The 552,981-nt window shown below is 51.9% G+C and overlaps 25 protein-coding genes, 8 long non-coding RNA genes, 3 other non-coding genes and 3 pseudogenes across 98 annotated transcripts; 22 read left to right on the forward strand and 17 right to left on the reverse strand.

Moving 5' to 3' along the window:
- Window positions 1–3,426: 3,426 nt before the first annotated feature.
- Window positions 3,427–29,123, reverse strand: LOC144281160 (arginine esterase). 2 transcript variants are annotated; one of them, XM_077843987.1, is made up of 5 exons: window positions 28,923–29,123; window positions 6,230–6,389; window positions 4,876–5,159; window positions 4,554–4,690; window positions 3,427–3,630 (listed from the first exon to the last, which is right to left on the reverse strand). In XM_077843987.1, the coding sequence occupies exons 1-5, from the start codon at window positions 28,990–28,992 to the stop codon at window positions 3,475–3,477; spliced, it is 807 nt and encodes a 268-aa protein (XP_077700113.1). In that variant the 5' UTR covers window positions 28,993–29,123; the 3' UTR covers window positions 3,427–3,474. The 2 variants fall into 2 exon arrangements, with proteins under 2 accessions (XP_077700113.1, XP_077700123.1); XM_077843997.1 differs by lacking the exon at window positions 28,923–29,123 and adding an exon at window positions 6,588–6,745.
- Window positions 11,724–13,300, forward strand: LOC144281187 (tubulin beta chain-like; annotated as a pseudogene).
- LOC144281144 (kallikrein-15-like) lies at window positions 25,390–31,714 on the forward strand. Of its 4 annotated transcripts, none has more exons than XM_077843979.1 (5): window positions 26,938–26,995; window positions 29,306–29,462; window positions 29,751–30,034; window positions 30,154–30,290; window positions 31,342–31,714. In XM_077843979.1, the coding sequence occupies exons 1-5, from the start codon at window positions 26,953–26,955 to the stop codon at window positions 31,492–31,494; spliced, it is 774 nt and encodes a 257-aa protein (XP_077700105.1). In that variant the 5' UTR covers window positions 26,938–26,952; the 3' UTR covers window positions 31,495–31,714. The 4 variants fall into 4 exon arrangements, 3 of the variants coding, with proteins under 3 accessions (XP_077700106.1, XP_077700105.1, XP_077700103.1); XR_013349614.1 differs by lacking the exon at window positions 26,938–26,995 and adding an exon at window positions 30,559–30,739 and having other exon boundaries at window positions 29,212–29,462; window positions 31,342–31,482; XM_077843980.1 differs by lacking the exons at window positions 30,154–30,290; window positions 31,342–31,714 and adding an exon at window positions 25,390–25,440 and having other exon boundaries at window positions 26,922–26,995; window positions 29,751–30,042.
- A 1,478-nt stretch (window positions 31,715–33,192) lies between these two features.
- LOC144281176 (kallikrein-1-like) lies at window positions 33,193–39,672 on the forward strand (annotated as a pseudogene). The gene is made up of 3 exons (XR_013349659.1): window positions 33,193–33,306; window positions 35,017–35,176; window positions 36,189–39,672. The product of XR_013349659.1 is annotated as a kallikrein-1-like (transcript).
- On the reverse strand, window positions 38,917–45,145 carry LOC144281199 (uncharacterized). Its single transcript, XR_013349700.1, has 2 exons — window positions 43,873–45,145; window positions 38,917–41,805 (listed from the first exon to the last, which is right to left on the reverse strand). It is a non-coding gene; the product is annotated as an uncharacterized LOC144281199 (long non-coding RNA).
- Window positions 44,162–46,915, forward strand: LOC144281192 (kallikrein-15-like). Its single transcript, XM_077844041.1, has 4 exons — window positions 44,162–44,412; window positions 44,701–44,984; window positions 45,104–45,240; window positions 46,290–46,915. Exons 1-4 carry the CDS (start codon window positions 44,177–44,179, stop codon window positions 46,440–46,442), a joined length of 810 nt encoding a protein of 269 aa, XP_077700167.1. The 5' UTR covers window positions 44,162–44,176; the 3' UTR covers window positions 46,443–46,915.
- A 1,217-nt stretch (window positions 46,916–48,132) lies between these two features.
- Window positions 48,133–52,517, forward strand: KLK1 (kallikrein 1). Its single transcript, XM_077843966.1, has 5 exons — window positions 48,133–48,259; window positions 49,970–50,129; window positions 51,142–51,428; window positions 51,577–51,713; window positions 52,309–52,517. The coding sequence occupies exons 1-5, from the start codon at window positions 48,142–48,144 to the stop codon at window positions 52,462–52,464; spliced, it is 858 nt and encodes a 285-aa protein (XP_077700092.1). The 5' UTR covers window positions 48,133–48,141; the 3' UTR covers window positions 52,465–52,517.
- Window positions 52,518–52,800: 283 nt separating this feature from the next.
- Window positions 52,801–60,360, reverse strand: LOC144281165 (uncharacterized). 3 transcript variants are annotated; one of them, XM_077844012.1, is made up of 5 exons: window positions 60,265–60,360; window positions 57,591–57,791; window positions 54,267–54,413; window positions 53,732–53,824; window positions 52,801–53,548 (listed from the first exon to the last, which is right to left on the reverse strand). In XM_077844012.1, the coding sequence occupies exons 1-5, from the start codon at window positions 60,284–60,286 to the stop codon at window positions 53,361–53,363; spliced, it is 651 nt and encodes a 216-aa protein (XP_077700138.1). In that variant the 5' UTR covers window positions 60,287–60,360; the 3' UTR covers window positions 52,801–53,360. The 3 variants fall into 3 exon arrangements, with proteins under 3 accessions (XP_077700138.1, XP_077700132.1, XP_077700148.1); XM_077844006.1 differs by having other exon boundaries at window positions 53,732–53,860; XM_077844022.1 differs by lacking the exon at window positions 53,732–53,824.
- On the forward strand, window positions 60,321–65,284 carry LOC144281132 (uncharacterized). The gene is made up of 5 exons (XM_077843952.1): window positions 60,321–61,404; window positions 61,851–62,128; window positions 62,685–62,831; window positions 64,623–64,754; window positions 65,071–65,284. The coding sequence occupies exons 1-5, from the start codon at window positions 60,572–60,574 to the stop codon at window positions 65,136–65,138; spliced, it is 1,458 nt and encodes a 485-aa protein (XP_077700078.1). The 5' UTR covers window positions 60,321–60,571; the 3' UTR covers window positions 65,139–65,284.
- Window positions 65,285–68,272: 2,988 nt separating this feature from the next.
- LOC144281201 (Friend virus susceptibility protein 1-like) lies at window positions 68,273–74,145 on the forward strand. 6 transcript variants are annotated; one of them, XM_077844061.1, is made up of 6 exons: window positions 68,273–68,643; window positions 69,695–69,814; window positions 69,941–70,016; window positions 70,570–70,614; window positions 72,264–72,307; window positions 72,712–74,145. In XM_077844061.1, exons 2-6 carry the CDS (start codon window positions 69,712–69,714, stop codon window positions 73,644–73,646), a joined length of 1,203 nt encoding a protein of 400 aa, XP_077700187.1. In that variant the 5' UTR covers window positions 68,273–68,643; window positions 69,695–69,711; the 3' UTR covers window positions 73,647–74,145. The 6 variants fall into 6 exon arrangements, with proteins under 6 accessions (XP_077700187.1, XP_077700203.1, XP_077700208.1 ...); XM_077844082.1 differs by lacking the exon at window positions 69,941–70,016 and having other exon boundaries at window positions 68,627–68,643; XM_077844077.1 differs by lacking the exons at window positions 69,695–69,814; window positions 69,941–70,016 and having other exon boundaries at window positions 68,276–68,643.
- LOC144289543 (small nucleolar RNA SNORD88) lies at window positions 70,399–70,490 on the forward strand. The gene has a single exon (XR_013357395.1). It is a non-coding gene; the product is annotated as a small nucleolar RNA SNORD88 (small nucleolar RNA).
- LOC144289539 (small nucleolar RNA SNORD88) lies at window positions 72,084–72,176 on the forward strand. Its single transcript, XR_013357394.1, has one exon. It is a non-coding gene; the product is annotated as a small nucleolar RNA SNORD88 (small nucleolar RNA).
- On the forward strand, window positions 72,550–72,640 carry LOC144289536 (small nucleolar RNA SNORD88). The gene has a single exon (XR_013357393.1). It is a non-coding gene; the product is annotated as a small nucleolar RNA SNORD88 (small nucleolar RNA).
- A 2,028-nt stretch (window positions 74,146–76,173) lies between the features above and the next one.
- Window positions 76,174–80,410, reverse strand: ACP4 (acid phosphatase 4). Its single transcript, XM_077862169.1, has 11 exons — window positions 80,297–80,410; window positions 80,121–80,225; window positions 79,961–80,047; window positions 78,987–79,133; window positions 78,608–78,706; window positions 78,388–78,483; window positions 77,518–77,650; window positions 77,354–77,436; window positions 76,764–76,888; window positions 76,368–76,546; window positions 76,174–76,289 (listed from the first exon to the last, which is right to left on the reverse strand). Exons 1-11 carry the CDS (start codon window positions 80,408–80,410, stop codon window positions 76,174–76,176), a joined length of 1,284 nt encoding a protein of 427 aa, XP_077718295.1.
- Window positions 80,411–83,269: 2,859 nt separating this feature from the next.
- LOC144292244 (uncharacterized) lies at window positions 83,270–83,792 on the forward strand. Its single transcript, XR_013359704.1, has 3 exons — window positions 83,270–83,426; window positions 83,515–83,574; window positions 83,691–83,792. It is a non-coding gene; the product is annotated as an uncharacterized LOC144292244 (long non-coding RNA).
- A 14,738-nt stretch (window positions 83,793–98,530) lies between these two features.
- LOC144281266 (uncharacterized) lies at window positions 98,531–100,848 on the reverse strand. Its single transcript, XR_013349804.1, has 2 exons — window positions 99,558–100,848; window positions 98,531–98,892 (listed from the first exon to the last, which is right to left on the reverse strand). It is a non-coding gene; the product is annotated as an uncharacterized LOC144281266 (long non-coding RNA).
- Window positions 100,849–102,080: 1,232 nt separating this feature from the next.
- Window positions 102,081–105,260, reverse strand: CLEC11A (C-type lectin domain containing 11A). Its single transcript, XM_077844145.1, has 4 exons — window positions 104,070–105,260; window positions 103,658–103,844; window positions 103,167–103,358; window positions 102,081–102,765 (listed from the first exon to the last, which is right to left on the reverse strand). The coding sequence occupies exons 1-4, from the start codon at window positions 104,496–104,498 to the stop codon at window positions 102,320–102,322; spliced, it is 1,254 nt and encodes a 417-aa protein (XP_077700271.1). The 5' UTR covers window positions 104,499–105,260; the 3' UTR covers window positions 102,081–102,319.
- Window positions 105,261–108,184: 2,924 nt separating this feature from the next.
- SHANK1 (SH3 and multiple ankyrin repeat domains 1) lies at window positions 108,185–153,914 on the forward strand. 8 transcript variants are annotated; one of them, XM_077844131.1, is made up of 26 exons: window positions 108,185–108,272; window positions 110,804–111,101; window positions 111,540–111,743; window positions 112,237–112,308; window positions 113,390–113,498; window positions 113,588–113,739; window positions 115,512–115,679; window positions 116,114–116,230; window positions 120,304–120,381; window positions 120,550–120,616; window positions 120,864–121,194; window positions 122,099–122,292; window positions 126,123–126,236; window positions 126,394–126,469; window positions 126,905–126,934; window positions 134,010–134,092; window positions 134,302–134,426; window positions 134,981–135,113; window positions 135,401–135,481; window positions 136,027–136,050; window positions 136,258–136,326; window positions 136,784–136,902; window positions 144,693–144,789; window positions 146,494–149,638; window positions 151,011–151,091; window positions 151,487–151,625. In XM_077844131.1, the coding sequence occupies exons 2-25, from the start codon at window positions 110,847–110,849 to the stop codon at window positions 151,054–151,056; spliced, it is 5,889 nt and encodes a 1,962-aa protein (XP_077700257.1). In that variant the 5' UTR covers window positions 108,185–108,272; window positions 110,804–110,846; the 3' UTR covers window positions 151,057–151,091; window positions 151,487–151,625. The 8 variants fall into 8 exon arrangements, with proteins under 8 accessions (XP_077700257.1, XP_077700217.1, XP_077700240.1 ...); XM_077844091.1 differs by lacking the exon at window positions 151,011–151,091 and having other exon boundaries at window positions 108,186–108,272; window positions 151,487–153,914; XM_077844101.1 differs by lacking the exon at window positions 151,011–151,091 and having other exon boundaries at window positions 108,195–108,272; window positions 110,801–111,101; window positions 151,487–153,914.
- Window positions 153,915–154,832: 918 nt separating this feature from the next.
- On the reverse strand, window positions 154,833–162,959 carry C1H19orf81 (chromosome 1 C19orf81 homolog). Of its 5 annotated transcripts, none has more exons than XM_077844167.1 (6): window positions 162,874–162,959; window positions 162,144–162,211; window positions 157,796–157,868; window positions 157,573–157,693; window positions 156,009–156,148; window positions 154,833–155,195 (listed from the first exon to the last, which is right to left on the reverse strand). In XM_077844167.1, exons 1-6 carry the CDS (start codon window positions 162,882–162,884, stop codon window positions 155,000–155,002), a joined length of 609 nt encoding a protein of 202 aa, XP_077700293.1. In that variant the 5' UTR covers window positions 162,885–162,959; the 3' UTR covers window positions 154,833–154,999. The 5 variants fall into 5 exon arrangements, with proteins under 5 accessions (XP_077700293.1, XP_077700289.1, XP_077700322.1 ...); XM_077844163.1 differs by having other exon boundaries at window positions 162,814–162,942; XM_077844196.1 differs by having other exon boundaries at window positions 162,780–162,927.
- A 6,217-nt stretch (window positions 162,960–169,176) lies between these two features.
- Window positions 169,177–185,005, forward strand: SYT3 (synaptotagmin 3). Of its 4 annotated transcripts, none has more exons than XM_077844228.1 (11): window positions 169,177–169,250; window positions 169,881–170,011; window positions 171,543–171,708; window positions 174,840–175,365; window positions 178,094–178,481; window positions 178,669–178,887; window positions 181,145–181,265; window positions 181,472–181,643; window positions 181,740–181,872; window positions 184,244–184,312; window positions 184,499–185,005. In XM_077844228.1, the coding sequence occupies exons 3-10, from the start codon at window positions 171,558–171,560 to the stop codon at window positions 184,307–184,309; spliced, it is 1,776 nt and encodes a 591-aa protein (XP_077700354.1). In that variant the 5' UTR covers window positions 169,177–169,250; window positions 169,881–170,011; window positions 171,543–171,557; the 3' UTR covers window positions 184,310–184,312; window positions 184,499–185,005. The 4 variants fall into 4 exon arrangements, with proteins under 4 accessions (XP_077700354.1, XP_077700364.1, XP_077700370.1 ...); XM_077844238.1 differs by having other exon boundaries at window positions 169,183–169,250; window positions 171,356–171,708; XM_077844244.1 differs by having other exon boundaries at window positions 169,183–169,250; window positions 171,538–171,708.
- Window positions 185,006–185,167: 162 nt separating this feature from the next.
- LOC144281323 (uncharacterized) lies at window positions 185,168–241,331 on the reverse strand. Of its 3 annotated transcripts, none has more exons than XR_013349901.1 (6): window positions 240,840–241,331; window positions 217,822–217,889; window positions 210,613–210,679; window positions 202,269–202,424; window positions 198,950–199,008; window positions 185,168–185,398 (listed from the first exon to the last, which is right to left on the reverse strand). It is a non-coding gene; the product is annotated as an uncharacterized LOC144281323 (long non-coding RNA). The 3 variants fall into 3 exon arrangements; XR_013349902.1 differs by lacking the exon at window positions 185,168–185,398 and adding an exon at window positions 196,207–196,493; XR_013349899.1 differs by lacking the exons at window positions 185,168–185,398; window positions 198,950–199,008 and adding an exon at window positions 200,307–200,627 and having other exon boundaries at window positions 240,840–241,116.
- LRRC4B (leucine rich repeat containing 4B) lies at window positions 190,641–252,365 on the forward strand. Of its 4 annotated transcripts, none has more exons than XM_077844213.1 (4): window positions 213,766–214,189; window positions 228,130–228,254; window positions 230,476–230,807; window positions 250,368–252,365. In XM_077844213.1, exons 3-4 carry the CDS (start codon window positions 230,511–230,513, stop codon window positions 252,222–252,224), a joined length of 2,154 nt encoding a protein of 717 aa, XP_077700339.1. In that variant the 5' UTR covers window positions 213,766–214,189; window positions 228,130–228,254; window positions 230,476–230,510; the 3' UTR covers window positions 252,225–252,365. The 4 variants fall into 4 exon arrangements, with proteins under 4 accessions (XP_077700353.1, XP_077700339.1, XP_077700349.1 ...); XM_077844203.1 differs by lacking the exon at window positions 213,766–214,189 and adding an exon at window positions 227,589–227,774; XM_077844227.1 differs by lacking the exons at window positions 213,766–214,189; window positions 228,130–228,254 and adding an exon at window positions 190,641–191,729.
- A 2,766-nt stretch (window positions 252,366–255,131) lies between these two features.
- ASPDH (aspartate dehydrogenase domain containing) lies at window positions 255,132–257,653 on the forward strand. The gene is made up of 7 exons (XM_077844272.1): window positions 255,132–255,313; window positions 255,937–256,081; window positions 256,323–256,407; window positions 256,501–256,650; window positions 256,733–256,953; window positions 257,025–257,179; window positions 257,510–257,653. The coding sequence occupies exons 1-7, from the start codon at window positions 255,259–255,261 to the stop codon at window positions 257,551–257,553; spliced, it is 855 nt and encodes a 284-aa protein (XP_077700398.1). The 5' UTR covers window positions 255,132–255,258; the 3' UTR covers window positions 257,554–257,653.
- On the reverse strand, window positions 257,461–272,624 carry LOC144281349 (uncharacterized). 10 transcript variants are annotated; one of them, XR_013349955.1, is made up of 5 exons: window positions 271,751–272,288; window positions 265,744–265,814; window positions 263,634–263,793; window positions 262,644–262,795; window positions 257,461–262,163 (listed from the first exon to the last, which is right to left on the reverse strand). It is a non-coding gene; the product is annotated as an uncharacterized LOC144281349 (long non-coding RNA). The 10 variants fall into 10 exon arrangements; XR_013349942.1 differs by having other exon boundaries at window positions 263,634–263,811; window positions 271,751–272,287; XR_013349954.1 differs by lacking the exon at window positions 271,751–272,288 and adding an exon at window positions 267,283–271,004.
- JOSD2 (Josephin domain containing 2) lies at window positions 257,857–261,641 on the forward strand. Of its 4 annotated transcripts, none has more exons than XM_077844297.1 (5): window positions 257,857–258,181; window positions 258,724–258,883; window positions 260,206–260,331; window positions 261,063–261,257; window positions 261,363–261,641. In XM_077844297.1, exons 2-5 carry the CDS (start codon window positions 258,738–258,740, stop codon window positions 261,460–261,462), a joined length of 567 nt encoding a protein of 188 aa, XP_077700423.1. In that variant the 5' UTR covers window positions 257,857–258,181; window positions 258,724–258,737; the 3' UTR covers window positions 261,463–261,641. The 4 variants fall into 4 exon arrangements, with proteins under 4 accessions (XP_077700423.1, XP_077700412.1, XP_077700401.1 ...); XM_077844286.1 differs by having other exon boundaries at window positions 257,861–258,139; window positions 258,721–258,883; XM_077844275.1 differs by having other exon boundaries at window positions 257,867–258,139.
- On the forward strand, window positions 272,423–274,623 carry LOC144281375 (uncharacterized). Its single transcript, XR_013349956.1, has 2 exons — window positions 272,423–273,727; window positions 273,878–274,623. It is a non-coding gene; the product is annotated as an uncharacterized LOC144281375 (long non-coding RNA).
- A 2,959-nt stretch (window positions 274,624–277,582) lies between these two features.
- On the reverse strand, window positions 277,583–284,301 carry EMC10 (ER membrane protein complex subunit 10). Of its 2 annotated transcripts, XM_077844345.1 has the most exons (8): window positions 284,047–284,301; window positions 283,014–283,086; window positions 281,989–282,098; window positions 281,001–281,105; window positions 280,477–280,658; window positions 280,172–280,265; window positions 279,191–279,277; window positions 278,872–278,957 (listed from the first exon to the last, which is right to left on the reverse strand). In XM_077844345.1, exons 1-7 carry the CDS (start codon window positions 284,158–284,160, stop codon window positions 279,191–279,193), a joined length of 765 nt encoding a protein of 254 aa, XP_077700471.1. In that variant the 5' UTR covers window positions 284,161–284,301; the 3' UTR covers window positions 278,872–278,957. The 2 variants fall into 2 exon arrangements, with proteins under 2 accessions (XP_077700466.1, XP_077700471.1); XM_077844340.1 differs by lacking the exon at window positions 279,191–279,277 and having other exon boundaries at window positions 277,583–278,957; window positions 284,047–284,299.
- Window positions 284,293–289,421, forward strand: GARIN5A (golgi associated RAB2 interactor 5A). 2 transcript variants are annotated; one of them, XM_077844350.1, is made up of 5 exons: window positions 284,293–284,566; window positions 284,741–284,859; window positions 285,217–285,347; window positions 288,360–288,642; window positions 289,248–289,421. In XM_077844350.1, the coding sequence occupies exons 1-5, from the start codon at window positions 284,479–284,481 to the stop codon at window positions 289,305–289,307; spliced, it is 681 nt and encodes a 226-aa protein (XP_077700476.1). In that variant the 5' UTR covers window positions 284,293–284,478; the 3' UTR covers window positions 289,308–289,421. The 2 variants fall into 2 exon arrangements, with proteins under 2 accessions (XP_077700476.1, XP_077700477.1); XM_077844351.1 differs by having other exon boundaries at window positions 284,295–284,539.
- A 497-nt stretch (window positions 289,422–289,918) lies between these two features.
- MYBPC2 (myosin binding protein C2) lies at window positions 289,919–315,626 on the reverse strand. The gene is made up of 28 exons (XM_077844334.1): window positions 315,450–315,626; window positions 314,338–314,430; window positions 313,711–313,797; window positions 313,356–313,504; window positions 312,808–312,925; window positions 312,070–312,118; window positions 311,835–311,894; window positions 309,542–309,735; window positions 309,121–309,253; window positions 306,795–306,919; window positions 306,596–306,701; window positions 305,259–305,431; window positions 302,819–302,984; window positions 301,325–301,431; window positions 300,956–300,985; window positions 300,545–300,684; window positions 299,322–299,481; window positions 299,133–299,237; window positions 298,492–298,680; window positions 297,543–297,677; window positions 295,895–296,062; window positions 295,646–295,734; window positions 295,365–295,560; window positions 294,991–295,130; window positions 294,113–294,272; window positions 293,799–293,935; window positions 291,866–292,052; window positions 289,919–290,041 (listed from the first exon to the last, which is right to left on the reverse strand). Exons 1-28 carry the CDS (start codon window positions 315,466–315,468, stop codon window positions 290,031–290,033), a joined length of 3,426 nt encoding a protein of 1,141 aa, XP_077700460.1. The 5' UTR covers window positions 315,469–315,626; the 3' UTR covers window positions 289,919–290,030.
- A 1,839-nt stretch (window positions 315,627–317,465) lies between these two features.
- SPIB (Spi-B transcription factor) lies at window positions 317,466–324,834 on the reverse strand. Of its 2 annotated transcripts, XM_077844352.1 has the most exons (6): window positions 324,758–324,834; window positions 323,529–323,556; window positions 321,699–321,771; window positions 321,180–321,403; window positions 320,651–320,801; window positions 317,466–319,462 (listed from the first exon to the last, which is right to left on the reverse strand). In XM_077844352.1, exons 1-6 carry the CDS (start codon window positions 324,778–324,780, stop codon window positions 319,164–319,166), a joined length of 798 nt encoding a protein of 265 aa, XP_077700478.1. In that variant the 5' UTR covers window positions 324,781–324,834; the 3' UTR covers window positions 317,466–319,163. The 2 variants fall into 2 exon arrangements, with proteins under 2 accessions (XP_077700478.1, XP_077700479.1); XM_077844353.1 differs by lacking the exon at window positions 321,180–321,403 and having other exon boundaries at window positions 324,758–324,811.
- An 842-nt stretch (window positions 324,835–325,676) lies between these two features.
- Window positions 325,677–354,462, reverse strand: POLD1 (DNA polymerase delta 1, catalytic subunit). 2 transcript variants are annotated; one of them, XM_077844354.1, is made up of 28 exons: window positions 354,379–354,461; window positions 353,267–353,404; window positions 341,940–342,142; window positions 341,470–341,583; window positions 339,632–339,778; window positions 339,427–339,552; window positions 339,187–339,355; window positions 339,019–339,100; window positions 338,818–338,947; window positions 338,141–338,307; window positions 337,710–337,814; window positions 335,776–335,916; window positions 335,582–335,692; window positions 334,956–335,147; window positions 334,693–334,781; window positions 334,503–334,619; window positions 334,192–334,305; window positions 333,734–333,881; window positions 330,574–330,669; window positions 330,324–330,461; window positions 328,983–329,158; window positions 328,497–328,649; window positions 328,254–328,356; window positions 327,269–327,401; window positions 327,064–327,177; window positions 326,633–326,685; window positions 326,450–326,547; window positions 325,677–325,855 (listed from the first exon to the last, which is right to left on the reverse strand). In XM_077844354.1, exons 2-28 carry the CDS (start codon window positions 353,302–353,304, stop codon window positions 325,750–325,752), a joined length of 3,363 nt encoding a protein of 1,120 aa, XP_077700480.1. In that variant the 5' UTR covers window positions 353,305–353,404; window positions 354,379–354,461; the 3' UTR covers window positions 325,677–325,749. The 2 variants fall into 2 exon arrangements, 1 of the variants encoding a protein (XP_077700480.1); XR_013349991.1 differs by lacking the exons at window positions 325,677–325,855; window positions 326,450–326,547; window positions 328,254–328,356 and having other exon boundaries at window positions 326,659–326,685; window positions 354,379–354,462.
- Window positions 354,463–355,807: 1,345 nt separating this feature from the next.
- On the reverse strand, window positions 355,808–362,290 carry NR1H2 (nuclear receptor subfamily 1 group H member 2). Of its 3 annotated transcripts, none has more exons than XM_077844385.1 (10): window positions 362,130–362,290; window positions 361,880–362,013; window positions 361,228–361,289; window positions 361,015–361,146; window positions 360,370–360,660; window positions 360,024–360,292; window positions 359,631–359,810; window positions 358,893–358,992; window positions 356,783–356,991; window positions 355,808–356,392 (listed from the first exon to the last, which is right to left on the reverse strand). In XM_077844385.1, the coding sequence occupies exons 3-10, from the start codon at window positions 361,268–361,270 to the stop codon at window positions 356,246–356,248; spliced, it is 1,371 nt and encodes a 456-aa protein (XP_077700511.1). In that variant the 5' UTR covers window positions 361,271–361,289; window positions 361,880–362,013; window positions 362,130–362,290; the 3' UTR covers window positions 355,808–356,245. The 3 variants fall into 3 exon arrangements, with proteins under 3 accessions (XP_077700511.1, XP_077700522.1, XP_077700519.1); XM_077844396.1 differs by having other exon boundaries at window positions 361,853–362,013; XM_077844393.1 differs by having other exon boundaries at window positions 362,126–362,285.
- A 12,693-nt stretch (window positions 362,291–374,983) lies between these two features.
- On the forward strand, window positions 374,984–384,499 carry NAPSA (napsin A aspartic peptidase). The gene is made up of 9 exons (XM_077844397.1): window positions 374,984–375,311; window positions 378,708–378,849; window positions 378,938–379,061; window positions 379,257–379,375; window positions 379,714–379,913; window positions 381,682–381,804; window positions 382,110–382,254; window positions 383,890–383,988; window positions 384,196–384,499. The coding sequence occupies exons 1-9, from the start codon at window positions 375,235–375,237 to the stop codon at window positions 384,433–384,435; spliced, it is 1,269 nt and encodes a 422-aa protein (XP_077700523.1). The 5' UTR covers window positions 374,984–375,234; the 3' UTR covers window positions 384,436–384,499.
- LOC144281626 (uncharacterized) lies at window positions 383,462–387,289 on the reverse strand. Of its 2 annotated transcripts, none has more exons than XR_013350068.1 (2): window positions 386,194–387,289; window positions 383,462–385,992 (listed from the first exon to the last, which is right to left on the reverse strand). It is a non-coding gene; the product is annotated as an uncharacterized LOC144281626 (long non-coding RNA). The 2 variants fall into 2 exon arrangements; XR_013350062.1 differs by having other exon boundaries at window positions 383,462–385,995.
- Window positions 387,290–388,731: 1,442 nt separating this feature from the next.
- Window positions 388,732–404,396, forward strand: KCNC3 (potassium voltage-gated channel subfamily C member 3). 4 transcript variants are annotated; one of them, XR_013350021.1, is made up of 6 exons: window positions 388,732–389,631; window positions 393,841–394,948; window positions 396,431–396,622; window positions 396,902–397,028; window positions 400,230–400,289; window positions 401,366–401,487. XR_013350021.1 is itself a non-coding variant. In XM_077844374.1 (5 exons), the coding sequence occupies exons 1-4, from the start codon at window positions 388,747–388,749 to the stop codon at window positions 400,244–400,246; spliced, it is 2,202 nt and encodes a 733-aa protein (XP_077700500.1). In that variant the 5' UTR covers window positions 388,732–388,746; the 3' UTR covers window positions 400,247–400,289; window positions 401,366–401,595. The 4 variants fall into 4 exon arrangements, 2 of the variants coding, with proteins under 2 accessions (XP_077700500.1, XP_077700498.1); XR_013350024.1 differs by having other exon boundaries at window positions 396,932–397,028; XM_077844374.1 differs by lacking the exon at window positions 396,902–397,028 and having other exon boundaries at window positions 401,366–401,595.
- A 901-nt stretch (window positions 404,397–405,297) lies between these two features.
- Window positions 405,298–507,059, reverse strand: MYH14 (myosin heavy chain 14). Of its 7 annotated transcripts, none has more exons than XM_077844355.1 (43): window positions 506,921–507,059; window positions 487,839–488,249; window positions 483,490–483,646; window positions 479,613–479,640; window positions 479,374–479,476; window positions 478,740–478,760; window positions 477,261–477,353; window positions 476,843–476,906; window positions 474,638–474,736; window positions 473,509–473,649; window positions 462,747–462,842; window positions 460,410–460,528; window positions 459,017–459,169; window positions 458,726–458,899; window positions 458,229–458,402; window positions 456,148–456,262; window positions 454,228–454,326; window positions 452,491–452,678; window positions 449,195–449,316; window positions 447,506–447,575; window positions 447,232–447,392; window positions 445,406–445,514; window positions 442,508–442,639; window positions 441,293–441,499; window positions 439,052–439,189; window positions 437,134–437,257; window positions 436,348–436,519; window positions 434,162–434,374; window positions 433,508–433,652; window positions 432,548–432,754; window positions 428,393–428,497; window positions 428,146–428,298; window positions 427,037–427,285; window positions 424,115–424,327; window positions 421,760–421,972; window positions 420,791–420,952; window positions 418,624–418,752; window positions 417,960–418,048; window positions 417,750–417,873; window positions 411,092–411,300; window positions 408,104–408,212; window positions 406,177–406,349; window positions 405,298–406,060 (listed from the first exon to the last, which is right to left on the reverse strand). In XM_077844355.1, the coding sequence occupies exons 1-43, from the start codon at window positions 507,002–507,004 to the stop codon at window positions 405,910–405,912; spliced, it is 6,198 nt and encodes a 2,065-aa protein (XP_077700481.1). In that variant the 5' UTR covers window positions 507,005–507,059; the 3' UTR covers window positions 405,298–405,909. The 7 variants fall into 7 exon arrangements, with proteins under 7 accessions (XP_077700481.1, XP_077700483.1, XP_077700484.1 ...); XM_077844357.1 differs by lacking the exon at window positions 506,921–507,059 and adding an exon at window positions 492,930–493,048; XM_077844358.1 differs by lacking the exon at window positions 506,921–507,059 and adding an exon at window positions 491,317–491,462.
- Window positions 435,818–440,283, forward strand: LOC144281640 (uncharacterized). The gene is made up of 3 exons (XR_013350073.1): window positions 435,818–435,996; window positions 439,509–439,604; window positions 440,042–440,283. It is a non-coding gene; the product is annotated as an uncharacterized LOC144281640 (long non-coding RNA).
- LOC144281613 (ATP synthase peripheral stalk subunit d, mitochondrial pseudogene) lies at window positions 445,962–446,521 on the reverse strand (annotated as a pseudogene).
- A 28,671-nt stretch (window positions 507,060–535,730) lies between the features above and the next one.
- IZUMO2 (IZUMO family member 2) lies at window positions 535,731–547,630 on the forward strand. 4 transcript variants are annotated; one of them, XM_077844550.1, is made up of 7 exons: window positions 535,731–535,994; window positions 536,199–536,273; window positions 540,838–540,924; window positions 541,159–541,179; window positions 542,571–542,651; window positions 546,001–546,124; window positions 547,524–547,630. In XM_077844550.1, exons 1-7 carry the CDS (start codon window positions 535,763–535,765, stop codon window positions 547,564–547,566), a joined length of 663 nt encoding a protein of 220 aa, XP_077700676.1. In that variant the 5' UTR covers window positions 535,731–535,762; the 3' UTR covers window positions 547,567–547,630. The 4 variants fall into 4 exon arrangements, with proteins under 4 accessions (XP_077700676.1, XP_077700690.1, XP_077700683.1 ...); XM_077844564.1 differs by lacking the exon at window positions 542,571–542,651; XM_077844557.1 differs by lacking the exon at window positions 541,159–541,179.
- Window positions 547,631–552,981: the final 5,351 nt, after the last annotated feature.

The raw sequence follows: 552,981 nt of genomic DNA on the forward strand, positions 1-552,981 counted from the left end.
CACATATTTCCTCTTTTCTATTTTTCTCTCTTTCTGAGACCTTAATGTCAATTTCTGTACTTCCAGCATCGATCTCTCTTAGCATTACTTTAAACTTTTTCCTTCTCCTTCATTCTGGTCTAATAAGCCATTTTTGTCTCTTCAGTCTAATCATTTCATTATTGTGTATTCCATGCTGCTGCTTTTCTGTAATTGTTTTCACTTTTTACAATGATTACGTTTCTTCTATCTAATATTTCTCTTTGGTTTTATTTTATGTTTTCTTGTTCTTTTGCAATATTCCTAATATCTTATTTCCTTTTTTTAATAATAAATTTATTTTTTATTGGTGTTCAATTTACCAACATACAGAATAACACCCAGTGCTCATCCCGTCAAGTGCCCCTCTCAGTGCCTGTCACCGATTCACCCCCACCCCCCCGCCATCCTCCCCTTCCACCACCCCTAGTTTGTTTCCCAGAGTTAGGAGTCTTTATGTTCTGTCTCCCTTTCTGATATTTCCCACACATTTCTTCTCCTTTCCCTTATATTCCCTTTCACTATTATTTATATTCCCCAAATGAATGAGAACATACACAGTTTGTCCTTCTCCGATTGACTTATTTCACTCAACATAATACCCTCCAGTTCCATCCACGTTGAAGCAAATGGTGGGTATTTGTCATTTCTAATGGCTGAGTAATATTCCATTGTATACATAAACCACATCTTCTTTATCCATTCATCTTTCGATGGACACTGAGGCTCCTTCCACAGTTTGGCTATTGTGGACATTGCTGCTATAAACATCGGGGTGCAGGTGTCCCGGCGTTTCATTGCATCTGTATCTTAGGGGTAAATCCCCAACAGTGCAATTGTTGGGTCGTAGGGCAGGTCTATTTTTAACTCTTTGAGGAACCTCCACACAGTTTTCCAGAGAGGCTGCACCATTTCACATTCCCACCAACAGTGTAAGAGGGTTCCCTTTTCTCCACATCTTCTCCAACATTTGTGGTTTCCTGCCTTGTTAATTTTCCCCATTCTCACTGGTGTGAGGTGGTATCTCATTGTGGTTTTGATTTGTATTTCCCTGATGGCAAGTGATGCGGAACATTTTCTCATGTGCGTGTTGGCCATGTCTATGTCTTCCTCTGTGAGATTTCTCTTCATGTCTTTTGCCCATTTCATGATTGAATAGTTTGTTTCTTTGGTGTTGAGTTTAATAAGTTCTTTATAGATCTTGGAAACTAGCCCTTTATCTGATATGTCATTTGCAAATACCTAATACCTTATTTCCTGCAAGGTTTATTAGGCCAATTTCTTTTTTTAAGATTTTATTTATTTATTCATGAGAGGCACAGAGAGAGAAGCAGAGACAGAGGCAGAGGGAGAAGCAGTCTCCATGCAGGAAGCCAGATGTGGGACCCGATCCCGGGACTCCAGGATCATGCCCTGGGTTGAAGGCAGACGCTCAATGCTCAATCGCTGAGTCATCCAGGCATCCCTATTAGGCTAATTTCTAATTCAATCTAAAATCTATGAACTTTTACATTTTTTTAATGATCCCTTCACGTGCATGTGATGAAAGCCCTGAAAACAAGATTCAATATTATGTGTTGCCTTGATATCTATCACTGGGAGGTCCTCAGAAGGTCTAAACTCAGGATCTCCTGCTCTTACCAGATATGACCGCTACCCAATAGGAAAGACCATCCCCTGGCCAGCTCCTCCATAGGTTTCACAAGCTTCATTCTAGAAAGTCTTCAGCCTAATGGCTTTTACTTCCTTGTCAGCCTGTGACACTTTGAAGTATGTTTCACTTATTGTCTATAACATCTACCCATGATAAGCAGAGTTCACATCACCCTCTTATTACTACAGTGCCTGCCTCCCACAGTCCCTGTTTGCTCCTGCTGATCCTGAGGGCATCCCCATGTCACCCCATGGGGCTGCATGGGGCACTGTATCCAGTGCCCTCTTTCTCCAGGCTGTGAATATATGTGGCTAATAAATACCAACCATTTCATCTGTCCAGTGCTGTGTGTGGTGTGCTCAGGTTTCCTCATAACCTTATCGTGGGAATCTCTTCCTTATCAACAGTGTGAAGAAGACCTGAATAAAACAATCACTCTGTTCCCTTTGAGCCCAGTGTCTTTCCTCACACATGCTCCTACTTCTGGATTCCCCAACCTAGGGATGCTTCCACTAAACACTCAATCACCAATCCAAACAACGTCTCCAAGTGCTTTCCTCATCCCTCCCTTCCCTACCCACTGTGCAGTCAAAGGTTAATTCAGCAGGCCTGTGGTGCTCAAAGCATGCGTAGTCCAAAGAAAAGACTGCCCCTTGAGTGGCTTCTGGGAGGTGACATCCGACATCTTGGAAATTTCTGCCTGACAAGCAGTGCCTTACATACCTGGTGTCTTGAACCATGCCAGGTAGCTTATTCTACCAATATGATTTATGGTGAATGCCTGTTCTTGTACACCTGGGCCTGGGCCATGCTCTATCACTTGGACCTCTGGAGAGACTGGAGACTGAGTAGCTAAGGTCAGTCATACAGGTACTCTATGCCAATTATAATGACACCCACTACGAACTCTGGACATCAAGGCTTGGATGAGTTTCATTGGGTAGAAATACTTTGTACTTGTCACACATTATTGCTGGCAGAATCAAGTGCTGTCCATATGACTCCATTGCCGGAGACAACTGCAGGTTTGTCTCTGAGCTCTGTACACTTCAATCACTATGCCTACTTCCTTTGTTGATTTTCATGTGTACCCTGTCACTGTATAAACCATAGAAATCACAGTATAACAGCCTTTCTGAGTTCCTCGAATCCTCTAGGAAATCATTGAATCTGAGGGTGTTTGTGGACACCTCCAACATACCCTCCCCCATAGTAAGTCAGCTTCCAGGGACTCCAGTCTCTTCCTTAGTCTGTCCCCCAACAGCATAATGCTGACTCTACTGCTCCTCTACTCACAATTTCTCTAGGACTTCCCACAGCCCCCAGGACAAAGTGATTATTCTAAGTTTCATCCTTGTGTATGTCTGATGTGCTCTGCTTCCCAGTTCTGTTCCTTGTATGGCATTGACCACATGTCACTCTCCCCTCTCTCCGGGTGGACACACATCTCTCTTCCATGTCACCATCACCACACAGTACATGGATATCCACCTTGTTATGTGTCCCTACAGAACCCTACGTGAGATGGCTGCAGACATTGCCAATATTCTAGGTGGTGGTGAGGGCGTGCAAAACTGCCCTATTTGAGAACCACTGGACCATACCTGTCCCTGCCTCTTCCTCCCTGCCCCCCACTAATGTTTGGCTCCACTCCTCAGACACAGGTTGGAAAGACAGGGGTAGTTTAGCTTCCTCCAGGTGGGTCCTGAACTTCCAGGTACCCTGTATCCAGAAAGACCAGATGATTCCACAACTTGATGTATACTCAATTTTACTAGGAGTAGAGAGTAGGAAAGGGACATTCAGGTGTTGGCTTTCATGGTGTCCTTGATCCACATCAGATGAGGCATCACCCTGGTATACAAGGATGGCATTTGAGGTTTGCCACATGGAGTAGCCCCCCATGATGTGATACCTACCAATTCACCATCACATATCAGAGGGCCTCCTGAGTCACCCTGCAAGTGAAAGAGATAGAGACAGAGGGTGAGGAAGGCCAGCCCTAATTCTGCCTGGGGAACCCAAGCTGTCAAACCTGGACTTGCGTATCTCACACGGCAATAGCGGTGATGGGGAAAGAAGCAATTGCCTGAGTCCTCTCCCCACAAGGTAGGTGGAAATTCCAACACAGAGGAGAGTGTCTCAAGTCCTGGCTACTAGACATGGCACTTCAGAGTCCAGAAGGACAGTCCCTACAGATGGGTCAGCAGGGAGGAGCAGGACCATTTAAGGGACCTCCCACCATCACAGCTCATCTCAGATATTAACTCTCCCAGAGTTTTTTTTTCTGAGTAGGCACTCCCCCTAGGGCCCTAGGGAGCCCTGGAAGAGGGGTAAGCAAGAAAAGAATAAGGTCAACACCGTATATTGAAGAAGTCACAAGGAGGGGGATAAAACAGCATTCAGGTTCCAGCATTAACCATAGTCATCTCCTTTCTTTCCCCTCAAGGCCTTGAAGTGAAAGATTGGCTCATTGGGGCACCTGGTTGGCTCAGTGGTTGAGCATCTACCTTTGGATCAGGTCATGATCCTGATATCCTGGAATCGAGTCCCACATCAGGCTCCCTGTGGGAAGCCTGCTTCTTCCTCTGCCTGTGTCTCTGCCTCTGTGTGTGTGTGTCTCTTATGAATAAATAAATAAAAGTCCTTAAAAAATTATTTACTTATTTATTCATGAGAGAGAGAGAGAGAGAGAGAGAGAGAGAGGCAGACATAGGCAGAGGGAGAAGCAGGCTCCCTGCAGGATGCCTGATGCGGGACTCGATCCCTGACCCCAGGACCACGCCCTGAGCTGAAGGCAGATGCTCAACCACTAAGCCACCCCAATGTCCCTAAATAAAATCTTTAAAAGCAAGCAAGCAAGCAAGCAAACCTGGCTCACCTTGCAGGTATCTTTTTTACCCTCCAAGACACCAGCACACAGCATGAACTTTGTCACCTTTTGAGTGTATACTTTTGCACATTGATTATTGGACAGGAGTTTGAGGTCCACACACTGGAGACTCCCTGGGTGAAAAACTACAAGCCAGAGAGAAAAAGGTCTGTGGCCAGAGCCCCAGGTGGCTCCTCAGCCCTCCTCCCTCAGACCCAGGAGCCCAGGCCCCAGCCCCCTCCTCTCTCAGGCCCAGAAGTCCAGGTCCTCAGCACCCTCCTCCCTACACCCAAGTCTGGGCTCCAGGATATATGGTCTAGCCCCAGCATACTCGTTTCTGGATCAGTGCTGCCCCATCCAGAGACATAGCAGGTACTCCCCAATGGAGGTTCCTTTTTGGGCAGGTCCATCACCCTCACAGCTTTTGTTATCTTGGCGGGCTCTTCCAGGTGCAGCAGCATGAGGTCATGGCTTCTATCTTCCCCTGGACGGATGACGGCTCTAGGGACCTTCGTTTTGTAGAGTGGATGTATGAAGCTTTTTCTGACTTGGACTAACTGGCCTTCATCTTCCGACTCCGACAGGTTGTGGCGACCCAGCCAGACCTCACAATTACTGGGGAGAGAGGGAACACCCAGGAATGAGGAGAGAGGAGAAAGGTAGGGATAAATGGCCATGGAGCATGAGGGAGGGTCCTGAAGACAGAGAGAAACGGCCATAGAGAGACAGACAGGAAGATAAAGAGCTATGAAGAAAAGATGAGTGAGAGATGAAGGACATGACAAGGTCAAAGCATGAGTCAATGAAGGGGAGAGTGAAAAAGAGCACAAAGGAAGAGAGTGAAGACTACAGGCAGTGTTTGTGTAGGGGCAACCTGAGAGAGAGAAGGGAGGGATGACAGAGCAGAGGAGGGAGCCTGGGACCCATTCAGCTGCAGCAGGGGCTGTGGGGTTAGCTCCCCAGCAGTGGGTGGCCTGGCCCCCAGCCAAAGGTCTGTGTCCCCCTCCCTCCCTGGACATTCAGCCTCCCGCCTACCTTCCTCTTCCCCTTCCTCCTCCTCCTTCCTCTGGAACCACCACCAGGCACCAGCTGAAACCAGCCCTTTCATGTGTCCCCCTGCAAGGCATCCTTTCTGGGAGGGAGGGGCGGGGCACCTGAGAGCCCCCCTACACACACACACACACAAACACGGCAGGAGAGTCCCTTCCTCTTCTCTGGGGGTCCCCCTCACTCCCATCCTGGGGGGTGCTAGGCAGCAATGGGGCAGAGGGTGTGGGGCAGAGACCCAAGGAGATAGATGGGGCAGAGAGATGGAGGGTGAGACATACAGTGACAGGGATGCAGCAGAGGGACCCAGAGGAGGACACACACAGGGACACACACAGACACCAAGACAGGGAAGAGAGGGAGATAGAGATAAATCACAGTCAGACACATGACAGAGCCAGGTACTGAGAGACACAGACACAGGGCGGGGAGACACAGGAAGACAGTTATAAGGGGAGACAGAGACACATGCTGTCCTGGCAGGTCTTCCCTGGGTTGTCCCTGCCACTCTCCATGATCTCCAGACCAAGACCATCTTTCTTTCCCTCAGTACCGCCCTTGAAGCAAACCCAGGCAGTGCCCAATTGCTGATTCCTGTGGAGCACAGAAACCCCACCACACCCTCTGTCCATACTCACCTGTTTGCACAGTGGGCAGCTGTGAGCACCCACTCTGGGTGTACCAGGACACCCCCACAGGCAAATTCACCATTATGGTACACAGCCACCTGCCAGGGCTGAGAATTCTTCAAACATTCCCTGCCTCCTATGATCCGGGGCTGGAAGTGGGGTTCGGCACCTGCAGAGGGTTGCTGGGTCAGGCCAGGTAGGAGGTGGCAGTGGGAATGGAGCCTGGTACCCTGCCTGGCCTGACCGTGGGCTGGAGGAATAGGCTGCCTGATGGCGGGAGGAGATGGTCTTGTGGAGGCAGGGGAGGGTGGTCAGAGCACCGTGAGAGTCAGGGCCCCTCTCCCTCTCTCAGATCCACTCTACTCACCAGTCCACCCCAGGGACATTGCCAGGCACAGGGCCAGGAACCACATGGTGACAGGAGTGCTGGGAGCTGGCAGACAGTGAGCTAGGAGCTGGAGAGCAACCCTGGGGAGCCTTTAAAAGCCTACATACACCCCCAGGGCCCCGCCCCTGCTCTGCTGCCACCCAGAAGCTGGCCAAGGCCTGGCCCTGCTTCTGGGTGTGGACAGCCCCCACCCCCAGGGCTATTGGAGGGATGAAAAAGCAAACACCTGTTGTCCTAGGTCCTTGATCATGCTGGATATATTTCAAGGTCTGAGGCCAAATGGGACAGGACCTATAGCCCTGTTGCCTTGCTCTTGATGACAGGGGCAGGGAGGGGAGGCCCCAGAATGACAGAATCAGCAGCTCTGGAGAATCATGATGCCTATCACAAAGCTTCTAATGCCTACACCCCAAGAGAGATCTTGTACTCCAAAGCCCATTAGACCCCCAAATACTTGCACTATGTCCCTGAAGCTCTCTGATCTCCGCACCTCTCTGAGCCAAGATGCTTGTGTTCCCCAACTTCCCACATCTCTGAAATAAGAGCTGACTTCCAGAACTCCCTGGTTCCCGCACTTTCAGGTGCAAGAACTAGTTCCCCTACTAGGGGAACATACTTGTGAATATTCATGTTGTGAACACAAATATGGCCACAGTCAGACATCTATGCAGATCCAGGTCCACATGGTCAAGGTCAAAGCTGGATTAACCCACATGGTGGCAGGCACAAACCCAGAGACCAAGCATTCCCGTGTGGACCCAGTGGATCAGACTCCAGGGCAGTACCTGAACACAGGGCTGGGCATTGAAGATGACAGAGACATAGCTGAAGATACAGGCAGGACATATTTATCCATCTCTACACCAGCCCCCAAGTCAGATGATTGATGTTCAAGGTCTCTTGTTCTGTTTTACATATGATGCCAAAGTTCCCACGTACAGGCATTAGGACACAAGTAGGGCCTTGCACACTTGACAGACACACACACATGCACACACACGCACACACACACAAACACACACACACAGAGCTGCACTATGCACAAGTACCAAACAAGGAGTTTTCAAGGTAAAGGACTGTGAACCTCTATACTGGAAAACATAGTTATATCCCCTCAAGGTAAAAACCACATAAACACACATGCACGCACACACAAACACACAGAGGTGACAACACTAGGGCAGGATTTGACATGGATCACACAGACCAAACGGCCATATTATTCCCCCTGTTGTTGGGAAGTGGGCCTGGAAGTCTGGCAAGTGTCTGGGGATGGTGAGCATCTGAGCATACAGATGTAGTGGATGAAGAACGTGAGGAAAAGAGAGTAATGTTCCCTTTCCCTTTCTGGCAGGGAAAGATAGAGGGTGAGAACCAACTCATGTGGGGAGAAGTTCTCCATGGGTGTCACCTGTCTACAGAGCAAAGGAATTAAAATTTTCACTCTGGACTGTCTGTCAAGATTGTTTGGCCTTCATGCAGACTTTCAAGATGGTATCTCCCTTAGAGAAGCCTTTGTTTGCTGTCCATGATTTAATAAAAGATAATATCTGTTTACTGCCAAGGACAGTAAGTATAATATGTCCCTCCAGAGCAATTTTGTTTGCAACTCAGAGTTGTAAAGATAATATCTCCATCAGGGACAAACTTCAGGCAGATTTGCCAGCAGCCCTCATATAGGATTAAGGATTCCTAAGCTCAGGTCCTAAAGTGTGGCACAAACCACTGTGTGCACAGAGTCCACCTATCGTCCTCTGATCACCCTCATGGGACTTGGGGAACCAGGTGAACTGATATGAATATCAAGCCCATTCCCCCTGCTGCACCATGAATAGTAAAATTCTGCCCCGACCCAGGATCTGGTGTCTTCTGCCAGTACCCATGAAGCTGGTCTCCTAACATTTGTTTGCAAGTCTGTGAAATCTTAAGACTCATCAGAGTTCTTGACAAACAGCTAGGCACTGAGGCAACACCTGGCCAGATGGAGCTGGGGGTGGGCAGAGGGACCTGCTGGGTGCAACCACATGGTGGAGGACAGACCAGGACTGAGATGAACTTTGGGGGGGAGCTGTAAACAGTGGAGACGCGAGACCCTTCTCCCCATGGCTCCCTCCAGACACAAATTTGTCACATCTTCTGCTTTAAAAACTTTTTTCACTACTTGGGTCCCTCCCCCTGCCCAACATGGTCTTCCTCTTGTGCTGTCCCTCTTGGGAGAGTACACCATTCCCTGAGGTACCCTGACAGACCCCAGGTGCCTCATAGACTTTCAGACACCAGCCACATCACACTTGCTCCCTGGATCTTCTCCATCCCCTAGTCCCTAGCTCAGACCACATCTCTATTTGGACCCTCTCCACATTATCCTCCCTTTCATCAGGGTCTTCCCATATGTCTCCTTTCTGACTTCCGGATGCTCTTCATTCCCAATCATGCCTTCATCTTAGCAGCAGACACCCAGATGACTGGGAATTCATGTTGCTTTGTAATTCAGCCACTCATAGGGTAAGACTCTAGGTTTAGATTTCAGAAATCTCAGCCCTATTGCTATAAAAGTTTATTTCAGGAGAAACATAAAATGGTAAAGACCACCAGGAACTATTTATTTCAGCTCCCAAATTAGAAATATACCATATGTCAAAAAATATGTCCTACCTCTTGGATACATCAACTCTCCGCTCTTTCTTTTTAACATTTTATTTTTAAAATGTTTTTTTAGAGAGTGGATCTGGGAGGGTCTGGACTAAGAGATGGAGCTGTTCTATAGGGTTGGAGGGACTTGGAGGCAAGGAAGCAGAGCTAAGGGTCTAGAGAGATAGGCAAGAGGTATGGAAGGTTCTGGAATTCTGGAGCCATCCTTAGGATTGTGGACTGTTGGGTGGTCTTGGATGAGAAAACGTCATGCTGAGACAGAGCTCACTCCAGACATCAGGCCAGGAGATAACAAGATGGCATCTGGAGTAGGCTCCAGTTATGGGGGTTGATTGTGTTGGGATATTTGGCATCTTTGACTGAGGGAGAGAAGATGGTGGAAGTGTGGATTCCATGAGAATAAGCATTTCCCAAAGCACTGATAAGAGCCCCATGTAAGAAAGCCTGAGGCTGGGAGATGAAGCCTCATAGAAGAGGGCTCCCAAGCTGAGGAAATGGTTAGGTACTGGGTTAAGCTTTAAAAATTGTGTAAAGAATGCAGATTTAGAATATCAGTTCTGTGGAAGAATTGGCCATTATGTTGGGGGGTTCTGCATGTTTGTGATAGGATTTAGCAGCTTAAGAGGCAAATCAATGATCAAGGTCCAGGGAACCAATGACATTGGAGAAGATCCTCAGAAGACTTCTAGCTCCACAGAAACAGAGATGACTCAGGATCTGTCCTCTTGGTAAAGGGACTAGGAGCAGAGCATTAGCTAGGAAGAGTAGAAAGTTCTGAGGGTTCCTGGAAGAGAGCAGGGACCTAGAGTGGGAGTGAGGACTGTGGGGAATGTGACAATGAGGAAGGGCTAGGAGAGATAGAAGAGAGCTTGGTACCCTGTTCTGGGGTGGACTATGAATTGAAGTGGCATAGGCTAGGGTGTTGGATGGGAGGGAAAGAACTTATGAAGAAGTGAGTGCAGCATGAAAGTCACAGCCCACTCCCCGTTCTGCGTCCCCCATCCTTATGTCTGACCAGTTCTAGCCAGGAATAGGGCAAGGCACAGAACCAGGAACCACATGGTGACAGAAGTGTCCAGAAGGAGGCAGGGAGTGAGCTTAGAGCTGGGGAGCCTCTCTGAGAAGGATTTTAAAGCCTCAGCCCCCCAAAGCCCCACCCTTGCCCCACTGGCACCCAGATGGTGGCCAAAGCCCTGCATTTGCTGCTGGAAGTTGAACAACCTCCTCTCACCCGCAGAGCTGTGGAAGGGGCAGGAGAGTAAATACATGTTGTTCTATAGGTACTAGATCACCCTGGATGCGTTCCCAGGAAATGAGGGCAGATGGGGGAGGGCCTGTAACTCATGGAATCTTGATATAGGGGACAGAGTCAGAGAGGAGAGGCCCAGGGTAAACAGGAAAAGAAGACTGGACAACAACTGACCCTCAATACAAAGATTCAAATCCCTAAACTCCAAGTGAGTTCTTTGCACCCCAGGACTTAGGGTATTCTGAAATATCAGCACCATTGGCCTAGGAGACTACGAGCCAAGCTGCCAGCACCTCAGCATCTCAAGTCCTTGAAATCAAAGCTGTAGCATTCAGAACTCCCTGAATCTGGCACTCTCACACCCATAATCTATTTCCCCAAATCTACTTTCCCTTCCATAATAAAATCCTATAGTCCCAGAGGTCCACATGCTTAGGGATTTGGATCCCTTAACCACGAAAATCCAGGAGTCTCCCAAAACTACTTATTTTAGCTATTCAGCATTTCAAAATCCAATGTCCTTCAAATAATGTGAGGTTCCAATGACCCCCACTTCTTGTTCTCCAGATCTATGCATTTGATGCTCCAGGAATGATCCCTGTTGATGTGCTCTTCCAAGTCAAGAACATCCTCGCACAAAATCCAATGCCCTCTCCCCAATGAGCTATTTAGATCTCATGAACCAAGTTCAGGCAATTCAAGATTAAGTGGTATTGGAAATCACCACACTTTTGAGGTTTAAGAAGTGAATCAGGAATGAGAACCTTGCAGCATCCATTATTAACCCTGTAAGATTCCATATATTTCCAAGAAGTTGGTTATTTCAGCTATTCAGTAACCAGAGCAGTTAACATAGGTCCACCTCCAGCTACATCTTAAGAATTTGATAAAAAAAAAAAAAAAATCTTCCCTTTTTTTTCTATGTGAGAAATCAGAGAAATTCCAGTATAGTGAGAGAAATATAAGTGAACTCAAATAACCACAATTTAAGACCATAAGGACTGGATAGAGGTATATATTAAGCCATAGTGGGTCAGACTGACCTCCCCCTCACAGAGATCAAGGGTTTCCTGAAATCCTACCATGAAGGGAGGTTTGCCTCCGTTTGTGTGAGAACCCACTGGATCCAGAGTCCTCTAAACCATCCTAATCCCTGTTCTCAATCTTAATCAAAACCAGACCCAAATAAATAAATAAATAAATAAATAAATAAATAAATAAATAAATAAATACCAGACCCAACCGAGTACGTTCCTGTCTCTGTGCTCGGACCTTGTTGCCCCAGCCTCTGGACACATCCCATCCTTCCAGCCTGTGAATAGCAGTATAGGAAAAAATCTCATCTCACTTTCTGCCCCATACACACCTTTGAGGGAAGCAAAATGAATTAAAATAAATTTTAACAATGAGGGAAATCGTGCACATCCAGGCCGGTCAGTGTGGTAACCAGATCGGTGCCAAGTTCTGGGAGGTCATCAGCAATGAAAATGAACACGGCATCGATCCCACTGGAACCTACCACGGTTACAGCAACCTGCAGCTGGATCACATCTCCATGTACTACAATGAAGCTACAGGTGGCAAATACATACCTCGTGCTATCTTGGTGGATCTAGAACCCGGGACCCTGGACTCTGTTCGCTCAGGTCCTTTTGGGCAGATATTCAGACCAGACAACCTTGTTTGGGGCAGCCTGGGGCTGGCAACAACTCGGCCAAGGGCCACTACACAGAGGGGGCTGAGCTAGTGAACTCAGTCCTGGATGTGGTGTGGAAGGAAGCTGAGAGCTGTGACTGCCCGCAGGGCTTCCAGCTGACCCACTCACTGGGCGGGGGCATGGGCTCCAGCATGGACACGCTGCTCATCAGCAAGATCCGAAAAGAGTACCCTGACCGCATCATGAACACCTTCAGTGGGGTGCCCTCTCCCAAAGTGTCTGACATGGTGGTCGAGCCCTACAATGCCACCCATTCTGTCCATCAGTTGGTAGAGAACACAGATGAGACCTATTGCATCTGTACGACAGATGTTTCCGCACCCTCAAGCTGACCACGCCAACCTACAGGGACCTCAACCACCTTGTTTCAGCCACCATAATCGGTGTCACCACCTGCCTCCGCTTCCCTGATCAGCTCAATGCTGACCTCCGCGAGCTGGCAGTCAACATGGTGCCCTTCCCGTGTCTCCACTTCTTCATGCCTGGCTTTGCACCTCTGACCAGCAGTGGAAGCCAGCAGTATCGGGCCCTCACTGTGCCTGAACTCACCCAGCAGGTCTTTGATGCCAAGAACATGATGGCTGCCTGTGACCCCCGCCATGGCCATTACCTCACTGTGGCTTCTGTCTTCCGTGGGCGGATGTCCATAAAGGAGGTAGACTAGCAGATGCTCAACGTGCAAAACAAGAATAGTAGCTACTAGAAAAAAAAAAAAAAAGAAGAATAGCTACTTCATGGAATGGATCCCCAATAATGTCAATATCTCTGCCCTGTGGCCTCAAGATGGCAGTCACCTTCATTGGAAATAGCACGTCCATCCAGGAGCTCTTCAAGCGCATCTCAGAGCAGTTCACAGTCATGTTCCGGCGCAAGGCCTTCCTCCACTGGTACACAGGTGAAGGCACGGACGAGATGGAGTTCACCGAAGCTGAAAGCAACATGAACGACCTTGTCTCTGAGTATCAGCAGTACCAGGATGTCACCACAGAAGAAGAGGATTTCAGTGAGGAGGCCGAAGAGGAGGCTTAAGGCAGAGCACCATCACCTCAGGCTTCTCCATTTCCTCTTCCTCAGCTGCCCCTGTCCTCTCCCTCAGAATTCGCATTCTCTGCCTGTCTTGGGTTTTTTTTTTCCCCTTTTTTTGGAGGAGGGGCTCCTAGAACAACAGTGCCTGGCACATAATAGATGCTCAATAAATATTTATCATTTGTTGAAAAAAAAAAGACCCAACCAAACGAAAACAAATGCAACTTAACCCAGTCCAACCTAATCCAACACAGTCCCCAACCTAACTCAACTCAACCCAACCGAACTTAAATTGACTCAACTAAACCCAATCGAATATAACACAATCCAATCACATCACACCACACACAACCCAACCCAATCTAACAGCATCCAATCCAACTGTACCTGACCTATCTCAAACACAACCCAACTTAACCTAACTCAACCCAATCCCCACATCTTCCTCTATTTAAAACCAAATCAAACCCATACCTATTGTCACAGTCAACACACTTCAAATTTATCTCCATGCTTTTCTTTTTTTTTTTAATTTTTTATTGGTGTTCAATTTACTAACATACAGAATAACACCCAGTGCCCGTCACCCATTCACTCCCACCCCCCACCCTCCTCCTCTTCTACCACCCCTAGTTCGTTTCCCAGAGTTAGCAGTCTTTACGTTCTGTCTCCCTTTCTGATATTTCCCACACATTTCTTCTCCCTTCCCTTATATTCCCTTTCACTATTATTTTTTTTTAATTTTTATTTATTTATGATAGTCACACAGAGAGAGAGAGAGAGGCAGAGACACAGGCAGAGGGAGAAGCAGGCTCCATTCACCGGGAGCCCGACGTGGGATTCGATCCCGGGTCTCCAGGATCGCGCCCTGGGCCAAAGGCAGGCGCTAAACCGCTGTGCCACCCAGGGATCCCCCTTTCACTATTATTTATATTCCCCAAATGAATGAGAACATATAATGTTTGTCCTTCTCCGACTGACTTACTTCACTCAGCATAATACCCTCCATTTGCTCCATGCTTTTCACATTCTAAATCAAACCTATCCCCATTCCCAATTCAATGCTCACATGTTTTCCAAACCAAACCCATTTCCAAACCCAGTCTAACCCATGCCATTCTTAAACCACCCAAAACTGTCATTTCCAAACCCAATCCAAGCACAAATTTATCTCCATATCTAACTCAACTTCAGCCTCACCGCCCATTCTAAGAGGTTGTCATATTTCATCTCCAAACTTATACATAGCATTTTCTCTGGCCAACGAAAGCCAAACCCAGTTGCATCCCAACTCTTAAAACCTTCCATATCCCTCTTCCCCTCCCCACCATGGCCCACTCTCTGCTCTGACTTCATGGGAGTCTGTGTCTCCAAGAGTCTGTGGTTCCACACATGCACGTCACCCTGGTGTGATCATCAGTTGCCCTGGATGTCTTTGTTATGAGATGTGGCTGAGATAATGCTGAAGTTGGTACAAGGCAGCATATCTGGTAGACTCACTGGGAAGGACGTGGACTTGGAGCAGACTCATAAGATCAGGCCCTTATCCACTCTATCCAGAAGTGCTTGAGACTTCCTAGATGGCCCAAATCTGGCCATTCTCAAGCACATGACAACCTTTGGCCCCCTAAATTCCCATGCACACAAAGGGGCAGATATGAGCCATGCCATGGCAGGCATGTGACTGGAGAGGTGCACAGGTGAGGCTAGTAGCAGGAACATGACATCATGGTGGTGGCTACATGCTTGTTAGTAACACCTTTGCTGGAGGATGTGGGATGCTGACCACAGTTGTGCTGGGCCACCGAGTACTCACAGAATGTGCTCACCCAAGCGCATCATCATGGGCCTGAGCATGCAGGTGGGTATCTACTTGCAAGTGAAGTGAGAGTAGATGGGAAGTTCAAAGAGTAGGCAACTTTTGGTCTCTTGACCCTTTGGGAATCTCATTACCTTTCTTCCAACCCCGGAGCCAATGGTTCCAGCTCCCATGGGACCAAGGAGTCTTAAGCCACACACACCCGAAACTCAACTGCCAGGTTCCAGATCTTCCTTCCTCAGGAGAGAGGATTCTTAAATACCCTAGGCCATTCCCACATGAGTACATCAGAAATGAGCCCTTTCCAGTCTCCTCCTTCATCCCTCAGGGGTCTAAGCCTAGGGAAACCATACTCCTCTTCATCCAGGACTTTGACCTCCAACCTCATCCTCCTTTAGAACCCAGAAGTCTGGGATCCTTGCCCACTCAAACCCAGAACTTCTCATCCCCAGCCACACCACTTCAGGATCCTGAGCCTTTCCCCCCTCCCCAGTTTGGCAGTGTGCTCAACGTGTGGGGGAAAGCATCTCAGTTCCAGTGTCTGTGTTCAAATATGGTCAGACCAAATCTCTGACATAGTCAGAAATGAGACTGAGAATCCTGGTTAGGCAGGCGGATCCAGGGTGGGTTAGATAGTATTTAATAATGGAATGCGGGTCACCTGGGTGGCTCAGTGTTTGAACGTCTGCCTTCAGCTCAGGTCGTAATTCTGGGATCGAGTCCCACATCAGGCTCGCTGCAGGGATCCTGCTTCTCCCTCTGCCTATGTCTCTGCCTCTCACTGTGTCTCTCATGAATAAATAAATAAAATCTAAAAATAATAATAATAAAATGATGTGGGTGTCTGGTGGTTGTCCTGAGGCTGAACAGTGCTGAGAGACAATTCTCCATGGGCCTTTTATGTTTCTGCATGTCTTCTCAGCAAAGGCATTAACACTATTTTTTTAGACTGTCTTTTAGAGGATGTTTGTATAGCAGGCAGCCTTGCAAGATAGTTATTGCCTTCAGAATAGGTTTTCTTACTGTCCTAGATAATGAAGATAATGCCTTCTTTACAACAGATTTGTTTGCGGTCAAAATAGAAAGTATAATATGTTCCTCCAGAGCAAGTATGTTTGTGGTCCAGATAATAAAGATAATAAAGACCAGGATGAAGGTCAGGGAAGTTTGCTAGCAGTCCCTTATAAGGTTGAGGATTTGTAAACTCAGGTTTCCCGGCTGTGGCACAAACCACTGTGTGCACAGAATCCACTGGGTTGCTCTGCTCACCCCTGTGGGTCTTGTGGGACAAAATGAACTAATGTGAATCCAAGGTCAAAATCCATAGGATGTACAAAATCAAGAATGAACCCTGACATAAACTGTGGACTTTGGGTGATAATGATGTGTCAACATAAGCTTGTTGATTGTAATAAATGTTCCTTTCTGGTGCAGGAAGTTAATAAAGGGAGAGGTAGTACATGTGTGGAGGTAGGGGGTGTATGGGAAATCTCTGTGCCTTCCACTCAATTTTGCTGAGAATCTATAACTGTTCTAAAAAATAAAGGCTACTAAAAATATTTTTTAATTATGCTATAAAGAGAGAGATTGATGAATTAACATTAAAATGACATATGAGAGAGAGAGAGCAAAATCTTAAGAAAAAGAGGAGGGTAGTTTCCAGAACATAAGCAGAAAGAGTAAATTTTTGTAGGAAAAGGGGCACAGTGTCATTTGTCAAAGGAGAAAAGGAAAATATTCAGGGCAGACATCAGATTAGCTGGCGATTTTTTGATGGGAAAAAGTGGGAATGTCTCTCTATTCTCCCATGCTCTTGAAGGTGAGCGAGTAGAGATTATCAGAAAGGGGCGGGGGGTTGGGTAGAAAGTGTAACACAAGGAGCAATGGATTACAGAGTTGGGAGGCAGAAGTTAGTTCCAGATAAAGGAATCAGAGTAGTCTTCTTCGAAGTGGTATCTTTTGAGTTGGGGCTTGAAAAAAATGAGAAGAAGTTGAGTAAGTTGACATTTAGTCTTTGGCAACTATCTGTGGAGAAAGTATAACTGATGTAGTTTTGGAATATAGGTGAGATTTGATGGGGTGAGGTCCGGAGCCAATGACCAAGAAAGAATTCTTGAGATGACTTTGGTGCAAAATGGTGGTTTCATTAAAGCACAAGGACAGGACCTGAGGTGGGGGGGTTGCAGGGTGTCAGCTTGTGCTTTGTCCTCAGCTTGCCTCTGCTCCTTCATCATAACCACCAATAAACTGAGCCATGAACAAGGCAGTCACTGTCCCCAGGAGCTGCTAGTCAAAACTGGGTAAGGGTTTTTCAAATAAAAGGAAGACTGGGAGTAGGGAAAGATAATTAATGAAAAATAATGGTTTGTGGGCAGGCAGTAGACAGAGTTTGGAGGGCCTTAGATAGAAGCCTGAGGAATAAGAAGTTGCAGAAGACTTTCAAGCACAGGCATAAAAAAGATTGAGCTAGGGCGCCTGAGTGGCTCAGTCAGTCAAGTGTCTGCCTTTGGCTCAGGTCATGAAATCAGGATTCTGGGATCCAGCCCCTCGACTCCCTGCTCATTGGGCAGTCTGCTTCTCCCTCTGCTCCTTCCCCTACTCAAGCTCGCTTTCTCTCTCTCTCTCTCTCTCTCCCTCTCTCTCCCTCTTTCTCAAATAAGTGAATAAAATCTTTTAAAATGTTTTTAAAAGATGAATAATAAAGACAATAGAGACAAAAGAACATTAAATTTTAAATGTGGAAATAAAAGGGTAAATAAATTATAACAGTTCTTTCTTATAAAAGAACAGTAAAACAAATATATCCAAGCAATTGCAAATTTCTACATTTCTGGAGAAATGTAAAATGCTGCATATACTATGTTAAACATGAAATTTGAAAGGATAATAATCATTTAAGATATATAAATAATAACCTGAGAAATCTTGTTATCAAACTCTCAAGGAACAGACCATTCTTGTCTTAGACAAGTTCCTTTTGAAAGAAGGAAAAAAGCAAGAAGGTGCAATTTATTTTTGAAGCTCAGTTTATTTTTTGAAGTCTGAATAATGACAGTATAAGAAAACTATAGGCTAATTTCAATTTGTATATACATGAGAAAAATATTAAACAAATATAAGCTAATCAAATCCAACTGTGTGTTTTAAATCGATACATCATGGTCAAAGTAGAGCTGAAACCCAGATTTCTGAATTTCATAGATTCTGAAATACATATTCCCATACCAGTCCCCATAATCCATACTCCCCAATCCAGAATTCAGTCTTCTAGGTCCCAAACCCAGAATTCAAGACTTCATGATTCTAGACTCAGATCTGTGACCCCATACCTCGGGATTGTGCCTTGGAACTGTAGATACCACGCTTCTGATTACAGGCTCTCGAAAGCAAAACACAGACTAGAGATAGTCTGCTGGAGATATGAGAATTCAGACCACAGACTCCATATTCCACATCCTTTAAGGCCAGAGATTCCAGAATTGCAGGCAGGTAACAAGCCCCATAGCGCAGGCCCAGCATGTCAGATCTGTGTTCCAGAATCCAGCCCCACATCACTGAAGGCAAACCTCAGACTCTACCTCCAAAGGTAGGTAGGTAGAGCCCTCTACAGGGCTCTTTGTCAGCCTCTCCTATTGGTGCCAGGGCATGGTAAAGTGTGTAGGTAAGGCAGGTATGTTAACATGCAAAGGGATGGAGTCATGGGTGGAAAATCAGAGACAGAATCCATGCTCTGGGTCTTATACTCTTCACACTCTAGACTTCAGGTAAACCGCTAGAATGAGGTTTCCAAAGATTTTCATCTTAGGATACCTTTACACACTTAAAAAATTATTAAAATTTTATTGAGGACCTTCAATAATTTTTTGGTTATATGGATTCTATCTATCAATATTGATCATATTAGGAATTAAAACTGAGACATCTTCAAAATATTTATCCATTGGTTCATTTTAAGACAACAATTATAGATACATGTTAATATAAATAACATATTTTAATGAAAAATAACTATTTTCTGAGACAAAAAAACTATTGGAAAGATGACAATGTTTTACTTTTTATTAAATTTTACTTATTTATTTTAGAGAGAGTGAGTGAGCTACAGAGAGGGAGAGAGAGCACAAGCAGGGGGAGGGGCAGAGGCTGAGGGAGAAGCAGACTTCCCATTGATCAGGGACCGTACACACACACACACACACAGGGCTCAATCCCAGGACTTTGGGATCATGACCAACTGAGCCACCCAGGTTCTCCAGTGGCTTACATTTTTGCAAGTCTCTTTAATGTGTGGCTCAACAGAAAGCAGCCAGACTGATTTCCCCATCTACCTGCATTTAATTTGCTGTGATATCGCATGTCATGTAGGCTCCAGAAAATTCACTGTGCACTTGTAAGAGTCAGAGTGAGAAAGGTAAATAATGTGTTGGGATTAATATAAAATTTGTTTTTTGGGGTGCCCAGATGGCTTAGTTGGTTAAAGTCTGACTCTTGATCTCAGCTCAGGTCTTCATCTCAGAGATAGTCTAGAGATAGTCTGCTACAGATATGACTATATCTCTCATTCAAGCCCCTCATTGGGCTCGATGCTGGGTGTGTAGCCTACTTTAAAAAAAAAAAGAAGAAAAGAAAAAAGAGAGAAAGAAAGAAACCCGTTTTTGACCTCATAAGACCCCATGTAACAGTCTCATGAGCCCCTTCAGAGTTCCACAAACTGTACTTTGAGAATTGCTGCTCTGGAATCCGGATTTCAGGTCCAAGGCTCAGATCCCAGCCTCTGGAGAGTAGAGTTCATTTTCATAGTCCTATTTTCTTTTCCTTTTTTAAAAAGTTTTATTTATTTAAGTAATCTGTACACCTAATGTGAAACTCAAACCTAGGATCCCGAGATCAAGGGTCACATGCTTTTCTGACTGAGCCAGCCAGACACCCCTTCACTCCTATTTCCTAATTTTTTTAGAGATTTTTATTTATTTATTTGACAGAGAATGAGAGAGAGAAAGAGCACAAGCAAGTGGAGTGGCAGGCAGAGGGAGAGGGAGAAGCAGGCTCCCTACTGAGCACACATGGGCTCAATCCCATGACCCTGAGATCATGACCTGAGCCAAAGGCACACATTTAACTGACTAAGCCACCCAGGCACCCCTATTTTCTGATTTTAGATTCCAATAACAAATTCCAGAATCAAGTTCCCACACTTGGACTCTGGGCCCAGATCCTGAACTCCAGACCTGAGGTTCCAAACTCCAGAATCCAGGTTTCAAACCCAAGATCCTTGGTGCCAAGTTTCTGGCTCCAGACTCTTGTAGTTTCTAGCACCCAGCTCCTGCCTCTAGATGTTGATACTCTGACCCATCAACTGATTCTCAACTTCCTCCTTCTGCACTCTGCCTCTCTGCCTTGCTCCCCAGGGTTACTGCCTCCCTCAATATTGACTTTTGCCTTCCAGGTGTGAAAACTAGCAGGATCTCAGGGCCTGGCCCCTCCTTACCACCAAATCCCGGGGCTCTTTGTCAGCCTCTCCTATTGGTGCCAGGGCATGGTAAAGTGTGTAGGTAAGGCAGGTATGTTAACATGCAAAGGGATGGAGTCATGGGTGGAAAATCAGAGACAGAGGCAAACAGAAGAAGAGTTACAGACAAAGAGGCAGAAAGAGAGAGAGGGAGACTCAGAGGAGCTCTGACTGCAACAGACAGAGCTAGGCAGAGGGAGGGAGACAGAGGAAAGAAGGGAACAGACAGAAAGGCAGAGAGACAGAGAGGAACCCAGAGAAAGAAAGAGAGAGAAAGAGGAAAGAGGAGGGAAGAGGATGGGGAGAAGGAGGGAAGAAGAGAGGGAAGGAGAGAGTCTGAATGGTCAGAGAGTATCCCCTAAATATAAATATAAATATAAATATAAATATAAATATAAATATTAATATAATAATAACAATAAAAGAATACAAGATTACCAGTGTAAACTTAGATATGAACCTGATTATTCTCATGACAAAAGAAATACAAAATATAAATTGCAGATCTACATGGAAAAAAGAGTAACAACAAATGACAGGTTTAAATTCATCACAAAATGCAGAAAATGCACAATATTTTCGTTAATTGGTAGGAAGGCCTCTATATTGTGTCTTCCCTACACTTTCTGTTTCTATACTCTTTGATTACCTCTGCCTGAGATCAAACAGTTCCGTAGTATTTTCTGGAGGAGAGAGAAATTATTCCATCCTTCCTCTACCATAGTTGATCAAAATTTGGTTTTCATTATTGATTCTTTAGAAATATTTGAAGGTGAAGGCACCTGGGTGGCTCAGTGGTTTGAGCATCTGCCTTCAGCTCAGGTCATGATCTCAAGGTCCTGGAATCAAGCTCCACATCAGGCTCCTTGCTCAGCGGGGAACCTGCTTTTCCCTCTGCCTCTGCCTGCAGCTCCCCATGCTTCTGTTCTCTCCACCCCCACCCTCAATCTCTCTCAAATAAATAAATAAATAAAATATTTAAAAATATTTATTTGAAGGTCAATATCAACCTGATGGTCAAATAATGTCATGGAATATTATTTCTGGTTGTATCTCCAGCACCTAAAACAATTCCTAGTAAAAGAAGATATTATATCAGGAAGGCATGATGCACCTGGACACTTTACTCACAGTGCTCCTTATTTTCCAGGGTGCTGTCTGCAGCCCACTGCCATTAAGGTATGAAAAAATCCTGTGTCCCAAAGGAGTGCGGCTAGGATGCCAACACTCTAGGATTGGGGACCTGAGGGAAAGAGGACAGGAGGGCTTGCACTCACTCTTGGATCTTGTGAGCAGTAAAAGAAAGGGTTCTGGATTTCTGGGTTAGAGAGGGGAAGAAGACAGTGGGTCTGACCCTGCAGCTAGAGCCACCGTGTGTGGCTTAGAACTCTACGGAGGCTGAGAGGCAGAGGCTGGGACAGTGGCTCCAGGGTCTAGTGATCTCCACACTGCCAAAGGGCCAGAGGCTCCAGGCTACCCTCTGGGTTGATCTTTTCTGTCTTCTCACTCCGCTTGCAGGTAAACACTCGCCTGCAAGCCTCCCAGCAGGTGCCCCTGAACAAGCAGAATCTGCACAAGTGCAATGCCCCAAAGCCGAGTGGGCTGAGTCAGGCATCAGCCTCCACCATGACCTCCACGTGGTCTGGCAGCGAGGAGCCAGTACCCAGCGCTGCAGCAGTCAGGTGCCTCCTCTCATAATGTGGCCCACGCTTGCCCCCTGTGGCTGCTTCCTGCATGGCATCTGGCTGAGCCCTGGTGTCCCACAAGGAGCCTGGGACCTCAGGGAACCAAGAGGTGGAAGACGCTATAGAGGAGCCAGAGGCCCACAGTCCAGGAAACCTAGACTCCTCAGCTTCTGGGCAGACAGACATGAACTTATGGGTCCACCCCAAGTCCACCGGCCTCCCCAGCAACTCTCCTCCACCATATGGCATTGTGCCAAAGCCACCTCACGAGCTGGGGCATCAAATAATATATGCCGGAGCCACTTTGCCCAGTGCATTCAGGACACCTGGGTCTGGTGGCGGGAGGGGGGGGGGGGAGGGGGGGGTGCCGCTGAGGAGCACACCTGCTCAGGTGTGGATGAGCCAATTAGAAGGTTGGGGAAATGCAGAAGAGCAGGCGTGGTGGCCCCAAGGGAGGTGGATTGGGTGCCTGTGAGGATGTCAGAGAGGCCAGTGTGAATGGAGCCCAGCAAGCAAGGGGAGAGAGAGGGAGGTGACACCAGAGGGAAGAAAGGCACCCATCTTGTGGGGCCTTACCTGGGGCCACAGGGAGGTAACTGTGGTTCCCTGAGGGACCCAGGGGCTGTGGGCAAAGCTCAGCAGAAGCAGGACAAGGCCTGATGTGGGTGTTCACAAGTCCCTTGAGCGTCCGTGTGGTCAGACCGCAGGGGTGAGGAGAGGTGGGGGGCCTGGTGCAGTGAGGATGGGGGTGGCCAGGGTGGAGGCAGGGAAGGAGAAGGAGTCCACTTCTGATACCCCTAAAGGGAGCCCCCAGGGTATGCTGAGCGACTGCATGTGAACAGAGGAGCAGACAAGACCTAGAATGGTCTGAACTTTGGCCCTAGTCTCTCGGCTAAGCAGCTTCAAGGAAATGTCTACACTCACCACGTCCCCACACACACATGGTGGGCGCCCCAGCCTTTCACCTCCCCAAGCCCCACTCAAGCCCACAATTTTTCACCAAGCCCCTAACGTCCCCTCCCCCAACACATCCATCCCCAAGCCTGGACCCACCTGCCTCCTGGCTCTCACTGACTGTCCCCTCCTCTGTCCCCTTGCCCCAGGTGTCAGGTCTGTGAACATCTGGACTCTCTTCATAGGCCTCCAGCCACCTTCATAGGCCTCCAGCTCCCATTCTACCCGTCTACACCATTCCCCTCCTGCCCAGTAGGTCATTCCAAACTCAGAACTGCCTTTGCTCCTGGGTGCTCACTTCAGGGCAGTGTGCTACAAGCAGCTCTATGAACTTGAGCTCACTCTAAGAGCAGCACTCCAAAGACTGGTCTGTGATCTCTCTGCTGCTCCTCTGAAGGGACTGGACAGGTATGTGGTCTCAGCTCTGGGGACAGGGTGAGCAGGGCCTAGACTGGATGTTATCTGGGCAGGTCTAGGCTGGGCTGCAGAATTTTTTTAAAAGATTTTATTTATTTATTCATGAGAGATACAGAGAGAGGCAGAGACACAGACAGAGGGAGAAGCAGGCTCCCTGCTGGGAGCCTGATGTGGGACTCAATCCCAGGACCCTGGGGCCATGACCTGAGCTGAAAGCAGATGCCCCATGTTTATACTAGGTCCCAGCCTTCACTGGGTGACCTGAAGTCACTCCCTCCTGCATTCTGTGCCTCTTCATTAGTTAAACAAGCCAGGATAGACTCTAGAAAATTGCTCAGAGCCCTCCTATGGTCCTGAGACATGGGAAGACAACTTCAAATTCCCAAAGCTTTGAGTCATTTTAATAATGATCTCCAGCTCTGAGAAAGCAGAATCCAGATCACAAGCCTCAAAATGCATGATCAAGACTGCAAGATCCAGATTAAGGACTTCTATCCAGTCACCCAGTGTCTAAATTCATATAACAGGGAAGATTCTAGGAATTCATTCATGGAACTCAGGCTCATATCTCCCAGTCCAGCCCTTTTTTATTTTTTAATTTTTATTTATTTATGATAGTCACAGAGAAAGAGAGAGAGGCAGAGACATAGGTAGAGAGAGAAGCAGGCTCCATGCACCGGGAGCCCGATGTGGGATTCGATCCCGGGTCTCCAGGATCGCGCCCTGGGCCAAAGGCAGGCGCCAAACCGCTGCGCCACCCAGGGATCCCAGTCCAGCCCTTTAAATGCACAATGCAGATTTGAAACTCCAGACTTCACACTCCAAAGTTAATCCATGAAATTTTAAGAGTCTAGACCCAGACTCTAGAATCCAGGCCCCAAAACTCAAAATTCAAAATCTACCATTCATCCTCCAAGCCACAGGTTTCACACAGCAGATGTGAAAGTTTCTTACCTCAAGTCCTAGATTCCAAACACCAAATTCCAGGCTTCTAGTCTAGACTCTAAATTCAAAGGCCCTGGATATAGAATCCAAGACTAAGACCTGTCACTCAAAGATCAGACTCTAGGATCCAGATTCCAGACCCAAACTCTAGAATTCAGACTCCAAAATCCATGCTCTATACTTCAGGTCATAAGTGCCTGACTCCAGATCTCCAAACTCAGAGTCCAGAGTTGGAGATCCACAACAGAAAGTGCAAAACCTAAGATCCAGAATCCAATACCCAGGCTCCAGAGTTAGGAGGCCCTGGAACCCAGATCCAGAATCAGAGATCTGAATCCAGAACCCAAAATCAGGAAGTGGAGATCCAGATCCAGAACCTGCTGTCCAAAATCGGAGATCCAAGGTTCAGAATCCAGAATTTGGAGGTCCAGATGCACATCCAGAATCCAAGATTCAGAACCCTACTCCAAGTATGAGAAGCATGACTCTAGAATCCAATTTCCACACTCCAGACCCCAAATTGCAGGTTCCAGACTCCTGGTCCTATCTGTTGATCTCTGATTTAGGGCTCTTGCCCTCCTACCTCCTCTACCTCAAGGAACTGTCCCTGGCAAGGAATGCTTTTTTACAGACTCAGACAAAAGCTTCAACCTAATAAATGCTCATTAGGCCTTGTCCCCCACCCCAGTAGCCACCTAGGCGTCCCCGCCTGTAAACCTGACTCTCAGCCACCTCCCACCCCACCCTATCCCCTAGATCTGGGTGGGGCTGGAAGCTTATAAATTCAGGTATTCAGGTGCCTGATCCCCTTCTTCTGGCATTCAAGCTGTACCACATGAAGCTGGAGGATCTAGAGGGGGTGAGATCTTTGAGACAAGAGTTGGGGTGGTGGAGGCTGGGATGGGGGAGTACGGGAAGACACTCAGGGAGACACAGGTCTGGCCTGGTCTAGGGGAGACACTGGATGCCCTGGTCCCAGGGAGCAGACGTGAACTGCTCTGAGGGAGTAGAGTTTCAAGGGCACCTGTGTAAGTCCATGTGTCCTTTACTGAGGCCCCAAGTTGAACCTGAACCAAGAAAATGTCCTGGAAATGCCAGAAGGAGCTGCGGGGGTGGGGGGGAGGGGATGGAGTGAATCGGGAGAAGGATGTCCCCAAAATTGCTTGTACCAGAGCCAAAGACAAGGTCAGGAGTTATCAGAGGTTCAGGTCAACTCAGCTCAACACCCCCCCCCTCCATCGCCACCTCCGGTGTCCCATGTGCCAGGTCCATGCTGGGCAGTGCTGGGGACCCAGAGAGAACCCTACCTGAGCATCCCTGGGGATCTGCAATGTGATGGAGGTGGACCAGGGGCAGTGAGGTCCAGAGAAGATAGCTCTTAGGTCTCAGGACCTCCCAGAAGAGGTGGGGGGAGCTGAGCCCTGGAGGGCCAATATGAATTTGGAAAATGAGGGGAAGTCTTTAATTCATTCTCAAAGCTTGGGACTGGACCCTTCACGGGGAATGCGGTATCCAGTTGGTCCAGGCCTGCCCACAGGAAGTTCTTAGCCTGGTGGGGGAGGCAGACACCCTGGGAATGGAGAAGGTCAGAAAATGCTTCAAGGAAGAAGGGGACCTTAAAGGGAATGGCTTACCTTGGAGGAGGAACAGCCTGAGCAAAGGCATGGAAGCATGAATCACAGGAAGGAAAGTGGGAGAAGCAGCTGCGTCTCAAAGGGCAAGGTCATGACAGACCCTGTCAGAGGGGCTGGTGGAGGGGGAGAAAACACTCATGTCCTCGAACGTGAGGCAGGGGAGCTAGGACTTTATCCTGGGGGTGCTGGGGACCCATGAGAGCTGTAAGCAGAGTGGGACACAATCGACTCTGGGTGGGGACCCATGAGAGCTGTAAGCAGAGTGGGACACATTCGACTCTGGGTGGGACACAAAAGACCCTTCAGGGAACAGGCTGGGAGAGTGGGAATTTGATTGGATGGACAGATGGCAGAAGGCAGCACGCGGTGGTGGGGAGGTGGGCACCCTGGAGGCCTGAGAGGAGGCTGGGATAGGGTATTCTGAGTCAGAGCCTCTATCGAGCATGGAGAGAGATCCAGGAGCAAGTGGGATGGTGCTGGGGTCTGACAGTCTGTGGGGGCACCTGAAGGTTTGTTCTGGTAACTGGAGGAACAAGAGAACCCTTGGAGATGGAGAACCTAGGAGGAAGAGCACTCTGGGGTGGGGGTGGGGCAAAGATGGTGGAAGAAGTTTCTCAAGTAGCTGGTGGGATGAGTTTGTGTCTGGAGGGATCCAGCGGGGCACAAGTGTCCAGTCTCACCCCAGTTCACTCTCTCCCCTCCCCAGACTTCAGCAGAACCTTCATCCCTGCTCCACAATGTGGCTTCTCCTCACCTTCTCCTTCTTGCTGACTGCAGCAGGTGAGGTGGGCCCAGGTCAGGTCTGGGTCTGTGGGAATGTAATGCCCCCACCCTCCATGCATCAGGAGCAAATCCAGACCTGCAATCTTCTACCATCCCCAACCCCTCCTCCCTGACCCCTTCCCTGCTGGGTCATCACTCCACCCAGGAGCTGTCAGAGAACTGGGGCTGCTCTAGAGCCCCCATGCCAACTGGGGCCTCCTGCTGCTCCTGACAACAAGAACAACCCCGGGGTGACCGAGACCTGAGTTTGAGTTCTGGGGATGCCCCTTCCTTGCTATGTGACATTGAGGAAATTACTTCACCCCTCCCTACCCAGAGTGCCTTCTCTAGAAGACAGCACCCACCTATGACAATAATGGCAAGGTTTCAATAGCATGATGCAGATAATGCCCATACTAAGTCTTTAACAAGTGTTAAGAGGCCAAGAACACAAACCATGGGCTTGATTCCAACTCACCGTGTTCTGGTTACTTAACATCTTTGTCACTCTGGATCCCCAACTGGACCATGGAGGTAAAAGCAGGAGCCCCCAGGGTTGTGAGGATTAATCTGTTCCTGTATGCAAGGTATGAGAAGGTACCGGGTCTACAGTACTGCCCTGCAAGAGCCCGTTAGCGAGCGAGTGTTGGGTATATGCAGGGCACTCGTGTGGATTAATGCCAGAGCTCACCTAATCGCAAAACATCTCTGTGGAGTGAGCTCTGCTGGCTTCAATTCCAATACTTTTTTTAAAAAGATTGTATTTATTTATACATGAGAGGCACGGAGAGAGGGGCAGAGACGTAAGGAGAGGGAGAAGCAGGCTCCTTGCAAGTACCCCATGTGGGACTCCATTCCAGGACCCCAGGACCATGAACTGAGCCAAAGGCAGACACTGAGCCACCCAGGTGCACCTGGCTTCATTTGACAAGGGAGCGGGCTGAGGCTGGAGAGAGGTGGCCACTATGTCAAGGTGACCTGGGTGCCAGAAAACTCCGGACCTTGTTTAGCTACCACCCATGGAGAATAAAAGTATAACCTGATGCCTCTATTCTGGACAAGTTGAAGGTGGATTTTCATTATGCCCCCACATGACCCTCACCACTGGGGACCCACTGAAGCTACCCCCTGCTGTCAGCCTCCCCTCAGTCTTCCTCTGTACTGTCTCCTCTCTGCCTCCCTCCTGCCTGCTGCACTCAGCCAGGGCCTCCACCCTCCGCCAGCTGGTACTGGCTGGGTGCAGCCTCGATGCCCAGCTGTTCAGCTCACATCCTCTATCCGTCTTTGGAGGACAACAACCCCACCCTTGCTTTCTTAAGCCCCCTGTCCACCACATCCACATTCCCCCGACCTTGCCAGGGCCTTTGGCCCAGTTCCTGACCCTGGTAGGCAGAGTATGTGCATTTGGTCTGGCTGTGCAAATTCCTGCCCCAGGGTGGGTGTCTGTGTGTCTTGCCGTGACCTTCAGGGGTCATAACCCCCATTGCCCAGTAGTGGATCATGGTCTTATGACCTTGAAATATCCCTGCTTAGGTAGCCTTATGCATGGTGCTCTGGGTGTGTGTGTGTGTGTTTGCGTGTGGTGGGCTTTCAAAGCCCTGTGTGTCCAACTCCAGTCCACATGTGGGAACCAGGTCCCCTGTGTGAAATTTAGGTGTGAGCTTTGAGGTCCAAATCAGTGTCTGTGTGTCTGCGTGTGCACGCGCATACCCATGCTTGAACTCTCCAGATTCATACATACCTATGAAGGTCTGTGCTGTGATGATTTCTGAAGCTGCTAACCCATGGAGATGCAGGTGAATTTCAGCTTAAATTGCTCTCCACATCAGTTCCTAAGTTTGGAACACTGGCTGTGCCTCTAGGTTTGCCCATGACCTTGTGTGGCCACATGCGCATTTGGCTGAGATGTTCTGACTCTAGAGCCAAGACTGTGTGTCATACATACCGAGTGCCCACATCCACTTGATGGTCTGTGACAGCTTGGTGACCTTGAATGGCTGGTTCCAAGTGGCCATCTTCCTGGTCCCGGTCTCCACTTCTCACCTCAGGGGACTTCCTGGCTTCTGAACCTTTCCCACCTATGTGCTCTCCCAGAATCCCGTAGTACACAGGAAAGGGCCAAGGGCAGGGGGACAGTCCTGGAGCAAAGCAGCAGCACTTGTAAAGGCCAACAGAAGGCAGGGCTAAAAAATTCAAGGACAGGGATGTCTTCAGAGGTTGGAGGAAAGCACAAATGAAAAATACATCGTATGGGCAGAGTGCACGCAAAGGTGTGGGACCCAGGGAAAAGCCTCTGTCCGCAGGGATCCTCCTCTGCCCTTCTACCAGCGGTCCAGGACGACACTGACAAGATCCTGGGAGGCGAAGAGTGTGAGCCCCACTCCCAGCCATGGCAAGTGGCCCTATTTGAGCGTGGACGGTTCAACTGCGGTGCTTCCCTCATCTCTGAGCACTGGGTGCTGTCTGCAGCCCACTGCCAAACCCGGTATGAAGGCAGGGCTCAAAGTCCTCAGGGGCACCAAGGGTCTAGAGATCAGAGAATCTCGGATTGTGAGGAGGAAAGAGCCCGAGCCTAGGGGCTGAGTTCCAGGTGGCCGCACCTCCTTGGTCCCGAGAGGCCAGAGGAGACCACTACTACTGGCTTCAGCGCCCCGGGCAGGGGCGGAATGGCATCTCCAGATTCCCAAAGGGTGGGGGACCCCAGCATGCCCACTCTTTGATCTCTGTGCCTCCTCCTCGCTCCACCTGCGATAATCATCACCTGCCCGCACAGCTTCATGAGAGCGCGCCTGGGCGAGCACAATCTGCGCAAGCGCGATGGTCCCGAGCAGTTGAGGACCTTGGCTCGCATCATCCCACACCCGCTCTATGAAGCACACAGCCATCGCCACGACGTCATGTTGCTACGTCTAACCCGGCCCGCGCGCCTCTCCCGGCAAGTGCGCCCCGTGGCGCTGCCCACGCGTTGCCCCCAACCGGCCGAGGCCTGCGTGGTGTCCGGCTGGGGGCTGGTGTCTGATCACAAGCCTGGGACCAAAGGGAGCACAGACTCACAAGGTGCGTGACAGGAGGGGCTGGGTGTCAGGCCTCCAGGGACCCTAGCCGTCCAGGGCTCTTGGGCGAGGCAGGCAAGGGCCTGAAAATACAGATTCACTCAAGTCCACTGTCCTCCCCAGTGAGTCTCCCAGATACCCTGCATTGTGCCAACATCAGTGTTATCCCGGCCGCCTCTTGTAACAAGGACTACCCAGGGCGCCTGGTGGCCTCTATGCTGTGTGCAGGAGCAGAGGGTGGAGGCACCGAGTCCTGTGAGGTCAGAGCCACGGGGTAGGGGAAATGGTTTGGGAGTTGGGATGGGGTAAGGTTGTGCTTGCTTTGGGCCACAGAAGATGTAGACATAGGTTTGGGGATGGAGAAGAAAGAGCGGTTAGAATGGGGCCAGGGGGAGGCTGAAGATGAGGTTGAGTTGGGTTTGGGGTGGATGATGTGCTGTTCCGTTTGCAACATCCTGAGCTTGAGTTAGGGATAGGAATGGGCTTGGTTTGATTTTTTTTTTTTTTTTAAGATTTATTTGTTTTCAGGAGAGAGAGAGCAGAAGGTGAGGAGGGGGCAGAGAGAGAGAGGGAGAGAGAGAGAATGTCAAGCAGACTCTCTGCTGAGAGCATGGAGCCTGGAGCCTGGAGCATGATGTGGGGCTCCATCCCAGGACCCCAAGCCAAAGTCAAGATCTGACGCTAATCAACTGTGCCACCCCGCGCCCTGGTTTGATTTTTTTTTTAATTTCATTTATTCATGAGAGACAGAGAGAGAGGCAGAGACACACGCAGAGGGAGAAGCAGACTCCGTGCAGGGAGCCTGATGTGGGACTGGATCCTGGGTCTCCGGGATCACGGCCTGGGCTGAAGGCGGCACTAAACCGCCGAGCCACCTAGGCTGCCCAAACCCTCAACCCCCCTGGTTTGATTTTAAATGGAAAATATGTTGGGTGAAATTGGGGACAGGGTACATTTTGTCTAGGATGTGACAGACATGATGACTGGAATTGGTTGTGTTGCCAGTGAGGATAGGCGTAGGTCTGGTTTGACTCTGAATGGGGAAGATGTAGGGGCTGGCCTGGGTCGGGGTTACACGGGGAGGACTGAACATGGGTGGGCCGAGTTGTATTGATTGTGTTGGCACGGGGTTGGGTTGGATTGGTGTGCCTTACATTGGGTTATATTGAGTTGGGGTGGGGTGGGATGGCATGCAGTGGGGTGGGGTGGGGTGGGATTGGAGTTTGACCGAGATGGTCAATGGTGATTAGGATAAGGATGGGGACACTGGATCCAGAAGTTTCCCATTCAAACTCTCCCTTCTCCACACAGGGTGACTCCGGGGGGCCCCTGGTCTGTAGGGGAGTCCTGCAGGGCATTGTGTCCTGGGGTGACGTCCCCTGTGACACTACCACCAAGCCTGGTGTCTATACCAAAGTCTGCAGCTACTTGGAGTGGATCAAGGAAACCATGAAGAGGAACTAACTATTTGGGCCTGACACTGTGTCTCTGGCTGAGCACAAGCTCCCACAGCTGGCCAACAACCCCATCCTGACCTGGGACAGAAGGGATAGAATCAAGCCATCCCTCAAGACCTCATTTGTCCAAGGCCCACATGTTAGGGCTTGTCCCGTCTTAGGCCAGAGCCGGTGCTCAAGGTCACCTGTTGAAACACTGAGATAACAAGAGTGCTGATGCAAGTTTCTCTGTAGGAGTTTCTGTGACTTTCTCCTGGCGATGAAGGGAAGTGGGAACCAGACACTGGGAGCGGACCCAGAGCCTCTGTACCTTGTTCCTTTTCACCCACTGCCCCGATGCCTCGGTGAAGAGAAGTGGCTTGAAGGAGGGCTCCCTCCATTCACATATGCATAGGATCAGCTGTGTAATCTTTAGGAAAAGACCCAATGCCACTCAGCTCTGATTTCCCCATCATAAAACACAGCTCATCAAATTGCTTACCTCACGGGGTTGTAAGGGATCAAATGAGGAAGTTCACATGAACTGATTCAAATAGTGCCTGGCCCTGGGCAAATATATCTCTGGACCCCAGTGAAAGGACCCAGCACACTCTAGATGATCAAGAATGACTTCATTTTCTTCGATATTTAGCTGTGGGCTTCCTGGTGGCCAGGCAAAAGGGCCAGTGCTCTCCTCCCCTTAGACACACAGCGGAGGCTGGGTTACCCTGTGGCCTACTTTAATTTTACAGAAGAGCCAAGGGAATGTGCCTTTGAATTTAACATTGAGGCTGCAGATTTCTGGTTCCCGATTCTCCACAGAGATCACCCCAAAAGGTGATTTTCAAGGTCACTGAGTGTTGAACTACATCAACCTGGCTCCTGTGACCTAAATATTTTGAATCAGACTCTGTGGAGGGGACGCTCTTGACCATAGAAGGCAGACAGTCTGGTATTCGTGGAACTTTGGAGGATATAACCTTGAGCATCCAGATCTGGGGAGCATGGAGTGGGGGGCAGGGCGTAATGGGATTCCAACATTGCCTGGGGGCAAAAAGAATTTGAAATGTGAGGGAACTTATTCAGGGAGACCACTGAAACTTCATCGTTCTGGATCTGGGGGCACTAGGATTGTGGTGGTAGGTACCCTAAGAAATTATCTGGAGAGAAACAACAGGAAGGGACCTAGATCCTGAGTCAGGCAGTGCAAGAACCAGGGTGTTCTGAGAGCTGAGCCTTACATTTCAGAGGCGGCAGAAGCTGGGAATCTACACTCTGGCTCCAAGCGGTGCGGGGAGAAGGGATTCAGAGCCCCACTGCTGGTGTTTGAAGATATACCGGGTTTTCGGGTGTGTGACTTTACTTGGGGTTCCGGTATGCAGGGCTTTGTATTGGAGGTCAGAGATTCCTCCACGCTCTGTTTCTTGTCCCCCTCACTCACACCCTCCACATCCTCTCACTGGCTCTGTCTCCAAGAGCAGGGGCCCAGGAGCTCCAGGCCCTGCCCTGTCTGGCCTCAGGCCCCAGGAATGCTTCCAGGATAATCAGACCCTGCAGAACAACAGGTGCGCACTCTCCCGCCCCTTGCATAGCACTGGGGTAGGAGTAGGTGTCCAGTCCCCAGGCAGCAGGGGCAGGGCCTTGGCCAGCATCTGGGTGCCAGCAGGGCAGGGGCGGAGCCCCAGGGTGGGGCGGGGAGGGGCGGGGGGCGGGGGGCGGGAGATGAGGGATTTAAAACACTCCTTGGGGAGGCTTCCAAGCTCCCAGCTCACCACCAGCCTGCCCGTGGTCACCATGTGGTTCCTGGTTCTGTGCCTTGCCCTGTCCCTGGCGGGGACTGGTGAGACAGTGGGGATGATGTGGGAGGGGGAATGGGCCTGACTCTCATGCTCCCTCACCTCCCCACGACCTCTTCTCCTCCCACAGTCCACCCCAGACCCAGGTCCCAGGCTCTTTCCCAGGCCCTTAAAGTCCTACCCCAGCCTGTCCTCGTTGTCACAGTCCTCACTCTTGCCCTAAGTCCCTGCTCCCTCCCAGGAACCCCCAGAACTATCTCCTCTTCTTCACTCAGACCCTGCTCTGAGCCACTTGACCAAAGGGGCAGAGCCTGGGCCACCTCTGTCTCCCTCTTTGGGGGGCTCCAACTCTTCCAAGGAGTGCACCCAGTCCCGATCACCCCCTCTCACCTTCTAGTTCTCTATGGCTCTGGCACCTGAGTCTGCAAATCCTTCGGCACCCTGGTGACTTTTCCCACCCAGCTGTCAGCTCTCAACTAGGTCTTCCACTGCCTGGCATCTGCTTCCCTTGAAATCTTCCCAGGACCCCCAAATCCCACCAGACACCTATGCTTCTCCCCACACAGACTTGCTGGCCCGTGACTCCAGGTGGGGCCCCCGTCCTGGTATGAGGATTCTACAAATGTCTCTTCCTTTCCCAAGTCTTACCCCTGAACCCTGATCCAGCATCGCCCCCTCTTCTCCCTGAGGAACAACACCGGAACCCCAAACTACGGATTCCTTTCCTTGTAGAATTTCTCCCTCCCCAGGATCCAGGCTTCCCTAAGTGAATCCCTCCAGTTTGGCGCTGGTTTTCTGGACTTCCCTCCAGGAACCCAAATACCTTCAGAGCCCAGCTGGCCTGCCCCACTCCCCCACCCGGACTCCAGCACATGACTCTCAAACCCCACATCAAGTGTGTCCTCCCTGCATTCCCACAGCTGCTTGGCCCCAATATGCCTCCATCTTCATTCCTGTCCAGACTACCCGCCCCCCAGAGAACCCCAGATCCTTCCACTACCCTCAGACCCTGAACCTCATCTGCATGACAATCACGCAATCCAGAAGAACTACCATCTGGCTCTGTCTCCCCCTGAGCCCCCTCCCAGTCCTGGCCCCAACCCCAGTTCCAGGGACCCACCCCTCTCACAAAGCCATTCCTGTTCAAGGCCCAAGCCCCCAAGGGATCTTCTCCCTGCCCCAATCAAAGGACCAAAGCCAGACAGACTCCTTAGCCCAGATGCTATTCTTGACCTCTCAGACCTCCTTCCCTGCATCTTCCAGAACCCCCAAAGCCCAACATGACCCTAACTAATCCCTCAGCCTGGGATTCTTGGAACCCCCAAAATCTTTCTACCCAGCTCTTGAGCCACTGTCTCGGAGCACACATTCTCTGTTTCTAGCTTCCTTTTTCCCCTCTCAGAACTCACAATTTTCTGCTCCCCAGCCCAAGACCCCAAATCTCCCCCACATTGCCCAATCCCTACACCACATGCTGCTCCAGATGCTGCCTTCTTATCTCCTGCTTGATCCTTGTGGTTGGCTCTGTTCTCAGCATCCTCTCCCCACCCAGGACCCACCACCCACCCACAACCCCAGGGATGGCTCTAGAATTCCAGAACCTTCCCCAAATCCCTGCCCTCTCCCCAGAACCCTGTCCTGCTCCCCTGCCCCAACATCCCTCCAACCGCATGCACAGCACAGCTGCCTCTCCTAGCCCTGGCCCCCCGGGCCCCATTGCCACCCCACCTGCCCTGACCCAGCACCCCCTGCAGGTGCCGCACCCCCTGTTCAGTCCCGGATCATAGGCGGCTGGGATTGTACGAAGAATTCTCAACCGTGGCAGGCAGCTCTGTACCATTACAGCAAGTTCCAGTGTGGGGGTGTCCTGGTGCACCCAGAGTGGGTGCTCACCGCTGCCCACTGCATAAACGAGTAAGTGGGGGCAGGGCATTGCGGACGACGGGGTATCCACTCTGGCACTGTCCCTGGGTTAGCCTCAGGGGAGGCTGGGGAACTGAGGGAAACAAAGGTGGTCCTCCTCTAGGTCCCATGGAGAGTGGCAGGGACGACCCCAGGGAAGCCCTCCCAGACAGCCTGTGTCTCTCTGTCTCTCCTTACAACTATCTTCCTGTGTCTCCCCGCCCTGTCTCTCTGTGTCTCTCAGCACCTGGTGCTGTCGGTGTCTGACTGTGACTCTTCTCTATCTCCCACTCTCTCCTGTTCTGGTATCTGTGTGTTTCCCTGTGTCTGTCCTCCTCTGGGTGTCTCTGCTGCATCCCTGTCACTGTATGTCGCACTCTTCATCTCTCTGCCCCATCTCTCTCCTTGGGTCTCTGCCCCATTGCTGCTGAACACCCTCCAGGACGGGAGTGAGAGGGACCCCCATAGAACAGGAAGGGACTATCCGGACTTGTGTGTGTATGACAAGGATGCCCTCCAGGGGTACACACAGAGGGCTGTTTCTGCTGGTGCCCTGTTGGGGCTCCGAAGGAAGGAGGAGGAGAAGGGAAGGAGGAAGGTAGGCAGGGGGTGGAGGAAGGGGGAGAAGGTCCAGGGAGGGACGGGACCGACCTTGGGCTGGTGGCCAGGCCACCCGCTGCTGGGAACCAGCCCCACAGCCCCTGCTGCAGCTGAGCCAGTCCCAGGCCCCCCCTCCTCCCGCGTCTCCCCCTCTGCTCTTTCTCTTCCTCACACTGCCTGTAGTCTTCACTCTCTCCCTTTGTGCTCTCTCTTTTCACCCTCCTCGTCTTCCTCTCTGGCTGACCTGTCACGTCCTTCTGTCTCACTTATGGTTTTTCCTCGTAGCTCTTTTCCTTCTCAACTGTCTCTCTCTCCCCATTTCTCCACATGTCTGTCTGTCTTCGGGACCCTCCTCCAGCTCCCTGGTCTCTTCTCCCTATCCTGCCTCTCTATCCTCATTCCTTGGGGCCCCCTCTCTCCTCAGCAATTACCAGCTCTGGCTGGGTCGCTACAACCTGTTCGAGCATGAAGACACGGCCCAGTTTGTCCAGATCAGGGAAGCTTCCCTCACCCTGAATTCAACCTGAGTTTCCTGAAGAACCATACCCGCCTCCCAGAAGAGGACTACAGCCATGACCTCATGCTGCTGCGCCTCGCAGAGCCCGCTCAGATTACGGATGCTGTGAGGGTCCTGGACCTGCCCACCCAGGAACCCCAAGTGGGGAGCACCTGCTGTGCCTCTGGCTGGGGCAGCATCGAACCCGATAAGTGTATGCCAGGGCCAGACCCTGCAGCCTTTAGTCCAGACATTTGGCTGTCGGGAGGAGGGGGCTGGGGTCTGGACTCTGGACCTGAAGGAGGACGGGCTGAGGAGTCACCTGGGGTCTGGCCACCGCCCTTTTTCTCTCTGGTCTGTAGTCATATATACAGATGATCTCCAGTGTGTGGACCTCCAACTCCTGTCCAATGATGTATGTGGCAATACCTACACCGGGTCACATGCGTTGAGCCCGACCCTGCGCTGGGGCAGTGATGCAAGAAGGTTCAGACTTAGAGGTTGTGAGGTGCCCACGTTTTACTGTGGTGGAGAAGTCAGGGAGGGCGAGGGGGAGGAAATCTTATCGCACGCCATGCCTTTCTGGGGGAGAGGCCGGTTCTCAAGCGGGGCGTAGCTACATTAAATGCTGGAACGCACGCATAGTGTCCCACCGGGGGTGTGACTGGATCTCCTGGGGCAGGACTCGCCCTCAGAAAGCGAGGAAGGCACCTTCGGGGCGTGGCCTGAGAGGGCTAGGTTAGGCACCCAAGGAATGGCCCTAGCTAGGTCCGGACACCGGGCAGGCTGAGTGCCGAAACCCCACGGGAGGGGGCGGTGTCACACTGCAGGGGTGGGGGCAGCTCAGGCTTCAGTGGGCGGGAACAGAGCTGCAAAGGGTAGGCCCCAGCTCGAGGGGTGGGCTTTCCTCGGAAGGCAAGGCAGGTTCTTTGGGAGTGGGGCGTCGAAGGGAGGTCTCATCTCGGCACGTGGCCACGATGAGGGGGCGGGCCCGCTATCCTGACTGAGGTCACCGGCAGCATCCTGAGAAGCTCGGGTGCGCCTGCTTAGAGAGTCGCGGAGGTGACTGCGTGGGGCTGCTGCACCGTGTGCTTGCGGTCCGCGGTGGACGGCTGTTCGGACTCGCGTCTCTGGCTCTTCTGCTGCGAGGCCCACCGACGATAGCTCACCCGCCGCTCCTTGAAGGCCGTCCCTTGGCTCCACATGCCCAAGTGGTTGAAGTAGTTCAGAGCTCCTGGGGGCCGGGGGCTAGTGGGCGTGGAACTCCGAGCACCACCCTAGGCCCCGCCTCTTCCCACGAGGCCGCCTCCCCTCGCTCGGGCCAGCCCTCTCCTGGTCCCTTGCCCTGCCTCGAGTTCTCCCTGGCCCCGCCTCTTCCTCCCGAGTCCCCCCCCCCCCCCACAGACCCACAGCATCAAGGCACCAGCGCCCCAGCACAGATAGGTGGTCACCAGGTAGGACACCTGTGGCCTCGGCCTCGGTTATTGGCCCCTTCTGATAATTACGTCTCTTTTTCGCCCTTCCCTACATTGCCTACTTTCTGAACAGTGCGAGCCTGCTTCAGCCAAATAAGCTAAGACTCCATCTGCTTTGTTTCTGGCAAACTGTGTATCTTTCACACATAACCAGAAACCTACCCAGATTGTAAAAGCTTAGTCATATATACAGAATAGCAAGATTCCTGTGGGGTTCAATCACAGAATCCCGGTAGAGAGCTGCTCATGACATATCCTTGCCTTCTGGGGCCACAAAAAGAGTCATATGACTGGGGCTGTGCCAATTTCAGTGCCCCACAACCCAGGCCACGGTGACTGGCCCAAAGATGGGTACATGAGCAAAGCCAACCAGTCAGGCTCTGCCCTGGGACTTTTTCTAACTGAAGCGGCTAAGGGCTTTTTTCCCCTAGTCTATAGGATTGTGAGCCTGTGCCTGAGCCCTGGACCCAGTTTGAAGCGGGCAGCAGATCTGATAGATTAAAACTAAGAAAGGAACACAGACAAGAGTAGAGGAGAAAGAGTTGAGATAACATTCAAGTCATCCCAGAGACTAACCCATCTTGTGGTTTGGTCAGAAGTAGACATTTGTGGCATAAGCCTTAATGCCCATCCCCACTCGCACCTCATCAGTGCATTGCATTGCTCTGGCCACTATATTGGGTTTGGGGTACTCGTGGGACCCGATCATACAAGACTTCTGCCAGAACCTTTTGTGTTCTTTTTCCTGCCTGACCTGAGGCCCACATGTTAGCAGTTCTGCCAGTTGTTTGTCCGTCTGCTCTCAGATCCATTCCCCACCCTCGCCTGTTCTGTATTGCAAGGACTACATTTCTGAGCCTCCTTTGCTCACTAGCTTAGCAGTATGCTTGGCTAATGGGCAGCACCAGCAGAAGACTGGCTCTGGAAGAAGAGGACAAGCCAGGGCCTTTATTTCCCTCTCACTAATGCCACCAGCACCACCACCACCACCTCAGCTGGTGTCTTTAGCAGTAGCCACATTTTTTTTTTCTGTGACTCTAGCCACCTCTAAGCAAATCCTACATGAGTCTATGCCTTCCAGATGGCTCCAGCTTCCGGGCTCTGCTAATACCACCACCTCCCTTTGTTCTGTCTCTATCTTTACTACCCTCTGAAGCATCTAGAATGATTTCTTTTTTAAAAAAATTTTTAAGATTTTATTTATTTATTCATTAGAGACACACAGAGAGAGGGGTGGGGCAGAGACACAGGCAGAGGGAGAAGTAGGCTCCACGCAGGGAGCCCGATGCGGGACTCGATCCCGGGACCCCAGGATCATGTCCTGAGCTGAAGGCAGACGCCCAAACACTGAGTCACCCTGGCATCCCTAGAATGATGTATTTTCTTAACTAGATCCTGACTTACTACTATGTGGAATGAAGCCAAATCAATTAGTCAAGAAACAGACAATAATGTCTGATGCTATTACTTGGCTCTTGAATTCAGCCCTGCCTGAAAGCATTCCTACTTTCACCCTTTTCCATTTAGGTGAGACCATAAATTTCTTCACTCAAGCCATTTCAGGTTAGATTTCCTATTATTTATGATCTAAAGACTCCTGACTAATTCAAACCCTTTCCATAAGTTGGCAAGGAGCACAGGATTCAATGCTGCCTGCATACCATACTCTAGAATCACAATCAAACCCTAACACACACACACACACACACGCAACCAGAATTGAATTTTCACCAAAAATCTAGAGGGACAAGAACTCCCCAATCCTGAAAAGTAATTGGTAAAGTCTCAGAGGCAAAGGTGGACAAATTAGAACATAAAAATTCCAAATTTCTACACCTTAAGAAAACCCCTCATAACCTATATGCTATGTTTCTATGCCAGCCATAAACATTGTATGTTCTTAGCCTTGAATAAATGATTTACTTTTAAAAAGAGAATTGTAATACTGTCTTGTGTGTTTTTTAAGTGTCAAGCATATACAGTATCTATAGAGACATAGCTATATGTATGGGTGTATATGTATGTGTTTGTAGATGTTTATAAAGCCATATTGTGTATAGACATAGCTATTTTCTCAGATGTGCAGAAAATAAGACTAGAAGAATACACAGGAGCTAAAAGATGTCTTAGTAGCATCAGTTGTCCCCAGGAAGGGGAATGAGTGGGATGGTGGACAGAAATGCTAGAGGGAAACTTGCACTTGTTCACATGTTGAACCATATACATATAGTGTCTGTTCAAACAAAAGTAACTTAAATTTTAAAATCACACAAAGTTACCATTTTAGAGCAAAGGGGAAATGAAATGAACATTCACTACTCTCTCTGTCTTCCCAGCACCTCTAAACACTAGTCCACATTTGGAATATTTTCCCCAACACAGGCATCCACAGTTTCCAGGAAGGAAACCAACCTCCCATACAGTTAAGACCTCAGCACATGACCAGACTCTACCAATAAAGAGCCATACTACACTTGGAATCCGCCTCCAATAGTAGGCATGGACCCTATTCTGCTAGGTGTGGCCACAGCTACCTCCAGGGTCCCAGGGCACCAGAGAAAGGGGTTCCCCAGTAGAGTCCAGGCCCCAGAGATGGGGGTGCACAGGGCAAGCGGCAGTGTCACACCCAACCAGCCAGTCCTCCAGGGGCTTTTTGGGCATGATCCTGATCACTTGTCCCTGGGAGCCCAATTCTCTGGCCTTCCACAGATTCTGCAAACTCCCCCAACATCCTGTATAAATCTATTTTCTACTTAAACTAGCTTTAATTGGCTTTGTTGCTTGTCATGAGAATCCTGACTCCTCTAGGGAGTGTATATCAACGCCGTACAAAGTCTCCCCAAGCTCTTCTGAAGCACTGCTATTCTGCTCTTGGGAATACCCCCAGGGTAATTGTGCTCCAAAACAGTATCATAAATATGGGAGGAAGTTCTGAACTGTTGTTTTTTGCCCACCTTCCATATCCATTCCCACTCTTCTGGCAATAGCAACTTAACTTTGTTCAGAGGAACTCTCTGCCCACCTTTTGTCCTTCTGCTTCTGACAGAAATGACCCCCCCACCTACTCGTAAGAAAAGCATGTGATCTAGACCCAGCCAGTCATAGCATGACATCTTCCTGACCACAGCAACTTTTGTGGAGCAGAGTGAGAAATCCCAGGGAAGTAAATCTGATCCCATCAGAGCTCATCCTGAGATCCTTGCTTGAAGGCTACAGAAGACAACTTACTGTCTTTTCCCCGGGTGTTCACAAAAAGAGAACAGAATCTGGGTGCTGCTGATGGGCCCCATTGCCACTGCATGGACATAGCTGGCCTGAGGGCCCAATACAGAGGAAGTTCACAGAGACATGGCAAGAGATAAGTCCCCTAATGACACCCTCTAAGCACCATGATCCAGTAGTACCTGAACCGGGGCTAGATCTTTGCCTCTATTCTTTTCCATAATGTACATCCACCAACCTGAGTTCGGGAGGTATACAAGAAAGAGATATCCAAAATAAGTAAATAAGATTAATACCACACAGTGTTGCAGAAGTATCATGAACTTACTTGAGGTCTGAAATGAAGGTAGGTGCAATTGGCTGGGGAAAAAAATCCTTATAATAGCTAACTCTGCTGTAGTGCTTGATACGTGCCAGGCATGATTCTAATCTGTCTATGTGTTGTTTTGTTTTTTAACATTTTCTTTATTTATTTGAGAGAGAAAGTGACAGAGTGAGCAAGAACACAAGTAAGGGGATGATGAGCAGGGAGCCCAATGTGGGGCTGAATCCCAGGACTCTGGGATCACAACACAAGCTCAAGGCAGATGCTTCACCAACTGAGCCACCCAGGCACCCTGTCTTCTACATATTTTAACTTGCTAATTCATCAAACAATGCATGATTAGGGATTACTACCACTACCATTTTAGAAACAAGGAAGCTGAAGCACAAAGAGATTAAAGATTATGCCCAAGATCACCCAGCTGACAAGTGGTTAGGCCAGGACTCACACCCAGGCACCCTAGATCCAGATTCTGGTCAGCCTCCTGTTGCAGTGCTCAAAAGCACCAGAAACACACAGAGACCTACAAGGAAGCAAAAAGTTTCTGAAGGAGTTGGAAATCATTTTTGGGTTGGTTTTTTTTTTTTAGGATTTGATTTATTTATTCATGAGAGGCACACAGAGAGACAGAGGGAGGCAGAGATACAGGCAGAGGGAGAAGCAGACAACATGCAGGGAGCCTGATATGGGACTCAATCCTGGGACTCCGGGATCACACTCTGAGCCAAAGGCAGATGCTTAACCACTGAGTCACCCAGACATCCTGACTTTTGAATTTTTTTCTAATCATCTTGTTAAAAAAACACTGTTTGAAAAAATGAGGGAGAGGGACACCTGGTGGCATAGTCAGAGGAATGACTGGCTCCTGGTTTCAGCTCAGGTCAGAATCTCCAGGTCCTGAAATCAAGCCCATCTCAGGCAACAGGCTCAGCACAAAGTCAGCTTGGGACTCTCTCTCCCTCTTCCTCTACCCTGCCCCCCTTCACTTGTGTGCTCTCTCTCTCTCTCTCTCTCTCTCTCTCTCAAATAAATAAATAAATAAATATTTTTTAAAAGTTAGGAAAAGTGGGTGCCCAGGTGGCTTAGTCAGTGAAGATCTGCCTTCAGCTCAGGTCATGATTCCAGGGTTCTGGGATCCGGTCCTGCATTGGGTTTCTTGCTCAGTGGGGAGTCTGCTTTGCCCTCTACCCCTCCACCCTGCTCCTTCTCTCTCTATCTCTTTCTCTTATGAATCAGTTGAAAAAAAAACTTTAAAAAAATAAATATAAAGTATAAAAATATAACAATTCAAGGCAAGAACATATAAACTGATGGGTGCATCCATGGTATCTATTTTGGCATCCCAAAAATTTTTGGGACCAAATATTTTTTTTGTTTTTTTAAAAAATATATTTATTTATTTATTCATGAGAGATACATAAAGACAGGCAGAGACATAGGCAGAGGGAGAAACAGGCTCCCAGAGGGGAGTCCAATGCAGGACTCCATCTCAGGACCCCGGGATCACGAACTGACCAAAGGCAGATGCTCAACCACTGAGCCACCCAGGTTCACTTGTTTTCATTTGACAGGGGAGCAGGTTGAGGCTGGAGAGAGGTGGCCACTATGTCAAGGTGACCCTGGGTACTAGGAAAACTCCAGACCATGTTCAGCTACCACCCATGGAGAATTTAAGTGTAACCTGATGCCTCTACTCTGGACAAGTTGAAGGTGGATTTTCAATATGCCCCACATGACCCTCACTTCTGCAGGCTCCTTGAAGCTACCCCCTGCTGTCAGCCTCCCCTGAGGCTCCTTCTGTGCTCTCTTCTCCCTGCCTCCCTCCTGCCTGCTGCACTCAGCCAGGGCCTCCACCCTCCTCCAGCTGGTACTGGCTGGGTGCAGCCTCGATGCCCAGCTGTTCAGCTCACACCCTCCGTCCGTCTTTGGCGAACAACAACCCCACCCACCCTTGCTTTCTTAAGCCCCCTGTCCACCACATCCGCATTCCCCTGACCTTGCCAGGGCCCTTGGCCCAGTTCCTGACCCTGGTAGGCAGAATATGTGCATTTGGTCTGGCTGTGCAAATTCCTGCCCCAGGGTGGGTGTCTGTGTGTCTTGCTGTGACCTTCAGGGGTCATAACCCCCATTGCCCAGTAGTGGATCATGGTCTTATGACCTTGAAATATCCCTGCTTAGGTAGCCTTATGCATGGTGCTCTGGGTGTGTGTGTGTGTGTTTGCGTGTGGTGGGCTTTCAAAGCCCTGTGTGTCCAACTCCAGTCCACATGTGGGAACCAGGTCCCCTGTGTGAAATTTAGGTGTGAGCTTTGAGGTCCAAATCAGTGTCTGTGTGTCTGCGTGTGCACGCGCATACTCATGCTTGAACTCTCCAGATTCATACATACCTATGTAGGTCTGTGCTGTGATGATTTCTGAAGCTGCTAACCCATGGAGATGCAGGTGAATTTCAGCTTAAATTGCTCTCCACATCAGTTCCTAAGTTTGGAACACTGGCTGTGCCTCTAGGTTTGCCCATGACCTTGTGTGGCCACATGCGCATTTGGCTGAGATGTTCTGACTCTAGAGCCAAGACTGTGTGTCATACATACCGAGTGCCCACATCCACTTGATGGTCTGTGACAGCTTGGTGACCTTGAATGGCTGGTTCCAAGTGGCCATCTTCCTGGTCCCGGTCTCCACTTCTCACCTCAGGGGACTTCTTGGCTTCTGAACCTTTCCCACCTATGTGCTCTCCCAGAATCCCGTAGTACACAGGAAAGGGCCAAGGGCAGGGGGACAGTCCTGGAGCAAAGCAGCAGCACTTGTAAAGGCCAACAGAAGGCAGGGCTAAAAAATTCAAGGACAGGGATGTCTTCAGAGGTTGGAGGAAAGCACAAATGAAAAATACATCGTATGGGCAGAGTGCACGCAAAGGTGTGGGACCCAGGGAAAAGCCTCTGTCCGCAGGGATCCTCCTCTGCCCTTCTACCAGCGGTCCAGGACGACACTGACAAGATCCTGGGAGGCGAAGAGTGTGAGCCCCACTCCCAGCCATGGCAAGTGGCCCTATTTGAGCGTGGACGGTTCAACTGCGGTGCTTCCCTCATCTCTGAGCACTGGGTGCTGTCTGCAGCCCACTGCCAAACCCGGTATGAAGGCAGGGCTCAAAGTCCTCAGGGGCACCAAGGGTCTAGAGATCAGAGAATCTCGGATTGTGAGGAGGAAAGAGCCGGAGCCTAGGGGCTGAGCTCCAGGTGGCCGCACCTCCTTGGTCCCGAGAGGCCAGAGGAGACCACTACTACTGGCTTCAGCGCCCCGGGCAGGGGCGGAATGGCATCTCCAGATTCCCAAAGGGTGGGGGACCCCAGCATGCCCACTCTTTGATCTCTGTGCCTCCTCCTCGCTCCACCTGCGATAATCATCACCTGCCCGCACAGCTTCATGAGAGCGCGCCTGGGCGAGCACAATCTGCGCAAGCGCGATGGTCCCGAGCAGTTGAGGACCTTGGCTCGCATCATCCCACACCCGCTCTATGAAGCACACAGCCATCGCCACGACGTCATGTTGCTACGTCTAACCCGGCCCGCGCGCCTCTCCCGGCAAGTGCGCCCCGTGGCGCTGCCCACGCGTTGCCCCCAACCGGCCGAGGCCTGCGTGGTGTCCGGCTGGGGGCTGGTGTCTGATCACAAGCCTGGGACCAAAGGGAGCACAGACTCACAAGGTGCGTGACAGGAGGGGCTGGGTGTCAGGCCTCCAGGGACCCTAGCCGTCCAGGGCTCTTGGGCGAGGCAGGCAAGGGCCTGAAAATACAGATTCACTCAAGTCCACTGTCCTCCCCAGTGAGTCTCCCAGATACCCTGCATTGTGCCAACATCAGTGTTATCCCGGCCGCCTCTTGTAACAAGGACTACCCAGGGTGCCTGGTGGCCTCTATGCTGTGTGCAGGAGCAGAGGGTGGAGGCACCGAGTCCTGTGAGGTCAGAGCCACGGGGTAGGGGAAATGGTTTGGGAGTTGGGATGGGGTAAGGTTGTGCTTGCTTTGGGCCACAGAAGATGTAGACATAGGTTTGGGGATGGAGAAGAAAGAGCGGTTAGAATGGGGCCAGGGGGAGGCTGAAGATGAGGTTGAGTTGGGTTTGGGGTGGATGATGTGCTGTTCCGTTTGCAACATCCTGAGCTTGAGTTAGGGATAGGAATGGGCTTGGTTTGATTTTTTTTTTTTTTAAGATTTATTTGTTTTCAGGAGAGAGAGAGCAGAAGGTGAGGAGGGGGCAGAGAGAGAGAGGGAGAGAGAGAGAATGACAAGCAGACTCTCTGCTGAAAGCATGGAGCCTGGAGCCTGGAGCATGATGTGGGGCTCCATCCCAGGACCCCAAGCCAAAGTCAAGATCTGACGCTAATCAACTGTGCCACCCCACGCCCTGGTTTGATTTTTTTTTTAATTTCATTTATTCATGAGAGACAGAGAGAGAGGCAGAGACACACGCAGAGGGAGAAGCAGACTCCGTGCAGGGAGCCTGATGTGGGACTGGATCCTGGGTCTCCGGGATCACGGCCTGGGCTGAAGGCGGCACTAAACCGCCGAGCCACCTAGGCTGCCCAAACCCTCAACCCCCCTGGTTTGATTTTAAATGGAAAATATGTTGGGTGAAATTGGGGACAGGGTACATTTTGTCTAGGATGTGACAGACATGATGACTGGGATTGGTTGTGTTGCCAGTGAGGATAGGCGTAGGTCTGGTTTGACTCTGAATGGGGAAGATGTAGGGGCTGGCCTGGGTCGGGGTTACACGGGGAGGACTGAACATGGGTGGGCTGAGTTGTATTGATTGTGTTGGCACGGGGTTGGGTTGGATTGGTGTGCCTTACATTGGGTTATATTGAGTTGGGGTGGGGTGGGATGGCATGCAGTGGGGTGGGGTGGGGTGGGATTGGAGTTTGACCGAGATGGTCAATGGTGATTAGGATAAGGATGGGGACACTGGATCCAGAAGTTTCCCATTCAAACTCTCCCTTCTCCACACAGGGTGACTCCGGGGGGCCCCTGGTCTGTAGGGGAGTCCTGCAGGGCATTGTGTCCTGGGGTGACGTCCCCTGTGACACTACCACCAAGCCTGGTGTCTATACCAAAGTCTGCAGCTACTTGGAGTGGATCAAGGAAACCATGAAGAGGAACTAACTATTTGGGCCTGACACTGTGTCTCTGGCTGAGCACAAGCTCCCACAGCTGGCCAACAACCCCATCCTGACCTGGGACAGAAGGGATAGAATCAAGCCATCCCTCAAGACCTCATTTGTCCAAGGCCCACATGTTAGGGCTTGTCTCGTCTTAGGCCAGAGCCGGTGCTCAAGGTCACCTGTTGAAACACTGAGATAACAAGAGTGCTGATGCAAGTTTCTCTGTAGGAGTTTCTGTGACTTTCTCCTGGCGATGAAGGGAAGTGGGAACCAGACACTGGGAGCGGACCCAGAGCCTCTGTACCTTGTTCCTTTTCACCCACTGCCCCGATGCCTCGGTGAAGAGAAGTGGCTTGAAGGAGGGCTCCCTCCATTCACATATGCATAGGATCAGCTGTGTAATCTTTAGGAAAAGACCCAATGCCACTCAGCTCTGATTTCCCCATCATAAAACACAGCTCATCAAATTGCTTACCTCACGGGGTTGTAAGGGATCAAATGAGGAAGTTCACATGAACTGATTCAAATAGTGCCTGGCCCTGGGCAAATATATCTCTGGACCCCAGTGAAAGGACCCAGCACACTCTAGATGATCAAGAATGACTTCATTTTCTTCGATATTTAGCTGTGGGCTTCCTGGTGGCCAGGCAAAAGGGCCAGTGCTCTCCTCCCCTTAGACACACAGCGGAGGCTGGGTTACCCTGTGGCCTACTTTAATTTTACAGAAGAGCCAAGGGAATGTGCCTTTGAATTTAACATTGAGGCTGCAGATTTCTGGTTCCCGATTCTCCACAGAGATCACCCCAAAAGGTGATTTTCAAGGTCGCTGAGTGTTGAACTACATCAACCTGGCTCCTGTGACCTAAATATTTTGAATCAGACTCTGTGGAGGGGACGCTCTTGACCATAGAAGGCAGACAGTCTGGTATTCGTGGAACTTTGGAGGATATAACCTTGAGCATCCAGATCTGGGGAGCATGGAGTGGGGGGCAGGGCGTAATGGGATTCCAACATTGCCTGGGGGCAAAAAGAACTCTGGATTTTGAAATGTGAGGGGACTTATACAGGGAGACCACTGAAACTTCATCGTTCTGGATCTGGGGGCACTAGGATTGTGGTGGTAGGTACCCTAAGAAATTATCTGGAGAGAAACAACAGGAAGGGACCTAGATCCTGAGTCAGGCAGTGCAAGAACCAGGGTGTTCTGAGAGCTGAGCCTTACATTTCAGAGGCGGCAGAAGCTGGGAATCTACACTCTGGCTCCAAGCGGTGCGGGGAGTTGGATTCAGAGCCCCACTGCTGGTGTTTGAAGATATACCGGGTTTTCGGGTGTGTGACTTTACTTGGGGTTCCGGTATGCAGGGCTTTGTATTGGAGGTCAGAGATTCCTCCACGCTCTGTTTCTTGTCCCCCTCACTCACACCCTCCACATCCTCTCACTGGCTCTGTCTCCAAGAGCAGGGGCCCAGGAGCTCCAGGCCCTGCCCTGTCTGGCCTCAGGCCCCAGGAATGCTTCCAGGATAATCAGACCCTGCAGAACAACAGGTGCGCACTCTCCCGCCCCTTGCATAGCACTGGGGTAGGAGTAGGTGTCCAGTCCCCAGGCAGCAGGGGCAGGGCCTTGGCCAGCATCTGGGTGCCAGCAGGGCAGGGGCGGAGCCCCAGGGTGGGGCGGGGCGGGGGCGGGGGGGGGGGGGGAGATGAGGGATTTAAAACACTCCTTGGGGAGGCTTCCAAGCTCCCAGCTCACCACCAGCCTGCCCGTGGTCACCATGTGGTTCCTGGTTCTGTGCCTTGCCCTGTCCCTGGCGGGGACTGGTGAGACAGTGGGGATGATGTGGGAGGGGGAATGGGCCTGACTCTCATGCTCCCTCACCTCCCCACGACCTCTTCTCCTCCCACAGTCCACCCCAGACCCAGGTCCCAGGCTCTTTCCCAGGCCCTTAAAGTCCTACCCCAGCCTGTCCTCGTTGTCACAGTCCTCACTCTTGCCCTAAGTCCCTGCTCCCTCCCAGGAACCCCCAGAACTATCTCCTCTTCCTCACTCAGACCCTGCTCTGAGCCACTTGACCAAAGGGGCAGAGCCTGGGCCACCTCTGTCTCCCTCTTTGGGGGGCTCCAACTCTTCCAAGGAGTACACCCAGTCCCGATCACCCCCTCTCACCTTCTAGTTCTCTATGGCTCTGGCACCTGAGTCTGCAAATCCTTCGGCACCCTGGTGACTTTTCCCACCCAGCTGTCAGCTCTCAACTAGGTCTTCCACTGCCTGGCATCTGCTTCCCTTGAAATCTTCCCAGGACCCCCAAATCCCACCAGACACCTATGCTTCTCCCCACACAGACTTGCTGGCCCGTGACTCCAGGTGGGGCCCCCGTCCTGGTATGAGGATTCTACAAATGTCTCTTCCTTTCCCAAGTCTTACCCCTGAACCCTGATCCAGCATCGCCCCCTCTTCTCCCTGAGGAACAACACCGGAACCCCAAACTACGGATTCCTTTCCTTGTAGAATTTCTCCCTCCCCAGGATCCAGGCTTCCCTAAGTGAATCCCTCCAGTTTGGCGCTGGTTTTCTGGACTTCCCTCCAGGAACCCAAATACCTTCAGAGCCCAGCTGGCCTGCCCCACTCCCCCACCCGGACTCCAGCACATGACTCTCAAACCCCACATCAAGTGTGTCCTCCCTGCATTCCCACAGCTGCTTGGCCCCAATATGCCTCCATCTTCATTCCTGTCCAGACTACCCCCCCCCCAGAGAACCCCAGATCCTTCCACTACCCTCAGACCCTGAACCTCATCTGCATGACAATCACGCAATCCAGAAGAACTACCATCTGGCTCTGTCTCCCCCTGAGCCCCCTCCCAGTCCTGGCCCCAACCCCAGTTCCAGGGACCCACCCCTCTCACAAAGCCATTCCTGTTCAAGGCCCAAGCCCCCAAGGGATCTTCTCCCTGCCCCAATCAAAGGACCAAAGCCAGACAGACTCCTTAGCCCAGATGCTATTCTTGACCTCTCAGACCTCCTTCCCTGCATCTTCCAGAACCCCCAAAGCCCAACATGACCCTAACTAATCCCTCAGCCTGGGATTCTTGGAACCCCCAAAATCTTTCTACCCAGCTCTTGAGCCACTGTCTCGGAGCACACATTCTCTGTTTCTAGCTTCCTTTTTCCCCTCTCAGAACTCACAATTTTCTGCTCCCCAGTCCAAGACCCCAAATCTCCCCCACATTGCCCAATCCCTACACCACATGCTGCTCCAGATGCTGCCTTCTTGTCTCCTGCTTGATCCTTGTGGTTGGCTCTGTTCTCAGCATCCTCTCCCCACCCAGGACCCACCACCAACCCACAACCCCAGGGATGGCTCTAGAATTCCAGAACCTTCCCCAAATCCCTGCCCTCTCCCCAGAACCCTGTCCTGCTCCCCTGCCCCAACATCCCTCCAACCGAATGCACAGCACAGCTGCCTCTCCTAGCCCTGGCCCCCCGGGCCCCACTGACACCCCACCTGCCCTGACCCAGCACCCCCTGCAGGTGCCGCACCCCCTGTTCAGTCCCGGATCATAGGCGGCTGGGATTGTACGAAGAATTCTCAACCGTGGCAGGCAGCTCTGTACCATTACAGCAAGTTCCAGTGTGGGGGTGTCCTGGTGCACCCAGAGTGGGTGCTCACCGCTGCCCACTGCATAAACGAGTAAGTGGGGGCAGGGCATTGCGGACGACGGGGTATCCACTCTGGCACTGTCCCTGGGTTAGCCTCAGGGGAGGCTGGGGAACTGAGGGAAACAAAGGTGGTCCTCCTCTAGGTCCCATGGAGAGTGGCAGGGACGACCCCAGGGAAGCCCTCCCAGACAGCCTGTGTCTCTCTGTCTCTCCTTACAACTATCTTCCTGTGTCTCCCCGCCCTGTCTCTCTGTGTCTCTCAGCACCTGGTGCTGTCAGTGTCTGACTGTGACTTATCTCTATCTCCCACTCTCTCCTGTTCTGGTATCTGTGTGTGTCCCTGTGTCTGTCCTCCTCTGGGTCCCTCTGCTGCATCCCTGTCACTGTATGTCGCACTCTTCATCTCTCTGCCCCATCTCTCTCCTTGGGTCTCTGCCCCATTGCTGCTGAACACCCTCCAGGACAGGAGTGAGAGGGACCCCCATAGAACAGGAAGGGACTATCTGGACTTGTGTGTGTATGACAAGGATGCCCTCCAGGGGTACACACGGAGGGCTGTTTCTGCTGGTGCCCTGTTGGGGCTCCGAAGGAAGGAGGAGGAGAAGGGAAGGAGGAAGGTAGGCAGGGGGTGGAGGAAGGGGGAGAAGGTCCAGGGAGGGACGGGACCGACCTTGGGCTGGTGGCCAGGCCACCCGCTGCTGGGAACCAGCCCCACAGCCCCTGCTGCAGCTGAGCCAGTCCCAGGCCCCCCCTCCTCCCGCGTCTCCCCCTCTGCTCTTTCTCTTCCTCACACTGCCTGTAGTCTTCACTCTCTCCCTTTGTGCTCTCTCTTTTCACCCTCCTCGTCTTCCTCTCTGGCTGACCTGTCACGTCCTTCTGTCTCACTTATGGTTTTTCCTCGTAGCTCTTTTCCTTCTCAACTGTCTCTCTCTCCCCATTTCTCCACATGTCTGTCTGTCTTCGGGACCCTCCTCCAGCTCCCTGGTCTCTTCTCCCTATCCTGCCTCTCTATCCTCATTCCTTGGGGCCCCCTCTCTCCTCAGCAATTACCAGCTCTGGCTGGGTCGCTACAACCTGTTCGAGCATGAAGACACGGCCCAGTTTGTCCAGGTCAGAGAGAGCTTCCCTCACCCTGAATTTAACCTGAGTCTCCTGAAGAACCATACCCGCCTCCCAGAAGAGGACTACAGCCATGACATCATGCTGCTGCGCCTCGCAGAGCCCGCTCAGATTACGGATGCTGTGAGGGTCCTGGACCTGCCCACCCAGGAACCCCAAGTGGGGAGCACCTGCTATGCCTCTGGCTGGGGCAGCATCGAACCCGATAAGTGTATGCCAGGGCCAGACCCTGCAGCCTTTAGTCCAGACACTTGGCTGTCGGGAGGAGGGGGCTGGGGTCTGGACTCTGGACCTGAGGGAGGACGGGCTGAGGAGTCACCTGGGGTCTGGCCACCACCCTTTTTCTCTCTGGTCTGTAGTCATATACCCAGATGATCTCCAGTGTGTGGACCTCGAACTCCTGTCCAATGATATATGTGCCAATGCCCACTCCCAGAAGGTTACAGAGTTCATGCTGTGTGCTGGACACCTGGAGGGCGGCAAGGATACCTGTGTGGTGAGCCAGCCTGTCCTCCTCCCCCACCCCCAGGCATCATGGAATTGGGGGAGGGACTTAGGTTCCAGACTGCCTACTGCAGTCTCCATTGCTTCCCAACACCAGCTCCCCCAAGGGAGCCTCTGGGCCCTCCCCCTGCCACTTTTCCTCCCATACCCTCATCCTGATATCACACCAGTCTCCCTCCACATCAGAGTCCATCCCTTCCTCCTTCACTTATTTACTGTCTAGTCAGAGAAAGCTGTTTGGGAGAGGTGACATCAGAGATGAGCCCTGAAGGTCAGAGGGTCAGGTGGATGGATCCCCCTCCTCTTCCTAACTGACTTGTCTGATGGGACTATTCTCCTGGACCCCGTGCTGTGTGCAAAAACTGGACCCTGAAGTCCCATCCCCATTGGCCAAGCCTCGAACCCGGAGGCTGTCCTCTCTGGTGGAATCCCACCTGCCCTCTGGAGAGAACTGTGTCCTTTCTGGGAGCTGGGGAGTCACAGTCTGCCTCTGTGAGCCAGCTGTTAGAGCTGGTGCTGTTAGAGCTGGTGCTGTTAGAGCTGGTGCTTAGGCTGACCTTTCCTTTCCTCCCCCCCTTGTTTTGCAGGGTGACTCAGGGGGCCCACTGATCTGCGATGGTGTGCTTCAAGGAATTACATCCTGGGGCCACGTCCCATGTGGCAGTCCCAATATGCCTGCGGTCTACACCAAAGTGATTTCACACCTGGAGTGGATCAAGGAGACCATGACAGCCAACCCCTGAATGCAACCATCATGTACCTACCCCCAGTAAAATCAAATACGCATCAAATCGAATACGCATCAACTTCACATCACGTTTGGTATCATCTGGCCTTCCAGACTCTGGGTGCCTGGAAGCCAGGAACCCATCCCACCTGTGTACAGCCGCTCCAGCCCTATCAGTCCCTAGGCAGGAGGCGAGCAGGAAGGAGCAGACGCGGGCATAGACAAACCTGCAGAGAGGCTCCGACCCCAAAGGGCAAGGCAGGGACTCGAGACCAATTGGCACACCAGTTCACACACACTGGGCCCAACCCTGCGCTGGGGCAGTGACGCAAGGAAGGGTCAGACTTAGAGGTTGTGAGGTGCCCACGTTTTACTGTGGTGGAGAAGTCAGGGAGGGCGAGGGGGGAGGAAATCTTATCGCACGCCACGCCTTTCTGGGGGAGAGACCGGTTCTCAAGCGGGGCGTAGCTACATTAAATGCTGGAACGCACGCATAGTGTCCCACCGGGGGTGTGACTGGATCTCCTGGGGCAGGACTCGCCCTCAGAAAGCGAGGGGTTCCCAACCTGGAAGGCACCTTCGGGGCGTGGCCTGAGAGGGCTAGGTTAGGCACCCAAGGAATGGCCCTAGCTAGGTCCGGACACCGGGCAGGCTGAGTGCCGAAACCCCACGGGAGGGGGCGGTGTCACACTGCAGGGGTGGGGGCAGCTCAGGCTTCAGTGGGCGGGAACAGAGCTGCAAAGGGTAGGCCCCAGCTCGAGGGGTGGGCTTTCCTCGGAAGGCAAGGCAGGTTCTTTGGGAGTGGGGCGTCGAAGGGAGGTCTCATCTCGGCACGTGGCCACGATGAGGGGGCGGGCCCGCTATCCTGACTGAGGTCACCGGCAGCATCCTGAGAAGCTCGGGTGCGCCTGCTTAGAGAGTCGCGGAGGTGACTGCGTGGGGCTGCTGCACCGTGTGCTTGCGGTCCGCGGTGGACGGCTGTTCGGACTCGCGTCTCTGGCTCTTCTGCTGCGAGGCCCACCGACGATAGCTCACCCGCCGCTCCTTGAAGGCCGTCCCTTGGCTCCACATGCCCAAGTGGTTGAAGTAGTTCAGAGCTCCTGGGGGCCGGGGGCTAGTGGGCGTGGAACTCCGAGCACCGCCCTAGGCCCCGCCTCTTCCCACAAGGCCGCCTCCCTTCGGGTCCGCCCCTCTCCTGGTCCCTTGCCCTGCCTCGAGTTCTCCCCGGCTCCGCCCCCTGCCCCCCGAAGCACCCCCTCTTCCTCCCGAGTCCCCGCCCTCACCGACCCACAGCATCAAGGCACCAGCGCCCCAGCACAGATAGGTGGTCACCAGGTAGGACACCTGTGGCCTCGGCTTCAGTGTCTCGCAGTTGACTACAAAGAGCGTCATACTGAGAATAATCAGGAACCCTGCACTGGAGTGGAGCCAGAGATGGACACAAGAATGGACAGGGATCCCAGGACCCCCCAAAAGAGAACAGAGACAGAGACAGTTTCTCCCCTCCCACCCTGCGTGACATGCAATGCGCACACACACTCAAATGACAGACATAAAGACGCCCGGACAGAAGTGGAAAGCACGGGATGGGAAACAGGAAGGAGAGAGACCTACCCCTACACTCACCTCGACTGAGAAAGTAGAATTGAGATCCATGCAGAAAGAGTGGGGCAGAGACCCCAAGAGACATTCAAACACAGAGACCCAGCACATAGCAGGACAGAACCTTAAGATAGCTCTCCCCAAAGCCAAAAAGAGAGTCCTGAGTAGAGACAATGGGGGGGGGGCAGGCACCCCTTCCCCCAGGCCCACACTTACCAATGCTGAAACTGAGAGAACTGAAGACAAGATCAATCTTACTAAGGCGTTTGAAGCCTGGCCGGAAGGAGAGCCCCATGGCCAGGAGGAGGAAGAGACACAGGGTCAGGGCCAGCATCATGAATCCCATGCTCATATGGATAAGAACTAGGAGAGAAGGAAATGCTCCACAGTCATCCACACACAGTCTCCAAAGTCACCCTCCAATCTCATCCCACTGACATCCCCATGAGCGGTCAAACAGATACCCCAAAAGTTTGGCTACAGATATCCTCAACTTCACCCCCACTCCTGTTACCTAAGTCCCTTCCTAGAAACCCCAAAATCACTCTCGCTCTCACAAAGTCACCCCAGGTACCTGTAAAGTCAAAATGATCCCCAATTGTACCCTCAAAGTTGTCCCAGATCACCCCCACCAACCCCAAAGTCAATCCCAGAACCCCCATAATCAACTCCACCCATACTTCTAAGGCAACCCCACAGATGACCCGAGTCACCCCCACTCATATCCTCAAAGTCACCCCACAGAATCATCTCAATCATCTCTAGAGTCACCCTGACAGAAATTTTCAAAGCCATCCCACTCAAACTCCCAAAGATATCCCACAGAAACTCACAATAACATCCTCTATATCATACCAGACACCCCCAACGGCACCCTCAAAATTACTCGACACTTTAGTTACCCCCAGTCTCTAAAGTCACCCTACTTCTGCTAAAAAAAAGTCTCTCCATTTCACATCTCAAGGTCCCCTAGGCATCCCATTTACACTCCCAGAATGTCCCCCAATATCAGTCCCATTCACATCCCACAGCTCCCTACAGACATTCTCCAAATTACCCACCTTGATCCCCAGAGCACACACATATGTACACCCAAGAAAAACTTCCAGATAACCTAAAACCACATAATCACTCTGTTTAAGTTACTATGTATCCAATACACGATTAAGAACAAGAATTTTGTCCCCTTCTGAGAATTACGTCTCTTTTTCGCCCTTCCCTACATTGCCTACTTTCTGAACAGTGCGAGCCTGCTTCAGCCAAATAAGCTAAGACTCCATCTGCTTTGTTTCTGGCAAACTGTGTATCTTTCACACATAACCAGAAACCTACCCAGATTGTAAAAGCTTAGTCATATATACAGAATAGCAAGATTCCTGTGGGGTTCAATCACAGAATCCCGGTAGAGGGCTCCTCATGACATATCCTGGCCTTCTGGGTCCACAAAAAGAGTCATATGACTGGGGCTGTGCCAATTTCAGTGCCCCACAACCCAGGCCACGGTGACTGGCCCAAAGATGGGTACATGAGCAAAGCCAACCAGTCAGGCTCTGCCCTGGGACTTTTTCTAACTGAAGCGGCTAAGGGCTTTTTTCCCCTAGTCTATAGGATTGTGAGCCTGTGCCTGAGCCCTGGACCCAGTTTGAAGCGGGCAGCAGATCTGATAGATTAAAACTAAGAAAGGAACACAGACAAGAGTAGAGGAGAAAGAGTTGAGATAACATTCAAGTCATCCCAGAGACTAACCCATCTTGTGGTTTGGTCAGAAGTAGACATTTGTGGCATAAGCCTTAATGCCCATTCCCACTCGCACCTCATCAGTGCATTGCATTGCTCTGGCCACTATATTGGGTTTGGGGTACTCGTGGGACCCGATCATACAAGACTTCTGCCAGAACCTTTTGTGTTCTTTTTCCTGCCTGACCTGAGGCCCACATTGTTAGCAGTTCTGCCAGTTGTTTGTCCGTCTGCTCTCAGATCCATTCCCCACCCTCGCCTGTTCTGTATTGCAAGGACTACATTTCTGAGCCTCCTTTGCTCACTAGCTTAGCAGTATGCTTGGCTAATGGGCAGCACCAGCAGAAGACTGGCTCTGGAAGAAGAGGACAAGCCAGGGCCTTTATTTCCCTCTCACTAATGCCACCAGCACCACCACCACCACCTCAGCTGGTGTCTTTAGCAGTAGCCACATTTTTTTTTTCTGTGACTCTAGCCACCTCTAAGCAAATCCTACATGAGTCTATGTCTTCCAGATGTCTCCAGCTTCCGGGCTCTGCTAATACCACCACCTCCCTTTCTTCTGTCTCTATCTTTATTACCCTCTGAAGCGTCTAGAATGATTTATTTTCTTAACTAGATCCTGACTTACCACTATATGGAATGAAGCCAATTCCAGTAGCCAAGAAATATACAGATAATAATGACCCTGAGATCATGACCCAAGCTCAAGGCAGATGCTTAACCAACTGAGCACCCAGGCGCCCCATCCTCTACGTGTTTTAACTTGCTTACTCTTCAAACAATGCATGATCTGGGATCACTACCACTGCCATTTTAGAAACAAGGAAACTGAGGTACAAAGAGGTCAAAGATTATGCCCAAGATCACCCAGCCAACAAATGGTTGAGCCAGGACCCACACCCAGGCATTCTGGTTCCATGTTCTGTTGCAGTACTCAGAAGCACCAGTAACACACAGAGATCTACAGGGAAGCAAAATGTTTCTGAAGGAGCTGGAAATCCTCTTTTGGGTTTTTTTTTAATCATCTTGTTAAAAAAACACTGTTTGAAAAAATGAGGGAGAGGGACACCTGGTGGCATAGTCAGAAGAATGACTGGCTCCTGGTTTCAGCTCAGGTCAGAATCTCCAGGTCCTGAGATCAAGCCCCATCTCAGGCAACAAGCTCAGCACAAAGTCAGCTTGGGACTCTCTCTCCCTCTTCCTCTGCCCTACCCCCCTTCACTTGTGTGCTCCCTCTCTCTCTCTCAAATAAATAAATAAATAAATAAATAAATAAATAAATAAATATTTTTTAAAAGTTAGGAAAAGTGGGTGCCCAGGTGGCTTAGTCAGTGAAGATCTGCCTTCGGCTCAGGTCATGATTCCAAGATTCTGGGATCCAGTCTTGCATTGGGCTCCTTGCTCGGTCAGGAGTCTGCTTTGCCCTCTACCCCTCCACCCTGCTCCTGCACTCTTTCTCTTTCAAATAAATAAAATCTTAAAAAAAAAAAAAAAAGGAGAGGAAAGAATGATGGCATCTTTAGCCATCTAACCATGAGGCAGATTGGTTTTTGGCCAATTGTAATGTTCTTCCCATGCCCCAGGACAGTCCTACTTCCCTGTTTCCTCAAAAGCCACATATAAGGCCAGGAAACTCCTTCACAAGGAACTTCAGAGAATCTCCAGAGACCCTCCTCAGAATTCCAAACATTTCCACCAAGAGCATCCAAAGAGCATCCCCTAAAGATTTTCCCCCTCTAATCTCCTGAGACACCCCCTCCTTTGAGTACTACCCCGTAGCCTGTCCAGGCTCCTACTGACCGGTCACTTGGCCCAGGTTGGCGCACTTATGCCTCCCGCAGTCTATCCAGATGCCCAGGTAGCCAGTGTAAGATCCCTGCAAGTAGGCCAGACGTCCATCCACCACGCTGAGCCCCAACAAGGTTGCAAGGATGCTGAAGACCAGAGACCAGCCCCGCAGGATGAACTTGGGGTCCTCCTCCCAGGAATAGGCCACACTGGCTGGGAAAGAAGAGAGTTCTGGGGACCAGGTTCCACCTATGACCCGCTGCTGTATGCTAGTCTCCATTTCTAACCACAGCCACATCTCTGGCCCACCCACACCTCACCTTTTACTCCATTCTCAATCCTTCCTCCCACAGCCATCTCCTCACCCCCACTCACACCCCAGTTCCAACCTCAGCCCCATCTCTGATTCCAAACCCACCCTCACTCTCATCTCTAACACCCAACTCAGCCTCCTGCACAATCCCATTTGAAGTCCAAACCTAGTTGTTTTGTCTTCAGCTCCCCATCTTCCACTACCTGTCCCCAAAACCCCAGCTCCATCTCTACTCTCCACCTCACCCCCTTATCTAGAGCCCTGTCACAAACCCCAGTCCAGGACACACACTGCTACAACATCCAAAGTGTGTTTGTGAGTCTGAGACTCATGGTGTCGACAGAATGAATGCAGGTAGTGCACTCTGCATTCACCAAGCCCCAATCTTCCCAACTGACAGGGACCCCTGCTCCCCATCCCTTGCTCATTTACCCCCAGTCACATTAGACTTCACAGGGTCTCTCTCACACCCAGAGCTTTCCCACCTCAGCACCTCCACATGTGGTTCAGGCTGCTCCTTCTGCCTGGAGCACTCTTCTCCCACCCATACCCAGTCCACCCTAACCACTCTACATCTCAGCTCCCACAGCACTGCTTCCATGTCTCCTTCCCAGAGCTCCCCCAGCCCAGTCCAACCTCAATTCATGGGCAAGCTCACCCACCAAATGCTCCCACTGTGCCAGATGCAACTCTCTCCTACATTGGCATCCCACAGACTTGTGCTTCCCTCCTTATTTCACTAGTTTCTTCACTACCAGTCTTCCCCCATGGACTTCTGTGATGGCTGGGAACAAATATCTTCTGTCTCCCACTGCACGCTCATCAGCTGGTATGGAGCTATGCTATTTGTCAGTTAAAAAGGTCAGGATCAGGAGCGCCCTGGTGGCTCAGTCAATTGGGCATCTGCTCAGCTCGGGTCATGATCTCTGGGTCCTGGGATTGAGCCCCATGTCAGGGCTCCCTGATCAATGGGGCATCTGCCTCTCCCTCTCCCTCTGCTCCTCCCCCTGCTCATGTTCTGTTTCTCTCCCTTATGAATCAATAAAAAATCTTTAAAAAAAAATAAAAGATAGCAAAATAAATAAATAAATAAATAAATAAATAAATAAATAAATAAAATAAAAAGATAAAAAGGTAATGAGTGAACACAAGAATAATGTACTGGTGGGTGCATTCATAGTATCTAATTTTCTTTTTTGGTTTTTCTTAAAGATTTTTTTATTTATTCATGAGAGATACATAGAGAGAGGCAGAGACATAAGGCAGAGGGAGAAGAAGAAGTCTAATGCAGGACTTGATCCCAGGATCCCAGGTTCAAATCCTGAGTCGATGCAGATGCTCAACTACTGAGCCACCCAGGTGCCTCTCCATGGTGTTTAGTTATAGTAATTCCTTCCGATATTTCTGTGGCATCTCTCACTGTGGATTTCAGAGATGTTGGGAATGTGGGTGTAGGACTTGAGAAGGAATTTGGGGAATGGAGAAAGTGGAGAGTCAAAATCAGTGTCTATGAAGTGTAAAAAATTCAGTAGGTTTTTAATACAATGGGTTCTATGTGCTTTTACTGTTATTGATGGACTCCATCCTTATGACACCCCTCTGAAGTATCATTACCTCCTTGGACAAATGAGGAAACTAAGGCACAGAACTGTTGGTTACTCATGTAATAATCAAAGACATCAAAGTTGGTGAATTTTTCTTTTTTCTTTCCTTTTCCTTTCTTTTCTTCCCCCATCTCCTCCCACCCCGTCCCCACCCCCTACCCCCAAAAGGCTACCACAAATGCCCAAAGGAAAGATGGGGGGAAACAGAAATTTGAATAATCTCCACCCCTGGCTGGGAAGTCTGAGTGCCTGCATTCCCACCAACCTCTTCAGACCCCTTCTCAGGCTGTGGCTGGTCCGCCTACCCCTCCCAAGCCCAGACTGCAGGTCACTGAGGGTAGGGAACAGGTCCAACGTCCCTGGGCCCCCAAGGCTTCAGGAAAAAGGTGAAGAAAGACAGAAATAGAGGAGAAAGAGAGACATTGAACTCAAAAAGGGAATAAAAGGCAGAAATTGATTCAGGGAAGGCCCTGGGGTGTGGGAGGAGGGGCAAGTCGGAGGAGGGCCTTACAAATTCAGATCTCAAGCCTTCCAGAAACTCTAAGAACTGACGTCAGAGATGCCATCAGAGATGCCGGTGTCCCAGCGCATGCTCAGCCCTGCCCAGCCCTGCCCCTACTCTGGCCTCTGCCTGGTCACTCCCTCCCACCCCCAGCCCAATCCTGACATCTCTCAGACCCAGCCATGACCACTTCTTGGCCCAATCCTGACCCTGCCCATACCCCACATGGAAGCCACCCTAACCCAGTCCAGCCCCCATGTCACTCACACAGGGTAGAGTATGAATCCATGGCCAATGTCCTAACTTCCTGGAATCTCTCCAACTGTCATGGAACCTCCCCCTGCCCCCAGCTATAGGTCAGACTGAAGCCCTGAAGTCTAACCCTGGACCGCAGGAGAGACCAGAAAGCACAGAAGAAGGGTCAGAGAGATCCAAACCACAAAGAGCAGAGCTTGAAGCTGGGAAAGAGACCAAGAGACTTCCACATGGCCATGAAGGTGCCTGGAAGGAGGAGCTAAAGCAGTTGGCAGTTTGTTTAGTGTGTCTGGGGACTGGCCTTTCCCTGTATCTCCACATGTCCCAGAGACCCCAACCTGACCACAAGAGCACCCAGCCAAATGTCCTTCCAGCAGCTCCCACAAATACCCAAGAGGAGACCCAAGGCTTTCAGTCCATTCGCCACAGTCGCCGGGTCAGCATCCAGGAACCCCTGCCCATTATCCATAATCGCCGGGTCAGCATCCAAGAACCTCTGCCCACTATCCACAATCGCCGGGTCAGCATCCAGGAACCCCTGCCCATTATCCATAATCGCCGGGTCAGCATCCAAGAACCTCTGCCCACTATCCACAATCGCCGGGTCAGCATCCAAGAGCCTCTGATAGTCACCAGTCACTGGGCCAGTACCCATGACACACCATCTGTTATCAACAGCCGCCAAGTCAGTATTGAGAATGCACCAGCCACTATTAGTGGTCACCAGGCCAGTATCCAAGGCGCACCGTCAGTTACCTACAGTCGCCGTTTCAATACCCGAGATGTTCCACCCATTTTCCAAACTCCCTACATCAACACCCAAAACTCTCCGTCAATCACTCACACCCCATTGTCCAATATGGAGTCGGTTATCTACAATAGCAGTCGAGCCAGTAGCAACGACAGCTGGCCAACAAGCTGGAGTCCCCACCTAAGCATTCAAGGCCTCACATTGCCAAACCAGGCCAGAGTCAATGTCCCCCCTTCAATTACTCACAGCCCCACGGTCAGTGTCAAAAGCGTTGATTCAGTCATCTGGACCTCCCAGGAGATTTTCAAAGACTCTGTGAACAGCTCCCAATTCTATCAAAATCCTCTAGACAATATCCAGAGCACACAGACAAGCATATCCACTGAGATGGATTCTGGCGGGTGAGAGGCAGAGGTCTAGGCAGTAGGCCAGGTCCTGGGCTAGAATTTGGGGAGGGCAGCACTCAAAGGTCAAGGATCAGAACCAAGGCCAGTATGCTGGAGGCTGAAGGTTGGACCCAGTTGTGGCCGGAAGCTGAATCTGAAAGTTGGCCCTGGGGAGGGCTTGGCAAAAAGGCTGGATCTGTGATTGACTCAACCTGGAAACAGAATGTGGGGGTGGCAGGGTCTGGAAACTAGATCTGGAGGCAAGGGAGCTTCAAGGCTGAATGTGGGTGAGCAGGTTCTAGAGGCAGGACTTGGGGGATACAGGGCATGGAGGACGGACTTAGAGAAAAGAAAGTCTGAAGGCTAGACTGGATGGGACAGGGTCTGGCAGCTGGACCTGGGGTGGCTAGGGTGGGTGGCTGGGCTTGGTGCTGACACTGGTGGTGGGTGATCTGCTACAGGTTTCAGAACAAGGGTAGACGCAGGCATTCACAGCTGCCCCTGGCCTGGAAGCTGCTGCATGGAGCCAAGAAGATCAGCCGCCAGATGAGCCTGGCACTGACCCTGGCTGGCATGGTGATCATCAGTCTCATCTCTCTGGGCCAGCCCTGGATGCATTTCCAGGTGCCACTCACACCTCCTGGGCACCCTGATGGCTCCCTGACCATCCACATCAACACCATCTTCTTTATGCAGTGCCCTGACATCTACTGCATACAGGAGTACGACCAGAATGCTTGTAAGGCCTGTTCTATACTCACCATCCCCGGGATTCATCTTTCCTTTTCATCCCAGGGACCCTTCTCTGCCTTCCCTGGGATGGTCCTCACTGCCCCCGGTTAGTCTTCCCTTCACTTGATAGTTCTCACTACCCCTGGATAGTTATCCCTTCTCCCAGATGGTCCTTACTGCCCCAAGACCATCTTCATTGCCCTGTGCTCATCTTCAACTCCATAACACCCAACCTCATAGTCCTCAGAACCCTAAGATCTTACACATTATCCTGAGGCTCTTTCACCTCTGGAAATCTGCCCTCATCACACAGAGCTGGTTCCTCAATGCTCACCCCACCTCTCACTGCCCAAGAACCCATTCTCATTGACCCAGAGGTGAGCCCTCAATGCTAAAGGCATCTGCCTCAATATCCCTTCTCTAGAGCCCAATTCCAATTTTCTTAAAATGGGGATGAAGAGTTTGTAAGGGAGAGGGTTCATGAATATTCCCAACCTCTTTGGGGACACATGCTCAGAGCCCAAGGGCCTCTCTTAGTGTTCCTGGTCTTCTTCCTTCCCCAGACTTGTTGGACTTCGCCTGGGCCTTTCTCATCCTTGCCAGCATCGCTAGCTTCTTCCTCTGCATCATACTTATAAACATCATCTTCTTCACCAGCTCCAACTTGCGCATGCTGGACTTCTCCAACGTCATCATCAGCATCCTGGCAGGCATGGCTCTGAGATTTTTCCCTAGTGCCCATCATAATACCCAATCCCCTCCACACCACATTCTATATTCCAATCCCTTCCCCATCCTCACTTTAATTCCCTATCCCAATCCATGTCCCTCCAAATCTCCAATCCATCCCAATAAAAAATGTGAACTTCCAATACAACCCCATCTCCAGCCCCAATACCAGCTTCCACTTCGCCTCCCATCTCTATCACCAACAAATCTCAAACTCATCCATTTCCCCTTTTGGAATGTCCATCTCCATCCCAAACTGCTCTCCAACTCTATGTACTTTTCAATCCTCAAACCATCCCTATTGCCATCCCTAACCCCTCCAAATCTCAATCTCCAACTCAACCCCATACCTAACCACCCTCGACACTTGTTCCAAACTCAACCCAACCCAATCACCTGTGAACCTCACCTTCAAACTCAACCACAACCCATCCCCAACTCCATCCTCCATCCTTCTACTTCTACCCACCTTTGTCCAAAACCCATTTCCAGTTCCAACTGCATCCCAAATCCTGTCTCCCCACCATCACCAGCTCTGTGATTTGGTTCAAGCTACTTAATCTTTCTGAGCCACAGTTTTCTCATCTGTAGGATGGGGATAAAATTTCCTACTACATGGAGGTGTAGAGAGGATTGAATTAGAAAATGTTGGCACTTGATAGTAGCTATCTAATTTTGCCCGAGTCCTTACCATGACCATCCTCCCACCTGACCCAAATTACTCAAATTTGAGACTCTTGATTAGAACAGGCTAGTTGAAGAAGAGAAGGAGGAGGAGGAGGAGGAGGAGGAGGAGGAGGAGGAGGAGAATGACAAGAACAGAAGAACAAGAGGAAGAAGAGGAGGAGGAGTCTAGTTTCGCATTTGCCTGACAAATCTCACTTTTTAGAAAAGGAGGTGGAGCAGCACTTTAATTTAGAAATGAAGGATATTATGTTCCTGCCATTTATAGTATTGACCACAACTTTTATTTGTATCAAGAAAACATTCTTGGAGAGTGATAGCAAAGCCAAGAATAGGAAACACTCAACTTCCTGCTTCCTTGTGTGCAAATAGTATTTATCCAATTTGTCTGGTAGCTCTTTCCAATTGTTGAAATATAAGGTACAAAGGGTAGAAAACACCTGGGTTTTATGTCATCTAATATGACATTTTTTTACAAAAAGAAACAACCATCTCTGATCATTCTTTTTAATTAAATGAAGAACATCTCCTATGTTATTTTTCAATAACATAACGAAAAAAATCACCCAGAGTTTCACTACCCAAAATTTTAAAAGTTGAAATACCCAAAATGAGTGGGTTTCTTGTCCACTTCTTCAGAAGCCCAAAATTAAGGACCTGATACAATGGCAATAATCAGTCTCAATTCTTGTGGGCTTACAGTGTGTGCCAGGAAATGTGCCAATCTCAACAACTTCTCATGATAGCCCAAGGAGATGAGCCCTATGGTCATGCCCACTTTACCAGTGAGGGAAATGAGGCTCAGATAGATGGAGTGGTTGCCCTAAGGCAAGAAGCAAAGGCAGGACAAGAGCTTTGGTCTGTTGGCCCCAAAGCCTATGGTTTTAGACACCAACAAGGCCGGGTGAAAGGCAGACTTGTGCTTCCAATGTGCTCTACCATGACATTGTCAGGAGCCTGTTTTCCTGCATGTGCACAGAGGTACAGGGAGGCAAAAGACAGTGGGAGAATACCAGGCAGCCACACAACTATGGGCATCGATCTGCACACACCTGATGCCCCACTTCCTAACACCTGTACTCATGCAGGGACCAGCATGGTATTGGGGATCCTGTTCTACCTGATGCAGGCCCATGAATTTCTACAGGAAGGCATGACCTACAGGCTGGGGCGCAGCTTCTACCTGGCATGGATCAGCGTCTTTCTCTTCCTGATGACTGGTCTGGGTTGGGATGGGGTTGGGTTTGGGCATGGGTTTTCAGGGATACAGACAGGGATTGAGTGGGATAGAATTTGGTATGGGTGGGTGGGTTGTGGACATGGCTAGATCAGATAGGATGGAGGTAGGAGACAGGATTAGGGAGATGAGGGTGGGGATGGGTGGGCATGGGACCAGAAGTGGGAATGCGGTTGGGTTTGGGTTTGGAAATGGATTGGGGACAGGGGTAAGGGTATGATTGGGCTTGGGAGGGAATGGCGATCAGAGGCAGGCTGTGAGTTATACTTCTCACCCCCTCTGCTCTCTTCCTTTTCCAGGTTTCTTTTCCTATCTGAACTACATGAATTTCTGGTCCATCCTGGCGCTCCAGGCCATCTGGACTTAGGACACCTCTTCAGGCCTGCTCCCATAGCTTCCTGCCAAGCACATGACAACCCTACTCTCTAGTCCTCCGCCCCAACTGAGAATCTCGCCTTTTTCAGTGTCCTCCAGATCCTCCCACTCAGATTAATAATCAGTATGTTTAAATAATCTATATTTTTTGCCCAGAATGTTCTCTTAGCTCAGTACCTTGTAAGTGTTCTGGGGCAATACCATCGCTCCCTGGGCCCATTCCTTGGGCCCTCTGGCGTTGAGGGACAGGTGAGAGAGGGAGCTCAGGAGAAAGACATTGCAGGATACATGGCCAACAAACAGACCGATCTGATGGTGCCTGGCATAAAACACAGGTGGTGCCAAACAACATTTGTTGAATAGCTGATTCTCTCCAGGCCTTTAGGGCTTCATCTTTTAATTTCATGACCCGCAATAATGTGCCCCCTCTTTTTTTTCTAAAGATTTTATTTATTTATTCATGAAAGACACACAGAGAGAGGCAGAGACATAGGCAGAGGAAGACGCAGGACCCAATCCCAGGACCCCAGGATCGTGACCTGAGCTGAAGGCAGACGCTCAACCACTAAGCCACCCAGGTGTCCCTAATATGCCCCTTCTGAGGCAAATTCTCCCGGCGCCCACACTTTACCTCCTGTCTTGACCGGCAGCCCCTGTCACCACCTCCTTTTGTCCCCTAACACACCCACACCAGCACAGAGCTATTCTTTTTAAAAATTATCTATTTATCCATCTACCTATTTTTTTAAGATTTTATTTATTCATGAGAGACACACAGAGAGAGGCAGAGACATAGGCAGAGGGAGAAGCAGGCTCCCTGTGGGGAGCCCATTGCAGGACTCGATCCCAGGACCCCGGAATCATGACCTGAGCTGAAGGCAGACACTTAACCACTGAGCCACCCAAGTGTCCCCCCATCTACCTATGTAGCATATTTTTGCTATCAGAGTCATTTGTTGGGCAGCCCCGGTGGCGCAGCGGTTTAGTGCCGCCTGCAGCCTGGGGTGTGATCCTGGAGACCCGGGATTGAGTCCCACATCGGGCTTCCTGCATGGGGCCTGCTTCTCTCTCTGCCTGTGTCTCTGCCTCTCTCTCGCTCTCTCCGAATGAATAAATAAAATCTTTAAAAAAAAAAAAGTCATTTGTTGAGCAGAACAAGGTCGAAACTCAAGTACAAGTTTATCTCACTCCCTGGGTCCCTCTCAGGGTCTCGATTTGGGGGGTCTCCTCTACCTCCATCTCAGTGGTTAGGCTGTAAGGCTCTGTAATAAGGCTCTGCCACTTATTAGCCCTGTGACCTGTGTCCAGGTGTTGAACCATCCGGTCTGTTTCCTCAACTGTAAAAATGGGGATGATGACAGTACCTCAACCTAGGTGGAGTTTAACATAACACCTAGTCCATCATATGTGCTCTTTGCTAAAGAACAAAGCGTTGCTAAAATAATCCTTCTGCTTCTCTCCCACAAAAGGCTCTCAAATTTGTTCATCTTTAAATGAAAATTGAGCTGCAAGTATGTGGCAGACACTGGATCTACAGCAAGGATCAACCTAGACACAAATCCTTGTTTTTACAGCTTGACATTTTGCCAGAGAGGCAAAAATATATGCCCACAAACAAATAGATATGTTAAGGATAAGTGCTATGAGGAAAAATAAAGGAGGGGAAGAGAGGCGGGTCTGGGACGGGGTGGGAGCTGCCTGCCAAGGTGACATCTGAGCAGACACATAACTGAAGAGAGGAGAGCCATGGGGATAGACTGGAGGAAAGGATTCTTGGCAGAGGGAACAGTAAGTGCAAAGGTCCTGAGGTACAAATGTCCTTCCTTGGCACGTTCCAAGAAGACTAGGGAAGCCAATGTGCTAGTGCAGCCAAAGCAAGGGAGAGGGGGACAGGGGTATAGGAGGAACAGGGGCCAGGTCACTCTGGGCCTTGTGGGGCACAGTGAGGGCTTCGCTTCACTCTGAGTGAGGGAAAAGCCAGTGAGGGGAAAGGTATCCTTTTCTTACCAGAAGAGTATAGGTTACTTCCTTTAACTTCATACCATGAGCTTCATGGGAGGCATCTCCTCACTGGAAGTAAGAAAACAATCCAAATGACAAGGGAGACCAGGTAAACAACGTGTGTCCCACTCACAGAAGGGAATGCTTTGTCACTGTTTAAGCAATGAGTGCACTGCATGCACTGATGGGGGGGGGATTATTTATGGGACAAAATGGAGTGGGAGGAGTGCATCTACCCATAACACGTGTATGTGGGTGTATAGCCATAAAGTAAAAAGTCTACACATCGACAGTGGCGATCTGATGGATGGGTTTGAAGTATTTTATTTATTCATGAGACACACACAGAGAGAGGCCGAGACACAGGCAGAGGGAGAAGCAGGCTCCATGCAGGGAGCCTGATGTGGGACTCAAACCAGATCCCAGGATCAGGCTTTCAGCCAGAGGCTGAAGCTCAACCGCTGAGCCACTCAGGCGTCCCAAACCAAAGTATCTTTAAACTGACATGATCGTAAGCATTTTTTTTTTCAAAGATAAAAAATGAAACATCCCAGATGCTTGGGTGGCTCAGTGGTTGGGGGTCCGCCTGTGACTCAGGGCTTGAGTCCTGGGATCAAGTCCCGCATCAGGCTCCTCGAAGGCAGCCGGCCTCCCCCTTTGCCTATGAGCTGGGATTTGAATAAATAAATAATATCTAAATAAAATCTAAAAAGAAAGAATAAATAAATAAAATCTTAAAAATATTCTCATGAATAAATAAAATCTTAAAAAAGAATAAAGAGAGCTCCAAGTCTACCAAGCATCCAAGCCCCAGGTTCTAGATCATTTAAACTACTGGGAGGGGAGGCGGGTTGCGGGAGCAGGGGGGCCGGCCCTCACTCAGCCCGGGAATCCTGGCCCCCAGCCCCCTCCTCCCTCCCCTAGATCCAGGAGCGCAGCCGTCCCGCTCCCGCGTCCAGGCACCGATCCCTGCTCGCCCAGCGCAGGACCAGCCTCTCATTCTCCACCACGCGTGCGCGGCCCCGGAACGCCCCCTGTCAATCTCCGCGCTGGCCGCGCCCCCACCCCGCGCCGGGTCTCCGTGGGGGTCAGCCCCGCCCCTCGCACCCGCCTCCGCGCGGCTGCCGCGCTGGCAATTCCAGTTGCCTCTGGGTCTGGCCCCGTCCTCGTGCGGGGTCCTGCCCCTTTCCAGCCCGCCATGGCTGCTGTCCTCGCATTGCCTGATGCCCGTGCCAGGACAACGGGGCCCGATATCCCACTCCTCCTTTTGTCCGCCTCCAGGGACAACATCGGACGGTCCGCTCGGGAAGATTTTAGCGAAAACAACCGTGATTCGCTTCCCCAAGTGCCAAAGGGGGGGTCCCGGCCCCGGCGCGCGTGCTGGACGCCTCGGGGCGGAGCCCGGGCGAGCGCGTGTGGCGGGCCTTGCGAGCGGCGCGCACTATAAAGCGGGACTCGAGGCCACCCGCGCACGCTTTGGAGCGAGTGAGGGGCTGGTGAGCTGCGTTTGGCCTCTTGGCCCCTTTCCGTCTGTGCGGGTGGGCGTTGGGGTCTGGGCCGCCCTCATCCGGAGGCGCCCCGGGGCTGCGGCGGGGCGGCCACGCCAGGGCGGGGACGGAGCCAGGGCCCCTGGGAGACCCCGGCGCGCCCTCAGAGGCAAGCCGGGGTCCTGTGCAGAGCGGGCGGTGGCGGCCCGAGGGGAGGCCTCCTGCCGCCGGAGCGCGCCAGGGCCTCCGGGGCCACAGCGCCTTTGCACCGCAGCCGGGCTGCGCCATCTCTGCTTCCCACGTCGCAGGGCTCCGCCATCTTGGCCTTTTTTCTTGGGGGGCGGAATGGGGGAGGGGCGGAGGGCGCGTGTGACCCTTGAGTTCTGCTCTCTGAGGTTTTCCACGCCTATGCTGGCTACATGTGTTTTCCTCGGGCAGTCGCTGTTTTTACCGATTCCACGTGGCTGACGTTCTGTACAACCTAGAACAAAGGTGTTGGAGGGGGGAGAGGCGGGATCTCGGGGTTTCGAAGGAGTAAGGGGGAGCGGAGCCTCGAAATGAATTACCGGGTTGTTTCTGAGAACCACGTGGGTGTGGCCTTAGGAGAAAGCAAGTGGGGCATTTGCCCTCTGGAGTCAGGATGACACGGCCCCTCCGAATACCAGAGTTGGTGTTCGCTCCCCGCATCAGTTCTGTGAAACGTTACTTCTGGGCTAGTTGGCCCTGGGGTCTCGGACGCCCGTCCCCTGAGTGCCGAGAAGGCCCAGCCCCCGGGCAGCTGGCTCGTGTTCTGTCTCCCAACCACCACCCACCAAAAATTCTGTCTAGCGGAGCCTGCTGTCCCTTCAGGCAGCCACCTGGAATACCGCGGGCTTCACCCTAACTATTGGCATGTCGCGAGGGAAGGATTTTTCTCCATCCCTGGCGCGCCTTCTCGCAGTTGTCCGATGTATTCCTCTTTCGTGTTTTATCATTAAAATCCTCAAGCGTAGCCAGGAACTAGCCAGCAGTTTCGCACTTGTAACATTTTGCCATGTTTGCGCTTTTTTTTTTCCTTAAGATTATATTTATGTATTCATGAGACACGGGCAGAGGGGGAACCAGGCTCCCACTGGGGATCCCAGGACGCCGGGGTCACGCCCTGAGCCTAAGGCAGACGCACAACCGCTCAGCTACCCAGGTGTCCCATGTTTGCTTTCTTTGCGCTTTGTGTGTGTGTTTTGAAAGCACGTTTTGAATCTCACCCAATATCGTTAATACTTTATCTCCAAAATGATGCTGTCTCCTGTGTGCTTTGTGTTTATAGAGCGGGAGTCCTCTCCAAAATGTCTTCCTCTGCTGATTTGTTCCACAGTGGTTGCAGTAAAGGGTCCCTGGTTGTTGTATGTGCTGCTTATATCCTAGGGGTTTTTTTTTCCCCTAGAATAGCTCCTTCCTTTTTATCTCCCAATAGGTTCTTCCAAGGGATGTGCATTTTAGCCACTTTCACTGTTTCGAGTGACTAGCAAGGGTAGCTGAATGGTGAAAATCTGTAAAGCTGGGCAGGGGGTGATAGACACTGGGTTTTCTCCATGTAGTGGGTTTGGACAGTCCCCTATGGACCTGTGACCCTGGGGAGGTGGTGTATCCTGTGTGTCTCCATGGGGAGAGTTGGGGGTTTTCATACCTTCCTAATAGATTTTGTGTTTCCCAGTCTTTGAGTGCAGTTAGTTTGGCCTCCATTCCTGAAGATGATTGGCCTTGAGACTGGTTGTAGTGGGGACCGGGCCTCCCATGATGTTCAGCACTGGCCTCCTATCACCCCTGAGGATGCAGTGCCTCCCAGGACCTTTGACACCTGGGGATCTGAGAGGCCCTGGTTTTGAGGTCTCTGGACCCCTCCCTGCCACAGACTGTTTCTTCCTCCATCCTCACCAAGTACTTCCTGTGTTACAGGTGTATCTTCAAGCTGAGGGACCACCCACTACCACTCCCATCTTGGTGAGAACCCTTGCTTCCACTCCCTAGCCCCACCCCACCCCCACCCCCAGTCTAAAAAACTTTGATTTGGGATGATTTCACATCAGATTTCTCTGGGACCTAATTTATGTGCCAACATTTGTGCTGGGGATTTACATGCAAATCCCAGTTCATTTATAGCAGTGGAAATCTAGCCAGAATGGGCCTGGGTCCAAATCCCAGCTCTGCTGTTCATGGGCTTAGAGAACTAGTCAAGCAATGGCTCTCCTGAGCCTCAGTTTCTATATCTGTAGAGCAGTTTCTATATCTATATATGTTAGGGGCGTATATGGGCCTGAATCCTCCGCACGGTTGGGAGAGGGGCAGTGATGTTTCCTGCTTTCAAAGGTAGGGTCGAATTGAAGAATACAAGGATTGTGGAAAGAAAATAAACGTGTGTTTATGTTTCAAGAAAAAGGACTAATCCGAAATCTAGTTTTCAGAGTCAGCAGAAGAAAAGAAACAAGCTGGCAGCATTTATCACTGTTGATAACAGGGTTTTGTAGATTGTATCTTGAAGCAGAGCTTGTCTCAAGAATCCTGTGTGCAAAAAAAAAAGAATCCTGTGTGCATAAACTGATACAGTTGTTAAAGTAATCCTTCATTTACACAAAACCATTGTGTAAACCATTCTCCATTTATCTGGAGAATGTTTCTCAAGTGTTTCAAAGAACTAAATCATAAAATGGGTGTAAAGACCTATTATCTAAAAAGAAACAGGCTGTTCCTAGGGTGTCAGGAACAGAAAGAACATTGGCTGTGGTGATAATAGGACTGGGAGTGTATTCTCTGGGGTCCTTGGAGGTTTCAACTCTTGCTGACAGGCACTTTAAGGAGGAAAAGCTCCTTTCTGTGATGGGTGAGCTCAGACTGCAGATCAGGAGTACCATTCTGAGGGCCTGAGGTGTCCCCTGTAGAGCTCTGAACGGTCGCTGCTGCTGAGAAGGAAGATCCGGGACAGTGGGGTAGGAAGCTGCCATTTGTATGGCGGGGATGATGAGGGGAGGAAACAAGAACAGAACTGGAGGCTTTGGAAGATGCACAAGGAGAACAGGCTTGAGGTGAGAGCAGAACAGATGTGGGAGTGTGTTCAGTAGGGTGCTTCTTGGAGCTGAGCAGAGGAGGGAGGACCCCCTTCACCTCACTGGTGTGCCAGGCAAATTTCTTCCCTTTTTCCAGGAGGAGAAACAGCCCCGGAGTTGGGGGCTGTGGGGTCAGGTGCTGAAGGCAGTAGCTGCAGATCATACAAGTGGCACCCAGGAATGAGCCACAGTGAGGGGTGGTCAAGAAGAGAGGAGGTGGTGGAGGGGTATGGCATCAAAAGTCATGTGACACCCCAATGGCCAGGTATTGGTCATTTGTCCTACCTGGATGAGCTCTTGCTGTCGTTCCCCTTAGGACTGGAGACAGGTGGCTTTGGGACCTGAGTGAGGAGGAGAACAAGAGCATCGGGGCCCCTGTGATGTCCAGCACTGGGCTCTGACCTCCCCTGAGGACACAGTGCCCCCCAGGGACCTTTGACACCCAGGGGTTCTGAGGGGCCCCACTCTGGGGAGGGAGGAGTGGAGGTCCATGGTTGCCACTCCCCAATGACCTGCTCTTCCCCCTCTCTGACCCGTTCCTGTCTGCAGGTGGTTCCCCCAGGAGTCCCAGGCCCCCACCGTTCCTGTCCTTGGTAAGAACAAGAGAGGCTTTGCTCTCAATACCATAATAATAATAAATTTATCATAAAATCTGTAGGTCATGGTACTATAAAAGCAAATGCTGAGCATTTACTCAGAGCTGGGCCTAGTGCCAAGCACTAAATTGACCTAACTTCTCACAGTATCCCTAGGAAGCGGGGGTGGCAAGAAGAGTTGGTTACTGCAGAGGTCGCAGTAACGCTCACTGTCACAGCTTCTGAAGGGGCTGTGCTTGGGACCCCCATGATGTCCAGCACTGGGCTCTGACCTCCCCTGAGGACACAGTGCCCCCCAGGACCTTTGACACCTGGGGATCTGAGGGGCCCCACTCTGGAGGGGGGGAGCTCTAGGGGGGGTGGCTGTTTTCCCACCTGATGACTTCTGTCTTTCCCTGAAGCTCCTGTGGCCACACCCCTCCGGGCTTCCTACAGTTCCCTGCAGGGGACAGCTGTGATCATGGCCGAGAGAGCCCTGGCGCCTACCCAGATAGGGCGGGGGGACCGTTACTACACATACACCGAGCTCCTGGCCATCTCGCGGCGCTTCAAGCAGAACCCCAATGAGCTCATGATCACCTGGATCCTGCGGGTGTATGACCAGGGAGGCCCAGCCCTGTCCCTGAATTCTGGAGAGCTAGCCCTGCTGGGTGACCTGACCAGCGATGCCATCTTCAACTACCGCTGTAAGACCCTGCGGGGTGGCTGCAAGACGCTGCTCACCTGGCTGCTGCTGGCCTGGCGCCAGCGCTGGGAATCCTTCCTACACTTCGAGGCCACCGAGCTGCCCTTCCGCCCCTGGACCACCATGGAGGAGGGCATCCAGCTGGTGAGGGAGCTGGGCATGCTTGACTGGATCTACCGTGAGTCACCATCACCTCCTGCAGCAGATCAGGGGCCCAGGCCTGCGCCCGAGGATGTGCCCTTCACACAGGGCCTCCAGCGGCGCCTGCTGACAGCCGCACCCTCTGAGCTGCGGCTCTCACTGGTCAGCCTGCTGGTCAAGGGCATGACGGTGCTGGAGGCAGTGATGGAGATCCAGACCATCGCCGATGTGGGCCTGCTCTGGCGCCAGAGCCAGCCAGGCCGAGCCAAGCTCATGTTGGGGCCCAACCCGACACGCAAAGATCTCATGGGCTGGCTGCTGAGCCATGGCGTGCCCAAGGAGAGGGTGGACAAGCAGCCCACCAAGGTCCTCCTGGAGCTGTACATTAAAGAGGCCAAGCGCAGCCGCAGCCACCCTGCCTACATGCTGGGGGAGGAGCAGCCCCCACCACCCCCCTACTCAGACCAGGCCTGTGGGGAGGAACCACCTGTGCCCGTGCGTCATGACTAGGCCTCCCAGGCCTGGTCTTCCAGATGGTTCAATTCCAGGGGAGACACAGTCTGAGCCAGTGCCTCCCAAGCACCGGCAGCATGGACTGAGGACTGGCCCATCTGCCTGTTCTCCAGCTTCCCTGGGGCAAACTGCCCCATTACTGTATTTGAGGTTCCCAGAAGAAAGGAATGTTCCTTGCCTCCTGGCTACCCTACAGGTGTCTCCAGCCAGAGCATTGGAGGCCAGCAAGCTAGCTGGTGGCCCTGGGTGCCTTATTTCCCCAGGGCACAACCTGCTCACCTGCTCTGTTGAGGTCTGGTACATTTCAATTTCAGCCTGATTAATTGGCACACAGGGTGGGCACCCAGCCCTCTGCCACACGGGCCCCCAAAGCACTACAGGCCAAGTGGGGAGACCCCACAGCCCATGACATGAAAGCACCTTGAAATTTGCACCCTTTTTCTTAAGGTATTTTTAAATGCAGTGTTTTTATCTAATAATTTAAGCATATGCAACACTTTGGTTTTAACGGATGCTTTGTTCTCTTGGAATGGTGTTTCTCTTAAGACTTTTCCGATTCCTTTCCCTTTTAAAGTGGACTTTTGCTGTTTGCCCACCTGGAGAGGGGGCAGCCAGCCCCATCTGATTTCTCTAAGTGGATGTGTCACCTCTGACCAGCCAGTGTCTGTCACAACTGGGTTAAAAGTGTCAGCACCAAAAAAAAAAAAAAAAAAGTGTCAGCACCAAGAATCAGGTTCATGACAGATGGCCACCATGGCAGGCCATGCTAGGCACATTGCACTAATTAAAAAGCGTGAGCATTGCTGTGTGTGGACTGTGGTGTCTGACTGGGTTTGTCGTCCTGGTGTGAAGCTGAATCCAGAGCCCTCCAGGGTGAAGGTAAGGATCATGCACAGCGGCCTCAGGGAAACTACCATCTCTGCCTGGGCCATTCCAGCATGCTGAGAAGGCTGGGCTCCTACTTGGGCCGCTCACAACTAGAACTTTTGGGTCTGAATGATGCCCCTCCACCCAGAAGTGCGTGGAGGCGTTCTGAGGCCCTGTGATCACTCCATACCTGCAGGGGCAATGATGGGCAGGGCCCTATGAATTACTGAGTCCCTGCCCCCTACCCAGAGATGCTATCAAGGAGGGAAGTTGCAAGCCTTTCTAAGCTATTAAGACGGCTGCTGGCCCCAGTCCAACCCCACCCCAGCCATTTCCACCACCCATTCCAAGGAGCCTTGCACCTTACTCTGTCCAGAAGGATATTTGGGGTCCTGGTGGTTAGGAGTAGCTATTGGCTATAAGCCCCCACCTCACCTCTGACCACCTCTCAACTGTTCCATCTAATAGGTACCTGCTGCACTCCAGGCTCCTCACTGATAGAACAGTGTGTCCACACAGACCCAATGACAGGTATGACCCTTGGTGCCATGCTTTGGGATGTGGCCAGGGACAGGGCTGGTACCCCAGATTTGGCCTCAGTGCCTGCTGGCTTTATTAGTAGGTGTGCAATAGCTTTTCTTAATCTTGAGCACTGTCCTACTCTGTGCTTGGGATGATAGGAACCCTGTCTGTACTGTCTGACCAGTAGGGCAGCCACCAGCCACGTGTAGCCAGTCTGAATTGTGGCCAGTGCAGCTGAGACCTGAATTTTCCATGTTATTCAAATAGCCACATGGCAGCCAGTGGGTATTGCAGCAGATAGCACCCAAGTGAGTCCAAACCCATAATGGCCTGTGCTGCATTGAGCAGCACTGAGCCCCACCTGCTCTGCTGGCTTCCAGGAGATTAACAGCCAGGGTTGCTGGGTCTGATGAATTAGTCCTGGCTCTGCCAAATGAGGGAAGCATAGAGGTGGGTCACTTGAGTCATGGCCTCCACCTTGCCTGTGGCTCTGGGCCCTGCTCTTGTGAGCTCTCACTCTACAAGGCTTGCCTGACCTGTCCCCTGCTCCCAGAGGATGGACAGTAAGGTGCCACCAGTCCCTACAGCATTGAGGGCTAGCAAGGGTCACCGCAGTCCTGTCCTGACTCTCAGGCCGGGTCACCATAGAGTGTGCCCCACAGGGGCTAACTGAGGAGGTGTACGCATCGCATGTGCTGACATACTGTGCACTCCTCTGCATGGATAAAAGTGTGTGAGTACAGACACCCAAACACATCAGACACACCTTCACTTACCAATAGGGACTGCACTCCTACCCCATGCACGTGTGTGCATGGAAATGGGTCACATGGATGTGTGCGTATGTGTGCTAATGTATAGGTGCAGCCACCCTGCATGTACCCATATATCAATGCAGAAACATTCACACGTGTCTGTACAAATGTAAACACATGGGCCACATGTGCAAAGTGCCCTTAATGCAGGCCTACACACGTGTGTGCACACAACTTGCCACTTCCAGGCCAGGGAGCCCTCCCCTCATTTCCCACAGAAATGGGCGCACACAGTAAGTCTCGGAAGCCAAAGCAGCAGGTGAGCAGACGTGTTGGAATGCAATGCCAGCTGTGGGAGAGGGGGTGCCTGGTTTCCCAGCTCACACGGGGCCCCCCAAGGCCCGCAGGCAGCTGGGTCTCCAGGCCAGCAGGCCCAGCACCATGCTGAGTGCTGCCAGCACTGCCACTGCCCCAGCCAGCAGGGGCACCACAGTGGCTGTGGGGAGAACATGGGAGTGTGAGTCTTGGGACTGGGGTCCCCCCACGCTCCCATCCCAACGCCAATGGCCGTCACCTGCAGGGGTGGCAGGCTCAAGGGAGCCATGGCAGGGGACCCCATGAGCCGGAGGCCGGGCCGGGGCGGTGAGCTGGCGGAAGCGGCCTAGTGGGCAGGCGCCTGGGCACCCGGGAAGGCTGAGGGGCAGGGGCAGGCCGGTGGAGTCGTTTCGGTAGAAAAGAGAGATGGTGATATTCCTGGAGGGAGACAGGAGGTGGTAACACCCAGGCCCCTCCTTACCTTCCCCACCACTGATATAAACCTGAAAGAGTAGCCAAACGGAGACACTGGGCTCCTGCCTCCTCACCTGTCAACTTCCTGCCATCCTGCACAACTCCCCCTCCACCTGGGACCGGATCTCTCTTCTTGAGACAGTTCTGTCCTGCCCATTCCCAGGCGCCACACCCTCCTTACCCTGCATCTTCGTCCGGGTCCCCAAGGCGCCTCCGGAATTCAAAGCCGAGGCAGGCAGCATACGGTGGGGTGTGCCCGTCATAGAGACCCAGGGCTCCCTGGAGGGCCAGCAGAGTGCTGTCGTGCTGCAAGTGGATCCCAGGGCTGAGACAGGGCTCCTCTCTGATGTCTCCTCTCTCCTGATCTCTAGACTTGTGCATCTAGCTGCCTCCCAGATGTCCCCCAGATCTCTTAGGACCAACCCACCTCCCAAATCGACTCACCCTGGAGGCAGTCCGTCCCACCAGTTACAGGGAATCATTTAATGAACATTGGTCAGAGAGATGCAAAAATGTGATGGGGCAGCTTGATTAAACAGCTTGTCCTTCCAGAAGAGCTAAATTATCTTACAACCCCATCACTTCCCTCCTTTCAGACTGTGTACCTCTAGTGTATGGTCTGAGAGTATGGTTTGGAGATATCAGTTACCCAAGGCAGTGGGCTGAAGTTCCATTGAGACCACCCCACCAGCTCTTCCTCACCCACATTGCTATCTGCCATCCCCCTCATCCCTGTGCCCAGAGGCACTGCCTCCCTTCCCAAAGACTCACAGCTGAGTACATAACCATCTTGAGGGGCAGTGCCAGGCGCTGGACCCGAGAGAAGTTGGCAAGAATGGCATCCAGCAGGATCCCTGAGAGGGCAAGAACAGAGTGCTGAAAATCCCGTAGCGGAAGGCGCTTTGGCCTCCCAACCTCCCAGCCCCACATCTCACCCCCTGTCAGCTGGGCCTTCTCAGCTGCTCGGGGTGGACCCACATGGGCCCCAATATCCAAAGCTGAGATCTGGGCTAGGGTCCGGAGGACATTCGGGGAGGCCCAGGATGGGAGGGGAAGACCATGGGCTTGCTGGAGAGAGACAGAGAAGACAAAGTGACCAGGACATCCCGAGCTCCCCTCACACACCCCGGGCCTGCGCTGTCCGCCTTAGCTGCAGTCCTCTCTCCTACCCTTCCTCCGAATCCCTCATGTGCTCGGTCTGGAAGCACCGAGCTTAGGAAGTTATGGCCAATAGCAATCATTAATTAACAATAATGATCATCACCCCACAGCCCAGGAGCCTTCACGCACGGAGCCAGAGGTGTTTCAAGCTTCAGATGCTTTGGAATCTAGAAGGGCCCCATGGTGGCAACACCATCTCCCTCAGAACACATCCAAGCGGGGGCTGGGCAGCCCCCTTAATTGCACACCTTGCTATTCCCACTGTGCAAGTAGGGTAATTTTTACAGAATGGGGTAAGCAAAGACTATCTGAAGAGCATCATGCCCATTCACGTCAGCTCCTGCTGCTCAAATTTTGGTTCTGGGAGCTTCCCCCCAAGAGCCCAGGAGCCTCAAGCCTCCCTGCAGGCCTCACTGTGTGCCGGGCACTATCCTAAGCATAGCCTGTGGGTTGACCTGTTGTGATCCTCACAGAAGCCCCAAGGGGTGCTGATAAGGGTGTTGTCATCTCCACTGTGCAGATGGGCAAACAGGCACCAAGGTTTAAGTACTCGCTTGAGGGAACGCAGGTAGTGAGCAGCAAAGCTGGGATTTGAATCTCAGTGCCCTTAATCATTGGGCTGGGGGGTGGGGCGGTGGGCTCACCTGGCACATCAGCGTGTCCAGAACCTTCCACGCCCTGCGGAGTGGCTCTCCGACCAATGACAGCCCCGTGTAGTTCTCAAGGTGAGTCAGGAAGTCCTGCGTGCACCGGGCTAGATGAGTCCGCCGGGACTCCTCGCCCATCCCTGTCGCACCCCCCATGCCCATGCACCCACTCACCCCACACCCTTCCCTACCCCAGCCTGCCCCATGGCCCGCTCACTGTCCAGCCCTCCAGGGCAGTCTGGTACTCCGTAGCTTCCGTGGCCTCTCTCAGCAGCTCATGGTATCGAGGACAGCTGCGTGTGGGGAACCTCAGCAGCTGGGGAAAACTGAGGCTCAGAGGGGACAGCATGACTGGGACCCCACAGTCACAGCACATGGGGAGATGGGGCTCTGAAGCCCTCCTTGTCCAGATCTCTCTCTTAAAAGTACATGGTACCCCCCCAACCTGGCTGTACAGCATGGGGATGGTGGCTCACCCTGCCCAGATAGCTCTGCGCGGGGAGGGTCTCATTTGCTCTCAGTCATTGGCTTCCCCCACCTCGGGGGCTCTGTCCCCCTCAAGCCTCCCACCCCCTGCACCTATCCAGCCCCCTGACCTTGTCCTCAGTCACCGGCACCGTGTGCACAGGGATGGGCCTCCAAGCAGCCTCTGGGCGCCCTGGGGCAGCCTCGGGAAATAGCCCCGCCAGGTTGGCCTGAGCGCTCTCCAGCGTGCGGTCAAAGTCAGTGCTGCGAACATACACCTGAGGTGGCGGGGAGAAGGCAGGCAAGGGGACTCGTGTTGGGTCGGAGGTTGGTCAGCTGCAGCAGCAAACCAAAAGCTTCGGGTTCAGTTCAGGGTCAAAGGTTGGGTGCTGGGAGTCAAAGCTCAGGGTGAGCTGGAGTGTCTGGTCTTCTGTAGTGGAAGGTGGGATCAGGCGTCAGAGGTCAATTTCAGGAGCCGTCGGGTTGGAGGTCAGAAGTTGGGCAGACATGGGGTTCAAAGGGATCAGTTGCATCGATGAAAGAAAGGAAGATCAGAGTTGCTAGTGACCAGAATTTGGGGTTCAAGTTTAGAAGGACAAAGTGGGCCCAGGGGTCAGTGCCTGTCTCTCAGGGGTCAGGCATCAGGAGGAACAATCCTAATCAAGGGATATCCAAAGACAGAGGAGGACACAGGAAAGAGAACTCAGATTTGATGGAAAATAGAGATAAAAGATTAGAGCTAAGGAGGGCAAATTAAACCGACAAGGGTCAAAGTCCCAGCCAGGCAAGTTTTGGAGTTAGAAACCAGAGGTGAGAGAGGCTGGTTGGAGTTGGTGGGAGTCAGAAGACAGAGGTGGAGGCCAGAAAGTAAAGTCAGAGTTGATAGAGGCCTGAGGTCAGAGGTGAAGCTTGATGACTCCTATTTAGATGGGGTCAGAGGTCAGCGTAAATTAGTTGATGGTTTGGAGGTCAGAAATCAGATATGGGGTGCAAGTCAGGTTGTTGGAGTTCGAAGGCCAGAGGTAGAAGCCCACGGTGAGTGTTGGGGGCAGTGGAAGTCAGAGGTGAGAGGTCAGGAGGCCAGGAGGGTCCTCGTTGGCAGTACCTCCTCCCGCCGATACTCCGGGCTCAGAAAGGCCTCGTAGCGGCTCCTCAGGAAGCGTCCCAGCTCCAGCTGCTGGCGGACCCCCTCCTGAGGATGGAGCGAGCCTCAGCGGACCCCCTCCCCACCCTCCTACTCCTCACCCACACCCCTAGCTTCTCACCGTAGTCAGCTGGCCCAGGCCTCTCGGCCACAGAGCAGTGATGGCCTCCTTGTGTGGGTCGGTGGGGTAGGAAGCCAGCGGGGCCCGGTCGCCGTGGCGGAACACCTGAGGACAGGGCCAGGTCAGGGCCGGCCTGGGGGAGCTGAGGGGCCAGGCCGGGGCAGGGGACACCTCACCACAGCCACAAACACCAGGGGTCCTTCTGTCAGGGCTTGGGGCGGCGGTGGCAGCAGCAGGAGCAGGAGCAGGAGAGGTCCAACGGGGAGGCCCCAAAACCCTGGCCTGGCCATCTCCAAACAGCCCAGACGCTGAGCTCAGCCCACTGTCTATGCCGCAGCCCCACCTGCTCATTACCCCTGCCTCAGCACCCCCCGAAAAGCAGGTCCCGGCATGCCTCCCCCCAGGAGCCAGGGTGGCCTCCTGGGATCCAGCTCCCCCCAGGGCCTTTGACGGCCTTGGATTAGCCAGTGGATTAACGTGTTTCATCCTCACTCTACCTCTGCCAGAGGTTGATATGGTTATCACCATCCCCATCATGCAGATGGGGAAACCGAGGCACAGGGGGGTTAAGTAATTTGCCGGAGGGAGCATAATAAGCAGAGGGTGGCAAAGCTGGATTTGAACCAGGGGCCCTTAACCTGGGTGCAAAAGGAGACCAAGACCAACACACATACCCAGACCCACATTCCAGACACATTCTCTGCTTTCTCCTCCCTCCCCTCAGCCCAAGTTCTGTTTTTTCCTATTCTCACCCCTTCAATGTCGGAGCTCTTTGAAGCTCCCTTGGGCCTCTGAGAGATGTCACCTTTCCCCAGTGTCACCCACAACTGGCCCAAGCCAGCATGTCCCATGCAGTGGAACGCCCAGATCCTGGATTTGGATTTGGATAGGCTGGATTCCAATCCTTTTTTTTTTTTTTTTTTAATTTATGATAGTCATCACAGAGAGAGAGAGAGAGAGGCAGAGACACAGGCAGAGGGAGAAGCAGGCTCCATGCACCAGGAGCCCGACGTGGGACTCGATCCCGGGTCTCCAGGATCGCACCCTGGGCCAAAGGCAGGCGCCAAACCGCTGCGCCACCCAGGGATCCCTGGATTCCAATCCTAGCTTCACTGTTTATAAGCTGTGCAACTTTGGGCAAGTCACTGCACCTCTCTGTGCTTCCTCATTCATAAAATTCATAAAACAGGAACAAGTGCAATCTGTACGTCAGAGTTGCTTTGAGGATTAGTGAGTTCCAAGCGCAGTGTCACCCCGTCCGATCTCAGCTGGGAACACGTGTTCATACAGCAACTCAGCATTTTAGCCATTCTGCGCATGTCCATGAGTGACAGAGAGGGCAATCAGTATGCATTTGGGGATACCAAAGTATTTAGCAAGTAGGCAAATTTGCAAAAATGGAATGAGGGCATTGGTGATGACATGGGGTTTGAGACAAGAGCCACTCATTATTTCCCTCCCAGTTTTGGTGGGTGGCAACTTTGGGAGTGGCTAGCTAGCTAGCTAAGTGGCCTTGGCTTAGGGTCCTCACCAGATCATAGTCTGTGGGCTGGGGCTACAGTCATTTGAAAATTTCTTTAACTTTTTTTTTAAAGATTTTATTTATTTATTCATGAGAGACACACAGAGAGAGGCAGAGACAAAGGCAGAGAGAGAAGCAGGCTCCCTTCAAGGAGCCCGATGCGGGAGTCGAACTCCGGACCCCGGGTTCACGACCTGAGCCAAAGGCAGACACTCAACCACTGAGCCACCCAGATGACCCTCATTTGAGTACTTGAGTGAGGCTGGAAGAGCTGCTTCTAAGCTCATCAGCGTGGCTGCTGGCCAGGGGCCTCAGCTCCCCACCTCCTGGCCCGCGCTGGCTTCTTCCACAGGGACAGCAGTGTCTTTTGTAGCCACGCCCCCAGAAGTCCCCAACACTATTTCCAGCCTAAACTGCTTCGTTTTCACAGAGCAGTTCTGTCCAATGAGGGAGTGAGTGGCCTACAGGGGCATCGATCACCAAAAAGTGAGAATCACAGCATGGCTGTCTCAGACAGTGTCCCATCCATGGCAGTGGCAGTGTGCTTTAAACAAATAAAGATGCCTCTTCAGGGGCACCACAGCATGGCTCACTGGCATGCTCACTCTCCTCAGCCTGCTTCCTGAGTCTCCCCAAACTCATAACCCCCAAGGTGATGGTATTGGGAGGTGGGGCCTTGGGAGGTGATTAGGTAGTGAGGGAGGAGCCCCCAGGAATGGGATCAGGCCTGTCTTCAGCTGGGTCTTTGCTCCCTGCCCTCTGGATAAGGACTGGGCCCAGCAGGAACTCTGAGGATGATTTGCCTAAGGTTACTCCAGTCACAGGTGCCCTAGTTGGGATGCAAAACTGTCCAGCAGGACGTCCCTGCGCTGCACCAGGCTGCGCCCGGGCTCCCATCTCTGGGCATCTCTCTGAGAGCAGAAACCTGAAGGCAGAGCGTCACCTCATCCGACCTCATCAGGGAATCCGTGTGCAACCAGCAGCTCAACATTTTAGCCGTTCTGTGCATATCCAGGAGTGACCGCGAGAGGGCACCGAGTATGCACTTTGGGGATGACATAATTTAGCGAGTAAGCGAATTCACAAACATGGAATCTGTGGGTCATGACATTTGATGGTACTTGGTTTTTCTCCCCTTATATTTCCGAGAAGTTGGTTCTAAAGGCCTAATGGACAGAGAGTTAGATGTCTGTGATACTAGTGGGAGGACTGTTGAAGTCTCCGGCGCTGTCCCTAGGTCTGTGCCCCACAGGTGGGGAAGTTGGCACCACCACCGCTGCCACTGCCCCCACCCCCAGAACTGGTGACGAGACTCTGGAATGCCCAGTCCAACTGCTGCTTCTCTCAACTTTGTGTCTGGCAGACGGTGAGGAAGGAAATTTGGCCTGGGCCACCTGCAGGCTTCCAGCCTCCCCCCTGCTCCAGTACACTGACACTCAGAGCTGACTCAATGCCTCCCCTGTTCACACCCTCCCATGCCTCCCCAGCCCCCTGGGGTGGGTAGGTGGGGGACAAACTCCTCAGTGTAGCAATGGAGGTGTGGATTCTCCAATCTCAAATGTTCCAATCTCAAGTTCAGATACTGCATGTAACATTCTGCACCCCCAGTGTCCCCTCTACCCAGAATGCCCTTCTCTGGTCACCACGGCCACCATTCTGGTCTCCCAAGCAACCCCTCTTAGGTTCTGGTGGCTGATCTGGCCTCACTGGCTCAGAATCCAGGAAGGGAAGAGGAAGGTCAAGCAAACACAGAGCTCAAGACCATGACCATGAACTTTCAGGAAGTGAGGAGGGGGCAGTCTGGCAGGGGGAGGGAGGCTGGGAAGGAGGGGAGGGAGGGAGTGGGCTCTGACCTCTGACTGCTCCCCACAGAATGTAACCCTGGCCATAGCTGTATTCACCATCCTTGCCTCCATCTACTTCTTCAACAAGGTGAGTAGGAAGAGGGTGGGGGATGGCCTGAATCTGTCTCTTTGGCCCTCACTGTATCTAGTTAGCCTCTCCTCCTTCCCCAAGCCTCTGTGTATCTCTGTGTCTTCCTCCCTTAGGCTCAGCAATGAGAAGACAAACACAGGACACCTAACCCAAGAGCATTCTGCCCTGGATCATGACTCTGGCCTCTGAGACCAAATAAATGGACTGAATCAGCACATCTCGTTCCATCCCTGGCTGGTGCACAGGATCCCCAGCTCTGTTTGAGGGACAGATCTCTGAGTCTGAGGAAGGAAAGGCCAGGAGTCCAGTCTCCTGGGTGTGAGGAAGGAGGGGGCTAGAGCCCTGGACTCTCTGGTTTGAGACCAGGAGCCCAGAATCTGAGCTGGGTTTTGAGGGATGAGTAAGAGTCTTTCAGGAGCAGTTGGAGAAGAGGAAGGACATTTGAATTTTGGGTGCAAAAGCACAGAGAGGGGAGAGGGGGAGAGCTGGGCTGATTCATTTGGTATCAACGCAGACTGCTGTGTACTTCAGATATATTCCATCTCTCTGAACCCTGGCTTTCTTCTCAGTCAGGCAAAGGTGAAACTCTTTGTCCAGTGGGCGCAGGGGGTCACAACCAGAAAAACTCAAGATCAAAGACATGAATGGGATTTGTCACCTGCAAAAAGTTTGTAGTTATCATCTTCATTGTTATATTGTACTAACACATCTTCCTCTTTTGTTAGAAAACTCCTATTCAATACCCACTTGTCAATGGCCCTTCCTATGGAAGGGTCTAGACCTCCAAACAGTCTGTTACCAGCTCCCTCACTAACCTCCTCCTCCCCACTCCCTGCCTTCATCCCCTGTAGACGGAGCGCCCTGGGTGACAGCCTGGCCTTTGGTTGAGCTTCCTCCACCTTCTCATCTGATAAACCATTTCATTTCCAGTCAACAGCTGAAAAGGCAGCTCCTGAATAGGGTGACTGAACATCTTGGGTTTCTCAGGAACGGCCTGCCACATTTCAGTTAGGAACGGGTTTATAGCCTCACTACAATTCTGCAAACACTTTGGGCCGGTTGTCGCAGCGTATTTGGTAGTAGCACCCTCTTTCATTCTCAGAAGCGGCCTGATTTAGAGGCTGGTCGAACGTGCGGGAGGCCCTGGTTGCAGAACCACGAGCAACCACACAGGGGCGGTGTGCGACCATTTTCCCAGCCAGAAGTTATTCGGCCGAGCTGTTGGGGGGAACTTGGCTTCCGTAAACCAGAATTCCGCACCTTCCTTCCCCGACCCAGGGTTTCTCTCTCCCCGGACCTTCGCCTTGCTGCCTGTCCCTCTCCTTCAGCTCTCACAGAGGTCCTTGTACATCCAGAGCTGACTCTGTCCCTCCCTGCTCGCAGCCTTCCCGTGGCACCCCCGGGTCCCACCACCGCCCCAAGAGTCCCAGCCCTTCAGCCTGACCTTGGAGACTGAGTGTGCCCTGACTCCCTCTCATCGTTTTTCTTTTCTTTTCCTTTTTTTTTTCTTTTTTACATCTCACCTACATCCTACCACCTCCACCCAACCACCAGTATTTGCTTAACCACATATATCTCAGAGATAGGAAACAAATGCCATTCCCCAGTGCCTTTGCACATACGTGCTGTGCTATACTCCCTGCCTGGAGTGCCCTTTCCAGCGTCTACTCTGTGTCAACTCCCTAAAACCCCTCCGGCTCCAAGTGTGGCTGCCCACTCTCCTGGTTTTTCGCGGCTCTGACTGAGAGCTTGAAGATGGGGTGCACAGAATAGGATCTGACTCCCAAGGGACCCCAGCTTGAGTCTTGGCTGTTAATGCTTGTAAAACAGCCAAATACAGACAAAGAAGTCTGTTTTTGTGTGTGCCTTCTCCTGCCCCAGAGTTTCCAGCCATTTAGTGCTGTGGTTCTTGGTCTCCCAGGAGCTATTAAGGTTGCATTTCCACAACCACAGCCACTTCAGATGGATGGGGCTCAGCCCTCTGCCTGTGGGGGATCCCTGGGGAGCTTTTGAAAGTTCCTGAGCCCAGCTCCTCCCTGGACCACTTAAACCACAACGCCTGGGGATGGGGCCTGGACATCGATTGGATTTTAAAAGCTCCCCCGGAGATTCTAATGTGCAGCAGGGTCAGAGGCATCTATGTAATGGGTTTTCTGAAGATGGAAAGGATAGATTCCCCGCCCCGAATCTTGGAGCTGAGTGCATTTCTGAGGCAGCTCCGTGGATCCATCCAAAGATTCAGAACGTGGAGTAAAAATTAATCTTTGGCTTAGAAACATTTGGGAGCTTGAAGACCAAAGAAAAGCAAACAAAATAGTTTCTTCCCCAAGATGGGGGCATTGGAAAGGTGGTTGGGAGGCACATTTCCCAGGGTGGCAAGAGAAGATGGGCGTGAATGATAGTTGGTACCCCATGAGCCAGAAAAGCGGGGGGCCCAGGGTGTCCTAGTCTGTGCCCCCAGAGCCCCGCATCCAGGAATCACTCCGACCTGGGATAATCAGGTCACTCTCATTCCAAATTCCTCGGCTGTGTCCACAGTCCTACCGTTACATTGCAGGTGCACGGCCCTGTCTGCATGTCTGTCTCCGGGTCCATCCGTCCATCTGTCTCCTCGAGCGCTGTCCTTCAGGCCTCGAGGCCAGTGCTATTTCCGTCTTTCACTAGAACTCTTCGTGTTCCTGTCTCTCACTGGGTCTTTGTCTCCATATCTTTTTCTGTCTCCTCTTCCACTTGATCCCTCCCGGCAGCCTGACCTGCCTCTCACCTCCCCTCCCTGCCTTGGCTGCCATCTGCCAGCCCGCGTCTTTGCAGTCAAGTTTACACCTGCACATATCCCCTCCCCTCCCCCATCCACCTCTTCTATCTCACCCTGTCTCTCAGGATCTTGTGTCTCCCCACCCCCACCCCTGTCCCTCTCTCTACACCTCCCTCTCTCTGCCTCCCCATTCTGCTATCCATCTCTGGCTGAATCCTCACGCCTCATATTCTCCCAAGTTTGAGGATTTGGGACCTCCCCCCCCTTCCGCCCTCCCCCATGCTGTCTCCAAACCCCCCCCTCTGGGATTTCTCTTCTGGTCCTCCCAGGAAGGCTGGACCTCTCACCTGTGTCCTTCTCAGACTCTCACCCTCGGCAGAAGCAGAGGGCCTGGCCACAGCCACACCTTTACCATGTCCAGCCTGGGCTTCTGCATCCCCACCAGCTCCAGCCGAAGCAGCAGGTGGAAGGGGTACCAGCATGGAAATGACAGTCCCCATGGCCCACAGCACCCCTGGCAGCTGGGGCCTTCCCGTCAGTCTTGCTGGCTGTAGCCTGGCCCTCATCGGGCTGCAAAAGGTGCTCGGCACCCCCAGTGGCACCCCAAAGCCGGACACCCTATTTGTTACAGCAGCCATCAGAAGAGAATACACCCATTTTATAGACCAGCAAATGGAGGTGCTCTGAAGGTCATGCAATTTGAAGGTCAATACGTTTGCCTCTGGAAGGACAAGGGTAGGGAGTTGAGGGCAGGTAGCAGGAAGAGGGGAGTCTGGAGCCAGGATGGCCACAGGAGAGGCCCGGAGGGTGTAGCCAGGCTGGGAGAAACAGGGTGTGTGGGGTTCGCGTTGGTGTAAAGGGGAGAGAGTGGGAACCATGCTCTGCCAGAGCAGGAGGAGGGGAGGGGAGGGACGGTGTCCTGGATTAGAGCCCACTACCAGCCTCTCCCTCCTTTCACTCTCCTCCATCTCTACGGCCTGGCCCCTACTCAGGGCTTCTCTCCCCCACGACCCCCACCCCTACCTTCTCCTGGCCTATCTCCATCCCCCGGGGGACCCCAGAGGGACTTCTGTACATACAGTGTTGACTCCACCTCTCCTCTGCTCAGACACCTCCCACGGCTCCCCAGTGCCCAGAGCCTGGCCTTCCATGAGGCCCATCAAAGCCCTCAACTCCATGGTTCAAGCCCCCTCCCCCTTACACCTGGCTCCTGCTCTGACACAGCCGCAGCCTACTCCATAGCTCACTGACTATATCCGTCTCTGTGGCCAGCCTGCAGCCTCTTTGAGATCAGGGTACTGGTCTGACTCCTCCGGGGTCCCCAGTGTCACCCACCACAGGAGGAGGCACGTGGGAGGCCCCCATTTTCGAAGAAATGAATCATTAACACTGAGTAAGCCCAGGTCTGGGTCAGTGTGAGACCCAGAGGGTGGGGATGGCACATCGTTCATTTCAGGCCACATCTCAGGAGCGGGTCACAGAAGCAAATGAAACAGAGGAGTAAGGCTGTCACACCATCCCCTCTTCATCTGATTCCACATGGACAAGAATGGGAACCAGGAGACCCATAGCACAGCCGGCCGTGCGCATCGGGAAGGGAGTGGGCTCTGGACTGCCACCGTCCTGGACCCTGACATCCTGACCCAGAGTGGGACCCCCGGCAATTCAGTCTCTACCCGGCGCGGGGATGCGTGAGGATTAGGAAGCATTCGGTGCTCAGACAACAGGAACAGAACCTACGCCTTTGCAGCCACGGAAGGAGGGCTCCTGGTGGGAAGGGAGAGGTGTCAGGTGTCAGGGGGTGAGGAGTCTCATGACAGCTATTTCCCCACATTTGATGACAGTCTGTCTGTCTCCCACGGCTGGGAACATCTCAAACCAGGCCAGATTGGGGGCGCCGCCTCCCCTCGCTCTTTGCTGAGAGAAACAGAGGTAGTGATTACGAGCGAGTAATTGCCTCCTTCCTGCCTGGGAGGTAAATATGTTTGCGTTCAGGACTGTCTCCCCCAGGCTACGGGCTCCGCGAGGGCAGAGGCTCTGCGCTGGTCAGGCACGGGGATTCCAGGGGATGGCAGAGGTTGGTGCCGCGGCTCAGCCAATACTTGAAGGGACAGAGTATTGTGAGGAGACTGGAGGCTCTGAAGGGTGGGGGATGTTTGGCCCCGTCCCCCCCACCGCCACCCGCCCGGGGTGTCGGCCCCACCCCTTGAAACGTAAGCTCCTCTCCCAGAATATCAGCCCCTCCCCCTGGGGTGTCAGCCCCTCCCACTGGGACATCCACTCCTTCCCCAGAATGTCAGCCCCTCCCCTTGGGGTGTCAGTTCCTCCTCCCCCCTCCAGGTGTCAGCCAGCCCCTCTCCCTGAAACATTGGCTCCTCCCCCAGAATGTTAGGCCCTCCCCCTGGGATGTTACTTCTTCCCCCAGAAAGTCACCTCTTACCCTGGGCTGTTGACACCTCCTAGAATATCAGCCCCTCTTCCTGGGATGTCAATCCCTCCCCCTGGGACGTCAATCCCTCCCCCTGGGGCGTCAATCCCTCCCCCTGAGATGTCAGCACCAGCACCTCCCCCTGGGACATCTACTCCTTCTCCAGCACGTCAGCCCTTCCCCTTGGGACATAACCCCTCCCCCAGAATGTCAGCCCCTCCCCCCTGGGATGTTAGCTCCTCCCCCAGAATGTGAGCCTCTACCACAGGGATGTCAGCTCCCTCTTTTGGAATGTTAGCCCCTCCCCGTCAAATATCGGCCACTCTCTTTGAATGTCCCTTTCCGAGTTGGGATCATTGTCTCCTTCACTATCTCTAGAGCCTAGAACCATGCCGTTCAGTTCCCTGACATTCAATAATCATGACTGAATGGATTCATGGGGTCAGCCTTTTCAAGCTTACTGTGTGATCATTGGTAAATGGCTTAACCTCTCTGACTCTTCAGTTTCCTCATCTGTAGAATGAGCATAATCTTTCTGGTAGGGTCGAGATGCCGATTTGGGGTATCCATGTGTTTACAAAGCTCTGGACAGGACCTGGTGCACAGGACCCAATCAATGCCTGTAAAGTGCCCTCATTTCATGAATGAAGGTACGAATCGCCTCCTTGGGTTCACACAGAAATTTTATTAGAGGCACCTGGGTGGCTCAGTTGGTTGAATGTCTGCCTTTGGCTCAGATTGTGATGCCAGGGTCCTGGGATTGAGCCCTGTGTGGGGTCTGCTTCTCCCTCTCTTCCCTGCTTGTGCTTTCCTATCTCTGTCGCTCAAATAAATACATAAAATATTTTTTAAAAGAGAGAAATTTTATTAAAAAGAGACTTTCAGTCCCTAAAATCCAAGGCTCAGGGCATTCTCCACAAGCCTCTCTCACAGAGGCTGCCCAAGGAAGTGCTGATTCCTTCCTTTGGCCGCGCCAAGAAGCTGTACTCCCTCTGGGTTTAAAATCCACTTCACCAACCACGTGGGCAGGGATCTTCTCAACCAAAGACCACGATCTCCCTGAGGAGAATCTTCTGGCTGGCTCTAAAACCAGTCTCCTGAAAGACTACTTAACCTAACTTCATTCATTAGAAAATCAATACAAATTTAAAAGTTCATGGGATGGCTGGGTGGCTCAGCTGGTTAAGCGGCTGCCTTAAGCTCAGGTCATGATACGGAGGTCCTGGGATGAACATCAAGCTCCCCACAGGGAGCCTGCTTCTCCCTCTGTCTGTATCTCTGCCTGTCTCTCTGTGTCTCTCATGAATAAACAAATAAAATCTAAAAAACAAAACAAAAAAAAAAGAAGTTCATAGGGATCCCATCTTCTCCTTGTGGTGGGTGGGAGGGTAGTGGAAGACAGTGACGTTGGCTTGGGTGAAGCATGGGAAATGCCCCGCTGGGCGCCATGTGACACCATCTAGCAAAGAAAGGGGCCACATGCCTTCTGGCCCTGCAGGTCACCTAAGGAGAATAAAAGCAAGAGAAACATCTTGCCTTTTGCTGTTTTTTAAGATTTTTTTTTAAGGGGCTCCTGGGTGGCTCAGTGGTTGAGTGTCTGCCTTCAGCTCAGGTCATGATGCCAGGGTCCTGGAATCGAGTCCACATAGGACTCCCCACAGGGAGCCCAGCTTAACTGAGCCACCCAGAAGCCCCACGATTGTATTTTTTTTAAGATTTTATTTACTTATTCATGAGAGACACAGAGAGAGGGTAAGAGACATAGGCAGAGGGAGAAGTAGGCTCCCTGCCAGGAGCCCAATGCCAAACCCAATCCCAGAACCCCAGGATCACAATCTGAGCTAAAGGCAGATGCTCAACTGCTATGCCACCCGGGCATCCCAGATTTTTTTCTTTTTTAAGTAATCTCTACATTCAAAGTGAGGCTCGAACTCACAACCCTGAGATCCAGAGTCACAGGCTCCACCAACTGAGCCAGTCAGGTGGCCTGGTAATTATGTAATTTTAAAAGACAGTATTAATGCATAGTTTTTCTCCATTATCCTCAAAACTGATTTTAAAATCAATTGTATAAAACATTATGCATATAATGTATCATTGACCTATAACATATAGAGATTTAATATATTTGCCAATATCCACACAAAAGGAGGTGGTGGGAGGAAAGATAAGGAAATGACTATGTATGGTAAAGTAATAATAACTATTGTTGGGTTTGTAATATTAATATGTATGACAATAATACCACAGAAAGAGAGAAAAGAGAATACAGCACTATAGGAGTAGCGGTTCTCTATCTCACTGGAATTAAGCTACTATAAATCAGAAACTGATTCTTTTTTTTAAGATTTTATTTATTTATTCATGAGAGATAGAGGCAGAGACATAGGCAGAGGGAGAAGTAGGCTCCATGCAGGGAGCCTGATGCAGGACTCAATCCCAGGATCCTGGGATCACACCCTCAGCCAAAGGCAGACGCTCAACTGCTGAGCCACCCAAGTGCCTCTGGAACCTGATTCTGATCAATTAAAATGTATATGGTAAGCCCCAAAGCAACAACCAAAAAAACCAGTTGAATATGTAAAGAACTCTTACAACTCAATATCAAAAATACAAATAAACCAATTTTTAAATGGGCAAGAAATCTGAAAAGATGTTTCCCAAAGGAGATACACAAATAGCCAAAAAGCTCATGAAAATATTGGCATCTTAGTCATCAGAAAGATGTAAATCAAAATCACAAGGGGGTACCACTTTGCATCTATGAGGATGGTTAAAATTAAAAAGTCAGATAATAGCAAGTGTTGGCGAGAATGTGGAGAAATTGAAACCCTCACACACTGCTGGTTGGAAAGCAAAATGGTGCAGTCATTGTGGGAAACAGGCTGGCAGTCCTCAAAAAGTCAAACATAGAGTTATCATGGGATCCAGCAATTCCCCCTCCAAGAGAGATATCCAAGAGAAAGGAAAACATACAACCACACAAAAATGTGTACATGAGGTGTTAATCCAGGCCACAACCCAGATGCCACTTGAGAACATCACACTTAGTGAAAGAAGCCAGTCATAAAACCCACACATTTATATGATTCCATCCTTCTGAAATTTCCGTTAATAGGAAAATCTATAAAGTCAGAAATTAGATTCTTGGTTTCTTACGGGTGGGAGTGGATGGAGAGATACGGAGGTAATTGCTAAAATGTACAGGTTTGGTGTTTGTTTGTTTGTTTGTTTGTGATGGTGAAAATGCTCTAAAATTGACCATAGTGATTATTGCACATATCTGAATGTGCCAAAAATCATTGAATTGTCCACTTTAGTTGTATGAATTGTATGGCATGTGAATCTCAATAAGACTTTAAAATAATCCAAGTAGAGGGATCCCTGGATGGCTCAACGGTTTAGCACCTGCCTTCAGCCCAGGGCATCGTCCTGGAGACCCGGGATTGAGTTCCATGTCGGGCTCCCTGCGTGGAGCCTGCTTCTCCCTCTGCCTGTCTCTGCCTCTCTCTTTCTCTCTCTCTCTCTCATGAATAAATAAATAAAATCTTTAAAAAAATATTTAATCACTCAGCAAAGAGCATAGAGTGTCTTTATTTTTATTCCAATCATCTTTGGGTCCTTTATCAGAGTTTAAAGTTTTCACTTCCAGAATATTATTATTTTTTTGTGTGTTAGTTCCTAGACGATGTCTACATACTTAGGAGGGATAGTGAATGGTATTTTTAATTATATTTTATGTTAATTTATTGTTGGCATAGAGAAATAGGATTGATTTTTGTAGGTTAATCTGGGTATTTTGTCTTTTAAAAGATTTTTTATTTTTTAAAGTAATCTCTACAACCAACATAGGGCTCAAATTCACAACTCAGAGATAAAGAGTCTTATACTCCACCGCCTGAACCAACCAGGCACCCCTATAGGTTAATCTTGTAACTCAAGACCTTGCTAATATCTCTTACTTGTTCCTGTAGCTTTTTTAAGTAAACCATTAATCAGGATTTATACACAGTACTATGTTAAGCACCAGCCATGATGAGGATATTCTAATGTCATTTTTGGTCTTGGAAGGAAGGCATCCAAAATTTTTATGGCATTTGCTGGAAGCTTTATAAAGTTAAGAAAATACCCCCCCCAGCTTACTGTTTTAGTTTTCAATCATAAATATATATAAAAGGGCAGCCCGGGTGGCTCAGCGGCTTAACGCCGCCTTCAGCCCAGGGTGTGATCCTGGAGACCCCTGATCAAGTACCACGTCGGACTCCCTGCATGGAGCCTGCTTCTCCCTCTGCCTGTGTCTCTGCCTCTCTCTCTCTCTCTCTCTCTCTCTCATGAATAAATAAAATATTTAATAAATAAATGAATAAATAAATAAATAAATATAGGTATAAAACCTTATCAAATTATTTTTCCACGTTGATTGAAATCAGTACATTTTCTTCCTTGGTCTGTTAGTGAATTATGCTGAAAGAAATTTTTTTTAAAATTTTGAACGACCCTTGATAATTAGTGATAAATCCTACCTGATCATGATGAATTATGATATAGTGTTGGATTTAGTAGGCTATTATGTGATGCAGGATTTTTGCACCCACGTTCACAAGTGAAATGGACTTATAATTTTCTTTTCTTGTACATGTTCCTTATCTGGTTTTAGAATCAGCGTTGCATTAGCTTCCAAAAAGGAACTAGACAGATTCTACATGATTTCTATTTTCCGGAATAATGTGTATAAGATAAAAATTAAGCATTTCTTGAATGTTTGATATCAGTCGCCTAGAAGACCATCTGTGCCTCTGGGGTTTTTTTGAGAGAGAGAGACAGAGAGAGAGAGAGAGAGAATGGAAATCTTTGACTATAACTTTGTATATTTCAGTACTTAATGGTTTATTCAAGTGCTTGATTTTTGCATAATTTTTGGCATTTTATATTTTTCTAGTAGTTTAACCATTTCATTTAAGTTTTTAAATGTTAGCCCATAGTTGGTCATAGTACTAATTATTTTTTTAAGTTTATTCCTTTATTTTTAAGGAAACTCTATACCCACCGTGGCGCTCGAACTCACAACCTCAAGATCAAGAGTTATGTGCTCTATTGACTGAGCTAGCCAGGTGCCCCTAATTACATTTTGTATCTCAGTCCTAGCTATAATTCTTCACTCTTATTGTTTGTATCTTATTTTTAGCCCCTTTATTTTTTTCTTATTCAGTTTTGCCAAAAAGTCAATCAATCTTAATAACTTTTTCAAAAATCAAAATAACTTCTTGTTTTGCTAGACTTTTCTTCCCCCTTTCATTCCACTGATTCCTGCCCCTCCCCTTTGTATCATTTGTTTTGCTCTTGTTTCAGTGGATCTTCTTTATTACTTATTTGCCCACTGTTTGCATTAGATTGCTTGCTCATTGTAGAAAAGAATTACTTGTTGGATCAAGTTTTATCAAGTTTTTTTTTCCATTTGTGGAGATTATCATCAGATTTTCCTCTGTTAACCAGTTACTGTGGAGAATTAATGAATTGATGAAATCAGATGGTAATATTTTATTTAGGATTTTTTTATTCACTAGAGAAATAGTCCGGTTTTCCTTGTTTTGTTTTTTTGTTTTGTTTTTGTTTTTATTTTTTTAGATTTATTTATTTATGAGAGACACACAGAGAGAGGCAGAGACACAGGCAGAGGGAGAAGCAGGCTCCCTGCGGGGAGCCCAATGTGGGACTTGATCTGGAGACTCCAGGATCACACCTTGAGCCAAAGGCAGATGCTCAACCACTGAGCCTCCCAGGCATCCCTGGTTTTCCTTGTTTATGCTGTTCTTGATTATTCTTTTTAAGATTTTATTTATTTATTTGACAAATAAAGAAGACAAGCAGTGGGGAGGAGCAGAGGGAGAGAGAGCAGCAAACTCCCTGCCAAGCAGGGTGCCAAGCACCCTATGAGAGGCTTGACCCCAGAACCCTGGGATCATGACCTGAGCTGAAGGCAGATGCCTAACTGACTGAGCCACCCCGGCGCCCCTGTTTTGACTATTTTTTTTTTTAAGAGATGGCTTTTTTTTTTTTTTAAGATTTTATTTATTTATTCATGAGAGACACACAGAGAGAGAGGCAGAGACACAGGCAGAGAGAGAAGCAGGTTCCATGCAGGGAGCCCGATGTGGGACTTGATCCCAGGGCCTCAGGATCACACCCTGGGCCAAAGGCAGGCACTAAACCGCTGGGCCACTGGGGCTGCTCTGTGGCTGTTCTGACTATTTTTAAAGATTTTTTAAAGTAATCTCTACACCCAATGTGGGATGCCAACCCACAACCCCGGAATCAAAAGTTGCATGCTCCACCAATTGACTCAGCCAGGCACCCCTGTCCCTGACTATTTTTTTGTGTGTTAACATTGTAGTAACCTCATTAAAATGAACTGAAGAATGTTACTTCTTTTTCTAATTTTTGGGCGGGTTTATACAAAGTTGCAAAGTTCATTCATGAAATGTTATACGAAGCAATGGTTATTGAGACAGGATGGTCTTGATGAAGGCTTAAACAAATTAATCAATGTGTGGATCAGAGAGCCCCATAAAAGAGCCACAAATTCTAAAATATGACAGGGCAGGGACCGCAGAGAATCAGGAAAGGATAATTATTTAACAAATGCTGTTAAGATCATTGGTTATCCTTAGAGGAAGAAATAAACTGGATTTATACATCACACCTCATAAACAACAACTTCAGGTGGATTGAAGACTTTCACATGGAAAGGAAAACTTTAAGAATGCGAGAAAATGTCCTTCACTTCTGGGGGCAGGGAAGGAATTCTTTTCTTTCTTTCTTTCTTTCTTTCTTTCTTTCTTTCTTTCTTTCTTTCTTTCGATTTTATTTATTTATTTATTTATTTGAAACAGAGAGGGAAGGAGAGAGAGAGAGAGAGCACAAGCAGGGGAAGCAGGAGAGGGAGAAGCAGGCTCCCCACTGAGCAGGGAGCCCGATACAGGACTTGATCCCAGGACCCTGGGATCATGCCCTGAGCCCAAGGCAGACACTCAACCACTGAGCCACCCTGGCGCCCCCTATGGCTAGTCTTCTTATACTCCCCCAGGGAAGGATTTCTTAAATGACTCCCCAAAAGTACTGTATGATACTATAATGATGGATATATGTCATTATACATTTGTCCAAACCCCCCAAACATACATCCCTAAGAGTGAGCCCTCAGGTAAACTTTGAGGGGTAATGTGTCCATGTAGGTTCAATTGTGGCAAATATATCCACTCCAGTGGGGGATGCTGATGATGGGGGAGGCTATGCATGTGTGAGGGTGGGGGTATAGGGGAAATCTCTGTACCTTCCTCTCAACCTTGTTGTCAACCTAAAACTACTCTCAAAAAAAAAAAAAAAAGAAAAGAAAAACTCATTTAAAAAACAAACCAAAAACCTAGGGGCGCCTGGCTGCTTCAGTCAGTGGAGTGTTCAACTCTTGATCTTGGGGTTGTACGTTCAAGCCCCACACTGGACATAGAGATTACTTAAAAAATAAAACCCTTTTTTTTTCTCTTAAAGCTAGCTACAGGGACACCTGGGTGGCTCAGTGGTTGAGCATCTGCCTTCGGCTCAGGTCATGATCCTGGAGTCCTAGGATCGAGTCCCACATAGGGCTCCCTGCATGAAGCCTGCTTCTCTCTCTGCCTATCTCTGCCTCTCTCTGTGTGTGTGTCTCTCATGAATAAATAAATAAATAAATAAATAAATAAATAATCTTAAAAAAAAAAAGCTAGCTACATCTGTAGCTACATACAGTAAGATATGTTTACAAGCTAAATTTTACCCCTCTCCATCGATTCATGTGTCAAAGCAGGTAGTACCTTAGAATGTGACTGTATCTTGAAATAAGGTCTTTAAAATGAAGCCCTTAGAGTGGACCATAATCCAAGCTGACTGGTGTCCTTGTAACAGGAAATTTGGACACACCGAGAGACACCAGGAATGCCTAAACACAGATGAAAGACTGTGTGAAGACACAAAAAAAGGCAGTTGTCTGCAAGCCACAGAGAGAGGCCTGTGAAGGAATCAACCTGCTGACACCTGCATCTTCAACTCCTACCTTCCAGAACTGTGAGAAAGAAAATTTCTGTTGTTTAAGCTTCCCTGTCTCTGGTGCTTTGTTATGGCAGCCCTAGAATACTAATGCAGGTATCATTGCTATAAAGCTCATAAACAAGCAAAACTAAATCATATGTTGTTTAGGGATACATACATATGTGCTACAGTAATCATGGAAATTGAGTGAAGGATGGACATGATTCAGGATAGTGGTTCAGGTGGGCATGAGGGCCAGCACAAGGAAAGAGTAGTAAGCAATAATATCCTAGTATTAAAATGAGTGGTGAATTAATGAGTGGTCTTTTTTTTCCTTAAAGATTATATTTATTTGAGAGAGAGAGAAGGAGCAGGGGGGAGGGGCAGAGGGAGAAGGAGAAGCAGACTCCCTGCTGAGCAGAGAGCCCGATGTGGGGCTCCATCCCAGAACCCTGAGATCATGACCTGAGCCAAAGGCAGACACTCAGCCACCCAGGTGCCCCTATGGCTGGTCTTCTCATTTCTTTCACATATACTACTTTCCATGTACCCACAATTACAAAATTGCCCAAAACAAGATTGTTTTTAAGGCAGAGCTGGTGTTCCACTTTCTGCCACCTCTGTCCTCCAAATCCCCCCCAGCTCTGGCTTCCTGCCCAGAAGGCTGCCAGGAGCTATCATGGCTCAGGGTCAGAACCTGAAGTCCAGTTGTGTTTAGAATAGGTAGAAATAGATTGAGAAGGGAAGGCGACTTGCCTCCTGCAGGAATTTCCAGAACCTGAGCTTACACTGCCATCTGGCCCAGCTCACACAACCACCTGTGCTTTGGAAAGAAGCAATTTGCTGCTGGAATGGGAGAGGCTGCCATTTTAGGATGAGGTGATAGCTTGAGGCTGGAGCAGAGGAGAGGTTGTTCAAAAGAATGAATAAAGAACATGGGGCTGAAAAAAAAAAAAAAAAAAAGAACATGGGCTGGCACAGAAAAACCTGTGGAAGCCAGGAGGGGGTCACGTTCAAAGTGAATCCCTGAGGACAGAAATATGACCTAAAACAAAAGAAGTTATTCTATTCTGTGCACACTTCCCTCAACTGGGCCTAGAAGGGAAAGATACACCTCACCTCATATATTCTGGTGGAGAATGTATAGCCTGAATCTAATCACCACAAGGAAATGTCAGAAACTCAAGTGAGGAACTTCTATTAAAAAAATAAAAGGTGGTCATTCTTCCAAAATGTCAATATCAGAAATATGGGAATGTTCCAGATTCGAGGAGACAGGACAACAATATGCAATACCTGACCCCAGACTGGATCCTGAACTGGAAAGGGAAAGTGCTCTGAGATACAGCATTTGGGCCAACTGATGAAATTGAGACACCACAAGGAGATTAGATAAAAAGTATTGAGTAAATGTTACATTTATTGAGGTCGATTGCTAAGAATAAGTCAGAGAGTATCTCTCTTCTTAGGAAATACCCACTGCAGTATTCAGGGGCAAAGGGTAATGGTGTGTGTAACTAATGCATGTATTGAGAAGCAAAAACTAAAAAATCTGCCCACCATCTATCTATAAACACAGATAAGTCCAGGGGCAAAGTTAACAGGAAGCATTTCTCCCAGTATGTGGCAGCTGTAAAGTGTCCCAACCACCCCCTTTGTGAGCAACTACTGCTATCTTACTCACTGAGAAAGTTTGCTCTCTAAAATCATAGGCTTTTAGAAACTTTATTGTTTGAAAATATATCCATAAGAATGAAACTTATCCTACTTTTCCCAGAATATCTAAGTCACTTTGATATAGACAAGAAGCCTCAATTTCCAGCCCTGATGCAGAGCTTTATATAGAGTTTCTGGGCATGGCATGCCACGTTTATCTTAACTTTACAGTTTCCAAGGAAACAGGATTCTGAGTCCACTTTGCAGTTCGTAACTGTTGACTCATTTATACACATCCCTGCTTTGCTCTGAAGCTACTAAAGCACCATTTCACTTAAATTTCACCAAAATTCTTCTCTTCCCCCAAATCGTATAAGTTGATCACAGCTTCTCCTTTGGGATGTGGTCTCCTTCCCTGCAATTGGTTAGTAAACTTGACTTTAATTCTTTCCTGATAATTGAGTTAGGATGGAGGGGTGGATGATGGATGGATGGATGGATGGATGGACAGATAGATAAATAATGATAAAGCCAAAGCAATGGGGTAAACTGTTAACAGTAGATAAATCTGCGTAGATACTATTTGTATTTGTGCAGGTTATTTGTAACCTTGAGATTATTTCCAAACAAAAAAGGTGTGTGTGTGTGTGTATGTGTGTGTGTGTTTTAAGGAAACTAAATTAGTTTGGACTAGTATTTAGCAAATTTTTTCGAGGCCAAGGAAGACTTTTTATATTGTATTTTATGTTGTAATTCAGTACATACTCAAGATACTCAAATTTTGAGAACTATTTCTTAACCATTTTCTATTCATTCTCATGTTTCTATGCACTTATGTTTTAAATAAATGCTTATTTATCAGTTTCCAATTATCTGTAAAATTCACCCGTATTTTTAAAAACTCTTGGAAAGGTCTCAGTACTGGTTACAGTCTAAGCCTAAATGAATGTTAGACGTCGCCTTGGGTTTGTCTTCCCGTTGACGCCTGACAGGACTACATTTCCCAAAGTACCTTGGGGTGAGGCCGGGCGGATGGGGAGCAGGGGTGTGTACTCTGATTGGAGACGGCCAAGTTCTGACCTGTCATGCTTTCTGGGCAATGTAAGCGAGCCTCACGTGGGAGGAGGAGGCGTGACTTGCGTGAGGTTCCCGATGGCTGCTGGGAAACGTGGTTCTGAGAAGGTAGAGGGCCCGCCGCTCGGACCCTTGGGATTTGTAGTCTTGGCAAACCGGGGCCGGCCGGGTTCTTCTTCCTCCGCTGGGTCATCGCAAGGATTGAGCCCATCTTCTACCACCGCCCTGCAATCTCTTCATGCATCGATCCCAGGCAGCTGCTGAGGCCTTCTCTGGTCCGCGACTCCGAGCTCTCAGACCGCAGGTGCTCCACAGAGAGCCAGGGCGGGGGCATTGGCAAACGCTGGCTTTTGGCAGGCATGGGAGGGCTCCTCGGAGGTGAGGGGGCAGGGTCCCTATGAACAGAACTGAGGAATCAGTCCAGAATGCAGCGTACAGGGCAGCTGAGCAGATGCTTAAACAGCTGAATTGATGCTCGCAAAATGCCCTCCACTGCGGGCCCCCCCACCCTATCTCTCTATGCGCGCCCAAGTCTATGTCCCTGGGCTTGTGACCAAACAGTGGTGACCTAGAGTAATGGATGGGGTGATGAGGAGAGCCCCTGACTCTGGGAGCCCAGGGAAGGCTCCTGAGTCAGCTTGGGGGGAGGCCAGGGAGGAAGAGAAGCAGAGATGGAACTCATCTCAAGATCCCAAAAATGGCCCGGGACAGGCATCTTTCTTCCTACAAAGAGCTGCGCTGTGCCAGGAGATGCTGGGGACGCAGAGTTGGTCATACCCAGCCCTGCCCAGCGAGGCTCTCCAGTCTGGCTGATCAGGGCTTAGGTCAGAAGAGAACCCAGCCGTTCTGGAACATTACAGGGGGCACCTAACCCTGCTGGAGGGAGGTGGGAGGGTTGTTCAGGGTAACACATTAGTTCTTGAGAGAACCTGTACATATATGCAAAGACAATGTCTGGACAGAGCATGCAGAGGTGAGGGTGAGGTTAAAATTGCCACGTGAGAGCCATATCTAATGTTGCAAGGACCTCTCAGTATCCAGCACTCTTCTAGATATTCTTACCCGCAATGTACAAATGGGGACACTGAGGCATCGAGGTTATATCTCACTTTATATTTCCTAAAGGTAAGTGGCCGAGATAGGATTAGAACCTGGGATGTCTAGCTCCGGAGTCCAGGCAGGTAACCACTGAACTGCTCCACATTGACCCACCCATCTTTCAGAATGTCAGGTCTCTAATGGTGGGCCCCTTCCAGGCAGTAGCAGATAAATGCCCATCCATGCCTGACTAATGTGCCCTCTGGTCGCCTAGAAGACATCCTGCTGTATCTTCCCAACTCCAGGAAACAAGTTCAGAGGGGGAAGAATTTTGAGCAATGTTTTCAGTTCCCTGATTGAAGCCTTCCTGACCAGAGCACCCCTCCACCCTGCCACCTCCCCCACCCTGTCACCTCCCCCACCCTGCCACCTTCCCCACCATTCCCCATTCTGTTACTCCTATCTATGGGGACTGTGGGGCTGAGAAATGACAGAGCTGAGATGACAGGGATGGCTCATTCCTCCCACCGGTGGATCCAATGGTGACATTTTAGGCTGGTGGTACCACAGCTGAAGGAGAGGGAGGGATGGAGATATAAGGACAGACACGGCACACTCCAGTTCCTGGGCCCCATGATGACGTCAGGGTCAGGATCATGTTGCCAGTATTGGGGGGAAGACAGTGGGTGATTCCAGAATAAGAGCTCCTCCCTCAAAGAGACTGTCCTCAATGCAGAGGCCAGGCTGGCCCACTCCCGAGTGTTCTCAGGGAACAAAGATGTGAAAAAGGCAGTGAAAGAAAGGTAGCATGTGACTCACATTCAACCATTTTTGAAACACTCACTTTCCTAGGTTCACCTGAATTTCCCAAGAGTTAATGCAAGGTGGGATAATTGTGCCCATGTTCAGGTGGGGAAACTGAGGCACAGAGAAGGAAAGGGACTGGCTTATGGCACACTAGGAGGGAGCCTAAGTTTCCAGGCTGTATACATTAAGTTTGCTTCTCAACACATGCCCCTGAGGTTGAGGAAGGGAGTAGGGCAGGGCCTGACATTACATGATGCTAAGGAACCATCTGGTGGAACGAGTTTGAGATACACTAATTAAAATTAAATGGTTTTTTTCCTGCAGGACTTGTCAGAACCTTTAGCTCCTTTGTATTTCTCAGACCTCTTTGACCTGCACCAAGGCCAAGGCCTGGACAATGCCTGACAGGCCCTGTGTCGCAAAGGTCGTGAGTGGGACACGATGGAGCTGGAGGCGTCAGCAACGTGTGCATGCGTGTACTTTGGGCATTTGTGTGCAGGAGCAGATGATGTGTGTGTATATATATAGATGTGTGTGTGTGTGTGTGTGTTCTCCATCCTTCTGATTCTGGGGCTCAAATAATATCTGTAAAAACGGAACGGGATAGGCATCCAAAGGCCAGGGTCTTGCCCTTCCAGGGCTTGCCCCTCAACGCGACAGACCAAAAGTGCCTCCACTGCTAGCTCAAGTCAGATTCCAGAAGGCTTTATTAGCGCGGAACTTAGCCTGATGCCAAGAAAGACACAGGAGTGTAAGGGCTCTCGGCTCCGCAGAAAGCCCCCCCGGGATCGTCCAGCCAAGGGGGGGGGTACACACTTCCATCCGTGGGCAGGGAGAGAGGGAGGGAAGGGCATTCTCCAGGATGAACAGCCCAGCCAGAGGGCGAGTGGTGGGCTGGACTGGAGACGCGAGGACCGGCCCCGCTAGAAGGGGTACTCGCAGACGTAGTAGAGGCGGCGTTCGCAGTCGTGGTCCCACCAGGAGCCGTCGTCCGAGGCCTGCGCCACGCAGTTCTCCAGCGTGCCGCCGTTGGGCTGGTTGGGGCTGAGCGGGTGCGGCGCGGGGCTGGGCCCGGCGCCGGGCTCCGGACGGGGCGCGCGGTGCCAGGCGAAGAAGGACACGCGCTGGCCGTTCTCGAAGAGGTAGAGTCCCTCGGCGCGCCTGTCGTGCACGCCCAGCCACACTGGCCAGTTATAAGGGGCGAGCGCTGCGCGCAGGTAGCGCGTGAGCGCCTCCATCTGCTGGCGGTCCGCGGGCTGCGCCAGGCTCCCGCCCCGCGCCACACACCGCGCCTGCGCCGCTGCCTGCGCCTCGAAGTCGCGCGATAGCAGGAAGCACTTGTGACCAAGGCGCAGCCCCTTCAGGCAGCCTGCGGGCGGGGCGGGGCGGGGCGGGGCGGGGTCAGGCATCTCCGGGGCGGGGAGAGGGCGGGGTCGGGGCCTCCGGGGCGGGCTGCGAGGGGGCGGGGTCGGAACCGCTGGGAGGCGGGGAGTTAGGCCCGCCGGGGGTGGGGCCAGACTGCGGGAACTGGACCGTAGGGGGCGTGGCGCGGCCCGAGTCGGCAACGCTCCACAGCGCCGCTGGACGCCCCTACGGCACGCCCGCTCTCCGCGCTCACCCTGCCGGCTACTCTAAGCTCCCCGTAAGCCCGTACCTCCAAATCTCTAGGAACCCTGTGTCTCTCCAGAGGTTTCTGGGCCCCTTCCTCCCACCGGCCCTCCTCTTGACCCGGATCGTCCCACTTCCCGGCCCCGCGCGATGCGGACTCACCCTCTAAGCGGCCGTGCTCGCGCTCCGCGCGGCTCTGCGCCTCCTGCAGGGCTTCCACGGCGTCGCGGGTGTCGCCTGCCGCCTCCCGCAGCTGCCGCAGCCCCCGAGTCAGCTCGACCATGCGGGTGTCTAACGCGTGCAGACGGACGTGCAGCTGGTGCAGGCCTGCGTCCAGGCCGGCCAGGCGGCCCACTGCGGACAGACGGGGCGCACGCTGAACGGGACCCGCGGGGTGGGGACCAAAGGGTCTGGAGGGACTTAGGGCTTCCGGGGACGGAGTTGGGGTGGGGAGCACTCGGGATTCCTGGAAGATGGGGCCAGTGGCCTCGGGCTCTTGGGGAGGCAAGGCCAGGCACCCGGAGCTCCAGGGACGTGGGATTATCAGCTGGGCGGTGGGCAATTGAAAGTTCCTGGGCAGTGAAACGAAGGTACATTTTTGAGAAAAATGACCGCGGAGGCCTGGGGGCAGGGCGGAGCTAACGATTACTCACGGATATAAGTGACGGTGTCCTCAGGGGTGGGAGAGGGACTGGGGCCAGTGTACGGGGTTGCCGTTGCTTCCTCCTCTTCCTCCCCCTGACCGTCCTCCTCGGTTCCCCAGGTCTCCTTGTCTTCAGGGATTCCCTCAGGATTTTCATCCCCCCTCCCAGCTGGCAGCCCCAGGGCCTCCTGCAAATGCTGAGGCAGGGAACGGATGATTAGGGGCAGCCCAGCTGCGTTCTGACGCCCCACACGCTCCAGCAACCCCTTTACAGCTGTAAGCTCTGCCCCAGAGTCCCTTGTCTGAACCCATCATCCCATCCTTTGAGCCTGTCCCATCACTCTCCCTAGCCCATTTCCCCAACCCTGGAAGACCCTCCTCCCCACACCCCCAGCTCCCCGCGAGAGTCCTAAGCAACTCACCTTCAGCATCAGGGCTTCCCTCTCACGCTCCTCCTCTTGGGCGCCTCCCCAGACCCCCTCCCATTCTCGGTCTGCTCCTCTAGCCCCATGGCTGAAGCCCAGGAGCTGAGGGACCACCAGGGCCCCAAGCAGCCAGGCTGCCTGCATCAGACTGGGCTCCGCAGCACTCAAGGCTGCAGAGGGATCTCTGGGAAGGGGATGTCTCTGGGAACTGGAGTGCACACAAATCACTAGCCCCTGGTCCCTTCCCTCCCAGCTCTTGTCTGTGTCCACCGTCTGCTTGTCTGTTGGTCCCTGCTCTTCTGTGTGTGTGTGTGTGTGTGTGTGTGTGTCTCTCCCCGCCTCTCTTGGCTCCCCTGAGGCCCTGCCTCTGTGGCCGGAAACCTCCAACGTTCCAAAGCCTGGATCCCGCCTTGGGTCTTCCCACATACCCCCCCTCTTCCCACTTTCCAGAGCTCACTTCCGCCCTCCTCTTTTCTTCCACCATGGCCAAAAGCTCAGATGGCCCGGAGAGGATGGAGCTGGCTCTCCAAGGGATCCTGGGGACACAACCTCTGCCCAGGACACAACCTCAGAGGGATTCTTGGAGCTTGGCTCTGCTCCCTACTCCTCCTCCTGGCCACTCCTCAGGAGCAGGGAGACTAGAGGGTCTCCAAAGGTTTTTATTACCCTGCGGCCACCATCGCCCACGCCCCCTCCTGGAGGAGGCTTTCCCACGGTTTGCAGGCTCTAGGGCACCTCCTGCCCCCAGAGCTCCCTTCCTGGCCTCAAGTCATTGCCCCAGGATGAAAATGAGTATGTGTCCCTGTCTGTGGGGACACGTATAAAGAGCATGCATGTCGCTGTATATGCAACTCTAGAAGGCAGGGCTCTGGGATTCATTTGCTGTACTTTCCTGGAAGCCTCCTGCAGGCCAGGCCCTGGGTGGGGCAGTGCTGGGGACTCCAGCTCCTCACAGACTTGCAGACTGTAGGGCAGAAGGGGAGGAGGGAGGGTTGGCTGGTGGTGGTCAAGGAAGCTTTCTCCAGAGGTGGAGTAGACAGACCGCAGCGCTGGGTGCACGGAGCTCTGAGCGTTCAGCCAAGTGCTTCATCTCTCGACTGGACCACTGCAGTCACCTCCTCCTGGCTCTCCCCCTCCCTTCTCCCGAGCCCCTCCAATCCACGCTGCTTGCCGCAGCCAGAGCAATGCTTCCAAACCGTAAATCAGATCACGTCACTCCCCACTCCCCTGCTCCCCCAGCTTCCCATCACATGCAGGAGGGAAGCCAAACACTGTCCTCAGCACTGGCCTGGCCTGCACAGTGGGGGGCTGGGAAGGATGGGCCCTTTGTACCTCTGCAAGCTCATGCCCCCCCTTGCCCCCCAGGCTCCAGCCACACTGCCCTCTTCACTATTTCCTGGATGTCAAGCTCCCTCCGACCTCAGAGCTTTTGCACTAGACTTTTACTCCAAATGCTCTTCCCCCTGCTCCTTCTCATTACTGAGGTCTCAGCTCACTGAGCCCTTCCCTATCATATCCAAAAGAAGCTGCACCTCTACCAATTAACACCCCATTTTATCTTGTTGGTACAATCAAGAACTGACATTGTTTTTTTTATTGCCGGACTCTTGCCAATGAAGGCAGGCATTCTTGTTCATTGCTTTATCCCCAGAGCTAGACCAGGGCCAATCCAGCACACAGTAGGTGCTCAATCAGTCTGCTAAGTAAGGAAGGAAATAGCTATTCCTGGTGGGGTAACAGTTTAGCCAAAAGACTGAAGGCTTGACCACCATGTTTAGGTGGCACCCCGACTTCCCTGGGGCAAGGGCACAGGGGCATCCAGGGTGGGGGTAGCCAGGGTGGAGGTGGTGAAGGCAGTGGGAGAGAAGCTGCAGAGGCAAAGGAAGCAGGAGGCCATGCCATGCCCACTCTATGCCAGACCCGTGAGTCATGCAGGGCTTTCCCAGCCTGGGCCTGGCTAGGTTGTGCCAGTGCACATGATGTTTAGCAGCCAGGGATTGCAGAGCCCACTCTTCAAGAGAAGAAACTGAGGCTCAGAGAAGGGATGGCGCAATCTGCTGGAGGGCACCAGTGTGGCAGCAGCTGGCAGAGGCTTCCAGGTCAAAGCAAGGGCAGGGCACGCTAGAAGCCCCAGGGGGGCCTTGGAAGTCCACTCATCCAGTCTTCCCTTTTCCAAGAAAGCAGAAGACAGTGTGACATTAAGGCAGGCTGCTCACCGTCTCAGAGCCTAGGCCATTCAGGTGCCTATTAGGGGCCTGGGGGACCCCTCCCTAGCAGAGAGAGGCCTGGAGAGAGAATGCACAGGCCAGGAAAGTCCTTGTAAACCATAGAGGGGTGCACAGCCTCCCTCGCTGCTGGTGCCAATGTGGGCAGCTGTGCTCTCCCCGGGGCCCAGATGCTCACCACCTGGACTGGTAAGTATGCATCTAGAGAGAGGCCTCCTGAAGCTGGGCTGGCTCATACCCCGGTACCCTGGAGCCCACAGCCGGAGATGCACATCCAGAGGCGTCCCTAGAACTGCCCTCTGCGTTGCCTGTGCTCCAGCTGGTGGGCGGTCCTGGAGAAGCTGGTGGAGCTAGAAGAAGGATAGGAACCTCTCACCATTGCCTTGTGGGAACTGCCCTGCCTGTGTGGTATGTCCCAGGCACCAGGGACCTGAGCTGTGAGGAGATCTTGGGTGTGTCTGTGTATAATGAAGGAGGACATGCAGCTATGGCATGCCTCATAGTGAACAACAGTGGCATAGAGACTGAGCCAGCCTACCTGTCCCTGATCCTTGGTACCACCTCTTTATAGCTAGGTGACCTTGGGCTTCTCTGTGCCCCAGTTTCCTGCTCAGGAAAATGGGGATGGTGAAAATCCACAGCCCAAAGGATTGATGTGAAAAGTCGATGAGTGAATCCAGAGCAGAGCCTGGCACACAGGAAGTGCTCAAGAAATGTCAGCTAGGAGGGGAGCTGTGGCACTATGTTGTGCCTTTAACTGGATGTGTGCACACACCTGTGAAATGGTGAGGTGGGTGAGTGTGATGGGGCTGCATGCACATGTCTCCTTATAGTCGCGTGCCTCTGTTTCTGGCATGCGTGTGAGCTGGAGATCTGAGCATGCCCACCTGGGTGCTTGCCCCTCTGGGTGAGGGGGTTACTGCTGTGCTGCGTGTCTGCCCTGGACAGCGGGTGTGATATGTACATGTAGCTAGGTGTGTTTGTGGTGATGTACACTCAGGTATGTTAGGTCATGCATGCCTTGGAGAGTATGTATATGGGGTAATGTGCACACGTTCCTAGCAGGGCCAGCTAGTGACTCTAAGCACCTGTGCCTTGGGGGAAGATGTGTGTGTGTGTGTGTATTTGTGTGTGTGTGTTTGGGGGGACAGAAATCTATAGCTCTCACAATCCAGTTTGGAAATGTAGAGTCTAGCAACAAATATTCACTGTGTCCTACTGTGTGTAGAGGGGTTGGGAAGCGCTGTGGGAAGGGGCGGTCCTGGTGTGTGTGTGTGTGTGTGTGTGTGTGTGTGTGTGTGTGTGTGTGGAGCGGTACCCTTAGGGGGGCGGGGCCCCATGGTCCGGGTAGGGAGCAAGCAGGGGTAGAGCCCCCTTGGGTTATCTGGTGGCGATGAGGATGGGGGGGAGGCAGGGGAGGGGGTGGAGCCGGCTGGGGGGATGGGCGAGGTTTGGGGGCGCGGGGAGGGGCGATATCTCCTCTGCTGGCTCCGGAGGGAGGGGAGAGGGCGGAGGGAGGGGAGGGAGAGAGGGAGGGAGAGAGAGAGACAGGGTGAGGGAGAGACAGTGAGAGCGAGAGAGCGAGAAGGGAGGCAGAGGAGGCGCGGAGCGGGCGGCGGCGGCGGCGGCGGCGGCGGCGGCGGCTTGAGGAAGAGGAGGAGGAAGAGCAGGCGGAGACGCCGCGCCCGGAGCCGGCCGGACCGAGCCGGGGGCGGGCTAGCCCGGAGGGGCGCGGCGGCCGCGGCAGAAGGGGGGGCGCTCTGCGGATGGCCAGGCCCGGCCCGCGGGGGGGGTGAGGTCCTCGGCCCCCCCGCCCTCCCCCCCGGCCCCCGCCCGCCCCCTCCCCGGCCCGCTCGCCCTCCGGGGCGGTGGGGCATGGCCTGAGGGTCCCCCGTCTCCGGGGGGGTGGGGGGTGGGGGGAGGGGGGAGGGGCCGCGGGCGCCGCCGACCGGGACTCAGCAGCCCCGCCAGGCAGGTAAGGGGGCCGAAAACCCGGGGGTTTCGGGGAGTTGCGGGGCCGGGGCCGGGGCCGGGGCCGCGGGAGGGGGCAGGGGCGCCCCGGACGTCCTTGGCCGCGCGCCGGGCTCCCGGCCCGGGTGTGCGGTGGGGGGTGGGGTGAGGAGGGGAGCGTTGCCCCGGGCGACGCCAAATTGGGTTACGCCCCGGTCCCCCGTGCCCCGTCCCAGATAGCAGACTTGAGGGGAGGATGCGCCCCCCCATCCCCCCGCCCATAAGGCCCCCAGCCCGCTGCCCCGTGCTCCCAGGCCAAGGGCTCGGTCGCTGTACCCACCTCCTGGCCCTGCCCGGCCACTCCCCCGCCTCGCCCACCCCGGCGGACCGGGGCCCTTGACCCCTTCTGCAGCCCCGCCGCGGGAGGCTCCTCCCCTAGGTCAGCGTGGTTCCCTGCCCCTCCGTCGGGGGTCTGGGCCTTGGCCTCCTCCGCCCCCTTGGGCCCACTCTGGTTCCTGCCTCTCCTTCTAGTCTCCTCCAATCCCCTCCCACCCTCTTTCGAGCCTCCCTTCTTCCCCACCCGTCTCCTCTCCTTCTCCACCGGCCGGCGCGCCCCCTCGGCTCCCGCCTCCGAGTCCCGCTCCCGGGTGCCCCCGCCCCCTCTCCCCGGCCCGGGGCTCTCCCCCACCAGTTTCTCAGCCCCAGCCCCGGCTCCTCTCCCCGCCTTTCCCCGCCTCTCTCCGCCTCCATTCATTCTCCCGGGCCCGGCTCTCGGCCACACCAGCCGCCCCCTGTCCCCCCGCAGCCTCGCAGGGCACCCCCTCTCTCCCCTTCTCCACCCCCCCCCCCCCCCGCCGATTCCTCAGCCCGTCTCAGTACCAGCTGCGTGCCAGCTATTCTTAGCCGCGGAGCGTTTGATTCATGCCGCCCCGGCGGAGTGTGCCCGCTCCCTCCCTCGGGCCTGAGGGGGAGGGGCCGGAGCTGGTCTGGGGGGTGGGGGGCAGCCGCACGCGCTGGGGAGCCGGGGCCAGCTTTGCTTTCATCCCCCTGGCCACCCCATTAAGTGCCCGGCTGAGGCTGGGGTCAGCCAGGGTCAGCCGAGGGGGAGTGGCAGCGGACTCCGGGTCCGGAGGTGGGATGTGGAGTGTGGGGGGAGCCGTAGGCTGCCGAGGGAGGGGGGTACCTCCGCACGGACCAGGTGGGGCAGCTCTGCTGGGTACCTGGAGGGGGAGGGGGCTTCGCAACCTGGCCATGCATGGGGGAGGGGTGGGCCAGCTCGTGGTTAAGCTGCTCACTCACCCACAGCTCTTGGAACTGTCCTGCCCCCACACTCATTTTGTCTTCCCCCAACCCCCAACCCCCCCAGCCCATCCCCACTCCCCCAAAGTCAGCAGTACCCTCCACTGCTTCCCATCTCCATGGCAACGGTGCAGGAGCTGGGCCTGGTGTGGGGGGGAGGGACCAGACCAGACATTCTGGTTTCCGGTGCTGGGGTGGGAGACTGGGAGAAGCAGAGGGAGGTGGACCCCATTTGGGACCCAGGCTTATAAGGCCACCTCAGGAGAGAATAGTGGGGGACCTGAAGATTACTTCCCACCCCAGTCCTCCAGACCATCATCCCACTTCTTAGCCACCCTCCCAGCCCCCAGTCTCCCTCTGAGTGGATCTGCCAGTACCAGGCAATGCTGATCCACCTGTCCTGTGGTGCCAGTCCTCAGATGTGCCCACAGGTTATCCACAACCACCCCACACTGACCCAGGCCACTGCACCCACTCACGGGATGGGCCCTCCCAGGTCAGTCTCCCCACCTACCCACACCCCTCTCTCAGGATGCCTCCAACAGCCTGCAGCGGCCATCTCTTGTGGTTCCCTTGGGGACACCCCATGCATGATGCTCTGCCCTGTGACACCCCTATCTTAGTGTCCTCGCTCCCCTGGGACACCGATTCCCAGCAGTCCTCTGCACACGTTGTCAGCCACACTTCAGTGAAGTCACTGGTTCCACCCGCTCCCAGGCACCACTCCCGGGCACCACGCGGCCTCCCACTTCTGCCATCCCAGGCTCACGACACCTCTGTCTCCCCATTACTACATTTCAGCCTCCCCCCACCAGGTATCCAAGAGGAGGACTGGAGGACCTTGGGTGAGGGGCTAGGTTGGGGCCAGGAGGGCAGGATGCCGGTGGGTCGTCCACCTGTCTGTCCTCAGCTAATTTTAGCTGCATTTTCCGTGGCCTGCCAAAGTGGGCCAGTAGCTCCCGCGGTGATTCTGCGGTTTCTGGGACACTGCCATGCTGGGTCAGCGGCAAAGTGGGGCGCAGGACGGGTGGGGGTCTGCGAGCAGGGCCAAGGGCAAGGAAGGAGACCTGCTGGAAGCGTGGTGGCGATGGGCGTGTGTGAGCGGAGGCCGCAGGAGTAGCTGGGGGTGTGTCCGGCCTCCTTCCTGTCTACCTGGGGCACGCGGGGCAGCTGCCCTAGACTGCTTGTCCAGGAGGGTGGCTGTGGCCTCTAAGAGCCCTGGGCTCCTCACCTGACAGTTGCCCTTGGCCCCAGCAGCCGCCTGTGATGCTGCTGTCCCCTGTCGCCCCGTGGCCCCACGATGACCCACAGCCCCGCGTCAAGCGAGGAAGAGGAACGCCACAGTGCCAGCGAGTGTCCCGAGGGGGGCTCAGAGTCCGACAGCTCCCCAGACGGGCCCAGCAGAGGCCCCCGGGGGACCCGGGGCCAGGGCAGCGGGGCACCTGGTAGTCTGGCCTCCACCCGAGGCCTCCAGGGCCGCTCCATGTCTGTCCCGGACGACGCCCACTTCAGCATGATGGTCTTCAGGATTGGCATCCCGGACCTGCACCAGACAGTGAGTGATGGACTGCCTGCTGGCCAGCGGGGGACGGGGACCCAGGCCCTCGTGAGGAGGCTTCTGGTGCTGGGTGTCTTTTTTTTTTTTTTAAGATTTTATTTATTTATTCATGAGAGACACAGGGAGAGAGAGAGAGAGAGAGAGAGAGAGAGAGAGAGAGAGGCAGAGACAAGACACAGGCAGAGGGAGAAGCAGGCTCCATGCAGGGAGCCTGGTGTGGGACTCCATCCCGGGTCTCCAGGATCATGCCCTGGGCTAAAGGCAGCACTAAACTGCTGAGCCACTTGGGCTGCCCAGGTGCCGGGTGTCTTCCCACTCAGGCCCCCATTTCCAGACCCCCAGTTGCTTCCCCCCGGGGTTCCCCTCCTGTCCCCAGAATCACCCCACCCCCTTTCCAAACCACCTCAGGCTCCTCCCTGTCACCTCCCCAACCAGAAATGTCTGCGCTTCAACCCCGATGCCACCATCTGGACAGCCAAGCAGCAGGTGCTCTGCGCCCTGAGCGAGAGCCTGCAGGATGTGCTCAACTATGGTCTGTTCCAGCCGGCCACCTCAGGCCGTGATGCCAACTTCCTGGAGGAGGAGCGGCTGCTTCGGGAGTACCCCCAGTCTTTTGAGAAGGGGGTGCCCTACCTGGAGGTGAGGCCCACAGCTTCCCAGCTTGGTCACAGAGGAGAGAAGGCATGCCCTGTTGTCCTCTCAGTGAAGCCCTTGCCTTCCAAGGAAAACTCAGTGGGCTTTTCCAGATCTCCTAAGCGTTAGGAGAGGTCAGAGAGGCCTGAGTTCAAAGGACGGTGTGTTCTGCCTCTGACCAATGGGTGGCCTTGGGCAAGTCATTTCCCTGGCCCAGGCTTCTCTTCGCCTTTCAAAGTGGGAAAGGATGCACAATTACAGCAGGTGTTCTAGAACATTCTGTGCTGCGGGGTCCAGACTCCTACTTGTTCGCATCAGGGGTTGCATTGCCCATACTCCAAAGCAGCCCCACATTCATCTGCCTCCCCAGCCAAGGCTCCAGGGCTGTTTCCCCCCTGACCCTGAGATGACCCCTCTGGCTCAAAAGGAGTCTAGCCTCCTGTCCAGGCTCCTGATTCCAGGTCTCTGTGTCTCTCCCCTCATACACCCTTGGCCACAGTTTCGATACAAGACCCGGGTTTACAAACAGACCAACCTGGATGAGAAGCAGCTGGCAAAATTGCATACAAAGGTGAGAGAAACCTGCTGGCGCTTACCCCCACAGCATCCCGCCCCCAAGGAGAATCGGAGCTCCTCCCCATGTCTTCTCCACATTCCCCAGCCCCTTCCATTCCTCTGCCCGGTGTCCCCCACTAACTTGAGATGCTGTGTTGCATTTGGGACAGCCCTAGATGCCCCTGGGTTCCCTCCCTCATAGCCTTTCTTAATTCCCCTCTCTGGCTCTCATTCCTCAGCCCAGGCCCACACCATCCCCCAGCCCCACCCCCAGCACCTACTTTCTTCTTCCTTGGACTCTTTCAGCTCATCTCTGGGCGCCCCATATCCACGCAGGGCCCCTGCCTCCCCCCACGTGGCCCGGACTCTGATACACACTGTCCCTCTGCCTCAGGGATGTTTCCTAGACACTGCACTGTTCCCACAATTCCATAGCCTAAACCTCTCCCAGATCCAAGGGTGCGTCCCACCCCAGCCACATCTAGCCACATTGCCCTCCAGGCCTCTGTCCATATGTCTCCACTGGTTCCCTAAGAACTGGGAGGAACCCAGGGGGCTGCTTTAGTCAGAGGTGAAGTAAAAGACTCCGGACACTTGAGAGGAAAAAGCCCCTGACCCCTCCTCATCCCCCACCCTGACCCCATCATGCATTCGTCTCTGTCCTCCCCCAAATATTCCATCCCTCCAGACCTGCATCATCCACTCCGGGAGCCACCAGCCATATACGGCTCCTAGGCACTTGCGGTGTGGCAGGTCCAAACTGAGCCTTACTGTGAGTGTGAAATGCACACGGGACTTCGGAATTCGAAGACTTAGTACCCCAAACAGAGTAAACTATCTCCTTGATAAATTTCCTGTGGATCACTTGTTGATGCGGTAATATTGTGACTACATTAGGTTAAAAAGATAGGTCACTGAAGTGGATTACGATACAATCAACAGTGCCCCTTCCTTTTTCTTTAAAGGTGGCTACTAGAGACTTCTCAGTGCCACATGCGGCTCACTGTGTATTTCCAGGGGACAGCGTTTCTCAAGACCCCAGCTTTTCTCCCTTGCTCCCTGACTGGCCTGTCTTCTCTCTCTTGTCCATGGCTCAGACGGGGTTGAAGAAATTCCTGGAGTATGTGCAGCTCGGGACGTCTGACAAAGTGGCACGGCTGCTGGACAAGGGGCTGGACCCCAATTATCATGACTCAGATTCAGGAGGTAGGGGGCACCCAGGGGCTTTGGAAGAGGTGGGAAGCCAAGAATGAAGCATAAAGGGCTGCATGTGACTGGCCTTTCCTGCCCCTTAGAGACCCCCCTGACTCTGGCTGCCCAGACTGAAGGCTCCGTAGAGGTGATTCGAACCCTGTGCCTAGGAGGGGCCCACATCGACTTCCGGGCCCGGGATGGCATGACAGCGCTGCACAAAGCTGCATGTGCCCGTCACTGCCTCGCTCTCACGGTGAGGTGCCAGACCCCTCCCTCCCCAGAGCCCTCCCCCAGTTTGCAGTGTTCCCCTAGCAGGCTGAACCCAGTGAATTGCCCCAGACCTACCCTCCCCCGCCCTTCATCTCTCATGACCCCACAAGGCCATCTGATCTACCCTTTGCCTCTCATCTCACCTCCCGGATGTCCCCTCCCACGTCCCCATGGGGATGCCACTTCTGCTCTTTCCTGGGACTCCTCTCTCTTTCCCATTTGTTCTTTCTCAAGCCTCAGTTCTTTAGATTTGTTAAAAATAGTCTTCTCTTCGTGTCCCAAATACAAAGCCCCTTTCCATAGATTGACAAACACACAGCCCCCATTGTCACTCCTCCCATGGACTCTGAGACCCTCTGCTGACCCCTGGGGTGTACCCACCCTACAGCTGATCATCACACAGAGCTTTCCCCCCGGAAGGGCCCAAGGAGATCACCCTACCTGTACTCTCCTGACACCCTCTGATCCAGCTCACCACCAGCCCTGCCTTTGTCTCCCTGAAGGGTAGATCCTCCTCTGTTCCTGAAAGTACAAAGCAAGCAACCTGCTGTGCCCCCAGATGCAGACCCTCCTCCATGCACACATACCTCCCACAGACACAGCCCCTCCCTGCTGCTTAGTAACTAAAAAGCACTTTCCCAGATAGATGAACCCCATATAGCAGCAAAATACACATATGGGGTCGACTTACATGGTCTTTAAAATCCTCTTCCTCTCCCTCCATCCCAGCCTCCTCTCCATACACAGGTCAGGATAGAGTGCTCCCAAAGATACATAGCTGTTGACAAACACCCCAGCTCATAGATGGTCCAGCCTCATGGACCCTCCTCTCCCTTTCCAGTTTCCTTTAAAGACCCTAAATGCAGTCAGACACCAGCCACAAAGATCTACTTATACCCCTGGAATTGAGAAACCCTCTATATGTTCCCCCAATCCACTCCCTTCCCCCCCAGACAGATCCTGCTCTCACTCCCACCCCTAACCTCCAGACCTGCTGCTGTCCAATCCAGAAGCAACTAGCCACAGGGGGCTGTTTGGATTTAAATTAATTAAAATGAACTAAGATGAAAATTTCTGTTCCTTGGGTTCACTAGCACCTTCGAGTGCTCAGGAGCCCACATGTGGCTGCCGCGTTGGATGGTGTGGTGGCAGGCTGTTTTTGTCACTGCAAACATTCCGGTGGACAGGGCTGCAGGCTGTCCTCATAGGGCTGCTGCCAACACTCCCGTAGTGATGCCCAGCTCCGCCAGCCTCTATGCTTGGAGCTGTTTCTGGAATGGGACACCCCCAGGCCCCCAGTGTCTCCAGCCCCCGGCCTCAGTGAGCCCCTGGACTCACCTGGGTCCGAGCTTGCCCTTTTCTGCCCCCCATCCTTGGGATCCTGGTCCTAACAACACCTCCTGCTTGGCCAGGGGTCCTCCTGCATCCAGACTCTGTTCTCTCATGGGTTCCCCACAACCATCCTGCTGCTGGGTTGAGGCACTGGGGTACCAGGTTGCTTCAATGGTTCGTCCTAAGTCAGCCATAAGAGAAGGTCTTCCGGAGGCATTTTCCCAACCCCTTCATTGTCACAGGGGATGAGAGAGGCCTCAAGAGGGACAAGGCCAGGCTCAAGGTCACACAAGGGCATCATAGCAGAAACCCAAATAGCCTTGGCCAGTGTGGGCCACCCAAACCTCCCTGCCACCCCCCCCCCAGCCCTTCAAAATGGGCCAGTACTAGTGTGACTGTCTTCTGTTTTGTTTTTCTCCTCAGGCACTCCTCGACCTTGGGGGCTCCCCCAACTACAAGGACCGCCGAGGCCTGACCCCTCTGTTCCATACGGCTATGGTGGGGGGCGACCCCCGCTGCTGTGAGCTGCTCCTATACAACAGGGCTCAGCTGGGCATAGCTGATGAGAACGGCTGGCAGGAGATTCACCAGGTGCTCCAGACTTGCCAGGAAGGGGGTGAGGGGAGGGGAGGGGAGGGCGCCTGGGCCCTGATCAAAGCAAGGACCAGAGACACTGGTACAAAGAGTTGAGGATACAGATGCTAGAGTCCTCCTAGAGCCTGGGGGTGGGAGTAGCATGATTCCCAGAGAGAAAAAGATGGGAGGAGTCAACACCAGGACTCTGAGATAGTATAGGCTGGGCACTGGACATCTTGGTCCCTGAGATGGGCAAGGTTGGTCTCTTGAGCCTCTGAGGGAGCTAGGCCAGGCCCCCGGATCTTGGAATGGCCATGAAGCTGCCAGTCTGGGCCCCTGGGCAGGAATGGAGGCTGAAAGGAGAGGCAGAGGTAGATGCAGGGTTTCCTGGATACATGGCATGGTTGGGAGAGTCTGACATGGCCTTCTGGCTTCCCTGTCCTCCCCAGGCCTGCCAGCGGGGTCATTCTCAGCATCTAGAACACCTGCTCTTCTACGGGGCTGAGCCCGGAGCCCAGAATGCCTCGGGGAACACAGCCTTGCACATCTGTGCCCTTTACAACAAGGTCTGCTCTGGGAGCGCCAGCCCAGGCCTGCCTCCTGACACTGGCCTCCTAGCCCCCTCTGTTCCCTCACTGTCTCATTCATTCATTTGCTCATTCATTCTTTCATTCATTCAAAAAATAGTTACCAAGGGCCTTCTTTGTGCTGAGGACCAAGTAGCGAGAGACAGACAGCCCCGCCATTGGGCAGCCTTCCTGTTACAATCCAGGTCAATCAGAGGGAGGTCACAGGGAATCCAGATCCCCGTGGGAGCCCAGCTCTGGGTTTGGCCTTGGGGCTGCGGTGGAGGTGGCTCTCTGGAAAATGTGCCACCTCTGCTAAGACAAGCAAGAGCCAGCTAAGTAAGAAGGGAGGAAGGGTATTGGAGGCAGTGGGCACAGCCAGAGGGGAAGATTGCTCCTGGAGTCCTCCTTCCTGTGTGTCTCCATTCAGCTGCCCATGGAGCACACCTGTGTGTGGGAGACATGGCAGGGGACATGGGAAAGGCCAAACCACAGCCCCAAAGAGAGCAAGAGTAGGTTGTAGCAGTTTGAGGCTGGGTGCACAGCCCCCACCTCGGGAGCCAGGGGGAGAGGTGAGCAGTAAAGAGCAAGCAAGGGGGCCTCGTGTCCAGGCCCCCCATTGGAGTTGTGGCTTTCAGCTTGCTGACCCAGCCCCGGGCAATCCTGGGCAATTCAGCCCCTCAGTCTCCTTACCTGTTTTCCAGGGCTCCCTGCTCTTGGAGGGGTGCCTTGGGGGCCTAGCGGGACAGGGCTTGGCATGCTGGTGCTGGTCTGCCAACCGCTTCTTCCTCTCCTCCAGGAAGTCTTCCAAGACAGCTCCAGCCCCTTCTGCCTCATCAGAACTTGCAGTGCCGGGGACGTGGCAGGTAGCCACGTGCTGCCTTGTGGCAGCAAGCAGTCTGCTCTGCCGAGGGAGAACTTGGTGTTTGTGAAACCCAACCAACGCGGTGCTGTCACTTCCCCTCCCTGGTGGTGCTGTCTCTCCTGCTCCCTGACACAGGCCTCGTGCCCAGAATCCTTGGCTCCGCAGCCTTGCGCATGGCCTGTGGGCCAACCGCTGCCCCCACCCCACAAGCCCTGTGCCCTCTCCTAGGCTCTGTCCTCCCCCTGAAATGGGAATAATGTCAGCTGATTGAAGGGGAAGAAAGAGCATGTGTATTAAGCGCACATCCCCAGAAGGCAGCACTGTTAAGTCAGGAGATGAAAACCGGATGGTTAATTCGAACAGGGAAAACTTAGTATAAAGAATTATAGTGTGGGAGCGATTACTCTTAGTGGGTCAGATGAACCAGTCACTTCCCGTCCTCAAGCTTCTCCTTTCTCATCTGTGCAATGGGTCAGTAACACCTACGGGGCGAAGGATCAAGTGGGTGGATGTTTAGCTTGCTCTTGGCATGGCGCCTAGCAAGTAGACGCTTGACAGATATGGTTTGTTTCGTGCTTCTCCCTACCTTGCCTTTCCTCTCGGATGTTAAGCTTTCCAAGGGCCAGAGCTGGGTCTGACAGATTTCCTCGCTGTCCTCCCCTGGCTTCCTCACATGCCTGTCTCCCCCCTGCTGGTGAAGGTCAGGTCCACGTGTGTAGGCTGTGAGCTCTTCAAGGGTGGGGGCCCAGTTTGATCAATCACTCTGTCCCAAGGCCCCAGGACATAGCCGGTCTTTATTGAATGAATGAAAAGATGAATTATGAATCTGCTACCTTGAGTTTGCCCCAAGACTACACAGAGACCCCATCAGAATATTCAACAGAATGACCATGTGAATGAATGAATGGCTTGAACGAGTGAATTTTGAATGACTCGGCTCCACTTCTTCATCCTCATTCTTCCCATGCATGTTTTGTGAGCACCTACCATGTGCCCAGATGTGAGATGAATCAGACTCAACGTGGTGCCTTGTCCTGGGGTGGGTGGGGGGAGTTCACGGGTGGTGAAGAGGCAAATGTGTAAACGAGGAATTGCGATGCTGTGAGAATAGTGCTAGGACACCAGTAAGTTGAGGTTCTCGAGGTATAGTGAAATGCTGGCTGGGCTGGTGGGGCTCTGGCCCTATGCTAGGCCAGGTGGCAATGGAGGCAGGCAGACATGCAAAAACACATGGCAGTAGTTAACAGTCTAATTAGGGGGCAGCGTGTACACACTTGGACACACATACACACTCATAAATGCATCCAGAAAACTATCTGAGCTAACTTTGCTGTCCAGTGACTGATTTGGGCAATCAGAGTTGTGTGCCCTCAAGACATAGATGAGCCCTAGGCTTCAAAGGCCAAGTTTGAGTCCTCACTGCTCCCCTAACCAGCTGTGTGACTTCGGGCACAGACTTACCCTCTCTGAGCTTGTCCTGTAATATGAGATCATATAAGCATCCTCAGCATGTTTGTCACATAGAGAGGGTGAGGCCAAGGAGGTGTTTTGTGAATGCTGGTTGAATTACATCTGAGGGAGCTGGGGGGAGGAGTCGGGCTGGGGGCCAGGCTGGGTTTGGCCAGGCCAAGACAAAGGGTGGAAGACTTCAGCAACTGTTTATTGAGCAGCTCCTATGGGCCAGGCACGATTCCAGGTGGTGGGTGCCACAGACAAAATCGTGCCCATGTAAAACGTACAATGTAATGGGGGTGGGATGCTAAAGAGACAAGTAAAAGAGAAATGTCATTTTAGGGAGACAGCATTATGATGAAAAATGAGCTAATACGGGCTTAGAAGAATGCCTGGCATATAGTGGGCATCCTATAAATAAAAATAAAACAGGGAACAGAATAGGGAGCTGTTTTTGACGAGGTAGCCAGAGAAGCCCTCTCCGAAGTGGTGGCATTTGAGCGAAAACCTGAATGAAGTGAGAAAGTGAACCACGTGGGCATCTGGGGCAGATAATTCCAAGCAGTGGGAGCAGCAGGTGCAAAGGCCCTGGGGCAGGAGCACGCCTGTCAGAGGAAGAAGGAGGCCGGTGTGGCTGGAGTATGGAGAGTGAAGGAAGGTGGCAGAAGATGAAGTTGGTGAGGCTGGGGGTGGCAGGGCAGGCAGGTGAGGGGGAGGGAGAGCCCCTAGGCCACGGCAAGGGCACTGGGTTTGATCCAAACAGTGAGAGGGAGTGACGTGATTGACATTAGTAAGGAATTGATCTGGATGTGGACAGCATTCCTACCTCCCACTGCCCAACCCCGGCCCCCTCTGCCCCCTTCCTTCTGGGTCTACCGGAGTGCATGATAAAAGCAAAGACTCTGGATTCAGACAGACCATGGTTCAAATCCAACCACTGAAAGTCACCAGCTGGGTGACTTGGAGCTCCTTCTGATGCCTTAGTTTCTTCGTCTATAAAATGGGAATAGCAACTTCCATCTCGTGGAATTGCTGGACAATACAGTGAGCTTCTGCACGCTGAGCACCTGGCATGCAACATAGTAAGCCCTCCATGAAGTTTAAATTGGTGGCTCTCAACCAGAACACCCCTGCCCCCCAGGGGACTTTTAGCAATGTGTGCAGACATTCTTGGTTTTCACAATCCTGGAGGGGAGTGCTACTGGCATCTAGTGGTAGAGCCCGGGGATTCTGCTAAAATCCTACAATGCACAGGACAGCCGCCACTACAAAGATTTATCTGGCTCCAAATGTCAGTAGTGCTGAGGTCAAAGAAACCTCGCTTTAGATCAGCGCCAGCCAATAGAAGGTAACACGGGTCATGTGTGTAATTTTAAGTGTCCCAGGAGCCGCACCAAAAAATAAATAAATAAATAAACAGGGGACAGTAATTTTTGTAGCATATTTGATTCGCCCATGGTTTCCAAAAGTATTACCATGTCAACATGCAATCAGTATAAAAGTGGTTAGAGAGGTTTAATTTTTTCATGTTAAGTTATCGGAATCTGGTGTGTATTTCACACATACAGCTCATCTCTGTTTGGACCGGACACATTTGAAGGGCTCTTGAGCCACACGTGGTAAGCGGCTGCTGTCCTGGGCAAGGCAGGTCTAGATCAGGTTTCTCCTGAAGCACAATGCCAGTGTCTGCTCACGACCTTTAATGATTTTCTTCTGTTTCACCCTGTGCCACCGGCGGCCGTCCCATCATCCTCAGGAGACCTGTGCTAGGATCCTCCTCTATCGAGGAGCCAACAAGGATGTGAAGAATCACAATGGACAGACCCCCTTCCAGGTCTGGGGCTGTGGGGCCTGGCAGTCTGGGAGAGGAGGGAGGGAGCAGGAGCTGGAGTGAAGATTTGGGTGGGGGGGGGCGCAGCTGGCCAGGGACCTCACCGTGCTTCCCGCCCTTTCCCTCTGCTTCCCCCGGCCACCCTGCCTTCCCGTGCCCCCTTTCCTCCAGGTGGCAGTGATCGCTGGGAATTTTGAACTGGGAGAGCTGATCCGAAACCATCGAGAACAGGATGTGGGTGAGCGAGTGGGAGATGGGACTGAAGGGAGAACCGGGGGTCATTGGGGATGCCTGGTAGGACTGGGGAGTCTGTCACAGCAGACCGTGAGCATCCGAATAGTAGTGGGGAGTGCAATTCCAGGCCCCCACTCTCATGACTGTCTTTCTCCCCTCGTGCCTTCCCCCACCCTGTCATCCCTTGCCTGCATGCCCCCTCCACCTGCCGCTACCGCCCCATGCTGCCCTCTGCCACTGTGCCCTTTCAGTGCCCTTCCAGGAGTCCCCCAAGTACGCCGCCCGGCGACGGGGACCCCCAGGCGCGGGGCTGACGGTGCCCCCGGCGCTGCTTCGGGCCAACAGTGATACCAGCATGGCCCTGCCTGACTGGATGGTGTTTGCTGCCCCTGGGACCTCGTCCTCTGGGGCCCCTGGCCCTACCTCAGGGACCCAGGGCCAGTCGCAGCCCTCGGCCCCCAGCACCAAGCTCAGCAGTGGGACCCTCCGAAGTGCCAGCAGCCCCCGGGGCGCCCGGGCCCGTTCCCCATCCCGCGGGAGGCATCCCGAAGAGGCCAAGAGACAGCCCCGTGGACGGCCCAGGTAGGGGAGAGCTCAGTCCTTGTTTCACAGACCCTGACCCAACCAGATCCTGTCTCAGAGCCACAACAGCCCCAGGCTGGCTCCCTGTCCACCCTGGTACCTGGTACCCCCCTCAGGGCTCTAGACCTCTCTCCTACTCCCTGAGGAATGGGGGAATTGTAAGCCACAGTCTTCCACTCATCCTCAAAAGTACCAGGTTAGCCAAGCACCTGTTCTATGCCAGGGGCCTGGGGTGGGGTGTCCAAAAGAAATGTTAGTTCCAGCCCCTGAAGACAGACAGGTAGATAGATAGACAGACAGGGCAAGGTGAGAAAAAGCCAAATGGTATGAGGATGGGTGAGGCACTTGGGGAAGGGTGTCTGAGCTTGGAGATGAGGCCAGAAGAGGGATGGGGGAGCGGAGGAACCACTCAGGGTAGAGGGAGGAATAAGCAGGGGGCACCGCAGGGTGAAAAGGCCAGGCTGGCTAGAGGAGGATGAGAAGGGGGGACTGTGGCTGACCAGTGTGTCCTGAGGACACGGGAGAGCGAAACATCATGGCGGGCTGGGCACGGCAGGCAGAGGAGTTGGACCTGCACCAGGAGAAAGCTGGGAGTCGCTGAAGGCTCGTGAGAGAGCTGAGAGATGACACAGAGCTCCGCTCAGGAAGCTGAATCAGGCACAGCATGCAGGGCCGTGGGAGGGGCAGAGCCGGAAGCCAGGAGGCAGAGGAGGGGGCCCCCGGGGGCAGGTGGAGGGAGCCCCCAAATACCCTCCTCCCCCCAGGACACCAGAGCTGGGGAACCCATTCAAGCCCCCTCCCCCACCCTGCTGCTCTATCTCCCCCCACCCCACGGATCCCTGTTCTCCCAGAGGTGCCTCCTGGCTCCACTCTCCCCTGCCTTTCACACCCTCTGTGTATGCAGCTCCAGCGGGACGCCCAGGGAAGGGCCGGCAGGGGGCACAGGGGGCTCAGGGGGCCCCGGGGGCTCCCTGGGCAGCCGCGGGAGGCGCAGGAAGCTCTACTCAGCGGTACCTGGACGCTCCTTCATGGCCGTGAAGTCCTACCAGGCCCAAGCAGAGGGAGAGATCTCCCTGAGCAAGGGGGAAAAGATCAAAGGTAACAGGTCAGGGCCGGGCCAGGCTGGGGGCAAGGGGTGGGCATGGGGGCAGACAGGGGGGTTAACCACTTAAGGAGGACACAGTCAAGGACAAGCAGTTCTCCAGGGCCTAGACCGTCCAGTGCACTCTGGAGACCCCACAAGAGCCCGCTGGACGCCTCTTCTGCCCTGGAGGAGTATGAAGTGTAGCAGTGGTGATGCCCCCCGTCCAGAGGAGGTGTTGAGGCAAAGGAGGGGACATGAGCATTTGGGGGACGCTGACACCATGCCTGGCCCTGTGGGAGTGGCTCCTCTCCCTCCCCCGCCCCTGCCACTGGATCAGCCTTTCAGGAGGACATCAGGCGCCTGTCTGACAGTTGAAGGAACAGTCTCGCACAGGTTCAGTCAGTGACTTGTTCCAGTGCCCCGACTGAGCCCACGATCTTTCCTGCCACCTGGTGTGGAGTGGGAGGCCGAGCCCCCTTGACCTCACCTCCTGCCCCTGCCAGGTGTTCTCATCTGAGAGACAAGGTGGGACTTGTTTCTCAGGGCTCCAAGGAGACAGGTGTTTGAAGCCAGGCCCGGACCTGGGGCTCCCTGAGCTGGCCAGCGGCTGTTCCCAGAGTTTGCTTCTCTTTGGCTTTTCTGTTTTCTTCTGGAAAATGATGCCAGTAGCCCTCACGTGCAGACTTCGCAGGGCTGTTGACGTGTGTTCTTGGATAGACTAAAGCTTGGAAACAGCAAGCAAGCAGACGAGGCAGTTAATGCGAGGCGGGGGAGCAATTCTTTGCCAACTCCAGGCTGCAGAAGAGCTCAGTAGTGTAGCAGTGGAGGGCCGAGCTGCCCAGGTTCAAATCCTGGCTCAACTGCTTCCTGGCTGGGCACCCTCAGACAGGCCACTTCTCTGGGCCTCAGTTTCTTCATCTATACAATGGGATGCTGGTAAGGATTTTAAAAAGTCAGTTCCTTCAAAGCAATCAGGACAGTGTTGGGTACAAAGCAATTGCCAACTTGCACTATCCTCAGTGGGCCCCCACTACGGGAGCTTAGAGGGAAGAGAGAGACCCTGGCTGCCTGGGAAAGCTGGGGGTGCCTCCCACAGGAGACAGAGGTTGTGTGGGGCCTTGAAAGATGTTCAAGGATCAGAGTTACCAGGTGGGTCTTGGATCAGCTTCTGTTTTGCACTATCTCTTCCTGTAGCCTGACTTCCTGAAGGCAAGGTCACATGTCATTGATCTCTGGATTGCCAGGGCCCAGTTTGATGGCCCAGCACACAGGAGGCTTCAGTGCACATCTGCTGAATGAGCGAGTGAGTGACTGAATGAATGAATGGCCAGACATAGGAGCTAACTGTGGGGGTCAGGGACAGTGCCTCCAGAGGCAGGGTGCCTGGGAAGTGTGTTCGTGCATGTGTGTGTGTGTGTGTGTGCGCGTGCACATGCACGCATGCATGCACAGAGGGTCAGGTCTGTGCTTTGAGATAGAGTTTGAAAGAAGAAAGAGAAGATAAGTTCACAGGGAGGGACCTTCCGGATGCAATATCTTCCACGTTTCCTTCTGAAGTTCAAGCCCAGTACTTCTGTTCACTGCCCTGTTCTTGTCCCCTTCCCTTTCTTGTTTTTTTTTTTTTTTTAAGATTTTATTTGTTCATGAGAGACACAGAGAGAGAGGCAGAGACACAGGCAGAGGGAGAAGCAGGCTCCACGCAGGGACCCTGATGTGGGACTTGATCCTGGGATTCTGGGATCACGCCCTGAGCCAAACTCAGACACTCAACTGCTGAGCCACCCAGGCATTCCACGAAGGGGTTCCCTTTCATTAAGATCTTTAATTGCTTTAACATGTGCCCACATCCACAATGCCACTGAGGCTCACCGCATCCCGATGAGGCAGCAGGCTCCCTCTGCTCTTGGGCCAGCAGCCCCTCCCCTGCCTACCCACTAAATTCATCTCCTGGCACTCTTTCCTTCCCCCACAGGGCGCCAGGGACCTCTTTCTTTCCATTCCTCAAATGGCCAAAACCTCTTTTCCACACTAGGCTCTTTGCATGGACTATTCCTTCAGCCAGGGTAACTCTTCCTCCCTCTCTTTGCCTTTTCTACTCCTAGGGTCCTTCCAGTCTCCATCTATATGTCGTGTCCATGGGGACACCATCCTGGCATCTCTTTGCCATCCATTTATATACCCCATCTGGCCTTTCTTCGGACACTCTGTCCTTTCCCCCTTGAGTGCTGATCTGAATTTTCAACCTCCAGAGTTACACCTCCAATGGCTGTCAGCGTGGAAGCTCCATGAGGGCAAGAACCATGTTTGTTGTCCCAGAGCACTCTGCCCCATGTATTGCCTGGTGCTTGACTCATAACTGGCACTAATAAACATTCACTCAGCGAACGAATGATTGATTCCATGACCACCCAGCCAGTCAGTAGAGTGCTAGCCAAGAACCCAGACCCCTGTTACCCCATCTCCTGTTCCTTTCCATGACCTTGAGCATCTCCTCGATTTCGTCTCCCCAGATCCTCCGAACGGTGGTGGCTGAAGCAGAGAAAAGCACCAGGTGGCCCCAAGTCAAGTCCTGGTGTGACTTGATCCATCTCTGGGCAAGAGGCTTTTCTGCTTTAGCTTCAGCTTCATCATGTATAACATGGGAAATCAATTGTTGCCTCCCCCAGATAGACATGCTGGAAGTATGTGAAAGGTCTGAGTGCAGACAGAGCCATGAGAAATCCTGAAGAGATGGAAGACCATGCGTTTGTTACCATTGCCATGGTCATTAGCATCAGAAGCAGCAGCCACACAGTGCTTGAACAGAGAGGTAGCAAAACAGTATGACTCAAAGCATTCACTTGGGGGACACAGAGTGGTGTTCAAATCCAGGCTCTATTGATCACAAGCCGTATATGCTGGAGCAAATGACCTCAGCTCCTCCTGAGCCTCAGTTTCCCCATTGGTGAAATGGGGTTAATAAAAGTGTCCCTTCTTAGGGTTCTGGTCACAAGTGAGAACTGGAAAACATTAGCTGTGCCTGACGTCCGTCTTTGGACCTGAGCGGCCAGCACAGCCATGCCAGACACAGAGCAGGCAGTTAGTAAATGTCCGCTGCAGGGCTGAGAGATGGGGCCAGCAGGAAAGGGCCTATAGGTGGTGGAGAGGAAGAAAGAGGTGATTGTATCTCTTCTCCCTTCTAGAGCCGGGGAAGCAAAGAGAGGCCGAGGGAAGGATCTGGGAGAAATTTAAGTGTCAAGGAGACTGTGGGAGGGGGCGGAGGCAGTGATGGGACTGTCTAGGGGTTTAGGGAGTCTAGGAAGGTTTAGGGAAATTATAGAACACAGGAACTGGGACTGGTTGGTTACCAGGGGAGGTGAGGGCCAGTTGTGGATGTGTCCCTAACCTGTGAGGATCATGCCATGAGACACAGCCTTTTTTCCCAGTAACTTTTTTTTAAGACTTTATTTACTTTTTCATGAGAGACTCAGAGAGAAGCAGAGACATAGGCAGAGGGAGAAGCAGGCTCCCTGTGGGGAGCCTGATGTGGGACTCAGTCCCAGGACCCCAGGATCATGACCTGAGCCGGAGGCAGACGCTCAAGCACTGAGCCACCCAGGTGCCCCTTCCCAGTGCTTCTTGATGTTCCCATTGGATTCAGAAAGCAAGAAGGCAGGAGTGATATGATCTTGTTCTCTCTCCCACCCCCTCATCCCTTTCTTGGACATTTATTAAGGAGGCTCTAAGCCCAGGCCCTGTGCTAGGTGCTGGGAATATCGAAAAGGCCGTGGGTCGAGTGTGTTGGGGGTGGGGTGGGGCGACATGGAAGCATAGAAATGTTTCTATGTCCTGCTCCCCCACCCAGTGCTTAGCATCGGGGAAGGAGGCTTCTGGGAAGGCCAGGTCAAAGGTCGCATTGGCTGGTTCCCCTCTGACTGCCTGGAAGAGGTGGCCAACCGGTCCCAGGAGGGAAAGCAAGGTAATGAGGACTCCTCAGTTGTCCCCGATCATCCTAGGGTTCTCCCTATGAGGGTGGGGTGCTGGGAGGTAGGTGGGACGACTTGGGCCAGGACCTCCAGGGGTGGGCTTGTTGTTTCCAGACCGAGGGTCCAAGGTCATCCCTTATTCCCCTGCAGAAAGCCGCAGTGACAAGGCAAAGAGACTCTTCCGGCATTATACCGTGGGCTCCTACGACAGCTTTGATGCCCCAAGGTAAATGTCCTTACACCCTTGGGTGCCCCTCACCCCAACCTCCCTTCATACTCCACCTTTAAATATTTCCACCACCTTGCAGCCTCCTTTCTCCTCCCTCTAAAGTTTGATCCAGACCACAAGCCCAGCCCCAAACCATCCTTGGCAGCCATTGTGATTGCCCAGTTTGGGGATAGCCTGAGACCAATGGGGTGGACAGATAAGGATGGAGATGTCTGGGGACCTGGGGAGCTTGTTTGTGTGGCTGGCTGGAGGCCTTTGTCTCCTTCATGTCCCCCATCTCTGTGCGGTCATGTGCAGCAGAAGTGTATGCATCCCATGCCTCACATAGGCGTGGGGAGAGGGGCAGACATAGCGGGGCCAAGAGGGGTGGGGGTGGAGAGTTGGGCTCACTGACACCTTTCCCCTCCCTGGCTGCTGGCTGACTTGCTTCAGAAGCTTGATGGATGGGATTGGCCCAGGGAGGTGAGAGGGGAGGGGAAGGGAGGGCACGGGGTCAGAAATGGGAAGAAAGGGGTGCCTGGGGATGTATGGACTTGTGTGTGCACAACCAGAGCTGGTTTCCCTGTGCGTGAACATCTTACATGGGTGAGCGTCCTCGTGCAGATTCTCTTGAGTGTGTCCTTGCCTCTGTCGTGTCTCTGTAGTGGCGCATGACATGTGTCTGTGTGCATGGGTAGTTAGGGTCCCCTAGACGTATAACCTGTGCATATATATGCCCATGACAGTGAGAGGGCCTGTCCTACTTTGTGTAGATGAGTGCATTTGTGGCTGTCACATATGGACACACAACTAAGGCTAATAGTGAGGCTGGCACGGCACATTTGTGTTTCCCTAAATCTGTGTGTCTGAGAATGAGGGCAAATGTTTCCAGGGATGTTAGTATGTCTGCTTACCTTGTATGGACAGGTGGGTTTCTGCACATATGTCTCTTTCTATGCATGTCACTGTGTGTGCGTGTTGGCCCATAAAACCGTGTGCATGCATTTGCATCTGTCCGATTGATCTGGAATTCAGGACCTGGGGCACTGGAGGAGGGGAGGGCAGAGGAGGGGAGGGCTCCAGGGTTTGGGCTTCCAGAAGGGCAAGACTGTGGGGGAGGGATGATCATATAATTGGGTGTCTGAAGGATGACATCCGCTCCCACCACTCCCCCTATCCAGGGAAGGGTCTCCTTGTTTGTAGCATCCTTCCATTAAATGTGTCCAAACCTATGTGTCTGTGTTCTGGCCAGTGGGGATGGGTGGGGAGGGTTGAGGGAGGAGAACTAACAAGATGGGGAGAGAGGGTGGGGCTGGGGTGCCACCCTGCGCCCGGAGTGTCTGAGGCGCTTGACCATTGTGCGCGTTCACCTGGCACGTCTCTGGCTCTGGGCACCGGGTGAGTATCAAGGTTCCCCCCACCCCAAATCTCCCTATCAGCCTCTGCTTCTTGTCTCTGACAGTGTCTCTCTGGGTCTCTCCTTGGCCTTGGTCTGGGAACTGCTTGCTCTACCAGCTGGATAGGAGTGGTCCCTCTTGCCCTTAGTTTCTTCTTTCTCCTTCCTAGCTCCACCAACTTCATCCCCTCCCCTTACCCTTTCCTCCTTGTCCCGGCTGGCATGTGCTGCTCTGTGTGGTATGTCTGAGCCTCATCCCCTCCTGCCTCTCCACTGCTCTCCCTGACCCTGTATGGGGTGGCCTGACCTGTGTTGTGTGCCCTGCATCCCTGCTGGAGCTGTAAGGTCATGACCTGTGCCACCCTCTCTCCTCTCCCTGGGCGTCTATGCTCTCTCTTCTCTCCAGTGAGCCATGCTGTGTGTATGTCCCTCACCCGGGCTTCTTGGAGGGGTGTCTCTCACTGCTCTGGTGCCCAGTCTCAATGTTTCTAGCCTTCTTCCCTTCCTGTCCCTTCCAGATTGTGTTGGGGTGCATTATGTGTCGGTCTGCGAGGGGGGACTGTGCGTCCCCTCCTGGGGCCTCTCTCACCGTGGTATCCCTGCCTGGGAAGTGCGGGACTCGGTTCGCGCGTCCCCGCACGCGGTCGCGAGGCATCTTGTATGGTGTTGTGCGTGTCTCTCTCTCCGCTCTCCCTCGCTCTGCACCTGCGCGGGAGGGCTCTGGAGGGGGGAGGGGGTTAAGGGGGGGCAGACCGGAAGTGCCTCCCCCTTCTCCTCCCCCCCCCCGCGCCTCGCCCCTCCCCCTTCTCCCGCCAAGGGGGCCCCGTGTTCCCCTCCCGGCCCCCTCCCCCCCCGGCCCGGCCCCCTCCGCCACCCGGCGCAGGACGCCAAGGGGTTAAAGCCTCGCGCCCGCCGCCCGCCTCCGGAGCTGTCCGCGGTGCTGAAGCCGGCGCCGTCCGCGGTCCTCGCGCTCCCGCCGCGGCCCGACCCCGCGCCCCGCGCCCCCGCGTCCCCCGGCATGTGAGCCCCCGGCCCTGCTCTCCCTCCCGCGGGAGGGTGCGCGCCCCCTCCCCCTCCCCCTCCCGGCGCGGGTCAGCATGAGGCGGGGCCTGGGGGCCCGGACACGGGGGTTCGGCCGAGCGGGGACGGGGACGCGGCGGCGGCGGCGGCGGCGGGGGCGGCCGGCACCGGGACCGGGGCCGGGGCCGCGGCGGCAATGGCTTTGTCTGCGGTCGGTGGCGGCGGGGGTCTCGGAGGCGGCCCCGGTGGGGGCTCCCTGCCGCAGCCGCCCCCCGCGCTCTCCTCCAGCTGGCCGGCCCTGGGGCCCCGGCGGCGCAGCGTCTGGTACATCTACAGGTAACGGAGCGCGCCGCCCCTTTTCTCCGCGGCAGGCTGGGAGGCCCCGGCCCGCTGTGACGACCCTCCCCCCGCCGCTAATCCCCCAGCCTTGGGACTCCAGCTGCCCCCCACCCCAAGCCGCCCCCCCCACCCCCTCTCCTCTCACCTTCCCTCGGTGATAAACCCTTTTGGACTTCTCAACCCTCCTCTCACCCTCCGTCCCTGGGCCTCTCTCCCCAAGACCCCCCCAACACACAGGCACTCCTCAGCCCCCTTCCGGGCCCTTTCATGCCCCCCTCAGCTCTTCCTCCAAAACCTTTCCCCCAGTCAGACCCTCCAAACGGATCCCACTCTGGTATTTGGAATCCACTACCCCTCACCACCCCCACTCTGGAGCCCTCCCTGTGGGGAGCCACAGTGGCTCCCCCTCAGGCACCTCCATTCCAGGTTCCTCTGATCCTCATCTCCCCACACCCCTTTACAGAGTTAGCAAGTCCCCTCATTCATACCCCTCTCTCCCATTCACAGTCATCCCCCCCCCCATCACACACACATCCCACCCCCGGCCTCCCCTCCCCTCCTCTTTTTCCGCTGCGTGTCACTGTGCGACTGTGCATGTGTCAGTATGGCTGTGTGGATGTGCGTGCGTGTGTGACTGCCTGCAGCCGTGCGCGCACGCGTGTGTGCGCGCGCACGCGTGTGTGTGAGAGAGAGAAATGGGGAGATGGTGGGCTCCCAGCCCCCTTCCCATAGCTGTGTCCATCTGTGTGTCCCTGTTTGATGGTGTCTGTCTCTGTGTGTGACTTGGAGTGATAGAGACACTGTCCGAGGAGTGTGTGTGTGTGTGTGTGTGTGTGTGTGATGGAGTGGGTCTGTCCCAGGGACTGCGGCTGTGTTTCCCATTACCTATCCTCTCATGCCAGGCCTGTCCCCTCCCCCACAGCCATCCCCATTTCTAGTCCCTCCATGTGTCTCTGTCCCCATGTGCCCCTCTCCCTGCCTCCAGGGGGTCTGTGCCGGTGTGGGGCTGTGTGCTGAGCCACTGGGCTGAGCTTCTGCATGGGGAGCTGCATCTGCTTGTGTGTGTCACTTCTTAGCATGAGAGGGGGCTGGCTGCCCTGCGAAGGGGCCTCTGTGCAGACCACGGAGAGACCCTGGGAGATGGGTACACGAGGAAGGGCTGAGTACCAGGGGGGTGCCTTGTACAGCAGCAAGCTCTGGCCTGTGGGATACTGGATGTGTGAGAGGCACCTTTGAGGCGGGGGGGTGGACACTGCTGCAGTCTCCATGTGTGGGATCTGGTGAACAAGAGCTGCCGCTGAGCTCCAGAGGCCATTCTGGGGTCACCAAGAGATGGCCTGGGGGAGAGCATTGTGTGTGCTCCTGCAGGGCAGGTAGTCAGCAGTACAAGCATGAATGGGGGTAGGGGTGGGGTTAGAGGGTCTCAGTAGGAGGGTGGCCGAGGAGAATGGAACAGGGGAGAGTAGGGGACACTGAAGTGAGTGCGTGCTGGAGCATAGAGGGTGCGTGGGGTGTTTGGAGAAATGGGGTGAGGAGGGAATGCAGAACTGTGAGGAGGATTTGGGGGTGGGGATTCAGGCAGCACAGGGAGAGCACAGAGAGGATGCAGGGAATATAAATGAAATGCAGCTGCAAGTACCAGGAGGCGGAAGGGTGTGTGAGGAAGTGAGTTGAGGATGCAGAAGTAAAGAGAGGCTTCCACAGATGAAAATACGAAAGAAACCTCAGGTACTGTAGGGGACACAGTGGGGTTGCATACAGAGACGTGAGAGGATGTGAGAGGGGTGAGAAGCCACAGAGGTCTGTGGAGGACACTTTGGGGAAGGGGATGGCAGGTGTGCAGGGTCAAAGCAGGAGGTGGACGGATGGCCCCATGGGATGCAATGAGGTCTAGCAGAAGTGAGAGCTAATGAGGGTGGTTTGGGACAACATGGAGCTTTCAGAACTGCGGCGGTGTGGAGTAGAGAGCAGAGCAGAGAGGTGAAGGATCACACACAGGAGCAGACGATGGAAAGCACAGAGTTCAGGGAAACTGTGGGCAGTTGGGAAGTTAGAGGACAATGTAGTGGGATGAGGAAAGCATCCCATGACCAGGGATTGGGCGATAAAGTCACAGGAGTGATGAGAGAAAAGAGCATGCATGGGATGGGATGCTTGAGAGGGAGGGACACAGGCGTTGTTGTGATGATCTGAGGGTGTTTGGACATTATTGGGGTGTCTGGGTTGCCTGTGAGGAATTCAGATCCCGGCTTTGACAGTCTTCTAAGCTAGTGGAATCTTGAGCATGTTACTTCTCCATGACTCAGTTACCCCTTCCACGGGTATTGTGAGAATATGTGAATAAATAAATGTTAAATGCGTGGATTGCCATCCAGCCGTCAGCAATGGGTCAGTAAACGTCACTTATGTGCTGTTGGCATAGCCTGGGATAAATTTCAGGCACTGAAAGGGTGTATGCTCATGGCCAATTTGGGGCAAATGTAGATGTTCTTGAAGTATTTGGGTGCAGGGGAGTGGACAGCATCATAACTGCAGCCACCCAAGTATTTCTTCTGTGTTTCTGAAGAAGATTGCTCACTGTGTAACCTTAGGCAAGTTGCTTCTGTTTCCTCAGTTCTAAAGCGGAAATAGTACTTATGCCTACCTCAGAGGCTGGCTAGGAGAGAGAGAGTTACTTTCCTGTGAAGAGTTTCACACACTGCCTTGCACATAGCAAGTGCTTCTCCCAGGCCTGCAATGGATATGGGAGTAGCAAGGGTGTAAGGGCTCGGTGGAAGTTGTCAGGTGGGGACAAAGGTGGGTGTCACAGAGTGCATGGTCAGGAGCAGGCAGCTCTGACCTCTGAACCAATTTCTGTTGACCTTGGCCTTGGCCCCTTCCTCCTCTGTTCCCCTCCTTTCCCTTACCCCTCCAAAATCTGTCCTCTCTCCTATACCCCTTCCACCCAGCTACAAGGGGGGCCTAGCCTTGGCTTGAATATAAGATCAAGAAGACAGGGTGTGCTGTGGCGTGTTTTCAGAACCATGGTGAACTCTGAGCGAGAGCGGTTGCTAGGTGTGTCTGTGCGTATGCACGTGGGGTTGAGCGCACTAAGTTACAATAAGGGGGGACGAGGGCAGGGCTGGCATACTCACGCATGTGCAGAACACTGTCGCTGTGGTACAAACGTATGGATGTGACAGTGACAGTGGAAGTCGTGGGGGTCATGGGAGTACACAGGGGTGCTTGCGTGTGGGGGGAATGGTATCGAAATACAGTAGGAGCACAGTGGGTATTATTGGCGTGTTCTGAGATGTGTTCAGGGGGTGTGTTATGGGAATATACTGAGATCCAAGTGAGGGGGAGTTATTATTGGAGCATACTGGGATGTGTGGGGGTGTTGCTGAAATCTACTGGAGTATTCGTGGAGGGCTGTTTTGCCAAATCTGTGGGGGTAGGTAATTGAAGCGCGCTGGGAGCACGCGTGGCTATTATTGGAGTGTGTTGGGGCTGCTGGATATTATTGGAATATGCTAAGGGGTCTGCATGTGCACCGGACAGGTCTCAGAGGTGACCACAGGATGCTCAGGGTGCAGCAGGGCATGCATTCTGGTGGACCAAGGGGATTCTTGGGGCTCCCCAGAGGAGCGGGGTTGGAGTCAGGGTATATATGTATTCCTGTTGTGTACTGGGAGTCCTGGAATGGAATGGATATATAATCTTGAGGTACACGGTGGTGATGTCAAGGGTTTGAGGCTGTTATCCAAGCAAGCCCAGGCAGGTGCTGAGATACATGGACTATATTTGAGTTTAATTGGACTTTCCTGGATATGTGAATACTGCCTAAATGTGCTGACAGGCTTTGACGGCCTAATGGTGGCTACTATCTGCATATTCGTGGGTAGTTTGCACTTTACTAGAACCTATCCACTGCATGAGGGAGATACATTCAAGGCCTACCAAGGAATATGTAAGTCACTGCTGTTCACTAGAACTTTCTGCAGTGATGGAAATGTACTATATCTGCACTGTCCAGCATGGTAACCACTAGCCATGTGTGACTACTGGGCACTTTGAAATGTGGCTGTTGAGACTGAAGAACTGAATTTTTCTGTTTAATTTTTAATTAATTTGCATATAAATAATCACACACATCTACTGACCACCATCTTGCACAGTGCTGAGTAAGCGATGCTACAGTATGCTTGGGTACCTGGGGAGGTGTTACCATAGTATATATATAGTCAAGGAGTTGGGAGAGCTATCCTCGAAGCACGTGTGTCCTGTTAACTTACTAACTTGGCCAAAGCCATCGAAAGAGTCCCATCAAGCACGCACTACTATGTGCCCAGCACTGTGCTGAATACTAGAAGTACTGAACTCCCACAGTGACCTCGTCTGGTAGGGCCTGTTATTATCTCACATTATAGATGAGGAAATTGAGGCCCAAAAGGTTAAAGCCTTGGGCTCAAGGTCACAGATAAGGACGTGGCTAAAAGAGGCTCAAACCAGACTGTCTGGTGACCTGGCAGCTTATCTCCCCATCCCTTGTGCTGTGCCGGCACACAGTGGGTTTGGGAACTGCTTGCTGAATGGATGGATGAATGAGGAAAGATTGAGTGGGAGAGCAAGCACTCCAGGCTCTGAGGGGGAGGCCTGTAAGGGCTGCTGCGAGCAAACACACACAGAATGGGCGAGAAAGATCCTAGGAGGTGGGAATGGTTCTGAGGCAGGGGCTCAGGGCACTGGGTTGCTGGTAGAGCTCCGACTCCATGTCTCATCATCTCTTCTTCACCCCCTCAATCCCCCCCACCCCCTTGCCAGCGATTACATCATTAAGGAGAAGACAGTCTTGCTGCAGAAGAAGGACAGTGAGGGGTTTGGGTTCGTGCTCCGGGGGGCCAAGGGTGAGTGCCGGCCGGGGAGGAGATGGGAAAGGGCTCTCTGATCCAGGGGGATGGACAGGGGAAGGGACCCCAACCCACCCCCCACTCCATCCCGGGGTGCTGGTCCCTCAGCTACGGTGAGGCCTCTGTGACTTGGGTCTGAGCCCCATCCCCTGCTCGGCCTCTCCACCCCCTCCCCTCCGACCCCGCCGGCTCCTCCCCATCTGCAGCGCAGACCCCCATCGAGGAGTTCACCCCCACTCCAGCCTTCCCAGCGCTGCAGTATCTGGAGTCTGTGGACGAGGGTGGCGTAGCATGGCGAGCTGGACTGCGGATGGGAGACTTCCTCATCGAGGTGAGTCCTGGCCCCCAGCCCCAGGGGCCTTTCCAACTGCCAGCGTCCAGCACACCTTCCATAGGTATTGCTCTCAACCTGGTTCCCTGGTGACAAAAATCCCCAGGCCCCTCCTGATCCACACCAGATCTGGCTGCCCAAATCCAGATTCTCTTTCAGCACCAGGCCTCCCAGCCCCACAGCCCACCCCCTAGCCAGCCCCTGCTTTCTTCAATGATTCCTTCCAGAAGGCTTCTCTGAAGCATGGAAAGAAAACGGAGCTGTTCCGCAGCATACATACACACACACACACACATAATGGAGGGAAGGACAAGGAGGGAGAGAGAAGGGAATAGGGTGATCCCAGCCCTTTCTAACCCTCGGGCCAGGAAAGTTACCAGAAAAAGTGGGGCCTTGCAGGGAGAGGGGGTGGTGGGGAGGGCTGGCTGGAGGGAGGAGTGGCCAACAGTGCTACAAACAGGGCAAGGCAGGAGGCCACTCTGTTGGGGACTCTGAAGCCGAAAGCATCCCTCCCCTCACCTACTCTTTGTGGGGTGGGGTTATCTGTGCCACAGGTGAATGGGCAGAATGTGGTGAAGGTTGGCCACCGACAGGTGGTGAACATGATCCGCCAAGGGGGCAACACGCTGATGGTCAAGGTGGTGATGGTCACCAGGCACCCGGACATGGATGAGGTCCATAAGAAAGGTGCTTCTCCACTCCTTTGTTAGCCAGAGCTGGGCACCCCATTGCCACCAGACTAAGACCCTCCAAAGCCCTAATGGCTTAATGGTCTCCACCACTGTCCTTCCCTTCCCCAAGGCTGCTTGTCCATGGCCCTTCTGGGGAGAAACTGAGGCAGGGAGGGCTCAGCATGCTGGTGGCAGCTATTCTCTGATGTCTGGGAGCGCTGCTGTAGTGGTGGGGAGGGCAGTGGCGTTCATGGGCCTCCTCTTGGTGGTACTGTTGCCTGACCTCTGCCATCACCTTTGCAGCACCCCAGCAAGCTAAGCGGCTTCCACCCCCAGCCATCTCTCTGCGTTCCAAGTCCATGACCTCAGAGCTGGAAGAAATGGGTGAGTCTGCCCGGCTGTTGGGCCCAGGATCTGGAGAGGGAGATGGGCAGATGGGGCCTGAACCAGACCTCCAGTTCATTAGTGTTGTTAGTGACCAGGGGTCCTGTCCTCATCCTGTCCCCTAGTCCATGGGTCAGACTCTCTCTGGCCTGAGTGTGTGTCGCTGGGAAGGGGCGTCTGAGAGTCGACTTTCCTCTGTCCTCTTACATCTGTTTCTCTGTCGAGTCTCTCTCTGGGTCTTTCACGTCCCTCCTTAGGGGTCCTTGTTTCCTTTCTGGCTTCTCTCCACCTGCCCACCTCACCCCATCCCCATTCTCTATTTCTTCCTCCAGCAGCCCCCCCCCCCACTAGCTGGAAAGGAAGGCCAGCCCCTCCCCAGACAGGGCCGAGAGGACCCGGGGGGGTCCCGTATCCCCTGACAGGGGGCAGATCCGGGCAGCTGACCACCCCTACCCCAAGGGAGGAGGGTGTTCCAGATAGGGGGCCCCTCTCCTCCCCCTGAAGTCCTAACTCTTGGCTCCTCTACTGCCTCTCCCCCGGGCTAGTCTCCCCCTGGAAGAAGAAGAGTGGTGAGTGGGCACAGGACTGGCGGGGGGGCCCCCCCCCCGGTCCCCATCCCGCCGGCGGACTCGTCCCTCCCCGCCCCGGGCCCTTCACTGCCCCACTTGCGCTTGCGCACGCCCGCCGGCCGCTCCCGCTGGCCACGCCCACTGGCCGAGCCCGCTCGGCTCCGCCCCCTGAGGGCCCCCCACTTCATCCGCATCCTTTGCCCACAGAGTACGAGCAGCAGCCTGCGCCGGTGCCCAGCATGGAGAAAAAGCGGACCGTGTATCAGATGGCTCTCAGTAAGATGGCTCAGCCCTGCTCCCCGGGCTGCCCAGGAACCCTGACCCCACGTCCCCTGCGGTGCCACAGCCTCTCCGACCCTCTTACTGCCTGCGCACCCTTGTGCCACCTCCGAGCTGATCACTTCATACCCCAATCTTGCTCTCGCCATCCATTATGAGCTCCCACCTCTGCCCTCAGCCTCTCCCCCCCTTCCTTCTGGCTGCCCTCTACCTTCCCTCCTCTGACGATTTGCTGCCTTCATCCCTTCCCACTGCTGGGTCCTCACCCCTTCCTGCCGCTGGGTCCTGTCTTCTGGGCTGGAGTTTGTGTCTCCATCAGGGCCTTCGGTCCATGGGGATGGAGGCAGGGGTGCCCTTTTCTGGTTCATACAACGTATTGTATGGGCTCCTGGCAACTGTTTCTGCCTGAGGTCAACGCAAGCTTCATTTCACTGCTTCTTCCACCTGCCCTTAGACAAACTGGATGAAATTTTGGCGGCAGCTCAACAGACCATCAGTGCAAGCGAGAGTCCTGGACCTGGTGGCCTCGCATCGCTGGGCAAACACCGGCCCAAAGGCTTCTTTGCCACCGAGGTAGGCAGTCTGCACCAGGGGAATGGGAGCGTAGTGGAGAGGAGGAGGCTTGCGGGGTGCACACACCAACCTGGAACCTCTATCTTCCTCCTTGCAAATCCTTCCTGACCTCCCTGTGTTGAATGTCAACCCTGGAGGGGCACCACACTTCCTGGGGCCCCTCATTCCTCCCCACTCTGGGGGCCTCCTTTCCTCTCTGCCCATCCTCTTCCTTATTCTCCTCCTAAGTTTTGTCTCTTGTTTTCTCACTCCCTGCTTCACCCTCTTGCCCATCTTTGTCCCACCTCAAAAGTCTCAGGGAAGGCAGAATGATGTCACAACTGGCCATCCCCAGCATGGGCCTGGCACATGAAAATAGGTGCTCAAAAAGTGGGAGTTATTAAAATAATCTTTATTATCACTGTCTCCACTCTGCCCACTTTTCCCTGGGACAGAGGCTGACCTGTAGTGGGTGTTGATCATATTTTGGGCACTATATTTTACATAGATTGTCTCATTCACTCCTGGGATCATCGTGTGAGGTCCACATGGTTGTTTTTTTTTTTTTTTAAGATTTTATTTATTTATTTATTCATGAAAGACAGACAGAGAGAGAGAGAGAGAGAGAGAGGCAGAGACACAGGCAGAGGGAGAAGAGGCTCCATGCAGGGAGCCCGATGTGGGACTCGATCCCAGGACTCCCTGAGCTGGAAGGCAGATGCTCAACTGCTGAGCCACCCAGGGATCCCACACACAGTTATTAACCCACTTACAGAGGGAAAACTGAGGCTCAGAGAGGTAGCCAGTGTTTCAATCCAGGCAAGTTAGGCAACTGGATCCATGGCCCTGGCTCTTGTGGTGGGCCTGTTGGTCTTCCCTAGCTGGCCTGTCACTGGGCTGTGCCCCTTCATGGGAACACAGCCACCACCAGCCATACTAGTGCCTCCTCCCACCCTCCAGCCTCTCCTCCGGAAGGTGGGAAGGTCACACACCGCCCTGCTTCTGTCTTAGCACTTGCTGCTTCTCTGCTCAGGCCCTGCCCTCTGACCCTCCCCTCTGAACACTTCTTCCCACAGGTCACACCCACCACCCAGTGGCCAATGGTCTATTTACTCTAAAACTGGATTCTTGGGCAGTCCCGGTGGCGCAGAGGTTTAGCGCCACCTGCAGCCCAGGGTGTGATCCTGGAGACCTGGATCTAGTCCCAGGTCAGGCTCCCTGCATGGAGCCTGCTTCTCCCTCTGCCTGTGTCTCTGCCTCTCTCTCTCTCTCTCTCTCTCTCTCTCTCTCTGTCTCTATGAATAAATAAATAAATCTTTAAAAAAATAAAATAAAATAAAACTGGATTCTTTGGCCTTTGAGGGACCATGGATCCCCTTGGCAGTCTGGTATAGTCCTCCAAATAATGGTTACAAGCCTAAATAAATTACATAAGAAAACAAAAGAAGCCAATGACACTGATAATACAGTTGTCAAAAAAATTTCTTTAAGATTTTATTTATTTATTCATGAGAGACACACAGAGAGAGGCAAAGACATGGGTAGAAGGAGAAGCTGGTTTACCTCAGGGAGCCAGATGTGAGACTGGATCTGAAGACTGCTAGATCATGACCTGAGCCAAAGGCAGACGCTCAACCACTCAGGCACCCAAGTGCCCCTGTCCTGAGTTTCTCAAGGAATTTGAAATCTCTGAGGCTGTCAGGATCTTCTTCTGTGCTCACCTCCCCCAAAGGCCAGTGTAGACTCAGAAGTGCACGGGCAGTCGAGCCAGGCAAACCTGCCTTCAAATTCTGACTTCCTCTAGCTTTCTATGTTACTTGAGCCATACTACTTAATTTCTCTGCATCTCAGTTTCCTGCTCTGTACAATGGGGCTGAAGCCAATCTTGCTGGTCCTTAGGAGGATTGAATGAGATCAACTCCTAGCACAGCAGGCTTTCAACAGATGGCGAGGCCTCTTAGGCCATAAAACAAACTAGAGACCCCACAGCACTTACCAGTGAGGCTTACATGTGCCCCAGAGACCCTGCAACAGCACATCATGCACAGAGTCTCCAAAAATAGATGGGGCAAATCCTTGTTTTCATTTATTCAACAAATGCATGGAGTACCCACCCAGTGTCAGGCAGCCAGCATGCCAGCCCCTCCCTGTGTGAACCGTGGTTACAGGCCAGGATCCCTGCCGTCACACAATTCACCATCTGAGCTCCAAGAACACCCCTAGTTGGGCCCAGACGCAGGCCAGTTATAACATCAGCTGCCCATGTGCCCCTCCCTCCTAGAAATGAAACTCGTAAGCATTCACCTGAGTTCTTGAATGGCATCTCCCTTCCCTCCGGGTCATAAAGGCCACTGGTTCTTTTCCCTATCGGATCTTGCTTTTTCTTCTCCCTTCTAGGGTCTGTCCCGGCCTTCCCAAAGCTTTGTCCCTTGAGTTGGGGGCTTTCTTCACTCTCATCTTCCCACCAGCCATCCTGACTTCTCACACTCTAAGTCAACACAGGGACCCCTTCCTGCTGCTTATGTGTCTCCATGGCTCTCTCTGTGTGTGCTCTTGTTCTCTTCTGTTTCTCATCTCCCGTCTGCTCCATTTTCTCTGCCCTCCTCACTGCCTCACTTGGAGCCCTCTGTACGAGACCAGAGTGGGTAACCAGGAAGCGTGGGGGACCTCCGTATTGCCCTGAGGCCTCTTTTATCAGACCTGAGCAACAGTGAATCAGAATAACATATTGTACAAGATGCTACTGTTTGGAAACTTAAGAATTGGGAAATTTCAACCTCCTGTAAAGATACACCTCTGCACAAAACCTAAGGTGGGGACATGTGACGGACCTGCCTATGCCAACAGTGGGGGTGCAGAACCCAGGCAGATCCGCTATAGGTCAAGGTGCCTCTTGGGCTCTCTCTTCCCAGGGTTCTGCTGTCCATCCATCTGTCCTCCCCTCTGTGTGGCTTTGGCTCCCTGAACTCCTATCTCTGTTACCTGGCCACTGACCCCAAACAGTACCCTACCCACCCCCCATCCCCTCCACTCCCCCTCATCCTGCCTTATCCTCCCTTCTGCTCAGTCCGTCTGGGTGCCAGTCTCAGCCTTTCTCTGGGCTCAGTTTTTCCCTCTGATTATTTTGACCATACTCTGTAGATGGCATTGTCTGTCTCTTTCCCTTCTATTTGCATGCCTGGCCTTCCTGGGACAGCTCTGGCCGGCTCCACTCCAGGGCCTCTCAGGACTGCTTCTCTTCCTGCTTTGTTGGGGCCCTCTTTCTTCCCATCGCTGTCTCATTTCCCCTCCTGTCTCTCCTGCTCTAAACCCCCATCTCTGTGTCTTTCTCCCCATCTCTCTGCTTTCTCTATGTCTCTCCGGCCGGCCATCTCCCCCTACGGTCTCCCCCTCCGCTCGTTCCTCCCCTCCCTGCCTCACCCCTTTCGGGGGCTGTCTCCCCTGGCACACACTATTCAGCCCATCTTCAGCCTCCAGCCCGTGCACCCCACCAGGGCACACCCTTTGCCCTTGAGGCCCCAGACCCAACCGCCCGGGACAGCGGGAGGAGGGAGGAGGCACGGGAGGAGGGAGGGCCCTCTGGCTGACTCGCGGGGGAGGAGTCCGCCCGCAGCCGGTGACGTCACGCGCACTCTGATTGGTTGCCCCCTCTGCGCGGGAGAGGACGCTCCCGGCTCGTAGATGGAGGTCAGCGTGTCCCACCTTGAGTCTTTGTGCCCCTCGGGGGGCAGCCCGACACCTCCTCAGACGCGATTATGGCTTCTCCATCAGTCTGACACTTCCTCTGCCACTCTGACCTCTTTTATGTCAAGCTAACCCATTTGATCCCTCCTCTTCCACTTAGAAGTGTCTTCTTCTGTCCCTGTGCCAATCTGACGCCTCTCCCTTCACTCTGCACCCTCTTCAGCCAGAGGCACCCCTCCCCTGCCCTTCGGCCCCTCCCTTGTCATTCTGAGCCCCCTCCTGTCTCTCGGCTCCTTTCCCCATCACTCTGCCCCCCTCCCACCTCTCCCCACTCCCATGCCTCTACCGGATGCTTCCCTCACCTTCCTTCCCACCTCCCTGTTACTCCTGGCTTGCCCTCCCCAGCCTGGACTCCGTAGCCTGCAGTGTCCTCTGCAGCCTGCTTCTCCCCTCAGGGGTCCCTGCATCCTTTCTGACAGGGTACTCCCCACAGCTTGTCAGGGTGTCCTTCCTTCTGCACGTATTTACTGAGCACCTGTTATGCACTGGACCTGCTGCTTGGCTCTAGGGGTGTAAGAGTGAACCAATCAAAGCCACTTGTATTAGAGGCTTTACATGTGGAGGTGGGGGTTGGACTTTACAGAATTGGGTTCTGCCCTATGTAAGAGAAATCTCCAAATAACAATGGCTTCGACAAGATAAGTCTCCTATCTCTATTGTGTTAACAAAGTCTGGAGCAGGGTGTCCCAGGCAGGTATGGCAGCCACCATGGTCATGAAGACCCAGGATCCTTCTCACTTTCTACTCCACCATCCTAGTCTTCTTTCCAACCATAATTGTCCAAGATGGCGGGAGCTCTAGCTGTTCCACCAGTATTTCAGGCAGCAGAAACAAGGACGACTGGAAAGGCAGAAAGGCAAAGGAGGGCACATTGTTGCTTCGTGGGTTACCTCTGAGATTTCCCCAAAGTAACACACACCACTTACACTTATGCATCCCAGCAGGCCTTAGTTCCATGGCCATACTCAGCTGCAAGGGAGCCTGGGAAATGTAGTCCCAATAGGTGCCACACAAAGTTGGGGTTTTCTTACCAAGGAAGAAGAGTGGAATGGGAACTGGGTGAGCTCTGTGCCCAGGGAGACAGACAATGAACAAGCAAATAATTTTAATAACTCTACACTGGGTTAGGTGGAAGGTGTTACGATGCAGAGTAACAGAAGGAAGCCTTTTCAAGGAGGAGATATCTGAAAATGACAGATTCCACCCATTATCACTCTTCTTCCACCTATATGACCTCATTTCCTGCCACCCGGCGCCCTGCTCACCCACTCCAGACACTCCACTCCTGACATTGGCACACCAGACTCATTCCTACCTCAGGATATTTACACTTGCTGTTCCCTCTTCCTAGAATACTCTTCCCCTGGATATATGCATGACTCCCTTCTTCCCGAGTTTGCTCTAATTATATCTTCACAAAAAGGCCCTCCTTCTGGACTAAATTATAGTCCCACTCTCCTCCATCTCTTACCTCCACCTGACCCCGTTAGGTTACTAATTTATTTTGTCTGCCCTCTGTGTAAGCAGAGACTTTCGTCTATTTTTTTTTTTTTTTATGGCTGCATCTGCAGCACCTAGAACAGTCTCTGGCATGGATCAGGTGCTCAGTAAATATCTGTGGAATGAATGAATGAATGAGTGAATGAATGAAACAAACACAGAGATAGACAGTCTCAATCCAAGGAGGTGAGTACATGGAGGGGTTAGTACAGGCACACCCTGTGAAGGTCTGGAATAGTGCTGCCCTGTCCAATAGGGCTTCCTACAGCTGCGCTATCCCAAATGATAACCCCTAGCCAGCCACCAGCCATGTGTGACGATTAAACACTTGAACTGTGTGACCGGCAAAAACAGAGGGAGGGAATTTTTAATTTTAATTAATTAAAATTTACATCCAAAAGGGTGTGGGCTACTGTATTGGTCAGTATAGGTTTAGAGAAAGGGAGAGGCCAGACCAGGGTGGGGGCTAGGATGACAAGTCTTCCCAAACAGAGAAGGGGGAACAGATGTTCCAGGCAGAGGGAACAGCATAGGAGGCCCTGAGGTGAGATACAGCACAAGAAGTTGAGAGAGCAGGGGAGGACTTACAGGAAGGGGGCTGGCTGGAGGGAGCATGATGGGAGGTGAGGGCAGTAAGGTGGGGGCTTCATCCGTAAAGGATTTCCTTTCTTTGCCTTTCTGATCTCAAAGACAGAGAAAGGGGCATATGGGGTCACCTGGCAGAAGCAGGAAGAATCAGTGCCTGATGTTGGCTCATTCTCCTTTACTTACTGTTCATTTGACATAAGCTTGTAGAACATCCGGTCCTGTTTAGGGACTGGGGACCCAGCAGTAAAAGAGACCAACAATGTTGCTACCCTTAGGCAGGCTATGTTAGGACTTCCATGGGCCGTTAGCACTTTTGCTTTCAAAAGCCTCTCCCTCAAAAAAAAAAAAAAAAAAAAAAGAGTTTAAAAATCTGTATCTTATGAGTGTGTTGGTCCAAAGATGAATATTACTATCCAGGCTGGATTCTATTCATGTTTGCCCCTCTGATTTTATTTTATTTATTTATTTAATTGAGTGAGAGAGAGAGAGAGAGCGCGCGCATGAACGAACATGAGCTGGGGCTGGGGGCGAAGGCAGAGGGAGAGGGAGAGGCAGACACCCCATGGAATGGGGAGCCCGATGTAGGGCTCGATCCCAGGATCAGGGGATCACAACCTGAGCCAAAGGCAGATGCTTAACCCACTGAGCCACCCAGACACCCACTCCCCTCTGATAGAGAGCCCTAGATACTGTGCTTCTGGTGCCTTCAGGGAGCTGACATTCTAGGCAGGGAGTCAGGAAGTAAGCAGCTAAATAAGTGTCCCTAAGGAACACAGGACAGGGAATTGTAGTAGACAGTGACTAGAAGGGACATTTGAGTGGAGGCCATAAGGATAGCAAGGCATGTGTAATGATGGGGAGAAAACACTACAGAGAGCAAATCCAGGACTTGCAGGTGTTCTAGGGTAGGGGTGGACCTTGGGGCATTGGAGGAGCAGGACTGATGGACATGGTGGGACCAGAGTAAGCAGGTAGGCGATGTAGGAGGGACTAGATTGTACTGGGTGCCTTGGTTTCCCATGGCCCGAGCCTGAGATGGGGATTCTTGCATCAATAGTATCCTAAGAGAGTTATAAGGGAGGGAGGGAAGGAGGGTGGGCTACAGAAGTAAGCAAACCTGGTACCCGCTGGAGTCCCTTTCAGAAAGCCTAACCCCTTGGAGAGTTTGGAATACGAATTGCACAATGGAGTTAATCCTGCCTTGGACCTCCATGTCGGTCAGTCCTTGGCTGCAGGCTGCTCCCAGAAGTAGGGGGACATAACTACTTGGGTCCATCAGCTCCTTTGGAGAAGGGTGATTCTTTAGAGCAAGGGGCAGCCGAGAGCCCAGGCAGATGACACTCGTAGCAGCTGGGGATGGTCACAGCACCCCAGCCAAGGGGACCTGGATATGCACCAGCAGTGTCTACCATAGACCACAACTCAAGATCAGAGTTAGGAATTCCGATCCCCTCCGAACTGATGTGGGATTGCTCCTGTAGGATTTTAAGCAGGGCCATCACATCACAGGGCCATGTGGGGTTGCTCCTGTAGGATTTTAAGTATGACTTGGATTTGTTTCTGAAAGATCCCTCCGACACTGATGTGGAAAGCAGACCAGAATGGGGTGAGGGCCCAGGGTGCCAGCAGGGAGACAGGGGAAGAGGCTACGGGCAGCCAAAGAGGCAAGCAATGCTGGTGACCTGGATGTGGGGGGTTGGCAGCAAGAATGGAGAAAAGACCCAGATTAGCGATCTGTATGGGAAGCAGAGCAAACAGGGCTGCCTGAGAATCGGCTTTCTTTTCCTTTCTTTCTCCACACCACCCAAATTCGGACACCTTTCCCTCCCTTCAGAATCCCCTTTTGCCTCCTCTATGCCTCTCATCCTTCCTTCAGAGGCTTGGAGAAGGCTTGGGCTGTGTGGTAAAGCCATGAATCTTCACACCCAGACTGATCTTTCTCTATTGTCTTTTTTTTTTCTCTGACTGCCACCCCAAAGTCAAGCTTCGATCCTCACCACCGCTCCCAGCCAAGTTATGAACGTCCTTCTTACCTGCCTCCCGGACCTGGGCTTATGCTCCGGCAAAAATCTATTGGTATGTCACCTGGAAAGGTGGGCATAATGGATGCCAGCCGGGGAGGGGGATGCTGGAGGGTGACAGTTTACCGAAATGAAGGGGCTTTGAAATGTTCTTTCTACTTCCATATATGACCATAGTTCTATCAAATTGGGCAAAGAGCTCAGGCTTTGTTGTTGGGGGGTTGGCTTTTATCCCTCCTAGCTGTGTGACCTGCGACAGGTAGCTTCACCTCTCTGGGCCTTGGGTTCTGCATCTAGAGAATGGGCATGTTATTGTCCCTGCCTGGATGCAGTGAGGTGAAGCCCTCCCTCCCCCACAGACCCTGTTTTCTTCTCTCTTTTACCTGACTTCATTCATGCATGCATGCACGCATTCTGTAAATGTTTATTGAGCACCCGCCATAAGTCCTAGACTGCTGGGGATATGTCAGTGAGCAAAACAGACAAAAGGGTCTTGCCCTTGTGGAGGTGGTCTTCTAGCAGGGAAGACAGAGAATAGATTATAAGGGTATTATAAGAAACAAGACCATTATATAGCATGCTGACAGTGGTAAGTGCTGTGGCGGGGGTGGGGGGGCAGTAGAGTAGAATAAGAGATCAGGAGTGCTGACAGGCAGATTCGAGCTAAAACATGGAAATGAAGGGGAGAGCCATGTGGATATATGGTGATAAGGTATTCCAGGTAGCAAGAATGGCCAAGACAAAGGACCTGAGGTAGGATTGAGCCACCATTTGCTCAGATGGGGGAGACTATGCGGTGGGAGATCAGGAGCACCGCTGGGGGCCTGCTAAGTTTCAGATGCCAGAGAGCTATCCAAGTAACTGAGTAATGGCATTTGGATATAGGAGCCCGGAGCTCAAGGGAGCTCAGGGGAAAGGCCTGAGCCCCAGGACTTAGGTGGGAGTCTTCAGCAGAGAGATAGTGAATGAAGAAGGATGTAGGCTGAGATCCCCGAGGGGGAGAGTAGTCAGAGGAGAGAAGGTTAAAGACTGGGAGCCCTGACAGTGATAAAGTAGGCAAAAGTAGGCAAAAGACTTCACTCTTTCTATCCACTCAGTCCTTTTGCTGATTGGGTCTAGCTCTTCTCCCACTTCCAGCGTCCACAGTCCACCAGTGTGAATTTTGCATCTGTGAGGTCTACCTGTATCTCCTCATTTACCTAATCTCTACTACCTGTAAAGCCACCCAGCATTGCTTACCTATAAATTGGCTCTGGTAAACGTTAGCCTCAACCTAAGTAGTTCCGTCTGTGAAAGCACAGGTTCGACGTGCTAATATTTTATTTCTGCGTACACATGACAAGAAATCTGTAACTATGCACCTGTAAACATGGCATCTCTCCCTGGCCCCAGGCACTTTCCACTCACCCCAAGCCACCACTAACGTAGGAGGTGTCTTTGCGGGAATTAGGGAAAGGCGCCCCCTCCTGGCCTAGGGAGGAAGTTCAGCTGAATTTCGCCCCTCCTCCTCTTGCTCCCTCTGCCGGTCGCTGGTGTGCAACGCACGCCCCGTATGATACGGGAGATTTACCGCAGTTGGGGAACTCTGGATTAATTCATGTGAGGTTCTTAGCATATACTCAGTTGTGTATTATTATTATTATTATTATTATTATTATTATTATTATTATTATTATTTCATTAATATTGTAGTACTATGGGATAGGGGAGGAGGGAGACCCTCCTCCTCCCCACTCCTGGAGCCACTGTATCTTCCCAGGGGCTGCTGAAGATGATAGACCCTACCTAGCACCCCCAGCCATGAAGTTCAGCCGCAGCCTGTCTGTGCCTGGCTCGGAGGACATCCCCCCGCCGCCCACCACGTCCCCACCGGAGCCCCCCTACAGCACACCTCCCGCCCCCTCCTCCTCTGGCCGCCTCACCCCATCCCCCAGAGGAGGGCCCTTCAACCCCAGTTCGGGTGGCCCCCTCCCCTCCTCTTCCCCTGCGTCCTTTGATGGACCCTCCCCTCCCGACACGCGCATAGGGGGCCGAGAGAAGAGCCTGTACCACAGCGGGCCCCTGCCCCCCGCCCACCACCACCCGCCCCACCACCACCACCACCATGCCCCGCCCCCCCAGCCTCACCACCACCACGCCCACCCCCCTCATCCCCCCGAGATGGAGACGGGAGGCTCTCCCGACGACCCCCCACCCCGACTGGCTCTAGGGCCCCAGCCCAGCCTGCGCGGCTGGCGGGGCGGCGGGCCCAGCCCCACTCCGGGGGCCCCGTCCCCGTCGCACCACGGCAGCGGGGCCGGCGGCATCGGCTCCTCCCAGGCCCCAGCCCTGCGCTACTTCCAGCTGCCCCCCCGGGCGGCCAGCGCGGCCATGTACGTGCCAGCCCGCTCGGGCCGCGGGCGCAAGGGGCCCCTGGTCAAGCAGACCAAAGTCGAAGGCGAGCCTCAGAAGGGCGGCGGCCTCCCCCCCGCCCCCTCGCCCACGTCCCCGGCGTCCCCGCAGCCGCCGCCGGCCGCGGCCGCGCCCTCGGAGAAGAATTCCATCCCCATCCCCACCATCATCATCAAGGCTCCGTCCACCAGTAGCAGCGGCCGCAGCAGCCAGGGCAGCAGCACCGAGGCGGAGCCCCCCACCCAGCCCGAGGCTGCGGGCGGCGGCGGCGGCGGCGGGGGCGGCGGCGGCGGCGGCGGCGGCGGCGGCGGCTCCTCGGCGCCCAGCCCCGCCCCGGCCATGTCGCCGGTGCCGCCGTCCCCCTCGCCGGTGCCCACCCCCACCTCGCCCAGCGGCCCGGCCACCCTCGACTTCACCAGCCAGTTCGGAGCGGCCCTGGTGGGGGCGGCCCGCAGGGAAGGGGGCTGGCAGAACGAAGCCCGCCGGCGCTCCACGCTCTTCCTCTCCACCGACGCGGGCGACGAGGACGGCGGCGACAGCGGGCTGGGCCCAGGGGCGCCCCCGGGCCCCCGGCTGCGCCACTCGAAGTCCATCGACGAAGGCATGTTCTCCGCCGAGCCCTACCTCCGGCTAGAGTCTGCAGGCGCGGGGAGCGGCGCCGGCTACGGGGCTTACGGGGCCGGCAGCCGCGCCTACGGGGGCAGCGGGGGCAGCAGCGCCTTCACCAGCTTCCTGCCGCCCCGACCCCTGGTCCACCCGCTGACAGGCAAGGCCCTGGACCCCGCCTCCCCGCTCGGGCTGGCGCTGGCCGCCCGAGAGCGGGCGCTGAAGGAGTCCTCGGAGGGTGGGGGGCCCCCCCAGCCCCCTCCAAGGCCCCCATCGCCCCGCTACGAGGCCCCGCCGCCCACCCCCCACCACCACTCGCCCCACGCCCACCATGAGCCAGTGCTGCGTCTCTGGGGGGCCTCACCACCCGACCCCGCCCGCCGGGAACTGGGGTACCGGGCGGGGCTGGGCAGCCAGGAGAAGTCCCTTCCGGCCAGCCCGCCAGCTGCCCGACGCTCCTTGCTGCACCGCTTGCCCCCCACGGCTCCCGGGGTCGGGCCCCTCCTCCTGCAGCTGGGGCCCGAGCCCCCGCCCCCGCACCCCGGGGTGAGCAAGGCGTGGCGGTCGGGCGCCCCCGAGGAGCCAGAGCGGCTGCCCCTACACGTGCGGTTCCTGGAGAACTGCCAGCCCAGAGCCAGCGGGCCGGGGGGGAGGGGACCCCCCTCGGAAGACGGGCCGGGGGTTCCGCCGCCCAGCCCCCGCCGCTCCGTGCCGCCCTCGCCCACCTCCCCGCGAGGCGGTGAAGAGAATGGGCTCCCCCTGCTGGTCCTGCCGCCCCCTGCTCCCTCTGTGGATGTGGAAGATGGCGAGTTCCTCTTTGTGGAGCCCTTGCCCCCGCCTCTGGAGTTCTCCAACAGCTTCGAGAAGCCCGAGTCGCCCCTCACGCCCGGGCCTCCCCACCCGCTGCCCGATCCACCCACCCCAACCACCCCATTGACCCCCGTGCCACCACCGGCTGTTGCTGCCGCACCTCCCACCCTGGACTCCACGGCATCCAGCCTGACTTCCTACGACAGCGAGGTGGCCACACTAACCCAGGGGGCCCCCGTGGCTCCTGGGGACCCCCCTCCACCAGGCCCGCCAGCGCCGGCTGCCCCTGCTCCCCCAGCCCCCCAGCCTGGCCCAGACCCGCCGCCTGGCACAGATTCGGGTATTGAGGAGGTGGACAGTAGGAGCAGCAGCGACCACCCTCTGGAGACCATCAGCAGCGCGTCCACACTGAGCAGCCTTTCTGCCGAAGGTGGTGGCAGCGCCGGAGGCGGTGGCGGTGGTGGTGGCAGTGTGGCAAGTGTGGCCAGCGGGCCAGAGCTTCTGGACACATATGTGGCCTACCTGGATGGCCAGGCGTTCGGGGGGAGTGGCACTCCTGGCCCACCGTATCCCCCACAGCTCATGACTCCTTCTAAGCTCCGTGGCCGGGCTCTGGGGACCAGTGGAGGCCTGCGACCCGGCCCCAGTGGAGGACTCCGGGACCCTGTCACTCCCACCAGCCCCACCGTCTCCGTGACAGGGGCTGGAACGGATGGGCTGCTGGCCCTAAGCGGTTGCACGGGACCCTCCGTGGCCAGCATGGCTGGGGGTTCGGTGGCTATAGAGCCAGAAGGCCCCGCGGTGCCCTTGCCATCGGCCTCCTCTCTGCCTCGGAAGCTGCTGCCCTGGGAGGAGGGCCCAGGCCCACCGCCACCACCCCTGCCCGGGCCCCTGGCCCAGCCTCAGGCCTCAGCCTTGGCCACAGTAAAAGCCAGCATCATCAGTGAACTCAGCTCCAAGCTTCAGCAATTTGGGGGTTCCTCAGCAGCTGGTGGCGCTCTGCCCTGGGCCCGGGGAGGCAGCGGGGGAAGCGGGGACAGCCACCACGGGGGAGCCAGCTATGTCCCTGAGAGGACCTCTTCGCTGCAGCGGCAGAGGTGAGCCGGGGCTGGTGGGTATGGTGATGGAGGCCACGGGGGCCAGTGCTGTAGGCACCAGAGCCTACCTTCCCCATAGTTGCGTCCTTTGAGGGTCCCAGGTGGCAGAAAGAAAACAGAAATGAGGCTGGCTCGCAGAAGTCTGCCCTCAGAGAAGCATGCTTTCACAGACACCTTATCTCAGTGTAGCTTTTGTGGTCTCTTCCCCATCACCATGACAACCCACATCCCATGATGAACAAAAAAGTTATTAACAAGAGATCGGAGCACAACTTGGGGATGTGTTTCCTTGGTGGGTTGTCAGTTCTGACAGTGCTTGAAATCTGTGAGTCCCTTGAACCTGGTGTGGTTCAAGACTAAGATGCTTTAGGGTGCAGCAGTTTGGATTATGGGTGAGCCAGGCTCCTTGGGCTTTGGTCTCAGCCCCAGGCTTCTAACTAGGTGACCTTAGGCAAAGGAATGGGCCTCTCTGTACAAGGGAAACAACGTGGTGCCCACCTAAAAGGATTTTTGAGAGGATTAACTGTGGGTCATTGTTATAATTCCGATTGGGGGAAGGGAGGAGCCTCTTACCAAAGCCCAGAGAGTATAGTTGGAAAAATACGGGAGAGTGAAGAAGTTTCCCAAAGCAGCTAGCTTAGCTAGGACCACCACAAAGTTTGAGCTCATTCAGGACCTTCTAGCCTGAGGGGAAGTAGAGTCGCATTCTTGATGCAAGCAGACAGAGTGGAGAGGTTTCTTAATCCCCTTGCCCTCGCCCATCTGCAGAGCTCGTTCTAACTCTGAGGGTCTGACGTCCTTACAGTGGTACTCGAATGTCGTTTTATCAGGCCTTTGAGATCTTAAGGCAACTCGTTATTTTTTTAATATTCTGGGTAGAGGAGAGGATGCTTCATCTAGTTGACAGATAAACGAGCTATTGACCACCTACTGTGTGCTGGGTGCCCTTCTGGGTGGAGGACCCTACAGTAGACAAGATGGGCAAAGCCCTTCCCTCTTGGAGCTCATAGACTAAGAGGCAAGGATGGGGGATGGTTAGAGAAGGCCTCTCACTAGCAAGAGGAGCAGAAACTGGAGGAAGGGAGGGAGCAAATCCCATGGCTACCTGGGGGACGTGAGCTAGGCAGAGGGAGCAGCCAGTTCAAAGGTCCTGAGGGAGGACTGTTCTGAAGGGAGCAAAAGGGATGAGGGGAACCTTTTTCTCCCCTTGTTTCTTCTCTCTTTCATCTCCCTCTCCTCATCTCTCTCCCTCTCTCTCTCTCTCTGTCCCCTGTCCCCTTCCATCTCTCTCCCTGAATGCTCACCCTCTTTTTGTTCCTCTCTCACCGTCTCCCTGTCTTCCACTCTGCTGTGACTGGCCATAACCCTATAGGCAGTTTAGAGTAGTGGTTAAGAGCTCAGACTTTGGTGCCATATAACTGGGCTCTGCCACTTCCTGGCTGTGTGTCCTTAGGCAAGTTACTTAACCTCTCTGTGCTGCTGATAATAATAGTAACCTGCATCAGGGCTGTCATGGGGAATACACTGAGATGCGATATGTAAAGCACTTAGAACCATGCCTGGCACACGTGAGCATCAGTAAGTGGTGGCGATTATTATTATTATCACTTAATGTCTCTTTTTCTTTCATCTCTCTTGACTGTCACCCTCTCCCTGTCCTCTCGTTCTTCTGTCCTGACATGTCTTGCCCCCTCACTCCTTCTATCTCTTCCCATCTCTCTTCTCCATCTCTCTCCCCCGCTCCTGTCTCTCTTCGCTCCCCTACGTCTCGACCTCTGCCTCCTTCTCACCCCGTCATTCTCCTCCAAACCCCCCTTCCTCTACCCCTGCCCCTTTGTCACCTTCCAGACTCTCCGAAGACTCCCAGTCCTCTCTCCTCTCCAAACCCGTCAGCAGCCTGTTTCAGAACTGGCCCAAACCACCTTTGCCGCCACTCCCCACAGGAAGCGGGGTCCCCCCTTCGGCCGCTGCAGCTCCAGGAGCCACCTCACCCTCAGCCTCCTCCTCCACGTCCACCCGCCACCTCCAAGGCGTGGAGTTCGAGATGCGGCCACCTCTGCTCCGCCGGGCCCCAAGCCCCTCACTGCTGCCCGCCTCGGAGCACAAGGTCAGCCCTGCACCCAGGCCCTCGTCCCTGCCCATCCTGCCTTCCGGACCCCTGTATCCGGGCCTCTTTGACATCCGTGGCTCCCCAACCGGAGGGGCAGGAGGCTCAGCTGACCCTTTCGCCCCTGTCTTTGTGCCACCCCACCCCGGGATATCCGGGGGGCTTGGTGGAGCCTTGTCAGGGGCCTCCCGCTCCCTTTCACCGACCCGCCTGCTTTCGCTGCCCCCGGACAAGCCCTTCGGCGCTAAACCTCTGGGGTTCTGGACCAAGTTCGATGTGGCTGATTGGCTTGAGTGGCTGGGCTTGGCTGAGCACCGAGCACAGTTCCTGGACCACGAGATTGATGGCTCCCACCTGCCCGCCTTGACCAAGGAGGATTATGTCGATCTGGGTGTGACGAGGGTGGGCCACCGCATGAACATCGACCGGGCTCTCAAATTTTTCCTGGAGAGGTGATGGCTGGCCTGGACGGACCAGCCGTCCACAGAACCCTTGAGCCTACTGGCCTCTTGACCTCTGACCCCTGACCCTTATTCTCTCCCCCTGGGCCAGGGACTCTGCTAGAACTGCTGTGCCCTGCCCTCCTCTCCCAAGGCCGGAGGTCACCAGGTGGCCTGATCCCGGCCAGACATTTGCGCCTCACTGAAGGGGGTAGCTGACACAGACTGTGTGTGTATGTGAAGCAGGGAGGGTGGGGGGTGATGGAGGAAATCACAGAGGGGGATGGAGCAGGAGGGAAGGGTCGGTTCTGGGGAGTGGGAAACAGACAGAGCCATAGAGGGTCAGCCCTGAGCCTGATTGGAGGGGGGTTGTCCCCGGCCGCAGGGGAAGGGGGTGCCCTCAGATTCCACCACCTGCCGCCCCTCTAACCACCCTTCCCCCCCCCCTCCAGGCCCCTGGGCTCTCCCCACCTTCCCCTCTCCTCAGCACACACAGCAGCCCCTCCCTACCCCGGCCTCTTGCACGCTCCTTTGCACGCCTGCTTGTCTCTCCTCTCCCTGGGCTACAATTTTGCACAAATTTACCCTCTCGCTGTCTTGCACACTCCGCCTTCGCTTCTGGCTCGCGAGGCCCTCTCAGCGCTCACACACACCCTGTTTCGATAGCACACATTGCGTTTCTTCTCCCACATTCCATACCCTTCCTGTCTCCAACTCTTGCCTGCCTACTCTTCCCCTTGTACTACCCTCCCTTACACACCTGACTTCTGAAACTCTCTAAACCCTTGCTGCAGACACACTTGGGACACCCTTTCCCCTACCCACTCACCAGCTCTGTGTGCACATACTTTTTCTGTGGAACACACCTGCCTTTGTTCACCTCTTGCTCATTTGCTGTCCCATGCACCTCTCCTGACACACTCGCGGCCATCATCTCCAAGCATTTCCCATTCTTGGTCTTGAACCTCCATGTTCTCACTCTCCCCACCTCTCCCTCTTACACTGACACTCCCATGCTTTTCCTTGCCCCTCCCTTCCTCACACCATTACTTCTTGTCCCACATTGTGTACAGGAACTGATTCTCTCTCAAATGCCCATCACCTTCCTCTTTGCCAGGCTCCCACTCCTATGCACCCTTCTTTTCCACATCTGTGTCCTGCTTCATCCTCAGCTCTTCCGTGAACTTACTCTTGCACACTCACTCTTGCACACACAGCCTTCCTGGCACTTCTGATGCTTTCCTGATGTTACCGCACACCGTGGCTTTGCTGCACACTAATTCTTGAATTTCTACTTGTTCTTGTCAGCTCCTGGGTGCCTTTTCGCACCTCCCCAGGGGAGCTCCACCACCTCTCTCCTTTTGCACACCTGTCTCCTTCCACAAGCTCTTGGGCTGTATTAGCGTTTCTTTTCCTAGCATCCTTATTTTTCATTCCCATGGATGAACAACTCTTGCTGACATTCTTACCCTGCATGTTTTCTCACCTTTTGGACATTCCTTTCTCCTTCTGGCGAGAGAAGACCCTTTCTTGCTCACCATGCCACCTTTTCTCCCTGCTTCAGTCTGTGACCTCTCGCACATCCCTCCTCTCGCTTTTCCTAGTTCTTCCCGGATCATCTCTCTATCCATTTTGCACGAAGATTCCACCTACCCTCCTAACCTTTCCCTCTCTCCAAGAAATTCCTTCTCCCTCCAGCATGGCTGTTCCTGCACGCTTCCCCCCTCCCTTTATTCCTGGGGCTTGGGAATTTTAAGCCACCCTTTCCCCTGGGAAGCCCCCTCTCCTACTGTGGGTAAAGGGGGGAGGGCATTGCCCTCAGGTCCCCCCCATGTTCAGCTGCCAAAGAAGGGAGCTCCCCCTCCTTTCCCCAAGCCCATTCCCCCCTCTGCTGCCCCCTACCCCCCGAGGGGGGGGCGCTCCGTCCATGGGGGGGAGGGTGCTTGCAGCCCTCTCCCCCTCACCACGTCAGGGATCTGCGGGGAACCTTGCGGGAGGGTTGTGGGAGGGGGGAGGGGTGGCAAGGAGGGGGGCAGAGGTCGCGCTGGGCCCCTACCCGCCCCCTCCCCCTTGTCGGATGCCCCCCGTCCGCAGGGGGCCTGCGCGGCGCCCGTCTATCAAGGGCTTGTTCATTTTGGATGGGTGCCGCGGGGTTGGGGAGGGTGTAGGGGGTGGGGAGGGGGGGAGGAGAGGTCGGGGTGGGAGGGGGAAGGGACTGGATGGGGGCAGCGCGGGGCGGAGAGGATAAAGCAAAAACAGGAACAATAACAAAAGAAAATACAAAAAAAAAAAAAAAAACAACCCTAGAACAAACACAAAAAAAAAAATCCAGAAAAAAAAAAAAAAACCTGAAATAAAAGCCCGAGAATTGTCTTCCAAGGGGGGTGGGAGGAGAAAAGAGGAGGGGGGCGGATGAGGACGTCTGGTTCTCGCTGAGACAGGAATCCGCATGGGTTGAAAGCCCCGGAGCCCGGGTCTTCCCTCTCGAGAGCCTCAGTTCATCCCTCAAGGGATTGGGACCCAGGCGTCCATTTGCAGGGACTGGGGGAAGATGAGGGAGGCGGGATTATATTATGGGGGTTCATCCTTACCCCCTATCACCTCCTTCCCCCTGAGTCCCCACCAAGATTTTGCAGAGAGAAATGGCTTTTGTACCAGGTCATTCTTTATAATTAAACTCACAGTATCCACCCCCTCGAGCCGGCCCCGCCTCCTTCCTGGGGAGGCAACGCCCCCTTCTCTCGGGGGTTCGGGGAGGGTCGCCCGAGCCCGCTGGGCGGTGTGGAAGCGCAGCCGGGGCCCGCCCCCTCCGTGTCAGTCCTCCTCGGTCGGCTCCGCCCCCAACGCCTCGAGCATGCGCTGCCGGACGAGGGAGCGGCGCAGGTGCAGGCGGTAATCCGCCAGCAGCAGCTCGTCGTGGCGCACCAGCGGGCGTGCGACCCCGCGGAGGCAGATGCCAGAGCGCAGCAGACGCGAGCGAGTCTGGAAGTCCGTGACCGTGATGAGCCACCTGCGAGGGGGCGGGGCCAGGAGGACAGGGACGGGGCGGAGAGCGAAGGGAATCGCTGGTGGTCCCGGCCCCGCCTTTGATTGTCGGAGGGTCCCTGCCTGGTCCCTGTTCGTGTACCCACTCCGGTTCCTGAACTCGCCGCTCTGTCCCTAAAGCCTCTGCAGCCCTGCCCTCTCGCCGAGGTCAACCCATCCTTCGACCCTGACGCGGGTCATCATGGGTCCCCTCTTCGCTGTCTCGGGCTGTCCCCTAACTGGGGACTCCATCTCTTCAAACCGCCGCTCCAGGGCCGGGTCCTTCAGTGTATCTCTCAGGCCTGTCCCCTGATTTAGGTTTTTCCGGGCCTCGCCCCCGACTAGACTCTCCAGGCCATCTGCCCTCCCGATCACTCCTGATCCCACGCCCTCAAGGTGCTGGGTCCAGGCTCCGCCCCCTCGGAGCTGCCTTCCCAGGCTCGGACCCCAGACCTCGGTAGTGTCCGTCCAGGTCACCACCAGGTCTCCCAAAGCCCATTTCCTCACTCAGAATCCCGCCTGCTCTCCGATCTCGCCTGGCCCTGCCCCCTCACCCCATTCACTCTCCACTTGAGCCCCTTCCCGGTTCTCACTCAGCGCCGTCGTCCGCCGTTTCACCAACACGGCCCCTCCCGGGGGCCTCCGGACCCAGCCGCCTTTCTTTTCTGGCCCCGCCCACTCAGCGCCGGGCTCCGGCTTCGCCCTCCCACCGCGCACGCTAGGCCCCGCCCCTCGCCTCCCCCACTCCCGGCCCCGCCCCTCTCATTCCCTCCTGGCTCCGACACCGCCGCAGGCTCACCTGTCCCGGCGCCCCGCAGTCCCACAGATGACATTCATATTTTCAAAGCGGATGTTGCTCACGCGCCCGCCCTCCATGGCTCCGGGTAACTCGGCCTCCAGAGCCTCCAGCACCTCCAGGTGGGTAAGGTCCTCCTCTGGCTGCAGGAGTCAGGGGAAAGAGCCTCAGCATGGGACATTCAGGTTCAGTCCGGGTTCCGAAGTCCCCACCCTGGACCCACCTGCAGAACCTGCCAGAACCCCAGGTGGCATTTGAGAAGCAAGGTTCACACTATCGCTCTAGTCAAAGCGAGAGCACAGGTATCTCTGAGATAGAAAAGCATCTACCTGTCATTCTAGGTTATTCTCCAAAAATCAATTCGTAGCGGGCCGACTTGCCAACAGTAGGCTTAAATGACTCACCAATTTAGCCAACTTTACCAATCTACCAAAAACTTTTCCAGCAACCTGCGCTGGACGGCAACCTTTTAGCAGCTCTTGAAGATACCGCAAGGATTTCAGTTGTACGTTTTTCCTTTTATGTTCCTATTAGCATTTTAAGGAACGTTCAGTTGTAAAAATAATAATATAATAATAATAATAAGGATCATAGGGGTATTGATTTCTTGTCATTCAAAAACATGGATCACTAACCACATCTTCAGCATGAGATTACTGTGGTGATATACCATCCTCAGAACATATAAAATTGCTGATGAACTAGGATGAAATCATGAAATTGGTCACCTCCAGTAAGGCAAGCTGTGGATTTATGTGTGGGGGAAGTGGGGTCCCCTGTTCAGAGACACAAAGGAGAGGAGGGATGTGCTGGGAATGGGTTCCCTTAACAAGGACAACAATCTCTGTGTTGGGTTCAAGTCACACGGATCAGCTGAGGGAGTGCCTCTGATGCCTGTGCCTGGCACATGGGAAGCATCCTATTATTTTTTTAAGATTTTATTTATTTATTCATGAAAGACAGAGAGAGAGGGAGGCAGAGACACAGACAGAGGGAGAAGCAGGCTCCATACATGGAGCCTGATGTGGGACTCGATCCTGGGTCTCCAGGATCACGCCCTGGGCTGAAGGCAGGCACCAACCCGCTGAGCCACCCCGGCTGCCCGGGAAACATCCTATTAAGGTGCTTTGAATTTACCAGTGAGAACCTCCTCTGAGTGTAGGGATTGCTAGCAGATTTGTACACCGAATGGCCAGTTCACGAAATCTGCCAAAAACAGGGGCATTATCTTTTGTCTTTGCTATGTTTGCAAACTTTACAGAATTTCATGGTAGATGGATTAACAGGACTCTGTATTCCTCAGTCTCCCTTCTCTGCCCTCTCTTTCTCCCCTTCTCTCTGCCTCTCTGAGATCAGCAGTGATAAATGTGATGATTGCCCCTTGACAGAGTCATAATCAATTTTCAGCAATCTAAAACATGGTGCTAAGCCCCCAGCTGGTAAGCCTCAGAGCCTAGATTTAAACCCTGTCCACTTCGTTTCTGAGCCTGTTCCCTTTCTGGCCTCCCAGCCAAACTGTGCAGAAACTCAGGGCCCAGAGTCGAAAGGGGAAGCGGGGCCCACTCACTGAGGTCTCCATGCACAGACAGAGAGGCTGGGCAGCGGGTGGTATGGGGAACTTCCGGATGCACGGGAGCTCTCGGTCCAGTGCTTCATATTCTGCAATGACCTGGCGCAGGTACTGCTTCCTGGGGAGAGAAGGAGCGGGCAGGGACCTCCGAAGTCACGGGTTGCTGTCATCGCACTTGGGGGAGCTGAGATCAGAAGTCATAGGGCCAGGGACCACTCACGAGGATTTGACAGGCCTGCCCAGGCCCCGGACCTGCGTCTCTTCTGGGGTCTCTCGGTCCACAAGGAGGGCTCCTGGGGGTGAAGAACCCAGTGTCAGCTGCCCTGAGCACTCCTCAGGCCTTGTTCTGCCTAAATGGGCATCACCAGGTGGTGTCCATGCCACTCCCAAATAGCTCTTATGCTAGTTACTAAGCTATTGCCTCTCAGCCCCCAGCAACTCCCTTCTGCACCCACTCTGTCTGTGATCCCAGTGCTGGGACTCTACCAACCCAGTGCTCTTCCAATGGCTGGGTTCCTTTTAGGCTCTGCCTGAAGGGGGCACCAGAGAAAGAGAGAGAGAGAGAGAGAGAGAGAGAGAGACTTTGAGGTGGGAGGAAGAGGAAGGGACTTGCCCAGTTTTTTTTCCTGTTCCAGTCACCCCAGCCCAGCAGCAGCCTTTGAATCCATTTGGTGGTTTTCCCAACACTCTCAGAACTGGCCTCCTGATTGCAACTAGACTGTTGCCAAATCGGAGCCCTTTTAGGCAATTCCTCCATTGACAAACAGGCCTCTCTTATGGCCAACTGCTAGTTGTCCCACATAATCCATCTTTCCCCTCCTCTGCAGTCTTAGAGTTTGACCCAGCACACAGCCAGCCGCCTGGCTAGAGAGAACAGCTCCCAGCATCCCTTGCAGTTGTGCGTGGCCATGTGACCCAGTTCTCACCAACAGGGTTAGGGGAGTGAGGAGTGCAACTTTGAAGTCTTTTGTTTAAGAGATTTCTTGTCTTAGGCTTGTTGCCCCTTCTCTTGCACTGGAATGTGGAGGTAGCAACGAGCCAGCTTCGGCCACACCAGAGCAACAATAGGGAGGGAATCTGGGTCCCTGAGTCATCTCACAGGGCTGAGATGTCCCACCAATCCAGACTGCCTGCCTCCTGTCATGAGAGAAATACACTCTCTTCTTAAGGCCATTGTGTTTGGGGAGTGTTTCTTTATTACAGTAGGTGAGCAAAGAGGAGAGGAGCTCCTGACAGCCAGGGCGCATTCCTATCGGACACAAACAATTTCACACCACACTAACGTCGGCCAAGGCCACTCTGTGACCATGACATGCCCAGACCAAGATAAAAATAAGAGCAGAGTCATGTCTCAACACGACACAACATGAACACCATCCAAACCATGAAATGACCAAACATCCTCCTCCTGGTTCAGAGCTGCTGTTGCTGCTTCGCCACCCACAATGTTAGCTCCATTCATCCCTCCTGCGTCATAGGCTTGCCTCCACTTCCTGCCAGCATCAGATCCAGAGCAAAGCCTGCTTCCCTCAGTCCCCCAAAGTCAACTAACCCAGCAACTCCAATATAATAAGTCCTCCCTTACACCCTTCTACTAAGACATCCCGGGTGTTACGGACTCCCTCGGTACAAGTCAATAGATTCAGTGGTGTGCTAGTAAATGTTTAATTAATATCACTCTCTCTGTCTCTGTCTCTTTTACGTGTGTGCCCGCGCGCGCGCGCGCGCGCGCACACACACACACACACACAGATTGTAGCATTTGTCAGTTTTCGCACTGTCAGTACTCCCACCATGACCACTTTCATGCTCCCCACAGTTTTAACAACCAGCTTGCAAAATTTAAATCGGCTCTTGTGAGCAGATATGGGCTGTCTCCAGCACACATCGCTATGTCACAGCTATGCTTCTGGCGGTCTTTGACTCAGCTTGTACCATAGTGAGTCCCCTTCTCTGGTCCCCATCTTCCCACCTCCCATCTGTTTCCACAGGGCAGCTGGGGTGATCATTCCATCACAGCACCCCATGCTTACAAACCACCAGTGGCTTCCTCTTGCCCTCAGGTTACAGTCCTCCCTGAGGTGGGGACTCGCTCCTCAGTGTGTGATCTGGGGAGCCCTACCTTGTTTGAAACACAGCATGTATGAGGTGAGGGAACTGGGGTCAGGGGAATATTCTGTGCTTCACAGTGGTTTGGGTGAGATCAATCCAGGCATTTGTCAGAACAGATTGAAATATATTTAAGATCTCTTCGTTTTAAGTATGTAACTTGGAAAATAAATTGGAACCCAAAAAAGAAGGAAACACAGCATTTCAGGGTCTGCCCCAGACCTATGGGATCAGAATCTGCATTTTAACAAGACCTCCTTTGAGAAGCGCCAGCCCTGCATGTGGTCGCCCCTGTTGACTTCTCTGATTATTTTCCTCGAGCTATATATACTGGCTTCCCCTCCATCACACAATACATCCCTCCAACATCCCTCCAACACAATAATCTCCTCAAATCTGTCCACATAACAGTAATAATAACTATATGTTTACAATCATTTTTAAAAAGCCAAGCTCTTGGGACTCCTGGCTGGCTCTGTTGGTATTGTATACAATTCTTGATCTCGGGGTTGTTGAGTTCAAGCCCTTAGAGCTTACTTAAAAAAAAAAATCATAAAATAAAAAGCCAGTCACTTTCAAAGTGTTTCCCATTGCATCCTCATGACAACTTTCTGAAACAGCAGAGTTTCACAAATGATGAAACGGAAGCATAGAGAGATTATGTGACTTGCCCAAGGTCACACAGCCTTAAGTGACGGAATCAGGATAAAAATCTAGGTGTCTGGGTCCAGACTCTCTGTGTTCTCAATCTCCCCAGTCTACTGCCTCTCACTCCGTTCTTGTCTAGGCAAACTGTCCTGCCCTCCAAGAACTCCTAGCCTGGTGGGGGAGGAAACAGTCACTGTAACAGAAACAGTCACTGTAAAGGGCAATACAAGCTACAGTGGAGGTGTCACGAGGTGAAGGCAAAGTCTCATCTAGGATTAATCAGGGGAGTCTCCTTGGAGGAGGTTGTATCTATAGTGAGGCCTAAGGAATAAGGAGGAGCTGGTCAGATAAAGAAATGGCGGGAGGTGGGGGTACCTGGGTGACTCAATCAGTTAAGTGTCTGACTCTTGATCTAAGCTCATGTCTTGATCTCAGTGTTGTGAGAAGAGATCATTTGGGGGGTTCTTAAGATGAAGACCTCTGCAAATGATGCCTGGAACTGTGGCAGCCATTTTGTGGTACACAAGGTTTTGTGCAAAGGATACATATCCTAGGGCCAAAAGGCAGGGGAATAAAAGCTGGGTTCTCAATATCATCATCAAGCTGCTGACTCAATCAAACCTACAACATACCCCACTTCTGGTTTCTTTTGAGGTGATAATAGTTCTCCTATTCTTTTTTTTAAGATTTTATTTATTTATTTGACAAACAGGAGAGAGAGCATAAGCAGGGGGAACAGCTCAGAGGGAGAGGGAGAAGCAGGGTTCCCCCATGAGCAAGAAGCCCGATGTGGGACTCAATGCCAGGACTCTGGGATCATGACCTGAGCCAAAGGCAAACACTTAACCAACCAAGCCACCCAGGTACCCCTGGTTCTCCTATTCTTTATACTACATTAAGTCCAATTTCTATTACCTGCTGCCAAATGCATCCTCACCAAGGTGCTACTCAATAAATGTTGATTGAGTGAATAAATGAATGAATGAATGACCCTACTAAAGTAGGGTGCCTGTAGTGAGCCCTGGAACATGAGCCTCAAATTGTCAGCTGGTGACAGACCACTCAGGGTCTGAGGCTGAAGGGGCTGGGACTCTATCCTGGAAGTGATGGAGAAGGAAGAAGAGGTATGAGTGGAGGAGGGACAGGGTCAGTGCTGGCGGTCAGAAGACCCCTCAGGAGCCAAATGGGGAATGAACTGGAGGGGGGAAAAGGGGGCCAGGAGTTTGGTAGAGAAAGCATTCACATGGAAGAGGATAAGACCTGAGCTGGGGCTGCGGGGATGGAGAGGTGGACACGGGGCAAAAGCAGTGGGCAGGAAGATGGGTCTGGGGACTGATGGATATGGGTGGAAATGGGAGCAGAGGGCCAATACTGGGGTCTAGCCCAGTGACCAGCTTGGTAGTGGGACCACTGAAGTTGGGAAGCAGGGAGGAGTGGTTTGGGGGGAAGCTGTTGAGCTCAGCATGGGAGAAAAAGAGAGTGTGAGGGACCAGGGCAGGGCACCTTGGAGACAGTGGCCTCTGAAGAGTTGAGAAGGCCCCAGAGGCTCATAAGAAATGTAGTTCTGGGTCCAGGCCACTGGCCAGGGAACTGCAAAGGCTCATGGATCTTTGAGGTCCAAAGGGTGCTGCCCAGGAATCTGGTCAATGTCAGAGTCTGGGGTGGCTCTCTGCTAGGTCAGTGCCTCGCTTAAGGCCACACTGTAAGCCAGGATTATCACACAGCACATGGATAACGGACCCCTCCTCCTCCCCCCAACATACACACACACACACACACACACACGCACGCACACGCACTCTGCTCAATACCTGCCTCCCTGTACATGCTGGGGTTGCCCACGGTGGAGGAGCACAGGGTCTCCACCTCTTGCTGCATCCTGGGAAGGTGGTTGAGGGATGTCTCAGGAGGATGGGGAGGAGAGCCCTGACGGGGCCACCCACCCCAGCTCCTTCTCCCCGCTGCTGTCTTCTCTTTGAAGCCCCCAGGGTAAAATATGAAAGAACTGGAGGGCTGAGACCAAATGGGAATCCGGGTTCCCCTAACCTCTGGGAACCCAATGAGTCCCAACTCCTGTGTGCTCTGATTCCTTCTTTGCCACTTTCCTGCTTCCTCTGTCTTTTCCTTTGTCCTCAACTCCCTGCCTCTCCTTGCCTCTCTCCCTCGCTCATCCTCCTTCTCTCCCCATCTCTCTGCCCCCTTCCCACCCTCTCTCTCTCCCCATCTCTTCCCCCTGATCTCTCCCCATCTCTCCTCCACTCTTTCCCTTGATTTCTCTGCTCTCTTCCCCGCCACTGCTCTACCCCTCCCTCCTTCCATCCCCCCAGTCTCTTTCTCCCCTAGTTTCCCCAACATTTCCCCAGCCCTCTGTCCTTCCCTCTCTTCATAGCCATCTGCCTCTCTCCAAGCTTACCACCCTCTCTCTGTCTCCCTACCTCTCTCCCCACCTCTCTCCAGTCTCCTCTTCCCATTTCTCTCCACCTCTCTGCTCTCATAACTGGCTCCCCAGCCCTGTGTCATCCTCTTTCTGGTCCCACTTGCCCTCTGCTCATCCCTGTCTCACGCAGGAACTGGTTAGACACAGGCCAGATTCAAACAGAAACTGGATTCTATATGGGGGAGGGAAAAGTGGGGGGAGGGGCCTGGTTGCCATGGTACCTCCAGAGGGAGGGGGAGTGGCTGGGGGCTCCAACTCCTGCCTCTGAGGAAGGAAGGAGCTGGGGTCCTGAACCTCTAGTTCTAAGGGAGGAGGGGGTGGGAGTCCAGATTCCTGGTTCCAGAGGTGGACAGCCTGGGGGCTCCTGGGCCCAAATGCAGGAGTGAAAGGAGTTGTGCCACACAGGTTTTCCTTAGGCAGATCTTTCTTTGTGTCTGCAGAGCTCTCAGCAGAAACTGCGGGAGTAGAGGCTGGACTTCCTTCGTTACTCTGTCCCCCCATCTCTGTCCCTGTTACCTGCACCTCTGGTCCTCTACTCTCCACTTCCAAATGGTCTCTGCCTTGACTTGATAAGCACAGGCTCTCTGCTTTGGTTATCTGAGTGATTTCTTCAGGGGTGAGCTTAAAAAACAATCTAGGATACAGAGTTCACCCTTGGACTTTTACTGGATCTGTTATAAAGGAGGATCTTCCCTCTTCTGCTAAGCTTGCCTGACTGGTCAGAGTCTAGGTTGGAGCTGCTGGGAGCTCTCACATCACCATACGGGGAGGAAAGGGGAGGAAACGTGCAGAAAGCAAAGTCAACATGAGGAAAGTAGAGATCAAAGATGCAGACAGATTTCATTTTTAAAAGAAGATTTTATTTATTTATTCATGAGAGACACACACAGAGAGAGAGGCAGAGACATAAACAGAGGGAGAAGCAGGCTCCATGCAGTAAGTCCGATGTGGGACTCGATCTCTGAACTCTGGGATCACGCCCTAAGCCAAAGACAGACGCTCAACTGCTGAGCCACCCAGGCTTCCCGACACAGACAGATTCCTGAGGTTGATTGGGATACCTGGATCCAGTCATGCCTGAACCTTTCATCTACCCAATTAATTTCCTCTTATGCTTAGGTCTCTGTCATTGGCCATTAAAACAGTCCTCCCTTAAATAGTCCTCGGTGGCCCTGACTCCCTTTCAGCACCTTCTTGTCTTTCCCATTGAGCTGTCCTTCTCCATTTCCGGTGGCCAACTCCATCTCTATAGGACAGGGGACATCTTCCATTCCCGCGACCACAGGTGACCACCTAGTCCCCACAGCCTCTTAGTCCCCGGGCTCCATCCCTCCTGCCTCCTACCTCCCTCTGCTGCTTCCTCTCTTCTTCATTCCCACAGACCTGACACTCAGACTTCATTCTCTCCTGCCTGGGCCCTTGCCCCAGCCTTCCTCCTGCCCTCCCCTCCTCATTCCTTTTCCTGCAAGGTGTTTTTCTGCACCCAGAGCTGACTCTGCTTGTCACCAGCGTGCAGCTCTCCCATGGCTCCCCAGTGCCTCCGGACAACACTGCAGCCTCTCAGCCAGGCATTTGAGATCTGCAGTCTGGTCCCACCTGACCCCTTCAAACATTCTCCAGTCCCTTCCCCACCACTCCTGTTTTCACTTTCCACAGCCTGTGCCCTCCATCTGGAATGCTCTTCTCCACCTCCCCATGCCCAAATATCCTTATCCTTTATTTTTTTTTAATTTGTATTTATTTATGATAGTCGCAGAGAGAGAGGCAGAGAGAGAAGCAGGCTCCATGCACCGAGAGCCCGACGTGGGATTCGATCCCGGGTCTCCAGGATCACGCCCTGGGCCAAAGGCAGGCGCTAAACCGCTGCGCCACCAGAGATCCCTCCTTATCCTTTAATAAGAGCTCAAATGTCCCCTCCTCCAGAACCCTTCTTTGACTCCTCCTCCTGCCAGCTGTGTTTTTTGTCTCCTTCCTTTGCACATTCTTTGTCTCCTCCTTTCCCCGATCACTGAACATGGTCCACTCTGTCTTGCTCAGGGATTTGGGCCTGCGTCTACCTGCCCTGATAGACCAGCGGGTCCTAACTTATCTATGACTCTCCAGTATCACCCCATTCAGGACGTGTTGAGTGAGTCAGTGAATGACTATTTCTCTCCCTCACTGTGGCCCACTCTCAGCAGCCCCAACCCCATTTTCCCTGTCCCTCTTGGGCCTCATGAAGCAACAGAGGGTTCAAGAAGAGAACATAGAATGGACTCTGGACTCAGACCAGCATCAAGTGCTATGTCCAGACTGTGCAACCTTGGGCAAATGTCTTCCCCTCCCTGAGACTAGTTTTAGCTGCCTCTTCTGGAGCTCTCTTTCTTCCTTCTTTGGGTATCTTCTCTCTTTCCATCTCTGTCTCTTTCTTCTTTCCTCTAGAGTCTGGCTCTCTGTTTCCATCTCCCTATGTCTCCATTTCTCCCTATATCTTTATTTTTCTTGGTCTCTCATCTCTAGAACCCTGTCTCCTCTCACTTTGTGTCTATATTTGAATTTCTATGTCATAGATCTCTGACTTTCTCTGTTCATCTCTTACTATGTGTCTCTATAGCTTTCTGCCTGTCTCTGTCTCCATTGCTCTATTTCTCCATCTCTGTTTCTCTGTGTCTCTCTATCTGTCACTTTCTCTGTCTTAGCCCTGCATGCCTCCCTCTACCATTCACCTCATCTCTCTTGGGCCATTCCTATCCCACTCCCTGGCCTGGCTCACAGCCTGGGACACAAATCCCTTAATCAGCATTTTCCTCCTATTCCAGAAATTATGTCAGTGCCGCAGTGGGGGTGGGGCCTGTTGTAGCCCTGGTCAGAGGGTTTGCCTCCCTGCATCTTCATCCACACGGGCCCTAGCCAGCTTGACCAACTTCTCAGTATTTGTCCTCTCCAGGGGCAGCACCAGGAGAAGAGGTGAATCTTTGTTTACACACATGTGTGCATGTCTCTGGGTATGTACCTGCATCTATTTTCAGGAATATTTGTGTGTAGTTATTTATGCAAATTAATCCATCCATCAATCCACCCAACCATCTACCACCTACCCACCCATCCACCAATCAATCCATCCATCCATCTATCCATCCATCCATCCATCCATCCATCCATCCATCTATCCATCCACCCACCCATACATACACACATCTATAGGTTCCTCTATTTATTCATGCACTTGTTCACTCCTTCATTCAACCAATCAATATTTATTGGGTGCCTACCTTGTGCCAGGCAATGTGTCAGGCAGCAGGGATGCAGCAGTAAACAAAACAAAGTACTACCCCCATGGAGCTTATATGTCTGGCAGTCCTCAATGAGCCAAACTCCCTCTTGCCCTGGCCTCACATAGGCTATTCTTTCTCACTGGTGTACTTCCTGAGGCTCCCACAACATCTTCACCTGGTTTATGCCTACTTCCCCTTCTGAGTTCAGTTCAAACATCACTTGGTCACTTCCTCAGGGAAGCCTTCCATGACCTCCTCAGACACATAGCATTAATTCTAATACATATAGTTTTTTGAAAGTTTTAAGCAATCTCTACTTAACCCAATGTGGAGCTCCAATTCATAACCCTGAGATCAAGAGTCACATGTTCTTCCAATTGAGCCAGCCAGATGCCCCCATATAGATAGTTACTTGATGGTTGTACGTCTCCTCTACCTAACCATGAACCCTCACGAGGTTGGGATTTTTGTTTGCTTTGTCCTTGACTGAACCTGGTGCCTAGAGCAGTGCCTCGCACACAGTAGATGCTCAGTAAATTAAAAAAAAATTATTTAGGATGCCTGGGTGGCTCAGTTGGTTGGGCGTCTGCCTTTGGCTGGGGTCATGATCCCAGGGTCCTGGGATCGAGTCCCATGTCAGGCTCTCTTCTCCATAGAAGCCTGCTTCTCCCTCTAACTCTCTGTCTTTCATGAATGAATAAGTACAATCTTAAAAAAAAATTGTGGTTTGTTGGGCAGCCCAGGTGGCTCAGCGATTTGGTGCCGCCTTCGGCCCAGGGTATGATCCTGGAGACCCAGGATCGAGTGCCGTGTCGGGCTCCCTCCATGGAGCCTGCTTCTCCCTTTGCCTGTGTTCCTGCCTCTCTCTCTGTGTCTTTCATGAATAAATAAATAAAATATTTTTTAAAAATTTAAAAAATTAAAAAGTGGTTTGTGTGTGTTTGTTTAAGAGAGAGAGAGAGCACATGAGCAGGAGGGGCAGAGGGAGAGGAAGAGAGAACCTCAAGCAGACTCTATACTGGGTGCAAAGCTCAATTCGGGGCTCCACCACAAAACCCTGAGATCACAGCCTGAGTTGAAATCAAGAGTCCGATGCTTAACCGACTGCACCACCCAGGCACCCCTATGCTTACTAAGTATCTGAGTGCATGAATGGAATTAAATGAATATGGAGGACTGTGTCTCCTGGTTCCCTCCCTGTCCGGTATTCTATGCTGTTCTACACATCTAGTGGTCATGACAGGCAAGGTTCTCAAACTTCCTGGATGCAAACAATGTAGTGGCTGAATGCAAGGGTCTAGATTCAGACCCACATGATTTTGAACTTCAACTTTGACATTTCCCAGCCTTGTGACCCAACAGGGCATTTCCTTTCTCTGAGGCTCAATTTCCTTAATGTCAAATGTCAGAGACCTGGGATTGGAATCTGGCTTTGCGGGATCCCTGGGTGGTGCAGCGGTTTGGTGCCTGCCTTTGGCCCAGGGCGCGATCCTGGAGACCCGGGATCGAATCCCACGTCGGGCTCTCGGTGCATGGAGCCTGCTTCTCCCTCTGCCTGTGTCTCTGCGCCTCTCTCTCTCTCTCTCTCTGTGACTATCATAAATAAATAAAAAAATTAAAAAAAAAAAAAAAAGGAATCTGGCTTCGCCATTTCCCAAATCACAGGTACGACCAGTACACTACAGCTGCCAGCCAATGAGTAGATGTCTCTTTGGAGATGCATCATGGTAGTCTGGCAAGCTCATTTGTGTACACATCTCTGAATGTGAGCATTGCTGCACTTCCTTCCATGTACCTCTCCTGGGGAACGGGGCTGCCTGTGGACTCTTGGCAGGCCAGTTGGGTGTGAGGGTCTGGCTGTGAACAGGCTCTGAGCTGCATGGACCTAGGTGCATACATCTGGGCATATGCCCCCCCATGCAGGCTGCTCTGGGTGCAAATGCAGGTCCATTCCATCGGGGAGAATGAAGAAGTACTCTGGGTAGGATTCAAGGTGAACCTGGGAGGCATTTCTGGGGGATTCTACAGTGTGACAATGACTACAAATGTATATATACATAGGTAGCATTATGTAGGGAGAGGAGTAGAATCTAGAGAGGGAACTTGTCTTAAGCTGCCTTGTCAGAAGAAGAAAGTATTTTTTTTTACTTAGAGAGTATATTTATATGAGTGTCACTGGGGATGGGGGGAGGGGGCAGCACCAAAGAAGATTGCAGGGTCTCCCAGACACCTCTGAAAGTTGCTGCTGTGACTATGTGGCTCTGGATTGTCTCCATGGGATTTGACCTATGGACCTCAGTTTCCTCTTCTGTGAAATGGGAACAGCAAAATTGCACCCACCTAATAGGGCCAAAGTGGAGATTAAATGAGAAAATGCTTTCAAAGCACATAGAGTCAGTGCCCAGATCACAGTCAGTGGCAATTATCATTAACTTCTATTAATATGGCAGTGATTCTTACTTGCTGCTTTTGAGAAAGATTCATTAAGCACCTGCTTGGTGCCAGTGCTTTACTTATAGTGCCTGGTTTTTCAAACGTCTGGATCTCTTCGAAACAGGTTCATTGTCTATATACTTTTTTCTGATGAGGAGACTGGATCTCAAGAGCAAAGCACGAGGTCACAAAGGCAGGAGCCAGCCCAGGCAGGATCCAAACCCAGGTCCCTGCTAGTACCTCACACCCGGCTGAGATTTCTCATACCCGCTAAATCTGAGGCTCCGCCTCCCCTCCCACTGCCAGACCTCAGAGCTCCCCAGGTGGGAGGACTCCAAGTCTAGGGGCTGATGAAGAAAGGGCCCCGGTAGGGGTATGTGTGTGTGTGTGTGTGGGGGGGTGTTTCCTGGATGTGAGAATGGAGGGGGGTGGGAGCTGAGTATCCTGGGTTCTGGGAGAAGTGACTGAGGTCCCAGACTTTTCCATGTGAGAGAAGAGGGGCTGGGGGCCAGGACCTCTGGATCCTGGGGGAACAGAGGGTCACGATCCTAGACAGCTGGATCTTCCACTGTGTAAGAGAGCTGGGTGTCAGACGCCTCGGTCCCGGGAAATCTCCCTCCTTCCTCACTGTGGCCGCGCGACTTCGGCTTTCAAGCCGCAGGTTCAGAGGGGAGGAAGGAGGGGGTGCAAGGGGAGGAGCCGCGGACCTGCGCCAGGGGAGGGGGGAGGAGCCGAGCGAGCACCGCGGCGGGCGCGCGGGGCTGCGGCGGCGGCGGCGGCGGCAGCGGCTCGGGGTGAGTCCGCTCCTCCCCCCTCCCCCTGCCCTAGCCCCCGCCCCAGGCCGAACCTGGGGGGCGGCCCCAGCGCGTGGAGGCGGGGGTAGGTGCAGAGGCGCGCGGATCTCCCGCCCGAGAGTGCGGGTGCTGCAGCACTCGCTGGCCGCCCCGGGGGAGGGGCACGTGGCCCTAGAAGGGGGGTCCCGAAGACACCTAGGTGTACCCCTACCTCGCCCACCGATCCGCCGGGCGTGGGGATCGTTTACCCACTCCATGGCCCCTGAGGACTTAAGACTCCGCGACCTCTCGAGGTCCAGGACATCATTCTTCCACCTTGCAGCGCCTTGGGACCCCGGTATCTCATAACCCCCCCACCTCCAAAAAAATTCCCATCCTCTCTGCAGCCGGGAGAGGCACTAAGGACTTCAACTCCCAGCAGCCCATGCAGCGCCAGGTCTGTGAAGTCTTAGCCGTGCTGGCGCAAGGCCTGCTGGGAATTGTAGTGTCTAAGCTCAGCGGGAGCTGGGGCCCCGGAGGTGGGAGGGGGTGGCTGAACCTCCTGGGGGTCGCCTGGGGTCGAACAACCAGTCCCAGAAGGACAATACGTGAAGCTCGGACTGAGCTTTTTCTCCTGGCCACGGCCTCCAGATCCGGCTCCTCCTCCCACCACCTGGCGCGTGGGGACGGGTCCGCAGCCCCTTGTCCGCCCTACAACCCCCATGGGCTGCCGCCAGCCGCCGCCTCGGCTGCCACCCAGGACACAGCAGGGATAAGCGCAGGTGAGTCTGACCATGCCTGTCTCGGAGTCCCTGGCCTTCTGCAATACCCCCCACGACACCTGTCCATCTGTGAGCTCTGGTCTGTCCATCCCTAATTTCTCCCTGCACTCTCCTTCCAGTCCATCTCTGATGTCTGGCTCCAAACCATGTGTGGCTAATTCCCCTTCTCCCCACATCCACCTCTTCCTCCCGGTCCTCTCTCTTTTGTGCCCCCGCCCCCATCCAACCTTCCTTCTGCACCCTTGTCTGTCTGCCCAGCCCTCCTTTGTATCCGTTTGCCCATCTGTGGTTCCTGGCCATTGTCTGTCCATCTGTCCTTTCTTTCTGCACCTCATCCATTCTTCCAACCACTGTTTCCTTTTCAAAGATATTTCTGTCCTGGCGCTTACACTGTTCTTCTGTCCGCCCATCTCTCACACTCCCATAAATTACACACCAGTCCATTCTTCATGGCTTGTCCATCCCAAATCTCAATCCTTGACTTTCCCTTTACCTGTCTGTTCATCTGTCCCTCTATCCTGGGCCCCATTTTGCCCTTCTCAGTATCTCTGCCTCCCCTCCCCATATCTCTCCCTCTTTCAACTTGGTCCCCATCTCTGCCCTCTGCATCTTCCGTCCTGCCCCAGCCACCACCACCCGCAACTGGTTCTTATCTCTCTAACCCAGTCTCTCCCTCTCTCTTGGTCCTCTGTTTGTCTACCTGGATCTGGCCTCCTTCCTGTTCCTCGAATCCGCCAAGCCCTTGCTCATGCTGTTCCTGCTGCTCTGGATGCTTTTCCTCACTCCAGCCCCACCACCCACTGCCCATGGCCAGCTTCACCTTGTCCTTCAGATCTCAAAGAGCCCCCCACCAGCCCACCTCCTGCTCCCTTTGTGACATATCCTCCAGCTATTTCTTTTAGAGCACTTCTCACAGTGTGAGCATGTCTTGTTTGTTTATGGGTGTTTGTTGACTTGTTTACTACGTGTCTCCTCTCACTGGATTGCAACACCAGGAAGTCAGGAAATGTGTGGGGTTCCTTCTCTGCTGGATCTGCAGCAGCTGGCACAGAGCCTGGCATGTAGTTGGTGCTCAATGAATATTTGTCGAATGCACGAGCGACAAACGGCTGTCCCCTCATCTGTGCATGGCTGAATTCCGTCTGTGCACCCCTAATCTCTGTCTCCTTGTCTGTCCATCCCTTTATTGTGCATCCTGAATCTCTGCTCCTTGAATTGGGCTTCCTAGTCTCTTTCTCTTTGTCTGTTTTTCCCTATTCTCTGCCTCTTGTCCCTTCACACTGATCTCTGTCCCCTTGTTTGTCCAACCCATTGCTGTCTTCTTGCCTGCACACCGAATTTCAGCCCTCCTGTCCATCTGCCCCTAATTTCTTCTTGCCCATCCCTCCCTAATCTACATCCCCTTGTCCATCTACTCCCAATCTCTGTCCCCTTGCCTATCCTTCCTTTTCTTTCTCTTTTTATCTCTTATCCACCCCTCTCTCAATCCCATTCCCCATCTGCACCCTTGCCTGGCCCGTTCCAAGCACAGAACCCACCGGCTACCATGTCAGGAGACTACGAGGATGACCTCTGCCGGCGGGCACTCATCCTGGTCTCAGACCTCTGTGCGCGGGTCCGAGATGCCGACACCAGTGACAGGTGCCAGGAGTTCAACGACCTGCGAATTCGAGGCTATCCCCGGGGCCCAGATGCAGGTCAGCATCCCCCAGCTGTCTCGGCCAGCCCCCTGTGTATCCTACATTCAGTATTTTCAGAAATTTCGAGCAGACCTGCTCAGTCTTCTGTTCCCTAGGTGGCCATGGCCAATCCCTCTTACAGTCTCGCCTCCATCCTGCCTGCTGCTGGTCCCCCCAACCTTTCATCTAAGGAGAAGGAGCTGGGTGGGCCATTTGACCCCTGATCTTTTGGGTTTGGCCCTCTGAGCCTCTTGCCCACTGCCCACCCCCAACCCCCAGCCACATACCTATCCCCTTCACATATATTTTGTAAATTTTGCATAGTGTTTAAAGGCTTAGGCTCTTTAGTCAGGCTGTCTGACTTGTCTGGCTTTAAATCCCACCACCCCTACTTATTAATGGGTGACTTTAGGCAAGTAACACTTCTTCTGTGCCTCAGTTTCCTCCTGAAAATGGAGATAATAAAAGTGACTACCTCCTAGGGCAGCTGAGAGACTAAATGACAGAACACATGTGAAGTACCTAGAACAAGCTGGGCACACGGTGGTCATTCAATAAATTCTGGGATGTGCTTATTGAGCACTGATTGTGTACCAGACAGCATGCAAGGGCCTTGGCATATTTCATCAACTACTCACAATGATCCTATGTGGTACCTATAATCCCCATTTTCAGTGGGGGGAAAAGACCCAGAAAAGTGAAGTGACTTGCCCAAGGTCACCCAACTAGGAAGCTGCGGGGTTCTGAGAGCAAGCAAATATTATGAGTGCCCTTGTCCAGTTGAGGAACCCCAAGGAAGCATGTGCTGAGAGGTTATAATGACAGTCACACTGGCTGAGTGCAGGGCAGGGCTCAGCACCTCATGTGCAGGATGTCCAGGGACAGGGATGAGGAATGAGGTTCAGAGAGAGCCATGGTTGCTTGCTTAGAGTCTCGCAACCTGTAAGCAAAAGAGCCAGATTTGACCCCAGGAAGTCTAGTATACTATCATCATTTGGGGGGTCCCAAGTCCACCCTCAGTTTCAAGGATTCCCTGGAAGGACTCACAGAAAAGCTGTTATACTGATTATTATGTTGCATTACAGCAAAAGGATGAAGGTTAAAATCAGTGAAGGGAAAGATACATAGAGTAGGGTCCAGGCAAGACCAGGTATGAGCTTCCAGTCTTGACTTCCTAGACATGGCTGATGACTGACTGCCTGTGTGGCTAACTCTGACTTCCAGCCCCTCCAGAGGCCGAGTTGATATGGCATGTCACGGCCCTGTACCCCTGCATCAATCACATTGTTACCCAGACCATCTGGCATGGTTCAAGGTTCCTCAGGTAAACAAAACCACTTTCAGGCAGGACATTCCAAGGGCTTAGAAGTTCCTTCCCAGGAGCCGATCAAGGGCCAAACATTTCTTGGGCAAGGTTCATCTTTTCCTGCACAACTACACCACCTTGCCAAGCCCAAAAGTCTCCCCAGACCAGGCAGACAGGAATGAGAAATCCATCAGAGTTTGAAGGATTGATGTTTTGACTTGGAGAGGGTCTGGGTCAGGCTGATGTTAGGGGAAAGCAGCTGATTTTTCCTCTCCTCTTCTCTGCCTTGCCCTCCCAAATGGCCCCAGGCCCCCTTCTCTTAATTCTTCCCATGTTCAGGAAGCTGGAAAGCCCTGGCTTTGCTTTTTAGCAGGTCTCGAGAACTCTAAGCAGATGTGGGTCACTTGGAAAGGAGCACCCTAAGGGGTGGGAGGAGGTAGGAAGTTCAGAGTTCTGTGCCTGCCTGTTGTATGGTCCAGTAGGATCACTTCCTCTCTCTGAGAGCCTCGCCATCCTCATCCGTAAAATGGGATAAGTCATAGTGCCTTGGGGATTAACACCAGGGACTGCTGACTTAGGTTCACTGGTCAGTTCAGGCCCGGAGGCATCCCCTCGCCACCCAGAATTGCCTGCAGTGACAGGATACAGCCATCCCACTCAGCTGTCCTTGCTGTGAATAGCTCAGATACCTGCTCCTTCTCCCCAGCTGCCATAACCTATAGTCTATACAGGGCATGTGTTTCCCCTGTGTTCTATCTCGCTGAGACCCAGGAGTCAATCCCAAAGCAAATTCACACTTCTTGGGGAAAACCAATTCCTGGTACCACGTATTGAAATGAACCGGAAATCTTTGGTTCAAGAACTGGGCTGTCCCTGGGTCTCTCTGGAAGGCACATCAGCACACAGTAAGCATTCAGAATGTGTCAGCTGTGGTGGTGGTGGTGATGGATATGCTTGGTGGCAGCAACAAGACTTGTTAGCCTAATAAAAATCTATGTCAGAACTACCATTTATTAGGGAATATTGAAGTGTAGCAGCACAAGAAGACCTTGGGTTGGGGAGCTAGGCACTCCAACACAAATTCTAACTCCATGGCTGATGGCTGTGGGACTCTGTACAGGAGACTTTGTGTCTCTTCACCTCAGTTTCCTTTTGTGGAAAACAGGCATAATAATGTTGCCAATCTCCTCTGGTGCCTGTCAGGCATAAGTAAGCTAATACCAATAAAGCACTTATGTGCCTGAAACATAGTAACCACTCAATGAATATCTGCCTTTACCTTCTCCTGCTATGCATTTATGTGGGCATTTACCTCTTGCACTCCTTAATACCACTGTAAGAGGCAGGGCTGATTTTTCCTATTTGGCATATGGGGAATGTAAGGCTCAGAGTGCTTAAGATGTGTTCCCGAGGCCACACAGCCAACAGGTTTGAACCCTGACCTGCCTAACTGGGTCACACAGTCTCCTCTTTCCTTGATCATCTCTGAGCATTTGGGGGGGACATTTGTGGTGTGTCCTCTTATGGGGGGCTGGCAGGAGCAGCTAGTGATTAAGAATCAGATCTAAAGACAGATTTGCTACTCTTTCAAACCCCAGATCTGTCATTTACTACCTGTGCAGCATAATACAAGTCACTCAACCTGTCTGTGCCTCAGTTTCCTTATTTTTAAAATGGTTATATAGAGACACCAACCTTGTGGGGTTGTGGAGCTTAAGTAACGTATGTAAAGCACTTAGGACAATGCATGGGAAATGCTAAAGGCTAGCTCTTTGGGGACAGCAGTGGGAGGATGAACTCTGACCCCACCCTGACCCCTGACCTTTATCCTCACTCTCTCCAGACATCTCCGTGAGCCTGCTGTCGGTCATCGTGACATTCTGTGGCATTGTCCTTCTGGGCGTCTCCCTCTTCGTGTCCTGGAAATTGTGCTGGGTGCCCTGGCGGGACAAGGGAGGCTCAGCAGTGGGCGGGGGCCCCCTGCGCAAAGACCTAGGCCCTGGGGTCGGGCTGGCAGGCCTGGTAGGTGGCAGTGGGCACCACCTGGGGGCTGGCCTGGGTGGCCATCCTCTGCTGGGGGGTCCGCACCACCATGCCCACACCGCCCACCATCCGCCCTTCGCTGAGCTTCTGGAGCCAGGCAGCCTGGGGGGCTCTGACCCCCCTGAGCCCTCCTACTTGGACATGGACTCGTATCCAGAGGCTGCGGCAGCTGCAGTGGCCGCTGGGGTCAAACCAAGCCAGACATCTCCTGAACTGCCCTCTGAGGGAGGCGCAGGCTCTGGGCTGCTCCTGCTGCCCCCAAGTGGTGGGGGCTTGCCCAGTGCCCAGTCGCATCAGCAGGTCACAAGCCTGGCACCCACCACCAGGTGAGACAGGCTACTGGGCTGGGGATCCACTCTGAACTTCTGTTCCTCCTCTGTCTCTTTCCCAGATATGGTTTTCCTGAGCCCTGCAAGAAGAGAGGCCTGGAGGTCCTGAGTCTGAGTCCTGGGGCAGGAGGGGCTTGGGGGATGGACTCCTAGGTCCTGGGGACAGAGGAGGCTAGGACAGGGTCTGAGGGAAGAGGAGCCTAGAAATCTGGACTCTGAGATTCAGAGGGTATATAGGACTCTGGGGTCAGGAAGGTAGAGGAGAATGAAGATTAGACCCCTGAGGTTCTGAGACACAAAGCAATTCATCTCTTTCGCTCTAAGCCAGGATTGGTGGTGGGACCTGGAGTTCATTTTTTCTGTATTCCTCATTCTGCACATGTATATCAAGCATCTAATGTGAACCAGACTTGAGCTGGGTGTTGGAAAAACAGAAGTGAGCATGGCAGATAGACTCTGCCTTCATGCCACTTAACAATCCAGGGCAAGCGAGTTCCCAAAGAGGCTGTCCTGGCCTAGCCAGGCCAGCGTGGCAGCAAAGTAGCTTAGAAAGCCACAGCTACGGGAGTCTGAGGAGTCGCTGATCTGGTCTGGAAGACCAGACCGATCTGGAAGGTTGGGGCCTTCCAGAGGCAGAGGTGTCGTGGCTGAGACCTGCAGAGTGAGGAAGAGTTGGCCAGGCACAGAGATTGGGGTGTGAGCTGGGCATTCCAGGAAGAGACAGCCGCTCGTGCAAAGGCCAGAGGGGAAGGAGGTCACAGTGCATTGTGGGAACTGCCAGCAGTCACTGTGGCCTGAAAGTGTGAAAAAAGAAATCTAGGGGAATGTGGCTGCAGATGTGGGCAGGGCCAGACCACATGGGGCCTTGAATGCTGGGCTCAGGAGCTGGGGCTTTGTCCTGGGGGCACTAGGGAGTCACAGAGGGCTGTGAGCAGGAGGGGCAGGGTCAGTTCTGGGTGTAGAAAGACCTCTCTGTGGTCACACAGGGGAAGGACTAGACTGGAGGTTGATAGCCCAGGCAGGAGAGGATGAGGCTAAGCTGAGATTATGGGCACGGGGAAGAGAAGATGAGGTAAAAGGAGTCAGAGGGCAGGAGAGGTGAGACTTGGGATTGATGGCTGTGAGTAGGAGGAGTGGGAAGAGGTACAGAAGGCACACAGAGGATCTAGAGGATCAGAGGATCCAGGAAGAGGAGTGGGTTTGGGGGAGCCCCTGAGCTTATCTGGGTCTTGCTGAGTATGAGGGACCTGGGGCAGCGTCCAGGGGGCAACTGCCCTCACAGGGATTGTCTTGGGCCCCACACGGTCATGGGAGAAGGTGTTCTCATCCCAGGCCCTGGGACTCATGGGGTTCATGGGAGATATAGTTTGGGGTCTCCAAGGAGGCCTTCCAGAGGTGGATAGATACAAGAGTTTGAGTTCTCTCCCCTCTCCCATTGTACAGATGGAGAAACTGAGGCTCAGAGGGTGTTAAGGACCTGTTCAGAGTCACCCTGGGAGCAAGGAGTGGCCAGGGGATCTGTAGCTGAAGGAGCCTCCCCCACTGCATCCCCTTCCACGGCTAGAGCCTTCCCACTCCCCCCAGCCCTGTGCCTTCCCCTCAACATATCTGGGGCTGCTGTGTCCAGTGGTGGCTGCCAAGCACTGCCCACCACTAGGGGCCCCATCACGTGGATTTCACCCCAGGTGTGATGGTCCATGCAGGAGAAGGCAGATGAGCCGGGGCCACAGAGGGGACAGGGAAATTTGGGAGGGGGAGGGACAAGCTTTGAGAGGAAAGGAGGTGAGAATGGCTCTGGTGTGTGACCTGCAGATGTAGGTGGAGCACTGGGAAGCAGGAGGGGGAGCAGGTTGGGGAGGAGGTATGGAGCCTGGCAGGGGGTCTGGTGGACAGCCCAGGCTGGGGGTCGATCCAGGCTGGAGCTCAGGATATAGATTTAGCAGACATGGGGCTCTTTTTTTTTTTTTTTTTTTTTATATTTTATTTATTTATGACAGATACAGAGAGAGAGGGGCAGAGACACAGGCAGAGGGAGAAGCAGGCTCCATGCACCGGGAGCCCAATGTGGGATTCGATCCTGGGTCTCCAGGATCACGCCCTGGGCCAAAGGCAGGCGCCAAACCGCTGCGCCACCCAGGGATCCCCAGACATGGGGCTCTTGCTGGGTGTGGAGACCTGGGATGCAGATGGGTGTGTCCAGGGAAAGCATGTATGTGAGAGAGGGGAGAAGCAGCCAAGGGAGCTGAGGGGTAAGCTCTGGGCTTCCAGAATGTCCCACACACACTTATGGACAGTGCAAAAGGGACTTGAGAAAAGACAGGCCAGGTGGAGTGAGGGTGAGGTGGGAGAGGTGAGACTGGGTGGGGAGATTTGAAGAACAAATGAAAATTCAGGAGGTTTGGGTGGTGTGGGCCCCAGGGGTCCACAAAGAACTTATTCTGGGTCACGCACTTGAGGTCAGGAGGAGACTTCTGGAAGTTGGTGCATAAGCAGGTCCTAGCTGGAGCTAGCTTAAAGATGGGGATACCCTCTCCCAATACAGGTGGAGAAACTGAGGCTCAGAGAGTGCAAGTGGCTTGCTCAACGTCATAGCAAGCAAAGGTGGGGTGTCTGTGGCCATTTGGGTGAGGTCCTTGGGGAAGAGGCAGGGAGAAGTCTCTCAGGTCTTCAGATGCTGCCAAAGACTCCAGCTGGTGACCCCCTTTGTGTTTCCCCCTCTGCACAGGTATCCCGCCCTGCCCCGGCCCCTCACCCAGCAGACCCTGACCCCCCAGCCGGACCCTGGCAGTGAGGAGCGGCCGCCTGCCCTGCCCTTACCCTTGCCGGGTGGTGAGGAAAAAGCCAAACTCATCGGGCAGATCAAGCCGGAGCTGTACCAGGGGACAGGACCAGGCGGCCGGCGCGGCGGAGGGGCCCCCGGCTCGGGGGAGGCAGGCGTGGGGGCGCCATGCGGCCGCATCAGTTTCGCCCTGAGGTACCTCTATGGCTCAGACCAGCTGGTGGTGCGGATCCTGCAGGCCTTGGACCTCCCGGCCAAGGACTCCAACGGCTTCTCAGACCCCTACGTCAAGATCTACCTGCTGCCAGACCGCAAGAAAAAGTTCCAGACTAAGGTCCGGAGCAAGGGTCCAGGACATCCCGAGGAGGGGGCGGGGTCGGACTCCGGGGTTTGAGGGAGCAGGAGCTGGGCCCCGGCTCCTGGGTCTGAGGGAGGAGGCTGGGGGCCTGGACTCCTGGGTCCTTTGGAAGCGTGGTTGAAGGGTATGGTGTCTGTCTGCCTCCCTCGCCCACCGGCTCCAGGTGCACAGGAAGACTCTGAACCCCGTGTTCAACGAGACATTCCAGTTCTCAGTGCCCCTGGCTGAGCTGGCCCAGCGCAAACTGCACTTCAGCGTCTATGACTTTGACCGCTTCTCGCGGCACGACCTCATCGGCCAAGTGGTGCTGGACAACCTCCTGGAACTGGCTGAACAGCCCCCGGACCGCCCACTGTGGAGGGACATCGTGGAGGGCGGCTCGGTCAGTGGCCCCTGCACCCCTCTTCCTGGGGCCCCCTGACCCCTCAGTTTTTTACCTCCTTGCCCTTGGACTTCGTAACCTTCTAGCTTCCTGACCCAGGCTTTTTTTTTTTTTTTTTTTTTTTTTATTTTAAGATTTTATTTATTTTTGACACGCACGCAGAGAGAGTGAGACAGAGACAGGAGCAGGCTTCATGCAGGGAGCCTGATGTGGAACTCCATCCTAGGTCTCCAGGATCGTCCTGGGCTGAAGGTGGTGCTAAACTGCTGAGCCACCCGGGCTGCCCTGACCCAGGCTTTTTAAAAGTTTATTTTATTGCAAAATATTTCAGAGATACAAGCAAAGTGTAGAGATTGATATAATGGACCCCCATCTCCCCAACACCCCATCAAATATTGACATCATGCCTGGACCCCAGATCTCCCAGCTTCTGACCCCCTTTTACATCCGATAACAATTGAGAAAATTATAACAGACACCCATGTACCCATCAGCCACTTTATCATAATGTCATGCTGTGACCCCCATGACTTTTGCCCTCTGACCCCAGATTCCTGACCCTCCAACTTTCTGACCCCAGAGGTCCCAGCTTTTGTTTTTCTGACTTCCTTCACCTTCCAACCTTCACCTTGGGGCTTGGCAGTTCCCAAGCTTCCCAAACCCCCAGCCCCTCTGATCTCAGAACATTTTATGTTTCAAACGCCTGACCTCCAGATATAATCTCATCCTCTGGTCTCCACCTGAATCCTGATAGCCGGAACCCCCAAGCCTCAGACATACTTGAATCCCCTATATCCTGACACCTCCCAGTTCTCCCCAGTCACCAGTTTGTGCCCAACACCCCATCCCCATCCCACCACACTAGCTCCCTTGCTCTTCCATCCAATCGCTCCCGGAGCCTGGCTCCTCCATGCTTACTGGGTGTCCTGACCCTCTCCCTGCCTCCATCCTGTCTCCTGCTTATGTGTGTCACATCTCTCTCTCATCACTGGAGGTCTTCACTCATCCATCCATCCATCCATCCATCCATTCCTTAAACAACTGGCTTTTTTGTTTCAGGATCAGGACCCGGGGACCCCAGACAGTCCTCAGGAGCCCCAGGTCCAAGCTGTCAGTTTGCTGTCAGGGGCAGTGACTGGGGACTCCAGGGACCTGGGCTTCGGTCAGTGTGGCTGTCAGGCCAGGGGCCCAGATGAGGCTAAAGGACCGGGCTGGGCAGGTCAGAGGTCCCGGCTAGTTCAGCTCTGGCTCCAGGTCCCTATGTGTGTGCTGATGTGGGAGGCTCTGTCTCATTTGTAGTTTCGCTGAGGATTGGTGTGTCTCCTATGCTCCCCAAGACTGACTTCTCAGGGTCTGCCACACTGGACCCCTGTCCCTTATCTGCTCTGTGCAGGTCTCTCTGTGTGTGTGTCTCTCTCTTCTCTGGGTCTTTGCTCTTCCCCCCACCTCATTCTGGGTCTCTATCACTGTCTGGGTCTCCATGCCCTCCACCTAGTCTCTCCCCATGTCTCCAGATCTCCTGCACCTTGGGAGCTTTGACATGCCCCCCACCCCGACTCTGTCTCTCCCTCTGGGTCTCTGTCCTTCTTTCTTCCTGTACTTGTCTCTCTGGAAGTCTGTTCTGCTCTCTCTCACTTTCTGTTGGAGCAGCATTGTCTCTGGGTCTCTATGCCCCTCCTCTGGGTCTTCTTTTTCTTTTTTCTTTTTTAAAGATTTTTGTTTATTCACTTGACAGAGAGAGCACAAGCAGGGGGAGTAGGAAAGGGAGAAACAGGCTCCCCACTGAGCAGAGAGCTCAACCTGGGTTTGATCCCAGGACCCCCAGGATCACAACTCAAGCCAAAGGCAGACTCCCAACCAACCAAGTCACCCAGGTGCCACTAGGTTTTCTTACTTTACGATTCTATGGGTTTCCTTTTCTAACTGTATCTTTCAGGGGCCAGGTCCCTGTCACAGTTTATTTCTCACTGTGTTCTTCTCTCTCTTTCTCTCTGGCTCTTTGCTGCTCTCTCTCCACACTCATGCCTATTACAATTTTCCCTACAGAACAAATAGGATTTGCTGGTGGCAGGCAGCTGTGGCCAGGGAGTTATCAGGTCAGATTGGCCAAGTCAGATTGTTAAGTGAATTGGAAACCTGAGTCCTGGAAATCCAGGAGGAGAGCTGGAAGCTCCAGATGGGAGAGAACGTGAGGGAGAGATTGGGGGGATGGGGGACTGAGGCAGGGTATTGCTGAACCCCTTTCTCCAAACTTCAGGAAAAGGCAGATCTTGGGGAGCTCAACTTCTCACTCTGCTACCTCCCCACGGCCGGTCGCCTCACCGTGACAATCATCAAAGCCTCTAACCTCAAAGCGATGGACCTCACCGGCTTCTCCGGTGGGTTCCAGGAGTTGCTGGGACCTGAGGGAGGAGTGTCTGGGGCCTGGACTCCTGGGTCTGAGGGAGGAGTGTGGGGGCCCATGCTCCTGAGTCTGAGGAGTACAGGGACAGGACCCCTGGGTCTGAGGGAGGAGCAGTGTGGGGTCCAGATTCGGGTCTGAGGGAGGAAGTCGAGATTCACTGCTCTTGATGCCCGCCCCCAGACCCCTACGTGAAGGCCTCTCTGATCAGCGAGGGGCGGCGTCTGAAGAAGCGGAAAACCTCCATCAAGAAGAATACGCTGAACCCCACATACAACGAGGCGCTTGTGTTCGACGTGGCCCCGGAGAGCGTGGAGAGCGTGGGGCTCAGCATCGCGGTGGTGGACTACGACTGGTGAGGGGCGTGGCCCGGGCGGGCGGGTGGCCCGGGGGTGGGGCCGGACCTGCCCCCTCCCGCCTCGGCTGCTCACAGCCCTCCCCGCTCCCCCAGCATCGGGCACAACGAGGTGATCGGTGTGTGCCGCGTAGGCCCGGACGCCGCTGACCCCCACGGCCGCGAGCACTGGGCGGAGATGCTGGCCAACCCCCGAAAGCCCGTGGAGCACTGGCATCAGCTGGTGGAGGTGAGTGGGAGGCCACCCAGTGCCACTCGGCCCGCGGTTCGCGCGGAGCATCCGTCTTAGGCCCTGCGGCGTCAGACCACCCGGGTTGGAATCCGGGCTCTACCGACTCTAGCTGTGCGGCTTAGAGCACGTTACTTAACCTCTCTGTGTCTCAGCTTATTCTGCGTCGGAAATGGGGTTGTTAATAGCATTTAAAGTTGGATAGATGTGAGGATTCAGTGAGTTAATGCAGGATTAAGTGTCTGCCTCTCCATAAGGGCTCAGCAAGTGGTCAGCTACTCTTACTATTATTTCCCATGATGCTAAATGCAAAATAAATGGGAAAAACCGAGTGGTGAGATGCAGCAGGGTTGGGATTTTAGGGGTCTTGGTTTGGTTCGGTTTAAAGCAGGATATAATTGAAAATCAGTGGATTGTGGTTTACTGGGTGGGGATCAACATTTTTTTTCTCAATAAGAAAATGAAGTCAGGGATCCCTGAGTGGCGCAGCGGTTTGGCGCCTGCCTTTGGCCCAGGGTGCGATCCTGGAGACCCGGGATCGAATCCCACGTCGGGCTCCCGGTGCATGGAGCCTGCTTCTCCCTCTGCCTGTGTCTCTGCCTCTCTCTCTCTCTCTCTCTCTGTGACTATCATAAATAAATAAAAAATAAAAAAAAAAATAAAAAAAAAAAAAAAGAAAATGAAGTCAAAATAGAACAGAACATTTCACAGGGCAGCACCCATTGTAAAGATCATACTGTCAATTTTTTTTTTTTTTTTTTTTTTTGGTCTTGTGGATTATAGTCCAAAAGGCTTGGAAGTCTGGGAAGTAGAGGACATCTGGATGAGGGATGCGGGATGCCTTTTGGCTTAGGGCGTCCTGAAGGGCCTCTCAGTGGAGGTGACATTTAAACAGATGCTTGGAGATTGAGAAGGAAGGCGTTAGGTAAAGGCTTGGAGGTTAGGAGAAGCTCACAGGGAGAGAACACGGCTGGGCACGGCTTCCTCCTAAGCAAGAAGGAGCCAGGGCAGGCTCTGAGCCTGGAGCAGAGAGGGAAGGGGGAAGCCAGCAGATGACAGGAGGCCTATGGGTCACGGGAGAATCAGCTTGCTAATTTTTTAAAAACTAAAAATCATTTATGATCATCACAGAGTCAAGAGAAATTTTCAAACATGGCTATTCTCTCATTTGAAACCCCCCCCAAAAGGGACACCTGGGTGGCTCAGTGGTTGAGCGTCTGCCTTCCACTCAGGGTGTGATCCCAGGATCCTGAGATCAAGTCCCACATTGGGCTCCCCGCAGGGAGTCTGCTTCTCCTTCTTCCTGTGTCTGTGTCTCTCAAGAATAAATAAATGAAATCTTTAAAAAATTTTTTAAATTAAAAAGAAAGCAAAAAAAAATCACAGAAGTAGATTTTGAAAATATTATCCACGAATTGGCTGTTATTAAAGCTAAGAGAGTAAAATCACACTAAATTCTATTTAGAGGATAAATAAACATTTAAACTGAATGTAACATGAATTACAATACACATTACTCTTTGTTGTTTTTGATATTTTAGAAATTATTTTAAATTTCCAGAAAAAAATTAACCATAAAAAATAGATAAAAATAAGGCTGCTTATTTTTCCTTTTGTCTCGGGCTCTGATATGACATGGGACTGACCTCTATTTAAAATTTGATTTAACAAATCAAATTGGATTTTTTGGACTCATTTTGATTTTTAAAAATATTGCATTGTAGTCGTATTTCTCTTGATTGCTGAGTTGGGGGGCACTCGTGAAATTTGGCACCCCGGGTGAATTCCTCCAAGGCCTGACTATAGCTCAGCCTTGCTTTGGACTTTGCTTCCACTGGTGAGGGGGATTGTAAGCAGCAGAGCACAGAGCTCAAGTGTGAGTGTCGAAAAGACTCTGAGTCTATTTGGAGAGACAGATGCAGCTCTGCTTGTGCTGAGCAATGCTGGTTGCAGAGAGAGGAGTGGAACCCTGGCTGAGCGGGGGTCCTGACCCTGGCTTGTAGCTGATAGTGCCATAGTGCATGGCCCCAGAAGGTCTTTCTACCGCCAGCTCTGACCTTGCACCTTCTCTGCTCACTGCCGTCCCTGGCTCCCCAGAATCTCTAAAACAGTGTCAGCTTCTCTGAGGCTGCTCGGATGGTCTGCCCCATCAACCCTGCTGCCTCATATTCCCGGTGATTTTTTCTTTATGCCTCAGGGTCCCTGTCTATAGAATAGATCTGTAATATCAGCTGGCTCATCACTTCAGAGCTGAGTGGCAAAAAGCATTGTAAATAATGAAAACAGGTTTGATGTCTTATTATGTTGATCATTAGCGGTTGTCTTGCATCTCTATCCCTCATACCTGAAATTTCTGGATTTCCTTATTCAGGAAAAGACTTTGTCCAGCTTCACGAAAGGCAGCAAAGGATTGTCAGAGAAAGAGAACTCAGAGTGAGGGGTAAGGAACCCAGACCAGGGAAAGGAGGTTGGGGTCCTGGATTCCTGGGTCTGAGGGTGGAGGGGCCAGAGGATGGAGTGACAAGGGACTAGGATTCCTGGGTCCCTGGGGTGTCGATGGAGCTACAACAGGTCACGGGCCCTTTCTCTGCCATCACTGACATCTCCTCCCTGCCCCATCCCACAGGTCTGGCCAAGGCCCAGGATCGGACCAGGCCCCCTCAGGACCCCATCCCTTCCTGCCCGGACCGTGAATTCATCTCCTTGAAGCCATAACGTCCGAGCTGCGTGGTGCGGGGCAGCCCTGGGCCTGCCCGTCCTTCTACCCCGCTAGGTGTGAGGGTGGGAGGCAGGAGGGCCCAGCTCCCTGTTTCAGGGTGGGGGGCATTCAGTCTCCACTGTGTCTGTCTTTTCTTCCCCAGGGCTCCCCTTCCAGGCAAGGGGCCATGCATGTCTGGGGGACCCCAGCCCCCCAAACCCTTTGTCTTTCTGTCTCTTTGCTGTTTGTCCAAGATGGTGTCCTGACCTTTGTTCTCTCCGTGAATGTCAACAGACCAATCCTCCGTATTCCCCCAGACACACACACGCACACCTGTGTCTACTCTTTCTGTTCAACACTCCCTGCGTCTGGCCGATTTCCCCACTGCTGCTGCTACCAACACCAGAATAAACATATACCGTGGGTCTCACTCCACCTGGGACTCCTGTTCTCTCTGGGACTGGGAAGCTGGGTTGGAACATCATGGCTCTGGCTTCAGACAAATGTTTCATTCACTGGCTGGGTGACCTCTGGAAACTAAATCTTATCTCTCAGAGCCTTAGTTTGTAAATGTTAAATTTGACAGCAATGCTATGATTATAGGACACAAGATACAAACCAAACTATTGTAAGCCACAAACAGAACTGAAAGACCTTTGTACATGGTGAGTCTGAGCATCTAGGAGGACTTCAGGCATGGTTGGATCAAGGCGTTCAAGAGACTGCATTGCTCCTTAGGACTTCATTCTCAAGCAAGTCTTTGCAATAGTAATAAGATGGCCATTTGGCTCCAAGCTCATAATGCTGTGTCTGTTATGATGGTTTTAGCTGCATAAAACAGAATTCCAACAGAAAGAACTGAAATAATAGAGATTTCTTTTGCTTACATAAGAAATCGTTCAGGGACACCTGGGTGGCTCAGCAGTTGAGTGTCTGCCTTTGGTTTAGGGCGTGATCCCAGGATCTGGGATTGAGTCCCACATTGGGCTCCTTACAGGGAGCCTGCTTCTCCCTCTGCCTATATCTCTGCTTCTCTCTGTGTCTCTCATAAATAAATAAATAAATAAATAAATAAATAAATAAATAAAATCTTAAAAAAAAAAAAAAGAAATTTTTCAAAGAGACACAGTCCCAGTGTTAGTTCAGCTGCTCAACAACGTCAAACGCTGGGTTGACATCTCTGAGATTCGTTTTGCCTTCCCCTCACGAGTACAAACTGCAGCAACACCACGCATTATGTTCTTACATGGTGGCATCTAAAGCAGGAAATGTAGATGGGGCCACCCCTTATGTGTCCTCCCAGAACACAAATTATTTCTCATTTACCAGAACTGGGTTCAGTAGTCACTCTGAGTTGCAAAGCAACCTGGGAAAGTAACCATCTATGTGGGTTTTGCCAACGAGGCAGCACAGAGAGGAGAATGATTGTTGGGTAGGAAATTAACAGGACCCACTATTATCATCCTCAAGGTAGATACTTTCAGAGGAAACAAAACTGGGTTTCCCTTTCTCCCTGCCTCCATATCATTCAGGAAAAGAATTCTGATGGCTCCTGTTAGGGCCTTGGATGACCACTTCAGGCCAATCATATAGCCAGTTGGCAAGCTTGCTCTTGGCACCTCCTCCCATGAAGGAGTCCTCTTCCGCTGCTTATCTCGCTGGGACTGGCTCAGACCCCCTCAGGACCGCATCCCTTCCTGCTCAGCTGTGACTCATCTCCTGAAGTCATAAGGCTCTTTAGTAGAGAACATAGGGTTCCCTTATGTTCAACATAGGTCAACCCCAATAGAATCACATCGCAGTGGGCAGGTACAGTCCTTCAAAGTAGTAGATGTCTACTACATCCCACCCTTGGCTACTTGCATTAATTCACAGCCACTTGCTCATATAACCATTTCAAAAAATTCTACTATCAAAAATGGTACAACCACAGTATTAGTTTGCTATGGCTGCTGTAATGAATTAACCACAAAACTGCCCAGAAATTATGCTTTCGAAGTTCTGGAGACCAGAAGTCTGAAATCAAGGTGTCAGCAGAGTTGGGACTCTGGGACTCTGGGATCTTGTTCCATGCCTCTCTCTGAGCTCCTGGAAGTTGCTCTCAATCTTTGGCATTCCTTAGCTTGTAGATGCATCCCTCCAATCTCTGCCTCCATCTTCACCTTCACCTGTGTGTCTCTGGGTCTCACATCTCCCTCTGCCTTTCTCAGATCTCTCTCTTTTTTAGAGCATATACAGCATTGATCTTTTTTTTCATTGAACTCCAACTAGGGTTACATTTATTCTCTTTTCTCAGAGAGTGAAGAACACTTTTCAAACCCTAATAAATGTCAAGGTTATAAAGATACAATCCCATTTGTAAAGTTCTTCCAAAGATAAATAGGGCAGCCTATTAGCATCCACAAGAATTGCAAGTTAATTTTAACCTAATAAATATCCTGAAAATTCCCATAAGGAGACAGTCCATCATGCCAGAGGAACTTCTGCTTTAAATTAATGTCACACTCTACTGGTTTCTTGGGCATGCTGTTAGCTTACTTTTCTTGCAATCTGTGATGATGCCACTACCTTCTGCACGAGTTCATCTGGTACCCAAGTGAGCTCCAAAGTAAGACTGCCTCGTTTCAAATTCCTCCTCCACACATATTAGCTCTGTGACTTTGGGCAAAGTGTATAACCTCTCAATGCCTCAATTTCTTTCTGTAAGATGATAATGCCTACTTCACAAGAATGTTACCCAGAGTAAATGAAAGAATGCACACAAAACGCTTAGCACATACTTGGTGCATAGTAACATGACTCGAATGGTAGCCATTAATATTGATAACAATGATTATTATAATTGCTAATAATTATATTAGAGTATATTTGGGCATTAGGAATCTTCATAATCATTTGAATATTGACTGACTTAATATATGTGTCAGCTGTTCCAGAAGGCAGCAAGATGTTTCAGTGCAAGAAAGTGTAAATAGGAGAAGACAATTTTTTTTGCCACTTCACCTTGAATGAGTCTAACTTGGTTTCAATTGTCCCTGCACCATTTTTTTTCTGCCTTTCTTTTATAAGGACACCAATCATTGGGGTTATGGGTCACTCTTAATTCAGGATGATCTCATCTGGAGATCCTTGACTTAATTACATCTGCAAAGATCCATTTTCCAAATGAGGTCATGTTCACAGGTTCTGAGGGATGAGGACATGGTCATTGTCTTTTGGGGGCCACCATTCCATATGCTACATCCACCTTGAAGACCAACTTATCAGTTTCTTAGAAAGTCAACACAGACTTACCTTGTGGCTCAAATCCCAGTCCCGACTATTTACCCATGAGAAATAAAAGTGTATGTCCCCACGAATATTCACATCAACCTTATTCATAATAGCCTCAATCTGGAAAACTGGAAACAATTGAAATGTCCATCTTTGGGAATGGATAAACAAATTGTATACCCACAGGATGGATGACAAATCAGCAATAGAAAGAACTACCTACTGATGTGGGTAGCAGATAAATCTCAAAAACAGTATGTCTTGTGAAAAAAGCCAGACACAAAAGAGTACAAACAGTATGATTCCATTTCTGTGAAATTGTAGACAATGGAATACTAATCTATAGGAACAGAAATCAATCAGGGTTGCCTGGGGCTAAGGAAGTGGGGATGGGGGATTGATCACACACAGACACAAAGGAACATTTTGGGATCACGGAACTGTTCTGTTTCCTGACTATGAACGGGGGCATACACCATATACATTTGTCAAAACTAATTGGACATTACACTTAAAATTGAAGCATCAGGGATCCCTGGGTGGTGCAGCGGTTTGGCGCCTGCCTTTGGCTCAGGGCGCGATCCTGGAGATCCAGGATCGAATCCCACGTCGGGCTCCCGGTGCATGGAGCCTGCTTCTCCCTCTGCCTGTGTCTCTGCCTCTCTCTGTGACTATCATAAATAAATAAATAAACCAACATTTAAAAAAATAAAGTAAAATAAAATTGATGCATCAAAAGTCATTTAAGTGTGGTGAGATACACGTATCATAAAACTTATCCTAACCCTTTATAAGTGGACAGTTTAGTGTTAAGTCTATGTACATTGTTGTGCAACCAATCTCCAAAACTTTTTATCTTGCAGAATGGGAGCTTTATCCCCATTAAACAATAACTTCCCGTTCCCCCCTCCTCCTAGCGCCTGGCACCCACCACTCTACTTTCTCTATAAATCTGATTACTCTATATACCTCGTATAAGTGGAATTATACAGTACTGTCCTTCAATTTTAACAAACATACCACAATAATGCAAGATGTTAATAAGAGGGGGAACTAGAGGTAGGCTTGTGAGGGTGTAGGGAATTAAGGTAAAGGGTTCCTATACGGTATATGGTCTCCCCTAATGGCAAATGGGAACTCTGTACTTTTTGTTCAGTTTTTTCTGTAAGCCTAAAACTGCTAAAAAAAAAAAAAGCCAATTAATTTTTTAAATCATGGATAACACATGCCAGTTGGGCAAAAACAACAGCTGTGCATTATACAGGTCCTTAGCTGCAGTAGGTGTCCGCTCTAATAATAGTTTGCATGTCCGGGTTGCTTATGGAAACTAGAAGACGTAATAAAGGTGTTTCCTTTGCATACTTAAGTATTTGAGACCAAGGTCATTTATTATTCCTGGGCACACCGTTTGTCTCCTCCTCTGATAGCGGTCCCTAGGCCTGCCTTTCGACTTCGCCAGTGGAGAGATGTAGCCAATCAAGAGTGGTTCGCCTGTGACGTCACCAGTCACCAAGGTCTCCAAGGATCCAGCGCGCCGCGGCGCCCTCTGGCGGGGAAAGGGAGAGCCGGACCGGATCGCTGACTCCCGCAGGGAAGCCCGCCCGGTGCTACACACCTCATGCCCCCTGGTGACTCAAGTCACTTTGCGCCTCCACGTTGCCAGTGCTTGCGGGAGTAAGCCGGGCCAGGAGAGAGAAATGCTGAGGGGAAAGGAAGATAAAAATTCCCTGGCATCCAATGACATACAGGAATCCAATCAGATTAGCGGCTCCAACGAAACAGCGCAGGTGTCCAATTAGATCCCGCAGAGTTGCCATGACGACACGCTTCTCCGGAGGGTTTGCAAGGTCGGGGAGTTCGGGCGCTGAGCGCCACCTGGCGCCGGCCGACTCTTGGCCGCTCACGCCGCCGCCAACAACGCGGGGCAGAGCGTCCGTGATGTCACCAGTTGCCGAGCCGGGCCCGGAGCGCGTGACCGCCGGCGCGAGTTCGCGTGAGCTCCCGCGAGCCCGCAGACAGGTCGCGCGCACTTTCGCCAGTGCGTCGGCTGGTGCGCATGCGCTCGTGCTGCTGCTGCCTTTTTTTTTTTTTTTTTTTTTTTTAAGCGCGAAGCTAGAAAGGGCGGTAAAGGGCGGGAGGCGCGAGGCGCGAGGATACCCGCCACGCCGAGGGACCGAGGTACGCTCCTCTGCCCCAGGAAAGGCCTGCGAGGGGCTGTGGCCCCCCGTAAAACTCCTGTTGAGGGGCAGAGCCCCGGAAAGCTTGATGTCCAGAGGAAGACTGAGAGAAACGCGGCTCCACAGGGACAGGGACCTGCCACACACGCAAACCCGCGGGAGCAGAAGACGATCCACACATGTTAGGAGGCGAAGGAGAAGCCGGAGGCGGCAGAACAAGATGCTGAGGCGGCCAGGGGAAGGGCCCAGGGCCAGGCAGGCGTGACCGCGGTCAGGACCCTGGAGGGCGCCCGAGAACGGCAGCACAGAAGGACAGACAGAGACCACGACAGAGGGACAGCCAGCCATGACGAAGGCGACGGCTGCAGAGGCAGCGAGGACAGTGACCCAGACACAGAGATGGCGACAGGGCCACGGGGGCTGAGGAGACCTGAGACAAGACCCCCCTTCACGGGGGGTCTGGTCAGAGAGACCGGGGAGCTTGAGAAAGAAGAGAGCTAGACCAAGAGGATAGTGACAGAGACGGAGAGCAATGTCAGGGAGGGGGTGGGGATAGTGACAGGGACAAAGACCAAGGGACAGTGATGGAGAGGGAAGAGATAAGGGGGACAGTGGCCGATGGAGAGGTGACAATCATAGAGACAGGGAAAACACACTCAGAAGCCAGTGACAAAGATAGAGAGGACAGTGATAGAGAGAGAGAGAAGACAAAGATAACATAAGTAATATAGGGAAAAGTGACAAAAATAGAGAAGGTGCCAGAGACCAAGTTGGAGGCAACAGTGACAGAGGCAGACAACTGCAGGCAGAGAGGGCAAAGATAAAGATAATGTTAGAGGTACAGAAAGCAATATTAGATAAGGAGTGCACCCCCAATCACAGAGGGGACAGACAGAGAAAACGGAAAGTGGCAAGGTGCGAGAGGGAACGGAGGTAGAGGGGACAGAAATAGAGCTAGAAGATTCAAAGGGCGCTAGAGGCACCCATGGTGGAAATAGAGGTGGGAGCAGAGCCGGGGGCAGAGATGGAGGATTCAGAGTGGAAGGATACCTGGGGAAGGAGTCAGAGACAGAAGAGACAGATCCTGAGGGAACAGCAACAGCGCACAGACTCAGAGCAAAGAGCCACAGTGGTGACAGTACCAGAGTGTGAGTGACAAAGCACACTCAGTGACACTATGACAGATGAAGCAACAGGCAGAAAGGATGGTGACAGAAGGGACAGTGATGAAGGCAGTGGAGACAGAGTATAGAGACATAAAAGGTATAGAGACAAGAAAGAGGAGTGGGGCAGAGATAAGGATTAGTGACCAAGACAGAGGGTGGCCTAGCAGACATCCTGAAGATAGAGCTAGGGAGTAGGGGTGCAGGCAGAGTCTGAAAAAATTGAAATTGCATCTTGCAGAGGACGATAGAGATGGAAGGAGAACATGACCAAGGCAAAACAGAGACAGGGACAGAAAGAGACCAAGTTATGGAGATGAACAGAGACAAGAGCAAAGAAAGAGAACATGAGGGGTCAGTCACCTGAGATTCCATGAGAGGTCAGGATGACAGGCAAAAGCAAAAATCGGGGAAAAGTGAACAAAATACTTGAAAGGGACACATCAACCTGTGGAGACCAACTGAGACTCACGACCCAGCCTCTGCCTCATCCTGGGAAGTACTGGAAACCATGGAGCCTTGAGCTTTCTTCTTTAAGCCACTTTGGTAAGTTGTGACCTTGATTTGGGATTGTGTTTTGAAAAGACTCCACACAGATTCTAGATTTGTGACCAAGTTCCTGAATCCCCTATTTACCTTGCTTTGGTCCACTGTAGTCACAGCACAAAGAGGGGGCAAAATCGCACTTTTTTTCATTCATTCTTTCGTCAAATATTGAGTACTCACTACATGCCAAGACACTATTCTGGATGCTGGAGGCATAGCAGTGAACAAAACAAAGTACATGCGCCCATGAAGCTTTCAACCTAATTGGTAGACAAATATATATATTTATTTAATGTCAAGTAGTGTTAAGTGCTGAGAAGAAAAATCAAGCAAAGCTAAGAGGACAGAATAATTGAAGTTGTTGATAAGAGCAGGCTAGGTTATTCAGATCAACCCTCCCACTGCAACAACTAAACTTGTTGAATTAAAAAAAAAAAAAAACTTAAGTCTCATAAGCACAAAAAGTGTCACAGGATTTATCAGGCCAGGGACCCCTGGATGGCTCAGTGGTTGAGCATCTGCCTTTGGCTCAGGTCCTGACCCCGGAGTCCTGGGATCAAGTCCCACATTGGGCTCCCCACAGGGAGCCTGCTTCTCCCTCTGCCTGTGTCTCTGCCTCTCTCTCTCTCTCTCTCTGTGTCTCCCATGAATAAATAAATAAATCTTTTTAGAAAATAAATGTTTAAGAAAACTTAGTGAATAGCTTTAAAATTAAAAGCAACAACTGAATAGAGAAATAGTGAGCTGGAACATAAGTCAAACAAAATTATTCACAATGTACTGTGAGGAGACAGAGCAGAAAACATGTAAGAGAAGTTGACACATGAAGAATGAGTGAGGAGGTCTTACCTATGTATTTATTCTGAGTCCCCAGAAGGGAGTGAGAATGTGGCAAAAGGAATATATAAAGAAACAATGGTGGATTTTTCAAGTTTTCCAAAATTGATGAGAAATTCTAACTGAAAGATTCAAGAAGCTCAATGACCCAATGAATAACAAGTAAGATAAATATCAAGAAATCCATGCCTAGAAACATTATTACATATTTGACGACTACTAAAGGCAAAGGGATCTCAATAGGGCAGCCCTGGTGGCGCGGCGGTTTAGTGCCACCTGCAGCCCAGGGTGTGATCCCCAGGATCAAGTCCCACATCGGGCTCCTTGAATGGAGCCTGCTTCTCCCTCTGCCTGTGTCTCTGCACCGCCCCCCTCTGTGTGTGTGTGTGTCTCTCATGAATAAATAAATAAAATCTTTAAAAAGAAAAAAAAAGGATCTCAATAGCAGTTAGAGAATACAGATACCCTTCAAAAGATCAATACATAACAACTGACTTCTTAAAAATAACAATGAAAACCAGAATAGGCCCAAAGTGCTGATAGAAAATAACTGCCAATTTTATACCCAGTGAAAAATAAATTTCAAGAATGAGATCAAAATACATTTTGGGATTTTAAAAAGTGAAGAGAGTTTACCACTAGCAGCAGATCCTTAGTAAAAAATATTCTAAGGATCTAATTTAGGCAGGAAAAAAAAAGTGATCCCAGATGGGATATCTGAGATGCAAGGAGAAATAAAAAGCAAAGAAAGTGATAAATATGCGAATAAATCTGAACAGATTTTGGCTGTGTAAAGCAATAACAATAATAATATCTTGTACATTAAAGAAAAGAATATAAACACATAATAAAAACACGTTAGGAGGGGTTATATGTTGCTAAAGTATTCTAAAGTCCTTGTATTATAAATGTGTTGATCAATTTTTGTTATTTAAATACAACTGATATGCAATATCCTATTAGTTTCAGGTATACATCATAGTGATTCAGTCTTTTAATACATTATGAAATGATCCCCGCGATGTCTAGTTATTGTCACCATACTGTTTTACAATATTATTGATTATTCCCTATGCATAAGCCTTTTAAGTTAGTTTGTGAGTTTTGCTTTCTAGGATAAGCACTAAAAGAAGTAGATAAAAAGAGAAAAAATACAAATAGCCAATATCAGGAATTAAAAAGAAGACATTGGGATCCCTGGGTGGCGCAGCGGTTTGGCGCCTGCCTTTGGCCCAGGGCGCGATCCTGGAGACCCGGGATCGAATCCCACATCGGGCTCCCGGTGCATGGAGCCTGCTTCTCCCTCTGCCTGTGTCTCTGCCTCTCTCTCTCTCTGTGACTATCATAAATAAATAAAAATTAAAAAATAAATAAAAAAATAAAAAGAAGACATTGCTTTAGGTGCTACAGATATTAACAAGGTAAAAAAGTTGAATATTAAGGACAACTTAATATCAATACATTTCAAAATATAGGGATCCCTGGGTGGCGCAGCGGTTTGGCGCCTGCCTTTGGCCCAGGGCGTGATCCTGGAGACCCGGGATCAAATCCCACGTCGGGCTCCTGGTGCATGGAGCCTGCTTCTCCCTCTGCCGGCGTCTCTGCCTCTCTCTCTCTCTCCTCTCTGTGCATTCTCATAAATAAATAAATAAAATCTTTAAAAAAAAAATATAGATGAGCCGGACAAATCCCTGGAAAACTACAACCTACCAGAAATAAGAAGAAATAGAGCATTTGATTAGTTCTAAAACCATTTAAACAAATTGTATCAGTAACTTTTTTTTTACGATTTTATTTATTTATTCATGAGAGACACAGAGAGAGAGAGGCAGAGACGTAGGTCGAGGGAAAAGCAGACTCCATCCAGGAAGCCCAACATGGGACTTGATCCTGGAACCCCAGGATCACTCCCTGGGCCAAAGGTAGGTGTTAAACCACTGAGCCACCCGGGCTGCCCTGTAACTTTTTTTTTTTTTTTTTAAGATTCTATTTATTAATTCTTGAGAGACACACAGAGGCAGAGACATAGGCAGAAGGAGAAGCAGGCTTCTCACGGAGAGCCCAATACAGGACTCAATCCTGGGATCCCAGTATCTCAACCTCAGCCAGAGGCAAGGCTCAACTGCTGAGCCACCCAGGTGCCCCTCGAAACAGTAACTTAAAAAAAAAATCAACCAAAAAGAAAATTCTGGGTCCAGACATTGTCACTAGCAAGTTCTGCTAAACATTTAAGGAAGAAATAACTCTAACATCATGCACACTCTTCCAGAGACCAGCAGAGTGATCAATCTCCAGCTCATTTTGTGAGGCTGGCCTGATACCAAAACCTGGTAAGAAAAGTATGAGAAAAGAAAATTATATACCAATATTCATTTTTAAAAATACTAAATAATAAAATAAATGTAAGGGAATCCATGTTCTGGTTTTTCCCATAATGGCTTCATCGCAATATTTAGTTTTTCCCCCAAAAAATATGGAAAACCTATACTTTGCTGGTCCTTGAACATGTATTTGGTCTGCCTCTTGGGTTATCCAGTATTGGTTCAGGCAGAAGGAAGAAGTAGGAACACATTTGGCATGTTTGAGAGACAGAAAGAAAAGGAAGGAAACCTTAGGGATCCCTGGGTGGTGCAGTGTTTTGGCGCCTGCCTTTGGCCCAGGTGGCGATCCTGGAGACCCGGGATCGAATCCCACGTCGGGCTCCCGGTGCATGGAGCCTGCTTCTCCCTCTGCCTATGTCTCTGCGCCTCTCTCTCTCTGTGTGTGTGACTATCATAAATAAAAAAAAAAATAAAAAATAATAAATTAAAAAAAAATTTAAAAAAAAGGAAGGAAACCTTGGCAGGACTCTTTATATGTAAAAGACCTAAGTAGGCCAGAATTCAAAAACTTCATACTTTTGTTGTGTATCTTGGGCAATTCACTATACCTCTCTGATCTTTAGTTGTCCCAAGTGTGGGAAGATAGAAAACATAACCCAGGAAGGAGATCCAAGAGATGCTGAGTTGCCCCAATTTTACACCCTTTTCCAGTAGATCCCAGAAGAGAGGCAGAGATTTCCTCAAGGAAACAGAATGAAGTGATCCCAAAGAGCCTTTTGCACCTTCCGCAGAGAGCTCCCATCCTTTATTCTTTGATCCAATTATTTGTCTTTGACCCATATCAAAGTTCCTCTACAGGAATAGAAGGAGGGATCCTGGACTCCCTGAAGACTTTCTCTCTTCTTTCCTTCTCTTTGATGCCTGCTGGCAGTGATATGTTTAGAACAGAGCAGGACTTCATAACCTGGGGCCTGGCTTCAGGGGGTCATAAGTTTCCCTGGAATTGTATACAAAGGTTTGTCTGCATGTATTTTTCTCTAGGGAATGAGTTTCTAGCTCATCAGATTCTCAGAGGGATTATTTCATTTGCAGAGAACAAAATTCCAACTCTAACTGGCTGAAAAAGGGAGTGGTTATTGTCTCATGTACAGTTGACTCTTGAACAATGGGTTTGAACTGCAGGTCCACTTATGCACAGTTTTTAAAAATAAATACAGTACAGTACTGTAAATATATTTTTCTTATAATTTTTAGTAGCAGTTTCTCTAGTTTTATTATAAGAATACTATATATAATACATATACAAAATATGAGTTCATCGCCCCTTCATGTTATTGGTAAGGCTTCTGGTCCACAGTAGGTTACTAGTGGTTAAGGTTTTGGGGAGTCAGAAGTTTTCCTGAGATTTTCAGCTGTGTGGGGGATGGGGTCAGCACCCCTAACTCCCTCTCAGTTCCAGGGTCAAGTGTAGATGAAAAGTCACGGTTAGCCCAAAACTTCACGCATGGATCCAGGCTCTCACAGGATGTCACCAGTTACATCCCTTGAATTTCTGAGCCCTCTGATTTCCTCTAATTGGCTGCTTCTTTATGCAGGCTCTCCCCTCCTGGTAGAAATAGAACCTCGTGATTATATTGGGCCCATGTAGATAATTTAGGTTACCCCCTAAAGTCAGCAATGAGCAATATTGATTCCCCTTTACCATTGAACCTGACATAATCGCAGGTTCTGAGGATTATGACATTTTTAGGGAGCCATCATCCTATCTAACAAAGAGGAGATAAATTCTGAGGAGGTACCCACAAATCCATCACCACAGTTTGACTCCTGGGTTAGAAGCAAGGTCAGAATTAGGAGCAGCTGGAAAATGGAGGGGAGTGAATACTTAATTGAATATATACTACCTGTCAGACACTATTCGTGGGACTTTACATACATTATTATTTACTTTTTGTGGCAACCCTATTAAATATAAATTAGTATCCCAATTTTATCTATAGGAAAACAGAAGTTCGGAGTGATGGAGTGACTTATGGAAGCTGGTGGTAGAGATAGGACTGGAATTCAAGTTTGTATGCCTCTAGAGAACATTTAAAATAAAATCTTAGGTTTATATTTGTAGTATACATATATATATATATACTCACATATATTCCTTCCCTTGTAAAAATATTTTTTCAATTGTAGAAGTAATTGTGCAATCTGGTTTGTACAATTTGGTTGTACAAATTGGTTTGGCTTTTGAAAACAGTGTTACAGATAAAGCTAAAGTCCCCTTTAATCACTTCTCTACAAACTAGGTATCTTCTCTGGAAGTAACCATTGTTATCACTGTTATGGTGGGTCCTTCCAGATCTTTGTCTAAAAGCATGTATATGTATTTAGTAATACAGTGTATGCATAGTATTGTATAGTAAATGAGTAGTATTGTTTTGAGCAAGCATGTGAGTGTGTTTTAACATAAATGGGATCATACTGTACATATTGTTCTGCAGCTTGCTTTTTTAACTCAACAATATGTCTTGGAAATCTATCCAGATTTACTTAAATAGCTCTGTACCATTTCTTTTAAGAACTGCAATAACATTCCAGAAAACTCATGTTTATTTATCTGTTCTGTTGCTGGACATTTGGATTATTTTTTTGTTTCTTTGCTCCTAAAAACAATGTTGCTGTGAACATCTTTATACAAGTGTCCTTGGGTAAAGGTATATTCCATTAGGGTCCATAAGAACCTGTGGAATCATCAGGTCATGTGGGTGTATTCATTTTAATTTTAGTAAACACTTCCTGTAGCTTTAAACTATTGTTATATAATGAATACCAAAAACTCAGCAACTTCAAATAATAATCATTGTATTGTTTTTTAGCTTGGCTTGGCTAGGGCTGCTCTGCCATAGGCTGCAGGTCTGGTTGGCTCAAATCTGCTCCAGGTGTTTCATCCTGGGGCTCAGGCAGAGGGAGGATCAGCTACTAGGGAAAGCTTTTGGTGGCCAGAGCAGAGATTCAGAGGACTAATGGCAACATGCTAGCCCACTTAAGTCCTAGACTCAGGATTGACACCCTGTTGTTTTTACCCACATGCCATTGGCCAAAGCAAGTCATGTGACCATGCACCAAGTTAAAAGACCAGCAAGTACCCTGTACACAACAAAGCCAGGACAAGGTGGAGGATGCAGTGTAGGCATACCAATTTTTGTTTCTACAGGCCATGGGACAGAGAGCATCAACGCATAATATACCAGTCAATTTAGTTTTGCCAGTCCTATGAGGAAATATATATTGACTTTTTTTCCAAAATGCTTTTATGGCTACTATCAGCCACGATGTAGCACAATGCAGAGGAAAAGGCACCAGGTGGAAATCAGGAGAGCCTGCCACTAATTGCCCCTCTTTCCATTCCCTGTGATTTTAAAGTCGCTTTCTCTATATGGATCACAGCTTCCCCACCTGTCAATGGAGCACAGGACTTGGAGCCAGACAGCTCAAGATCCAAATCCCAGCAGCTCTGTGTACTTGTTTTATGTTACTTTGAACAAATCATTTAATTGCTCCCAACTGCCATTATCACAGCTGTAGAATGGGGCCAATAAACTCAACCTTCCCTACTTCATGTAACAAGATTCCTCTAAAATCATATATATATGATTTATATATGATTTTATAATATATAAAAATAAATAAAAATAAAATCCTATATATTTATATATGATTTTATATGAGATATATATCTCATCAGCACTAAAATAGGAAGCACTGCTGATTCAACTCCTTCATTTTAAAGTAAACTGATAGCCCATAGAGGGAGAATGAGAGAGTGCTGAGCAGCATGAGAAGATAGGAATTAGCAAGCAGTCCCTCACAGTATCAGTCAGTTATGTTACACGTGCAAGTAGAAGAACCCCAACAAAAACTGGTTCAAGCAAAAAAGGGGGGGAGTGTACATTCCTTGGTTCACGAAATTGTACAGTTCATGACTGGTATTGGCATCAGGAGTAGCTGGATCAGGCACCCAAATATTGCTAGCAGGAACATATCTCTCTGTTTCTCCCTTTTGCTTACCTCTGTGTTGCTTTATTCTCAGGCAGCCTCTTTTGCATTATGGCAGGGTCACCAGGTGCCTTAAGGGAAAATTACAAACAACAATAAAGAAGGGCCCTGGACTGGGCAAGTTACAAAAAGCCACTAACTCTGGGTGGATAAATTTCAAAAAGGCATCCCATCCATCTGTCTGGCACAGTCTTTTACCCAGGACATAGGTTTGGCAAGAGAAGCACTGGCTGAATTTGTGCAGAGTACAGATTGCTCAAATACTGGCAGCTCAACATTTCATTTCTACCAGCTAACCAACCCCAGGACAAAGCCAACACCTTTTCCCTGGCAACCCCAGAAAAGGTTCTGAGATTGGTTCTCATTGATTGGGAGATGCCAGGCCTGGCTCAGGCACATTCTCCTAACACCTAGGATGGGTCAGCTGCACTGAAGTCACATAGAAGCAAAGTAGGACAAGATAACTCCCGGAGGAAAGTAATAGTGCTGTTACCTGACAGAGGCCCCTCCTGGGCTGACAAGAGAGCAGATCCCCCTCAAGGAGATTTAAGTTTAACAAGGAGAATAAGAAGTCAATTAACTAGAGGCCTAGAAATTGGATTTTGAAGGACACAGATGGTATCTGTTCCAACTCCTTCCAACTCATCCCCCCTTTTAAAGATGGGAAAACAGAGGCAAAGAGATCTTCCAGCGAACTAGGTCAATCTACTAGACAACATTATAAGCTTCCTGAGTACAGCATTTTTATTTCCTACTGTTCTGTTCATCACTCCGCTCCCAACACAGAGTTCAGTCCATATATGAGATGAATGAACAAACAATAACAAGGGCAAGAGTGATTAGAAATGCAAACTACAGGATACAGGTATGTGACTTCACCAAGGTCATACATGCTCTGTTTTTAACATGTAAGTTATTTTCAAATTTGGCTATCACAAATAGCAGACATCTTTTAAAAAATATTTTATTTATTTATTCATGAGAAACACAGAGACATAGGCAGAGGGAGAAGTAGGCTCCCTGGGAGAGCCCAGTGCGGGACTCGATCCCAGGACTCCAGGATCACAACCGGAGCCAAAGGGAGGTACTCAACCACTGAGCCACCCAGGTGCCTCTAACACACATCTTTGAGTGTATATATATATTTTTTACGTACCTCTCTGGTTATTTCTTAAAAAAAAAAGATTTATTTATTTATGATAGACATGGGGGACGGGGCGGCAGAGACACAGGAGGAGGGAGAAGCAGGCTCCATGCCGATTCCGGGACCCGATTCTGGGACCGATCCCGGGACCGATCCCGGGACTCCAGGATCACGCCCTGGGCCAAAGGCAGGCACTAAACCGCTGAGCCACCCAGGGATCCCCTGGTTATTTCTTTAATAGAAGTTCTTATGAATTGAATTATTGGATCATTAACAACACTTTGCAGTAAACTATTTTGTTTTGTTCCTTTTGATAAAGCCCAAGGGCATAGCACTAAAACAACTCAGTGATTCTTTTTTCTGCCCATCAAATAAGCAACAAATATTTTAAGGTTCCACTAAATACTGGTGAGAGCACAACAAAACAGATATCCATGTCCATATGTGGTGTCGGAATGAAAATTGCTGCCACCCTCTGGAAAGCAATTTGGCAGTAGGTGTCAAGTGCAGGAAAAATGGTCAAGCTCTTAAGGCCTTGGAGTCCACCTGCAAGTCAAACAAATATATACAAAGAGGTTCATCATGATGTTATTTATAATGGTTTTTTTCAAAAATAAAATTGCTAGGGTATCCAACTAGAAGGGAATGGTTAAGTTAACTATGCTGCATCCACTCAATAGAATATTACACAGCCATTTTAAATGACATTTTGAGAAATATATATTAGCATGGAAATGTTGGTGAGGTAATGTTCAGTGAACAAAAGCAGAATGCTCACATTTTCTATGAAGTATGAATATAACTATGCTTTTAAAGACTAAATGGAAACGTACCAAACTGCTAGAGAGGATTGTATTTGGAAGGGGAGAGTATGGAATTTTTTTTCTCCTTTTCTCTCTTTGACACCTGTTCTTTCACAATCATTCTGGCAGACAGAATAAAGATGCCCACATCCTATTCCCTGGAACCTGTGAATATGTTGATTTATAGGGCAAGAAGGACTTTGCATATGTGGCCAGGTTAAGGATCTTGAAGTGGGGAAATAATCGTGGAATATCCTTGGGGGCCAATTGTAATCACAAGAGGGAGACAGGAGGATCAGAATCAGAGAAGGCGATGTGACATTAGTAGCAGAGGTTGGAGTGATGGAGCCATGAACCAAGGAATGCAGGCTTCTCAGGCTAGGAAACAGATTCCCTCCTGGATTCTCCTGAAGAATACACTTTTTTAGCCTAGCGAGACTGACTTTGGACTTCTGGCCTCCAACGTTATAACAAATCTGTGTTGTTTTAAGCCACTTAATTTGTTTAATTTTTATAGCAGCAATAGAAAACTAATACAGCCATTAATTACTTTACTCTAAAGAAATAAAACTAGGGACGCCTGGGTGGCTCAGTGGTTTAGCACTGCCTCAGCCTAGAGTGTGATCCTGGAGTCCCGGGATCAGGTCCCACATCGGGCTTGCTGCATGGAGGCTGCTTCTGCCTCTGCCTGTGTCTCTGCCTCTCTGTGTGTGTCTCATGAATAAATAAATAACATCTTTAAAAAAATAATAAAACTTTTAAAAAACATAATATACACAGAGAAAAATACTCAAATTTTAAGTGTCCAGCTCAGTAAATTTCTATAAAGTGAACAAACCCATGTAATCAGCAGCCAGATCAAGAAGGAGAACATATACCCAGCCTCCCAGAAGCCCTGTCATGTTCCCTTCCAGGCACCATGATCGTTCCAAGGGTAGTCACTATCTTAACTTCAAATCCCATGGATTACTTTTGCCTCTTATGGGATTAGCTTCCTTTTTCATTCTATCCATGTTGTTGCATGTGATTGTAGGTCATTCATTCTCATTGCTGTAGGAACAGTCCCCATTTTGTGACTGTACCACAGTTTACTCTTTCATTCTGTTGTCAATGCATGTTTGGATTGTTTTCAGATTTTGGCTACTGTGAGCAGTGCTACTGTGAAAGTCATTGTACATATCTTTGGGTGAACACATGTATGTATTTCTGGTGGATAACTACCTAGGAGTCAGGGAATGCAGATGCTCAGCTTTTGAGGATCTGTTTTCCAGAGTGTTTATGCTCCCACCAGCAGGGTAAGAGTTCGTCCATTTTTCTGTTGGCTTGTCTGACTTTTCCTTATTGATTACAAGGAATTATTTACATATTCTGAATAAAAACACACCTTTGTACCTTGCCTTTTCACTTTCTTTTGTTGAACAGAAGTTCTTAATATAGTCCATCTTACCAATTTTTCCCTCCATAGTTAACTTTGGTCTTGTTTAAGACATCTTTTCTGCATGTGCACATGAAAATGCTCCCCTGTGCTTTCTTTTAAAAGCTGTATTGAAAAAAATAAAAATAAAAATAAAATAAATAAAAGCTGTATTGTTTTACCTCTTAGATCTAGATATATAAAACATCTAGAATTTACTTTTGTAAATTATATGAAATGGAGGGCAATGAATTATTTTTAGGAACAATTTATGTACAGTAAAATGCAGAGATATTAAGGTTACAATTTAGTGAGTTTTGACAAATCTATAGCACATGTAACCAATACCTTATTCAAGATAATAGAATATTTCCATCAACCCAGAAGGTTTTCATATGCCCCTTTCCAATTAATCCCCAAGCCCATAGGCAACCACTATTCTTATTTCTATTACTAATAATTCTGCCTTTTCTTGAACTTTACACAAATAGAATCATACAGTATGTTTTCTTTCATGTCTTTTCTTCTTGCTCAACATAATGTCTATGAGACTCATCCATGTTGTTGAACGTATCAATAGTTTATTCTTTTTGTTGCTAAATAGTATTCCATTTTATGAATATACTACAGTGGGTTTGTCTATTCCATTGTTGATGAAAGTTGGAGTTATTTCCAGTTTTATGTTATTATTAATAAAGATGCTTTGCTCTTCCTTAGTCTTTGTGTGGACTGTATATGGAGACTTGTTCTAATTTCTCTTGAGTAAATACCCAAGAGTGAAATTACCAGGTGGTAGCACAGGCTTCAGAATCCTAGTCCTCTTCTATATTATTTATTCAATGCCTGAAAACAGTGACCTCACACATTGTGTCCACTTTAATAGTTGTTTATTACAGAAGGGCAGGTCTGGTACCAGTTACTTCATCATGGCCCTAAGGCAGGAGTTCCCAATGTATTATTTATTTATTTTTAAACAGCAAACTTCCAGATGGTTTGTTTGTTTATTTATTTATTTATTTATTTATTTATTTATTTATTTATTTATTAAGATTTTATTTATTTATTCATGAGAGACACAGAGAGAAAGGCAGAGACATAGGCAGAGGGAGAGGCAGGCTCCTTGCAGGGAGCCCAATGTGGGACCCAATTCTGGGACTCCAAGATCATGCCCTGAGTTGAAGGCAGATGCTCAACCGCTGAGCCACCCAGGTGTCCCCCCACCAATGTATTATAATGAAAAGAAATTGTGATCCAGTTATGTCCCAAACGTATGGTAGAGTAGAAAGAGCATGTGCTTTGGAGCCAAGTAGGGCAGATTTGGAATCCAATCTAAATTTCCTCCCTGTGTATAAGTACTCACCTCTTCAAACTTGAGTCTTCTCTGTAAAATAGAGAGTATAAGAGCACCTTCCTCATGGGATTGTTGGGTTAGAGATAACATGAGCATCTGTCTGATACACAGTAACACAAGCATCTGCCTAATGCACAGTAGGTACAACAAACACAGGTAGTGTTTCATTATGCTGAGGAATGGTTTTGTTTCAAGAATGTTTGAAGTACACATAAGACTGGATAGATTATTGTATTCAACAAATTTAATGAAAATACACCATTTTTCTGACACTTTCTATACACTGGTATTATAGTAATCACTGGGAATAGACCAGGTGTCTATTCTTAAGGGGTTTTGCCATCTAGTGGAGAAAAACAGTCAGTGAGTAGTAGATAAACAAACAAATAAGAAAATTTCAGTTATGAATAAATGTTATGAAGAAAATAGGACAGAGTCTTGTTATAAAGAGTGGCCAGGAGTGGATATGAGGGCTCCTTTAAATAAGTTGGACAAGGAATTTCTCTTTGAAAGGTGATATTTGAACTGAGGCCTGAAAATCAGAAGGAGCCAGCCATGTGAAGATCTGGGAAAAGAGTGTTGCAGGTGGAAAGTAGCTGGCACAAAGGCCCTGGGGTAGAAATGAGCCCACTGTAGTGGAAGAAGCTGGAGTGTAGTGAGTGAAGGGCAGAATGGTAAGAGATGATGTAGAGTGCTATCAGGGCCCAGACCATGCAAGGTACAGTAGGCCATGTTCAGGAGTGCAGATTTAATTTGAAGTAGGGTGGGAAGTCCTCAGAATGTCTTAAGTTGAGAGATAATATGATCTGATTTACATTTTAACAAGATCAGTTTTGGGACACCTGGGTGGCTCAGCAGTTGAATGTCTGCCTTTGGCTCAGGGGGTGATCTCAGGTACAGGAATTGAGTCCTACATTGGGTTGTCTGTAAGGAACCTGCTTCTCCCTCTATCTATGTCTCTGCCTCTCTCACTGTGTCTCTCATGAATAAATAAATAAAATCTTAAAAAAAAATCAGTCTGGCTACTGTGTGGAGAACGGATTGTAGGGATACAGGAGTGGCAATAAGGCCAATGAGGAGGCCTTTAGCTGGCCACGGGAGAGAGGATGGTGACTATTGCTACTGTGGTAGTAGAAGAGAAAGAAAGGACCGTTTGCAACATATTTTAGAAGTAGAACCACAAGGTGCACCTGGGTGGCTCAGTGGTTGAGCATCTGCCTTTGGCTTAGGGTATGATCTCGGGGTCCTGGGATTGAGTCCCACATTGGGCTCCCCACAAGCAGCCTGCTTCTCCCTCTGCCTATATCTGTGCCTCTCTCTCTGTGTCTCTCATGAAGAAGTGAATAAAATCGGGAACCCTGGGTGGCGCAGCGGTTTAGCGCCTGCCTTTGGCCCAGGGCGCGATCCTGGAGACCTGGGATCGAATCCCACGTCGGGCTCCCGGTGCATGGAGCCTGCTTCTCTCTCTGCTTATGTCTCTGCCTCTCTCTCTCTCTGTGTGTGTGACTATCATAAATAAATAAAAATAAAATAAAAAAATAAAAAAAAAGAAGTGAATAAAATCTTAAAAAAAAAAAAAAAAGATGTAGAGCCACAGACTGGATGATGGGTTGGATGAGGGTGAGAAAAGAGCACAACCAAGAACAACTTCTCTATTCCTTCCTCAACTAAATGGAAGGTGGTACAATTTGCTGAAGTAGGGAAGACTGGAAGCAAAACAGGTGTGTGTGTGGGGTGGAAGTCTAGAGGTCTGTTTTAGATATGTTGCATTTGAGAAGTGGAAATGTCAAGTACCCCTTTGTGTGCATGCAGGGAGGGAGAGCTCAGTGCAGAGGTTAGGGCTGGAGACCCACATTCGTCAGCTGACTGGAGTGTTTAAAGCCACAGAACAGGGTGAGGTCACCTAGGGAGAGAGAGAAGAGCACCAGAGAGGGCTTGGTCCCTGCAGGTCTCCTCCCACACTGAGAAGCCAAATGAAGGTCGAGAAGCCGACAAAGTTCTGATGAGGGAGGAATAAATCGTGGAGGGTTTGGAGTCACTAAAGCCAAGAGAAGACATGGTTTCAAGGAGACACTATATCAAATGCTGCTAAGTGGATAAGTAGGGTAGGAATGAGAAGTGGCCCCTGGATTTGCAACATGAAGGTCCTGGTGATCTAGACAAGGGCAGTTTAGTGAGGGAGGAGTGTGTGTGTGTGGGGGGGGGGCGGTGGACAGACTCCCAGTTGGCGTTTGAAGAGAGAGTAGGACATGAAGAACAGGAGATAGTCATCCCAATGGTTTTAGAAGTTCTGCTGAAAATGACAAAGAATAGGATGCACTGCAGGGAAATATGGTGTCAAAGGAGGGGATTTGGAGAATTATTATTTCTTCAGATGAGAGATACTAGGGCAATATTTTTTTTTAGACTTCATTTATTTATTCATGATATAATTTATACACAGAGAGAGAGAAAGGCAGAGACACAGGTAGAGGGAGAAGCAGGCTCCATGCAGGGAACCCGACATCTCCAGGATCACGCCCTGGGCTGAAGGCGGCGCTAAACCACTGAGCCACCAGGGCTACCCAGGCAATCTTAAGTGCTGGTACAAACAGAGAATAATTGTTTTATGCAGGATGCAAAGGGGTTAATTGCAAGTGACAACCTGCCCTAAGTGTTATTCTCTCAGCTGAATCCCCACCACATTTTTTATGAAAAATGACAACATACAGAAAAATTGAAAAAAAAATTGAGCATCTATCTACCCACCATTTAGACTCAATAATTATTCATACTTCAAATGCTGAATTACCTGAAAGTAAATTGCAGACATAAATACTTCAGCAGGAACCTCCTAAGAATAAGAATGTACTCCTACATAATCACAATATCATATTATTACACATAATAAAATTAACATTAATTCCTTAATGTTTCAAAGATCGAGACCAAATTCACATTTCCCCAGCTGCCCAGAGACTGTCTTTTAGGGCTTGTAAAATATGTTTGAAATCAGGACCTAAGCAAGTTTCATGCACTGCATTTGGTTATTACATCTCCTTTAATCTCTTTTAATCCAGAGCAACTATTCCAACTTTGTTTACTCTTCTATGATACTGACTTTTTGAAGAAACCAGGCTGCTTATTTTGTAAATGCCCCACAGTCTGGATTTGTCTCATTGTTTCTCCATAGTGTCTTTTAACTTGTTCCTCTATCCTCCTTTCTAGAAGATGGAAATTAGGTCTGGAGCAGGAGTTCCCAAACATTCTCACTTCACAGTGCCTTTGGTATCTCTGTAATTCTTTCATAGTGTACATAGGCTCAAAAGAAATACCTAACTAAAATACCCATTTATTAAGTTTATGACTGAACAACTCACCACCAGTTGAAGAAGTAATGCACATAAATTGAGAGTAAAATATTTTATTTCATTCTTAAACAAAACTAATTACTTATTAACAGGATGGCAGTATACAACCTCTCAAACATCAGAATCACTCTGACCACTCTCCTTCATATCCTGTTCCACAAAGATTTTCAGGGCAGTGTTTGCTTTTTTTTTTTTAAGATTTTATTTATTTATTCATGGGAGACACAGAGAGAGAGAGGCAGAGACACAGGCAGAGGGAAAAGCAGGCTCCTCACAGGGAGCCCAATGCGAGACTCGATCCCAGGACCCCAGGATCATAACCTGAGCTGAAGGCAGATACTCAAACACTGAGCCACCCAGGCGCCCCAGTGTTTGCTTTTAATGACAGAACTACCAAAAACCCAGCTTCCCAAAGACTTGTCATCCAAAAAAATGTAGAGCAAATATAACATTGAAACTGTGAACTACCTCAGAATTAGTAGGTCAAATGTTTTCTAATAGATATCAAGTGCCACTCTTTCTCTTGAAAACTTTAAATATCCTGTAACCAGGAGGCAGCCAATACTGGCTTTCCAAGAAAGAGGCATAGTACATCTCTTTTCAACTGACTGTTAATGTCACAGTGCTCAGTGGCCACTTTTTCTCAGAGAGCTGGTTGTTAAATCATCTACCAGCACAGCATTGCTGGGAGTTTGTTACAGTTCCCCCCAGGGTGCTTCAGCTATAGTTTGGGAACCAAGGGTCTTAAGGCTTAATTAGATTCAATTTAAACATTCTTGGCAGGGATCCCTGGGTGGCTCAGCGATTTGGTGCCTGCCTTCGGCCCAGGGCGTGGTCCTGAAGTCCAAGGATCAGTTCCACATTGGGCTCCCTGCGTGGAGCCTGCTTCTCCCTCTGCCTGTGTCTCTGCCTCTCTCTTTCTCTCTGTGTCTCTCATGAATAAATAAATAATCTTTTAAATTTTTTTAAAAATAAACATTCTTGGCAACAAAATCTCATAAATGATGCTTTTCTTCATTTTGCTTTACTTCAGGAGGCACATATGCCAGGTTTTCCCATGATTAGTGATGCTTTCATAGGTTTGTTAAGGTGGCGACCACTGCTTCTCTCCACTATACAGGTATGAATAATCTGCAGAGTGAGACTTTAGCAACATGTGAATATTCTGATGATCCTTGGAGGAATGAATTTGGGACTTAAAACTAGTGATTATCATTCTGTCATAGGTATATATCATCATATCTGCCATATCTATATATGATAAATATGGGGCACCTGGTTGGGTCAGTTGGTTAAGTGTCTGCCTTTGGCTCAGGTCATGATCTCCTGGAGTTCTGGAATTGAGCCCTTGCTTCTCCCTCTCCCTCTGCCCTTCTCCCCAACTCATGCTCTCTCTCTCTTAAATAATTTTAAAAATCTTTATATATGATAAATATGTATTTACATACACACACATTTATGTGTGTGTGTAACAGTCACACAAAACATGTTACTGACCTAGTCATTCCCTTTGGTGCTCAAATTGCCCAAACTTTTAAAAAAGATTTTATTTATTTATTCATGAGAGACAGAGAGAGGCAGAAACATAGGCAGAGGGAGAAGCAGGCTCTCCATAGGGAGCCCAATATGGGGCTCGATCCCAGGACTCGGATCACCACCTGAGCTGAAGGCAGGTGCTCAATGACTGAGCACCCAGGTGTGCTAAACTGTCCCAACTTTTCCCAGTAGAACCCCTTCAAGCTGGCTCTTGTAGCCTTTTAATGTGGTCCCATTAGGCTTTGAGCACTTCCTTGTCTTTTTGGTACAAAAGATATCCCAGGTTGACTTTGTACTGGCCCTACCCCAAACCTGGAACCAGTTGTTTTTCCAAGGAGTCTGGCACCTTGGAGGGGAATAATATCTAGAAACTAAGACCAGGTTAGGATGCATGCTTATTTCAGCCAAACTTTCAACCACTGGTGGAAGCAGATGGTTTGAGACTGCCCAGTCTAGTAAAGAACTACAGTGCTAGTGGTCTGTGTTGCTGACTGTTGTACTTATCTACTGCTGTGTAACAAATTGCTCTCAGTATTTAGTGGCTTAAAACAACAAAATCATTTTATTATGTCGTAAGGTTTCTGTGAGTCAAGAATTTGGGAAGGACTCCTCTGGGCACTTCTGGCTCTGGATCTATAAAGTGGACATAGTGAGACTATAGTGAGGATAAGACAGGCAGGATAAGGTGTGCAGGCCAGGCATCTTTCCCTCCTTGGATAGTATCAGGCCTCTCTCTGCGGCCTCTCCACATGGCTTAGTTTGAGCTTCCTCCCAGCATGGCAACCTCAGAACAGGCCTTTGGCTTATATAGCCACCAAAGGCTCAGGAGTGAATATTCCAGCATAAAGCAGAAGCTTCATCTATTTTATGACCTGGCCTTGAAAGTCACATGGCATTACTGCTGCCACACTCTGTTGGCCACAAAAGTCACAAAAGCCCTCCTCAGTCCAAGGGATGGCACACAGAGGAGTGTCAGAACATGTGGCATGGAGGATATTGTTATAGCCATCTTTGGGAAATATGGTCAGCTACTCTGTCTCAGGACAAACACAGATGTTTTGGAAACCTGACAAGCAGGTAAACAGGATGTTTCTCTGCTGTAAAAGTTGAGCATCTAACCCTGTGTTCATTTTTCAGTGGTCATCATCTCTCCTAAGAATTAGGGTTAGGGTTGGAGTTGGAGATATAGCGAAGGACAGAATTGGGGGAAGACCTAGGGCCTCGCTTAACACCCACTGTGATGCTTCCCGCTTCCTAGAACTCTCCACCTTTGATGACAATCATGATTATTTACCAGCAGAGGTTAAGGCCCATGGCATTTTCTCAGTGTGATATATTGGACAAAATACATGAATACTGGCCGGGGAGGGGTGTGTCTGTGATACCTCTACCCCCATGGACCTCACTTTGAAAGAGTTTTCTTTTTTTATTTATTCATGACAGACACAGAAAGAAAGAGAGAGAGAGAGAGGTAGAGACACAAGCAGAGGGAGAAGCAGGTTCCCCGCAATGAGCCTGATGAGGAACTCGATCCTGGGATCCCAGGATCACTCCCTAAGCGTGAAGGCAGATGCTCAACCACTGAGCCACCCAGGCGTCCCTTGAAAGAGTTTTCTGAGCAAACCAAACTACATGGGGGGAAAATTTCCTTTGCCCATACTTTATTTATCAAAGGTATACCTAAGTACCCATCAGAACTTCTGATCAGGGGGATCCCTGGGTGGCTCAGTGGATTAGCGCCTGCCTTTGGCCCAGGGTGCGATTCTGGAGTCCTGGGATCGAGTCCCACGTCAGGCTCCTGGCATGGAGCCTGCTTCTCCCTCCTCCTGTGTCTCTGCCTCTCTCTCTCTCTCTGTCTATCATTAATAAATAAATTAATTAATCTTTAAAAAAAAAAACTTCTGATCAGGGTGCGACAAGCAGTTAATACTGAGTGGATTAGAAAATTTTCTCTTAAAAAAAAGTTTTTTTCTTAACAGCCTGAAGCAGAGAAATTTGATGTTTGGGTTAACCTCTGACATGCCATCCCATAAGAAATACACAATTTACATTTGGTTTTTTGAAATAGTAAACATACCTTTGCATCTCCACTGTTACAGGGGTTCCCAGGGTCACTGCCACCACTTCTTTAGGTAATATGGTTTCTGGTGCATCATAGGCCCCAGTCAATGTTGAAAACATGAAAGAAAAATGGGGGTCAGGGTTTAGGTTACTCAGGATTGCCATCTGAGTTGAGTTTTAGGGCAAAGTTTAGGGTACAGAGGTGTCATCAAGGCTTTAGTATTGTATTTGAGCCAAACCTAGCACTCTGTCATTCTCTTCTTCCACTCTGCCTGTCTCTCACCATCTTCTGCCACACTGGCTTTCTCTCTCAATCAGCCCAAGCTTGCTGTCCTCCCAGGGCCTCAGCTCCTCATATGCCTTCTGCCTGGGGGCTCTTCTATGTCACCCTCCCAGCTGCCTCTTTCTTGTCATGTAGATCTTGGCTGAAAAGCCTTCCTCTGGGAGGCCTCCCTTGACCTCAAGTCTGTCCTCCAGATACTCGACCACACCTCTCCTAGTACCCCCTTTTATTTATCTGAAATAGGTCTTTGGGTAACCTTTCTCCTGAAAGGTGAACCCCCTGAGAGCAGGGACTGTGCTCTGTCCTGTTCTCCAGCTCTGTCTGTCCCTGACTCTCAGGGCCCTGGCTGGCATCAGGTACTGAGCCAGTCCTCAGTGAACACTGTTACTCAATGACAATCACACAGAGGAGTCACTCCCTACAGGCAGAGTTTCAGACTGTGGACCGGAAGCTCATGGGTGGGTAAGATATTGAAATTCTTCCCTATTTCCCTGCACTGACCTCTCCCAGGGACCCTCCTGTATTAAAGAGTAAATGCTGGCACAGCAGGGACTTCACAGACCCCTGCCTGTGTCCACCAGTGCCCATATCCCTCAGAGTCAAGTTCAGGGTAGTTATAAGGAGACAGCAAGGTGTTCACAAAGTGCTCAGCACAGCATCTGATGGTAGTAGTAGTTCGCCTGCAGAACACGCTGGCTGCCATCATCGCTACAGTTTCACCAATGTTACTGCTGCCCTTGGGCCTGCACTGTGCTGCACCTTGGAGTACACACACATTCATTCCTCCAGTCTCCTAAACCAGATTTGAGCAGCAGCCAGGTGGGAACCCAAAGCTCCACAACCGACCTGTTGCTCTGTGGCCCTTGCCTGTCTCTCCTCTCACAGCTTCCCTCTCTGTAGGTCTCACATCTGCTCACAGCTGCTTCTTCTGCACCCAAATGTGACCTCACTTGTCACTCATGAACTCCAGGCCTGTCTCCCACTCTGGCTCATTACACCTGTCTGTCTGGGGCACCTTCCTTCCCCAGACCCGACTCCATTGTGCCCCATTTCTGCCTAGGAGGATGAGAGGGGCCCAACTTTCCCCTCCCTGGGGCTCTCAGAAGGAAAAGGACAAAGACAAAGAGGTGACCTCTCTGGGACTCTGGGACTGAGGAAAGGAGTCCCATGGTAGTAGCTGGACTTCTTGGGGGCTGGGAGGGGGGACAAGGAAGAGATGAGATTTCTGCCCTAATTTCAGAACCCAGAAGGAAACTCAGTGTCCTGGATAGGGCTGCCTCCTTTCAGCCCCCTTCTGGGTTTCATTACCCCCTAATTTTGAGTCTTTTAGGGGAGTGTACAGGGAGAGTTGATGGGGCAAAGAGAAAGCAAGGTGACCTCTGGGCCTCTGCATCCTCCCTCCCCACCTCCCTGAACCCGAGGTACAGTGTCACTTCACAGCTCTAAATGTATCCCCAGCACCCGCTGCCAACACCTGGGGGAGGTGAGAGGATGAAGGGGGAGGCTGTGGGGCTCTGTTCTCTGCCTGCTTCCAGGAGCCTCCACCTGACAGGTCTGGGCCAGGGAGATCTTCCACAATTCCTTTCCAGAACCCAGGACTCTGGATTTGGATCCTGCCCTGGGGCTTCTGAGAGCCCAGTGTCCTTGTGTAGAAAATGGATGTGAGGCTCCTTCTTTCTTTTTTTTAATTTTTTTAAAATTTTTATTTATTTATGATAGTCACACACACACACACACACACAGAGAGAGAGAGAGAGAGAGAGAGAGGCAGAGACACAGGCAGAGGGAGAAGCAGGCTCCATGCACCAGGAGCCCGACGTGGGATCGGTCCAGGGTCTCCAGGATCAGGCCCTGGGCCAAAGGCAGGCGCTAAACCGCTGCGCCACCCAGGGATCCCATGAGGCTCCTTCTTGGTCCTGAGGGTGGTGGTGGGGGTATGAAGGAAGCACACAGTGGGGTTCAAGGAATGCCCTGGTGCCCCTCCTCAGGCCCCCACTACCTAGTGCCATCAGAGCTCCAGCTCCACGGCTCCCATCTCCCTGGCCCTGGGTCTGTCCTCTCCCCAACCCACCATGGGTCTTCCTCCATCCTCTGTCCAGCTCCTTTGCTCCCTGCCCTCTTCCCCATCTTGCCAGCTTCCCCCTGGCTCTTAACTCTAATAGCCTAGCCCCCACTCCCTCTCCCCACTGCGACCCCCAAGGGGGCCCTGCTTCCTTCCCCCTCTGCCCCACTCCTGTCCCTGTCCCCTAGCCACTTCCCTCCTCCTCTGCCTGTCCCCTCTTGCCCTGTATCATCTCCCTCTCCCGTCCCTCCCACATTCATTCTGCAAATATTTACCAAAGGTGTACTAAGAGTTACTCCGCTTGTTTCCCCTCAGTCTCGGACATAGTCCCTCCCTCTCCCCACTCTCAATCTCTTCCCTCCTCTCCCCTGCTTCCCCTCCCCTCCCCCTTCTCCTCCTCCTCCTCCTTCCTTCCCCCTTACCTCCCCTCTTTCCCTCTCCATACCGATTTCCTCCCTTCTCTCCTCCTTCCCTCTTCTCCCTTCCCTTTTCTTTCCTCTGTTTCTTCTACCCCTCCACCCTTCCCCCTCCACCCTCTTGTCCCTCCCCCTTGCTCTCCCTTAACCATCCTCTGCTTTTTTTTTCTCCCTCCCCTCTCTTCCCCCTCTTCCTCTCCTCCTCTCTGTCTTCCCTCCCCTCTCTCCTCTCCCCCCTCCTTTCCTTCCCGGGCAGCCTCTCCCCCCCCTCCCGGCGCCCTCCCTCCCCTCCCTCCCGCTCCCCCTCCATCATCAGTATTCCGCTCCCGTCTCCGCCGCTCTCGGCTGCTCGCGGTCGCTGCCGCACCGTCCGAGGCGGGGGCCGGGGCCGGGGCCGGGGCCTGGGGGGGTGGGGTGGGGGGAGAGCGGCGCCGGCGGCCCGAGGAGGGAGGAAGGAAGGAAAGAAGGAAGGAAGGAAGGAAGGCTGGAAGGAAGGAAGCAAGGGAAGAAAGAAGGAAAGAAAGGAAGGCAAGAAGGAAGGCGGGCGGCGGGCCGGCGGGCGAGGGCGCCGGGCCGGGCGGCAGGCGGGCGGGCGAGCGAGGAGACAGAGCGGCCCCCCGAACCCCACCACTGCCGCTGCGGAAGCAAGCCCCCTCCCCATCCAGGAGCCGGGGAGGGGGGAGAACTCAAGAGACCCAGGCCTGGCCGCAGCCCCGCCCCCCGCGCCTCCCCGCAGCGGGCCTCGCACCCCAAATCCCTGTGCCTCATTGGGGGGGGTCCTCCCCCCGCGGGCCGGGCATGCTGCCCCCCAGAAGGAGCCCCTTTCCTCGCTGTGAGTAGCCGCCAAGGGGCGCCGGGTGGGGGCGGGAGGAACCGCGGAGGGTGGGTGGGGGCATTCTTAATTAGGGGACCGTGGTCTAAGGCCTCCTCCCGGAGGGGGGGGGTCGGCGGCAGAGGACAGTGGGCGGGGCCTGATGGAGAGCCGAAGCGGGTGGGGGAGGTAGTCGGGTGGGGGTTCTCTGGGCCATGCGAGTTGTCTTGGGGGGTCGCCGCTGCCTCCGGGACGGGCGGGGGGGGGGGTGGTGTACGTCCGGTGATCGCTGCGCGTATCCAGCTGCGGGGTTGAAGATGTAGGCTTAGGGTGGGGGGGCTAGCCGAGTGTAGATGTGGGCCCCCCTTCCTGGGGTGGGAGCCCGAGTTCTTCCCCCACCATTGCCCCTCCCACCTCCACACGGCTGCTGCTTGGGGTGGGGGGGCACGCCAGTGATGGGGAAGGGGGAGAGGCGGGCACGGGGTTTCCTTGGTGACCGCGCCTGGCAGGAGCGGTTGCCTTGGTAACCAGGGAGAACCGGGGAGTTTGGGATGTGAGAATGGGAAAGACGGAGGGGGTGACTGGGGAGCGAGACTACCCCCTCCCCAATCTTCAGCCCCTCTCTCTCTGGGGTACCCCAACCCCTACCGGTGGGCAAGGAAACCCCTGTCCTTCCCTTTTCCCCAGACCCCCTTTCTTGACCCGATTCTGCTTTGGGGCCTTCTATCCTCCCGCATGTGTCTCCACGGAACCACTACCTCCCTCCCACCATCCTTAGCCCTCTCCTCTTGGGGACCTCCCCTCCCCCCCCATTTGCTGGCTTTCCACTCTCACACCTGCTCTTCTAAGACCTTCTAACTGCACCTCACCTTCCCTTCAGGGTCCTCTCACCTCCGTCTCTGACTCTCTCCCACCAGATATCCGCTCCTTTGACCTCTCCAGGAGACCCTGACTTTAACCCCTCTCTCCTCTAGCCCCACTCCCTACCGTGTTAGTCTCAGGAACCCTTGTCTTTTCCCCTCTTTGCTTAGGATCCGTGTGTGTGAGAGAGTGTGTATGTTGGGGAGGGGTGTTTCTCCCTAGCACTACCACCAGCTTGTCTCTCTCACATATTCATCTGTGTCTGGGATCGCCTTTTATGACCTTTCCTCACTCAGAGCCCCTTTCCCTGTCTCCCTGTCTCCTTGCCCCGTGGGATCCCCCAACCCCAGACCTCTCAGTCCTGGGGCATCTCTGAAACCTCTCCTTCCTGACGCTTGCCTCCTTCCAACTCCTCAGTCCAGGACCACGAGGCCCAGGCTCTGTCCAGGGTTCCACCCAAGTTTGCAAGACCCCCTTCCATGGGCTCCTCCCTTCTCTCCTGCCAAGAGCGCAGCCAGTCTCTCTTGTGGGTCTGAGTCGCCTTGCCCCTGAGCCCCCTCTTCCCCCCCACACACCCCCATCCCTTTCTTTCAGCCACTCCCATCTTGACCCTTCTCTCCCCACCCCCACCTCTGCTGCTCTTCTGGTGTACCCTCCTCTTCTCCCTCCCCTGCTTCCCGCAGCCTCAGGCCCGGTTCTCCGGGAGACACTTTCTCAGGGTGGGGAAATCCCCTGGGGAGAGCCCAGCTGGGAAGGGGGAGGGGCAAGGGAGCCTCAGGGCTGCCCCACAGCCCCCTCCCCACCCTCCCTCCCCAGCTGGGAGCTGCAGTCGAGCCTCCGCAGCGCCCCATTGCTATGCGCCTCACATCCCTAGTCCCGGCCGCGCAGCCGCCAGACAGGAACTCAGGCTCCAGCGGCAGCTGGGAGTAGCCGGAGTTGCTTCCCTCCTGGTCCCGGCAGCCGGCAGCATCCTCTCCCCCCCTAAAAACTCCCCGCTTCCCAGGACCATGGCCAGGATGGGCCCCTCCCTCTTCCTGTGGCATCTTCTGTCTCCTAGCTCCTTCTAACTTACATCTTGCACCCTTCTCTTCCCCTTCCCGCCTTCCTTCTTCTCTTCCCTGGGTCTCCTCTAATCCTGGCCACCTGATTGTCCACAGCGCACTCAAAAAGGAGAGGCAGAGAATGAAGCAGCAGGAAGGCTTTGAGACAGACCCTCAAACAAGGCAGGGAAGGGTGGGAGCCAGAGAGATAGAGGCAACAGCTAGAGTGAGAGAGGGGACCTGACTCCCAAACAGACACACTCACACAATTAGGGTGCATCACCACGGAGCCAGACATACACAGAGTTACTCACTTAATTTCTGAAAGAAAGCGAGAGTCAGTTGGGAACACACACCATCCACACACACAGAGGAGGGAGAGCAAGAGAGCCAGGCAGAGACACAGGGAGCCACAGACTCAGGGAGGGTGCCTACGACCCACAGTGCTGGCAAGAAGGAGCCAGAGAACACTTCACTTCACCACCAGAGGTGCAGGGGGGATTAGAGGCACAGTGTCTAACTGTAAGGGACCCGTATCAGCCATAGGCAGAGGGTGGGAGAGTGTGAGAAAGACACAGAGGCATGTGTAGGCAGAGGTACTCGAGCACACACACACACACACACACACACACACACACACTTATTCACTGGCAGCCAGAGACCCAGTTACAAACAGGGCTGCAGTACCCAGAGTCAGCCAGAGGCCAGGAGAAAGACCTGGAGTCGTGTACACCTACGACTCCACAGTCCCATCTTAACCCTCTGAACGGGGCCTGAGGCTGCAAGGAGCAGGGCAGGGAGAAGGAGAGGGTACACCAGAAGAGACACACACAGTCCTTCGCATACAGAGGCTCAGAGGGAGAGACAAAGGCAGCACCACACAGAGAATCCCGCTGGTCAGAGAGGCCCTCAAACATGATTGCCTCATGAACTCCCATGCACAAAGAGACACAAAGGGAGAGGTACGGAAGTGGCCTTGGAGCCCTGGGGATGCAGCCCCACATGCTGCTAATGCAGTAACAGAGCTGCACACAGTCAACACCCCCCCCCCACCAGCCCAAGAGAGGGGCATAGGCATGTGCCGACTGGATATCCAGCCCTGCTGGACTCCTGTGCTCACGCTTAATGCACCCAAAGACAGTTGGAAGAATGTTCCCCAAGTCAGAGGACTTCTAGGGGTCTCCTTGCTGTCAGAGAAGACAATAGAATTAAGACAGCAGAAATCAGAGGGCCACTGACACATCTCTGGGAGGTGCGGGAGGCCGATGGGACCCTCTGGGCTTCTTCCAGTGTCCTGGCTCCATTCTCCTGCCACCTTCCTCATTCCTGTCTCCCCTCCTCCCCACCCCTGTGCTCACCTGCCTTGCCTGCTGGGATGGCAGCCCTCTCCATGATCCCATGATCCTGTAGCATCTTTCACCCTTCCCTGCCTCTGGCCAGGCATCTGTCATAAGGTGTCACTGGGACCTCCTATCTCTATCAAGCCCATTCCCCCATGACCTCTCCCCCTCCCCCAGCCCAGTGCCTCCTGCCCCCACCTCACCAGCTACACCTTGAAACTTATGCATCAGTCTTTCTTTCTCAAAGCCCATCTGCTGTGAAACCTGCCTCAGTTTCCACTCTGGGCTCAGCATACTGTCTCCTCCTCTGTGTCACTCTCCCTCACCTCCATCCACCCTGCCCCTCCAACCTCCTCCCTGCCTCCTGCAGCTTCTTCCCTGCACTCACCTTCCCACATTCCTGAGCACTTACCCTGCTGGCCTGTGGGCCGGGAGTGTTCTTTCCCCCAAGTGCTTTCCAAGTATTTCATATGTTGTTAACTTAAAAAAAAAAAAAAAAAAAAAAAGGTGATTTCACATAAAAATCCATTCTCATCACAAGGAAAAAAATGTACTTATGCATGCTGATGGATGTTAGACTTACTGTGGTGATCATTTCACAAGTATCAAATCATTATGTTGTACACTTGAAACTCATACAATGTTCTATGTCAGTCACATCACAAAAAATCCAAATTATCAGCTTCTTTTGAAAAATTCTCCTTCTGGGTTAGCCATGGGCCATGCTCAGGTGCCAGTGGGCCACCACTCCCTATTCTCGTCCGTCTGTCTTACCTGCCCAGCTCCTGCCCGGCTCCAGCTCTGGCTCCATAGACAGCTGAGTTTTCAATCCTGGCTGTTTCCTCTCCTCGTGGCTCTTTTTTTTTTTTTTTTTTCTTTTTTTTTTTTTGCCCTGTCACTCTCTCCTTGCTGCTTCTTCTCTGGGTTTCTTTCCAAAATCTGAGCCCCTCCGCCATGGGCTTTGCCTGCCTGTCCCTCTTGCCCCATCATCCCCCCACCCCTGGCAGTTTTGCCCTAGCTCAGAGGCCCTGCTTCAGCTAACCTGCCCCCTGCCATGCCAAAGTATAAATTCACAACCACATACACGGCACATACAAGTTCTCCACAGCCAGGGTCAGCTTCGAACCCACCCCTTGCAGGGCCCCTTGCAGGGTTCTAGACTCGGTGTTACAGCCTGTGCTGAGCTGGCTAACAGCTGGGGAGGGCCACAGACCCCACACTTGTCCCCCTAGTGTGGAACTGTAGCCCAGGCAGGGGTAGTTTCTCTGTGTGTTGGGGGACAGGTGAATATTTGGAAGTTCATCTGGTCCAGGTGTAGGTCCTAGAGGACAGGGGGCAGAGTGACAGGCCTGGGGCTCTGTTCTCAGAGGGGCTGCATTTGGCCCCACCTCCAGGTCGGGGTGCAGATGACAAGGGTAGCTGTTGGGCCATTACAGTGGTTGGGCCCAGCATTAGTTCCTCCAGCTTCACCCTTTCAGGCGGTAGGAGTGCATTTTCATTTCCTCTCTGGTGGTGTGGACACCTCCTCATCTCTGAGTTTAGGGCCCCTCCATCCTCACTGAACAGAAGCCCCTATCCCTTCCCTTACAGGTCTCAGAGAGTAGCGTGGCTCTGCCAGACAGGGGAGTGGCAAAAGAGCAAGAACAGTGGCAAAATGCCCCCTTGTTGCCTGGAAACCCACACGCGCAACTGTTGTCATGGCAGGTGGAGGCGGAGGGGCTGCATAGGAGGCCTGGGAGATGGGCTGGGAAGGGACCCTGCAGTTGGGGGTCAGGCAGGAGTCCATCCCAGGGGACCACTGGGTCCCCAAGAGGGCTGCCAAGTGTGAGAATGCTGGGCCCAGTAGGAAGTGGAAGCGTGTATATGACCCAGAAGAGGAGGAGAGAGGGAGGGAGGTGGAGCTGGGCCAGCAGCCCAGGCCACTCCCTTCCCATCTGAGCTGTTTCCCCAACGAAGCCCCCAGCCCACTCTCCTGCCTGGGGAGCTGAACTTAGGCTTTGGAGCATCTTGTTCAAACATGGAGACAAAGGTCAGAGAGCAGTGCCAGCCCCAGCTCTCCCGAGGGGCAAATCCCAGGCAGGAAATGCTGAGATTTGCCCTCCTCTTGCCTAGAACCCTCAAACACATGGCTCAAGATGATAAGAGCTAACATCCATCGAGAGCTTACCATGAGCCAGGCTGTGTGCTGGCATTCTGTGTGGATCTGTCCCATTTACTCCTCACGGTGGACCTCCAAGGGAAGCACAGTTGTCATCCCTAGTTGGACATACAGGGACACTGAGGCTCAGAATGATGAGGCCCCTTGCCCAACGTCAACAGCTGGGCAAGACGTGGCTCAGCTGGGACTGCAAACCCAGGCATGGCACCCTGTAGATTGCTTCCCCCAGCTGAGACCACTGCTTTCCAGAGGGGAATGTGCATCCATAGGGCCCTCTAAGTAGAAATTGGGATTGCTAATCATAACAATAATCAGATTGTTAATAACAGTAGACTCACAGAAGGTTAGACTTTAAAAGAGACATTAGGGTTCCTGTAATGCAGGGACTCCCTGCCCCTTAGTCTTGTTTATGCCCCCAGGGGAAAGGATCCACCCACCTCGATTCTCACAGTGGGCTTTCCTTACCAGGTACAGGGTGTCCAGTCCATGTCTAGCTGGTGGGGCAGGGACAGATTCCTCAGGTGATTCAATGGTCCCTCCACTCCCTGATAAATGATCCAGCCAGAAATGTTAGATTTACATATGGGAAGGGGGGAGATTGAGTCATAGAATGAGGAAGAGATTTGTTCTTCTGATCCAGTGAGAATAAATAACTTTTTAAAAATGATTTTATTTATTTATTCATTCATGAGAGACAGAGAGAGACAGAGAGAGAGGGAGAGAGAGGTAGAGACCTAGGCAGAGGGAGAAGCAGGCTTCATGCAAGGAGCCCGATATGGGCTTGTCCAGATCCTGGGATCACGCCCTGAGCCAAAGGCAGGTGCCAAACCACTGAGCTACCCCAGGCATCCCAGAATAAATAACTTTTAACATCACTGTCATCTAAGTGCCCAGCACTGGACGTGTCACCATCAGTTCCCACCAAGCTGGGTGTCATTACACGGACAGAGCCTGGCAGGGACAGGAGGGAGACCACAGTGAGCAAGTGGCAAGTCAGAGTTTGAACCCAAGTTTCCAGGACACCAGCACTCTTTCCAGCTCTCCATCATCCTAGAATGATGGTGTGATGGCACGGAGGAGGAGGAGGAGGATGTTCACAGTTAGAGAATCATTTCAGCGAGAGTTGTCTGTGTGCCAGGCACTGCGCCGAACCCATCACAGACATCAGACCAATGAGTCTTCACCACCCCTGAAGGAAGATTAGCTGTTTTCCCCATTTCACAGATGAGCAAACTGAGGCCCCAAGCACTGCTATCCCTTTCCAAGGCTCCATGGCTGGCAATTGTGGCAGTTGAGGTTCTCACCAGGGTCTAGCCCACCCTTAAGCACTCTCTTCCTCAGAGAAGTGGAGAGGGAGGAGGAGAGTTCGTGATTCATCCTGAAATGGAGTGCAAGGGTGCTCCAGGACCAGCAGCCCCAGGAAAGGAGGCCCCTCAGCTGCACCCAGACCGTCCCCACCCCCATCAGAATTTGCACTTCAGCAAGATCCCAGGTATCTGGACACACGTGGATGTCCGGATGTCCGAGAGACACTGCTCCAGTTTCAATGGTTTTCCACTCTTTATTACTTCTAGTGTACATCTCCCCGCCCCCCTCAACTTTTTAAAGTTAGTTATGCAGTTAACTATAAGTTAGTATGTTAACTATAAAGATGGTTAGTTCTATCCTGAGGTAGAAAATGAATTGCAAAATTGCCCTTTCCGGGGTATAAGGGGAGAAGGAAACAGGGAGACCACAGTCAAACTGGCTTGCACTGCATTCCTCCCACCTGCAAACTCACCTCACACACCCCTGCCAGAGGCTTGCCAGTGACCTGTTTTGAAAACCTCCCATACCAGACCAGGCCCTAGGTCTCTCCCAAGTAGATTCGATTCAGCAGTGTGACACTGCCCACACATCCCAGAGCCTCACAGAATCACAGCGTGTACACAGAATACAGGGGCCTGGAGATCGAGCTTCCAACTTGGAGCGTGCCGGGTCTGGGTGTTCATGGGTACAGCAAGGATGTCACCAGGCCTCAGTATGCCCTTCCACTAAAGTGGAGCTCCTGTAGCTCCTTTTCTGCAGGCCTCAGATGACACAGGCAGAGCTGGCCTGGCTCCTGGGCCTCTTACCCTCAGTAAAGCTCATTTCTCCAGAGCTGATCTCCTTGGTTCCTGGAGGATCCCATAAGAGCAGAAGGACCCCGAGCTTTGGGGACTCAGGCAGAACCAGTTTCAAGCAGGACTGGGGTCCAGCCAGACACATGGGACAGCCGTATCAGTAGTTAGAATCACACTGTCCAATACCATAATCACTGCAGCCACAGCCACGTGTGGCCAGTGACATTTAGATTAATTTAAATTAAATTAATTCAATTTCTCAATCACTCACCACCCAGCAAGTGCTCACTAGCCACACATGCTCATGGCTACCATAGTGGACGATATAGAGAGAGCATTTCCATAGTTGCAGAGCTTTCCTTTGGACAGCAACTCAGTAGATCATGAAACAGTTCTATACCAGCTGGCAGACAGCTGCTGCTGTCAGGCCTTCCTGTGTCCCTTAGCCCCTCGCCCTCCCAGCCCTTTGTCATGTGGTACCCTATTAATTCCCATTTCTCAGATGAGGAAATAGAGTGACAGCAAGGCTCCTAGCAGAAAACTGGCAGTCACACAGGGTTGGGCCAGCCAGGCCTTGAGTCCTGCTTATCCTTGCTCATCACTTGCGAAGCCAGACCCTGTTCTGGGCCCCCTTGAGGAGCTTCATGAAGCTCCTCAGCCCCTGAGTGTCCCCGAGGATCTGTTTTACAGAGGAGGAAACAAGAGAAAAGAAATGAAGGGGCTGGCCCAAGGCTTCACAGCCAGGGTCTGACCAGAGCCCTCCACCACTGCTCCCAGAACATCTGGAACATCTGGACTGCTGACCTAAGTGGAGTCGCCACATACCAGCCAAGGTTAGGGTTGGGGTCCTGGTCGAGAGGTCCCCTCTTGGTTCTCTTCCTCCACCCCTGGCGTCCTCTCCGGCCCTCTCTCCTCTCCGGCCCTCTCTCCTTTCCTGGCTTTTAGAATCTGACCCCAGATCTCTAAGGAGAACTTTGTTCCTCCTTCTGCCTCACCTCCTGCATTTCCTCCAAGTTCTGCCCCTTTTGCCAACTTGCTGTATCTTTTCATTGTCTCCCTCCTCTCCATCCCCAAAGCTCCAGCCATGGCCTCTGCCTCTTCCCCTGGACCCTTGGCCCAGCTCTTCCCCAGCCTTCAGCCTTACTCCAGTTCACTCAGAGGGGTCTTTCTCAGTCAGAGAGGACCCTGCCCCTTCCCTGCCTCAACATCGCCCCCCCCCCCCAGCACCCCTGCCTCTCAGCCAAATGTGGAGGTAGGACGTTTTTTGTGGCTGAGCTGGACCCCTGCAGCTCCCTCACTCCCACCTGCCTCTCTGGCCCCCAGGCCTTTGAATCCAGAAGTTCTTTGGCCCCTACACCTCACCAGCTTATCCTTCAGGTCTCAGCTTTGACATCCCCTCTTCCGACTCGCCTCCACTGGCTAGGGGCAGTGCTTCTCCTAGAGATTCCCGGGACCCCACCCTGTGCTCACCGTCTCAGCCTTCGTGAGGCTCCCCTGTGGACCACTAACTCCCTACTGAGCAGCACGGGTCTCATTGGCCGCACCTACACCCAACGCCAGCGGGGGACCTGGCGGTAGGGGGCGCTCGCGCACTCGTTCTTCTTTCTGCAAGTGTCCACTGAGGCACCGTGGGGGCCTGCGTGTCCCAGGCACGGGGGACGCAGCAGTGAACAAGCCAGACAAACTCCCTGCCTGCCGAGCTCACCTTCTGGCGGGAGACAAACAATAGACGGAACAAATCGCTGTCTGTAGGGTACCTTCTGGCCCTCTGAGGGCTGGGCAGCAGAGGAAGTGCAAGTGCAAGAGGCAGGGGCGGGGGCAGGCGCGGGGCTAGGCGCGGGGCTAGAAACCCTGTCGACAAACGGAGACTCGCTCCAGGCAGCCAGGTAGAGGAGTGAACAGCTGGGCCAAACCTCCGAGGCTGCCTGGCGTCCCTGGCGTCGGAGCCTCCTGAGGCCAGTGTGGCTGGAGCATGGAGGGTGGGAGGTGAGGGCCAGTCAGTAAATATTTGTGAAATGAATGTAGGAAAGGCAGTGCCTCAGTGTGGGAAGTTGGGATAATCTTCCTCCTAGCAAGTCACCCACCCGCCCCTCCCGCCTTACTTTGCTGCTGGCCAGTGAGTGACCCACCCACTCTCTCCGGCTGGGGAGAGTCAAGGGCTGAGCCCCCTCCACCTGTTTCCTCAGCAGCAGCTCTGAGGAGCTTGGGCAGCCCTTTGCCCAGGGTTCCCCCATCTCAAAAGTTAGGGGACTGTCAATTCTCCAGGCTTTGGGGTTGCTTTCATTTGAAAAGTATTCAGGACAGGGACTGGCTCCAAGGGACACATGTGTGAAGTTGTTTCATCGTCCCCAAAGCCTGCTCTGCCCGTACCCTCCCCCCACTAACTTAACAGCTCCCAGCCTTGCGCACATGACAGGCATCCAGAGAGAGAAGTGTTCAGCTCTCTCTGGCTTTGATGTCTCTCCACCCTCCCGGCTCCAGGCTCCACTTCCGCCCCAGTCCCTCACAGTCGGGAAGTTCTTCTTTAGATCTAACCTCCATCCCTCTTGCTGCGATGGCAGTCAATTTCCTGTCTTTTCTCTCACCTTTTGAACTTCCCCCCCAGAAAAATGAGTATGCCTGACAGGAATGTTCCCTGCCTCCCTTTTCTCCTCACCCCACCTCCCCTGGGCCCCCAAGTTTCCGATCCGCCATCTGCCTGAATCCTCTCAGGCACAGTGCCCGAGATCTCTTGGGGCTTGGGCTGGGGAGGATGGAGAAGCTGGTGAGACCTCAGCCACACACCTTCCCCTGGTCCTCTTTTCCCTCTCAGGGTTTCTCTGCTCTCCTGCCCTTCTCATAGACTTCTGCTCTCTCCTGCCCCCTCACGTGGACAGTCGCGTGTCATGTGTGTCTCCAGCCCTCTGTCTTTGTTCCTCCGTCTGCCTCAGTCTCTGCCCTTTTCTGCCTTGCATGCCTCTTCTTTCTTTGGGGCCTCTTGCCTCTCCAGCTCTACTTCATTCCTCACACCAGGTAGGGGCAGAGAACAAGCAAGAGGCCTCTGCTGGAATGCGGGGGGTGAGAGAGGCAGCACAGTGACCTGGCCAGGTCCTGGGCTTTGTCCCAGCAGGGTCACGGACAGGCTGTGTGACCACCGGCCAGTGCCTTCAGCCCTCTGGATCTGCGGCTGCATCTGTAAACTGGACATGAGAATAGGCCACGGAGAGAAACCAGTGGCTGGAGGTGTGGGCAGTTCTTAGCACAGCAGTCGGCACATAGTGGATGCTCAGCGAACATGTTGCATCGTGGTGAGGGATGCACTGTGACAAGCAGAGGATTGCTGAGGACAGATCCCATGACCTCTGCCAGCAGGGTATGGAGCAGGGTAGGGTTGTCACGTTCTGCGCAGCAAGGATGAGGCTGGGCTGGCCAGAGGATGGGCATTGTTCAGTGCCCCCAAGGAACTTCCATGGGAATTGTGGGTGCTGTCCTGACAAGCTTGGGGCTCTCTGGGCCCTTTCTGCTCTGGGGACACTGACCAGGGAGGGGCCGTTACCTAGCTGTGCATGGCCCTGGGCAAGTGACTTTGTCTCTCTGAACCTCAACTTTCCTATCTGTGAAATGGGGTAAGAGTAGCCTCTCTCAGAGGGTCAATGGGAGAACTAGTTATTCCAAGTACAACACCTAGAATGGTGCCTGGGAAGTGCCAGGTACGTGGTGGACATTACCATTATTGGTGGTGATGGTATTCAAGGAGTTGATATCACTCAGATGTGTACTCCGTGCCCAGAAGAGGAAGGGCTAGCTGGCAGTCCTGTCATCTGTGTTGGAGGCATGTATCTGAGGACAGCTGGGGACAGGCATCTCCTTGGCACCCAGCAGTATTCAGGAGTATAGCTCACACAGGTGGTATCTGAGGTGCAACTCTCCGAAGAGCATGAAATTTAGTGGGACACAGGAGCTGCTCTGGGGACCTGCTGTTAGGACTCTAAAGGATAATATCTGGGACCTGGCCATCCAGGTAGTGCTATGGCGTGGGCACGGGGCATCAAGCTGAAGGCGGTTGTGTTTGTGGCATATGGATGTGCCCCTTCCGTTGGGCAGGCCTCCTGGGATGGGAGGAGACCTCAGGATCGGGGATGGCTGAGATATAAGCTTGAGACATGCAGCAGTGTGTCCTGGCCTGGGGGTGCAGAGCAAGGGATATGGCTGGGTGAGTGTGTCTCTGAGTGACTGTATGAAGAAATGTGGTTAGTCTGTGACGAATAGACGAACAGCAATGATAACTTACTCGTGCATTCATTCATCCAAACTGTACAAAACAGATGCAGCACCTGCTCTCAGGGAGCTTACCCTCAAGTGTGGGCTTGTAAAAGGCCAGATGCTGATAAATATTATGTAGGAAAGTAAAGAAGAGAAGGTTTTGGAGAGGGGCAGGGTGCTATGTGATTTGAGTGATCAGGATGGCCTCACTGAGAAGGTGACATCTGATCAGAGGCATGAGAGAAGGCAGGCACAGACTGAGGACCCTCTGGGATCCAGATAGAGGGAAGAGCAAGAAGCGTATGCAGCCTGTTCTCAAAACTATGAAGAGGCCAGTGTGGCCTGAGGTCAGTGAGTGAACAGGAGAGAAAGCAAGGGCTGAAGTCAGAGAAGTAGCCCAGCCTGGGGAGAGAGGGCCTGGAAACCAAAGTGATGTCCCTTGCCACCTAGTGAGACTGGCCCAGCTGAGAGGCTGTGGAGCAGAGGAGGGGCAGAGTCTGACTTGGATGTTGACAGGACCGCCCCCTCCCCTGGCTGTCTGTGGGAACAGAATGGGAGGGAGGACAGAAGTGGGAGACCAGTGAGGAAGGACTCTGGTCTCAGAGGGAGATGGGGGTGGTGCTGGGAGGTGGCCTGGGGGGGCTGAATGAAAAGTGGCCAGATCTGCGTGTGTTGCAAAGGTAGAGGAAAGGTAGAGAGCAGCATTGCTGAGCGTTTAGCTAGTCGGCCGCCAACAGCCCTATGAGGCCAATACTATTATTACCCCTGTCTCACAGCACCTTCTGTAGCTCAGAACAATGAAGTCACTGGCCTGAGATCACACAGCAAGGAAACGGCAGATGCAGGATTCAAACCCAGCCCCACTGGCACTTGATCCATGTGCTCTACTGTAGCTACTTGTCTTCTGTAGCCTGTGGATGTCCAGGTTTTGAGTGTGGAGGTAGCGTTTGTCAGCATCTACACCAGTGTCTGCACGTAGTAGGGACTCAGAAAATCTTTGGGGGGGGGGGGCGGGGTAGATGGGCAGATGAATGAATCCAGTAAATGAACACGCTGCCCTGCCCATTTTGCAGAAGTGTACCGGGAGGCGGCCATCCGGATCTGGCTAAGGTCCAGGGGAGAGGGCTGCATCTGGGGCTGGGTTTCTTTGTGGCATGAATGGGGGCTGGCCCTTGGCTGAAGGACTGGGTGACGATGTTGTTGGCTCAGGTTCGCTGGTATATCAGTGGTGGGGGTGGGAGTAAAGGGCTGTGTGGTATGGTGAGGGGATTTGGGAGCTTCTGGGGTCCTGAAGGTAGCTCCTGCGGGGAGACTGTGCTCAGTAGTCTGCCCTTGGGCTGGGGGACAGGTGCAGGAGGGGTGGTTGTGGCCCGCGGTGTGGGGGGGTGGGGTCAGCAGCGGCCCAGCCCGTTGTGCAGCGGAGTCTGTGCCACGAGGCTCGAGGCCGAGGCCGGGCTTGGCACAGCCCACACCCCCCCTCCCAGGGCAGCCCAGCCATCAACCTTCCTCCCCCGCTTCCCCCGACCTTCCCCTGCCGCCCAGAACCAATGGGTTAATTAGATAACGGAGCCTTTGATTAGCGGGGGAGGGGGAGGCCTCTCGGTGCACGGAAGGGGGTGCTGAAGAGGGAGGAGAGGCGCCCTCCCCGTTCAGAAGGAGAGAAAGAAGGAGGGAGGAGGTGGGGAGGGAGGGAGCTGAGGCACAGCTTGGCTCTGCACTGCCGTGTGACTAGAAATTGTAATCGCGGAGAAAGAGAGAGACAGAGCCTGGCCGGGAGAGACCAAGGCAGACGGACAGACAGACAGAGAATCTGACCAAGACGGGCTCCCCAGCCACCGAGAGGGTGATGGGGACAGAGCCAGAGTGAGGAGGAGATGGAGGAGAAGGAGCGAGGGGGCCTGGTCTTCCCGAGGGAGGCGAGACAGTGAGGGGGAGCCTGCAAGGGGGGGCTGGGGCCAAGGAGGTGGACAGGGACAAGGCCAGGGGACTGGCAGAGAGGAGGAGGGGTCCGGAGGGCCGTGAGGGAGAGAAGAGAGGCTGGTGGTTGGGGGAGAGTGGAGGTAGAGGTGGGGGTGGGGGTAGGAGATTGGAGGAGGCCAGCAGGGAGGGGAGGAGGAGACCGCTGCAGTGGCCTAGCCGGGCCTTCCCGGGGTGGGAAGGGCGACCGGCGAGGGGGGGGGGCGCGGGGAGACCCAAGAAGCCCCTGCGCCCCCCCCAGCACAACCTCGAAGGAAGCCCTGGAGAACTGGGGAGACAGAGCCCCCCCGCCGCCGCCGGCTGGAGGCATGTGGAGGGGGGGGCCTGGGGCCCAGGGAGAGGCCCAGCGGAAGCGGAGCCACTGGGGTGAGTGTCCCTCACTGTGGGGTGGGGGACAAGGACGGAGATGGCTGAGGGCAAGGAGGGAAGGGGCGGGAGGCCCAGCCGCTGCAGAAGCTGGGATGCGGGGGGAGGGATGGAGGCTGGCTGCTGGAGAGATGGTGACAGATGCAGAGGGAGAGACGCGGCAGCCGGCCTCAACCTCGGGTGGCTGCTGCGGGCATCCTGGCCTGTGGGTCCCTCAGCTGCAATTTCTGTCCCCCTTGAGCAGCACCGGCTCCCCAGGCTTGAAAGGTGTGGGCTGGGTCATCTCCAGCCTTAGGAGGTGGGAAGGGAATGGTGGGTGCAGGATGAAGACCAGCATAGACCTCCCCGTTGCACTTGGGAAGCAAAGACCCCACTGTGCTCACATGACTCGCAGATAGAGACGCACATGCCCCCCCCCCCCAGCTCCCCTTGGAGAAAAATGAGTCCAGGATACAGACTCGGAATCCACCCCTCCCCCCCTCTTCCCTCTGTCCCTCTGTCCCTGTGTCTCTCTGTCTCCCTGTCTCCAGCTCTGGCTCTCACACATGCATTCAGGCACACAGACTACGCACACACATTTTTATCTGAGTTAAAATGATCTTGAACACTGCAGGAGGAGGAAGTGAGTGTGTGTGTGTGTGTGTGTGTGTATGCTAGCACGCGCACGCTCACAGGGACGCACATGTACTCGCGCACTGGGCAGGTAGGGGGGTGGCCCTGTGTCTGTGGGTCTGAGAGTCTGCTGTCAGTGGGCCTGACAGTGTGCCCGTGTCACTGATGTGGCTGTGCATGTGTGTGCAGACCACCTCCCTCTCCCCATCACTAGTGGGGAACTCGAGTTGGAGCTGGAGCAGAGCCTGCTGATGTGGGTACACTTGCGTATGTACTTGAGATGCTGCGTGGAAGGGAGACAGGGCCACAGTCCCCCTCTGCCACCACCTGGCCAGTTCTGTGCGCGATGGAATGAGCTGCCCCCCTCCTAGAGCCTCAGTGTCCTGTTTGTAGATTGGGCGTCCCAACAGCTTCCCGGTTTCTGTGAGGCTTAAATGAGAACACAGTGTGTGCAGAGTCTGGGGCCGAGAAAGGGCTCACCCTAACGCAGGAGCTATTATTGTAGCTCTTGCCATTGTTGTGATGGTCCGCGGGTCCTCTTTGGTAGGATCCTAACCCCACCCCGCCCACTCGCCACCCAGAGCTCTGCCCCAGCCCCTTCCCCTTCAGCTGCCCAGCACCAACCCGGCAGGCAGCCAGCGGCTGGCTCGAACCCACCAGACCTGCCTTCCACACGGGCACCTGCAATCCCAGGGCCAGTGGGGGTGGGGGCTGAGGGTGTGGCCATCCCAGACCCCCCTTGGCCACCTCCCCACCCTTGTCTTCTCCAGTCTGCTCCCTCCCGCCCACGCGATGCCTCCTAGCCTCTCCTGCCCATACCTTACCTCCACAGTCACCTTGTCTGGCACCCTACCTTCTTCAAGTTCCTCCTTTGAGTCTAACTCAGATCTCTGGCTGCTGTGAGGCCCGTGGCTGGCTGGGCCAGAGGGGTGACCACAGTCTGAAGAGCAGCCTGTGGCTGGGCCTCCAGTGGAGGGTGTTTGGTGCCGCTGGGAAACTTGCCTCTTGCAATCACTCCTGGGCAGGCAGGGAGCTGGGTGAGGGGACAGGAGGTCCTACAGGCAGTGAGGGGACCTGGATGGACCTGTGAGGGAAGCCAGAGTCCAGGCGGCGACGCCCCCTCCCCTCACCCCCTACCCCGCCAGACTTCCCGACCTGGCAACCTGGCATGCCACCCTTCCTCTGTCCCTTCGTCTGTTTGTCTCTCTTCTTCTCCCTCCATCTCTCTTTCTCTACCTTTCTGAAACCATGCAGAGAACTAAGTTTTAAATCTGACTGACTTCTCCATTCCTGGCCAAGTGCCTTGGGCAGCCTTTCTCTCCCCACCCCACCTCTGCCTCCATTGTCAGTTCTGCGAAATAGGTATAATCTTTGGGTCAGGAATGACATGAGACAGTGCAGGAGGGCAGGGCTAGCCCCTCTCTCTGCCTCCTTCAGTGGTGGGTTGTCCCTCCATGGGGCTGAGGGAGCCCCGTGCTTTGGGTCCTGAGCAGAGCAGGGTGGTGATGGCAGCATCGGTGGCAGAGAGCTGCCTGGGGGTGGGGAAGCCGGGGTGCCACACAGGGTCCCTGTCCCTCACTGAGCCTCTCCCTCTCTCTCCCCACAACAGCCCCCCGGCGCCCACGCGGAGCATGAACATTGAGGATGGCGTGCGCCCGCAGCTCCCCGTGCCCCCCACTGCCGCCCGGTAGGATGTCCTGGCCCCATGGGGCCCTGCTCTTCCTCTGGCTCTTCTCCCCACCCCTGGGAGCCGGCGGGGGCGGCGTGGCCATGACGTTGGCAGCCGGAGGGGGCTCCCCGCCGGCCACCTCCTGTCCTGCGGCCTGCTCCTGTAGCAACCAGGCCAGCCGAGTGATCTGCACGCGGAGAGAGCTGGCTGAGGTCCCAGCCAGCATCCCTGTCAACACGCGGTACCTGAACCTGCAGGAGAATGGCATCCAGGTGAGCTGGGCCGGCAGCCAGTGGGGGTGGGGGGGCACACAGGTGGGGAGTAGTGGTAATGCACAGGTGGTGGCTGGGTTCCTCCTGCTTGAGCTTTGGGTGTTCCCTCCAGCTCTTCATGGCCGTCCCTTTGGTACTTATGAGGTTCTGTTTTCATCCTATTAACTTGATCTCAGCCTGTCTGGGTTTTCTCCAGCGAGGCTCCCTGTCTTGTGCCAGCCTGTTGGGCCTCTGGGAAGGACCACCTGCCTGCCTTCCACAGCTCAGGACAGGCAAGCCCTTGACCTGGCCCCCGACTCACTCGCACAAGGCATCTGTGTGCTCTGCAAGGCTACACCCACTGCAGGGCCTTGGGCTTGTGAGGGCATGACTCTGTGCCTCTGTTTCTTCATCTGAAAAATGGGGATGACAGAGGACCTGCCTCAAGGGACTGGATGAGGGCTGATGGGTTTCATACTTGTCAGGGACTTATAATCTTTTGTCACCTGGCAAGCACTAATCTGCTGTGCAGTGCGGAGCTCATGTGCCCAGAGGTGGTGTGACATTTGGAGATCTCAGCACTCCCACGTGCCTAGTCCCATGTCAACACATGGCTGGTGCTCCAATCGGACACTTGCCACCTGATTAATTGAGACTGTGACTAAGGTGGACTATATACGATGCTGTGAGGGCAGAAGTGCTTTTTTAAAGCAGGGTCTCTCTTCTATTCTATTGGCATTTGGGGCCTGATTGTCTCTGGTTGTGAGGGCCATCCTAAGTGCTGTAGGATGTTGAGCAGCATCCCTGGCCACTAGATCCTAGTAGCACCTTCCCCCACTTTCCAAAATGTCTCCAGATGTTGCTAGATATTTGGGAAAACAGAGGGATTGCCCTAGTTGAGATCCACCATTTTAAAGGCATGTGGTCAGTGCCCCACACCATGCAAGCCTCTCCGAACCCTGGCGCATAAAGCCAAGAGAGGAGAGGGCTCCTGTGTGATGTCCCAGGCCCCTGGGAGCTAACATTTTCCTTCTCCATGGCACTTCCTGGTCTGTCCCTGGAAGGGGAAGGGGTCAGTGTCTCCCATCTCACTGTCCTGGGAATGGGTTCCCCTCTGCAGAAGAGGGAGGATCTTTTTTTTTTTTTTTTTTTTCATTTATTTATGATAGTCACACAGAGAGAGAGAGAGAGAGGCAGAGACATAGGCAGAGGGAGAAGCAGGCTCCATGCACCGGGAGCCTGACGTGGGATTCGATCCCGGGTCTCCAGGATCGTGCCCTGGGCCAAAGGCAGGCGCCAAACCGCTGCGCCACCCAGGGAGAGGGAGGATCTTTTAGGGGCACAGTGCCAAGGGGGCTGCCAAAGTCAAGAAGGCCGTCCTGGGTGGCTACAGGGCAAGGACCCAAGCCAGAGCTAGGGTCCAGAGACAAGGGACCTTGTCCCATTGCCCCATCCCTGCCCCCTCTGGCTCCAGGCCCGCCTCCCAGTGTGCCTGGAGTCCACCCTACATTCTCAAGCACTGGTTTAAGCTGACCTGCCCCTGACTCCCAGAAGGGGGCCAACACCCTCACTTCATTCTCCCCGTACACACCTTTGTTCTCTGGACACTGTCTGTCCCTCTCCATCCTTTATTTTACTCCTGTGGCGATCAATACGTGGTACCAGCGCCAGCTCTGTGCCCAGCCCTGTGTTAGGTCATGACCAGGATGGGCAGGACCCTTCCCTGCTCCTGGGTGGCTTACCTTGCAGAAGGGAATAAACCATGAACAAATGGGATGGCACATTACCAGAAAGGGAGACGTTAGAGCGTCAGGAGGTACATCTGTGCTCTGGGGCTACTGAGCCCACCCCACCAGCAGCCCAAAGCCACGGCAGTGTATCCTCGATAGAACTGGCCCGTTTTCTCTTTGGGGAGTTCAGTGAACAATTCAGTCCAGCAAACATTTGCTGAGCTCTGCATGAGGCTCCACCCATAGACTCATAATGGCAACCCCAGCAACACTTCCCCAGCCCTGCCAGCTCCTACCCGCATGCCCAATCGAGCCTCCCAGTGGCCACTGAGGGGTGCTTACCTCTGCCTAGAACCCTCTGAAGGTTTTTGGACTCTGGAATGAAGTCCAGGCTCTTTATTGTGTCTTTATTGTGTCTCAAATTCTATATGGCTCAGCTCAGCCTGCCAGCCTCAAAGTTGACACCAGGTGCCCTCCCAGGGCTGAGCAGTTCTTCAGGCTACACTTCTGCCTGAATACGCCCTTGAGTCCCGCAGGTGAGACTCCCTTCACCACCTTCCAATCTGGGCCCACAGCTTCCCCTTCCAGACATCCGTGCCCTTGCCCTGGACACTTGTGTTTGTTAAATATCTCCTGGTTGGCTTCTTGGTAGGGAGCAGTACTCTAGGACAACCAGCCCTGCACCCTCCCCCCACCTGCATTCTAGACATAGGCATGATAAGTAAATGGCATGTGTTCAGGATGCGGAGGGCTGTGGGGAAAGGGAACAGATGGGGGAAGGGGATGGTGGGTGCAGGAGGAGGGGTGGTTGGCTGCAGCTTTAAAGATATGAGGTGAGGATGGCCTCATGGAGAAGGTGACATTTGAGCGATAAAGGTGGAGTCTTGTGGAAGGGCATTCCAGGTAGGGAGGACCGCAAGTGCAAAGGCCCTGGGGTGGGAGCCTGCCTGGTGTGTGGGAGGAACATCAACAGGGCTGGTGTGACTGGAACAGAGGGAGCCAGGGGAGAGGATGAGAGGTGAGGGCAGAGTGGCAGATCCTGTAGGGCCTCATGGTCATGGGAAAGACTTGGGCTCTTCTCTGAATGAGACAGGAACCAGGGGAAGCTCTGAGTAGAGGGCAGACAGGCTCCTGATGTGGTTTCTCTGGCTGAGATGTGAGAGGCCTAAAGAGCACATGGATCCAGCACCAGGGGGCCTAGGTCTGAATCCCAGATCTGCTGTTTCTCTGTTGGTGCAGAGTTCAGGGAGAGAAATGCTGGGAGCTCGGCTGGGACCAGGCTGGTTGCAGTGGAGGTGGTGAGAAGTGGGCAGATTCTGGGTCTGTTTTGAAGGTAGAGACAACAGGATTTTCCAGTAGAGTGGGTGTGGGAAGAGGGAAGAGAGGATGACTCCCAGGTTTTAGGTCTGAGCTGGCCCCTTTGCTTGGGCCTGTTTGCTTGTGTGTCTGTCACCCCGTCTCCCAGTCCCCTGGCCTCCAGACTTTTGATCCACATCCGTGTCAGGATGTCCACAGGAGCCCCATGGACGTAGGTGAACTTATTTATAAGTCATGTGCAGGTCTGCTATAGCCATGTGTCAAGTGCACTGTGAAACACCCACTTTTGTGTGTGCTTGTACCCCTACCCCAGAAGCCACCGAGCCCCCAAACTGCCTGTTCCCCCAGGGCGGAGAGTGTCCTGTCCACAAGAGTGCACACTTGTGAACTTTCAGTGGAACTGGTCTCCCTCAGGGACACCTTGCTGGTGGCAGGGGGAGGGGTGCTGCCAAGGGAGCCATCAGGGGAGCTTGACGAAGTACCATTTTAATTATCCAAATAAAAAAATGAAAAAAAGTCATCCCTAGTCCCACCACCTAGATATAAATAACTCCTGTTTATATTTTATTTTAAAGCCTTCCTGGCTCTTCTCTGTGCCCATGTAAATGGCTGTTTAAATTATTTATTACAAAATGAATGCAAATTAATTTAGAAAAACTAGAAAATACACCTAAGTTAAAACACAAGGACAAAAGCCAAGAGGAATTTGACAAACAAGTGACTCCCATTAGTACCTGGTGTCTTTCCATTCCCATCCTCTCCACGCAGGCCCTCGGTGTGTGCCCCGTGGGCAGCACTGGTCAACACATTTCTGGCTTTTTTTTTTTTTTTTACATTTGGAAAAAAAAAATTAAATCACATCATTTTATACCGGTTGGCAGCTGCCTTTAGACACCTGAGAGGGTAACACAAACATCTTTCTCCCTGGCACTAACATTCGTCTAAAATGTCAGTGTTAATGATCCCAGGATCCCAGCGCATAGACCTTCCTGTTACTTCACTAGGTCCCTTCTTTCCAAGGTTTTAACTGATAGAAACAACACTGCGGTCAACATCCCTGGTGCACATTCTTGGAACTTTCCGGATTCTGCCGATGGGATAAATTCCTAGAAGTAGAATCTCAGGGTCAGAGGGAAGATCAGAGAGGCGCTGCCTTACAAGTGCTGGGTGTCCTGCTCATTTGAGTGCTGTCCTCCCTCACAATGGCTGGTACTTCCCCTTCCCCCAAACTTGCGTGGGAGTGTATATATGTACACGCACACACACATATACACACATACACACATGCTTTCACACATGGGTATGCACAGACACCAAAGCCACATAGAAATGGCCTGAGTTCTGGGGATCTGAGAGCCTCCCCTGTCCTATCTGTGGTCACTTGCTCCACACAGATGGTCATTCCCATGGGGATGGGGACCTCACCCCCCTCCCCACTGTACACTCAGCACATGGAACAGAGCCTGGTGCACAGTCGATGTTCAGCAGATATTTGTCTAGGGAAGGGAGGCCAGCTCCTGAACTCCCACCTTGGGGACTTAGCATTGTGTGTGTGTGTGGAAGCGTGGGGTGCACGCGCGCACGCGCACACGTGCACAGAAGGAGGGATCCCTGCAGTGCCTGTGAGAACCAGGGGCAGCCCTGAGTTCCCTTCACCTTCCCTAGGAGCCCGGGCACAGGGAGTGCAGGGGGCTAGAGACACTCCAAGTGCCCTGAGTGCCTGCAACAGCCTCTCTAGAACAGTGGCATCCATCTTTGGGGAGGGTTAAAACACCATTCTGGAACACGACAGGGACAGCCTGTGGTGGAAGTGGTTGTTTTAATGCCCTTCATGAGCAAAATGATTTTTAACTGTCTGCAATTTTCTATGGCCCCCCAAATTGTTTCTGAGATGGGACAAGGGTGTGCAAGCCCAGAGCCTGCAGAGATACCTTCTAGGCAGAGGCCTGGAGACTCCCTTTCCCTCTACCGCACAGCCCTGAGGCCATTCAGGCCACCTGCCATGGCCCTCACACAGCCGCCTAGGACAGGCCTACTCCTCCATCTCCTTGGCTCAGCCTGCTCCTCCTCCATGAGGCCTCGCTCTATCTCCCTCCTTCACTGCCTTGTACCCTGGTCCTGAATCTGTTCCCCTCCTCCCCAGAGCCAGCCATCCTAATGTGTTTACTGTGGATCTTTCTGCTTGTGTGTGTTCTTGCAAAATGCTTATTGTTGCTTTGTGTGCATGTATTTTTAATTTATGTAAATGAAGCTGCATTATAGATGGCTTTCTTTGTCTCACTGTTTTCACTCAGCCTGGGTTTTTAAGAGCCATCCACATTGGGATGTGTGTGTGTGTGTGTGTGTGTGTTGGTGTGTGTTGGGAGTGTGTCTACTCTGCTGCAGAATTGTCCTTGATGGGTGCCCCCTACTTCCTGTCCCCCACCTCTGAGTCAGGACAGACCCCAAGGAGGCCTGGAGCTACCTCCACCACAAATTCTCTCTGGGGACCCCTTTAGGAGCTGTGTGATAACATCTTTGACATATACACCAGGGCGAATCGCCGGGTCAGAGGTCATGCATATATATACTTAACCTCACAAAGTACACCAAGCCATGGAGCTTCCAGAGAGCTGCCCAGGGTCATGTGGGCTCTTGACAAGGAGAATGTGCTTCTGTCCTAAGAAACCAACCCACCCACCTGAAAGAAGTGCTTGGAGGTGTTTCAGAGAGTGAGGTCAAAGGATGCCCCAAGGGCCAGAGGGTGGAAGCATCATTGAAGCGAATTGTGCACTCTTTCAATGGAATGTCATATGTCTACTTAAAACATAGTTTCGAAGAATATCAAATGACACAGGGAAATGCTTAGACTATGATACGGAGCTTTCAAAGGATGCAAGTAGGACGTCCCACTTGTTTTAAAAACTGCACCAAAAGCAAAAATAAACTCAGGGACCACCCCGAAATGTTAGTACTGCCTTTCTGTTTGCACTAGTGTTATGGAAGAATTTCTTCTTTTCACTTTCTCTGGCATCTAAATTTTCTTCAGTGAGGGTACCTAGTACTTTTTGCAATCACGGGAAAGTTATACTTAATATGTACGAAATGTTCTGCAAACTGAAGACAAAAGTCTGTACTGCGATTTGCTCTCCTGCCCCCAGAGAAAGAAAGGGAATAGAAAGAGAAATTTGCAGAGCATTTACCCTGAGCCGGGGGAGTTGGGGGTGCTTCCCCCTCCACCACTTGGACCTCTTTATCCCCATGAGGACAGGATTACTTCCCCATTTCACGGAAATACAATGAGACAGCCCCTCCCCAGGTTTCTCACTTTTGAGCCTCACACACAGAATCCCTTGTCGTATAGCCACAGTGCTTCCCTTTTTGCCCCTTTTTTGTTGGATGTTATCCTGTCCGATGAAGTTATCACGATGTCTTCATCCATTTCCTACTGATGGGCATTTGGATTGTTTCCAGTTTGGGGCTTTTCCTTGGCCCGACTTTAGATTTAGAATCTTTCTGAGCCGAAGCAAGCAGAGTGGGATTCCTTCCTGTTTGTGCTGTGGGCTGGAACACGAGTGGTGCCCAGGGTGCCTCGGTCTCAGGCCTGACCACACACCCCTGGGACTGTCAGTGATCTAACTCCAGAAAGGATAGCACATGCCACATGTCACAGGTGGTGGAGCCCGATGCCATCAGAGCTCAGTTCCCCAGCTGTTCCACCTGTTACCTTCCCCGATGGAGCCTCACTGAGAACTTTCCAGGACAAGACTCCACCGGCCTCTGGCCTCCTGCACCTCTGGGCCCTCACACTGACCCCTTCCACTCTCACTTGGCTCAGCACCTTCAACGCTTGACGTTCTCTCTTTCTAGAATGCTCTTCCACTCTCCCCTTCATCTGCTTAGCACTAGCACTTATGATTGTGGGGGACAGTTGAGGTTTGACTTATAACTCTTCCTGAGACATGTTATTGAAACTGTCTGGGCCTCAGTTTTGTCATCAGTGAAATGGGGATAATAACATAGAGCTGCTGGAAAATTAAATGCCTTCATTTCTCGGACAAGCATGTACTGAGTGCCACTGTGTGCTAGGCGCTCTCAGATGCCCTGGGGATGCAGCATCACATGAGGCAGTGTATATATACTTGATCATGAGGACTTAGCAGGGGACCCTGGAGAGTGGCCTGCTGCTGAGCAGCTCTAGTGAGTGTTGACAGTGAGACCTCTGTCACAGTCACCCTGCTCTTTCTTGACTCAGGGCAATGTCTCAGCCTCAGAGGCACCTTCCTTGAAACCCTAGCCAGGTCAAGGCCCCCCGATCCCCGTGGTACTCCAATTTACTTTGCACACTTGTCAAGTCACCACTGGCCCAAGACGCAACTATTAAATTAACAACTTAGAGAACGTCTTGCCATCTTGCAGAGCCATGTGTCCTCCGAGCCTCATGACAGCCCCAGGAGAGGGACAGGTGGCAGTCCCCATGTTTCAGTGGAGTAGATGAGACATGAGAGACAGAAGAGCCATGTCTATCCATCCATTAATCACTTCTCTGAGCCCTCCTCTCACCCAGGAGGGTGGGAGTAGGGGGATGTGTGTGGCCCCCAGCCATGCTCCAAGCTCCACGACAGCCCTGTTTGTACCCCATGTCACAGGCTGAGGAGAGTGTGATGCAGGAGAGGAAGGCCCTTGGGCAAGAGGCCACCGTCAGGAGGGGAACTGGGACTTAGCCCAGGCAGCCTGGCTGCAGAACTGGACTTTTTTCAACACTATTCCTGATAGATCCTAATTCGTAGGTGTCTGGGCTCTATGTAGCCCTTCGGATACAATCACAACACTGTAAGTGAGTCATGACTCTGTTCACGCAACCAGGCCCTGCTCCAGCCTTGTCCTTGCTCATCAGGATACTCACCCCAGCTCCCTCCTGGCCTCCGGCCCCCAGCTGTCCCCCCACTGAGAGCCACCATGTCACCCCTGGACTTTAAAACAGCCAGTGCTCCCCTTGCAGTGAAGACCCTTCCCAGGCTAGTCTGTTCCTTCCCCAGGCCCACCACTGGGCCCAGACTTCACCCATCCTGCCCCTCCAGCCCTTCTGAAAACACACCTTGACGTTGAATGGCCATAGCCACATTCTGCACCTGCCTGGCACCAGGTACCCTTCCTCACGGGTCACACATATTGTTAGTTCAATCCTCACAACTATGATGCCCAGAAGTGAGTCTCCTTCCCACATGGAAGCAGGCTCCAAGCTGGGGCTGCCCTGAGACCATGAGTCCCTGTCCCTGCCACCACCTGTCCCTCCTATGTCTGCCTGGCCCTGGCTTGTCTGCAAGCACCCAGTTCACAGCCCTGCTTCATTCACTGAGCAACTACTGTGTGCCAGGCCCTGCTGTAGGCACAGTGAACCAGATGTTTGTAGAGCTGGGTGCAGAGAGGGAAGCATGGAAGACAAGAGAGCAGGACTGGGGTGCTTTGTGCTCCTGATGGAGGTGGGAGCTAAGTAAAAGTGGGGGGAACAGAGAGGGGCAGAGGACCAGAGACCCTCCCTGCAAAGGAGCCATTGACCTGGACTGAGTCTTCACCTAACCCTGCCCATCCACTGCCTTAGGCAAAGCTGGGGTGCTCTTACCTCCCTCCCCAGGCAGTTATCTGCACCCGGGTTCAAATGCTTATCTGGGCTGGGGGTGAGGGTACAGAGGTAGGGAACAGGCCAGACTCAACCAACAGGGCAGGGCTTGGCCCAGGAGGCCTAAGAAGGCAACTCCTAGGTGGACGAATGGAAGGAGATAAGGGGAAGGGCAGGAGGAAGGGGACAGGTTAGGGTGAGTGGACGGATGGTCACATATGTGAGTGAATGGGGCAGGCATCAGGGAGGAAGAGGTCTCACAGGGCAGGGATGGTTAGAAGGCCTTAGCAAGGAGAAAAGCTTTCTTTTAGAGAGCCTTGAGTGATTAGTGCCCTGAGCAGGTGCAGAGGCTGGGATGGTGTTCCAGGAGGGGACAGCATGAGCCCAAGTGTGGAGGAGGAAGAGAAGGAAAGTGGCAGGCACAGACAGGGATGGTGCACTCAGCAGATGCCAGGAGCTCTCCGGCACTGAGCTCCTAATGTGTGAAAAGGCATTTAATCCTCTCACTAATCCTAGGAAGTAGATTTTATCATCCTCATTGCACAGATGGGGGAGCAGGCCCCCAGAGGTCTAAAATTCACCCCAAGTCACAGAGGTAGTAAAGGAGCAGCCATCAGGACTCCAGCAATCTAACCACCAGGCTACCGGGCTCACAAGCAAGAGCAGTCAATGGGGCTGGGGCAGGGACCAGTTGAGTGCAGCGGTGGAGGGCTGGCCTGTGGGGGCTGACAGGTTGGCTCCAGCCATCCTCACCCAATGTGGTTCCTGGAAGGTGGGGCACAGAGCCTCTGGTCAGCCTAGAGGTCAGTGCTAGCATAGCCTGCAACCTTCTAGAAGGTTTAGAACTTATAACTGGGTGGCATAAGGTAGAAACAAAGAAGAGGCTGTATTCTAAGTGGCTACCCTGTGCCTGGGCTGTGCTAAGTTGCTGTGATACGGGTTTGTTCTCACTTAGTCCTTGAGGCCCCTGCCCCCATGTTACAGAGGAGGACACTGAGGACCTGGGAGGCTTAGTCTAGGCCAAGTGGCTCAGTAAAGGACCCCCAAGCCTGCCAGGCTCCCTCAAGGAAGTCCCCACTGAAAAGAGAGGCACAAGGCCCTTATCTCAGGGAAGGAGGAACTACAGGAAGTCATTACAAAAGCACTGAGTACAGAAAACTAACAATATTTTTTAAATTGTGAATGCAAAAAACTAACACAAGACTGTAAACTACTAAACTTTGTTATCGGTTCATTACGTTCAAAATGTATAAGAACAATTTATCTTAATAGTGTTAAGATGAACAATTCACTTAATCATATCCTACCACAGTTAAATTTTTAATAAAGGATTTCTTGACAATTTATTTCCTTAAAAATCCCAACGGAACACAGTGAGGTTTTTCAGTGTTAGTGATGTTTACCTACCATAGCTGAAGTGGAAAGTCCCATAAATAAGAGGCCATGTTCCAGGATGAAAGGAGAGGAGAGGGGGTTGGTAGTGGTCCTCAATGAGCCCACATCCCCTTGCCTGACTGTTGTCTGTACCCTTGACACTGAGCATGGAGGCAAGTGTGCATGGAGGAAGGCTCAGCAAGTGTGAGCTAAAGGAGTGAGGGGACATACGTACTTGGCTATTAGGTGGTCGTCAGAAACCCCAGGACTATTTCCTCTGTGACATCACAGAACATCAGCGTCCTGCCAGGCAAATGTTAAGCTGGAAGGACAGGGGGAACCATCCACTCCCAAGAACCTCCCCACCTTGTCCATCTGACTCTGTGTCAGTGGTCACTGAGTGCTCTGGTTTAAGATCATCTGCTCTGGGGCCAGTGGGTAGGGGAGTGAGAGAGAAGGGAGAAAGAATAGGCTGCAAACTGTGCTGGAGTGGCCCACACCTGTCTCTCCCCCTGCAGCCAGGGCAGCACTCACATCTGTTTACACCATTGCCACCTAAGTGATCATTTACATAATTATGTTTAGTGTCCTCCTCACTTGAGGTCAGGCTCTGGGAAGTCAGGGCTGTGTCTTTCTTGTCCACGGCTGGATTCCCCAGAGCCCAGCAAGATATTTGACACATAGCAGACACTCAAAGAATATCTGTCAAATGAGCAAAACAACACATGGATAGTGGCTGAATAATGAACAGGCGTCACAGCTCAAAGAATACATTGAAAACAACAGAGAGTCCAGCCCTCTTGGCTTATAGTGGATAGACCTGATGGAGACTTCATATTTATTTAGATTGAGGAGAAGCAGACTACAAGTCCTGGTTCTGTTACTTTGGAACTTTAAGACTGAAGAGAGAGAACTTTTCCTCTCTGAATCTCCATTTCCTCAGCAATAAACTATTGGATATGAGGAGAGGCAGAGACATGTGGTTGGTAACCCCCACATGATAGGATTTCTACAAGGACTAAGTGAAATCACCACCTCAGAGCATTTAGTACAGGGTCTGGTACACAACAGGCACTTAACAAATAATGGCTTCGCCCTTCTGCCTAATTGGGAACCTGCCCAGGATGGCACTTTGTTTCAGAGTAAGGATTGGATCAGCCTGGTGTTGTTTGGGAGAAGAGGAGAAGAACTGGCTGACTTTGGTCTTTAGGTATGTATGTTAAATTTTAAGGATAACTACTAAAAGAAGAGAAAGAGAAAATATATAAATTCCAAAATTGTAGATGGAGAACCTGGAATAAAAAGAAACTCAATCAGTGAAAAAGATGACAGGAAGGAGAAAGAATAGGCTGCAAGAAATCAGGACAAACAAAAAGCACAAAACAAAACAACAGTAAGAATAATTCCCAGTGTATTAGTGATTACAATAAATGTAAATGGACTAAACTTCCAGTTAAAGGACAAGAGATTTTCAGACTGTATTAGAAACAAAATCCAGGGACGCCTGGGTGGCTCAGCGGTTGAGCATCTGCCTTTGGCCCAGGGCATGATTCTGGGATCCGGGATCAAGTCCCACATCGGGCTCCTTGCAGGGAGCCTGCTTCTCCCTCTGCCTATGTCTCTGCCTCTCTCTCTCTCTGTGTCTCTCATAAGTAAATAAATAAAATCTTAAAAAAAAAAAAAAAGAAACAAACAAAATCCAAAAGACACCCTAAGATACCAGGTCAGAATGGATGAAAGCAAATAAGAGGGTGAATGCTAACAACAACAAAAAGAAAGTAAGTTGGACCCAGTTTTGCCACTGAGGGCTTCAAGATATATTGGCATTGTCGCCCAGGCCAAAAAGTGTGCAGGTGCAAATCAACTGACACAACTGGGGTGATTTCCAAATCAGAGTCTTGTCCACTCTGGCCCATTCACTCAACACGCTTGGCTGAAGTTGGCCATGAACTAGGGGAAAGGGAATGCAGAAACCATCCAGATGGAGTGTACTCGCCAAGGAGAGGGTTGCGTTAAGCCGGTGTGATAAGAGAAGGTGTGTGACGCCTTAGTGAGCAGGGGAACAAAGAGGGCTTGCCACAGGGAAGGCAACTGGAATTTCCCAGAGAACAAGGAAGGAGACAGCATTCTGAGCAAAGGGCACAGCTTGTGCAAAGGCAGAGAGGCTGGGAAGAGCATGGTGATCACATGGAACCCATACATCTCCCTGGGGCTAGAGGAGAGGAGAGGAGAGGCACTGGGGGAGTCCTGCAGGGCCTCTGACCCCAGATCAAAGGTGCTAGGGAGGACTGTGAGCAGGGATATGGTAGTGTCTGAATAGCATGTTAGCCACTGTAGAGGAAAGATACTGAGGAAGAAACTGGATGTCCAGAGTTGGACAAACATTAATGATCATTATGAGCTGAATCAGCAATTTTAAATATATATATTACTGCATGCTTGCCATGTTCCAAGCACTCACAATTTTGTCCAAGCCTCCCAGTAATCCTGCAGCACCTGTGAGGAAATGTGGGCTCAGAGATATAGACAGAGATAGAACACTTACCAAAGGTCACACAGCTGGTCAGCAGCAAAGCCAGGATTCCACCCCGGGCCCAGCAACTCCCCACTAGGCTGCCTCCCCAGGCATCCTGCAGAGGAGGGAGAATTGCCTGGAATCCTGGTAAAAATAAAAGCACTCACTATTTAAAGCAACCCTACAGCACATCTTCAATAAAGCCAAGCTTCCCTTTACAGCAACACCCCCGTCCTGCTTAGTTCTCAAGTGCATTAGTAAAGTGTTTGGGGGGACCCCACCCCCCTTGGAAATGCCCCTCATCTCCCTTCACACATGCCCTTCCCATTGGTATTGAGATCAAGCGCACAGAGCAGGAGCAGCCTCAGACTCTGCCAGCATACACCTTCTGGACATATCCTAGTTTCAGCCCTCTATCCAGAGGGCCCGGGAGATGTGGGAGCATCTCTGGACTGGAATCCCAGCTGTGCACTCCCCAGAGGGCCCAGTGGGCAGCCCGACTGAGTCACTGGACCTCATTGAGCCTAGGCTTCCAGGTTCAAACCCCAGCTCTGCTGCTTCCTCATTGTGTGACTTCACTAAGCAGGTTCCTTCTCTGAAAAGTAAGCCTAACGACAGCTGCCTTGCAGGGCTGGTGGGGGGCAGCTGAGGTGACAAATGAATGCCCGGCCCAGAGCCTGACATCTGTCACCTGGATTCGGTGAGCACCTGTAGTACCAAGCCTTGTGCTAAGCAAATGTCAGTGATTCTCTTGAGTCTTGAGGACAACGTTGTAAGGTTGACATTGCGATGCCCTTTCACAGCCAATGGCTCCTCCCCCATTTGCTCCTTCAGAACTGCTTTATCTGGAGCATGCAATGAAAACTAATGGATGGATGAATGAATAAGAGACATTTGGTCTGGATCCAGGGAAGAGAGCAGGAATTTTCCAAATGGACAAAAAGGGAAAGGCATCCTGCGAAGAGGGAACAGCATATGCAAGGATAGTTCCAGAAGGTGTTAATGGCTAAAATGTCACTGGAGTGAGGACTGAAAAGAGCAGGGGCCATGCAGAGGGGAGAGGCAGGCAAATGCCAGGCCAAGCGGGCTTCTGATGCAGAAAGCAGTGAAAGCACTGGGGAGCCCTGGAGGGCTCCAGAGGAGGGCCCCCCTCCTCCTTGGTGTGAGCTGGTGGGGGGCCGTAATGAGAACAGGGACCCTGGAAGGAGGGAGGAGCAGCCAGGAATGCAGTGCTTTGCTCCCCAGCTTGCAGATGAGTTTCCTGGGAACTGGGGAGGCCCCAGAACTAAGTGCCACCGAGACTGGGTGAGGGTAAGTTGTCTCTAGCTCCTGGGCCAGCAGCCCCTTTGTTCTAGATTTCTCGGTCCAAATTCTCAAGTCTAACCTTTTCAGACCCCACCTCATTCTCCCCCTGGTGATTAGCAATGACCAGATCCTCCTCCTCCAGCTGCTGTTGTCCTTACTATTATTTCTAATAGAAACAGCTAGTGAGGGCCTGCTTTGTGCTGCAAGCGTTTCCCAAGGCGATGATAAAAGGCACCCTGCAAGGAGGGTTCTGTGCCTGTGATGTTTGGGAAACCCAGAGTGGAGCAAAGTGGAACAGTGCTTCCCCACAGGACTTCCCGGACTTCCAGCCTGCAGCAGTGGCGCCTCCAGGAGGGACCGCATGACTCTAGATGTTTTTGATCAGGGAAGCTTTTTGTTGCTGCTGTTGTGTAGCACCTCACGGGATGAGCCCACATATTCCTTGTGCTCCCTTGGAGGAATGAACCAAGGCTGCAGCCACCCACGTGGCCACGGAAGCCAGGTCCCAGGGCCTCGCAGGGTCCTGGGGCTACGCTTCCAGTCTTGGGTATACGGCCGGGTGTCTACAGAGACCCCAAGCCAACCCACCTCGAGGTCATCTTGCCAAGTGTGTTTTGTCCCTTCCCCTAGTCAGATTCTGCAGGTGCCACCAGCGAGCTTTGACCAGACTCCTTCATGTGATAGCATTTACTGGGGTTTTATCCCCCTCTAAAAGTTAGCCATGGGGGCACCTGGGTGGCTCAATCAGTTAAATGCCTGCCTTCGGCTCAGGTCATGATCCTGGAGTCCTGGGATCCAGCCCCACAGCTCCCTGCTCAGCAGCGGGGAGTCTGCTTCACCATCTGCCCCTTTCCACTTGTATTCTCTCTCTCTCTCTCTCTCTCAAATAAATAATATTTTTTAAAAATTTTTTTAAAGATTTTATTTATTTATTCCTGAGAGAGAGGAAGAGGCAGAGGGAGAAGCAGGCTTCGTGCAGGGAGCCCGACATGGGACTCAATCCCAGGACTCGATCCTGGGCCTCCAGGATCACACCCTAAGCTGAAGGCAGATGCTCAACCACTAAGCCACCCAGGTGCCCCAAATAAGTAAATAATCTTTAAAAACTAAATAAGGGACACCTGGGTGGCTCAGCGGTTGAGCATCTGCCTTTGGCCCAGGGTGTGATCCTGGGGTCTTGGGATCGAGTCCCACATCGGGCTCCCTGCATGGAGCCTGCTTCTCCCTCTGCTTGTGTCTCTGCCTCTCTCTGTGTGTCTCTCATGAATAAATAAATAAAATATTAAAAAATAAATAATAAAAATAAAAAATAAATAAAAGTAGGGCAGCCCTGGTGGCTCAGCGGTTTGGTGCTGCCTTCAGTCCACGGCATGATCCTGGAGACCCAGGATCGAGTCCCGCATCGGGCTCCCTGCATGGAGCCTGCTTCTCCCTCTGCCTGTGTCTCTTCCTCTCTCTCTTTCTCTATGTCTCTCATGAATAAATAAATAAAAAATCTTTAAAAAAAAAGAATACAGTCTACTGTATTCTATATAAATAAATAAATAAATAAATAAATAAATAAATAAATAAATAAATAAATGTTAGCCATGTTCACTACAGGAAATTAGAGAAGGCAGAAGCGTATTAAGGAAAAGAAATAATTAACCCCGGCAAGTCCATCTCAATGTCCCACAGGAGGTATAACCCTGGGAAACAATTCAAGATAGCCATGGAAATCGTTTTTGAAGCATATATTACAAAATGGGAAAATACAGTGTAATACTATTTTTTTAGGTTTTATTTTTATTTGTCATCCCTACCTTCAACATGGGGCTCAAACTCACGACTCTGAGATCAAGAGTTACACGCTCTACCAACTAAGCCAGCCAGGCAGCCCTCCAGTATAATACTATTAATATAGGGCCAAGGAGAGTATATTATGTCACCAAAATGTTGTAAAATATTTAAAAATGTGAAAAAGAGATATCTTTGCATTATATACATAGAAAAAAGATTGTAAGGATATATGCCAAATTGTTAACGTAAGTAGAGGGCCTGTGGCTGATTTTTCTTTTCTTTGTAGACTTTTTCCTGAAATGAGTATATATCACTTTTATCAGCAGCAGGGGGAAAGGCATATGGAAATTTGCTTTGTTATTCTATCTAATGTCCACCAAAGCTTGTAGGAGATTTTAGCTGATGTATGTTCCAGGGGACAGTCCCTTCCTGGTCCCTACTCTGAGCTGTCTCCCCAAACTCCATCCCACTGTTCCTGGAAACTGTTCACATGATCTGAGAATCGCAAAGTTTTAACAGCCCAATTGTATCTCCTCATCTGTCCCTTTTGCCCTGAGCATACAAAGACCCCTTCCTCAGGCCAGGGGCCCTGAGCTGTTCTCCTCAGGAATCTGATTGCCACGGAGGGAACAGAGGGAACCACCCTCAGTTCTGGTTGGGAAGGGCCTCTGAGACAGTGGCCCCTGGGGGTGCGTGGACTCTGATGGATGACCAGGGCATGTAGTTGGCTGGGGCGGGGGCTGGGTGGCATAGGAGCTGGGTGTTGATAGGCAGATGGCAGGAGGCCAGAAAAAAAGTAGGGAAGTCTTCCTGGCAGAGGGAACAGCAAGTGCAGAGTCCCAGAGGCTGCATTCTGGGACCTGCTGAGAGGAAAAGGAGGAGGGGGTGACACTGGAAGAGGAAGGGGAGGTGGTGCCAAGCCCAAACCCATCAGTGCCGCTGGAGGCCGGAGGCTCGTCATCATTCCTAGTCTTTGTCAGTGTGGAGTGGAAGAACCTTGTGCTGGGAAAAATGAGGCTCCTGGAGAAACAGGGGGTGTGGGCGTAAACAGAAGTCTGGGGCCTGGTGTCCAGGTGGGAGAGGAGGAAGATGAGCAAGGCTGGGCCATGGGATGGAGAGGAGGGGAAAGGATGGGGAGCCAGAGAACATGAGCTGGCTCCAGAGAACAGTGGAGAACTGGCGGGTCCCACCCAGAGAGTGTTAGGCTCATATCCCTGATTTTCAGTTAGATGGTGCAGTAAGGGGCTCTCCGTCCCAAGAGCCACCCTTCACAGGCCCTGACCCCAATAGTGTGCTGGTTGCGGAACGCCAACACCACAACCAATGGGTCAAGAGCCCCTGAGCACTCTCCAGTGATCACAGCACGGCCCCCAACGTGGCTTTCACTCTCCCTTCATGGCCAGCCCTGGATGGGAGGCCCAGTGAGTCCAACCAACAGGCCCCATAGCCAGGAGGGGGAGCCTGAACCAGGCTCTGTCTTCACTGTACAGATGGTGTCCCAGCCACTGGCCACCTCTGTGGGCTTCCTTTCCCACCTTTCGGCAACAGGTGCCACCAGTCCTAGCTCATAAAGCTGCTGGAGGATAAAACACAGTTGTGTTCACAAAGCTTCAAGGAGTCAAGGAAGCACCTGGTAAACCTGCCCGGCCTAATGTGATGTCACTGGCCACACGGGGCCACTGAGCACATGGGCTGTAAGCCACACATGGAGTTTCAAAGACTTGGTGCAAAAAGAGGGTAAAATATCTCATTCATAAGTTCTCATCTTGATTACCTGTTGAAATCATAAATTCTAGATAGAGTGGGTTAAATAAATCTAGTATTAAAATTGATTTCACCTGTTTCTTTTTCTTTTTCTTTTTTTTAATGTGGCTTCTAGGAGATATAAAAGTAAATCTGGAGTTCACATTGTATTTCTGCTGAAAATAGTACTGACCTAAGTAGTGGGTATTGTTATTCTGTGATTATGACAGTATCGAGAATCTTTATTGTCCCTTAAGCTGGGTGCCTCTCAGGTACAGTCTTTTTAAAGATAAATCTTTATTTATTTTTAAGTAGCCTCCATGCCCAGCATGAAGCCCAGTGTGGGGCTTGAACTCACAGCCCTGAGATTGAGACCTGAGCTGAGATCAGGAGTAGGACGCTTAACCGACTGGGCCACCAGGTGCCCCTAAAAAACTTTTCAAAGTGTTTTTCTACTTATTATAAAAGTAACTTAGGTTCACTAAAGAAATCAGTAAATAAAAATTGCCCTTAATCCCCGACAGCTGGAATTTATTACCAGGAGCTTAGAGTATTACAGTCTTGGTACATATATGAGTACACCTAATTCTTCAGGTTCTTTTTAAAATTCTACGAAGTCAGAAGGGTGCCTGGCTGGCTCAGTCAGTGGAACATGCTACCCTTGATCTCAGGGTTGTGAGTTCAAGCCCCATGCTGGGTGGAGAGATTATGTAAAAATAAAATCTTTAAATAAAGTAAAATCTTAAAAAGTGGTGACCACATAGTATGGTGTTTGGAGTTCTCTATTTCCCAGCTAATATCATAAGGCAGGCATTCCCCCAAGGCATTAACAAGGCTTCAGAAATGCCATCTGATGGCTTCAGGGTAGGCCATGACTCAGTGTAGCCAGCACTGTGACTGCGACTGCTAAGGGGAATCTGGTCAGGTTCTGCCTCTGTGCCCAGCCCAGCATTGCCCCTCCTGTGGCCCCTCTGCCTCAGATGGGAGAGGGGGTGCAGCCAAGTTCAGGGGTGAAGAGCGGGGACAGCCGGCCTCCAGCCAGTCCCAGTCTGTCACCTCCTCCCGACTGACCTTGGGCGAGTCACTGGACCTCTCTCTGCCTCCTGCTGAGATGGAGATAATTTTAAAACAGCAGATGTGTTTTGGCCTCTGCTGTTAAAGGGTGAGGTACCAATGTCCAGCACATAGTTTATAGCGCCCCCTGGGACCTTCCCCTTAGCAAGTGTGGGACTTCTAGAGTGAAGTGTCAGAATAGTCGCATGTGTGGGAGCAAGAAGAGCTTTAACGAGCTTCTTATGAGTTCTGATCAGGCTCTACCACCGAATGGTACTTGGTGCCAAAGTTTGGGAAAATCTTCCGGTATTCAGAGCTTTATGGATTTCATAGTCCCAGATATTGAGTAAGCACCTATCTCGTAGGACAGTTTTGGCGGATTAAATGGGTCGTTGCCCATAAAGCATTTAGAATGGTGTCTGGTGCCAAAGAGGGGCTCAGTGCATGTTAGCTGTTGGTGTATTTTCAATCTTTTTTACTGAGGCGTAACTTACATTTTGAAGTATAATTTACATATAACAAAATGCCCCTGTTTTAGGTACAGTTTGGGGAGTTTTGACAGTTGTATTCATCCGTATAGCCACCACCCCAGCTGAGAACCTTTCCATCACCCCAGAAAGTTCTCTCATGTCCCTTCCCAGCCTGGCCTCCCCCTACGCACTCAGAGACCACTGCTTAGGACACACAGAATGTGGAACCAATGGGACCCTACCATAGGCCCTCCTTTGTGTCTGGCTTCTCTTATTCAACACGATACCCCCCCATGAGATTCGCCATGTGTATCGATAGCTGCTTCCTTTTCAGGAGCCATCGTGTTTGGCTGTTCCCCGGACGACAGACATTTGGGTTGTTTCCAGTTAGGCTGTTAGGAACACGGCTGCCAGGGGCACCCGTCAGGCAACCTTGGAGGGACATCTGCTCTCCTTTCCCTCGGGGAAATAGTCAGGAGTGGGCTGGCCAGGCCGTGTGTAACGGTGTGTGATGCGTGTAAATGGTGTGTTTAGCCTTGTCAGAAACCATCAAACTGTTACCCAACATGATCTTCCGGTCTTCCACTCCCCCGCCCCACCACTACGAGGGACAGAGGGCTGGCCTGGTGGTGGCGCCCCTCTCTGATGATTACCCACAGGTCCTCACTCTCGCCTGTCTCCCCTCCCCCACCCCAGGTGATCCGGACAGACACGTTCAAGCACCTGCGACACCTGGAGATCCTGCAGCTGAGCAAGAACCTGGTGCGCAAGATCGAGGTGGGCGCCTTCAACGGGCTGCCCAGCCTCAACACGCTAGAGCTGTTCGACAACCGGCTCACGACAGTGCCCACGCAGGCCTTTGAGTACCTGTCCAAGCTGCGGGAGCTCTGGCTACGCAACAACCCCATCGAGAGCATCCCCTCATACGCCTTCAACCGCGTGCCCTCGCTGCGGCGCCTCGACCTGGGCGAGCTCAAACGGCTGGAGTACATCTCGGAGGCGGCCTTCGAGGGCCTGGTCAACCTGCGCTACCTCAACCTGGGCATGTGCAACCTCAAGGACATCCCTAACCTGACAGCCCTGGTGCGCCTGGAGGAGCTGGAGCTGTCAGGCAACCGGCTGGACCTGATCCGCCCGGGCTCCTTCCAGGGCCTCACCAGCCTGCGCAAGCTGTGGCTCATGCACGCCCAGGTGGCCACCATTGAGCGCAATGCCTTCGACGACCTCAAGTCGCTGGAGGAGCTCAACCTGTCCCACAACAACCTGATGTCGCTGCCCCACGACCTCTTCACGCCCCTGCACCGCCTGGAGCGCGTCCACCTCAATCACAACCCCTGGCACTGCAACTGCGACGTGCTCTGGCTGAGCTGGTGGCTCAAGGAGACAGTGCCCAGCAATACAACGTGCTGTGCCCGCTGCCACGCACCAGCCGGCCTCAAGGGCCGCTACATCGGGGAGCTGGACCAGTCGCACTTCACCTGCTATGCGCCGGTCATCGTGGAGCCGCCCACGGACCTGAATGTCACAGAGGGCATGGCCGCGGAGCTCAAGTGTCGCACGGGCACCTCCATGACCTCCGTCAACTGGCTGACGCCCAATGGCACCCTCATGACCCACGGCTCCTACCGTGTGCGCATCTCAGTCCTACACGATGGCACACTCAACTTCACCAATGTCACGGTGCAGGACACGGGCCAGTACACGTGCATGGTGACGAACTCCGCAGGCAACACCACCGCCTCGGCCACGCTCAACGTGTCAGCCGTGGACCCCGTGGCGGCTGGCGGCGGTGGCCCTGGAGGCGGCAGCGGTGGCCCAGGGGGCAGCGGGGGCAGCCCGGGAGGCGGTGGGGGCGGCGGCTACACCTACTTTACCACCGTCACCGTGGAGACCCTGGAGACACAGCCCGGAGAGGAGACCCTGCAGCCGCGGGGGACGGAGAAGGAGCCACCCGGGCCCACCACGGACGGCGTCTGGGGCGGGGGCCGGCCAGGGGACGCCGCAGGCCCTGCCTCGTCGTCCACCACGGCGCCCGCCCCACGCTCCTCGCGGCCCACGGAGAAGGCGTTCACGGTGCCCATCACGGACGTGACGGAGAACGCCCTCAAGGACCTGGACGACGTCATGAAGACCACCAAGATCATCATCGGCTGCTTCGTGGCCATCACGTTCATGGCTGCCGTGATGCTCGTGGCCTTCTACAAGCTGCGCAAGCAGCACCAGCTCCACAAGCACCACGGGCCCACGCGCACCGTGGAGATCATCAACGTGGAGGACGAGCTGCCTGCCGCCTCGGCTGTGTCTGTGGCCGCCGCCGCTGCAGTGGCCGGTGGGGGGGGCGTGGGCGGGGACAGTCACCTGGCCCTGCCCGCCCTGGAGCGCGACCACCTCAACCACCACCACTACGTGGCGGCCGCCTTCAAGGCGCACTACAGCGGCAACCCCAGCGGCGGGGGCTGCGGGGGCAAGGGCCCCCCGGGGCTCAACTCCATCCACGAACCTCTGCTCTTCAAGAGTGGCTCCAAGGAGAATGTGCAAGAGACGCAGATCTGAAGCCGCCGGGCGGGGTGGGGGGTAGGGGGCGCGCCCCCGGGGACCCGGGCCCCCCTGGGACCCTCCCCACAGCCCTGGCCCCGCCCTCGGACCGCGCGGGGCAGGTGGGGGCCGGAGGGGCCGCAGCCCCGCTTGCGTATGGACCCCAGGGCGGCGCACCCCCGCGAGGACAGGGCGGGGCTCCGGGACGCGAGCCTCCGCGGTTCGGCCGCCCCCGCCCCCATCCCAGGCGCAGGGAGGGGGATGCCGGATTCAGGAGAAGTGGCTGGAACCCTCCGCTTTTCCTCCTCGCGCTCTCAAACGACCCTTCCCGGCCCTCCGCCTTCCGGGGGAGAGAGGAGCTTTTTGGGGGGTGTCCTTTCCCCTCATCCCCAACAACCCTCCTTTTACGGTTCATTTTTTGCAGTTTGACGCCTGTCCCCCCTCCCGCCCCTCCGCCCTCGAAACTGAAGAGACAGACGCGTGGTCAGAGCCTCCAGACCCCCTGCCCCTCCCCTCCTTCCACCCCTGGCTCTCACCTGCCCCACAGACTCTTTTGATACTGAAGGGAGGTTTGCGTCAACGACTACCTGCTCTGTAATTACTTTAAAAAAAAAACACGGAAAAAGTAAAAAAAAAAATATTTTTTTGGGTCATGAAAGCATGGAGGACAGAGAAAACAGAGTGAATACCGGCCTGGGGCGCAAAGAGGTTGAAGTCAAGTGTCAGGGGCCCCACCCGGAGGGTCAGGGGGGTCAGCACCTCTGGGGGCCCTTAGGTCCCTCACCCTTGACCTCAGAACCCCCGGAGACGGACTCAGGCACCCAGCGCACCCGGATGTACTGGGCCCCTTGGCCCTGTCCCCCCCTCCCCCGCCCACTCATGACCACCCCACCCCCACCCCCACCCCCGGTTCCACGGGCTGGGTGACTCCCAGTTCGTAGTCCAGGAGGTGTGGGCGGGGCGTGCTCCCCCTGGAGCCCGTAGGGGAGGATCCTTGCTGCCTCTTCTAGCTCCGCTACGCTCCAGTCTTCCTTGGGCGCACCCTCCATGTCTCTGTCCAAATTCCCTTTTAATGAAGGACATCGGCCATAGGGGATTAGGGCCCACCCTGCTGCAGCAGGACCTCCTAACTTGCTCATCTGAAAGACCCTGTTTCCCAATAAGATCACATTCACGGGTCCTGGAGGTCAGGACCTCAACACATCTTTTTAAGGGACACGAGTCAATCCACAATGGAGTCAAACCGGAGCGTTGCTGACCCCTCTGCAAACCCACAAGCCCCTGCCGGGAGGAAGGGGTCAGGATGCACGGGGAAGGGCAAGGGCGTGAGGTGCTCCTGGCTGCTGGAGCTGCTGGGCCTGCCGGCTGGGCTGAAGACTGCACTTCCGTCAGACTCGCTCAGAGGCAGAGGGATGGGAGCGGGAGAGGGTGGCGCTGTAACTCAGAGGCACAGGGGCTCCCACAGAGCCCTGGGAGGGACAGGAGCCAGCAGGTGGAGGGAACCCCAGGGGTCGAGGGGACGGCAGGCAGGGCAGCTGCTGGTGGGATGTGCCAGGGCCGCAGTCTTGTGCTGTCTAGCCCCGCACAGCCCGATGGAAGTGGAGGGTGTGCTGGGGATGAGGCGCTGCTCCCGGCAGACGGGGCCCACGGACAGGACTGGGGCCCCATACTCGGCAGGCCTGGGTCATGTGTGCTCTGTGCCCCCTTCTCGACGTGGGACTCCTACTAAAGCACTTTCTTCCCTTAGGCGCCGGCGACTGTTGCCTGCCCCTGCGATGGTCGTCTGGGGTCTCCGGCCCTGTCTGCCTGTGACTGTCTGCTCCCACTTGTCAACCTGGGACTCTTGGAGCCTGGCTCCCTGTCCCTCCCTTTCATGCTCTTTCTCTCCCATCCTCTTTCACTGCGATCCTGGTTGCCATGGCAATACTGCAGCGGGTACCAGGTGGTGGCTGGGGGCAGGGAGCCGCACTGCTGCCGCAGCCTCCGTCGCCATCTCCGATGCCAGGCACCTGCAGGGACTAGTGGCTGGGCCTCATTTGGGGGGACCTCAGGGCCTCCGCAGGCCCCACGGACTTCTCCTTAGTCAGTGGGAGGTGGGGAGAGGGGGCGGACTGTGGGAGGGAGAGCTCAGTATTGGGGGGGTGGCATTGTAGTTGCGAGAGGAGTAGATGAAAGGTGAGAAGTCAGGAGAACAGAGGGGCAACCAGACTGGAGACAGACCCTGGGGTAGGGGGTGCGTGCAGCAACAGAGCTGGGATTAGCTGGACTGGGGACGAGGGGGTGGGTTGCAGCAACAGAGCTGGGATGAGCTGGGCTCCAGCTCTGTTCTGCCTGTGGGGCGCCACCAGGCCAGGCCTCCCGGGGAACGTGGGGTGGGGAGGAGATGCGGGGCCTGGCCCAGCTGGGGACAGAATGGCAGCCGGCCCAGAGAAGGCGGGGCGGGGCTGGAGGGCTGGAGGTCCAGGGAGAGGCCCAGAGACAGCGATGGGAGGGAGCAAAAGAGTCGGGGACAGAACCAAGGGAGGAAAAGATGGAGGAGGAACGTTGACAAGAAACACGGGTGCCTAGGCATGGGGTTGGGGTTTGCGTAGCAGGCCTGAGGGCAGGGACCAGAAACCCAGGAGCAAGGGACAGACTGGGAGCCCTGAGACCCCATCAGCAGCTCTTCTCCCTGGCTCCCAACCCTCTCTACCCCCACCCCAAGCAGGATGCAGTTTCCATGACAACCTGGCTGGCCAGAAAGGGGGGCTGGGGACTGCAGAGGAAATTTTCCACATCAGCAGGAAGGGAGGAGGGTAGAATGCAGGGAAGGAAGGGGCTGGGTACAGTGGAGGCCACGCGGGGCCCTGGACGCCCACCGCCCCAGGATCCTCATCCCCACCCCCACCCAGCCGACCCACACCCTCTCCACTGAGCCACTGTGGGGAAGGGAGGCTCTGGAGAGGATCAAGGGTCAAATGTTCAAAGATCAGCCACTGCCCAGGCCTGGAGGGGAGGGGGGCAGTGAGCAGCTGAGAGCTGGGGCCTGACGCAGGCCACCAGATTCCAGGACATGGCTCTTGACGGGGTCCCGAGGAGGGTAGGGGTGGTGGGCTACGGCCGCCTTGGTGAGTCCCCCACCTCTGGGGCCTCTTCCCCTGGCCTCTTCCTGAAGCCCCCAAAGCTCTTCGCCCACCACACACATACTTACCTCTAGGAAAGGGGGCAGGGGTCTTTATCTGCAACCTGGCTCTGCCCCTGTGTCTGCCTGAGCACTGTCCACTTCCCACCACGGGGCCCCATCCCCCTCTCTGGGTCCCTCTCCCCCCTTTCTGATTCTCTGCCCTCTACCTAAGCTTCTGTGTACCCCCCCCCCCAGCCCTACCCCACCTGGGTCAGTGTACCCTCCCTCAGCTCCAGTATTTCTGAGTCCCTGTCCTCCCCATGGGTCCCTGTCCCCCTCCCTCTGGGTCTCTGCCCCCATCTTTCTGATTAGCCCTCCCCCAGGTCCTTGTCCCCCTCCCCCGGGTCCCTATCCCCTTCCTCCAGGTCCCTGTCCCCTCCCTCTAGGTCTCTGCCCCCATCTTCCTGAGTACTCCTCCCCCAGGCCCTTGTCCCCCTCCCCCAGGTCCCTATCCCTTTCCTCCAGGTCCCTGTCCCCCTCCCTCTGGGTCTCTGCCTCCATCTCTCTGGGTCCCCCTCCTTCTGGGTCCTTGTCCCTCTCTCACTGAATCTTCCTCCCTCCCCCCAGGACAGTCCCTTGTTTCTCACCTGCTGACTCAGGGACCAGAACTGGGCCTAGAACTTGTTTTTGTCTGGAATCGAGACCCAGGACGAATGGCAGGAAGCGTGCCCCCTGCCCTGCAGCTCCAGAACCTCGCTGCTCTCGGGGAGAGGTCAGTGATCTCCCCATGAAAGGCTGGGGCTCCCTGAAGCTCCTGTTCTGGCCTCCCTCAGGTGCTGTGATCCCAGGCACGTCCCTTACCCTCTCTGGGCCAAACGTGAGACAGGACAAACCATCCTGCTTCCCCTCAGAACAGGGTGAAGAGCATCGGGCCTCCAGAGGCTCTGAGGGAGTCTGAGGAGGGGAGTTGCAATGCCTCTCCAAGGCCCTCCCCCATCTCTCCCCTCCCCCAGGCACCCTGACCTTGTGGTGGAAGTGGCCCATCCCAAAATAATCCAGGAATCTGGGGCAAAAATCCTGCGTTACTCCAACCTCCTGGTGAGCCCTGCCCAGCCTGCCTCGGCCCCACCCTACCCTACAGTGGGATCCATCCCCTGACCTCAGCAACCCCCCCACCTCCATCCACCCCAGGTGGGGTCCCCCTCAGCCCTGGCTGACCAGGCCACAGAGCAGCAGCTGCGAGAGGCCTCGCATCGCTGGCACCATGCCGTGTTCGTGGCCCGGGGGGCCCTGTGGGGCACTGAGGACATCACCAGACTGGACGCTGCAGGGGGCCTCCAGGTGAGGACCCGCCGGGATCCCGGGCAAACCAGAGGGGGCCTCCAGAGACCTCCAGCCCCATCACCCTGGCTGTCACTTCCAGAGTCTTCGTGTCACCATGGCCACGCACCCCGATGGCTTCCGGCTCGAGGGACGGCTGGCTGCAGTGCCCAGCACTGGGCCTCGCACAGTGCTCTACGAAGGCCCTGTCCGTGGGCTCTGCCCCTTGGCCCCTCGCAACTCCAACACCATGGCGGCCGCTGCACTGGCCGCCCCCAGCCTGGGTTTTGACCACGTGGTCGGGGTGCTTGTGGCTGATCTCAGGTGAGCTAAGGCGTGTGGGAGGGTCAGGCGGGGGGCCAGGCCAGCCAGGCTCACCACCCTGCTTGCCCCAGCCTCACAGACATGCACGTGGTGGAGGTGGAGCTGAGCGGCCCGCCGGGCCCCTCGGGCCGAAGCTTTGCTGTGCACACCCACAGAGAGAATCCCGCTGAGCCAGGCGCCGTCACGGGCTCGGCCACCGTTACCGCCTTCTGGCGCAGCCTCCTGGGTGCGGCCCCTGCAGCCCCTCTCCCCAGGCCCTGGCTCTGCAATCGGCAGAGCCCAGGTCCCGGCTGGGTCTGGGTCTGCGGGTCTGATATGGTCTCTAGTTGACTGATCTTTATGTCTGTGTCTCCTTCACTTTCTCCTCCCCGGCTTTGACTCTTGAGAGACCCATCCCTGTAGGAACCTCCCTTCTCTGCCTCTCGCTGGGATCCCACCACCCTTCTCCCTGTGTGTCTCCTCCCCCACCCGGGTCGGTCCCTCCCAGCAGGTGTCTGACTCTCCTCATCGCGCGGTCCCAGCCTTTTATTCCCTGTATCTCCCTCCACCCCCGCAGGCTGCTGCCAGCTCCCCTCCAGGCCGGGGATCCATCTCTGCTGAGAAGCCGCCTCCTTCCCTGGTGGACATCTTCGTCTCATTTACGTCCCCATCCCGGGCCTCCCCGCTGTCTCAGTAAACACTGGAAGCTCCTCTCCCTGCATGGTCCGTTGTCTCTGGTCCCTTGGTTCCCTTCTGTGACGTCACGCGGCGACTTCACACTAGGCTTGGTGCCACCATGGAGGATGAGCACCTGCGGGAGTCACACTCCCGGGAGCTCTCGCGAGAGCCTACACACTACATTTCCCAGAATCCTCCGAGCATCAGGGGGCGTGGCCCCTGCACGCAAAGAGGAGGGGCCCTGTAGGGCATATTTCCGGGATTCGCCGCAGCGACCGAATTGCAGTTCTGCGTCCTCCCGGCTACAGTGGACTTCCGAGCCAAGCTCCCCGGAAGTTCCGATCCAAGCCGAAGGGCCTCGCGGGGGCCGCCGGAACCTGTAGTCCGGCACGCGGGGGCCGCTGGGAGCTGTGTGCGTCCGGCCTGGCCAGTCACAGCGCGGTGTTGCCCGCCTCGCGGTCGGAACCCACAGCCGCCGCCCAGGGGGATGCGGGAACCCCTGGTTTCGGGGAGCAGAGAGGCAGGAGGGGTGAGGGGCGTTGCCAGGCAACGGGCGAGCGCCGCGGTTGGGGTATGGGTCGGGGGGAAAGGCTCTGTTCCTTGGTGTCCGGGGAGGGGGTCCTGTTGCCGAGAGACAGGAGCAGGAAACCCTGTTGTTTGTGATAGGGGAGGGGAGTCTTCTGTTGCTAGGCGACTGGAGGAGACCCTGTTACCTAGAAACAGGGGAGAGGATTTCTCTATTGCTAAGAAACCAGAGGAGAGGCTTGTTACCTAGTTGGGGAGGGGGTCGTCTGTTGCTACGGAACCAGAGAAGGACCCCGTTACCTAGGGACAGGGGAGGGGGTTTGCTCGGTGACCACCATCCCTTTCACTTAGGGATGTGGCAGGGGTAGCCCTCTGTTGCTAGGTGAGTAGGAGAGGCCTTTTCCTAGCAACAGGGGAGGGAGGTACCCCGTTGCCAGGAGAAGGCCTGGGGAGCCAGGGTCAGCGGCCCAGTGTCCCCTTGGGCTGCCCTGAGCCCCCACTTCAACGGCAGTGCCCCCCAGACCTGCTGGCAGGTTGGGCCTCCAGATCCCGGGCCCCCAAGTACCTTCTTCCCTCGCCCCCAAGCAGGAGCCGAGGACGGCATGTCCCAGGCCCCAGGAGCACAGCCGAGCCGGCCCTCCGTTTATCACGAACGGCAACGCCTGGAGCTGTGTGCCGTCCACGCCCTTAACAACGTCCTGCAGCAGCAGCTCTTTAGCCAGGAGGCTGCCGATGAGATCTGCAAGAGGTGACCGTCACCCACCCTAACCCCTGGAGAAGCAGGGTTCGGGAGCAGAGCGACCCAACCAGGTCTCACAGCAAGGCAGGGACAGAGCCCCGGGCCTTCCAACACCCACCTGGGGAACCCTGAGCCTGGGACATGGAGATGTTGCTGCCCACACCTGCCCTTCACCATGGCCACGCCACTGCCCCAGCTCAGACCTCACCTTCCCTTATCTGGATCCTCATCCTCACATCCCCTCCAGCCTCCCAGCTTCTGGATTTTCCCCGCCTGTCCACACTATACACAGTGCCAACCCCGCCCTCCTCTGCTCACAGCCCTCACACCGCTCCTCAGCAGCCCTGGGAGAAGTCCCAAGTCCTGCAGCCTAATACCCCAGGCCCTGCATGCTGTGGGTCCCCACCTTCCTCTGCAGTTTCTTAGCTCACTGCACCCCCCAAATCAGTTCTTCCCAGTCCCCAGATGAGCCCTGCTATGATGCCTCTGGCCCTTTGCACAGGCTGTTTTTTTCCTTCTGGCACGGCTTCCTTCTCTTGGCAGCCGGGAATGTTCCTCCTCACCATGCAACATTTCAAACATCGTTCCTCTATTCCCGCTCTGCCTTGTCTCCTCCTCTCTGTCCCCACAGCCTCCGTCCCAAGCCTGGATCCCTCCTCCTTCAGTAACCCACATGAGGCTCCACCCAGAGATGATCCTGTCTTCCTCACTCTTGCTTACAGCCCTCCCATGGACCCTCCAGCATCCTCAGGCAGAGTCCCAGCCCCTCAGACCAATTGTTATAGAATTTATTCATCTCCTCTGCCATTCACAACAGGGGTCCATCAACTCTTGGATGCTGAGGCCATGCTGGAGACCCAGAGATGAGTCCAGTATAGGCCCTGCCCTGAGGGAGGTCAGGCAAACAGATATGCAGGAAAATAATACACAGACTTTCCCTCTCAGGCCCCTGCCCCTCCCCCTCCCCCTGCCCACCAAGGGCCAAGAGAAAGAACAAAGGTGCCACTGTTCAGAGAAGGCAGGACCCAGAGAGACAAATAGTGGCAAGGTGGGCCTCCTGAGCTGGGGGATGGCTGGAGGAGAGGTGGGGAGACCAGATGAGGCTTCAGGTCAGGGAGGACAAGGCCTGCACAGGGAAATGTGGCTATAGGACAGGGCAGAGAGAGTTGGGGACGGTGGGATCAGGCTTGGGGCTGATGAGCCATGGGGTTGAGCATAGGGAAGAGTCCAAAGGCTGGATGATTCAAGGTCCCTGGGACTCTCCTGCTTTGTAGGGAGGGCAAGACCTTTTCAGGGACCCCCAGCTCAAGCTCTGACCATCCCCTGACCAGGTTGGCCCCAGACTCCCGGCTGAATCCCCATCGCAGCCTCCTCGGCACCGGCAACTATGATGTCAACGTGATCATGGCAGCCCTGCAGGGGCTGGGCCTGGCCACCGTGTGGTGGGACAGAAGGAGGTGGGACCCCAAGCACTGCGTCATGTGTGCTGAGCCTGGCACAGTGGGTGCGGTGTGACAATATCGGTGTGAGATAAAGCAGAGGGTGGGTGGATAGGAGGTGAGAAGGAAGGGGTACAATGAGTGGAAGGTTTGCATGGGTGGATGATGGATGGATGGCCAGCCAAAGGGTTGGGAGATGGTACAAAGATGAGTGGGATGACAGGACGGACAATAGGATGAGCCGATGGACGGATAGTGGGTAGGTAGACGGTAATCTGGTAATGAGGTGGATGGTAAATGTGTAATTGGATGTGTTGAGGAGGTGGTGGTTGGCTGACGAAGTGGATGAGTTAATAAAGGATAATTGATAGGCAATGGATAGCTAATAGGTGGTTGGATAGTTGGAGGGATGGATGGACAGATGGACAGGTGGATGGCTAAAGACTGGATGAGGTGTTGGAGGATGGTGGGTAAGTTGTTGAGCTGGTGGCTGGCTGGCTGATCAGTTACATCAGTAGATGAATGATGTTTGGGTGTACGATAGTTGGGTAGTTGAGGGGGGTGGTCACTAGATGGGTGGGAGATTTGGGTGCATGGGTGAATGAAAGGAAATAAAGAGCGAAGAGAGTCCTTGGGCAGGCCTGGGGGCTCCTGCTGTCATGCCAGCCTGGCTCCCACGAGTTCAGTACCCCTGGGCCAGTGGGTGAGCACAGGACACTGACGGCCGTGTCCCCACTCCACCCACACAGGCCCCTGTCCCAGCTGGCCCTGTCCCAGGTACTGGGACTGATCCTGAACCTGCCCTCACCCATGTCCCTGGGGCTGCTGTCCCTGCCACTGCGCCGGCGGCACTGGGTGGCCCTCCGCCAGGTGGATGGCGTCTACTACAACCTGGACTCCAAGCTGCGGGCGCCCGAGGCCCTAGGGGACGAGGATGGTGTCAGGTGAGGGGGAGGCGACTCTGGGGCTGGGGCTTGGCACTGGCTCCCCACTCCCCAGGAGGCAACGCCCAGGCTCCTGGGCCTCAGTCTCCTCATCTCTCTGCCCAGGGCCTTCCTGGCAGCTGCCCTGGCCCAGGGCCTGTGTGAGGTGCTGCTGGTGGTGACCAAGGAGGTGGAAGAGAAGGGCTGCTGGCTGCGGACGGTCTGACCCAGCAGAGGCAAGAAGTGGGCCACCTGTCGTGCAGTCTCTACGCGTCCAGATCTGGCCCCTGCGTGCTGGGAAAGGGCTAGGCCCGCACCTCATGGACCCCGTGGAGGCCCCAGCCCCCTTCCAAACCCCCTGCTCCCTGATGCCACTGCTGCCTCAATAAATCTGCTCATTTGCTACCGGCCTGGCCTGCATCTGCCTGGGGGGCCCTTCCCTCCAGGGGCTCCTGGAGAGGGGTGGGGAGGGGGCCCCCCCGCTAGCCAGCCAGGCATTGACTAGAGCCTGGGAGGTCACATGCTGGCTCTCCTCCAGGTCCGGTGAGTCACCCACCTCTCTGGGCCTCAGTTTCTTCATCAGGGCCACAGGAGAAAATAGCAGGAGTCCCTGCCCTCATGAGCCATTGGCAGGCAGAGACCAGGAGCAAATAGGTGATCCAGGGTGTTTGGTGGGATAAGGGCAGGGGAGAAAGCAAGTTTCTTTCTGGATTCTTGATTCTGCTCCATCAGTTGTCCAAGAGATGGCCACGCCACGACCCCCGGAAGCTGCCACTGTGTTCTGTTAGGAGGGGGAGGGCAACCAAGCTTATTCATCCACTGGCCTTGAAACTGGGAAATGATCCCATGTTATGGGGGGAGGGAGGATGCCATCCGAGGGTCTTGAAAGGCGGAGGAGGAAGCAGGAAAGGAGAGTCCGTAGGAAACCTGGCGAAGGAAGCAAGTCAGAGATGCTATGTGGTGAGCAGCTTAGGGGCCAGACGCCAAGGGGCCAGAGCAGGGACACAGAGGCACCCCTAGGGGCTAAAGTGGGCCAGGAATCAGACTGACACCCTGACTCCAGCCCAGTGAGGCTCATTGGACTTCTCTCCTCCGCAAGTGGAAGCGAATGCATGTGTGCTGTTTTAAGCCATTAATTTCATCAGAGCAGCCACAGGAGCCCGCACAGCACAGGTAGATTCACTTAGGACAGTTGGAGCCACAGTTGAAGCAGGGGAAGTGGGGAGGAAAGGCATTCCAGGCTGAGGGAACAATCAGTGCAAAGGCCCTGGGGAGGCTGCTGTGGCTGGAGTGAGGCTGGTGGGGCAGGGTGGGGGGAGGAGGTGACAAAGGGGGAAGACCAACCCTCAGGGATTTGAGCAGGAGGAGGACAGGCACCCATTTGGTGTCTTCTCTCCACATTCTCACCTGAGCGAGACCCTTCCTGTTCTGTGGCCCCTCCCCAGGGCCATCCATCCCCTTGCTGCAGCTTCCTTGTCCGGTTGGCCATTCACACGGCTCCCCTGGCCCCCACCTCTGGATCTGATCTACACAGCTGAAGCCAGGCACTCGCTCTCAGGCTGGGAGGAAGACACAAAGGGACAGGAAGCCCCAGTTCAAGGGGCTTTAAGAGGGACCTCCAGGGGGCTAGAGGAAGATGGGGGACTGGCTCCAGAAGGCTGAAGGGGGCTCTCCAAAGGGCCAGTGTGGGAAGGAAGGGGGCCATTCCAGAATGGGAAACAACTCTGAATGAGCTCTGGAATCCAAGGGGGGCAACCGCTACTGGTCACTGACCAGGTGACTAGGGATGAGGGTGGGTCCCTGCCAGGCCCCAGGCCACAGGGCCTCCAAGGGGGGGCCTGAGGGCTGGACCTTGTCCAGGACAGCAGGTGGGGGCCACCAGGGCGGTGACAGGTCTGTCCTGGGTTCAGAAATCCCCCTGGAGTGGGGGGAGCAGTGTGGCGACAACCTGGGGCAGGGAGCCCTGGGAGCAGGCCGGATGGGAGAGGATGGAGGCCAGAGCTGGTCCCTGGGGAGAGAGAGGAGGGACACAGTCCAGGCAGCTCTGCTCTGCTGGGCTGTGGAGGCAAAGGCAAGGGGGAATGAGGAGGGCATTCAGGGGTCTGGCCAGGGGATCCTGGGACAGATAAAGAGTGGTTCGGTGAGCTCAGTGGGATGTAAGGGATGTGACAGATCAGATGATATGGCGGGGGTGGGGGTGGCAGGGGGGGCTGGTCAGGGGCTCTGGAGATGGCTTCAGGGGTCTGGAGGAGTGTATGTGAGCCTGGGGAGGGAAGCAGATAGGGCAGGGCCTCTTTTTTCGGGGTGGGCAGAAATGGGGGACCAAGAGACATAGGGAGGCCATGGGTGGGGAGAGGTAGGTGGGCCCCTGTTTGGGGCCTGGGTCCCTGACTCCACCTCAGGTTGGGTTCCTTCGGGACAGCAAATATCTCGCAAGGACACAAGCTAAACTCTGACACTAGAAAGAAGGTGGGGTGCAGATAGAGCAGGTGCTCGTGCTCGTGGAGCCAGCTGTGACGCTGAGATGTGGACTTGGCCAGTTCTGGTTCCAAGACTTCTGGAGGTCAAAGGGGAACTTGTAAAGCACAAAGTCAAAGAGCATATTAGCAACTGTTGGGGTCCCAGAACACCCCAACTTTGGGGGCAGCCCCCACATCTGCCATGCCTGGTCTCTGCCTCTCCCACACCTGGGTCTCTGACTCCCTGTCTCTCCCTTTGTGTCCCTCTCTTGGTCTCTCTCAGACTCTGCCTCCTGGGTCCCCTATCTTCCCCCCACCCCCACCCCCACCCCCACCGCCTACCCTCTGTGCCTGCCAGTGTCCCCTGGTCCCAGACAGCCTGGCGGGACTCCCTGAGTGTTTCTATTCTCGGGCCTGAGTGACTTCCCCAGGTGCCTTCCCAGCCAAGGCCTAATATGGTCCGAGCAAGGAGCCGGAGCTGCAGCTCGGGGTGGGACCTGGAGAGGGGGAGGGGGCGGGGCGGGGTCCGGGCCCCCTCCCCTCCTGCTCTCACCTCTCCAGCGCTCCCCCTCCTGCGCTCTGCACAGGGCTTGCCGTCCCCCCTCCCCCTGCAGAATGCACGACCCCCCCTCACTAGCCCCACCTGCTGGGGGGGAGCCCCTGCTCCCGGGTACCAGGCAGGACCCAGGCTGGTCCCAGAGCTCCGCGGGGGGTGGGGGTGAGGGGCTCCCCAGGGTCCCAGGCCGCCCGTTGGGGGCGTGTCCCGCCAACCCGCAGGGGCGAGGCTGCAGTCACGCGACAGGTGCAGGGTGGGGTGACAGCTGTCCCCGCGCACCCCAGTGCTGACAGCTGAGGCCCGATTTAGCTCTCGGAGCCGGGGGCTGACCAGATAAGGTGTGTGTAGGGGGGTGGTCCCGCCCCCAGGCGCCCGTTAAATTGTCCACGCGGGCCTGGGGAGCGGCCGCCGCCGACGCCAGGTGAGAGGGACCGGGCTCCTTCCTCGACTTCCCCGCCGTCTGCCCAGCGGCTCGGCCCATTCTCTCTCTCTCTCTCTCTCCTTCTCCCTGTCTCTTACTCTCCGTCCCCGTCTCTCCCCGCCTGCCCCCTTCTCTCCGTGTCTCTCTCTCCCCTGCCTCACCCCGTCCTTCCCTGTCTCCCTCTCGCTCCGTATCCCTCCGCCTCCCCGTTTCTACATCTCTGCCTGCCGCCCTAGCCTCCCCCTGCTCGCTCCTCTTCCTTCCGTCTCTCTCCCTTTCCATCTCTCTCCAGCCCTCTTACTCCCACCCCTGTCTCTCTCCTCTCCCGCCTCTCCGTCCCTCCCCCCTACTTCTCCTGGCCTCAGTCTCTCCCTCTTTCTGTGTCTTGCCTCCCGCCTCCCCGCCCCCCGTCCCTCTGTCTGTCTCCCGTCCGCCTGGTTCCCCCCGTGCCAACCCCACCCCAGCTTTCGACGGAGGCCGCCAGGCCGTCCGCGGTGGTTTCTGCTCAATAAAGCTGTTCTGTCCTCACTCTCTCGCTCCCCTCGGCTCCTCCTTTCTCTCCTCACCCCTCCGCCTCAGATCCCGGCAGGTCAGGCCCGGGTCCTCCCTCCCAGAGCCTGAGCGACAGACCGAGACCGGGCCGGGGGTGGGGGGAGCTCCAGAGCGGGTGAAACAGAGACCCGAATGGGGGCTTCGAACCGCGGGGGGAGGGAGGGCGGCGGGACCCGGAGACGCAGAGGGACGCGCACCGGAGAGTGGGGGGCGCAGAGACCGACAGCGACTCAGAGCCCCCCCAAGACACAGCAGCTCCCCCCGTCCCCCATGCCGCCCCCCCCTCCCGTCCCCAGGCCGCGCCAGGCCCAGGACAAAGCGCCCTTGTCCCCGATTCCAGCTCGGGGCGGGCAGCTGGAGGGTGGGCTGGGCCCCAGGGGCGGGGCAGCCACCAGGAGGCCTGGCCTCGGCCTCCACCCTCAGACTCCCCCCCACCTCCTCCTCCTTCTGACCTCCCAGCCTGCTTTCTGCTTTGCCAGGTAAGGGGACCAGCATTTATGAAGCACCTGCTGTACGCACCCGAAATGCCTCCCTGGCTCCTCTGGCGCCCTCGGTTCGCCCTCTGTTCTTCCTGGGCTCTGGCCCCCATTCTGAGGAGGAAACGGGACCTTTTTTTTTTTTTTTTTTTTTTTAAGTTCCCAGTGTTTGTTTCCTCTGGGCCTGTGCTCGAGCTCTCTTGTCCCTTGCACCCTGATCCCTTGCACTTCATTACTGTCTGGTCTCCTGGGCCAAGAATGCACATTTGTGGAGCACCTACTGTGTCTTCGGAAATTTACAAACCCTGTCTCCTCTCTTACTACACCTCTTTCTCCCCCAATTCCTTTCTTCCCCCTCTCCTGATGGCCTCCCCTTTCTTTCTGCTCCCTCCTAGGGGAGGGAATGAACACATATTGAGCACCTACTGTATGCCAGGTAGTTTACACATCTTCTCTCCCTTCCTCACACCCTCTTCCTCTCCTGTTTCTTCTCTGTTCCCTCCTTGTGGTTCTGGGCTCTATGCTCTTTTCCAAGGCAAAGAAAACACATTTACTGAGCACCCATGGTAGGCTAAAGCAATCGCCTGTGCTTTCTCTCCTCTCAACCTATTTCACTGACCTGTGAGCTCTGCTACCCTCTGCTGCTTTTTGCTGTCTGCCAGGGAAAGAATTGGGCATTTATTGAGCACCTATTGTATGCCAGACAATCTCCTTATGCTCCTCTCCCCCTCAATTTTCCCTATTTCTTCATTTCTGCTCCATCTGTTCTTTCTTGGGGAAGAGAACAAGCACCTATGGAGCACCAACTGTATGCCAGGCAATCAACATCCCATTTTATCTCCTCTTGCCTCTCTCCCTGTCCCCCTCTTGCTCTGCCAGCTTCTCCCTTCCCTATGTTCTCTAGGCCCTCTTTTGGGTGAGAAAACAAGCATTTACCAAGCACCTGCTGTGTATCCCACGATTTGCCTGCACCGCCTCCTCCCTGTGTCTCCTCTCCGTTGCCAATTCTTCTCGAGGTCACCTCCTCCCTTCTGCTCCACCAGCCTCTGGCTTTCTCTGCCCTCAACCTCCTCAGCCAACCTTCCTTTCCCTTCGCCTGTACCTGCACCTTCCTTTCCATCTTGTTCTCTCTCCCCCTCTAGGAAGCCAATGTGCATTTATTGAGCGCTTCCTGTGTACTCACAGCCTAACCTACACACTCTCTCTCTTCTTCATTTCTTCACCTGGGCTTCTCTGCCCTGTCTGCTCTCTGCCCTGTCTGCTCTCTCCTGGGGGAGGAAATAGGCATATATTAAGCACCTACTCTGTGCTGCTCCTTCATATCCACTGCCTGTCATTGCTCGTCTCACAGGCTCTGTTCTTCCTTCTCTCCTCCTCTCTGCTTCCTTCCCTCCTCCAGGCTGCTTTTTCTGTGCTCACCAGCAGGAAGGGGAATGGCCATTAAGTGCCTACTGTGTGCCCACTGCTTTACATGTATTGTCTCCTTCCCTCGCAACTTCTGTTCATTGTCTCTGCTGGAACTTCACCTCCCCACCTTTCTTGTTTCTCCTGGGAAAAGAACGCATACTTAATAAGCACCTACTATATGCCCAGCAATTTCCACCAATGACTCTTTCTCTCTCTCTCTCTCATTCTCCTCAGGCTGTCTTTCCTCCCATTTTTCCTCTGTGGTGGTTTCTTCACCTTTCTGACTTGTCTCCTCTCTCCTGAAAATAGGAGTGGGCATTTATTGAGCACCTACTGTGTGCTTGCCCTTTATAAGCACAACCTCCCTTCCTCACAATCTCCTTCCCCCTTTCCCTTCCTCTCTGCTGCCTCCTCTTCCTTCCTGCTCTCAGTGCTCTCCATTAGGAAAGGGAAGGGGCACTAATAGAGCACCAACTGTATGCTAGGTAATTTACACACACTGACACCTCTCATTAAAACCTTCTGTCCTGCCCTCCCTCTTCCACTCCACTGGCTTCTCCCTCTATTTCTTCCTTCTCATAGTGGAAGCTCTGAATTTTCTAGGCAGAGGGGATTTAGGGGTACTCTAGGAGTCTCAGTCACCATCACCAGAGAAGCAGCAGATCATCTTCCCCCCCACAGAGATGGTGACAACAGATTTGGGCTCCCATTTGATTTCTTCATCAGAAAAAAAAAATGTGGATAATAGTCACTCTGTGGTATAGAGGAGGGACAAAGGAACTGAATTAAGAACAAGAGAGAAAGTAATATAGAAAGTACTAGAACAGAAGATGGGAGGCATTGATTCTTCTGGCCATTAAACCGTGAGTTACTATCTCTCCCGGCCCTGCCTCAGGGCACCCTGCACATGGAGCAGCAGATAAGGAAACTGAAAGTCAGAAGGGGAAGGTAACTGGCCTGCTGTCCCCCTCCATCTCTCCCTTTCCCTTGCTCTGTCACCCCACCCCCATTCTCTTGCGTCTTCTCTTTTCTTATCTCTCTCTGACTCTCTTTCTGATTCTGACTCTCTCTCAGACTCTGTCTCTTTCTCTGACTCTCTCTCACTCAGATTCTCAGACTCTCAGACTCTCTCTCTCGTACTCTGTCTCTCTCTCAGACTCTCTCTGCCTCCCTCTGACTCTCTCTCTCTGTCTCTCAGACTCCTCTCTGACTCTCTCTCCCTCTCAAACTGTCTCTCTCTCAGAGTCTCTCAGACTCTTTCTCTCTTTCAGACTCTCTCTCAGATTCTGTCTCTCTCAGACTCTCTCTCAGATTCTGACTCTGTCTCTGTCTCTTTCTCAAACTATCTCTCTCTCTGAGACTCTCTTAGACTCTCTCAGACTCCTCTCTGACTCTCTCAAACTGTCTCTCTCAGACTCTCTCTCTCTGTCTCTCTCTCAGACTGGACTATCTCTCTCTCTCTCTCTCTCTTAGACTCTCTCTCTCTGACTCTGTCTCTCTCTCTCTTTCTCTTAGACTCTCTCAGACTCCTCTCTGACTCTCTCTCAAACTGTCTCTCTCTCAGAGTCTTTCAGACTCTCTCTTTCAGACTCTCTCTGTCTCTCTCTCAGATTCTCTGTCTCTCTCCAACTCTCTCTCTCTCTCTCAGACTCTGACTTTCTCTGTTTCTGTCTCTCTCTCGGACTGGACTATCTGTCTCTCTCTCTCTCTCAGACTCTCTCTCAGACTCTCTCTGACCCTGTCTCTCTCTTTCTCTTAGACTCTCTCAGACTCCTCTCTGACTCTCTCTCAAACTGTCTCTCTCTCTCTCTCAGAGTCTCTCAGACTCTCTCTTTCAGACTCTCTCTGTCTCTCTCTCAGATTCTGTCTCTCTCAGACTCTCTCTTCTCTCAGATTCTGACTCTGTCTCTGTCTCTCTCTCAGATTATCTCTCTCCCTCTGAGACTCTCTCTCTCTCTTAGACTCTCTCATACTCCTCTCTGACTCTCTCTCTCAAACTGTCTCTCTCTCTCAGAGTCTCTCAGACTCTTTCTTTTAGACTCTCTCTCTGTCTCTCTCTCAGATTCTCTGTCTCTCTCAGACTCTCTCTCAGACTCTGACTCTGTCTCTGTCTCTCTCTCTCTCGGACTATCTGTCTCTCTCTCTCTCTGAGGCTCTCTCAGACTCCTTCTCTCTGACTCTCTCTCAAACTCTCTCTCTTTCTCAGACTCTCTCAAAGTCTCTCTCTTTTAGACTCTCTGACTCTGTCTCGGATTCTCTGTCTCTGTCTCTCTCAGACTCTCTTTCAGACACTCTCAGACCCTCTCTCAGATTCTCGCAGACTGTCTCTCTCTTTCTTTCTCTCAGACCCTCTGACTTTCTCTCTCTCTTTTTGACTCTCTTTCCGTCTCAGACTCTTTCTCTCTGTCTCTCAGACTCTCTTTCTCTCTCAGACTTTCTGTCTTTCTCTCTCAGACTCTCTCCCCCTCAGAATCTCTCTCTCTGACTCTCTCTCTGAATCTCTCTCTCTCTCAGACTCTTTCTGAATCTCTCTTAGGTTCTCAGACTCTGACTCTCAGATTCTCTCTGTCTCTCTCAGACTGTCTCTCAGACTGTCTCTCTCAGAGATCTCTGACTCTCTGACACTATCTCTCTCTGACTCAGAATCTTTCAGACTTTATCTTAGATTCTCTCTGTGTCTCTCTCAGAGATCTCTGACTCTCTCTCAGACTCTCTCGCTGACTCTCTGACTCTGTCTCTCGGACTCTCTGTCTCTCACTCAGACTCTCTCTCTCAGATTCTCACTCAGACTCTCTCAGGCTCTCTCTCTCTGATTTTCTCTCTGAATTTCTGACTCTCTCAGACTCTCTCTGAATTCTCTCTTAGACTCTGACTCTCTCAAATTCTCTCTCTCTCTCTCAGACTCTCTCTCTGACTCTGACTTAGTCTCTCTCAGAGATCTCTCTCCAACATTCTCTGACTCGGATTCTGTCTCTCAGACTCTGACTCTCTTTGTCTCTCTCAAAGATCTCTCTCTCTCTCTCTCTCAGACTGTCTCTCACTCTCTCTGACTGTGTCTCTGACTCTGTCTTTCAGACTCTTTCTCAGACTCTGACCCTCTCTCTGTCTCTCTCAGAGATCTATGACTCTCTCTGTCTCTCTCTGACTCTGTCTCTCTGACTCTCCCTCTGTCTTTCTCAGACTCTTTCTCTCAGACTCTCTGACTCCCTCTTAGACTCTCAGACTGTCTCAGACTCTCTCTCTGTCGCTCTCAGACTCTCTCTTTCAGACTGTCTCGCTCTCTCTGACTCTCTCAGATTCTTTCAGACTCACTTTCTCAGACTCAGACTCTCTTTCTGAATTCCTGTCTCTCTCTCAGACTCTGTCTCTTTCTCTCCCTCTGTCGCTGTCTCTCAGGCAGTCTATGAATGTCTCTCAGAGATCTCTGACTCAGACTCTGTCTCTCTCTCTGACTCTAACCTTCTCTCTGTCTCTCCCAGAGATCTGACTCTCTCTGACTCTGATTCTCTCAGACTCTGTCTCTGTCTCTCTCAGACTCTCTCTCTGTCTCAGAGATCTCTCTCTGACTCTCAGATTCTCTCTCTGATTCTCTCTCTGACTCTGACTCTCTCTGTCACACGTTCTCTCTCACTCTCAGACTCTGTCTCTCAGAGATCTCTCTCTCAGGCTCTCTCCAATTCTGTCTCTCTGAGATCTGACTCTCTCAGACTCTCCCTCTCTGACTCTCAGACTCTCTCCCTCTCTCTGACTCTGATCCCCTATGTCTCACTCATCTTTTTTCTTTCTCACCGTTCCTCTGTCCCCCTCCTCCCCCCTTCTCTCTGCCTCGTCTGTGACACACTTTCCTCCTCACACTAGTTTCTAGTTTCTTTTGCTCACACCTTCTTGATTGTGTCCTCCTCCTCTCCCCTTCCTCCTTCCCTTCCCCCTCCTCCTCTTCCCCCTTCGCTCCTCTCGCTCCTGACCTGCGTCTCTGCCCGCACACCCTCACGCGGGTTTTCTTTACTCCTGTCATCGTGTTCCTCCGAGTTCCTCGTTAGTTCCCACACACTCCCCCATCTCTCCGGAAACGTCGCGCTTGCCCTTCTGCATCTCTGTCCGCCCACCCCCAGCCAGTCTGGCTCCCTGTCCCTGTCTGGGAGCTCGTCTCCTTTCCTCAGGACTCGAGTCCACCCCACGCCCGCTGTCCCGCTGCCCCCTCGTCTACCCGCCGCGTGGCCCCGGAGGTGAGGACGGGTCTTGTCCCGGGCGCGTCCGGGTCCCACCGCAGCGCCGCAGCCGCGCGGCCTCCGCACCCCGTCCCCGGCTGCCTCTCCGCCTCTCCTCTGCCTCGGCTCCCGGCCTCCGCCTCCCTGATGCCTGCGCCTCACGCCGGCCCGCTGCTCTCCTGGTTGTTCCCTGCGCTCCCCGCTTCCCGCTCTCTCTCCCTCTCGACCCTCACACAAACACCGGCTCCCCCCACGCCCCCACCCCGTCTCTCCCCTCCACACTCTCCCTGGGCTCTTCCTGTGCCTTCTTTCGTTCGCTCTTTCCCTCCTCCCTGCTCCTCCGTCTTCTCCCCGCCGGGGGCCTTCCCGCCGCGGCGCCTCTACCCCGCTCCACGCCCCGTCTCTCCCCCTCCCATTTCCCCGAGGCTTCCTCACCGTCTCCGGTCTCTCGGTCTCTCTTCCTCCCACACCTGCCCCCTGCCCCCCGCGGTCAGCACCCCTGCGGACACCCCCGCCCCGGCCGCCTCCAACGGCGGGGAGGCCCCTCTGGCACCAACGGGGCGGGAGGGGCGGCCCGCGAGCTAGTGATACGCGTCTCCTGCCTCCGCACAGTGGCCCCGTGATTGATGTTTCCACGCGACTCCCGTCACGTCCCGCCAGCGCCCGGGACCAGCGGCCTGCAGGTCCCCGCAGCTCCTCGCGCACCGGGACGGGGTGCACGGGCGTCACCTCCCGGGAGGCTGCAAACCCTCCCTTTCCTCTCGTCGGGCTCTAGCGCCGTCGTTCCTTTGGTCCCCTACGTCTCCCGGCTCCTTCGGCGCGCCGCGGGCTCCGCGCCGCTTCCCCGGGGTGGCGGCTGACGCGGGAGCCGTGTCTCCGCGGCCGGGCGTCACCCGCCCTTCGCTCTACCCTCGCTCTCGGGCTCCCCCGTCTCGTCGCGTCTCCCCGGACTCCCTCCCGGGCGGGCCGGGCCCGGGCCTCGGGGCGTGCGCGCGCCTGTGCCGTACCTGTCCGCGCGCGCGCCCGTGCCTGGCTGTGTGCGCGTGCGTGCCGTGGCCGCGGCGGGCCCCCTCTTCCCGCCCGCGTTCTCCTCCTCGACCCCCCGTATCCCCCTCCTGCTCCTGTCGCGCTCCCGCCGCCCCTACACCCGCTGTGACACAGTCACCCCTCACTCCACACCTCACTCTTCTCAGCCTGGTCCTCGCGCGGCGCGCTCTCTCTCCAACCTTTTTTCCGCCACTTCTCTCACCTCCGCTCCCCGCCCCTCCCTCACCCCTCCTTTCTCAGCCTCTCGCCGCCTCTGCCCTGGTCTTCCCCGCCGGCCCGCTCTCCACACTCCAGTCTGCCTTAAAAAAAATTTTTTAAAAGATTTTATTTATTTATCCTTAGACACACAGAGAGAAGCAGAGACACAGGAAGAGGGAGAAGCAGGCTCCATGCAGGGAGCCCGATGTGGGACCCGATCCCGGGTCTCTAGGGTCACACCCCAGGCCGCAGGCGGGGCCAAACCGCTGCGCCACCGGGGCTGCCCTCCGGTCTGCCTTTCTATCCTTTCCTGTTTCCCGTCTGCTTCTTTCCCCTTGCTCGGCCTGCTCCCCTGCCCGGCCCCGCTTGGCCTCGGCCTCGGCCCCCTGGCTGCCAGCCAGCTCTCCGCTCCTTCCTGCCCCTCGCCCCTCGGCCTTACTCCGTGGCTCTCTCGTGGGTCTCAGCTGCTCCCAACTGCTCCCTGCCGCTCCGCACCCCCCCCTTCTCGTCTCCCTCCTCCCTGCCCATCCTCTCTGCTCTGCCTTCCATTTCCAACTCTATCCCTCGGTCCCTCTCCCTCCTTCTCCTGCCCCCAGCCTCGCTCTCGGGTGCCAGGGTCTCCTTTCTTCTTCCCTTACGCCTCCTTCTCCCAGGACCTCCCCCCAGCCTGTCTTCTCTCTCATCTCCTGCCTCCTTGCTCCCCTCTCCTGCTGGCTTCCTTGCCTTCTCTCCTGTCTTCTCTTTCCAGTATCTCTCCGTTCCTTTTCCCCCTCTGAGTCTGTCACCTATGCTCCCTCTCCTCTCAGATCTTTCCCCTCCACTGGCCTCCTTTCCTCTGACCCGAGCCTCCCAGTCTCCTGTCAGCGAGGCTTCTGCATGCTCCACGTGAGCTCTGAGGTCCTTTCCCTTGACCGACCATCCCTCTCCCTCCCTGAGGTTCTGAGCTGACATCCTCCTAGGGATAGGTGCCGGGTGTGTGGCAAGAGCAGGGCTCCCACGCCAGGAGCCCCTGGTGGTGGAAGGGCCTTGGTGACACCCATTTTCTCTCTTTTCTGTCCTGGATGCTGGCCACTGCCCGGAGGAATGAGGCCTGCCACCCAGCCCAGGAAGGAGGACGTGAGGAACTGGCCCTGAGACGGGGTGTGAGTTGCCTAAAGAGATTTGCGTGTAAGTGGCAGGACAGACTGGCTGGGCCAGGAATTGGCTCCCTCTCCACTCTGCTGATCCCCAGACTCCTGTCTGAGCTTGGTGAGAAGGGGGCTGCCTCCTTTCTGCCCGGTTCTTCTCCCCAACCCACCACCATCTTTTCTTCCTCAGGCAGCTGCATGGAGCACTGGCATGGAGCACAAGACTTCCCGACTCCCCGTTCACAGATGAGAAAATCGACACCCGTGTTCTGGAGGACTGGCATCTACTGGGACAAAGGCTTCATGGAAACCCCGACCTTCCCAGGGGCCAAGAGCACCCCCACCCCGACCCCCCTGCAAGGCACTTCTTTTCAGCAAGAGGGCCATGTGGGCCTGACCTCCCCCAGAACACCCAGGAGAGTATCCTATGGGCCTGAGAGGCATTCTTGGGCGAGGTGGAATCGTTCATCACCACCAGCTGATGGAAGACGGGACTGTATCCCAGCTGTATTAGCTGCTGGGAATAGTCTCAAGCAAAATTCTGTAAAAGGGAACATTTTACTCCTAGTCAGTATGTAAACATCATAGCCCGCAAGTTCCTTGGTATGTCAACCTAAACCTCCAGATGTCGTGTTTTCAACTCATCCCTTGGGTGGATTCTCTCCTGCACTGCCATGGAAATGTATATGTGACTACTATGGCAAACAAAGGAGAGTGGGATTTGGTTTACAGTTTGCTTGGGAGCCTGTTTCTAGGAACTGGGCCAGATCAAGTTTTCCTTTGCAATGACGCCATCATGCCTTGCTGAACGGAAGGTGGGTGCAGGCAAAGGTGACTGACTGCTGGCTAGAGGCCCCAGGGATTGGACCCTGATCCTCACCATGAAGTCTCTCTCTGATGGGTTAAATAAAGGAGCCTATGGAACTCTTTCCAAAAGCCACTTGCGGGATCCCTGGGTGGCGCAGCGGTTTGGCGCCTGCCTTTGGCCCAGGGCGCGATCCTGGAGACCCGGGATCGAATCCCACGTCGGGCTCCCGGTGCATGGAGCCTGCTTCTCCCTCTGCCTGTGTCTCTGCCTCTCTCTCTCTCTCTGTGACTATCATGAATAAATAAATAAAATCTTTAAAAAAAAAAAAAAAAAACAAAAGCCACTTGCTACAATGCAAATCTGGGATAGGAGAGTCTTAAAATATTAAAATCAGCCTTATATATTTTTAAAAATTGCCTGTCCAAGTACACCTAAATAACAATATGGAACACTGGGCTGGGAAAGGGGTTTTCCTAAATGCCAGGGAGCTGGTAACATTTCACCGGGCAAAGGGCATCAAAAAGTGAGGATGGAGACTGGGGAGGGAGGCAGTCCTTTCACTGAGCATTTACTTTGCAGGTGCTCTTTCATCTTAGATAGACCAAGAGTCAGGAGGCCAGGGTGAGGGTGTAGGAGGAGAGAATGGGCACTAAGTTCCATGGAGACAGAGAGGGAGGGATATGGGGGTGTAGAAGGTGCCTGTAGCCTGGCTTGGTGGTATCTGAGGGACTCATTCATTAAGGCTGGGGGGTGCCCGACAATGAAACTGAAATGGAGGAATAGGTCAGAAACTAACACACCTCAAGGGCCAGGCTAAGGAGCTGGGGTTTTGTCCTGAGGGCACTGGGGAGCCATGGCAGGGCTAGGAGTAGGGGCAGCCCTAGTGCCAGAAGTCCCCTCCATGAGGCCAGGAAGGAGACTGGGCTGATGTTCCGAGTCGGGGAGGGGGAGGCTAGGGCTGGGGCCATGGGGACAAGAAAAGGGGTGAGGCAGGAAGGAACAGCAGAGTAAGGCACAGCAGTGCTCTGATCTGGGAGGCCATGTAGGTGGTAGCACCGCTTACTAGGGTAAGGACTCCTGGAGGAGCTCTGACTGGTGGTGGACAGGTGGCACCAATTCTCCCAGAGTCACACCCTAGAGAAGGTAGCCACGGGTCGGGAGACCGGGAGGGGAGTCTGGGCTGGAGATGGCTTTGGGGGTGATCAGCAAGAGCGGCTCCAGGGAAGATGGGAGGTGGCCGAGACCACCCTTGGCCAGTCCTCACCTGGCAATGTGACCTGCAGACACACACGCGCGTGTGCCAAATGATGCAGGCACGTGGGGATTCCCACAGCACTGCCAGAAACAGCCCAGAGGTCCATCCAGGGGGACCCTGAAATCACCTCTAAGCCCGCCACATCACAGGATGAGGACCCACTTTATATCCAAGATGTAAGATAGGAAAAAACTCTCCAACTTATATAGGGAGGAAAAAAAAATAGAGCGACACACTTTGGTAAAACTATTTACATACATATCTGCTTGCTTATGGAGAGACTAGCTCCAAAGCGATGCGCAGGAGGCTGGAAACTCAGGCATCCCCCTGTGAAGGGAACAGGTAGGTGCCTGGCTGGGGTGAGCAGAAGGCTCTTTGCTTTGGATCTTATGGCATCTTTTGAGGTCCAGGCTATATCCCTGGCTCCCCTGGTCAATAAGATGAAATCATCAATAAAATGAGCTCTCCAGGGACAGGCGAGAATTAGAAAAGTTTAATGAGGCCAGAGCCCCAAGGAGCCTGAACTAGCTCAGACATTGACTGGAATATACCAGAAGATTAACTCTACTGGTCCCAGAGTGAGAGAGAGTCTTAGAGCAAAAAAGGCCATCAGACAGGTAAAGAATTCAATCCCCATCTACTAAAAATTGACAAAATGGACCCACAAATGCCTGGGGCAAGAAAGCACCTGCCAGTGAAACAAAGGGTTAGGAAGGCAGAGTCTGAACCTTGTTCACCAGGCAGCACCAGGGGGGCAATCTCAGAGGGGGAGCAAAAGAATTCACGCGGAGTAGAGAACACAGCACATGCTGGCTGAGAAAGAAATGCCAAGTCAGGGCACCTCTGGGACACTGTTTTATGTATTCAAGCCACAGAGAAACCGGTCAAACAATAACTCCCACTGCTGGCAGGTATGTAATACAACAACATAGTCAAAGAAAATACTGAGGAAGTACAAATAGGGGATGGTTTGGGACTCTTAGGCTGGGTCACAATGCAGCAGGGAGTGGCTTGGCGGGGTTGGAGGGAAGAGAAGGACCAGAGGAAGGGCCACCACCAGACAGGGATCTACAGGTACCAGAAAACAGACAGGGTGGCCTGAGGTGTCAGCAACATCAGACAAATCACAGGAGGCATTCAAAATCATAAATGCTGCCCTGGAACAATGGACAAGAACAGTTTTCAGGAAATCCCAGTGGTGCTACCTTGCTCCACTTCCCTCTTGAGACAGATGCAGAGCCTAAGGATGACATGGGAAAGTTTGAGCCATGTTGGTGCAACCATGGGGAAAGTGGCGATTGGGGTTCGCTCTGTGGAGGGCGACTCAGCAATATGAATCACATTTACAAATGCCACCTCCCTTTGCCCAGCCATTTGGGTTCTGGGGGTTTTAGCTTGGTTACATCTGCACCAGTGACAACAGTAACATCAGTAGGTGGAGTCCAGGTTGCATGAGCTCTGGTGCATGTCTCTGGTGGGACATAAAAGACAAGGCCACTCCCCCACTAGGAGAAGTTACCAGAACATACTGTGTAGGAGCCAAGAAGCAAGTCAAGTGCGAGGCAGTGTAAGGAATTCACTACTTCCATGTTGCAGAGAAAGGAGGAGAATGTGCGTCCCTGTTTGCCTGTGCTGGCAAACACACTAGGAGAGGAAATAAGCAAATCAAATGGGCGGGAACCCACCACGCACCTTTTATACTGTTTTAACGGTCGAGCCACGTGACTGTGTTACTTTTTCATAAGTGTTTCCAGTCTGCCACAGTCACTCCACTTCTGGTCACACGTCCCCAGGAAATCACTCAAACTCACCAAAGAGAGACTGGACAGCACTCGCTGTAGCGCTATTTATAACCATATCGAGTAAGACAATAAATGTTGAACATCTGGGGAACAGTTTAATAAACTGCCATAAAACACCATGGAGCATCATGCAGGCATTACAGCGACCGTGACAGCCGCTTCTGTGTGTTTCCGAGTAACGTGTGAAGCAAAGAGCAAGGTTCAATAAAGTCTGTACAGCAGGACTTCCTTGGAACCAAATCAACAGTTGGATTTGGTTGCTGGAAGTTGTACCTTTTCAAAACATTGATGTATTTCAATATATTGTCAATATTTTTACATAGATAAGGGGGGGGGGTGATAAATACGAAAGGCCAGGCAGTCCTCTCCTGGTGCCTCCTCCCAGGGAAGACACTCCAGACAGGGGAAGGGGTTCTATTTATATCATCCGGCCCTTGACTCTATACTAAAGGTTAGCTTGCTTTGTTTTCACTTTAAACACCATTTCTTGACACCTGGGTGGCTCAGCGGTTGGGCGTCTGCCTTCGGCTCAGGGTGTGATCCTGGGATCCGGGATCGAGTCCCACATTGGGCTCCCTGTATGGAGCCTGCCTCTGACTCTGCTCTCTGCCTCTCTCTCTCTCTCTCTCTCGCTCTCATGAATAAATAAATAAATGTAAAGACAAAACAAAACACCATTTCTTCATGCCCCAAATCCTATGGAAGGCTTGGCATGCTGACAGGGCAGGAAAGCTAAAGTCCTGCTCAGAGCCATGGGCAGATAAAGGTCAGAGCAGGGTCCCAAGGCAGGGCTGCTGGGAGGAATGGGGCCAGCCTGCACCTGCTCTGTACCAGGCCCCTCAAGGGCACACAGGTGGGAAGTGCGTGGCCCCATCCAGTGTCAGACAAATTAGGAGGACCATCTAGTCCAGCCGGGGACAGGCAGGATAGGACCACGAACAAAGGCACAGAGGCTGGAGAGAAGTCGGCATGTTCCCAAACTATGAGGCTTGGGGGTGGGGAGGACAGACACAGGGTCAGAGCTGGAAGGGGAGCTTGAGCTTCACGCTGTGGGCAAGAGGAAGTCTTTGGGGCTCCAAAGGGACCACAGGGGCAGGAAGGGTGCACCAGAATCTGGTTACCCATCCACCCAGAGGGAAAGGACTCCTGGGGAGGGGTGTCCTCCTGCCCTCATGGGATGGAGATGGGAGGAGCTAGCAAATCCTTCTTGGGATGATCAAGGATAGGAGCACTCTGGGCAGGAAGGGAGTAGCCTGGATGAGAGAGGACCAGGGATCTGACAGGCCCCAGCCCCTCAGCGGCCACTGCCCCCACCACCACCCCCGCCACCACCCCCTCCCTGGCCCCCAGCATCTGGCGCTCCTGACATCATGAGGAACAGGACGACGGGAATGATGTACATCCACTGTGGGCCAGGTGGGAGGACAGGACAATGGACAGACAGACAGAGAGAGAGAGAGACAAAAAGAAGAGGAGTGAGTATGACTGCACTCCCCCCCCAGGTGGGGAAGGTGGGCAAGCCGGCGTGAGGGGAGGCCATGTGAGGGAAGGGGGCCCAGGTCCCCTACATTACTACAGGATAGGGAAGGGCTGGTGGGGTGCAGGGAGAGTAGAGGCGGGAGGGGGCTCAGTCCTCACTCAGGCCTCCTGCGGCGGCGGCGTGGGCCCCGGGGCAGCAGGACGCAGGGCTGTGAGCAACACGGCCCCCCCGAGGACGAGGTGCCACTGAGGAGGGAGGGGGCACAGGTCAGGACTGATGGCGCCCACGGGGAGGGCGGAACTGAGGCAGTGGGTTCCTGGTCTCTCTGCACCTCAGTTTCCCTGCAGTTCAGTTGTCAGGAGCTACTGGCAAACTAACTGAGGCCCCAAAGGCACCACACTCAAGGCAGTAGGCCTTGGCATTCTCCCAAACACAGTGGCCTCTGCTGCCCCTGCATTTGTCTCAGGTGGACCAGCCTTCTGCTCCGGTGCCCCCCAGCTCCTCCTACTTGCCCCAGACCAGCAGCACAGAAGCCCCTCTCCAGTTCCAGACCAGCCTCCTGAGCACCTCCACCCACAGCCCCGCTTCCCTAAGTGCCTCTCCCCAAACCCACTCTCCTTTCCAAATCTCCCCGTCCCATTGAAATCTCTGCCTCACTCTCTTCTTCAGCCTCGAAGCACTGGCCCAGCTCAGGCCTCACCCCAGCCTCTTCCCAGTACCAACCCCATCCCTCCCCTGACCACAGCCCTCCTCACTGCACTTCCAGACAGGCCTCGGTTCTAGACTGACACTGCCTGTACCCATCAGCCCCAGCCTGAGAGGCTGTCCCTGCTTCCCAGAACTGTCAGGCTCTGGGCTGGCCCCATCTGCTGAGCCTGGACACCCCATGACCGCTGCCAGTGAGCAAACACAGGCAGAGGCACGGCGCAGGGCTCCATGGTCCTCACCCACTCTGTCCAGGCCTTGGGCTCAGCCCAGGTGCCAGGGACATGGCCGGACAGACACGCCTGGAGGCGACAAGGAAGCCCCACACACAGGAGGCCTGGAGGATGAGGAGCAGGCCAAGGGCCATGGGAGAGAGCAGGGCAGAGGGGGGACTCAGGAGGGAAGGGAGCAGGGGCACGCAGAGCTCCACTCACATATTTGGCGAAAAAGGACTTCTGTTCCTGGGGGTTCTTGGCCTTCTGGGCCTGCTCCATCTCCAGACGCTCGATGAAGGCGGCTGTCTCAGGACTAAGGGTGGGCAGAGAAGGAGACAGGGTAAGGGGCTGGGGCCGCTGACAGGGACACAGCAAAGGCAGCAGCAGGATGGCTGAGCCCGAGATAGGGCTGTGGCCCCCCTGCCCTGCAGCCGTGCCCTGGCTCTGACCCTGGAACATCTGCACCCCACACACCCACACCGCACACCCTCACCCTGGGGCAACTGTGCCCTGTGTGTCCTCACCCTGGGGCAGTGGCGGGCGGCTGTAGGTGCACTGAAGTGTTGAAAAGTTCCAGGTCCACGTCCTCCACCTCGTGGCCCCTGCAACCCCCGGGGTGCGTCACCACTGACACCCCCACCACGTTGCCAGCCACGTCCACGTGCAGTGTCAGCTGGTCTGACAGGTGAGACTCCACCAGGGAACACTGGGGAGGGGGAGGGGGATGGGGTTGCCACCCAGACCTTGCCCACGTCCAGCCACCCACGCCTCCCAGCCCCTCTCACAGGGCCCAGAAGGATCTTTCAAAGCCCTCACGGTTCCCTCCTCCCTTGGACACGAGCCGAAGGGCAACAGCCTCCCTCTGAGGGCCCACACTGTCCCATTAAAGGGCCCAGCACCTGGAATGTCCCCCTCCAGCCCAGGAGACCCTTGGGGGCAGGGCCAGGTCCATAAACACAGGGGCACAGACAACAGAAGCCAGGCTGGGGCAGATAGGAGGAAGAAGGAGGGAGGAGAGAAGAGAGGATGGTCCCCATTGCTGACTCACCGCGGGGACAAAAGAGGAAACGTAGCCACCAGCTTCTGCGCCATCAGGGACCCCAGGACGCTGAGGGACCCGGACACGGTATAAGCCATTCAGGGCTGCCACATCCTGCAGGACAGAGGAGGAGGGTGGCAGGGAGAAGGATGATGTGTGGCCCACGCCAGGCCCAGACCAGTCCTGCTCAGCCAGCATCCCCTTCTCTCTAGCCCAGGACTTTTCCTAGTGGGTCGCCCTGCTGATGAGTGAGGCCAGGAGCCCCTGGGTGCTCCAGCTGGGGGAGAAGCCATCTTAAGGGGAGAGAGCCCAGCCCAGGGATGGAGTGAGTCCCAGGGACACTTCCCTCAAACCTGGATCCAGCTGCACCCAGGCCCACCTGTACCTAGACTCGCCAGTCACAGGAGCAACAAATTCTCTTGGGAAGCAGCTGTGACAAAGCACCACGTGGGAACCCTACAGGAAGGCTGCTTGGGGTGGACCACTCCCCACAGGGAAGGTGTCCACGGGCATGTATCTGGCACAATGCAACCCGCCTCCCCAGCCACTACATCTGGTCAAAGGGAGAGAGTGGCAGCGGACTGTGGTAGCTTCTATGAGCTGTCTCTAAAAGACAGCTTCTCTCCCTGCCCCTCCTTTTTCTCCTCCTCTGGCCTACCGCACCTCCTCCTACTTGCACCATCCCTAGAGAGGACCAAGCCAGGCCTAGCCACAGCCCAGCCCTCGAGGAAGCCATGAAGGAGGCTATGGTAGAGATAACCATCCTCTGTTTAACTACAGCTCTTAGAGATCTCTTTCTCCTCCCAAGCAAATCTCCTCCTGAATATAAAGTATCTTGGCTGAATCTGGAAGGGTGAGAGGAGCTAACTATATGAAAACTGTGGGAGAAGGGGATGTGCTGGGCAGAAGAAATGGCATGGGTACGTGAGGCATGCATGTCATGCTCCAAGGCACAGGTTCCCCTATACCCCAGCCAAGCCCTGGGCCCCCTGCTCACCCGGAGCCGGCCCCGCTCCTCCTCGTTGAGCTGCCGCTGCGACAGGGACAAAGTGCCATCCTGCTGGTTCCAGAGCAGGGAGCCCCGCTTCCGAAAGTGAGCACTGTCATCTGTGGGGAGTCAGGGCTCAACAGCCACCCCACCACTGGGCCCCTCAACCCTTGCAATGACCACACTGCTTCCCCCTCCCAAGCCCCCATTTACCCACCTGCAAAGTGGGGACACCCTCCCATATGCTGCCCTCCTATCTCACAGGGAAGATGTCTGAACATCACAGCTCCTAAGCCCTGTCTTGGCCTTTCCATGTGACCCAGGGATAGTCACCTAATCTCTGACCTCAGTTCTCCCAGCTGCAAAATCCAGGGGCTTCCAACCAGTGGGCCACGTGAGAACCAGTGGGGCTTTCCCAGGAGGATGCCAGGGTCTGAGTCAGGGCTGTGGAGGGTCCCCACTTTAGTGTTTCTAACAAAAGCCCCAGACTTTGGGGCCTTGGACCTTTGGGCCATAGTGACATCTATGCCCTGGGAATCTGAACACCTGGATCATAGTTAATTAGGCTGAGCTGTAGAGTAGGGCCTAGCTCTACCATTCACTTACAGAAGGACCTTGTGTGGTACCCTGCCCAAGCCTCAGTTTCCCCTTCTGGAAAATGGTGGCTGTCTCGAATACCTCCTGCGTTGCATGACGCCTGTGAGGGCATTTGAGCAAATACATGCAGAGCAGCGAGTCCCTAGTGTGGGGCACAGGGTGACTGCTCTGAAAAGTCTGCTCTGAGGTCATTACTGCTGCACTGGCCTTTCTGAAACTAGGATTTGTTTCACAGGTAAAGGGAGTTTTTCAAAGGTAGAGTTATTCTCTCTCCTGCCCTCCCTGCCCCAATCTCCCCGGAATAATGCAAACACACTCTGGGGGCAAAGCTTTTAGTAGATGGATGGTGTGTCTCACATTGGGTGGCACCCAGACCCAACTTTTTGACTTCACATGGCACCGGGTAAACGCCCAGGCGAGGACGTTGCTGGACTCACCGATCTCGAATGAGTGCTCCAGCAGCAGCCCCACGGTGCCGCAGCCCTCACTCTCTCGACCTTCTGCTCCTGCCTGCAGGTGAGAGAGAGGTCCCTAAGTGAGGACTATCAGAGCCCTCGGCAGGGCAGGACCCAAGGACCCCAAGCCAGACACAGGCTGAGGAAGTAACCTTACTCTCATGTTCATATCCAAACACTGACACTTGCCCACGATTCCACCGGGAACCGTCCACTCATAAAAATTCATGATCTGGACGGTCCCTAGAAAGCCAAAGCCTGCAGAGAAGCGTCTCCTTGTTTCCAAGGCAACCATCTCCAGTTCCAAGGCAACTATCTTCACGCCTAACATCATAAACATTCGCGGGTTAAAGGATACCTGCGCTTCTTCCCCAATCTAATATACAAGTAGCCTCGTTTTCACCTTAACAGCCACAATAGCCACGCCGCCGCCGGGATTCCGCCCCTTATCAAGTACATCCAAGGCTCCTCGCCGTGTATTTCTCCAAATCCATATTTCTCCTACCTCCGCATCCACCAACCACGCCCTTGCATCTACGCAACCCCTCACACCTGCGGAACCGCGGGGCCAGATTTTAATCCTTCAAATCAAGATCCCGCCCTCCTCAAAGCGTACTCAAGAGGCACAACTCTACGCGATCACTCCAGAGCCTCCCAGTCGGTTTCGTCTCTGCCGCCCCTACGTCTGATCCGCCAAGGTTCCGCTCAGGCCACACCCCCTCATGCATATTTAACGACTGCGGCTCCCTAGCGTTCCCTCGTTAACAAGCTGATCTTGCCGCAACCTCCTTCGGCGTGTCCTCGCTTTTAGAGCACGGAAAGCCAAGCTCTCGTCCGAGCCCCGCCCCCTCATGCATATTCACGAGCCAGACAGAGCCTTCCCAACTAGCCTCACTTTGACCTCTTCTTCCCTCTTGGCCGTGCAATGCCTCGTTCGCACCTTACCGGACCGAAACACCCGAGACCCAGGATTTTCGTCAGCCTCGCTCCCCGTGCAGAGCCAATGAGTACTCACCCCTCGCAGAGCGGCCCCGGACCGGCAGCCACTGCCCCGAGCCCGGCTGGGGGCTGCTGCCGCCATCAGCAAGAGCAGGAACAGCCGAGTAACCACAGCACCGGCCGCCGCCATTTTGACCCCCTCCCACTAGTCCCGGACGGGCTTGAGCCGGGCGCTGTGGAGCGGCGTGATCCTGAGCCGGAGCCAGTTCTTTGCGCCTGCGCGCCAGTTCTTTGCGCCTGCGCACCAGTGCCCTCCCGCTCCCGGGGTCTGACGTCAGCTAGGTGGCCGGCACATCATCCAGGTCTCTGGGCACCGCCCGCTGGGAGACGTCACAATAACGGGCGTTTCCCTGATGACGTTCAAGCCGGGTCCGCCGCGTGGTGAAGGGATAGAGTCCGCGGCCCCACCCACCTGTTTTCTCGGCCGGCCCCTCCCTCCACTCTCCCCATGGGGCGGGGCGTTGCGATGATGCGGGGGCCCGAGACTAAGCCGGCCCCGGGTGGAGCAGGTGAGGCGGGACCTGGTGGGATGGCAGGTGAGAGGCGGAGCCCGGCCTGGCAGGGTTGGGCCAGGTGAGGGATGGGGCCCGCGATACGAAGACTGGTAGCCCCGATTCCCCTACCCTCAGAGCCGGACCTCCCTGGGCCCTACCGGCTGGGGGGCCCCGGCCCAGTCTCCTGGACTGGACCCCTGAACTTCGCCCCTGTAGAATGCCCCCTGGTTCCAGCCTATCCCACGGGCCGGCCCGGACGGCTCCAGCGCCACCTCCTGAGCGGCGAGTTCGACCAGCTGCGAGACTTCCCCATCTTTGAGAGCAACTTTGTGCAGGTGTGGAGTCTCAGAACCCCCTGACACGGGCCCTGGGCTTGAGTCCTGACCTCCTGACTCGGGGAACCCCTGCTCTGCCTACTTCTGACCATTTGCCCATAACGTTCATATCCTGGGATTCTGGATCAACCCCCCACACACACACACCCCTCCATGCCTCTAGACCTTTAGCTTCTCTATGGACCCTGGCCTCCAATTCCCTTGGTTCATTTTCACTTCACACCCGGATAGCTCAACCTCTGACCCCAGGATATCTGAACCCGGACTTGGTGTTTAATACACTTGGTTCATGACCCCTAATTCTGCCAATCCTGCCTTCCATCTATCTTGCTTCTAACCTCTAACCCCTGGCCCCAGGTGACCCGGTTAGGAGAAGTCGCCAACAAAGTCACCATGGGGGTGGCAGCCTCCAGTCCAGCCCTGGAACTCCCAGATCTGTTGCTGCTGGCCGGGCCTGCCAAGGATAATGGACGCCTGCAGCTCTTTGGGTGACTGCCCCCATCCCAGCCTAGACTTCCTCCTTCCCCAGCTCTGGGCATCCTGGGCCCCCACCCTGCAGCATTTCCTTTCACAGATGACTCCCAGGGCCGGGAGTCTTGGATGGTTGCCAGCCCACTGTGGGCTGCTGTACACCCAGAAGAACAAAGGGAGGGGTACTACAGGGATGAGAAATCAGATAGATGGACATGAGAGGGACAGTCCTCAGCCCCACCCTGGCGAGAATCAGAAGAATAACCATGTATGCAGTGCCTCCTGCATACCATGAGCCCCCTAGGCCACGTGAGTAATCTCATCTCTGACATACTCTTATATGATGTGGCCCCTCCATCCTTTGAAGGGATAACCTGAGGCTCAGAGAGGGGGCCACTTTATCCAGAGACCCACAGCGGGTCAGGGGTTGGGTTGGGATTGGAATCTCAGGCTCCTCATTACTAACCTCAAGATTCTTGAGCTCCAGTGCCACACTAAACACTACCCCATTTGGGTCTTTGTTTTCTCATTGAAAAAGTAATGCAAACTCCAAGGTACAAAACATACATAGCACAAGATAACACCTTCTGCCCACCCTAAGCTCCTGCCTCCAACTCCAGCTGCAAACAACAAAACATTTACATACATATAGTGTATTTACAAAAACATTCTGCCAGTGGCTTTCACTTTTTTGACCACATATGACAGTTAATGAAAAAAAGGGAGGGAAGGAAGGAAGGAAGGAAGGAAGGAAGGAAGGACTGACTTACATCACACACACGCACACATAGGAGTCCACAGTCCTTTGTCTGCAATTCTGAAATCTAAAAAGTTTTTTTGAAACCAACTTGGTGGCAGAATCTGATTCTGACCTAAACTAAAGTAAGGCTACTTATAGCCTTTATGTATCTTCCCTGTAGAAGTTTGGAATCTTCCACAAAGCAGCATGCTGATGCCTTCAGGTGCTCTGGGCATATTCTCTCCTATACTGCTCCTTTTCTCATCAGTGCTGATCTTATCCTACCAATCATATCCCACTGCTCACTGAGTCATTACCTGCAGGCAGAGGGACACTAAGAGCAATGCTGAGGGGTGCTTGGACCCCCATAATCTCCCTCAACACCCCTCTTCCCAAATAAACATACCACCAAGGTAAAAACACTGAGCTTGCTCTGCAAATGAAACATCAAGACTCATCCTGCCCTTAGGCCCTTGGTTCTAAGCTGCTTGCAGCTGGGAGCTATCCTGGGCTGGTTCTGACCAGCATATGACAAGTGTATGTTCGCCCTTCCCTTGAAATCAGCTGCAGATGCATGCTACTTTTCCACTCCGCTCACTCCCTCACCAGCACTATAGCGACATTCATTTCAGACGAGCCTAAGAACAACCACCAGATCCTTTTCTGGACATAACACAAGCTTGAAAACCAAGCTTGCATCCGGCGCTGTTACCACATAGATAGGGAATGTCCTTGAACAAATTCCCAGCTTCCTGTCTGGGTTCAAATCATGGCTTCACCTCTTCTTCACTGGCGTGGGCCAAGTTCCCTACTTGTCTGTGCCTCAGTTTCCTCATCTGGAACGGGGATAAGAGGAGAGCCTGCTTTCTGGGGCTGTCAGGAGATAAACAGGAAATGTTTGTGGAGTGCTTGGAACAGCACAGGGCCAGCGCTTTGTAGACACAAACAGTTACTCTTCTATTTGGGGAGTGTCATAACAGATGGAGCCACCTGCTAAGGGACAGTGATGTTGTGCCCAGTGTCTTGGGATCATGGCCAGTGTGTCAGGCAGAGGGCATCCATGCGCACAGGTGTGAGGGTGTCTATATGATCAATTCCTAGAGGTAGTATTGCTGTGCCAAAGGGTGCTATGTGGCTACCCGGTGTGGTGGTTAAGAAAATGGGTAAGACTTGGGTTCAAATCCCCGCTGTGGTCCTGTGCCAAATTGATCTCAACGAGCATCCATTGAGCACCTACCTACCATGTGTGAGCTCTGGGTTCTTGGGGAAGCAGCAGTGAACAGAATGAGACTTCTGCCTGCAAATTCACCTCCTACTGGGATAGCAGACAGAATAAATGACAATTTGTCCAACAGAGTAAGGTCTGTGGAGACCAGAAGAGGTTGAGGGTGGGGAGGTCTGCAAGGGTGGACACGATTGCAAATAGGCCACGGGTTGTAAACAGACCTCTCCCTGAGAAGGTGCTTCTTGAGAAAGACATGAGATTATGGGGTCAAGCCATGGGGCTGGCTGGAGGATGATTTCCCAGCCTGTGCAGTGGTCCTGAGGTAGGAGCAAGCCTGGTAGGTTTATGGCACAGCAACCAGGCCAATGTTGCTGGGGCTGAGTGAGCGAGGGGAGTGGGCAGAGAGGTAAACAGAGGAGGCCGACCCCGCAGGGCCTGGCGAGTCAAGGTGCATGCAGACTTTCCTTTACTCTGAGCCAAGGGAGGAACTTGAACTCAGGGGTTGAGGGGCGCCCTCTGGCGGCCGCGTGGGAAAAGAACGGAGAAGGCTGAGGAAACCGCCCAGCCGGGAAATTCTCTGGTGGCAGGCCTGGGCTGGTGGCGGAAGGAGTTAGATGAGGTCGGATCGTGGATACATTTTAACAGGAGAGCCATCAGGACTTGGTGGCAGGATTGGATGAAGATAGGAGGAATTTGGGTCGGGCGCAACTCCACGATTTCTGACCCAGCAAGTGGGAGGATGTAGTTAAGATGCGGAAGATGGAGACAGGAGCAGGTTTGGGTTGGGGAGGTCAGGAATTTGGTCACTGGACCTGTTGTGTATCCAATGTCATTCCAACATCCAAGTGGACATTTCTAGAAGGCAGCTATCTACGAGAAGGATCAGCGGGAGGCACAAAGGTGCTCTGGGGATAAAATTCACGAGGCAGAGAAAGTGAAAAAGGATTCTCTGGGCCAAGAGAGGGGCGTCGAGGTGGGCGCCCCCGACCCTGAAGGTGCTCAGGACGGCGAGGCTGTCGGGCCAGGGGGGGTTGGGAGCTGAGGCCGCCCCTCCCGCCTTCCCAGGCTGTTCCCTTTGCAGTTCGTCCAGCTCTTCGTCCACGATGAAAGCCGCTGGCAGCTTAAGGTCAAGTTCCGCACGGGCCGCGCCTTCTACCTGCAGCTGCGGGCCCCGCCCGAGACCCGAGACCGGGAGTTCGGCCAGTGGGTGCGGCTGCTCTACCGCCTGCGCTTCCATTCGGCCGAGGGAGCCGTGCCCTTCACGCAGGAGTACTTGACGATGGAGGATGGAGAGTATGATGAGGACGACGAGGATGAAGAGGAGGACGATCTGATCGAGCGAGAGGAGGTGTGGGGAGGGGCAGGGCCGGAGGTGGGGAGGGGGCGGAGCTGGGGTCGGACTCCTGGGTCCGAGGGAGGAAGCAGCTGGGAATTTGGACTAACCGGAGGTGAGGGCTTGGGGACCTAGACTCCCTTGGGGAGGGGCTGGGGGCCCGGATTCCTGTGTTGAGAATGGAGGTGATCATGAAGGCCCGACTCCTGAGTCTTGAAAGGGTATGAGATGTTTGTAGACACAGCAGGATCTCAGGGCCTGGCAGGGTCTGCAGGACCTTGGGTACACTAGCCCAGGTGGCTATATAGTTTCCTAATCGGGCACCCCACCCCACCCCCAGCCTCTCTCCCTTTGACCTTAGTGGAATATGGGGAGGGGACCCCTGGACCCTGAAGGACTGGGGTCGACCAAACCAAATGCCCAGTTCCCTATACTGCCAGGGGGAAGGGAGGGGCACGGGTCCTTGAAGGTGGAGGCATTGAAACCTGTGGGGCCTCTTCCTCTGGAAACACCCACTCCCCCCACCTTCTAGGTAAGCACAAAACCCTCCCCACTTTCCCTACAATTGCTGATACATCTGTAGGCCAAAGCCTCTGAGACAAACTCTTTCTTATACCCAGCTTCAAGAAGACATGGAAGCCAGACTTGACCCACAGACCTCTGAACTCTGGGGACTCTGATTCCTCCAATATCCTTTGAGGTCACCAAAGGACCAGAGATCAAAGTACCCTACCTCAGGGCCAGAAAGATGAAGTATTAAAGTTAATAAAGATCGGCCACTTAAGAACCAACAAGCAGGTCATGAGCACTTTTGCCATCGTCACCAATTCAACGTGGCTGCCTTGGCGAAGTAGCCTTTCCAGTATGGCTGCTTCAACATGGTGTTGGGTTCATCATGAGTGGCTCCTGGGGCCACCATGAGACCTAGTGCCCACCACTCCATCATGGCTACCTCTCTAGAGTAGTCTTCCCCATCTGGGCTTTGGTTTCCCCTTTAACTTGTTGTAGCTGCCCCTGCAGCCAACTTGCCACCTCCCCACTCATAGTAGCTAGTCTGAGAGGGCTGCCTTGACCAGGTCTTGGTTCACCTGTGCCTTGTAATTGCCATGGCAACACGGTAGTGCCACTAAAGTAGCTGTTCCAAGATGGCAGCCTCAAGGTGGTCTCTCTCATCAGGGCTGCCTTATCATTGTTGCCATTCCAACCTGCTGTCCCCATTACCCACCCCCAGGCCAGGAACCCCCACCAGGAAGAGGGAGGCAGAGCTACAAATTCATGAAGGACACACGTGCAGGTTGTAGACAAGACTATTATTATCTTCTCAGTGCCAACTATGAACAGTGTTCAGGAAGGTCCAGTTAGGACCCAGCAGCCAATCATCTTGGAGGGAGGAAGAGCCAGCCTCACTGCGGCACTGTGGGGCAAAAGAGTACAGGGTGGGTTAGGTGGGTGGGTTAGGTGGGTGGGGCCTTCCCGGGTCAGCCGGCCCCTCCCCCCAGGCCCGTTTGCCCGCTGGATTCAGGTGGCCAGCAGGAGGCGCACGTGTATCCTTCATGTCTCCGTGGGGCAACCAACGTGACGGTCCCGTGATTACTGTAACTTTGAACCCCAAACTGGAATATTTCTGATAAGGGATCCTTTCCTCTTTTTTCTTTTTTCTTTTTTCTTTCTTTTTTCTTTTTCCTTTCCTTTCCTTTCCTTTCCTTTCCTTTCCTTTCCTTTCCTTTCCTTTCCTTTCCTTTCCTTTCCTTTTTTTAAAAAATGTTTTATGGAGGATCCCTGGGTGGCTCAGCAGTTTAGTGCCTGCCTTCGGCCCAAGGCGTGATCCTGGAGAACCAGGATTGAGTCCCACGTCCGGCACCATGCATGGAGCTTGCTTCTCCCTCTGCCTGTGTCTCTGCCTCTCTCTTTCTGTGTCTCTTGTGAATAAATAAATAAAATCTTTAGAGATAGAGACAGAGCACGAGCAATAGGGAGGAGCCAGAGGGAGAGGGAGGAGCAGATGCCATGCTGAGCGGCGAACCTGACTCCCCGGACCCTGAGATCATAACCCCAGCTAAAGGCAGATACTCAGGTGCCCCAATCAGTGATTTCTAAGCAGCTGCTGCTGGTAACAAGCTGTCACTGGAATCCTGAAGTAGGGATATTTCCAAGCCAATTCAATAATTAATAAAGGGGATAGCAAAACATTAGAAATTGGGCCAGCCTGGAAGAGCAGAGCTTCAGAATGACAGCAAGTAAGGCTTGGGGGGTAGTCTCACTTGTTAAGGGTCTACGGCCACTTCTGTCTTCTGGGTGGTCCTCAGGGCCGGGGGAGGGGTCACAACTGAGGAGGGCCCCTAGAAACCTATATTAATGCCAGTTACATCTGTGGGACTTGGTAGCAGCCTGCCCAGTGAGCTCTGACAGGCAGAGGTTTGATGGGCTAGAGCCCAAGGCAGAGGAAGAGAGGAAAAGCATTCCAGTTAGAGGGAATGGCATGTGCAAAGTCTAGGAAAAAGAGAAAGCACAGCCAGTTTGTCCAACTGCCAACAGCCTAGTGTGGCTGGAACAGTGTTGAGGAAAATGGAGGTACATGAGGCCAGAGTGCAGGACCACCACAGACACCAGGCCGAGGGGCTTCAGGGCTGCTGGGGAGCCCCCTGGGTGGGCCACAAGCAAGGGAGGGGCAGGTCAGCCCTGGATAGGAAGCACCCTAGGTCCCTGGGCCGGGGTGGGGGGGGTGCTAGAGGGAGAGATGGGAGGCAGGGAGGCCAGGCAAGAATTCCAGAAGAGATGAATGGGGCTAAGCCTTTGGGGTAGAAAGGAGGGGACAGGAGGAACAGAGCTTGAGGAAGAGTGACATTTTTCTGGGCACCCACACCCAGTCCTCTGCCAGCACCCATGTTGTTTCTGACACTGTGTCCACACATCTCCCTACAGATGCCAGGCCCACCAGAGCCTTGGAGATCATCTACCAGCCCTTCTCCACCTCATCTACCTCTCACCTGTCCTTAAACTCCTTTTGGAAAACTTCCTCAGATGACTGCCCCCGCTGCTCCCCCAGCCCCACCCCTATGATGCCCTGTGCTGCCCTGAATCCAGCACATGTCACCCTGCATCATTCTTGTTGGAGTCTGAATCTGGCTTCCCCATCACACGCCTAGGGGCCCAGCGCTGACACCACCCTGATCTCAGCACGGGGCCTCCGGGTAGCTGTGTGAGAGCATGAATGAGGGCTGCCAGGCAGGGTGCTCACCACGGACTTCCAGCTTGCACTCAGCCAGTGCCTCCCCCAGCTCGTTGACAGCCCGACAGGAATAAGTCCCAGCATCAAAGGGGGATGGGCGGCGGATGTTCAGCGTCAGGACCCCCTGGTAGTTGGTCATCAGGAATTTGGGATCTTCGCGGATTTCCATCTGGTTTTTCATCCAGACCACCTTGGGCTATTGAGGGGAATGGGAAAAGATGCCAGCTTAGGGGAGGTCCCTGGGTGATGGCAAAGTAGGGGCTTTGGAAGGCAGATCTGGATTCTTATTTTGGCTGTGCCATCTCCTGGTTTTGACTGGATGACCCTGAACCACTCATTCCTCCTCTCTGACGATCAGTCTCCTCTTTGTGAGAGGAAGAGCTCACTCTTTGTTGTGGCCCATGGGATCCTACATGGCCCCATCACTCTTCTGCCCTCACCTCCACCCTGTTGCTCCCTCCCTCGTCTCCATCCACAGTGGCCTCTTCATTATTCCTCAAACAGACTGGACAGGCTCCCACCTCAGGACCTTGGCACACGGGCTGTTCCCTCTTCCAATACTGCTCTACCCTCCTCTTTTCCCCTAATCAGTGCGGGCTTATCTTCCAGGTCTCAGCTGACACAGCACTTCGGGCCCCTGGGCTGTAGCAGAAATGCCCGCTGTACATTCTCAGCTACCCGCATGGCTCCGGCACGCATCCCACCCTTCATGGTTTTATAGTCATTTGCATGACTTTGGATTCATGTCGATCTCCCCCAACATCCAGGAACATCTTGTCCCAATTCACCAGCACACACAGCCTCTGAAAACGTGTGTTGAAAGAATGAGCAGGCTGTATAAGAGAGTGACGTAACTAAGCAAATGGAGTGAATAAGTGAACTGAGCAAATGGACTGGTAGGTGAGTCAATGATCAGAATGCATGAGTACAGGGATGCCTGGGTGGCTCAGCAGTTGAGCATCTGCCTTCAGCTCAGGGCATGATCCTGGAGTTCTGGGATCGAGTCCCACATCGGGCTCCTGCATGGAGCCTGCTTCTCCCTCTACCTGTGTTTCTGCCTCTCTCTGTGTCTCTCATGAATAAATAAATAAAATCTTAAAAAAAAAATGAATGAGTACAGTCAGCGAATAAAGTAGGTAGATGTAGATGGAGGAGGTAAACTAATGAATCCATGGTATGCCTACGGGGGCTGATGCCAAAAACTTGGGAGTTAGACCAGAAGTCAGCAAACTTCATCTGTAAAGGGCCAGGTAGTCAATATTTGAGGTTCTGCAGGTTTTGTGGTCTCTGCGGCCCCAGGCAGTACCAAACAACCAGGCACAGCCATGTCCCAATAACATTTTGTTTAGTGAAACTGGGGGCAAACAGATGTGGCCCATGAGCCATCGTTTGCCAGCCCCTGGTCCAGGTGAGTGGCTAGAGCTCAAGGTTTGCAAGTGTCCATGTTCCCAACAGTAGTCAGGAAACAGGATGGGGCAGAAGATGCTGGGGGGCTCTGGGGGTTCAGACCTCCTCCCAACTCCCGCCAAGTTTTCTGTTTCCAAGGCAAGCCAGAGTAATGATCTAAGACTTGGGCTCTGATTGAAGGGGCGAGAGTCGGGAAGTGGGTTAAAAGTGAGTAAATCTGGAGCACCTGGGTGGCTCGGTGGTTGAGCATCTGCCTTTGGCTCAGGTCATGATCCCCGGGTCCTGGGATCGAGCCCCACATGGGGCTCCTCACAGGGAGCCTGCTTCTCCCTCTGCCTGTGTGTGTGTCTCTCATGAATAAATAAATAAAATCTTTTTTTTTTTTTAAATGAGTAAATCCCATGAATGGAGGAGAGAGTCAAGGGGAAGGAGGTGGTATGCTGCATCTGGGTGAAGATTTCCCTCTAGGGTCTGATGTGTGCCCGCGCGCGCGCGCGCGCGCACACACACACACACACACACACACACACGGCACCTTTGGGTAGCCTCTGACTGCACAGTTGAGAGCAGCAGCATAACCAGCCACAACCACCCGGTCTGGTAAAGGCGTCAGGAATTTGGGAGGTGTTCGGAAGTCATGTTCCTTGTACTCAAGCGGTTTGAAGGTGATACCTGGTGAAAGGGAGATTCACCTGTAAGGTGACCAGTCTAGATCATACCTGACTGCTTTTCCTCTGTCACCAGGTGCCATCGGCTTTGAGCCTGGGGGTGGGGCCGGGGAGGGCAGGAGTCAAGGTAGAACCCCTGCCAGGAGAGGACACCAGGCCCCATGGAGTGGGGTGCCAGTACCTGTCTTGAGGATTCGGGCCGTGTTCTTGGAGACACCAGGTGAGTCACTGAGCCCACAGATGTTCTCGCTGAAAACGCGGAAATAGTATTCATTGCCCACAATGAGGTCAGGCACAGTACAGGAGGTGTGTCGGTTGTGTTCGTAGACAGTGAACCACTCCTAGGGCGAGGCAGGGAGGGGCCAGGAGAGTCAGACACGGGGACACAGATGTGAGAAGGGCCGGTGCGTGAAGAAAGCACACCTAAGCATGTGTCCCGCTAAAACAACCTGCCATTCATAGCAGCCCTGCTCACAATGCCCAAAAGGTGGGAACAACCCAAGTGTCCATCAGCAGAGAAGCAAAATGTGGTAGATACAAACCGTGGACTGTATCACTCAGCCACGGAAAGGAACAAAGCTGATCCACACTACAATGTGGGTGGACTTGGATAACTTTATGCTGAGTGAAGGAAGCCAGACGCAAAAGAACACAAGTTGGATGATCCCATTTATAGGCAATGTCCAGAATAGGTAAATCCATAAAACCAGGAGATTAGTGGTTGCCTGGGGCTGGTGGGAGGGTATGCCAGGGTGGGTGCTTAATGGGTACCAGATTTCCTTTTGGGCAGATCTAGTTCCTCTTGGAACTAGATGTGGTGGTTACACAACAGTGAGAACGGACTAAAGGCTTTCAATTGGTTAATGCTTAGTTGTATGTGAATTTTAGCTCAATTTAAAAAAAAGAAAAAAGCCATCATGCATGTATCTCAGCCAAAAGGCTTTCCTCCCAATCTCTCCAAGCCTGTTTCCCTTTACCGGCTGTGAACCAAGAACAATGGCATCTGCTAGGACAATCTCTCCCACCCTACCCCACCCCCCGGCCCTTCTGGTCTCTCACCATGGTCTTCTTGTCAGCTTTCTGGACAAAATACCCCGTGATCTCGCTGTTTCCGTTGTCTTTGGGAGGCTGCCACTCCACCAGCGCATTAGTGCCCCACACCTCCTTCACCATCACGTTCTCGGCTGGCCCGGCCTTTTCTGGAAGGTGGGGGGCGGGGAGGGGATGGTTGTCAGACGCCAGCCCCTCACCTTCTCTCCCCTCCTCTCCCCACCCCTGCCCACCTCTGCCCCCTCACCGGCTCTCCAGATTCTGATCTCTCCCCACTCCCACTTCCTCACCTTTCCTCCCCATCCCCACCTCTCACCCTCTTCCACCCGGTTCCCCGCTCCCTGGGCCACAGTGCCTCCCTCCTGCCCCAACGGGCCACGCACCCACGACCTGGATGTGGATGGTGGCCGTGTCCTTCATGTTCTCGATCTGCACGGTCAGCTCGTATTCCCCCGAGTCCGAGCGCGCCGCCTGGCGCACGAAGAACACGGTGTCGAAGTCGCTGGTGCGCACGTGCACGCGAGCAGGGTCCACAGGCGCCCCGCCCTTCGTCCACACCACCTGGGGGCGGGGCTTCCCCTGGGGGCGGGGCCGAGAGGTCAGACTGGGTCCAGCCAGAGCCCTAAGCCCTGAGCCCAACCCCCCAACTCCCAGCTCGGAGCACCTGGAAGGGGATGACCAGGTTGAGGTGTTCCCCCACTTTGCGGATGTAAGTTTGGCGGAGGTGGCGCGGGAGCCGGATCTTGGGTTGCTCTGAGGACACAGACACAGGAATGGGGTGGAGGACGCTCGAAGGAGGGACAGAGACACAGTGACGATGACGTTCTCCAGGGAGGCCCTGATGGTGACATGGCAAGGGCCGGCCAGATGACCGCACCTTGGTCTTTAGGAGAGTTGGGTCTGAGGCACTTACGCACGATCTCACGGATGGTGACCGGCTGGAACAGGGAGGCGGGCTGGCTGCGCCCCGCGATGTTGATCGCCACTACCCGAAACAAGATTTTTGCTCCTGTGGGGAGATTCTTGACGGTGAAGCCACAGCGCTCTGTGAGCTCTGTGTTAGCAGGGACCCAGTCCTCCGCTGCAAAAAAAGGAACAATGCTGGGGAAACTTCCTTGAAGCCCCTCAGCTGGTTGTCCCTTCCCGTGCCTTGGGACCACCACAATGAACAGCAGTAGCTATTTATTAAGCGCTTATTATGACCAGGTTGGAAGGGTGGCACACAAGTTAGTTAGCTCATTAATTTCTGCCTCTGTCCTATGCGATCCCCATTGTAGAGATGGGGAAATCAAGGTTCAGGGATGGGGGTGGTTAGAGACAGCTCCTCGGATTTCCTGCTTCCTGGATTTCCATCTTGGGTTTATTGCCATAGGTTGGTGAACCAACATGGGTCAGGCCAACAATCACCAGGGTGAACTCTAAAAAGGATCAGTCCTGAAATGTCATAGTGGCACTGACAAAGATCAGGGAGGGGTGGGCAAGGGCAAGAATGGGATAAAAGAGCACTGGAAAGAGAAAGAGGGAAAAAGCTGACGAGCGTCCAACCATCCATCATTTACATGCATTACCAAATGCAGTCATCACTGTACCCTGTCAAGGAGGGAACTGTCTTCGCCCATTTTTAGATGAAGAAACTGAGGCTCAGAGACTTGCCCATGATCACACAGTTAGAAAGTGTAGGGGCAGGATTAGAACCCACATCTGTCTGACTGTAAGGCCTGGGTTACGGTGTCGAAAGATGATCAATCATGCCTGTCTTCCCAGTGAGATGACCATGTTGGAGGTATTCCCCATAGCCCTGGCACTGGGCCTGGCATGGAGTCAGTGCTCAATACATGTTTGTTCGGTGGAGGATGGAGGGGTGGAGGGATGGATGGATGGATGGATGGATACACAGAGAGATGGTAGACAGATGGTGACAATGTCATATACGGAAATGGATGAATGGAATGAAGGAAAGGAGGGTGGAAGGGAGGGAGGGAAGAAAGATGGTGGTGATGAGACAAATATACAGATGGAAAACATGTTACAGGATGGATAGACAGTTGGTTATCCAAAAGATTTTCAGATGACTGATGATGGGCAAATGGATGAGAGGAAGGAAGGAAAGAAGGAAGGAAGGAAGGAAGGAAGGAAGGAAAGAAGGAAGGAAGGAAGGAAAGAAGGAAGGAAGGAAGGAAGGACAAATGGATGGATGGATGGATGAGAGAAAGAAAGAATACAGGTAGTAGATATATACAGGGATGATGGATGGATGGATGGAGGGATGGATGGATGGATGGATGGATGAAAAGATATTGCTGTATGAAAGAAGGGTACAGGGAAAGGAGGAAGTAGGAGGGGCAGGAGAGAGGGAGGGAGAGAGGACAAGTTGGTCAATGGAGGCCTGGTTTGAGCCATCCCATTCAGGGACTCAGGCAACTAGAGTATAGACACAGGACAAGGGCAGCCCACCCCACCAGAAAGCTTTCCCTTCACCGCCCTATTTGCAGTCCCAGACTGGACACCCACCCAGGGTCTGTGTGGGCCACCCCTGCCCCAGGCCTGATGGGGCCACTCACAGCCCTCCAGGCAGTACTCCACCAGGTACCCATCAATGCCGCCTGCCCCAATCCTATCTGGGGGTCTCCACTTGAGAGTGGTGGTGGTGTCTGTCACATCTTCCACCATCAGGTGCAGGGGTTCACTTGTGGGCGCTGTAAGGATCCAGGAAAAAGGGAGGTGGAAGTAAATGAGAGGTCAGTGTCATGGGGAGGGTCAGGGATCAGAGCTGGAGTCACTGATCAGGAAAGGGATCAGTATGGTGGTCAGTGAGCCAGGACGTGTCATCATGAGTCATTAAAACAAGATATAGGGATCCCTGGGTGGCGCAGCGGTTTAGCGATCCTGGAGACCCGGGATCGAGCCCCACGTCGGGCTCCCAGTGCATGGAGCCTGCTTCTCCCTCTGCCTGTGTCTCTGCCTCTCTCTCTCTCTCACTGTGTGCCTATCATAAATAAAATAAAATAAATTAAAAAAAATAAAAATAAAAAAATAAAACAAGATATAGGGATGCCTGGGTGGCTCAGCAGTTGAGCACCTCCCTTCAGCCCAGGGTGTGATCCTGGAGTCCCAGGATCAAGTCCCACATCGGGCCTCCTGCATGGAGCCTGCTTCTCTCTCTGACTATGTCTCTGCCTCTCTCTCTCTTTCTGTCTCTCATGAATAAATAAATAAATAACGTAATAACTCAATAAATAAATAAATAAAAACAAGATATCAAGGGACAATGAGGTCTCCAGGAATAGGGAAAGTGTTGGTCTGGTAGGTCAGAGGTCCATGAGGTATTTGGGCAAGTGCACAGAGTCTAGGATCATGGAGATTGGTAACTAATGTTCTTGGTCAGTAAGTGGTCAGGAGGTTGGTTAGGGCTGGAGGGTCAAAGGCCAGGTGTAAAGTCAGAGATCAGTGACAGGCAGGGCAGGGGTTGGAGGTGGAGAGGGGCTTGGTGAGGGTGCAGAGGAGCATCACCAATAGGCATGAAGGGCTTGGTGTTCATGCTGGGCTGGGAAACACCAATGGCATTGACAGCGAAGACCCGCATCTCGTAGAGGATGCCCTCGATCATCTTGGTGGACTCATAGGTCGTCTCCGTAAAGACCTCAAAGTTCAGCTTCATCCAGCGCTGAGAGCCCTTCTTCTTCCGCTCCAGGAGGTAACCTGGATGCCCCCAAGCAGAGAGGAGTGGGTGCTCATGGAGAGGCTATAGGGTCACAGGTTAGGTGGAGCAATGAGAGTCACATCAAAAGGTCACATGACCCAGAGAGGTCTGAGGCCATGAACCTTGGGTTGATCTCAGGGTCACAGAGCAGTCAGAAGTCACCAGTCATAGGGTTGGGGATCAGGAAGGGTTACAAGTCATGAATTGGGAGTCAGGAGTCATAGAAAACCCCAGGCTGTTGGCCAAAGTGAAGAACCCTAGATTGTTGGGAAGCAAAGAATGAGAGGGGACACAAAAGGAACTACAAGACATCCAAGATGGTAAACAGGCCTCAGAGGGAGATCACCAAGGATGCTAAGAACTCTCAGAGGCCAAGGGTTCATTGGGGTGGCAGGGGTGGGGAAGCAGGAGAGGTCAGAGGTCATAGGGAATCTGGCACGCAGGCACTCACCAGTGACTGGCTGTCCCCCATCATACTTGGGTGGCTCCCAGACAAGGATGGCCCAATCCTCTCCAACTGAGGTGACACGCACAGCCTCCGGGGGGTCTGGGACATCTGCGGAAGGCAGGATGGTTAGGGGGGTCCCTCAGGGACTCGGGGAACCACCCATGGCTCATACCCCCAGCTCTCTCTGCTTACCCACAACCCGCAGGAAGATGGAGGCCACATCCTCGCCCACGGGGTTGGTGACCTTGATGGTGTAGCGGCCCTCATCTGCTCGATCAGCACTCTCAATCACGAAGCTGCTAGAGTCTGTCTGATGCTCAAGGCGGATCCTGCCTTCAGTGGCCGTAAACACCTAGACACAGCCACAGGATGGCCTTGTCCCACCTCTCCCCGAGCCCAACCCGCCTCTGCTCTCCACTGCTCAAAATCTTCCAGCGGCTCCCCATCACCTCACAACACACAAGGCCTTAGACCCAGCACAAGAGGACCCACTGGATCTATGCCCAGCCTCATCATCCTTCTCTGCTGCCCTCCTTATCCTCCAAACATCACCCTTAATTAAAATCCCCAAGATTTTGCATTCAGTGCCCTCCTTCACTCCTGTTTGCTATACTCTTACTCATCCTTTAGGACTGGCCTAGAAGTTGCCTCTTCTGGGAAGCCATCTTGGAAGCCCCCAGCTGAAAGTGACAGCCCTACCCCCTGAAGTCTCATAGTTTCCAGTACCCTCCTTTATCTCAGCCCCAGTCACCCTGGACTGTGACTGCTTGGGCACGTATCTGCCTCCCTCCAACAGTGAAGGCTCCTCATGGTGGTATCCTCAGTGCTATGCACAGAGTGCCCCCACTCCCAAGAGCCTCAGGGGTGTTTGCTGACTGAAGGAATGAATGAAAACAGAGTCAAATCCATTTTACAGACTGGAACTCTAAAGCCCAGAGGACAGAAGAAACACTGAACTGTCTCAGGGCCTGGAACATACAAGATAAAAAAATTTGTTGGATGGATGGATGGATGGATGGATAATTGGATTGATTGACTGACTGCAGTCCGAGACTAGACACCCACCATAAATAGACAAATGGATTAGTTACTAGATGAGAAAATGGCCAGATGAATTAAGTAATCAATTAGTTTATAAATGGAAAGATGGGTAGATGGTTGAGTTGATGGATGGCTACAGCGGTTGGCTGACTCATGGATGGATGAATGGATGGATGCAGCACCCCACCAGGTGGCAGGCCAGTACCATGTGATAGACAAATATAATATCTAATCTTCAAAACAACACTCTGAAGAAAGATCATCATTCTCATTTTACAATGAAAATGAAGTTCAAAGAGGGGAAGTAACTTGCCTAAAGTTGCCCAGCAGAGCTGAGAGGGAGAAGTCAGGGCATGCGGCAAGCCCCATCATACCTCATCTCCCTTCAACCAGGTGGCGACAGGACGAGGCTCCCCAGTGATGGAAACATCGAGCCTTAGTTTGTTTCCGGCCACAACCACAAGTGAATTCTCTGAGGTCTTTCCTGAGCAGTCCAGGTGGATCTTTGGTGGCTCTAGTGACAGAGAAGAGATACTGGGGAACTTGGGAGTGGGCAGCTGGGTCATCCTGATCCCCACCAAGGCAAACTGGGTTCCCTAAGAGCTGGGCTTCAACAGCCATAGAAACCCAGGAGTCCTGCCTCTAGCCCCTCCTCTTTCAGACCCAAAAAACAAGACCCCCAGCCCCTCTTCCCTCAGACCCAGGAGTCCAGGCCCTCAGCCCCCTCCTCTTTCAGACCCAAGAGTCCATGCCCTCAGCCTACCACAACAGCCCCTGATCCTTACCTTGTTTGGGTACATACTCCACCTTGATTTCTGGAGGACAGAGAAGATGGCACAGTTAGCTCTAAATCCAGTGGGCCCCTTATCCTACCCTCCAACACCAGAGACTGAGGGTAAGGTCCCCAGGAACCTGAGAGGCTAGAGATGGGTCAAGGCCCATGACTGCCCCTCCTCCCAGGTGGACACACTTTAGAACATACAGTGCCCTCTCCCTCTATCTTCTCATCTGACTCCTCCCATGAGTTCAGCAGACACCTGCTGTGACCCTTAACACATACTAGGTAAACCTAATCCTGCAGGAGGGCATCTGGGCTCTAGGGTCTGGGAAGGTGGGTGCTCTGGCCCTCGGGGAAAACAGAGGGGCATCCTCACCCAGGAAGTTGAGCTTGGCTGAGAGGGACAAGGCATAGCCATCGGGCACGAATGTGTAATCTCCCTCATCCTCAGGGCGGACATCATCGATCACTAGCTTGTGGAACCTAAGGCATTGGGGGGATAAGGCAGAGGTCAGATGGGTCCCCCTGAGGACCACCATGGAGTAATGTCATCTTCTTTTTTTTTTTTTTTTAAGTTTATTCACTTAGGTAATCTCTACACTCAATGTGGGGTTCAAAGTCATAGTCTTGAGATCAAGAGTTTCACACTCTTCCAACTGAGCTAGCCAGCTGCCCCAAGAAACAACCTCTTCAATGCAATCTACATGCCCATGGCCACCATTTTTTTTTTTAAAGAGCATGAGCCAGGAGAGCAGCAGAGGGAGAGGGAGAAGCAGACTCCCCACTGAGTGTGGAGTCTGAGGCAGGACTGGATCCCAGGACCCTGGGATCTTGACCTGAGCCCAAAGCAAACGCTTAACTGACTGAGCCCCCCAAGCGCCACCCCTACATCCATACCCACCATTTTTATTCTGGGTTTTGAAATGCTATCATCTAGGTTCAAATCTCAGCTTTGCAACTTATCAGCTGTGTGACCTTAGGCAAGCTACCTACGCTCCCTGTGTCTCAATTTCTTCACCTATAAAATAGACATAATGATAACAGTCTATATCAGTGTTGTTGTAAAGCATTTTTTAAAACTCCCTAACACATAATAAGTGCCCTAGAAGCGTTAAGATTCATTCTTATAATTACTGACAGCTCTGGCAGGCAGTGTTCCTTACACAGATCCCAGAGAAAGCCTACATTCTGCCAAGAGCTATTGTCAGGAAATGCAATTCACCATTGTATTTGGGCACAACTAAATTTGGGCATGCTCACAGTGGCTCTCCATAGTCCTCAGATCACCAGGTACTTCTCTCAGGTAACCCTGTGCTACCTATTGAATTCCAATCCCTTGTTTCTCCAGCTGGACATCTCCTCCACTTTGTAGTAGACAGTTTGCAACTGTGGCCACAGGGATTCCCCTCCCTGTATCCATGCCCCTTGCAATGAGACCCTGCAACCTGTGGCTTCCTTTGCCAAATAGAATATGGCAGACATTGGAACAGTGACCAGTCAGGCCACAGAGGCCTGGTTTGCTTCTGCTCTCTCTCTTGGGACTCCTGCATCTGCCCTATGAACATGCCAGGACTGGCCTACTGGGGGATGAGACATCACATAGACCAGAGTAAAGGCAGCCCAGGTTTCCTGGCCAAGGTCCTGAGGGAGCCCAGGAAGATCAGCAGAGCAGACACTGAGCTGACCACAGAGGCATGAGAAAGGCCGTCTAGATCAGCCAGCCCTCCACCAGCACAGAGACTTGTGATTAAATACATCCTTTTCTCCTTAAACTACTAAGGATCGGGATGGTTGTTACACAACTATAGCTAACTGATACACATGTTCCACCCTGCCCCACCTTCAGCTACCTCCATAGTCTACTCCGTACCTCCCCACGTGGGAAATGGTGATCCTCTTGCTGGGCCGCACCTCGATCCCATTTTTATACCACTTGCCTGTCACCTTCTCATCAGACACTTCGCATTTAAACACAGCCTGTTCTGAGGCCTTCACCGTCAGATCCGCAATGTCCTGCAGGACCTCCAGCTGTTTCTCTGGACAGGGAGAAAAGGATATGGGGCCATCGAAACTCCAGTCAGCCCACAAATAGTTGCAAGCACCTACTATGCACCAAGCACTGTGCCAGGCCCTGAGGATATGGCCATGAACAACCTGGAAACATCCACTGGCCCTGTGAAGCTCAGATGCCAGTGGGGAGATAGTTGGTGAACAGGGACACACATCAACGTATAACAAGAGGGAGGGCAGCCCAGGTGGCTCAGTGGTTTAGTGCCGCCTTCGGCCCAGGGCCTGGTCCTGGAGACCCGGGATGGAGTCCCATGTCTGGCTCCCTGCATGGAGCCTGCTTCTCCCTCTGCCTGTCTCTCTCTCTCTCTCTCTCTCTCTCTCTCTCTCTCTTTCTCTCTGTTTCTCTTGCATAAATAAATAAAATATTAAAACAACAACAACAACAAGAGGGAGTGATGAAGCCTGAAGGAAGGCAGGGAAGAGTCCATGGGAGAATGCAGAAGAGTCCCCCTGGGTAGAGGGAAGAACATGTGCAAAGGCCCTATGGAATCGAGCAGGTTTGTTGATGTGAGAAACAGCAAGGGGGCCAGTGTGCAGCAGGCAAGGCAAATGTGGTACATGAGAAGATGGACAGGAGAGATATGGCTGGATCACAGACCTTGGGGGTCCCAGGGAGGACTCCAGCGAGGCAAGAGACACTAAAGCATGTTGGGAAGATGGCTGGGATCTGACTTTTTTTAATTTTAGTTTTTTTAAACAAAATGCATTTATATGATTGAAAAATAAAGAAAATGGATTCAGATATGAGGGGGCATCTAGGTGTATCAGAGGTTGAGCCTCTGTCTTTGGATCAGGTCATGATCCCTGGTCCGGGGATCAAGTACCGCATCAGGCTCCCCACAGGGAGCCTGCTTCTCCCTCTGCCTATGTATCTGCCTCTCTCTGTGTGTCTCTCATGAATATAAATAAAATCACAAAAAAATAAAAAATAAAAAATAAAAAAACAGATATAGACGGGATATCTCCCACTTACCCACCTCCAATTCTCCTTTATCCTAAGGCACTATCCATTCAGTCTATCGCTATGAAAGCCAATAGTATCTATGTTTTCTCTTCTCTATCTGTCCTTCCCTCCCTCCCTCCTTTCTTCTCCTTCCTTCCTTGCAAATTAGAACATATTTGCTTTTTCACCTAACTATACAGCATCTTGGAAATCTTTCCTTTTTTTTTAATTTTTAAAAAATTTTTATTTATTTATGATAGAGAGAGAGAGAGAGAGAGAGGCAGAGACACAGGCAGAGGGAGAAGCAGGCTCCATGCACCGGGAGCCCGACATGGGATTCAATCCCGGGTCTCCAGGATCGCGCCCTGGGCCAAAGGCAGGCGCCAAACTGCTGCGCCACCCAGGGATCCCTCTTTCCATTTTTTTTACGGCTACATATGGGCATACCATAATTGATTTGGCGCATAAATACCTTGGTTTGGGGTCTGTCTGTTTTTTTTCTTACGTTTAAGGAATTATAGACTCACGAGCATTTGCAAAAGCAAAGCATGGAGTCCCATGTAGCCTTGAGCCAGCTTCCCCTGGTGGAAATGGTGACATCTTACATAACACGAAACTGACCTAGGCCCTAGACACAGGGTGAGCTCGGTTTCCACCATCTGACTTACATTTCACAAGGATCACTCTGGCCACTGCGTGTGTGTAAGTGGGGGAGGGGAGCAGTCATGGAAACAGAGCACCCAGTGACCACTGCTGTCATTCAGGCATGAGGGGTGGAGGCCTAGGGCAGGTGAGGGTAATGGAGGTGAGGAAAAGTGATCAGATCCTAGATCTCCTTTGATGGGGGAGTTGTCAGGACTTGCTGGTGAATGGAATGCAGGGTGGGAGGCCAAGAGAGGAGTCAGAGACAACTATAAGATTTGGGGCCTGAGCAATTGCTTAATAAAATATCTTATTTATTAATGCATTTCAGAGAGAGAGCACGGGGAGAAGCAGAGGGAAAAGAACAAAGACTCCATGCTGAGTGTGGAACCCCAAGATCATGACCTGAGCTGAAACCAAGAGTTGGACTCATCTGACTGAGCCACCCAGGTGCCCCTGAACAATTGTTTTAAGTTAATTTATTTATTCAAGTAAACTCTACCCCCAGCCTGGGGCTCGAACCCATGACCCTTGATGTCAAGAGTCACATATTCCTCTGGCTAAGCCAGCAAGGTGCCCGAGGGCTTGAGCAATTTTGAGCTGTGAGGAGAAGCATGAGCCAATGTGGCCCCCACCCCACCTGGGGGCCCCATACCTTCCACAATGAGGTCAGCCTCACACTGGCCGCCATTGGTCATGACCTGGTAGCGACCCCCATCCTCCAGGGTCACATCCGAATAGATGAGAATGTGACGCTTCCCGTCCTTCTTAAAGCGGTATCGAGCCTTGAAGGAATCCTCCCGCGTCAATTCCACACCATCTTTCATCCTAGGTGAAGGGGACGCGAAGGGGAGAAATGAAGGACCCGCAGAGCCCTGGGTCTGGATATCAGACAGTGAGTCAAGGGCCAGAGAGACAGTCCTGGGCAGAGGTCAGGGGTCAGAAGGGAGGAGAGATTAAGGTTGGCAGAAGCATCTTGAATAGATGGGTCACAGGTGGGATGGTGGGTCACAGGAAGTCATGAGCCACAAGGAGGTGCCACAGATTCCTGGCTGGAGGTTAAAGGAACACAGACAGATCATTGGGAGATGTCAGAGCATGGAGGAAGTCCTGGGGTCACAGAGAGATGCCAGATATTGTGGCCTCTCCGAATGGTACTTCCCTGCCTGAGAAACCCCTCCCTTCTCACTTCTTTTCTAACTCCTCATCACTCAAATCTCAGCTGCATTGTCACCTCCTCCAGGAAGACTTCTCTGACTTCCTGAGTCCCTTCTCCCTATTAAAAAGTGGCTATAGCTTCAGTCAGTGCTCCTCTGAAACACTTAAAAAACTTTTATATTTATTCATGTGATGACTTGACTAACACATATCTCTGTTTCCTACACATATACTGCAGAAGTTTACCAGATTATAAACTCTAATTTGGCAAGTGCCATGTTGATATATCCCCTTATATTTCCAATATATTGAAGAGTGCCATTGTATAATAGGTGCTCAATAAATATTTGTTGGATGGGTGGATGGATGGATGGATGGATGGATGGATGGATGGATGGATGAGGAGATTGGTAAGTGGGTGAGTGGATGGATTGATGGATGAATGGATGGATGGATGGATGGATGGATGGATGGACAGATAAACCAATGGGATAGATGGGTGGATGGAAGGATAAATGGATGGAGTGATGGATAGGTTGATGAATAGATAGATGGATATATGAGTGGATGGACCAAAGGATGGATCATTGGTTGAATGGATGAGTAAATGAATCTGAAATAGCAGCAATCAGAAGAAGGAATTGGAAGAAGATGAGATGGGTAGAGGTCAGAAGTTCCAGAAAGAGGTCATGGGTGAAGGTCAGGATTTAAAGAGAAAGGTCTGGTGACTATTGGGTAATATTTCACAATCTCCAAGAGAAGTCATAAAGATCAGAGCTGAGGCAAACAAGCTGTGGGCACCTGTATAGAGCTCAGGAATCATGAGTTACTTACCACATGACCTGGGCACCATCTTCTGACACCTCCACTGACATTTCCACCCGGTCGCCCACAAACACCTGCTGGTCCTCGAGGGGTTTGACAATCAGGACTGGAGGTTCTGTGAGACATGGAGGGACAGGAGGTCAGTAGTTTCAGGATATCCTCCTGAAAAGCCCCACTCTTCAGGCTTAGGCCCGAATCTCAGCCTCACCTTTGACAAAGAGCTCGGTGAAACACTTCTCATCTTTGACAGCGACCTCATAAGCAGCATCATCTGCCAACGTGCACTTGTTGATGGTGAGAATTCGCTTCTTACCAACATTCTCAAACACGTACCTGGTGGAAAAATCTTACCTCAGCCTAGAGCCTGGAGGAGAGCCCAGCCCTGAGGTAGATCTGCCCACCAGTTCTCAGGACAAGTCACTCCCTCTCAGAGCCAAATTGTGAGGGAAGGGACAGATGGTCCAATTTCTAGTATTTAAATAACCACAGCAGAAATCCTAACCTCTGCCCCCCTACACCCGCCATATACATCCTCCCCTTCCATTTAGCAGTGGCACATAGCTAACCACCTAGAGAACCACATTTTCCAGCCTCCTTTGCAGCTGGGATGGTGTGCCACTGAACTTGGGCCAATGGAATGTGAGTGGATAGGACATGCATAACTGCTAGGTCATCTCCACCTTTGAGTTGCTTGCTCAAGACAATTCCTCCTTCCCCTTTGACCCAGCTCCAATCATGCAGATGAGGACAATGCCACAAGAAATGGTGTAGCCAAAAATGTGGAACCCGGGTCCCCAAACAATCTCTAAGAAGAGAGCCCACCTACCAGCCTCAATCAGTTAGAAATGCATTTCTCTCCCACTTAAAGTAACTTAACCTGTATCTTAACTAACTTAACTTTTTATCTCATTCAACATGCTCCTGCTGAGAAACTTAGAAGACACAGCCACAGCACCTGGCTAGCTCAGTTGGAAGCACACCAGACTCTTGATCTCAGGGGTCATGAGTTAGAGTGCCACGTTGCATGTAGAGATTACTTAAATAAATAAATAACTTTAAAAAAAACACACACAGCCAAGAAAAAAATAATAAAAATAGAACCTATCCAAGAGATAACTGTTACAAACACTTCAGCCTCTGTCTTTCCAATATATTTTTAAAAGATTTTATTTATTTATTCATGAGAAACACAGAGAAAGGCAGAGACACAGGCAGAGGGAGAAGCAGGTTCCCTATGGGAAGCTCAATGTGGGACTCAATCCCAAGATCTTGGGATCACGGCCTGAGCCAAAGGTAGATTCACTGACCCACCCAGGCATCCCTCTTTGCAATCTTTTTATCTGTACACACATAGATTAACATTTTGTGAAGCAGAAATGGGAACCATGCTTCTTCCCATATGCTGACCTTAACCAGCTTCTCATATTAGTATATATTTTAGAATCTCTTTTTTAGTGACTACACAGCCCTTTAGTAAAGAATCATACATTTTGCTTGTTTTCCATTTTTTGCTAGAATAGCAAGTGCTTTAGTGAATATCCTTGCAGCTAAACATGCACAACCATGATAATTCTCTTAGGATAAATACCTCCAACTGCACAATCTGAAATATTTTTAACACACTGCCATTTCAGAGATTTAGCAAGTACCATTCCCACCATCCACACTGGTGTACCCATTTCCCTATGTCATCTCCAGCAATGGGTTTTATCATTTTGTAAAATCTGCCCATTCGGAGAGCAGAAAAACTATTGTTTATTTGCATGATTATTATTATTGTTGTCATTGTTATTTGCAAGGTTGAATGAGTACTCCACAATATATTGGCCATTTGGATTTCTTCTCAACCAAATTCCTGTTTTCATTACCTTTGTCAATGTCTAAAAAGATTTGATTTATTTATTTGAGAGAGAGAGAGAGAAAAAAAAAACAAGCTGGGAGAGGGGCAGAGGGAGAGGGAGAAGCAGGCTCCCTGCTGAGCAGGGAGCCCAATGTGGGGCTCCATCCCAGGACCCTGGGATCGTGACCTTAGTCAAAGGCAGACACTTCGCCAACTAAACTACCCAGGTGCCCCTAAAGATTTTTTTAAAGTAATCTCTACACCCACCATGGGGCTAGAACTCATGACCCTGACAACAAGAGTGGCATGCTTCACTAACTGAGCCAGTCAGATGCCCTTCCTTTGTCAATTTTTTTTGAGGGATAATTTTTTTTTAAGATTTTATTTATTTATTCATGAGAGACACAGAGAGGGAGGCAGAGACATAGGCAGAGGGAGAAGCAGGCTCCATGCAGGGAGCCCAATGTGGGATTTGATCCCAGGATTCCAGGATCACGCCTGAGCCAAAAGCAGATCCTTAACCGCTGAGCCACCCAGGCGTTCCTGTCAATTTTTTTATTGAGGTATTCACAGTTTTCATATGGATGAGGGAATGCTCTTTCTGGGTTAAGAGTGGCCAGCCTTATATCTGGGCTCTCTCTGGGACTCCGATCTCCCCTCTCCCTACCCCCGGGGACTGTCCCTCCACACATACTTGCTACTTGGTTTGATCTCCTGTCCATTCTTGTACCACTTAAGGGGAAGGTCCGGGTCACTGATCTCCACCACCAGCTTGATTTTGTTGCCTCTGTCCACCTGGTAGGCTGGATCCAGCTTCTTCGTGAAGGCTGGAGATTGAGGGATGCAGGGGGCATGGAGCTGAGAGGTTCTCACTGCCCTGGTCACCTCCAGAGCTGCCATGTCTCCCTCCCAGACCATACACTCTCCAAGGTCAAGGTCAAGATCTCCAAGGTCAAGGTCAGGAAGCTTCCCATGAACTTGGAAGTGCTTGACAATTGGGCTCTATTATTCCTCAGATTGGGACCTTCAAGAGTAGGTCCAGGGTCCAAACATCCAATACCCATGATGTTGGGGTCCCCCAGGCAGGGCCCACCTCCCTTCAGAGCAGAGCTGACCTGCACTCTTCTTGACCTCGACCTTGGCCTTCTTGAGCCGCTTCAGCATGCCCCGGAGGTCAGTGATGCCATACTGGAAGGCGATCTTCTCATACTCGCTCTTCTTTGCTCCTTTCAGGAGCTCCCAAATCTCAGGTGGGATGCCTAGGTCATCATCATCTTTTTTCTTTTTCTTCTCCTCCTCAACCACTTCCCTGAGGACAGGGAGAGTAGGCAGAAGGGCCACGGGGGGGGGGGGGGCGGGGGGGAGCAGTTAGGATTAGGAGATGAGGTGCTCCCTCCACCTTGGCCCTCCCTCAGCCTTCACTACCCACTCGCTGTTCCGCTCTGTCTCTCTGGGCCTGGTCTGGTGCCCCTTATCCTTTCCATCTGGACCATGGCCTCAGCCTCCTTCCTGAGCTCCTGGCCTCTATTTCGCCTCTTCCCCTCCAGCCTATTCCCCACATGGCCCCAGGAGGGTATTTCTAACTTCCATATCAGATGCCACCCTTTCGTTTTTCAAAATTCTTCCATGGGTCTCCCACTGCCATCAGGAAGATGCCCCAACAGCTCAGCCTGGCAGTCACGACCCCACTCATCATGCTATCACCACTCCCACAACCACCCAAGCACATTACTTTCCTTTTCCTGAACCCTCCCAGCCCCCTTCCTGCCTCTCAGCCTTTACACAAGATGTGTCCCAGCCCAGATGATCCTTCCCTACTTTATCTACCTGATGGACTCCTCTTCAAACCTAGCACCAAAGCTCCCTCCTTTGTGAGGCACTCCTGGTCTTCCCAGGCAACGAGTTGCCCTCACTCTGGGTTCTCACAAGGCCCCTGTGGGACCCTCTCTCTGATAACACTAAACAGTCTTGGTCTGTGTCCATGTTGGTTGGATCAGACCCATCTCCCCAAACCAATCAGTGACTCAATGTCAAGGACCTAGTCAAACTTCTCTCTGTACCCTGGTCTCAGCCCAGGGTCTGGTAGACAGGAGGCCTCAGAAGATGTTTGCTGAGTGAGAAAGTGAGTAGATCTCTGGAAAGAAGGAAGGAAGGGAAAGGAAGAAAGAGAAGAGAAACCGGGACATATGCATATTTGGAATGGTGTACAGAGCACTGGGTGGGAAATTAATACAGAGATGAGTCAAGGGGTTGATGAATGACTAAGATGATGGATATGTGGGGTCTATGGATGGGTGGATAGGTGGAGGATGGGCGGCAGGAAGATAGGTAAGTGGATGGATGGAGGATAGCTGGGTGAGTGGATGGACTGATGAGTTGGTGGCAAATGGTTGGGTAGGCAATGGGGTGGATATGTTGAGGGGAGATGGTGGGATATGGGGCTGGCTGGGTAAAGACAAACAGATGAATCAATCAGTAAATGGGGTTGTTGGGGATTTGGTTATGGGAGTAGAATTAGTAGAAGAATGGATGGGTAGACCAGCAGATAATGAATAACCAAGCGAATGGACAAGCATCATGTTCAACAATATAAAATTGCCAATATCTAATTATTTTTGCCTAAAGAACAGCAATTTCATGTGGATCAATCAGAGAGCTATCTGGGTGGATGGGTATGTGAAGAGGTGAAGAGTTGATAAAGGAATGCTTGGCTAGGTAGGCAGGTGGGATAACAGATTCAGTTGGGAGAGAGATGCAGGTGCAGATAGATACACAGGTGGCAAGGAAGATGGATGATAGATGGGTGGTGGAAAGGGGATAGATGGGTGCCTCCATAGGTGGGAAATTGGATTACGGGGTGGGTGGATGAAGGATGAATGGATGTTTATGAATGGAAGGCTGAGTGTAATGGCAGACAGGTGAATGGATAGGTGGGAAGAGGTGGGTAGAAGAATGGATATGTGGGCAGATGAATGAACAAATGGGCAGGTAGGAGAATGGATGGATTTAGTCAATGGATACATAAGTAGCTGGTTGAATGGATGGATGAGATTGGTAGATGAGTGAGTGGACAAAAGGACGGATGGATGTTTGGCTGGGTGAACAGGGGGATGTGTAGGTAAACTGGAACCTAAGCGAACAGGAAAATGGATATGAGGATGATGGATTGAAGGGTCAGTAGGAGGTGAATTGGTGGGTAGATGGTTAAGTGGGTGCAGTTGTAGGTAAAGGTGTAGGTAAATGGTGCATAGGTGGATGGACAGATGGCTGGGTGGGTGGGGAATGGGTAGATTCAGGAGGTCATAGAGGGGAAAACGGAGTCCAGAGCTGGCAGTGGAGCCTCACCCACCATCCTTCTCCTCTTTGAGTCCCCATCAGCCCTCTGTATGCCAAGTGGGGTAGGCTCACCTCTTCTTCAGCAGGCTGCTGAAATCCAGCTCACCCCCATCTTCTGACTTCCCTTCGCCCCTGTTATCATTAAGAGAGTGTGTGAACCCGACAGAGGTCCTGTGCCCTCAGGCCCACCCTGGCTCCCCATTCCTCCCTTCTCCCACAGCTCCTCCTCCCAAGGGAGACACTCCCATAGTCCTTGCCACCAGCAGAAACCACCCACCACCTCTTCCCAGGTCCCAGGATCACTTACGTACGCTTGAAGCTTTCTAGACCTTGTACAGAAGTGTTGTGACGGGGCGCTGGGGAGAGGAGATGGGGGAACAGAAGATGAGTGGAGGCAAGGCCTGATCTAAGACCAAGAGTGCCCTCCAGGCCTGCACAACCTCCACCCAGGCCCCTGATCGTGGATCAGCATACCCTGTCACTTGGGCATGGATTCGTGTTTCCATAGCTGCTGTGCACCAGCTCTGAGCAGCCTCTCACCGCTCACACCTGGGCCAGCACGCTCTTTTCCCCAGGCCTGGGCAATCCCATACACTGTGTCCTCCATACTTAAGCCCCACACAGCCTGGGATGCAAATCCCAGAGCCTGTACACCCTCAGGGGTCCACACTTATGCCCTCAAATCTGTAACAACCTCCCACTAAGCTTGTACAGCCTCTCCCTAAACGTGGACACCCTTGCTTCCCAAGCCCTTATGGCTGTGCACTGTGACCCTAGGATTTACTTAATTAACCTTTTCAGCCTTCCTGTAGACACCCAAAACCCTGCACCCTCTCACTCCCAAGTCCACACCTCCTAGTGGCCTAAGCACGTAGACTATTGCCCCAATTTCTACGGCCCCTCCCCCTGCATCTACTCCCTCCTCCCCAGATCTCACCCCCACATCTGTACACTCCCCTACACCAGGCTGAAACATCCACCCCAGCCCCCCCACAACCCTTTGCTCTCCTCACCCCCACCCCCACCCGGCCCGTGGCCAGCGCACCCTCCACGTCGATATCGAAGGCACAGCTGTCGCAGAAGTCCTTGGCTTTGACCTCAAGGCGGTAATTCCCACGGTCCCCCAGTACCACCTTCCCAATGTGCAGCTCCACGGTGTACACCTGGGGGCCAGGGCCAGGGGTGTGGGTGCACGTGGGTCCCCAGCACTACACCACACTCCCAGAGCCCACCTCACCACATCTCCCTCTCTGGGTCCTCACCATGACCCCACAGGAGGGGCCAGCTGTCTCTTGCCAAGCCTGGACAAACTTGACCCCTGGGGGGGCCCACCTCCCTGACCCGTGAGACCTTTCTGGGAATGCACACAATGGACCAAGTACACCTGCCACAACCTAGACATTCTCTCCTCCTGACCCCCACAGTCTCCACCAAGCAGTCTGGCATAAGCTTTAACCCTTTAGGTCCATCTGGGTTTTCCATCTATGAGGGCTCCAGGCCTCAGGCAGCAAGCAACAGGCCTGCTGAGAACTGAGGGCTGCAGGACCTCCATCCCCAGCCCATATGCCTTCAACATCCCCACGGGGTCCTCACATTGCTGGCAGAGTCGTGGGACTCCTTGAAAGAGAACCGGGCCCCGCTCTTGCTGCCCAGCTCCAGCCACTTCCCCTTGAACCACTTGATGGTTGGTTTCCCTGGAAGTTCCTTCCCGTTCACTTTGGCCACGATGTGCGTGTCTTTTCCTGGGTGGGGGTGGAGAATGGGAGGAAGTGGCAGACAGGAGCCGTGAAACTCTAGAGAGGACTGTGAGCTTCTCCCCCTCAGACCCAGGAGTCCAGGCCCCCAGTCCCTCCTCCCTCAGACCCAAGAACCCAGGCCCCCAGCCTCATCCTTGCCTCAAACCCAGGAGTCCAGGTCCTCGACCCCTCCTCCTTCATCCCTTCCTCACCATTCTCCACTGACACAGAGTCTGGCTTCTTCAGGAAAATCCCAGTGGGCTCCTCGGCAGTGGGGGACTGGTCCTCAGGTGGGGCTTCTGCTCACGAGACAGGATTAGGGGGTCTAAGGCAGGCTGGGGAAGGGGCAGCAGGCCACTTAAGGAGTGGGGCTTAGAGCCTGTGAGGGACCTTCTGCTCAGATGCCAAAGACCACGAAGCCAAGCAGCTTTTCCTGACTTGGGAAAGACCACATGTCACAGAGGTGGCTGCATGACCTTGGCCAGTCTCCTCCTCCCCCTCTGGGCCTCAGTTTTCTCATTTGTGAACTGGAGGGTGGCAGACTGGATTGTTTGAATACGGCTTTGGGGTAGGAGAGGTATGGAGATAGACTGCGGCATCCAGAGCTGGGCAGGACTCAGTGATGAATCAGCCAGTTGCTGGGGGCATGAGCACCAGGCTGAGAGGCTGGGCTTTCACCTGGGGGCACTGGGGAGCCACGGAGGGTTGTGAGCAGAGGGCAGATGGATCAGCTCTGGAGGCAGGACTGAAGGAGACAGAGCAGGGTGGGTGCAGAGAGGAAGGGGAGCCTGGCGGGTGGAGAGCCAGTTTCTGCAGATCACATATGAACACCGGCTCACCTTCGGGGGGCTGTGCAGGAGCGGCTTCAGGGGGGGCTTCCTTGGGAGCTGGCTGGGCAGCGTCTTTGCCTTTGGCAGGGGCCTTTTTGGCTACTGTGAGGCAAAAGATGTTCACAATTGAGCACGTGGTCAGTGCTTTCCCCTTCCAAAACCCAGGAGTCCAGGCCCCCAGGCCCCTCCTCCCAGAGACCAAGAAGTCCTGCCCCTTCAGGTGTAAATTTATCTCTAATCCTGAGAGTCTGAGGATCAGGTTTCCCCTTGCCCCAGGCAAGCCATACTCCATCCACCAGGCCACCAGGCCCTGACCTTTTGGGTCCTGGGGGTATAATTAGCTCTTCCCCTGGACTAGAAACTGGACACCTCTCGCTGACCACAGCATCTTTCACCTGCTCTGCCTGCTGGCTCCTGGCCCACTGGCACCCCAGCTGCAATGAGGGGCTGGACCCCCACTCCATGGCCCGGTGGGCCTGGTGCCAGTGGTCTGGACACCCCAGGAGGAGGGTCCCTCCCAGAAACTTGCGTCTCTTCTATTCACTTCTTCGTAGAGAGTCCCATGTAAACAAATGTCTCCAGTCCCATTCAAAGAAATGAATTGCACATAAAGGGTCACATAAAGGGTCCCTATATAGAGAAGGTGTGGGGAAGCCCAGATTCCTATAGAAAGGAGGTCCCCTCATTCTTATACAGACAAGAGCTTTCCTCACACAGACAGGAACCCCTAAACTCTATGGAAAGGACTCAGTCCTCCCTCAGAGAAGTGACCCCAATCCCTACGGAGAGGACTCCATTCCCAAATGTAGAGGCCCCCAATCATCATGCAAGGATCGCCCAGGTCTACATACAAAGCACTTTCATCCCTATGAAGAAAAAGGGCTCAAATTCAGAGAATCTTCATCTGCACCCAGATGGCCCTCCTCTCAAATCTCTACAGAGATAGGAACACCCTCACTGCACAGGGAAGGAGACCCACCCAACCAACACAGATATGGAACCCCTCCCCACACAGAGAAGACACCCTACTCTCCCAAACCTACAAGGAGAGGAGAGCTTAGCCCCCCCATTCAGAAAAGAGGACCGCATCTCCACATAGGGAGGGCAGTCCTGAAAGCGACCTGGTTTTGCCTCAGGCATGTCGGCAGACCTCCTCTCGAAGCTTCTCTGACCACAGCTTGTCCCTCAGGGCCCTAGGGAGGACACGTGGGCCCCCAGGAGGAGCCCTTTAAGGAGTCCAGAGACTCCCAGGGGGCTGTGGGAGGCCTCAGACTTGCCTCCCCACCCTCCCAGGCTGCCCCACATTCCGAGGGCGTGTTCTAAAGGGTGAGAAATAACATCTGGACCAGCAGAGCTGGCAGGAGGCCGGGTCCTGGGGAGGAAGGACCTGGGGCTCAGACACCCGGTCCCGGGATGGGGGTGCTGGAGGCCAGGACTCCCAGGTCTGAGGGAGGAGGGCCTGGACTCCTGGATCTGGGGTTCAGATGCTTGGGTCCAGGAAAATGGAGAAGGATGAGGCCCGGCACTCCTGACTCCTGGGTGGCAGAGAGGAAGGGGCTGGGGTCTAAAACGGGTGAGGGCTCACAGCCAGAACTCAGCCATGGGGGCAAAGGGAGAAGACAGTCTAGAAAGCCATTCTTAGCATCTGCAAGTCAGGAGTTCTGGGGAAACCGGAGCTGCTAGGGAGGGTCCGGTTTCCCAGCGTAGGCAGGACGGCTGCGGGGGCGGGGGGAGGTCTCGGTGCCCGGAGGGAGGGCGCGGGCGCTCGGGGACTCCGGCGACTCCGGCGAGAGCACATCTGAAGGCCTGGGGCCTCGGCCACCCGGGACCCCGGACTGGCCGCTGCCCCTCCTGGGACTGAGCCCTGCCGGCTCCCCGCCACGCTTCCCGGAGCGGGAGCGGGAGCGGCGGGCACCGGACGCGGGGGAGGGGGCGGGTGCCCCCCGCGGGGCGGGTGGGGAGACCGGGAAGGCCCTGGAGGGCTGCCCGGGCGTTGGCGCCCTTCCCGGCAGGGGGACCTGTGGCTTTCAGAATGGGGGTGGTGGTGGCTGACGCCGGCTGGGGGTGGTGAAGGAGGCCAGAGGAGGGGATTGGGGGAGAGGGCTCTTTGGAGGGGCAGCAGGTGTGATGGGGAGGAAGGCAAGGGGAGTGTGAGAGGAAAAAGGGTGTGGGGGCTTGGGGTTAAGGCGGAGGACGGGAGAGGAAGTAACCCGCTGAGGGAGCAGGTTTGAGCGAAGGCAACTCCCTCCAGATTTTCTTCCTGTCCAACTCCCCCCCACCCCCAGCTTTTCCAAAACCCCCTGCGAGCCGGAAACTGCCCCGCCTCCAGGGAGCGCCAAGCCAACCCGGCGGCAGCCTCTGTGTGACGTCACGGGTTGCCAGGCAGACTGCCACACCGCTCCCGCGGGCCAAGCTAGGTGGTGCCGCGCAGCACCAGAGGCCGACGCTGCCACCGGGTCCCTCCCGTCCGCCCAGCCTACCCGGGCGCAGGGCGCGGGGGGTGGGGGTGGGGGGCAGACAAACGGAGGAGGAGGACAGAAATTCAGAAGGGGGGGACTGAGACCGTGATGGAAAGGGAAGCAGGGAGACGGTGGGGAGGAGAGGGAGGGCTCCTGGCTGGCTCAGCAGGAACAGGCGACTCCTGATCGTGTTGTGAGTCGGAGCCCCACGTTGGGTGTAGAGATTGCTTTAAAATAAAAAATCTTGAAAGAAAGAAAGAAAGAAAAGAAAGAAAGAAAGAAAGAAAGAAAGAAAGAAAGAAAGAAAGAAAGAAAGAAAGAAAGAAAGAGAAAGAAAGAAAGAAAGAAAGAAAGAAAGAAAGAAAGAAAGAAAGAAAGAAAAAAGAAAGAAAGAAAAAAGAAAGAAAGAGGAAAGAAAGAAAGAAAGAAAGAAAGGAAAGGAAGGAAAGAAAGAAAGAAAGAAAGAAAGAAAGAAAGAAAGAAAGAAAAAGAAAGAGACAAAAATTGAACCGGACCACCATCTCAAGCCCCAGCCTGGTCCGGCTTTTATGCCTCTTCCATCTCCTCTCTATGGTCCATCTCGCTGCCACTGCAGTGCCTCAGAAGGTCAGCAGGCCTGGGCTGACAGACCGCATTGCCGTCCCTAACAAAGGGTCCTAGGAGGTCTGTCTACCTTGATTTGTTTTATTTTATTTTATTTTATTTTATTTTATTCCACACTTGGGGTGATGATGATAGTTTTTGCAAAAGGTACCTCATTTGCAAGGGGAGGCCCTGGGGACATTTTGTCCTTGGCACTCTCTTCCACCCTGCCCCCATTCCAGGGTGGGGGTGTGTGTGCTGTCCTTTGGAGGGCAGGTCCCAGCCTGGGCTCTGCTACCAGCAGCTCTGTACCCCCATAAGGACCTCTTCCCTCTCTGGGTCCTTGAAGTGCCTTCCTTGTCCTCCTGGACGTCAATGAATGGGTGGTGGGTAGATTTCCAGAAGATATATCAAAGGCTCAGCAGGGCTGCAAGGGATTTTTTCTATCTTCTTCGTCCTCCTCTCCCCTTTCACAGAAGGGACAAACTGAGGCCCAGAAGCAGCAAGTCTTTCACCCTAGATCCCCCAGCCCCGAAGGTTCAAGGACCTGGGACTCTGGTGTCTTAGCCCACAGTCTGTGACACCCCCAGAGGGCTCAAAGCAGAGTTCTCACGGTAAGCCCAAGCTTCACCTCCGTGGGTTCACACCAGGTGCGAAATGCAAAAGGCTGGGGGCCACCAGGCACTGAGAGAAGACACCGGGGGTCTGACAGCCCAGGGGTGGCGGAGACTGGGGCAGACTGGAGAACAGATGTCCTACCACCCTCCCCCGGCCTCTTTTGCACTGCAAAGCTGCCCACCTTTGCTGGATTGTGCAAAGTCTGCAGAGAGGAATCTGCAAAATCTCCCTCATGCTACAGTGAATGAAAGAAGGAACCACCACTAGAGATGTGACTTGCCCCAAAAGGAGCTAGAGGGGGTGGGGGTGGGGGTACCAATTTGAGACCTCTGGTTAGAGATGACATGGGAGGGCTGCCAAGATCACTCAGAAATCAGTTGACTGGCCAGAATGATCCCTAGTTTGGCCCTCCAGAGGGCACCCCAGGAAGGGGAGGATCCCTGTGAAAACTCAGGTCTGCTGAGGTCCCCAAAGGGGCATAGCAGTTGGAGAATTCTAGACACACCAAAAGTGATAGCACAGTGGTTCCAGAGAATTGGGGGATCTCAAGATGACAGACATATTTGGGGGCACAGGACAAGAGAGTCACAGATGGGCACAGAGGTCTGAGACATCATAAAAAGTTTCCAGAAGGCCCCAGACATAAGTAGAAGATCTCAGATCTGACAGGAGAGCGTCAGACATGCGAAGGGGATCCCAGAGAGACCCTGGGGGGACAGGGCTTAGAGTTACAAGCAGTGTACCCCCCTCCCTGTGTGATGATCTGTGGGCTCACCCTCTCCAGGTGAGATTAAGGGATCTCAGACGCACAAAGGAGCTCAGAGAGGTCCCAGGCTTGGTTGGACGACCTCAGACAGTACCAGGGGATCCCAGAGAAGCTCTTGGGATTCTGGAAGCGCTGTCCTGCCCACCCCTCTACAGACATATAGTATAGTCCTCCATGGGTCCTGTGGCCCACGACATGAGGATCCTGGGGATCCAGAACATGACAAGGAAATCCCAGAGGAGCCCCAGACACGATTGGCGGGGAGGGGTCCCAGAGGGACCCTGGGCAGGGCTTAGGGATCATGGCAGCCCCCCTCCCCGCAGCTTGGGGAATCCACGGGTCCTCTGACCTAGGGGGCGGGGACGCCGACAGGACGCAGACGTGGAGCCCCTGAGAGCCCCCCCCTGGGCTCAGGCCCGGCGGGCAGCGGGCAGCAGCGCGCTGTCAAACTGGTAGGTGAGCTTGCGCTTGACCTTGCGGATCTCGCCGGTCTTGGCGTAGTTGCGCAGTGCGCGCGCCAGCTTCTGGTAGGTCATGCGCTTGCGGTTGCCCTTCTGCTGGCCCCAGCGGCGCGCCAGGAGCTCCTTGTGCTTGGAGGAGAACTGGAACACCCCGGCGCCCGGCTCCACCCACCACACGCAGTCGCGCATGTCTCCGCGCGTCAGCAGCCCCAGCAGAAACTGGTACAGGCGGAGCTTCTTGCGGGCCCCTGCGGTGGTGGTGGTGGGGACGCGTTAGGGGAGGCCGCCCCTGGCCGCCGGCCCCACACCCACACCCGCTTCGCGCCCTCCCCCGAGGCCCCGACCAGCCTCAGTCTCCGCGGCCCAGAGCACTGGGGCCAGGGAGGTGGCATCTGCCTGGCTTTCCCTGGGAGGCCCTCCGCTCTCCTCCCTCCCCGAAGCTGTCACCCTGAACTCCCATCTCCCTGCCTTGGTTTATCTTTCAGTATATGCCACTGCTCTGCCGTGGCCCGCACACAGTAATACGCATCTGTCCTGCCTGTGGATGAGAGGATCTGTGAAATGGGCCGTCAGTGCTCCTCAAAGGCTTATCACAGGGCGCTGAGCGGTGGTGAAGAGATCTGAAGTGGGTCTGAATCCGCCTAGCCATTTCTCAGCCTGCAGGGGGACTGCGATCCTGGAAGAACCAGGGGTCTGACCCTTGGGCTCCTGCAAGCAGCAAGGGCCCCACAGAGCTGGGGAGGGGGGGTTCTGTTTGTTCATAGCAGGGCATTGGATACAAGAACCCGACATCTGCCATTTTCCAGCAGTGACCTTCAGGTGGCAACTTAACCTCTCTGAGCTGGCATCTGTCTCGTCAGCCATAAATGAGGCTTGTGAGTGTGTGTGTGTTTTACAGACTTTTGTGAAGCACTCAGTGCTAGGCATTAACAGTTATGAGCTCATTTCATCTCCATCAGAACACCAGAAGATGGGGCTGCTGCTCCATTTTACAGATGGTAGACTGAGGCAGACAGGGAAAAAAAACCTCATGATCCTAACTTCCCAGGAGTTGAGCATACCAGGGGACAGGCACATGGGCAGAAGTAGGGGTTCCATAGCTGGGTGTTGATAGGGTGATTATGTCTGTTGCTATTATGTCAGTAATGGTGAAGACTTACTGATTGGGTTGCCCACTCCATGCCCAGCACTGCTTTCATTTACCCATATGGTCCTACTTACCAGCCTTCCCACGGCCCACCACCACCAGTAATAAACACTGTCACCCCACTATAGACACGAACCTCAGGCAAAGAGAGGTAGAGTCATTTGCCCAAGGTCACAGGGAACTGCCCTCAGCACTAGAGTATAGGGCAGGTGCTAGAGAAGCCACGGTTCCTTCAGCCCCTCCCCCATCTCCATCTGGAGCCCCACCCACCCCACTTGCTCCTACTTACCTGCCTCAGACCCCCTCCCCTCCGGGCCTGCCAGGAGGGCCTCATCGGACTCGCTGTCTGAAACTTCTAAGGTGGGACTGTCCAGCAGGAGATCCTCCTCCTCCGACAGCACAGGGCTGGGGTATGGGGCATACGCCGGGGGGACCACGGTCTGCAAAAGGTCAGGATCACCTGCAGTCCAGGGACCCCCCCCTACCCTCCCTCCTTCTGCTCTCTTCCCTCAGTTTCCTCCTCCTGGGTCCCCCCTGTGGCCCTCTCCACTCTCTTGACAGCCTGCACTCTGGCCTTGGTTCAGATCTCCACGACATGGCCAAAGGATGCCCAGGCCACCTCCCCGAAAGCCTGCCCAACACAGATCGTGGCCTTCTATGCTGTCCTTAGCCTAACATCTGTGCTTCTATTGGCTGGTCTGTTTGAAGTAAACCTGGTACTTAATTAACCTCAGAGGGTTGTCAGAGGCTTTAACATGCTGCCTGGCCCCTAGTAAACCTCAATTAAACAATGGGCATATTGTATCCCTGCCCCTCACCTGGCTGGTGAAGTCCTCCGTGGGGTACACAGGGAAGCTGGGCCCCGGGGGCTCTAGGCTGGGGGCTGGCTCGAGGCTCCCCACAGGGCTGTAGGTCGAAGGTCCCGAAGATCCGTAACAGAGCTGGACACCCTGGGGGTGGCTGAAGGTGGCCACAGCTGGGTTGAAGGCTTCATAGGAGGTGGCTGGGACAGCTGGACTGAGGTCCCAGCCCCACAGGGAGTCTGGGGGAGGGCACTGAGTCAGAAGCCAGGTCTGGCCTCAGCCCCGCCCACTTGAAGCCCCGGGGGCACAGAGAAGCCATTGTGGGCCATGCAAATCTCTGACCCCAGAATTTACATGGGCAAGAGGGTGGGTGGGAGAGGGAAGGGGAGGAGGTCTAGTGGCCTGGCTTCTAGGCCTGGCTAGCCTTATCCTGCTGAACTAGGTGACATCCATCCCCAGGACTCAGCTCCCCCATCTGAGAAATGGGCCCAAGGTCCATTTGGCTAGGAGGTTGGCTAGGGCAGGGCCACTCACCAGAAGCCCCCTCTGAGTCGGGGTAGCTGGGGTGCTTGCAGCTATCCAGGTCGTAGAAGACGCCATCTGGGTACTGATGGGGTAGGGGAGGGAGATGGGTCAGTCATCCCAGGCTTTGAGGAGCCCCCACCCCCAGCCTGGGCTGGCAGGAGGATTCTGACAGGGACAGGAGAGAAGAGGACACAGCTGGGAGAAGGAAAGAGACACGGAGATGACCAGGCACCAGAGACAGAGGGAAAGAGACAATCAGAGATAAGGAGGGGACAGACACAACACAGCAGGAAGCCCCCCCCCCCCCATGAAAGACACAAGCAGAGACACACAGAAACCCCGAGACCCACGGTCTCCAAAAGGAACACAGCAGCCGGCACCCACTAAGACTGTGGGCTCCCAGGAAGGGGTAGGGAAAGTGGGGAAGAATCGCCCCAGGCTTGCCTGTCCCAGGGGTCGGGAGTGTTTTTACAGAGGCAAAGCAGGTCTCAGTGCTTCTCTTGACCACCTCTGAATCGATTTGATCTCTCCCAAGAATCATATGTTGCTTTAGCAATTATGATAAAGACCAAAGCTAGACATTGGCCATCTCAGCAGCTTCACTCCCAGGTTTTCCCCCAAGGGTCTGAAAACATTTGTCCACAAAACAGACTTGTTCAGGAGCAACCAGAGCAGCTTTTTTAATAGCCCCAAGGGAGAAATAGCCCATGGACAGGAGAAGGGATAAACTGGTGATGTTGGTGTGTATGTTTGCAGAGGGGTGGGGTGGTGCCTAGGTGGCACAGTGGTTGAGCATCTGCCTTCAGCTCAGGTCGTGATCCTGGGATCAAGTCCCAAACTGGGCTCCCGGCAGGGACCCTGCTTCTACCTCTGCCTGTGTCTCTGCCTCTCTCTCTGTGTATCTCATGAATAAATAAATAAAATCTTAAAAAAAAAAAAAAAGAACCAAGGCTGGAACACCTGGCTGTCAATGGAGCATGTAACTCTTGATCTCTCGGGTCATGAGTTCGAACCCCATGTTGGGGACAGAGTTTATTTAACAACAACAACAACAAAACAATGCCTGACATACACTGAATGTTGACGAAGGAAGCCAGACCCAAAAGGGGACATCCTGCATGATGCACTTATGTCAAGTTCAAAACCAGGCAAAACTAACCCGTGTTGGAAAACAGCCCACGGGGGAGGGGTGGTTGTTGGTTGGGAATCTTCCAGAGGGGTGGAAATGTTCTATGTCTTGGTCTGATTAGCTGTTAACACAGGTGGAGGCATAATGTAAAATGTCATTGGGCTGTACGCAGGATTGGCCCCTTTACCAACTGGTATGTTATACCCTCATTTTTTTAAAAAAAGCAAAACTTGTCAAGCTGGGGGAGGGCCAGACAGGAGGGCGGTGGGGTGCAGTTGGGGGGGGTGGTCTTTCAAGCCCAGGAGTGAGGTTTTCGTTCTTGGACTGGGTTGTGGGTTATGGGTAGAGAGTAGAGTATTCTGTGTGTCTGAAATATTACAGAGTATATTTTTGAAAATACAACTTAGCAAAAAAGAGAAGGAAGGAAGGAATAAATATGGAATGTGGAAGAGACACGGAGCCAAAGACACAAAGACCCCCATCCCTCCCAGGGCCAGGAAGTGACAGAGCCTGAGAGCTGGCAAGAGCCAGCACAGAAAGGTCCCTGAAGGACATGGGTCAGGTGAGGTGGAGGGTGCTGGTGGGAGATATGGAGGGAGAGTCAGAAAAACAAAGTGACAGGAAGGAGTGGAAGGGGAAGCTGAGGCAGGGGGTCCAGGTGGGCCGTGTGGGTCCCCCCACCCTCCCTGGCCCCCAGAGCCCAGACTCACCAGACAGCTGAAGTGTGGCCCGTCGAGCCTGGAAGGGGAGAGACACAGAAGCATGTCAAGGGTGCCTTCAGCCACCTGAGTCTCAGAGTGGTTGGGAGCCATTGGGGGGGGCGGTGGCTGCAGCTGTGACCACCGCAATTCTTCTGCTGTGTGTCCCAGCATGAGACCAGCCCCACCACACTCGAGCGGGACAGGAAGTGGGGGTGAAGGGGCAGGCAAATATCCCCCCTCCCCTGGGATTTGCATAGACAGAGGCTGGTTGGGGGGCAGGGAAAGTGAGGGAGAGAAAGTCCCTGGAGAGGCCGTGTGGGCGCCAGAGGGCAGGTGGGGGCAGGGAAGGAGCCTCCTTCAGAGACCTCGAGAGAGTGGGTTAAACAGGTCCCCCCTTTGTGCCGAGGGGAGGTAGCCGCGGACAGAGACAGGAAGAAGACAGGAGAGAAGGGAGGAAAGTGTGGAGAGAGACATTCGCGGGTACAGGGAGTGGTTATGAGTCACATAGATAGAAAGATGGGCTTGTGGGAGAGACAGAGAGACAGCAGGAGAGACAAGACAGACAGGCAGACAGACAGACAGAGGAAGAACCGGAAAGAGACTGGGACAGAGACACAGAGACAGAGAGGGAGCAAGAGGCAGAGAGTAGGAACGCCTGGGTGGCTCAGCAGTTGAGCTTCTGTCTGCCTTCAGCTCAGGCGGTGATCCCAGGGTCCTAGGGTCGAGTCCCACATCGGGCTCCTTATAGGGAGCCTGCTTCTCCCTCTGCCTATGTCTCTGTGTCTCTCATAAATAAATAAATAAATAAAATCATAAAAAAAAAAAAGGCAGAAAGTAGAGCCCAGAAACACAAACGAGGTGGCTGAGCAGCAGAGTGGGGGGTGGTGGGCAGGCCAGAGGTTGGCTGAGGCCCAATGCGGGGAGGGGATAGGGAGGGTGGCGGGTGGCGGCCAGGGGATGGTCAGGCCTGGAGAGCCACCTGGGGGAGGCGGGTAGCCAGATGGGACACAGGCAAGCATCCCATGGAGACACTTTTGAGGTCAGGGAGAGAGAGAGATAGGATGGAGGAAGGCAGCAGAGTCGGGAGAGGAAGAGATCTAGAAGGGGCAAAAGGGAGGGTGGACCCCTTCCTTCCCAGCCCCCTGCCCCCTGGGTGGGGCCAACCACCGCCCCTGACGGAGGCCTGGCAGGGGTCCCAAGTGCAAGGGGGCTCCTTCCTTTAGGGAACCCCCACTTACTGTGCAGCCTCCAGAGCAAGCATGGTGGGGTAGTGCTGGGCTGGGTTTGCTGCCTGCTGCAGCCACCACCTCTATTTATACCTTGGCCCAGCCCCCTGGGGGGGGCAGGGGTGCCGCCAGCACAGAGCACAGCCCTCCTCGAAAATCCCCTCAGGGAGGGTCAGGGGAGGGGGCTGGATTGCACAACCCATTGGTCACGTGGTGGAGAGGGCAGGCCCAGGGGCCATCTGGATTTGGGGATCCCCACAGTTGGGGTGGGAATAGGGGGCTGACCCAGAGGCGTGGAGATGGGAAAGGAACTGGATTCGAGGGGGACCCTAGGAAAGCAGAAAAGCCATAGAGTCCTGTAGTCAGTGAAGTGGGGGTCAGTAATGATAGTGGGGGGGCCCTGGACCCAGGCCCAGGAACCAGGGGGCACATGCCATCAAGGGACTCAAGCACAGATGGGGTTGCTGGGACACTCATGAGTGGACATGGACTGGGCTGGGGGGGAGCCGGGCATCTCTGAGGAAAACCCAGGCCCAGGGCCTATGAGGACCCTGAGGTGGAAACATCGTGGGTGTGTAACATGGGAGGGGGGTCCCCTGGGTTGTGCCGGGGAGTGGGAGCTTCCGTGCGAGGGGCTGCCCCAGGCCCGGCGGAAACAGGTCAGCACCTGAAGGGTGGGGCAGTCCAGGCACCAGAGGATATGTGGTTAGATGTTCACCCAGGGGCTTGAGGGAGGGTTACAGGGGGACACTGAGGCAGGCCTGGCTTCCCTGGGCCTGGCAGCAGTGCTTGGAGCCCAGGGGTCTTGGAAGAGAGGTGAGGAAGTCAGCAGGGGGTTTTCCGGGGGTCAGGGGACCCTGCTGAGTGAAGATGACCCACCCAGACCCAGGTTCATGACAGTGGACCTCGCCCACCAGAGACCACAAAGCACTAGGAAACAAAAGGCCTGAACTTTATTAATTCTCCACCACTGCCCTCCTGGCGTCCGGAAACCCGGTCGGAGGTCACCAGGCCTCGGGGCCAGGTGGGCCGAAGCGCCTCAGAAGCTGCTCCTGGTCCTCCAGGTCCTTCCGCACCTTCTTGCGCATGTAGAAGATGGGGCAGTCCCGGCTGCAGGTGGGGTGGGGGTCAGGGTCAGGGCTGGGGCGGCTGCCCAGCCCAGTGATGGGGCCAGGGCTGTTCCCAGGACTTTGGTCCCCGTCTGCTGCCCACCCAGCCCCCCCTCCAGTGGCAGGCTGTTTGCTCAGTGGGCATGGGGGGAGCCGTAACAGCGGGTACCCGCGGAAGCGCTGGGCCACCAGCCGTATATCACCTGTCACCTGGCGTGGGAACCAGCCCCGCCCACCTGTTCCCTGGGGAAAGCCTGGCCTGCCCTGGGGGAGGGGGCCCCGACTGCTGTGTGTGTGTGTGTGTGTGTGTGTGTGTGTGTGTGTGTATAAGAGGAGAGAGAGAACTGTGGCCATTTCCTGGGCAGATGCTGGCCTGCAGAGTGAGCCCTGCCCACTGAGCACCCCCCCGCCCCCAAGGCTGGGATGAGCCCTGGCTCGATTCACAGGCCTCTCAGGCCAGGGCGCTGAGAAAAGTCAGTGATGTGGGGCAGGGCGCCACCTGGCACCCTGGGGTTAGGGCTCTGGTCCACAGGCCTTGGGAGCCTGGAGGGACCTGGGCAGGCTAGAGCGAGGGTGGCGGGCCTGCTCTGTGTACCTGGTGCAGATGACATCCTCATGCAGGCTGCCCTGACAGCGCTGGCACTGGGTCCAGAGGCGTGAGAAGCGCTCCTCCAGGGCATTCAGGTGGGATACCTGGGGATGAGATGGCTCAAAGGGGGCCCCCGCCCCAGTCAACTCCTCCTCCCATCATCCCCTCCTCTCCCCCTGACGCCCTCACCTCCTTCTGATACAGCTCTGACTCCCGAGGCTGGCAGAACTTGCACACGGCTCCTGGGAGAGGGGGTGGGTCGGCACAGGGGAGCTGGGGCCCAGCCAGGGCCTAGGCTGCCCTATCCCTGCCCCTTCCCCACCCGCTGCCCATCCCGGCCTCTGAAAGTCCCCGGGAGACAAGAGAACAAGGGAGCAAGTGTGTAGGGAAAAGTCCCCGGGGAACTCCCGGGGCGAGGGGCCCAGGACCCTCAAGGGGGTGCCTGTAATGGGAGCCCCCACCCAAGAGCCAGGGCCCATCCGGGTGGCACTGCCAGCTTGTAGGGCGGGTGCCGGGAATCTCAGCAATGGAGGAGCTGGTGGAGGGTGGGGTCCTGGGTCCTGGGTCTTGAGGCCTGGGTCCTGAGTCCTGGGGTCTGGGGTCTGGGGCCCAGCATTTACCCTGGTGATTGAGGACAGTCCGGCAGCCGATGCAGCAGCTGTGGCGTTTGGCAAAGGCCAGAAGGCCACCCACCTTGCCTGTGAGCACCGTCTTGCAGCGTGTGTGGTCACCCCCTGCAGGTGAGGGCAGACAGTGGACTGGGTGTCCTCCATGACCCAGGGTCCCACTCTGTCCAGCCCCCTTCTGGGCATTCCCCCTCAGTACTCAGCAGCACGGCCTCCGCACGGCCCTCGCCCAAGATGGGCTCGAAGATGCGCAGGAGTGGCTTGGCGAGCTGCTGCTCCAGATAGTACTGTGTGTCGATGGGCAGGCTGTGCTCCAGCACAAAGAGGGGGTCCTGCAAACAGAGAATCCGGGTGGGGTCACATCCTCGGGTCAGCAGCAGGCCACAGGCCAAAGGGCACTGGGAGCCAGGGGATGGTAGGTCTCTCGGGCATGCATGTGGGTAGTGGGGTGGGGCAGTCACTGGGCACGGGTGCTGCCCTGCGTGCTGGGGCATGGGTCTGGATGGTGGCACAGATCCTGAGGGGTCCCCGGCCATAAGCTGTGACCCATGTTGGGTTGGGGTCTGTGGGTGGGAGTCCAAAGGTTCCCAAGCAAGGGTCAGAGTTCATAGCGGGGTTGGGGGTGAAGGTAGATGGTAACTGGAGGTGAAAGCTAGAAGCCAAGATGAGGGGGGCAGGACAGGAACTGGAAACTGAGGAAGGGGCTGTGTGTGGGGGGGTCAAAGGTCACTGGACCCTCCAGTTGGAATGCGGGAGGATGTGAATCCTAGAGTGATGGGTCAGAGAGCAAGGACCAAGGAGAGAGACACACAGAAACAGGTATGGGGAAATGGGGTGCGCACCCTAGGCTGGATCTCCTGAAGGGGGAGTCAGAGTAACACGGCTCCCTCCACTGTCTAATTTTTGAAAAAACTGGTTTTGAGTGTGGGGGCTGCATCCAGCAGTGGGGACCCTGATGGGGAGAATCCTGGAGGGAGCACCATCGCCCAGGGCTCCTTGGCTCCACCTCCAGAGGGTATAAGAGGCCTGGGAGAAAGACATCAGGGAGCCAACTCCCAGGGGTGTGTTGGGGGCGGTTCTCAGGGCCCTGTGGGGCCCATAGAGGGAAGCACCCTCCCCACCAGGCTTGGAAAGCAGAAGTGAGAGCTGAGGGGAGCTGGGCGGAGCGGGCAGGTGGGCCTGACCTCGGACTTCATGTAGGCAGCCACGCCCTTGGCAGCGCCGATGATCACGTAGGGGACACGGTCGCCCAAGCTGGGCGCACTCCCGGGGTCCCGCTTCCTCATCCTGCGGGGAGATCGGGGCAGCCGGGCGGGTGAGGGCAGGTGGGATGGCGGGGGCGGGCGGGGGTGTAGGAAGAGGCGCCCAGCTGGCAGGAGCCGGCCTATTTCTGGGTGGCGCTGCGACACCCCCTCCCCCGGGCGCACCTCTCAGCCAGCTCCACGTGGGCCTGCTTGCCGGCGTAGTCCGCTGCTGCGCGGGTCAGCTCCTTGGTGATGACCAGCTGGGAGATGTCGATGCGGTTACACAGCAAGTCGGAGATGACGTCCTGTGCGTGGGCCACGGCACCCGCGGGGTCTCTGCAGCGCCAGGATGGGGGTGTCCCTAGTGGCCGCCAAAGACCAGGCCGGTACCCCTCCCACCCCCCAGGCTGGGGGGCCAGGATGTGCCCTGGGGGCTGAGCCCCAAGGCGGAGGGACGTGGCTGGCCACAGGCTGCAAGGTGGCAGAGGCGGGGCCTCGACCCACAGCTGTTCCGACCCCACACTCTTTCCACCGTTCCACCACCGAGGATGAGCTGGGCCCTGGGCCCGACACCTGTGTCCCCAAGGGAGGAGGGGGCTGGAGGCCGGGGCTCCGGGGCCCGAGGGGGAGGGGCATGGCCTCCAGCGCTGGGGGCAGGGGCCCACCCACCGGTCGATGAGCAAGCGGCGCAGGGAGGCAGTGACGAGGTTGGCCACGAGGGGGCAGTTGTCCCGGCGCACGGCCTCCAGGCCCTTGCAGTCCATGCGGTCATGCGCATCGGGCCGGGAGGAGAAGAGCAGGCCAGCATAGCGCTTCTTGCTGATGAGCAGGTAGGGAAAGTAGACCTGGGGGGGACCCATGGCTGAGACCCTCGAGGCTTCCTGAGTCCTGAGACTTCCCTCAGAAACTGAGGACACACAGGGCTGGTCTGTGCAATGTGGGACTGGGGACTCTGGGGGGACACAGACCCTAAGACCCCAGTGCCTGAGCCCAGGGACACTGTCAGCATTCCCGGGGCCTCAGATCTGAATCAGACATGGGGATAAACCTAGAAACAGGCCCTAAAGCACGAGATCCAGGGACGCCTGGGTGGCTTAATGGTTGGGCGTATGCCTTCAGCTCAGGTCGTGATCCCAGGATCCTGGGATGCAGTCTGACTTCGGGCTCCCTGCATGGAGCCTGCTTCTCCCTCTGCGTATGTCTCTGCCTCTCTCATGGAGCCTGCTTCTCCCTCTGCATATGTCTCTGCCTCTCTCTGTGTCTCTCATTAACAAATAAATAAAATATTAAAACACACACACACACACACACACACACACACACACACACAAGATCCAGACACAGGGGTGTAGTCTGGAGAGCCCCGAATCGGATCAGGGGACAGATCTGAGGCAGACAGGGATACACGGCAGCACCCCCTCAAGGAGTTGAGACTAAGGCCCCGGTGTGAACCTTGAGGTAGGGGCTTCTCAAAATTGGGAGGCTCCAAATTTGAGAGCAGGTATACCCAAGACCTGACCCTAAGTTTGAACCTCGGGAATAAAATGCAGTGTGAGTCCCCAGACCCCAGCCTGATTCCTGCTGGAAGGAAGCCAAGGAACCCTGGGCAATGGTGCCTTGATCTAGGATTCACCCCATTAGGGTTCCCACTGCCCGAGGCAGCCCCCAAACCCAGAACCAGAGATACTCTAAGACTGACAAGGTTTTCAAAAAGTAGACACTGTCCTGTGTAGTAGCAAAGCCCAAGGCTTTAGAGGTTTTCAAACTCTGGGGCATCCAGGCAGCAAAATACCTCAAAATTGGGGCATATGAATGTAAAGAACGGGATACCCAGAGTATCCAGATCAGGGCTCCCTGAAATAGAGGGACCCTGAGCAACACCAGGGTTCCCACACCAGAGGAACCTCAAATGCATTCTTAAAACTTGCAGGCACCAAGACCCAGAGACCCTCTAAAACTTGCGAGACCCACGCCTGCCCACTCCAAGCCCTGAGAGAAGCTCCCACTTACCTTCTCAAACTCGAGCCGGATGGGCGGGGGAAAGTGGCCTGACACCCAGTCTGCAGCCTCCCGCCCCAAGGCCATTGCCTCAGCCACCGAGGAGACACCAAATCGGCACATGACTGAGTCAGTGTCACCATACACCACCTGGGGAGGAGCGTGTGTGACTGGGAGGCAAGGGGAGATGGGAACCAACTCCCTGCACTCCCCCAACCAGCCCCAGGCCCATCTCTAGGCAGCAGGTGGGGCGGCCTCTGACCTTGGCATTGGCGCTATAGCCATTCTCCACTGTGTACTTGGACTCCACCAGCTGCTTTGTTTTCTCAATCATCTGGCGCCCAAACCCAGTGACGCTCTGTCAGGAAGAGAATCACACAGTGAGGGCCCAGAAGCCATCTACACAGAACACTGGCTCAGGATGCCACTTCTGTTACTTCCTGGGGGTGTGGACTTGGGTTAAGTCACTCAACCTCTCTGTAGATTTCCAAATCTACAAAATGGGGCTACTGGGACACCTGGATGGCTCAGGGGTAGAACATCTGCCTTTGGCTCAGGGCATGATCCTGGAGTCCAGGATTGAGTCCCGCATCAGGCTCCCTGCATGGAGCCTGTTTCTCCCTCTGCTGTGTCTCTGGGTTCTCTCTCTCTATGTCTCTCATGAATAAATAAATAAAATCTTTTTCAAAAAATGGGGCTACTAGGCTGCTTCTTAACGATCTGTTGGAAAGGACTGGGTCCCTGGCCCCAGGCTCTGGGCACAAAAGAGGAATGACTGCAAAAGATGTGTGTTGGAGAGGCCGAGGCCAGAGGAGGCCATCTGTACCCCGCTTCCCTCCACAGAGGTGCCATGACATGTGGGAACATTGCAGGCAGCTCTGTGGTGCAGGACCACTGGCACTCCTGGCCCCTTCCCGAAAGCCAGCATTGACAACCCCAGATCCATGGGCAACCGGAAATGGCCTACACGCTGTTAAGTGTCCTGCAGCATAGGGAGCTGTGCTAGCTTCATGAAGAAACTTTCTAAAAGTCTATAAGAAGCTGAAGCCGGGGCACTGGGGGCCAGGGGGCACAAACCAAGGAGGAATGGGTGTGACTCTTCTGTTTTGGTTTGATTGGATCCAGTCAGATCTCTGTCATTTAACTAGAGCATTTAGGTGACTTATGTTTAGTTTAATCATTGATCATCTCTGGGCTTAAATCTACCACTTTACTACTTCCCTTGTTTATTCTATCTGTTCCTTTGGCTTTCCTTCATCTTTTCCTGGAACGACTCTGTGTTTTATTTTGTTTTTATTATTCCATCTCCCTGCGCCTATAAGCCTGAGACACAGCAATAAGGAAGGAAGCTAAGAAACAAACATGACAGAGGGACAGAGAGAAGGTGAGCAAGGAAAAGACAGACAAGAGGGCCACTTGGGTGGCTCAGTGACTGATCGTCTGCCTTCGGCTCAAGGTGTGATGCCGGGGTCCTGGGATCAAGCCCCGCATCCCCACAGGGAGCCTGCTTCTCCCTCTGCCTATGTCTCTGCCTCTCTGTGTATCTCTCATGAATAAACAGATAAAATCTTAAAAAAAAATAGGGATGCCTGGATGGCTCAGCGGTTGAATGTCTGCCTTTGGTTCAGGTCCTGATCCCAGGATCCGGGATCAAGTCCCACAGGGGCTCCTTGCAAGGAGCCTGCTTTTCCCTCTGCCTATGTCTCTGACTCTATCTCTTTCTGTGTCTCTCATGAACAAATAAAATCTTTAAAAATATATATAGAAAAGATAGATAAGACCAGGAAGCAGCAGCTCTGATGAGGGAGCTCCACAGTGAGGAAAGCCAAACCCTCCTTGCTTGGCCTCTGTCTCAGGGGCTAGAGTCTGATAGCTGAACACCCACCTCTCTCCACCATGGAGGCTGGGGAGGCCCCCGGGGAACTATGGAAGGCCAATGACTGGAGGACAGGTGGGATGCACTGTGGGATGAACCTTGCCCCCAAAAGAGGCCTGGCTCATAGAGGGAACCTCTAAGCCCTTGGAATGTCCAGCTAAGAGGGTGTCTCTGTTCATGTAGGCCCTTGGACTACACTAACAACATGACTCACAGTGAGGCCTTGGGCCACACGGGTTCAGCCTGACCTCTGCAGGGCATGGAGTAACGACGGTCAGTCCCACAGATGCTCCATGCCTACGTGAATGGCTCCAGTAAAAGCCCAGGACCTGAGGCTCGTGTGAGCTTCCCTTGTGGGAAACCCTCTGTGGGTGTTGTCACACATCAATGCCAGTAGCAATAAGCATGGTCTGTGTGATTCCACTGTGAGAGACGAAGCAGAAACGCTATGCCTTTGCCCATGGCTGATTTTAATCCCTATCCTTTAACTGTATGAAGTCATAATCGTGAGTCTGATGACTTTCCGGAGTTCCTTCAGTCCTTCTAGTGGATCACTGGATGAGAGGGTGGTCTTGGGAGAAGCCCCTGAACTGAAGGTGGGTGGGTGTGTGGATAGACCTCTCCCACCAAAAGTCCAGCCACTGGCAGTTCTTCCAAGTCCATCCAGAGCCACATGAGGACTGACATAGTGCCCAGATACAAAGGGAGCTTCCCATGGCTGCAAGTAACCAAGTGTGGAATGTGCCAAGACCCAAATCCCAGGGGCAGAGGTGGACAAGAAGACCTTTCTAAGGCTCTCTTAGGCCACCATCCCAGCTTGGTAGAGCCACAGACTCAGATCCTCTGTTAAAACCATGGATCTGTTTTTCTGTCCAAGCAGCAGAGCTGCCTCTGGTAAACAGGCCTAGGACACTGCTGTGCAGCAAGGAGGGAGGCAGTAGGCTTTTCTGCCTGCAGTCCCTCTCAGAGCAGAGCGCTGACCAAGCACCCTCCAAGCATCTTCCCACCTTGAGCGGGGAGGATGCACCCCTGCACCAGCTCCCTCAGTGATGGACCACACACGGTGCATCAAATGTCAGAGCCTGGCTATGCTATTGGTGGGCCTCTGGCACTGCCCTAGCCCCCATGAGTGGAGACACGGCCCTGTACTCCCATTAGACTAGAGGCCTAATGTAGCCCCATCTTCACAGGGACCAGGGGAGGAGGTGGGTGGGTCTGTCAGACTGACTAGGACAGATGGAATGAATGAGCAACGAACAAAACCTCTGCTCACCCCACCACTCCCCGTCCCTCCCCTGCTTCATCTGTCTGCAGAGCCCTTGGCACCAAGTGCCTTCTATATGCATTTACTGCTGTCACCATCTGTGTGCCCATGAGGCTGTGTACTGCAGGAGGGCAGGAACCCTTATCCGTTTTGCTACCTGCTGGACCCACAGAGGACGTTCAGCAAGTTGGGGAAACGGGACCTCTGCCACACAGCCACCTGCTTCTCCTAGGGAGGGGTAGTCTGCCCACCCCTTGCCTGATGCAGAAACTGAGCACTCACCTGGGAGATCTCCAGACATGGCAGCTTGCCCACCTGGGCACCAGTGAAGCCATATACAGAGTTGGCACTCACTTTTAGGGCCAGCTGCCGCCCATCTAAGACCTGCCGACGCAGGGGGTCTGTCTCCTTGGCCAGTTCGGCCTTGGCCCTGGAAGGACAGGAAGCAAACATCATTGATGCAGTGTCCCAGATCTCAGGGAAAGATGAGAGGCCTGGGGACTGGTCAGGGTGCCTTTCTAGAAATGGGTGCCATGTACAGTTGTCCAGATTGTGCACTGCACAGAGGCGCCCAGCAAAGAGGGCAAATGGGAGCTGTCTGGAGGGCCATTTTGTTCTAATTCACACAAAGCTGCAGTTAAGTGTGGCGTGGCAATCCTGGGGTGACCCACAAGGGACAGGGATTGACAAGGTGCCTCAGCAAGTTTGAGCAGGGGTGGGTGGGATGCTCAAGAACCCACCTCTTCCGGGCGCTGAGCAGGTTCTCCAGGATCTGGGGCAGCAGCCCTTTCCGCACTGACGTCTTCACAAACTCATCCCCTGTGGGCGTCTTGATGAACTGATCCTTGGTCAGGCTGGGTCGGAGAATGCAGAGGTAGGAGTGGAGAGGGCATGAACCTGGCCTCCCCATCTCTTCCTCCTCCAGACCCCTCAGGCTCTCCCCACCTCTCAAGTCTCCCCTCTATGCCCCTCCCCACAATTTCTGGGCCCCCAGCCCTGCCCTGCCTTGAAAATGGCCCCTGGGGTACACGGGATGAAGAAAGTGCCATACCCTAGTTTCTGGGCAGCCCCCGGCCGCAGGAGTGTGGTATAGCACAGGTTATGGGCCATCATGATGGATGGGTACAGAGAGGAGAAGTCCAGGGTGGCGATGGGGACATCATAGTACCTGGGAGGGCGGTGGGGGGAGTCAGGGCCAGGAACCCCGAGCCCCCCACCCCACCCCAGCCATGAGGCCTCACCCTTTGAGGGGCTCGATGACTGTGGCCCCTGTGTAGTCCTCGCCACCCTCTGTCTTCACCACAGGCATCAGTAGTCCCTCGCGCATGGCCTGGGACGGGAGAAGTCGGGAAATGGAGGCAGGCATGGGCAGGACAGACCCGGAGAGGAAGGAGGAGGAGCAGGGAAGAGCATCGGATTGTCATGGCAAGTGACCAGAGGCCACGAGTGGAGGGTTTGCTGAGGCGCATTATGACTGGGCCCACCCACAGCTCTGCCCGCTGACCTGTCGCAGCAGCTGGGACACGACCTTGACCTGCTGGCCGCGGCTGAGCAGGTAGCCGAGGGGCACTCCAGTGACACGTGCCATCTCCATGGCATTCACCAGCACCATGAGCCGCTCCAGCAGCCGCAGGGGCAGGAAGGCATCCTTGAGGCAATACACAGCTAGCCGGCGGCGCGTCTGGTCATTTCCGTTCTGGGGACAGGCACCGGTGGCATCAGGGGACGTGGGGGTGGCTGCGGGAACTCAGGGTCAGGGAGAGGGCAAGGGCTGGGGCACGGAGTGGGCAGGGGGATGGGTTAGGGAGTCCGAAGGGGTCAGAGGGAGGAGGGAACAGTCTGAAGGGTGAGCACGGACCAGAGGTGGGGGCAGGAGAGTAGAATAAAGGTTGCAGTGCCAGAGATCACAGGAGCAGGCAGGAATGTGGAGTCACATCTGCAGGGGGAGGTCACAAGTCAAAAGCAAGAGGTCAAGGTGAAAGTCAGGAGAAGGGTTGGTTGGCTGAGGTCAGAGGAGGAGACAAAAGAGTAAGATTGGAGGTCAGGGGCAGGAGGTGGAGGTGGAGGTGAAAGGGCAGGGCAGGGCAGGCAGCAGGAGGGGTTGGAGGGCCCAGGCTCGTGGCCAGGCACCTGCAGGTCAGTGATGATGCTGTGCTGCACATCCTCTTTCTGCTCGCCCAGGAAGTGGAAGCTCACGGCGTTGAGCGTGTAGGAGCGGAGCTTGTACTCACGCAGCAGCACCTGAGGCAGGAGGTGCAGGGTAGGTCCGGGACACAGGCAGCAGCCCTGGGGGTGGGGGCACCAGCCCGGTCCTGTCCACGTACCTGCAGCATGTCCATCTGTACGCGGCCCACCATGCTGACCACCTTGCTGTCCCGCCGGCCGGTCTGCTTGGACTGGAAGGATGAGTCCCGGATGTTGGAGCGGAGGCCAGACACGCGGCCCAGGAAGGGGAACGTGTGCACCTGAGGATGAAGCACATGGACAGGGCCAAGCTGCAGTGGGGAGTGGCCGGGCCAGATTTGGGATGCCTGGGGCCGAGCCACAGGAATGGAGAGCCAGCAAGTCATGACACCCATGATGCCACTCTCTTCCTGCTGGGAGCCCAGGGCTAGGTGGCCAGAAGCAGGGCAGTTCTTTTTTTTTTTTTTAAGATTTTATTTATTTGACCCCAGAAGCAGAGGCAGAGGGAGAAGGAAGCTCCCCACTAAGCAGGGAGCCTCACTCAGGACTGGATTGCAGGACCCCAGGATCATGACCTGAGCCAAAGGCAGACACTTCACCAACTGAGCCACCCAGGCACAGGGGCAGTTCTGATGCAGAAAAACCCTCTGGGGCCGGGTAGGCATGGACCAGAAGTGAAAGATAGGAGGACAGGATGGGGAGAATCAGAGGAATCAGAGGCCTGATGACTATGGGACTAAGGGGGGCAAGAATGGTGCCCAGTGGCTGGGAAGCTGCACTCAGATGGGCAGCAGATTAGAGGACTTAGTGGTGAGGCAGTGTGTGCATGGGGAGGCGGTGTCCAGGGGGCCGCTAGATGGGAGCACAGTAAGGGCACACAGAGAGCTAGGTCTGAGATCAAGACACAAAGTGGCATGGGAGGGGTGAGGCGGGAGGGCCATGAAGGAGAGAAGAGAGGCCTGAGCTGGCGGAGCAGCAGGGCAGGGGACAGAGGGAGAGGAGGCTGCCCTGTGCACAAATGCCAGATCAATAGGGATGGACTTCTTCCTGGAGCTGTTGGGGGCTGTAAACATGATTTTTTTTTTTTTAATAGCATTTAAATTTTTAGTGGGCTTCATGACTAACATGGGGCTTGAACCCACCACCCTGAGATCAAGAGTCACTTGTTCTACTGACTGAGCCAGCCAGCATGACTGCCCCAAGCATGACTTTTATTTTTTTAATTTTTCGTTACAAAACCAACCAAACATAAGGAAAAGGAAGAAAGGATACAATATAATCTATAACCCCATTGTGAGTTGAATTGTGTTGTCCTGCACAGCCCCCAAGATGTTGAAGTCCTAACCTGCCACACCTCAGAACATAACCTCATTTGGAAATAAGGTCTTTACAGGTGACCAAGTTAAGACGAGGTCACCAGGGTGGGTGTTGATCCCATAGGACTGTGTCCTTAGGAAAAGGGGAGATTTGGGCAGAGACATGCATAGAAGGAAGACAGGCTGAAGAATTAGGGAGACCACTTTCTACACCCCAGGAACGCCTGAGACCACCAGAAGCTAGGAGAGGCCTCAGGAAGAACCAGCCCTGTGAGGCTTTGATCTCGGGCTTGAGACAACCCAAGTCTGCAGCCCTGGGTTCCAGCAGTCCTAGCAAACTAGCACACCCCAAGCACCAAGGTTTTGCCACACGCTTCGAGGAACCCCCCTTCCTTTTCCTTATTTTTTACTGATGTATTTTCAAGTCTAGAAGACAAGACACTCTACCCTGGTACGCTTCATCTGCCCCTCAAACACACAATCCTTTCCTTACTAAACCACAAATGCCCTCCTTGCTTCTGCCAAAGCCATGATAACCTTCTGGACTTGGAGCAGGGGAGGGGCAGGGCCAGAGCTGGGTTTTCAGTGACGTATCCGGAGCTACTGGGGGCAGTAGGCTGCCCATACAGAGCAAGATGGACCACCCAAGGGAGAGAGCCACAAGGGAGGAGGCAGCAAGAAGGAGCAGGGTGGCCACCCACTTCTTGAGCTCCCAGTGGGGCTTCTGAAAGCAAGCATCCCCCGGCTGCCTGCCCTACCTTGAGAGTTTGGGCCCGGGAGATGAGGTATGGGAGGTCAAAGTTCTGGATGTTGTAGCCAGTGATCACGTCAGGGTCCATGGTACGAATAAAGGTTGACCATGCCTGGGGATGGGAGCAATTGGGTCACCCTGGTTGTCATCCTGATCGTCCCCCTGGCATGGATCTTCCCCACTCCTGGAACATTCCAGAAACCCCCAAAAGCAACAACCCCAGAGCCCTCCTCCCCACTGTAGAAAGATTGGGCAGGTGCCTCTGAAAGTTACACAGAACCCAGAGGGGAAATGTTCACCCCTCACAGCAAAGGGATCTGAACCCAAAAACTCAGCATCTCAACATCCAGAGAAAATGGCTTGAACCTGGGATGTGGAGACGGGGACTGGGGGTGGGGGGTGTTCTGAGGGAATGAGGGCACATGGAACAATAGCCACCTGGAGCAGCTCCTCCTCCCGCTCGTAGCTCTGCACTTTGGCGCCCAGGATTGGGGCGCAGGGCCGTAGGGTGAGTGCCAGGCGCAGGAAGGGCTCCGGCTCACCCCAGCGGAGGCCCAGTGAGCAGATCTGGATCACGGGGTCCCGCTCGGGCTCAGGGAAGATGCCTGCACAGGGAAGAAAGGGGATGCAGGGGACCGGACTCCTCTTTTTCCTTCATGACACATCAGGGTGGCTGCACCTCCAAATCTCCCCAGCCTGTCTACTCCTCTCTATCCCCACTGCCTGCAGACCCTGCAAAACCTACCCTGGTTCCCCTCTGCCTTCATCTTCTGGCCCTCTCCCTTTCCCTCACAGACTGGGATGGTTCTGCCCCAAGGCCTTTGCACTTGCTATTCTCTGGAGGGCCACTGTGGTAGTAGGGAGGCTGCTCATCCTTCTTTACAAATCTTACCCCATCACCCCTGAGGCCCTTCCTGCCCACTTATCTGAGCTGCCCTGTCACTGTCCACCACCATCCTCCTTCCACTGAGAATCTTACAATAACCTGTCCATTTTCGCGTCTACTCCCTCCTTCCCGAGTGGGCTCAAGAAATATGGGAGCTCCGGGGGCAAGACTGGCATGTCACTAACATCTACAGGGAGAGCAGGAGGAGCTCCAGGCCCAGGAGACAGACCTTTGCGGCCAGCACACTCAATGTCAAAGCTGAGCACACGCAGGGGTGCGATTCGCTGCCACTGCCCTTCTGGCGGGTGACTGACCACATCAGACCACAGCACATCTGCCTCCAGCTGACACAGTGTGGCCTACAGGGATGGGGCATGTCAGTAGCTGCAGGGTCCCTGCTCTGTGACCCCACCCCCACAGAGCCCCGCACCTTCCCCTGAGGCCTCAGGATGTATTTCTCTGCTGGGAGTTCCAACCAATTGCAGCCTACGATGTCTGTGTCCACCATGAACCTGCAAGGGGGAAGGATCAGTGGGTGGAAGCTGGCTGGGGATGGAAGCGGGGGGTGCAGGTTGCAGAAGTGAGGTGGGGGTTGTACCGGATTTCAAAGTCCACGTTGGCCTCATAGGGTGCGAAGCTGGGGGTGCCCAGGCCTGCCACACGGATGCCCTGCTCCAGGAGGCGGCGGGCGGGGGCCACGAGGCGCGGTAGTGCCAGGGTGATGCGCAGGAATGGGGAGGGGCCATGGCCATGGTACCCGAACATGCCTGCAGACAGATGAGGCTGGCACCAGACCGGAGGGAGCCTCCCCCACTTAGCCCCCCCAGGCAGCACTCACTCTCCCGGGAGCACAGCTCCACAGACAGCACTGCCGGCCCCGTGAGCTCCTTCCCTCCTCGCTGGTCCCTGCTGATGGCTGCATTCAGCTCCCGCTGCAGGTCACCCAGGTGCTCGGACCCAAAACCTGAGGGCAGGGAGGCTGGTCAGAAGCACAGGGAGCCTCTGGTGGGGCTGAGAGGGTCTTGTGGGTTGGGGCCACTCACCAGAGGGCGCCGGGGTATAGAAGTAGGGTGCAAAGCCATGGATGTGGCAGCAGACGGACACGCCCTCATCTGTGACTCCAAAAGCTCGCAGGATAGGCACGGAGTCGAGGGATGGCGTGGGTGCTCCGGGCAGGGGCTGTGCTGGGCCTGCAGGTATCACAGGACGAGGCAGGAGCTACCCCCTCAGATTCCTCAAAGGCTTGCCTCCCCAGGCTTTGAGGCAGGCCTCAAAGGCTTGCCTCCCTCTGCTGAGAACACAGCCCCTGGTAGGGGCAGCTTGGGGTGCTTCTGCCTGCACCAGGCTAATATACACTGTTCGCTCCACCTTTACCACCTTCCCGCTGGTCCCTCTACAGTCCATTTGCCACTGTACAGCTAGAGGGAGCCCCCTGCCTTTTGGGGGGGGCAAAAATTTTTCTTTTAAATAAAAGACTTTGTGCGTGCAGTGTTATGAGTTTTAACCACATACAGATTCACATAACCACCACCAAAATCGGGGTACCAGCTGGTTCCGTCACTCCAAACAGCTCCAGCAGGAGGTACTTTTGTAACCACAACCCCTCCCACCACAACCAAGGGCACCAGTGGTCTGTCCGCTCTCCATTGTTCTACTTTCGTCTTTTTGAGATTGTTCATATAAATGGAACCTGGTTCTTGTCACTCTAGGGGTGGAACTGCCTGGTACTATGAAAAGGGTAGAGTAATTCTTGTATCTCAAGAAACGGGGCGGGGGGGGGGGGGGCGGGGCTCTAAACTCTAAGAAACTTCCAGGCTGTTTCCCAGAGGGACTGTAACACAGAGCATTCCCACCAGGTGTTCGTGAGCAAGCATTCCAATTGCTCTGTGTCTTCCTCAGCACTTGGTCTTGGGGTGATTGTGTGTGTGTGTGTGTGTGTGTGTGTGTGTGTGGTCTCTCTGTGGCTGTTATCTGCACCTCCCCGACAGACAGCCAGTGACACTGAGCATCATCTCCAGTGCTTATCTGCCACTCTGTATCCTCGAGTGAACTGTCTGTTCAAGTGTTTTGCCCATTCGCAGACTGGATCCTTTTCTTACTGCTGACATCTCAATGTTCTTTACTTATTCGCAGTACTGTTTTTTTTGTCAGATACGTGGAAGATTGTCAATGTTTCCTCCTGGCCTGGAGCTTGCTTGTCTCTTTGCTCTCTTACAGGGGAGGCTTCTAACCTGCGAGGTGGCATGGGTCTCTCCAGGGCCAAAGGCTTTCCAGCCCACTCAGAATGGAGGCCCCAAGTCCTTGCCTTGGCAGACAGGACCTCAGATGCCCTCCTGCCCCTGCCCCCCTGTCTCGATGTTCCTTAAATATTCCAGACCTGCTCCCTCCTCGGGACCCTCTGCTGGAATCTCTCCTCCAGACAGCCCCATCCCACCCCATTCCTTGACGCCTCCTCAAGAAGCCTCCTCAGACCCCCAAGATGCACAGTCTGGCTCCTCCACCCTACCTCATGTCTTTTTACAACTCACATGGCTATGTGAGTAGCCACTTCCTTTTTTATTCTGCCTATCCTTCTAGAAGGTGAGCCTCCAAGAGCAGGGACCTGGTCTGACCGGAACAGGGCCTGGCTCAGTGCAGATGCTGTTCCTGGATGGATGGGTGTCAAACCACACCTGTCTCCCCCCAGCAAGGAGCCTCAGTTGGAAGACAACTCCCCACCTCCATGAAGCCCTGCTGGCCACCTGCATACCCCCTTCCCTTCTTGCTGCCCACTGTCACCCACAGCCCTGGCCACCTACATGGGTACTGTCTGAGTCCATCTCCTCCCTCAAAGCCTGGGACCCCTCCTCCCACCCACCAGGCCTCTGTCCACAAAGCTCACCCACATAATGATCGATCTCCAACTGCTGGAAGATGAGGGGCTCCTTCTGGGGATCCAGGGGGGGCGGGGTGGGCCGAAGCCAGCGGGCATCTATGGCCGTTGGGGAGAACTGCCCTGGGCAGGTGGGAGAGAGAAGCAGGCTACATGGAGTCGTGGTCCTCCCTTGGAAATATGTAATGCCCCCCCTCCCTGCCCCTGACCTCTCAGGTGGCATCTGATATGTGAAAGGAAAGTCAGGTGGGCATGGTGCTCTGGCTCAGGCAGGTAACTCAGGAGAGATTATGGGATCAAGAGTCAGGGTCCAAATTGGAGCTGCAGGCAACAAAGGTGGCATACTGGCAAGAAGTCAAAAGTCAGTACATTGTGGGGCTCAAAGTGGGCCAGAAGTCAGGTGAGCTCTGTGGCTGACTCGGTTCATAGGCAGGACGAGTATGGGGGTGCAGGGGGGTTCTTCCCACTCTAGGTCTCACCATCTGGGGCTCCCTCCAGGGGCGGCTGCAGCAACTCCTCCTCCTGTTCTTGCAGCCTGTGCTCTGCCTCCATCTCCTCCATCAGCGCCAGCTCCTCCTCAAACTGGGATGGCTGAAATGGCTCATCCTCATCCCAGAGGCCCCCACGGGCCCGCTTCGGGGGCACCCCAGGCCCTGGGCCTGGTCGTCGCTTCCCATCCATCCTGCTGGACAAGTCAGGGCTGGGGGTAGGTTTCTGTCTTCTTCCTGGCCCCACATACACCCACCATGACCATGAGCCTTTTCATTCTCCAGAATGCCTCAGGAGTAACACGACTCCACCCGCAGGCTCACGGGGTGCTGGCACATTCCACATGTAGTTAATATAATTACAACCCACTCTCCATCTCAGTTTAATCCTTTCTTCACATGTTCAAACCTTCTACATCCTTTTACCTGTCTGCCTGCCCCCTGCCACCTGTCTGCATGCCCTCCACCCACCCAGAGACCTGGCCCTTAGCACATCCCTTTCTTTCCCATAAACCTCTGTTTCTGATGTCATCACCCGCATGTCTCCCCACCTGCCCAGGCCTTTGTTCCACAAACAGCTGGGAGGCACCCTTCAGGCCCGTCACACTGTATCGGGTGCCAGGCAGTGGTCTGACAAATCTGATCTGGTCCCTTCCCAGCTCAAAACACCTCAGAGACTTCCCATCCGCCTTCAAAACAAAACAAAAACAGAAGCCCCTTTCTATTTTGAAATAATCTCAAATTTGCAGAACTGTATACCCTTTACCCAGATTCCCCAAGTATCAACTTGCTGCCACATTTGCTTTATCAGCCCCTATATGTGATATGCACACATCATCACTTATTTATTTCCCCAGTCATTTGAGTTAGTTGCCTGTCAGTTAGATACCATGGCCCTTGATCCCTGCATACTTTAGCACATATTGTTGAAGGACAAAGACATTCTTTCTCTTTCCCCTTCTTTTAAGTAGGCTCCACACCCAACACAGGGCTTGAACTCACAATCCTGAGATCAAGAGTCACTGCTCTACCAATGGAGCCAGCCAGGAGCCCCAAGGACATGTTCTCTCTCTTTTAAAATACTTTGAGAGAAAGAGAGAGAGAGAGGGAGAGTGCACAAGCAGGGAGGAGAGGGAGAAGCAGACTCTGTGCTGAGCAGGGAGCCCAAAGTGAGGCTTGATTTCAGGAATCCAGGAACACAACCTGAGCCAAAGGCAGATGCTTAACCAACTGAGCCACCCAGGCGCCCCCCCCAGCCCCACCGGGGCCAAGGTCATTCTCTTAAGCAAGCATGGGATGATGATCAAATCCAGGACTTTTAACAACTCAATAATAACATAAAGTGTCCATTTCCTGATTACTCTGTCCCCCCAAATCTCCCTTATAGTATTTCCCTCCAAACCAGGATCCAATATAGCAAGCACAACAAAAAAAAAAGCAAATGTATACATTTTTTTTGTTCTTTTCTTTCATAAAATTGGTTTTTTAACAGTTTATTTATGGGGCACCTGGGTGGCTCAGTGGTTGAGCATCTGCTTTTGGCTCAGGGTGTGATCCTGGAGTCCTGGGATGGAGTCCCCCATCAGGCTCCCTACAGGGAGCCTGCTTCTCCCTCTGCCTATGTCTCTGCCTCTCTGTGTCTCTCATGAATAAATAAACAAAATCTTAAAAAAAAAAGAAAGTAAAAAAAAAAAGTTTATTTATTTAAGTAAGCTCTATGCCCCAACGTGGGGCTTGAACTCACGACCCTGAGATCAAGAGTTGCACACTCTTCTGACTAAGCCAGCCATGCGCCCCTGTTTATGTTTTCTTAATTGCAACACATAAGAAATTATTTTACGGTAGGTTTTGATAAGATATATTGATATGAAAGTATATATCCGCCCTTTCACGAAGATGGTGCCGAAGGCCTCCCAAAGCCGAAGCCAAAGCAAAGGCTTTGAAAGCTAAGAAAGCGGTGCTGAAAGGTGTGCACAGTCACAAAAAAAAGAAGATCCACACATCACCTACATTCTGACGACCCAAGACCCTGCGTCTCCAAAGGCAGCCCAAATATCCTCGAAAGAGCGCCCCCAGGAGAAACAAGCTTGATCACTATGCCATCATCAAGTTCCCCTTAACTACTGAGTCAGCCATGAAGAAAATAGAAGACAACATCACACTTGTGTTCATTGTGGATGTCAAGGCCAATAAGCACCAGATCAAACAGGCTGTGAAGAAGCTCTATGACATTGATGTGGCCAAGGTCAACACCTTGATCAGGCCTGATGGAGAGAAGAAAGCATATGTTCGACTGGCTCCTGACTATGATGCTTTGGATGTTGCCAACAAAATTGGGATCATCTAAACGGAGTCCAGCCGGCTATAAATCTCAACATAAATTTTTTCACCATTAAAAAAAAAAAAGAAAGTATATATCTTCTAGTAGGTTTGACAAAAGACTATATTCAAGTGAAGCCCGTTGAGATTAGTAACTTCACCATGAATAAATAAGAGAATATTCTAAGAAAATACACACTCAGTTATTTGAGGGTAAATAGCCATGATGTATGAAAGCTATTCTGAAAAAAAAAAAAAAAGTTTTTAGGGCGCATATGTGCAGAGAGGGGGAAAATGAAGCTTGTGTACATGCAAATCATAAAACAAAGAGGGGAAATGTTAAAACATGTGAAGCTAGGTAAAGGGTATACAAGTGTTCTTTGCATTATTCTTACTCTTTGGATCTTCGTATAAGTTTAAAATTATTATTATTACTTTTTTAGAGATTTTATTTATTCATGAGAGACAGAGAGGCCAAACATATGCAGAGGGAGCCTGATGTGGGACTTGATCCTAGAATCCGGGATTATGCCCTGAGCCAAAGGCAGATGGTCAACCGCTGAGCCACCCAGGCATTCCAAGTTTAAAATTATTTTAAAAAAGAGAAAGAAGTTTTTTAAAAGTACATGACTCCCAGCATCCAGGCCTACAGAGAGATTACAGGAACCTAGGGCAGACCCCAGACCCAGCTGGGGAGGGCAGGGAGGGGACAGGTCAGCTGCCCTGGGTTCCAGTGAACTTCTGATCCCATAACTCCCCTTACACCACCCTAGATCCAGTCTCCCCTTCTTCCTTTTAGGGACCGACCCCTTGCCTCGGAGCCGACATAGGAAGCCCAGCCCAAGACTACATTTCCCAGGGTGCACTGCTAGGGACGATCACGTTACTGAGTTCTCTTGTAAAAAGAATGCGAGGTGTGCAACTTCTGGGAGAGCCTTCAAAGGAAGCTTGCCTCTATAGCCTCTTCCCTCTTCTCGATGGCTGGGGCATGGATATAGTGGTGATGAACCAAACTTGACCACAGGGACACGGACAACATTACAGGGAATGCAGGGCTACAAGACAGAAGGGACCCAGGTCCCTTGACAACCTCCTGAGGGCAGAGTTTCTACTTTAGGGAAGTTACGCAGAGAAATATACTTATGTCTTGCCTGAGCCACCACGCCGTAGGGTTACACCAGCTGAGCCTAGGGCTGACCGGGGATGTGTTGTTGCAAATGTCTGGTTTGGTACACAATGGAATACTTCTCCACATTAGACCACAGGTAGCTACCGAGAGACACACAGGATGGACAAATCTCAAAAACATGCCATGCAGAAGCAGCCAGACACCCATGTATGCACTGGAGAGATGGGAAAGTGACTGGTCAGGGGTATAGGTTTTCCTTTTGGGGGGATAAAAATGTTCTGGAAGTAGACAGAGGTGGTGGATGTGCCACACTATAAACATACTCAATGCCACTGAACTGTACACTTCAAAATGGTTAACCTCAGGGATCCCTGGGTGGCGCAACGGTTTAGCGCCTGCCTTTGGCCCAGGGCGCGATCCTGGAGACCCGGGATCGAATCCCACGTTGGGCTCCCAGTGCATGGAGCCTGCTTCTCCCTCTGCCTGTGTCTCTGCCTCTCTCTCTCTGTGTGACTATCATAAATAAATTTTAAAAAAATTAAAAAAACAAAACAAAACAAAACAAAATGGTTAACCTCAGGGGCACCTGGGGGGTTCAGTTGGTGGAGTGTCTGCTTTGGGCTAAGGTCCTGATCTCGGGGTCCTGGGATCAAGCCCAATGTTGGGCTCCCTGCTCAGCAGGGAGTCTGCTTCTCCCTCTCCCTCTCAAATAAAATCTTAAATAAATAAATAAATAAATAAATTTTAAAAATGGTTAATTTCACCTCAATTTACAGTAAGAGTACATACTGTGTGGTGCCATTTATACAAAGTTTTTGAATAGGCTAATCTGTGGTGCTAGCAATCAGGCCAGCAGCTGCTTATGGGAAGGGAGGGATTGAGAAGGGGAATGAGGAATTCTCTAGGGTGCCTTACCTACAGCTGCCCATTTGAGAACCTGTGCATTTCACTGTTTGTAAATTCTACCTCAATTAAAACATGAGAGCTGGAAGGCCACAATCCTGCATCTAGGGGTTTATAATAGAGGTATACTATCACAGAAAAAAATCTGCATTTATGAGGTTGTTTCCGGCAGCATTGTTTGCCATCACAAAAGACTGGAAACCACCTAAATGTCCTCATCCACCCTGGGGGAACTGTTTAAATAAATTACATCAACTCTGGTCCATGGAATATTATGCAGCTGTATAAAGGAATGAGGAAGCTCTCTACGTACTGATGTGCAGGGCTCTCAAAAGACCCATTGTTAGAGAACACGAGATGCAGAATGGTGTACTTAGACAGTTATCTTTTTTGTATTATAAAAAAAAGTCTAAAAAAAGTTTCTCCTGATTCTTTGCATTAGGAAATAATCAAACCAAAGTAAGAACTGGACTGCAAAACTACCTGTCTGGAATCTTAATGTCATATGTCAATGTCATAAAGGGGGTGGGTGACAAGGGGGCAGGAAACTTTTATTTATTCTTTAAGATTTTATTTATTGGGACACCTGGGTGGCTCAGTGGTTGGGTGTCTGCCTTCGGCTCAGGGCGTGATCCTGTGGTCCCGGGATGGAGTCCCACATCAGGCTCCCTTTATGGAGCCTGCTTCTCCCTCTGACTATGTCTCTGCCTCTCTCTCTCATGAATAAATAAATAAAATCCTTAAAAAAAAAATTTATTTATTTATTTGAGGGGGAGGGCAGAGGGAGAGGAAGGAGCAGACTCCCCACTGAGCAGGGAACCTGACCTGAGGCTCCATCCCAGGACCCTGGGATCATGACATGAGCTGAAGGCAGATGCTTCAGTGAATGCATATAAATTGAAGAAGAGACTGCATATCTTGACAACTAAGTATAAGGTGGGACCCCAGATCAGACCTTGGATTAAAAAATCAAAAGCAGGGGCACCTGGGTGGCTCAGTGGTTGAGCATCTACCTTCGGCTCAGGTTATAGTCCTGGGGTCCTGGGATCGAGTCCCATGTCAGGCCCCCTACAGGCATCTTTCTTCTCCCTCTGCCTATGTCTCTGCCTCTGTCTCTCATAAATAAGTAAATAAAATCTTTAGGGATGCCTGGGTGGCTCAGCAGTTGAGCATCTGCCTTCAGCCCAGGGCATAATACTGGGGTTCCAGGATCGAGTCCCCCATGGGGCTCCCTGCAAGGAGCCTGTTTCTCCTTCTGCCTATATCTCTGCCTTCTCTGTGTCTCTCATGAATAACTAAATAAAATCTTTAAATAAATAAATAAATAAATAAATAAAATCCAAAAAAAAAAAAAAATCAAAAGCCACCATGTACGATGTCACCGGGACAACTGGACAAATTGAATAAAGATCATGTATGAGAGACGCCTGGGTGGCTCAGCGGTTGAATGTCTGTCTGCCTTTGGCTCAGGTCATGATCCCGGGATCCCAGATCAAGTCCTGTATCGGACTCCCTGCAGGGAGCCTGCTTCTCCCTCTGCCTGTGTCTCTGCCTCTCTCTGTGTGTCTCTCACGAATAAATAAATAAAATCTTAAAAAAAAAATAAATTAAAAAAGATCATGTATGAAATAATGGTGTTGCCTCAGGGTAAATGGCCTGATTGTGATAATTATGCCAGTTATGTAGGATGTCATTGGTCAGCTAGAGTTCTGAGAGTTAAGTGTCATGATGACTACAACCTGTAAATAGTTCTGCCAAAAAAGAAAAAGTATTTATGTGTGTCTAGATAAAGCAAATGATACAGCGTGTTAGCTGGTGAATCCAGGCAAAGGGGACGTGGGTGTTTGTTGTATTTGTCTTGCAAGTTCTCTGCAAACCTGAAATTTTTCAAAATAAAAGTTGGAGAGGCACCTGGCTGGCTCAGTCAGTGGTGTGTGTAGCTCTTGATCTTGGGGTTGTGAGTTTGAGCCCCATGTTGTTGGGTATAGAGATTACTTACAAAACAAAAAAGTTGAGGGCGCTTGGATGGCTCAGTTAAGCATCTGCCTTCAGCTCAGGATGTGGTCCTAGGGTCCTGGGATTGAGTCCACATCAGGATCCCTGCTCCACCGGGAGTCTGCTTCTCCCCCTGCCACTCCCCCTGCTCATACTTTTGTGCTCTCTCTGAAATAAATAAAATCTTAAAAAGTTGGAAGAAAACACATAAAATAAAAAATAACATTTTTACAAGGTATATGGGAGAGTATGTAAAGCATGTTTGTGCTTTGATGTTATTAAGTAGGGTCCACGCCTAGCATGGAGCCCAACGCGGGGCCTCAACTCATGACCCTGAAATTAAGACCTGAGCTGAGATCACGAGATGGACACTTAACCAAACGAGCCACCCAGGTGCCCCAAAGCATGTTTGTTTTCTTTTCTTTATTTTTTTTAAGATTTTATTTACTTATTCATGAGAGATACAGAGAGAAGTAGAGAGAGAGGCAGAGAGAGGAGAAGCAGGCTCCATGCAAGGAGCCTGATGTGGGACTCGATCCTGGGACTCCAGGGTCACGCCCCGAGCCAAAGGCAGACGCCCAACCGCTGAGCCACCCAGGCATCCCACATGTTTGTTTTCAATGCATAATTCTGGAGAGATAGGTAATAAACTGGTAACCCTGGCTTCCCGGGGGTGGGGGAACGGGACAGTATGGGACAGTTTTATTGATATAATTCATACACCATATGACTCATGAGATCAAGTGTACAGTTTGATAATTTTTAGTGAATTCAGAGCTGTGTGACCATCACCACAATCTTAGAACCTTTTCATCACCCCAAAACAAAACCCCACACTCCTTGGCCATCACTCTCACCCCAGCCTCTCGGCCCATTCCCACCCCAACTTCTCCCAGCCCAAAGCCATCACTAATCTACTTTGTCTCTGTGGATTTGCCCATTCTGGGCATTTCCTATAAATGGAACCTTAGAATATGTGTCCTTTGTTGTCTGGCTTGTTTCACTTGGGATCGTTTTCAAGGTCTACCCATGATGCAGCAGGGGTCAGTGCTTCCTTCCTTTTCATGCCTGAACACTCCCTCGCCATGTGGCTGTAGAACACTGTGTTTATCCATCTGTCTGTCAGTGAACTGATATCAGGCTGTTTGCACCTCTTGCCTGTGACGAGTGGTGCTGCTCTGACAGAGGACACGCAAGTTTCGAGTTTCCTATAGGGAGGAAGACTTGGAATACTCTCCTTTGGCGACTTTTGAGTGCAAACTGTTTATACGTGGCTTAACTCACAGGAAAGGAAAAGCCCGGAGGCCTTTGCTCCAGCCTTGTAAGCGGCCAGAGAGACACATAGAGTTTTGACCAGGGGAGAGGGGGGGCAGTGGGAGAGACCTGGGTGGAGCAGAGGATCTCTGCCTTCCAGGAGCCCAGAGGAGTGGCCACACCTGGCCTGGCAAAGGGAGGCAGGAGGGCTCCTGGGCAGACAGGCTGCACCAGGTCAGTGGGCCGTAGCCAGGAGTGTGTGGTGGGAGGGAAGGTCGCTTTGCAAGCAAAATAGAGGTTCCTGTGCTAGTTTCCCATTGTAGGCACCGCCTAAGCACAGTCGGACAAGGGAGCATTAGAAGGAAAGAGGCCGGGACCCCTGGGTGGCTCAGCGATTGAGCATCTGCCTTCAGCTCAAAACGTGATCCCAGAGTTCTGGGATTGAGTCCCGCATCAAACTCCTGTATGAAGCCTGCTTCTCCCTCTGCCTGTGTCTGCCTCTCTCTTGGTCTCTCACAAATAAATAAATAAAACCTTTAAAAAAAAAAAAAAGAGAGAGAGAGAGAGAGAAGGAAAGAGGCCCCTGTGTGTCCCCTCTCAGCTGCCGAGGCACAAAACAGGGTGATCTCTCCTGGTTCAGACCCTTCATTACAAACAGATAACGCTGAGCGCCCCCTGACTTAGACATTAGTTTCTGTGACACCCCCTCATCAGTGTTCTCGTCCCATCTCCCAACCCAGGGCTTTCTCTGCCACCTCTATACTCATCTGATCCGGCTTGCCTATCTCTGGCCCAGACCGCTCTCCAAGGCTCAGCCCAACAGAGGCAAGCTGCTTACTATGAGGACGTCTGCTTAGGCATCCCACACTCCATAGCCAGGCCCCTCATCTCCCTGCAAACCTGCTCCCTGAACCCCTCATCTCCCCCAGTTCAGGAAAAGGCAGCTCCCACCAGGCCAACAACCTGAGAGTCACCCCAGCTTCTCTCTTCCCCTCCCTCAGACCACATGTTTGTTTCCCCTGCAAATCTCATAGGTTCTATGAGACCTGAGTCTCACCACTTTCCAGTCCCTGCTGGGCTCCCAGCCCAGGGTCCTCTGACTTTCTAGGATTGTTTGCAGCTTTCTGTTGTGGTTGCTGTTTGTCTCCCCCTGCTGGAACCTGAGCCCAGCATGAGTCCAGCGTAGGCAGGGATTTGGTGTGTGTTGTCAGGGAGGCGTTCCAGAGTCTACAACAGAGCCTGGCACACAGTAGGTGCTGAATAACTATCTGTTCAATAAATGAAGAGCCTTCCATTAGGGTGTCCCTCATTCCACCCTGCCCCCTATCAGTGTATTCTTCACACAGCAACCGGACGGATCCTGTACAAATGTGTCAGATCATCCCATCCCTGCTCTGCTCAGAAGCTCCCCTAGGTTCCATCTTATGCAGAACTAAAGCTAAGTCCTCAGGGTGGCCCACAAGACCTTCCCTTTTAGACACTTATCTCTGCCCTCTCCCCCTTGTTCATTTGGTTCCAGCCACTTGTTTCTTCTCTGTTCCTTAAGCACTCCAGGCTTGGTCCTACCTCAGGACCTTTGACAGACTGTTCCCTCTGCCCTGCCAAATACTCTTCCCCAGATGTTCCCATGGCTTCCTCCCACCTCTCCTTCAGGTTTTTGCTCAAATGTCACCTTCTCAGTGAGGCCTGTTTTTTTTTTTTTTTTTTTTTTTTTAAAAGATTTTTATTTTTAAGTAATCTACCTCCAACATGGGGCTTGTACTCACAACCCCGAGATCAAGAGCTGCATGCTCCACCGACTAAGCCAGTCAGGTACCCCAGTAAGGCCTGTTTAAAAGAACAATCTCCACTGCCCCACACTGATACCCTCCAACCCCTTTTCCTGTTTTACATTTTCCAGATGGTACTTATCGCTGCGTGATGCACTGTATCAGTTCTTAGAGTTCTCAAAGCATAGTCCTGGACCTGCAGCTTGAGCTTCACGTGGGAATGTGCTGGATGCTAATTGGTCAGGCCCAACGGAATCAAACTCTCGGGGGCTGGGGGGTCCAGAATCTATGGTAACGAGCCCTGGAGCTATTCCAAGGCCACTCAATTCTGAGAACCACTGCTTATTTATCTTGTTCACTGTCCATCCCCACAATGCGAATGAAAACTATGAGAGAGGTTTTGTCCTGTTTCCTGCTATGTCTCATGCGCCCTGAAGAGGGCCTAGGACAGAGGATGTGCTGAATAAACATCTACCAAATGAAGAATGAAGGAACTCACAAAATCTTCAAAAAAACTTCAGAGATAGGTGCTGTTACCTTCCAATACAGTGACCAGAACCAAGGTCCAGAGAGATGAAGCGACCTGCCCAAGGTGGCACAGCTAGCTCGGAGGGTTCAAAGATAGGCAGGCTCAATCCAGAGCCCCACTGTTAACCAGTACTGCAGACTGCCGGCGGCCAGGGGTGCCAGGCGAGATGCAGGGGTGAACTGCTCTCTGCCCAGCAGTAGACACAGACTGGAGGTGGACACCTCTGCTTGCTCATCCCCGTGTCCTGGCTCACACACATCTAGTGACAGAATGATCAGTTTACAAAAGTAACTATGCACCCCTCTCCCCCTCATCCCCCAGAAAGCTACACTTTTCATGCTTTGGCCTTGTCCCTCCTTGGGGGCCTTCCTGACTCCGCTACCCTTGTTTGCACGTCAGGGACCATCTGGGCCTGTGTCTGACATCTCACCAGACAGGAACCCCCCTCAGGACAGGGTAGGGTCTGTCGCTTCTCTGAGTCCTTGGCGATGCCCAGCACAAGGCCTGGCAGTGGGGAAGTTGTTTGCTGGATGAGCTCGCCCCTTTTCTCAGTCACTTAAACTCCTCTTCTTCCAGAGCCTCAGCTCCAGTTTAACTCTTCCAGGATACTCGGTGGCCCCTTGGGGCACTCACTGCAGCTAGTACTGCTTCTGTTACTGCACATGTGCACCCACATTCAATACCCATGTTCATATTCTGAAGCCGGAACTGCTTCAGAACATGAGCTCCTTAAAACACAGGGGTCAGGGTGTCAGTCAAGTCGGGGTCCCAGCATCATCACTCAGCACAGTGCCTGGAACACAGGCCACTTCAAATTCTGTCGGTTTAGACTCCTGTTGAATAACACCAACCCTACAAGTCTCCCCTCAGCCTCCGCCACTTCTCTCGCCTCCCAAAGACTAGTGCTGCCTCGCATTGGTTCTGAGCACTCTGGATTGAGATCTGTGCTCCTCCCCACCAAACTGAATTCTCTTTGGCTCCCCAATGCCCAGCAAAGGATCTGCCATAAAAGCAGCTGACTGCAAGAAGGGCTGAAGAGGAGAAAAAGCATTGCAAGAGAAGGGAATAGCGTGGCCAAGAGGCCATCAGTGGGGAAGGAACCTCTCTAAGTGACAGGAGGCCTGAGTGGTGATGAGCAGCAAGGAAGGAGAGGGATGGATATGGATATCCACAGGTTCCTGGCACAGGTGGGGCTATGAAGCTGAGAAACTGATATCACCCTGCCCACTCACGGCCACCTCAGAGTGGCACCCCAAACCTGCTCCGCCTCAGCCTTCTCCATTCAGCCTGTTGCTCAAACCACATAACCCAGTCATCTGAGCTCTTCTTCCTTACACCCCCATGTTCTGCCGGCTCAAACCCCAAAGACAATCTGACACTGACAGCACAGCAGTCTGAGGCACCGACAATCCTCTCTTGCCTTTCAACTGGCCTTCCTCCTTCCACTCTTGTACCCATTACAATTCCATCTTCGCTCAGCAGCCTGTGAGTTTTTCAAAAGGCAGGGCAGGTCCTGTTGCTCTGATGCTCAAAACTCCCCATGGCTTCCCGGTGGAACCTAGAATAAAAGCCAAACCCCACACCAACGTCTACAAGGATCTGATTCCCCAACATGTCTCTAGCCTCACTTGTTCTCTTGGGTCCAGCTACAAACACACTAAATTTGCCTCAGGGCCTTTGCACTTGATGGTCCCTCTGTCCAGACCTTTCTTTTCTTTTTTTTTAAACATTTTTTAAAATTTTTATTTATTTATGATAGTCACAGAGAGAGAGAGAGAGAGGCAGAGACACAGGCAGAGGGAGAAGCAGGCTCCATGCACCGGGAGCCGGATGTGGGATTCCATCCCGGGTCTCCAGGATCGAGCCCTGGGCCAAAGGCAGGCGCCAAACCGCTGTGCCACCCAGGGATCCCCAGACCTTTCTTTTCTTTACATGGCTGACTTCTCTGTCAAATGTCACATCCCCAGAAAGGCGATTTTTTATCACTCCAGCTAAAGAGGTTGGCTACCCTGTTTTATTTCACTTTGGACAATGTATCAGACCCCAAGAGCATTGCTTTAACATTAATACTTATCACTAGTCTCCTGTCTATCTTCTCCCCAGGCAAGGACTCCCCTAACTTATTCGGGCTGTAGTCTCTGCTTCCAGAACAGTGCCTGGCACAGGGTACTCAATATTTAGTGAATAAAGCGTGACACCATGCTCCCACGTGCACCAATTCAGTCCTCCAACGCGTCCGAGATCCCGTCGCCCCAAAGACCCTCCAGGGGTCCATCCCCCAGCTCGCCCCGGGGGCCAGGCGCCAAGCACAAGCTCACCCCCGCACTCCGAGGGGCCCCCAAGGCCCGGTCATCTTCCCGCGCGTTCCCACGACCACCGGCCCTTGCCCCTGTACAGCGCGTCCTCAAGCCAAAGGGATCCCTCCCGCTTCCGCGCCCCTCGCAACCCTTCCTCAGGCCTACATGCCCGGCTCCTCCAACCTCCTTCCCCGCCGGGCCGAAACCCTGCAATCCCCCTTCTCCCCTTACTGACCCGCTTCAAACAGCCTTTCCCGCCACAGTCTACGCCGCCGTGACCCCTGACTCTACCCGCGCAGACTCAGAGACGCTGCGCGCCGAGCGGGGCCACGCCCCTCCCGCGCCCGTAGGGCGAGACCACGCCCCGACGGGGCCTCAGGCCACGCCCCCCCGCTCAACTGCGACGAGATCACGCCCTGTCCTTCCAACTTGGGATGTGGCCTCTCCCTATTTTCCATAATTCTCGCCAAACCCCGCCCCGTCCTGCGGGGTCCGACTCCTCCCAAGCCACGCCCCCTCCTGGCGTTGTCTCCGCTGATTTCTACCTGTGTGCGCAGCGGCGCGCCCCGCCCCCTGTCCGCATGGCCCCGCCCCTGTCCTCATGGCCCCGCCCCCTCGCCCGCCGGCGCGGCGCTGGTCTCCTCAGCCCACTTTCGGTCGGAGGCCAAGTCGGGGTGGATTCCGGCGCGTTGTCCTTCTTTCCGCTGGCGACCTGACGCCTGCCGTCCCCGCGGAGGGGAGGTCTGGTCACTTGTGTCTCACGGCCTGAGTTTTCCCAGCCGCATTAGACTCAGCGCAGGGTGGGCACATGAGGGGGAGCCAGGCACACTGCTTAGAATGGGACGACGCCTGTAACTAGTTACTTCCCCCTACCTGCTCTAAAAAACATAGCTTTCGGTCCCCAGCCCGTCCCTTCAGGCAACACCTCCTTCACCCTTGGCCAGGACTGTCCAGCTCACTTCCGTGACCCCTCAGGGCCTGGCCCTGGGGAAAAAGGAACTCTGAGAACTCTGCAGTCCGCCCTTATTCTGAACATACCACAGCCTCTTACCATCCAGAGTTGGCAGTGCCCTTTCCTTAATTTAGGGGGCGGGACCCTAGTCTTGGTATCTTGATGCCCTGATGAGGACTTGTGTACCTTGTACGTCTAGATGCACACACAGCTGCGAGCTGCCCCCATTAAAGCCCCTATTAATAACACTTACATTCTAGTTGACCCTGATCACCCCCTAAGGCCAGCCAACTGGTAGCCACCTCCAGCGAACCTTATCTTGTTCTCCCATGTTTCCAGTGCACACAATTGTTCGCCACACAGTAAGTGCCCTATACACATTTGTTGGATGAATATCTGCATTCCCAGAATGGCCAGCACGGTGACTAGCCCACCAGTGGCTTCAGCAAATATTTTTTGAGTAGTGAAAGCCCGAGTCCCTCCATCACCTTAAATTCTTTTTCCTTCAACAGGCTCCAACTCACCTGTAGGGAGATGACCCCCAAGGCTGTTAGGTTAGCCCCTTGGAACTTGCCCCCCACCCCGAGTTCAAGTCCCATTACCTCAAACCCTTCACCAGCCTGGAAGCACAAGTTTTGGGGGCTGGTATCAATGAAGACCCTGACCACCCAACACCTATATACATCCTTGACTCACTCTGGCTCAAGGCAGGTTTCTATTCATACTTTTATTTTCCTGTTTTTGTCTTTTTTTTTTTAGTTTTTATTAAATAAAAGGAACAAGGGGAGGAGGCCTGCAGTCTCTCAGGCTGGAGGGGAGAGCCTCAGGTCCCCCAATCCCTCTGTTCAAGGTGCGCAGTGAGCTTGAGGTGTAAGCTGGGTGGGGAGGGCGGCTGGTAGTGCTAGGAGAGTCAGAGGTTGGGATCTATGACCCATCCAGCCCTCCCAGGAAGACTCAGTGGGCAGGGGGGAGCCTCCTGGACCCTGACTGGGGCTCACCCGTGGGCTGAGGGCTGGTGGGGCCAGGACTTGTGCTAAAAGCCACAAGGTGGGACCCCAGGCTGGGCCCCTTCCCACTCCAGGAGGAGGAAGGGGTAACAATGTCCATTTGCTGAAGGGTACAGGGCTGTGGGGCAGGGTCACCAGGCCCCTCATTCGTGGACGTCCCAGATCTCAGACAGAAGAGGCGGCAGCTTCTTGTCTTGAAGCCGCAGGGCAAAGACCTGCTCGGAGTGCACAGAGCTCAGGGTACGCAAGCTCACAAGCTTCATCAGCATTCGAGGGAAGCGCAGCTGGTCCTGCATGGGGACAGGAGGAAGGTGGGCTTTGGCCGGGGCTCCTGACTCATGAGGCTCTGCTCAGCCTACTTGGCCCATCAGGACTACCAGGAGGGCCTCCCTCCTTGGGCCAAGCCAGGACAGCACGGTGGGGAGTGGCTGGGCAGAGTGTGGGGCCCCCACCCCTATGCCTGTACTAGGCCTGGCTCCTTGGCCAGGGGACGGGGGCCTGAGGACAGACTCTGCGGGAGGATGTCAGCCAGAGCTCAGAGCTCTGCTGCCAAGGGAGCCGGGCTCAGATGAGGAAGTAACACCACAGCCCTGGGCTTACCCACATGGGTCTTGGCTTCCTGTCCCCCTGCCAGGGCTGCAGGAAGGGCTGGGCTCTGGGTAGCTCCAGGAGCCGCCTACCTGTGGCCTCTTGATGCGCGTGTAGGAGAGCAGCGCCTCCACATAGGGTTGCTGTAGGGCTTCGACGCGGCTGGGCTCCTGCACATTGGGCCGGTCAGCAGAGAAGATGTTGATGGCGATGAGGAGGGCGTACTCGGCATCATCCAGACCCAGCCGCCGCATGGCCCGCGAGAACTCGAAGATGGGATTGATGAACTCCACCTGCAGGCCTGTGGGGGCGGGAGGCCCAGCCTGATAAGCTCCCCCAGCCCCAGACTGACCCCACTCCCGGATCCTGATCCTGCTACTGAGAATGGCAGCAATTTTAGTGTCCTTGTCACATCTGTTCACCTGTCTCCACCGCCTATATGAGTGCCTGGCACATGGTAAGTGTGCTATAACCCCTGCTTGAGTAAAGGAAGGAGTAACGAAAAGTGAACGTTTCTTCGGTGTTTTCTATGACCCCACCCTACCTTCACTTCCTTCCTGACTTCAGGAAAGGAAAAAATTTTAAACCTTGGTTACATTGTGTTGTTCCTGTGGTAGCCACCCCTGCTCAGAGTAAAACCTAAACTTATTCCCAAGAGCAGTTCGTTCATTCATCAAACATTATCAATCACCTACTATGTGCCAGGCTCCGGGGTAGAGCTGTTTACAAGACAAAGCCTCCCCTCTTGTGGAACTTGCATTTGGGGGTTGAGGAGAAGAGACAACAGACAAACATGTAAGTGAGCCATTCGGCCTGTGAGAGTGATGGGTTCTGCTGGATCAAGGTTAACGCAAGGAAGGGCAATGGAGGCATCTATACCAAATCAGCATCTTAGACAAGGTGGCCACTGCATGGTGATGTTGTAGGAAGGCCTCACTGTAGGGTGACCTTTGAGCAACAACCCAAAGGAGGGAAAGGGAAAAGTTACAAGGATGTATAAGTGTTCCAGGTGGGTACCACTGTCTGTTTTGCCCAGAACTGGGCAGCTTTCAGAGCCTCAAGACTTTCAATGTTGAAACTACAAAGGTCCCACATGAACCAGGGTGAGTTGGCACCCATGTTGGCTGAGGAACCGGCAACTACAAAAGCCTTGAGGCAGGAGCACAGTTGCTGGGTTCCAACAACAGGGAGGAAGCCAGTGTGGTAGGAGGAGGGTGGGAATGGGAGATGAGCACAGAGAGGCTCCTGCAGTGCCTGTGGGCCATGGCAAGGACTCTGCCTTTTCTTCCAATGAGACCGGAGCCATGCAGGCTAGTGAGCAGGGGAAGGACATGGGCTGACTTGGTATTAACAGGATCCTTCTGTTTGTGGTGTGAAAAGACACATTCAAGAGAACCCAGCGAGGGGACCTGGCAATGTTCCAGGAAGAGACACTGGTAGGACCTCATCTTTCTCTCCAGCCCCAGCTCCCTGTGCCTCGCTGTAGTTCCTTAAAACCATCTAGGTCTTCCCCTACCTCAGGGCCCTCTGCCAAAATCATTCTCCCCACCCACTGCTCCCCTGTCAAGTTCATATTCAAAGGGGGTTGAGATGGCCAGGGGTTTGAGGAAGGGAAGAGGATGAGGTTAGGAACACACATGTGGGAGTATAGACAGGTGCCCCAGGAAGAGATGGTGAGGGAGAGCAGGACTTATAGAGAAAGCCCAGAGACTGAACGAGCACAGCGTTTTTCTACATGGGGTTCCCAGAAGGCAATGCTACTCCCCAATTCCCTTTTCCTAGGTGATAAATCTCACCCCTAAGGCCTCAACTTCCTCCAAAAGCCCACCACCTAGGTCACATCCCCAGGTAAATGTTCTTGGAGGGCAGGGACCAGGACTGCCCTGTACAGTTGAGTAGGTTGCAATGGACTAAGATGCAGTCTTCCTCCAGTGACACCAGGTTTTGGGAGGAGGGAGCGTTTTTTCTTAATTCCTATCAAAATGCCCTATGTGACAGTAGAGCCCCCTTCACCTCATCCTGCATTGCATCCTAGTGCACAGACTCGGCATTCTGTACCCTTATCTCACCACAAGGATAGCTCCCCATGCTTTGGAAATAAAGAAATGGAGGCAGACAAGAATGGGGGCCTGAGGTCTCCCACCAGTAGGGGCCCAGCAGGGGCACGAGCCCTGCACCCTGCCAGTCCACTCTCTGTTGTACCTGCACGGTGAAAGTCATCCTTGCTATAGGTAAAGTCCTTCAGGAAAGTGATGCACTCGGTCTCATGGTTGTAGCGTCTGGCCGTCTCTAGCAGCATGATCTGGGGACAGCAGGGAGAGAAGTAGGCAGGGGCAGGGGCTCTAGGAGTCCCTATGACCCTTTAGCCACTGGTCTCTCCTCTCTTGGCCTGTGGGGGGACCTAATCTCGCCAGAAATCATCCCTTGTTCCCTCAGTCACCCCAGCCTGCAGTCAGCATGTCAGATACCCCAAACTCTCTCTCCTCCAGGTTTAGCACCCACAGCACCCTCTACTTGGGATACTCTTCCCAGGTGGTTATGAGGCATGGGGACAGGCAGTCTGTTTTCTTCATTGCCACATACTCAGCACTTGGAGTGGAGCCTCATATATGCTAGAAATTCAATATTTATTTGTTATGGTTGCTTTGGATTAAATGCCAACTCATCTGAATAGCCTTCCCAGCACCACATTCTTTCCAGCCCAATCCTCGATTTTTCCCAGCCCCGGCCCCTTTCCTTGTTCTCTTTGGCTCATGGGAGGCTCTGATTATCTGTTTAGTATTTTGGCCTTCCCCTGTAGGGTATCCTCTCCACAAGGGCAACAACTGGAGGTATATGACTCATCACTATACTCCCAACAGCTTTCCTGAGGCTTATCCCTGGAGCTCCTCATGGGCAGGAAGGAAGGGCCTTGTAGAGGATGGGCAGACTGCCCATTACCTCAATGGTAGACGCCTTCAGGAGGGCGATCTGGTCCTCGCGGCCCAGCTGCAGGAAGCCAGGCACTTGTTTGGCGAAATCCACAATCTCCTGGACTGAGATGATGGCTAGTTCCGTGAAGTGGGCAAAACGCTGCTGGCGGGCATCGCGGGACTGGGGGTCTGCACCCAGAGGCCAGGGCTGGGGAAACAGGGGCCAGGGTTATTCTCAGGACTTCTCCCTCAAGCCCAAGGCTGCAGGGACACCTTGAGGCAAAGACTGTACCCTAGGAGACCCTCCTCTCCAAGGCCCTGCCCTCTGAAGGCTTGTTACCTCCCCATGCCCTTGGCTACAGCCCTACTGGCTCAACCCCACCATGCTCATCATCCCTCAAGGCTGTGGGAGGGGAGGTACCGTGACTTTGGGCTGGTCAGAGAAGGAGCGTTTGTTGCACTGCAGTTGAGCTGCCACCAACTGTTGGATCATTAGTTCCTGAGCAGCTGTTAACTGAATACCCTCGCCTTCCCCAGAGCCCTGGCCGCCTCCGTCAGACCCTCCAGGGGAGGCCCCAGGTCCACAAGCTGTGCTGCTGCTGCCCATTGGCCCTACTGGTGACTGTTGCTGCTGCTGCTGTTGCTGCTTCCGAATCTTCTTCTTTCGGATCTGTTCCTCCGAGAGGACGCCTGTTCGGGAGACAGAGGCCTCAGCAGAGGCCCCAGGGCTGGGCAGGGGTCCGGCCGGCTCTCCCCCCAGCACTCACACTGCTCCCTCATCCCGGCCTCCTTGCACTTGCGCAGCCGGCACTGCTGGCACTTGCGCCGCATGAAGGCGTCCATCTGGCAGGTCCCGCCACCCCGGCAGGCGTAGCGCCTGGCCCCGCCTCGGACCACACTGCGCCGGAAGAAACCCTTGCAGCCTTCGCAGCTGAGCACGTTGTAGTGGAAGCCAGAAGCCTTGTCCCCGCACACACGGCACAGCTCATGGCCCAGCATCTTTGGGGCTGGGCCTTTCTTTCGCTTGCGCTCAGGTTCCTCAGCAGGGTCTGGAACGACTGGGGTGGGTGGTCAGGAACCCTGAGACACAGGGCCTCGGAAGGAAATTGCAGCCCAAGGATCATCCCCACAAGAGAGAAGCAAAAAGCCAGGATACAGACAGTGACCCAGGGAAATGGTGTCTCAGAAACAAAAGCGTGCATATCAGTGAACCCCAAAGAACAAATGACAAGTGGCATCAAGTAGGAAAAAAATATGCTCACGGGCAAAAAAAGAAAAAAAAAGTGACAAGTAAGCATGGAAGAAAAAATTAACGAGAAATTGGGAGCCTCCCATCCTCATTTCTGATCTTTCTCCCTTTCTGGATCCTTCCCCAACCCTGTCCCAGCCCCTGTCCTTGGCCCCCATCTCACCCCCGCTGCAAGCGGAGCGGGCCCAATCGCTGCCTGGGACATCAGGATCTGGACCCGAAGGCCACAGTTCAGGACCCTCCTCCTTTATCGCTGGTGAAGAAGATGGGGCGCTGGCTTGAGGCGGGCCATTTCCTGGGAGAGGTAAGCACAGTGAGTTTCTCCTGACAAGTGTGCCACGGGGGTCGGGGCTGGGCCGGGAAGGAGCTCACTCACCAGGCAAGGGCGTGTCCAGAGAACTGGTGGTGGGGGTGGACATGGTGGAGTCACGGAGAAACCTGCAGAATACGGGGGGACCGAGAGCCTTGTGGGGCCAGGGAGGCTCAGGTTAGGCCAGCCCCAAGTCCTGATGCGGGCACCTGTTTCTTCCATTTTTCCAGGCTCCTCCTTTACTGCAGAGACCCCCGCCTAGCCCCTGCCTGCCTCTGGGACCTCTCCTCAGGTTGGGACAGAGCCCGCCCCCGACCGCTCCAGGCCTCCACAGGCTCTCAGCCCTGCCCTCACCTAGACTCCGCCCCTCCCGTAGGCTCCGCCCACTCCGTTCCTGCAGGTACTGCCCTTTCTGCTTCCATCGTGCTCCGCCCTCACTTCCTCCATCCCACCCAGTTTCACCCTACCTACGAGTAAGAACTCCCCACCTCCGCGGAAATAGCACCCCCAACTCCCACCCTGACCCCACCACCTCCCCTTGCCCCACCCCCACTTTTCCATCTAGGTCCCGCCCAAGCCTACCAGGTCCCACCCTCACTCCAGCCATCACGCCCCGCCCCTCCCCTTGCCCCGCCCCGCCGGTGCCCCTCCCTGCAGGCCCCGCCCCACCTCCCGTCAGGCCACGCCTCACCCCTCCCTTCACGCTCCGCCCCCACACCTCGCTCCAGGTCCCGCCCCTCTCCGAACACCAGTGGGGGGCGGGGCTCATGGCTGCGCGCGAGGGTCTTGTGGGCGGCCTCTCGCGGGGTCTCCTACTCCCGTTGCCCTGGAAACAACCGGAGACAGCGCGAGCTACGGAAGGGAGGGGGGGAAGGAGAGAAGGAGGCTGAGCGGAGCAGCGCGGGGAACGCCGGGAAGCCCCGGGCCCAGGACGCCTCCCGAGTCTCCCCACACTCTAGTGCACCTGCCTCTGTCCCCTTGCTCTGCTTTTCCTCCTCCTTCTCTGTATCCCCTGGCACGCCGCCGCTTCTCGGATCCCCTCAAAAGTAACTTCGCCACTTCTTCCGGCAACCCCGCCGTGCGTCACTTTAGGAAGGGGGCGGGCAGTCAGGAGTGACGGACTTCCGGTCCGCTTAACTAGCCAAATCGGCTGCCCCGCACGGAAGTCGTATTCTCACCGGAAGCTTACCGTCCGGAGTATTTCCACCGAGGCCTGGCAGGAGAGTTCCGGACCAGTTCCATCGAATGTAGTGCGGGAGGGGGCGTGGCCTGTCTCAAACCTTCCGAGTGGGAGCTGGGCTGCTTTTGCTCCAGCCCTGTTCCTCTCTGGGCTCGTAGCTTGGGGGTTTACTGGTCACAAAGCTCCCGACCTTCTGCTCCTTGTCGCACACGTTGATTTGAAGCATGTTTGCCCTTGTTTGATTAACAAGTTTTCTGGTTTTAGAGGCACGTTGCTTATTGGTTTGAAATAAATTGAATTGCAAACCTAGACCCAGGAAAAATCTATTAAAAAAAGAACTTGTTGAGGGCTCCCTGGGTGGCTCAGCGGTTTGGTGCCTGCCTTTGGCCCAGGGCATGATCCTAGAGTCCTGGGATCGAGTCCCATATCGGGCTCCCTGCATGGAGCCTGCGTCTTACTCTGCCTGTGTTTCTGCCCCCCCCCCCCCGTGTGTCTCTCATGAATAAATAAATAAAATCTTTATATATATATATATATATATAAAAGAACTTGTTGATATGAAGATTTAAAAAAAGCATAACCTCATAACCAAAGTGATACAAATAATAGCTTTTAAAGATAACTCACAGTACTTGAATAGGTAGAAAAAGGGAACTGTTCTGGTCTTCCCTGGATGATAATCAGATCTATATTGAGCATATATCCGTTTTTTATTGCAACGTATGAGTCATGCTCTTTTATAATTTGTTTTGTCCATTCCGACATGACCTTGAAGCTATGGAATCGGAGGATGTTACCACTAAAAGGGGTGATTACATGGACATAGAGTGGAGAGAATGGCTGAACTCGTGTCTCTGTCACTTCCTAGTTGTGTTATGTTGAGCCAGGCTATTGACCCTGCCTGTGCCTCAGTTTCCTTTCCTAAACTGGGTCCAACGAGGAGGCTGAGTGGCTCAGTAGTTGAGCACCTGCCTTTGGCTCAGGTCGTGATCCTAGGGTCCTGGGATTGAGACCGCATCAGGTTCCCCGCAGGAAGCCTGCTTCTCCCTTTGCCTGTGTCTCTGCCTCTTTCTCGGTCTCTCATGAATAGATAAATACAATCTAAAAAAAAATAAATTGGGCCCAATAAGAGATAGTTGGGTTGTCATTACAACTAAATAAGGTAAAAAGAATGAGTCAGGTCAGGTTCAAATAAGGAGAGCCTAATATGTGAGAACTGTGTTTATTCTTGGGGATGCTCAGGTTGTTTTTAACTTCCCTAGAATAGTGCAAAAGGCTGAAAGAGACTGAAAATGAATTACAGCAGTTTGGGGCAAGGCATATCACCCTCAGTCTCAGTTGACGGATCTGTAAAATAGGGGAAGTTATTCCTATTTCTTAAGAAAGGTGTGAAGATTCAGGAGGGGCAGTGCCTGGCGCACCTAAGCATCCAGGGTGAAAATTCATAAAGGGAGACCTCAGTAAATTGAAAGGGGCAGACCAGCAGGGGGAGCTCTCCTGGGTTATCACTCCTGTGTCAATCACAGGAAGGACTGTCAATTACAGACAGACCCCAGCAGAAGAATCTCAACGAGAAAGAATCCTCAATTACAAGCCCCCAAAGGGAAAGGTGTACATCGCATCTCCTATAAGAAACCAGCTACCCCAGACTCATCCAATGAGAAACCATCTTCACCTTGAATTCTTGCTTTTCTCCAGTGGACTTTCGATCAAAACAACTCCTCCCAACTTCCTCTTTCTTCTCCATAAAATAATACTCCTTTCTTTTGTTGAGCTTGCCTGGGTTTTTGTTTGTTTGTTTTGTTTTGTTTTGCCAGAGCATGTCGATCCGAAATTACAGTATTGCAGCTCTCTCCTACTCCCAAATAATTTTTTTTTTTTTTTTTTTTGCTGGTAAAGTAACTTTTATTTTTCCAGTCAACCCTGTCAGTGGCAGTTTTGTTATCTGAACCTAATTTCAGACCAATATCTTCATTTATGACTGATCCAATGTCCTATAATATTTTGGTAACAGTTTTATTGAAGTATAATTCAGCTACCCATACAATGCACCCATTTGAAGTGTATAATTCTACACCAGTGAGAATGACTAAAATTAATAAGACAGGAAACAACAAATGTTGGCCAGTATGTGGAGAAAGGGGAGCCCTCTTGCACTGTTGGTAGGAATGCATCCTGGTGCAGTCACTCTGGAAAACTGTGGAGGTTCCTCAAGAAGCTAAAAATAGAGCTACCCAATGATCCAGCAATCATACTACTGGGTATTTACCCCAAGATACAGATGTAGTGAAATGCTGGGACACCTGCACCCCAATGCTCATAGCAGTAATGTCCATAATAGCCAAATTGTGGAAGGAGCCACGATGTTCTTCAACAGACAAATGAATATAGAAGCTGTAGTCTATATATACAATGAAATATTACTCAGCCATCAGAAAGAACGAATACTTATCACATCGATGTGGATGAAACTGGGGGGTTATTGCTGAGTGAAATAAGTCAATCGGAGAAAGGCAATTATCATATGGTTTCACTTGTATGTGGAATATAAGAAATAATGAAAGGGGGAAAAAAAGAAATAATGAAAGGGACCATATGGGAAAGGAGGGGAATGGAGTGGGGAAAAATTAGAGAGGAAGACAAACCATGAGAGACTCCTAACTCTGGGAAACAAAGGATTGCAGAAGGGGAGGTGGTGGGGGGATGGGGTAACTGGGTGATGAGCACTAAGGAGGGCACTCGATGAGATGAGCCCTGGGTGTTATACTATATGTTGGCAAATTGAATTTAAATAAGATTAAAAAGTTTAAATAATATTTAATTTAAAATAATATTTATTTTATTTTATTTTATTTTATTTATTTATTTATTTTATTTATGATAGTCATATAGAGAGAGAGAGAGAGGCAGAGACACAGGCAGAGGGAGAAGCAGGCTCCACGCACCGGGAGCCCGACGTGGGATTCGATCCCGGGTCTCCAGGATCGCGCCCCGGGCCAAAGGCAGGCGCCAAACCGCTGCGCCACCCAGGGATCCCCTAAAATAATATTTAATAAAAATTTAAATAAAATAAATAAAAATATAATAAAGTGTAAAATTCAATGTTTTTAGTATATTCACAGAACTGTTGCAACCATTACCACAATCACTTTTAGAACACTTGCATCACCTGTCCCCCCAAAACGTGCCATACCCACTGACAGTCACCCCCCAATTATCCCATCCCCAAAGCCCCAGGCAAGCATTAATTTATTTCTTGTCTCCATGGATTTCCCCATTCTAGACATTTTGTATAAAAGGAATCTTAGAATATGTTCCTAGTGTCTGGTTTCTTTCATTTAGCATAATGTGCTCAAGGTTCATCCATGTTGTAGCACACATCAGGACTTAATTTCTCTTGTGGCTGAATATTACGTTGTACAGAGAGACCACATTTTATTTATCCATTCATCAGTTGATGGACATTTGGATTGTTTCTGTTCTTGGCTACAATGCTGCTACGAACTTTCAAATACCAGTTTTTGTTTGAACACATGCTTTCATTTCTGTTGAGTATACCCCTAGGAGTGGAATTACTGGGTCATGAGGTTACTGTATGTTTAACTTTTTCAGGAACTGCCTAACCGCAAGCACCATTTTACATTCCTACCAGCAATTTTTAAGGACTTCATTTTTCTACATCTTTGCCAACACTTGGTTTTTTTTTTAAGATTTTATTTGTTTATTTGAGAGAGAGAATATGAGCAGAGGGCGGAGAGAGGGAGAAGCAGGTTCCTCACTGAGCAAGGAGCCCAATGCAGGACTCAATCCCAGGACCCCAGGATCATGACCTGTGCCAAAGGCAGACGCTTAACTGACTGAGCCACCAAGGCACCTCTAAACACTTGTTTTATGTCTTTTTGATTATAACCATTCTAGTGGATGTGAAGTGATATTTCACTGTGGTTTTAGTTTGTGCTTCCTTGATGGCTAATTCTTATTTCTTTTTATAAAAAATACTTCATAATGTGTAATTCTGCCTTTACTATTCTTTTGGCTTTTTAAAATTTATTTATTTATTTGAGGACAGGGCAGGGGCAGGGGGAGAGAGAAACCCAAGCAGACTCCCACTGGGTGCAGAGCTCATGACCCTGAGATCAGACTTGAGCTGAAAGCAAGAGTCAGATGCTTAACCAATTGATCCACCCAGACACCCCTGCCTTTACTATTCTGAAGTGAAATCCAAAGATAATATAGCTGAATTATGTCCCTATAACAAAATACCATTTTACTTCGCCAACTGCCAAGACAAAAGATGTATAAATAGAAGTCAATTTCTTTAAGGTTTTATTTATTCATGAGAAACACACACAGAAGTAGAGACATAGGCAGAGAGAGAAGCAGGCTCCCTGCAGGGGATCCAGGGATCCTGACCTGAGCTGAAGGGAGACACTCAACCACTGAGCTACTCAGATGTCCCAATAGAAGCCAATTTGTAATAAAGTGACACTCGTTTCAACATAGGTGCCCAAGAGACACAATATGGCAACCAGATCTTACTTCAAAAGGTAGAACTATTGAAAATTTAAAAGTGACAGAGCAGTCTGGAGCAGGAGGGCTGTATCATCGGTTCAAATGCCTCAGGCAGCATTGCCTTGTGCAACACAATTTTTCCAAAATTGTGGCCAAATCCTAATAAAGTTATCAATAAATCAAGGTAGAAATAATTTTTTGGCATATTTAAAAAAGCAGCAAGTAGGCTAGGATGGAAGCAGATGAGTGAGGTGGGATGGCAGAGGGTGCAAGGCAAGCTCATACCAGAGGGTGGTAGGATCATGAGGTCTTGTAGGTCAGATGTGTCCAACACTGGGTGAGCATTGCCCAAAATGATACCTTACCCTGGGTGACCCCAGCGAACTACATTTCCCAGCATATTCTTGCAGCTAGGTGCAACCACGTGACTGGATTCTGCCCAGATGGAACAAGATCAAAAGTAATAAGGGACATGAGAGGAAGCCATGTCTGGGCTCACTCCAAGATGTCTGAAGCCTCAAGATCCAGGTTCAAATCCTGCCAAGCACACCAGAGCTATTCCCTCCTCTATCCCTACACCTCTGTTTCTGAATGTGGACAATAATCCCTCTCTTACAAGGTTACTGAGTGATTGTATAAAATGGTGGCTTGGAAAATCTGGTAATCCTTTATGCAGTCAAATCCTGAGTTATGAGTTATTATGGTAAACTGAGTCACGAGGCCCAGAAACGGATGAGGACAGAGCCTTACCTTCAAGGCCTCCTGGTCTGGTAGTGAAGATCTACCCCTAAACCACACTGTGACAAAATAGGGGTGATCTGGGTCCCATTTGTTGAGTGTGTTCAGAAGAGGTTTCCCACCTACCTTGGGCAGGGGGTAGCCAGGGAGGAAACATTTATTCTGCGTCTTTTACAATGGACCCAAGACTGGAAGGACCCTGATGTTTCAGGATTTCAGCTCAAGAAACTGGGGTAGTAAAGTTTAAAAATTAAAAAAAAAAAAACTTTTTAAATTGCTTCCGTGGGCAGGTGCTTAATAAATGCTTGTCAGCAGATGTCAGAAGACTGTGAGACTCTTGATCTCAGGATTGTGAGTTCAAGCCCCATGTTGGGTGGAGATTATTTGAAAATAAAAATCTTAAAAAACCAAAATGCCAGGCCGCCTGGGTGTCTCAGTGGGTTAAGCATCCCACTCTTGATTTCAACTCACGTCATGCTCTCAGGGTATACAATGGAGCCCCATATGGGGCACTATGTTCAGCCAGGAGCTTGGTTGTCTCTCCTTCTCCCTTTGCCCCTCTCCCCACTCGAGCCCTCATTCTGCCTCTCTAAAATAAACTAAATCTTTAAGAAAAAAATGCCTGTTGGACTGCAGTCAATTATGTCGAATTAAGAGATTGTTTTTTCAAGGGATGCCCAGATAGCTCAGCTGGTTAAGCTTTTGTCTCAGGTCTCAATCTCAGGGGTTGTGAGATCAAGCCGAGTAGGACTCTGTTCTGAGCACAGAGTCTGCTTGTTTCTCTCCCTCTGCTCTTCCCCCACCCCTGTTCTCTCTCTCTCTGTCTCAAATAAATAAATAAAATCCTTTTTTTTTTTTTTAAGAGAGAGACTGGTTCTTTCTTTGTATTTGCAACAAAGCTCATAGAGTGTTATTGTTAATGTAAAAATATTGTGTGTGGAGTTCACCATTTTTATACCATGTATACTAAGGTGTTTTTTTGTTTGTTTGTTTTTTTAAGATTTTATTTATTTGGGCAGCCCAGGTGGCTCAGCGGTTTGGCGCCGTCTTCAGCCCAGGGCGTGATCCTGGAGACCCAGGATCGAGTCCCACGTCGGGCTCCCTGCATGGAGCCTGCTTCTCCCTCTGCCTGTGTCTCTGCCTCTCTCCTTGTCTCTCATGAATAAATAAATAAAATTTTAAAAAGAAGATTTTATTTATTCATGAGAGACACACAGAGAGAGGCTCCCTATAGGGAGCACGATGCGGGACTTGATCCCAGGACCCCGGGATCACTCCCTGAGCCGAAGGCAGACGCTCAACCACTGAGCCACCCACGTGCCCCGTCCAGTAAGTTTTCAAGACTTTTAGAAAATGTACATTGAAATCGAAGTGAAAAAAACAAAACTGTATTATCAGAAGTCACGTAAACTAGACTGATCAGAAATGTTTTTACCCCATACGGAGTAGGGAATGATCACAAGGCTTTTCATTTCTAGGTGTTGAGAGTACGATTGGTAGTGAATAAATCATGCACTTGGACTCAAAGGAGAGACTGATGAGGTGGGCGGAGACAGACATCTTGGCCGGGAAGATAGGCCCACACCACCACCGTGTGGCCATTTGGGGATTTGCAGGCAGAACCCCCTTTCAGAAATCACTTACTTGGGGGCAAGCAGGCAGTGGGACTGGAAGCGAGGGGACTCCGAGGAGTCAAGACTGAGTATCCCAGCTGCCAAGACAGAGAAGCGGGAGATGTGGTCAGATTTATTGTAGAGAAACTGCCTCTCCATCTTCCGTGTCTGGGAAATCCCCTAAAGCAGGGGCGCTCAGACTGGGTTGTTGGAAGTATTTACTTGAGCATTTGCGGGCACTGTCCTAGGTGCTGGGGACACAGCGGCAAATGAAACAAACCAAGATCCCTGCCCTCGTGGAGGTTAGATTATAATGGGGGAAACGGGACGCCGGGGTGGCTCAGCGGTTAAGTGTCTGCCTTCAGCCCAGGGTGTGATCCCGGAGACCCGGGATTGAGTCCCGCATCCGGCTCCCTGCATGGAGCCTGCTTCTCCCTCTGCCTGTGTCTCTGCCTCTCTCTGTGTGTCTCTCATATGAATAAATAAATAAAATTATATATATGTATATAAAATTATATATATATAAGGAAGGTAGAGTAGACTTCACTAATAAGGTGATATTTAAGCAAATATTTGAAGGAGGAGACGGGCTGAGTAGGGTTTTTCTGGAGGGAAAACACTCAGGCAGAACAGCCTGTGCAAAGGCCCTTAGGCAGGAGCATGCCTGGGTTTGCCTGTGGAACAGCAAGGGGGCCAATGTGACTAGATTGGATGAGTGAGGGAGGGAGGGGAAAGATGAAGTCAGAAAGAGAAGGGGGCCAAAATCATAAAGGGACTTTCAATTCCTGATGCCACTGGTATGTCTGATCCTTTGATCCTACCCTTTTTAAAAAAAATTATTTATTCATGAGAGACACAAAGAGAGAAGCAAAGACATAGGCAGAGAGAGAAGCAGGCTCCATGCAGGGAGCTCGATGTGGGCCTGATCCTGGGACTCCCTGGGCCCAAGGCTGACACTCAACCACTGAGCCACTCAGCCATCCTTCTCATGAATCAATAAATAAAAATTTTTAAAGGAATTAATTTATTTGAGAGAGTGTGCATGAGAGATAACCAACAGAGGGAGAGGCAGAGGGAGAAGCAGCTCCCTGCCCTGATGTGGGGCTCCATTCCAGGACCCTGAGATCATGACTTGATCCGAAGGCAGCCGCTTCACCAACTGAGCCCCCCAGACACCCCACAGTTCTGTCCTTGCACACATTACATCAACTTCCTTGCTCTTTCTCCCTGGGTCACACTTGCTTGGCCAAACCTCAAGCCTGGTTAAAATGGACTCTGCCTTTTCTGTGCCTACTCCCCCCCTCTCCCCCAGTAGAGCTTGCCAGAAGACACACCTCAGCTGCACTGACACCAAACCTCAAGGGAACATTCAGAACCAGCCTAAAAAGGCCTCTCCAGTTCTGTTCTCCATTCTCTAAGAAGTCCTATTCTCACCTCTCTGAAAACCTCCAGCACCCCCCTCTTCATTCTCACTTCTCCTTTTGCTGAAAAAAAAAAAAGTGGAGCCACCAGAAGAAACCTTCCCTGTGCTTACCCCAGGGACACTGCTAGCTCACCTGCAGAGGTCCTTGTGCACCGCTGCCCCTCCCACGACCATGTTTGGACAGTGCTTAAGGGGACCAACCCCTCCATTTAGTTACTGAATCCTTCTCCCTACTCCAAACTTGGCCTCTTGTAATGTTTCCTTCTCTCTCTTGCATCATTATTTGTAGAGCTCTTGAGCCACTCATGGTTCCTTCAGGATTCCCCTTCCCCATATGCCCACATGTGCTCATGGTGCTGTTGAGAATACTTCCTGAAACTCGGGGATTGTAGACCTGCTTCTCCTGCCTGAGTCAACTCAGGAGCCCCAATGCTGAGTGACCTAACCAAAATGATTGCATGAGCATATTAAACAGGAATAGGGAGAGTGTGTATAAGAAGGGTAGGTAGAGGGGGGCGCCTGGGTGGCTCAGTGGTTGAGCGTCTGCCTTGGGCTCAGGTCTGCCTTCGGCTCAGGTCATGATCTTGGGGTCCTGGAATTGAGTCCTGCATGGGCCTCCCTCCACAGGGAGCCTGCTCCTCCCTCTGTCTATGTCTCTGCCTCTCTCTGTGTCTCTCATGAATAAATAAATAAAATCTTAAAAAAAAAAAAAGAAGTGTGGGTAGAGGGAGGAAAGACAGCTGAATCCTGAATTTCTGAATCAGCAGAACTTCTGTGCTGATAGATAACGTCTAAAACCGACAAAGCAAGAAGTAGTGATATAAACGTGCTACTTAGAGACGTGGAAACAATACCAAATTTATTCACTAAAACAAATGAAAGTGTTTGTCCCTTGGGAGGAAAAAAATGGGAGAAAGAGTGGGGCAGGACTTGTCATAATAAGTCTTACAGAATTATTTGAGTTTTTAAAGAGTCTTGAAGTGTGTTCACCTGTGTGTGTGGCTGCGCATGTTGATACGCTTGTGTGCAAGAGATAAAAGAAATTTCTGAAGGAAGAAATAAAAAAAGCAAGAAAAAAAGAGAAAGGAAAATACTCAACAGCATTAATAGTCAAGGAATGAATGCTTCAAGAACGATGGAAGAACTTTTTTTTCTTTATGTATCAGATAACATGTAGGCTTGGCAAGACTGTGGGGAAATTGGGGTTATTATCACACACACACCCCTGCTGTTGGAAGCCTACATCACTACAAGTACTCTGGGGAGTAATTAAGCAATATGTATCCAGATCTATAATTTAGATCTGGTCATTGCTGGAGCAATTATCGTTCTAGAAATAGTCATGCAGGGGTACCTGCCTGGCTCAGTGGGTAGAGCAAAGGATTCTTGATTCTGGGGTCATGAACTTAAGGCCCACCTTGGGTGTAGAGATCACTTAAAAAAATCAGAATTTGTCATGCAGATATGTCCTGGAACTAGTACACAGAAAAATACATATATAAAAGATGACTGCTACGTTGTTTATAATGTTGAAAAAGGAGAAGGACTGACATAGGGCATGGGATATATAGTGTTACATTTATACCCTGGGATACTGTGTAGCTGTGTTTTGTTTTGTTTTGTTTAAAGTCTGTTTATTTATTTATCTTAGTAATCTCTATTCCCAACATGGGGCTTTAACTCATCACCCTGAGATCAAGAGTCCCAGGCTCTTCCTACGGAGCCAGCCAGGTGCCCCTGGAATACAATGTAGCTGTTGATTTTATTTCATTTTTTAGGATTTTATTTATTTATTCATGAGAGACACACAGAGAGAGGCAGAGACACAGGCAGAGGGAGAAGCAAGCTCCCTGCAGGGAGCCCAATGTGGGACTCGATCCCAGGATTCCAGGGTCACACCCCGGGCCGAAAGGCAGATGTTCAACTGCTGAGCCACCCAGGTGTCCCTAAGATTTTACTTTTTAAGTAATCTCGATACCTTACATGGGGCTACTTACAACCCCAAAATCCAGAGTTACATGTTCTACTGACTGAGCCAGCCAGGTGCCCCATCTAGTTTTTTTTTGTTTGTTTTTTTTTTTTTTTTTTTTTTTTTTTTTATGATAGTCACACAGAGAGAGAGAGAGAGAGAGGCAGAGACATAGGCAGAGGGAGAAGCAGGCTCCATGCCGGGAGCCTGACGTGGGATTTGATCCTGGGTCTCCAGGATCGCGCCCTGGTCCAAAGGCAGGCGCTAAACCGCTGCGCCACCCAGGGATCCCCCCATCTAGTTTTTTTAAATACACAAAGGAGCACCTGGGTGGCTCAGTTGGTTAAAGTGTCTACCTTGGCTCGGGTCATGATCCCAGGTCCTGGGATCCCAGGGTCCTAGAATCAAGACCCAAGTCTGGCTCCCTGCTCATTGGGGAGCCTGCTTCTCCCTCTCCCTCTGCTGCTCTCTTTCTGTCTCTCTCTCTCTTTCTTTCAAATAAATAAATAAAGTCGTTATAAAAATAAATATATACAAAGACATAAAATTGAGTACTAAAACCAGACACAAAGGAAAAATTCATGTGCTTCATTTTATGTAACATTCAAAACCTGGCAAAAATAACTTGTGGTCATAGAAGTCAGAGTATTAGTTACTTTTTGGGGCACACAATGGAAGAGAGGGAGAAAGAACCTTCTCACTCTGGGGAACTGGAAATGTTTTATATCTTGATCTGGGTGGCACATATACATATGCAAAAATCCATCAAGCTGGCGATGTAAATGCTAAGTCTTAAGGGGTAAGGAATATAATGTCTGCAACTTATTTGAAATACACATAATTAATATAGATGGGTTGTTGGATGAATAGAGGAATGGACAGCTGGATATGTGTGTAACAGGGGAAATGCAGCAAAATAGTGAACTGTAGAACCGAGGTGGTATGTAATGGGGTTTGGCATACAATTCTTTCAACTTTGCTATCCACTTGAAAAATCTTTCATAATAATTTGTCAGGGAAAATAAACAAAGCCATAGTGCCATGCACTTAAAATTTGTGCATTTTACTATATGTAAGTTACATCTAATTTTTTCTTTTTTTTACATCTAAATTTTTCTTAAGATATATGGTTAACTGAAGACAAAGAAACCTTACTGATCAATAAGTAAAGTCTGCTTTTACTTACTTTAATAATCATGCCAGCTGATATTGATATGTAAATCTAAGTTAGAAAACCAACACGTCAAATAGTTTCTTAGAAAGGCCTGCAGCTCCCTGATCAGTGGGCTTGTTTAAAAATGTAGGTTCTTGGGGATCCCTGGGTGGCGCAGCGGTTTAGCGCCTGCCTTTGGCCCAGGGTGCAATCCTGGAGACCCGGAATCGAATTTCTCCCTCTGCCTGTGTCTCTGCCTCTCTCTCTCTGTGTGACTATCATAAATAAATAAAAAATTTTTTTTTAAAAATGTAGGTTCTTGGACACCTGGGTGGCTCAGTGGTTGAGCATCTCTGCCTTTGGCTCAGGGTGTGATCCTGGGTTTCCAGGATGGGAGTCCCCCTCTGAGGAGCCTGCTTCTCCCTCTGCCTATGTCTCTGCCTCTGTGTCTCTTATGAATAAATAAAGAAAATCTTTAAAAATATAATCTTAAGAAAAAATGCAGGTTCTTGGGCTCTATGTCTTTGGAATCAGGATCCCTGGGCGGGGATGGGGGGGAAGAGGGGGGAATGAGGTGGGGGGAGGTGCGTTTTGCCAAGGAATCTGCCTTTTAACCAGAGTTTTCTTTTTCTTTTCTTTTTTTTTTTTTAAGATTTTATGTATTTATTCATGAGAGATGCAGAGAGAGAGAGAGAGAGAGAGGCAGAGACACAGGGAGAGGGAGAAGCAGGCTCCATGCAGGGAGCCCGATGTGGGACCGATCTCGGGACTCGGGATCACGCCCTGAGCCAAAGGCAGACACTCAACCGCTGAGCCACCCAGGCGTCCCTAACCAGATTTTTCTGATGCTCATTTAATATTTGAGAAATTTAGTTAATGAAAAAGGTGGTAGGCCCAGAGATAAAGACACTGCCAATTATTTTGATGCTCTTTCGATGGCGATGGGGCTATGGGCTACTTTTATTGGTGTGTGTTTCAGAATTTTCCAAATAAACCTCTTAAGAGTTGGGGGTCCCATTTATGAGACAGAGCGCCTCTAGTCTAACCCTCTTCCCCTTCCCTCCAGATCCTTCATCTTCACAAAGCCCGCCCATCTCTTCGCTTGCCCAAGAAAACTCTTGTGGTTAATGAGTCTCAGAAAAGTGAAGTGAAATGAAAGTCACAAATAAAAGCGACAGTACCTGAAGGATTGAGGGGGGATGGGGGTGGAGCCGCAGGAGACCTCCCTCCCCCGCCACTTGGAGTTGCGATGGAGGCGAGCCCACGACACGAGCTGACCCTTCTGGCGACCCTACAAAACTACTCCACACATCCCTCCAAAAACACCTGCCGCTTTCTGACCGCACCCTCCCTCCACTCCGTCCTCCCTCACCCGCTAAGAGACTTCACTTCTTGGTCACCTCGCCTCCGGAACCCGGAGGTGGGCGGTGCACAGGGTGGAGTCTCTGGGGAAAGAACCGAAGCGTCTACATCGGGTCCCTAAAGATGTTGCCGCTAGCGCTGCTGCTGCCGCTGCTGCCACTGCCGCTGATCGTGGAGCCTGCCCGGGCCTCGCTGATCCGGTACTGGGGACCCTATCACCACCCCAAATCCAGGACAGACTCTCCCTTCTCGCCATTTAAGTCTGGGACCCCTAGTTCACTGGTTCCTAAACCTGGCACCTCAAGACCCATGACTCCTATCTCTTGGGTTTGCAGATCTCCAAACAGGGGCTCTCATCCCCGCGGGGCTTCTACTCCATATGAACTAAGAGCGAAACCTTAGGGAAACCCTTTTAGTCCGAGGTCTTCCAACTCTGAGACCTTCAACTGGGGGACTCCCCATTCTCTCCCTTTTCCTGACAAGTTTTTGGGAGCACCCTCCAGATGCCACCCTGAGCTCTGATGAACTGGTCCTGGGGTCTCCAGACATACAACTCCCCACACCCCTAGCCCAACAAGATCTTGGAGACTCAGAGCTGTGACTCCCCCAGATTCACATCTTCCAAACTGGTTAGGTCTCTGGAAGTCCAGTTTTGGGGGCCCCAGTGACCTCCCCGCTCCCCTGGCCTGATGCTCTCCCCCACCTCTCACTTCCTCTCCTCTGTTCTCCCATCTCCTGGAACTCTTGATGGGGAGAAGGAGGGTCCTCTTCCAGGAAACATTTTCTCCACTTGACATTCTTGAGCCTCTCAAAGATTGGTCATGGCAGCGGGGGCAGGGGAGCGTGTGGCAAAGATGTGAGGGAGGGAGCACGGCTCTCAGGAATGACAATAAGAAGGTACAAAAATATTACTGCACAGGATGTTTGCTAAGCTGCTTTTTGAACCTAATAAATCACAACCATTTCCCAAGCCAGGGCAAAGGGCAGTGGTTCTCTGAGTTATTTCAGATCCAACAGCATCCACATGACCCAGGAACCTGTTAGAAATGCAAATTCTCAGGCTCTACCTCAGACCTAGTCAATCAGAAACTACAAGCTCTGAATTTCAACTCTAGGTCAGGGGTTGGCAAACACCAAGCTCCACAGCCAAATTCATCCTGCCACCTGTTTTTTTTGTTTGTTTTGTTTTGTTTTTGTTTTTTTGTTTTGCTTTTGTCTTTGTTTTGCAAATGGAGTTTGACAAAACCCAGACATGTTGTCTAGGACTGCCTTTGTGCTATACTAGTAAGAGTTGAGCAGTTCCAACAGAGACAAACGGCAGGCAAAGTTTTTACAAAAAACTTTGCCCATTGCTCTAGGTGATTCCTCTTCCTGCTAGTTTGAGAACCACTGGCATAAAGATCTCCTTTCTCCTTTTTAGTGATTGATTGGACTCCATTCTATGCATGTTCCATCACAGAGCCAAGTCCTACCTAGTTGATCTCCAGTTTTCTTTTTTTGTTAAGATTTTATTTATTTATTCATGAGACAGAGAGAGAGAGGCAGAGACAAAGGCAGAGGGAGAAGCAGGCTCCCTGCGGGAGCCCGATGTGGGTCTCCATCCCAGGACCCCAGGATCATGACCTGAGCCAAAGGCAGATGCTCAACCACTGAGCCACCCAGGTGCCTCATCTCCAGTTTTCAAAATTAGATAAATCCTCATAAACATATTTGTGCACTTGTCCAGTGATCTCCTGTAGATGGAATTCACTGAAATTAAGTTGGGTTAAGAGGTGTGTACAATTTTAAACCCTATGATATATATTTGCCCAATCCTCCTCCAGAAAGTTTTATATCAATCTAAGCTTCTAGCCAACAGTGAGTATTCTTAGTTCTTTGCCAGTTTGCAGGTTCAAAAAAGGTTTCTGATTCTTGTCATTTATATTCCTTTGATGACAATTGGGGTTCAACATCTAACATAAAAAGATGTTAATTGTTTAGAAATTGGTTTGATTTCTTTTGCAAATTACCGGTTTATGTCCTTTGCCTATTTTCCTACCAAATGTCAAGAACTGTGAAGTTAGCTTGCCACAGTTTCATGGCTGCTCATAGAAGGCATAAGACCCCTAGGTCAGAGACAAGGACAGGTTATTACTCCTGGCAACAGTAGTAGCCAGGGCATCAGTTCTCTGAGCCCCAGTACCGACAGGGTGAGATGAAGAGGGCTGGTTTTGACTTGCACATGCAGTGAGGTGCAATACAGGAGAGGAACCCTAAGTTTAGGGACCCTGAACCTTTTATAATGGATTATAAACCTGTTTGCTTTTTGCCCCAGAGGGAGACACTCTCTCTCCCAAGGCTGTTCATTAAAAGAAAACTTTGGCAAAGGTAGTTCCTCTGTGAAAATGTGAGAGAAGCATGGAGAATTGTCTCCCAATGCTGGGTGGTTTATCTTATTCTTATTTGTTTATTTGTTTATTTGCAAAGAACTCTTTGCATATTAGAGATATTAACTCTTTGACATATAACTTGTAATTATTTCCCCTTGATTTTTAAAAACTTTTTTTTTAACAGCTTTGTGTGTTGGGGGAAGGAAGTACAAAGGTTTAAAATTTTAGAGTTCCGGGCAGCTCGGGTGGCTCAGCGGTTTAGTGCTGCCTTCAGCCCAGAGCGTGATCCTGGAGACCCGGGATCAAGTCCCATGTCGGGCTCCCTGCATGGAGCCTGCTTCTCTCTCTGCCTGTGTCTCTGCCTCTTTCTCTGTGTGTCTCTCATGAATAAATAAATAATCTTTAAAAAAATAAATAAAATTTTGGAGTCCCACTCATCAATATTCTCCCCAGTGATTTTTTTCTTTCTTTTTAAAGATTTTATTTATTTATTCATGAGAGACACAGAGAGAGAGAGGCAGAGACATAAGCAGAGAGAGAAGCACGTTCCATGCAGGGAGCCCGATGTGGAACTTGATCCTGGGACTCTAGGATCACACCCTGGCCCAAAGGCAGGCATTCAACTGCTGAGCCACCCAGGTGTCTGGCTCTCCAGTGATTTCTGATCTTCTTATCATGCTTTGAAAAGCCAGAGTTACTGAAACATTTTACTTCGTTCTAGTGCTCTTGCAATATTATGATATTACATTTCACCTTAGGTCTTTGATTATCTGGAATGTAGTTTAGTGTGAAGAGTGAAATTGGGATTTGATGCTTGTACTCTCCTCCCCCACGAATAGTGAGGAAAATAGTCTTCAGCATCATGATGTGAAGCATGCCAGGATCTTTACAAAGGCTAGTTTTATGTTTAGGGTCTTCGAAAACCTTTGTGAATATCTGTTTCCTGAGAATGACTTATTTTAATTGGAAGTCTCTTATTGAAAGATTTTGGGGAAGGTCTGTTTGGGATGGCTCACTCTTGTAGAGTCTTTGGGGGAAATTTGTCACCATGGTTTGATATGTTTGGTTAGTTTTCCTGGGAGGCTGTTATTGTAGGGTTTCTGGTAATGACAGTTACTGTAGGGCCATAGAGACATTTGCTTTGTCATTACATCCTATTTGGGAAATTCTGTTATACGCGGTCTCCAGGAAGAGTAGTTTCCTAACTGTCAGTATTCTCTCCTACAGGATTCCTCTCCGCCGAGTCTACCCTGGACTCAAGACCCTGAACTCACTGAGGGGATGGGGGAAGCCAACGGTGCCCCCCAGTTTGGGGGTACCATCCTCTGGGGATAACCCTGTCTTTGTACCTCTCTCTAACTACATGAATGTGAGTCACAGTCTCAGAGAGTCCCTCCCCTTCTCCGCGCTTAAGAAGTCAAGCTCTTCATTTTCCTTCTCTCCCGTTTTGCCATCAGGTCCAGTATTATGGGGAAATTGGACTGGGAACACCCCCGCAAAACTTCTCTGTCATCTTTGACACTGGCTCCTCCAATCTCTGGGTCCCATCCATAAGATGCCACTTCTTCAGTCTGCCCTGCTGTGAGCTTTCATGGGGGAGAATAAGGCTGAACAGGGGTGATGGGAGAAGGGGAGGAGGCTGGTTCTTGGCTTGCCAAGGATATCTGAGGCACTGTTCTCTTCTGACATGCCCTCACAGGTGACAAGTTCACCAAGGCAGGAGGTGTTGGGGAGATTCCCTTTCCCCAGTGACACTTCCCTGATCTTCTGTCCTAGGGTTCCACCACCGCTACAACTCCAAAGCTTCCAGCTCATTCCAACCCAATGGGACCAAGTTTGCCATTCAATATGGAACTGGGAGGCTAGATGGCATCCTGAGTGAGGACAAGCTGACTGTGCGTGACCATTGACCCCAGGAAGACTTGAGCCTGGGAGAACCCTAATGTTTCTAATATGATCTAATATTAGCCAGACTCATATGATCTGGCTTCGGGAAGTGGTTTAGGAGGTGGAGCTACCTAGGCAAGTGGATGAAGCTTCTGAAGTGGGAGGCGGGGCTTCTGAAGTGGGGGTGGGGCTTTTTGGTTAAAGGAGTGGGCTTCCTAAGTGGGGAAGCAAAGCTTTCTAGACAGTCGGAGTTGTTTTCAGATGTCTCCAGATTCATGCCTTGGTTTGGAAAATCTCAGGGTTATGTCTTCCAAGAAGTAATTTGCCCATGTGAATCTATCCTTAGATTGGAGGAGTTAAGAGTGCATCAGTGATTTTTGGAGAGGCGCTGTGGGAGCCCAGCCTGGTCTTCACTTTAGCCCACTTCGATGGAATACTGGGCCTCGGTTTCCCCATTCTGGCTGTGGGAGGAGTTCAGCCCCCGCTGGATTTACTGGTGGACCAGGGGCTACTGGATAAGCCTGTCTTCTCCTTCTATCTCAACAGGTAAAGGCGAAGGGTCTACCTTCCTATGAGTCCTAGCCCCCAGAAGTAGGGTTGTCTATTTTCAGAAAGTCCCTTACCCAATAAAGGAAGTCTCATCCTCCACTCACCAAGTCACCTACCCAATATAGGTAACACTTGTTCAAAAGTCCCGCTCACCAAGCAAACTTAAGACCTTCTGAAGACACACCATCATTTTATATATATATATATTCATGAGACACAGAGAGAGAGGCAAAGACACAGGCAGAGGGAGAAGCAGGCTTCCTGCAGGCAGCCCAATGTGGAACTCAATCCCAGGACCCTGGGATCATGCCCTGAGCCAAAGGCAGATGCTCAACCACTGAGCCACCCAGGAGTCCCTCTCACTATCATTTCAAATGCTCCATGTTTCAAACCCAAACCAGGAAACTTCATTCCCTACCTACTCAACTTAGGAATCTCCTCTTCACCATAAAGTCCAAATGCCATTTAAGAATACATTCCAGGGATCCCTGGGTGGCGCAGCGGTTTAGCGCCTGCCTTTGGCCTGGGGCGTGATCCTGGAGACCCGGGATCAAGTCCCACATCGGGCTCCCGGTGCATGGAGCCTGCTTCTCCCTCTGCCTGTGTCTCTGCTTCTCTCTCTCTCTGTGTGACTATCATAAAAAAAAAAAAAAAGAATACATTCCAGAAGTCAGAAGTTATGCATTTTATTTTATTTTTTAAAAATATTTTATTTATTTATTTGAGAGAGAGTGGGGAGAGATCGAGAGAAAGCACAAGCAGAAGGCAGGGAGATGGAGAAGCTGACTCTCCCTGAGCAGGGAGCCTGACCTACGGCTCGATCCCAGGATCCCAGGATCCCAGGAGGATCTGAGCTGAAGGCAGATGCTTAACCAATTGAGCCACCCAGGTGCCCCAGAAGTTACCCATTTTAACCCAAGAAGTCCCACCTACCTGTTAGGAAGCTCAACCACAGGCTCAGAAAGCCCCACCCACCACCCAGGAAGTCCCCACCTTTCTTCTGGAGGCCCATCCCCCACAGGCATAAAATCCTATGCCTATTCAGTTACCCGGATGTCCAACCCACTCAGGAAGCCCCCGGTGGGTAGATCCTCTCTTCCTACCCTTCCAGAAATCACCGTCCTTCCTCCTGCCCCTCTCAACCAACTAGGAAGTCTACCACCTCTGAACTGTGAGAGTTACAATTCAGAAAGTCTCACCACGCACCCAGGAAGCCATTGCACTTCTACCCAAGTCACACCTAGGCCAGAGCCAATTCACAAACCCCGACGCTCCACTTAAATTCCACCCCAAGATTTCCACCTTCCACAGCCAAACCTAGAGGCCCACCCTCACTTCAGAAGCCCCCAGCAGGGATCCCTGGGTGGCGCAGCGGTTTGGCGCCTGCCTTTGGCCCTGGGCGTCATCCTGCAGACCCGGAATCGAATCCCACGTCGGGCTCCCGGTGCATGGAGCCTGCTTCTCCCTCTGCCTGTGTCTCTGCCCCCGCCCCCCTCTCTCTCTGTGTGACTATCATAAATAAATAAAAAAAAATTATTAAAAAAAAAAAGCCCCCAGCACCCTACGGTCCTGATCATCATCAAAAACAGTCCTATTTCTCTTCAATACTTGCTTTGCTTCCAGTCCCAACATCAGACCCTGCCTGCATCCCACTTACCCCATCTAGAACCTGGAGACCTTGCATTGGCAGGAATTCCCTTCCTTGGCCCCTTCTGGGGCTGACAAGGCAGATACCCATGACACTGAAAGCACTTTGCTTCTGCAGGGATCCTGAAGCAGTGGATGGAGGAGAGCTGGTCCTGGGTGGCTCCGATCCAGCTCACTATATCCCACCCCTCACTTTCTTGCCAGTCACGGTCCCTGCCTACTGGCAGATCCACATGGAGCGGTGAGGGACCTGGCCACCTAGGTCTGGGAGGAATGGGCTAGAGCCTGATTTCCAGTATCCTGGGAGGAGCTGGAGGCCCGGACTCCTGGGTCTGAGGAGGAGGGGGCTGGGGGCCCAGACTCGTGGATCTGAGAGAGGAGGGGCTGGGGGCCTGGATTCCTGGGTCTGAGGGAGAAGGAGCTGGGGGCCCAGACTCCTGGGTCTAAGGGAGGAGGGGCTAGGGCTCCTATATTTGAGAGAAGGACAGCTGAGGGCCTAGACTCCTAGGACACTGGCTTCAATGTCTACCCCTTGCCCCCTCACAGTGTGAAGGTGGGCACTGGGCTGATTCTTTGTGCCCAGGGCTGTGCTGCCATCCTGGACACAGGTACATCCCTCATCACAGGACCCACTGAAGAGATCCAGGCCCTGAATGCAGCCATTGGAGGATTCTCCTTGCTGTTGGGGGAGGTGAGGACCCAGTGTCTGGTGGAGTTTTGATGGCAAACACTAGGCACCATGTTAGGGCCCGAGGGTGGGAATAGGTGCTTAAGAGGTATCCCAGGGCAAAAGGCACTGCCCATCATAAGTGACAGGCTGGGGGGGAGGGGTAGTTGGAGGCAGCAAGGACACCTCCTAGACATCGGCTGCATGATTGTGGACAGGAGGAGATGGCGATGCATGTTTATTCAGGGCTGGATGGGAGTGAGAAGCCTAAGGAGCCTGGGGGTGTCTGGGAAGGTGTGGAGGAAGCTCAGGAATATTTAGGGGCCATCAGCCCTCAGACAGCCCTTCTGCCATGGGAGAAGAGGTTGCAGGAGCAGCCTTGGGGAACATCCATGTAGAGTAGATGTGGAGACAGGGCAGGAGCAGCCAGAGGCAGGGGAGGAGCCCCTGGCAAGTGAAGGAGGCTCAGAGAAGCCATGCAAAGAGTTTCAAGCATGGAGGGGGCCACAGCGCAACATAAAAGCTGCTCACTCACATCTACGAGGCCCTGCAGCTCCTGGGTGGGGGGAGGGTCCTTCCAGGTCAGAATTTCTGTGGCTCTCTGTGTTCTTTGATACTTCTAAGAGGGTAGAGAAAATGCAGTTTGTGGGGATTCTGAGCCAAATGCCTAAAGCGTGGACTTGTAATGAGCCAAGGGAACCAGGTACATCATAGTGGCTCGGTTACCCTGGTTGGGTTCCAGCTCTGCCACTTAACAGCTGTGCTGTCTCAGACAAGTCACTTAATGTTCCTTGGCCTCAGTTTCCTGACCTCTGAAGTAGGGTCACTAAAACTCACCTCTTAGGTATGTTGTGAGGATTGAATCAATTAACCCACTTAAGGTACTTAGAATAATACTGTGATGCTGTTATCTCTCAAGAGAGATGTACACTGGAAATTAACTTCTCACCATTCCTTGCCTTCCCAACAAGGCAATTAGTACTGGTTTTTAAGGAAGATAAACTTCCTGGTAGTCATTTACAGTAGCCTAATATTGTATTCTTAGGTAGTTGGGAGTGGTGGGATTGGAGGCAAACTAGAAAGCAGGTGCCCCATCAATCTAAAAAGGGCAGCTCCCAGCCACTCAGTTCCAGCCATGTTTCCATGTAGGCAAAGTCAGATCTTATGCTTTGTTGGGAGAAAGCTGAAAACATTATTTGAAACCTCATGATTTGTGAATAATGACACTATGTCGGGCAGTTTTCCAAACTCATTTATTTCTTACACAACACCTCTGTGAAGTATTACCATCAACTACACCTACAAATTGGAAACGGGGCACAGAGAGGTTCAGCAATTCGTCTAAGGTTGCACAGCAGCAGACTCCAAGGATATCACTTGGAGTCTGTACCACCGTGGTGTACAGTTGGTAAATAATTTTCAACACATTTTTGACACAGTGTAAGACAACTTAGATACACCATGGGCTCAATGCGCCTCATTGGGCTAGCAGTTTTTGATCTACAGGTGGATGGAGTAAAAGGTTTGATCAAAAGGGCGCCTAAAGGAAGTAGCAATAATTACATGAGGGCAGAAGAGCCAGTAAGGCCAGAGAAGGCAGCAGAGCTTGACCATACAAGGCCTGAGTACCTAATTCCACTTGTTCCTCTTCTTCTTCAGTACCTCATCCAGTGCTCAGAAATCCCAACGCTCCCTCCAATCTCCTTCCTCCTTGGGGGGGTCTGGTTTAACCTCACGGCCCAGGACTATGTCATCCAGGTAGGTGGCCGTCACAAGTCAGAGTGATACAATAAGATGGGATTTGAGAGGATGGAGCTGGGAATGAGACGTCACGAGGCCGGAGCAGAGGCCCCAGAAACACTTCTGGTGCCCGGAATAGTGGGCAGGGCAAAGCTCTGGCTCCCAGGGAAGAGGAGGTTCCGTGCGCGTGACCCGCACTGAGCGGCCTGTCTTGTCGCCTTGCAGATTGCTCGGGGTGGTGTCCGCCTCTGCTTGTCTGGCTTCCAGGCCCTGGACATACCTCCGCCCACAGGGCCCCTCTGGATTCTCGGCGATGTCTTCTTGGGGGCCCACGTTGCAGTCTTCGACCGCGGAAACCTAACAGGCGGTGCCCGAGTGGGGTTGGCGCGCGCCAGCCCTCTACGAGCCGGACCACAAGGGGGTGGGTCCGCGCAGGCGCAGTTCTCCGGCTGGCGCCCAGGCTAGGCGCCTGCGCACCGAGTAGTAGCCGAGGCCCAGCTACTCAGTAAAAATCCGTTATTTACATTGACCCTACCTGGGTTCCTTTTTTTTTTTTTTAATACACTATTTTTGGAGAGATAAATTAGTGTTCAACAATCTGGAGTTGAGGAAGGAAGGAGAAAGGTATCACTCCTTTTCTCCAGGGCAGGGCTCACAGCGGTGCGAGGGTCTTGTACTACGAATCCCATGAAGCCCTTCGCCTATGCCGCCCATAGAAAAAGGAGCTCGGTATCGCGGAGCATCATGGACCTTGTATTCCAGGCCGCGTTCTCCTGTTGCCGGGGGCGGGCGCAGCCACAACATGCGTGGGAGGCGACAGGTCGCGACGGCAGCGACAGGTGGCAGTGGGGGGTGGTGGCTAAATCGTAAAGGGCTTTTCAACCCTTGTTTTAAGGGGATGGAATATGATTCCCGCAGACTTCATCTCCTTTCTCTCTCCCTTTGGGATTCGGAGACCCCTGGGTCCGCCATAAAGGCGGGGCTTGAAGCCCCCGGGTTGGGGGGAGCTGTGCTGTCCCTCCTCCGGCGATGATGTCATTCCCCCCCTCCACAGCCTCTTGCTGCCCTGAGCTGCCGGGGCTGGGTCACCCCTCCCCCAACGCCAGCCCCGGATTCCCCCATCCCCGCCCCGCCTCGACTTGGGGTGAGTACGGGGGAGGGGGAGAAGGCACAGGGTCCGGGGGCGGTAAGACGGCCCAAATCCCAGTTTTGGAGGCGGGAGACCCGGGAGATGGGGACTCAAAAATCTCAGCGGAGAGATTCTTTCTTAATAACGAGCTTTGGGGGCCAAGGTTCTTAGAGGGGTCTAGGGGAACATGGATCCTAGGTAGAGAGTCTCCATATTTCCAGCTTTAGTGTTCGGGAGACTCTCTTTCCTAGATTTGGGGAATCTGATGGGAATGGGAGCGGACGCACAAGGCTGGGGTCCTAGAAATCGGGAAGCGGAAGACCCTTTCCCAATTCCAGCGCCTTGGAGAATGGGGGAGGAGGGTTAGGAGAGGGCGCCGCGGATGACGGAGGTAGGAGTTTGGAGTTTTCAGTAATTTTGCTCCTGGAGGACCAGAGAAAGGATAGATTGGGAAGGAGGAAGGGTGGGAAAGGTCTGAAGACGAGGACAGACATTGGCTTACACCCTACTGGTGTCTATCGCCAAAAATTGAGTCCACTTCCCTCTAGCCTGTTGGCAGGGCTGGGTACCCCATAACCGGAGCCCACATTATGCCTCCAGAAGCCTACCCCATGGGTACAGAATCAAGGCTCACAAACCCCCCACATATCCTGGTAGGGTCTGGGGAGGGCCATGAAGGAGGGATGGCATTCAGTTTTCCCAGGGCCTGATGGAGTCTGGACTATTCTGTTATTCCTTGCCCGGGGTCTTCCTCCTTGCTCACATGGTCTCTAATCTGGAGTTTTATCCCATATTCTCCCCTATGGCAGCCCCCTCCCCTCCCTCACACCTTCTCCCACACCTTCTGACCTCTGCAAAAAAATGCTGATTTGGTAACTTGATCCCGTGCCTGGCTGCTGTCAAAAGCAGAAAGGAAAGGTGAGTTGGGGGGAGGGGAGAGGATATAAGTGAGGGTGGCTGATTTAGGTCCTAATTCTAGCCCCTACTCCCCCCCCTCAGTGCCTACTCAACCCCTGTTCCAGCCACCACCCCCACTCCCAACTTGCTCAGAAACCTAACTCAACCCAAGCCTCAACCTAAGCCCAGTCCCTCACCTCAAGATTCACTGCTTCTGCTTGGGGATACACCAGAATTCAGGGCAGAGAGGAGTAAGAAGCTCCGATGTCTTTTCTCTGCCTTCCTGGGTCCCACTGGGGGCTTGAGGGCTGCCCAAGGATACTGGATTAAGGATAGTGAATTGCGGGCAGTGGGGGAGCCCAGGGTCTGGGGAGTGAGGGAAACTACCTCCCTGGTCTGCAGGACAGGCCCCACTTCTGCAACTCTCTCCGCAGTGACGCAGCCTCGAGTCCTGGCCAGGATGGGGGTTAAAGGGGGTGATGGGGGGGTCAGGAACCAAAGGACAGCGGGACAAAGTCCCAAGGAAGTGGGGATGAAGACTCAGAGGGGGTGAAAGAGACACGGGGAGCAGGGATAGAGACCCGCATAAGGCGACGGAGAAAGAGAAAGATCAGAAGGAGAAAAGGCACTTTACAGAGGAGGGGAAGAAGACACCGGGAGGGACGTTATCAGTGAACAAGAGCAAGGAGGACAGAAACGCAAATGAATGAGCAGGGACGGGGTGGAGGGTACAGACTGGGAGAGGGGAGTGGAGGATAGAGGCACGAAGAGGGACAGAGGGCTGGAGGGACAGAGATCCAGAGAGGGGACAGGCTGGCGGGGGGCTCGGGCATGGAGGACAGAGACACAACGAGGAGGGACAGAGACCCAGAGAGAGGCAAATTCCTGAAAAAAAGGTACAGAGATCAGGAGAGACTGGGGGTGAGGGGAAGGAGACACAGTTGGGGGAGAGGAGAGACTGAGCCTTCGAAGGCGGCAAAGACTCAGGGGAGGGGGGGGACAGATTCAGAGAACAATGGGCCAGAGTCCCAGAGTGGCGAGGACAGAGACGAGGGGACAAATAACTCAGAGAAAGGGGAGAGAAAGACATCGAGAGACGCAGAAACGGGAGCGAGGGTGAGTGGGTAGGCGATACGAACCAGCCGCCGCACCTGCAGAGGGAGGCGGCGGGCCAGGGACAGTGCAGCGGGAGGAAGCCTGCAGCCCCTGACCCTCCCCCTTCGCTCCCGCAGGCACCGCCTCCTCCCGCCGCAGCCCCGGCAGCAGCCGCTGGCCCCGCCCCAGCGCCTGCTCCTTGCTACTCGGCGGCTGGCCAGCCGGGGGGGCGGGGCCGGACACGCCCCTCGGCTAGCCCCGCCCAGCTCTCCGTATCTCCTCTCCCTCCGGGACGATCGGCCACCTAGCTCCTCCCCATTTCTCGTTGGCCCCGCCCTATTTCCTCAGCCTGGTCTAAGGCTTCCCTGCTCCTAGGTTTCTCCCCTCCGCAGCCCTTAGGGCTCCCTCTTCAACGGTCCTCATCCATCCCCTGGTTCTCCAGTCTGCAGTCTGCTGTTTTGTAGACTTGGTCCCTTTGTCATCACCAGTTGAAAGTTCTTGTATCTCTATCTAAAGCCCCGCTGACTCTTATGACTCTCTCCCCGGTTCTCTGAGCCCCAAGACTCCCCATTCCAAGTCCCATTCTTCCAACCAGCCCAGTAGCTTTGTACCCTGCAGGTATCACCTTCCCCGTAGCGTCCCCATTACTCCTTCTCTACTCTGAACCCTGCCCCACTCCCGCCTAGCCTGGTTGCTTCCAAGCCTCTTAGAACCCCGCTCCTCCCTTAGTCTCGCCTTCCCACAGCGCCTTCAAGAGGTTTTCTACCCTTCGTAGACCCCACCCACCTTCTCCATTCTGACCATCATTCTCCCGGCCCAGCCCTGTCTAAGCAGGCCAAGCTGGCAGCCCCGGCCCCTCCCCTTCCTCACTTCGCCCTCTTTCTTAGTCCTAGCCAGACACTCTCGGGTTCCCAGGCCTCGCTAATGTCCCCTCTTTCTCACTGGGTCTCCATCCTTCTTCCTCCTTTCAGGGCAGCCTAGTGCCATTCGCGTGAAAGTACTCTCTACTCTTCATTTCCAGCTCCCGCCCCTCGTTCAGTATCGCCCCCTCACTCTCCCAGCCCAATTAAGACGATTTTCTAACTTTCTTAGGCCCTGCCTCTTCTTAGCATCCGCCCTGTCGCGACCAAGCAGAGTTAAGGACCCAACCCGGCTGTCTCCATCCGCCCCTCCCCACCGGGTTCTGCTTGCCAGCGCTTTAGGTCCCTTCTCTGTCCAATCAGGACCGTCTCCCCCATGCCTGTCAGGAGTCTTTAAATAGTTTGGACGTGTCCCCTTCCTCTGCTCCGCCCGCTCCTTTCTTCAGTTCAATCAGATCTCTATCTCCTATCTAGTCCCACCTCCTCCGTTTTCCCTGCCCTGCCCGCCCCCTTAACACCTTGCTCTGCCAGCCCCTTCTCTCAGAAAGATCCAATCGGTGTGCTTCACCTGCAGCCCCGCCCCGTCCAGCCAGGCGGTGTGGAGTCCCCGACCTCCTCGCTGCCTCAGCCCCGCCCCGCCCCTCCCAGGCCAATCAGTTCTGTTCCTCCACCTCCGCCCCACCCCGCCGCGGCCCCGCCCCCTGCCCTCGTCGCCTCCTCCGCCCAATCCCGGCTGCCTCTCCCCCTGCGGGCCCGCCCCCGACGTCCCGCCCCTCCCGCCCCGCCCCCCGTCCAATGCTGAGCTCAGTCTGCGTCTCGTCCTTCCGCGGGCGCCAGGGGGCCAGCAAGCAGCAGCCGGCGCCACCGCCGCAGCCGCCCGAGTCCCCGCCGCCGCTGCCCCCGCCGCCGTCCCCGCCGCCGCTGCAGCAGCAGCAGTCTGCGCAGCCCGGCCCCGCCGCGTCCTCGGCGGGCCCCCCGGCACCTCGCGGGCCCGGGGGCCGGCGCGCCGAGCCATGCCCCGGGCTGCCGGCGGCGGCCATGGGGCGGCACGGCGGCGGCGGTGGCGACAGCGGCAAGATCGTGATCAACGTGGGCGGCGTGCGCCATGAGACGTACCGCTCGACGCTGCGCACCCTGCCGGGGACGCGGCTGGCCGGCCTGACCGAGCCCGAGGCGGCGGCGCGCTTCGACTACGATCCCGGCGCTGACGAGTTCTTCTTTGACCGGCACCCGGGAGTCTTCGCCTACGTGCTCAACTACTACCGCACAGGCAAGCTGCACTGTCCGGCCGACGTGTGCGGGCCGCTTTTCGAGGAGGAGCTCGGCTTCTGGGGCATCGACGAGACCGACGTGGAGGCCTGCTGCTGGATGACCTACCGGCAGCACCGCGACGCCGAAGAGGCGCTCGACTCCTTCGAGGCTCCGGACCCAGCGGGCGCAGCCAACGCCGCCAACGCCGCCGGCGCCCACGACGCGGGCCTGGACGACGAGGCGGGCGCGGGCGGCGGCGGCTTGGACGGCGCGGGCGGCGAGCTCAAGCGCCTCTGCTTCCAGGACGCGGGCGGCGGCGCCGGGGGTCCGCCAGGGGGCGCGGGCGGCGCAGGCGGCACGTGGTGGCGCCGTTGGCAGCCTCGCGTGTGGGCGCTCTTCGAGGACCCCTACTCGTCGCGGGCCGCCAGGGTGAGCGCGCTCTCGGAGCTCCCATCCCTCCCCCCTTTCCTGGAGATCCCAGCCCCTTAGGAGTGCCCATCGTAACCCTCAGAATCCCTTGGCCTGTCCCAGCCCCTCCTGGTCTTCCTGGTCTTCCTGGTGTCTGGGCCTCCCAGTCTCTCTAGAAGCCTCTTTCTCCAACCCTGAGCCTCCTGTACTTTTCAGAACACACCCCCTCTCCCTGCCCTCCCCAGATCCTCAGAAGACGCTTCCGCAACCTTCAGAATCCCCCAGATCCCTCCAAACCCCACCTGGCTTCCCTAGGCTACCCAAGACTCTTAGAAACTTCTGCCCTGACTGTGAGTCTCCTGGGCTTCTCTAAACAACCTCACTCCCTCCTTTCCTGGACCCTTCTTAGACCCTCAGAAGAACTTTCTCCAGTCCCGAGTCTTCTGAGCCCCTGTAAATCCTTTCCACCCCTCTTGGTCACCCCTTACAGCCCCAGAGAACCCCTTTGCAGCCCTCAGTTTCTTGGACCATTCCCAGACCCTCAGAAGACCTCCCTCCTTAACCTTCAGTGTCCCAGACCCTGTGAACACTGCTCCTGCCTTTCCCTGCCCCCTGCAGCTCCTCTGAAGCCCCATCTCCAGCCCTGAGTCCCTCTGGTTCTCCCAACACCTCCCTGATTCTTTGTCCCTATGCCCCTCTCTCCCCGCACCTCCCCCTCTCTCCAAGTTTGAGGCTTCTGGCTATTTTTGAACCTGACTTCTGTTCTCAAAGTCTTAGAAGACTCTGCCTCAGTCTCAGAGCCTCCTGGGCCCCTGTGAATCCCCAAATCACTTGCTCTGGCTAGAACACTCCCCCCGCCCCTGCCCACTGCAACACGAAAGTCTTGGGGAGCCTTCCCTCCTGGGACCCTCCAATTCTCTCTATGTTCACATATCTTCCTGCATCCTTCACGCCAACTCCCATCCCAAGGACTTTCCCTATAAAGCTCCAGACTTCCCCCAAGCCTTTCACACTCCTCCTCAGTGTCTCCAGAAGAGTCTTGAGCCCCCATAATATGTCTTTCCTCTCCAGAAGCTCCCATATGCCTCCTTCTTCATCCACAGATTCTCCCAGCTTCTTCTCCCTTCCCACTCTTTATCTCCTGGGATCCCCCATCCAGAGCCTCCGGGTCCTTTTCCAATTGAATCAACTGACTTTTCTTCCTGTTCCAGAACTTTACGGAACCTCAATCTTTGGGACTCCCCCCCCCTCCCCGCCCATCACCAAGTTATCTGTCCCCAAACTTCTCAAAATAGCTCCCAATTCTTTCCACTCGGCCTTGGTATCTTTCCACTGGCCCCTACCCCAGCCCTGCTCACTCCCTCGTTCCCAAGCTCCAGACACCCCCACCTTCCAAAGCCCAGGACTGGGCCCCTCTGCTCCCAAAGTGAACTGGAAAGCCCACACTCTACCCTTATCTTCCTCAAAATGTCAGATTTCCCCCCAAAACTCCCTACATCTTTCCCCCAAAACTTCCCTCAAACATCTCCAACTTCCTAGACTACATAGCTATCCTCCGGCTTGGTTCTCCCTTGAACCTCTTCCTCCTCCTAACTTCCAACCTGTGTTGGAAGAGAGGGGGACCGTTCAAAATGGGGGGGGGGGTCAGAGAGAAGGGGAAAGAGGAACAACTCCGGGGACCCCCTCCTCGCCTCCCAGGGACCCAAACACCCAGAGGAACCAGTCCGCCCCCTCCCCCCATCGTGCCTTGTCCTGGGCCGGGAAGGACGTGGAGCCGCAGTGCCGCATTCACGCCAGGGGAGGGAGCGAGGCCGGGGGGGGGGGGGGGGGGGGCAGCCCAGTGGCACTGCATAAAGTTTGGTCCCAGGAAGCGCTGAGTTGGCGAGATTTGGAGTTGGGTGGGGGGAGGTGGGGAGGAGGAGGTTCCGAAGGGACTTGGCCCTAAATGCTTCCTCAAGCCTCTGAGTGACCTCCTCCCCCATGGCCTGGGGCGCCCTTCTCTCTGACCCCATTGAAAGGTGCTGAGGTGAGACTAGGTGTTCGGGACAGCTTGGAGGGGGGGGGGGTTGTCACTCACTTACTCCACAAATAGTTTTTGAGTGTCGGCATTCCAAGTACTTTCCAAAGTACAACTGAGCTAGCCTGACCGAGTTGGGAGCAGAAGCCAGCGCAACCTGGAGAGTATGGCCCTGTCTCATCCTCGATTCCCTCCCCGTCATTTTTCCTTTCCTTCTTAGAGGGATTCCTTACGCTCCTATCCCTTCGGCTTTGGAACCACCTCGGGCAAAGGGTTAAACCAGTCCCGACGCTGTCCAGCCTCACAGCTGCGCACTGCGACGGGTGCCCACCTTTTCTTCCTTGCCCCGGGAGGGAAAGAGTTAAACTGGCCCGCGGCCTCCCGGCGGGAAAGCGGTGGCACTGCGGCTGCGCCCCGCCTGCTCAGCTCCGGCCCGGAAGGGGTTAAGGCCGCTTTCCGCCGCGGCGGCTGCGCACTGCGGCGGGGGAGCTGGCCGAGGTGCTGGCCGCCGCGCGCCCCGCCCCCCGGGCCGGCCGACCCGCCCCCACTGCGGTGCCGCAGCCTGCGCCGCGCACCCGGCTCAGAGGGGGCGGGGGAGCACCGGGCATGCGCTCTGCGGCGGCCTCTGGCCTCTTAAACCACTGCGGAGAAACGAGCAGGGGGGCGGGGCAGCGAGGGCCAGCGCTGACCCCAGCCCACTGTAGGGTCCGGGGGGGGGGGGGGGCCTTCTGCGGCCGACTCTGGCTCGCCTCTCTGCCCTGCAGTTCAGATTAAAGTTAAGCCCTCCCAATCCCAGACCCCGCCCCCCAGCCCCGTGGAGGAAGAGGAGCTGCTGAGGGCCTGTGCTGGCCCCCAGCCCACCCTCTGTCCAGGGTCCTGTCTGCAGTTGGACCCTGGGCTCCCGCTCGTCTCTGCATCCCTGATTAAAACTCAAGTTTCCTAGGCCCTCCTTCCTCTTCTGTCCATCTGACTAAAGCCCCTGTTTGCCCCGACATGCATCCCCTTCTCCCTCCAAGGCACTAACCTCACTCTTCCTCTCCTCTCTGCATATTTGATAAAGCCCACTGTCATCTCCAGGGGCCAACTCTGTCCCCTTTCTTCCCAAAGATCTTGACCGCACCTCTTCTGCTCCTCAAGGTTTTCTTCAAAATCCACACCACTGCATGCAGGACTCTGGTCCTCCCCATCTTGAAATAACCCATGTGTGCCTCCCACCCGCCCTTCTCTGCACTTGCAGCTAAAGCCTCCTCACCCCTATGGCCCTAGCTTCACCATCTCCCTCCACGCTTAGGCCCTTGACTCTCCCTTCCTCTCCAGAGCCTGAAACCCCAACCCTCCTTCGCTTCCTTTCCTATTTATGGCATTAACACCTGTCATTCCAGCCCTTTGCTGTCCTTCCTCGGTGAGGGCGATCCCAGCTTTCTCCCTTCTTTGGGGCCAGAACATTAGGGTCCTTAAGCGCTAGCTCCTCTCTGAAGGCGTTGACCTTGCCCCCCAATAACTGATGCCCACATACCCTAATAGGAGCTCAGACTTTCTTACTGAGTTCCAGACACTGGACCAAGCACTGTTTCTGGAATCAGGACTTTTGTATACTCATCTAATGTAACCCTCATAATAATCTGGCAAAAACCCCGAGGTTCGGGAAGCTTAATCTCCTTGCCCACATTAGGCAAAGGAAAAGCTGGATTCAAATCCAGGCTTTCTTAACCCTCTCAGGATTCTGCGTCCTCTGCCCACCTTCTCCCCTTCCCCTTCCCTTGGCTCCAAGCTGAGCTCCAAAGCCTCTGATACACAGAGGGTAAGTGGTCTTAGTCTCCTCCACACCCCATTCCATCCCTCCCCCCAAATCCTTGGACCCTGCTGGGGGGTCCTGAGATGGGCCACAGGGTGTGGGGAAGTGATCTGGGAGACAGAGTAAAGGACCAGAAATTGCTGTTTCCATGAAAACAGGTGCCCATCTGCTGCCACTGCTAGAGCCAGCTCCTATCCCAAACTGGGGAGAGCTGCCTCTGATCCTTTTCCTCCCCCTTCTCAAGCTCTAGAGGGGAGAGCAGGAGGCAGGCTGTGATGGAGGCACAGGGTTGCGACTCCTGGATTTCCCTGGAGTTTGGGGCTGGGAAAAGGGACAACTGGGAGGGTCTTGTGGATATGGCTGGTTGACCAGATGCGTGGGTCACCTTTTGCCCTCTCTCTCCTGCCCTGCCTCACAGTATGTGGCCTTCGCCTCCCTCTTCTTCATCCTTATCTCCATAACCACCTTCTGCCTGGAGACCCACGAAGGCTTCATCCATATCAGCAACAAGACCATAACACAGGCCTCCCCGATCCCTGGGGCTCCACCAGAGAACATCACCAATGTGGAGGTGGAGACAGAGCCCTTCCTGACATATGTGGAGGGCGTGTGCGTGGTCTGGTTCACCTTCGAGTTTCTCATGCGCATCACCTTCTGCCCAGACAAGGTGGAGTTTCTCAAGAGCAGCCTCAACATCATCGACTGTGTGGCCATCTTGCCCTTCTATCTTGAGGTGGGACTCTCAGGCCTCAGCTCCAAGGCCGCTAAAGACGTGCTGGGCTTCCTGCGGGTGGTCCGCTTTGTCCGAATCCTCCGCATCTTCAAGCTCACGCGCCATTTTGTGGGGCTGCGTGTCCTGGGCCACACGCTCCGTGCCAGCACCAACGAGTTCCTGCTGCTCATCATCTTCCTGGCTTTGGGCGTGCTCATCTTTGCTACTATGATCTACTACGCCGAGCGCATTGGCGCCGACCCCGATGACATCCTGGGCTCCAACCACACCTACTTCAAGAACATCCCCATCGGCTTCTGGTGGGCCGTGGTCACCATGACTACCCTGGGCTATGGAGACATGTACCCCAAGACGTGGTCAGGGATGCTGGTCGGGGCGCTGTGTGCCCTGGCGGGGGTGCTCACCATCGCCATGCCTGTGCCCGTCATTGTCAACAACTTTGGCATGTACTATTCGCTGGCCATGGCCAAACAGAAGCTGCCCAAGAAGAAGAACAAACACATCCCTCGCCCCCCGCAGCCCGGCTCTCCGAACTATTGCAAGCCTGACCCTCCGCCGCCACCCCCACACCACCCCCACCATGGCAGCGGCGGCATCAGCCCCCCGCCCCCCATCACCCCACCCTCTGTGGGGGTGACTGTGGCTGGGGCCTACCCACCGGGCCCCCACACACACCCAGGGCTGCTCAGGGGGGGAGCGGGTGGGCTCGGGATCATGGGGCTGCCTCCTCTGCCAGCCCCTGGGGAGCCCTGCCCGTTGGCTCAGGAGGAAGTAATTGAGATCAACCGGGCAGGTGAGAAGGGTGCATGGGGGGCTGGTGGGAGGAGGCGGAGAGCTTTCCAGAGGGCAAGAGGTCACTGCTGAAGTTAAGAGAAATGGGGGGGGAGGGGTTACAACAGACCAGAGAAGACAGACCAGAGAGAGGAAAGTGAACAGCTCTGGCTGAGGTCTATGAAAAGGTCCAGAAGCAGAGAGGTAGATTCTCTGTGCCAGAGACAGTTTTTGGGAGAGACAGACTTGCAGCCAGGATAAGATATTCAAGGGGACCAGGGAAGCAGAGTAATCAGCCTCTGGCGAGGGGAACTTAGATACAAAGAGAGAAAGGGGGTGCATCAAACAGGCACATAGGTCTAACGTGGGATTTACAGGCAGGCCGGGGACTTGGCCAAGGGACACCTGCACCATCTGCATCTTCCAGCAATGACTCCGAGAATACAATCTAAAAGCGACAGGGTCAGAAACCAAGCACTCACCACTGAGAGCTGGGGACAGAGGACAGAGATGGAGAGAGGGGTGGGGGGGTCAGTGACTGAGAGTTCAGGCTCTAATAACAGTGAGGTCAAGAGAGGAGAGAAGACTTAAAACCCAGAGGTAGATAGAGGCCAGGAAGATAGGCCCAGGGGGCAAGCCGGCCATGTGACAGTGACTTGGGACGCAGGGCCTTGGCTCTGGCCCTGCTGAGAGGGGTCAGAGATTTGCAGGAAAACTGCCAAGATGAAGAGGTAAAGTGAAGGAGACAAGGGAGAAGAAAGTTGATCTAGTGTTGCACGCATCCCCCTGCCCGAGAGTCTCTGTCTCTGAGGCGATGATTGGGGGCAGCAGTCCCCAGCGGGGAGAGGCTGGTGGGCCCCACCCCCATGACTTAAGTAGGTCAAGAAAGGGAGCTGGGCCGCCTAGCCCTCGTCTTGCTCCCTCAGCCGCTGACCCAGTTTCACACCAATTAAAAATAGCTTAAGTCAGAGCCTAGGGGACCCCTACCTCCCCCGCTCCCTCCTCTGTCACCTTCCCAACCCTTCCACACTGTGCCCTCTCCAGCACCCAACACCCTCCCTCAACAACTCCCTTCCGGGCCCCCACATGCCCCAGCGGTCCCTCCAAACCCATCCCAACCCATGCGCCCTACCAACCCAGCACCCCAGGCCCCGTCCTGCCCTTCCCAGCACCCACCACCTGGCCTGACCACCACTTTGGACCACTCAACACCCTCCATCCACACCCACCCCCAACCACCCTTCCCTATCCTTGTCCTTGCCAGCACTCAACACCCTCCCCCAATGACCTGCTCCCTAAACCCACCAGCCACGTGCCCCAACACCCTCTTCCAAATTGTGCCCCTCCTGTCTCTGCCTTGAGACACCCTGCCCCTTGAGCCTCTCCATCCAGTACCCCACATTCTCCAACACCCTCCTTGCTCATCCCCCCCACCCCCACACACACACCTTGGGTTCCACACCTCACTCTCTCCTTTGTGTGCCTGTTTGACCCTCGGGTGCAGATCCCCGGCCCAATGGGGACCCTGCAGCAGCTGCACTGGCCCACGAGGACTGCCCAGCCATCGACCAGCCCGCCATGTCCCCGGAAGACAAGAGCCCCATCACCCCTGGGAGCCGTGGCCGCTACAGCCGGGACCGAGCCTGCTTCCTCCTCACCGACTACGCCCCTTCCCCTGATGGCTCCATCCGGAAAGGTGAGGTGCCCTCCACGGCCCCCCCCAACCCCGGGATCCTCCCTCCCTCTCTCTCCCTCCCTCAGGGGAGGGAGGAGGGGGAGATGAGGGAGGAGGTGCTGGACTTCCTTTCCCCATCCACTAGCCCCAAATTCCCTTACCTCCCAGACCCCCTTCCTCTCCTGCGCCCCCCCCCCCCCGCCCCCAGATTTCCTCACCACTGATCCTTCCCTGTCTTTATTCCATCTCCATCTTCCCCCACCCCACCCTGGACCCTCTGGCCTCTTCCCCCACCCCCAGCCACTGGTGCTCCCCCACTGCCCCCCCCAGACTGGCATAAGCCAGGGCCCCCAAGCTTCTTGCCCGACCTCAACGCCAACGCTGCAGCCTGGATATCCCCCTAGTGGAAGAATCCCCTCCCCCCAGGGTAAGTAGCCTGCACCCTGTGATCCCCACCCCTTCCTGACTAACCCTTCGGAGAACATGCAGCCCCACTGACTGAGACTCCTGTCCCCTCACTGTGAACAGCTCCATCCAGTTAACCTGCAGCCACGACACTGACCCCACACCCACCTGCTGAGAACTTTCCCTGCCCTCACTAACCCCTCAGAACTAACCCAGCCCTCCCCACCATGTGCCTGACCTCCCTCCCCCGCCCTCACGACTGACACCCATCCTCACCCCCATCCACATCTCTCTCCCTGCCTCCCCCTCGGGTGGTTTTCTTTTTTGTTTTGTTTTATTTTTATTCAACTAAGAATAAACTAAGGACACTGCTGGGTGCAGGATGGGTGAGGAAGACTCAGTCAGTCATCCAGTCGCTTGTGAATTGGCCAGCGCTTACAGGGTCCCCGCTGGGCACTGGCAGGCATGATGCTAGGCAAAGGGAATCAATAGGGAAAAAACCAGCCCCACTGCCCCCGGCAGAGGCAGCCACCACTCTAGAATGTCCCAATTTGAGGGGACATAATGTGGAAGTGGAGGTAGCACAGGGATATGCAGTAAGAGGAACACGCCAAAATCCCCAGGGTAGGAGGGAAGTGTCAGGGAAGGCTTCCTGCAGGAACTGATGTCTGAGGTTCTAACCTCAGGTGAAGAAGTGATACCATTAGACGGTAGTGACCAGAGGGACAAGCACCAGCAGAGCTGAGGAGACTGGGGACTGGCAGGTAGACATGAGGCGGGAAAGCAGGGCCAGGTCAAAAGGGCAGGGCCTTGTTCAGGGACCCCGGGAGGGCAGGTCAGCTTCTGGGCTGCATGCAGATGGACTGGAGGCAGGAGACCAGAGGTTGGGAGGCTGGAGAGGAGGCTGAGATGAAGGTCCAGGGGGAGGAGGCCGCCTGGGCCCGGTTTGGGGCTGTGGGGATGGAGATGAAGGGAAAAGGTAGAGGCAGGCAGGGATTGGTGGGGGGGCAGGAGAGACAGGGCTGGGGACTGGGGGGCAGGAGACAGGAGGATAGAGCCTCGAGGTAGTAGAGGAATCTTTCAACAGTCAAGCATTTATCTTATGCCAGGAAGTTCACGCGTATTCTCTAGTCCTCACAGCGACCCTAGCTAATGCACGGAGTGGCTTCGTCCCTCCCTCCCTCCCTCCATCCATTGAGCACCTCATTACTGAAGGCACAGTGCCAGGCACTGGAGATTTGGCAGAGCACAGAGCAAGAATCTGCCGTCACGGAGTGTTCACGCTAGAGCACGGATTGGCACACTTCAGCCCACGGGCCAGGTCTGCCAGCAGGCTGTTTTGTAAATAAAGCTTTATTGGAACACAGCCACTGTCATGCTGTAACAGTAGAGTGGAAGAGTTGCCACGGAGAACGGGTGGCCCAAAGAGCTGAAAATCTTCAGTCATTGGCCATTTGCAGGAAAAGTTTGCCACCCCCTGATCAGAGGCAGCAGAAAATCAAACAGATGAGTGAACCAGAGAATTACTCTGGCCACTTGGATGAGGGGGTCTGCAGAGGCCTTTTTGTGGAGGTAACACGAAACCTGAATGGTAAAAATGGTAAAAAAGGGCCAGCCGGGCAGAAGGAAAAGCAAGTGCAAAGGTCCGAGGGTACTGAGGTGGGGTGAGCTTGGTTTGTTAAAGGAATAGCAATGAGGGAAGTGTGGCTGGAACTGAGTAGCCGAGGGGAGAGGGGTGCCAGAAGGGGTGCAGACAGTATGTGGGGGAAGGATCCTGAGAGGTTTTTCTGACCTTGAGGAGACGCTGTATTGATCTTCAGACTGATGGGAAGCCGCCTGGAGCCACTTGATCGATCACTTAGCCCTGTGGAACCTTCTTTAGAAATAGAGAGAGATACCCCAGGGAATCCCTGCCTGCAGCCTAGGAAGCTGCTGTAGTGGGACTTGGGGAGCCTCTGGGCACATCCTTGTCTCAAGCTCTTTGTTTCACAGAAGTTTTGGGGGCAGGGGATGAGCAACCCCAGCTACAGAGCAGATAGCAATGAGAACCCAGGCTTCCAGGCTCCTACTCCAGAAGGGACTGTGGCTCTTCTCGTTCCATCCCTCCCTCACCCCCAATTCATCCTCCATTTTCATCTCATCCCCCCTTCCCTGCTCCCACCTCACCTCTCCCCCTGCTTGTACCCCATCCTGTTCACCCTTCGTCCCCTACCCCCAGGTCTGGATGGGCCCCCAGAGAATTGAGGGGCAGAGGGAGGGGGGAGGATTTGGGAATGGGAGGGAGGGTAGAGTGGGGGTGGGTGGGTGGAGGTCTCTGCTTCTTTTGCCTCTGATGCCAAAATCCATTCATTGAACTCAAATAATGGCTGGAGCTGATGGGGCTGACTTCTCTGCCCCAGGGTCCTGGATTCCTCCCTACTCCTGCCCTTCCAAACTTCTCTCTTTCTTTCCATCCTTCCTGGGTGACCCCCCCACTGTTGTTCCCCCCCCTCCTTCTCCCAAGACCCTTCCCTGTGGCCCCATTACCCTTGACCCTTCCTTTCTCTGTCTTCTTTCTCCAGCCACCTGAGTCTAACACTTGACACCTGTTCCTTCTTCCCCATCCCTCCCCCTCCTCCCTTCCTTTGTCCTCCTACTCATCCCTCCCCCTCCTCCCTTCCTTGGTCTTTCTCCCCATCCCTCCCCCTCCTCCCTTCCTTGGTCTTTCTCCCCATCCCTCCCCCTCCTCCCTTCCGTGGTCCTCCTCCCCCTCCCTCCCCCTCCTCCCTTCCATGGTCCTCCTCCCCCTCCCTCCCCCTCCTCCCTTCTTTGGTCCTCTCCCCATCCCTCCCCCTCCTCCCTTCCGTGGTCCTCCCCCCATCCCTCCCCATCCCTCCCCATCCCCCCTCCTCCCTTCTTTGGTCCTCTCCCCATCCCTCCCCCTCCTCCCTTCCGTGGTCCTCCCCCCATCCCTCCCCATCCCTCCCCCTCCTCCCTTCTTTGGTCCTCTTCCCTACCCCTCCCCCTCCTCCCTTCCTTAGTCCCCCCTCCCAGCCACCCCGGAAGCTCCTCCCATATTTGATGTCTCTGGCCGCCCCCATTTCACTGCTCCCCTCCCCCGGAAAGCACCAGAGAGGAGGAAGAGATTCCGGCGTTCCTCTGTCCCCCCAACAGTGAGGCTGTGTTGGGGGGTTCCCCCTGACCACCCTTCCCCCTCCGTGACTCTGTGTATTTCTGTCCCCAGCTCTTGTCACCGCCTGAGACCTCGCGAGACCCTCGGTCCCCCCCTGCCCCTTCCCCCCAGGTTAGCAATTGGGAATGGTTGGGAGGGGGTGTCCTCAAGATACTGGGTTTCCAACCCCCCACCCCCCCAGGCCCTCTCTCCTCCGGTCAAGACACCCTCATCCAGACAGACCTCTTGGCATCGCCTAGAAAAGCACTAGAACTTCTCCCCACCTGACACTGGCAGGACTCTGAGGTCTTCCCAAGCTTTTGAGAAACCACACACTTGCTCCCCAATCTTAGGCCCTTTTGGCCATCAAGACCCTGTTAGAACCTTCCCATCAGAAGGTTTCCACCTCAAGGCTTCATGACCCTTTAAAGATACCCCATTACAACCTCCAGGTGAGCTTTGCCCCTCTCAGACTGCTCTCCCGCCCCCCCACCCCGGGGGCACTGCCAGCTTTTGCTCCTTCCCACCCCTCACGGCCCCATCACCTGCCTGTCCTTTCCCCACCACTAGGTCAGCCCCCACCCGAGCCTCCCCTCCGGCTGCTCCCCCTACATGCATTCCACCGAGCTCCCTCCCCATGCCCCTGCTGCCCACCATCTGCCTCGCTGCCCCCCACCTTTTTGCCTCAGATAAGGGGGGCCAACGGGGGAGGGGGAGAGGAAGGGGAGGGGTGGGCTTCGGTGGGGTGGGGGTGCGGGAGGCTCGGTGGGCACCACCCTGCCTCCTAACCCTGAGTCTCTCCCCCCTCCCCATGTCTGAACCTTTCTCCTTGATGCTGACTGACTGTCCGATTTGTTCACCTCTCTCCCTTCATCTCCTTGGTCCACCTCTGTCCATCACTCTGCCTCTGCCGTCTGTCTTGTCCGTCTTGGTGTCTGTCTGTCTCTGTCATCCCTTCTGTCTCCCTCACCCCTGTCTCCCTGTCTCTATCCCTGACCCTCTCTCTACTTACCTTTCTGTCTCTTGCCTGTTTCTCTCTCTCTCTCTCCCTCCCTCCCTCTCTCTCTCTCTCTCTCTCCCTCCATCTCCTGTCCTTTCTGGCCATCTCTCCCTTGCTTCCCTGCCTCGGGGTCTCTCTGTCTGTTGGGTCCTCCCCCTGCACCCCCATCTTCATGCTTCCTCCTGTGTTTCTGACCCCTCCCCCCCAGGTTACGAGAAATCCCGCAGCCTGAGCAGCATCGCGGGCCTGAGCGGGGTGTCCCTGCGCCTCGCGCCCCTTGCCACTCCCCCTGGCTCTCCCAGGGCCGCCCGCCGCGCTCCCCCAACCCTGCCCTCCATCCTCTAGCGCTCCCCTCCCCCCCGTGGGGGGACTGGGGGTGACAGGGAAGAAGGTCAAAGGAGCTGGGGGTGGGGGGTGGGGGAAAGGGTTTTTTTTTTTTTAAATCAAAAAGTCATTAATAATATGCAACCGAGACGACGACGCCAGCAGACACCCCCGGACCCCTCACCCCCACCTGGGCCCCCAGGATGGAGGGGAAGGAGCCAAAGTCAAGCCCCGCCCCCAACTCTTCCCCCCCCTCCAAATAAAGCCTTCTCAGGTCTCCATGAGCCATAGGACATCCCGCTCCCATAAACTCCTGTAAATACGTCCAAATTATGCCAATTACATTTTGGGGCGCCTCTTCCCTATTCTGCATGCCTCCCTCAACCTGGACCCCCCCTTCCAACTTCACCTCAGCAATAAGCCGCCAGGGGCTGCATGCCATGCCATTGAGGGAAGGGGCACTCTGGGAAGGGGGCAGGGACCTCAAGGGGGTCAGGAGGGTCTCCTCGCCTTCTACCCTTCACCCCAGGAGGGCAACCCATCACATTGATGTAAAAAATATATTAGCAACAATGTGGGGGAAGGAGGTATAGTCACTCAAGCCAAAAACAACAAAATGAGCTGAGCTCAGATGGTAGGAGCAGAGGCATGGGGGGTGTGCTGTGGACAGCTGCTCCCTCAGCCTTTAGGGGGATCCCTCTGATGAATATGACCCTTTCATCCCTCCACACCCCCACACCCCCAAGGGATCTGCTCGCCTCTATTCTTGCTGCATGGACTCAGACCTCCCATCTCAGAATTTCTGGGATGATCTGAGCCTAGCACACAAAATTCCCCCAACACCCCCTCCAGATGACCAGGACATGAGACCTGCACCAGGATTCCTGAGACCAACCCTGGCACCCCACATCCCCTAAATCCCCACCAGGTCCTGGGACTTCACCTCTGCATACAGATGCTGCCCCCCCAAGCCCCACCCCACCCATTTGCCTGGACTGCATCCCAGCACCTCAAACCTCCAAGACTTGACCCAGCCCTTCAGCCTTTGGGATGCTCCAAATCCTTCCCACACTTGGACATTTCTTGGACACCCCCAAATCCTCAGGCCTCCCCCCCCCCACCGATGTCCCCAAATTTCCGACATCAGACATCCACCTCAGGTTCTCCTGATGCTAGAATTTCCAGGATAGGCTCAACCTGTCTGCAATTCCAGGGAACCAGACCTTCTCCCGGGCATCCCCTTTCTTATGCCTAGCCCTGCCTCCTCCAAGAGCCCCTCCCCTTCAATGGTGCCCAAAAGGGACCCTCTTCATGGACATCAGTGTTTCCCAGAGGGTTATATTTGTACCCGTGGTGATGTGCTAAGGTTTTAGGCAGTACAAGGACACTTAATCTAAAAAGTTTTGTCTTTTACGGCATCTTGCTCAAAGCCGGTAAGTCCAGATACTGCTGCCTGGCCCAGACACCATTTATTTAGGGTAGAGTGTTTCCACTTAAAGCAGAGGCTGTGCCCCCGTGAAGGGACACTGGAACATATCAGAAGCTCGGGAAACGACAAGCCTACCGGGGCTGGGATACCAGCCCACCCTTCCCCAGCATTCCTCATCCTGCCCTGCTCGCGGGTGGAAGATCATTTCTCATATCCCATCCTGGCTCAAGGATGCGCTACCTCCCCCAAGCCCAGAGACCGCACCGGTCCCAGAATCCTTAGAAGGGACTCCCCCACCTTTTGGAGCTGGAGGCCCACGGAATTAGCAACCTCCCTCCCTTTGCTCCCACGGCCTCAGGAACCCCCCCCAACCCACCTGAGGGTTGGGGGGGGGGGTGTCACTGAGGACGATTCTTGATGCAACGATTCCTATGCAAGGGGCATTTTGAGTCCCCCCATCCTTCCCTCGGACCCTAAACCCTGGTGAATCAGGGGTGAGGGGTGGGGCAGGTTCTGGTGGGAGCGGGGTGGGACGAGGCAAAGGGCTAGGGGCTCCAGACACCAGGGTATGGGGGTGGGGACTGATCATATTGCCAAAGGGTTTAACTTCTTAAAAAAAAAAACAAAAAACATAGCCCCCAGATTCCTCTAACCCTCACGGAAGCCGAACAGTGCGGGGAAAGGGGGTGAGGATCTTTTCTAAAGGGTACAGACCTCTTCCCAACGTCTCCCCCTGCTCGCCAATCTGCCACACGTACCCAGCTTTTTAGTTCAGCTTTTAAAAGTAATCACAACCATAAACCTTTACAAAACGTGACTCACGTCCCTCACCACCACCTCCACCCCAATCCCCCAAGTCAACAGTGTGGGATTCGGGGAGGAAGAGAGAGAGCGCTAAAGGGACACCATCCGAGTCCCGCTCCCCTTTTCTCCCCGGCCGCCAGGGTGCCTGCAACTACACGCATGCGCTGCATGACGCGCTCCCCACACGCATGTCGCGCCCCTCCTGCGCTCCGGGAACGCACGGACACGGGGCGGGGGGCGGGGCGATTGGGGAGGAACGGCCGGCAGGGGGGTCCTCCTGAGTTCCGCGGCTCCTCCTCCCCATCACACACAGCAATAAGATTCTCTCACTCAAACGTGGGCGGGGCGGGCCTGGCCTGTCGGAAGTGGGAGGTGGGAGGAGTGGCGAGGGGGGCGCTCTCAGGGATGGGGGCGGGTGTCCGGAGTCAGTGTGGGGAGGGGAGGTCTGCAAAATCGTCCAACTCTGGTGCTAACGGCGGGTCTTCTCAGCCCACCCCCAGGGCAGGGAGGGAGGGGTCGGGATGGCCCCTCCCCCAAGTCTCCCCCACGCCCACCCTGGGTGCATGAACCGCCCAATGCAGAAGCTGCCGCATGTCACCTGCCCTCCCCAAACAAAAAGTGTCATGCCCCCTCCCCCCCTTCTCACTTCCCACCAAAATAAAAGTTTCCTTTTCATTTACAAGGTGCATCCTGTTTGCTGGGAGGGTCCCCTGATCTGGGCCGGGATGGGGGCTATGGGAGCAGACAGAGGGGTTGGGTCTTCAAGAGCACGGATCATACTCAAGTAGCAAGGGTGTGCACTCTGGGGGGCCAGACAACCTCTTGATCACTGTTTCTCACCTTGTGATTTTTCTGGAGGGTGAAAAATCACAAGGGCCTGCCTCAGTCTCCCTGATGGTAAAAATGGGGATCCACACCCTTAACTTGAAACTGAGGGCACCTGGTAATATGAGCTCTGAGGTGAGGGTGACAACCAGGAGAGGGGTAGAGCTGGGTCTTCAATTAGACATTAGGGGCCAAGGACCACATGCTCCACATTGGCCTACTCTGAAGCCAAACTGTGGGTTCATCTGCTTGGTAGCTGTGTTTTGGGGTGTCTCAACCTCTCTGGGCTTGTTCCCACCACTCACAGGGCAGGAGGGAGCGATCTATTCATTTCAGCAAATACGTGAGTCCCAACTACAAGCCAGGCAAGTTCTAGGTGCTGTGCAGAAGGTTGAGACAAGTGTCCCACGTTTTGCCCATGTTCAGCTAAACAAAGGATCACTATGCAACAGATGGCTCAGCAGTCACTCTGACACCATTTTTGCAAAGACTTGAGGGTCAGCCAGAGCGAGGCATCGCTCCTGCCACTTCCTGGGAGGCATGGAGCAAGGGACAGAAGAGCGCAGCCTCATTTGCCCATCTGTATAATGGCGGGAACACCTGGGAAGGAAGCTGAAATGGGGCTCCCAACACTGGCCAGCTGTGATCGGAACCAGCAGACTGTCCCACCTGCTGCCCCGGCAGGCGGGCTGAAGGAGCCGGTGCGCTCCTGCCCCATCAGAGATCCCCGTGCAGGAACACACACAGCCCCAAGGCAGTCTGGTTGGGGTCGGAGTTTATTTCTGTCAGAGCCTGGAGGCTGGGAGGATACGGGGCCTCCTCCAGCCCCCACAGTAAACTCTGACCCAAAGTTGATCACACAAGAGCAACCAGAGGGAGGGCAGAGCATTGAGGAGGGGGGAGCTGATTTCCTTATCCCGCCCCTCTTCGGGGTCAGTCTGGTGGAGACCTGGGGCTCAGGCTGCTATCGCTCAGAAGTTCAGGGGTCAGTGGCTAAGTGGAGAGAGAGAGGAAGGGGGAGTGAGAGGAGGGGGAAAAGGAATGAGAACCCTAGCTTTGGAGGGCAGGGGAGCCACAACTGAAGGATGTTGGGGAACCCTTTGGGACCACAGCTTTGCCAACTCCACCTGGATCTCCTTCCCAGCAAGAGCCCCGGTCCTCGTCTCCCTGCTTGCCCGGAGGGTTTAGGGGTTCACAGGCGGTCTTGGCACCGACCCCCGCCCCACAGGGTTGATAAGTGCTGCAGCGCTAGAGGGCGGCACCATTTCCAAAGTGCTAGAAGCTGGAGGGAGGGTTCCTGGGGCGGGTGCCAAGGGTGGCCAGCGGCCAGGGAGGGAGGGGCCACAGCTGAGGACTGGGGACGGGTGGGGTCACTGCGGTTGGGACACCGGGGGCCCTTCCGGCTCCGGGGGCGGCCCGGCCCCAGGCTCCGCCTCCTCGACCTCCTCTTCTGATGCCACGCCCTCCTCCAGCCTGAAGACCTGGCGCACAGTTCGAGTGGTGAAGGTAAGGGGACCGCGCCTGCAGGGAGGAGGGGAGACAGACAGACAGAAGTTAAAGGAGAGAGCAGGGTGGAGGGAAAGACCACAAGGGCGGAGGGCAGGGGCAAGTGGGTGTGCATGCGTAAGCAGCCCTACCGGAGCCGGTTCCTCAGTGTGTTCAACTCGCGGTTCATGGACTCCGAGGCCTCTGTGACATCTTCTAGCTCGTGCTGCAGCCTCCGGCGGACCGACTGAGCCCGGGACGCCTCCTCCTCGGCCTCCTCCAGCTGCCGCTTCAGCTGCTTCACCCGGAGGTTGCTTTTCTCCAGCTTGGTGGGTGCAGAGGGCAGGGTTGAGTGTGCAGGGGCCGTCCTCACCCTCTCCCTCGGCCCCCAGAGCCCCATCCCTCCTGTTCCCCACACCATTCTGTGCCTTGCCTTCTGTTCATGCTTTGTTCTAGATCCTTTTTTTAAAAAGTATTTTATGATTTATTCATGAAAGACACAGAGAGAGGCAGAGACATAGTGAGAGGGAGAAGCAGGCTCCCTGCGAGGAGCCTGATGCAGGACTCAATCCCAGGACCCTGGCATCAGGACCTGAGCAGAAGGCAGACACTCAGCCAGTGGGCCACCCAGGTGCCCGTTCCATCCTCTTGCCAGCTTCCATTCCAGCTTCAAGTGTGAGGCTGTCCCCCACTTGGCCTCAGAGGGGTATGTCCATGCCCAGAACTGACCATGTCTCTCCTCTGCTCAAAGCCTTCCCGTGGCTCCCCAGTGGCCCTCAGACGAGACCCTATCCCTGCAGGCCATGCAGGGTCTTCTTTCCATAAACCCATTGGCCAGATCATCTTCACTAAGACCCTCCCCAAAGCCCTCTATCACCATGAATGGGACACTCATGATCTGCCTCCCACCAACCCCTCTGGCCTCATTTCTTATCACTCAACCTTCCTTCCCCATTCTCTCCAGCCACACTGCTCTTTTTGCACCCCCACGGCCTTGGACCTACTGTTCCCAACCTCTGCCTGACTCTTTCTCTCCCTTCAGTTCTCAATTCATATGTAAGCTCCTTAGAGAGGTCTTCCTGACCTCACTCCCCTACCCCCAATCTACAGAGTATTCCCTAATCCTCTCCCATCTCCTCTCTTCATTCTCTTGTTCCTTCATAGCCCTTCAGTCTGTCATCATCTTTCCTTATTCATAGGTTTGTATCTTTCTTTTCCTATGCTACAAATGTGAATGCGGGAACCTTCTCTGTTTGTTCACAACCCTATCTCCAATGCCAAACACAGTATTGGGTACCTGGTAATTGTGGAGTGAAAGGCAAATAAGCCGCAGCTGAGCTTTTAAGGGCACGGCGACTCTGTCTAGAGTCAGACAGATCTGATGCAGGCTCTGTCTCTACTAACTGTGTGACTTTGGCACAAATTATGTCCCCTTTCAAAGTTTCTATTTTCCCACCTGTGCCTTGGGGCTGGTGAGAGAACGCAGACATCTATACATAAATATTTTGAAACCACGTGGCACAGTACTTGGGGCACAGATGCTGCTCTGTAAATAATCAAGAGCACAGACTCTGCAGCCAGAGTCCTGGGGTTTGAACCCAGACTCCATATCTTACGAGCTCAGTAATTTGTACAAGTTCTTTCACCTTTCTGTGCCTCATTTTCCTCACCTGAATAAGAGGGAAAAGACTAGTAAACCACCTTGTAGGGTTCTGATAAGAACTAAATGTACTACACATTATGTCTGTTGCACAGAGCCCAGCATATAGAAGGCACTCCGTAAACACTACATGTTGTGATTTTAGCCCCGGCCTCGCCTCTGGGTAGGGTTTCACTTCTTCCTTCTCTCTGGTTGCCTCAGCTCCCCACCAGGACCATGCCTAGGTTCCACAATTTAGATTCTTTGCAGAGTCACTGATTCTAGATCTATGTTGCTGCACCAGGATGGTGGCTGCAAGTTGCCTCTTGTGATGGGAACGCAGTGCCTCCATGGATGGGATGGGCTGTCTCTCTGTCAGTGGAGATCATTCCTGCCCCCCGTCCCCCACTGCTCCCCCAAGACTGATGTCAACTGCTCACCTGGTCCCGAAGCTGGTCAGCCACCCTCCGCTCCTCCTCCACTTGGAGTACCACCTCTTTAAGCCGCTTCTCAGCCCTGCGCACCAACTTGCCTGAGAGGATGCGCTCCCTGGAGAGAAGCATGAAGGAGACAATCAGGAGAGGTGGGCCAGTGGGGTTCTGTCCCCTCAGCCTCGTCCAATGGCTGCCATCCTGTTTTTGGAATGGCCTTTTTCCCTCTTTCCCACCCTAAAGTGGCTCCCACAAGCTACTCAGGCTAGACAAGGCTCCCAGGCTTCTGACTCCAGGGCATCTAGTCCTTGACTTGAAACCAAGATGCCTTGCATTCTTAAAAGCGTCTTCACGCCTGAACCAGTTCACCATACCCCACTGCGCACTCCTAGACCTCTTCTCAGGGAATTGACTCACTGACCACCAGGCCCAGGTGAGATCTGGGGTGTGATCCTTGCCTCTTCTCTCCTGGCCCCATGACCAGCCTGTCAGTACCCAAACCCCATCCTATTGCCCCCTAAACTCTGTCCTGTCCCCTCCTTTCTGTCCTCTAGCCCGCAGCTCAACCCTGTGTTCTCCCACCTGACCTGGCCTGTCCCTTCCCTCTCAGCTCCCTTCTGCACTGTCCACAAGTATGTGGGTGACATTCTGGAAGGCCAGAGCTTCCCCCTCAGCTCCCCTGGCTGCTTCTCCCCTCTCTCACATACATGCTTTCCCTGGACACACCCATCTGCATCCCAGGTCCCCACGCCCAGCAAGAGCCCCATGACTGCTAAATCTATCTTCTGGGCTCCAGCCTGGATCGGCCCCCACCCTGGGCCGTCCACCAGACCCCGCACAACCCTCACATTCCTCGCTAGGCTCCATGCCTTCTCCCCAACCTGCTCCTCCTCCTGCTTCCCATTGCTCCACCTACATCTGCAGGTCACACACCACAGCCATTTTCACCTCCTCTCCCCTCAAAGCCTATCCCTCTCCTTCCCAAATTTCCCCATCCCCGGCGTGGTCCTGGCTCATCTGCCCTCTCCTGCATGGACCATCACACCTGGGGTGAACTCCACGTGATGGGGCCCTAGTGATGGGCAGTGTTCGGCAGCCACCACTGTACACAGCAGCCCCAGATGTGCTGAGGGGAAGGCACAGGGCTGGGGGATGTGGGAGGGCTCCAGTCATGGAAGGGGATGCAATGGGGGAGGCTCATTTAGTTACAGATACCCTGGCCACTCCTTGCTCCCAGGGTGACTCTGAACAGGTCCTTAACACCCTCTGAGGCTCAGTTTCTCCATCTGAATAATAGGACAGAGGAAAGCTCAGACCCATGTATTCATCTGCCTCTGGAAGTCCTCCCTAGAGACCCTAAACTACATCTCCCATGAGCCCCTGGGCCACAGGCCAGGCCCTGGGATGAGAATACTTTCTCCCATGCCCATCCAGGGCTGCTTCCCACTGCCTGTCCCTGACACCTCTCATGCTCATCATGTTCCCCAGTGAACTCAACTTGTTCCCCCCAAATTCACTAGGACTTAGCCCCAAACACTGCCCTCTTTCCTTTACACCCACAACAGCCTATCAGCTCCACCTCTTCTGCCTCCAATTTTCTTTTTCATCCCCTCCATCTGTGTCAATCCTCACGCCCAAGCCCCAGCTCAGGCCTCATCTCCTGCCACCTGGACCATCACCCGGCCTCCTCCCCAGCTCCCAGTCTGACCTCTAGTCTGCTCCCAACTTGGCCCCAGGTGGGGGTACTTTCTACAACCTGCATTGGCCCTGCCCCTCCCCTGCTCACAACCCCTACCCTCATGGCTCCCCATCTCCCCCAGATGGAGTTCCTCAACCTGGCATTCAAGGCTCTTGCCTCCCCATCCCTCTCCTGAGTCACAGGCTCCCAGGACCAGTTGCACTCCTCCAAATGCCCTGATGGCTCCCATATGTGTCCCTAAGGCTGGTGCTCTGCCTGGGACAGAAATGGCCTCAGTTCTCACCTCTTTCTTTATCCTCCAGCCTTTGCAACAGGACTTTGCAGCTTCTCCCACCATGAGACAGAATCTATTTCACCATTCCCTTACATCTGAGCTGACAGAAATGCCACTGTACCCGTCCAAGGCCCCAAGAAGCCTCTAACACTTTCCCTCAGTCTTGGAACCTGGGCTCTGCCATGTGAACAATCCTGGGCCAACCTAGAGCAGAGATAAGTTAGCCTCATTGTCCCAGGCATGGCCTTAGGCAATGAGAGACCAACCAAGATCAGCAAATCCATCTAGTTGACATGGCTACGGATCTGTGAATGAAGCCCTCATGCTCAGATCAGCAAAACCTATCAGCCAGCCAAATACTCATGAGCAATAATAAATGGTGGTTGTTTTAAGCCATTAAAATTTAGGGTTGGTTGTTATGCAGCCAGAGCTAACTGCTACATTACTGTTTGAAGATTTTTTTATTTTTTATTTATTTTTATGTTTTTTAAGATTTTAATTATTTATTCATAGAGACACACACAGAGAGAGAGGCAGAGACACAGGCAGAGGGAGAAGCAGGCTCCATGCAGAGAGCCTGACATGGGACTTGATCCAGGGTCTCCAGGATCACGCCCTGGGCTGCAGGCGGCGCCAAACCGCTGCGCCACTGAGGCTGCCCTGAAGATTTTTTTAGAGAGTGTGTGGGATCAGGGTGGAGCAGAGGGAAAGGGAGAAGCAGACTCCACACTGAGTTTGGAGCCCAACACGGGGCTTGATCCCATGATCCTGAGATCATAACCTGAGCCAAAACCAAGAGTCAGATGCTCAATTGACCGAGCACCCAGGCGCCCCTACATTACTGTTTAAATCATATTCTTAGTGAGACTGTAGTTACTTGCAGCCTAGAGTATCCTAAAAAATATAGGAAATCAGCACTCACTAACATTATGATGCCTTTTTGATGTTTCGAAACAGCTCTCCTTCATCTCATTGACCAGAATGTGGGGATCACCCTCCAGCTGTGCCCTCTTCTCCCACCTACCTACTCTCCTGCTCCAGCTGTTCCTCAGCCTGGGCCAGCTTGGATTCCAGGGCGGCAATGACCATCTTCTGGCGGGCCCGAGCCCCAGCATCCTCCTCACCTAGGCGCCCCCGGAGCTCCTGGATCTGCCGCTCCAGCTGCTGTCGCCCGCTCTCTGCCTTGGCTGAGAAACTACGCTCAGCTGACAATTCTGTAGTCAGTGATTCCACCTGTAGCAGTGGGAAAAGCAGAACTGTCATGGTGGAGTCTCAGAGGGAAGATGGTAGGTAAATTCAGGTACCTTCCACAATTAAATGAGTTGACAATTGTGAAGTGAACAGCACAGAGGCTGGTGCATACTAAATACCCAATAAATGTCAGCATGTATTTTTTCTGGTTGGCTTATCAGCCAACAGCAGTGCCAGCCCCAGGTTTTAACCTTTTGGGTAGCTTTCTGCTATTTTAGTAAGTCCACAAGACTATCACAAACTTGTTTAAATGATATAAATTCTACCTTGGACTGTGAATGAGTCTATTTGAAAGGTTATGACACTTCTTTTCACACCAGGATCATCTGGGGAGCTTGCAAAAAAGATGAGGACTGCAGGTCCTACTCTCCAGAAATTCTGCTTCTAGCAGATCCATGAATCTGCATTTTCAACAAGCACCTCAGGTGGTTCTGATACAGGTGACGTGTGGAATAATTTTAAGAAATGCCAGCTCAACAAATAGCAGCTACTACATTGAGAATGTGTAAACACACCCCTAATAATAGTCCCTGTTTATTTATTCAGCTCGTACTCCAAGTGAGGTCCTGTGCTGGGGCTAAGGAAGTGAGTCAGTTTCAGTCTGATTCATACTTTATTTCACTGTGCCCTCACAGGAACACATTGACATGGTGATTAGCATATGCTTTTAAAAAACTTTTTAAAGATTTTATTTGAGAGAGAGAGAGAGAGAGAGAGAAAGCAGGGGGAGGAGCAGAGGGAGAAGGAGAAGCAGACTCCCAACTGAACAGGGAGCCCGACCTGGGATTTGGTGCCAGAACCTTGAGATCATGATCCAAGCCGAAGGCAGACACTTAACCAATTGAGCCACCCAGGTGTCCCTATACTTTATTTTTTTAAAGGAGGCTCCAGGGATGCCTGGGTGGCTCAGCAGTTGAGTGTCTGCCTTTGGCTCAGGGAATGATCCCGGAGACCCGAGATCGAGTCCCACATCAGGCTCCCTGCATGGAGCCTGCTTCTCCTTCTGCCTATGTCCCTGCCTCTCTCTCTGTCTCTCATGAATAAATAAAATCTTTTCAAAAAAATAAAGTAGGCTCCATGCCCAGTGTGGACCTTGAACTCATAACCCTGAGATCAAAACCTGAGCTGAGATCAAGAGTCAGACACTTGACTAAGTCATCCCAGTGCTCCGAAGCTGCTGTCGTTTTAAAGCTACCTGGGTTGGCATACTTTGTTACAGCTACCCTAGGAAACTAATATAATTTTTTTTTAAAGATTTTATTTATTTATTCATGATAGTCACAGAGAGAGAGAGAGAGAGAGAGAGAGGCAGAGACACAGGCAGAGGGAGAAGCGGGCTCCATGCAGGGAGCCCGATGTGGGATTCGATCCCGGGTCTCCAGGATCGCGCCCTGGGACAAAGGCAGGCGCCAAACCGCTGCGCCACCCAGGGATCCCGGAAACTAATATAATTATTAATGAGTATTGAATCACTGTGAATTGATGGATTTAAACAGATTAGATACATTTAAAGCGGTTGTGATTATTTTCCTTGTAGAAGCTCCAATGGCTCCATCTGTGGCCACCAGGAGCCTCTCCCGGTTGATGTCTAGGTGCTTTCTGGCAGAACTATGCTAGCTCCCTTGATAAATGTGTTATGAACTGAATGCTCGTGTCCCCCCAGATTTCCTATGTTGAAGCCCTAGCCCCATTATGGTGGTATCTTGGGATGAGCCTTTGGGAGGTAATTAGGGTTAAATGAGGCAACAAGGGTGGGACCCCCATGATGGTATTAGTGCCCTTATAAGGAGCCTCCAGAGAGTGCTCTAATTTCTGCATAGGCACACACATGGTGGTTGTCTCCAAGCCAAAAGAGGTGCTATCCTCAGAATAAAATTTACCTCATTGGCATCTTGATCTTGGATTCCCAGCTAACAGAACTGTGAGAAATAACTGTCTGTTGTGTGATCCCCCACCCCATCTCCCCAACTGCTATCTGTGGTATTTTGTTATGGCAGCTTTAGCAGATTAGGGCATGGTATGATCAGATGCTCCACGTTCCTCTTGTTCATTTCCTGTCTCCAATCTGCAATTGGCCATTTGTAAAGAAGCTCCGGTTTCTTTGAGCAGGAGATGGCATTCTGGACCACAAACCTGGGTAGCAGGGATTGCTCACCACTGCTGGATTGGTTCTTGTTCTTAGGCCTGATGGGCAGAAATAGTCCCTGTGAACAAGTCCCAGTCAAATTCAGAACCACAGGGTTCTCTTTGGTTTTAATTTCACCTCTGCCCACGACACATCTACATTTAGGTGCTCACATGCTTATGGACGCGGGTGGCAACAGAATGCAAAGATTGTGTCTTTTCTCTTGTGCTTTATCCCATGGGATGGTCTCAGAAAACACAATGCAAATTACCAATATAATTACTCAATACAGTAATACAATTTTTTTCTTATTTGCCCATTCTCTTAATTTAAGAATAGTTGCACTGCACACAACTGAGCAGATAGCCATTGCCTTTCTTACCCCTTTTCAGCCTTTACTCCATCTTAGAACAGTGAGCAGACTGCATGTTCATTATGCTCTCACACTGGAGAATTACCAGAACCTGAGGCTCTGGGCAGTGGCCCTCAGACACATCAAGCCTCAGAACCCAGAGGGTTTGTTAAAACACATTGCTGGGCCTCACTTCTGGCATTCCTCACTCACTTTGGCTTGGCTGAGGCCAGAGAACTTCCGTTTCCAGCAAGTTCCCAGGTAATTCTGATGCTGCCAGCCTTGGAGCCAGTGTGAGAACCACCTCTGTCATAGATTCTTCAGGAATCACTTGTGGGAACATGGCCCCCCAGCTGCTGCATGCTGACAACTCATCTGTGTCCTTTATGCTTGGAAGGAAGTCTTGCTGGATGCAAAATCCACAGCTCACATCTTTCTCTGCGAATCTTAGCTATATCCTCCCATTTTCTTGCAGCACGAAATCTTGCTCTCAAAAATCTGATGAAAATCTAATTTCCTGGGCAGCCTGGGTGGCTCAGAGGCTTAGCGCCGCCTTCAGCCTGGGGTGTGATCCTGGAGACCTGGGATCGAGTCCCATGTCAGGCTCCCTGCATGGAGCCTGCTTCTCCCTCTGCCTGTGTCTCTGCCTCTCTTTCTCCATTGTCTGCCTGTGTTTCTCATGAATAAATAAATAAAATCTTAAAAAAAAATCTAATTTCCTTTTCCTTGTAGATCACGTGCTCATTTTTTCCTAGATGGTTAAGGATAGCCACTCCCCAACCCCCCCAACTTGTGCAGTTTTACTAGCATCTGTCTTGGTATTGGTCTTGATGGATCATTATCTTCTGTGTACACAGTGTGCTCTTGTAGTATGTAGCTTTCAGCTATATTATTTCAGGAAATTTCTTGTATTATTCTCTCAGGTTTGGTCTCTCTCCCTGCCTGGGTCTTCTTCATTGGGGACTCCCATTACCATATGTTGGATCTTCTTTGCTTCTCTTCAATATTTGCTATTTTCTTATAAATCCCTTTTTGTGTCTTTTAAAGTTTCATTTTGATTTTTTTAAAGATTTATTTATTTACTTAGAGAGAGAGGGAATACATGCATGCGCAGAGGGGAAGGGTAGAGGGAGGAGAGAGTCCCAAGCGGACTCTGTGCTGAGTACAGAGACTGATGTGGGGCTTGATCCCAGGACCCTGAGATCATGACCTGAACTGAAGTCAGACAGCTAACCCACTGAGCCACCTAGGCACACCCCACCCCCATTTTGATTTTTAAAGACATTCTCCTTTTCATCAACAACCAAGGATGCAGGTTGGTTATGTCATATCATTCCTTGTATGCTTGTAGGATCCTATGCTCCCTTCACCAGAGCATGGATTGGCTTACTTACCTCATTTCTAATGAGCATGTAGCACTATTTTAGGTACTGGGGATAGAGTAGTGATAAGACAGAAGCCCTACTCTCGAGGTACTTATGTTATTTTTTTTTAAAGACTTTATTTATTCACAAGAGACACAAAGAGATAGAGGCAGAGACACAGGCAGAAGGAGAAGCAGGCTCCATGCAGGGAGCCCGATGTGGGACTCGATCCCGGGTCTCCAGGATCACACCCTGGGCCGAAGGCAGGTGCTAAACCGCTGAGCCACCAGGGCTGCCCTATTTTTTTTTTTTTTTTTTAGTAGCTTTCCACACCTAGCATGGAGCCCAACATGGGACTTGAACTCACCACCCTGAAACTGAGACTGAACCAAGATCAAGAGATGCTTAATCAACTGAGCCACTCAGGTGCCCTTCAAAGTGCTCACATTCTGTTGGGGAGATGGACAGCAGACAAACAGGTAAGTATATAATATAGTGCCAGGTAGCAGTAAGTGATCTGAAGGAGATTAAAGCAGAAAGAATGGAGGGTAATTGTGGGAGAAAGGGTGGCTGTTTCACCCAGGGTGGTCAGGGAAGGCTCTTCTGAAGGAATGAGACATGGGTGGTCTCGTGTAAGAGCTTTCTCTCAGTAGGTGGGAATAGCAAAAGAAAGGCCCTGAGGTAGGAATAAACTTGGCAGAGTCAAGGAATAGCGAGAAGGCTGGTGTGGATAGAGCAGAGTCAACCAGGGATGACAAAGGGTTAGAGATAAGGTCTGAGCTGCCCTTGGCCAGGGACTAGAGTGTGCAGCCTTTATGACTGGGCTTTCATTCTTTTTTTTTTTTTTTTAAAGGGGAGGGCGAGGCAGAGATTCTTTTTTTTAAATTTTTATTTATTTATGATAGTCACAGAGAGAGAGAGAGAGAGAGAGAGAGGCAGAGACACAGGCAGAGGGAGAAGCAGGCTCCATGCACTGGGAGCCCGATGTGGGATTCGATCCCGGGTCTCCAGGATCGCGCCCTGGGCCAAAGGCAGGCGCCAAACCGCTGCGCCACCCAGGGATCCCTGGGCTTTCATTCTGAGTGAGGTCATCATCCTGGAGTATGATTGCCTCTCCTACTGGTCTAGGTTCTCTGCAAGGGCTGAGCTGGGGTCTTACTCTTCTCTGAATCCTGACAGCAGTGATAGGGCATGGCTCCTGAGAGGCCTCAAAATGTGTCTTTAAAAATTGGGACACCTGGGTGGGTGGGTCAGTGGTTAAGTGTCTGCCTCCAGCTCAGTGCATGATCCCGTGGTTCCAGGGTCGAGTCTCACATTGGGCTCCCTGCATGGGGCCTGCTTCTCCCTCTATGTCTCTTTCTCTCTCTCTCTTTCATGAATAAATAAATACAATCTTAAAAAAAAATTAATGAGAGGCACCTGGGTGGCTCAGTCAGTGAAGTGTCTGACTCTTAATTTTGGCTCAGGTCATGACCTCAGGGACATGGGATCAAGCCCATGGTGGGAATGGAACCTGCTTAAGATTCTCCTTCTCTCCCTGCCCCTTCCCACCACCCCCTCTTTCACACAGGCTCACATGTTCTCTCAAATTAAAAAAAAAAATTAATGAAATAGTGGTGACATATGTCTCTCTCTCTCTGGAAATCCCATCCCTCCATTGTCTGCCTGACAAACTCTTTTTTTCTTTATTTTAAAGATTTTATTTATTTATTCATGAGAGACAGAGAGAGAGAGAGAGAGGCAGAGACACAGGCAGAGGGAGAAGCAGGCTCCATACAGGGAGCCCGACATGGGACTTGATCTCAGGTCTCTAGGATCATGCCCTGGGCTGAAGGTGGCGCTAAACCTCTGAGCCACCCAGGCTGCCCTAAACTCTTCACTTTCTCCAAGATTTCTTAAGATATCTCCTCCATCAGGAAGTCTTCCCTGATAGCCCCTTAACCTCCAGGCTGGGTCAGTATTCTCCTCACAGTGTCCTGTGCTTCCTCCATTTTCATTTATACTTCTGTATTGGGATAGTCTGTCTCCTTAAAGGCAGAGACCTGGAATGATCCATCACCAGGTCCCCAGCATCCCACAGAATAGGACCTGAAGCTTCCAACAGTATTTATAAATAAATACACAAATGAAAATATGCTTTTCTGTCTGTCTAGGTTCTACTTATGCTTTCAAATCCCAGCAAATATCTCTCCTTCCACATATTTTATGATTCTTACAGAGAGTTCTTTCCCTCCTTCCCTTTCTCTCTACCTCTGTCTGTCTCTCTGCTGGGCCCCACATACTTCTATTATCACACATGCCACCCCACCCATAGACACTGAGTTCCAGGTCTATGTTCCCAGGGAACTCTGGAGGACCGAGAGACCCCACATAATTCATGTCTGGCTGGATCCAGCCCTTGAGAAGCTTCAGAAACACAAGTGAATGAATGCATCAGTGCCTACCCCCACCACCCTCAAAAACTCCTATTCAACCATGAAAACCCAACCTAGATATCCCCTTCTCCTTTACCTGTTGAATAAAAGGACTGAAGATTATGGTCCCAGGTCAGCGGAGGCCCAGGCCGTCAGGGAGTGACAGTTATGCTCACCTGCAGGAGCAGCTTGCGGTAGCGGTCATTGAGCAGCTCCGCATTGCTCTGCTCCTCCTCCAGCTCTTCTTCCATTTGACCCAGGCGCCCCTCCAGCTGACGCTTCTCTTCCAGAATAGCCGTCCTAAGGACAACGGGAATAGGGGAGGGTGAGCAGGCTGAATGGCCAGGGTCCGGGCTCTGCCCCACACACTACAACTGGCCACTCACTTGCTAAGGCTGCCATTGGCCACCTCGTCTGCCATCTCATCCCGCTCCTGCTGGATTTGCCGCCGGGCACGATCTGAGGCGGCCAGTTCCTGTGATGATAGATAGGGGTGGTAGTCAGCAGTGGCGATGGGACACTACCCTAGCATGGGGCCTCCTTGCCCCTCACACCTCAGGTCTCTTGGCCTTGTCTTCAGTGCAAATGAACATCCCATCCCTGGGCAGCCTTGGAATGAAATTCTATCTACAGGCAGACGTCTCCACAGAGCCCCTGACCCCACCACCTCTAGTTTCCGGGCCCCAGGCCCCTCCCCCTCCGCATGGCCTCACAGAGCTCAGCATCTCCTTTCAAACCTGCTCCTGCTCCAGGCTTCCCCAGGCACCAGGCCTGACCCTCGGGCTCTCCTCACCTCCTCTGCCCCCTTACAACCCACAGCCCTATCCATGCCCACCCTTACTCTTGTGCCTCCTCCCTGCATCCCCACCGGCCCAGCTCAGGCTTTATCCTCTCTCCAGCCTCCTTGACTCCAAGCTCCTCCTACTTTGCTCAGAATCCTCCCAGGGCTCCCTAGTGCCCTGGAGCCCAGCCTGTGGGCTCCGCCCCCCCATCCCCAGCGCCCCGCCCACCACCTACCCCTTCCCAGGGCAACGCCCATCCAGGCCTCACCTCCTGCAGCCGCAGCACCTCTGCCTCCAGCGCCTTGAGGCGTTTCTCATTCTCCCGGTTCTGGGCAAAGATTTCCTCCCGGGAGCTGCGCGTCTCTTCCACCTCCCGCCACAGCTCCTTCATCTGGGTCTGGGCCGAACAAAGCATGTGAGCGGTGCGGCCAGGTGGTGGCTCACGGGGAAGCCCCTCCCCTCGCCTCCGCCCTGCGGGAGTGCTTCGGAGCTCCTCGGCTCCCGGAAAACAAGCAAAGCCCTGCAGCCGGCCCCAGCCCCTCCCCATCTCTGGGCTTCGGCTACCTCCAGTTTATATAAGTAACACCTTAAAATTAAAAGTCAGCATGAAATGGGTGTAGTATTTGGACTCTGCAGTAATAATTATGCTGGCACACTCTTGCTGATCATTCGCGTGCCAGGCCCTTTTATGTACTGACTCCCTTAATCCTCACAACTCCAGCTGGTGGGGATTAGTTTCCTCCCCAGTGGACACATGAAGCAAATGAGGCGCAGAGAGGTTCCGCAATAAGCCGAGCGTGGTTAATGGCATTGTCAGGACTTGAACCCAGGCCATCTGGCCTCAGAATTTACACTTCTAGTCACTTTACTATGCGGTCACACCACTAAGTGTGTAAAGATGCCAGTGTAAGGCTTTTCTCTTCAATAGCGCTTAAAGAAAAGTAAAACCCAAACTTGATGTCCATCACTATTAAAAAAAAAAACAACTCTGAAAGGATGGTGAGGATAGCGCTGGGGGTGGTACTAGCAGGATCATTGCTCTTATTAAGGATCATCGCTGTTATTAATATTATTACTTGCTTGATAGTAACAGCTTTTCAGTGCAGGCACTTTTTCTCAGGGATGACATAATTGGTAATTTTTACTTTTTGGGGAGGGATCTTTTTATCCCCGTGTTGCTCACTGGGAAGATATAGCAAGGACATATGTTGTTTTACATTTTCTAGTGGCCACATTAACAAGGTAAAAAAAAAATGGCTGAAAGTAGTTTGAACACAATATTTTTAAAAAAATTTATTTATGATAGTCACAGAGAGAGAGAGAGAGAGGCAGAGACACAGGCAGAGGGAGAAGCAGGCTCCATGCACCGGGAGCCCGAGTGGGATTCGATCCCGGGTCTCCAGGATCGCGCCCTGGGCCAAAGGCAGGCGCCAAACCACTGCGCCACCCAGGGATCCCTGAACACAATATTTTTATTCCGCCTGACCTATCCAAAATGTTATTTCCATTTACAATCACTATAAAAATTGAGATAGTTTACTGTTTTGTTTTGTTTTTTTGTACTAAGTCTTCAGAATCCAGCATGTGATTTGGATTTCAGCCCCACCACATCTTAGATGCCCAATAGCCACATGGGGCTGGCTGTATTGGACAGCCCAGTTCTATACTTAAAAAAAAAAAAATTAGACTTGGGACGTCTGGGTGGCTCAGGGGTTGAGCATCTGCCTTTGGCTCAGGGTGTGATCCTGAGATCTTGGAGTCCCACATAGGGCTCCCTACATGGAGCCTGCTTCTCTCTCTCTCTGTCTCTCATAAATTAAAAAAAAAAAATTAGACGTTACACGGACACATCATTATCATGAAAGAAAAAAAATTTTTTTAAATTTATTTATGATAGTCACACACAGAGAGAGAGAGAGGCAGAGACACAGGCAGAGGGAGAAGCAGGCTCCATGCACCAGGAGCCCGATATGGGATTCGATCCGGGGTCTCCAGGATCGCGCCCTGGGCCAAAGGCAGGCGCTAAACCACTGCGCCACCCAGGGATCCCGAAAGAAAAAAATTTTAAGTAATCTCTACTTCAGCCTGGGGCTGGAACTCTCGACCCAGAGATCAAGAGTCAGAAGCTCCACCAAATGAGCCAGCCAGGTACCTATTTCCCCCCACCCTCCAATTTCTTTTAAACAACCAGGTATAGATTTCATATTAGGGGAGGAACCCTAAGGCATTTCCATCTCAAAAATTAAGTAAAATGAGGAATTTGGACTCCAAAAAAAAAAAAAAAACAACTAAGTATCCTAAGTAAAGGAAATAAAAAATATAAAAAGGAACAAGTGAGCCTTTGGTGCTTGGATGTTTACAGAACGGTGCAGAGGAGGTGTGTGGCGGGGGGAACAGCGGGACTGGCTCATGGTGGGCTTGAGCCCAACCCCTACCTGCATCTTGCGGAGCTGCTTCACCGCTTCCTCCTTGCCCTGCACCCCCATCGCATTCTGGGCTCTCAAGTCCTCTACTTCGGCCTCCAGCTTCTTGCGGGCGGCCACAGCCAGGGCGCGTTGCTTGCGTTCCTCATCCCGCTCCACCTCTGCATCCCTCAGCTGTGGGGAGGATGGGAGGGGTAGGCTCAGGGGACGAAGGTCCAGCCTCCCTCTACATGCTAGTGACCTAGATGTCCACCCACCAGCCCCTGTCCAGGCCAGCAGCGCCATTCCTTCTGTGCTCTGTCACCGGAGCCCTGGCTCTGGGCTTATCCTTCCCTGCCTTTGGTCCAGCCTCTGCTCTGCTCCCAACTGTCCCCTGCAGCCCATTCCCGCACAGCTCCAGAAGGTCTTTCTACATTCAGAGCTGCCCTGACCCTCCCATGCTCAGCACTCAGTGCCAGCCAGCTTCAGACCACAAGAAAGCCCTCCACTGGATGGGTCAGAAATGGATGCTGCAGACCACAGGGAAAGGGGAATGAGTAAATGAATGAGGGAGGAAGGCTGTGGATAGAGGGGTGTAGAGGAGCTGGAACATGAGCGATGGATGAGCACTTGGGCAGGCTGGGGAAGTTGGGAGCGGCTGGGGAGAGGAAGTTGCTGGAAAGGGTTAGTTGGGCAAATGGAGAAGCTGGACACAGATGTGGCTGCATAGAAGCGTTGGTTGGTGGGGGGGCTGTGTGTGGGTGGGGGGCTGGGTGAATGGTTCAGCGGTGATGTCTGATCCAGGGCATGTCAGTCGGTCAGTGGGACATGTGTGTGGGTTCAGGGGTTATGGTGGATGAAGGCTGGGGAACAGGAAGGCCTTGGGAAGAAACACTGAGCAGCAGGTAGGTAAGACTTTCTTGTCTCCTCTTTTAGCCACTGGGCACCAGAGCCCTCCCAGCTGTGGGCAGGCGCCCTGCAGCCTCCAGCCTGGTCTCCTACCTGCTTGGCCAGCTGCCGCCGCCTCTCCTCGCCAGCCTCATCTCGGCTCTGCAGGTCGCGCTCATGCTGTGCCTTGAGAGCCTGCACGGTCACTTCCAGCCGCAGCTTGGCGTCCTCGGCTGCCGTCAGCTCATCCTCCAGCTCGGTCACCTGTGCTCGCAGGTCGTTGGCTGTCTGTTCTGCTGCCCGGCGGGATCGCTCCAGCTCATGCGCCTGGGGGGATGGGAAGGTGAGCTCTGGGCTCCTGGGTCTTGGGGAGGTGGGGGAGGGGGGCAGGATCCTAGATCTCTCGGAGGTCTCGGAGGACAGAGTGAAGGAAGCTTTAATGGACAAGCTGATGCGCACATTCTGGTTTGCTCATTCATTCACCATTGCCCAGGGCAGCTAGTTACTCTGTGTCTCCTGCCGAATCATCCTAAAACAATTCATTAATAACCGATGTGTGCAAGTTCTGTTATCTGCAGGCCCTGAGAATCTGGTTTAAGTGTTTGTTAGGCCAGCTGACTCTCACTCACAGTGGATTACATCCTCGTGGGTTTTGAGATTTTTGCATCGTGTGCTGACTTCCCTGGAGCTTCAACTCTGGGAATCCTGTGCGGATCTGGGTTGGAGGCACATAGCTCCAGAGTTGAGTGTTGCTGTGTGTTGGACTCCCCTGGATAGTACCATTCCACCACCTACTGTGATTTTTTTTTCTCAGCATGAGGGTTCCCAGAACTTCCGGGGAGTTGTAAATTAAAATCCCAAACACTGTTGGAAGACATATTTGGGCTTATGAGTTCTGAGACCTCAAGCCCCGTGCCTATGCCTCTCCTTTAACTGTCACCTTCTCAGAGGAGCGTCCCTTGCTTGTCGGGGCCTTTCTGTTACCCAAGCTGCTGCCCCGAGCCCCTCTCTGACCCAGCCTTAGTCACAACAGTCATTTAACATGAGCTTATGTGTCTTCTTATGCAACGTCCACCCCCTACACTGGACTGTGAGTTTCATGGGGCAGGGACTGTATCTATGTGTCACTACTGCCCAAAGAACCTCATGGAAATTCTTATCAGTGCCAGTGTCTACCTCCTGCCCTTGGAAGATGCCAACAGGTCTCCCTTCCTATTTGGCACCTGCCAATCAGTTTTGTTTACTGGAAGGAGGTAAATTTTCTCCCATCAACATCCTATTCGAACAAAGTAGGCCTTTTGGAGTAACCATGAATAACTTGACAGTTTTCCCAAAGGAGAGACCTTAGTAGTTTGAGCATGAGCTGGATTTTAACTCTGGTATCCCTGGGGCTGCAGGCCAAGGGTATGTCATGGGGTTCAGGGGTTCCCTCCAGACTTGGCTGAAAGCTCTATCAGATCAACACCAGAGTGTGTAGAGAAGATAAAGCCCTTATCTGCTGCACCCATGAGAGTGTGTTGTTGGCAATAAGAAAGGGCACTAGAAGTGTGTCTGCTCAGAGCCTCACTGAAACACAAATCCTGTCAGTGCCTCCTATCATCAGTCAGGGTAGTGGGTGTCCCTGGGCCTGTCCTTGCTGCTGCTCCATAAGTATATTTATTGGGCAGAATGGATACAATAGAGGGTGTGGTGGACCTTTCTAGAAGGCTGGGATGTGGGCTGAGTGAGTGGTGACTGAGGACTGGCCTAGGGGACTCCCTGTTGGCCATGGGAGACTCATTGACCTGTGATTCAGGGGGGAAGAGAGAGACCTGGGGGGAGCCTCTATGTGCTCAGTGGGGTTGAGGGTGGCAAGGTGGGATGTCCTCACACTGGGTATGTGGTATGTGTGAGGGGATGTGTGTGATGTGTGAGGGGATATATGTGTGTGAGAAGGTATATGTGTATGTGATGTGTGTGGTGTGTGTGAGGGGTTTATGTGTGTGTGGTGTGTGTGCAGTATGTACACACGATGTGTGGTACATGTGTGGTGTGTGTGAGGAAATGTATGTGTGTGTGGTATGTATGGTACGTGCGGTGTGTGCATGTGCATAGACTCATGTTTGGGGTGTGGTTCTCAGGTTGCACGTAGTGTGTAAATTCTCTTTATGTTCTCTGGAAGATTCTCCTCTTGTTATGCATGTGTATGTGAACATGCATGTTGAGGAATGGCTCTCCTTACTTCCTGTATGTGTGTATGAACATATGTGTCTGGTGGAAGATTCTCCTCACACTCTGTGTATGTTATGTGAGCATGTACGTTTGGTCAGCAGCTCTCCTATCATTCTGTGCTTGGCATGAACATGTAACTCTGATGGATGATTCTGTGATCCATGCATAAGAGCACACATGTGTGTCTGTGTCTCCCAACATCAGGTGTTCATGCAGTTGTCCACACGTGTGTCTTGTGGAGTGGGGGCCCCTGCTCACGTTCTTGCCGACGTCATCCTTACTGCTCAGCAGTGCTTCCATCTCTGCCCGCAGGGCCCGGTTCTGCCGCTCCAGCTCCTCACGTGCTTCCTGCTCCTCCTCCAGTGCCCGAGTCAGTGACAGGGTCCGAGCCTCGCGCTCCCGGCCCTCCGCCTCAACCCGCTCACGTTCCTCCACCGCCCGCAGGACAGCTGCCTTCTCCTCTGCCAGGAGCTTCCAGGTTGAGGGAGATGGGGTGGGGGAAATAGATTAGCTGAAAGGAGTGTACAAGTGGATGGGGAAGAGGGAGCAGCCAGGGACAGAGAGAGAGACAGACAGACAAAGGCAGAGACACAAGACGGAGGTAGAGGGATTAAAGTTGCAACTGTGTCCCTGACCAGCCCAGCTCTTGAGTGGATCAAAGTGAGGAGCCCCTCATTCTAGAAACCTGACAGAGGAAAGAGTGTTTCTTGCTCCTGGGGTAGTGGTACAAAAGACACGTATACCATTTTTACAATGTACTTCAACCTTTGTTGGCTTTTTTTTTAAGGCACAGAAATCAACAATAATAAAACTTACAAGATCTGACAAGAGGGAAGAGAACAGGGATCATAGTCAAGAGAAAAACCAGTCCATGGAAACAGACCAACAGATGACCTCATCACTGGGATTTATCACGCAAGGACTATAGTTAAAGTCATAATCATAGTTAAGATTAGTAAATTTCAGGACCAGATGAATACAGTGGGTGAAGACCCAAGGTTATTTCAGGAGGGGTTTGAAACTAAAACAGAACCAACTAGAAAGGCCAGGACTGAAAAGCATGGTATCTGAAATAAAAAAGTCATTGGAGGAAACCGAGAGCAGACTGGACACTTCAGAAGAACCAGTAAACTTGAAAGCAAGTTGACAGAAATGATATAAATAGAGTAAAAAAAAGGGGGATCCCTGGGTGGCTCAGTGGTTTAGCGCCTGCCTTTGGCCCAGGTCGTGATCCTGGAGTCCCAGGATCAAGTATCCCATCAGGCTCCCTGCATGGAGCCTGCTTCTCCCTCTGCCTGTGTCTCTGCCTTTCTCTCTCTCTCTGTGTCTCTTATGAATAAATAAAATCTTTAAAAATAGAAAGAAAGAAAGAAAGAAAGAAAGAAAGAAAGAAAGAAAGAAAGAAAGAAAAAGAAAGAAAGTAAAAAAAATGGCATCAATAATATGAAATGCTTGGAAATAAATCTGATGAAAAATGAGAAAGATGTACACTGAAAAGTACAAAAAGTCAAGGTGATCTAAATAAATGGGCACATCTACCACATCTCCAGGCCAGAAAACTTGGTATTGTTAGTATGTCAATTCTTCCCAGATTAATCTATAGATTCAACAAAATCCCAAATCAAGAGGATTTTCTTTCTGTGTGTAGAAACTGACAAACAGATACTAAAATACATGTGGAAATGAGAAGGACCTGGAAAAAGCAAAAGAACTTTGAAAAAGAAGAAAAAAAATGGACAACTGACACTACCCGATTTTTAATATAAATGCAAAAATGAGTCAGTAAAGAGATTCTTTCAGCAGTGTCTGAACAATTCAAAAGCCACGTATAAAAAGTTAATTTGGAGCCATATTAGCACAATATAAACAAATTAACTCAAACTGGATCACAAACATATATATAAAACTGAAAAGTAGAAAATTTCTGGAAAAAATATAGGAAACCTCTGTGACTGAGTTAGGTAAAGTCTCCTCAGACACAACACTAAAAACCACAGTCCACAAAGCAACAATTTAATAAACTGGACTTCATCAAAATTCAAACCTCCTGCTCTTTGAAAGACTCTAATGAAGAATTAAAAAGCAAGCCACAGACTAGATGAAAATAGTTGCAAAATAATACATCTGCTAAAGAACTTTTATTCACCATATATAAAGAACTTCCAATCCAATAATGAAAGAAACAACTCCCACCCCAAAAACAAAACAAAAAGGGGGAAACAACCTAATTTTAAAAAGTGGACAGAAGATTTGAACAGACACTTCATTCACCAAAGAGGTATACATGGCAAATAAGCACATGAAAGACACTCAGTGTCATTGCTCATTAGGGAAATGTGAATTCAAACCACTACACCTTATTAGAAAGACTAAAGTTTTATCCATAATAGGCAAAAACTAGAAATAACTCAAATGTTCAACAAGTTAATGGTTTTCAAAATATGGTTTATCTATACAGGAATAATACTTGGCAGTTAAAAAAAAAGGAATACAAAAAAAAAAGGAATACATTATTATAAATTTTTTTATTAAGTTTTCTCTATGCCCAATATGGAGCTCAAACTCATGAACCTAAAATCAATAATCACAAGCTCCACCAAGTGAGCCAGCCAGATGCCCTGAAGAATGAATTATTAATCCATGCAAAAACATGGATGAATCTCAAAATAATTCTGAGATTTATTTTTTTAAGTTAATTTATTTATTCATGAGAGACACCGAGAGAGAGACGCAGAGACATAGGCAGAGGGAGAAGCAGGCTCCATGCAGGGAGCCTGATGTGGGACGCGATCCTAGGACTCTAGGATCACGCCCTGGGCTGAAGGTGGGCGCTAAACCACTGAGCCACCCAGGGATCCCCTGCATCAGGCTTTGTGCTGAGCGTAGAGTCTGCTTGACGTTCTCTCCCACCCTCCCCCTGCTCATACACGAGTTCCCTCTGTTAACAAAAACAAAAAAAAAAGTGGGTACTACCAATAATTATTTGGGGACAGGAGACATAAACCAGGATGGATGAAGGGTTCCTATTTTACAGAGGCACAGAGGGAAGAAGCATCTTGCCCTAGGGTCCCCCCAGGTTCATAGTGGAGCCTGACATCTCCTACTCCTGACTGCACACAATGACCATGGGGGCGCCAGTGAGCATCCTGATTGCCCACCGGGTTGGGTGAGGTGCCCTACCTGGTCGAACTTGCGCTGCTTCTTCTCCAGTGTGCTCACGAGCTGCCGCTGCTGCTCCAGGTCCACGGTGGCATCGTCCAGCTCCTGCCGCAGCTGGCGGCGGCCCCGCTCCAGCCGCTCCACCGCCTCAGTTTTTTCTGCCAGGCGCAGGCTTAGGGCCTCAGCCTCACGGGCTGCCCGGCGCCGGGCCTCCTCTCCTGCTTCCAGGGCTCCTGCCTCCTCCTCCTGGCGCCGCCGCCACTCTGAGAGCTGGGGGTGGGGCATGGGATGAGGAGAAAGGGTGGGTGGCTGTCATGGCTGTGACCAGACCAAGGTGTGAGTTGGTAGTGCCCTACTTCCCAGACAAGGAGCCTGAGGCCTGAGGAGAAAAGGGACTCGTTGTACTGGGTTCTTCTGCTTTGGAGTAGGCTTGAAGTTGTGAGTTCTATGAACCTCAGCTTCTTCAGGAGATGAAAATTACTCCCATCAGGACCCAGAAGATGAATCAGACCCGGACTCCACCCTGGGGAGGACTCCATTCTGATGGGGGAGACTGAGCATCAAGGCCAGGGTGGTGGAGGCTAAAGGAGAAGCAGCATGGCAGCCATGGGAACCCACAGGAGGAATTTAGAATCTGTTCAGAACATTCAAGATAGACTTCCTGGAAGAGGGGGCATTTGAGATGGATCTTGAAGTATGCATAGGAAGCTGCCAGTTGAAGAAGGATATTTAGAGGCATGCAGTCATCACTCATTCATTCATCAGACATTTCTCCAGGCCTCCTATATGCCAGGCTCTAGGTTGGCCTGTGTTGAAGACCAAGACCTAACTTTGATGGGTTCCACTTTCAAGGAGCTCCCATTCGGGTGTGTGTGGGGACCCATGGGCAGAGAGAGTTCCAGCCCAAGGTGATTGGAATGGGGATGAGAAGACAAAGGGCTTGGGAGCTCAGAGTGGGGTGGTGAAGGACAGGCTGTGGCTGAGGGAGAGTCAGAGACAAGAATGGGGGTCTCCCGGGGGTCCGGCCTAGGACTGGGTGGGCAATGGGGCCATCCCTGAGCTGAGGAATCCAGAGGAGTGGGTTGGGACTGACTGGAGGCCCCACCAGGTCTCCCTCCAGGACTGCTCACCTGGGCCTGGGCGGTCTGTAGCTCGCGGCCTGCCCGCTCCCTGGCGGCTGCCTCCTCCTCCAGCTGTTCCCGCAGCCCCGCCACTTCAGCCTCCAGGGCTCGCGCCTTGGACCCCAAGGCCAGCTTTGCCCTACTCTCCTCCTGAAGCATCTCCTACAGATGGTGGAGGAAATGGAGATAAGGTGAAGGCAGAGGGTGGAGAGCCACGGTGGGGGCAGTGCTGGGGGTTGAGTGGGGAGGGCCTCACCTGAGCGTCATGTAGCTGGGCCTCTGAGCTGCTCAGCTCCTTGCTGAGCCGGATGGCTCTGGACTCGGCCTCACTCAGGGCCCCGGACACATTCTCCAGTTCAGCCTGCAGGGAAGGGGCACCTTCCAATGGTGGCTTCCACCTGGCTGCCCCCAGCCACTCCATCCCCTCCAATCCCTACCACACCAGGCTGGTGGGGATGGCAAGTAGGGCAGCTGCTGTAGAAAACAGCCCAGTGGTTCCTCAAACACTGAAACACAGAGTCTCCTTATGGCCCAGCAATTCCCCTCCTAGGCGTGGACCCAAGAGAACTAAAGACCTATGTCTATGCAAAATCTTGTATGGGAATGTCCAGGGAGCACCATTCACCACAGCTGAAAGGTGCGAATAGCCTACCTGTCCATCAGCTGATGTGCAGATGAATAAAATGTGGCATAGCCAAATGATGGAATATTATTTGACAAGACAAAGGAATGAATGAATCTGACACATGCTACAGCACGGGAGAACCTTGAAAACATGATTGCTGGGTGCAAGTAGCCAGACCCAAAAGGACAGATATCATATGAGTCCACTGATGTGAAATGCCCAGGATAGGGAATCTAAAGAGATAGGAAGGAAATTTGTGGTTTTGGGGGGAGGGGGGGTGTAATGGGGGGAAGGCTGGGGAATGGTAGCTGAAGAATACAATATTTCTTCCAGGGGGTGATGAAAATGTTCTAAAATTAGATTAAGGTGATGGCTGTACAACTCTAGGAATGCACCAGAAACCAATGAATTGTACACTCTAGATAGGTGAACTATACAGTATATGAGGTTTTTTTTTTAAGATTTTATTTATTTATTCATGAGAGACACAGAGAGAGAGAAAGAGAGAGAGGCAGAGACACAGGGAGAGGGAGAAGCAGGCTCCATGCAGGGAGCCTGACATGGGACTCGATCCTGGGACTCCAGGATCACGCCCTGAGTCAAAGGCAGACGCTCAACTTCTGAGCCACGCAGGCATCCGTATAGGAGTTCCTTTTAAAAAAAATATTTTATTGGGATGCCTAGGTGGCTCAGTGGTTGAATGTCTGCCTTTGGTTCAAGGCATGATCCTGGGGTCCAGGGATCGAATCCCACATCAGGCTCCCTGTGGGGAGTCTGCTTCTCCCTCTGTCTATGTCTCTGCCTCTCTCTCTGTGTCTCTCATGAATAAATAAAATCTTTAAAAATATATTTTATTTATTTATTTGAGAGAGACAGATAATGCATGAGCAGGGGAGGGGGAGGGGCGGAAGGAAAAGCAGACTCCTCATGGAGCAGGGAGTTCAATGTGGGACTCAATCCTAGAACCCCAAAATCATGACCTGCGCCCAAGGCATATATATGCTTCACTGACTGAGCCACCCAGGGGCCCCCAGCATATGAGTTCTATTTCAACAAAGCCGTTTCCCTCCCCCACCAAAAGTTTTCACAATGATCCTGGCCTCACATTTCTTCCCAGTGGGAATCGGGTAACAGCTCACCACCTCCTTCCCCCAGACTGTCACCTCCAGGAGGGTAGGTCCTCATCTGTTTTGTTCCCTGCTGTGTCCCCAAGGCCCAGGAAAGGGCCTGGCACATAGCAGGTGCTCAGGAAATGTTTGTGGGATGAGAGTCTCTGGTGTTGTGTCTTGCCCTGGACCACCTGCTCTCCCTTTCTGGGGTTCACTTAGGGAACAAGGTTGGGTTCAAATTCCAGCTGGCAAGAAAATTTATCTTGGAAATGAGACAAGAAGATAACCAGGTGTCCTTCCTCCCACCCCCCAGTCTCTATCAGATTAGGAGGCATATGTGACCAGTTTATCTCATTATTAGCCATGTTAAATTTGAGTATTTCATTCAGCAGCCAGAGTTCTCCACTGTATAAGTACTTTTCTCTCTTTGTAATCATTTATTTATTTATTTATTTATTTATTTATTTATTTATTTATTTATTTTAAAGGACTTTATTATTATTATTTTTAAATATTTTACTTATTTATTCATGAAAGACACAGAGAAAGAGGCAGAGACACAGGCAAAGGCAGAGGGAGAAGCAGGCTCAATGCAGGGAGCATGATACGGGACTCAATCCGGGGTCTCCAGGATCACGCCCTGGGCGGAAGGCAGACACTTAACCACTGAGTCACCAGGTGTCCCTGTATTTATTTATTTATTTATTTATGTATTATTTCTTTCTTTTTAGGTAATCTTCACACATAACGTGGGGCTCAAACTCATGACTCCAAGATTAAGAGTCGCATACTCTACTGATTGAGCCAGCCAGGCACCTCAAACCAGGTGTCCTTCTGACATCATAGAACAAGACTGTCTAACCAGCCCACACAGGTTCACCTTACTCTCCAGGGGAAGGAAGCCCACTGGTTTCACACACCAACCCTATGAGGTGATACTATTACTATTCCCAGTTTACATAAAGGAAGCTGACACAGAAAAGTTAGGAAATTTGCCCAAGATCACACAGCTACCAGAAGGGGGACTGAGCCAGGGCTGTGCTGTCCAATATGGTAGCCACCAGCCATATGTGGCTACTTACATTTAAAAACTAAAATTAAATAAAAGTAAAAATACACCACCTCAGCTGTGTTTGCTACATTTTCAACGTTCAGTGGCTGGATTGCGCAAATATAGAACATTTCCATCACTGAAGAAACTTCTAGTGCTGGCTGGAACTCTTACTGCCAACCACCAAACTCTACTTCTGGTGTCACTTTCATTTGTGTCATACGTAAAATGTTTACTACAGTGACCACTAGGTAGCATGATTTCATCCGGGGCAGATCCTGGCTGCCCCCACCCTTAAATCCACTCTTTCTGGCCCCACTATGATAGTCTATTCACTAGGCCCATGGCTATCAGCTGGAAACTACATTTCCCAGCCTCTCCTGCAGTTAGTTGTGGTCATTTGATCATGTGATGACAACCAAAGGAATACAAGCAAAGTGATATATGCAAGTTTACCACTTCCTCTCTTTCCCCCTTCCTAAGCAGGAGCACAGATGTACCCATAACCCAGATTTGAGTCTGAAGATGAGGGCAATGCTCTCAGGGATGGTGGCATGACAAGAACAAGGAACCTGGGTTTTGAGTGACCTCATGGAGCATAGTATCCTGCCAGCTTCCACTGCTTACCCTGAGTCTCTTTCTCAACAGGGAGACAGAAGTCTTTTATTAAAGCTGATGGATTATGGGGGTGCCTTTGGTTATATTGCAACTTTTACACTAATACGCTATTTTAATCTGGAAACTAAAAACTGTAATGATGTTTTCCTCTGGAGGAGCTGGACAATTAAAAATCATTCTTCCTGGGGCACCTGGCCGACTCCGTTGGTAGAACATTTGACTCTCTTTTTTTTTTTTAATTTATGATAGTCACAGAGAGAGAGAGAGAGAGGTAGAGACACAGGCAGAGGGAGAAGCAGGCTCCATGCACCGGGAGCCCGATGTGGGATTCGATCCCAGGTCTCCAGGATCGTGCCCTGGGCCAAAGGCAGGCGCCAAACCGCTGCGCCACCCAGGGATCCCAGAACATTTGACTCTTGATCTCAGGGTTGTGAGTTTGAGCCCCATGTTGGGTGTAGAGATTACTTAAAATATTTTTTTAAATTATTTTTTAAAGTAGTTTTTTCCTTCATCCTTTCTGCTTCTTTGTATTCTCAGTAACGCATACGTGTTGGCCATTTAAAGAAACATAAAATTAAAACTTAAAAGTCCACATTTTTTTAACAGTAATGGTATGTATCATCCCTACAGTATTCTATGTGTTCACACTAGACTTTTCTAATCAGAATCCAGATTATTTAAAGCTTCTAGGAGAGTGGGGAGTCATGGTAGGGTTAAGAGCTACAGTGTCAGGCAAGCCTGGGTTCGAGTTTTGTCTCTGAGGGGTCTTAGACAATCTGCTTCACTTTGCTGGGCCTCAGTTTTCTCATATGTAAAAGGGGAACAATATTAGCACTTCCTTAAAAGGAGAGTCAGGAAGATTTAGGGAAATACATAGGATATTTGGTGTATAGTAATTGCTCACTGAATACTAGCTCTTCATGTGTGATCACGTTGGAAGAGTTGCGAGGGCTGCTGTGGACCAAACGGAAGCCCAGAGAGGGTTCCTGCCCAGGCCGCCCCACTCACCTGGGCTCGCTGAAGCTTCTCAGCAGCCTCGGCTCGCGCCCGCTCCCCGTCGCCAGCCCGGCCCTGAACTTCCTGCAGCTGTGACTCCAAGCGGCGTCTCCGCTGCTCGCCCTCGTGACGTGAGGCCTGCAGGCTGCTCAGCTCCGACCGTAGCTCAGACACTTCAGTCTCCAGGGCCAACCGGGTCTTCTCCCATGTACCTTTGCTCTGGCAAGTGAGAGAGACCAGTAAAGAAGTATACTTTCCCCCTCAACCAGAGCAGGCATATTCCTGCCTCAGGGCCTTGGCACTGGCTATTCTCTTTGCCTGGAACACGTTTCCCTGTGACACTAGATGGCTCACTCCTTACTTCCTTTAGTCTTCTACTCAGATGTGCTCTGTGATGTCTCTTTTTGAAGTCACAAACCCTCAACCCTGACTCTGCTGCCCCTTTGTTTATTGTTGTTTTCCCAGAGTTTTTTTTTTTTTTTTTTTACTAAAGATTTTATTTATTCATGAGAGACGTACAGAGAGAGAGGCAGAGACATAGGGAGAGGGAGAAGCAGGATCCACGCAGGGACCCTGATGTGGGACTGGATCCTGGGACTCCAGGGTCACTCCCTGAGCTGAAGGCAGACGCTCAACCACTGAGCCACCCAGGCATCCCTCCCAGAGCATTTATTACCCCAATATACATGAGGAATGGGTTGCTATTTAGCCTTTGGCTCTCCTGGTAACATGTGAACTCCACAACGGAAGGGAATATGGGTTGTTTTGCACACTGCTGGGTCCCCAGACCATCCTGGGGACATAGTATTCTCCCCATGTTTGCAGAATGGAAGGTGAACCAAGGACATGGATACACAAGGAAAGAACTCCAGAAATAGGAGCTAGCCTAGAACCAGTCAGAGGCACATCCTCCTGCATCCTGCCTTCCCCTCCCAGGGCCCCCCAGAACCCCCCACTCCTGTCCCAACCCACCCTCCGGGCCTGTTCCAGTTGCTCCGCCAGCTCGCCCAATGCCTGCCCATGGCGCTGCCTCAGCTCCTGCACCGCCACTTCGTGAACACGTGTCTCCTCTTCCAGAGCCTTCTTCAACTCTGTCACTTCCTGTTCCCTCTTGGACCTTTTGTAAAGAGAGCATAATTTCAGAATAGAGAAAGGCAGGGACTTTGGGGGGGTCCTCCTGACATCTGGGTATGCCTCCTTTAAGAATGAGGACCTCACTCTACATTTCTAAGGGAACTGGGTGGGAAGTGAGGGAACAATGCGGCTTTAAGGGTGAACTCCTACTCATTTCTCAAAACCCTATTCAAAAGGCTCTTTCTCAAGGAAGTCTTCTCAGACTCCTCCATACACGTGGTTTAAGGGCTTTCTCTTATCATTCACAATGCCCTGTGCTGCTCCCTTAGAGCATACTTTGTTCTCCACTGGGCCTCTTTGCCTGAATCTGCCTCCCCTGGACCAAGAGTTCTTGTGGGAAATGTCTGGCTCTGACTTATCTCTGTCCCCAGCCTAGCCCAGGTGCAGAGCTGATACTCGATGAACAACTGGTGAGCACCAAAGTCCTCCTCTCCCTGCACCCTGCCCTGCACACACCCAGGATGTGCCAGCCACAGGGCAGCCTGGCCTCACCTGAGCTCCTGCTGCGCATTGGTGGAGTCCAGCGTGTCCTCTAGTTCACTCCGCAGCGCCTCCAGCTCCTCACCCAGGTCCCTGCGCTGCTTCTCTGCCTTGGCCCTGGCTGCCCGCTCGGCCTCCAGGTCTTCCTGGGCCTCCGCGAGTCCTGCCTGTGCTTCCCGCAGGGATTTGAGCAGCTGGGCCCGGGCACCGCCCTCCTCCTCCACCCTGGGGATAGACAAGGACCATGGAGTCAGTACTGGGGCAGGCAGAGGGCAGGGAAGATTTCTGGGGGTGGGGAGGCCAGGGTGGATTGGGAGGGGGCCCATCCCAGGTTAAAATCCCACCTCTGCCCTTGGGCACATGCCTCAGTATTCAGAACCTCAGTTTCCTTCTCTGTGAAATGGGGATGACACCAACAGTAATCACAGGGCGGGTTACTGAGCTCCTGCCATGTGGGACCCTTTCCTTTATCATTTCGTTTCAGGATCACACCAAATGAGAAAACGGATGTACAGAGTGGGAAAGTACTTGCCCAGGTCACCCGGTCAGCGATACGGAGAGCTGACCCCAGCATCTGATCTGCCTCATGCCCCCTCTGAGACACAGCCTCTTGCAAAGAGAAGCTGAATCGAAGTGGCAGCAGTGGCTGAGGTTAAGTTGCTCACAGAGCCAAGCAAACTGGGGTTTGGATCCCCTGCTCGGCCACCTGCCCTGGTCACTTGACCACCGCTTTGAACTGTAGGCTCCTGGCCTGTAAGAGGACACACTACCCCACTGCACAGGGTTGCTGTGAAGATGACAATAAAACTGATAATAAAAGCACAAAAGGCTACATGTTGTATGCTTCCTCTTATGTGAAATATCCAGAAGAGGCAAATCATGTCAAACAACTCAGGTTGTTGGTCTGCAAGGGTCTGCCAAGGTCTGCGGCAGGGGAAGAAGGGGAGGGACTGCTTCATGGGTACTGGACTCTTCCTTCTGGGGGAGATGGACGTGTTCTGGAACTACACAGAGGTGGTAGTTGCACAACACCATGAGTGCACCAAATGCCACTGAATTGTATGGAGTATTTATTTATTTTAAATATTGTATTTATTTACTTGAGAGTGAAAGCATGAGAGCACAGAGGGAGCATGAGAAGCAGACTCCCTGCTGAGCAGGGAGCCTGACTACACAGTGCTCAATCCTGGGACCCTGAGATCATGACCTGATCCAAAGGTAGATGCTTCACAGACTGAGCCATCCAGGCGCCCTGAATTGCACACTTTAAATTGGTTATGTTATGGGGGCCACCTGGCTGGCTCAGTTGGCAGAGAGTGTGACTCTTGATCTCAGGGTTGTGAGTTCAAGCCCCATGTGTGACACAGACATTACTTACAAATAAAATCTTTAAAGAAAAATAATACGGTTGTTATGTAAAGTTCACCTCCATAAAAAGAAAAAAAAAAGAACATGTGAATAAAACAAGGAAAAGTAGTAATAGACACACCCGCATTTATTGAGGGCTTATGGTATGCTAAACCTTTAAAGAGCACTTTCTTATTTAATCCCTACAAGAACCTTAGGAGTAGCTTCAAAATGCCCCCCCCCCAAAGGCTGAGGGCACTCAGTGAGGTCACAAGGCTGGAAAGGGGCGGGGCCTGGGCTCCAATCCAGAGATCTGATGGGCCTGCAGGGTCTTAACCACACACTCACACCCCGCTGGCACCACTGACTACAAGACACACATTTTCTCACATTTAAACATCTCTGAAGTTGAGCCCCACCTATAATCAGGGGCTCCTGGACGGCATGAAGCACGGCGGGTAAAAGGCATTCGCAACACCGAGTGCCGTATTTGGCACACAGTAGGTGCTCTATAATTGCTACTGACTGTAATTATAATGATACGATTCCACTCATGGCCAGAGCACTTATGAAATCACAGTTGATCCCTGATTCCAATTCCGGAACTGGGCCTCCTTTCACTCTTCCCTTAACCGGGGCGGGTTTGGTACTCTCGCCAGGTCCACTTTGCAGGAGAGGACACTGAGGCTCCATGGGGCTGAGGTGCGTGTGCGCTGGTGGAGTCTCCCTGGGGCGTCCCTCCCGCTGGCACTGGCAGGTGGTGCACTGTGGCCCAGGCACTGGGCACCGGGCACCGAGCGCCTCCTTGCCCTCTTCAACCTCCCCCTTCCCCACCCCCCTCCGCCCAGCACCTGGCCAGGGCCGCCTGCAGCTCCTCCTCCTTGCGGCCCAGCTGGGCCCGCAGCTCCTCCCCACGCTGCTGCTGCTCGGCCATCTGCTCCTGCAGCTCCGAGCTCTCCCCGTCCAGCCGCCGCTTCAGCTTCTCCAGCTCCTGGCGGCCCTTCTCCTCCTTCCGTAGGCGGTCTGGAGGCGGGAGTGGGGGCCATGCGGGAGGGCGCCAGACCCCACACCCAGCAGCTCCCGGACACCCAAGGGCCCGCCCCCGGCACTTGCTGGGGTGGGGGTGGGGGTGAAACTGGCTCAGCATCTCCCTCTGTGCCCCTTTTCCAGCTTCCCCAGCCCTGGGCCTGACCCCCAGGTGCCGTCCTCTCCTCCTCACCCCTTAGTGGCAGCCCTGTTCCAGCTCAGGGACTACCTCTGCCCTGTCCTGTCCTATCTCCACAGCCTTCTCCTGTGCTCTCTCCCTTCTGCTGCTGATTCTGAGTCAGCAAGGGGCAGAGACAACAAGGTGTCTGAAACAGGTAGTGGGACAGTCAGAGAGAGAGCCACCCAAGATGCGGAGGAGAGGGCAAGAGAATTGCATTTCAAGCGACAGAAACAACCTAAGAGCTACGAGGGCACTCAATCTGTCTTGAGCCTTCTTTCCTGTCCCCCTTTAACAGATACGACCGCTGAGGCTCGACCGACCGCTGAGGCTCGATGGCACAGGAGGTTCACCCAACACCCAACATCCCGTCCCCCCGCCCCCCACCAGCATGCGCAGACCCCAGAGGCTGCACCCTGTGGGCAGCGCTCACCTTCCATGTCCGCAATCGTGGCCTCGTATTTGAGTCGAAGCTTATTGAGGCTCTTGACCTTCTCCTCCTCTTCGGCCGCCTGTGATGAGAACTCGGCCAGACGCTCCTCCAACAGCTTCCGCTCCTGAGGGTGGTGGGAAGTGGGGGCCGTCAGAGCAGCTCCCCCGCAAAGCTCATCTTTGATGAGTTCTCATGTGCATTTCCTCCACCTCCACCCATCACTGAGCCTCCCGCTCCTGACCCCAGCCTTCCCTTCCCCATCCTCTTGGGTTTGCAGACCCGTCCCATAGGCACAGGTTCACACCTAGTAACTGCAGGGTTGGCTCCCATTACTCGAAGAACCCCGCGGTTCGCTAGGGCACCATTCCACTCATGAGCACTGAGGTTCATTTCAATTCATGTGTGATTATAAACACATTGCAGTGAACATCCTTGCCCATCTGCTGCATTCACGCGAGTTCTGGATCCATACCACTCAAAGTAGGAGTTTTGTAAATCAGTGGCATAAACACCAAATGATCACTTTTTAGAAATGCTGCATTTCAGGCTCCACCCCAGACTCCCTGAATCAGCATTTTAACAAGCTCTCCATATGACTCCCGTGCACATTAGCATTTGAGAAGCACTGGCCTGGAGCTGTACTTTTCAAACTAAGTGCTTCTGGAAACCAATGTACTGTGTTGGACCTACCCTTAAAAAGAAAGATATAGAACAGTGTAGAATGGAATAATCATTGCACCCAAGGAACATTCCAGAAAACTCCTGTGCTTCCTTGACTTCCCAACTCAGGCATCATTGCCTTGGGGAAGCCTTCCCTGATTACCCCTAGGACAGGAAAGGGACTGGCCCCTCTCTATCATCTTCTGTTTTTTGCTGACAGTTTATAATTAAGTCATATCATGTGGTTATATTTATTTTCTGTGGTGTCTCACCTAGCATCCTTTGTCCCTGGCCCCTCACAAGGACATAAATGGTTTTCTAGTTAGTTCCACACCATATGCCTTGTGCCTAGCCCAGTCCTGGCTGTGGCAGGTTAAAGATAGAGGCAGATTCTTTGCTGTGTCCCCACTCAGGGATGGAGTCTAATTTCTCAACCACTGAATCTGGGCTGAGCCTATGACTGTTTTAAGTTCTGTGGTCTGCAAACCACAGTGTGCAGGCCAAATCTGGCCTACCACCTGTTTTTATAAATAAAGTTTTATTGGGACACAGTCACATGTGTTCGATTATGCACTATGGCTGCTTTCACACTACATCGGTGGAATTGAGTGTTTGTGACCAAAACACAGGCCTGCAAAGAGTGAAATACCTGCTATCTGACCTTTTACAGAAAATGTTTGCCAACCCTTGATCTATAGAATTGGGCATAAGTGATGCCATAACAGTTCCAGGCTTAATATCTTAAGGGGCCTGGAAGCTTCCACTTCCATTCTCTTTTTTTTTTTTTTTTTTTTTTTTTTTAATTTATTTATTTATTTATGATAGTCACACACACACAGAGAGAGAGAGAGAGAGAGAGAGAGAGAGAGAGGCAGAGACACAGGCAGAGGGAGAAGCAGGCTCCATGCACCGGGAGCCCGACGTGGGATTCGATCCCGGGTCTCCAGGATCGCGCCCTGGGCCAAAGGCAGGCGCCAAACCGCTGCGCCACCCAGGGATCCCTTCCATTCTCATTCTTAAAGCCCTGAGCTGCCATGTAAGAAACTCAGGCTTTCCTGTGAGGACAGAAGCCACACAAAGGAGGATCAGGACTGCAGACACCCACACCCAGCCACCACAACCTGATGATTGCCCATGAGAGCCAACGGCTGACACTCAGAGCCCGAGGCCCCTAGAGATGGTGCGAGCTGGAGGAGCTGGGGGAGACGCAGAGAGAGATCCCCCCATGCCCCCCATGTATGGCCCACAGGCCACTGACCTTGCTCAGCTTGGCATTCTGATCTTCTAAAAGTAGCAGGTCTTCCTCAAATTTCTTCAGCTTCGCCTCTGTGGTCACCTTCTCCAGCTGCAGTTTCTGCCGTGCCCCTTCCTCAGCCTCGAGGTGGCTCTCCAGATCCTGCAGAGGGGAGGGTGGGAGGGATGAGGCCCCAGAGGCTGGGGGCTGGGGTGCAATGGGAAGGGCACAGGGGAGGGGACGGTCCCAAACCTCTAGGGCTTGTGGCTCAGACCGATCCATACTCTGGGTGAGGCTGGGAAGGATCACACTTTTCTGATCTTCCTGTTTCATTCATTACCCCTAAGCCTTCCCTGAGTGCCCAGTATGTGCCAGGCAATGTACTAGGCATCTTTGTCTTATGGAAATTACGTTCTTGTGTGTGCGGGAAGATTGTAAACAATAAACATAATAAATAAATATATAATGTTTGTTTATTTAGACAGGTACTGTCCACTATGGCAACATGTGGTGTGAAACTGGAAATTAAGGTTTGACATTATGCGACAGCCTGGACACATCAAGGGCGTTATGCTAGGTGAGATAAGCCAGAGCAAGACAAATAGTGTATGATCCCACTTATATGTAGAATCTAAAAAACAAAAACAAAACAAACACAAAAATCTGAGCTCATAGATACAGAGAACGGATGAGTGGTTGTAGGTGGGTGGGTGCAAGAAAACATCAGCAAAGTGGATGAAGTGGTCAAACGGTACAAACTTCTAGTTATAAAGTACGTAAGTCCTGGTGATGTAATGTCCAGCATGACTGTAGTTCAAATATTGTATATCTGAGAGCTGCTGAGAGAGTAGATCTTAAAAGTTCTCATCACCAGAAAAAAATTTTTTGTTACTACGTAAGGTAATAGATGTTAACTTGTGATATATACAAATAGCAACTCATTATATTGTATATCTGAACTAATGTTACATGTCAACAATACCTCAATTTTTCTTCTTTTTTTCTTTTAAGCAGGCTCCAGAGAATGAAGCCCAACATAGGACCTGAACTCATGACCCTGAGATCAGGCATTAGCTGAGATCAAGAGTTAGACACCCAACCAACTGAGCCACCCAAGTGTCCCAATAATACCTCAATTAAAAAAAAAAAAAAAGATTCAGTATTATGTGCTGCCTTGCTATCTGGTATTGGGAGGATCCGTAATGGCCTAATCACATATCCTCCTCCTACCCACTCTGCTCCCATGGATAAGGTCCACTGGCCACATAACACTACATATCATAGGGACAGGCACAGTACCAGCTTATGCTCACATGGTAGACTTCAGTTGCCTTTCAGCCCTGGAATTATTTAAACAAACTGATCACATCTCCCTGTAGGAACCAGGGGTCACCCCATCCTCTTGTTACTACAAAGCCTGTCTCCGACATCTGTTGCCTATTCATTTTAGTTCTAAGTGCAACCCCTGTGTGGCTCTCTGTGGAATGGTGTCTGCCTACCTCTGCCTGTATTTTACTAATCAACTACTATCTATCTTATCTGTCCTGAGTTGGGCGTGGTGTGTTAGGCTATCTCCATAACTATAGGTTGGGATCCCCCCCCACCCCATAACGAAGAGAAGGTGATTAAAACATTACTGAGCTCCTGGAATGTGGTTTGTATGCCCGAGGAACTGAATTTTCAAACTTATTTAATTTTTATTTAATTTTATTTATTTAAAATTTAAAGCCAGATACTCATGTAATCACTGGATAATTTTTAAATATGTTTGGAATCGCTTCGGTACCTAAACCTACCTTTTTCAAGTGAAGAAGTCATAAAACATAAATGCAGATGAAGTACTGCCAATGAAAATTGAGCATATGAATTAAGATGTACCATTAGTGCAAAACACATAGTGGATTCTGAAGAGGAGACAGATGAGGATGGCCTGCCTGGGAATGCAGCAGCCTAGAGGCAAATGGAGCCAGGAGATAGAGAGAGAAAGAGCACAAAGGATATCACCTCAGCACCTGGATCCAGCCATGCCTGAAGCTTATTCATTAGGGAATCTCCTATTATTTGAACCAAAGACATATTCTTTTTGTCTAAGTGACTTTGAGTTGAATTTTCTGATGTGCTTGCTTCGGCAGCACATATACTAAAATTGAGTTGAATTTTATGCAAATTTGTGGCCCAATGAGACATGGTTTGGAGAAGCAATGGTTGTCAGGGTAGACGGAAGGGCATGGGGAGAGGTGGCCTGTGGGCACACAGGGGCCAGACCTGTATATGCTGCTGCAGCCTCTTCTTGTCACTTTGCAGCTGGCGGGTGCACTCCTCCTCCTCGCCCACACGGGCCTCCAGCTCTGATACCACCAGCTCCAGCTCCTGTTTGCGGGCTGCCAGCCGCCCCCGTGTCTCTTCAGCCTCCGCACACAGCTCTGCCTCTGCTCGCAGTTGTTCTGCCAGGCGAGTGCGCTCCTCTTCCAGCTGGGGACAGGGCAGGAGGTCAGCATTCAGCAGGCAGTGCTCCCAGGGCAGTCTCAGTGGAGCACTGATTTGCTTTGCCCTTTGAGGCCTGGAGGGTCTTCTTCTAGGCCCCCATCTCAGCATGACCTCAATCCCCCTAGTCACAAAGTCAGACCCCTGGGTGCAGCCTCTCCACCACCTCCCTTCACCTCCTCACAGCCTATCAGTCCCCAGCACTGTCGACATGCCCCTGGACCCTCTGCCCTGTCCCCTCCTCTCTGGTCCCATAGCTTGACGAGCTTGGGCCTTATCCTCTCTGGGTAGACTCTCTCCCCAGCCGACTCCCTAGCCTCCTCCCCAGCCTCCCCACCTCCAGGCCCTGCCTCTCCAGTTCACCCTCCAGAATAGCCCCAGTGAGGCCTTTCTACTATCTCATATTTAACACTCCTATGCCTAGAAATTTAACCAAAGGAAAAAGCTCAGTAAAAGCAAATAGAAAAAATGCTCAAGAGGGTTTTGCTTCAGCATTACTTAAAAGACACCAGAAAAACTGGACAATAAAAAGTTCACCACCCACCTACCCCCAGCCCTGCCACAAGGCCGGCCCCTGCCCGGCCCCTATCGGAGCCCAGCCCCCTGAGCATCTTGGCTCTGCAGGAACCAGCCCCCCACTCAATGCCCTGCCTGCACCCCAGGGCTCTGTCCCCTGCACATCACACACAGCCCCCCAGCACCACAGGGTTTCAGCCCTCACTGGCACCAGCACACCTGAGCTCTGCCCCCACCCTAACCCTTTCCCCCACACTCTCCCGGGTCGCTCAAGGCTCTGCCGGGAGCCCCGCCCCATCCACGGCCCCGCCCCCACACCCTGGCTCCACCCACGGCCCCGCCCACACTGGGCCCCGGCACACCTGAGCTCTGCCCTCACCCTAACTCCTCCCTCCACGGCGCTCAGGGCTCGGCCGGGAGCCCCGCCCCCACACCCTGGCCCCACCCACGGGCCGCCCCCCCCGCAGCCCCGCCCCTTACCTGCGCCAGGCGGCCCTGGAGCTCGCCCACCTCGCGGGCGCTCTGCTGCTGCAGCTCCTGAACTTTCTGTAGCTCCTGGGCCCGCGCCTGCAGCACCTCATCCTGCCGCGTCACCTGCAGCAGCGGCTTCACCTAGGGGGAGGTAAAGGTGAGAATGGCTGGCTTCCCTTGGCCAAGGAGCTGAGTAAGCACTCACTCTGAGCAGACCCCATTCCTGGGTTCCAGTGGCAGCTCCGCCACCCATGAGCTGCGTGGCCTCCCGCAAGCACATTAACATTCTCATCTATCAAAAGGGGATGGGAGGGCAGCCCGGGTGGCTCGGCGCTAACCACCGCCTTCAGCCCAGGGCCTGATCCTGGAGACCCGGGATTGAGTCCCAAGTCAGGCTCCCTGCACGGAGCCTGCTTCTCTCTCTGCCTGTGTCTCCGAGCCCCTCTCTCTCTCCCTCTCTCTCTCATGAATAAATAAATAAAATCTTAAAAAAAACAAAAACATGCTGTTTAAAAACAAAAAAAACAAAAGGGGATGGGAGCAGCCCCTGCTGCCCAGGGTTTTTCACAATGGGTGAATGAGCTGACACTAGTGAAAAGCCTAGAACAGTCAGAGGCACAAGGCCAGCGGTACTAAACGTGTTCCTTCCTTGCTAAACTAACCCTGGTTGGACAAGAGACATCAGCGTCACCATTCTGTAGCACAATGTCTCTCAAAGTTCCCGACTCGCAGATCCAGGGCGATAGATGCACTTTACACGGATTCCGGTGGGGGCGACAGGTGCCACACACACATAAGCAACTGAAACGACAGGCTCACAGAACCACCCTCCCCCTTGCTGAATGGGGTCTCCTTTGATCATTTCCATCCCCCTGCTTTCTCTTTGGTTCTTCTTGATTCTACTCAGTTCTTTATCTAGTGTATTGTATTCTCTTCTGCCCTACTGCAATGCATTTATCACAGCTATAATTATATATATATACATATATATTTTTTAAAGATTTTATTTCCTTATTAGAGCACAAGCAGATGGAGCAGCAGGCAGAGGGAGAGGGAGAAACAGACTCCCCGCTGAGCAGGGAGCCCTATGTGGGGCTCAATCCCAGGACCCATGACCTGAGCCAAAGGCAGATGCTTAACCGACTGAGCCACCCAGGCACCCCTATAATTTTATATTTTATCTGTGAGACTCATTCACTGATATCAGTCAACTCCCACCCCCAAGACCCAGGGCAGGCAAGCTTTCTCCTAAAGGGTCAGCTTGGAAATGTCTGAGGCTTTGCAGGCCACCCTGTCTCTGTTTAAACTATTCCACAGAGTTGCTGGAATGCAAAAACAGCCACAGACAATATGTTAACCAATGGGCATTTCCCAAGACAGACAGCTGGGCCAGGCCGCCCTTTGCCGATGCCTGTTCTAGGCTGTGGGCTCCATGGGGTACAACTTTTTTTTTTTTTTTTTAAGATTTTATTTATTTATTCACACAGAGAGAGAGAGGCAGAAGGAAAAGCAGGCTCCAACAGGGAGCTCGACATGGGACTCGATCCTGGGTCTCCAGGATCACACTCCGGGCTGCAGGCAGTGCCAAACCGCTGTGCCACTGGGGCTGCCCAACGACTTGGTTTTTATTTCACCATTTCATCAGGATCCCCGAAAAAGTCATTGGCACATAGTAGGTACTCAGTTAACACTAACTGAGCGCATGTAGGTGACTGCTCACATAACATATTCAGAATTACACTGAACAGCGGTGGTATTTTTGCTTCCAAATTTCAATTTTCCTTACTCCTCTCCAATTTCTCATTGGGGGAACACACTGCCCCCATGCTCACAGGGAGCCAGATGACCTGGCCCTGCCCCTTGGCTCTGGGCAGGCATGTGACACCAGCTTGGCTCATCTGATTTGTTGTGAGGAGTCTGGGGTGGTCACATGAACCCAGCTGGCGAAGGTCAAGTCTGGCTGGGCTCTGGCTGGAGCTCTGGGATAGGAGGAGACCATGCTGGCCTAGCTGGTAGTGGGGGACAAGACTCAATCTGTTAGTGGGCCCCACGTAGAAAAGTCTACGTGATCACCATGGAGGAAAGCCGAATGCGAGGCACAGAATGTCAGGTAATTGGCATCACTGTTCGGGTCCTTGTGCAATAAAGGATTGATTAAGTAGGCCTGGGTTGTCCAAACCCTGCATGTTTCATAGAAAGGCCTGGCCCTTGGGTGGCTCCTGGAAAATAATCTGCAAGCTCTTGGAATATTCTAGTAAGAGTGACTTTGTTACCTCAGGCTTTTGAGTCACATATAATCAACTTGACCTCTGGAGGTGCTGGAGACATGAGATCAACCACATTTGGGGGTCAGCCATACCTATGAGACTGACCCCCCAAAAACAAGCTTGGACACAGACTCGGGAGAGCTTCCCTGGTAAGCAACAGCCTGTATGTGTTGTCACACATTGTTTCTGGAAGAATTAAGCCTTGTCCACCCGACTCCATGTTGGGAGGACAACTGGAAGCTTCTGCCTGCTCATTTTTTTCTGTTGCTGGCTTTAATCTCTATCTGTTCACTGTAATAAACCTTAACCATGAGTATAACAGCCTCTCCAAGTTCTGTGAGTCCTTCTAGTGAATCATTGAATCTGAGGGGGTCTTTGGGACCCCCGACTCAGCCCTGGGTCTATCCATTCCTGAAGCTGTCCTGAATCTTTTAACCATGTTGGTTTGAGTCTGATTTTTTTTTTTTCTTTTGTCACTTGTTACACCAAAAAATCCTGGCTAACAAAGGTTGGGCTGATTGGTCCCATTTTACAGATGCAGAAACTTGAGGCCCAAACAAAGAAAGCCAGTTGCCCAAGCAGACCTGGCCCCAAGGTTCTGTCTCCTTGCTGCTCAGGCCACTTCCCCAGGTGCCCTCACCTTGATGAAGAGCCGCCACCACTGCCAGTGTCTCAGCTTGAGGTAAGCAGCACAGTTCCTCTGCATCACCCTCAGGGCACTCTGCTGCTGCTGCCGCTTCTGGAAGGCTCTGGGTGGGGAGACGGAAAAGTGGGAGAGTGAAGGCTTGGCCCCTCTAAGCCTGTCCCCTTAGCAAGAGAGCAAAGCTCCCTTCAATTAGTCAACCATTGTTAAGTGCCTACTGTGTGCAAGCACTTTCTATTACTCGCAGATCTTGTTGGATATAATGTGTCAGTCCTCTGCCCTTGACTCTCTGCTCTGCCTCTTCCCCTCTGTCCACACAACCCTAGTTTAGGCCTCCCCTTCCCCCACCTGGACCCTCACCCCAACCTCCCAACCTCTAATCTCTTGCCTCCAGTCCATCCCCAACATACCTCCCAAGGGGTCTTTCTACACTAGAGCTCACCCATTCCTCCTCCCCTGCTCATGGCTCTCCCATGGCTGCCCAGCATCCCTGAATAAATAAGGTCCCCACTGCTCAGCCTGGTGTTTGAGTTCTTTTTTTTTTTCCGTATCATTATTTTTAATGTCCAATGTTTATAATATGAGGGCCGGGGCTTTCTCCTCAACTCAAGTTTATAAATTTTCAATTGGCTTGTGAGGCCAATAGGGATACTTCTTCTTGTCTAATTTGGTTTCTGGGAAGACTTCATTCAGGTCCTCAATGGTCATCTGATCAAATGGAATTATGTTCTTCATCTTCTCCAGCTCTTTTTCATATTCTTCAATCCTGGCCTTTGAGAGGGACAAAAACTCAGCACAGCTTTTCACATATTCTTTTTCCTCAGCATCCACCTAGACAGTGTATTTATCCTCTGGCACAGGAACCTTCAGGGCATTAAACTTCTTCTCAAAGTCATCTACCAAGCCAGCCTTTGCCACATTGGCCTTGTAGTAAGCCCAGTCGATAGCAGGTGGTTTCTCAGGAAGAGTAGCCAACCTGGAGGTAAGCATCTCATTCCAGGATTTCAGGGAGTTGGCAATGGCCTTCTGGTTTTGGGGTATGATCTCGCCAAAAGCTACCCAGTCAATGGTTTTTAGAGCAAGTTTTCGCCCAGCCATCTTGAGATCCTTCACCGACCCCGGTGGCCCACAGTCCACAGCCGTGTTTGAGTTCTTTATTCTCGGATCCTTCCTCTGGACCATTTCAAAGGGGAAGAAGACTCTTCTGCAAACTTCTCGCATTCCTGAAACACTGTGAGGCTCTCATATCACTGGTTCTTTGTACCAGCTCTTGCTCCTGCCTGCAACACCTACCCCATCCTTTGTCTCTCTGGTCATCAAGTGTGACTTGGAGGTGTCCTGGTCTGCTGTGGGGTCTCCACACTACACTTGTATGACCCATCCAAGCGCATCCCACTCCAGGACTGTGACACTTTGTGCCCGCGCAGTCTCCCCCACCAGAGTGGAGTCCCTTGAGGCACTGGCCATTAGGGCGACCACCATGCCCCACTGCCCAGGGCTTGCTTTGTTTCAGCACTGAAAATCATGCATCCCGGGGAATCTCCGGTCCTGAGTGAAGCAGGATGGTCCGTCACCCTATGGCCAAGCCTACCTCTTCTCTGTCCCTAGCTCTGCTTCACACTGAATCTGGGCTATGAGGGCCCTCGGGGACTTCCTCAGGGAAGCAAGAAGCCTGGGCATCTGGTGCCTCCATGCCTTTGTTTCCCAGCCCTTCTACCATCTTGGAGGCCTTGAACCCTGGTGCCATCTGGTCAAACCTGCCCTGCCCCCCCCCTCCACCCAGCCTTGGCCAAGGGGACCCAGGAGACAGCACAGTGCCTTACCTGCGAGCTAGGTACCCCCGGGCAGCTGCCTGGAAGGACACGATGATGTCTGTGACCTTCAGGTCCCGTTCCTCTTCCAGCTGGGCCAGGACCCCTGCCCGGAAGAAGATCTTGCTCTGTCCCACACGGTAGAGGTTGGGGTCCAGTTCTAGGGCCTGGATCTGTGAGGGGTGGGAGAGGAATAATGAAGAGGAAAGGCAATGAGAGGGAGGTCCCAGCCCTCCTCTTCCGCTGCCTAAGACCTTGGCACCCCCAGGCTCTGCCCCAAACTCACCATCTTCTCACAGGCCTGTTTCCCATCCATAAAGCCCTTGGGGATGGCATTGGGCGTCAGTATCTCGTATCTGCCGGGGGTGGGAAGGAGTGGGTGGATAGTTATGGCACACTGTCACTGAACTCCTGCCGTAGCCCGGCACTGGGCTCAGAGTGACAAATAGCAATAATGACGATGATGATGATGATATGAATAGTAAGAAGAGTGAACATTCGATCATTTATGGAGCACCATATGCTGGGCTAAGAGCCTTAATATCACCAATGACAGCACTGACCACAGGAGCTGCCACTCCCTGGACACCAGCACCTGCTGATCATGAATGTTCTGATGCCCCACCAGCACATCTCCTTGAGATGTGGAACACAGGTGTGTCATGTCTCAGAGTGGAAATGCGAGAATGACTGCAAATGACAGCTAATGTGTTTGAAGACTTATTATTTGTCAGGCCCTGAGCAAAGCACTGTGAGGCAGCATCTTCCAGATGTGTAAGCGCAAAGGAGAATAAAACAGGATACGGTTCCTAAACACATGCGTGTATGTCCTCAGAGCGCCCTTCCCTGGATTCCGACATTTCATAAAACATAATGCATATTATACATACAATATATATACACATACATGTGTATCAGATATGTAATACATGTCCTATGTTAATATGGCATATTTTATGACCGGTGATTGAGAAATGTGCATGTGTGTGTGTGTGTGTGTGTGTATTGGGCTTGCTCAATCAACAGAGGTGTTGTTAAAACGCAGATTCTAATTCAGTAAGTCTGCCATGGTGCCTGAAAATGTGCCTTATGAGCTGCCGAGTGATGCTCATGCTGCTGGTTCCGGGGACCACACACTTTGAGGAGCAAACTAACAGACCTGTCCTGTCCAACAGAGCACCTACTGGCCACATGTAGCTACTGAGCCCTTGAGATGTGGCCTGGCCAACTGAGGAACTGGATTATTTATTTATTTACTTATTTTTTATTATGATTTTTTATTTATTTGAGAGACAGAGAAAGTGTGTGTGTATACAAGCAGTGGGGAGGAGCAGAGGGAGAGGGAGAAGCAGGCTCCTGGCTAAGCATGGAGCCCAATGTGATGTGGGACTCAATCCCAGGACCCTGGGATTATGACCTGAGTCAAAGGCAGACGCTTACCCGACTGAGCCACCCAGGCGCCCCAGGAACTGGATTTGTTAATATATATATATTTTTTTTTTTAGAGAGAAAGAAAGCACGCATTGTGTGTGTGGAGGGGGCAGAGGGAGAAGAAGACAGAAAATCTCGAGGGCTCCACATTTAGCACACAGACCTACACCTGCTAGATCTCATGACCCTGGGATCACGACCTGAATTGAAACCTAGAGTCGTAGGCTTAATGGACTGAGGCACCCAGGGGCCCCTATTACTTGCTCCTTCAACTCTGGTATCTTCTGTTCTATCCCATTCTATATGGCCTTTGTAGAGAAATGCAGATGGCCCCACTAGAATGGCTACATCAGGCAATCTTTCTTGTGGGAGTGCACTGAGCAGGGTACTGCTCTCCCATCCCATAGAGGAGAAAGCTGAGACAGGAACTAAAGGAACGGGCCACTGACTCCACAGACCTCAGAAGTAGCAGTGGGGTTGTCTGGGTGCAGACACGGGGGGCTTCCAAGGTGGAGCCCTGCCCCGCCCCCAGCATCGCACTCACCGCTGCCGGAACTCCTGGAAGAGGATGCGGTTGGGGAAGCCCTGGCGACAGATCCGGATGCCCTCCAGGACGCCGTTGCAGCGCAGCTGGTCCAGCACCAGCCGAGGCTCCAGCTTGCCAGCCTGCGGAGAGGGGACGGACAGGCGGGGTCCGCGGCGGTCACACGGGGGCGCCATGCACCAGAGGGCAGCCGCGGGGGCTGGGGGTGGGGGATGGGGGACCAGTACCCGTGCTTCGGGCAGGTGAGCAATCACTGGCGATTTCATAGGGACAACCTGTAATTTACTGAGCACCTACTGCGTGCCAGACCGAAAACCCTGCCCTGGGGGAGCTCAGAGTCCAGCGGAGGAGGCTGACAATAAATGAGGTCAAGAAATCAATCATTAGTCAACGTGGGACAAACAATTAATTGCTAAGGAGAAAAGAGCAGGGAGGTCTGGGAGTGCTGAATTTGCACACAGGATAGCTGGGGAAAGGCCTCTCTGGGGAGCTGATGCATAAATAAAACCCATACATCATTATTTTGGAGTAGCTAACTTTTGTTGCCTTCTTTCTCTTTCTTTTCTTTCTCTTTCTTTCTTTTCTTTCTCTTTCTTTCTTTCTTCTTTCTTTCTTTCTTCTTTCTTTTCACTCTCTTTCTTTCTAATTGCTTCTAAAAAATCTACATAGTACAAAAATTCAAACTGGACATTCTATTTTTTTTTTTTTTAAGATTTTATTTATTTACTCATAGAGACACAGAGAGAGAGAGGCAGAGGCACAGGCAGAGGGAGAAGCAGGCTCCATGCAGGGAGCCCGACGTGGGACTTGATCCAGGGTCCCCAGGATCAAACCCCAGGCTGCAGGCGACACTAAACCGCTGCGCCACCGGGGCTGCCCAAACTGGACATTCTAAAAAACAACTCTCGCCTTGTCCAGGCCCCCAGAGTGGGCAATACAATCCCCAGTTTTTCTTTTCTTTCTTTTTTTTTTTTTTTTTAGGATTTTATTTATTTATTCATGAGAGACACAGAGAGAGAAAGAGAGAGAGGCAGAGACACAGGCAGAGGGAGAAGCAGGCTCCATGCGGGGAGCGGAACATGGGACTCAATCCCGGGTCTCCAGGATCAGGCCCTGGGCTAAAGGCAGTGCTAAACCGCTGAGCCACTCCGGCTGCCCTTTCTTTTCTTTTTTTAAAGTAGGCTCCAAAGTTTGGAGTTACTGGGGGCTGCCTTGCCATCCCGAGAGGAGTAAGAGAAAGACAGAGAGAATGAGATTCTTTCAGAGTGAAGACAACGAAGAGCCAAGCAAAGGAAAAAGATCCCTGACACACCATTTGAGCACCTGGATCCAGCGGTAACTGAACCCAACGCATGGAATTTCAATTATGTGAGTTTATGCTAATTCACATTTTTTGCTTAAGCCATCTCAGTTGACTGTCTCATAATCAAAACAGCCCCAAAGAAATAGCTGGAGAGCTGTAAGTTGGAAATAATATATAAGATGGTCTCTCATTAATGTTTTGTTTTCTTTCTTCCTCCTGTCATTCCATTTGTTGACAAAATACTGGGCAAGCTTGAGTGGGGGAGACGCCCAGGAGGGCCAGGAGATGGATTACATTAAAGGGGACTGAGAAAACACAAACATGTGTAGTATTTATTTTAAGTTATTTTCACTTTTTAAAAAATATTTTATTTATTTATTCATGAGAGATACACAGAGAGAGAGGAGGCAGAGGGAGAAGTAGGCTCCTCTCAGGGAGCGATATGGGACTTGATCCCAGGACCCTGGGATCACTCCCTGAGCCAAAGGCAGGTGCTCAGCTGCTGAGCCACCTAGGTGTCCCAAATGTGTAGTATTTTGTAGGATACAGGTTTCTCACTGTCATACACACACAAAAAGAGTTACGAATTTGCAGGAGGAGAAAGTTACGATGAACTCTGTGACGCTGAGACAGAACTTGGCGCATTGGTGTGAACGCATAGTTTTCAATATGCAAGGATACTTAGAGAAATAAATAGAGATATAAACGTGTGTATACAGGGGTACCTGGCTGGCTCAGTCGGAGGAGCACGTGACTCTTGATCTTGGGATCGTGAGTTCCAGCCCCACGTTGAGCATAGAGATGACTTAAGAAAAAAAACGTGTGTGTATACATACTTGAAGACATGTGTATGCACGTGTGCATGCATGTATATACACTTGTCAGATTTTAGACTCTAAGCACCATTCACTAAAAAGAACCAGGGCTCCTTGGAAAAATGAGTGAATCTTGTTATTTCATCAAATATAAGCCCCCATCAGTTGCAAAACATGCTGTTACTTTATATACCATAAGAAAGAAAAGTTCCAGGCAGCCCGGGTGGCTCAGTGGTTTAGTGCCACCTTCAGTCCAGGGCGTGATCCTGGGGCCCCAGGATCAAGTCCCACATCGGGCTCACTGCATGGAGCCTGCTTCTCCCTCTGACACTCTCTCTCTCTCTCTCTCTCTCTCTGTCTCTCATGAATAAATAAATAAAATCTTTAAAAAAAAAAAAAAGAAAGAAAAGTTCCTATCAATTAACCTCTGACAGGCCATTGATTGTAAGCCATGCCCCCAACTTCAGAGATACTAAAGTGGGAGAAATAAATGTGTCTTAGATTTGATAAAATATGGTATTTGCAGACATCTCTTTCACTCATACAGATCCACCCACCCAGTAACCACAGTTCCTGTTTCCTGGGGACAAGATACGCCTCAGGCACCTTATTTTGCATTCTCATTTTCCACCCTTGTTGACCCTTCTCTACAGGGCCCACTCTGATTTTCCTAAAAAGGAAACCTTCTGGTGGCCTGGGAAGCCAGGCAAGGTCTCTCCACCCCTACTTGACACCTCTAGCCCCAACAGCCTTCATTCCATCCTCTGTACCTTTCATACCATTATCCTTCAGAGCTCAATCACCACCTCCTCCAGGGAGGCTTCCCTGACTTCACAGACCAGACTAAACCTTAGGTAATACTTACCACGCCAACAAAATCACCCACTCATTGTGGGTGGTCAGTTGAATGTCTGTGTTCCCCATTTGACTATGAGACTAGGAGTTGGCTGTGCTTTTCTCTCCAAAGTATCCCCAATACCTGGCCCTTAGTAGGTGCTCAATAAAATTTAAGTCCCGTGAATGAATGAATTTTCCTAACAGAGCACTGAGCCTGGGTGGGAAAGCAACTTGCTCAAGATCACCCAGCCAGTCAGAGGCGAGCCTGTCTCCAGCCAAGTTTAGTGGCCAGGGTTTTCCCCACTGCCAGAGATGCCTCCCTCCCCAGGCTGGTCACTTACCCTCTTCTCATGGTTGGGGACGATACAGCGAACGAAGCTGGGGTTGGTGTTGCTGAGTGTGGCCATGAGGCGGCTCAGTGACTCCTTGTAGAGCTGTCCTACTGTTCGGAACATGCCCCGGCGGGGGCGGCCACCCGGAGGGCCATCTCCAAGGCTGCTCACCTGCTCCAGCCCCACGATCCCCTCCACTACAGCCAGAGGAAACAGAGGTAGAGAAAGAAGAGGGTCAGGGGTCAGATGTAAGTAGACTAGGTTGGTCAAAGTTCAAGGGTCTTATCATTTATAGGACCTGGCACTTTACATATGAAACACTGATTAAGGTAGGTGTTGTCAGCCCCATTGGACTGATGTGTAAACTTAGAAAGGAGGCTCAGAAAGGTGAAAGACTGTGCCTGAGGCCACACGGCTTAGAAACTACACATTTAAGATTTGAACCCGGGGAGTGTGAGTCCTCTGGAACCCTGGCCTGTGACTGCTTGTCTTCTCAAGGACATGATCTCCACGTTCCTTATGGACAAATGCTGATGATGACAGCATATGCTTACCTAGCACTTCCTCTCTGCCGGGCACTGCTCAAAGCACTTTACATACATCTGCTCACTTACAAGCATAGAAGAATCATTCCCACTTTACAGGCACAGATTGGGCAGCAGGGATAATGAACACAACACGGTTGCATTTTTAGGAACTTAAAACAGTATCCCAGTAAAAATGTAATAAAGCCTGGCTTTTGTGTGCAGTATTGCTTTACTATTTTTTAAAGATTTTATTTGTTCACGAGAGACACACACAAAGAGAGAGAGACCGAGACATAGGCAGAGGGAGAAGCAGGCTCCCTGTGGGGAGCCCGATGCGGGACTCGATCCCAAGACCCCAGGATCATGCCCTGAGTCAAAGGCAGACACTCAACCACTGAGCCCCTATGTGCAGTATTTAAAAGACAGAGACTGCATCCACTAAGAACCATTTTTCCAGCAAGGTCTGATATTGTCATTTGATGATGTCATTCCAGCAAGTGAGAAATACCCACTCCTTCACCTCAATTCTGTTTTAAACCTGCCAGCTTTCTCAGGAACGTGGAGCAGGGGTAGACTCTTATGTCCTGGGATCCTCAATAGCAAGGGTCATCGGAGCCAACAGATAATCCTCATTTAGGGCAGGGCCTGGTATTCAGTAAGGACTCGCACTTGGCCTCTTCCTTCCCACATTCAATGCTCCCTCTTACCACCATGCTCCCAGCTATTATCAAAACGATAATTAAGTTCTTACAGCACAGATAAGAGCAGAGGCTCTGGGACCTGGTGTCCTGGGTTCAAATCCCAGCTCTGTCCCTAACTAGCTGTGTGACCTCAGGCAGCCCTGTAACCTCTCTGTGCTTAAATCTCCTTGTCTGTATAATGGGGGTAGTAGCACTAACACCTGACTCACTGGGTTGTTCAAAGGATTCCAAGTGTTAGTAATCATAAATGGGCTTTTGCACAGTGTGCGGCACATAGTAAGTGCTCAGTAAACGCCAGCTGGTATTGCCACAGTTGCTTGTCCTTTCACATGCAGTTTAGTTAGAAGGCGTGTGCTGCTACCAAGAGTCTGGAAACTGCTGAGGGAGGCGACAGGGAAGGAGAAGCGGGGCAACAGTCCTCCATATGGAGGAGAGGGGACAGGTGTTCGGTATCTGGTCCAACAGGCCCACCCTCCTCATCCGGCAAATCTCACCCGTCGGTGCACAGCAACACCCACCCCCTGTTGGAGAAATGGCAGAGCCGTGCCTCCCTGAAGATCCTGGGGGTGATGGTGGGAGGGAGCCAAGGAAAGAGAACTGCTGGAAGCCCCCGTGTTCTGGGGGGTGAGGACAGATGAGGGGAGAGGCAGAGATGGGGGTGGGAGATGCAAAGGGAGCAGAAGGAGAAGGGGGGAGGCATGAAGGGAGAGATGGTGGCAGAAAAAAAAAAAAGAGGAGAGCGTTATTAGTCAATAGCACAAGGCAGAGCAGGAGGGAAAACTTCATTTTTGGCCATGAACTTCTAAAGCCAGGGAGACTATCCCGTTCACCTTTGTGTCTACCTACAAAAGGCGTAAAAGTTGATGGAAAAGATAAGTGTTCTTTGTGAAAATTTAATGCCGGGGTGGGTGGGGATCTCTCTCCCTAGAGATTGAATCTGTTTTACTAGGTATCCCTTTTTGCCCTGGCTGCCAGGAAGCTCCAGGATTAACACGATACTCCTACCTAGTTTGTTGCATTTTCCTCTTGAGAAGAAGCTTGTCTCATCTGCCTTTCCCCTTGGATTACCTAGATGCTGGGCACCCAACTCTGGGCTTGGGACTGTCATAGAGATTAATACGTAAAAGACACCCCCATTCCTGTCCTACCCTCAAGGACTTGCAGCTCCTTGAATCTGGGCTGCTGTAACTTGCTTTGCTCAGGAGAATCGTGCAGGACATAACACTGTGCCAGGTTCGAGTCCAGGACTTGAGAGGCCTCCCAGCTTCCACTTGTCTCTTGGAACCCCTAGGCAGCCAGGCACATATGAGATGGGGCATGTGAAGGATCCCAGTAAGGGTAGGGGGCATGATGTGTCCATGAAGGGGACACAGATTTTGAAGAACTATGTGTGTGTTGCTGGGGGTGGATTTTTGGGCTGAGGAGATGATTCTCATAGCAGAATCTAATTCTGTTACTGAACGTCAAACACTGCTTGTCAATCCCTCAGGTGTAAATCATGTAAGACACAAACTCAAATCTGTCTAAAACCAGCTCACTGGTATCAAGGCACTTCACACCCTTCTGTTCTGTGAGTTCATTTGGGAACCACGCATCTTGCTTATTTTGTTCTCCTGTCTAATTGCATGGGCCACACTTACAACTACACTTTTCACTTCAAAAAAAGGCTAAGGCAAACTGACAGAGTCTGGAAGTCTTGAATCGGGACAAACCAAGATGCTAGTTCTACTAGTTGTTAAAACAGTTTCTCCTCTAAGGATGGGGATTAACAGACAAGGCTTGGAAAGCTACAAGGTCTCACTCCAGAGACATTTGGCTTTTCTGCCTATGCCTCCCAGAAATACCATTCCAAAAAGACTGATGGCCATGGGGCAGCAAAGCTCTCCCAGATTACATCTCCTCCGTCTGTTGTTCTTTTCTTCTTCCCTGGGTCCCTGATGAGAACTTTATGAGAACAAAGAAAGCAAAGCTGCAACACTGACTAATCTGTAAAAACACCAGACTGCTGAGTTCTCTTGTGATTAATTCTTTTTCATTCAAATCTCTTGATTTCTTCTTTCTTAGGGACCATATGACATCTACAATGAATAACTTTTTCTCTTTCTTTATAATATTCATATAGTTATTTCTTTTTCCAGTCTGATTGCAGAGGCTAGTATTGCCAAAACCCTGTTTCCCAGCAGTGGTGATCATGGGAACCCTCTCGTTTCTGATTAAGAAGTATGTTTTATCATGAGTATGGTGCTGGCTTAAGATAGTAACCAACCAATCACTGATTAGAAACACTATCAGGAGACCATCTGGCCTGCCTACATCAGTTCTGCATCTGAGCTGACAACTTATATTCAGAACTTAGCCTCTAGAACAAAGGTGTTCACACTGTGGGCTGGGAAAGGGGATGCACAGAGCTCCAGGGACAGGGGGAAGCTGGACCTCACCATCTTTCCAGATTTCTGCCGTCAGCTTGTCTGTGCTCATGTGAAGCAGGGCTGCCACGTTGTCATTCAGAGGGTCCATGTTTTTCATCAGCCACTCATTGGCCTTGTAGTCGACCTGGGTGAAGTTGGGCAGAGGAAGGTGGTGAGCCTGCAGCTTCACCAGGTCTCCCAATTTCCCAAGGAACCTCCCAGAAGCTCCCAGCCAGCCAGCTCCAGGGCTCACCACAGATGAGAGCATCGATGCCACTTTGCGTCTATACCCAGAACTGCACCTCCACCAGCATGGTCCCCTCCCCTCCCCCCTTTTTTTCTTTTTAAGATTTTATATATTTGAGGGATGCCTGGGTGGCCCGGCAGTTGACCATTTGCCTTTGGCTCAGGTCATGATCTCGTGGTCCTGGGATTGAGTCCAGCATCAGGCTCCCCACAGGGAGCCTGCTTCTCTCTCTGCCCATGTCTCTGTCTCTCTTCCTGTGTCTCTCATGAATAAATAAATAAATAAATATATTTTTAAAGATTTTATTTATTTGAGAGCAAGAGTGAGTGAGCAAGAGAGAGACAAAGAGCACAGAGGGGGAGAGACAAGCAGACTCCCTGCTGAGCAGAGAGCCCAAAATGGGGCTCGATCCCAGGACCCTGAGATGAAGGCAGATGCTCCACCAACTAAGCCACCCAGGCACCTGGCCCCTCTCCCTTTAGTTTCCTTCTCTGTCCACTGCCCACCTCCAGGACCTCGTCCACCACTTCTTCCTTATCCATTCTATTCCAGCCACACTGGCCTCCTCACTGTTCCTCAAATATGCAAGCTCATTTCTACCTCACAGTTTTACCCCTGCCATTCCTGCTGCCTGATTCCCTCATGGTGGATTTTTCACATGGCTGGCTCCTTCCGAGTATTCAGGGCTTTGCTCTGAGTCTCCCAGAGTCACAGTCTTGATGGGCACAATCCCCCACACACGTGCCCCCCTCACCGGACAATGGCTCCCTGAGGCCAGGGCTCGAGTCTGACTCACAGCACCGGGCTGGTCCCACGGTGAGTGTTAGATGATGTGTGGAAGAGGAAGGGAGCGCTAGACACAGAGCACACGGGTTTCCTGCCTCCCAGCCTCTGTATGCTGTTCCTTCTGCCAGGACAGCCCTTCGCATCCTTCACCCATCCTTCACTGGATGTTACTCATCACTTAGGCCAGGCATCAGCAAACGATGGCCCACGAGCCAAATCCTGCCTGCCACTATTTTGTAAATAAAGTTTTGTTGGAATACAGCCTTCATTTTCATATCCACTTTTTAAAAAAGATTTTATTTATTTATGAGAGCGAGCACTCATGGGGGGAGGGGCAGAGGGAGAAGTAGAAGCAGACTCTCCTCTGAGCAGGGAGCCCAACATGGGACTCAATCCCAGGACCCTGAGATCACGACCTGTGCCGAAGGCAGACACTTAGCTGACTGAGCCACCCAGGCGCCCTAATGTATCCATTTATGTATTCCCTGGGGTGTCTCTCATGCTACAATGGCAGAAGTGAGAAGCTGCGGCAGACACTGGCCCATAAAGCTGAAACTGTTTACAGAAAATGTGTGCAACCCTTGATTTAAGTTCCAGGTCAAGCATTACTCTCCTCTGTGAAATCTCCCCTGGCCTTGCTCCTCCGGGCTTTGATGCTGCCCTTAGCTGCCCTTCCAGCCTTATATCCCAATGGCCTGTGTTTGTCCCTCTCTCAGATCAAGAACTTTGTGAGGACGAAAACCACATTCAGCACAGGGCCCCAGCTGTGCTCATCCCTGTGCTGAGCACACAAAAGGCATATCTTTGCTGAATGAGTGAATGTAATGCACATAATTCTTCTCCCAGTGAACTCCTATCCACCCCTCCAAGCCTACTGTAAATATCCCTTCTGTAAGGAAGCTTCTGCTGACTTCATTAGACAGAGTCCTCAGTCCTCCTTGGGCTTTCCCGGCCCCTGCCAGTGTCTTGTCCCAGCGGACATCAGGTGGCTCCTGTGTCCCCTCTCCACTCTCCCCTCAACTGTAGCCAAAGGGTCTCCACCCCTGCCTTCATGTCCCACAGCCAGCCAGCCCCCTACCTTGCCCGCATAGTGCAGGACGCTGAAGTCAGCCTGGTCCCGCAGGTTCCTCGGCCGCTGAAACTTGGGATGGCTTCCTTGCTCCTGGGCCACCTTCTCTACAAAGGACTTGTCCGTGGCCTTTGGGAACCAGCACTCCTCGTCCAGCAGGGCCAGGAGCCCAGGGGGGTTAGCCTAACCATCGACAAGAGGGGAAGAGCACATCAGATCCCCACATACTGGACACTTAGGTTGCTGCTCACTTGTAGCTCTTGTAAGAGACACACAGACATAACAACCAAACATGAGAACAGTAGTCACATTTATGGCCGTTGATTAGAGCTTTGGTTCAAGCCAACCCCTGTGGCAGGCACATTCCTCGGGCCTAACCATGTAGCAGCCATGCATCTGTGAAGCAGACGCTGTCATGAACTGATTTGGAGGCCAGAGGCCCAGCTGGGCAGGAGCCTGACCGAGGTCTCAAGGCCGGTGGAGGCGGGAGGGACCCTCAGGCTCACCGGCCGCTCAATGAGGTCAATGCAGGGCTGTAGGTCGAGGCCGAAGTCGAGGAAGGTCCAGGGGATGCCCTCGCGCTGGTACTCCTCCTGCTCCAGGATGAACATGGTGTGGTTGAAGAGCTGCTGCAGCTTCTCGTTGGTGTAGTTGATGCAGAGCTGCTCGAAGGAGTTGAGCTGCAGGGGATGAGGGAACAGGTGAGAGAAGGGACAGAGATGGAGTGGGGTGGGGGATAGAGACCAGAGGGAAGGAGACAGGGCCCTCCCAGCCCCAGCCTGGCACCAAGTACAGACCTGGAAGATCTCAAAGCCAGCGATGTCCAGGATCCCCAGGAAAGAGGCGCCCTGGCGGGGACTGCGGTCCAGGGCCCGGTTGAGGCGCAGGACCAGCCAGCGGAAGAGGCGCTCATAGGTGGCCTTGGCCAGGGCCTCCAGCGCAAAGTCAGCCTGTGGCACGGGGCACATGGTGAGGACACGTAGTGAGGGCCCGGCCCTGCCCCCACATCCCCAGCCTGACCTACCCCCACCCCCACCCCTGCAAGGAGACACCGGTGTGTGTGGGGGGGAGGCATCACAGTTCATCAAGAATGATGACATTAATGATGACGCCAACCAGTACAGAGCCCTACCATGTGCCAGGCAGCGTGTGAATCGCTTGGGGGCACATTAGTTCATTAATCATCCCCCATCCCTTGGACCAATTTCGACAGCCTAACAGTTAAGAAAGTGAACTGTGGAGCCTGACAACATGAATTTGTATCCTGGCTCTGCCCCTTGGAAGCTCTGTGGCCTCAGGCATGTGAACAAACATGTTCCTTCATTTGTAAAAGGGATCCTAACAACAGTACCTCCACTGTGAGTGGAACCTGGCTCTCATATCCCCCCACTGTGTCTTCTTTATCCTAGTACTTTGTTGGATTGCCCAGCCTGGGGCCAGGCAGAGGCCTCTGCCCGAAAGCTGGCTTCGGAAAATCTCTAGCATGGGTTCACTTCTCCCCACTCCCACCATCATCATCACATGCCTGACTACGACAGCAGCCTCCTTATGTCTCCCTACCCACCACCCCGCCCAGCCCTGTACCCCCTGGATCCAGTTCTCCATGCAATAGACAAGGGAATCTTTATAAAAGGCAAACTGAATCAAGTTGCTCCCTGGCTTAAACCCTCACTGGTCTCCTGCTGCACTCTGAATAAAACTCACCTCCTTACTGTAGCCCCTAAGGCCCTGCGTGATCTGTCCTTTCTGACTTCTCTGCATCCTTCTGCATCCTCCCCTCTACTCTCTAGCCTCACTGACCTCTTTGATATTCTCCATTTGCCAAACCTGTTCTGGCCCCAGGGCCCTCACTCATACTCTTCCCTCTGCTTTGAACCATCTATGTCTAACTCAAATATCACCTCCTCATAGAGGACTTTCCTGACCACACGAACCCTCTTCTTCCTAGAAGGCCTCACTGTTTATGTATCTTCTTTTATGATCTGTTTCCTGTTTTGGCCTGAGCTCCATGAAGGTATGGTCTCTGTTTCCATTATGACTTTTATTCCTAGCATCAGAACCAGACCTGGTAATGGAGCGAACAATCAGCAACGGTTTGTTGAGTGAGAGAAAAACCAGCATACGCTGCTTACAGGCTCAGATCCTGGCGCCTGGCTCTCCCTGCACCCTGCCTGCCCCCGTCCCACCTACCTGTTCCTTGGTCTGTGCTTTCTGCACGTAGTCTCGGCCAACTTTGATGCGGGGGGTGAGCAGGGCTCGGGAGAAGTCTGTCACCCCTACTCCCAGGAGGCGGCAGAGCTTCTGTGCAGCTGAGGGTTAAGAGTCTGATCAGCTCCGGGAAGCAGCAGGGGGCACTGAGCACAGGGGAGGGGGCAGCCCCCACTGCTGGTGGAACAGACGAGGGGCCCCACCTCTCCCACCAGACGCATTACAGGTTCTATAAGTGTGTACGTCCTCTGGCTTCTCTCTCTGGGATTCCAAGATGGGATAAATAATCCCAGAGGTGATCATACACTGGACCAGGACGATGTTCATCACAGCCTTGTGTATGATGGAGGAAAATGAAACAACCTGAATGCCCAGCAACTAGGGATTGGTTATAGAGTCAGGGATCCTCTATTTGAATAAGTGTTCCACAGTCACTGAAAGTTATTAACACTCATTAAATGGTACATTTAGGATGTATGCATTTCACGACTGGTATGTTTCACTTCAAATCAAAGAAAGAACTGTAAGCAAATAATAGACACCAGTAAATGATATGCATACACAAGCCAAAGCATGTACATGTGAACGACTCGTGTATACGCTTTGAAATGCATGGAAATGTGCAACTTTGAAATGCACGAGACAAGAGGGTGGACAAAGAGTGCATGGAAAGATATGCAATAAAGCAAAGATAAAAAAAAAAAGCAAAGATAGTAAAATGTCAGGGGCAGAATCTAGGTGATGGCTGGTTGGATGTTTACAATAAAATTCTTTCAACTTTTCTGTGTGTTTACGAATTTCCTAATAAAATATTGGGGGAAAAGCTATTAGAGTAAGAGACCAAACCCTAAACAAATATGTTAAAACGACTTGTTCTTCCTTATTTTTTTGGTAGGGGGAAAAATGCATTTTAAAAAATGGTGATTATGAAAAAAAAATGGTGATTATGAAATGTTTTCCTGCTTGTCACTCTCGTAATGGGAAGACGGAAACTATAAATGCTCAGCTCCAGCAGAAAATTGAAAGGAAGAGAAAACATTTAGAAGAAGAAGAAACACCAAAATAAATAAACAGATTATTTCTGAGAGGTGAGGTGATGAGCATTTACATTTCTCCTCTTTTTTTTTTCCTTTCGGTGCAATTGCAGTTTTCAATTCTTCTATGGTGACTCTGCATTATATGGAAAGTATTTGAGAACTATAAGTGGCCTTGAAAAACAGCAGGAATGTGCAGTGGGGCACTATGCTGCCAGTCACAGGATGGTTTTCTGTAGGATTCGAAAGCCTCTGTTGTGTCCTCTGGCAGCTGGTGAAGCCCATGGACTGCATCTCCAATTACTGTTTGCAAATGCAAAGAATGAAACATACAGGACTTCCCAGGATATTAATTCTGCTGACAGAAGTTCTGTGGGTAAGTTCTACCCACAGACCCTAGAGGAAGAAACCCCAGTAGCGCTGGAGTTAATAACTTTGAAAAGTTACCCTCAGTGCACTAAGGGAAAAAAGCAAATTTTAAAACAGTCTACAAGGTCTGATGCCAACTTCATGGATTGGATGAATAAATGAGTGTGCACAGCACACCTGCTGGGAGTGTGAACAGAGCTCCCCAAGCGCCACAGATGATACTCTGATCAACAGCATGGTGAGAGGGGCCCCTTTTCTCATATTTTCTGTGGTTATATAGCTTTTGAAAATGAGCCCAAAGGGTTTTATAATCAGGACAAAAGCCCTTGCTGTCTTGAGGGGGAAAGGGTGTGAAAGCGTGATCCCACTTCTGTGACAATTATTTCCACATTGATATGGACAGAGAATAAAGCCCAGAGAGAACTACCCTCAAAATGTTACAGTAATTACCTCTCAGGAGTATAACTGTGGGTCATTTTCTTGCTTTTATACTTCTTTGTATTGCCAGATATTTCCCCCATTCAGTTTGCATTATTTTATGATAATAAAGCAGAGCTATTTCCAGTTTGAGAATAAAAGGAATAGCAACTATAATTCTGCTTTCAAAAAAAACAAAAAAAAAGTATATATATGCAGAATAGAGAGGCCAAGGGGAGATAAGCCCAATGCTAATGGTGATTTTCTCAGAGGGGCCAAGATGACCAGGGATCTCTAGCATGCTGGTATTGTTCAAACCTGTGGCAGAGATGACACCTTTTAGAATCAGGAAAAGAGTGGGAAGTGACACTTTGGTAAAGGATTAGCACAGCTTGGAGGCATGCCCAGCTGGGGAGTAGGGAGTGCTGAGGGGGATGCTCTGTCCAGGGGAACGGGGAACACAGGGTCAGGCAGGTGGGCTGTGGGCCAGATGGAATACCTGTGTTGTCAGGCATGGAGGCTTGATCCTTATTCCGTTCTCTCTTCAGGACGATGTTGCCAAACTGGAGAACGGCAGAGACCATCCGCAGCATGGCTAAGGGGCAGAGAGAGCAATGGCATGGGGCTCCGGACCCTGATGCGTGGTCCTAAATAGCCCTTTAGAAATCTAGCTTAAAAACCCTACATCAGGGGTACCTGGGTGGCTCAGTCGGTTAAGCGACCAACTCTTGGTTTTGGCTCAGGTCATGATCTCAGGGTCATAGGATCAAGCCCTGCACTGGGTTCCACCCTCAGTGTGGAGTCCGCTTGAGAGTCTCCTCTTTCTCTGCCCCTCCCCCCACTTGCATGTGTTCTCTCTCTCTCTCAAATAAATAAAACCTCTAAGAAAACCCCCCAACTCTATGTCAAATTACACCACTGCACCTCCGCTTAAAATCCATCTGTGACACTGGGCAGGTCTTAAAACATAAAAATAGATGGATAAATTCTGTATTTTGTATTCAAGGTTTGTTTTTAGCACCATTTGGTGTCTGCTCGTGTCCGTTTTATAAAGCAATGCACATAAGGTTTAAAGGGACGTGTGGAGATGAATGAAGAAGGTCTTTGGCAATATGAAAAGATTCCTTTTTTTAAGATTTTATTTTTAAGTAATCTCTAGGCACACTACAACCTTCTTGCACTTAGGGATGCTAGCCAGCACTAAGCACAGTGCTTTGAGGGGGCGGGGTTTAGACAGTGAAGCCATCAACAAGAAAAGCACAAAAATATGAAAAATGTGGCACTCAGTGGCAGGCAAAAAGGATACCGGGTTACGGACTGAGCTGAGACAGGAAGCAGAGCACCACTTTGGTGAACCTCAGCTTCGTGTGCGCTGGACAATTCAAATTTTCCACACCCCATGTGAATGACATGATGATCACAAAAGCACCAGGAGTACTGGTTTGGGTGTTTCCGGATAAACCTAGCGAGTAGCTGAAGTCACAAATGCAGAAACCTCAAAAGAGGATGGATTCTAAGTGCTTGTCAGCACAGAGCTTTCAGAGAGCTGGTGGAGAATGGACAGAGCTGCCCTTAGAGACATCTCAGGAACTCCTGGGGTTGGCTGGCATAAACATGGAAGCCATGGGGCAATTTGTGCAGTGTTTCTGGGTATCACAGGGTCTAAGTGGGGACCCAGATGAAGACGCCCCTCCACACCACAAAGAACTGCCCACACCCCATCTGACTCCTAAACATCCCACTGGACATCTGTGTCCGTGAAATAATGGTCTGTAATTATCTGAGTTGAATCCCAACTGTTTCATGTATAAACACAAGTGCTTTGTGTTTGGTTTTCATACAGAGTGGATTTTGCGGGGGGGTGCTTAGGTGGCTCAGTTGGTTAAGCCTCCAACTCTTGGTTTCAGCTCAGGTCATGATCTCAGGGTCATGAGGCTGAGCCCTGCATAGGGCTCCACACTCAGCACAGAGTCTGCTTGGGATTCTCTCCCTCCCCCTGCTCAATCTCTCTCTCTCTCTCAAATAAATAAATAAATAAATAAATAAATAAATAAATAAATAAAATCTTTAGAAAAATACACAGGAGGGTAGCTACTGTAAAATCTGAGGAAAGACTGTGGTTGGTTTTGTTTGGAATTTTATCAAGATTTGGGCATCATCTCAGAACTCTGTCATCTCCAACAGCAAAGTGGCACATGGCATTGGAGTGGACCATATAACATGCCTTCCTTGGTGGGGTCTGTATCTGCTGTTTTCATGGTGACCCTACAGATGAGAGCAAATGCCCAGCTACCCCATCAACCACAAATTCCAGAACAATTCTCACAACTTACAGGTTCAAATGGACACTGATTTTATTTTTGCTCAACTCCATTCCAGGTCCTGTTCCAAACACTTACAAATGAAGTCATTAAACCTTCGTAACAACTCGGGGGGCAGATCCTACAATAACATTTTATAGGTGGGGAATGGAATAAAACCCCCTCACAGATGGGGAAATCAAGGCACATTTGGGAAACCTACTTGCCCAAGACCATTCAGCTCAGCAGCAGCAGAGCCAAGATGCAAACCTAGACAGTCTGACCCCAGGGTCTATATCCTTAATGCTTCTCTTTTCTTCCCTCTTCTGGCAGAAAATTCTAATGTAAACACATATGTATAACACATACAGAAAAGTGCACAACTCATGCCCATTAGGCTTGATGAGTTTTTATGAAGGGGATGCACCCAGGAAGCCAGCTTCCTGGAAGCCCCTCTTGGCCACTCCCTGAACGTGGGCAAATTTCACAGCCACAGGGTGGAGTGAATGAAGCCAGACATGAAAGCACATGTGCTGTATGAGTCTGTACCAAATTCAAGGAAAAGTGAAACAACTCTATGCTCTTAGATGCCAGATTAATGATCACATTCAAGAAAGGCGGTTCAGGTGATGGGAAGGGGCACAAGGGGGTTTCCAGGTACTGGTTAGACGGGCATTCACTTGCAGAAAGCCCCTGGAAATAGATGTTTAGGCTCTGGGAACATTTTTTGGTGTCTATGCTTCTACACTGCTTACTTAGGAAAAAGGGGTGGAGGAGGGGGAGGGACGAGGACCTATCCTCCTGCCAAAAATGTGTAACCTGAATCTAACCGCAAGGAAACACACCCAGAGTTGAGACAAAACAACTGGTCTGTAATCTACAAAAGTGTCAAGGTCACGAATGATAAAGAAAGAATAGTTCCAGACAGACGGAGAAGAAAATGTGCTGGGTATGCGTGTGATCCTGGCCTGGGGAAATGTGCGAGCACATGTGTGTGTCACTTACAAAATCTTTTTTGCTGTAAAGGACATTGTTAGGAAAACTGGAATACAGTCTGTAAAAAGACATTTTTGTGCTATAAAGGTCATTACTGGGAGAATATGGTTGGTGAAATAAATAACGGTACTAAAAAAGCCAGTGCTCAGCTCCTGATAATGGTACCATCCTGTGCTTTTGCAAAGAGAACGCTCTTTAAGAATATGCACTGACAGAGGGGCCTTGGGTGGCTCAATTGGTTGAGCCTCCAGCTCTTGATTTCGGCTCAGGTCTTGATCTCACAGCTGTGAGTTCAAGCCCTGTGTTGGGCTCCATGCTGGGCATGGAACCTACCTAAAAAAACAAATACACAGGGGTATCTGGGTGGCTCAGTGATTAAGCGTCTGCCTTTGGCTCAGGGCGTGATCCTGGGGTCCTGGGATCAAGTCCTACATCAGGCTCCCTACAGGGAGCCTGCTTCTCCCTCTGCCTATGTCTCTGCCTCTCTCTCTGTGTCTCTCATAAATAAATAAATAAAATCTTTTTAAAAAGATGCACTGACAGATTCAACAGGGTGGTAGCTGAACAGTGCCTCCCCGCTCCAGCCTCCTGCAGAGAAGTCCACATCCAAATTTCTGGAACCTGCAAATGTTACCTGGCAGGGCAAAATGGACTTCATGAATGTGATTAAATTAAGAATTCTGAGATGGGAGATTAATTCTGGATCACCCAGGTGGGCTCTAATGGCAGGGTCCTTATAAGAGCGAGGCCAAGGGAGAAGGCCACGTGAGCAGGGGTTAGAGTGATGTGCTTCGAAGCCAGAAAACGGATTCTCCCTTGGAGCCTCTAGAAGGAACCAACTCTGCCCCTAAGACTGATTTTGTCAATTGCTGTCTTGAGAATATAGAGAGCTCTCTATATGCCCATCAAGTAGAATACATAGAAGAGCGTGTTGTTTGATGTTCAAGGTCAGGGGCGCAGAGGTGGCCAACCCAGAGCGTCTCCTTTGTGACAAAGAGTGCCCAAATGGCGGGCCTTGAATTCCTGGGAAGGCCAGCCATGCAAGGAGGGGCAGGCTGCAGAGAGCTGCTACCTCGTTGCTACTAGAAGAGCTGCATGTGGATCCCAGCTTTGCCCAGGAGGCTGCCCCTGGACTTCCTACATGGAAGTCCCCCCAGTACACCTGTGCCTCTGTCCCCGCCTCCGGCTTCTTCCTTCCGCCTCACCAGACCGTCACCTGCCCTTGGTGTAAAGCCTGCTGGGGTGTGGCTGCACGCTCATCCACACCCTTTGTTCTCAAACTGCTCAGAACAAATAATTAGGAAGACAGACAAGGAGAAACAAATGTGGCAAGACTTTAGCACCTGGGGAATCTTCAAGAAGAGAGTAGCGATGGTTTGTACCTTTTTTGCAACTTTCCTGTAAGTCTGAAATTATTCCAAATACAAAGGGTTTTTGAACAAACCCTGAAAACAGAAGAAGGGTCACTGGCCTGATGGCTTCAAGAGGCCTTGCTCTGAAGGACACACAGGAAACCGCAGACAGAGGTGGCTTCTTGAGAGCCCAGGACACCTTAGTGATTATATTCTTTCTGAGTTCCATACATCTTTTAAAAAATATTTTATTTATTTATTCATGAGAGACACTCATGCCTACTCAGAGAGAAAGGCAGAGACACAGGCAGAGGGAGAAGCTGGCTTCCCTTCGGGAGTCTGATGCAGGATTCCATCCCAGGACTCCAGGACCCTGACCTGAGCCAAAGGCAGATGCTTGACTGACTGAGCCGCCCAGGTGTCCCCTCCTATCTGTTGAAGTGTCAGATATAAACCAAAAAAAAAAAAGGCTGTTAAGAAAGGACTTAGCATGGGGTGCCTGGGTGGCTCAGTCAGTTAAGCGTCTGCCTTCAGCTCAGGTCAGGATCCCAGGGTCCTGGCATTGAGCCCCACTTTGGCTCTCTGCTCAGTGGGGAGTCTTGATTCTCCCCCTCCCTGTGCCCCCACCCCTGTTCGTGTTCATGCTCTTGTTCTTATGCTGTCTCTCATATGAATAAAAAAATTTTTTTTAAAAGAAAGGACTTGATGTCTAGAATTAGTATGATTGCAGTACAGTGATTGTGCACACGCCACACGCTGCCACACTGTGCACTTTCCAATGGTGAATTTTTCAGTATGTAGATTCTATCTCAAAGGAAAAAAAAGGCAGATGGTGACTACACTTGGGATGAACACTAACTAATGGACAGAACTGTCAAATCTATATGTTATATACCTGAAACTGACATACCATTCAATAATAATAAAAAGTAAAACAAACAAACAAACAAAAAAACCACAACAAAACCAAATCCAAAACCAAGTTTTGGTATACTTTGCAGGGCAAGGCAGGATGTGCAACAGATATTAATTTTTCTCCATTTCCACTGAGATCATAACTCCTTGTGGAAAGTATATGTTCCTTACTTATCTCCTACCCATGTACTCTGCATACACTAGGTGCTCTATAAATGTTTTCATGAATGAACTTGAGCTTGCCTGTTCCCAGGGAAGAATTCATCCTGTGATCCCTGCTGCTTCTAGGATTCAATTTAAGCCCTCATCAGGATCTTGGGCACCATGTCCCTGACACTCCCAGTCCCTCTGGCCTTAGGGTCCCCTTGCTTATTCCAATAGCTCCTCCAACACTCTTCTTGCCGCCACCACCATCTATGTCTGGTTAGTTCCTGCAAGACTGTCGGTGCTCAGGCAAGGGCCACCTCCTCCAGGGGCTGCCCTGACCCTCCCCAGACTGCGCTGGAGCCCCATGACACGTGGTCACTGCTCCATGCACCTTCCACCAGTCACCCTTCCATGGGCTCAACTTTAATCCATTTGTGTGATTTGATGCTTCTGGGTCTCAGCATTCCACAGATCAGGGGCTTGTTCTATCTTGGTCATGGTGAACTTTACCTAGTACCTGCAGAGGCCTGGCCCACAAATTGACCCCATCACGGGTTGAATAAATCAATATATTAACAGATAAAGGGCAAAGAGTTAGCTAATGGGGGATACATCCTGGATGTAGGGGTTTGCTGTGTGACCCTAGATAAGCTGGTTGACCTCTTGAGCCTCAGTTTCCCTGGCTGGGCAGTGAGAAGGGCTGGGCTCAGAGATGTCTGGTTCTGCCAGCCCTGGGGTTGGGGATAGGGGGACTGGGTGGTCGCAGACAGCCCAGGGCTCTGGCAGTTATAGGAGTTTCCTAGGGGACAGCAGCCCTCCCAAAAGACAAATAAACAAGGACCTCTCCTTACAGACCCACAATGGCATCATCACCTAACAAACTGAATGATCATTCCTTAATGTCAGCTCAGATCCAGCCCAGACCTTCAGTCCCCTCAATGGCCTTTAAAATGGCCTCTGACAGTTGGCTTAGGAACTCACATCCGTGCCAAGCACCCGGGTGAATCTGACACCTGAGAAGTTGGCAGTTAGCTTTTGCTGGTGACTTCAGACCAGCCGATTGCTAGCAAGCCCAGGCCTGCAGGGGAAGGAAAGAGGGGGGCGTGGGGTTGGTGATGCGGAGTCCTGCTCAAACTTTCTGAGTGGCATTCATGGTGCCTGCACTGGTGAAGACAGGAAGCCAGAGAGCTGCTTGGACTGGTCCCAGTGCTCTCCTCTCTGGGTTTCCCACTGGCAACCACCTTCCCAGAGATGGTCGGGAAAGTTTCACAGAAGTGCCTGCCTGTCTCTCTAAAAACGGATCATGGGCTGGTTTTGGAGTCAGACCCGGGTTCCATCATCTCCTTGTCAACTGGAGTGAGTTGTAGGGTGGACACCCCACCTCCCTGGACCCCTGTCTTCTCTTTTGTCAAAAGGAAACTATGAAAAGGTAACCGTGGGACACCTGGGTGGCTCAGCCAGTCAAGCATTGGATTCTTGGTTTGCTCAGGTCATGATCTCAGGATCATGAGATCAAACCCCATGTTGGGCTCCCCACTCAGCATGGAGTCTGCCTCTCCCTCTCCCTCTTCCTCTGCTCCCCCTGCTCTCGCTTTCTCTCTCTCTCTCTCTCTCCCCCAAATAAATGATAAATAAAACCTTAAAAAAAAAAAAAAGGTGACCAGCTGGCTCCACTCCTTGTAAGTAAAACACCAAATAAAACTATGAGGCCACATCCACATGCCACACCAGCACCAGCAAAAGCCAGAAAGCTTACAACAGTGGTTGCTGGCATGCATGTAGGAAAACCACTGGAAGGACACAGCGAGTGGAAACAGAAACTAGCGCCACCTCCTGGACAGTGATAGAGTGGATTCTCTACAACTTAAAAAAAACGGTCAGAGTGGGGGTGGGGGGATGGGAGTTGGAGTAGAAACCCAAGAAGTCAGTGAGTGGTTGATTATCAGATCTGGTGCCCGTAATAAAAAGATAAAAATTGAAACTATTCAGCAATAAACAGGAATGAAGCCAACATGCCACTGCATGGATGAGCTCAAAACTGTTGCGTGGAGTACAAGAAGCCAGCCTCAAAGACCCAGGTATTGTGTGATCCTATTGACATGAAAGGTCTAGGATGGGCAAATCCAGAGACACAGGAAGCCACCGAATGGTTGCCAGGTATCCTCTTGGGCCACTGAAAATGTTCTAGACTCATCTTTGGAGATGGGCACCCAACCCTGGAAATGGACCCAAAGCCCCTGACTTGTAAGCTTTAAGCAGGTGAGTGGTCTGGTCTGCGAACTGTAGCTCAGTACGGTTGTTACACTCCTGTAAAAGCTGGATTAAGAACAAAATTGCACCTTCTCCTTAGATCCAGCATTTTTTGAAGAATTGATCCTACAGTTCTTTTGATACAGAGAGAGCTACTTACAGGGATATTATTGGCACCTTTTTTGGGGGTGGGGGAGGGATCATTCTAATAGCAATGAGTGCAGACACAATAAAAGTTTGTCCACAAGGGACAGAGACTGGTTGAAAGAATCATTGTCTATTTATAGGAGCCTGGGGGGCTCTGTCGGCGAAGCATCTGCCTTGGACTCAGGTCATGATCCTGGGGTCTTGGGATTAAGCCCCGACCTGGGCTCCCTGCTCAGTGGAGAGTCTGCTTCTCCCCTCTGCCTCTGCCCCTGCTCATGCTCTCTCTCTGTCTCTCTGTCTCTGTCTCTCTCTCTCTCTCAAATAGACAGATAGATAGATAGATAGATAGATAGACAGATAAATAAAATCTTTATTAAAAAAGAATCATAGTCGGTCAGCCTGAGTGGCTCAGTGGTTTAATGCTGCCTTCAGCCCAGGGTGTGATCCTGGGGACCTGGGATTGAGTTTCCATGTCCGGCTCCCTGTGGGGAGCCTGCTTCTCCCTCTGCCTGTGTCTCTGCCTTTCTCTCTCTGTCTCTCATGAATAAATAAATAAAATCTTAAAAAAAAAATCATAGGCCATTTAAACAATGAAACCTTACGCAGACACACACACATTGAAGTTTACCTATACTTACAAGACCAGAATTACTGCTAAAATATACTGTCTGCTGGGAAAAGTGGGTATGAAGTGCACTAGCACAGGGGTGATGAGCTGAGTCCTTAACCTGAGCACCTGAGCATGTGTCAAGCGTTTTTTAAACTGTTCCTTGCTGTATCTGGGATGGTCCTGGGAGGGAGGTCAGGGAGATAAGGCCCACTTGGAGCAACAGCTGCCTGGGGCAGGGAGTGGGGTAGAGGGGAGAGACAACTTTTAAAGTAAGCTCCATGCCCAGGGTAGAGCCCAACATAGGGCTTGAACTCATGACCCTGAGATCAAGACCCAAGCAGAGATAAAGAGTCTGACACTTCCTTGACTGAGCCACCCAGATGCCCCTTTGAGGAAACTTTCAAATTCAGTAGAGAAATATTTACCATTCTTTTAAAATCACCAGTACAGCTGAATACCAGCCCTGGGGCTATGGAATGCCTGGTTTTATTTAAAAAAAAAAAAAGTGTGTGTCCTTTCTTAGATGTCTAAAATATTCCTGGGAGGAGGTGAGGGAAGCCAAAGAGCGGGAAAGTCAGGTTCAGGGCGCTGCATGGGACCTGGTTTGTACACTATGACCTTTGGCACCTTCGGATTATGTCACGACATGCATGTCACCTCGAAAGTTTTGTTTCAGAATTGCAAAAATTGGAGCTGCCCCATGTATCCACCACACAGCAGGGCGGCCGCGGGGAGGGTTACTTGAGGTGATCTCTGTCGGGAGGCCAGGCCCCCACCATGGCTACCATCTGGATTTTCTTGCCAGCTGCCCCAGGGAGGAGAACAGAGACTCCCAGGCGGAGGAAGTTTCGCAACCATGGTTGGGAAATCCAGCAGGGGAGGCCTGGGACCCTGTGTCAATACTCCCAAGAAGGCCGGCCTGTTTGCAGCCTGGGGAGACAGCCAAGCTGGCGCTCGGTTTCCAGCCCTCCCAGCTGGCCCTGGAGCCCACAAGAGTTCCCGGGGCCTCTCGTGGTGCTAGAGACCCAGGGAGTAAGAGACCCGGGTCTACCACTCAGCCCCAGACCTCAGAGTCTGCCTCGGCAGGACTCAGGGTTGGTCCAAATAATCAACAGTCGGGGACTTGCAAAAAAGTCTGCGGTCCACCTCTATGTATGTGTTATGGGTTGAATTGTACCCTCTCCACCAAAAAGAGGTAGGTTGAAGTCCTAAGTCCCCAAGACTTCTCCAGAATGTGACCTTATTTGGGTATTGGGTCATTGCAGATTTAATTATTTAAGTCAAGATGAGAGCACAGTGGAGTGGGGTGCCCCTAATCCAACACGACGAATGGCTTTTGAATGCACAGATGCACAGACAGGGAAAAGCCACATGAAAATAAAGGCAGAGCTTGGGTGATGCTTCTACATGCTAGGGAACGCCAAAGATTGCGAGCAAACCACTAGAATCTGGGAGAGCAGGACAGGGAAAAAACAGATTCTCCCAAGATGGAGCAACCCTACCAACACTCTGAGCTCAGAATTCTGGCCTCCAGAACAGGGAGACAATCCATTTCTGTTGTTCAAGGTGCTCAGTTTGCAGTGCTTTGTCACAGCGGCTCAAGCAAACAAATACAGTACTTCAACAGAACGACTGTCAAAACATATGCTCTAGTAGGACACCAGGGTGGCTCAGTGTTTGAGTGTCTACCTTTGGCTCAGGTTGTGATCCCGGGGTCCTGGGATCGAGTCCCACATCAGGCTCCCTGCAGGGAGCCTGTTTCTCCCTCTGCCTATGTCTTTGCCTCTGTGTGTGTGTCTCTTGTGAATAAATAAAATCTTAAAAAAAAAAATAGAAGTTTCAATTCCTCCAATACGCCATGCCTTTTCTGCCCCAGGACCTTTGCATAGACTGATCCCTCCTTGCCTAGAACGCTCTTCTCTCTCTCTCTGAAAATTAGTAAGGGAAACCTCACTAAGGCAGACTCAGGAGGCTAGGAGGGGAAGCTGGAAGGAGGAGCCACATGCCTCAACATCAAGTAAACACCTCAACATAATAATCCTCAACAGGAAAGAATCCTCAGTGACAGGCCCCAACAGGGAAAGATGTACACAGCATCGCCTACAAGAAATTGGCCGCCAGAGAAACCGTCAACACCCTGAACTCTTGCTTTTCTCCAGAGGGCTTTCGTTCAGAACAACCTCTTCCGATTTCCTTTTCTTCTCCATAAGATAAAATTCCTGTCCCTTGCTAGATTTGTCTATGGTTTTGCCGCAGCTTACTTGTCCCAATTTACAATTCTCTGCTTTCCTGGATAAATCCATTTGGCTGGTAAAATAACCCACTGTTTTATTTTTGTGGGGTAACACCATGCTAGCACCAATGTTCACCATCTCAGCTCCTCAAGCCTTGGCTCAAAGGTCATCATCTTGATGTCCCCTTCCCGATTCCCTCCTCTGGCCTGTTTCTTTTTCCCAATTGAGGACCGTGTGTCCAGGTTCACCACCTGCCCATACGCCACCCCAGCTCCACCCTTCATGGAGGGGCTGCTCAGGGCTCACTCACAGGTGATTTCCTCCGGGGTGAATCCCAGGACCTTCAGTGACTCCAGCGTCTCGTGGAAGAGCTCCCGCTCCTGGCCAGGAGAGGATGACGGCCCGTTGGTCAGGAAGCGGTAGTTGGAGCATGGCTCCAAGAGGAGTTCAGCTGCAGGGGGTAATGAGTGGAGGCCAAGGTCAAGGGTGAGCTGTGGAGTCCAACTCAAGTCCCGATGGCCACCCTGGGGCAGTGTTCTCTTCCTCCACTGGGGACCTTGGTCTCTTCCTCTGTCATATGAGTGAGGATCCTTTCCTCATAATTTGATGGGAAGGGCCAGGCCTGGAGGGGGTGCTTAGCCCACATTGGACCCTTTCATCTTCCCTCATTCCATTGAGATTGTCAAGTCCTAGAACAGTCCAGAGCAGGCAGGAGCAATGAGGCTATAGGTGCCTGAGTTAGCAAAAGCTGTGGGACAGCAGGGCTTGGCAGCAGAGGATGTGTGAGTCCTGGGGTCTGGGTAAGGAGGGGCCAGGAGGCAGCCAAAGCTCTGGGGGAAGGAGCCTTGGGACAGCAGGCACCCTTGTAAAGAAGAGCCCTGGATTTTCTTCAGCCAGAGGCCAGGAGGAGCAATGAGAAGCCAGGAGGAAGCTCAGGCAGGAGCAAGGGTAAAGGGACAAGGTGAGGCACCAGGTGAAGCACCAGGTGCCGAAAGCCACAAAAACCAGGACCACCAGGACTACCAAGACCCCCAGGACCATGAGGCAGCAGGACCTGCAGCAGAGCTGGAGTCATGGGCGTAACACAAGCTGGAATAAGCAGAAGCCTTGGAGTTTCGGAAGAGAAGGAATGTGAGCAGGAGCCACATGGGGGGAAGGTGGGATCAGAGAGCAGGAGGGGTCAGCCAGCAGCGTGGGCCAGGGGTGGCAGGATTCTCTACTCAGTCAAAACCACTGATGGCAGAGTCACGACATAGCAGAAACTGGGGACAGAGGGCTTCCTGGGGAAGGGCGGTACCCAAATCCACTGCTCAGCAGGAGTCTGACCTACATAGCAGGTGCTCAACAAATCCTACTCAGTTCCTCTCAGGAGCTCAGTTCTTCCTCCTGGGGCACATCCCGGGCCCCCTCCCAGTCCCCCTGGGAGCCACAGCACTGACCTTTGAGATGCTCTCCAGCACCTCCCAGCAGCTGATAGAAGATGTGGAAGCTGCACTCATCTTTGGCCTGGCGGATGGCCCTGGACTTCTCCAACAGGTCTGGGCGGCTGGGAGTCAAGGTCCCACAGGGGCGGAGTGGCGAGGGGAGCCCACCCAGCCCCCTTGACCCACGCTGCACCCCCTGCTATCCTGTGAAGCCGTGGAGTTGTTCACAGCCCAGGCCTTGGGCCTGTCACTTAAGCACACACGTGCCTCAGTTTCCTTATATGTGCAAGAGGCTCCATGTAACACCCATGAATGAGTTGCTGTGAGGGTAAATGCATTATTATGTGTCAAACATCCAAGAGCAGTGTATGGCTTGTAGTTAACCATAGCGAAGAGTATCTCTGGCCATAGCTACCCTGCTGGCCTCAGTTTCCCTGGATGGATAGTGGGGCTATGGGCTCTTCCCTTCTAGGAAAGTCACATGGCACAGCTATGGTCTAGAAATCGGAAAGCCACCTTAAAATAAAACACCTGATGACTTGTTTGCCCTTCCATGTCCCACACTCACAGACCACACAGCACCGATTCAGCATGACAGTTGTAACACAGGACCTACCCCGGGGAGCCTTGCCCAGGGTCTGCTGCAAATCACTGACCAAGAGCCCTGGTTCACTAACCTGCTCAGGTAAGATGGGGAGGACTTGGGGAGGGGATCCCACCAGGGACGGGGCGTGGGGGAAGCACACACCCTGAGTCTTGGTTTCTACTTCTGTTAAATGGGATGATGAGGGGTACAGGGAAGAGGGGCTGGGATCACAGAGTGAGAGCTCTCAGGACAGCCTTAGGTGCAGCATAAACCCTCAAGAAATGTTGCCCAGGCTGACACCAGGGCTGAGGGGTCAGGCTGAGCCCGAGACTCATCCGACTGGCCTGGGGGTGGCACCTGCCCCGTGAGCAATACCCCACAGGCTGCTCAGTGGCCCCAGGCACAGAGGGCCATGCCTGAGAGCCCTGTACCCCATGCGGGGAGCCACAACTAGAGGGGAGTGTGGATGAAGAAAGTTCACTTTTGGAAGTAGCCAGTGGAGACAAATGTGAATATAAAAAAGAGGCTAGGGGTGCCTGGGTGGCTCAGTGGTTGAGCATCTGCCTTTGGCTCAGAGCATGATCTTGGGGTCCTGGGATCGAGTCCCATATCGGGCTCCCTGCAGGGAGCCTGCTTCTCCCTCTGTCTACGTCTCTGCCTCTCTCTGTGTGTCTCTCATGAATAAATACTTAAAATTTTTTTAAAGATTTTATTTATTCATAGAGACACACACACACACACACACACACACACACACACACACACAGAGGCAGAGACACAGGCAGAGGGAGAAGCAGGCTCCATGCAGGGAGCCCGATGTGGGACTGGATCCTGGGTCTCCAGGATCAGGCCCTGGGCTGAAGGCAGCACTAAACCGCTGAGCCACCCGGGCTGCCCCATAAAATATTTTTTAAAATAAAAAAAACAATTAAAAATTCCCAGTGAGCTTGCGTGTAGCCTATGCAGAGCAGGATTGACACAACAGGTCTGAAATGATCTGCTCCCACGACTGCCCAGAGCTGGGATCTGGGAAGCTGGATTTCGGGAGAGTTCCCAGCACTCCCCGAATGACAGGAGGGGGCTCCTTGTGCCTAAGCGGTTTGTGCAAACAACGTGGTTTCTGCTGAACACCTGCTTTCCTCCAGGGAGTCTGGAATGTTGGCACATGCCAGGCCAGGGAAGCTGACGTGACCGGCCCCTACTGAAAACCTGGGGGTGCTGACAGGGTCTCTAAGGAGCGTCCTTGGTGGACAACACCTCACATGTTGCCCATCCTGTGTGACTCCACGGGGAGGGGACTCTGGAAGCTGGCCCTGGTCTCTCCCCCACTTGGCCCTGCATGCCTTACCCCCTGCGGCCTGTGCTCTATGTCCTCTCTCTGTGATAAGCCACAGCTGCCCTACCACCCCACAGCAGGGCAACTGCAGTCCTACCCTCCTTCCTGCACCGGGAGATAATGCATCTCTGCCTTCCCCAGGTTCCTCTCCATTCAAGAGTGGGAAACTGAGGTACAGTTTCCGAACATCAGGGAGCCAGGCTTCCCGTGTGTGTGGACACCTGTTTCCTGTAAGCAATGAGATCCCAAGGCCCACCCTCCTCGGCCACCAGGTGTCTTGTGGGCTATGTGAGGATACAGGTCTCGATGTTGGCACCCACAATGTACCCAGCCACGTCGAAGTTGATGCGAATAAATTTGCCCTGGGAAGGAAGGGGTTGGGGTTAGCTGAGGGGCCTCTTCCCCACCGTGGACCTGAAGGGCATCCCTAACCCACACTCACCTCTCCTAGAGCTAGGGCTGCATCTCACTTTCTTTCTCCCTCCACCTGAACCCCACCCTAATTGTGAGGTCCCAGCCAGGGGCTCCCTGGGGAATCCAAGGTCTGGGCCCCTTTGACTGCTTTCCACGGGACCCAGGCCCTCAGCCCCCTCCTCCCTCAGACCCTGAAGTCTGAACCCCCAGCCCCTCCTCCCTCAGTCAGCCCACCCTTCCTGCTTCCCCTTAACCACCTCCAGAGCTCCCAGGGCCAGGCTCTGCCCTCCCCCAGCACTCACAAATCGGGAAGAGTTGTCATTCTTCACAGTCTTGGCGTTGCCAAAGGCCTCTAGGATGGGGTTGGCCTGAAGCAGCTGCCGCTCCAGCTCACCCTGTGGGGCGGGGAGAGGACCCATTAGTGAAAACAGGGGCTGGGGTCGGCAGGGGGCTGGGGGGGTGGTCTGTTGGTCTGTGTTACAACTGTCTGGGGTCTGAGTGTGAGAGGCCTCTGTGTGTCTGCATGGGGGCTGCTTCCCCGCATCCGGCTTTTGCCCTTTAGTTTACTGTTAACGGAACAGGAAATGTCTCCGGGATACATTGTCTCCGGGATACATCGTGGAGTAGAAACAGCAAAACAGCAAAAACCTGTTGCAGAGCGATACCTCCAGTGTGATTCCATTAATGAAAAATAAATTGAGGGAAAAAAAAAAAACACCACAAAAACAAGACTCCTACTTCTCCAGGTATAGACACACATCTAGAAGCATTGAGTGGAAGGTCTACAAGGACACACACCAAACTGCCAAGAGTGCAATGGAGAAGACAAAGGGGGAATTTCATTTTATCTTTTTCTGTTGTTATAAGAGAAAAGCACTCGTGTATCGCTTGCAGGATTCATTAAGAAAAAAAAATCTAGGGGCACCTGGGTGGCTCAGCGGTTAAGCGTCTGCCTTTGGGTCAGGTTGTGATCCTGGGGTCATGGCATTGAGTCCCATATCGGGCTCCCTGCATGGAGCCTGCTTCTCCCTCTGCCTATGTCTCTGCCTCTCTCTCTGTGTTTCTCATGAAAAAATAAATAAAATCTTAAAAAAAAAATCTATACCATCAGTATGAATGTCCTTCCAACTGTCCAGCACAGAGTAGGCATTCATGAGATGGCAGTTTCCTTCCCCAGCCAGGCTGCTCCATGGGAGGGCTCTGACTCTGAACTTCCCTGTGGCCACCTTAGTGGCAGAGCGAGGAGGACCATGGGTGTTCAGGAGACAGCAATCCCCTCCTGCCCCCAGGTAGGTTCTCGAGGGCATCAACTCTTTCCATAAATTCCTGTGAGTCCTCAGATACTAGCCTGACCTGGGTGTACCCAGGCAGCTGTGATAATGGCAGTGTGAGGCTCTGGGCTGTGGGAATCTTTGCACCCGTCGGCCTGATCTACACACATTTAGCAGATCAGCAATAAATGACCCCGGGTAATTTCATGTCGGCATCTGTGGCCAAGCTACATGCACACAGTTGGACAGCCCTTCATGGCAACACGGGCTGTGAATGTGTGCATGCACAGGGCTGCCGTAAACACCAGGAAGCCCTGTGCACACACGCTAGGGCTGCATTAGATGACAGCATGGGGCCCAACACGCACACAGTAGGACCACTACAAGTGGCAGTATGGCTCCCTGATGGCCATCAGTGCCCTGGGGCCTATCTGACAGGAAGCCCATGGATGGGGCTGACCCAGGGGGCATGAGGGGTGGCATGATTTGAGGTGGTCCCCTGCTACTCACATAAGACACGATGCTGGCAGCCTGAGGAAGTCACAGGACGCGAGACACGGACCGGGACACAGACCAGGACACGGCACATGCAACACGGACAGACCCACAGGTGAACCGGTGGTCGTGAGTGGCGGGCAGCAGGGGAGACATGGGGTGCAGGAGGAATCGGGCAGGTGGAGTAGGGTGGCCCGGGTCTGAATCCTCTCTAGCAGACTCCTCCAACAACAGACTCCTGCCCAGTCATGCCTTCAGTTTCTCATCTCAACCACAGGAAAACACCACCCGCTCATGGGGTGTTCAGTCAATGGAAGCAGAGATGGGCATTATGTAAGTGCGCACTAAATCAGGCCCAGCACATAGTAGGTGCTCAGGACCATAAGCACCTACTGGGTGCCAGGTACTGTCCTAAGGTCTGATGAAGCCAAGATCAGGCCCTTGAAATTTCCATTTCCATCCTGCCTCCACTCCTAGCCCTGTATCAGACACACTAGGTGCACAGGCAGCAGAGGTAGCCAAGAGATGGGTCATAGTCACGGGCCTCCTAAGGGAGGCAGGGGGTTATGGGGACAAGCAGGACCTCAGACAGAGGAGGGGGTATTGCTGGTGGCAGGGCCCAGAGAGTGTCTTGAGGCAGGTCACTTACCGGTACACCTGGCTCCTTCCTGCCCTTTGGTGATGATGCCACGTGGGCAAGATACTGGATGACCTTCTTGGTGTTTTCTGTCTTCCCAGCCCCAGATTCCCCGCTGTGGGGTGGGGGTGGGGTACAAGGAGGAAGCAGAAAGGGTTGACAGGGATGCCAGGTCAGACCTGCCCATTCTGAGCTGAGCCGCACCCAGCCAGGGCCCCGCCTCCTCCAGGAAGCCCTTCAGGATTACTCACGTGCAGAGAATGGACTGATCTTCACGATCTGTAAGGGACAGAAGTGGACATGTCAGCTGGAGGGTCTCTCTAGTGGGACCTTGACCTCTTATACCACACCCTATTCAAAGGGGTAAGGAAAAGTCTTTTGCCCCCCAAAAGGTTTGTTTAAGATTTTATTTATTTGAGAGAGAGAGAGAGCATGTACAAGCAGGGCAGGGGGCAGGGGAATGAGCAGAGGGAGAAGCAGACTCCCCACTGAGCAGGGAGCCCGACGTAGGGCTCCCTCCCAGGATCCTGAGATCATGACCTGCGCCAAAGGCAGACACTTTATCAACTGAGCCATAAAAGGCACCCCTCCTCACAAAAGCGTTTTGATGTGTGACACTCCTGGATTCTAACACCCCACCCCAACTCAGCTGTGTGATGCTGGCAAAGTAGCTCTCCCTCTCTTGGCCTTGTTTCCTCACCTGTAAAATGGAGCTGATAAACTCCAACTCAACAGAATGTAATGCATTCAACAAACTTCAATCCGAGCCCCTACTGTGTGCCACCTCATGCTGGGTACGTGAGATGCAAAGACAAAAGAGCAATGTCCTGGACCCAAAGGCTCAGCCTCTGATGGAAAACAGGCCACAACAACATAGTGACAGTGGTTGGTGGTCCGGGGGGGATCTCTGCCCAGCAGAGGGCACAGCATGGTTCCCACCGTCTCCCCAAGCACTCGCCCTGCATCTGACGTGACTGACAGCCTCCTAAGTGCCAGGCACCTACAACAGTGGGAACTGGCCAAGTCCCTGTCCTCATGGAGCTTCTGCTCAAGTCAGGGGGATACAAAGCACATACGTAAAACCACAGATGATTTGACAGTAGGTAGTGTCTGCAGACATTCTGGTTGTTGCAACCGGGAGATCCTTACAAGGGTCTACTGAGTAGAGCTCAGGGAGGCTGCCAAACATCTTACAACATATGAGATGCCCCTATATAAAGAATCATCCAGCCCCAAATGCCAATAAAGCCAGGATTAAGGGCAGCCCGGGTGGCTCATCGGTTAGTGCTGCCTTTGGCCCAGGGCATGATCCTGGAGTCCTGGGATCAAGTCCCACATCGGGCTCCCTTCATGGAGCCTGCTTCTCCCTCTGCCTGTGTCTCTGCCTCTCTTTCCCTCCCTCTCTCTCTCTGCATATCTCTCATAAATAAATAAATAAAATCTTTAAAAAAAAAAAAAAGCCAGAATTAAGAAGCCCTGGTTAACATAGTAAGAAGACTGAGGGGTGGAGGGCCAGGAAGGCTTCCCAGAAGAGGTGTTTCAGCTCAGCCCTAAAAGATGAGGAAGTAGCATTCCAGGCAGAGGATACAGCCAGTGCAAAGGCCCTGTGGCGAGACCAAGTTGGAGATGTCAGAGAAACAGAAAGGACGCCAGAGAGGCTGGGGGACAGGGCAGAGCTAGACATTGTGCAGATGGGTTTGGAGGCCATGATTAAAAGATCTGGATAGTTTTGGGGACACCTAGGTGGCTCAGTTGGTTAAGTGTGCAACTAGATTTTGGTTCAGGTCATGATCTTGAGGTTGTGAGATTGAGCCCCATGTCAGGCTCCATGCTCACCAGGGAGTCTGTGTGAGAGTTTCTCTCTGTCTCTCTCTTTCTCTTTCTCTCTCTCTCTCTCCCCCTCTGCCCTGCCCCTCCCCCACCTCAAATAAATAAATCTTTTTAAAAAAATCTGGACAGAAAAAAAAATAAAAATAAAAAATAAAAAATCTGGACAGTTTTTAAATGGGGCAGGAGGCCTCCAGGTGGTTTTAAGCCCAAGGGAGAGCCAGATGGTTTGGGAGCCATATGGACGTGGGTTCAAGGCCCAGCACCCCCTCTGTCTTGCTGTGTGACCTTGGGCCTGTCTCTGAGATATTCTGTGCCTCAGTTTCTCCATCTCAAAAACAGAGCTCAAACAGCCTTATAGGGCTGTAGTCAGAACTCAGAGAATGTCCAAAAAAGTTTTTATATACTATAATGCTGTTTTGTGGCCTGTTTGGTGTTAAAGGCTGAGCCCTGGGGTGAAGCCCTCTTGCATCTTGGAATCTCTCACATCCAGCATCAAGTGGCACATAGTATGGATTCAAATTGTAGCTGGTTGAATGAATCACATTCTGTTTAGCTGAGGTTCATCATCTCCATTTTACACTTGAGAAAACAGACTCAGAGAGGGACAGCTGCTGTGCCAGCATCACACAGCAAGCAAGAAGCTGAGCTGGGGTGGAGCAGGTGAGTCACAACAGCAAAACCCACAACACCCAGCCCAGGGTGAGGATGTAACACACAATGTGACCTAAATACAGGGAGGCGGAGGTTGGGGGCTCTGGGTTCAAGTCCCATCTCAGCCACCCACCCACCAGTATGACTGTAGACAATGTCTGCACTACTCTGTGCCTCAGTTTCCCCATCTGGAAACCAGGGATAATGAGCACATCTACTTTACGAGGTCACTCATTCTGAGATTAAACACGTCAATTCATGAAAAGTGCTTGGCACAGAGTAGCCACTCATCTCAGCTTTATCGTACATTATTTATTCTTAAGGTATAGTAACTAATATATAATAATGGCTAAAAATTATTGCAGAAATAAGTATATAACAAATTAGATTATGTAACCGAAGGAAATAAGTGTGACCAATGATCAAATATAAATTCATAATGTGAATATAAAAATGTTGCCTATAAATGTGTTCTACTACACAATGCAGGTGTATGATATATTGGATATTATACCAGTGGTTCTCGAACCTGGGGCCAGCATTAGGATCTCCAGAGGGAGCCCGGGGAGCTTGTAAAACCCCCAGGGTTTCTCTGACTTAGCAGGTCTGGAGTGGGGCCCAGGTTCACATTTCTGACAAGTTCCCAGGGATGCTGATGCTCACCACCCTCTGAGAACCGCTGCATTATGCAATATAAATGCATCATTAGAACCCACAATAGGGGTGCCTGGGCAGTTCAGTGGTTGAGCATCTGCCTTTGGCTCAGGCCGTGATCCCAGGGTCCTGGGATCTAGTCCCACATGAGCTCCCTGCAGGGAGCCTGCTTTTAAAAAATAACATTTTTTAAAATTTTTATTTATTTATGATAGTCACAGAGAGAGAGAGGCAGAGACCTAGGCAGAGGGAGAAGCAGGCTCCATGCACCGAGAGCCCAATGTGGGATTCGATCCCAGGTCTCCAGGATCGCGCCCTGGGCCAAAGGCAGGCGCTAAACCGCTGCGCCACCCAGGGATCCCTAAATAACATTTTTTAAAAAAGAACCTACAATAGAGCTATAGCATATGATCTGTGATAGAAGTGCAATACATACCATATAAATATGTTGCTGCATACTATTATATATCATATGATGGTAAGACATGCATTTTTAAATATTTAATATGCATTTTAATATAAACAAAATATTAAAATATATATCTAATAATTTATAGCAATTAGATCATATGTAGTAGATGTGAATTATGTAATTTTGTCTGGACATTCTTGTGCAACCCGCCTAGCTATACACAGTGACCCCACATTGCCCATCATCTAAGGGACTGATTAATTCCATGACAATGCGGATCATGTCAACAACATAAATGTTGAATGAATGAACACGAGGAATTACTGTCTCAAAAGAAAATTTTGTAGAAACAATGGCTCCCAAATGATACTGTTGAGAGAAGAGGTGAACACAAAGGCAAAATGGGGCCTGACTGGTAGGACCCAGAGCTTGTCCACTCAGCCCTATATTTGTGCTTCCTCCTGCCCCATGAAGAAGACTCAAAGAGTCTGAAATCCTTTATCGTCATCTTATCATGACCCTCCAGGCTGCCCCTCCCCACCCCAAAGAGACATATCCAGCAGTCCCAGCGCCACACTCACCCTGGAGCATGCTTCGGTAGGCCCCCTCGGTCACCGCATACACGTGGGGTGGCACTTCATGGCGCTTCTTGCCCCGGTACATCTCCACAATGGCCTCTGTATAGATGGGAAGCTGCTTGTACGGATTGATGACCACACAGAAAAGGCCAGAGTACGTCTGCAGTGGGCAAGAAAAAAGAGGGCCTCAGCTGGCTGTCTGAGGCCCAGAGGGTAGCATGGGACTGCTGTGTACAGCTGGGCAGGTTGTGCATTGCACAACAACATCCATCAAAGTGGCTGCCATTCATATCATGACAACGTAGACTTGACCATTTGTTACAAAGACTTTCAGGCTGATGGTAAAAGAGAATCTATTGAAATTGCACAAATGTGCTATAAGGATAAGAATTCACCCTGATAGAGAACGCGGCCTTTGCAGCAAGCCAGACTTGGGTCACAGCCCATTACAACCTGAACACGCATACACATAAAATGACCCTGTGCAAGCTCATCTGCTGCAGCACTCTTTATAATGGCAGAAGTCTGGAAATGACCTGCAGGCATGTTCTTACAATGGATTCCTATGATACTTGCAGTGTACGGATCTGGAATTCTTTCCAAAGCATTATTGAATACAGAAAACAAGGTGAGGACTGTTTGCACTGAATGAGGCGGAAGAGGAATATTTGTATGTATTTGCTTGAATGTACAGAAGATATCTTCAGAAGATATCACAGTATCTGCTGCTGAAATATGACAGGAACAAATCTGTAGTTTCTACGGAAAAAGAGTCACAGGCCCTGCTTACACTCCTACTGGAGAAAATGCTACATTTCAGGATCAAACTGTGTGAAAATAAAGATGCCATTTTTCTTGCATCCAAATTTACAGACTCCCTGAATTCACCCTCACACCTGATGGGCCCGGGCTCAGGACCCTGGCACAGGTGAAGAGCCCTTCCAGCTCACACGGAGCATCAGGTAGACGGGAGGCACTCAAGCCACAGAGACAGGAGGATCGCTAGAGAGCTAGTTGCCCACCCAGCTAAGCCAACCCAGAGAGCTAACCGGCTCAGCTAGCTGGAACTGGCTAGTGAAACTAGCCAAGGAGTTAGAGGCTTACTGGCTTCACTAGTTAACTATTAAACCACTGGGCTATGCAGCCAGCTAGCCAGCTACTTGGTGGGTTAGTAGCAGGACTGCTTTAAGCTCCCCAGACAGCTGGCGCTTCTCAAGCAGAGCAGGGTGTGGCCACCACAGGCTGCCCAGCTCCCAGGTGCCAACCTTTTAACGGTGGGAGGGTGGGTGGCCGGGCCAGGAGCAGAACAACCGGTTTGCTGGGTGTCTGCCCTCCCTGCCTCGAAGAGCTGCTCCCAGGAGCTCCTGGCTGGCAGAGGGCGGGGCAGCCGGACCACATTCCCTGGGAGGGTATCTCATGGCTGCTGGCGCCCCGGCCCCCACTCCTGGCTGGCGGGGGAACCCACTCCCCAAGCCACCCTCCCACCTCAGCCCCCTTGTTGCCAGGACGACACCCCCTCCCCCCCACCGCCCAATGGCAACCTGAGCTGGCTGCCAAGGCCAGGGTGCAAAGGGCAGAGGCTGGTGCACGCAGAGAGGGTTGGGGACACCTGAGTGGAGGGGGCATAGCTGGGGACACCCAGTTGGAAGGGTCTGGAGCAGCTGCCCAGCCCAGCGACTCTCTCCACAGTCTCGGTTTCCTCCCCACCTCATTACAGAGGCTGTGGGGATTAAGGGAGATAATGAATAAAAACCAGCCAGCCCAAGGCGGGGCCCTTAAAAGGTACTCCAAGTATGGGACCTGAGACTCTCCTTTTACCCATCCCAACTGGGCACTAAAAGCTCGCTCAGGCTTCAAAGCCACATGAGCCTGGGTTTCCAGTTGGTGTGTGACTCGCACCAGGGATCTGCCCTCACTGAGCCTCAGTCCCCGGCCCCGGAAAATGGGCTTTTGACCCTGACCACCTAGAAAGATTCTGAGTGAGCTGCCACAGTGCACCTTCTGGTGCCTCCCAGGGCTGGGAGCACAGTGTGTGCTCAACAAGACGGGTTCCCCTCCTGCCCAAAGCATCCAGGCAAAGGGACCAAGACACCAGGCCAAATAGCACATTGACGGCAGAAACTGGGTTTCTTTCTACTTTCCACTGGGCAATGCTGCCTTCCCCCATCACCAGTCAGCCAGTCCAACAAATGTTTCTAAAGCACACAAGCAGGGTGGAGCCGGATCACATCTCTAATATCTTCTGGCTGGTGGCTCGAGCAAGCACCCTCGAGCTTTCTGGATCTCGCTTTCTCATCAGATGGTGATGGACAGGAACAGCACTTCCACATAGGGTGGCTGGGAACCGTCATGTTGCACGTATGGGGCAGGCAAGGGCCCTGGAACATGGTGTGTGCTTAACACGAGATGTTAACTACTGCTGGGCCAATGGCTTCACCACCCCAAGGTGGAGGAATAGGGTTAGGATTGAGGGGGGGGTGTCAGCAAGATCACACCAGGAAATTCAGGACAGCACCCGACAGAGAAAGCAGGCACTCACTAAGTACTAAAGATTATTATTAAGACCCAATTAGCTTCCCATCTAGTCTTCTGGAATCTTCCATCGCACTTCCATTTGTGAGATCCCGGGGAGTGGCTTGGGCAGAGGTCTCTTTCCCAGGGCTTGCAAAAAAAGCAAGCGAGAACTCAGCAGGGGCCAGTGCAGCCTGGGGAGCGTGCCAATCGCATCCAGGGTCAGACAGCCCTCGATTCCAATCCCACAACCGCCTCCTCCAGTTGAGGGGCCCCGAGCCAGCCACTGGTTCTCACAGCCTTGGTGTCCTCCTTCCCAAAAGGCAGTCAGACTTCACAAAAATATCCTGAGCTTGTGATCTGCAACCCTTAACAGAGTGGCAATTATTGGGGCCACTTTATTTATTTTTAAATTGGTACATCTCATCATTGATTTCAATGTTCTTTTAGTACTCCCATAAAAGTTTTGTCATTTTTTTTCCAAATATAAAATATAAAACTAGTACTTTTCTTTTGAGGGTGTTAGCAAGAAATTTTTCTTGGTGAGGGAGCCAGCTCGAGGTGGTGAGACCCCAGCCCTCTAAGCTTGCTGTTTCGAGTACCACTCTGAGGCCACCTGTCTGGGTTCAAATCCCACCCTGACTCCTTCCTATCTGTGTGAGCCAGGACCCAAGTCACTTGACATTCCTGAACATCAGGTGATAACAACAGTCTCCAGCCCAGAGGTGCGCTGATAACCCACACTCAGCACTTAGAACAGTACTTGGCACACGGTAAGTGCTCAATAAATATTTGCTCACTACCATTATTATTATTTTTCGTTATTATTGTCGACATTCTTTGTCAATCCCTTTAATCCTGTTTGCGCTAATAACGCTCTGGCTGCCCATTAGAACCACCCTGGAAGCTTATTAAAAATACCATTGTCCACGTCACAGCCCCAGAAATCTGTTTTAACGGGTAGGGTGGGGCCCGGGAGCTAATATGTTAAAAAAAAATCCCCCAGGTGATTCTAACTCGCAAAGACGGGCTTGTGAACCACTGCCTTCCCTATTCTACTTGTTTGCTGTAAAGATTAAATAATGCAAGAGATCCTAAATGCTCAATAGGCACGACATCACTGTAGTCAACCTCACTAGCATCAATCCCGTCTTTATCTTGAAAGATGCCACAGCAGATGGATGGCACCTACAGCCAGATCACCCAGGTCCACCATGACCCACTGGGTAAACTCAGTCAAGGAACTTGGCCTTTCTGTGCCTCCGGGTTTTTTCCAATCTGTAAAATGGGTACAAAATGCTTTATAATTGAGAAAGTGTATAAAAACAATATATTTACAAGTGCCTAGTGTCTGCTTAATAAATGTCCCTGTTTATTGTTACGAAACCTCTCCGGGACTCAGTTTCCTTTTAGATTAAACGAGGCTAATCACAGGCTCTACTCTGTGTAAAGTGAGAGGAAGTGAACTAATACATGGAAGGCATTTGGCACAGAGCCTGGCGAGCAGTTTTCCACACTCGGTGGTTGTTATTAATTGTTATGGCAGACCCATATCTCTTTCTCAAAACCCTCTGGATGTGTCCTATTTGGAAATCTGGGATTTTTTTACACTTTAGGGAAAATAATAAGGTGCACAGCATCTACAGTATAATATTCTGGGATAGCCCTCAATGGGGCCCAAGGCAGTTCGGGCAACCCAATAATCTACAATTTGGCAACTAAGTGTAGGAACGGTCCCATGACCCGGGATACAAAGTAGAGAATGTCTGAGGCCACTCAAGGTGGGCACAGACCCCCAGCTCCCCACCCCTGGCCATGGCCTCCGGGGCACCGCCACTCACATAGATGAGGCCTGAGTAGTACCGCTCACGGAGGTTGTGCAGCACCGAGGCCTCGTTGAGGCAGGTGAGCTCCGCCATGTCCTCGGCCTTGCTGAACTTGGGCGGGTTCATGCGCTGGATTTGGTCCCGCGGCAGCCGCAGCCGCCGCCCGCTCTCGGCCAGCTCCACTTCGGCCTCCTCCTCGCCCTCGTGCCGCAGCGCCGCCGCCTCGAACCCGTGTAGCTCCGAAGGCACCCACACCAGGCGCCGCGCCGTCCACTCCACCTGCGGCGAGGTGCCTGCGCCCCCGGGCGCGCCCCCCATGCCTGGCCCACTGGGCGTGAACAGGTAGGGCTGGGCGGCCTCCGGCACCGGGCTGGGCCTGGGGGCCACCTTCCGCCCAGGCACCGACAAGGTCGCTGCGGCCATGGTCTGCAAGGGGAGAGAAGGGTGCAGGTCAGGTGGGGCTCTGTCCCCAGCCCAGATCCCCCTCATCAGTCCCCACAGCTTTTCTTCGCCAGACCTCTTTTGACACATCTGCAAAATGGGCCCATGGATCTCCTTTACTAATTTCACTCATTCATTCATTCATTCATTCATTCAATAATTCTCTAATAAGCCTGGCCCAGCCAGGCAAGGCACTGGCCATGCATCCAAGAACAAGCCAGCAAAAAACCCCTGCCTACAAACACATTTACCTGCCAGCCCAGTGCTGCCAGCATGGGAACCACTGCCCCACACAGCTACTGAGCACTTGAAATGGAGAGTCCAAACTGAGATGGGCTTCTAAGCACCACACCAGATTTCAAAAGACTTCGTACAACAAAAAACTCATTAGTATTTTTTTATATGTGATGATTGATACATGCCAATGATAGTTATTTTGAATATGCTGGGTTCAATAAAATATATCATTAACATTAACAACATTTGTTCCTTTTGAGTTTTTTCCACTTTTACTGTGGCATTTTAAATTACACATTTGGCTTGCGTTATATTTCTACTGGATAGCGCTGCTGTCATCCCAGGAGCCAGATAAAAAGATAAATAAGTAAATTATATAGTATGTTAAACGTGATAAATGCCAAGGAGAAAAATAAAGGAGGGGGCAGGGGATGTTAGGATTGAGGGGTGCTGCAATTTTAATTGGGGTGGCCAGGGCAGGCTTCTCTGATGTGGTATTTGAATAAAGACTTGAGGGAGATGAAGGGAGTGAGCCATGGGAATGTTGAGAGGTAAAGCATTCCAGGCTGAGAGAGCAGCCAGTGCAAAGGCCCTGAGGCAGGAATGTGCCCCCATGTCCAAGGCATCGTGAGGTGGTAGGTGAAGTTAGATTGGAGACCAAGAGGGCCAGACTGGGCCATGATGAGGATGTCAAGCTCTGAGATGTGAGCCCTAGGAAGGTGTCAGTCTAATTTCTGTCACTCAGGTTCCTTGACCATTTCCAGTCTACCCCACAACTGCAGAACAAAACACTCCAATCTCATGCCTTAGTTATCAGTTTGTTCCTTCCCTGCAACCCAGCTTCCTTTTCTTTATGATGGGGAGAACAGCCCCCATTCATTTACTTCCGCATTCATCCAACATTCCACAGGGCTGTTCAGATACCAGCCTCTGCCTAGAGTGATTCTGGGGACCCAGAGATGCTTCAGAGGGGGCCTTGCCTTGAGGCGCTCCTGGTCTGGGGGTGACCAGCTGGGGTCTCAGCTGGCCACAGCCCAGTGTGACCAATGTGCTGGAATGGAGACACTGGGTGAGCGAGAATGTGCTAGACCCCTCCGCACCCTCAAAGGGCCCACAGACCAGCAGTGAACAGACCACAGCGATTCCAGGGCAGTCTGAGTGCCTTCAGGAAGAACACAACCCCGTCCCTCATTGTGCCCTGTTGCCAAAGAGTCTGTCTCTATTCTCTCCCTGCACCTCAGAGTTCTCCTCACTGCCCCACCACACCAGGCACAGGAAGGCCTGGATATTCGCCGCCTCTACCCCAATGTTTCTGCCTCTGCCCTCCAGGGCCCCCACCTCCAATATACGCCCGGAGAGGTCCCTCCAAACACCCACCTCCCCTTGAGGCCTCCCCACATTGGTCCCATCGGGCCCTTGCCTTTCACTCAGAGCCTCTCCCACCTGGAAACTCAGCTCCAGACCACACATCCCACCTCCACCCAGACCCCCAACATAGACCCCCAAACTGGCAGCCTTGATCCTGGGGGTGTGGTGCTCTCAGGACTCACACGAATGGCCCCAGCCCTCAAGCAGCAGAGTTCCAATCCCCCCCAGTCCCCAGGTCCCCAAGTGCCAATGCTAAGCCCCGGCCTCCAGTGTGGCACTGATCCACCCAGAGCCAAGCCCCATCGCTGGGACTTTGCCCCAACCCTCACTCCACCCCACCCACTCCCCCCACCCCTCCAGCCCTGGACCTTTGACCAGGAAAGGTTTGAGAATTTTTGCAATCATCTGGTCCTCTGCCTCCCCTCCCTAGGGCCAGGAGTCTGGACCCCCAATCCCTCCTCCCTTGGACCCATGAGCCCAGAGGGCTCTCTCACCTCACTGCAGCCAGGCTAGAGGTGAGGATGATGGCACATCCAAAGCCTGAGGACTGACCACAGGCCTGACAGGGAGGGCCTGCAGGCCTCTGCTCCAAATGGCTGAGCCCCTCCAGCAGCCCCGCCCTCCTTAGCCGGCAGGAACACCTCTGCCGGGGCTCATTACCGTCACCAGGGCAGGTGCTTTCACCTGCCCTGGGAGGGGCAGAGGCTGCTGGGCTGGAAAAGAAAAAGGAGCCAGGGATCCGCCCCTGGGGCAGGGGCCGGGCCCTTGGCATCCAGCCCTCTGACCTCAGCCTAGTGCTAGTATTCAAGAGTCCCCTCCATGGCCAGACCCGGAAATCTGGGCCCCAGCACCTCCTCCCTCAGACCCAGGAGTGGGAGCCCCCAGCCCTTCCTCCCTCAGACCCAGGAGTGGGAGTTCCTAGCCCTCTCCTTCCTCAGACCAGGGAGTCCTGTCCCCAGCCCCCTCACCCCCTAGACTCAGCAGTCCAGGTGCCCAGGTCCCTCCTCCCTCAGACCTAGGCCTCCAGCCGCTCCCCACTCAGACCCAGGAATCCAAGCCCCCAGCCCCCTCCTCCCTCAGACTCAGGAGTGGGAGCCCCTAGCCCTTCCTCCCTCAGACTCAGGAGTGGGAGGCCCCAGCCCCCTCCTCCCCCAGGACCAGGAGTCCAGACCCACAGCCCCTCCTCCCCCAGGACCAGGAGTCCAGGCCCCCAGCCCCTCCTCTCCCAGAACAAGGTGTCCAAGGCCCACAAACCCAGTGTCTTGGACCCAGTGCCTTTCTCCCTCAAGACCTAGGAGTCCAGGCTACCAGTGCTGTCCTCACTCAGACCTGGGGTTCCTGGCCCCCAGCTCCCCTATTCAGATCCAGGAATCTGAGCGCCCAACCCCCATTTTCCCGAGACCCAAGCGTCCAGCCGCCCCCTCAACCCTCGAATCTTCGGAGCTACCTGGGGCCGCCGGCCAGCGCGGGGATCGGGAAGATGGGGAGGGGGCACGGGAATGCCCTGGCCGCTTGAGCTCTCAGGTGCGACTACCTCCGCGGTCCAGCGCGGGGCGGGGCCACGTCGCGTCACCCGGAGGGAGCCCGGCTCTGATGTCACCCAGCACCTGCTGGGCTCGGGGAAGGGGGCGGGTCCTGGAGCTGCAGGGCCCTGGACCGGGGATGGAGAGGGGGGCGGGTGGGAGGAGATGAGTCTGATGCCGGGTGGGCCGCGGCCGCAGCTGCAGCACCAGGCGCCCCTCCTCCTCCCGGCAGGCAAACGTCAAGGACCTGCGTGGCGCAGAGGGCTGAGGACTCCGAGAGTTCGAATCCCGCTCAAGCTTTCTGGGCTTCCCTCTTCTCTCCGTGAATTGCGGCCAAGGAAATAAATAAGATAATTTGGGAGAAATTGCCCCCCCCCCCCAGCCAGTGCTTAAACAAGCAGCGCCTCACGACATCATTTAATCTTTCTGAGTCTCAGTTTCCCCAACCCCGAAACAGGACACCACAATCCACAAGGAATACTAGGAGTACCAAAGAAGACCACAAAGTGTTATTCTGGCCTCCGGAGCTTCAGTCTTCTCCTGGGTGGAATGAGGACTAAGTACTGGTAAGCGCACCTACTCTGTGCCAGTGTTTTTCTGATCCTAGAACAGCATTCTGGGTTTGAATGTATAGAATGATCTCAAAAACCAATGTGATAGGGACGAGCAGCATCTGCATTTGTTCAACGTGGAAAGTAAGGCATGAAGAGGGGAGGTAATGGGCTGACGGCCACACGGTCAAGAGGGAGAGCTGCGATTCTAAAGACGGATTTAGGGAGAACCGGTACTGGGTCCTCAAAGGGATCAATTTCCTCTTCCTCGTTGCTTAACTCTCTCGAACCTGCCTCTCCATCTAAGCCATAGGGACCACAGCCTTCCTTAGGGAGCTACTAGGAGATTAAAAAGGGTTAAGGGACCCAGTGCACAGCTGGTCTCCAAAGTGTTATTCTCAACCCCGTCTCCCTGCAGTCACCGCCTCTGTCCAGCCGCAGTGTTCCCCTCTCTGTAAAATGGGTACAATATAACCTTAAGTGAACACAAACTATTTAGTGGTAAAAATAAAAGCGCCCGAATACACGTTAAGCGCTCAAATATGCCTTTCCCTACCCCTCGTCCTCTGCCAGTCCTGACCCCTGTCTCCAGTCTGCGATTTTTACACGTGAGAACAGAGACACTTATCCGGGGGCGGAGGACTGAAGGCGATGACTCAGGTATTACAGCGTCTAAGGTCCCAAAGCAGGCCTCAGTTTCCCCGTCTGCGGAATGGGCCCGGGGCCTCCAGCGAGGACCTCGACCCGGCCTTACACACAGTTGGAACTGAGTTGGGGAGAGGTGGGGGAATGTAGACGCCCCGCCCCCCCGCCCCCCTCCCCGCCGCCGTCCCGCTGCGCGCCCAAGGTGAGGAGCCGCGTCACCGTCTCTCCCCCGCCGCCCGCGCCGGCCTTCGGGGCCCCTATCCGAAGCCCCTAGGCTCCGGCCTCCCCGGGCCCAGTCCCGCTCCGCCGCCTCCGGCGGGCAGCGGGCCCCGGGCACTCACCGGCTTCCAGGGCCGTCCCGAGGCTTCGGCCTGGGGAGAAAGAGGGGCGGGCCCGTCAGGAAAGCCCCGCCCGTACGAGCGCAGCAGGGGCCAATCGGCGCCCGCTGCGACAAGCTACGGCCCCGCCCGTGGGGGACGCGCCCGCCAATCAAGAGGAGCGGCTGGTGGACCGGACCAATCAGAAGTTGTCGGAGTGTGCCAGCCGTGGGAAAAGAACGGCGCCGGACTGCGGAGCCAGGCGGCGCGGTCGTGGGCAGGACCCAGGCCTGACGGGCAGGGGAGGCGTCCAATGGCGAGCTTTGGGGGGCGGCCGGGGGCGGGAGGCCCAAGGGACACGGGTGAATGCGCCGCTTTGTGCGCGAGGCATGAATGAGGGCCTTTGTGAGGGCCGGCGTGGGGGGGGCGGCTGGAGGCCGGAATGCCTGGGTCCCCCGGGAGCCGGCGGGCAGGAGAGGCAGAAGAGAGAATTCACTTTTGTCGAACGCCGGCCGCGTACCAGGCACTCTCCCAGACTCTCACCCACCGCGGAGGTGTGGGCGATGCCGTCAGTAATAATAATGATCATTTATTGAGTGCCCGATGGATGCCAGGAGCTGTGCTAAGCGCTTTACCTGCATGATCTCATTTAATCCTTACAACTACCCCTTGGAATTAAGATCTTCATCTTCTAGATGAGGTAAACCCAAGCTTAGAAAAAGGGCGTTAATTGTCGAAAGTCATGGAGCTGGCAAGTGGCAGAGCAAGGACTCGGATCCCGCCAAATCCGACTTCAGAGCTTGTGCTCTTAACCACCACATACACCCAAACGGTGGTTAATGCTGCCCAATTCTCAGATGTGAAAACTGAGGCTCAGGGAGAGGCAGATGACTTCCCAAGGTCACAGAGCAAAAGTCCCACTGAACCCAGAGATGGAACCCACTCTGAAGCTACCCTGTTGCTGGACAGCCCTGCATCATTGTTTTTTGAGCTGTGTCTCCATTTTACAGGTGTACACTGAACTCCAGGAGGAGTGAGCAGCTGGGGTGGCGGCAGGGGGCTGCTTGTGAATCAAGTTCCAGCTAGTATGCTAGCCTGGCTCTGCTGTTCAACAGCTGTGTGGGCTTGGGCCAGTTGGACTTTTTTGAAATTCCATTGATTTCTGCATCTGTAAAAGGAGGTGATGATCTCCCTTTCTCCACTCTTGTTCCCCCACCAGCCACACACACACACACACACACTGTCTACTGCTGGTAGGATCCTGTCAAACTCTATTACGACAGTATCCCTCCTCTGCCCAGAAACTTGTGCTTCATGGCTCCTTCTCCATAAAAGCCAAAGTTCACACTATGGCCCACAAGGCTGTGTGATGTGTTCCCTGGGGCCCTGTCTGATCTCATCTCCCTCTCTTTTTCCTGTCACTCCTCTCCAGACACACTGGCCTCCTGGGTGTTCCTAAATTCCACAAACACTTCCCATGCATGGTCCTGCCTCAGGGCCTTTGCATTCACTGTTTCTTCTATCAGGAATCCTCCTCCCTCCTGGTTCTGCATGGCTGTCTGCCTTTCACATTGCCAGGTCTCCTCCAATGTCACCTGCTCCTGAAAGCCTGTCCCAACTATTCTATATAAACTGATTCCCTTCATCACTTTCTCCCCTGACCTTGCTTTGTTTTTCGTTGTAGCACTGGAAATATTTATATGTTTATCTGTTTATCATCTGTCTCCTCACTAGAATATAAGTCCCAAGAGGGCAAGGGTCTTTGTTTTGTTCAGTGCTGGATCCTCAGGGCCTGACACACAGTAGGTGTTCCATAAGTTTTTGTTTAATCAATAGTAAGAAATCCTTGCATTGTGTGAATTAAATGAGTTAATTCATGCAAAGAACTTAGTGTGGACCTGGCACTGGGAAGAGGCTGAATAAACAATGATTATTATTACAGTTGTTATTTGGTGCTCTACAAACCCTTCTGATAGTATGAAGGAGAGAAACAACAGAGAATCTACCTTAAGGGAAAGAAGTCAGAGAAAGGGAATGGTTGACAGGTAAGAGACAGAGAATACAGACACAGGTGAAGAGAGATGGAATTGGGGTGGGGGCAGACACGGGTGCAAGCATCCAACTCTCAACTCATTTACTTGGCAATGGCAAAGGGCAAATGTTAGTCCTTGCGGGCAAGAAGCTTTGAGGTTGCCGTAGCCACAGCCCACCTCTTTGCAGATAGTGAAAGTGAGTTCCAGGGAGGGGAGAACTTTTCCGAGGGCACCTGAAGTGATAATACAGTTCACAAGTATGGGGCCTGAAACATGCCCATCATTATCCCAGTGCATCCTCATGCCAGCCCTATGAGGTTGGCACTGTCATTACCCCCACTTTACAGGCCAGCAACATGCCTAGGGTCCCTTTGCTGCGTCCGGTGGCAGATCTGGGTTTAGATTGCAGGAGATCAGACCTGTGAGTCTATGCCGTTAACCAAGAGAGCTGCGGCCCCTGTTATCTGGCTGAAGTGTTCTCCATGGAAGTCTCCTGCAGTAAAGACAACGGGAGCTGCTATTTATTGAGTAGCAACTGTGTGCTGGACATTGTGCCCGTTATGTGTATTAACTCACTGGATTCTCTCAACAATTTGATGAGATGGATACCTTCATTATCCCCACTTGACCGATAGAAAAATAAGGCTAAAACAGATGAAACTCCATGTACGTGAGGGCACCAGGGAAGAGTGTGTGAACTGGGACACAACAGAAATTCAAACAGGAGGGGCACCTGGGTGGTTAAGCGTCTGCCTTTGGCTCAGGTTGTGATCCCGAGGTCCTGGCATCAAGTCTCACATCAGGTTCCCCGCAGGGAGCCTGCTTCTCCCTCTGCCTATGTCTCTGCCTCTCTCTGTGTGTCTCTCATGAATAAATAAATAAAATATTAAAAAAAAAACTCAAACAGGAAAGAAGGCTGCGGCACTCCCATTCTAACCATATTCTACCTGGCAACTAGTGATGTCATCATTCCCACCAAGGTTCTAAACTGGAGATATCATTATTTCTGCCCAATCTATAGGGTAACTGATGCCATTACTGACTGGTAATATTGAGCTTCCTTTTGCTGAGGACATTCTATGAGCTGGATGTCTGTGCTAAACACTTTAATAGTTGGTGATAGATATTTAGCACTTACTATGTGCCAGGCACAGTACTAAGCTCTTTATGTGTATTAAATTTTACGTGGTAGGTACTAGTGTTATATCCATTTTACAGATGAGGACACTGACAGAAGGCTGTCCAAGGATGTGGACAGCTAGAAAGCATCAAAGCTCAGATTTAAGCCCAGGCAGTCTGGCCCAAAGCTTGGAATGTGGATCACTATATGAAACCACCAGAGAGTGGCTGAGACCCAGGAAACCAATTCAGAACCTCTATCTGTCCTCCATTTCAAGTCGGCACAGAGGGTCCTTAGGATAAAGACCCAAACTCATTCCCTTGACGGTCAAGGCATCTCCACCACGCATCCATCTCTTCACCCCAGCACTGGGATTGTCCCCATTAAGCTGTGAACTCAGAGCTGTCAGTGGCCAGATCTGACTCTGTGGGTGTAGCATAAGCTGTGATAGAGAGGAAACTCAAAATGGGGGTTATGGAATATTGAGATGGATGTATCAAGGGAAAAAGGAAATGGGGATACGGGAGCATTCTGAGTTCCCAGAAGAAGAGAAGGATTTCTGCCAGTTGGCACAGACCTCATTATTCTTAATCCACAATCACCTTGTCCTGCAGAATCTGAGTAATAGGCAGCACAGGTGTGGGATAAAAGCCATCAGGAAGCTAAGTTCATGGACCAAAAGAAAATGTTGGAGCTGAAAGGGGAGGAGACAGAAGAACCAGGGAGGGGATTGCTCTTTGGAAGAGAATCTGGGAGGATTTTTTTTTTTAATGATTTAGCAATCACTACATCCAATGTGAGGCCTGAATCACAACCCCAAGATCAAGAGTCACATGCTCTACTGACTGAACCAGAAAAATAAATTAGAGGGAGCAGCTCCCATGCCTGGAGAGGTAGGGGTTTTACTTTGTGTTAAACTTAAGCTTTAATTTTTTAAAGATTGTATTTTTTTAATTTATTTATTTATTTATGATAGTCACACACACAGAGAGAGAGAGAGGCAGAGACATAGGCAGAGGGAGAAGCAGGCTCCATGCACCAGGAGCCCAACATGGGATTCGATTCCGGGTCTCCAGGATCGCGCCCTGGGCCAAAGGCAGGCGCCAAACCGCTGCACCACCCAGGGATCCCTAAAGATTGTATTTATTCATGAGAGACACAGAGACACAGGCAGAGGGAGAAGCAAGCTCCCTGTGGGGAGCCTGATGCAGGACTCAGTCCCTGGACCCCGGAATCACAACCTGAGCCAAAGGCAGATGCTCAACCATTGAGCTACCCAGGCACTCTAAAACTTTCTTATTTTTTAAAAAAAATATTTTATTGGGATCCCTGAGTGGCGCAGCGGTTTGGCGCCTGCCTTTGGCCGAGGGCGCGATCCTGGAGACCCGGGATCGAATCCCACGTTGGGCTCCCGGTGCATGGAGCCTGCTTCTCCCTCGGCCTATGTCTCTGCCTCTCTCTCTCTCTCTCTATGACTATCATAAATAAATAAAAATTGAAAAAAATATTTAAAAAAATATTTTATTTATTTACATAGAGAGAGCAAGGAGGTGGGGTGGAGGGAAAAAGAGAGTCTCGAGCAGACTCCCCACTGAGCACAGAGCCAAAAGTGGGACTTGATCTCACAACCCTGAAATCACCACCTGAGCTGAAATGAAGAATCAAGGTATCCCAAGCCTTAATAGAGAACATGAAATGGACAAAGAACATGTTAAGTTTCACTGTGGGCCCTGACTGTAATCCTTCCTGGGCATTTTCTCTCTGTGGTGAAGATTTGAATGGTTCTAGTATTTTATTTTTGGTTGCTGGGCTGTTGTTTTCCTGCATGTGACTCAGAGTTGGAACTGGCTCTGAGACAAGAGCATGTTGGCGGCATCTTGAGGGTCACAGATGAATGACGGTTCAGTTCTGCGCCAGCAAATATTTATTGAATGCCTACTACGTGCCAGACCTGTTTTAAAACCAGGGGTCAGCACACTTTTTCTGGAAAGAGCCAGACGGTAAATATTTTCAGCTTTGAGGGCCACATGGTCTCTGCTGTAACACGCCGCTTGCCCTTATGGCAGGTAAAGAGCCATAGATAAAATGTAAATGATGTGGCTGTGTTTCCCTAAACCCTTGCTTACACACACACACACAGGAGGTGGGAGGGTCTGATCTGTGGGCCGTAGTTTTCAGACCACTTCTGGAAACTGAGATGGAGGTTACAGAGACATAATCCCAGACCTCACAGAACTCAGATCTTAATCTACTCCTACAGGCAGGTGGAGGGAAACTGCTCACACCGTAGTTAAATCCTGTTTTTCCTCCACTCAGAGTCCACCCCTGGAACCAGTCTCACTCAGTTAAAGCAAAGTCCTCACCAGGGCCCCATAGGCTCTCCACCATGTAGCCCCCTTTGTTCCCTCTTTGACCTCATCTCCTGCCATCTCTCCATTGCTTCCTCCATGTGCTCCAGACGCACCACACTCTGCCCTACCTCAGGTCCTTTGCATATGCCATTCTCTACTGGCATCCTCTTCTCCTGGGTAACCATTTGGCCCCCTCATCTCTTTCTAGTCTTTGCTCAGATATCACCTCCTCCATGAGTGCTTCTCTGAGCACCTTTTCCCCTGGACTCCCAATACCCCTCACTTGCTCAGCCTTTAAAATTTTTTTTCTTTCTACAGCACTCAGCATCCTACAACCTGCCAGTAGTTTGCTTATTACATTCATTATTTATTGTCCGATGCCCCCAACAAGAATGTCACCTCCATGTTGGTGTGGAATTTTGTCTGTCTGTCCTCTGCCATGTTCCCAATGCCTAAAACACAGGAGAGCCTGGGACACAGGAGACACTCAACACACTCTTGCTGAAGGAATGAATGTGTTCCAGTGGTAGAAACAGACCAAACAAGTGAACATATGATTATAGAGCATATTGGCAAATCAGGGTAAGTGCTAGGAAGAAAAAGTCGAAGAGAGTAAGAGAAGGCAGTCACCTGGGCTGTTATTTTAGCAAGGGAGTCAGGGAAGGCTTCTTGAGGAGATGACATTTGGAGTAGAAGGATGATATGACAGTTGGTACTCTGACTAATTGAATGAATGGATGGGTGTGTAACTGAAGGAATAAATGAACAACTGCATGAGTGGATCAATAAATGGATCAGTGAGGAAATGGATGACTGGATGGAAGAATAAACGAATGAATGGAGTATATACACAATGAATAAATAAGTGGGCAGATGGATGGAAGAATCAAGTAATGCATAAATGGATCGACAGATGAATGAATGGATGGCTGGACAGACACATGAATGGATAAATGGTCTTTTATGCCCCCGTACCTTTTCACATGCTATACATCCTGCTCCTTATTTCCTCTCTGTCTCTCCACCCCAAGAACTCTAGGCCAACTTTCCAAGGCTCAGTCTGTACTGGGTGTTAAAACCTTTTAACACAGTCAGGACACCTGGGTGGCTCAATCAGTTGAGCATCTGACTCTTGGTTTCAGCTCAGGTCATGATCTCAGGATTGTGAGCTCAAGTTCCATGCTCCATGTTCAGCAGAGTCTGTTTGAAGATTCTCTTCCTCTGCCCCTCCTCCCCCACTTCTCTCATAAATAAATAAATAAATTGTAATTTTTTAAAAAGATTTTATTTATTTACTCATGAGAGACATGGAGAGAGAGAGAGAGACATAAGGGAGAGGGAGAAGCAGGCTCCTTGAGGGGAGCCCGATGCGGGACCTGATCCCAGGACTCTGGGATCATGACCTGAGCCAAAAGCAGATGCTCAACCACTGAGCCACCCAGGTTCCCCAATAAATAAATCTTCAAAAAAAAAAAAAAAAAAAAAAGACCCGCTAGTCTCACTCTACTCCCACCCTATGCCCGGCCACCATATCCTCTCCCTTGTATTGATGCTCTGATGACACTAGATTGGAACAATCTGTCTGCTGGTACCTTTACAGACCAGCAGCCCCTCTAGGGCTAGGCCTGACTCCAAGTCATGCCTGTGTTCCCAGTATACCCAGAACCCCACTGGTACATGGGATGGGAAGGGTCTCCAGAGACGAATGCTGTGCATGTGTGTGAGGCATCAAGTCTAGAGGCAGATGACTCTGACAACATCGCTGTCTGTGGGGGGTGTGCAGATTGGAGTGCGGGGCTTGGGTATGTAGGGTGTCTCTGAGTTAAGGGCCTGCAATGAGGCAGGTCTGCATCTCTTGCATCTCGCCTAGTCCTCAAGACATCCAGAGTCCAGAATCAGGAGACTCCTCCATGCTGTGTGATCTTGGGCAAGTCCCTTTCCCTCTCTGGGCTTCAGCAAATGTAGGGAATCAGACCAGCCATTTCAAGGCCTTTGTTCAGTACCGACCTTCTAGGAGTCCTTCACCCACTCTCTTCCTTCTGTTGCTGTCCTGATCACCCCGGACTTTATCCTTCTCTGCCTCCTCTACCAGCTTGGAGCCTTTAGAGGACAAGTCTTAGGTTTGAGCAACATTCCTCATACCAGTAGCTCCACAAAGGGTCAGAGTCTGACTCACTGGGTCCCTGGGATCTCCCAGCACAGGATCTGGAACACAGGATGCCTCACAGAAAGATTGTTGGCTAAGAAAAATGAATGGATGTATGACCTGTCACCTGGTGAGTTCCTACTCATATTTCAAACCCCAACTCGAAAATTCCCTCTGAGAAGACTTCTCTGACTCCTCCTGGCTGGCCAGATAGCAACTAATTAACATTTTAACTAACAATTAATATTTTTATGATACTTGTTATATCCTAGGCATCCCAAATGCTCTCTTATGCATATAGGTTGCATTGTTTAACTCCCAACAAGCATCTAGAGTCAGATTTGATTATTTCTTTTTTTTTAGATTTTTTTTTTAATTCATGAGAGACACACACACACACACAGAGGCAGAGACACAGACAGAGGGAGAAGCAGGCTCCATGCCAGGAGCCTGACGCAGGACTCGATCCCGGGACTCCAGGATCACCCCCTGGGCCAAAGGTAGGCGCTAAACCGCTGAGCCACCCAGGGATCCCCTCTCTAGGTGGTGTTGATAAAGCAACTTCACACCTTTAAGGCTACAGGGGCAAGGAAGGGAAGCTGGCCTCTAGCCAACAGCCTGCAAGGAACCGAATCTTGCCAACAACCATGAGAGCGAGCCCGGACACTGACCCTTTCCAGCTGAGCCATGAGATGAGACTGCACTCCCAGCAACACCTTGATTATGGCTTTGTGGGAGTCCCTGAAGCAGAGAATCACTACAGCTATTTTTAAAAACATTATTTTCTCCTCAAGTTGGAGCTACTTTAATTACATAAGATGGGGGGGGATCAAACAATAGGGTAACATTTTGCCTGACCGGCATCCTCCAACTCCATTCCAAACACACATCCCCCTGATAATATTTTGGTGTTTATTCTTCTTAAAAAAAAAAAAAAACTATGAAATTTCATGTTTCCTGGCCTATAGAAACTATGAGACCACAAATGTGTGTTGCTTTAAATCATGAAGTTTTGTCGGTTGGGGGAATCACTTGTTATGCACAGATGGAGAACGAAAAGGGTTTGGGTATTAAGCACAGAGAGGTGAAGAAACTTGTCCCTGATCACATAGCTGGGAAGGGGCACAGCTGGGATTTGAACTCAAGCAGTCTAACTCAAAAGTTCATGCACTTGACCATGCTACTCTGATGCTTTTGAAGCCCATCACACTCACAGGACCATTTCAGGCCTCTCTAACCTTTACACACGGACCAGCACTCCTCTCTTGCCCGCCTTATCTGTCTAGAACTCATGTACTCACTGCCAGTCAGGGACACCCCTCCCCAGAGCTCCTGTTCTCCCTCTGGGATTCCATAGCTCTGCCCCTTCTCTGTCACCCTGACACCCCTGGGTCATGCCCATCTGGGACTGGCACTGCCCTGCCCACAAGAATGGGAACTCTGGAAGGCCAGGACTGGGTCTGGTGTAGCATCTTATCCTTGTACTCCCCGATGTGGGGCGAGGTGTGCTAGAGTCTGCAGGAGATCATGGCTTGTTTATGATCAATTTGATCCTTTACCAAGTATGTATCATTTGTGAAAGAAGATGCTAATTATAGCCGCCCTTTATTGGGAGCTTGTATGCGCTGGCACTGGTTTAAATATTTTATACACATGAGCTCATTCGGATCGCACATCACGTCTGTGAGGCAGGCTCCCATCAATGGCCCCATATCGCAGATGAAGAAGTCATGGCTGGGAGAATTTCCAGTGTCACTCCAGCTGTCATTCCAGCTAGGGAATGGGGAGCCTCTCTCTCATCTCATCCTCTCTCTCAGTCCTGAGTAGACTCCCCCAGAGGGGCCCACCCTGGTTACCTTGGGGTCACCAGTCCCCACCAGTCTTCAGCTGGGCAGCTTGCTCAGGAGGCAGGATCCTGGGCCCTTCCCCAAAGGTGCCAGTTGAGTAGACCTGGGGGACCCTGGGAATCTGCATGTTTACAGTTCCCAGCTGATCTCGTGGCAGGTGGTTCTAGATCATACTCTAACCAAAACACATGGCATCATCCTGATTCCTCTTTTCTCCTTACCCCCTACATCCAGTCCATCCGTGAATGTTGTCAACTTGACCTTCAAAACAGATCCAACTTGACCCCTTGCTGCCATCACTCTGGTTTAACCAACCCAGCATTGTCTCCTGCCTGGACTATTAGAGTCACCTTCTCTCTGTTCTCCCTGCTTCAGCAACTTGCCTCTCTCAGTCTATTCCCCAAGTCAGCTCATGTCCCTTCTCTTCTCAGAGCCCTCCTGGTGGTTCCTATCACATTCCAAATAAAAGCAAAGTCCTGGGCAGCAACGGTGGTTCAGTGGTTTAGCGCCGCCTTCAGTCCAGGGCATGATCCTGGAGACCCGGAGACTCGATCCCACGTCAGGCTCCCTGAGTGGAGCCTGCTCCTCCCTCTGCCTGTGTCTCTGCCTCTCTCTCTCTCTGTGTCTCATGAATAAATAAGTAAAATATTAAAAAAAAAAAAAGTCCTGGGATGCCTGGGTGGTTCAGTGGTTGAATATCTTCTGCCTTTGGCTCAGAGCATGATCCTGGGGTCCTAGGATAGAGTCCGGCTTTGGGCTCCACGCAGGGAGCGTGGGCTCTCCCTCTGTCTGTGTCTCTGCCTCTCTCTGTGTGTCTCTCATGAATAAATAAATAAATATTTTTTTAAAAATAAAATAAATAAATAAAAATAAAAAACAAAGTCCTTACTATGACTGCAAGACCCAGCAGGATATGGCCCATTTACATCCCCTCCTTGACCTCATCTCCCACCCCCTCGCCCTACCTCCTTGCTGTTCCTTGAACACACCTGCCATGCTCCTACCTCAGGACCTTTGCACAGGCCATCTCCTTCCCAGAATCCCCATGGCTCTCTCCCTCTATTCATTCAAGTCTTTGTTTAAATGTCACCTTGGCAATGAGATCGTCTCTGACCATTCTGCTTAATAGCATACCAGTCCTCAGGTGGCCCCAATCTCCTTCATCTGCTGTCCTGTTTCTGTTTCCCACAGTACTTTTTACCTTCCAACATATTACATTATTTACTTATTTACTGTGTTTCTTTTTTATCCTCTGTCTTTGACTGCAGAACATCAGGCTACAGGGGGTGGGGACTTCGCTTTGTTTACTGCTCTGGCCTCAGCACCTAACACTTGCCCAGAGTGAGCACTGGTAAATATCTGTTTTGTAATGGAAATAAATCCTTTAAGAAATTCTGCTGGAGGGGTGCCTGGGTGATTCAGGAGTTGAGCATCTGCCTTTGGCTCAGGTCCTGATCCCAGGGTCCCAGGATGGAGTCCTGCATCGGGGTCCCTGCAGGGAGCCTGCTTCTCCCTCTGCCTATGTCTCTGCCTCTCTCTGTGTGTCTCTGATGAATAAAAAAAAAAATCTTTTAAAAAGAGAAAGAAAGAAAGAAAGAAAGAAAGAAAGAAAGAAAGAAAGAAAGAAAGAAAGAAAGAAAGGAAGAAAGAGGGATCCCTGGGTGGCGCAGCGGTTTGGCGCCTGCCTTTGGCCCAGGGCGCGATCCTGGAGACCTGGGATCGAATCCCACATCAGGCTCCTGGTGCATGGAGCCTGCTTCTCCCTCTGCCTATGTCTCTGCCTCTCTCTCTCTCTCTCCGTGACTATCATAAATAAATAAAAAATTTAAAAAAAAAAAGATTTTTAAAAAAAAAAAGAAAGAAAGAAAGAAAAAGAAAGAAAGAAAGAAAGAAGAAAGAAAGAAAGAAAGAAAAGAGAAAGAAAGAAAGAATGAAAGAAAAGAGAAAGAAAGAAAGAAAGAAAGAAAGAAAGAAAGAAAGAAAGAAAGAAAGAAAGAAAGAAAGAAAGAAAAAGAAAGAAAGGAGGAGTGCCTAGCTGGCTCAGTTGAAGAGCACAAGGACTGTTGGTCTCATGGTCCTAAGTTCAAACCCCACAATGGACATAGAGATTACTAAAAATAAATAAATAAACTCAAACCAAAAAAGGAATTCTGCTCGAGCTGGTATGATAATGGGGAACTTCAACTTCCTGGTTACATTTACCTGCTGCTTGCATTTTCTAAAACAATCATCACTACCTTATAACCAGAAAGGGAGAAAAGGCCACTGAAGCTATTTTTAACACATTATTTTCTTTTCGGACTAAAACCATCTTAATTATGCAAGGTAGGAAAAAATCGAGTAAGAGGGTAATATTTCCCTTGACCGGCACCTTCCTTCTCACATCCCCTTCTAGATGGACCCCTCATAATATTTTGGTGCATACTCTTCCAAAAACACGTACTATTTATTAACATCAGGGAGCCACTGCCTGTATTTGTAAATAAAGTTTTATTGGCACACAGCTACGCCCATAGGTTTATGCATCATCCATGGTTGCTTTCACACCACAAGGGCAGAGTTGAGGAGTTATGATAGAGATTGTGGGAGGCTCAAAGCTGTAAACTCTGACTATTAGAGACTTTACGAAGAAATTTGCCAACCAGGTCACCTGGGTGGCTCAGTGGTTGAGCATCTGCCTTTGGCTCAGGGCATGATCCTGGAGTCCTGGGATTGAGTCCTGCATCAGGCTCCCTGCAGGGGAGCCCTTCTCTTCTGCCTGTGTCTCTGCCTCTCTCGGTGTGTATCTCATGGATAAACAAATAAAATCTTTAAAAAAAAAAAAAAGTTTGCCAACTTCTGATTTATATAGATAGATAAATATGTTACTGAAAAATATTTCCTATGATTTCTTGTGTTTAGGAAATAGGATCATACTCGATACACTGAACTTACTTTTCTTCTTATTATTATTTTTTTACTTTTCTTATTTAACTATATGTCGTGGGGAACTTTCTGGACCCCTACATTTAACTTCACTTTCATCTTTTTCACACCCGCATAGCACTCCAACATCAATCTGTAGCACCCTCCTCCTACTGATGGCACTTTCAGTGGTTTTCCATCATTCACGTTTATAAATGACAATCTAGCGAACATCTTTCTGCCTACTTCCTCATGCTCAGGCACAGATATTGCTGAGTCAGAGTATAAAGCAGCTAAAATTTCAATAAATGTTGCCAAACTGCCACCCACAACAACCCTAGTTTCCTTTTTAGGAAAGAAATGGAAAAAGAAACCAATCCCATCAGGTATTTATTACACGGCTATTCTGCAAAAGGTTCCACCCTTCGGGGAGTTTCACCTGTAATTTCCTGACCCCCGAATACACCGAGGACTTGCTCAGCTCTTTGAGCTGGCTGTTTCTTCTCCGCCCTTGTCTGCCCAGTGAAATGCTGTGAGAGCCTCAAGATCCACCCTAGAGGATCAGAGGAAATTTTGTGACATTAACTATGCACTTACACTATGTCCCAGCAGTCGCATTTCCAAGTACCCACAGGAAGGCATGCACAGGTGACATAAGATGTGTCCAAAGATGGCCAAGGCAGCCTCTGAGCTGGGACTGGAAACATAGACAGGGTCATGGGCCCTGTTACTTGGGGAGTGGGTAAGTAAAAGGGAGGGGGATTCTCCAGTTGTTCTAGAAGCCCCAGATCAGGGTTACATATGGAAATGCAGGAAGATCTCAAAGACATACTGCTGAGTAGAAAAAGTAAGAACCACACCCGGGTCCTATAGCACAATTTAAGAGATAAAATATATCTTTCCTATCCGTGTAGAAGATTTAGTTATACAAAGCAGATGGTCTGGTCTGCAAGCCTGTGTTTACAAGTACCCAATGGGGCATGGATGCAGCCTGTTGGGTTTGTCTAGGAGTGGGGTGGGGGTAGAGGATCAAAGAGAGAGAGAAAAAAGAAGGCAAAACCAGGAATATGATGTAACTCTATGCGCTCAGCTCTACCCCCCCGCAAAGGATCCATCTCAGGGGGTCCTCTTCTTGGAAGCCCCCACAGCCTTCCCCAGCCAGAAGCAGTCACATCCACTCTCAGTTCCCACCAGTAAAGACACATTTCCCTAGATTGAGACTCTGCCGCTGTTTCCCCAACCACAGCACATGCCATTTGAGCGCAGGAAACCAAGTCTGTGCCTCAATTTTCCTAAATCCATGAGAAGGATGATGATAATGATAAGAGTATCTACCGTATTGAGTTGCTGGATGGTTCAATCAATTTCTGCCCTGTGCTTAGTGCCATGATTTTGGCACATTGCAAACACTCAATAAATGTTGCCATCAACTATTATCATTATTAATATCGTTGTTATTGTTACAATTGGCTTCTGGACACTGGGAAAGGTACTCCCCCCATGTCTCCTTTTCCAGGAAGGATGATTTCTTCCATGATTTCTCATAGAACTCTACCCATGCCTGTGGCCCCTCGTGTAAAGCCTCCTCCCCAGGTGTGGGCATTGCCTGCTCACCTGCTGGTCTCTCCCGCTGGGCTGGGAGCTCTTCCAGGACACAGGCCTGAGTCGGTTTGCCTTGGCTTCCCCAGAGCCCAGCATAGCTGCCAGTATCTCTCAGGGCTCCAGAATCATCTGCCCACCTGAATGGAATGCAGGCTGGGAGGGCAGATAAGGCAGGTGTATAATTAACGAATATATGGCAGGCTGTATATGTTAACAGCCTGGTGACAGGGTTAGAAACCATAAATGCTAAGAGCCCCAATCTGGTTTCACCTCACCTCCTGTCTCCTCCCCCTACCACTCCCCTCCCTGTTCCCTGCACTCCAGCCTCCTGGTTGGCACACCTGCCCCAGGACCCACCTCTGAGCCTCAGCCTGGGCCATGCAGGGCCCTCACCTTGGGATGTCCTTCCTGCTCCTTCTTCCATTCGTGCTGTGGCAGGTGATGCAGATGTGCACACGCAGCGCCCACACCTAAGCCTTATGAGCCTGCCTTCCGGTACCTGCCTGCTGCCCCTTCCTGTTCTTCCCTCTGCCATCTAATAAAACCCACAAGCTTTTCCATGGAATCATTTTTTTTTAAGTCAGGCATATTGAGGTATAATCCATATGCAAATATGTAATTATATCACAGACACATATATTATTTTTCTAGGCAAGGTAAAATTCACCCTTTCTAGCGCACAGTTCTTTGGGTTCTGACAAATGCAGACAGACGATCAAGATGCAGGCCTAATCCATCAGCCCTGAAATTCTCTCATGATGTTTGCCCTGTTGCTGAGGTCCACGAGCAGCACAGCACTCAATATGTCAGCACTTTCGTATGTCTTTCTCATGAAAAACGAAACCAAAAAGTGACTGCACAGAACTCTGCAACACGGAGTTTATTTCAATCAATGGTTGAGGGGGCTGATGGGCATTTAGATTGTTTCCAGTGTTTTCATATTATAAACAAGGAAATGAGAGGAAAGATGAATGTTCAAATAGAATCCTTCCTGCGAACACAAACCAATAGTCTTTCCCTAGGGTAGACACTCGTTAAGATGGACCTTAGGGCATGTGCATGGTTTCCTAATATTTTATTATGAATCACCTCAAGCATATAGAAAGGTTAGGGGTGGGGGAGTAAGTGCCCAGTGAACATGGGAGTAGCCACTGGCAACATTCTATCATTGGTATTTGCTGTATTTATTTTATTACAAGATGTCCATATGTCTCTTTCTCTCTATCTCAGCTCTTCTGATCCAGAGACAAATTTGCCCCTCCGGGGACATTTTGCAAAGTCTGGAAACAGACTCTTTTATTGTTATAACCTGCAGGGGGGCAGGTGGGAGAGGTGCCAGTCAACATCCTGCAGGGCCTGGGACAGCCCCCAGGACAAAGAATGGCCTGGCCCCAAATGTCAATAGTGCCAAAGCTGAGAAACCCTGCAGTGTAGCCACTCATTAGAATACTTGGCAGTCTTCATACACTTCAGTGCTCAACACTTCAGCACGCACCTTATTAACTAGAGGTCATTCTTTGTCAACGGTTCCCTTTTGAGTTAGAATTTACATACAGTAAAATGCAAACTCCTAAATATACCATTCCATGAATTTTGACATATGTATATACCACTATAAGAAAATATGGAACAGGGCTGCCTGGCTAGCTCAGTCAGTAAAGCCTGCGACTATTGATCTCAGGGTTGTAAATTCAAGCCCCATGTTGAGTGTAGAAATGGCTTAAAAATAAAATATTTTTATTTATTTGTTTATTTTTATTTTTTAAAATTTTTATTTTTATTCATGAGAGACAGAGAGAGAGAGAGAGAGAGAGAGAGGCAGAGACACAGGCAGAGGGAGAAGCAGGCTCCATGCAGGGAGTCCGACATGGGACTCGATCCAGGGTTGAAGGTGGCGCTAAACCGCTAAGCCACCGGGGCTGCCCAAATCTTTTTTTTTTTTTTTTTTTTAAGATTTTTAAATTTATTCATTCATGAGAGACACACAGAGAGGCAGAGACACAGGCAGAGGGAGAAGCAGGCTCCCTGCAGGGAACCCAATGCAGAAGTTGATCCCAGGATCCTGGGATCATGACCAGAGCCAAAGGCAGGAGCTCAACCAACGAGCTAACCAGGCACCCAAAAGTAAAATCTTAAAAAAAAAAAAAAAAAAGAGGAAGAAAATACAGAACACTTCCACACCCCAGGAAGTTACCTTTACAATGCCTACCTCCTTCCCCATAACCCTACCCCGAGCAACTACTGTTCTGATTTTTATCACCATAGACGAGTTTTGTGTGTTATAGACCTTTTTATAAATGGAATCCTAGTGTGGGCTGATCTTTTGTGTCTGGTTTCCTTCACTCCGTGAGATGCTTTTGATTCTCATCCATGTTATTGTATGAGTCAGTAGTTTGTTCTGTGTACCATTCCACTGTAGGGATGTAGCCATGGGCTTACTCTTTTTCTGTGGGTGGACACCTGGCATATTTGCAGTTTGGGACTATTGTGAAGAAAGCTGCTATCAAAATTCTTATACCAGCCTTTTTTCAGGCATATGTTTTTATTTCTCTTGAGTGGAACTTCTCAGTCATGGAGTTGGTGTGAGTTTAATTTAGAAGAAAATGCTAGACCTTTCCCCACGGTGACTGTATTAAGCTTGCTGTTGCTGCTGTGACAAATTCCCATGAACTCAGGGCACCTGGGTGGCTCAGGGTTTGAGTGTCTGCCTTCAGCTCAGGGCATGATCCCAGGGTCCTAGGATCAAGTCCCGCATCCGGCTCCCTGCATGGAGCCTGCTTCTTCTTCCTCTGCCTATGTCTCTGTCTCTCAGTCTGTGTCTCTCATGAATAAATAAATAAAATCTTTTTAAAAAAGATTTCTACAAACTCAGCAGCTTAAAACAGCATAAATTTATTACCTTCTAGATCGGGAGGTCAGATGTCTGAGGTGGGTCTTACAGGTCTAAAATCCAGGTACCATCAGAACTGTGGCCCTTCCAGGAGGTTCTCAGGGAGAATTCATTTCCAGCCCTTTGCAGCTTCTCAAGGCTGTTTTCATTCCATGGCTTGTGACCTGACCATTGCAACCTCTGTGTCGGCCGGCACATCTCTGACTCTAACCTTCCCACCTCCCTCTTATGAAGACTCTTGTGATAGTACCCAAGACAATCTCCAGGGTGATATCCAGGATAATTTCCCCAGCTCAAGACCCATATTTAATCTCATCCACAAAGTCCCTTTTGCCATGTAATCAGATGTTCACAGGTTCTGGAGATTAGGATGTAGATATCTGTCTTATTAGATTATTATTATTAGATATTATTAAATGATTACATATCATTGTGATTAGTTTAGACTGAACGAAATGCTTGCTTTTTATTTATTAATTTTTAAAAGATTTTCTGTATTTATTCATGAGAGACACACCAAGAGAGGCAGAGACATAGGCAGAGGGAGAAGCAGGCTCCCTGCATGGAGCCTGATGCAGGACTCAATCCCTGGACCCCCGGGATCACACCCTGAGCCAAAAGCAGATGCTCAGCCCCTGAGCCACCCAGGTGCCCCCAAATGCTTACCTTTTATATTTCCACCAACAGTGTCTGAGAGCTCTGGCTGCTTCCCATCCTTGCAACTTTTAACACTGTCTCATATTCGCCACTGTGGTAGGTGTGTTGTATCTCCTGGTGGTTTTCAATTTGCACTTCCTTGATGACTAATGATGTTGAGCATTTTCTTCCTGGGCTAATTGACCACTTGTATTTTCTGGCCACTTGTATTTTTTCCTTAGTGAAGTGTCCGTTCAGATCTTTGGCCCATTTTTGAATTTGGTTGTTTGTCTTTTAGTCACTGAGTTCCAGGAGGAATGCAAGCCTTTTTTTTTTTTTTTAAAGATTTAATTTATCTATTCATGAGAGACACAGAGAGAAAGGCAGACACACAGGCAGAGGGAGAAGCAGGCTCCCCGTGAGGAGCCCAATGTGGGACTCGATCCCAGGACTGGGGGATCACGACCTGAGCCAAAGGCAGGCAGACGCTCAACCACTGAGCCACCCAGGTGCCCCAGGATTCGAGCCTTTCTGTATTTGATTCATTCACTTTACACTCCCAACATCCACACAGGAAGTTCCCATTTTCCCTCTCCTTTTATATTCTTCTCTCCCTTTTCAGCTCACACTCCCCTGCCACCTCAGCACTACTAGAGACTTTATGCCTTTGAGGAAAACAAGGCAAATGTTTATACTTCCTGGAAGTGGGGGTGAGGGAATTTGGAGGGGGTTGAGTGGTGAGGGGTGAGTAGGCTTAATTTTAGGACCACACTGTCCAATACAGGAGCCCGCAGTCACATGAGTCTATTTAAGCTTAAAAGAATTAAATGAAATATGATTGAAATTTCAGTTCCTGGAGGCACCTGGGTGGCTCAGTGGTTGAGCATCTGCCTATGGCTCGGGGCGTGATCCCAGGGTCCTGGGATCGAGTCCCCATCGGACTCCCTGCGAGGAGCCTACTTCTCCCTCTGCCTATGTCTCTGCCTCTCTCTCTGGGTCTCTCATGAATAAATAAATAAATCTAAAAAAAAAGACAGAGAGAGAAGAAAAGAGAAAAGAAAATTCAGTTCCTGGAGCTTCTGGCTGGTTCAGTCAGTGGAGTGTGTGACTCTGGATCTGAGTCATGAATTTGAACCCCACATTGGGGGTAGAGTTTACTTAAAAAAAATTCAGTCCCTCGATTTTGTTAGCCATATTTCAAGTGCTTAGTAGCCACATGAGGCTGGTAGCTACTATTTCCACAGCACAGATAGGCAACACTTCCATTGTCACGGAAAGTTCTAGAAGTATCTACAGGGAAACCAACCCATCTCTTACAGAAGTAACTGTATTTCCCAAGATTACACAGATGTATCATTGTGCCAGACAACTGCCTAACCACTGGGGGTGAGGAAAGGAAGACATAAAGAAGAGACAAGAAAGAGAAAAAAAAATTCCACCATAATAATAATTGTCTGGCACTTGGTAGGTACTCATTACGTTAAAAAAAAAACACAGAACTGCCAGCTAATGAGTATTTACTGAGTGCCAGATACTTTCTTGACCATATTATCTGACTTCTGTTTATTCCCAGAGAAATAGGAGGAGTAAGAGAAAAAGACACTCTGGCCAAGCCCTTTCCCAAATAGCAGAGGGATTAACTCTTTAAATTCCACACACCTCTTGGGGGCCAGCCATCCAGGAAATCGGTCTTTTCTGTTTCTTCCTTTCTTTCTTTCTCTCTCTCTCTTTCTTTCTTTCTTTCTTTCTTTCTTTCTTTCTTTCTTTCTTTCTTCCTTCCTTCCTTCCTCTTTCTTTCTTTCTTTCTTTCTTTCTTTCTTTCTTTCTTTCTTTCTTTCTTTCTTTCTTTCTTCTTTCTTTCCCTATCTTCCTTCCTTCCTTCCTCCCTTCCTTCCTTCTTTTTTTTTTTTTAAGGAAATCTTCCTTAATGTGCCATGTACATTGGGGATTCCAACTGGCTCAAATAGAAGAGCATGCAACTCTTGATGTCAGGGTCATGAGTTCGAGCCCCATGTTGCGTGTAGAGATTACCTAAAAAGGGGGGGGACGCCTGGGTGGTTGGGTGCCTGCCTTCAGCTCAGGTCATGATCCCGGGATCTGGGATCGAGTCCCACATCGAGCTCCTTGCGAGGAGCCTGCTTCTCCCTCTGCTTATGTCTCTGCCTCTCTGTCTCAGTCTGTGTCTCTCATGAATAAATAAATAAATCTTAAAAAAAAAAGTGCCATGCACTACACAGGGCTCATTATCTTTCCTGCCAAACCTGCTCTGATACCTGTACTCCCCCTCTTGGTAAATGTATATCCAGTCATCTAGGTTAGATAACAGGGGTGTCACCATCACTGCCTCTCTCTTCCTTGCTCACTCGCTTCCAGGGTCTCCCCTCTGGACTGTCCCCCATATGGCTCCAGAATATCTTTCTATACCCAGAGCTGATTGTGCCCATCCCCTGCTCACAGTCCTCCCATGGCTCCCCAGTGCTCCTAGGACAATATCCCAGCCCTTCAACTTGGCACTGGAAATAGTCTGTTTCATCTTTGCACCACCACTGCTTCCATTACCTAGAATTCTCTCCCCCTTCCCTGGTGAACTCCTATTCATCCTTCAACACCCAACTCAAATATCCCTTCTTCCAGGAAGCCTTCTCTTGACTCCCTCAGATAGAGCAGTACACAACCCCTGCATCCCTTCAGTGCCCTTCAAGACCTTAGTCATCCACTGGTCTCTCTCTGTTGTGAATTTCTGGTCACCTTGCAGTCTTCCTCTTGAGAGTGTGACACTCCCGTGGAGAAAAGTCTTGACTGCTACAATATCTTGGAAAGGGCTCCAGGCATCTTGTGGGTGCTCAGTAAATATGTGTTGGAAAAAAATAAAAAATAATAGTTAACATCAAAGGAGCCCTGTGTAAAAAATAGTAAGCTTACAGAAGAGACACTAGAAAGACAGTGCCTTAAGCAAGTGACCAAAACTAATATGATTGGTAATAGGACCTCCCAACCCCATGGGCCTCCTGATGTCAGGCACCAAGAAAGACACAGCATTACTTCCGAGGTGTTCCTGCCCAAAGTGCATAACCTGAACCTAATCATAAGGAAAACATCCAAACTGAGGACTTTATTCTATAAAATAAATGGCCAGTACTTCTCAAAAGGGTCAAGGTGATGAAAGACAATGAAAAACAGAAGCATCACAGATTGGAGGAGGCTAAGGAGACATGACAAAATAATTGTGCTGTAAGATCCTGGATCTGAAAAAGAACAGTACTGGGGTAGTGGTGAAATGAATAAGGCCTGTGGGTTGGTTCACAGGCAGTTTGCATGGTTTTGATCATTTTACTGTGGTTATGTAAGGGGTTAGCATTTGGAGAAATTTGGGTGAGAAATATATGGGAATTCTTCACATGATGTTTGCAACTTTTGGGGGAACTTCTGAAATTGTCTTAAAATGATAAATTAAAAGAAAATGAGCCACGTGTGTGGCAAGAACCTCACGTGCAACATCTTGGTCTAACTCTCTTGATACCACTGTCTCTATTTTGCCAAAGTAGAAACAGGCTCAGAGAGAAACAGGGGAGAGGCAGAGCTGAAACTCGAACCCACAGCATCATGCTCCTGTGCCTGCATTCTTAAAAGCCCAATATGATTGGGGCACCTGGTTGGCTCAGTGTTTGAGCATCTGCCTTTGGCTCAGGGCATGATCCCGGGGTCCTGGGATTGAGTACCGCATCGGGCTCCCTGCAGGGAGCCTGCTTTTCCCTCTGCCTATGTCTCTGCCTCTCTCTGTGTCTCTCATGAATAAATACATAAAATCTTAAAAAAAAAATCCAACGTGAATTTGTGGAGCACCTACTAGGAGCTGAGAATATCCATGCAAACAACACAGTCTCTCTCCTCCTGGATCTCACCTTCTAGGGGTGGAGGAGACAGATAATGAACAAATAAACAATAAAATATATGTGATATAATATTGAGTGGTGATAAGATTTTTAAAATGCTGAGCAAGGGGAGAGAGAGAACACTGGCAGGAGCTGAACTCTGAGAATAGGAGTGGAGCAATACAGCAGAGGCAGATATTTTCAACCTCTGAGCCTTGGCTACTCTCTCTTCCCCACATATCTCAGTTTTATACATCCAGATCTGCCCGCTAGAGCTGCCATAACCAGCTCCACACACTCACAACAGACGGGTTTTGTCTCACGTCTCACGGTTCTGTAATCTAGAGGCTGAAAACCAAGGTGTTGGCTGGGTGGGTTGTTTGTGAGGCGCTGAGGCAGACTCTGTCTCCGGCATCTCTCCCAGTTTCTGGCAGCTTAGGCTTCAGGCATTTCTAACTTTTTTTCTTTTAAGATTTTATTTATTTATTCAAGATAGACAGAGAGAGAGGAGGGGGGAAGGAGAGAGAGAGGCAGAGACACGGGCAGAGGGAGAAGCAGGCTTCATCAGGGAGCCTGATGCAGGACTTGATCCCGGGACTCCAAGATCACGCCCTGGGCCAAAGGCAGGCACTAATCCACTAAGCCACCCAGGGATCCCCCATTTCTGACTTTTAAATTTTAAATTTTAATTTTAATTTTATGGGATGTTTTCTCTGTCCTCACATCATCTTCCCTCTGAATGTGAGTGTCCTTGTCCAAGTCCATCCCCTTCCCCTGCTCGCTTTTTTTTTTTTTTTTTTTTAAGTAAACTCTACTCCCAGTGTGGGGCTCAAACTCAGGACCCCGAGATCAAGATGCTCCACCGACAGAGCCAGCCAGGTGCCCCACAACCTTCCTTTTTTTATGAGGACATCAGACCTACTGGATTAGGGTCCACCCTAACATCTCATCTTAACTTGAGTCTGCCAAGACCTTATTTCCAAACATGGTCACATTCGTAGGTCCTGGGGCATCAAGACTTCAATCAATATCTTTGTAGGGAGACATAATTCAACCTGTCAATTCTCACCTCAAATCCGGATTCCTTCTGAAAGTGTTTCCTCATTGCCCAACCCTCACTAATCTGTCTGCTGACTCCACATAGCTCCTCCTCCAGATTCATTTCATGCAGACACGTCTGGTTACTTTCGATTCTGTTTTGTGCCTGTCTTCTTAGCACGGCAGCTTGCTGAGGGCAGCATCAATGCCCAGACACCCCGTCTGTTCCCACTGTGCATCTGTACAAAGAAGTGTTCCTCTGTGTTTTCAGAATGACTACATGAATTAATTCGACATTTATGTTTTTTAATATTTTATTTATTTATTCATGAGACACACAGAGAGAGGCAGAGACATAAACAGATGGAGAAGAAGGCTCCCTGCAGGGAACCCGATGCAGGACTCGATCCCATGACCCAGGATCATGCCCTGGGCCAAAGGTAGAAGCTCAACCACTGAGCCACCCAGGTGCCCCAACAAACACCTATTGATCACCTATAATGACAAGCTCTGCTCTAGCCCTGGACAGGACAGACACAAATCCTGGCCCATGTGGATTTCACATCCCAATGGGGAGAGAATAAGTGAGATAAATAATAAGTCAGATGGTGACACATACTGGCTCCTTTTCCTAGGACTGCCATGCAAAAGTGCCATGAGATTGGGTGGCACAGAACAAGAGAAATGTGTCATCCTGCAGTTGTGGAAGGCTAGAAGCCTGAGATTAGGGTGTTGGCAGGGCCATGCCCTCTTCAAAATCCAGGGGAGAGAATTCTTCCTTGATTCTTCTGGACCACTGACGCCCTGTGGCTTGCCAGCTGCTGGCTGCCTCTCTGGTCTCTGCCCTTGCTTTGTCACATGGCACTCCCCCTGCACGCCTTTTGGTCTTCACATGGCATTCTGTTCATAAGGACACCAGTCAGGCATATGGGATCTAGAGCCATTCTAATCCAGGATGAGTGCATCCTTTTCTTTTTTAAATTCTATTTATTTGAGAGAGAGAGAGAGAGAGAGAGAGAGAGAGAGAATGGGCAGAACGGGGAGAGAGGGAAAGGAAGAAGCAGACTCTCCGCTGAGCAGGGGGTCCAACATAGGACCCGATCCCAAGACCATGACCTGAGCAGAAGGCAGATGTTTAACCGACTGAGCCACTCAGGCACCCAGGATGAGCTCATCCTAATTATATCTGCAATGAGTCTATTTCCAAATAAGTTCATATTCTGAGGAACCGGGGGTTAGGACCTCAACAATTCAACACCTACCACAGACTAAGGCAGAACACAAGGCAGAGCAGGCCGACAGGTGGGGGGGGGGGGTAAGAGCTCTCCCCAGGATGGAGCGGCCTGGGAAGGTCTCTGTGTGTGTAGGGGACACTCGAGTCACAGCCCAAAGGAGAGGAGTCAACAACAACACTCTCTTATGAGTGATGAACGCGAATGTCATCGCCTGGCATTTATGACACCTCCCTTGGCATCTAGGAGGTATTTTAGTGTGATTGTGGCCCCCTGCTCACTTCCTGTTTGAAGCCTCGGAGATTAAGAGGGAGTAGTCACGGGGGCGTGGTCCTCGTAAGAATCTGAGAATTTTTCCGCTGTGTCGAATTCACTCCATCAGCCCCTCTGAGAAGCCCCAACAGCTGCGGGGCTGAGAAGCTGTCAGATCCCACCCGCAGGGAGAAGCTGAGGGCCACTGCTGCTGCCAGCTGCGGTGCAGGACCTCAGACCATCCCAGCCAACGCCCCTGCCAGCATTTGTTTGGAATAACGTGCACAAAAGAGGGACTGACTCCCTCATAAGGGTACAGCTCAAGGAATTATCACAAAGTGAGCATGCCAATGAATATTATATATTATATTTTTAGAGTTGTAAAAAAGAAAAAACAATGAATTAGAAGAATATGTGATAAAGATCATATGTGGCCCATAAGACCTAAAATATTTATTATCTGTCCCTTTACAGAAAACGTTTCAGAACTTCTGTACTAGAATGTTCTTAGCAGCCCTATTGTAATAAACCCAAACTGGAAACTACACAAAAAACCATTCACAGTTGGATGAATAAACATAGCAGATTTTAAAAGAACACTCCAGGGACACCTGGGTGGCTCAGCGATTGAGCGTCTGCGTTTGGCTCAGGTCATGATCCCAGGGTCCTGGGATGGAGTCCTGCATCAGGCTCCCCACAGGGAGGCTGCTTCTCCCTCTATGTCTCTGTGTGTCTCTCATGAATAAATAAATAAAATCTTAAGAAAAAAAAAAAAAAGATAGAACAATCCAGCCCCATATGAACATCTAAAAGCATGGATGAGATGTTCCTGCTCTTGGATTTCATGTAAAGGGAATCCAACAGCTCTTTTCCTTTCATTTAACATAATGTATCTACGTGGGTTTATGTTATAGATTGTTTATTCTCATTTCTGGGTGGTGAGGGTTGGCAAACTATAGCCTGTGGGCCAGAACCAGCCTGTTGCCTATTTTATAAATAAAGTTTTTTTTTTATTTTTATATTTTTTTTTCAACTTTTATTTATTTATGATAGTCACAGAGAGAGAGAGAGAGAGGCAGAGGGAGAAGCAGGCTCCATGCACCGGGAGCCCGATGTGGGATTCGATCCCGGGTCCTCAGGATCGCGCCCTGGGCCAAAGGCAGGCGCCAAACCGCTGCGCCACCCAGGGATCCCTATAAATAAAGTTTTATTAGAACACAGCCACAGCTCTTTCTTCATTTACTATTGCCTATAGCTGTTCACTACAATGGCTGTGGCAGAGGCCATATGGCCCAGAAAGCCGAAAATATTTACTATCTGGCCTTTAGCAGAAAATGTTTGTCAACCCCTGCTTTTGAATGCCCTGCTGGATGGCATTCCATTGTACAAATATAACACTATCTATTTATTCATCCAACTGTGAATGGTTTTTTGTGTAGTTTCCAGTTTGGGTTTATTACAATAGGGCTGCTAAGAACATTCTAGTACAGAAGTTCCGAAATGTTTTCTGTAAAGGGAAAGATAGTAAATATTTTAGGTCTTATGGGCCACATATGATCTTTGTCACATATTCTTCTAATTCATTGTTTTTTCTTTTTTACAACTCTAAAAATATAAAACCATTCTTAGCTCTGGGTCACCCAATACAGACAATACTTGGCCTCCAGGCTGTAATCTGCCAATCCCTATCTCCATATGAGGATTTCAGTGAACATATATACACACTGTTGCTGGGTGTGCCATGTCCCCTTTTTATAACAAACATTTCTCTGGCACCTGTGTGGTTCAGTGGGCTAAGTGTCTGGCTCATGACTTCAGCTCAGGTCATGGTCTCAGGGTCGTGGGATCCAGCCCTGCATCAGGCTCCATACTTAGTATGGAGTCTGCTTGAGATTCTCTCTCTCTCTCTCTCTCTGCCCCTTCCCACCTCTAAAATATATAAATAAATCCTTAAAGAATGACAAGAACAAAAATGTTTCTCATAGCCTTTTTTACTCTGCTAAAATGAATTTACAAGTAACATGACCTAAAAAATCAATTACCAATCTGTACAGGTAATTCTAAAAAATCAATTAACGTAATCAATTTTTAAAAAACAATTAAAAAATAAAAGAGGGGGCACAACTGGCTGGCTCAGTCAACAGAACATGCGATTCTTGATATCGGGATCATGAGTTCAAGCCCCACATTGGGCATGGAGCCTACTTTAAAAAAATAAATAAAGGAAAAATACAGTGAAAATAACAGATAGTAAAATAATATGAATTCCAACATGCAAATGTTGAGGCAGTATAGTAGGGTGTTCACAGATATTTAGTTTTTTCTCTCTTTTTGAGCACATGATAAGATTGTACTTCCTGTTGCATGACTTGCTTGGGCACATGAAATGATAGCAGGAATACTCCTCATTCCTGGGATGAAGTAAGCACATGGTCTTCCTCTAACTGGCAGCAAAGTCCCCAAGAGTGGCTCTTTGGTCAGCCTGAGTTTAATAGGGGGGAACAATGGGATTTGGAGGTGAAGTCCTCAGCTGCCAGTGAAAGTCACGAGGATAAGTGAAAAGCAGACCTTTGCTGTTTTATGTCTCTGGGACTTGGGGCTGGTTTGTTTTGCAACATACCCTATTTTGTTCTGACTGCTATAGGCATGATTGCATTTGATTAGTGATGCTCCCTTAACTGGGAGTGATTGGGTCACTCAGGGGACACTTGGCAATGTTTGGAGACAATATTGGTTCTTGCTACAGTGTGAATGCTTGTGTCCTCCTAAAATTTGTGTGTTGAAATCCTAATCCTCAAAGTAAAGGTATTAGGAAATGAGATTTGGTGGTGGTGGGGTCATTAGGTCATGAGGGTAGAGCTTTCATGATTGAGATTATGTGTCCTTATGATGCCCCCACGAACCCTGTGACCCTCCCTCAGATGTTCAACTCTTTCCCCAATGCACTCACTTGCTGTCACATTGATTTCTTTGTTGTTCCTTGAAAATTCCATGCTTGTTCCCACTTCAGGACCTTTGCCCTTGCTGTTTCCTCCACCCAAAGGTTCATCTCTGAGATATCCTCATGACTCACTCCCTCATCTCCTTCCTGACCTCACCATCACAGTGAGGCCTCTACAGGCCAAACCATGAGAATTAGCAACACCTCCCTCACCTCTCATCCTCTGTTCCTGCTTTATTTACTTCAATTTGGTGCATGGGACCATCTAACAGTTTATATATTTCAGGTGTTTATTTGACTGATGAACTGTCTCCCCCTTCATAACATAAGCTCCAGGAGTTTGGGTCTGTGTTATAGTCTCAGGGTTTATATCAGCACCTGACATGCAGTTGGGTGTGTACTGCCTCTATGAATGAATGAATGCAACAGATGTTTCGCCTGTGCTCCTAGAACAGGAATGGAGGCTGGGTTCTAGAGACCCATGTAGTTCTGATAAGGCTCCTGCCCTGAGAGAGTTCAATGTCTAGTGGTGGGGAGGGCTGGAGCCTCATAGGGAAAGAAATACTGATAGCACAATGCTGTCTGATAAGGACAGTGAAAGAGAAGAGTTCAAAGGTTGGAGGGGCATACAAAGCCTATAAAAAATAAATAGTTGTCTCTTTTTCAAATTTTTTTTTAAGATTTCTTTATTTATTTGAGAGAGAGAGAAAGAGCTTGGGAGTGGGGGACAGGCAGAGGAAGAGAGAATCCTCAAGCAGACTCAGTGCTGAGCACGGAGCTCAGCACAGGGCTCAATCCCACAACCCCGAGATCATGACCTGAGCTGAAACCAAGAGTCTGGCACTCAACCGACTGCACCACCCAGGCACCCTTCTTTTTCAATTCTAATATAGGGGTTGGCAAACGATGGCCCAGGGACCAGCTGTCCTATTAAATAAAATTTGGTTGGAACACAGCTGCATCCATCTGCTGATGCACTGTCTGTAACCGCCTGTGTGCTACAATAACAGAGTGGTCGCAACAGGGACCATATGGTCTACAAAGGCAAAAATATTGACTATCTGGCCCTTCCCAGAAAAAGTTTCCAAGCTCAGCCCTAATATTAAAAGCTAATGTTTTCTGGAGCACCTCGGTGGCTCAGTCTGTTACATGTCTGACTCAATTTAGCTCAGGTCGTGATCTCAGGGTCGTGGGATTGAGCCCTGCTTCAGGCTCCATGCTAGGCACGTAGCCTGCTTAAGATTCTCTCTCTCTCTCTCCCTCTGCCCCTCCCCACCCCAAAAAGGGGAAAAAAAAAAAAACCCTAACATTTTCTGAATGTTTACCATTTGCTCTATGTATGTTTCCCTGTATGGTTCCCTGTTTCCCTGTATGATCCCTGCATGTTTTGTCACTTAATCTTTATGGCGACCTCAGAGATTATGAACACCTCATTTTATAGATGAGGAAATGGAGGTTCAGAGAGGCAAAGTGATTTTCCCAAGGTCACACAGTGAAGTAGGGAGGGGCAGAGCACAGAAAACACGGGATTTCATGCCTCGTGTTTTTCACTTGGTAAAACATCTTGAAGCGACATCTCCTTGCACCCATGTGCATCTATCACCTTCACCTATTTAACAGCCTCCTCCTGGGATTTAGCTGGCAATCCCCTCCTGATGAACGTTTAGACTATTCTCCCCTCTGCCATGATTAGCAGCGCTGCAGCAAACAAATGTCCTTGTGCCTAGTTCTCTGAGCTCATTTGTGGGTGTTATCTGAAGGCTAGATTCTTAGAATTGGAGTCACTAGGTCAAAGGACATGCCTTATAGCATGGAACTGAGTTCACTGGGCAGGTGGTGAAGGAGAGAATGTGGAGGGCATTCGAGGCAGAGGAAACCTGCATGGACCAGGGTATGGAGTTGTGAGTCAGGCCATCCCCGAGTCCTTGGAACAGTGAAGGTAATGCAAAGGGAGAGTATGGCCAGGTGTCTCCATTGCCAGGCCAGGCTCTGTCCAGGGAGGGCAGTAGGGAGCCATGAGTAGGGTTAAACACAAAGGAGGGGCAGTGCCAGCTCTGGGCCCTGGAGGGAATGGACTGGAGTGGGGAGACTGAAGGCAGGGAGGCCAGGGAGGAGGCTGGGGCCAGGGGGAGAGGCAGAGGAGGGGGGCTGAGTCTTCACCAATCAGAATTTCTTTTTTGTTGTTGTTTTAAAGATTTTATTTATTTATTTGAGAGAGAGAGCAGGGGGAGCAGCAGAGGGGGAGGGAGAAGCAAATTCCCCACAGAGCAGGGAGCCCCACACAGGGCTTGATCCCAGGACCCTGAGATCAGGACCTGAGCAGAAGGCAGACACTTAACCGACTAAGCCACCCAGGTGCCCCAGGGGCAAGGATTTTAAATGCATCATCCCACTTGCCCCTCACAATAAAAGTATTGTAGAGATACTGATTTATCCTCATTTTACAGATGGGAACACCAGGGTTCTGGGGGGAACTGTCACCTCAAAAGGAAATCCAAACTCATTAGCAATAGTTCCCAGGCCCTGGCAACCACTACTCTGGCTCCCTAAGTCTATGGATTTGCCTAGTCTGGACCTTTCATACGAATGGAAGCCTATGATACATAGTCTTTTGTGTCTGGCTTCTTTTACTTAGCATGATGTTCTCAAAACTCATTCATAGGGTAGCGTGTGACAATGTGTCATTCCCTTTTTGTGGCTTAATAATATCCCACTGCATGAATGGACCACATTTTGTTTATCCATTCATCAGCTGATAGGCACTTGGGCCGTTTTCACCTCCTGACTATTGTGAATAGTGCCACTCTGAACATGCGTGTGCACTCTTTCTCGTGGAAATATGCTTTCAATTCTTCTGGATATTTACCAAGGAGTGGAATTGCTAGGTCAGATGGTAACTCTATGTTGAACTTCTTTTTTTTTTTTTTTAATTTTTTTTTAAATTTATTTGTGATAGTCACAGAGAGAGAGAGAGAATGAGGCAGAGACACAGGCAGAGGGAGAAGCAGGCTCCATGCACCGGGAGCCCGACGTGGGATTCGATCCCGGGTCTCCAGGATCGCGCCCCGGGCCAAAGGCAGGCGCCAAACCGCTGCGCCACCCAGGGATCCCCTCTATGTTGAACTTCTTGAGGAGCAACCAGACTGTTTTTACAGAGCAGCTGCTCTATTTTACACCCGCACAAGCAATGCATGAGGGTTCCAGTCTCTCCTCATTCTGGCCGACACTTACTGGCACCTGATTCTCTGACCATAGCCATCCCAGTGGTGTGAGACGGTCCCTCACTGTGGTTTTGGTTTGTTTTTACCTGATGACTAGTTGGCATTAAGCATCTTTCCATGTGCTTATTGGCCATTTTTACATCTTCTTTGGAGAAATGTCTGTTCAAATTCTTTGCCCATTTCTTAATTGGGTTATTTAATTTCTCCATTGTTGAATTCTTAGAGTCCTTTATATACACTGGATACAAATCACTTATCATAATTGTGATGTTCAGATATGTTCTTCCATCCTGTGGGTCTTTTCACTTTTTTTTCTTTTTTTTAAAGATTTTATTTATTTATTCATGAGAGAGAGAGAGAGAGGCAGAGATACAGACAGAGGGAGAAGCAGGCTCTATGCAGGGAGCCTGATGCGGGACTTGATCCCAGGATCCCAGGATCACGCCCTGGGCCAAAAGCAGGTGCTAAACCACTGAGCCACTCAGGGATCCCGTTTTTTTGTTTTGTTTTTTTTTTCTTTTTAATTTAAAGTAAGCTCTATGTCCAACATGGGGATCGAACTTAAAACTGTGAGATCAGGCATCGCATGCTCTACTGACTGAGCCAGGCAGGTGACCCCATCTTTTCACTTTCTTGATGGTGTCTTTTGAAACCCCAAAATTTTACATTGTGATTAGGTCCTCACTCACCCCTTCTCTTGATCCCCACACTCTACTGACTAATGTTTATTCACTGGTTCTTAAATGGGGGACTTGGCAATACCTACAGACAACTATGGTTGACACAACTGGGGGTGGAGTGCTACTTGGATCTGGTGGGTAGAGGCCAGAGATGCTGCTGACTGTGATACAGCCCACAGAATGGCCCCCCACAAGGAAGACTCGTCTCGCCCCAAATGTCAGTGGTGCATCTGTTGGGAGGGCACAAAGAGGAAAAGGCTCTTGTCTGAGGTCACACAGAGAGTAGACAGCTCCTCAAACAGAGGTCAAAAAAGGGCAGGAAGGCAGAAAAAGGAAAAGCAAGCCAAGAAAAAAAGACACAGAAAGATGGAGATCCTGAGATGGAGCACAGAGACCCAAAGAGAGGGAGAGACAAAAAGAGAAAAACAGTGAGGGACCGAGTTTGAGGAACAGAAGGAATGGAAGCTGGGATTGTAGGAGGGTGGACAGCCTGAGCCTGGGGTCGCCTCAGGAGCCCAACTGTGCTAGGAAAGGAGGTGGGGGGGAGGGGAGCTGTTTGCAGAGAGGCCCTGGGGCTGGGGAAGGCGCTGAATGTCCTGAGGTGCCCTGGCCCCAGAGGCCACTTGGACCTGAAGTTGAGCAGAGATGGCGTAGTCCCCTCAGGGCAGGTGACTGAAGTGGAGAGAAGCTGGTGGGTAGGTGTGACCACGCCCCACCCCATGGGTGTGAGAAATGCCCCAGGAGACAGGTCATGGGCCCCACCTCTGTCTCAAGGTGACACCCAGGCCTAGGCCACCGTGTGACTACATGTGTATGTGTGCCATTTAACCAACAAATAGCACTGCATGTTATTTAGTTTTATTTATTTTTAAATAAGTGTATTTATTTTTAGATACATACAATTTTTAAATTATTTATATAAAATTTTATATATTTTAAATATATAGATATTTTAAATACATAACATTAAAACATTTTTTTAAAGATTTTATTTATTTATTCATGAGATACACAGAGGGAGAGAGGCAGAGACACAGGCAGAGGGAGAAGCAGGATCCACGCAGGGAGCCTGACCTGGGACAGATGTTCAGCTGCTGAGCCACCCAGGCATCCCAAATTTTTATTTTCTTAACATTTTATTTATTCATGAGATACACAGAGGCAGAGACATAAGCAGAGGGAGAGGCAGGCTCCCTGAGGAGCCTGATGTGGGACTGGATCCTGGGACCCAGGAATCATGACCTGAGCCCAAAGCAGATGCTCAACCACTGAGCCCCCCAGGCACTCCGACTATGCTGTACACTTAAAAAATGGTTCAAATGAGGGGTTCCTGGCTGGCTCAGTAGAAAGAACATGACACTCTTGATCTCAGGGTTGTGGGCTCAAGCCCCACATGGGGTGTAGAAATTACTTAAATAAAACTTAAAAAAAAAATTAAAAATAAGGGCACCTGAGTGACTCAGTCCATTAAGTGTCTGACTCTTGATTTCGGCTCAGTGGTGATCTCAGGGTTGTGTGATGGAGGGGGTCAGGCTCCATGCTCAGCAAGGAGTCTGCTTGAGATTCTATCTCTTCTTCTCCCACCACCCCTCCCCCTTCTCTCATACTCTCTCTCAAAATAAATTAATTAATTAAAAAAAATTTTAGATTTTATTTATTTATTCATGAGAGACACAAGGAGAGAGAGAGGCAGAGACACAGGCAGAAGGAGAAGCAGGCTCCATACAGGGAGCAGAAATGGGACTCGATCCCGGGACTCCAGGACCAGGCCCTGGGCTGAAGGCGGCGCTAAACCGCTGAGCCACCTGGGCTGCCCAAATATTTTTAAAAATAAATAAAATAAACATAAAAATGGTTCAAATGGTAAATTCTATGTTGTGTGTGTTTTGCCACAATCTTGTAAAATGTGGATCAGGTCATGTCAATCACTTATCCCTCCTCTAAGAATAAAATATCTAACTGATTTTAGATTTAGTTAGATTTTTAGTTGATGGCTGTAAAACGAAACCCTTGTAGTCACCAGCAAGCCACAAAACAGAACCCTGTGCCCCCTGCTTCATGCCCCCCTCCTCTCTCACTTTTCTATCACACACCGCCACCCCAGTTGATTTGCTGGTCCACTTACCTGATTCTGTTGTTTGCTTTGACCTATTTTGAGCTTTCAATGCAATCTTAGATCACATCTCCTTTGTGTGGCTTCTTGGTCTTGAAGTCATGTGTAAGAAAGGCCTCCAACGATGTATGCTTAGGGGACCATTTGCCCCAGTGCTGTGCCCAACGAACGAAAGAATCCAATGAACATGCTGCAGTGGATTTTGTTCTGTTTTTAATGATCCAAGGATTTATTGTCATACATGCAAAACATACGGTCAATTGCATTAGCAAAAGATCAATATAAAACCACTGCACATTTTTTGCAACTGTCAATTAAGACAATTTTTTTCTTGCTGTTGAAACGGCCAATCTCGTATTTTCACCAGTGAGTTAGTGGTACAGAGCCCTGCTGGCAGGCAGGCAGCGTTTACAGAACATCACAGACCAAGTGAACAGGGTTAGGCGGAGCACACAGGAAGTAGGTGTCCCCTGGCTGATGTGAAAAGGAGGCTCAGCATCAGGGAAGGCACAGCGCTGGGAAGCCACAAGACAGTGAGGTTAAAAAGCTTCAGAATATCTGAAATATTTTAAGAATCATAAAGCTGCAACACATGATTTTTTTTTAATAATGTTCCTTTCCTTTTTTTAATTTATTTATTCATGAGAGACACACAGAGAGACAGAAGCAGAGACACAGGCAGAGGAAGAAGCAGGCTCCACGCAGGGAGCCCGACATGGGACTCGATTCTGCGTCTCCAGGATCACATCCCTGCCGAAGGCGGCACTAAACCACTGGGCCACTGGGGATGCCCAAGCACATGATTTTTACAACTACTCACTAGAAGACCTGAGGAATAGCAATTCTTTTTTACTAATCTACAAAAGCACCCAGCGTTGATGCAGTGAGTCCCCTGGTGATGGACAATTGGGCTGTTTCTGGCTCAGGGTCATCACAAAGAGCGAGGCTGTGGGCGCTCGTGTCCACGTACCCGCGCGGACACACACACACACACACACACACACACACACACACGGGCCAGGGGACATGCACTGGCCAGACCTGGGTCCTGCCAGACTGTCTCCAAAGGGGTTGCTCCAATTTATCCTCCTACACCATCGCCTAAGGACAAGCTGCTGCCTCCACAGCCACGCGGTGTGTGGACCGGGGGCTGGGCCCGGGGATGGACTGTGGGACAGCACCCACCGCACCCCCACCGCACCCCCACCGCATCCCCACCGCACCAACGCGGATCCCACAGCCAGTCACCAAAGCCGCCCCTCTCCCGCTGCATCCCCCACCCCCCCACCCCCACCCTCATCACTCTCGGGGCCCCTTCCCCACCGCACCCTGCCCCTCCCCCACCGCACCAACACCGCTCCCTACCCCCCCACCACACCCCCACCCATCCCGGGAGCTGCCTCCTCTAATTCCGCCTCCTCTTCTGGGCTCAAAGCCAAATCCCTCTCAACCGTTTCCCTGGCATTCTTTCCCTCCAGCCTCCCACCAACGCCAAGCCAGGCCATTAGCATGGCCCAGTGGGGCTCCAGTGACCTCATCCTGGCTGCCTGGCCCCACTCCTGCTTGTGTCCCTACTTACACAACCCAGCGGGAGTGGCACCGCCCCGCTAAGCCTCAGTTTCCACATCTGTCAAATATGGATTTTTTTTTTTAAGCTGGGTGCAGGGCACCCCCGGTGGCGCAGCGGTTTAGCGCCGCCTGCAGCCCGGGGTCTGATCCTGGAGACCCAGAATCGAGTCCCGCGTCGGGCTCCCTGCATGGAGCCCACTTCTCCCTCTGCCTGTGTCTCTGCCTCTCAGTCTCTCTCTCTCTCTCTCTCTGAATAAATAAAAAAAAATTTTTTAAATGTTAAAAAAAAAGCTGTGTGCAGATTAAATGTGCTAAAGATTGCCTTCACGTAGACAATACTCTATTTTATGTCAATTACTCTAGGAGGTTCATGGAGCACAGTGAAGGCCTCTGAAATTTTTGAAGCAGCAGGTACAACTATTCTACAGTGGCAGTGAGTGCACAAAGCATAGTGTAGCAGTCAAGAGCATGGACACAGGATATGAAGTGCCTGGGTTCAAATCCCAGCTCTCACCAATTACCTGCTGTGCCACCTTAGAATCGTAACTTAACCTCTCTGGTCCTCAGTTTTCCCATTTATCAATGGGAGTAAAAAATGTACCTGTCTGGGGATCCCTGGGTGGCGCAGCGGTTTAGCACCTGCCTTTGGCCCAGGGCGTGATCCTGGAGACCCGGGATCGAATCCCACGTCGGGCTCCTGGTGCATGGAGCCTGCTTCTCCCTCTGCCTGTGTCTCTGCCTCTCTCTCTCTCTCTCTCTCTCTCTCTCTGTGACTATCATAAATAAATAAAAATTTTTAAAAAATGTACCTGTCTGGGATGCCTGGGTGGCTCAGCAGGTAGGTGCCTGCCTTCAGCTCAGGGCATGATCCTGGAATCCCAGGATCGAGTCCCACGTCAGGCTCCCTGCATGGAGCCTGCTTCTCCCTCTGCCTATGTCTCTCCCTCTCCCTCTCTGTGTCTCTCATGAATAAATAAATAAAATCGTTTAAAAAAAACCCAAAAACTGTACCTTTCTCAATGATTTGTTGTATGAAGCATAGTAAGGACAGTGCCTAGCATATAATAAGTGCTCCATAAACGTTGGGTGTTGTGTTATTGCCTCGTGGGGTTGTCATGAAAATAACTTGGATTAAGCATAAGTATCTAGAATAGAGTGTGGCGCTTGTACATGCTCAAGGGGGACCAGATTTTGGTGTCAATTAGCAACCTCCACCACATTTGTGGTGAGCCTATCCAACCCTAATGGCTGTGAGCCTATCCAACATATACGGAGCCTTCCCATGGCCAAACACATACACATCACATGGCTGCCTGGGGGAGTTTTAGAATATATCCACTAATTCTTTGACCCTCCTTTCTTCAAAGGGTGGAGACTACTTCCACTTCCCTTGGATATGAGCCAGACTCCATGGTTTGCTTCTAATCGATAGAACATGGTAGAAGTAACAGTGCGTGGTTTCTGAGGCTAGGTCACAAAAGACATGGCTCCTTTGTCTGGCTTTTTTTTTTTTTTTTAAGATTTACTTATTTATTCATGAGAGACACAGAGGGAGAGAGAGAGAGAGAGAGAGGCAGATGGAGAAGTAGCCTCCCTGCAGGGAGCCTGATGCGAGACTCCATCCTGGGTCCCATGAGCTGAAGGCAGATGCTCAACCGCTGAGCCACCCAGGTGTCCCTGTCTGGCTTTCTCTATGAATGTTCACTCTGGAGGAAGCCAGCTGGTATATCTTGTGGACCTTTGAGAAGCCTGCAGAGAGACACACACAGGGCAAGGACTTGAGGCTTTCTAGCCAAGAGCCAGTACCAGCTTGTGAGGGAACCACCATGGAGGCAGATTCTGCAGCCCCAGTCTGGCCTTCGGATGACTACAGCCCCAGCTGACATCATGAGACGCTGAGCCAGCACTGTCTACCTCGGCCACTTCCTAGTTCCTGACCCACAGAAACCGTGAGATAACAAATGCTTATTGTTGTTTCCATTCACTATGTTTTGGGATGTTTTGTTACACAGCGACAGGTGACTATTACACTGCCTACCATGATGGCAGGATGGAACTTCTCTGAGCCAGCCCCATACTTAAGGGACAGGTTGTCTCAGCTCTTAGGTCTCTAAGCTTAAAGAGGCCTTTGAGCCAGACATTCAAGCTGCTCACAAATATTCCAACTTTCAATCCTTCTTGGTGCATGAGGGTTTGTTCTTCCTCACTCTTGTAAAGTGTGCTGTGGCCATATGACTCCATTTGGCCAGGGAGCAGGTGTTAACTGTCAGTGAAAACTTTTAAGAATGAATGTGAGTTTTCTTCTTATTTTCCCCCTTGCCAGAGTCCTGACCAGCCAGCCATAATGACATTGGTGAAAAATAAGTTTGTTTTAAGCTACTGAGATATGGGGACTGCCTGTTGTAGCAGCATAGCCCAGCTTACGCTAATGCAGGCATCTTTCATGTCCTCTCACCCCTGCCACACTCAGAAGTCCCCACGTTCACATCCAAAGCTATTATTTCCTCTCATGCTCCAATCTCTCTCCCCTTCCCAGCATTGAGGGACCCCCTTTCCCCCCATTGTTGTTTTATTTTTATTTTTATCTATAAATAATTGATAAATTTATTATATTATGATTAATTATTTATTAACAATTAATATTTAATTAGAAATTATTTTAAATTTATTTACTTATTTTAGGGATGGGGAGGGACAGAGGGAGAGTCTTAAGCAGATTCCACGCTCAGCATGAAGCCTGATGCGGGGCTCAACCTCAAGACCCTGAGATGGTGACCTGACCTGAAACCAAAAGTCGGATGCTTAGCCAACTGCGCCACCCAGACACCCCTCCCTTCCATTTTTAATAACCTCAGGTACAAATGATAAAGTAAATCATAATCATCATTTCATAATCTTCATTTCATAAAGCTTATAAAAATAGTCAACACTTAGGTAGTGCTTGCTACATATTACTCTAAACTCTATCCGTCTTCCTATTTCATCCTTGGAACAACCCTGTAACATAGGGACTCTTGTCAGTTCATTTTATGGATGAGGCAGCTATGGCACCGAGAGGTTACCTAATTTGCGTGAGGCCACCCAATGATTTAGAGAAAGAGCTTAATTATTAATTAATTCAAATGAAGGCAGTCTGACCCCAGTAGTAACATTTAACCACCTGGTTCGCACAAAGCCGGTGTTAGTTTTATTTATTTCCTATCTAGTTATTCCACTTTGCCCTCGCCACCCACCCTCTTTTCCTTCCCTGCTAGAGCCACCACTCTGTCATGTTTATATGTATCCTTTGGTTTGTAGGATGTGTCCTTACGCATTGCCTAGTTTTGTTTGGGATGTATGAATCTTAAATTTATATTAACGGTATTGGGTGATAGGTCTCGCTGTTTCTTACTATGTTCACACCGATCCACCCTTGTTGCTGAGGGCACAGCCTCGTCTCTTGCTTCCCATGGCTGCAGAATCCTCCACCCTGGACACTCAGGGGCATCTCCTCCTCCCCAGTGAGGGACACCAGGTTGCCTTTGACACTCCCATCATAAACAACACCGTGCTAAATAAGCACTTCGCTCCTGGTGGGTGAGGGTGAGAACTTCTTCAGCCCAAAAGGACTAGACATTGCAGGGCTGTGAAATCTGGAGATGTTCAATTTAACTACGTTTTACCAAATTGCACCTGAATGTGGCTGCATCATCAGAGAAACAAAACCTGTTCTGCTTCCTGATTCTTCCTGCCTTGCACCTGGACCTGAGGCTTTGGTGCTTGGAAGCTGGAGAAATTTATAGCCTTTGTTTTCCTACCTTTGTTTTCTACCCCATTCTGACAACTTCTTAGGACAAACAGTTCCTTGACTTGTTGCCTGCCATGGAGCATGGTAATGGGGGAATAAGGAAGGCCAGCAAGTTCATATCTCAGTTCTTATCTCAAATGGCTCTATGACATTAGCTAGGATTATAAGTGGCTGATTCTGGGTTGCGAGGGTGGGGGGGTGGGGGAGGTGGAGGGTGAGGGGGTGGGGGGGCCACAGGAAGTCACAGGTGAGACTCAGGTGGGAGTGAGGAGAGATTTTTCACTCGGCTGTGAGCTCCCCCTTGTGGTACAATCGCCCATTACACCCTGTGTGATTCCCCACATCAAGTCCCGGCTAATTTAATCACATGTAACCAATGCAAATGTATGTATTGGGCACCACCTATGTGCCAGACCAGCGATGTCCAGTTGAAATATAATGTGAGCCCTGCATGTAATTTCCAAATTTCTGCCAGTCATGTTAAGAAAGTAAAAAGGGGGGACACCTGGGTGGCTCAGTGGTTGAGCCGCTGCCTTTGGTTCAGGTCACAATCCTGGGGTCCTGGGATAGAGCCCCGGGCAGGGAGCCTGCTTGTCCCTCTGCCTATGTCTCTGCCTCTCTCTGTGTGTCTGTCATGAATAAATAAATAAAATCTAAAAAAAAGGGGGGGTCAGGTGACATTAATTATATTTTCTTTAACTCATATCCAAAATGTTATTTCAATGTGCAACCAATGTAAAAATTACTGAAACATCTTACTTTTTTCTGTACTAAGCCTTTGAAATGTTCTCAGATCAGGACAGCACATGTCAATTGGGACACTAAATTTGCATTAAAAATACTTGATCTCTGAAAAAAAATAAATAAATAAAAATAAAAATACTTGATCTCTGTTTCGATTTTGTAACATTTACAGGTGAAGAAGCCCATTCACAGACTCAGGTTGTTCCAAGCATGATTAATGGCTTTCCAATAACTGATTTGGGAGTCTATTTGTTTTTAAAAAAATCTAAGTTTAAATTAATTACAATTAAATAAGATCAAAAGTTCAGTCTCTCAGTCACACCACATTTCAAATGCTCAACAACTCGTGGCTTACATTATTGGAAGCACAAACATTGGTTTACACAATTTCGCCCTTGGCATGAGGCAGGTATATGATTACTCCCATTTTACAGAGGTGAAAATTGAGGTTCAGAAAGGAAACTGACTTTTTTCATTTTTCTTTCACTCAACATTCATTCATTCATGAGAGACATAAACAGTGGAAGGAGAAGCAGGCTCCATGCAAGGAGTCCGATGCGGGACTCGATCCCAAGACCCTGGGACCACGCCCTGAGCCAGAGGCAGACACTTAACTGCTGAGCCACCCAGGCATCCCTCAACAAATATTTATTAAACATCTATCATATACCTGGTTCCTTCCAAGGGACTAGGACATAATGGTGAACAAAGTACACATAGTTCCTGGCTTGAAGGGGTTTATAGGATGATATGGGAGAAAAACAAAAAAAATTATCAGTTGTGGGGCGCCTGGGTGGCTTAGTAGGTTAAGGGTCTGCCTTCCGCTCAGATCATGATCCCAGGGTCCTGAGATCGAGTTCCATGTTGGGCTCCCTGCTCAGTGGGAAGTCGGCTTCTCTCTCCCTCTCCCTCTGCCTGTCGGCTTGCTCTTTCTCTCTCTCTCAAATAAATAAATAAATAAAATCTTAAAAAATTATTACCAATTAAAATTGTTGCTGTGACAGACACCAGCAGGAGAATGAGTTAGTGGCAAACCATGGCTTCAAAGCTAATTATCGTTTTTACATTTCTAAATGGTTGGAAAAGAGTCAAAAGAAGAATATTTTTGTGACATGAAAATTATGTGAAATTTACATTTCAGTGTCCATAAATAAAGTTTTATTGGAACACAGCCACACCATTTGTTTCCATAATGCCTGTTGCTGCTTTCATCCTGCATTAGCAAGAGAACAATGGCCAATGTAGCCTAAAATACTTGCCACCTGGCTTTGACAGAAAGTGTGCTGATCCCTAGAGAATAACAGATGAAGATATCCTTTACAGGCCGTAATCTGGGGAACTTCCCAAAGGAGGTGACGTTGAAGTGGAAGACTTAGGAGGGATTTGGGAAAGTCTGAGTTGGGTTAAACCGATCAAACCAATGTTAAATGTCCTGAGTGTTAATTTCACTACTCTAGATACTCTAGATGCCTCCAATAAGTGGAATCACACAATATGTGTCTTTTGGTGACTGGCTTATTCCACTTAGCCTAAGGACCTCAAGTCTCATCCATGTTGCAGCATGTGTCAGAATTTCCTTCCTTTTTGAGGCCAAATAGTATCCCATTGTAGGCATATCCCACATTCTGTTTTATCCATTCATTAGTCGATGACACTTGGGTGCTTCCCAAGTGCTTAGAGTGTCCCAAGTGCTTCCACCATATGGATTTTGCTGATAATGCTGCTGTGAACATGAATGTATGAAAGTCTCTGAGTTCTGCTTTCAGTTCTTTGGGGTTTACACCCAGAAGGATTTCTCCATCATGTGGCAATTGTTCTTTTAAATTTTTTGAGGAAGCTCCATCCTATTTTCCATAGTGACTGTTCCCATCTATATCCCCACAAACAGTGCACAAGGGTTCCAATTTATCCACATCCTCGCCAACACTTCTTCTTTTCCATTTTTCTGATAAGTAGCCAATGCTAACGAGCGTCGGGTGGTATCTCCTTATGGTTTTGATTTGCATTTCCCTGTTGCTAAGTGACGTTATGCATCTTTTCATGCACTTATTGGCCATTCTTATATCTTCTTTGGAGAAATGCCTGTTCAAGCCCTTTGCCCATTTTTAATAGAAATTAACTTTTTTTTTAAAGCAGGCTCCACGCCCAGTGTGGAGCCCAATGTGGGGCTTGAACTCATGACCCTGAGATCAAGACCTAGGCTGAGGGATCCCTGGGTGGCGCAGCGGTTTGCCTTTGGCCCAGGGCGCGGTCCTGGAGACCCAGGATCGAATCCCACGTCGGGCTCCCGGTGCATGGAGCCTGCTTCTCCCTCTGCCTGTGTCTCTGCCTCTCTCTCTCTCTATGTGTGACTATCATAAATAAATAAAAATTAAAAAAAAAAAAAAAAAGACCTAGGCTGAGATGGGACGCTTGGGTGGCTCAGCGGTTAAGCGTCTGCCTTTGGCTCAGGGAGTGATCCCAGAGTCCCGGGATTGAGTCCCACATCGGGCTCCCTGCATGGAGCCTGCTTCTCCCTTTGTCTATGTCTCTGCCTCTGTGTATGTGTGCGTCTCATGAATAAATAAATAAAATCTTAAAAAAAAAAAAAGACCTAGGCTGAGATCAAGAGTTAGACACCTGACCAACCAACTGAGCCACTCAGTCTGCCCGTAGAAATTAACATGTAATTAATCTCTATATAATGTCTTATACATATGGGGGGGAAATACAATGAATGCAGAGTGTTAACATGGCACCTTCACACATTTACCATTCCCACAACTTTTCTCCAGCTTTGAGGATTTTCAAAATAAAAATACCCTAGGAAAAAGCAATTCCCCTGTGGATTCATGGAATTCAATAAGTATCTCTGGAGTACCTAATAGATGCCAAGAATTGGACTAGAGCAGGGAACCCAACAAACAAACCACTGATACTGGGGGACTAGCCCCCCAAGGAACTCTAGCATCTCAAATTGCTTATTTTTTAAAGATTTTATTTATTCCTGAAAGACACGGGGGGGGGGGGAAGAGACCCCCTGATGTGGGACTCATCCCAGGACCTGAGGATCACAACCTGAGCCAAAGGCATGGACGCTCAACCACTGAGCTACCCAGGTGCCCCCCAAATCAATAATTTTCTCCCCAGGGCTTACTACAGGTTATCATTCTTATTTACTAGCTTGTTTACTGGGTTTTACATTTCTCACAGACACACTTCCTTCCACCCTTGCTAGACGGACCCACTGCTACTTGTTGAACAAATGAATGTATTCCGTGGGAGCAGAGACTGTTTCTCTCAGCTCTATATGGGGTGCTTAGAACAGGGCCTGGCACATAGTAGGTGCTCGGAAATTATTTGTTGAATTCATGAATGTAAGTCCTGAAAGAGCACTGGCTGCTTGTTTTTCTAGCCCTCTAGCCCTAGCTCCTGGAACAGCACCCAGCCCTTAGTAGGTGCTCAATAAATATGTGTTGACTGAATGAATGTAAGATCCAGGGGGACAAGGCAGAGACTTCTGTTTTTTGGGGTTTTAAAAAAGATTTTATTTATTTATTCATGAGAGACAGAGAGCAGCAGAGACATAGGCAGAGAGAAAAAACATGCTTCCCGCAGGAGCTCATGTGGGACTCAAACCCAGGATCCCAGGACCCCAGGATCAGGACCTGAGCCAAAGGCAGATGCTCAACCGCTGTGCCACCCCGGTGCCTGGAGACCTGTTTTTCTGGACTCTCCTCCTGGCTTTTAGAATCATGCCTGGCACATAGCAGGTGCTCAGCAAACATGTGCCTTTGCACACGTGCCCCTCCCCCCACAACCACATCCCTGACTCCGCCCTTGGGGAGGTGGGGGGTGGGGCCGGCAAGCTTCTCTCTGTGAGGTCACAAAGGCCCTGCCATGCCTCTGGCCTTGGCCCTCCTGCTGCTGCTGGGCCTGAGTGCCCACAGAGGCCGGGGCTGCCTGCAGTGTGACCACTCGGTGCTGGAGGCTCTGAGTCAGCTGCGATCAGCCCTCATCCCCAAACGCTTCCATCTGGATTCGCTGCAGGTTCGCGCCCAGGCCCTGCTGCTGAGCATGGAGGGGCCTTTCTTCCGGGACTACGCTCTGAACGCGTTTGTGGGGAAAGTGGGTGCGTGCTGGAGAGGGGAGGGTGCCTGGCACTGCGGGGGGGCGAGGAGGTGGGGGGGCACGGGGAGTAGCCCGAGGCTGGGGTGGGAGACATGCTTTGGGGACATCTGTCCCCAAGAGGGGTGGGTGGGAAGCCCCGGAGGAAGATGGGGGGCATCCCCTGGCTCTCTTGACCCACTGGAATTTCCTCCCCTCTTACCCCCAGGGATAGATCATCTGGACTTTGTGGCATCCTTTATCAAGAACCAAACAAACCACTTAATGGTTAATTCTCTAAGAGGTAGGAACTAAGAGGGAAAGCTTTTCCCAGCACCCTTCTTCGTCCTCCCTTTCCAGGAGTCCACCCTGCCTCCCCTTGATATTAAAACAAAGCATGCATATAGCCTTTTTAGTTGTGTGTCTGGCAGGGTCCTAAGGGTTTTACTCAGAAAAGCCTAGGACAGTTCCTGATGCCAGGCACTGCTGTGATCTGCCCTTTACAGACAGGAGACCGAGGCTCAGAGAAGTTAGGTGACTAGTCCAAAGTACGCAGCTCAGACATTTTTTTTTTTTTAAGATTTTCTTTATTTATTCATGAGAGAGAGGCAGAGACATAGGCAGAGGGAGAAGCAGGCTCCCTGCAGGGAGGCCGATGTGAGACTCGATCCCAGGACCCTGGGATCACGGCCTGAGTCAAAGGCAGACGCTTAACCCCTGAGCCACCCAGGTGTCCCCAACTCAGACATTATATTCCCAACCACCGCCCCTGGGGTGTCTCTTCTGGTTTTATACCCAGTGGCCCCAGGGGGAGGGGTTAGTTATTTGAGGGCTTTATGACATTCCCCAGCAGAGGGCAGTAGAGGGCTCTATGGATACCTCAGAGTCCTCATCTGTAAAACAAGAAAAATAGCACTCATCTCATGGTGACTGGGAACTGGAAATGAATTTGTGAATGTGCATTTAGAACAAAGCCAGGCAAACAGTAAGTGCCCAATAAATGGTAGCTATTAAGATTATTTTTTGAAAAGATTTTATTTATTTATTTATTCATGAGAGACACAGAGAAAGAGGCAGAGACATAGGCAGAGGGAGAAGCAGCCTCCCTGTGGGGAACCTGATGTGGGACTTGATCCCAGGACCCCGGGATCACACCCTAAGCCAAAGGTGTGATCAACCACTGAGCCACCAGGTGCCCCTAGCTATTAAGATTATTGTGCTGCATCTGATCTCTATGTCCAGAGCAGAGGTTGACAAAATACAGCTGAGGCCAAATCCTTTTGCCAGCCCCCTGTTTCTGTAAAAAAGTTTTAGTAGAACAATAATCATTTTTTAAAGGTTTTATTTATTTATTCATGAGAGACACAGAGAGAGAGGCAGAGACACAGGCAGAGGGAGAAGCAGGCTCCATGCAGGGAGCCCAACATGGGACTCGATCCCAGGACCCAATCCCAGGACTTGATCCCAGGACTCCAAGATCACACCCTGGGCCGAAGGCAGGCGCTAAACCGCTGAGCCACCCAGGGATCCCAGAAGGATAATCATTTACATATTGTCTACAGGCACTTTTGCTCTCCAAGGCAGAACTGAATTTTTGGGACAATGACCATCTAGCCCTCAAAGCTGAAGATATTTACAATCTGAACCTTAACAGACAAGATTTAAAGTATTAGGTCTCAACTCAGGCTACACATTCGAATCTCCCAGAGAACTTTTATTTATTTATTTATTTATTTATTTATTTATTTTTTTTTTTTTGAGAACTTTTAAAATATTCCAGAAGCCCAGGCAGCAGCGAAGTAAATCAGAATATCATGGGTTGGGCCTGAACATCAGTCATTTTTAAAGCTCTCACCTTTTAGGGATGCCTGGGTGGCTCAGTGGTTGAGCATCTGCCTTCTGCTCAGGGCATGATCCTGGAGTCCCAGGATCGAGTCCCATGTCGGGCTCCCTGCATGGAGCCTGCTTCTCCTGTCTCTGCCTCTCTCTCTGTCTCTCATGAATAAAGAAATAAAATCTTAAAAAAAAATAAAGCTCTCACCTTTTAAAAAGGTGATTTTTATATTTTGAAATTCAAATGGTTATAAAAGTTGCAAGAATAGTACAGTGAACACCTATTCACCATTTGTTCACACAGTATATTGCCTGGTTTGTTCTGTGTGTGTGTTTGTGTGTGAGTACCCTTTAAGAGTTAGTGACATTGCAACCCTAACTCCTTCAATGGGGGATCTCCTAAGAGCAATGAAGGGTATTTTCTTGCACAATGAGTGAGTGGAACTAGGAAATTTAATGCGAACTCCATACTATCTGATATCCAGTCCTCAAATTCCTCCAATTGACACAATCATGGCTTTCATCACTATTCTTCTTCCAATCCTTGATCTGCTCTGGGTCTATGCATTTCATTCATTTGTCTTTTATGACACTGTTATCTTTTTAAAAGATTATGTTTATTCATAACATAATTCAGACACAGGCAGAGACAGGAGAAGGCTCCCACAGGGAGCCTGATGTGGGACTCGATCCCAGGACCCCAGGATCATGCCCTGAACTGAAGGCGGATGCTCAACCACTGAGCCACCCAGCCATCCCTACACTGACACTTTTGAAGATCCCAGGCCATTGATTTTACTTACTATTATTACATCATTTGGGGATTGGTCATGAAGGCACAGAGAACCCAAATGGCTGATTAGTCTTGGTCTCCAGCCTCTACAGAGATCAAGCTGCTACCATGTGGCCCAAATCCCCACCATGAATCACACTATAGCATAGACTAACTAGCATGGTCCAAGGCTCCAATAAAGAATGAAACTCTTTTTCTTGGGGATCCCTGGGTGGCTCAGCGGTTTCGCACCTGCCTTTGGCCCAGGGCGTGATCCTGGGGTCCTGGGATCGAGTCCTGCATCGGGCTCCCAGCATGGAGCCTGCTTCTCCCTCTGCCTGTGTGTCTGCCTCTCTCTCTCTCTATTTCTCTGTCTATCATAAATAAATAAATCTTAAAAAAGAAGAAACTCTTTTCCTTTTTAAAATTTTTTATAAGTAGGCTCCATCCCCAACATGGGGTTCAAACTCACAACCCCAAGACTGAGTCACATACTCTACCAACCAACCAGCCAGGTGCCTCCAGAAAGACACTCTTCCCAGGCAGGATATTCCAAGGACTTAGAGGAGCCAAACATTTTTTCAGAATGTGCAGAGTTTGGACAACCCAGACCTGCTGAGTTAACCCTTTACTGCACAATATAGATGAGAACAAATACTATGGAGAAAATAACGCAGGGGCCAGGGGATAGAGAGTACTAGGAGTAGGGGTGGGGGGTATAGTATAAAGTCAGGTGGCCAAGAGGGACGTCACTGAGAGGTCAACATGTGAGCAGATCTGAAGGAGAGGGAGAAGCCCCAGGAGGTGGCTGGGGTAGAAGGCTGAAGGCAGAAAGAACAGGTGCAAATCCCTGAGATAGGCCTATGTTTGGCATATTCACAGAACCTCAAGGAAGTCAGGGAGGCTGGAGTGGAGAGAGGGAGAGATGTGGAAGATGAGGTCCTAGAGGTAAGGCAGCGAGGTTGGGTAGATGGAGTAGAGCCTTCCAGGCCATGTTGAGGACTTTTGACTTCTATTCTTGGTCATGTGGGAGGGCTCCGAGCAACAGGTGAACCTGCTGTGGTTCTAAGAGGATCCCTCTGGCCGTGGAGAAGAGATCTGGGCAGGGCAAGGGGGATCCTGGCAGGTCAGCGAGAAACTGCCACGGTGGCCCAGGCAGGGGATGATCATGGCTGGAACCAGGGTGGTAGCAGGGGAGAAAATGAGAAGTGATCACATTCCTGGATCTATCTTGGATATTGAACAAACCGGTGTCGTTCACATAACACGCATATTGATGTACTGCTTGTGAGATCTGAGAAAAGGAGTCAAAGCGCCAAGGACTGTGCTGAGCAGCTTAGAATCGGGCACCTCTCATCTCCTAAGGTGGAGAAGGCTCGGGAGGTTCGGAGTAGGTTTGGAGGAGCCCGTCAAGGTTCAGTTTTGGACTTACTGAGAGTAAGATGCCCGTCAGACATCCAAGTGGAGATCCTAAGTGGGCATCTGGCTCTATGCTTCTGGACTACAGTGAGCGGAAGAGGCTAGGGACATAAACATGGGAGGAATCGGCACACACAGAACAGTGCTGTCCAGTGGAAATATGCTGTGAGGCACAAGGACTCACATGTAACTTTAAATTCTCTAGTGGCCACGTGTTCAAAAAGATAAACAGAAGCAGGTGAAATTAACTTTAATATATTTTATTTAGCCCCATACCTAACTAAATGACCATTTCGACATGCCAGCAACATAAAAATTCTCGAGGGTTTTTTTAGTTATTTTATTCATAGCATGTCTTCAAACACCAGCATACATTTTATATTGACAGCATATCTCAGTTCAGACTAGCCCATTTCTAATACTCAATAGCCATGCGTGGCTAGTGGCTGCCTTATTGGATAGTGCAGGTCTACATGAATATATAAAGCCATGAAGCTGGATGAAATCAGCTGGGTGAAGGAGTGAGTGTAGACAGAGAAGAGAGGAGAGCAGGTCAGAGGGAAAGAAAGGAGAGGTAATCAAGTCCATCCTTCTACTACTTTCCAGATTAGAAAACTGAAGCCAGTGGAAGGTCATTTGTCCTCGGGCCCCATAGTGGATCAGAAGCTAGATGCAGGACCTCCCAGGCCACAGATTTGTCCAGTGGACCTGAGGAATATCCGCTCTTGGTTACTCCTGGTGAATGAAAAGGGGTTTCCTCATCTCTTCAAAGCTACAGATGGGGTGGGCTTGGTGGGTTCCTGCCACCCCACAAGGATCTCTCTATCTCTCTGTCTTTCCTCAGATGGGCCTCTGCTGGAAGAGCTGGTAGTTCTCAGGGAAAGAGTGATCAAGGAACTCAAGAAAGCTTTAAAATCATATGAACTGAAAGGTGTAGCATCTCTCTCCACCAAGCTGCCTCTCCCCTCCCCCATCATCTCCATCCCCTTCTCCCACTTTCTCTTCCAAACTCCTTGCTCACCTCCCCTGTGACTCAGCCTTCTTGCCTCTCCCCAGTAGTCCCAGCTTTCATTTCCAGACTCACTTCTCCCTCCCTTAGTCCCTTCCCATTCAATTCTCAAATTGCCATCCTGACTTAACTCACTTCAGCTCTTTTCTCTTGCAGCCTGTGATCGCAAAATTTGCCGTGAGTCCTGGATTTATTGTCTGTGCCTCCTTTTCCTACACTCCTGCACCTCCTTACCCTGTCTCCCCCAAATCAAGCCCCGCTACCATCTACAACATCTGGCAGTTCCTCCTCCCCAAAGCTGTAGTATCTAGGGATATCTGATTTTTGAGGGCTTAATGGAAGTGGTTTCAACCTGCAAAAAAATATTTGGGGGGGTTGTTAGGATGGGATAGGCTATGTTATAGTAACAAAGAAACCCCACATCTCAGTGGTTTAACAAAAGAAAGATTTCTTTGGCTTTTACCCAAATTCCTTTGAGGGTTGAATTTTTCTTCCAAATGGTAGCCCATGGATATAGACTGCACCTCTGTTGTGTGTGTGTGTTTTTAAGGATTTTATTTATTTATTCATGAGAGACACACACACAGAGGCAGAGACACAGAGGGAGAAGCAGATTCCCTGTGGGGAGCCTGATGTGGGACTCAATCCCAGGACCCTGGAATCATGATCTGAGCCAAAGGCAGATGCTCAACCACTGAGCCACCCAGGTGCCCCTCTGTTGTGGGTTCTAACCTAGCTTCAGAAGGGCCAGAAAATACAGAAAAACTCCTACAGGGACATTATGCCCTGGCCAGGAATTGGCCATACCCTCTGCCCACTTTCCATTAGCCAGAACTCTGGTCACATAGTTACAACTTACTGCAAAGGAGCCTGGGAAATGTAGTCTTTTGTGTGGCAGGAAGAGGAGGAGGCTGATGAGTGAGCAACTAGCCAGTGTATGTCACAGGGCACTGCAAAACAGGAATGTAGAAAAGCAAACATTCTGTTTGTAGACCTTTAGTCAAACATTTGTTAAATTAAATGTCTACAAACAAATGTTGGTCGACTGGATGACTGCAACTCAATTCAACTCTTCAATGGTTAAAAATTATTTTTATTTTATTTTTAAGTAATATCTACACCCAAGGTGGGGCTCAAATGTACAATCCTGAGATCAAGAGCCACATGCTCCACTGACTAAGCCAGCCAGGTGTCCCTAGAAATTTTTTTTAAGATTTGTTTTTAATTATTCATTCATGAGAGACCCAGAGAGAGGCAGAGACACAGGCAGAGGGAGAAGCAGGCCCCATGCAGGGAGCCCGATGTGGGACTTGATCCGGGACTCAATCTGGGACTCCAGGATCACGCCCGGGGCAGAAGGCAGGAGCTAAACCGCTGAGCCACCCAGGGATCCCCCCCTAGAAATTATTTTTAATGTGAATTGGTGCATTCTGCTCAGCTTGTTCTGCTACACATGGGACCTCCAAGTTCAGGAGAGCCAAGGGACTCCCATTTCTTTCCCCACTGCCTTCCTGCCCCTTGCCAGTCTTCTGATAACTGCACTCATCCCTCCCTTCCCTCCTTTCCAGATTTGCTAAAAGAAAAAGTCTTAGACTGTTTACACTGCCAGAAGATCAGTCCCAGGTGTATCCCAAGAAAGCACTGTTTTGGTAAGCTCCTGGGGGTGGGGGAAGACAGAGATGCATGAGAGAAGAGAGCTGTGACCCAGCAGATATGGGTTTTGAGTTCTCCCACATATAACCTTGAATCCTGCACTTAACACTTGGTTATAGTGTGGCCCAGATGCCACATCCACATCCTGACATTCGCTTTCCCCTCACTGTTCCATGGGAGGACTCCTCTATAATTTTATAATGCCTCTAATACCAGAAAGGCAGATGCTAGAAAAGTGTTTTATTTTTCACCAGTACCATACCTGGGAAGTCCAGAAGGATAGGCTGAATTCACTCATTCACTCACTCATTTATTCAGAGATTTTCTTTAAGTTTTTAAAAATTTTTTAAATTATCTCTACACCCAAAGTGGGGCTCAAACCTACAACCCCAAGATCAAGAGTTGCATGTTCCACTGACCCAAGCAGCCAGGCACCCCCAAAGATTTTTGAAATGTATATCCTTATAGCAGTGAGACTAGTACAATGAACCCCATGAAGTACAATGAATCCATCAAGACTGAATAGTCATGCTGGGCCTTTACACAAGCTATTCCCTCTCTATCACACTGTTCCTCTCACCCTCTCATTTCAATAAAGTCTCCAAGCTCACCTCCTCAAAGAGGACTCTCTGATCACACTCTCTATAAAGTAGCACTTTCTATCAAATTATGTTGACAGTGGACATTTCTCCACACTTGCTTTGTTTGTAGTCATCATATTTTTTTTTTTTTGAAGTAATCTGTATACCCAAACTCACAACCTCAAGATCAAGAGTCATAGGCTCTGCCAACTGAGCCAGACAGGTGCCCCATTGCCATGATATTTTAAAAGAAATCAAGCATTGTGAAATTTCACCCATAAATAGTGTGTGGCTCTAAAAATAAGGACATTTCCTGTGTAACCACAATGCCATTCTCACACCCAAAAAGCCTAGCAGCAATTCTTCAATATCAGGTAATTCTGAATCCTTTTGCAACTTCCCTGACTGTCCCCAGAATATCTTTCACAGTTGATTCGTTCAAACCAGGACCCACTGAAAGGACTTCTCATATAATTCAATTGTAGGGTTTCTTTTTTGTCATTTCTTTTTTTACTCTAGAAGAATTTCTCTTATCAGTTTTCCCCTCTATGACATTGACTAGTTGAAAAGAAAGGATTCGGGGCACGTGGGTGGCTCAATGGTTGAGCTTCTACCTTCCTGGCTGAGGTCATGAACCTGGGGTCTTGGGATCGAGTCCTGCATGGGGCTCCCCGCAGGGGGCCTGCTCTTCCCTCTGCCTGTGTCTTTGCCCCTCTCGCTGTGTCTTTCATGAATAAATAAAATATTTTTAAAAAGAGGGGACTGGGGGGATCCCTGGGTGGCGCAGCGGTTTGGCGCCTGCCTTTGGCCCAGGGCGCGATCCTGGAGACCCGGGATCGAGTCCCACATCGGGCTCCCGGTGCATGGAGCCTGCTTCTCCCTCTGCCTGTGTCTCTGCCTCTCTCTCTCTCTCTGTATGACTATCATAAATAAAAAAAAAAAATTAAAAAAAAAATAGGGGACTGGGGATCCCTGGGTGGCTCCGCGGCGTCGCACCTGCCTTTGGCCCAGAGCGCGATCCTGGAGTCCCGGGATTGAGTCCTGCGTCGGGCTCGGAGCCTGCTTCTCCCTCTGCCTGTGTCTCTGCCTCTCTCTCTATATATATCTATCATAAATAAATAAATCTTTAAAAATTTTTTTTAAAAATAAAAAATAAAATAAAAAGAAGGGACTCATTCATTTGATCCTTTAGTATGGTGATTAACTACAACAGATATTTCGAGTTCCCCATTGTGCCCCCAAACTGAAGATCAGCAGAATGGAAGACAAATGTCTCACATTGCTCATATATTTTTTTGAAGATTTATTTATTTTAGAGAGGGGGAAGGAGCAGAGGGAGAGGAAGAGAGAGAATCTCGAACAGACTCCCCACTAAGGGCAGAGCCCAATGCAGAGCTCAGTCTCACAACCCTGAAATCATGACCTGAGCCAAAATCAAGAGTTGGACACTCAACCAACTGAGCCACCCAGGCACCCCTCATCTTGCCCCCATTTTAATGGGGTGAAGGGTTAAAAACTAGGGTTTCTCAACCTTGGCACTACTAACAATTGGGACTGGATACTCTTTGTTATAAGGGCTGTCCCAGGTGTTGCAGGACACCCCAGCCTCTACCCTACTACATGCCAGTAGTTCTCCCCCCACCAAAGTCATGACAATCCTTTCTAGTCTCCAGACCTTTCCAAATGCCCAAAATTGTCCCCAGCTGAGAACCATGCTTTGACAATTACATGAATATATGGATCGATTCCAGATAACAAGTGTGCCATAAGGAAAACAGAAAAATTTGATAGAAAGTGCCTGGGGGAAAGGGAGCGGTGGTGCTACTTTAGAGAGTGCAGGTGGTGGGACCTCTCTAAAGAAGTGCTGTATGAGATCTAGAGGAAGTGAGGGAGTAAGGAATAGTGTGAATGACAGAGGGAACAGCAGGTACAAGGATCCAACTTGGCTGAGCAACAAGACGGAGGCTACAGAGCCAAATGAATGAAGAAGGGTGTAGTAGCTAGCTAATCACATGGTGACCAGATTGTGCAGGGCCTGGTGAGCCACGGTGAAGATTTAGGCTTTTATCCTATCCAAGGTGAGCTTAGGGAAAGGTTCTGCAGGAGGAGGCCCTCCAGAGGGCTTAGGTGTTAACAGGCGCCCTCTGGCCGCCAAAAGGGGAACTAACTGTAGGATGAGGAGAAGCAGAGACCCTCCACGTGGAGCTTGGATAGCTGGACCAGGTCAGTAGCCCAGAAAGTGGATCAGACTCTGGATACATTCTGAAGGGGCAGCCAAGAGGCTCTGCTAACAGAATGAAAGAATTGGGGGTGGGGGAACAGGATGATTGGAAAATTCAGAATGGGAATCCCAAGGATCTCCAGGGTCCCCAAGCTAAGACTTTCGTCTTGTCTCAAGATTGTGAGAATGCTCTTGTTCATGGGTAGTCAAACTCCCCATGTCCTCCTCCCACCACCCACCTCCTATCCAATGAGACACATTTAGCACTGGGCTCTTTGCCATCACTGTGATGTGTCTGGGTCGCAAGGGCAGAGATGTTTGCCAGGGGGGCTCACGGAGGTATACAGAGCACCTAAAAACAGTGCCTGGGACACAGACTTTGAGGAGTGGGTGAATGCATTGAAAACCCAGGAGAGGGCAAGAGTCAGGTGTATGGAGGAGGGAGAGGCTGAACTTGCTGGGTGAGCAGGTGGATGTGGGGTACAAGGCCACAGAAGGGTGGTGACTTGGAAATCAGGGTTGTCTCTCCCCCCCCCACACCAGTTGACAGGCAGCCCCGCATGGCCCTGCAGTACGAGGACAGTGCGTACCTGCAGAATCAGCCCGAGTCTGGTGTCATAATTTCCGTGTTTCTGGCTATTATTGCCTTCGGGGTCATCGTGTCTTCGTGAGTCATCCCTGCCCTTTCCTGGGCCCCTCAAAAATTGGGCCCCTCAAAAATGTCTCTGCCCTGGATCAGTCACTGTGTCCTTTGGGAATCTCCTCCCCACTCATTTTATGTCTCTGTTTCTCCTTCCTTCTCTACATCTCTTCCTTTCCCCGCCCCCATCTCTGTCTCTGTTCATCTTTCCTTCTCTTTCACCTCCTCTTCTTCCCACCCCTGGACCACATTATGCCTTTCCTGGGTCCTCAGCACTTTCACCTCTCTGGTTCTCTTCCTCCATTTATATATTTAAATTGTATTTCATGTATGTGCAAGTATGAAAAAAGATGTCATCCAAGCTGAATTCATTATTACATATTTTTCTTCACCATCATCATTATTAATTTATTTTCTTCTGCTTTTCAAAGTGATTAAAATGAAAACATTTCCAAGGGCCCCAGCACTGAGCCTATGGTGCTGAGGGCAGAAGTGGCCCTCACCATCTTCTCTGCCCTTCTGAGGGACTCTTCCCCCCACCACCTTCCTGTCACCCCTTCCAGCCCCTCTTCTCTTCCCTTCACCCCTTTACCTGTTTTTAGATTTTATTTATTTATTCATGAGAGACACACAGAGAGAGGCAGAGACACAGGCAGAGGGAGAAGCAGGCTCCCTGTGGGGAGCCCAATGCAGGACTCAATCCCAGGATACCAGGATCACACCCTGAGCTGAAGACAGATACTCAACCACTGAGCCACCCAGGCATCCCTAGGTCTTCATTTCTGTCTCACCCCTCGATCTCTGGCATCCTTGGCATTCCTTGGCTCATGGTCTCCCTCCAATCTCTGTCCTCTCAACTCGAAATTGCATATTCCTCTGCGTCTGTGTCTCTGATCATTCTCTTCCTTCTCCTATGAGGACATGCCAATCTTTGAATGTAGGGTCCAGCCTAACTCCTAGATGATCTCATCTTGCCTTAACTTAATTACATCTGCAAAGACCCTATTTTCAAACAAGGGGACATTCGTAGGTCCTGGGGATTAGGACTTGGCTATATCATGGGGAGGGGGAACACAATTCAACTCACCACACCTTTCTCTCTTCTTCATTTACGTCTCCTCTGTCTTTCCTCCGCGAGCCTCTTGCCCTGTGTCTATGTCTCCCCAAAGTCTCCTCCAGTCTTTCCCTCTATTTCCACATTTTACCCTCACTCCCAGTCCCAAATTTTCTCTCCTCCTCATTCATGTACCAACACTGATTGGCTGAGAACCCTGGAAATCCGCCCAGATACCCATGATGTCACAGGCTGAACCAAATAAGGCTGATGATTGGAGGGAAGTGTTTTTGGGGGGAGAGAGGGAGTATGGTTGACCAGGAGGGACCTGAAGTTCTCTTTGTAACCTCCAGGCTTTTTCTCTCTGACCAGGGCTATTACGTACAGGCAAAACCGAAAAATCCTGCTGCAGTAGGGCGATGGTCTGGGGATCTGTAAGGGGAAAGGAAAAGAAGTTTAATAAAGCCTATGACAAATTCTTCAATGTCTCTGTCAGTTTCTGTAGGACCTGCCTCCCAGTTGGTGTCCAGGTGGGTCTTCCTCAGGGGTTGGGACCAGGTCTCATTCATCTGTAGGTACCAATTACCCTACGTCAAAGTAGAAGTGATTTGGATCTTCAAGAGGAATAGACAACCTACAACAAGAGCTTGAAAGAACAACCATTCCTCCTTTGGGGAGAAATGCATCCTGAAGGAGACGACACCATATTAGGACCCTCAAGGATGGTCTGGCAGAGGAATAGCGTAGTCAAAGCAGAGAATACAGGTTCCTTTCCCTATCTGAACTAAAATTTCACCCTCTGTGTTCCTGAGTAGATTCAGAAACATTTTCATGTGAATCTTTTGCTGTCTGAACTCTTGCTACTTGCTAACCCAAAGTAGGAAGCAAATAAATTTGGATAACATAGTATCCTTCTGTTTCTGAACTTGCTAGCAGAAGTATTGCTATCTCATTCAGGTTCTGGACCAGGAAGATGTTTAGTGGGAGGGATGGGCGTTGATAAGAAAGACCAAATTTAGCTGAAGATTTGGTGCCCAGAGCAGGCTCTCAATAAATCTTTGTTGAATAAATGAGGACGGTAGTGTTGGGGGAAGGGGAAGAAGCCTGCAAAAATGATATTGATCCATACACTGAGGGCCTTTTTTTTTTTTTTTAAGATTTTATTCATGAGAGACACGGAGAAAGAGGCAGAGACATAGGAGCCCAATGCAGGACTCCATCCCAGGATCCCAGGATCATGACCTGAGCCAAAGGCAGACGCTTAACCACTGAGCTACCCACGTGTCCCTGTTGAGGGCCTATAAATGCCAGGGAAAGGAGCATAGTGATTTCCCAGGGTCTGGGATTGAAACCCCAAATATTGATGGGTCCAGAAGGATAAAGTAAACTACAGGTCGCATCCATGGAGGATAGAAAGTACTCAGCTCCATTCTACTGAAGTCGCAGTGAAAGAACAGCTCAGTGTTATCAGATCTTCAGGATTTTCAAGAGAACCCAGAAATTCAGATTTTTAAAATGTGAAATCTCTCCTCCAAGGGTACTGTGGGCAACTATTTTTTTCAAATACTGAGGACCAACCCAAAACACGTTTTGCTATCATTGTGAGGTGACAGAGAAACATCTGAGGCTGCGTGTCGCTTATATTTTTTTATGCTAGAGATTATTGGCAAATGAGGATTTAAGCGTAGAGCTCGCTGGACTCTGTAATTAACTACATTTCCCAGAATCCTCGCCGCCTACAACTGCGTCCGTTGCCACAGATACTGCCATCCGTAGGAGGGTGTGATCTTAAGGAGTCCGACTCCAGCCATCCGGAGATACCGGTTTTGGCACATGAGCATTAGGGAGGCTTAGATCAGGACGGTTTGGGAGAGGTGGAGCACAGGCTCCAATCCAGAGGATTCTGGAAATGGTAGTTTCCAGCCTCCCCCACCATCCCCTTCTGCTCAGGCGCCCTTCTGTGGAGGTGACGAATGCTGTCTCCTTGGTGAGGTCACTGCTGGCACGCATGATGTCACCTTCACCAAGCACGCTGGCCAGGGGAGCAAGGCTACTGCAGATAAGTCAAAGATGCTCGACATGACGTTCACTTCTTAAGCTGGTGCCCACTCCGGTGAAGGCCTGGGGGTCGTAAGTTGGTGGCCCTAAAATTCTTTTTTTTTTCCCTCTTTTTTTTTTTTTTTAAAGATTTTATTTATTTATTCACGAGAGACAGAGAGAGGCAGAGACACAGGCAGAGGCAGAAGCAGGCTCCATGCAGGGAGCCTGATGTGGGACTTGATTCCGGGACCCCAGGGTTCACGCCCTGGGCGGAAGGCAGGCGTTAAACCGCTGAGCCACCCAGGGATCCCCTGTTTTGGCTTTTTAAATGTCTTCACGCTCCAAGTCCAGCTACTGCCCTAAGTTTCTGTGAATTTCCTGGGAGCAGTGCACGATTATAAATAGATAATTGAATTGGGCAGAAATTAAAGTGTGATGAATGCTCCTGGAGAGCCCAGTTACCAAATAATTACAATGCAAGTATTATAATGTCAGCTCTATGTTACCCTGACGTCCCTGTGGAACCCCGGGAGGTGGTTGAGTTGCCAGCTCCGGTTGGGCTGGGTGGGGGGATAGGGGAAATTTTCCCATAGGAAGGGCTGTAAGAGCTGGTGGCAAGAAATGTCATTCTTCCAAGGGAAATAGAGAGAAAGAATATTCCAGACAGAGAGAATAGCACATACAAAGGTCAAGAGGTGGGAGGTACTAACAACTTTTAAAAATAATATTTAATGTCAAAAAATAATATTTAATGTCAGTAATGCTAATAGCAAGCATGAAGGTGGTATTTTCTGAAACATACTGTTTTAATGGCTTTAGTTATATCAACCTATTCAAATGTCATTTATTTATTAGGGTATTTATTATCTCCCCATGTACAGTGAGGAAGCAGTGGTACAGAGAGTTAGTGACTTTGTCACTCAGTGAATAAGTGGGATTAGCCATTGTGCTCTGTGGCCCTTGCTACAGGGTCTTACCTGCAAAGCACTGTGCCAGTTGTCTTCCATACAACATCAAATCCTATTGAACCAGGGCTCTATCTTTTTTACCTCATTTAAGCTTAATTACTTCCCCAAATGCCCTATCTCCAAATAAACTCACACTGGGAGTTAGGGCTTCAACCTATGAATTCTGAAGGACACAAACATTTAGTCCATTGCACACTTGTACATCCCACCTTGCATGCCAGCCACAAAGAGCTACTTCTATTTCTTTCTTCCCTCTAGGCTTCTGTGCACTCTTTTCCCTCTGCCTGGATTAGCCCACCTCGTTCTCTGCCTTCACTGGACATATGTATGTCTCTTAAGCCATTGGTTCTTATCTTCCAAGTTACAGCTAAGCTGAGACCTCCTCTGGAAGTCCTCCCAGACTGGGTTGTTGGCCAGAGTGGGTTGGAGGCCCTCCTCTGTGCTCATACAATGCCCTGGGCTGTCCCCATCAAGCACACATATCACACGAGGTCCTCACTGCCTGTAACCATGTCTTTATCAAGTACCCTAATCCTAACAATAGTGGTCAATCCAAGGGGTGGGCCCAAGACCCAAGAAGGACCAATCAGGACCCTTCCCTGGGATTGTTCTATGAACTCAGTTGCAGCCATGCTACTTGCTTCAACCAATGAAATGCAGATGAAAGTGACATATGTCATTGAGCTCATTTAACTTGCATGACCACTCAATGAAGAAGGCATTCCTCCCCCATTTTAGAGACAAAGGCACTAGAAGGAGGATTTAAGTAACCCATACAAGACCCATAGCTGGTCAAGGACAGAAGCAGGACTAATGTCCTTATAAAACAAGGAATAGACACCAGAGCTCTCTCTCCACATACTCCTAGACCAAGGAAAATCCATGTGAGGATATATGGAGAAGGTAGCCATCTACAAGCAAGGAATAGAGCTCTCACCAGAAATCAACCATGCTGGCTCCAGGATCTAGGACTTTCAGACTCCTGAAGTGTGAGAAATAATTTTCTGTTGCTTAAGTCATTCAGCCTATGGTATTTTACTATGGGCTGCCAAAGCTGGTTAAGGTAGAGTGTCAGGTAGTGAAGCAAGGCAGGCTCCAGTCTCACAGGGCTTCATGTACCCGGTTAAAGCCTGGACACTTTGCTGAGGGCAGTGCCAAACTAGGGGAGGGACTGGATCTACTCTGGGTGTGGAAAGACTATTCGGGGGGGGGGCACCTGAGGAGGGCAGTTGGTTAAGCATTGGACTCTTGGTTTCAGCTCAGGTTGTGCTGTCATGGGCTGTCAAATCGAACCTTGTATCAGGCTCTGCACTCAGCACAGAGCCTGCTTGGGACTTTCTCTCCCTCTCTCTCTGCCCCTCCCCCACATTTGTGCGCATGTATTCTCTCACTCTCCCTAAAATAAATAAATAAATCTTAAAAAGAAAGAAACAAAGACACTTCTGGGGTGCATGGGGGAGCAGACTGGAGGGGAGACACTGAGGGCCAGGAGGTTTGAGATGAGATTGCAGTGAGGTTCTAGGGTGAAGACAAGGCTTGAGCCAGAGCCAAGTTCATGGGCATGGAGACCCTCAGGCAGCAGAGCTGAGGAACCTGACGATGAGAAGAGAGACTTCCCTGGACCCACTGTCCCTGGTTGGATCCTTGATCCTTGGGGCTGCAAAGGTCTCTCTAGGGCTGTTCACATCTTCACAGGGTGGTTGTACAAATTAAATAAGCTACTAAAGCCCACTTCATCTTGTCACTAAATGACAGCTGTTCTCATTTCATTAACATGATTCATCTATCTTCTACTCACGTGTATATGTATATTTTACGTCTTTAGAAACATGAAAGATACATAACTTTGCAATTTTTCTTCTTTTAATTTTCATTCACAAGTATTTCCCCCATCTTATCGTGAGCTTATCCCAATTGTTTCAGGCTCGATAACGTTTCATAGGCAGGATATTCCATCATTTATGTAACCAATCTCCTGAATTCATATGACTGAAAATAACTTTTTATTATTTGGTTTCTGATTGGAGATGGCCCCCTCCAAGTGATAATTCAAGGACCTAGTTTCCTACTATCGTCAACATAGGACTTCACCTGCAGAAGTCTGCAGAAGGGAAAAGACTGTGGGACATGACAAGTGAGAGATTTTAATGGGCCAGTTCTGGGCATGGTGCATTTCTCTCATTTTATTGGCCAGAACTTGGTCATATGGCCACCCCAGATTGCCAGGGAGGCTGGGAAATGTAGTATAGCTGTGTGTACAGAAAGTAGGGGGAAGGCTTTGAAGAAGAGCTATCTGCCACACATTATCCCAATGAGGGATTATAGGGAATAAAACCTCGGTGCAGAGTGGAAGAGAACTGCCCCAGATCACAATGAGATTACAATCTATCAGGCAAATATGGCACTAAAATCCAAATAACCACCTTTTTTAAAATTAGATTTTTCATCATTCTTGTTTGAAAAGAGAAAATCCATGGGATTTTATTAATCTTGTGCCCAGTAATTTACATAATCATGGCTTATCTTAGTGTTTCAGTTGATTCTCTGACTTCCAAGATAGCAATCATATCATATTTAAAGAAAGATGAAAACCCAGACTTCTTTGTTCCAATGATACCTTTTCTTTCTCTTGTCTAACTGCATTGATAGTTCTTCCAAAAGTGGTCATATTGGACAGTTTGTTTTCTTTGGACAGTTTGTTCTGACTTTCATGGGGAATCTTTTGGTTTTCAGCATTAAGCCTGATTTGAAGTTTTGATGATATGTATATAATTTTTAAAAAGGGAGAAGCAAGTAACTCCTTAAGATTGTTGTCATTACTG

This window comes from Canis aureus, chromosome 1, assembly GCF_053574225.1.
Source record: "Canis aureus isolate CA01 chromosome 1, VMU_Caureus_v.1.0, whole genome shotgun sequence".
Taxonomy (NCBI): Eukaryota; Metazoa; Chordata; class Mammalia; order Carnivora; family Canidae; genus Canis; species Canis aureus.

What these genes read in the sequence shown, in the direction of transcription:
- LOC144281160 (XM_077843987.1), bottom strand. Translation starts at nt 28,992, where the DNA reads ATGGCCACTTGGAACCAGCCATTCAAGGTCACCAAGCTGTCACAGACC. An exon ending in CAAGTGGATGTGGGCACTCG is followed by an intron (nt 6,390 to 28,922) that starts GTATGTATGACA and finishes AACCCTCTGCAG; the next exon opens with GTGCCGAACCCCACTTCCAG. An exon ending in CAGCACTGATCCAGAAACGA is followed by an intron (nt 4,691 to 4,875) that starts GTATGCTGGGGC and finishes TCTGGCTTGTAG; the next exon opens with TTTTTCACCCAGGGAGTCTC.
- MYH14 (XM_077844355.1), bottom strand. Translation starts at nt 507,004, where the DNA reads ATGCTGGGCTCTGGGGAAGCCAAGGCAAACCGACTCAGGCCTGTGTCC. An exon ending in CTCCATGCCTGACAACACAG is followed by an intron (nt 460,529 to 462,746) that starts GTATTCCATCTG and finishes CTTAACCCTCAG; the next exon opens with CTGCACAGAAGCTCTGCCGC. An exon ending in TCCAGGGCCGCCTGGCGCAG is followed by an intron (nt 441,500 to 442,507) that starts GTAAGGGGCGGG and finishes CCCTGTCCCCAG; the next exon opens with CTGGAAGAGGAGCGCACTCG.
- SYT3 (XM_077844228.1), top strand. Translation starts at nt 171,558, where the DNA reads ATGTCAGGAGACTACGAGGATGACCTCTGCCGGCGGGCACTCATCCTG. An exon ending in TCCCCGGGGCCCAGATGCAG is followed by an intron (nt 171,709 to 174,839) that starts GTCAGCATCCCC and finishes CACTCTCTCCAG; the next exon opens with ACATCTCCGTGAGCCTGCTG. An exon ending in GGACCTCACCGGCTTCTCCG is followed by an intron (nt 181,266 to 181,471) that starts GTGGGTTCCAGG and finishes GCCCGCCCCCAG; the next exon opens with ACCCCTACGTGAAGGCCTCT.
- LOC144281132 (XM_077843952.1), top strand. Translation starts at nt 60,572, where the DNA reads ATGTCCCAGAGACCCCAACCTGACCACAAGAGCACCCAGCCAAATGTC. An exon ending in CATCATCAGCATCCTGGCAG is followed by an intron (nt 62,832 to 64,622) that starts GCATGGCTCTGA and finishes GTACTCATGCAG; the next exon opens with GGACCAGCATGGTATTGGGG. An exon ending in CTTTCTCTTCCTGATGACTG is followed by an intron (nt 64,755 to 65,070) that starts GTCTGGGTTGGG and finishes TTCCTTTTCCAG; the next exon opens with GTTTCTTTTCCTATCTGAAC.
- KCNC3 (XM_077844372.1), top strand. Translation starts at nt 388,747, where the DNA reads ATGCTGAGCTCAGTCTGCGTCTCGTCCTTCCGCGGGCGCCAGGGGGCC. An exon ending in ACTCGTCGCGGGCCGCCAGG is followed by an intron (nt 389,632 to 393,840) that starts GTGAGCGCGCTC and finishes CCTGCCTCACAG; the next exon opens with TATGTGGCCTTCGCCTCCCT. An exon ending in AATTGAGATCAACCGGGCAG is followed by an intron (nt 394,949 to 396,430) that starts GTGAGAAGGGTG and finishes CCTCGGGTGCAG; the next exon opens with ATCCCCGGCCCAATGGGGAC.
- SHANK1 (XM_077844091.1), top strand. Translation starts at nt 110,847, where the DNA reads ATGACCCACAGCCCCGCGTCAAGCGAGGAAGAGGAACGCCACAGTGCC. An exon ending in CAGCCCCGTGGACGGCCCAG is followed by an intron (nt 121,195 to 122,098) that starts GTAGGGGAGAGC and finishes CTGTGTATGCAG; the next exon opens with CTCCAGCGGGACGCCCAGGG. An exon ending in GATGGGATTGGCCCAGGGAG is followed by an intron (nt 126,935 to 134,009) that starts GTGAGAGGGGAG and finishes CCCCCTTGCCAG; the next exon opens with CGATTACATCATTAAGGAGA.
- MYBPC2 (XM_077844334.1), bottom strand. An exon ending in GGAGTATGTACCCAAACAAG is followed by an intron (nt 300,685 to 300,955) that starts GTAAGGATCAGG and finishes CTCTGTCACTAG; the next exon opens with AGCCACCAAAGATCCACCTG. An exon ending in CATCTTCCTGCGGGTTGTGG is followed by an intron (nt 299,238 to 299,321) that starts GTAAGCAGAGAG and finishes TGCCTTCCGCAG; the next exon opens with ATGTCCCAGACCCCCCGGAG.
- LOC144281192 (XM_077844041.1), top strand. Translation starts at nt 44,177, where the DNA reads ATGGGCAGAGTGCACGCAAAGGTGTGGGACCCAGGGAAAAGCCTCTGT. An exon ending in GCAGCCCACTGCCAAACCCG is followed by an intron (nt 44,413 to 44,700) that starts GTATGAAGGCAG and finishes CTGCCCGCACAG; the next exon opens with CTTCATGAGAGCGCGCCTGG. An exon ending in GAGGCACCGAGTCCTGTGAG is followed by an intron (nt 45,241 to 46,289) that starts GTCAGAGCCACG and finishes TTCTCCACACAG; the next exon opens with GGTGACTCCGGGGGGCCCCT.
- LOC144281201 (XM_077844061.1), top strand. Translation starts at nt 69,712, where the DNA reads ATGAGACACGGGCAGAGGGGGAACCAGGCTCCCACTGGGGATCCCAGG. An exon ending in CCACTACCACTCCCATCTTG is followed by an intron (nt 70,615 to 72,263) that starts GTGAGAACCCTT and finishes TCCTGTCTGCAG; the next exon opens with GTGGTTCCCCCAGGAGTCCC. An exon ending in CCCCACCGTTCCTGTCCTTG is followed by an intron (nt 72,308 to 72,711) that starts GTAAGAACAAGA and finishes CTTTCCCTGAAG; the next exon opens with CTCCTGTGGCCACACCCCTC.
- KLK1 (XM_077843966.1), top strand. Translation starts at nt 48,142, where the DNA reads ATGAGGGATTTAAAACACTCCTTGGGGAGGCTTCCAAGCTCCCAGCTC. An exon ending in CCTGTCCCTGGCGGGGACTG is followed by an intron (nt 48,260 to 49,969) that starts GTGAGACAGTGG and finishes CACCCCCTGCAG; the next exon opens with GTGCCGCACCCCCTGTTCAG. An exon ending in CAGCATCGAACCCGATAAGT is followed by an intron (nt 51,429 to 51,576) that starts GTATGCCAGGGC and finishes TCTGGTCTGTAG; the next exon opens with TCATATACCCAGATGATCTC.
- LOC144281144 (XM_077843977.1), top strand. Translation starts at nt 29,227, where the DNA reads ATGGGCAGAGTGCACGCAAAGGTGTGGGACCCAGGGAAAAGCCTCTGT. An exon ending in AGGGAGCACAGACTCACAAG is followed by an intron (nt 30,035 to 30,153) that starts GTGCGTGACAGG and finishes TGTCCTCCCCAG; the next exon opens with TGAGTCTCCCAGATACCCTG. An exon ending in GAGGCACCGAGTCCTGTGAG is followed by an intron (nt 30,291 to 31,341) that starts GTCAGAGCCACG and finishes TTCTCCACACAG; the next exon opens with GGTGACTCCGGGGGGCCCCT.
- JOSD2 (XM_077844297.1), top strand. Translation starts at nt 258,738, where the DNA reads ATGTCCCAGGCCCCAGGAGCACAGCCGAGCCGGCCCTCCGTTTATCAC. An exon ending in GCCGATGAGATCTGCAAGAG is followed by an intron (nt 258,884 to 260,205) that starts GTGACCGTCACC and finishes TCCCCTGACCAG; the next exon opens with GTTGGCCCCAGACTCCCGGC. An exon ending in GTGTGGTGGGACAGAAGGAG is followed by an intron (nt 260,332 to 261,062) that starts GTGGGACCCCAA and finishes CCACCCACACAG; the next exon opens with GCCCCTGTCCCAGCTGGCCC.
- IZUMO2 (XM_077844550.1), top strand. Translation starts at nt 535,763, where the DNA reads ATGCCTCTGGCCTTGGCCCTCCTGCTGCTGCTGGGCCTGAGTGCCCAC. An exon ending in AATGGTTAATTCTCTAAGAG is followed by an intron (nt 536,274 to 540,837) that starts GTAGGAACTAAG and finishes GTCTTTCCTCAG; the next exon opens with ATGGGCCTCTGCTGGAAGAG. An exon ending in CCCAAGAAAGCACTGTTTTG is followed by an intron (nt 542,652 to 546,000) that starts GTAAGCTCCTGG and finishes CCCCCACACCAG; the next exon opens with TTGACAGGCAGCCCCGCATG.
- LRRC4B (XM_077844227.1), top strand. Translation starts at nt 230,511, where the DNA reads ATGGCGTGCGCCCGCAGCTCCCCGTGCCCCCCACTGCCGCCCGGTAGG. An exon ending in TGCAGGAGAATGGCATCCAG is followed by an intron (nt 230,808 to 250,367) that starts GTGAGCTGGGCC and finishes CCCCCACCCCAG; the next exon opens with GTGATCCGGACAGACACGTT.
- SPIB (XM_077844352.1), bottom strand. Translation starts at nt 324,780, where the DNA reads ATGCTTGCTCTGGAGGCTGCACA. An exon ending in CTTGCTCTGGAGGCTGCACA is followed by an intron (nt 323,557 to 324,757) that starts GTAAGTGGGGGT and finishes CTCCCCTTCCAG; the next exon opens with GCTCGACGGGCCACACTTCA. An exon ending in GGCCACACTTCAGCTGTCTG is followed by an intron (nt 321,772 to 323,528) that starts GTGAGTCTGGGC and finishes CTACCCCATCAG; the next exon opens with TACCCAGATGGCGTCTTCTA.
- CLEC11A (XM_077844145.1), bottom strand. Translation starts at nt 104,498, where the DNA reads ATGTGGGAAGACCCAAGGCGGGATCCAGGCTTTGGAACGTTGGAGGTT. An exon ending in GGGAAGCCCTGATGCTGAAG is followed by an intron (nt 103,845 to 104,069) that starts GTGAGTTGCTTA and finishes TCCCTGCCTCAG; the next exon opens with CATTTGCAGGAGGCCCTGGG. An exon ending in GGACACCGTCACTTATATCC is followed by an intron (nt 103,359 to 103,657) that starts GTGAGTAATCGT and finishes GTCTGTCCGCAG; the next exon opens with TGGGCCGCCTGGCCGGCCTG.
- EMC10 (XM_077844340.1), bottom strand. Translation starts at nt 284,160, where the DNA reads ATGGCGGCGGCCGGTGCTGTGGTTACTCGGCTGTTCCTGCTCTTGCTG. An exon ending in CCGGGGCCGCTCTGCGAGGG is followed by an intron (nt 283,087 to 284,046) that starts GTGAGTACTCAT and finishes TCTCACCTGCAG; the next exon opens with GCAGGAGCAGAAGGTCGAGA. An exon ending in AGGAGCGGGGCCGGCTCCGG is followed by an intron (nt 281,106 to 281,988) that starts GTGAGCAGGGGG and finishes TCTGTCCTGCAG; the next exon opens with GATGTGGCAGCCCTGAATGG.
- POLD1 (XM_077844354.1), bottom strand. Translation starts at nt 353,304, where the DNA reads ATGGGTACAAGAGTGGAAGGAGGAAGGCCAGTTGAAAG. An exon ending in CTATACCCCGGCGCCCTCTG is followed by an intron (nt 339,553 to 339,631) that starts GTGAGTGGCCCC and finishes CCCTGCCCTCAG; the next exon opens with GTTTTGGGTCCGAGCACCTG. An exon ending in TGAGTGTGCTGGCCGCAAAG is followed by an intron (nt 338,308 to 338,817) that starts GTCTGTCTCCTG and finishes TTCCCTGTGCAG; the next exon opens with GCATCTTCCCTGAGCCCGAG.
- NR1H2 (XM_077844385.1), bottom strand. Translation starts at nt 361,270, where the DNA reads ATGTCCACCCCCACCACCAGTTCTCTGGACACGCCCTTGCCTG. An exon ending in TCTGGACACGCCCTTGCCTG is followed by an intron (nt 361,147 to 361,227) that starts GTGAGTGAGCTC and finishes TACCTCTCCCAG; the next exon opens with GAAATGGCCCGCCTCAAGCC. An exon ending in GGATGACTTTCACCGTGCAG is followed by an intron (nt 356,992 to 358,892) that starts GTACAACAGAGA and finishes CCGCCCCCACAG; the next exon opens with GCCTGCAGGTGGAGTTCATC.
- C1H19orf81 (XM_077844163.1), bottom strand. An exon ending in GGCAGGCCTGTCAAATCCTC is followed by an intron (nt 157,694 to 157,795) that starts GTGAGTGGTCCC and finishes TTCTCTCCCCAG; the next exon opens with GAAGCAGTACCTGCGCCAGG. An exon ending in GTCTGTGCATGGAGACCTCA is followed by an intron (nt 156,149 to 157,572) that starts GTGAGTGGGCCC and finishes TGACTCCTGCAG; the next exon opens with CCAGAGGAGGACCTTACCCA.
- ASPDH (XM_077844272.1), top strand. Translation starts at nt 255,259, where the DNA reads ATGGCTCTTGACGGGGTCCCGAGGAGGGTAGGGGTGGTGGGCTACGGC. An exon ending in CTCGCTGCTCTCGGGGAGAG is followed by an intron (nt 256,082 to 256,322) that starts GTCAGTGATCTC and finishes CCCCTCCCCCAG; the next exon opens with GCACCCTGACCTTGTGGTGG. An exon ending in TGCGTTACTCCAACCTCCTG is followed by an intron (nt 256,408 to 256,500) that starts GTGAGCCCTGCC and finishes CATCCACCCCAG; the next exon opens with GTGGGGTCCCCCTCAGCCCT.
- LOC144281165 (XM_077844006.1), bottom strand. Translation starts at nt 60,286, where the DNA reads ATGGATTCATACTCTACCCTGT. An exon ending in GGATTCATACTCTACCCTGT is followed by an intron (nt 57,792 to 60,264) that starts GTGAGTGACATG and finishes CTTCTTTCCCAG; the next exon opens with CCAGTGTGGCCTATTCCTGG. An exon ending in TTCTCTCAGTTTCAGCATTG is followed by an intron (nt 53,861 to 54,266) that starts GTAAGTGTGGGC and finishes ACTCCAGTGCAG; the next exon opens with GGTTCCTGATTATTCTCAGT.
- NAPSA (XM_077844397.1), top strand. Translation starts at nt 375,235, where the DNA reads ATGTTGCCGCTAGCGCTGCTGCTGCCGCTGCTGCCACTGCCGCTGATC. An exon ending in TTCTCCTTCTATCTCAACAG is followed by an intron (nt 379,914 to 381,681) that starts GTAAAGGCGAAG and finishes TTGCTTCTGCAG; the next exon opens with GGATCCTGAAGCAGTGGATG. An exon ending in TGGCAGATCCACATGGAGCG is followed by an intron (nt 381,805 to 382,109) that starts GTGAGGGACCTG and finishes GCCCCCTCACAG; the next exon opens with TGTGAAGGTGGGCACTGGGC.
- GARIN5A (XM_077844350.1), top strand. Translation starts at nt 284,479, where the DNA reads ATGGGGCGGGGCGTTGCGATGATGCGGGGGCCCGAGACTAAGCCGGCC. An exon ending in GGGACCTGGTGGGATGGCAG is followed by an intron (nt 284,567 to 284,740) that starts GTGAGAGGCGGA and finishes TCGCCCCTGTAG; the next exon opens with AATGCCCCCTGGTTCCAGCC. An exon ending in TTGAGAGCAACTTTGTGCAG is followed by an intron (nt 284,860 to 285,216) that starts GTGTGGAGTCTC and finishes CCCTGGCCCCAG; the next exon opens with GTGACCCGGTTAGGAGAAGT.
- ACP4 (XM_077862169.1), bottom strand. Translation starts at nt 80,410, where the DNA reads ATGGCCAGGCCAGGGTTTTGGGGCCTCCCCGTTGGACCTCTCCTGCTC. An exon ending in GCCTGGGCCAGCTGACTACG is followed by an intron (nt 80,048 to 80,120) that starts GTGAGAAGCTAG and finishes CTCCATCCTCAG; the next exon opens with GAGGGGGTCCGCCAGCAGCT. An exon ending in TGGACACGCTGATGTGCCAG is followed by an intron (nt 77,651 to 78,387) that starts GTGAGCCCACCG and finishes GTCTCTCTCCAG; the next exon opens with CAAGCCCATGGTCTTCCCCT.